Source organism: Syngnathus leptorhynchus, chromosome 3 (genome assembly GCF_054491065.1).
Source record: "Syngnathus leptorhynchus isolate UIUO chromosome 3, UIUO_Slep, whole genome shotgun sequence".
Taxonomy (NCBI): Eukaryota; Metazoa; Chordata; class Actinopteri; order Syngnathiformes; family Syngnathidae; genus Syngnathus; species Syngnathus leptorhynchus.
In genome coordinates, this window is record NC_141197.1 from 13,418,843 (window position 1) to 13,990,392 (window position 571,550).

General features: G+C 40.2%; 35 protein-coding genes and 2 long non-coding RNA genes across 55 annotated transcripts in view; 13 read left to right on the forward strand and 24 right to left on the reverse strand.

The window, feature by feature from the left end:
* Positions 1 to 12,117: 12,117 nt before the first annotated feature.
* On the reverse strand, positions 12,118 to 21,655 carry LOC147059368 (ribosomal protein S6 kinase alpha-2-like). Its single transcript, XM_085907070.1, has 22 exons — positions 21,501 to 21,655; positions 19,306 to 19,422; positions 19,119 to 19,200; positions 18,879 to 18,959; positions 18,573 to 18,652; positions 18,309 to 18,415; positions 18,163 to 18,200; positions 17,937 to 18,079; positions 17,778 to 17,848; positions 17,414 to 17,502; positions 17,190 to 17,254; positions 16,413 to 16,515; positions 16,176 to 16,321; positions 15,979 to 16,101; positions 15,624 to 15,713; positions 15,374 to 15,532; positions 15,114 to 15,275; positions 14,962 to 15,038; positions 14,734 to 14,851; positions 14,584 to 14,640; positions 14,173 to 14,253; positions 12,118 to 13,871 (listed from the first exon to the last, which is right to left on the reverse strand). Exons 1-22 carry the CDS (start codon positions 21,603 to 21,605, stop codon positions 13,722 to 13,724), a joined length of 2,244 nt encoding a protein of 747 aa, XP_085763196.1. The 5' UTR covers positions 21,606 to 21,655; the 3' UTR covers positions 12,118 to 13,721.
* A 1,213-nt stretch (positions 21,656 to 22,868) lies between these two features.
* On the reverse strand, positions 22,869 to 26,797 carry rnaset2 (ribonuclease T2). Its single transcript, XM_085907969.1, has 10 exons — positions 26,658 to 26,797; positions 25,488 to 25,559; positions 25,329 to 25,383; positions 24,972 to 25,024; positions 24,752 to 24,809; positions 24,615 to 24,679; positions 24,375 to 24,488; positions 24,239 to 24,284; positions 23,809 to 23,883; positions 22,869 to 23,720 (listed from the first exon to the last, which is right to left on the reverse strand). The coding sequence occupies exons 2-10, from the start codon at positions 25,550 to 25,552 to the stop codon at positions 23,571 to 23,573; spliced, it is 681 nt and encodes a 226-aa protein (XP_085764095.1). The 5' UTR covers positions 25,553 to 25,559; positions 26,658 to 26,797; the 3' UTR covers positions 22,869 to 23,570.
* Positions 23,676 to 48,372, forward strand: myom2b (myomesin 2b). The gene is made up of 39 exons (XM_085907968.1): positions 23,676 to 23,744; positions 29,949 to 30,052; positions 31,776 to 31,833; positions 31,983 to 32,137; positions 32,229 to 32,315; positions 32,951 to 33,039; positions 33,246 to 33,293; positions 33,486 to 33,650; positions 33,756 to 33,917; positions 34,090 to 34,231; positions 34,390 to 34,589; positions 34,868 to 34,921; positions 35,016 to 35,143; positions 35,315 to 35,498; positions 35,591 to 35,765; positions 35,885 to 36,006; positions 36,104 to 36,291; positions 36,429 to 36,555; positions 36,632 to 36,810; positions 37,285 to 37,399; positions 37,551 to 37,713; positions 37,805 to 37,911; positions 38,808 to 38,852; positions 39,171 to 39,307; positions 39,528 to 39,672; positions 40,006 to 40,068; positions 40,555 to 40,622; positions 42,363 to 42,476; positions 42,662 to 42,749; positions 42,979 to 43,017; positions 43,339 to 43,444; positions 44,170 to 44,236; positions 44,542 to 44,638; positions 44,711 to 44,747; positions 45,835 to 45,857; positions 45,940 to 45,995; positions 46,087 to 46,176; positions 47,360 to 47,485; positions 47,949 to 48,372. Exons 2-39 carry the CDS (start codon positions 29,970 to 29,972, stop codon positions 48,147 to 48,149), a joined length of 4,233 nt encoding a protein of 1,410 aa, XP_085764094.1. The 5' UTR covers positions 23,676 to 23,744; positions 29,949 to 29,969; the 3' UTR covers positions 48,150 to 48,372.
* Positions 48,373 to 58,864: 10,492 nt separating this feature from the next.
* On the reverse strand, positions 58,865 to 339,354 carry LOC147059371 (CUB and sushi domain-containing protein 1-like). 2 transcript variants are annotated; one of them, XM_085906896.1, is made up of 76 exons: positions 339,067 to 339,354; positions 310,030 to 310,538; positions 242,175 to 242,391; positions 223,114 to 223,226; positions 181,926 to 182,120; positions 180,716 to 180,923; positions 172,473 to 172,585; positions 171,217 to 171,294; positions 165,408 to 165,489; positions 163,668 to 163,792; positions 161,408 to 161,529; positions 151,620 to 151,723; positions 150,601 to 150,713; positions 145,075 to 145,257; positions 144,701 to 144,886; positions 143,358 to 143,498; positions 142,443 to 142,564; positions 142,257 to 142,329; positions 142,003 to 142,141; positions 140,688 to 140,875; positions 140,328 to 140,516; positions 136,710 to 136,826; positions 136,183 to 136,398; positions 135,815 to 136,003; positions 133,107 to 133,276; positions 130,375 to 130,531; positions 128,702 to 128,893; positions 125,883 to 126,009; positions 125,494 to 125,705; positions 123,386 to 123,577; positions 120,252 to 120,390; positions 116,308 to 116,495; positions 113,703 to 113,897; positions 107,873 to 107,989; positions 107,660 to 107,773; positions 107,010 to 107,105; positions 106,192 to 106,395; positions 105,558 to 105,682; positions 104,627 to 104,723; positions 103,600 to 103,704; positions 100,756 to 100,874; positions 100,612 to 100,681; positions 99,848 to 99,964; positions 99,300 to 99,509; positions 97,938 to 98,126; positions 97,475 to 97,652; positions 93,482 to 93,627; positions 93,148 to 93,228; positions 92,187 to 92,300; positions 90,763 to 90,879; positions 90,314 to 90,385; positions 89,769 to 89,915; positions 88,779 to 88,967; positions 88,257 to 88,442; positions 87,827 to 88,024; positions 87,393 to 87,566; positions 86,461 to 86,634; positions 85,993 to 86,166; positions 84,840 to 85,028; positions 82,514 to 82,690; positions 80,281 to 80,466; positions 77,365 to 77,541; positions 76,998 to 77,183; positions 73,273 to 73,446; positions 73,115 to 73,181; positions 72,727 to 72,833; positions 72,254 to 72,327; positions 72,034 to 72,145; positions 71,772 to 71,951; positions 71,259 to 71,321; positions 70,796 to 70,957; positions 70,024 to 70,136; positions 69,004 to 69,091; positions 68,718 to 68,844; positions 67,166 to 67,228; positions 58,865 to 64,746 (listed from the first exon to the last, which is right to left on the reverse strand). In XM_085906896.1, the coding sequence occupies exons 2-76, from the start codon at positions 310,163 to 310,165 to the stop codon at positions 64,587 to 64,589; spliced, it is 10,839 nt and encodes a 3,612-aa protein (XP_085763022.1). In that variant the 5' UTR covers positions 310,166 to 310,538; positions 339,067 to 339,354; the 3' UTR covers positions 58,865 to 64,586. The 2 variants fall into 2 exon arrangements, with proteins under 2 accessions (XP_085763022.1, XP_085763023.1); XM_085906897.1 differs by lacking the exon at positions 67,166 to 67,228.
* On the forward strand, positions 328,381 to 340,125 carry chs1 (chitin synthase 1). The gene is made up of 34 exons (XM_085906898.1): positions 328,381 to 328,427; positions 329,022 to 329,157; positions 329,298 to 329,483; positions 329,567 to 329,768; positions 329,848 to 330,008; positions 330,283 to 330,358; positions 330,621 to 330,760; positions 330,904 to 331,081; positions 331,141 to 331,237; positions 331,344 to 331,440; positions 331,561 to 331,682; positions 332,086 to 332,181; positions 332,267 to 332,431; positions 332,555 to 332,702; positions 332,837 to 332,899; positions 332,998 to 333,170; positions 333,362 to 333,420; positions 333,799 to 333,999; positions 334,085 to 334,253; positions 334,364 to 334,479; positions 334,569 to 334,748; positions 334,825 to 334,929; positions 335,019 to 335,136; positions 335,388 to 335,469; positions 335,551 to 335,741; positions 336,173 to 336,279; positions 336,360 to 336,441; positions 336,543 to 336,696; positions 336,964 to 337,068; positions 337,192 to 337,302; positions 338,066 to 338,203; positions 338,439 to 338,518; positions 338,618 to 338,684; positions 339,677 to 340,125. Exons 1-34 carry the CDS (start codon positions 328,381 to 328,383, stop codon positions 339,749 to 339,751), a joined length of 4,227 nt encoding a protein of 1,408 aa, XP_085763024.1. The 3' UTR covers positions 339,752 to 340,125.
* Positions 340,126 to 340,860: 735 nt separating this feature from the next.
* On the reverse strand, positions 340,861 to 347,686 carry ddx21 (DEAD (Asp-Glu-Ala-Asp) box helicase 21). The gene is made up of 16 exons (XM_085906760.1): positions 347,518 to 347,686; positions 346,094 to 346,324; positions 345,831 to 345,959; positions 345,580 to 345,655; positions 344,736 to 344,914; positions 344,520 to 344,637; positions 344,161 to 344,349; positions 343,936 to 344,081; positions 343,671 to 343,820; positions 343,223 to 343,384; positions 343,016 to 343,135; positions 342,814 to 342,887; positions 342,493 to 342,652; positions 342,265 to 342,399; positions 342,032 to 342,076; positions 340,861 to 341,693 (listed from the first exon to the last, which is right to left on the reverse strand). Exons 1-16 carry the CDS (start codon positions 347,593 to 347,595, stop codon positions 341,439 to 341,441), a joined length of 2,247 nt encoding a protein of 748 aa, XP_085762886.1. The 5' UTR covers positions 347,596 to 347,686; the 3' UTR covers positions 340,861 to 341,438.
* Positions 347,687 to 348,399: 713 nt separating this feature from the next.
* On the reverse strand, positions 348,400 to 350,331 carry psmc3 (proteasome 26S subunit, ATPase 3). Its single transcript, XM_085906761.1, has 2 exons — positions 349,330 to 350,331; positions 348,400 to 348,853 (listed from the first exon to the last, which is right to left on the reverse strand). Exons 1-2 carry the CDS (start codon positions 350,272 to 350,274, stop codon positions 348,515 to 348,517), a joined length of 1,284 nt encoding a protein of 427 aa, XP_085762887.1. The 5' UTR covers positions 350,275 to 350,331; the 3' UTR covers positions 348,400 to 348,514.
* tbp (TATA box binding protein) lies at positions 350,287 to 353,780 on the forward strand. Its single transcript, XM_085906763.1, has 9 exons — positions 350,287 to 350,426; positions 350,743 to 350,937; positions 351,074 to 351,227; positions 351,370 to 351,550; positions 351,699 to 351,786; positions 352,250 to 352,341; positions 352,423 to 352,590; positions 352,795 to 352,889; positions 352,998 to 353,780. The coding sequence occupies exons 2-9, from the start codon at positions 350,887 to 350,889 to the stop codon at positions 353,075 to 353,077; spliced, it is 909 nt and encodes a 302-aa protein (XP_085762889.1). The 5' UTR covers positions 350,287 to 350,426; positions 350,743 to 350,886; the 3' UTR covers positions 353,078 to 353,780.
* Positions 353,781 to 354,569: 789 nt separating this feature from the next.
* pdcd2 (programmed cell death 2) lies at positions 354,570 to 357,100 on the reverse strand. The gene is made up of 7 exons (XM_085906762.1): positions 356,773 to 357,100; positions 356,544 to 356,652; positions 356,418 to 356,474; positions 355,654 to 355,989; positions 355,033 to 355,133; positions 354,838 to 354,951; positions 354,570 to 354,754 (listed from the first exon to the last, which is right to left on the reverse strand). Exons 1-7 carry the CDS (start codon positions 356,950 to 356,952, stop codon positions 354,575 to 354,577), a joined length of 1,077 nt encoding a protein of 358 aa, XP_085762888.1. The 5' UTR covers positions 356,953 to 357,100; the 3' UTR covers positions 354,570 to 354,574.
* Positions 357,101 to 357,608: 508 nt separating this feature from the next.
* On the forward strand, positions 357,609 to 362,658 carry rhoua (ras homolog family member Ua). Its single transcript, XM_085907004.1, has 4 exons — positions 357,609 to 358,122; positions 358,557 to 358,615; positions 359,284 to 359,472; positions 359,646 to 362,658. The coding sequence occupies exons 1-4, from the start codon at positions 357,870 to 357,872 to the stop codon at positions 359,928 to 359,930; spliced, it is 786 nt and encodes a 261-aa protein (XP_085763130.1). The 5' UTR covers positions 357,609 to 357,869; the 3' UTR covers positions 359,931 to 362,658.
* A 7,387-nt stretch (positions 362,659 to 370,045) lies between these two features.
* Positions 370,046 to 375,383, reverse strand: ppm1g (protein phosphatase, Mg2+/Mn2+ dependent, 1G). Its single transcript, XM_085907819.1, has 14 exons — positions 375,228 to 375,383; positions 374,805 to 374,941; positions 374,081 to 374,150; positions 373,848 to 373,933; positions 373,638 to 373,767; positions 373,420 to 373,531; positions 373,028 to 373,320; positions 372,747 to 372,937; positions 372,549 to 372,680; positions 372,267 to 372,369; positions 371,972 to 372,103; positions 371,695 to 371,824; positions 371,468 to 371,567; positions 370,046 to 371,398 (listed from the first exon to the last, which is right to left on the reverse strand). The coding sequence occupies exons 2-14, from the start codon at positions 374,913 to 374,915 to the stop codon at positions 371,171 to 371,173; spliced, it is 1,818 nt and encodes a 605-aa protein (XP_085763945.1). The 5' UTR covers positions 374,916 to 374,941; positions 375,228 to 375,383; the 3' UTR covers positions 370,046 to 371,170.
* A 513-nt stretch (positions 375,384 to 375,896) lies between these two features.
* Positions 375,897 to 377,388, reverse strand: mis12 (MIS12 kinetochore complex component). Its single transcript, XM_085907820.1, has 2 exons — positions 376,965 to 377,388; positions 375,897 to 376,613 (listed from the first exon to the last, which is right to left on the reverse strand). Exons 1-2 carry the CDS (start codon positions 377,355 to 377,357, stop codon positions 376,362 to 376,364), a joined length of 645 nt encoding a protein of 214 aa, XP_085763946.1. The 5' UTR covers positions 377,358 to 377,388; the 3' UTR covers positions 375,897 to 376,361.
* A 12,605-nt stretch (positions 377,389 to 389,993) lies between these two features.
* On the reverse strand, positions 389,994 to 395,775 carry LOC147059380 (delta-like protein D). The gene is made up of 12 exons (XM_085907196.1): positions 395,722 to 395,775; positions 395,264 to 395,575; positions 394,579 to 394,639; positions 393,818 to 394,075; positions 392,472 to 392,532; positions 392,208 to 392,338; positions 391,950 to 392,119; positions 391,648 to 391,864; positions 391,362 to 391,538; positions 390,535 to 391,270; positions 390,175 to 390,436; positions 389,994 to 389,999 (listed from the first exon to the last, which is right to left on the reverse strand). Exons 1-12 carry the CDS (start codon positions 395,773 to 395,775, stop codon positions 389,994 to 389,996), a joined length of 2,445 nt encoding a protein of 814 aa, XP_085763322.1.
* Positions 395,776 to 401,793: 6,018 nt separating this feature from the next.
* fam120b (family with sequence similarity 120 member B) lies at positions 401,794 to 411,493 on the forward strand. Its single transcript, XM_085908529.1, has 15 exons — positions 401,794 to 401,934; positions 402,160 to 402,270; positions 402,746 to 402,936; positions 403,031 to 403,164; positions 403,238 to 403,360; positions 403,901 to 404,092; positions 404,165 to 404,429; positions 404,515 to 404,698; positions 404,764 to 404,865; positions 405,221 to 405,393; positions 406,303 to 406,395; positions 408,158 to 408,364; positions 408,645 to 408,780; positions 410,577 to 410,823; positions 410,885 to 411,493. Exons 2-15 carry the CDS (start codon positions 402,162 to 402,164, stop codon positions 410,913 to 410,915), a joined length of 2,187 nt encoding a protein of 728 aa, XP_085764655.1. The 5' UTR covers positions 401,794 to 401,934; positions 402,160 to 402,161; the 3' UTR covers positions 410,916 to 411,493.
* Positions 411,494 to 414,768: 3,275 nt separating this feature from the next.
* rufy2 (RUN and FYVE domain containing 2) lies at positions 414,769 to 434,395 on the forward strand. Of its 5 annotated transcripts, none has more exons than XM_085908632.1 (20): positions 414,769 to 415,085; positions 415,721 to 415,774; positions 421,358 to 421,525; positions 423,695 to 423,868; positions 423,965 to 424,082; positions 424,374 to 424,475; positions 424,596 to 424,719; positions 424,848 to 424,912; positions 425,006 to 425,071; positions 425,159 to 425,228; positions 425,311 to 425,412; positions 425,601 to 425,717; positions 425,784 to 425,876; positions 425,950 to 426,024; positions 426,099 to 426,196; positions 431,995 to 432,114; positions 432,197 to 432,326; positions 432,411 to 432,505; positions 432,574 to 432,622; positions 432,690 to 434,395. In XM_085908632.1, exons 3-20 carry the CDS (start codon positions 421,450 to 421,452, stop codon positions 432,987 to 432,989), a joined length of 1,974 nt encoding a protein of 657 aa, XP_085764758.1. In that variant the 5' UTR covers positions 414,769 to 415,085; positions 415,721 to 415,774; positions 421,358 to 421,449; the 3' UTR covers positions 432,990 to 434,395. The 5 variants fall into 5 exon arrangements, with proteins under 5 accessions (XP_085764758.1, XP_085764757.1, XP_085764756.1 ...); XM_085908631.1 differs by lacking the exons at positions 414,769 to 415,085; positions 415,721 to 415,774 and adding an exon at positions 420,990 to 421,143 and having other exon boundaries at positions 432,690 to 432,770; positions 432,836 to 434,394; XM_085908630.1 differs by lacking the exons at positions 414,769 to 415,085; positions 415,721 to 415,774 and adding an exon at positions 420,990 to 421,143.
* Positions 416,473 to 417,392, reverse strand: LOC147059383 (uncharacterized). The gene is made up of 3 exons (XR_015065754.1): positions 417,269 to 417,392; positions 417,088 to 417,198; positions 416,473 to 416,654 (listed from the first exon to the last, which is right to left on the reverse strand). It is a non-coding gene; the product is annotated as an uncharacterized LOC147059383 (long non-coding RNA).
* Positions 431,207 to 439,991, reverse strand: hnrnph3 (heterogeneous nuclear ribonucleoprotein H3 (2H9)). 2 transcript variants are annotated; one of them, XM_085908634.1, is made up of 11 exons: positions 439,843 to 439,991; positions 439,054 to 439,146; positions 438,370 to 438,525; positions 438,165 to 438,308; positions 437,080 to 437,218; positions 436,421 to 436,620; positions 435,857 to 435,955; positions 435,394 to 435,509; positions 435,180 to 435,315; positions 434,946 to 434,999; positions 431,207 to 434,867 (listed from the first exon to the last, which is right to left on the reverse strand). In XM_085908634.1, exons 1-11 carry the CDS (start codon positions 439,922 to 439,924, stop codon positions 434,800 to 434,802), a joined length of 1,287 nt encoding a protein of 428 aa, XP_085764760.1. In that variant the 5' UTR covers positions 439,925 to 439,991; the 3' UTR covers positions 431,207 to 434,799. The 2 variants fall into 2 exon arrangements, with proteins under 2 accessions (XP_085764760.1, XP_085764761.1); XM_085908635.1 differs by lacking the exon at positions 439,843 to 439,991 and adding an exon at positions 439,411 to 439,831.
* Positions 439,992 to 440,320: 329 nt separating this feature from the next.
* Positions 440,321 to 443,727, forward strand: LOC147059385 (phenazine biosynthesis-like domain-containing protein 1). 3 transcript variants are annotated; one of them, XM_085908637.1, is made up of 10 exons: positions 440,321 to 440,471; positions 440,568 to 440,667; positions 440,922 to 441,020; positions 441,168 to 441,277; positions 441,487 to 441,516; positions 441,583 to 441,671; positions 441,822 to 441,913; positions 442,185 to 442,268; positions 442,397 to 442,459; positions 442,555 to 443,727. In XM_085908637.1, exons 1-10 carry the CDS (start codon positions 440,388 to 440,390, stop codon positions 442,665 to 442,667), a joined length of 864 nt encoding a protein of 287 aa, XP_085764763.1. In that variant the 5' UTR covers positions 440,321 to 440,387; the 3' UTR covers positions 442,668 to 443,727. The 3 variants fall into 3 exon arrangements, with proteins under 3 accessions (XP_085764763.1, XP_085764762.1, XP_085764764.1); XM_085908636.1 differs by having other exon boundaries at positions 441,487 to 441,671; XM_085908638.1 differs by lacking the exon at positions 441,487 to 441,516.
* On the reverse strand, positions 442,699 to 451,284 carry dna2 (DNA replication helicase/nuclease 2). The gene is made up of 25 exons (XM_085908627.1): positions 451,024 to 451,284; positions 450,829 to 450,879; positions 449,538 to 450,189; positions 449,366 to 449,468; positions 449,069 to 449,218; positions 448,799 to 448,982; positions 448,415 to 448,563; positions 448,210 to 448,332; positions 447,871 to 448,117; positions 447,674 to 447,788; positions 447,085 to 447,241; positions 446,826 to 447,005; positions 446,423 to 446,659; positions 446,216 to 446,329; positions 446,027 to 446,136; positions 445,817 to 445,926; positions 445,621 to 445,749; positions 445,454 to 445,546; positions 445,181 to 445,374; positions 444,935 to 445,024; positions 444,579 to 444,792; positions 444,417 to 444,506; positions 444,144 to 444,329; positions 443,922 to 444,071; positions 442,699 to 443,345 (listed from the first exon to the last, which is right to left on the reverse strand). Exons 1-25 carry the CDS (start codon positions 451,051 to 451,053, stop codon positions 443,295 to 443,297), a joined length of 3,909 nt encoding a protein of 1,302 aa, XP_085764753.1. The 5' UTR covers positions 451,054 to 451,284; the 3' UTR covers positions 442,699 to 443,294.
* Positions 451,285 to 459,072: 7,788 nt separating this feature from the next.
* Positions 459,073 to 472,462, reverse strand: tspan15 (tetraspanin 15). Of its 2 annotated transcripts, none has more exons than XM_085908134.1 (8): positions 472,299 to 472,462; positions 468,194 to 468,379; positions 467,766 to 467,840; positions 467,271 to 467,366; positions 464,004 to 464,117; positions 461,657 to 461,707; positions 460,681 to 460,797; positions 459,073 to 460,018 (listed from the first exon to the last, which is right to left on the reverse strand). In XM_085908134.1, exons 1-8 carry the CDS (start codon positions 472,347 to 472,349, stop codon positions 459,848 to 459,850), a joined length of 861 nt encoding a protein of 286 aa, XP_085764260.1. In that variant the 5' UTR covers positions 472,350 to 472,462; the 3' UTR covers positions 459,073 to 459,847. The 2 variants fall into 2 exon arrangements, with proteins under 2 accessions (XP_085764260.1, XP_085764258.1); XM_085908132.1 differs by having other exon boundaries at positions 459,075 to 460,018; positions 472,295 to 472,462.
* A 6,103-nt stretch (positions 472,463 to 478,565) lies between these two features.
* tacr2 (tachykinin receptor 2) lies at positions 478,566 to 481,954 on the forward strand. Its single transcript, XM_085906832.1, has 7 exons — positions 478,566 to 478,700; positions 478,793 to 479,088; positions 480,532 to 480,726; positions 480,876 to 481,026; positions 481,126 to 481,245; positions 481,605 to 481,681; positions 481,762 to 481,954. The coding sequence occupies exons 1-7, from the start codon at positions 478,566 to 478,568 to the stop codon at positions 481,952 to 481,954; spliced, it is 1,167 nt and encodes a 388-aa protein (XP_085762958.1).
* A 1,131-nt stretch (positions 481,955 to 483,085) lies between these two features.
* LOC147059389 (hexokinase-1-like) lies at positions 483,086 to 495,354 on the reverse strand. 2 transcript variants are annotated; one of them, XM_085906831.1, is made up of 21 exons: positions 495,028 to 495,354; positions 491,237 to 491,399; positions 490,779 to 490,927; positions 490,575 to 490,694; positions 490,224 to 490,319; positions 490,041 to 490,140; positions 489,783 to 489,966; positions 489,378 to 489,533; positions 488,967 to 489,054; positions 488,582 to 488,727; positions 488,314 to 488,506; positions 488,126 to 488,237; positions 487,481 to 487,629; positions 486,941 to 487,060; positions 486,774 to 486,869; positions 486,543 to 486,642; positions 486,283 to 486,466; positions 486,033 to 486,188; positions 485,819 to 485,906; positions 485,080 to 485,225; positions 483,086 to 484,567 (listed from the first exon to the last, which is right to left on the reverse strand). In XM_085906831.1, the coding sequence occupies exons 1-21, from the start codon at positions 495,088 to 495,090 to the stop codon at positions 484,420 to 484,422; spliced, it is 2,757 nt and encodes a 918-aa protein (XP_085762957.1). In that variant the 5' UTR covers positions 495,091 to 495,354; the 3' UTR covers positions 483,086 to 484,419. The 2 variants fall into 2 exon arrangements, with proteins under 2 accessions (XP_085762957.1, XP_085762956.1); XM_085906830.1 differs by having other exon boundaries at positions 490,224 to 490,367.
* A 2,393-nt stretch (positions 495,355 to 497,747) lies between these two features.
* supv3l1 (SUV3-like helicase) lies at positions 497,748 to 503,776 on the reverse strand. Its single transcript, XM_085908459.1, has 16 exons — positions 503,327 to 503,776; positions 503,053 to 503,130; positions 502,704 to 502,811; positions 502,469 to 502,583; positions 502,120 to 502,288; positions 501,921 to 502,032; positions 501,626 to 501,703; positions 501,114 to 501,205; positions 500,741 to 500,921; positions 500,560 to 500,653; positions 500,357 to 500,476; positions 500,190 to 500,289; positions 500,037 to 500,117; positions 499,774 to 499,950; positions 499,504 to 499,652; positions 497,748 to 499,334 (listed from the first exon to the last, which is right to left on the reverse strand). The coding sequence occupies exons 1-16, from the start codon at positions 503,595 to 503,597 to the stop codon at positions 498,920 to 498,922; spliced, it is 2,340 nt and encodes a 779-aa protein (XP_085764585.1). The 5' UTR covers positions 503,598 to 503,776; the 3' UTR covers positions 497,748 to 498,919.
* A 388-nt stretch (positions 503,777 to 504,164) lies between these two features.
* vps26a (VPS26, retromer complex component A) lies at positions 504,165 to 509,469 on the reverse strand. 3 transcript variants are annotated; one of them, XM_085907810.1, is made up of 10 exons: positions 509,289 to 509,469; positions 508,948 to 508,993; positions 507,306 to 507,455; positions 507,035 to 507,110; positions 506,759 to 506,915; positions 506,454 to 506,618; positions 506,274 to 506,380; positions 506,035 to 506,136; positions 505,764 to 505,873; positions 504,165 to 505,684 (listed from the first exon to the last, which is right to left on the reverse strand). In XM_085907810.1, the coding sequence occupies exons 2-10, from the start codon at positions 508,960 to 508,962 to the stop codon at positions 505,568 to 505,570; spliced, it is 999 nt and encodes a 332-aa protein (XP_085763936.1). In that variant the 5' UTR covers positions 508,963 to 508,993; positions 509,289 to 509,469; the 3' UTR covers positions 504,165 to 505,567. The 3 variants fall into 3 exon arrangements, with proteins under 3 accessions (XP_085763936.1, XP_085763935.1, XP_085763937.1); XM_085907809.1 differs by having other exon boundaries at positions 508,948 to 509,468; XM_085907811.1 differs by lacking the exons at positions 508,948 to 508,993; positions 509,289 to 509,469 and adding an exon at positions 508,581 to 508,749.
* Positions 509,470 to 510,181: 712 nt separating this feature from the next.
* srgn (serglycin) lies at positions 510,182 to 513,642 on the reverse strand. The gene is made up of 4 exons (XM_085907812.1): positions 513,525 to 513,642; positions 512,359 to 512,500; positions 510,741 to 510,922; positions 510,182 to 510,659 (listed from the first exon to the last, which is right to left on the reverse strand). Exons 1-4 carry the CDS (start codon positions 513,577 to 513,579, stop codon positions 510,565 to 510,567), a joined length of 474 nt encoding a protein of 157 aa, XP_085763938.1. The 5' UTR covers positions 513,580 to 513,642; the 3' UTR covers positions 510,182 to 510,564.
* A 1,578-nt stretch (positions 513,643 to 515,220) lies between these two features.
* kifbp (kinesin family binding protein) lies at positions 515,221 to 520,290 on the reverse strand. Its single transcript, XM_085907159.1, has 13 exons — positions 519,768 to 520,290; positions 519,277 to 519,375; positions 519,126 to 519,205; positions 518,971 to 519,029; positions 518,770 to 518,894; positions 518,580 to 518,673; positions 518,228 to 518,340; positions 517,984 to 518,133; positions 517,758 to 517,832; positions 517,308 to 517,470; positions 517,045 to 517,219; positions 516,756 to 516,941; positions 515,221 to 516,431 (listed from the first exon to the last, which is right to left on the reverse strand). The coding sequence occupies exons 1-13, from the start codon at positions 520,221 to 520,223 to the stop codon at positions 516,293 to 516,295; spliced, it is 1,914 nt and encodes a 637-aa protein (XP_085763285.1). The 5' UTR covers positions 520,224 to 520,290; the 3' UTR covers positions 515,221 to 516,292.
* Positions 520,291 to 520,860: 570 nt separating this feature from the next.
* On the reverse strand, positions 520,861 to 522,818 carry mpc1 (mitochondrial pyruvate carrier 1). Its single transcript, XM_085907162.1, has 4 exons — positions 522,601 to 522,818; positions 521,927 to 522,023; positions 521,644 to 521,776; positions 520,861 to 521,443 (listed from the first exon to the last, which is right to left on the reverse strand). The coding sequence occupies exons 1-4, from the start codon at positions 522,673 to 522,675 to the stop codon at positions 521,422 to 521,424; spliced, it is 327 nt and encodes a 108-aa protein (XP_085763288.1). The 5' UTR covers positions 522,676 to 522,818; the 3' UTR covers positions 520,861 to 521,421.
* LOC147059395 (THAP domain-containing protein 6-like) lies at positions 522,813 to 525,336 on the forward strand. The gene is made up of 4 exons (XM_085907161.1): positions 522,813 to 523,065; positions 523,889 to 524,087; positions 524,263 to 524,385; positions 524,506 to 525,336. The coding sequence occupies exons 1-4, from the start codon at positions 522,986 to 522,988 to the stop codon at positions 524,680 to 524,682; spliced, it is 579 nt and encodes a 192-aa protein (XP_085763287.1). The 5' UTR covers positions 522,813 to 522,985; the 3' UTR covers positions 524,683 to 525,336.
* Positions 525,302 to 527,378, reverse strand: psmb1 (proteasome 20S subunit beta 1). Its single transcript, XM_085907160.1, has 6 exons — positions 527,166 to 527,378; positions 526,730 to 526,837; positions 526,534 to 526,615; positions 526,320 to 526,449; positions 526,087 to 526,193; positions 525,302 to 525,908 (listed from the first exon to the last, which is right to left on the reverse strand). The coding sequence occupies exons 1-6, from the start codon at positions 527,264 to 527,266 to the stop codon at positions 525,723 to 525,725; spliced, it is 714 nt and encodes a 237-aa protein (XP_085763286.1). The 5' UTR covers positions 527,267 to 527,378; the 3' UTR covers positions 525,302 to 525,722.
* A 180-nt stretch (positions 527,379 to 527,558) lies between these two features.
* Positions 527,559 to 533,895, reverse strand: phf10 (PHD finger protein 10). The gene is made up of 12 exons (XM_085908374.1): positions 533,736 to 533,895; positions 532,826 to 532,935; positions 532,611 to 532,741; positions 532,378 to 532,461; positions 532,159 to 532,283; positions 531,896 to 532,045; positions 531,683 to 531,792; positions 531,388 to 531,526; positions 531,115 to 531,252; positions 529,037 to 529,145; positions 528,392 to 528,580; positions 527,559 to 528,314 (listed from the first exon to the last, which is right to left on the reverse strand). Exons 1-12 carry the CDS (start codon positions 533,805 to 533,807, stop codon positions 528,217 to 528,219), a joined length of 1,455 nt encoding a protein of 484 aa, XP_085764500.1. The 5' UTR covers positions 533,808 to 533,895; the 3' UTR covers positions 527,559 to 528,216.
* Positions 533,896 to 534,422: 527 nt separating this feature from the next.
* On the forward strand, positions 534,423 to 538,155 carry rab4a (RAB4a, member RAS oncogene family). 2 transcript variants are annotated; one of them, XM_085907933.1, is made up of 8 exons: positions 534,423 to 534,569; positions 535,308 to 535,388; positions 535,648 to 535,762; positions 535,990 to 536,052; positions 536,151 to 536,305; positions 536,418 to 536,513; positions 537,075 to 537,204; positions 537,301 to 538,155. In XM_085907933.1, the coding sequence occupies exons 1-7, from the start codon at positions 534,554 to 534,556 to the stop codon at positions 537,188 to 537,190; spliced, it is 642 nt and encodes a 213-aa protein (XP_085764059.1). In that variant the 5' UTR covers positions 534,423 to 534,553; the 3' UTR covers positions 537,191 to 537,204; positions 537,301 to 538,155. The 2 variants fall into 2 exon arrangements, with proteins under 2 accessions (XP_085764059.1, XP_085764060.1); XM_085907934.1 differs by having other exon boundaries at positions 537,306 to 538,155.
* A 204-nt stretch (positions 538,156 to 538,359) lies between these two features.
* On the reverse strand, positions 538,360 to 542,363 carry ccsapb (centriole, cilia and spindle-associated protein b). Of its 2 annotated transcripts, XM_085907931.1 has the most exons (5): positions 542,132 to 542,363; positions 541,029 to 541,379; positions 540,859 to 540,960; positions 540,391 to 540,602; positions 538,361 to 540,245 (listed from the first exon to the last, which is right to left on the reverse strand). In XM_085907931.1, the coding sequence occupies exons 2-5, from the start codon at positions 541,330 to 541,332 to the stop codon at positions 540,063 to 540,065; spliced, it is 801 nt and encodes a 266-aa protein (XP_085764057.1). In that variant the 5' UTR covers positions 541,333 to 541,379; positions 542,132 to 542,363; the 3' UTR covers positions 538,361 to 540,062. The 2 variants fall into 2 exon arrangements, with proteins under 2 accessions (XP_085764058.1, XP_085764057.1); XM_085907932.1 differs by lacking the exon at positions 542,132 to 542,363 and having other exon boundaries at positions 538,360 to 540,245; positions 541,029 to 542,097.
* A 1,344-nt stretch (positions 542,364 to 543,707) lies between these two features.
* LOC147059400 (actin, alpha skeletal muscle A) lies at positions 543,708 to 548,160 on the reverse strand. The gene is made up of 7 exons (XM_085907284.1): positions 548,011 to 548,160; positions 546,751 to 546,887; positions 545,842 to 546,166; positions 545,346 to 545,507; positions 545,067 to 545,258; positions 544,797 to 544,978; positions 543,708 to 544,212 (listed from the first exon to the last, which is right to left on the reverse strand). Exons 2-7 carry the CDS (start codon positions 546,877 to 546,879, stop codon positions 544,069 to 544,071), a joined length of 1,134 nt encoding a protein of 377 aa, XP_085763410.1. The 5' UTR covers positions 546,880 to 546,887; positions 548,011 to 548,160; the 3' UTR covers positions 543,708 to 544,068.
* Positions 546,593 to 557,274, forward strand: LOC147059401 (uncharacterized). Its single transcript, XR_015065622.1, has 6 exons — positions 546,593 to 546,912; positions 547,594 to 547,675; positions 547,933 to 548,091; positions 553,254 to 553,350; positions 554,525 to 554,604; positions 556,843 to 557,274. It is a non-coding gene; the product is annotated as an uncharacterized LOC147059401 (long non-coding RNA).
* On the reverse strand, positions 551,249 to 558,293 carry abcb10 (ATP-binding cassette, sub-family B (MDR/TAP), member 10). Of its 2 annotated transcripts, XM_085907283.1 has the most exons (15): positions 557,448 to 558,293; positions 556,868 to 557,074; positions 556,570 to 556,772; positions 555,480 to 555,614; positions 555,098 to 555,244; positions 554,664 to 554,799; positions 554,491 to 554,586; positions 554,018 to 554,221; positions 553,862 to 553,941; positions 553,611 to 553,791; positions 553,270 to 553,313; positions 553,107 to 553,141; positions 552,933 to 552,991; positions 552,375 to 552,593; positions 551,249 to 551,695 (listed from the first exon to the last, which is right to left on the reverse strand). In XM_085907283.1, exons 1-14 carry the CDS (start codon positions 557,848 to 557,850, stop codon positions 552,400 to 552,402), a joined length of 2,124 nt encoding a protein of 707 aa, XP_085763409.1. In that variant the 5' UTR covers positions 557,851 to 558,293; the 3' UTR covers positions 551,249 to 551,695; positions 552,375 to 552,399. The 2 variants fall into 2 exon arrangements, with proteins under 2 accessions (XP_085763409.1, XP_085763408.1); XM_085907282.1 differs by having other exon boundaries at positions 551,249 to 552,593.
* urb2 (URB2 ribosome biogenesis homolog) lies at positions 557,481 to 569,168 on the forward strand. 3 transcript variants are annotated; one of them, XM_085907278.1, is made up of 12 exons: positions 557,481 to 558,735; positions 559,286 to 559,429; positions 559,544 to 559,720; positions 559,870 to 560,888; positions 560,961 to 561,099; positions 561,166 to 563,497; positions 563,582 to 563,742; positions 564,007 to 564,117; positions 564,539 to 564,781; positions 565,672 to 565,768; positions 566,711 to 566,844; positions 568,311 to 569,168. In XM_085907278.1, the coding sequence occupies exons 2-12, from the start codon at positions 559,304 to 559,306 to the stop codon at positions 568,506 to 568,508; spliced, it is 4,737 nt and encodes a 1,578-aa protein (XP_085763404.1). In that variant the 5' UTR covers positions 557,481 to 558,735; positions 559,286 to 559,303; the 3' UTR covers positions 568,509 to 569,168. The 3 variants fall into 3 exon arrangements, with proteins under 3 accessions (XP_085763404.1, XP_085763405.1, XP_085763407.1); XM_085907279.1 differs by having other exon boundaries at positions 558,734 to 558,813; XM_085907281.1 differs by lacking the exon at positions 557,481 to 558,735 and adding an exon at positions 558,820 to 559,122.
* A 483-nt stretch (positions 569,169 to 569,651) lies between these two features.
* Positions 569,652 to 571,550, forward strand: part of galnt2 (UDP-N-acetyl-alpha-D-galactosamine:polypeptide N-acetylgalactosaminyltransferase 2) — a 31,015-nt gene continuing 29,116 nt past the window's right edge. For both annotated transcript variants that reach the window (XM_085907000.1, XM_085907001.1), the window contains exon 1: positions 569,652 to 570,180. In XM_085907000.1, coding sequence (XP_085763126.1) covers positions 570,085 to 570,180 — 96 coding nt within the window. In that variant the 5' untranslated portion in view covers positions 569,652 to 570,084. The remainder of the gene's footprint in view (positions 570,181 to 571,550) is intronic.

Here is a 571,550-nt window from a genome sequence, read left to right on the forward strand (position 1 = left end):
TATATAATTGTAACATGGATTTAAATTACAACTAAAGCCATTAAATGAGAGGATTCTCGACCCCCCCCCCCCACCACCACTACACGTACACACACACACACACACACACACACACACACACAACCACTCACAAATACTCATTAAGTCGAACATTGACTAGGTCAAGTCTGTCTACCTTTGTGTATCACCGCCAATTAATCCAACCTGACTTCATTAGCCTGTAATTACATAAAACAAAAGAGCCCTCCATCTCATTGTTTTCCTGGAGTTGGTGACCCTCGTCAGTCAGCAATTTAATGGGATACCCAGAGCGCACATAATTTTTCATTTCTGGATTTATTTACCATTTATACAATGAACCCCCTCAAAAAAATTATAACCCACAAAGTATGTAGAAATTTCATAAAGGCACGTGTTTTTATGTGATGAATAAATTAATGTGGACCATTTAAATTCTTGGAAAGGCTGTCAGTGGTACATTACTGCTCCCTGCTGGTAAGATGCGTCACTGTACTAAAACGAATGGTCGAGCAAGCACAAAATTTCATCCATCCATCCATCCATTTTCTGAACCGCTTTGTCCCCACAGTGGTCGCGGGCGTGCTGGAGCCTATCCCAGCCGTCATCGGGCAGTAGGCGGGGGACACCCTGAACTGGTTGCCAGCCAATCGCAGGGCACACAGAGACGAACAAGCATTCGCACTCGCACCTAGGACAATTTGGAGACAAAAAAAAAATCAAAGATTTCCACTTCAGTGCCCATATAATGTCAAAGGGACAATGCTGAACTAGAACATAGTGGGAGTTACAAATCCCCCTGACCAAAGTTTAAATCTGTCATACATCAATCAAGGCTTAAAAATCGTCCAATATAATGGCAGTTGTTTTAAAAGTGGTTGGGACCCACTCCAGAAGAAGCACATGTAGAAAAGGCCAGCAAGCGTATGATTAGCTACACGTCATTATCAGCACATGGCAGTGGCCCTCCAGCCACTATGAGTGGACTATCAGTCTCCACTGTAATGAAAGGCCCAATTAAGGACATTAATTATGCTTCCTTGGCACTCTACTACTCTCTTTTTAGCCTGGAGAGCACTTAGTCGCAAGCCGCACGCTCCCTCTCAGACTAATCCAATCTAGTTGAGGAAGTTTGTCATGTTTGGCCAAAGTGAACTTTGCAGGGCGAGGCGGCATATCCAGATGGACAGTGCAGCGGCGTCGAGCTCCTCCATGGGCTAAAGATGTGTAGTCACACAGAAAATGCAGTGTGATCTCAAAGAGTGATTCTACAAGGTTCTCCTAATGTGCTGTGAAAAACCTGTGAGCGAGACAGATGCAACATGTTTCGCATCAGCGGCATGCCTGACAGCCCTTGACTCAAACAAGACATGAGAAAGTCAACACGCCTCCTGACAGTTTGCATTTCACCACATGCAAGTTTATTTATTTATTTTTTATCATCGTTGGCCTGCTAATCACATGGAGTCACATGTGCTCTTAGTGTTTGCGGCCGCATAGTGCCTGAGGCAAGCTGCCTCAATATGTAAAGAGAGTTGTTTGCCTTTATTGCACTCGGTCTAGTGCACCAAGAATTAACATAATCATTTTAAATAAGTACCCATTTTGCTATTACGTTGTCGAGCAAAGGAGCTAAAATTAACTTAACCCTGATAGATAACGCACTGACGAATAGATGCGTGTACATAAAAAAAAATACATCACTTGTTTCAGATGTTTTAGTTCTTGAAAAAATGGTGAAACTAAATCTAAATGCATACAATACAAAATATATTAGTTTTTTTTTTCTTTCCAGAAAAAGTACATAATACCATGTAGCTCAAAGCCAACCTAGCAACTCTTCAACCATTTGCAGAACACCATACCTCAATTTTCTTGGCCAATGAATCATTAGCATGCTTATTGCCCTCACCGATTATCCCCCTATGTACGGCACATTACGGAAGTGTACGATTGTCCAACCCCCCGCCTGCACAATCAACACAGAGCGTGAATGAATGATCAGCCATTAGCAGGTCGGCTGTGAACTGTGAAAATGGGCTCTCACACCAATGACTGCAGGAGGCCTCGACGTTAGCCTAGCAGACTTCTCGCAGGGGCCTGCACTTTTCGTTATACACACGGACACATACACGCACACACACAGGGGGCAACACACGAGGGGAATGAACGAGCCTGCCCTGCCCAATGTAATGCAGTGGAACACACCGACTAGTGTAGCGTACTGAAGCCCAGTCTTGTGGAGGACTGTGTGCAAGATCATAGCAAGACTTCTTGCTAGCATATGCTTGTGTTTAATGCAGCGACCTGATTCTGCATGGTGAGTTTACACATACCCTGCAGTGAAGGTACCGTGTGCGTGTTTAAGTGTGCGCGTGTGTGTGTAATATCAGTGTGTAATCAGTGTACCTCAAACAGGCTGAGTATAACTAGGCCTGGTGTTGCAAGAGAGCTGCAGACCTGCTCCTCTCTGCCAGAACAAGTTGACTCTATCAAACCCTGCACTTTGAATGTGTGCATGAAGTCGTCATCGTGCTACTGGAATCTCCACCTTCAGATGAACTACAAGTTAAGGTAGTATGAAAACAGGAAGTAGATGTGTATATTTGTGTCTTGCTTGTGTTGTTCTTTTGAGAGTTTCTACTTCATGCATGTGTCTCTGTGCAAAGTGCTTCCATTGTTTGTGTGTGTGAGAGAGAAAGGGTTGGGGTGGGGATGCGTGAGTGTGTGTTTGATGGATCAAGTAGTGCTGGTATGGTTTCTATGCACAGGAGGCTCTCAGCAGGCAACATAGATGCAAAGTGTGGATGTCCTGTTAATATGGCGAACAAAAAGTTTTGGTTTCTATTTATCCTATTTAGCACGTCCGCCTCACAGTTAAGAGGGTGCGGGTTTGATTCCACCTCCGGCCCTCCCTGTGTGGAGTTTGCATGTTCTCCCCGTGTCCGCGTGGGTTTTCTCTGGGCACTCCGGTTTCCTCCCACATCCCAAAAACATGCTTGGTAGGCTGGCTGATTGAAGACTCTAAATTGTCCCTGGGTATGAGCGCCAGTGGGGATGGTTGTTCGTCTCTGTGTGCCCTGCGATTGGCTGGCAACCGGTTCAGGGTGTTCCCCGCCTACTGCCCGATGACGGCTGGGATAGGCTCCAGCACGCCCGCGACCCCCGTGGGGACAAAGCAGTTCAGAAAATGGATGGATGAATGGTATTCATCCGCCCCTCCTGCTCCCCAATTATCTTTTTATTAACAGTTCGGGCCTAGTTAGTCTTTTAAAACTGATGTGTCCTGAGACAAAATGTTCAAGAACCAAACCAAAATCTAAAAAAACAGTGAAAGCTATTTTTCAAGTGCCATGGTTTCAAACAACTTTAGTCAAAAAACTTGATTTCCTTTGTCATTGTCAAAGCACTTCTTTGTTGATCGTATCTTTCCTGACACGTGTATGGTTTTAATAATTCAGTTTTGGGTTAAAGCAAAGAGTATTTCAACAAACCGAGTCAAAGATGGCACATTAGTCATGAGCGAGAAAGCGACACAAATGTGAACATGAACAATTTTCTTCTTTATTCACTTTGACAGTGTTGAGGCGCACAAATGGGACAGGCGATGAATCTGGATAGCGCCGTTCAACCTCACGCCTATTTGTTTTTTTTCCACTTTCACACCCAAGTGTAATTTCACACCGTGGAGTCCAGGCTGCGCGATGGCTCATAGTTGTGTCTTAATTCAGCGGTCCATTGGACCACGACGAACCCGGGGCCGCTTACTGGGCCCCGGAGCTCACCGATATCAGCTCTGCACGATGACGCCTGCGTGCGCATGGCTAATTTGGTTGTTAGTGCCGCTACCGATGGAGGCAAAGCGCGTCGGTTGGCGGGCCAGGTTTTAGTTCCACTCGCTGGTCTAAATGTGCACATGGAAGCTGATGTGAACTCCCTCTGGATTACGCTCCTGACAACATTAAAATAGGTTGCTTTATTTCATTGATGGCGATGCTCACGCCTGAATGACAATGTTTCTATTCCAATTGTTGCAGATTGCATGCACTGATGGGTTTATTTTGTGCGACAAAACATTTGCTTGTTAGCACATACTCTCTTTTATATGGAAAACTGTGTGTGTGTGTGTGGGGGGACACAAGCAGTGCATTGCAGATCTCGGTCAAGGTTGCTTTTGGCTTACGTCAAAATGACAACTGTGACAAAAACAACAAATCAAACAGTTGCTTAAAACTTTTTCATTGTACTGTCTTGACATTTACTGTCAAACTAAATTTCAAATGTGAGAATTATACTGTGTATTCAAACCAACTGAATGAAGGACTAACAAATGACATCTCTGTCGCAGTATTACAACCGTTGACGCAACAGATGGTTAAACACAAATGCTGGAGCAACACATGTTGACAGAATGTCACAGGGAGGTATTCTTTCTACTCTGTGTAGAGTGACTAACATCACAGGAACCTATTGAGGAGATGAGACCAAATACATGCACAATATATCTTCCGCGTGTTGCTGTTCTATTGCCCCGGGTTGCATATACCCCATAAAGAGCAGAACAATGTCCATTGAAGTAAATCCCCAAAAATGTGGCAAAACCGATTTAATTTCTTTACATTTCTTACTACAGGTTACATGGCCTAACCTGATATTTGAACCCAGAACCCCCTCAATTTTGAAGAAGACAAACTAATCATTAGTTGTCAATTACATAATCACAAAAACATCATTCTAGAAGCCGAGACTTCTACAAAAAAAAACTTTCACTTCACAGACGAGCAGTTCTTCCAGTTCCACTTTAATATCAAATGTTAACTTCACTTTTGAAATCAAATCCTCCCACTTTGTGTGTCATATTCCCCATCACCGCACTCACCAATGCTCTTCTATCTCAAACATCTTATTATCTCCCTGATATATGCACAACTGTGCATTTATTTCAACTAATGCATCAGAAGTTCTAAGCATATTTTACCATCTCACTGCATGCACCCCTCAATCCAATTGACTCATCTCCAGGAAGGACACTGTGTGTGTTGTCGCCAGCTAATATGTGAGCTTAAAGCAACTAATGGTTGAGCTTTACCATCAAACTCTCACACCACTGGGATTTGTAGATTAGTGTCGCTTTTTGAGCTCACATCCCGGACCGGCTGATGTGCCATCAATTGCGGGGCCTCGATGCCCTCACGCAGATGCAGCCTTGCAGTCATGATAATGAGCAACAGGATGGGGCGCAACTGTGAGACGAATCCCGCATCCATGTGCTGTAAAGTGTGAGCACTTCTAACTAGATTTACCTGATTTGTGCCGGTTTATGCCCTGATGTGATATGCAACAGCCAACCTCATTATAGGACCTAAACATGTTTGTGTGAGTGAGCGTAAGTTCACCAATTAGGGTGAGGATAGTGAGAAATGTAGTTGTCCCTTGTTAGAGTGCTTAAACAAAACAAGAGAGAATGTGATGAGGGCCAAGCTAGTGTTGCATGCTTACTTGGGTGTAATGACCCATCAATTGTGACATCTTGTTGCATCCGCTTCTGCTTGCCTTCACTTGTCTGTCTGTGCTGGGCCGCTCCCTTCCTCCTGCCTTTATCTCATTCTTGCCCCTGCAAAGCCACCAAACAAATTTTACCTTTATGCCCTGACGGTGAACCTCAATCATTGTCACAACAGTAAGGAATCATTGGAATATTTTGGATGGATGGATGGATGGATGGATGGATGGATGGATGGATGGATGGATGGATGGATGGATGGATGGATGGATGGATGGATGGATGGATGGATGGATGGATGGATGGATGGATGGATGGATGGATGGATGGATCACTTTTGGGACAATGTCAACATTCCCATATTTTTAATGGCAGACTACACCCTGAAGAGTCACACATTTTGGTTTTGGTTTTAGGTCTAGTGTGATAATTCTGTTATGATCAGAGGACATGTCAGTCAGATGTGGAACGTATTGTGTCCTTGTGAAGACAGACATTTGCGTATGAGTGTGTGTTTATGGGTGGGGGGGTATCTGATGAGTCCTCTCACTGGGACACTGCGAGGGGCCCGGACGGCCGCAGGCTGTGCTGTGAGCTCCACCTCTGACAGGCTTCATACTTATTGCTCAATGACATTCCATGTTTTCCTTCAGTGTGCTCTTAGATTGATTCCCCACATATGTCCGAAATATCTCCAGAGCCCTGAAGCGGGGTGACGGCCACAGTGGCGCACACTGAGCGAGAGACAGAGGTGATGCTGTTCATGATTTGGGTGTGCGTAGCTAAAATTTTGAAAAGCCAGTGAGCCGTCTAAAATCCACAGATGACTGATACTGCTAAACTGGAAAAAAGAAGGATTTGGACAATCCCAAGAATTGAGTCATAATGTTACAGGACTACAGTTTTAATATTATCAGACCAAAGAGATAATGTTACGAGAATAGTTTTTTCCGATAAACACTGAAGTAAAAGTAAAACAAAAAGAATGTTGCATTAAAACTATAATCTGATAAGGACACTTTATCCCAAGGGTGTAACAGAGTAAATGTAATTCCTCATCCCATATCGGCATCAACTTCATCTTTCTCCTTGAGGTGCACTTTTATTATTGAGCGCATGATGATGAAGGATCTTGTGTGCGTTTTTGTGGAAGTGATTGGGTTCACTTCCTGCTTTGTTTCCTCTGCAATGAGATGGGAGCGGAGGCACGACTCTACTGTTTTAAACACTTTAATGCAATTTAACAAAGCCTCGTATCCTCTTCACGTTTCATTGGGGTCCTCTACGTGTGAAATTGCCGTGGCCTGGGCTACACGGGGGCGCAGCAGAGGCGGGGTCACACCGCAGCGCCAGATGTGGGAGGGCAGGCGCAATTAATTGCTACACATTGTTCAGTGGCTGTGTGCGCACCTTCATTGAATTAAGCGGTGCTCTCGCTCTCAGGGCGTGACTGTTTGAATAACGCGAATGAGGTGTGAGGGCCTCTCGCTCACAGCTGAAATCAAAAGCAGCCATTGCGTCCAATTAGCTTCCATGTCCTCAAATCACATGCTCAACTTGTCGTTTCGTGAGCGTGCGAGTTTGGGAACTTTTACACAAATAGTTGTTTGTCACTGGAGTTGTTATTTGTACTATTTTATTTCTGAAGTTCTGCCATTCTTCAGCAATGTATTTTATTATTAAATATATGAGCTAGGAAAAAGATGAATATTTTTGCTGAGCACAGCATCTATTTTTTTAACACCGTTGTTTCAATTTCCAACTTTCAATGGATTGAAACAGCTAGTGTATTATACAGACTTCTTCTACATCATTATGTCCTCTGAGGTCTTGGACCATCTAAGCAGCCCAGGTTGACTGCCATCAGTGGTGTTGTGGTGTCCACCCTAGACTTGACCCTATCTGAGAGACTCCTGCATCTCCAGCACACCTCTCTCCTCCACCTGCCCCCTCTTATATGGATGGGGTGGTTTGAAGGGCGGTGTGTGTGTGTGTGTGTGTGGGGGGGGGGAGCAGTAGCGATAGTGGTGGAGGTTGGGGGCATTCTGTTCCCCCTGAGGCTGCCTGCTGGAGCGAGGTGACCCAGCTTGTCGCTCGCTGACCTGTGAGAGGGACATTATGAAGTGTGAGTGGCTGTCACCCTAACTGCTCGTGACAGCACGGCTCCTGGTGCAGCTGTGCCAGGCCGCCCCAGCCAGAGAGCCGGCGTCCATGGACGGGAAGGGCCAAGGTGGGGTCCCCGCGACCGTGTCTGTGTCGGGAGGAGAGGGTGCTGAGGGTGGGTTCAGGCCCCTTGTGCTCTCATGGTGTAATGCCTTCTCCATTGATTCCTGAGCTTAGAGGGCGGCCCCGAGGCCCTGCAATGTCAACGCGGCTTCTGTCGGGTTTGGACAACATTGAGAAGTGAAGGAGGAGCTGAGAGACCAGGTGGTCTCCTAAAAGCCAGCTGAGTTAGCACATATCCATAACATGAGAAGCCTGCGATATTTGTTGTGACTGTTTCACAATCTTGTCATTAAAGAGATGAATCGCAGGCTAAGCTGTGAAATAAATGGAATCATTGTGAGGGGAGTCTCTGCTTCTCTGCCGTCACCTGTGCTGCTGCTTGTGACCAATGTTATCCTAGATTGTTAGGAATGTGAGTGATTAGCAAAAATGTTGGTAGGAAGTAATCTAAAAAAAATCCATTTTAGGATCGAACTAGATGTCGATGTGTAGACAGACTAATGCAGCGATGCAGTACAAATAAACTGGCGGACAAAATGTGATGATAAATGCTTTGTATTATTTATGATAAATAGCTTATTGCTATATTGGATGTTTTTTTTTAGTTAATCAATGAGCAGACAGACAATAATACCCATAAAGCTTTGTACCGAAGTGGCAAAGGTTCAGTTTCAGTTCACCCTTATTTTTTGTTTTTTTTTTAAGTTATTTTTCTTATTTACAAACTCACTGGTATTTTGTATGTTAGGGTTAGGGTTAGACATACATTGGTTTGACATACCAAAACGTATGTCAGTTCTGTGATTGACTGACAATCAGTCCAGGTCTTTTTGCGACATCTATCTTGCAATCCTGCTGAACACCTCTAGAGTGAGGCGCAAACCTCCGTCCTTATGCACGTGCGCCACTGTCACAGCTGACCTGCGTCCTCTCTCCGGAGGGCCTCTCCCGGTTGCGCCCAGCTGGCGCCTTTCGAGAGGGCTGGGCAGAGGCAGGAGGCTGTGCCAGCTCTACTGGTGCAGAAAGGGACACACCAGGCAGACAGGCCCAGTGTCAGCAGCAGAATGCTATCCCCCTGGCTGCGACACAAACATATGCCAGTCTAGTCCATGTAAAATATGCGCGTGTACTGTATGTTTACCACTGTGGCCCAAACGCACGTACCACCAGCACCAATGGAATCATGCCAAATTTGTTTGGTCCAACTAGGACAAAATGTTTGTTTACACATCATGAAAGCAAACCAGCTAGCACATGCCTCAAATCAAATGATCTTCCCACACAGTGGTGGGAAATGATGAATGATGCGCTTTTTTTTACTGCATTGCAAATTTTTGAGGATCTTGGGTATGCACTGAACACGTATGCACAAAATCTATCCGTGTGAATTTTTGAGCTGTGTCTTAAACTTTCCTTCAAGTTTCCAAGCACTTGTTGAGAAGTAGCATTCATGTTTTGGGCTAGCCCTTGATTTTTCCAGGTTGTGCTCCCCACTGCCCACCACTCCAGTTTGACCTTCTTCCAGTTGCAACTTTGTTAACCCAACTAAAGCCCCCTGTGTTGACAACAGCGGGGATGCCAGAAACCTTTGCCCATACATTGTTTGTGAACAACTTAAAAACTTCTCTGGAGTCCGGAATTGAAATGTCAAGCAAAAACCACACAAATACTGCAATCAATTCAAGCATCTTTCTATGCTTCTGCAAAAAAATGGATTTGCATATAGCCTTTGATTATATTGTAGGGTTTATGTGTGTTCATCCAAACTTCCTTATTGGTTCCTATGTGTGTGTATGTGTGTTGACCTGTTTCACACAGAGAGACCCCCAATTGTGCTCCGATAGCCAGCCGAGCTCAGTCGAGCAGAGCCTGTATGCTCAGTGGCATTTCACACGCCCAAACGTGTGCACGTAAACACACATGAGTACCATTTATCTAGCTGGGGTCGCATGTGACACATGCGGAAGGTTGCGTGCGGGGGGGGGGGGGGGGGGGGGGTAAGGGGGAGAGCGGGGGCTCTGATATTGAAATAATGGTCTCCCCTCATAAAAGCTTTGCACTAGACTGCAAATCTTAACTTAAGACCACCTTGTCTGCCGCCCCTCAGAGCGCTTCCAAGCAGACTTCCTTTTTAAAAGTTACACACCTTTTATAATCAAGTCAGAACCTTTTTGAAGTCGCCCACGCGGAAGATGCAGTCGCCTATTTTTGCGCAGACACTTTTTGAGATGTGTGTGTGAAGGTGGCCTATAGTGTCTCAGCTCATCCAACTGTGAGATCCTCCTTTCCCCATACGGCTATCATCTCACTAATGGTGTTTGTATCTGTTCTCCATAGGAGGCAAATGAAGCTTTTAAGCCAGGTGGATGGAGGGAAGGGTGAGGAGGCCTTCCCACTGAAAAGATTAATTGACTTTCTGCACAATGTCACTTATCCTCTGACTGGTGAGTGCTTCCGTGCTTGGGCGATGAAATAATATCATTGTTACTTGCAGCACTTTGCATGGTGGAGAATGAAGGCAAAAATCAGAGAACCCACGTGGTGTAGGTATATCTACCGATGTATTTGTTGTATATGGCTCATCTTGTTTCTATAACTTCAAGCATGGATTTGGTTGTGATAGATGAAACCGATGTAACGATGCACAAAGACTAAGGTTCCCCACCCCCCACCCTGCCGTGGATTCCGTCACCACCCACCGCTGCACAGACTTCTCCTGTCACGGTGATAATCTCTTTGTCACCGTCCGTCTGTTGCAGATTTGTACGTCTGATTCGGTGAATGTCGGAGTGGCTGGTCTGACTTCAGTGCCACAGGATGTTCGTGGCACTGTTTCTGTGTGTGTGTGTGTGTGTGTGTGTGTGTGTGTGTGTGTGTGTCTGTGTGTGTGTGTGTGTGTGTCTGTGTGCCACTGCCATAGGTGGTGGGATCTGCATCCCTGTCAAAATGAGTAACTGTCCAGATTTACACTAGAATATTAAGAGCAAACACATTTGTGCTGGACAAAAACTACGTTGCCTGAAAGGTGAATATTTTTTTTAAGGCTAGTATTTGTAGGCCCTTAAAGACTGCAACAGGTCTTCAAGCCAGAAAGTTCCTAAAATTTGAAAGTTTATTCAGGAAATTCTGCTATGTAAGAAGTGTTTCCTTTTCTTATTTGAGCTGATTTCATCAATTTATGAATTGAATTTACAAGAACATTTCTATTTTCCTTTTAGCTTCCTCAGGGAAATCTGAGCTAATAATGAGTAACAATAGATTAGAAATAGAATGTCCTCAAAAACGATCCTAAAAACAAATGATTTAGATTGATTCAGTACATTACAGTAGATGTGTTTTGTGGTCTTAACCTCAGGAAAGCGATATAAGTAAAGAGCGCCTTTAACCAGATTCACTCAGATAAATATGGAATTAACTTCGAGAATATGAAAGGCATTGCACTTGGATTAATTGCTGGTTGAAAGTTTTTGTTTTTCTTCAAGCTCCTTTTCCCTTCCTTTGCCTTTCATTCCCTCGCCTGACGACACCTTCTGTTGTTTGCTCTCCCCTTGTCACTCCACTGCAATCATCCTCGCAGGGGGCCTTGTCATCTCTATCTACTCATATCCTCCACTCCCGTTCGCTTGGAGCACTACTGCACTTAAATGTCAGGCTTGATGAGCCAGCCACACCCACCTGCCACATCAACTCAGAGCCCGCTAAAAGCTTTTATGGAAGCAAGTTTGAGCCCAGTGGTTGATACAAATTAAAGACTTTCTTCTTCTTTTCTTTTTTGGAAGGCATCTTGGTAGGGAAGACAGAACTTTTGCAAGGAAATGAAATATGGTCCTGAGAGTGTTACTGGTTGCCATCTAGTGGCTTCACATGCTAAAAGATGTCAAACATAGTATTAAGTAAAAGTTATTTTCTTTATAATGCAATCTGTGGCGTTGGAGGTATGACATTTGCATGACAGAAAACATGTCCTTCCATAAAAAATAAAAAATAAAATAAAAACGCACAAAAGGAATAATAGATTAAAGGAGTGCATATTTGTTATGGCTTCTTTTGGTGACACAAATACAAATTTGACAAAATCATGTATGCAGGGTTGCTTTGTCAGATGGTATTTTTCAGTTTTGTATTTAATTTACCAGTTGAGTAGGATTTAGCATTGTTTTAAACAATGATGTATTATTTTAAAGAGAGACATATAGACTGTAAACTAATGTAACAATTTCCTTCAAATTGCATGAAATGTATGTCAATTTTCCTATCTCCTTCTGTAAGACTCAGCATACAAGCACACAAGTCCATATGAAGAGACATAATTAAGACAAATACCACTGTTTGCAATCATATTTTTTATTTGTAAAACTTTGGCATGTTAACCAACCATTTAGATGATTAGCCAGGTATCTACACCCATAAACGGATGAATGATACAATATAATATGTACACTCTGCCCGCACAATATTTACAGTCTCAATGCTTGCTCCTCGCTATGCATCATTCATTATACACAACTGAACCTCGTCCAGGTGATTTAGTGCAACCGTATGTGCAGCCTAAATAAATGAACAATATTTACAGCATTACCTCAAACATATTTTGACTGATAAAACATATCAATCGTAACCGGCTTTATGCTACCTGACTCAACTGTGCAGTGCAAATTGTTTCATTCAGATTCTTGTATTCACTAACTGGCACAATCTAACGGCATCCAATCCAAGAATATATAAATATTTTTATTTTTCATATTTTTCCACCATAAATATTTTTAGTCCACCTTTTTGGGTCGGTGAGATATCATTAGATTGCACTGGTGTACCTATGACTATGTCTGTCGGATGTATAATGAAAATAATGTGACTACGATTGTACTTTGTTACACATGAAGAGATGATTATTGTGTGAATGTTGAACTACATTTCACTGCACAGCAAAGGGTGCTACTCATTTGCAAAAACGGCTTCAGTTTTACCTTGTGCAAATAGCATCTTATATAGAAATGTTGGACACTCATTTATTTGGCTTTCAAAGCTACAAGCAAACAGAAGCTTAAATGGCAGCAATTGTTGATCACACAGAATAAGTTCAGGTTGGTTCATTCTAAGAAGGTTCGCTAAGAATGTGGTGCTCGCTGCCGAGCCATGCTGACAACTTGTAAGCCGAGTAACAATGTCATAAAGTAACGCGACACCAGTTCGATGAATGTAATACCTTCACAGCTACACTGGTCCATAAGACAGGAGTGGCTACTTTTTGTTTTGGACTGTGAGGGTCCTAAGCTGCAGCTAAGGAGGACAACTACAAATACACCATCAAAGGATTTGATGCTTGTTGTTACTGCACTGGTGACGTTAACTCAGTTCACTTTGAAATATATACATTTAACAAAGCAAAGGGTGTGGATCTATGTAAGTAAGCATGAAACGCTGAGTGGCTACTTTTATTGATTTGCCTATCAGATCAGGTCAGCTGTTGAACCAAATGGATGATGATTAAGCTGAAGCTCACTACAGGTTTGAACAAGACCAAACGATAGAAAAACATTCACATTGAAGAGCTTTCCTTGGAAATGTGTATTTTAACACTGGTTTGTCAATGTTATTAAAGCATGACTTGTCATTTGGATTTAATTATTAGAAATATACTTTCACTGGACACATATGAGGTACAAGATGTTTTACATCATTTCCTCACTCATACAGCATATTGAAGCTGAAAAGTATCCAAAATATTTGAAACATCTCTTTGTATGCAGTGCTGTGGATCTAATTACATTTGCATTTGCATGCATTTGTGCCTTATGAAGAGCCCAGTGTGTGTCCTCTTTTAAAATGGCAACTGTGAGCAAACCGGCACATTTGACAAAGGCCACTGCGACTATAGTATTTGGAACCAGAATTTTAGTCATCTAATTCCAGAGGCAAGCATGAAAGAGTTATTCTTAGGGAATTATTTATAAATCACATTATACTGCCTTATCTACCCCTTTTCTTTAAGGTCTGAATTAATGACTGTACTCCCAACTTTCTTCATTTCTCTCCGCTGAGCCAAGCTGGAGGACTGAACAGGTTCTAGAACTGGAGCTGGAGTACAACGCCTCAAGGCTGAATAGGTGGCGGACAGCGCTCCCTGGTGGACGGAAGGAAGACACGCAATAAACATCAATAAATGGTAAACAGCGTCACCTAATGGACACAAAAAACATGGCGTCTGCATAATGACAATAGATTGAGTTGTAACTATAAATTGGCTTTGGAGATCTATGGCTGGTGAGACACTGACATTAGAGTCAGATTTATACATTTATAAATAGAGGTTTTATTTGCCATTAATTATCAGGCTGGTACTAAAAACTGATAAGGTGGTATTGTCTGGGCTGATGTTTGAAGTGGGTCTCAGCTGTTATAAAAGGACATAAAATAAGAACTACCTTGACAGTGAGCATATCTTGTCTTTTGAGGACTTTATCAGAGAGCTGGTCTTTCCCTACAATCCAAGGATGGCGAAGGACCTAAAAATAAGAAAGACTTTCATCGTAATTCCAACATTTTATAAATACACGAACAAACATGCATATTTGTGATAAAAGAAATAGAAATCATTTTCAGTGCTTTTTCTTTATATATTAGAAAATGTACTAAACAGTCACAATATTGGGAATAATACACTTGCATACCACTGAGAAAAAAAATCGGACTTTAAAAGATAATGCTGAATTGACTTTGCTATCAGAGAAGTATTTTGTAATCGTAGTGGCGATTGTTGATGCAGCTCTAAAATGTTGCTTTTTTTGTCATTTTATTTGGTAGTGGTTGAGGTGAAAAATTCAAATTACAAGTACCTGAGGGGCAGTCAGGCGCTGATGGGGGTCAACATGGAGCATCTTGGTCACAATATCCTGTTGAACACATACCGACACATTTACAGTTATGCTGTATTGACCCACAAAATAAAAGCAGCGTTTGTGTATGGATGTAAAATAAGCACCAACCTTGGCAGCGTCTGACACCAAGTCCCAGTTACCTCCGCTGATGATGAATTTACCACAACCAATTTGAGCGAGAATTTCCTCTGCTGAGTCTTCAGGACTGCTGGCAAATGGACTGAAACTTAAGGGAACATAGGAGAGTGAGATTCAGGGCAGGACACATTCAAAAACATCTAGGGACACTCAATAATAGACCCGCACTGAAGTCACTGCAGGAACTTGTCAGCTTACCCAGCAATCATGGTGTACAGTAGGATTCCCAAGCTCCAAATGTCACAAGCAGCGTCATAACCCTGCTTCTTTAAAACCTGCCCACAAAAAAGACAAAAATGCATGCCCAAAGAATCCCAAGTGTTTCATCTATATCTTTACGTTAATTTTACCTCCGGTGCCATGAACGTTGCTGTGTAACATGGGGTCATTAGTAAGCCATTTTCAGCTCGCAGCTGTTTGGCAAAACCAAAATCGCATATCCTGATGCATTCTGGGAGTCCTCTGTCATCACAGTAGCAAATGTTACTGGGTTTCAGATCCCTATGCACAACCTGAAAAAGGCATATAATCATTTTTGAATTTTCTGGAACAATCACTTCAAGGAGTGAAACAAACAAGCAATATTCTGTAGCTGTTGCATTAATCTTACCCCCTGGGAATGTAAATACTCCACAGTCTTGGTCAGTGTGCAGATGATGTCGGATGCATCTTTTTCTATGAAATTTGGCACGGTCAAAACTCTGTCAAGCAGCTCACCTCCTCTCAACAAATTCTGAACCAGGTACACACGTTGGCCATCATCAAACACCTAATGATGAGAGCATACACACAGATTAATGTAAAAGTAATGAAAAAAGAACTCCAAAATTCAATTATAGGTTGCGTCGTGTTTCACATACGTCCTTCAACGTGTTGATATTGGGATGCTGTCCATATCTTAGAAGAATCTCAAGTTCTTCAGATGGATCTTTCCTTCCTCTGTCAATAATCTGCAAATCAGAATCACTCATCAGCATGTCCACAAAAAGCACAATTTATTCATATTTAATTATATTGCAAATATATTTCTTGTGATAGTAGAAAGCGGTTTCGAAGATCACAATCTAATAATGATGATTTTGGCTACCACAAGTGGTATGCTGGCACCCTCTAGTGGTAAGTGAAAGCTTGATGCTTTGAATGTCAGTCAAATTCATGTTACAGTTTTTCAGAATAAAATGTTTTGTGCATAGTTACATTTCCCACTCTGTTTACCTTCACTGAATATTCCACAGCAGTCACTCTATGAAGACATTTCTTGTAGACTGAATTGGTTGCCTGGCCTAATTCCTCCTTCAACTCATAAATGTCAGTGAAGGCCACATCACCTCGGAGATGCTACAGTCACACACACATGCATGATTATTTGTAATAATAGATTGAGAGGATCACGGTGTGGCTTAATTGTGTACCTTTGCAATCGGATTAATGATGTTGCCCTCCTGGCGGGCAGGCAGAACGTTGGCCACACTTGGTTCTTGACTTTGATTGGTGGCAACAAAACTGAAACCACGGAACAGCTGGTGTGTGTTTGCACTGGGTGGGATGCCAGGAGAGTCTACATTGGCAAAGACGTACATGACAACATGTAGAAGCAGACATCTTGGTTTTTAATTCATTTTGGTTTACAATGTATGTTTTATGGTTACCAGTGGGTGTTCTGGAGGTGAACTCCGGGTCAAAGTGAAAAGTGTCCTCGGGTCTTCCAACGGTTGGTTTGAATGGTGGCCGAATTTCTTTCCTGTACAATTTCTAAAAGGAAACAATAATTAAATTTGAATTACAATGACATATTTGACCCTTAAATTGAATATTGAAAACGACAGCGTGTAATGGGTTTCTATTCTACATATATCGTTTTTTTTTGTCATCTTAATACATTTCATTTTATTCTCACCTGACACCACCGCCCTTCAATTAATAAAAATATAAAGTGTGATATTTCACTTTTCCTATAGGTGTCTCTACTTAATGGAAAATGCCCTCACTGAGCCTTATACTGAACAAAGGGTGCCTGACTGTCACAGTCACTTGGTCTCATTGTTGGTCAACAATAGACATCAAATAAAACAATCTTTATTGTGCAATCTAGTGATGCTAATTGTGACGGCAAAGAGTTCGCTGAGTGAGATTTATAAGGTTATGCTCTCGCTCACAGATGATCAAACAGCCCTACTAGAATGGCCATTAAAGCTAATAGGATTAGTACGTTACAATATAATTTGGGAGACTGGCACAAATTAGAGGTAAATGGTTCTGTTAGCCGTCTAGTGGCCAGCTCTTAGCTGCAGCGTGTAGTGTACAGCTATGTATCATATAAAAATAGTGGTCATCATATACAAAATGTTTTTAAAGTCACCTTGCATCATAAAATTTTACACATTTGCATGTCTTAACATTGCATACTAAAATGTCGGCGCACTCACATTCCACTTGATTGATGCAAAGAAACAATGACTCTTTATTTCATCCACCCCATCTGGTCCTGCACCTGTGAATCACACATTTATTGTAATTTTCCTTTTTTTTTTTTTCCAGGGTTGCGGGGGGTTGAAGTCTATCCAGCCGAGACCTGGAGCCTAGACTAAATCACACGGTAAATATACAGTATCATAACATAAGGTCTAAATGATTTCAATGTACACAATACCTAGACGGTTAGCAGGGTTCCTCTTGAAGAGTGCTCTTAATAAACTCTGCACCTCAGGACTAAGGAACTGTGGCATCCCCAGTTTGGCCCTTTAAAAACATAAAAAGATACATTCAACTTTCCATAAATGAAGTCATGTTGCTGTTCTTCTTCAGGCCGCAAACTAATTAAATTAAAACGAGAACGCCGCTCAGTTTTTCTTTTGTGTGCTTCATTTTGTCTCTTCTATGACGAGACATGTTTTATTAACAGTCAATTCCATTTGACAGTCAGTTAATCAACTAATTTATTCTCATCCCTGATGAAAACAATACTAAGTGTAATGACTGATAAATGCTCAATGACTAAGAGGATTTAATCTTACTTTAGAATAAGGGCCATTGTTTCTTTACGATCTTTTCCTTGGAACGGCAACGATCCTGTCAGCATCTCAAACTACAAGACACACAAGAATACTCTTCAGAACAAATTGCACTTGGTGCTAATGTACAACAAGAGGGCGAAAAGAACAAACAAATGTTACCATTAATACCCCAAATGACCACCAGTCAGCGCTTTGTGTATGCCCCCTCCTGTTCACCACCTCTGGAGCCATATACTCTATGGTTCCACAGAAGGAATACGCTCTTTTGTCATGGTCGATTGCTTCTTTACTCAAACCAAAGTCTGACGGCAGAGAAATTGTCTACGTTTAGAAGGAGGGGCAAGAAAAAAACAACGTCAAGATAGGCACACTTGGATGTACTTACCGGTTATCTTTATATGTCCTTCTTCATCCAGAAGAATGCTGTCGAGAAAGATGAAAATTGATACATCAATCAAAAAAGTACCTGACCGAGCAATCACATAAACATAACCTCCATTGGCTGAGACAGCAAAAGAAATGTGCTTCTACTTTTCAGGTTTGAGGTCCCTGTAGATGATTCCCAAGCTGTGCAAGTGATCCAATGCCAAAGCCAGTTCTGCAAGGTAAAACTTGACATCCTCTTCTGTAAACATCACCTGGAATAAAAAATTTAAAAAAATGACGTATCAATACATATCCAGTGACACTGCAGGGAGAAAGTACGCTACAGTATAGTCTTGGGAACTTTCTTAAATCTGTGTTCTACAAAAACGTGGCTTGACATTGTTTAAAGCTGACAAATACCAAACTAACCTCTTTTGATAGACGAGTGAAAAGGTCTCCCCCTCGGAGAAAGTCTAGGATAAGGTAGAGCTTCCCTTCTGTCTGGAAGGCTACACACACACACGCACGCACACGCACGCACATACACACACACCAGATATGACACATCGAGGCTTAACAACTGTGATAAAGCTTGAGGATAATCACAGTGTTATTGCTCAGCACGTATTTAGAGTTGAAAAGGTGAAAAAGTGAGCCTGTTCCAACGTAGTAAATTTGTTAAATAACAGCTTTGAGTAAAACACATCACTTTGAAACATTGGGTTGACGCATTACCGTAGTGCAGTTTGACTATAAATGGGTGGTTGACCTCTGCCAAAATGTCTCTCTCCATCTTGGATCGCACACGGTCTCGAACTTGGAAGGGGAGATGAAGAGATTTGACATAAACATCCTTATGGTGAATTTGCATTGCATTTACTTGATTTAAAAACATATATATGTATTTCATAGTTTTAGAAGAAAAATCACTGAAATCACTTCTAGAGGGCCTTTAGAAGCCATTTGCCACCCTACCTTTAAGTGTGGCTTTTTTCAGGACTTTCATTGCATACAGGTGTCCTCTGTCCACCCCTCTGATCTTTCGCACCAAAAATACCTGAAAAGGATCAAGTTCATCCATCAGCATTGTCAATAATACATTATCACTGATGAAGTGGTAGGTCTTTTTTTTTTTTCGAGACGTCAGATTTCCAATATGTACCTTTCCATAAGATCCCTGTCCAAGCACCTTGAGGAGCTGGAATTGAGATGGGTCAGCTTTCTCAAAGCCTTCTTTAACATGGTGGCTGATATCTATCTCCTTGAGTATGCTGTCATCCTGGCAGAAGAAAACAAAGTTGCAGCCATTGTTGTTATTGTTGAAATATAGGGGCAGAATTGCAGGGACACTAATTTCTAGGGCAAACTGGAAGAAAAGTTTTGGTCAATTCATGCAGAAATATATTTATAAGATTTTGTCGGTGTTAGTTTATGCCGAAGATGCTTGAAGGTCAGGGCTATTGTGTTCCTCAGAAATCATTCAACCATGAATTTTACAGACCTTGTTTTGTGCACCGGGAACAGTTCCTAGTACATTGTGCAAGTTCCAAAGGTGAGGCAAAGAATTTTCAAAAATGTCTTGATAAGATAAAAAATCAAGATGAGCAAAGGCGTGTGGTGATGATGAATTTATTTGTTAAGTGTGTCCTTGCATCAGAATATGTCTTTAAGGAAAATAAATTTCAAGATTCAGCACATTGGAGCCCCAACGTAAGACTGCCATAATGAAATACCAGCATGCATTTGAATTTTCATTACCAGGTGAAAGATAGCAATGATGCATCAAGGGCCATTGACCTCAAATGTACACAGGCGGTCAAGCATAAAGCCTTTTTTCAGCTTATTCAGTCAGTTTAATCGAGCATATGATTACGTGCCAAACTGCACTATAGCACATTTGTTTAAGCTGGACTGGATGCCATTTTGATGGATCACTTTTTGATGGATCCTGGTATGCATTTATGAAAAGGAATTGACAGTTAGCAGTTACAAAAAAAAAGACATTGCTAAAAATGAAGAAACATTGCAAAACCAAGCATGTATGTATTTGGTAATCAATTCATAATAGTTATGGATGATAGACACTTTTTTAACTATAGACCCAATACTAATGTTTTATTTCAGGTGTCAAACTCAAGGCCCGGGTGCCAGATACGGCCCGCCACATCAAATTGTGCATCAAACCCGTGTCATTACTAGAAATGCAAATTGTCTTCACTTTTGATCATATCTTTTTTTTGTTTTGTAGCTTTTACTGTATATAATATGAGGTGCTCATACATTTATTTGGGTTGACAATCATAATGGCCCTCCGAAAGAAGCTATGACTACAATGCGGCCCGCGAAAAAAAATGAGTTTGACAGCCCTGGCCTAGCAGGTAAACGAACAAGTAAATATCTTTATTTATATAGTGCTTTCACAACAGCATATAAAACATTGGCAATAATACAACAATATTAACTATATGTTTTGTTGTTTGAAGCAGTTATAGATGAAGATTACAGCATGAATGTTTTTCCATCTATTTATATAACAAAATACAAAGTGAGCCGCTAAACAACATGCTGCCACCCTGTCCGGCTCTGATCTGTTTGGGCTATAAATAGACCCCCCTTGCCGTGGTATCCACTGAATCAATCTGTCTGAATCCATTTATCTATCAAGCCGCCTGCCCGCTGGTTTGCTCATCTGTCTGAGTGCATTCCCAAGACGCCTGCCTCTCTCTCGGGCAAAGCAGCGGCCAGCTGAGGTGTCCCGGACCCCCGGACAGGCAACGACATTGGTGACACAGCAGCAGCAGTGACCTCACGCCACATTCCATCCCACAACAAACCAAAGGACACACAGCACTACCATGCTGCATAACAGTTTTTGAAAATCCAGCCATACATGGAATGGACATTTTTAAACACCTTGAGCTCATGTCTTTAAGATGATCTACAACATAGCTACAAATTTTGATGGTAATATTATGGGAGTTGGGAGATGTTTTGTTAAATTTTAAAAACATTTTTGAATTTTCAAACTACTGCTGAGTAACTTGTTCAATTTGTTCACATTGTCTGCAATGATATGGTCAGTGTGAAATTGCACAAATAGTGAAAATGTCTTCACTCTGTCATGTTTTAGGTTGAAAAGCCCTATAATGCACAAGAAGCAGGACGTTGCTGGATCATTCATTAAAACAAATGTCCAATGTATGTATACAATACAATACAGCCAATTAAACAATGCAATAATCCATTGTACTTGTACTGTATTTTCCCTAAGAAATTTTTGGCATGCACATGAGCGCACGTCATGCTTTCTGATCAAAACATGGTTTACTGCACCTGCAGGCTACAAACGTGACCCACCTCCATCTGACAGAATCCCGTCGCATTCTTGTTCCGGGCGGCCTTGTTCTTCAGGTAGATGGAAAACCATCTCTTCACAGTGAATTTTCGCGTGCTGGTATCCATGGCAACGATCAGACCTGCGCATCTGTTCCCTTCGCGAAGGACATGTCTCCGTGTGGAGGTAAACGCGCACGGACGATCGGATTTGATGGTGTCACTAATAACGAGGCGATTCCTCCGCTTGTCCCGTCATGACGCGGTCGATGTGCCGTTTGAATTTCGCCATTCTTTCCATAAAACCCGCTATCACCTTCTCACCTACTGTTTATCCCTGAGCTTCCGTTATGGTCTTCTATGCGCATGAATGACAGGTGAACCGGTTAAATCGAGTGTTGGCTAAGAAGATGTGAGGTGCTGCCTAACATCAGTTGCCCATGCGTGTGTTGATCCTCACCCTCCTCTTGCCGCTTCCCTCTTCCTCCCAACAGCATGCAGCAACAGCTGGCGAGATCACGTGGTGTCACCTTGTTTGTCTCCCTTTGCATCCTTTCTCATTTAACCTCACTCTGATGGAGGCAAACATTGAGCGCAATGATTCTGAAAGGAGGATGTGGGGAAAAGAACAGAACAACCAATGGAAAATGTGACATGCTGTGGATGACATTGATCTTTCAAATCAATACTGATTGATTGAATTATGCAGAGCTGTCCTGGTGGGGGTGGGGGGGCACAGTGCGCGTGTGCGTGCACGGATCTGTCATATCAGCAGCTTTGCATAGCTGCAGTGTTACATAAGAAGGGGTGGGAGGTTATGATGTGAATGAATTTTGCACTCTACCTGGGTCAAGTGACCAAAGCAAAATCCATATATTTAATTTGACATTCTTAATACCATTACCACAAAACAAACCAGCAGTGAAAAGTGTAAACCTTGGCTGAGAAGGTTATGGAATTTACTTATGTGGGTTTATAATTCATAACATATCTTTTCCTACCTCATCCAATTGCAGCAAAATGAATTCTGAACATGTTTAGGATTCTACCCAAAAATACTGCTGTCGAGTACCGTACGGCATTTCTCAAATGTTAGTTATAAGATGCAGTCTGCTGTGTCGTATGGAGTAGATTCAGGATTATGGACATGGTGTCTCTGTATAGATAGGATTAAAGCTCTGTAAGGAGATCACAATATTAATATACATGCAGGAAGACAGGCTGAAATACAGCATCAGCGCAATACAGCTACTCACTTGCTACAACAATCTAATGAGATTGGATCCACAAGAGACAGAATCATCAAGTCTGCCATTGCAAAGACAATGCTTAAATTTGACATTTATGTTGTTACAAGGTAACCAAAAATGAATTGAAATTGGTACACCCAAAATGAATCATATTTTTTATTGAAAGTCAACATATTCTGATGATTATTAAAAATAAACAATAACCAACAATAATAAACCATAAACAACTGAGAACCATAGCAAATTTTCCTCTGCACGTTGTTCCCTGAAAGTTGGATTACAATCCTAAAACAGTAGCGTATGATTCCAATAAACTTGCTCTGCCCCAGAGTAACATATTTTATATCACTCAAAACTAAATCATCATTAATTCTTGCTGCTCTTAAATCATTGCATTCGCCAAACACAGTCTACTATATAAGACGATGACATTGATTTTAATGCTGTTAGTGTAAACAACCTAAAATAGATCATGATTGGATATATAAACAACTTTTCACATACTGAAAAGACGTAACTCAACAAAATGAGACTTGTGCAAAACAATAAGTAAAATAATAACAAAGATACTGTGGCGCAATTATAGCGATGATATTATCAAGAAAAAAAGGAAGCTCGTTGATTTATTAGCAGATAGGTTCAACCTATAAACAGGCAGATGAAAAATGGAAATTGTTTTGTGATTGATTACAAGTATTGCAGGACAATAAATTGGAGTAAGCATTCCAAGCATTCAGTCTGTGTGCATTGTGACTTGCTTGACTTCAGTAGTTAACTGTAAAAGTATCTTTATGTACTGTATGTACAAAAATGTCAACGCTGTAGTGTGTGTAGTGTTCGCTTTTCAAAGAGGTGGATAGTAAACTGGTGTGTCTTCATCACAGACGCTGTACGCAGAGCCCCCGGGGGAAGAAATCTCTTTCTCACAATCCAAGAGGGAGAAGTCGGGGCTGAAACAAATCTCGATTTGACCCAAAACCTGCACATCGCCATTCTGGAAAACGCATCAAATACTGAGGTGAACTCAATACACTGTGGAATGAATTTGTGGAGATTCCAATATTCATTTGAGATGCTCATACCTTAGATGGATGGACACATTGTATCTTGGGTGTGAAGCCATAGAAGTTTTCTATGACTGCTTCGATTTGAGAAAACTACAAAATGAAAAATGTCATGCCACATCAAATAAAAACAACACAAATATAGAGTACATACTGAAATAATGACGATCTAGTCTCGATTTGAGCGCAAATTTACGTTTTCGCAAGCAGGGTTAATTGTAGCATCTGCCATCGAGTGGAAGAGCATTTCATAGGTTTGCTGTCGCTATGTGTCAGTGGCAAAAAATACCTGCGGATGAGCAAAGATATATATTTTGTAGTATATAAAACAGTCTAAGACCAATTATTGAAAACGGGATAATTTGGATCACAGTTGCAGGCAATTATTGTTCTACACTTCTCTATGTGATGCATTCCAATACAATATGCTGTAAACAGAAATACTTACTTTGTAATATTTTTCAGATGGGATAATGTCAAATTTCCTCAGGATACTACAATGACAAAGACAGAAATAGAATTATACTGTTGACATTGTCAAGTGAACTATAAACTTGTTTTGGCAGTTTGTGAGTTTTCAGTACCTATCCAAGTCCACTTTATGGTACAGTTCCAGTGCCTTGCTGAAGTATTTATGTTGACTGTTAAGCGCGGGTGCTTTCGCAGCACATGTGCCATGTTTGGACCATTCGTACTTCCTGTAGTCATAGAATTTATCATTTACTTTCCGGAAGTACAATAAATCATAAACACCCAAACACACTTGAGAGTTGATGAACTGTCTCCAAGTTAATCATTTCAATAGGTGAAATGCCTATTCTTACCAAAATCCAGATGATGCATTTTTCAATAAGTCAGGCCAAGACTTTTCCATGTCTGGGAGCAAGTCCTAAAAATTAACAAGAAAGAGTATTATTATTATTATTATTATTATTATAACTTACAAAAGAAAAGAAAATACCTCTATTTCAGATGTGTTGAAATGCCATGATGCATTACAAAGAGCGCCTCTGTTAGGCCTGCAAAATTACAGCATACATTTAATGTGACACCACTAAGGTTTCGTTACCTTGGAAAAGGAGAAGAGTGCACTACTGCATTTTGTCATATTTCTGCATAATAACTATGAAAAATGGGCTATTTGTAGACATAGGAAGTAATTCTATGACACACACACATACCAGAGTCCATGCAGTGTCCAGTAGGTGATGTTAGGATGATGACACGCCTCCACCTGAAATTTATCACAAAAATCTGATCTCATCACCTGCATTACACGTTCATCCGATGAAAGAAAAACAGCACCCTCTCCAAGTTAATCTAATAAAAGACTGCAAGCATGGTGTCACAATCATAGCAGCCTCATAAAATGTCACATGACCCCACAAGCTTCAAAGTTGAGTCAGAGGAAAAGCCCATAAAAAATAAGCAACATTTGCCACCGAGATTAAAAAGGTAAAGGATTCATGGATTTGCATTTTAGGAGTTACCTTAATACGATGAACATGTTTTCTACTAAAAGGCTGAAAGAAACTCACAGAACAGAAAGTGTTGGGCCAGTGGTGGGTGAGGATGAGTTTGGTCCACATGTGTCTAAGGGAAAAACAAACGTATGTCACAGAGACAATTCTTAATACATTTACTGAACATTAACAGACAAGAATGCAGTTAATGTCATTTTTTCCCCTTGTACTTACGGAGGTGACATAGCAAAGGCAGAGACTGCTGCCAGACAGAACAGAAGAGGATACCTTAGACTCATGTTGAATCTAAAGATACAAGAAAAACTGTGAATGAATTATTGTTGATAATAATATAACTCGGGTAACTGGGGCGAGAGTCCAGGGCACTAACCACTATACTATACAACCTTCACTTATGTTACATGGAAGGTACATACACTATATGTTTTAATGGTGCAGCTCAAACTAATAGACCCTAGCTCTAACATTAGCCCTAACCCTTACCCGAGGTCCAACCCTATCCCTAACCTTCCCTCAAGCTCTTTACCCTAGCTCCCACCCTAAATCTAAACCCAGCTCTAACATTTACCCTTACCCCAACCCTAGGTCCAACCCTTCCTCTAACCCCATCCCTAACTTTAGCTGTAAACCTAACCCCAACCCTACCTCTCACCCTAATCCCCACCCTGGCTTGAAACCTTACCCCGACTCTAACCATTATCCAATCCCTATCCCCATCAGTAGTTTGAGCCCTAACTCAAAACCTTTCCCCATTTCTCGCCCTAACTCAAAACCTATCCCCATTTCTCGCCCTAACCTTAACCCTATACCCGACCCTAGTCCAAACTCTAACCCCAATTCGAAACCCAATTCGAACCCTACCTCTATCCCCGACAATCGCCCTAACCCTTACCCCAACCCCTAATTTGTTGCATGATATTTTTTGGTCCCGCCGGGATTCGAACTCGCATCGCTGGGGCGAGAGTCCAGCGCAGTAACCACTACACTATGGAACCTTCGCTTGTAATACACGGAAGGTACGTAAATTATATGTTTTGATGGACTTTTATGCACATTACATTTGAGGTCATTATTTATTCCTGAAGACTATAAATAGTTTGTTTAAACAAATGGTTCAACTAAAAAAAATGGTTAAAATAATAGATCAGTTTAGTAACAGCAGTTTTTCTGGATTTACAAAGACAACAATGCTCAGACATGACAAAAACTTAGTTGTTTTATACATTACGTTTATTGGCCAGAATATATAAGAGCGGCTCAAGTTCGAAGTCCAACGTCAAAATGCGAGCTGCATAATGCATGAAATCAAAGCGTTTGATGACTCACTGCAAAGCCAGTATGCTTCGCGTGGAACAAGCGTTGATAGGAGGAATAATAACTTACTTCGTTCTATGTTGGGAAATTGCTTTGTGAAGGCTGCCGAGTTCTGTTAGCTCATGATAGCTTACGACACGGAGATGTCACAGGACGAGTGCGGCTGTTGTTTACGTCTTGCATGCACTTCCGTCTCTTACCGGTTGAGCCAATCACGAGTGCCGTCGACCACATGCATGGTCACGTGGTAAATACGTCGCTCCCTCTATGAACCGCAACGTGTCTGGGGACGCAACGTTAACCGCACGAATTTAGTCCAAAATAAGGGCTGCATCTCCCAAACTACATTTAGAAAAAACTGTACGAATGTGTTTTGTATGCTTAATGTATATATTTTGCAGTGCCATAATTCAGATGGTCAACTGACTATATTTAATGGCTCGCTTTTTTTAAATGGTCTCTTTCACTAATTCATGTTCATCAGGCAGGCTTGATTAAATGTATGAATTGCCATGGGGCTCTTATTAAATTAATGAGTCATTATGATCTAATGCGCAAAATTAAGCTTGTCAGCGGAGCACAACGAGGGAAACATTCACTGAGCTACAATCTGTCAGCAGGGACTGGAAGAAAATTACCACCACTTAGCTACCACAGAGCTTTGACTTACCAACTTGTCACTGTCTGCCAGCAACATTATGTGCCAAAAATAGAACTGGGCTTTATTGTCACAGTTCCAGCCAACAGGAGCTCCTTTTGACTCAATTTAGAGATGACAATTAATCTCAATTTGTCACATATTGGGATTTTTTTTTTTACTATAGTTCAAGATGAAGTAAACAAAAATAAATCTGGACCATTGGTAATTAGTGATGAGTGATATTAGTCTCGTGTGAAGTCTTTTTCGCAGGTTACTTACCATGTCAGGAATAGGGCAAGCTGTAACTGTAGCTTGTTTTATAAATAAGCACTGGCTGAACTTCAACATGCAACACACTCGTAAGACAAATCAGTAGAAAGATCCCAGCCTACACTACAGCATCACGTTGGCTTAATGCCATAATTGCCCAAGTCATTGTGACTTGACACATTACATCTGTGTGTTGTAGATTCTCAGTCAGCCAGGTCAAGGTGCACCGCAAAATTTGAATGGAGGCAACTGGACTTTTCTTTTTGTATAATTTGTTGAGTTTTCTTGTTTTATGGAAATGTTAAAATAAAAAAAGTTCGATAACTAGGCATCAGTATATTAAATACTGTACACTAGCTGCCATTACCATATCAGAAAATAATGTTTCAAAATGGAAATAGCAATAAGGCCAAAACAAACATATATATGCAAGAATAAGGTCAAAATATTAATACAGTTAAGTTGCATTATTGTATTGCAGGCAAAAAATGCACAATTTCACAAATAAAATGTCATAAATGTCTGCCTACAAGTAGATCTATAGACTGATCTTGTTATTTATGGGAATAAAATAGTATTTAATTAACATGTGAAACAAATAATATTCAATAAAAAAATTACAATCTTTATAAAACTGTTTTATTCTTCTGTGAACCTTTCATTTATGATCAGATTGTTGATTGTCAAACTTTTGTATCTGTTCCTAAGAGGATGAACCACACAAGACTGCCTCTTTTTACCATCTAACCCAAAGTGTTTTTATATTTCTAATGATATTGTGTGACTTTATTTTAACAAATATAACTTTTTCTTATAAAAATCCAAAATATTTCTTGTAATATTTCAACTTTTTCTCTAAATTGTCCAATTTATCTTTTTCATTATAATACACTAACTTCAGCAGTCCGACGTGTAACTTGGATCATATATTTCCCCCCAACTAAAATTGCATTGGATATTCCTTACAACATTTTTCAGATTCTCCCCATTGTGCAGACCATCTTTCAAGAGTTCATCAGTTTTTCATCACTGGGTGTTAAACTTACATGCCAGAAATGCTAACAGACGGTGACAATCAAAGAGACGACTGACTTGTTATAGTAGTTGTGTGTCTTGAAGGATCCTGGTTATATATAGGCACCTCTCTCTCCTTTTAAGGCCTCCGAAAAAGGCAGGTGGGGGTCCGTTGGAGACGCTGGAGGTTTAGTCGGCCCGGGACTGGTTTTAGGCTCCCCCGTGGATTTAGGTTGACAACTGAAGTCGCTGCTAAGGAAATCTCAAGGGGTGAGCAAAGCTTTGTCAAAACCTTATTTTTTCCCCCTTGCTGTGTTTGGAATTTTAATGTACTTGTCTTCCAAATTGGGAGGGACCAGGTAGGAACAAGAAATGTATCTGAGAAGGGGTGCGATGAGGTGTTGTACACTTGCACGCATAGATATGATAAAATAAAAGTCAGATGTTTTAATAGAGTTGTTGCAATATGTCTAAATCAGTGTTTGTTGTCCAATAAAATAAGAGCTATGGATGAAATGGACAGTTGTTTGCGTGTTCTCCATAGCAACATCCTGGAGTCTTTCTGGCCTTTTGCTAAAGTTTTGTTTCAGGTCTTAAAAATAGAGTAATGCGAACCTAATGGGACTTTGTTAAACATCACATGCATGTTGTTTTATCCATTGTAGGAATGTCACATGTTTGTACAGTTTTAGCTGAGCATTGCAGAGGTTTAGTGTTACAGACTGAGAGGTTCAAGTGTTGTTTTGGACAGTTGTACTTTTACAGTGTTGGCCAGAGGTAACGCACTGACAGGAGCAGCTACCTTTCAGTTTACTTCAGTTTCAACGCACATACAGGATAGTCAGATTTGTTGTTTTATTGTTTACTGCTGGTTAAAATATGGCATGTAACAAACAAATGAAGTACTTACATAAGTTTCATCTTCCCCAATAGAAAACTTTACTCATGTGAATCTGTGCATCTTTGTCTTTAGTAATTTACCCAGTCATTGCAAGGCAGCCAATGAGAGATTATGTTTGAACCTGTCTGAACGTGCGTGGCCAAGTGTACAAGTTCCATTTGGTAGATGGTGCTAACACAATACTAGACACTTGCACAATCTAATAATAACTGGTAGTTGCTCTACGTCATACTAAGAAGGGTCCAACATTTTGTTCACAATGTCAAAGGGTGAAGTATTACTTCTCAGAATGCTGTTCTACAGTTGGACCAAACCCCAAGTGGCCTGTAACATTAGCATTTGTCATTTTAAATGGCTCTTTACACAATATCTTTGTATGTGTTGTTATTACTGTGCTGACATATTTAAGGCAATCGCATGTGATGTGTTGTAAGTACTATACAGTATATGTGTGTGTGTGTGTGTGTGTGTGTGTGTGTGTGTGTGTGTGTGTGTGTGTGTGTGTGTGTGTGTGTGTGTGTTGCTGATCCAACAGGTCAATATCCGTGGTGTCATCATGTGGGGCTTGATCAAGCGAGGGAGTTACAACCATGACTACCACCATAAACAGAGCCAGTATGTGCTCAAAGAATACAGCAGGTACAGGACAGCTACTAGTTGTAAGGCAAAAAGCAACACTGTTTATGATTCTAATGATGCTGATTGTGTTCTTACTAAAAGTAGCAGTTCAGTTGTAAGCGTTGCCTGAATATGCAGCCATACCAATGCAGCTAATAATAATTTCAAATGGTGAGGCCAATAAGAAACAAAATTGAAGAGCAGAGAAATTTACTTTATCGCAGTGTCCACGGCTACCTCAAAGTTTGAATAGTTTTAAACTGTCCGAGACTGCGTGGGACAAGTAGCTCAAGTCCTTTGAGGGTCCTGCCTCCTTTTGGGACTGAAGTTGAAATCAAACATTGATGGCCCAAAAGCCTCTGTTTAGGGGGGAATGGTTGTATCCATTCTGATAGGCATTAGCTGCTCAGTAGATGGCTGGAATTTAATGAGTTAAGAAGAAAATGAGAAAGTGCTGCTCAGTACTGGTTTAATTCCCACACGCTAAGGCTGCCCAGCGACATTTTTTGACACATTAATTAGTTGTGCCTTGAATATCTGATTGCTGACTTGTGTTTGTCATTTGCTGTAATTCATTTTGCAAAGCTCCCCACTTGTCCCTCGTTCTCTTTTTTAACTCTTGCTTATGCATCCTGTCAATGCGCAATCTGCCACGTTTAATTTTTTTTTTTGCTGTGCAAGCTGCTCATATAAAGCTAATTTTCTTACCTCTGTCATGTGAATGTGATATTATGCATGTGATATTATGTATGTGTCCTGAATGAAAAAAATCTTAGTTGTCGACCTTTATCGGAATCTGCACCGACATTGAATGGGTTCTTTGGACCACGTTCCATCGACCCTGATATTTTTTACACAATTCCAGTTTTGCTTATAAAAGAAATTACAAATCTAAAAGTTAGAAGTTATCCATATGCATCAAAACACACCAACTTGTCATTCACTTAAACGCAGATTTGGAGCTATGGTCCCTCTGTCACCAAATAGTCTGTGACAGCCCTACCGCAGATTCCCTTGGCAACATATTTGACTATTGTTGTTTGCTTTCCTATGAGTTCGTCAGACAGTCAAATTCTCTCTTCTACAGTTAAGATGTAGCATTGGAATGATTTTTGCTCTCAAGGGTGTAAACATAGTCTAGACAACACCTTGCATCAGAACACAGCTTTTGGATCTTTTGAAAACAGAATAACATTTGTGACAATAACTTGTTGAAAAAAAGACGACGATTTTGAAAGCTGCTAAATACACATACACCCTGATATGCTAAGTGCTGGAGTCCCACTACTACAGCTATTGTTGGGGCGATTCTAGTGGTCAAAGCGCCATCCTGAGATGCTGCAACTCTTTTTGTGCTCCCCTTTCTTCTGACATCCATTCTTGCATGCCTGCATGATATGAACCTCTCTGGAATGCAACACAAATACAAGAGCACGTGAGATGAATTTTTATCAGGATAAGAAATAATAAAATATAAAAATACCAAATACCACTGACTGCTGCAGGGTTGGATTGGAGTAGTATCAAAGTACTAAATGGTAACTTTCAGTATCGTTGTGTCTTGTTAATGCATCTTGTAAATATATTTTTGGGGGCAAAATTTTAACATGAAGGCAATATTATGAATTATTTTAATTGGCTAATTTGCCAATATTAGGGTATTGCCAACTAAAAGCACCCATTAATTGCTTTTTCAAATGCCTAATCTGTTATGAAGTGATTCATCTTTGTGTCTGTTGTTTAGCTCCGAGGAGTCGTCGGATAGATATGCATACAAAACACGAGCCCACATTCGGGAAGTGGTAAGAATTCTCTCACTTCTCATTTTTACACTGATTTCAAAACTCAAACCTATCAAGCACATAAATAAGAGAGCTGTGTGACAAAATAACCACCATAGCATGTTCTGTTCAGTATTTATGTTCAGGCTTGAGTTTCCATTTCCATTTAGTTAAACATGAGGATGCCGCGCAAGTACGTGCGAGAGGAACCAACGATCAGGGGGCCATCCTTCCTGGTCAGACTCAGGTCGCACACTGTGTTTGAACACACTCCAATCAAACTTTTTTGTACTGTGGAAGGCTATCCTCTGCCGATTGTGAAATGGTGAGTTAAAAAAAAATGTACACAAATGTGTTGTGATCTAATGATGACGGTACCATGTCTCAATTCTACTATTTATTTATTTTTTACTTAGGTATAGAGATGGTATGATCCTGGACATGTCATCTGGAAAGTATCTCGTTGAATCAAAAGGAGGAGTCCACTCTCTGGAGATTCCAAGGTACATTAAATGAGGACGATGTGAACACTTGCTTTGACAAGTCCTGAAAGCCTCTGTGCCGGGAGCATCATGGCACATAGTTTTCTCAAGGGAGGATTGCGTATTTGCAGTCCCCTCCCCTCTTGAGAAGCTCAGCTGTTCAAGTGCTGACCTCAGTGTTAAATGACACTCAAGGATTCCTTTAGTCATCTCGCTCTCCTTGGATCCAATCACCTTCAGATCCTTCTCATTTTACAAACACACAGTTTGAGCCTCCTATAAGTTCTAATAGTTGTTTTTTTTGGGGGGGGGGACTAAAATGTCAAAGAATGACCATGATACATGTCATTATGAATGCATGCAAAGCCTCAACATGACAGTGTTTCTTTAAGTCTTTAAATCCTCCAGTCTGCCAAGGCAAGTGTCACAGTAGAGTTGGAGAGCATGTTAATCATTCTTATCCAGAATTGCTGTACAACACTTTTTGTCCAGCCCTCGCCAGGGACATCAGTAATCTTGTTGAGAATGTCGAAGAATTTTGATGACAGTGTGTTATAGGAGTGAGCTGTTAAAGCATTAAGGGATGAATGTCAATTGTCAAGGTCAAATTCCAAATTCAATATTTTTTGTATTGTAGTGTATTTTTTTTCCCCCAGATGTTCAACTGACGATACAGCCCAGTACACAGTTGTGGCTGGTAACATCCATGGACAAGCAACAAGTCAGGCTTCCATTATTGTGAAGAGTATGTCCTCCCACATTTTATACAATATTTAAATGTTTTATTAATGCACGTATTAGATTTCCATTCATTTGATATAATTCATTTGAGTCCACAAAATGTGCAAGTAAATTCACTCACATGAAACATCTTCTAGATATTACCTTTTGTGCTATTCTAACTTTTCTACATCTACGTATTTCAAACAACTTTGATTTTTATTCTTATAGGGTACAAGAAAGAAGATTTTTGTCCATATGGATGGATTCCTTACAACGGTATGTGTCAGGAAGTTATGGCAGCGGATGATATTTTTTGTATGGGTCATATGAGGCATATTTTAAATTTGGGTGATGAAATGTTAATGAAACCCTGTTTTATAATTACAATAATTGGAATGCTCATGTCATTTGCAAGGGATTTCCTACCCTTTTTGTCATCTGACATTTTTTTCACCCTGTTTTTCTTAGTTTCAATGATTCCAAAAATCCATTTCACTAAAATCCACATTACCTTTACGGAAAAGTTCGGCCCAGTCTTTGCTTCTGAAGGGGATTCGGCTACTCTGACCGCCGCCATGGACCTTGAGCCCAACCTGGCCAACCTGCAACCTGATGCACAGTGGTACAGAGATGGTAATTGATTACAAATTAGTCTTATTTAAATTTCTTTTTGTTTGTCTTTTCTTTTTGTTTGCTACTCTGCACAATTGCATTTCTTTATGTGTTTCTCAATTCCAGACACTCGTTTGTTTGATTCAAAATGGGTCAAAATTGAAACGGGCAGAGGAGTCAGCACCTTGACTATTCCTGACCTCTACAAAGAAGATGAAGGCTTATACACACTGCGTATGGTTACAAAAGGAGGCATTGCGCAACATAGTGCATTTGTCTCTGTTGCAGGTGAGGAATGGTGAACTAAATATTATATGCATCCAACACCTTTAACATGAATGGAACCAAAATTAGAACGAAATCTTGTCAAATAACTTGAAATTTCAATTCCATTTGGCTGGTGTTCTTCATCTATATAAATAATGACTCAATCAATGTCAACCTGTCCCTTGCTGTGTAGATGGTCCTACCCCAGTCGCTGGTGCACCCGGTGCTCCAATGGACATCAAGATCCACGATGCCAACAGAGATTATGTCATTGTGTCATGGATGCCTCCCAATACGACGACAGAGGGTCCAATTCTGGGATACTTTGTTGACAAGTAAGAGTTGCCATTGAGTAAACAAGAGCTATTCCGCAAATTTTGACCTTCTCATACTAATGATACTATAGGAAAAATACTTAAAAGTAAATTATAAATATCAATCACCTCTCTGTATCCTCGTTCAGTTCAAGTTTTCTTTTCACCCAACATTTCAGAAGCGAGGTTGGAACCGAAAACTGGACTCAATGCAATGATCAGCCCATAAAGATCTGTAAATATCCGGTGGCCGGCCTGTTTGAAGGACACTCGTACTGCTTCAGAGTCCGAACCGTCAACGCCAAAGGAGTCAGCAAACCTTCGCGCATGTCTGAGCCCATCGCGGCGCTAGACCCGACTGAGTTTGGGAGGCTGCACAGTGAGTGGCACTGGAATACTAAGGGTTAAGGTTTCAAAGTAGGGTTTCAAACTCAGGTTGATTTAAAAATATTAAATATTAAAATATTTTCTTTAGCAGTTAAAGTTGCCCTTTTTTTATTTTTCAATGACTTTGCCATAAATGTGAAGTGCAATCTTCGAAACATGACAACAAACTGACATTTGTTTTTGCTATTTCCAAATATAATCATATAGAAAAAGCCAGACATCAATTTGGAAATACTGAAATAATAATCATCATTTTTGCTCTTTTTGTAGCTAAAAAACTTGGAGGAAAACTGGATGTCGTCTCTTACCATGATGAAGTTGAAGGTGTGTTTTTTGACTTGGAATTTCTTGTATACATTTCTCCTTGTACAATGCGATTGGCAGTGAATTTTTGCTCCCTTACATACTTTGTATAAAGCTGAAGGAGAACCTCCAGGTGCTCCATCAGGCGTTCATGCATCGGAAACTGACAGGACTTACATTGTTCTGAGCTGGAAAGCTCCGCCAAAATCCAGCAAGGCTCCAATGTGGTACTACATTGAAAAGGTGAGCCAGACATTTGCCTCTACTGACAGTCAGCCTATTGATCACTGCTACTTTGGTTCTCTAATGTCAGATACACACTCATAAAGAACGTAAAGGATTTTTGCATTTCAGTGACAGAAAACAATTATCCAATAGTACTTGGAGTAACAATGGTTGTCTCTTTCGCTGCAGACTTTGGCAGACAGTGAGGCGTGGCAACGTGTCAACACTCAGGTCCCAATTCGCTCTCCTCGTTACGCCGTCTTTGACTTGTCAGAGGGTAAACAGTACAGATTCAGAGTCGTTTCTGCAAACATGTATGGATGCAGTGAGCCGTCAGAACCAAGTCGACCTATTGAAACCCAAGAGATTAAAGGTCTTTAATCGTGTTCATCTCTTTCCGTCAGTATCCATCATGAGTGATGTGATGACAACGTTAATACTGTTGCTTCATTCCTTTGGCATCAGGTGTCCCTTCAGCTCCAGGTCAGGTCATCGCAACTCGGGAAACCGACACGTCTGTCCTCATTCAGTGGGCTCCTCCAAAAGAACCCAATAATCTGATTGGCTACTACATCGACCAGTGTGTAAAGGGGTCCAAAGACTGGACCTCAGCCAACCACAAACCACACAAGACCACTAAGTACGTTTGCAGTAAATAAATAAAAACAATCTCAGGCAGAGATTTTGTAGTTTTGATTAGACTCAATGGCTCCGGTGATTATTGAAGAGTGTGAAACCCGTGTGACGCTCTCGTTACAGGTTCGTGGTTAGCGGTCTTACCACCGGAGAAACCTACGTGTTCCGTGTCCAGGCTATCAATGAGATAGGCCTCAGTGAGGAGTCCCAGGAGTCTGCACCACTCACAGTCAAGGCTGCCCTTAGTTAGTATTTCCTCATTTTGCAATTAAAATTAGTTTCTTATTCTGTCTTATTGCTTGTGTCACTGCTTTTCAATTCATTCTTAAATTTTCCATCTAGCCACACCTTCCGCTCCTTATAAGATTGCTTTGGTGAACTGCGATGGACATTCAATGGTCCTGAGCTGGAAGAAGCCCCTTCACTCCGGTGGAGCATCAATTAAAGAATATTACGTTGATAAGAGACGTAGTGGAACAGAGTTGTGGAGGGAGATCAATATTCCACCAATTGCTGAAAGACTTTTCAAGGTAATGTATAAAACCTTAAATATACTATACTACTAATAACGACAAACTTTTCATATGCATGCATAATTAAATAACTGTGGGAGTATAGCTCTCTGAAGATTGAGAGTGGATAACAACATCTTTGCCTTCACTGACAGGTGGAGGAATTGACAGAAGGAGCGGTCTATCAGTTCCAAGTGTACGCGGCCAATCTGATTGGCCTGAGCCCACCATCCCACCACTCACCCGACTACATTTGTGAGGCCTGGACAATGCCTGAGCCAGGTTCGTTGTGTTTGTTCTACACTGAAATGAAGAGACAATATGCAAATGAATCTTGATTGTGTGTGCTGCGCTACAGGTCCTGCTTATGATCTGGATTTCTGTGAGGTCAGAGATGATTCTATGGTGCTCAAATGGCAAAAGCCCGTCTACATCGGCTCCGGACCTGTCACTGGTTATTATGTGGAGTATGCTAAGAAGGACACTGATGACTGGACTACAGCCAATGAGACACCTGTCAATCAATGCTTCTATAAGGTGGGGATATCTGGTAATGTGATTGTTCTGTTGTTGCTTTTTGGACCTTCATTAGGAAGTAAGTAACGATTTGTTCATTCTAAACAGTAGGCCTGTTTCTGTAGTAGACCTTTTCCTACCTCATCTAAGACATTCATGAACCGGATCTCAATGAGTCAAATGTCCAGGTTGCTTTTATTACAGTCCTGATAGTTGTGTTCTTGTTTTCACCATTTTTTTGCCCTGCTGCTGTGTCATTTACCTGTATGACACTGGCATCTAGTGCACAAAGTTGGCAATTGCATGTTGGGTTTGAGATGCCAGAGAACATAAGTGATCCATTAAGCATAAGATCATTGTTGTATTTAAATCCCTCGATAGCGCCAATTTTACACCTACTATGAATTATTGTCTTGATTTGTGTTTAAATAGATAAAAACAAATAAGGTGGAACTCTTTTCTCATAACTTTCAGTAACATTTTTTGTTCTCCTAGGTAACAGGTCTGGAAGAGGGCTGCACCTATGACCTGAGGGTGCGTGCTGTCAATGATTCAGGTGTAGGAATGGCCTCAATGAATTCTGACCCTGTCACTGCCAAGGCTGTGCCAGGTAAAGCGAAGAACAGCTTTGCTTCAGATTAAAAGAAAACAAAAACCCCACTAAAATGTAAACACGGGCAGCTCCTGTGTTGTTGTCAGATAAGGACAGTGCAGTCAAAGTATTCCCAGTGATGCTTGTGTTTTCTTTGTGCGTAATGTAGGCTCCCAGGAGGTGTCCTGCAGTATTGATAAGAAGACGGGCGACATTGTTTTCACTTTTGAGTCGTGCCAAATGAATGCAGGCTCTCAGTTTGTCTGGAAGAAAGATTATGAAGAAATCACAGATTTCTCCAAAGGAATTGAGATTAAAACTGAAGGCAACAAGTAAGATACCACGCACTCATATAAAGATCTTCAACACGACTCATCTGACAGTCTTTGTCTGTCGATGTCTCGCGAAAACTTTACTGCATAGAACCCAGCTGATCTTTAAGAATGCAGATAAAGAAGACTTTGGGAACTTCTCTGTTGCTGTCACCAACACAGATGGAGTTTCATCAAGCTTTTCCATCGACCCTGATGGTATGTTTTATTTTGTTGTAAATTTCTCAATCCCCACGAAAAGTGTTTTTATCCCTATTTATTTATGAGTGTGGTACATTTGAATAGAGCCACTTCAAACTAGGGTCAGGTTTTCAAACTAGGGTTAGGGTTTCAAACTAGGGTTTAAAATGAGGGTTAGGGTTTCAAACTAGGGTTAGCGTTTCAAACTAGGGTTAAGGTTTCAAACTAGGGTTTCAAACCAGGGTTAGGGTTTCAAATTAGGGTTAGGGATTCAGATTAGGGTTTCAAACTAGGGCTAGGGTTTCAAACTAGGGTTAAGGTTTCAAACTACCGTTTCAAACTAGGGTTAGTGTTTCAAACTAGATTCAGGGTTTCAAACTAGGGTTAGGTATTCAAACTAGGGTTTCAAACTAGTGTTGGGGTTTCACACTACGGTTAGGGTTTCAAACTAGGGTTTCAAACTAGGGTTTCAAACTAGGGTCAGGGTAAATTAGTCTCCAATGAACATTCTCAACAATCGCCTAGCCGTCCTTCTCGTGTATCTGCCAGTTTGCGGTTGTCTTCAAAATGACCAATATTGGGTCTGAGCCGCTTCTCTGTAGTTATGCCAGCATTTACGATGGTCCGCTTACATAAAATCCATGTGTATAAGAAAACTAGCTGAGCAAGCACTAAGTGATGGAGGCAAGGAAAAAACAAAACGTCAACATTATCCATCTTTTTCCAATTTTCAGTATATATCGATGCCCCTTGAACTGAGTAATTAATAATCCTCAAACAAATGAACAATAATTTTGTTTTGAATCATTTTTTTGCCTCTTTCACTATGGAAGATCGTCACAGTCGAAATAGAGAGATTGAAGTGTCAAACCATGGCATGAAATACAGTACAAATGAATGTCTTTGTGTTTCAGAGATGAAAAAGCTTGTGGCACTCAGCTATGATGTCAGACACCCAAGTAGGTACCATTTGGCTGAATCCTTCTGTGTCTTCAATACATTTCTGTGAATAATTCATCCTTTGCTTTTTACCCGTCCTCTACCTCGTCTCTACCTTTTGTGTCTTAGCTCTGAAACAATTCTTTTGTTAGATCCAAATATTCTTTACCTGCATTTGCATCACCTGCCTAACTACTATTGCTGCATCTCATTTGACTCCCTTAGCCCCTACTCCCCTATGAATGCTGAGAGACGCTCTCCTCGGGCCCAAGTGCTAAGGAGAGAATGAAAAGATGCTTTTTTTTTTAACCTCTTTCAAATATTGTCCTTTTTTCTAGTCATCCCACTGAAGTCAGAGTTGGCCTATAAAATTTTGGAGAGAGGCAGAATGAGGTTCTGGCTGCAGGCTGAGGAAATTTCCCCCAACGTCACCTACAAATTCTTTGTTAACGACAAGGAAATGTCTGGAGCTGATGTAAGACACAGTTTTAGTTAAAAAGAATAGTTTGAAAAAAAAAGATGGAGCAAAAGTATGAAAGAAGTTAGCTCTGGGCAATGCACTATGAGGATGATTCAGTAAGCTGCATTTTGTATGGCTGCAAAATGGAAAAGATCTCAAACACTTTTATAAGCGTCTTACATTATTTCATATGTGGCATGAAGCAGCTTTAGTCTTTCAAACGATTTCTTTGCAGTCCATCAAGATGGGCCATGACGTATCTACAGGCGTCATCGAGTTGATCATGGACCACTTTACCGAGGAAAATGAAGGGACATACACCTGCCAGATTACAGATGGAGGCGGCAAAGCACAGAGCTCATTGGTGCTCATTGGAGATGGTAAGAGAAGCTGGTGGACAAAATATGCTACAGTTTGATAAACGTCCTAAGTGTATGTCGGCAACAGAATTAAACATATTTTCATTGATGTTTGTATGTAGTGATAATGAGACGCTCTAATTATTTCTAACTTGTTCATCGATTTTGGTTCATCTAGCTGTACCATTGCGTTGTGGAATTTTTGTTTGGCTTCTGGTAGTTCTTTATGTGATATATGTGCCTCAATTAAGGTTGGAATTCTTACACTGTACATTCAAGGAATGTGTAGTGTAAGAATTCCTGCTGGCTAATTTAAATTATTCTGTGTGTGTGCTTGCATTCATGTGTGTGTAGCTTTCAAGGCTGCGCTGGCTGAAGCTGAATACCAAAGGAGAGAGTACATCAGAGTCAAGGAGGGTAAGAAATACAACATTATTTATTCTATGGGCTCCATGCATCACTTAGACTAAAGCTGGAAGCAATGTATTCACCAGGAGGAGGTGGGTTACATATTTCATTCATATAAAAGAAATAAACCCACATACACAACCTTCAATTTTTTTTTTTGCACATAATAATTTCTATTACACATTTTTTGCTAGTGAGATGCAACATAAGGTGATTCTATTATTTTGTCACCATTTTTTACACCAAGGAAAAAGATGAATAATTGTGCAGCTCTCTTGGTGCGTTCATTAGAATGTACAGATGTGTCTAATAATGTGGCCAGCATTTATGGATGACCACACTTTCATTGTCAGACAAAGGTTAGCACACAAAGATGTGAAATTACTGCTAAATTATTCAGTGGGCTGTTGCTGCAGTTGAGGCAATAAATGTCCAAAAGTCGTTAAACATAATGACGTTTCATCAGTGTTTTGGTGTCCCGTTGCTCTCCAATAGGCCCCCACTTCAGCGAGTTCTTATCCCTTCACGTGGGAGACGACTGCTCAGTCACACTCTTGTGCAAGGTAAATGCAGCCAAACTCAATTATTGAACATTTGCACTCAAAACAAACACAAGGCTCACTTGTGGAGCTCTCTTTAGCCACTCGGCTCAGAGCGGGTACAGGAAATAATGGTCTTCAATGATAACGCCCATGCAGAGACTTAACTGAAATGAGGCTGCTGAGATTATGCCTTTGTGAATAATGTGAAAAAAAAAAAGTTTCGAAGGATATGCATACACTGCAAGTACTACATAAGGTCCTTGTCAAGCTGCCGACATTTAGCAATCGTGTGGTGATTGTTTGTGGTTAGTTTGGGAGCACTACATTATTTTGGCTGACTAACTGCAGGCCACAACTCAGTACGGTGGAAGAAAGATGGAATTTCCATCCGGGAGAGCCAAAGCAAATGCTCAAAGAAAATCTTATTGATCAATTATCAATGATTTAGACAGTCTGAAGTCAGCCACGTTGAAAGCATTAGGAATCAATTTACTTACAAATGGTATTAGTGTTTTTACCCTCTGCACAGTTTCACTGGGAGTGTAACACTTAAAGCTTTCAATTGTTCTGAATAAAGATAAGGTACTTCACATGAAAAGTCACTTGGAATGGTGGCTTAATGGAAGCAAAAGAGAACGTTATACTCATGATCAAACATTTAGAAGTTGTTAAAGGGAAAGAAAGAGACCAAACCTGCCTCTTTATTGGCCATAAATACTCTATTGAGTTAAAAGTCAATTGTCTATTTTTGTGCGAGTGGAATTTCCCCTCAAGTACAGTAATCCTTCGTTTATCACGGATAATTGGTTCTAAGACCACCCGCAATATGTGTCCCGAAGTAGTGTCACCCTTTTTTTAAACATACATACATTGTTTGTGTATCAATAAGTATATATTAAACCATATAAGTGCATACGTTATCATTAGAACATTAAATAATGACTTAAAACACAAGAACAAATAAGGCGGCCCGATCCCAAATGACCTTATAGGTTTAGAATGTTTCAAACATGTAAATACTATATTAATATGTAGTATAAATGACATACAGACAATAATGTATAAATAATATAAATATAAATATAATACGTGTGTGTGTGTGTGTGTGTGTGTGTGTGTGTGTGTGTGTGTGTGTGTGAGTGCGTGCGTGCGTGTGTGTGTGTGTGTGTGTGACATGTATATGCAGCTAAAGTGTACATACTGTAAATATGGTTTTAGAACTATTTAATTATTATAACAGCTTTTTATAACAAGGAACAATACTGTAAATATGTTTTTATAACTCTTATTATATTTTTATAAAAAGGTACAAGTGTACGTACTGCAATTGTGTGGACACTCCCTGCTTTCTGCTGGTGTGTGGGCAACCTTTGTGCCATAATTCCTCAATTTAGAAGGTTTATTTTGAATTTGTGAATTTTGTTTGGGGGGGGGGGGAATCCACGATGTACTGAAGCCGCGATAACCGAACTGCATTGTAGCGAGGGAGTACTGTAATTTCAATGAATTCAAAGAAAGTAAACATTGTAACAAGCCTACAGCAAAGATGTCGATTGTTGAGAACTCTGTTTGGCATGTCAGCATGTTCATGCATTGAAGCTTGAATAATTCAAACTATCTTGCTTCCCAACATGACTTGTAGATGAAGCTTGCTCTTCAACATCCTACTACCATCGCCCGAATGATCAAATTCCACATTTTATGATCAAAAATCGACATATGACTCATGCATACCCCGACCACTGCATGATATGTTCATAGGTTGCCAACTTGAAGAAAGACTCTGAGTTCCACTGGTTCAGAGAAGATGCAGAAATAATTCCTGATGTGAAACCTGACCTGGTATCAGGAGTCTGTAAACTGGCAATTAAACTGGTAAGTTATTTTTAGTTCCTGTTGATGTTCACATCTTTCACTCAATACATACGATGCTCCCGCTACAGTGGCTGTAAAAGGACAGCTAGACTTAACGAATTAATTAAATTTAATTGCGGTTGAGACATGTGGAGATTGGTAAACAAATGCCATCTCTCATTATTTTATTGCTGTCTGTTCTCCAGTTCTCTCTGAAAACATCGGGGCTTTACAAGGCCACCATCAGCGATGCTAGAGGGAAGGACATGAGCCAAATAGACGTTTCTGGAAAAGGTAAACTGAATTACTTACAAGGTTGATTGATGAGGGCAAAAATCAAGAATACATCGCAAAACATGTGAAATCAACTTTCCTCATTAAAACGTGTGAAGGACAGAACATGTTTGAAATATAAGTGTCGCAACTGGCCTTGCCTTCCACTTCGTATTTCATCAAATTTCAAATTCTGTAACTTTTCACCATAATATTTCCATCAACTTTTCTTGTATGTCTTATTTTGTAGTGTTTGAAGAGGCCATAAACCAGATCACCCGACTGGCTGGTAGGTGTCTTCCTGCTTCACATAGCACACACACACGCACACACGCACGCACACACGCACACACACACGCACACACACACGCACACACACACACACACACACACACACACACACTCACACACGCTTGCACGAATTTTCATCATTGGAGGATCAAAAAAAAAAAATCGTACCCTTTTAGTCATGCACTTCTCCATGCTTGTAGACCAAAATTGAATTAGACTTCCCTGATGACAAGCAAAGGTGCTTGGTGACTGTCAGTAGTCCAAAAGTGGCTGTGTGATTTTCCAAAGTGACCTCTCTCACCTCTATCATCACCCACAGGAGTGAGTGCGCATGAGCTAGTGATCCACTGCACCGCCACCGGGATTCAGCTGCAGTGTCCCATGAAGTATTACACTTCAGAGATGAACATCGTCTGGTACCACGGGTAAGGCGCCATTTTCAGTACGAACACCTCTCACCGCTAAGCCCCTGACTGTAATTACTGCTTACCTCTATGACAAAAATCATGAAAACACAGTGTGCTAAGTGTAGGGGGAGAGGTGATCATTTTAAGCCTGCCTGCAAATATATGAGGAGCACAAAGCACCTTGTTTGGTTTCTCCTCTCAAGTCGAAACAAAAACATTACTCTTCGGGACGGCTGCTGCAAGTGCCTTCATTATCCCTGTTATTGGAGCAAAATGGGCTTGTTTTGTAACCAAAATCACACTCGATTATTTTCCACAGAGCAGCGTGGACGTCTTTGCACTTAAAAGCACTCCATGGGGCCCAACAGAGTGAAATGCACAAACAGGTGTAAAGACAACGTGGAGAGGGAAGGCTTGAGGGGACGGTAAAGAATGAAGACACGGGAGGCGGAAGGGTGACACGGGTTAGCGGAGGCTTTTGAGGTTATTTAATTATGCATAGAACATAAATTACGGAGATGAGATTTGTAACCTCTGCTCACGCCTTCTGCGAATGCACATGAGAGCCAATGACAGATAGCAAGAGAAAGAGAAATTGCTCTCCCTCGGCGTAACATTAGGCTGGCATGTAAACATGATTTTCCATTACCTCAAAAGTAGGCAGTACACACACTCTCATATCAACAATAATTGCATACATGTGCACCATCTAATAATCTCTCCCACCCCGTGTCTCTCAACAGTGACAAAAAACTTTGCCTCAGTGACAAGATTGTGATAGGAGGAACACCTTCCATGGCAACAATGGAGGTATGACATTTTGTGTGTATATTGGTGGGTCCATAACTAATTTGGGTTGATGGCAGGATGGCCTCTAAAAATGAAACAAATTTAGATCACTCATTAGTGGGGATAAAAAAAAATTCATTGTGTCTATAAAAGTTAATTAAGTGAATGATCTCTTTTTTTACCCTGTGCCAGAGAGGTAATTGTAATTACCTTTCTGATGAAATAAGCATGAGTTATAGGCGTGCATGTATAATTTAATAGCCAGGCACTGATGAAATGATGGCTTTAGTGTTGATAAGCGGCTGAATGAACTTTTTGATGTAAAGGTGATTGAGCCAACTGAGAAGGACAAAGGGAAGTACTCAATCGTGATTACCGACCCGGAAGACTCACACAAACGGACGCTGGACCTCAGTGGTGAAGGTGATAAAGGGAGTCAGTGCTATTTTGTCATTTGAATTAGAAATGATGCTATTCAGTCTTTGTCTTTTACAGTTTATGACAAAGCATACGCTGAGTTCCAGAGACTCAAGTAAGTATTCAATCCCTAATCACTTTGAAACTTTGAATCAGCATAATTTGGACATGTGCTTTGTTAGCTTCTCGGTGGTGACAAAGTGACTCTCTAGTATCAATATAAGTGAAACCACAGCATGTGGCTTATCAATTTGTGTATGATATGACTCGGTTTGAAATCAAACAAAAACAATGGAAGTCCAACAGCTTGAGTGTGACATGCAAGGTACATGCTCCATTTTTAACATCAATGAGGAAAAAAAAATGGTGCTAAAAACAATAATCACGAAAAAGACAGTGGAAAGCTCCCAAATCCCTTTTCTAATTACGTACCAATGAGAGGCGTTCAAGCGCAACATTTCACCTACATGCTGGAGCAAGTGTCCCACCCTGCTGGCTGTTTATTGAGAATCAAGATGGAACAAGGAGAGCAGAGCTCCCCGAGCCATCTGGTTCTCAGGCTGACCTCTCACCCAGCCTGCTGCTCTAATTGGCCTCTTCCAATTATTATCAAAAGGAAAACAACTTTGAATATCAGAGAAAAGTACATTCTAATTGTGGTTTGGCTATTGGACTAAAATATCCCCTGGTAATTCATCTGATACTTTTTCCGACCCAAGCGTGTAGAGGATAATTTAATTTGGCCAATGGCCATGAAGGGAAGCAGAATGCAACCAACTAGAATGAGAACAATCTGTCATCATTTTGGATCATTGGTTGAAAGATAAAGCCAGTGACGACGAAAATATGAGTGTCGTTTGAAGTCAAACACATATAAAGCGTCTTTCAAAATCACGGGGACTCCTTTTCTGCATAAGGATGGTAAAATTTTAAGATCATTTGATCATCAATTGCCCTGACTAAAGGCATGTATCCGTTATCTTTCAATTCAACGTTGACCTTGCTGTATTGGATTAGATAACCATTTCAATTATATACTGTTACTTAGACAAGGGTAGTGCTTTGACGTGATAAACCTAAACAGGAGAGTCATCTATCTAAATGTCATCCAATGAATTAGAACTGCAGTAACTTTATTTGAAGACTTTTTTTGTTTTCTGTAAGTAAAGTGAAGAGCTTAAACAATTTGTTTTTCTTTTTAGGGCTTTAGCTTATGCTGACAAGAGTGAGTGTGCATCTTTTCATTCTGTTCAATTATCGTCTTTTGGCATGATAATGCTGTTTGCTAAATGACAGTTTTATTCCAGATCGCGGTAAAGTGATTGGAGGTCTGCCAGACGTCGTCACCATTATGGAAAAGAAGGTAACCTGGCGCGATAGAGGCCTTTTTGTTTGGATGCAATAAGAGGGTATTAGTCAGATTACGTTACTAATCCTCGTTTCCATGTCACTAGACGCTGAGTTTAACGTGCACAGTGTGCGGGGACCCCAAACCGCAAGTCTCCTGGCTAAAGAATGGAGTGGAGGTCGAGCGTGATGATCAGGTAAAATAATAAATGGAGAAATAAATGAGCAGAACCTCCACTTCCACGCAGTGCACATCAACCATCAAACCGACATCTTCAAAAAAGCGGTTGCTCTGTTTATCATTACTATGACCGTATCTGTTTTCACATCGTCTGTTTCAATCACGTTTTTTATATCTTCAAGCACACTCTGAATGTATAATTTCAAGAGCAGAGTCTGTGTTGGAAAAAAACAATCAGAACTGAAAGCAATCGAGGTTACACAGCCTACTTGATGATGAGGTTACCAACGTAGTAAGCATGTTCAAACAAAACAAAAATAAACCCAGCCTTGCTTAAATCATCCATTCCGTGTTCCCAGTCAGTCAGTCTTTATACATTATCGGCATCCCAGCGGCTCCTGCTGCCTTTGAAGATTTAAGTTAAAGAAATGGCAGCGATCCAGGAGGAATATATGTTTTGAAAGTTTGCCCCTCGTCTTTATTCATTCCCTCACCTACTAACAACGCGTCTAAAACAAGAACTGATGTCCTTGGTGATATGTCTGCTAAAACTCAGGGGTGCCTTCCCTCAACACAGCTACCGTCAAATGCTTTTGAAGCTAAGTATTGGGAAAACACAAAGAAAATGCATTTAGACAGTACATAGGACACATGCGGAAATTATAGCTACTTACATGTTGACTAAAGCAGTTATGTTTCAAAGTTTGAAAACACACAGAATGAAAGACTCATTTTTGATACCGCTTGTCCTCATTAGGGTAAAGGTTGAGCTGGAAGATTTCCCAACAACCTATGGGTGAGAGGCAAGGTACAGCTAAAACCAGGCCTGGATTGGCCCAAAGACAAAAATATGTATATTTTTATGTATAAAGCGAAAACTTTTTGAAAATGTTTCCTTGCAAATTAATGAAACAGTCTAGTTGTGTTTTTATTGGTCATTTAGAAATACAGTCTTGACGTTACCGGTATTTAAATACTGACATTCACATGGCTTCACGTGGCACTGACACTATGAGTGGGAACTCAGACAGCTACTATATTGATATCTGACGTTGCTTTATTGACTTGTGCTGGAAGGGACCCCAACTGTGCACAAATATCACCAGAAATCTAGTTCAATATTATTTATTGTTTTTTGTTTGAGGTTCAACATAAAGGTCCCAAGTTGACAATTTCAACATTTGTTTTCCGTGTTTCAGTACGTGGTCTCCCTCGACCAGGGTAAGTTTGCCAGCTTTACAATCAGAGGTGTTTCCATGGAGGATTCCAGCAAATATTCCATGATTGTCCAGAACAAATACGGAGGGGAATCTGTGGATATTGTGGTGAGTGTTGCTGTACCGCAAATCACTGGAGCCTAATGAAATATTTTGTAATTTAGAGCTGTGATGTATACTATTATATCTTGTTTGAACCTGCAAGGTGGTTCGATTCCACCTCCGGCCCTCCCTGTGTGGAGTTTGCATGTTCTCCCCATATCCCAAAGCGTGGGTTTTCTCGGGGCACTCCGGTTTCCTCCCACATCCCAAAAACATGCTTGGTAGGCCGATTGAGCACTCCAAATTGTCCCTAGGTGTGAGTGCGAGTGCGAATGGTTGTTTGTCTCTGTGTGCCCTGCGATTGGCTGGCAACCAGTTCAGGGTGTCCCCCGCCTACTGCCCGATGACGGCTGTGATAGGCTCCAGCACGCCCGCAACCCCCGTGGGGACTAAGCGGTTCAGAAAATGGATGGAGGGATGCAACGTGCAAGGTTGAAATGAAACTAACTTTTTGTCCGAATTTCTTCAGGTTTGCGTGTACCGCCAAGGTGAGAAAATCCCCGAGGCAAAACCAACCGTGACAGCCAAAACAATTATCCCTCCCAAAATGCCCATTGAAATGCCTCAAACTCCGATCCAGCCTGCCCGCTCCCCTTCTAGCCCTACCCCTCCCAAGGTAGCACCTGGAAGAGGAGTGAAGAGTCCCACACCCACTCGAAGGAGGTTTTAAATAATTACGACGTCGGAAAACTGGTGCTCATTTTCTTGAAATTAAATAGACTGAAAACTGTGACATTAATTAGAGTTGGAGAATCATTTAAAAAATTCTACTAAGTGTATGATCATATCAGAACATTTCAATAAAAACGAGTGGGATGTTTCAAACTGTGGAAAAAACATTATATCATTCAACAACAACAACAAAAATCATGTCACAGCACGATTTAATTCAAAACAACCCAAATAAAAACACTTGAATACAAAAGTGACCTGTTTTAATTCAACTGAAAAGCAGCACGCTCCAAATCCACAGTTCCAAAGTTTACGAGCCAAGTAATCATCTACCTTTTTTAATTATTATCATCAATCATTGTTGAGTCCCATCAGGTAAAGATAATGTGTTTGTTGAGTGCACAGTCTGTGCCTTGCTTGCCTCCGACCATCAGTCAGTAGCGAAAGGATGGAGGCAGTGAAGGTATCACTGACAAAAAGATGGCTGAGATTCGTGACTCGTGAGCAACTGAAGAGAAAGGCGCAGGCGTGACACTTGCATGCGGCAAACAAACACAAAATGAAAGATTGCGCTTTGCAGCATGTCGGGACACTAGATGGAATGAGAGTGAAGCAACTCCAGCCAAGGCGACAATCAACAATGTCTTGCGCTCTGTTGGTGGTCTGAGAGGAGTCAGCACTGAGACGTGATGATTTGTGCTCGTACCAAACGCAAAAGGACGTGAAAAAGCAGACTTGCATTGAATGCATTCAATCTGCGCGCGCGTAAACCTCAGAGATTTGAATCATTTTTTATGTTTGGCTGATCATCTGCTGTGGGATCGTTTCACTGACTTTTTTTAATTTGTACATTTTTGATCATCAACAAAATTACTTGGAATCAAACGTTACCATGGCGACCAATTTTCAAAACAAAACTAATCCCAAAATAATTTAAAGGGACTCAACTCTATAGGGAATGCAGACAGGGCACGCACGCACACGCACGCATGCACACGTATGACTACAGACAGACGGCAGCTATCTAAATGGAATAGCTTGCCAGGACTGATAGCATGAAATTGTGTTTCCAAATATAACACCGTGTCATTGGAGTGCGTGTGCGTGTGTGGGAGTGTACGTGCGCGGGTGTGAGCGACAATATGAGAGTGTGGTGTAGGACTTCAGAAAGCATGTCATCCCACAGTATTCCTTAAGGGGGCACTATTGCAACACGCACAAAAGTTCATGAGGTTTGGATAAGTGCGCACGCACGCACGCACGCACGCGCACGCACGCACGCACGCACGCACGTCCTAATTAAAACAGTGCTGTTCAAACAATGACATGGCAAACATTTTGTGGCAACGCAGACATCCCAATTTTTAAATACACAGAGAGCCATTTGAGTTGTGAAGGACAATTATTGCGATGATAATATTGATGACACCTGATTTTCGGAGATGCCCAGGAGGCCGTGTTAATGGATGCAATCCTTAATGAATAAATGAGACTATACAGTGCAGTCAGTCTTTTTATGGAACAAACCTCTACAAAACATTTTTTTATTGTTGTTTATTTCTTTCACTCCCCGTGACTCTTCTGACTATTGAACCTCCAACAGCAAAAGCAGGTACTATCAGTTAGTATTTCTAGCACCTGCTCCAATCTTGCTAAATTTATACAGTATTATGAACAGTGACAATGCATGAATATTTAAGTTGTTGTAATGTTGACTCATCCAACAGTTCCATAGCTCAACTACAGACAAACTGAACCCTATATTACAATGGACATAGTAAGTCTGTCTCCTAGGCTTTCTGCCTCTCACCTCGATCCGTCTCCATATTTCATTTAGTCCCCATCCTCCCTCCCTCCCTCTTTTTTTTCTTTCACTCATTCTCCAATCACTGTGAAATTGCAAGGCGGCTGGTCGGGGTCTTTTTCTGACAGAAATTTGGTAGAGATCAGAATCACACATTCCTGCGTTCTTTTCCCAATTTAAATGATTTTGCCGCTTCACGGGAGTGCATGCACACATGCACGCACACACACCCACACACACACACGCACGCACGCATGCACACGCACACACACTGATGGTGTGGCTGTCAATACATGTCCAGAATGGATATCCACAGTTGAGTCAAGGGTTTCATTAAGGTATACATTTTACATTACTCTTAGCATGTATACTCCAGGTCACATTACTATTAGGGCTATCAAAAAAGTTGTATTATTTTACAGATACATTTCAAACCCAAACTCCAAGTTTTCCCCTTTAATGTAATCACTCTGAAGTATGTGATTGTAACCTCAACATTTGACATCAATCAGAGCTGCAGAGAAATTCTCCAAGAATTCATGGTAGAGAAGGTTGGGAGACCATAGGAAACCATTCAACCCCCAGAATCATATTGCAGCATCCCATCTGGTCCTGAGATTTCATATGCCAGTAAGTAGCCTGCTAATGACCAAACAGATGGACAAACAACACCCAATTGTGAGCTCTATGAATGCTTTTTGCCTTTATTAATAGTTCCTAATTGATGGAAGTCTGTGCACTACTTAGCGGCATTCTGGTTTTTATGATCGTAACAGCATTGCTCAATTAACAAACGTAAGGCTAGCCCAAAACCTTTGCATAGAAACTATAAGCATGTAAAGCATACTAATCCTTAGAAACTCCCGTCAGGTGATGCAATACATTTCTACAAAACTAGAAATATGAACAAAATGACATAAATGTTCAGTGTCAATCAAAAAGAAAAATCAAATCTTATGCTGTTCTATTGTCTATAGCTTGTCTTTCCTCAACATTGTGTTTAGTTTCTTTCCAGATTTTTTGCAATGTATCACTTTTGACGCCTCTGGAAAAAAGCAATGCAGTTCCACAATCAGCATGTCATCATGTGCAAGTCACACAGCCAAAGCAATTTTTTTGCGTGAAGTGAAGGTAGTACACCGGGATACTGTCAAGTATGTTCTGTGCACCACATGTACTTCTTGACTCTTAACGCTGAACTGCCAGGCCACACAGTGCATGCCCTTCGACTTTTCCAAGATTTCAGGTGTAAATTCAGAAGAAGAACTATAATTACCTGCTTTAAGCTCAACTTTTCACCTGTCTCATCATTCCCTCTGTAGGGGTAAAAAAGATGAATACATTCCTCCGTCAAAAAAGTATGTTCCTATAGGCCACAAAAAAATGCCAAAGCACTACCTTTATATAAGGTAGGAAATTTCCCTGTCTAAACGAAGCTACCACGTTGTTAAAGCATGCCTTTAATATTGGCATTGGCACCAGTTTGTGGGAGTTTTAGAGCATAAAAACTGAACAGCGGAGATTTCTAAAATTATTTGTAAATCATAAATGTAGCCTTTGACAGTATTAACATTTGAAAAGCAGAATTCTTTGAATGTTGACCTTTATTAATCAAACGCAAGTGTTGGGTGGATTTTTACTTAATGTTCATCAAAATGGCCTTGCATGACTCAGTAAGAGGCAGTCAGACATACAAAGTGTAACCACCCTTTTGAAAGAAGGCATGAAAATAAAAATGCATGCAAAATATTTCTTGAAAGCCTTTAGGGGAAAAAGGTTAGGGTTAGAAGTTAGGGGTTAGTGTGTGGGTTCAGCTGACAGGGTTGTTGGTTAAGTGTCGTAGTACCGTTTCAAACTAAAGTCATCTTTTCAACTGAGGGTTAGGGTTTTGAAGTATGGTTTTAAATTAGGGTTTGGGTTTTGTAGTAGGATTTAAAACAAGTGTTAGGGTTTCAAACTAGGGTTAGGGTTTCATGGTAGGGTTTCAAATTAAAGTTAGGGTTTCAAACAAGGCATAGGGTTGGGTTCCGGTTAGAGGTTTGGGTTAGTTAATGTCTCATTCATTAATTGGGTCCTGTATTTCATCCAAATAAAAAATGACATCAAAAGAAATAAAAGGCAAAGATTGAGGAATGACAAAATCAACGAGTGAAAGGGTGTGAACAATTGAAATTGAAAGTGAGACAGCGTATGCGTGTGCCGGTATGCGTAAACGTGTGCGCGCGAGCGCGTGTAGGCACTGCGGATCTTCTTGACAATGATTAGCCATGACAGAGGAAGTGTACATGCTGCCTGCCAAAAGCAATTGTGCACATTTACACGCACGCGTACGCGCACACACGCCTCGAGTATCATAAGGGTCAGCTATTTTAGTGTTTTGCATCCGTGTACTTTCAGAGGAAGGTATCAACGCACGCGCGCGCACATACGCACACGGTATTCGATCTCAAGTTTTTAATCTCTTAGCTGACGATCAGAAAGTGTTTGACTTGGTGAAGGGTGGCCATGATGAATTGATTTTAAATCAATTTTGTGGTAGAGATGGATCATCTGTTTAACAATGTATTTCCTTTTTTTTTTTTTTTTTTTTTTTCAATTGAGGTAGGGTTGCATCTTTGCGCGTATTCTTCAAGCAACATTATTGGCTTTTACTTTGGAGAAACCAGCAGAGGGCACAATTAAGTCTCATCTAATTTGAGGAGTAAACAGGTTTCAGCAAAATGGAAGACAGCAAACTACTAGCAAACACATTTTTCATTTATATAGGAGTACATAATTCCTACAGAGAGAACTGTTAAAATTCACAAAAAGTAAATGCACCTTACACCTACGGTATTTAAAAAAAGAATAGAATCTCGCTTACCATATTGTAAAATGTGCAATGAAGATGCCTGACCTTGCCAAATCAAGCACATCAGTTAATGTAAGATACTACCTCAGGAATTAATCCTAGTAGTTTGCTCTGTTGTTGAACTCGATCCTGCCTCTCTCATGTTGATAAATAGGCTCAACAAATTATTAGGAACACCTCTCAGAGTGCATGGTAACTATAAGCACATGAATACAATTAAATAAAAAGTATTGTGTTATTATTTCTAAAGGCAGATTCTTTTGATTCTTATTACATTGTGCAAAGGTACTCAGTATTGACTGATAAATCTACTGTGTGCGTGAATTATTCCCAGAGCAGCAAGTTATATTTGGAACATTTCAATACAGCACCAAAGAGATCAGATTTTTGTATGCACGTTAGCACCATGAAGAGTGAATTGTGTGCTATGCTTGACTAAGCACCATAGATGCGAAAAGACGTGCAGTGCCCGAGGCCAGTCGTCTACAGGAGTCAAGCTATAGAACCTATAGAACATCTGAAGAGACAGTTGCAAGGCAAAGGGAAAACATGTCCCCAGATGCCAGGTCTCCCGAGTCCCGTGCTCGTGCATTTAAATAATATAGCGGTTCTTTTTTGTAATACGCAGAGCTTCATACATGCCATAAAACAATGTGAAAAATGTTAGAACGTTTTCAAAAACCTTTATTTGAATTTTTGTTACCATTTCAAACAGAAAAAAGGAATTTCACACCAAAATGATAAGTTGTTTTTTTTAAATCTTAAAATATGAGCCAACTAACCAGGTTTCTCTGTGAACGTGGAAATCAATCAAGCAAGCCCACAAAATAGCTTGAAACATTTTCAATTAAGTCTTTGGCAACAATGCATCCCAATAATTACATTTCAACAATGAAATTTGATGAGTCCCTTTGTTTGGTTAGCACATGGAAAGAAAGAAAGAAAGAAAGAAAGAAAGAAAGAAAGAAAGAAAGAAAGAAAGAAAGAAAGAAAGAAAGAAAGAAAGAAAGAAAGAAAGAAAGAAAGAAAAAGACAAGACATTCATGTCTGACAATTTGTTCTTGATTTGTAAAAAGACATGGTGCACTCAGAACTTTCATGGCCCCTTTTTATGAGGTATGATTTGAACTTAGACCAACGGGCTCTGTCCCTGAACTTTCAGGTCAATTAGCAAATCTAATCATCCGCACAACAAGGTGACCTTTTCCCCCGTCAGAGTCACAACAGATACAACAGCACAGACAAAGCAACAGGTGTGTTAAATAAATAGAAAAATGAGCACAAGTCTCTTACTCGAGTTAATAAACAGATCGTATGATTTATGCGTAGCTTCACAATCAAAGCATTAGCTGAAATATGCAGCACCTCCTGCCAATTTTCAATTTTCTCAGCCAAGCCCGTAAGATGATAAAGCCTCTTTCATTTGGCACCTGCTGCTCTCAGGCTCAGAAGTCACAATGACAAGTGACAAAAACACATTGACTGCTGTCACACGGCACAGACAGAAATAAGAGGCAAAAAGATGACTTGGAAATGTGACTTCACCTCTCATCACCGCAGGACAGACATGATAGATTAAAGTAGATGCGGCCTCCGTCTATCTGATGATTCATTTTCTACACGCGGTTGCAGATCAACGGGTTCGGCGATGCAAGTTAACATCGTGTAAGGCTAGCGGCTGTGCAAAGAAAATTAAAGACATCAAATAAAATCAACCAACGTTCATATTAAAATAGGTAATTACACACACTCACTGGCTAAGCAAAATTTATAGCCGCATAATCTAAGGAGGTATTTGGTCTACTGCATAGTCATTATTTTGGTGTACTTTATTTATTTCTAATTTATTTAGCTACGGCAGAGAGGATCTGATTATGAGGCCATGTGGCTTTACACCAGAGCAAACTACACTTAATAAAATCTTGTGTTCTAATTCAACATTTTTATGTGGAGAATTCATTGATGAAGTACACTTGCAACTGTATTACGATTTGGGGAAAACTAGTCAATATGAGAAAATATTGTTTCCAAATTGCTATGAGGAAATGAGCTGGATTACCCAAATTGGCATAATTTAATAAAATAATCATGAATGGAAAATAAATAAATAATAATAATAATAATAATAACAATAAATATGTGAATAAAACACTTTTCCTACTCAGAATAGACATTTAAAAACCAACTCTTCTGTTTTAGCCCACTTCTCGCTTCAGCCACTAGACCAGAGGTGTCAGACAAAAGGCCTAGGGGCTAGATCTGAACCCATCGCATCATTTTATGAGGCCGAAAAAAAGCAAACAAGGCATGTCAACTTCTATGCTGCTTGCTAAAATCTATACCGAAATTTGTAATTGCTACTTGTAATAAATACGAACATTGATTCCAAGCATTTTCTTGTTACGAATATGAGGAGGTGATATAATCTCACATTCAAAACAGCCGTCCACGGCCCTTACGGTGTCCATAATGACAATGCAGTCCACGACAGAATGTGTTTGACACCTCCTGCTAAACCCAAATGTACAGTTTGTCTGCTTCACAGTGAATAACATCCAACCTTTTCATTCAGATAATCAGTGACCCGACAGAATTGGAGCCATGACTCCTTTGGGGATCTGAAGTAAAGTTTGGAAAAAGCTGCAGTAAAATGACAAATGCCATGTGAAATGTTCAGGCGCTGTTCCCACTATCACGTGATCACTCAAGTCACAGATAGCCACTAAAAGGTTAGTGTTTGGCCCAAAGGTAATTCCGGTGGATGTACTTCTGACGTCAAGCCAAGAGAAAGAAAAGGACACACACCTTTAGGAAAGTGAGCAACTCAGATTGGATCACCAAAGACTGATTTCTTTTTTTTCTATATCAAAGTGCCACTGATTTTAAAACCTCACGTCTTGGTCTGTGTCTCTCTCTGCAAGTGGTGTTTCCCTAACATGCTGCCACGTTGAATATCTGGCATCACACGGCTCAGACGAGCAGCGAGCAAAGGACGGAACAAACAGACAGAGGAGTGTAGGAGAGTGGAAGATGAGAGCGGACTCAGGAGGCTCTTCCCTGAAGGAATCCTTCATTCGCTGTCACATGCGCACACACATGAGACGAGGGAGCGAGATAGCAAAAACATAATTCAGCCACTCTGCCAACTGTGCAGGCTGCCAAAATGATAATCATGCCCCAATCCCTGCAATGATGCCAAAACGCGCTGCCATTTTCCAGTTTAGGCCATAGGCCAATGCAATAAGTACATAACAGCATTTCAGTGTTTCCCCAAGATATGTTTTGTGGTTGTGTCAAAGGCCCCCGGGAAAAGAAAACAAAAAACATGTAGCTGTGTTACTAAACTCGGCATTGAAAGAGATGATGAAATTCTGGGACAGCGAAGGGTGTGCCAATAAAGTGATTAAACAAGTGATTAAACCTGAAGCAGCAAAGGTTTTAATCTGTGCTGATTTTATCATGGGACAGATGCACCCTACCTGATAATGACTTACAGGCTGATGCACTCCCGCTCATCTATTTGTTTACAGTTATCATCATCAGCAGCTTAATGATAGCACTCTGATCATTTCTTCACGTATGATAAAGATATAGGAATCTCACGGATGAGATCATTTTGTTTTATCTCATATAAAATGCTCCTGTACAAACTTTTCCACCTCTCCTCCACACCTTATTGGAATGTGGAATCATTGTACAATGTGTTCACAACTGTGTGTCTGTCTGGACCAACTTTTGATCGTTTGGGATTTTTCTTTATAGTGAGGTTTTTTTAAAAATTTAATTTCCTTTTGAGTTTTCTTTCTTTTTTTGTTTTTTAGAGAATTTAGTTGATTTTTTTTCCATCATTTTTACAGCAAGTCTGATAGTTTGTATTAATTTTAGTGGTAACAACTAGCTTTGTTTTAGCATAATTTTTATTACTTTCAGTATTTTTTATTAACACAGGGAGTGAAGGTATTTGTCAAGTGCGGGATAAAAAAAAAAAAAAAAAGTCAAAAACAATGTGCAACACATGAAGAATAAAACAAATGCAGGTACTACACTGAATAACAGCCAATGGAAATGCAAGTGCAATAAGGGCTGAGCAAAGTACAAGTTCACAAATAGTGAGGCAGGACTGACTGGAGTGAGGGTGGGATTCAAATTGATCCACTTGTGGACAGTCACTCTGGACTGGGGCTGTGGCCTGAAAGTAGTTCGGGATCTTTGCACGAGAAACTCAATGCATGGGGCGCTAATTATAAATTAGCCCAATGTTACGTAAGAGTGGGTCAGAAGTGTGCAACGGCTCACATTTTAGGAAAAGGCAGATAACAAAAGATTGACTTCACTGTTTAATTTCACACTTGATTGGTGGGCAGTCACTGCACAGAGGGTCTATTATTTGTATACAGACGAGTGGGGGGGAAGCCATTTTCCTTTATATGTCCCCTTCCATATAGGTTTCCATTCCTTCTGCATCGCAATGCCTCACCAAGAGTACATTTTTCGAATGTTATTTCAGGCACTGAAGTCCTTAATAACTGTTGAATAAGATATCCCAACAGTAATCACACCATACGTATATGTTCAATTCTGATAACTGCAAAGCAAAATCGCTCATTTTGACAAGGTACTGTATCTTGCCATCTATTTCCTGTCACTTAAAAAATATATATAATAAAGTGAGTAAAATGCCAGCCAGGCATGATGTGTGACAAATATTGGCATGTTCTAACGTCGTGCTTATATTTGTTTCCTAGACTAAGAAAGTTATTGATTTATTTGTGGTGGTGGTACCCGCATGTTAATGGGCAAATTTCACCTTTTGCTGCCAGTCATTCATTACTAAGGCCCAACGAAGCAAAATGTACTTTTGTCTTAATTGTGCATCTGAAGGGCACTTTCTATATTATCCCATTTTTAAATTATGCTCTTATATGATTCACATGGGGGAACATGATTTTTTTTCTCGTCTCCTGTCATGGATTTCATTGAGGCTGAGTAAAACCCCACAAGTGAATGTTCACTGTGGTTGCTCTGGCATGAAATTAAACAATTCTACATGTGTTGTGCACCATCTCTTACATGTTTTGTGTGCCAGATCCAACATGATCTCCCCCAAAAAATCTCAGCTGTTCTTATCACAGTAATTGGAGAAGCTACTTTACATTTGTTTCATTAATCAGGTGAGTGGAAAACGTTTTCTTTTACAGTGTTGAAACTAGGAACCAGGTTTAGGGTTTCAATGATTTAATGTTTGAAATATCTTTAGTTTTGAACTTTTTAACTTATTTGAAAAAAACAATTATCTAGAACTGTCATAGAAAAATGTGAACATTATGAACATATTTTGTGTTTCAATCCAATGAAGGCCATCAATTCTTCTATGGTGACATTAAGCCTTGTTTTACAGTCTGATTAACAGGGTTGTTTTTTGAAATCTAAGAAAACGCAGCATCTTCGAACTAAAGTGAACTGCCATTCAGAACCATTCATTAGCCCCAGAAGGAGCGTATTCACGAAAACGTTCACGAAGCAAAAATGCGCTACGTTCAGTTCATGCTCGACCACAATATGAACAAGTTCAATGCGGGCAGTCTCCAAGTTCCCCCCCTTCATGTTGCAGATGTGCTGGGAGTGGAGTAGATCCAAGTTTGGGTCATTTATCACAGAGCTTGCAAACTCCATGGAGACAAATGCCGACACATCACAACTAATGTGCTATCTGTGAAAAGTGTCGCAGTGTGAAGAGGATACAACACACGAGAGAAGTATAATCATGCAAACTGCACACTGGAAGGTTTTTGCTGCTTTGAGCCCAGGACGTCACTGCTGTGTTTCCATCACGAACAAACACATCACCTTATTATTTATTTTTTATTCACCTGTCAGTACACAGCCTCAGAAACTTGTGAGACCAAGGCACCACACATTGCCTAAGTGGTTGTATAAAAACTTTATTCTCAAATAATATCTTCAAAATAGCTGATAGTGTGAGTCAGTCTCCTTGACAACAGGTTAAGAGGCGGCATTCACAAACGGTATGCTTGCACACATTAGGACTCCTCACACTATTTATTTCTCACTTTAGATCATTTATCAGAGGACATTAATGTAGGAAAGGAGGATTTGAAACATTGCAGCAGAATCTAAATTAAATGGGAGCCTCCATAATGTGTTCATTTGTTACCATTTAATCCAGTGGTTGCTTTTTGTTTGGGCCAACATGAAATGTGAAAATCTGCGACTGCAACTATTGTTTGTAGTTACAAATGGATTGAGCTACTCTTACACAAGAACACATTAGTAAAGAAGCCATCGTTTACTCATCCATGATTCTGATGACAATAAAATTTAAAGTCTTGGCTCACCACACCGTTTTCAACAAAACTTTACTCTATGATGTATTAAATACTTTTATTCATTTTCATTTGATTTCAAACTGTGGAGACAATAGGACCACTTGAGTCCCCCGTCCATTTGAATCGCCTTCTCTTTGCTTATTAGTTTCCATAAACTAAAACAAACTTTTTTGGGGGCTCATTATTGTTTTATTCCATTTTTGTTTCACTATCCAGCCTTGGTCTGTGATCAACGGGGCAATATTCTCGTATATGGTCACTACAACAAATTTTCATGGTGGCCCAAGACCTTTGTACTTCTTTATCATGCCATTGCTATTGTATTGCAACATATATTTATATTTACCACTTGGTTTGCATGTTCCTGTGTAAGAGCAACATCAGTCATTGTGATCATTGATCCTGGCTCAAAATCATTTGATATGGGCCATAATACCAAAAACATTGATTTATTTCAATAAACATGTTTGCCAATCTACATCATTGATCATAAAAAGTACAGCATGTTTAATAATATGTATGTAGATTTTTTTTAAACAAACTCTCCATAAAAAATAGATTTCTGTACAAAAATGTCTTTTCTGTTGCACCTACTTCAAGTTAAGCGGCACATAAGGATGGCTAGTCGACAGAAAATGATGATGAAGATGAACACTGCCGTCTTCCTGAAGGACCTCCCATGTTTTAAAAAACATTTGTTGAAACAATCGTGTCATAAATGAGCCACTTGCAACTGGAGTGGGTTAAGGCCATTTTTAAGTCCTGAAATAAGGAAGAAAACATCTTGCATTGTATTTCTGATTCATTAGTGCAACAATCAAGCAGATTCCATTTCCAAGATGGACACGCTCACAATACGAGGCTTCACCTCGGGCAGAAACATTTCAGACAGTGAGCTTCAGCTTTTGAAAGAAGAATCAGAAAGTAAGCAGTGCCTTTTGTGCATCTGCAAGCCAGTAGAAGTGAATGTTATTTATCATATTTCTTGAACCACTGATAGATATTATGGATGTCTGGAGAGGACTAAAATCTGCGGAAACCAGCAATTATGTAAAAAAAAAAAGCATTTAGAAGAATTAATTATTGGTATGTAATCCACCAAGACAATACAAATCCCTCAAAATTTAAAGCAGCAAATAACTCAATCACTTTGCTGCAAAAATGGACTTAGCCCACTCTAGTTTAGAGGCTCAAATATAATTCACACAAAGAAAAATAAATACAATATCATTGTAATGTGTACTAAAAAGCAAAGCAACGTTATTACATTACGACCATTACATGAATTGAAGCAAGGTGACAGTCAATCAATTTGAAGCAAGCACATTCAAACACATGACAAATTTGTCCAAGATAGAAGTTTCAGAATAGGAAGACACGAGGAACATCTAATCTGATTAGTAATTGGTGAGAAATTTAAATGTTTGATGTAAAAAAAATAAAAATAAATCTATCAAACTCAGTGCTTCACCACATCTCAATGCTGGCTGCTGAGAGGAAAATCTGCTGCTTAGTAATTGTTCTCACTAGATAAAAACAAACTTAAAACTTCAGATAGTCGCTGCAGGCAAGAGACCCTATTATGGTACGAGTAACCTTTGTGGATGCGCACACACTCACTGTGCATTTACCTCAAATTCTGCGGGTGCACGAGCTCCTAAATGTAACGTCTCGCAACGCAGCTCTAATCTTTTACAGGGCAGAATAAACAGGAGTCCACATTTTTTTTTGTGATCAGGCGCACTAGGAGATCAGCCGTGTGCCATCAGCAGATAAAAATAGACCTTTTATTATGCCTGTGGAAACCTAGCAGCCTCTTAATTTCTGCCTCCATTATGCCCTTTTGGCTCTGTGGAAAATCTCAAATGATTTAATGAGATCAATTCAGGGAGCCACTGAGTGCATGCCAGCATGAAAAATCAAAAGAAAAAAATGTAAGCCACAGTTTTGTGATGAGGCATTGTTAGTAGTTCTGTTGTGGGTGGCACGCTTTCATCCCAACAGCAGTGCCATTCACTTTAAGGTTGCTAAGATTTACATATAGATTTGTTTTGCGTTAATACGAATACACGTGTTTCCTCAGTTTTGCTCAAAATGTATAATCTTCTCATGCCAGACGGTTTTTCAATAGAGGTAATTGATTTCTTTCTCAAATTCTTAATTAACTTTTTTTAATTCAATGTTTTACCAGGTAAGCCAATTGAGAACATTTTCTCATTTACAATGGCGACCTGGAGGCAAGGTGTGTGAAGTGTCTTGCCCAAGGACACAACAACATGTGACAGAGGTGGGATTGAACCGCCAACCCCCCGGTTTCTAAACCACCCACTCTACTGCCTGAGCCACAGCTGCAATAATGTTCAAGATTATTATGGACTGGGGATGGACTCCATTCAAAAAAAATACGACAAAATGTAAAGTTAATGCTGACAAAGTCATGCAGGTTAAAGAAAAAAAGCCTGAAGTACAACCCTAATGTGAGAACGCTGCATGCAGAGTGTGAACCTAGCCTGCAGACAGTGCAAAGCCAAAACTGAGGACGATTACATCAAAACTCAACGCAGCATCTTTGACAAGCTTGCGAATCATTTTAGACACTTGGATGATGATGCTGGATCATGAAATATAGCGTTATAACGTTTTGATTTCAAATGTCAGGCAAGCTTCTGTTTGCGGCAGTGAAAAAAACAAGTTCATTCCTGTAAATGTTATGTCTTAACTTTGTAGCATATTCAATTGAATATTGGTTAAAAGGGAGTTGACCTCATTGACACCTTGCAGTGCGTGCATCTCAAATTTTTGCTTGTAAGTCAAAGCAAAACAAATTAAAATGAAATTGTGGCTGAATGACTCATGTCTCACAAGGCTCCTTAGTCGGGTCATTTGTATCTCAAGGCACTACTGTAAAATTATTTATCGCGCTGCACTTTTCTATCACTGTGTTTTTAATATTTTCACATTTTTGTTTACGCTTGTGTGACAAAGTGAGGGGTATCAGTAATGTGACTCACCTTAGGAATAGATAGAATTTTGATAGAACGTTAATAGAACTAAACTGGATCACTCCCAGAGGCGAGTTTAGGCATGAGACTTGACTGATTCATTGAGCGTTACAGAGTTTGTTTCTCGCAATCTGTTTGGAAAACTCAACTTTTTAAAGATACGCTGCCTTGTATTGATTTGGAGGCTGAAATACAGCAATAAACAGCTTGTTTGTTTAGATAAATTGCACCTATAAGTGATAAAGTCTCACAGGCTGTGTGCTCTTTAAAGTTGTGTGTGTGTGCGTGTGTGTGTGTGTGTGTGTGTGGGGGGGGGTGCATTAAAAGATGTGAAATGGGTGGCGCATGAAAGTGGAAGTGGTGGAGCATTAAACACGTCTTTTTAAAGACTTGCTTGTTTCTGAAAACTTCTACTGTCTACTACTTTTAATGAAGTCGACTGTATTCTATGTCATCTCTGTGTGCTATTTGGGTGAGCATTAAGAGTAACAGCAGTGTTCAGTATGAGGTTTCAGAAACAGGGACGATCAATAACACAACATGGTGTCGGTAAACACGGGAGGTCCATAGGTAAACTCGTCTTAACTTTCTGGGTGGGCTAGAACGTTGTCACGGCAACAACAAAAAGCAGGGTAAAGCAGGTGCTCGCACCTTCAGCGGGCATGAAATATAAATGTGTATATACAAACACTCTGTAACCCTGTATTTAGCCATCTGTAATCTTTTTTTTTTAAGATAGAAGCTCTGAATAAAATTCTCTTAATTTGAAGGAGTCATTTTCTAAACCCATTTCAGACCCCCAAAATTACTTTTTTTTCCCCACAACCCAGTCAGAAAAACACACTAGTGCAAAATTTGTGCAATTTAAGAGTCTATATAAAGTTTATAGTTGGGGGGGCTTCCCCAGCAGCAGCAGATTGGGAAGTCCCATTGGGCCACTGGGTTTTGAACATAAAAGTCTGTTCATGAAAATCTTCACGGAAGAAAAATGCCAGAAGAGACAATTTGCCTCTGTTTCCGTAGCAACCTGTCCTCATCTTCCGTTCCCAACAGAGAACTTCCTCTGTCCATTTGTCTAATTTCACTCAGTCTTCTTAGTGTGTTCATCCACTTTTGATTTTGTGACTGACTGGTGCAAAATATCACTTGGCTGATATTCTCTTCTCACCAGAGACTTGAAGACGACGTTGGGTCGATGAACCTGACAGTTCATTGCCTCCAGGTCTCCCCCATTGTTCAGTCAGTAAGCACGCATTCCTGGCCAGTCCAAGTATGACACTCAGACTATTTGATTGTGTTTGACATCTCTCTGGGAAACTCACAATTGTGTATAGCATCTCAATCATTTCAATTTCTGGCTCATCGTAGTCTGGCTATGTTGGACTTTTGCGTTTATAGGTGGTAAGACAATTCGGACGAGTAGTAAATTAATCCGATTCCTGTCACTCATAGAGCAACGTTTTTTGGGGCACTAAGTGGGAATTTATTTCACAACAGCAGCAGTGAACCACTGCAGTATAGAGGAGTTGGAAAATTCTAAAGGTTCAGCCTGATTGTTGACAAAAAGGCAATGCAGGGTAACGCCAATCGCTAAAATGAACTCCCATGGCCGTCCTGCTTGAATAAAATAAAACCATAAAGTCACGATCTCAGCTAACAGTATTCTTCACTTTAAGATATAAATAATTTGCCTGGTGGAACTTTAGCCACACTGTTTACTGAATCTAGCAATGGGTATCTGGCAATGTCACAGCAATCTGTGTATTTTCTGGAGGAAAAAGAAAAAAAAAAAACTACCTTTCAAATCCAGGTTTAGTCCTGTCAAAGCCATCCTAATGCCCACCGGGGAAGTTTGTCCTGCACCGTTTGTGCTGACGTATGAACCATCTAATTAGGATTTTAAGCCTAAAGAGGTGGAAGGGGGAGGACTGGTTCCCCTGTGGGTCCGACCTCACATCAGTCAAACACGTCTGGCCTGCAGCAGTGGATCCCTTTTACCACTGTGCATATGTGTGTGTGTGTGTGTGGCTGTGGAATTAGATTGGGCCAACCATCTATCAGTGTGGGAGGAAAGGTACGCGAAGGCCATTGGTGTAGTTCATACTTTAAATTGGACGTTGGGAAAAAAAAAACTTCAGAAATTTAGAGTTGTCTGTTTTTCCTTCATCTCTGAACACGTATCCGCGGACCTCACTTTTTAATGACATCACCGTCTGATTTGACCAAAGACTGAGGCGGAAGATGCTCATGTGACGTAGGAGCAGAGGCACATCACTGTGTCGGGTATGCCGAAGAGCACGCCGCCGCACAGATTGCTCCACATGATGAGTGCCAATCATGAGTTTGCTCATTCGTCCTGATGGTTGAACCAGATCACGGACGGCCCGGTTGGACTGTGCTACGGATCGGAGTAGCGGCGGATATGGTGGACTTATACCACAGTGCATACTGTGTTGAGCGTGGTGTCGAATCGAACGGCTTTAGCCTCGGTGGGCTTCATGTTGGTGTCGTACATCGGGTTTTCGAATGATGCTTGACCATTGGTGCTTTCATGGCCCACGTAGCCATTGAATTGGACCTTAGGGCGGGTTCTGGAAATCAGAAAAGAAATTGTTGTTATAGTAGATATTATTTGAGAATGTTAAATGATAAATAAAAACATGATGTGTACAGTGATTTGAACTGCCAAGTACACATCTGCTCTTCACGTATTCTAAATCAAAAGTTTCAATTTCAAACAAATATCTCATTTAGGATAATTTATTACAGCGGCGACACAAAGCAGTTGGACTATCACTGTTAAGGGAAAAACACAGAGGTCACTGAAATAATTAGAAAATAGTAAAAATAATAGTAAATAGATAAAAACAAAATCTATATTTTCAGAATTGTTGTCCAACACAATTAAGACACTTATCAAACTGGCCCAGACAAATGTGATAGAACGCTCAACAACTTTGTTGCACACCTCTCAAGGCAATCCAACAATTTCTGAAGCTGTCAATAAAATGTGTGCACCTTCTCAGAGAAGGCCACTTCAGAATAGTCTAGTGTTTTGCTCTTAGCAATTCTTCCGTGTTTTTAGCTGAGTGTTTTGGGCTACTACTATCATCATGCAAGACTCTTAACATGTAGGTGAGATGAAACTGTGTGACACTGAGCAGAATAATTCCAGAATGCCTTGACAGCATTGAGATATGATTGTACGCTCCACAGATTGAAGATCCTTTGCACCAGATGTAGAAAAGCCATCCCAGAAAATGGCATCCTTCATCTTTCACAGAAGGTGCAATGTTCTCTTTCTTTGAGCTTAGAGCCGGTGTGACTCGCTCCACTTTCTGCAAGGACATTCACTCACAATTTGTGTGCCTCAGAATGTATTTTGATAAATTCTACCAGCTTCAAATTATTTCAATGATCATTCTGTTTTTTTTTTCCTTTCTTTAACAGGAGGCAATAAATAATTTTGCCTGCATGGAATGTGGATTGTGTAGTTGAAACACCCTTCGGCTCTGATCTCATTAAGTCTGTGTGTGTGTGTGTGTGTGTGTGTGTGTGTGTATCTGTGTGTGCATGCGTGGGTGTGCGCGCATTGGTAAAATCCAACCCCAGGGAGCCACAATGCCCACCTTATGGGCTAAACCTATTACTATACAAACGTGCACACACACACAAAAAAAGCACACAACAAAGACTCCCCTGCATGGCAGTAGTTCAACTCACTGCTTTAGCTTCTGTTTGTGGCTCTGTGTGCAATACTTTAATTTTATCGCTGGGATGAAAAACAGCACATGTAATTGCTTTGACAGTATTATAGGGTCTGCACAGGAATACAGGCCAAAGCAGGACAAACTGCAGGGGACACTCTCTCACTCTTAGACTTTCATTAAAAACACTTTGTTGTAAAATGCAATGATAAAACACTATAGTGTAATGCTACAATATTGTCGCTGTTGGCTTGGCGTTGGGAAAGATTGTGTTAGCAAGCAAACAGGGCATGAACTGGCAATCTGAAGGTTTTGGCAGATGAGTCTCAAGGCAATTACCGCCATGTGAGGTGTGTTGCATGGATTATCACAAACACATCTTGCGGAGATTCAAGCTGATGCAATGATAAGCCAATGACCAAAAAGCAGCATTTCTATTGAAAATGCACAAAAATGAATGTAAGGCAAAAAAAAAAAAAGGACATTAGGGGGAAAAAACAGGTCTGGCATAATTTTTGGCAACCATAATGTACCCCATTTTCCTCATATTTACAATTCACAAGTGGACACAAGGTAAAAGCTTTCATACCGGTAATTAAATTGTGCTTTTGCTGTTCTGTAAACAAAATAATTATATGAACAACGATTAACCGATGTATGCTAGTGGAATACGATAGAATTCCTTAAATATGTCATTCCGTCAAATAAAATGCATCTGTCATCTTAGCGAATTGCAGTTATCATCGAATGGAAAATTTGAAACTAATGATGATTCAAACAGCGAAACAATTTTCCAAAGCCAAATGCTGTTCTCGTATACGTATGACGCATAAGAAATACAGTAGATAACAAACCAAACAGGACAAAAGTGTCATTTTCTGTTTAACATAAAGAAAACATAAAAAGCAATAGCAATCACTTGCTTGAACTTTCGACGGCAATATTTGTTCCTGATGACATCATGCTGACATAGAAATGACAATGAAATTAAAGACTTGCTTTTCCTAGCTTCAAATGATTGCTGTTCAGACACAGTAGGGCTGCACAGCTTTGGTTCCTTCAAAGCAAATAGAATTGTATATGTTCGCCCAATTTAGAGTGTGTGAATTTTATTTATTTTTATTTATTTGTTTTTGTATTGCATCACAATAATAATACTCCCTGCATTGTGCAGCCATACTCCAAAGCATGAAATAAACCTACAAACTGTAAACAAGCGATGGTGAGGTTAGCGGAGAATGTGGCGGCGGGAGGAGCTCTGGTTGCCATTGGAAACCAGGTCATTGACAGGCGTCAGTCTTACCTGCCGCCAGGCCCCCAGGTGTCTTTTGGTCTTTCATTGTCATCTGTGTCAGCAGACAATGTCCTGCATACAACCATCAACTTTAACGTCTAAGAACATGGCACAAGTACGAGAGCAGCTTAACTAAGCAGTTTAACGCCAGTAATTCTCAAGTCTGGCGCAAGTACAACGAATCATACGTGGGCTACCTCTGGTGGTAAACAGAAGTAATGTTTAAACTGGGCAATATGACACAGTGGCTTCAACTTTTTTTATGTAATCGGAGACCGGAATAATTTGAATGGGTGATTTGAACTATTACTTCCATTCCTTGAATGTGAGGTTCTTTCTTAACGGACAAACGAATAATTAAAATGTGTTTCCGTTTAAACTGTAGTTTCAGCACCTCATACTAGTAATAGGCTCATTGATGAAAACTTTGTACAATGAGGGTGAAGAGAAATTGTCCTGTATATTTTAATTAGAATTTTTTTTTTTTATTGTTACGATTTTATTTTTTGTTTTATTTTTTAGCTTCAATTTTTCATGCAGCAATGTGATCAACAGAAGTTGCATTTTTAATGTGCTCAAGATGAGTTGCCTAGTCCAGTGCAGTATATTTTTTTATGGACAGTTCAGTTGTATTGAACTTTTCATTTGACTATTTAATATATTTTTGATGTTGGATAACCAAATGACTGTTGTAGAATGCAAAGTCCGGCAGCATTCCCTTTTGCAATGAAAATGAGAAAGAAACATGCGGCCACCTATTGAGTAGGCTATAATTGTTGATTATGAAGTAAACTCCTTGAGATGCAACCTCGTTTGCCATAAGGTCCCACACAAGAAATACAACAAACACGGCAATCCAAAATACCACTCCAGATAGGAAATATAGAATACAAAAGAACAAAAAAAAGACAAACACAGTTTCACCACACAGAGGGAAAAGAAACAAGTCCAATTATTTCATAAAAAGGCAAGATAAAAATAATATTGTCAGATAAAACAAGAGACTGTCATGTAACAGGACATTAAATTATAATTGGAACCTGACAATCAGTTGAAATTGAAGTTCATTTCCATGTGATCCAGCCATTGTAGATACATATCTATAATGATTGGTTGACTTACTAGGGTTTTATATATTGAGCGCCTATACAATCATCAACATCATTGTGTCAGACACACAGTAATTAACTAGCAGTCTGAAGAGACCTCTGCACAGACGTGTTTGTAATATGGCAAGAGAATGAGCTAATTTCAGGAAAATATATGAAATTACTTATCGAATTAGACAAAACAATTTAGGGAATAATCGTGCACTGAGGAAAAGTGATAAGAGAGTCAAAGTAAGCACTGTTGTGCTTTTCAAAATGCTGGGCCTGTACTCTTGTATTCATTCATACACGAGGTGATGTGCCTGACACTAATTAAAGGATGTTGTTTACTTGTATTTCCATTGCCCTCTGCTAATCATTTCACTGTTGGGTTAAACTACAGTCCAATTGCAAAATTTGTTTTCTCGACTGTTTGTCAACTTTCTTCCGTTCACGTCGCACGTGTTGCCTACCTGTGCTTGTAGAGGTAGAAGGCAAATCCCGACAGGATGAGGGCAAAGAAAGGTACCAAGATGGCTGCTGCCACAGAGCTGCTGTTCGTATAAGGATTGGATGGGTCTATCGCCATGGTTACAGGGCCTGACATCACAGACACGTACACTTTGAATTTACGGCTAATTGAATAGTGTTTTTCACGATACAGTATTGCCGATGTTGCATTTCGGAAACGTTAACGTTAATTAACTCTCAAGTATAAAAAAAATAACAAGAGGCCACTGCAGCTGCATTATTTCATACCTTGTCTTGTCAGATAGAATTTGCCAAAGTCTTTACTGTGAATATGCCCTTGGTAGACAAATGTTTTCTGGTCAGATTCTGCAGTCACCTGAAGTAAGAACATCAAGAAAAGTTAACATTATGGTGTGATCAGAAGTAACAGCTGCACAAAGCATAAAAATATACATACAAAAAACACTCTCATCAGGAAACCCGCTGTAGCGGTAACAGACACATTATCCATTCCGGAGGGTGAATGTTTTATAATGTCGTCTTCATTACATCGTATTGTATCATAAAAGGCATTACACTGCAATGCACTGCTATAAATCCACATTGCCTTGTGAGATTTACAACATGAAATAACATAGCATGAACACTATTTGTTTCTATCCAGCTAATATACGTTTAAGGTGCAATGAGGTGCATGCACTTGCAATGAGTCTTTTTCTTTTTTTTTACCTCCGATGCATTACTCAATAAAATCACTATAGAACACTTTTAGTGGACTGAATGAACCAGAATAAAACATCATCATCCAGTGGCCTTAATAAAGTTTTATTAGACAGGCAAGAGGTGAGTAGTAATGTTTCACTTTTAGTTGTCTTGGGGGAGAAAAGTTAACCTCTAAAAGTCTCGTGTGTGGAAACATCTTATCTATAGTGGCTTACTTATTCATATTGAAAGATTAGTTAACAAACAGGCTAATACAAAAAAGGATCTTCCGCATGGTGTAGACTACAAACTGATTTAGTAACATTTTCACGTTTTTTTTTTTTACTTGTCCTTGTGTTCACAAAGATGATAACAAAAGCCTTTTAGTAAACCATAGAAATCATCCTTAGAAAAGATAATTAGACTTCATTGTAAGCCATTGTAACGAGTTTGCATAATCTGACAGACAGGAAAATGTTTGGAATTTTAATGCACTTTGCAAAGACCCGATAAAGGCGACAGTTATATTCATGCAATAATGTGTGTGAATGACGTCTACTCCAGCAAAACAGATACAAAGTTTTCAAAAGAAGAGGTTTGCCTTACATATCCATCCATTGCCCAGTTGTCATTCTTAAACTTGTTGTAGTAATGCTCTGTGGGCCCTTTGACTTGATAGACCTTCAGTAGAAGATGGTTCTCCTCAGACTTGTAAGTACCTTCAGAAGATAGATAAAGAGGCGCTGGTAAAGGTGCAACCGATGTTACGACACAATTTAGTTGGGTGGTAGCAAGTTTGAGTTGAATGTCGTCCAAATTGATCTTCCGTGACCAATGGATTTCTGGACAGTCAGAAACCTGTCTGATGATTTACAGTTGCCACCAGTGACACCGTATATTATATGATATATTAAATACAGTAAAAAGTATGACTGTAGGCTCTGCAATATCACAGAAAACCATATTGTTACTGCTCTGTCTGCCGCGATTGCTCCTTTCAGGCATCGACCTCCCGTCAGTCAAGTGCGGATAATGAGTGTGAATCAATGTGGGATCTCTTAAGCATTAACACCTTGAACATCCTCTCTTGTTTTTCATGTTGGATTTGCCGTACAGCTTTACTCTAAAGACACGATAAATGATGTCATTTCTTTTAAATCTCACTACCACAAAAACAATGGCTTTCCAAGGAGCTATGCGAGAGCAGAATTTTATTTTGATTTGAGTCAGATAATGTATGAACATGTCACACTGTGCCTGTGTATTTTGGTGATTGTGTTAATGTTGTTTCTTGGCTACAGGGGTCATAGATGAACAGAATTTTACTCTTTCGGCCAAAACATGCAGAGAGAACCTGAATGACCATGTTTTTGTTTACCTGATAATCTGATCGACACTCCACTGGTCTCCAATAAGGTGACATTAACCCTACCACTGCTAGCATTGAACCCAGTCACTGTAAATGCGGTGGCCTGTCTCTTGCCCAGATATTCGTAGAAACCTCTCCATTCGGAGTTGGGGGAGAACACGTCCACCGGAACTGGAAAGAAAAAAAACAAGACTTGTAATCGTTTTATATCCATCCGTCAATCCGTCAATCCGTCAATCCGCCCGCCCGCCCGCCCGCCCGTCCTTTCTTCCATCCATCCATCCATCCATCCATCCATCCATCCATCCATCCATCCATCCATCCATCCATCCATCCATCCATCCATCCATCCATCCATCCATCCATCCATCCATCCATCCATCCATCCAGTACACAACACTGTTCTGTTGGTTGTGTTCAGTACACAACACAGTTCTGTTGGTTGTGTTCAACAGTGTGACCCTGTTGATACCTCGTATTTTGTTCTTCTGGATGTCCGTCTCTCCTCTGCCTTTGGGATTGACTTTAACTCCAACTGCAATGTAAACATAATTTTGGTGGGTTAATTTGGGGATTTGAGGGTGAAAGCAATTTCATGTGTGTCAAGAGAAGAGAGCAAAATGATTGATAACTGTGAAAATTATGTTTGTGAATGATTGCCTTGTCAATTTGCAGTGGCATTTGTCATTAGGAGAGTTTTCTGTACGAATGGGAATGAAAGTACAAAACAACACCTTGTGTACAACAACATAACATTATTTTGCAGTGGAGCAGTTTCAGGAAAACCGGCAAGGAAATAAACACAATGAGGTTTTTCCAAAATGGTACATGGTGTTTTTAATATTGTGGCATTTACTGTACTATACAGTACATTTAATTTGTCTCCAAATGATGCTTATGTCAAGGGAAAAAAGTTAAACATTTCCCTTTTATCTTCCGTGGAAATTCTTGCCACAAAGTCAAGGTCAAAAAGCCATTTTCGTACCTTTACACAGTGGTGGTTTTCCTGACCATCTCCCATCACTTTTACATGTGCGGTGTTCGGATCCTCCGGCCAGATAGAAACCATCTTGACAGGTGTAGATAAGTGTATAGCCCAATGTTGGCAGGTCCATCGAGCGAATGTCCACATTACTGGGGGTCTCGGGCTGGCGGCACGAGTGGGCTGAATAATGGGTGAGAGTCAGTAAATTTTATGCTTTTATATTTTAGAAAAATGACTTTACGAGACCATTACGGAAACTCACCGATACATTCAGGTTGTGTTCCACTCCAGGTGAGGTTTTCTAAACAAGTTCTTGTGGTAGAGCCGAAGATGTGGTAGTTCTTACGGCATTTATATGAAATCTTACTTCCGACCTAAAGAAGCGTGGGGGGGGTGGGAAAAAGGTCACCAACCAAAACCTTTTTTTTTCTGTGTAAAAAGTACACTTTATGTTCATGATGAATTAAGATATCGTCCCTGACCTGAAGGCCGGAGGCTTGTACAGGGATACCATAAGCTGGTGTTCCTGGGTCACGACAGTTGTTAAACGCAGGGTCTAAACAAGCGCACACACACATAAACACTGACTTTTCACATTCATCTTTGAAGGACACTTACTAATCTTTATAGCCACAGAATAGCATAGAAATGGCAAGAGCTATCAGGCACCTTTACCCTTGTTACATTATACAGGTAACATTTCTTTCATTTTGTACTGGTAGTGAACTTATAAAAAAAATATAGATTTGTCAAAAGAAAACTTAAAAAAGCCTACTGTCTGATAAAATTATCCTAAAACGATCTACTGATGAGATAAAGTCTCAAGCTTGTGTGACTCAGGAATACAAATGCTAAAATGTCTCACAAACTCGAGCAACAATATTCTATAAAATCACATCAAACTGTGGTGATCCAAATTTGGACACATTCCTTGTCATGTGTGATCATTCATTACCTATACAAGCTGGTTGTTGGCCACTCCAAATGCCATCAGCCTGACACACTCTGGAGGCGGAGCCAACCAACAAGTATGGCGTCTGGCAATAGAATCGGACCTCTGACCTATGGAGGCAAACACCCCACAACACAAATGAGTTGAACAAAATCCTTCATACAGTCTGCCCTACATCACTTTAAGTGTAAAGTTGTTCCATTCTGCTCCACTTATTACACTTTGAAACTCAAGAACCAATTTTGATGAGAGCGGCAACACTTTCTCGTCTTACAGCCATATAAAAGCCCAGTTGGCCTTTGTACTTGATACACTGTCCCAATGAATAACCTCCAAGAGTAATGATCATAAAACAAAGTAATAGTCATCATCAATATTGTTTACCACTGACCGGTAAGTAAAGCTACTCCCTTCCCGAAATCCGCCTCCAGGAGAGCCCGGATCGCCACAAAGCATGGCTGGACACACCAAAGATGTCAAGTTAGATTTTGAAGGCACTGTAATATGAATCGTTTCACAAATAATATGAGTGAAGGCCAGCTGACTTACGAAGACATTGTGGAACATCTCCGGTCCATGTTCCGTTTCCCTCGCAGGTCAACACAGCCGGCAAAGACAATTGATAACCATAGAAACAACTGTAGCTAACACTTGAGCCCCACGAATAGTGTGTTCCTTCTACTTCCCCATTTGGTACTTGAGGGGGAGGTCCGCATTGGATCACTGAAACACAAATCATATTCATTGTCATTAATTCTTTTTTTTTCTTTCTTTTTTGATTTGACTGTGCACATATTTGTGTTAAGCCATCTGACGGCTTGTTGGATGTGAATTGCGGCGACTTTATTGCTGATGGTTATCGTGTATCACTTTGAGAGTTGGGTACATGTGTCATTGTGTGCACATGCATGTATGAATGGGCCAACCATCAAATTACAACTATATCTCTCTGCCCTGCGTAACATCATGTGAAACGAGTACTTTGTAATGATTTTTCATAGAAAGAGCTTGGCAAACATAATGATCTGAAGAAAATGTGACAACATTGACGAAGTCCATTGGGATACAATCTGGTCATCTTGCAACTACACATTTCTCAATATAACTAGTTCAAGGCAGATGTACACTTTGACGTGGTCTTTGGAATCATGGCTCATGTAAGCCATCCATGCTCAGCTAGCACATATACAGTATGCAATAACTGCAAGATCAAGAATCAATGGATGACTATAAAGCTATATCCCAACAGTTGTTGCCCGACCAGCCACACTAAGAGACCACACAACATATGGGCATGTTCCTCCCTGCTTGCTTTAATGAGTTCTTCTGCTCTCCCATCTCTCCACTTGAGTCTTGTTTTGCTTCCCTCACTAGGCAGCACACGATTAGGATTTCTGAGCTGAAAATCAATTTGTGAATTTGGGGAAAAAGAATCAGATCCAATCAGAAGATGGACTGCTCTACTTAAAAACCTAACCCTAGTTTAAAACCTTAGTTTTAAACCCTAACCCTGACTTTTTGTATGGATCCAATAAATGACGATCGATCAGTAAAATCTGACTAGCACGTGATGAGAGATTTATCGTGACTACTAATTTGCAGGGACAAAATATTTTTACTTTCTAGCTCTTTGTCATTCTAGGAGCAACATAAGTACAGCATGTTTTGAAAATACAAAGCTAGCTGTACGGTATTATAAAGTACCCTCTCAGACTTGACTGATTGCTGCTCCGTAACTGTTTTCAGCCTCATCTTGCTTGCTCAAGCACTCTCTGCCATTTTGTGACTTTTTTGTCCTTCGTTAGACTTTCTCCAGGTGATTTGTGCCCTCCTTTTGTCTCCTGCCCATTTTAATTGAATTCCCCTACAGTCCTTCGAGCAGGTCTTTCTGCCATACAGTAACTTCTGTCCATTTTTGTTGAATTTTAATCCTCTTGCATTGCTCTTCTCGAATTATTGCTCTTTTGTCTTTCAGGCATCTCTTCCTTGGTATAATTCAGCCAGTCAACACATTTTATAGGCTAATCCCTACCCTCTTGTGTGTTTACAGGTTTGGGGGCAGGTATTGATTTGCCTCTTTTGTTTCTCCCATAATGTGCTTCCTCTCTTGCCTGCCTCCCTGCAATGCTCTCATTGCAGCTTCGCTGATGGCACATCACCTTCACTCCTTTTGCTGTTTCATTCACCTCCTTGACTCTCATGTTTCCTAATGACCCCCCCCCCCCAATCCTCTCTCACTTTGTTGTTGTGTCTTTTAAATGGCTCTGTCCCCCGCCCCCCCCCCCCCCCCCCCACACACACACACACACACACAAGGACATTGGTGGTTTTTATTACAGCACATTGTATTATTTCCTTGAATTTGAGTATGTTTCCTTACTTCAAATGAAATTCGTTGGAGAGTCTAACTACTGCCATTATGGCAGTGCTCAGACAAAGCTTCAAGTGACATTTTGACTTTTTTAGTTGGCATAGTGAGTACAATAAGACATGTGTTGAGTGTTTCTGTATCACAGTTGAGAGGTTCTAAATTAAAAACTAAGCGCAGGGATGTCATATACACAACAGCGTGTAATGGAGCTATCCATGGTGCTGGTTTCTGGATAGTTGGTCTTCTGTGGTACATAACTTTGTCACCCATCACAAGTTTCAAGGCAAGATGCAGTTTCAAATGATGACAGACTTGCTGGCAGATTGTGTAACACCTTCGGCTCATTTCACTTTTGGAGGCGCGGATGTGTTAGGCCCTTGGCCTATAGTTACACGTCACACAAGACGTGTCAGTGCCATGAACAAATGATGGGCTCTTCTCATGGAAAATGTATTAGTCTGCTCATGAGATCATTAGTGAGGGTTTTTTTTTTTTTTCCTCGAAGTTTAAGTGTGTCTTTTTTTAAGGTTTTCACTATACTTGTTAGCCAGTCAGCAGAATTATACACAATCCATCCTTGAACAGTTTTCATGAAAAAAAAAAAGGTGATTTGTATTGTGGTGCACTTTCATTAAATTCTATGGGAAATTGAGTTGGCCTCCGGCATGGGCCAATTCTCTTAGTTATCTAATGTCCTTTCTTGCCACGCCCCTTCATCGCTTTAATTCTCCCGACCTTCCCTTACTTACTGTATTCATTTTCTCCTCTTCCTCCAAACTCTCACTTGATTGATTTTGGCTGTCAGGCCATACGTTCAAAATGACTTTTTTTTTTAGATTCTTTATTAATCCTTGAGGGGACGTTTTGTTGAGGCGTAGACACACATGCACACAAAGAGATGCACGCACACACAGTTATAGAGGGGTTAGAAGGTGCTGTCAAGGGAACAGCTGGAGGTTGGAGAAATTAAAAGGACTGTTGAATAACAAGGTTGCGCTCTATCCCATTTGTGGACACGTATGAGGAAATGGTGTCCCCAAAACGGGATCAAATAAAACCCTGTGAATTGTTTGAAGAGCTTTTTGCTCTCTCTCCTCTAGCCCATTCTTCTGCTCTCCCTCTAATTTTCCTTTTTTCAATTTCCAGGCCCTCTCTCATTTTCGATCACCAACAGTATCTCCTGCTTCTCAGTTTCCCCTCTCTGTGCATCTCCACTCTGCTGGCTTTCTTAGCTTTTTCATCTCAGTTCAAAGCCCCGGCAACCCCAAGAGCCAGCTGGAGATTTTGTGTTTGTGGGATGAAATGGTGGAGAGAGTTTCAGGAAATATTCCTTTGAATGTTGTTGCAAACTAAGGTCCAAACTCTAAATATAGACTCTTGTAAAATGTTGGGCTCATTTGGGTTTAATGCATTCCTTTTTATTTTCTTCCTTTGTGCTTGTGGAGAACAAAAGATGCTCTGGAAATAAAGCAGCTCTCAACAATTTGTTATTTTCAGTCCCAAAATTTAATTTTGTCTCAGCCTGCTGACTTGCTAGTCTTATTTTAATTTACTAGGCTGCACAGAAAATATCTTACCAAGAGTTTATTACTGCACTTTTTTTACATCAATATCAACGCTGTATTTATATTTGACACAAAATAAATTTTCATACCTTTGAAGCTTAAATGTTAAATATGTAAGTATGATAAATTTGGCTGATTAAAAACTGTGGGAAAGAAATTGTTTGAAATACAGGCTTAATAGCATACAGTTTCAGAACCAGAAATGCAAATGTAATCTTTTTACACTGCATTTTGAATGTGAAATAGACTTGTATGTATTAAATGGGAAAACATCTCAATTTTTCTTTCGAAGTTAGACGAGTCAAAGTAGACCTTGTCATAGTGTGTTTGTGTCTTACTTTTACAGCTGGGTTTGGTTTGGTTCCACTGTCCATCTTTAGTGCAGTGTAAAACATTGCATCCCGGTCCAGGTGGATCCATCAGATGACCCGGGTTACAATAGTATGTCACCGTGTGGTTGAAAGTGAAATCATGTCCCAGGTACAAGCCGTTGGCTATCGGCCCTGGATCTCCACAGCTGATCACTGCAGGAAGTGGGAGCACATTGTATAACGGATGCTAAAGTTCTGCCTACCTTTAATTTGTAATTCTGCGTTTCTGAAACATCGTCTCCAATTTTCTTCTCTCTTTGAGTCTATGTCACAGCTACAAAGTGCTGTCAAATTGAGCCAAGGTGCAGTTTCTCAGTCCCACTCTTTCCCCTACCAGTGCAGTCCGGTGGTTGTCCTGTCCACGTCCCATTTGTCGTGCAGTGTCTGGTGGTCAGGCCCGATGTTCTGAACCCTTCCCAGCACGCGTAGGCCACTGAGCTGCCGAAGGTGATGCCGTCACTGAAGACGATCCTGCCTTGGGCTGGGGTGCCAGGGTTGCCACATGACACCGCTGAGGAGTGAAGGCATATTTCAAAATGATGCTTTAATCTTATTACTAATGGCAGTGTGAGAAAGGCTGTCTTGCTGTCACTCAAGGTCGATCCAGCGTATTGTTTGCAATAATGAGATTATCGCTGGAGCCAGATGGAAATAACAAAAAACATGTCCTTGAGGTAGTGAGGCTTATTAAATATTAGGGGTTGCTGGATAGATTCCCAGCATTGAATAGCAGGCAGTGCTGTATTTCAGCAGTGAGCTGCAGGCTAAACGCAATGGTAGCATTCGCAGTGGGTTTCAAACTGCTACTTGTTGTTTTTGCTCCAAATGAAAATATGCTGCAAGTATGCATCAGCCAGTCACGCTCACTGGCCACAACATGAGTAAACCTGCATAATCACATACGTATAATTCAATACAAGAGCTGTACCAACCATAATAATGCTCAATTTTGATTGACATTGTCAAGGAAAGTATTTGTATGTGAAGCACATTGCGGTATCTCATGTATGAAATGCGCTATGTAGTATAGACAACAAACATGTCTTGCCTTTACTTGCATGCTTCTATTATTTAGGTAAGCAAAATAAAAGAGCTACAACTACAAAAACAAACTAAGGAGGTTGTTTCCATCTGTATATATTTGTGTCCTGTGTGTTGTTTTGGATGGAATACGTAAGTGTGTATTTTGATGATACAGTGGCTTGATCCAAAAATGTTGTCATTAGTTTTTGGGGTATAAATACACACCAATAGTATTAAAATTAATTAAAATGTTTCAAGAAAACATAACTTATACATGCATCAAATATTAATTTGTTTGAACACATTTGAATGCTTAATCAGTGTGACCAATCCACATGATATTTATTTTGTGTTTTTCTTGTTGGGTCTCATTCCGTATTTTCCCCTGGACCGTGAAGAATTTCTCAATTTTTTAGTCAACCTTCGACTTTGTGGAAGTTTTCTTGTTGTAAATGCAGAACTGTTGATAGAGCACTTGCATCTACAACTGGGTCTGATGAAAACACTCTACTGCATCTGATTAGTGGGGCACCCAGCAGTTCCAAACAAACACGAACAATGATTATGGAGACAACCCATAGAGTATCTTCAAAGATCTTGAAATTGGACAATGCCTTTGCATTTGATGTTACACCAATCTGGTGCTTTTTGTTACGACACTTTGTAGCTTGTTATCCTCGCTAAGTTCATGCTGTGTGATGGAGGCATTACCATCATTCCGTCTGCAGGCTTAATAACTGCCTCATCAAACATTTTTTCCCCCCAAGAAGGGATATTTAGGCCTTCTGCGTTCAATGAGAAAACTTTTTTTTTTTTTTTGTCATTCCATGAAGCCATACTAACATAAAAAGAAGAGGGAGGAAATGGCTAGCCCCCAGCACACTCATTAAGAACATGCCAGTTGACGACTTTAACAAATAAACACCTATTGATGAGAAACATCAATGAAGGAAGAAAGTGTGCATTTGGTTGTGTTGTCAACATTTGTGTGTCTGTCCACATGATGGATGTGTGTATGGATCTTTGTATGTCTCGGTGATAGATAAAGCAGCCTCCACTGATTCAGCTTTTAACCACCATTAGTGTAATGAAAAACCGACAAGACACAAAGAATTAGTGTCACGCAAACAGAGACTTGGGCAAGCTTAGAAACTAGTTGGAGTAAGTGCATACATGTTTGTGGAAAATAAGATACACTTATAGGCAGGGTTAGAATTTTCAAAATACGACCTTAAATCATGAATGACATTCATTGGTAGAAGGTGTGTTGAATATAATCCATATATACTATAATCCACATTTCATTGTTTATTATACTAATATTAGAGGTCAACATTTCAAAAAACTGTCGAATGCACCAAATGTTGCTCAATTCCTTCTACAACGACATCCTTAGTGGTGTTATCTTTTTAGGGCAAATAAGGACATCCTTTGTTCCTCAATTATGTCAAAGCATAGTGATTAAAAACTTTAAGTCTCTAGATCAATCACATTTCCTACATGATCAACAAAGTTCTGAGTCATACACAGCTACTTATCATACATATCCCTAATAGAATTTCATACGAGGGTTGTATAAAATTTGATATTATTGATTGCTACCACTGAATGTAATGTGGATTTTTAATTAAAGTCTTTAATAAGAACAGGGGAACCCTAAGGGAATTATAAGCAATTATGATTTAGCAGGCCAATGACTGAAAGGGAAATTATTGAATATTTTCATTATGTGTTATTGACTTGATGGGCCTCAAAGTGACAACCTAAACTTAGGATTTCTGTGTGTGAAGCACCACAATGGCATTATTCTACATAATCGTAATTAAATTAAAAAAAAAAATACTTGCACAACTTTTTACTACTACTTGGTCACTTGACTTTGGGTGCTGTCACGTGACTCTGTTTCAACAAAACAAGTTAGCCATTAGTGAGGTTTGACTCCGTTTCATCAATCAAATGGAACTGGGTAGTCACATGACAGCACAAAGCCTACACCGCCCCACACAGTCACATATTTTCGGTGACTATAATTAAACGCATGACTGAGTTTAGTCAGGAGCCACAAAAATGTCAAGCTGCCAAAGCGAATGGTTTCAGAAGAGTTGTGTGCAAATAAAGAATGTAACTTTGATCTAAAACAAACCCCCTTCTGTGTGAATTGAGGAGTGAGAGTATTTGGCATCACTGCGGGTCCCCTGTGTCAACGCTTGCTGCTGGGCTCTCTCACCTTGACACACAGGCTGCGTTCCACTCCAGGTGCCGTTGTGCAGGCACGTCCTCTCAGCGGAGCCAATCAGATTGTATCCCGCCTCGCAGCTGAAGCGCAGCAGGCTCTTGGTTTTAAACTCTTCTCCGCCTAAACGGGCACCGTGGGGAGGAACACCCGTGTCCCCGCACATCCCCGGACTCAGACCTTGAGTGAGAAGAGATAGTTAGAGTTAATGTTCCTAATAGTAACAGCTTGGGCAGGTGCACACTTGCATGTAATGGGGAGAAAGAAATGCACAGGCAACACAAAGGCAAACCGCACAATTGTTCATTTTAGGTCACATAGTATGCCAAATATCCTTGTTAAGAAAACAATTACTGGACTGACACCCCTCCACAAAAGATTTTTCACAAAGTTCATTTCTACATTTGCATTTATTGTACAGTGAAGCCGAAAATAAAAACAATCTTCTGTTTTTACATCTTATTTTTTTCTTTTTTTGTGTAATTTCCTCAAAACTGTTAATTAATTTTTATGTCTGCACTTTAGTGGCTGTGGATGTATATCTTAGATCACTATATTTTTCTTATATTTGCATTAAATCATCAATACAAATGTTGACCTATTTGTCTACATTTCACTGCTCTCAAAATCTATTTCCTACGATGGGATGAATACAACCTCAGCGTGGTGCCCGCAGGCACCAGGTTAACCCCGAGAACCGTAAAAGAAGCCCGTGGGCATGTTCTATAAAAAAAGGCTCACCAGTGGTAGGATACTAAGACTTTTTAAAATGTTATATAAGTGCTCATTTGAACATGTAACTCCAGACTGATTAGTTTTAGTGCTTTTAAGGGTTAAGTATAAAATATTTTTGTTGGGGGGAAAAATGCATTGATGATGTATGTGATTTTATAGTTTTGGGTGCATGTACACGGAGGCATTCACATACAGTACAGAACAACGCCCCTGCAATCTAGCATAAGTTTGCATTAAGGCTATGCTAAATTGTTCCAGCAGTGAAAGCACCGAGCGTGTCACAACTTTAGGAGCTTAAATTCCACCGGTAGGGATTTGTGACTTTAAGAGATCCCATTGAGGCGTCTCGCATCTCAATGAGGTTTCTCCAGCTGCAGGATGAATTTTACCCCGCTGAGCCTTCTGGTCCGAGGCCAGCCGAGTGAGCTTATTGCGTTCCGGCTGTTGAGACAGTTGACGCTGGGTTCGGAAATGATCAGTTGTAGTGTTATGAGGTGTGTATAATAGCCGCACTTGACAACACGAGTCGTCTTGTTCACCTTCATCCTCCTCAAAAAAGGTAGACCAAGCCAGGATAATGAATGGTTTTCACTTCTCTAAATGTAAAAGTTACTGCTGTGCAACAAAAGATTGTTGAATCTTTTGTTTTCTTCAAATATTTCTCAGTAATTGGTTTTGATGTCAGTTGGGAATCCTGAAGAAGGAAGACTCAGATGGAATGTGAGATTTCTTGAATATACATGGAGTATTCGACAAAAGTAGGTTATTTGACGACCTTTCTTCGAATGACATCAACAAGTCAGTCTGAAAAATAATCTTTGGAGTCCTCAATAAGAGGTGGCTTTGAACATGTCGGTGTGACTGCTGCTATTCATTCCGGTCATATCTGATTTCAATAGAGATAAGAAGAACTAGCAAATGCTTTCAAAAAGTTTCTGGTGTCTTCTTTTTGTCAAGCTACAAGCTGAATATTAAAATATAGGATGAATGAGAGCTTGGGCATACACCAAATTCATATTTCTGCCAGTATTATTGTTAATGGACTGTTTTTTCCTCCACTAAAATGAGATTTATTCCAGTTTATTTGTTTTTGGGGATCACTTTTCTTCACGTAATTTCCCCCCCACACACAATTTTCATTCATTCATTTTGTTCAGTTCATTGTTTTGATTAAATCTGGATTTTGTGAGTACTATGAGCTGGCAAATTCACTCTGGACTTTCTCAACTCTTTTATTTATTTATCTGTTTGAGAAATAAAGTTTGTTTTACTACTTTGATCAGATCCAAAATATATCACATTTCCCTTCTGGCATTGATTTGAATCGAGCTGCTGTTGGGAGATGCTGTGACCCACTAAGCTTGTGCATTTAGAAACACCCTGCTTTGCACATCTTGACTGTTGACTATAGCGTGTATCTAGAATAATATTTGTAACCAAATCCATATTCCAACAGCTTGGGGGTAAATCTGCTTCACTTTATCCATCTTACCAGTGCAATAGGGCGGCGCCCCACTCCAACTACCGTCCTCTTGACATTGGCGTGTAGCATTGCCAACCAGTGTCCCTCCTGGCTGGCAGGAGTACTGCAGCACAGAGCCATAAGTCCAGCTGTGAGTCCCGGGGATGATCGCATTTGGGGGCACACCAGGGTCACCACAGGAAATAGCTAGAAAGATGGTTGAGAGAGGTTGAATGAGAGAAAGGAGGTAGGTATGGGGGGGGGGGGGGGGGGGGGTAGCAATGTACATGTGAATTGGGTCCAAATATGGATTGCATCTATTTCAACATTAAGTACTACAGGTGGGTCAGAAGGAGCGAAAAAGGAAGATTGTGAGGGAAGGTGGTAGCGTGATCTTTGCTGCATGATTACATTTGCGTGTATTACATGCAGGAACAAGATAAATATTGTAAAAAGTGTCCGGAAAGACTGAATGATAATCATAATAGAGTGGAACCTGGGGTGGTTGTTATTATCCAACCACAATTTTCAGGCCAGATGCACATCAAGTGTTTTGTGGCTTTTTTGTGATCCTATTCATTCCAAATGAAGGAGTGACCATAACAACTCTGAATAGCAAAACAGAAGCGATGTAGGAAGAATAAACACCGGACAATTTGTGACGGCAACACACGTGAATGATTTGCCACAATAAGTCAGACTTTTGTTAAAATGTTTTGACATTGAATGACAATAACAAATGTGATGACATGAGATGAGTACATCAAGGAGTCATTCAAATTTTGGTGCTTTTTAACTAAACCTTCCATGGCTGCGTGGAAGGCAGAAATCTGTGTCATGACATAACTTGTGTCTCATGAAACAACAGAAAAAGAAATTAATCTAACACAATGCTCATGGTGGCAATAACTAACATAACCAAATGCATGTAATGCCCAGTCATTAAATTGCCTGAGAATGTTAGTACCAATAATTTATTCCAAATGAAATGGGAAATGGGACGGACACCACAGAACAAAATCTTCTATTTTCATCTTCAATTTGTGAAAAATTGACATTTCACAGAGGTCAGGCGGCAGAGCTCTCCAGATGACACAGATATGAAATTGCCCTCGATTTTCTATTTCTGCCAAACAATCGGTCCAGCGACACCAAGCCAAAGTTGGATTACTCCGTCCTCTCCTTGCCCTTCTGTCACCCACTTCTCTCCCCCCAATTTTTTGATAAGACCTTGTTCCTGGAATTTAATGCCCCACGCTCCACGTCTACCTTGCCCTCTTCATCCCATTCTTCATTTCTACATCCGTGCCGCCATATCCTCATTGTAAAGTGTTGGGGACTTTCAAAATAGCATATCCTTCCTCTGTTACGATTGACTAATCTCTGTTTTATCAGTCACGTACACTTCCTTACAAAAGTATTAGAAATTTGTGGCAACTGTTTTTACATTCATAGAAGATGCAAAACATTTGTTCATGTCACCAACGGATGAGTATGGAAAAATGATTGGATGTGTTTTCAATATGAAACACTTGGGAGAGCAACGCAAGCGCAACATTAACTTAATTTGAAAGTCATGGAATTGGAAGTTTTTGTGGGAGAGAAACATATTATTAAGGCCTGAAAAATAAAATGATTGTTTTTATTATTTTTAGGGAAGTCAGCAACTGCATAAAAAACAGTATGTGCCCATCCGGCATAGTATTGTGCTTAAAACACACCTAAAAAAAAGAAAAGAAAACAATTTGGGGGAGGTCAGCACAAACGTCACAGAGTGCTGACGGAGGGAGTGTATGAATTATAAGTTTGTCATTATGCCATAACATAAAATACACTCCCACGACTTTAAATGGCCACTTTAAGCCTTCGGTAACCAAGTCTGAAAGGGGCCTTTGAGGGTCTGTTGTGCGATAGGACAGATACATTCTCCTTTTACAAAATCTTCTTTAAAGCTGTCCTCCACTGAATCACACACCCACAGGAACAATTTATCACTTTTCAGGCTCTCCTCTGAACCCACTCATGTTCTCTATCTTTTAGTTACTTCAAAAAGCTGTTTATCGCAGACAACCTGGATCATGTAGCCCTTATTCGGGCATGGTAACATTTGTTATTCGAATTAGGATTCAAATGATCTTATAAAACATCTCTGATGGAGTAAATCAAAAATGCTATCCTGTGTTTAGTGAAAACTAATGAAATAAGGAAAAAAAAAATATTACAGCAACCATCCGTCTATCCCTTTGTCATGATATTCATTAAGAGAAATTAGAGTGATAATTTTAGTGGGTGTTAGTTAAGAAGGTGTTTTTAATGTACGGTAAAACTATTTTCATGAGAATTAATCTCGCCTCACCCAAGCATCGAGGGGTTGGTCTGTCCCAGCGTCCGTCATGTAGGCAAGTGAGGAGCGCAGAGCCGAGCAGGTAGAAGCCCCGTTTGCAGTGAATGGCCACAGTTATGCCGTAGTTGAAGATTTCCGGGTAACGTAGTCCAGACTGCCGCACACCATTCTCCACATGCCCGGGGTCGGAACAGTTTACCACTGGTGAGAAAGAAGGATAAATGAAACATTTGAAAATAGATGGAACAAACTTCAAGTGATTTCACTGTTTGCTTTCTTTACAGTTACAGATGATGACAATTATTTCAATCTTTGTGAAAGTTATAGTCAAGTAAATTTTTTTGGAAGATGCACACAATTATATTTATGCTAAAATGCTTTTCTTTGACATGGACGAGTGATATTCTTGTACTATCTTGTTATAGTTCATTTTAGCATGTCTTCAATTCTGCTTTGTAGATTTTCCTGTCACAAAATATTTACGGAATGAGTCATTAATAATTAGGCAAGTGGCCCTTTGATGTCCACTAGAAAGACAAGCAGCTTTGAAGGCCGCTTCAAGGTAGCTGGTTCATTTTGTTAAAACATCTTTTGGCCTTAATGCCAGTCAGAAAGCGCAGTTTGTTTTCTACACGTCACTGGGGAGACTGATTCAAATCCAAGCGGGGAACATGGAATATGTATGAAAATGTGCGTGCGTGCGGGCACCCAAGTTGAACAAAAAAGCTTCTTAATTGACAGCGACTGCTGAGAAGCAAAAAGTGAGAGTTTGATAAATTTCTTGAATAGAAGACTGATATGTGCAACGCCACTGCGTAACGTCCTGGCCTTTTGGGCCACGTTGGCTGCCTTGCACTACTCTTGTGCTATATTCTGATTGTCTGCTGTATGCACACTTGCTCTATTTTTGCTCCTCTTATTTATTTATTTATTTATTTATTTATTTATTTATTTATTTATTTATTCATCGCTTTTATTTATTCATTGTATGTGCCCGCTTGTATTTACTTTTTGTATTGTTACTTGAATGTTTTGTTTGTCCGTGATGTAATATGTCTTGTCACCGTGGGATGGTTGGAAACAAAATTCCGATCTCTTTGTGTGTCTTGGCATGTGAAGAAATTGACAATAAAGCAGACTTTGACTAATCGGTGTTATTTGTTACCTTTGCAAAGAGGTAGTGGGCTGCTCCATTGCCCATTGAGTCGACATTGAGCGCGGGTATTTCCACTCAAGATGTAACCTTTATTGCAAGTGAAGTTGACAACATCATTGAGGTTGAACTCACTGCCATTAGTCCGCCCGTTGGCTGGGTTACCGGGGTGACCACAAGTTATGGCTAAGGGCAAAGAGTACAAATGTTACAAAATGTCATTGAAAAATCAAATGTAATTACACCCATTGTACACTTTATTAGTACATCTGAAGAATGGAATCAAAAACTACAATGAACGCTGTCACTGTCACTGTCGGAAATGTTTTTTTTTAAGAATTACTCAGGCGTACCTATCGTTGCGATAGATTATTGTGAATTTATAGTTGATATCCATCCTTCCTTGAATTTTTTTTATTAGTTCTCTGATTATGAAAAAGCGGTCATTAATGATCTGCTTTTGCAATTTCAGGCACTTACGGACACAAACAGGTGTCGTTCCAGACCACTGATGGTCTTGTTGGCAGATTCTAACAGATGTGCCGATCAGGCGATATCCCAGCATGCACTGGTACACCACTGTGTCGCGGTAGCTTGAGCCATCACCGCTAATGTGTCCATTTACGATAGGACTTGGAGAGTCACAGTGGCCAGCTAGGAGGCAAAAAAGCCATTATATTACAATACAACCTCAAAAGAAAAAGTCACATTCATGTATTTATTTCAGTTTAATTTGTTGACCTTGTGGAATAGTGACACATTCTTTATTTGCATATGCCACATCCAGGTTGAAACACAATAAAATTACTTTATATATTATTGAGTCATTGTGGTAGAAATGCATCAGAAGAAGATCATTTGAGTTAACTGGAGCATGTGAACAGATTATTTTGTTTTTGGTTCACTCAATTTTCAATTATCTCATCTCGACACGCAAAGCAACTAACTGTGGTCAGAAGTATTGAAACACCTTGCTGTTATACCTAAGCAAAGTCGCACAGCTTTGCAGGCACAGCAGGGAAGACTTTCTAAAATATGGTGGTGCGTGTCTGCGGATGTTTTGTCTATTCATCCAGAAAAACAAAGGTCACTGATGTTGGACCTTTGTGAGTGCCTGTCTCACGATCTTTATTCCTTTTCATCACAAATGTTTTTTGAAGGAAGGCTTCTTTCACATCAAACTCAGCCAAGACTGCCTTTGTGGATCTTGCTTTGTGTACTGGGAGCAGAAATATGCCTTGCAAAAGTTCTTGGTAAAATAAAGAATTATGATTGAGCGCTATATGGGTGGGTGGATGAAATCTCCAAATTGTGAACTGGGATAGGCTCCAGCTCACTTGTGACCCCAATCAGGACACGCAGTAAAGAAAATGAATGGCGATATAATCCAAACTAGATTTATTGCGACTTACCGAGACACCTGGTTTCAGAACCACTCCACAGGCCGTTGGCTCCACATTCTCTGACATGTGACCCCACCAAAGTATAGCCATGGTTACACATAAAGATTGCAGTTGCACCAAATGTGGTCAGAGTTCCAAGTTTGGTGCCGAATGGCGGAGAAGGAAGATCCCCACAGGACAAGACTGCAAAGCAAAATTCGAGTTTAATATTGACAGTAGAAAGTAAAATACTATAATAAAGAACGTGGCGATTAAATTATTCATTTAACAATATGGTGTATTAAACTTTTGGAATGCAAGGCATAATGAAATACAACTATAATTCCAAGAGGAACAACAGAACAAAACAGACAATAAAATGTTTTAAATCGTTTCCTGCGGTGTCCTGAGGACCCACTAAATTGTTGTGCGACTTTCATAGCAGTATTGATTATTTGACTTACTCCTGCATGTTGCTGGGTCATCCGACCCCTCCCACGTCCCATTGGCAAGGCAGCGTAGTGTTCGATGTCCCGCTCCGAAAGAGAACCCCGCTGAACATTCCAGCATGGCCAAGGAGCCAAATTCTCCCAAGGTCCCAGAGAGCAGACGGTAGGTCACGTGATCAGACAAAGCACCCTCAATGCTGGGACAGTGAATGGCTGGGAAATACATGTAAGGTCATGGGAGCTGAATTAATGAAGAGCACAGTTAATGATGGTGGCTGGAGCTTAGCCTTTGAGGACTTTACAGGATTAGCTCTAATAACAAGGTGACTGGTTCAAGACCAAAAATGTCAAATTGAGTATTTATTTGTACGCTGAAATACATGAAAAAAAAATCTGCCACATCGCCCTCCATCTTGCCCTCTAATCACAAAAAGGTAACACTTACAGAGACACCTTGGGGGTGGGGCAGAATTACTCCAGCTGCCATCCTCCAAACACACTGCTGTGGCTGGTAGACTGGGGTCAAGGTAATATCCGTGTTTACAGTGGTAGGTCACCTGGCTGCCCACATTGTAATGGTAGGCGTAGAAGCTGCCATTGCCTGGTGAATGGGGGATCCCGCAGGAGATAGCTGCCAATCACAAATAAAAGTTTCATGGAGATGCTCATCTTATTCATCATAATGAGACGCTAAGGATTTGCTGAGGATAAACAAATGTACCATATACTGAGTATTGCTTGTTTATATGTGTGGCTCCAGCGGTTGTGTTCAAATATCTGTTGCTTTAAGGCTGTGACACTGATGCTATTCATTAGTCTGTTTAGGATGTTTTGAAATGTTTGTCCGTATTAAGCTAAATAGGCTATAAAGGCAAAATACATCTATCTAAAAAAAATAAATTGAAAGTGGGGTCACTCGTATCTTATATCGAGCCACTACTGTTTTGAGACATGCTTATTATAGTACCTTGACAGAAAGGTGAAGGTGTGTCCCACTGGAATAACCCATTAGGGTGGAGTCTACAGGTAGAATTCATTGAGCCAACCAGACGGTAACCATGGTTACAGAAGAACTGGAGTCTGCTGCCCGGGCGGAGTTTGGTTCGGTTGACAACACCCCCATTCGCTGGTGGATCATTAATACTACAGTATGCAGCTGAGGAGACATTGAGAGAGGAAAAAAACAAAACAAAGAAACAAATGAGAACAAAAAGCAAACTTTATTTTAGGGTGGGAGGAGTGCTTCTCCCACACACAACAACAATGTGAGTCACTAATCATTATTTCCATGTCGGATAGTTATCTTATGCACAAGTATCTTACGTCAGCCTCATTTAAATGACTCATGTGGCCTTTTGTCTTTCACTAACATCATCTGTTTGAAAATACATCTGATCTCTCTGTGGCTCATGTTATACAACCAACATTGTTAGGGCTATTGAGGACAAGGGTTTCAAGGGGCTTACTTACACCAATTATGCCACTGTATATGAAACAAAATGAGAAACATTTCAGAAGTGGAGTCATTAATTACAGTTGCAACTCAAACAATTTAAAGTCCTTTGAAATTAATTTTTAAAATGTGGTAACATTCGAAAGATGTACATTTTCAATAGGTATCAGTCATTGTCTTGTGTTATTTCAACCCCAAACTACATCGTGAAAATAATTGTAATTTTGTGGTTAAGTGTGGCCACATTATTAATAATTGAAAGAAACCAGGTGGGATACAATCTTTTTCACAATATATTTAAAACATAAATACCAATTAATGTGCACTTGCACTTATCATTAAGGTCACGTTTATAAATCAAAAGGGCACACACACACACACACACACACACACACACACACACACACACACACACACACACACACACACACACACACACACACACACACACAACACACAATGTATATAGTGCATAATTTACTGAAATGTATGGTGTGCATGTACCCGAGTATCTTATCTTGAATCCTTTCTTGTTGGTTGCATGGTCAGTGGACCAGCGTAGGTAAAGCTGATTGGTTTTGGAGGTGAAGTTGAGTTGAGATGAATGATTTCCACTGAGAGCCACAAGCAAAGGGCTCTGTCCCGAAGACCCTGCACGTAGCGCATGAATAAAACATACTCTGAAGCTGTGTACATAGTCAATCCTACATTTTCAGATTGCATGGATAACTGCATGATTTGTTTTTCACCTGGGTAGTTGTTCCATTACTCGCATATTCATCCTATATTAATAATGCTAATGATAATAACAACACTTGTGCAGGATTGTGCAAACCAAACAGATGATGCAAACCTGAGAATATGTTCAAATTCTATATTATGTGTGTGTGTGTGTGTTGCTGCATTTTTAATGACAAATTCCTCAAACTGTGGCGAACACCTACTAATGGTTCATTCTTAAGAACACAAAGATGCAAAATGTGACTTTTTTGGCATAATCAAAATGGCATATTTGCATTTGTGTGTGTTTCATGTGTGAGACAGTGTACCATCAAAAATTTCCAGCTCGTCAAATTGCTTCTCACTGTGGAACATCTCAACGTAGATATTGATGATGTAACCTGAGAGACAAGATGCTCATTAAACTATAAACACATTAAGCAAATTCCACCAGACAACATTAGGCACGTCTGAGTTTTCTAATGAGATTCAATACATATCAAAAGGAGGATTATTCAGTGAGCCTGTTCATCATTGGGATTAGAGAACTGCACTTCATATTTATTTAGCAACATGACAAGGGACAATAAAAACAAAAACAAAAACTTCTCAGGATAAAGTGCCCGTCAACATCACTGCAAACTACAACCGGAATGAAGAACATTGATGCAAAACTGAGCATTATTATCAATTGCAAGGGCAAAATGTACTGGATCTCATTGAATACAAGAGTAGCTAATGACATGGCATGTGATTGTTAAGCCATAGCCAAGTGTACCTGGAAGCATGCGAAGTAGCCAGGAGCAGGTCTGGCTGTTGGGGTAATTGCTGGGGAACATAGGACTCAAAATGACTCCCGATGATGAAGACCTCTCCTCATTGGCTGGACACTGGGCTGGGGGGGAAGCATATACGAAGCATGTTACTATAAACCGTCTGAAGAGGAAAAACGTTAATGTACAAACTACACCTCAAAGCGACACAGTGAGTTTTCTTATTGTATTCAAGGTTGTTTTTCCATTTACATGTCCACCTATGTTAACGATAACTGTTAACACTGGATGCGTGATAATCAAACAAAGCGTTCATTCTTTTCAATTCATTCAGCAGCCTTGAGTACAAGCAAGACATAAACAGGACGTACTGCCCCATCTCTAAGTGTGATAGCAATAAACACTTTCACATGAAGAGGAGGTGAACTCTAATTGTGCCAAAGGAGCACTTAAGTTGCATGATGTTACGGTAAGAGCACAGTCTTCTATCTATTAAACACAATGAGCAGAGCAACGACAAAGGCTGATCCTCTCAGCGGCGCCACATCTGCTGCGAGAGAAATAAATGCAACAGCTCGCTATTTTCACAGATTCCACAAAGAGTCTCAAATTCATTTCCAGAGATGTGCTGATGAGGATTACAAGCAAGTGTTTCTCTTGAGACACTCAGATTACTATGTTGGCTAAATGATTAAAAAAAAAGATTAAAAAAGATCAATCAATGTATATGATAAAATATAAATAGCATTTTTTGTAGCAAACATGATATTGAGATGAACAGTGTGCAATAAACTAAGAGGTATGTTTTCCTCCGCAGATGTATTTTTTGACAGGTTTTGCATTTTGAGTGTAAAAGCGAGTATATTCAACTTTTGGGAGCACAAGAAATGTGCAATTTTCACAAACAATGATAGATTGTATGAAAAGAAATATTTACAAGTCTCTGTTTCAGATGATGACAAAACTGAGAAAATTGTTGACTTGCCTCCTACTTGCAATAATAAATTTAAATACTTTTCCCCACATACTACAGTTTTTGAATGCCCTGGTCAATTTTAATTCAGTAAAGCAAAAACTTTGGATTATTTGACTAGACTTTGACTTTTAACAGATAATATAACACATCAAGTACGAAGGAGCATATATTGTCAAAAAGATATCATGAGGAAAGATATTGCAAGAATAACTTCAGCAGACATTGTCGTCTTGTCATCTATCGAGTCATGACATTTAGCCTCAGTTTGGCTGTTTTTAATTCCTCTTTAGGAACAAACACAAACAATTATGCAATCACAAAGTTAAATTTAAAATTATTATTTTGATATTTTGTATGTTTTTTTACACGTCCTCAAGCACACATGTATTCTCACAATATTTCATCACATGGATTCTCTAATACAGGAACTGTATATGTGGATTGCTGCCTTACCTTGACATGTTGGCGGTGGAGCCTCAAACAGTAAATGGGAGTTGAGCGTACACATGAGCTCCGCCTTCCCAACGAGTGTGTATCCAGGGAGACAACGATAAGCCACAATATCGCCTATGGCGTGGAGAAAATGAATTATTAAAAAATAATAATAATAATCAGTCACTTACTATAAATAATTGATTGAGATGCACAAAATGATAAATACTTAATAGTAGCCTCAGGTCTTACAATAAAGGTCATTCATTTTCTGTGTTTTGCTGCATTTACTGTTCTATTGATGAAAGCTTGCATTTTTTTTGCGTGGCTGTTCTATTGAGGAAAGTCTGCATTTTTTTGCGTGGCATTATGCAAAGCTGCTGCTGGACTTGATGTTGATGAGTATGATATTTTACTCTCATATTGTTAAAAAAGTACAAATGTCAGCTGATATTTCTTTTGACTATCAAGTACAAGATCATTTTTATGTTTTTTTATAAATCAAATCTATAGACTTTTCTAAGCAATATATTTTGTTCAGTTTTGATGTTTTTTTTTTTTTTCCTGTACACGGAGAGATGATAACATATATAACTGTAAAAGACTACATTTTCCATACTCCTGACAAGGACAATTGATGGTTGCTGTCTGTTTAAAATTACACTAATGGTTGATTTAAAGGTCACGAGCTGAAAATGAAAAGCAAGAGGCGGTGAGTGCATTATATAACATCGTGGTGAGGGAAAATAGAGGCCTTGACAAGTGATTATTTACCCGAAAATGTATGTTTTTCAAAGCCCCAGCACATATTCAACCACAATGAAAATCTTGTCTTTATTTGAGGTGGCGGTTATATGTCATTAGATGTGAATGACAATGCATTTCAAAAAAGCAATAAAAGCAATTGATTAATTTTTCACGTTGGTTCCCCCTCAAACTTCACTAACATCAAGTGAACATATACAGTATTCTGCATTATTACCTATTAGAAATTCTTCATCCTCATAGATTATGTCAGCGTTCTCCACTACAGGAGGAGGAGGGCATTTTTTCAGACGGTAGGCTGGAAAGAAACAACAAAGTTTGTGAAGTTTGATTATATATAGAATATTGCAAAAAATGCATTTGCATATATGCAATTTTATTTGATGCATTTGTGCCAGCAACAGTTCCATGAAGTTAGCTATTCATATAAGAGCTTTGTTTTATGAGCTGTGCAATACAAACATGGCCCATGGCCAGTCTAATTTCCTTTTATAAGAAAACTTAAGGGTTGAAAATTAGATATTGTTTTGAAAAACAATATGCTTGTGTACCATGGAAGTTGAGAATGAAGAATCCTCCAGTGGAAAAGTCCGAATGAAAGCGGATCTGAACCTTGGAGCTCGAACTGTAGGCTGACTCTAATGCTGTATTGCCGCTGAAGACTCCCAGCTGAGGACTGGATGCATCTGGACCGTCCCTGCATGAGGACCAAGTGAGAGTACAGACGTGTGACAATGGAAAAAAAAAAAAAAAAAAAAAAAAAAAAAAGTAACTGCACAAGCACAAGCTTTCCTGAACATCTGGTGTTTGTGACAGGAAAAATGTGATTTTAACGATTCATATTTATACTCGGTCTTCTATCACTCAGTGTGAACAAGTCGAGCCCTTAAAATCACAAGATGACACGACAATTAAGTATGACCAGATGCTCTTTTAGTATTATTACCACCTCTGACATAACTTTAATTTGTTGCCATTTGCTGTCTAATTTCAAGAATATATTTATTGTTTTGCAATGAAACAAGGCCCATCTTGTTCTGAAGCGGAAATAAAAAGAGAATAAATGAGAAGCAATTATTTACGGTAGTTTGTGCTCATTTAGGTCTGGGGTGGCCCTGATTTATATTTTGTCACCTTTGTTTGCTTTTCCACCCTTTTGCAAACAAGTTCATTGAACAAAGCTGTTGGATTAAAGGCTTAACTTAGCTCATTAATAATTGAATGTTGTTGAAAGGTTACATTTTCTAAAGTTCCTAAATGCACCTTTCTGTTTTTAATGAGCGTGCATTTGGATTAAACAAGGCTTGTAAAATTTTAATTCAATAAGTGTGCCTGGAATCTCTTCGCTGCTCAATAATTCAAGGTCCTCTGTAGGTGTTGAAACTCTTTTAGAGAATCAAAATGTACTGTTTGTCTATTTAAGCACAAATTGAACATAGAATGTTGAGTGTTTCTTATTTTTTAGCCTAAAACTCACACAACTACAATTTTTATTAACCAAGCACCCGCCCCATCTTTTTATTTTATACAATTTGATTTAAAATATTCTTTGGTGGCTTATATCTATAATTCATGCTTAATTTTGAAAAGTGCATATACTCTCCTTTAACTCAATAAAATCCGGCACTTAGCTGGAGCTGGCTGTTTATATCTTTTATCAAAGCGTATCTTCCGTTGAGTGCATGGTATAAGCTTGTGAGCAAAAATAAATAAATAAATAAATATATAATATATATATGTATATATACAATATATATAATATATGCAGCTCATATTGTAGTTCAAGCAATTGCCATACATTAATGAGAGTGCAAGATGAATGTGTCCCCAAAAATAAACTGATGTCCTTGCTGGCTAGCAAAATGTATATGTGAGGATTTGGAATTGTGACAAGAATGTTCACTGTGAGGAGAGATTCAAAAGTGATATATCAGCGTAACATTACCATATTGCAATACATCATACATGTCATCTTTTCTGGCCCGGAAGATAGCAAAGTGGAGTATCACAGTCTAAAGCCCCCCTCCCACTAAGTGGTGAACAATTGTGAGTCTTTTTCAAAGCGGCAAATGTAGCATTGTTGTCAGGGTTCGTTCAAGGTCGCAAATGTTCCAAACAAAGCCCCAGTATTTTACTAAATAAAGGATGATCAATCAAACAATTGAGTATGGAGAAAAGTTACTATAGATCATCATGATAAAGGATGATCAATCAAGCAATTGAGTATGGAAAAAAGTTACTATGGATCATCACAGGTAAAGGTAATATTCACTTGGCACCATTAACGGGTGATTGGAACCATAATTTTTCATTAGTATAGAACAACGGCCTTCAGGACTCCAAAATATCCGAATTCACCTGGAATCAACAGCTAGACAGGTGGTACAGGTTCAAACAGGACAACAATTCTAAGGACAATCAAAATTTGTAAAAGATAAAGTAGGCTAGTAATTATTAAACTTCTACAATTATCATCCTGAAGCCTCCAGCCTGAAATAAGAATTGTTCAAAAAGATAATAAAAGTCCAACATAAATATTACTTTCCTGCCCATGATAAAAACTTCTCACTACAACTGTGTGGATTTGCAAAAAAATAATCTCCAGTATCGTCCAATGCATAGAATGGAGTGGTGCTGTCGTTCATCAGCGGGCAAAACACAACAGGGAAAATTTGGCAACATTCCCTGACATTTGGATACAGTTGCTGCCACCATTCCCCGGGAGTTAATGGGCATGCTGAGCCGAAAAGCAGCGAGGGCAAATAAGTGAGATATGAAGAACATAGCAATATACAAGACGCGGCATTCAGCACGATGATTAATGAGAACATGGAACAAAAGAGGAATGGCGAAGAGGAAAGCTAGAATAGATGCTAAAAAAAGGACTTGCATGAGAAGCAGTATTAAGTTTCACAAGCATTTTTTTTAACACAATGTGTTCTGCATAAATTGAAGCAAACCCTCCTTATATAATACAATTGGAAGGCAACAAGTTTTGCATTTAAACTGTTCCAGTATGTGTTATTATTAATGTACCTTCTACATCACTGCGAAATCATACACATGCTCAACACTGTCATCTAATGCTAATCTTTGCATTCAACAGAACTCGATGCGCAGTCACCTCTCACTAAGCAAGCGCTACCTGGTGCTTGTTACCTCACTTACTTTATTTGGATCTCAGTGATCCACCAGCAGACTTGATAAAGAGAAACCAAAGAGCCCGACGGTGTCCTCAACACAGCGGTGGATCATTAAGAGTTGCAAACATACAACTTTGATTTGTCCCTTTAGAGGACATGAGAAATGTTTTGGATGCATCATTAAATGCAACCTCCAGCTTTTTTTTTTTTTATGTTTATTGCCCTCTTAGGTCAGTGGAAAAAGCCTGCATAGACAATAGATTTGATTCAATCTTATTTCAGACAGCCTCGTTGGCATCCAATAGCTCATTCCTGTTTATGTCATTTCATTATTTATCATTGGCGCAACCAAATTAGGAACAGTAAACCAACTAGCAAGTAGATGATTCAGAAGAAAGCACCCATCTTTTGACAAGCCGATTTACTCCAAAATTGTCAATTATATTTATTTTGCAACACTACAAGGTCAGAAAGGGATTTTCTACTGGTCAGTGGAGTGGGCAGTGTTACGTGAGCACAAGGATGACCTCAATCTCCGTTCAACAGTTGACTCACTTGGTTGTGGGCTTCTCCTAACATGTACCAATAGACTCTGAAGGGCAGCAAAATTGAAAGCAAGTGCTCACCAATTGCATTGCCTTCCATTTCAACTGCTCGCTTTACAGCTTGACTCATAAGCCTTCAAATTAAACGCTTAGACCAGTTCCACTTGATTTTTAGCTTCACTCAAAATAAATTCTACAACATGCTGCCAACAAGCAACTCGTAAGTGAGAATATTGTCCGGAGGTGACCCGATCTTTTCAGATGCAGCCCAGTCTCACTGGATTTGGCAACTCCGGCTCCACATACGCCTTTCATTACATTCCCCACTCCTGACAGAATCTGATCATTACGACCAGAGTTACTCAGACTCCCTGGGCTCAGTCGGGGCCGGTCCACTGAGTCAGATTAAATTGGTCAGTGGTCCCATTGTAAATGCATTACTCTCACACTACCTGTATTACAATCTTAGCTCCACATTGAATCCCATTATAGCTACAGTAGAGCCAGGGTGTGCATAAACTAGAGTATGCATCGGGAGGCTATGAAGTTGGGATCCCTGCAAATCCACCAAAAATAACCTCTACAATGAGACTCATATACTTGCACCTATAAAATGTAATACACTTGCACCTGTAATGACCTGTCAAAGAAAATTTCAGTGTGTCATAGAGCTGCAGTGCATCACCATGAAAGACCGTCACATAAATAGACATGTTTTTAGAAGTCAGTACGGTACCGTACGATTGGGCGCCACTGCAAAAACACAAGCATAGACAACTAGAAATGTATGTCCGTAGATGAAAAAGGATGAAAAGGAGTACATAGTATTTGTACATTCCACCGGGTTTAGGCTTACCATACAGCTATGTAATCAGTGACAGGCTCAGTCTGCAACAAGGTAAAGTTGATGTAAACTCCATGTCCGTGGGGAACGGCGATGAGCCAGCTACAGTCTTGGGAGTTAGGGTATTCATTGGGGTACTGAGGCGAATAAATGGTCCCATTTTCAGCTGTGACATTGTAGCCACAGGGAGCTGCAAAGGCAGAGTCATAAAAGATTATTTATTTGGAACTGTCCTTTAGTTCCAAATAAAACATTTTAAAACATTTCAGGCCCTTCAAAACTTGATAGAAACAAGATAAAAAAAGAGCTGGAAGATGGGCACTAGCAAAAAACTACCACTCATTTAGAAACGGGCATTATAATTGGTTCAAATTTGGTGTATTGTGAGGAAATGATTTTTGATTTCAATAATCGATTGATACTTCTCCATCAGTTCCCAAAAGTAAACAAAAGACATACAATATTTTGTTCTTACCCTCGCAACGTGGAAATGGGTGGTTCCACCTCCGGTTGCTCCCATGCAGACATGTCAGGACCGGGTGTCCGATCAAAACGTAGCCAGGATAGCACAAGAATGTTATTGACCGGCCAGCACTGTAGTCACTGTTGATGATGTCCCCATTGGTGAAAGGGGAAGGGTCCAGGCAGTTTTGAAGTTGATAAGCTAAAAGTAGACATTAAATTAGTACATACACTTTATTACAACTCATTTAAATCAATTCTATATAATCAATGATGCAATGTGATGGAATAACCAATTCAGTAAGGAACTAAAAAGGGATCAAAACCATTTCTGAGTGACGGGAGTAGCATTCATTTGCATCATGGGCTTCAAGAACAAGAGGTTTTTTGTTTTGTTTTGTTATTTAGGATGGCTAACTTGGTTTCAACCACAAACAATGGTCATAAAAAAACGTGTTGTGGAAGTACAAATATTAATTTTAAAGCCACATCCGTGAGGAAACCAATTTTTGGCCACTTTGGTGTTTACTGCACCAAATTACAAATGTCACTCTTGCAGCAAAAAAGTGTTGGTCTTCCATGGAGCTAGAATAGGACGGTGTTTAAGATTAGGCGTCACTTTAAACTAAAAAAAGGACACAAATTAATTTTTTGTTATTACTGCAAAGTTGAGTTGGTGGGGATTAGAGACAGGATCAAAGGACATGTGATCTATCCATCTATCTCTGATTTCTATCTATCTAATCTTCCCCAGTGTTATCCAAACATAAATCTAGTTATGTACTAAATCTTATTTCTCCCTGTCAAGTCGGGATAGTTAGTCTATTCTCTGTACTGGGACATGAATCATAGTGACAGGCCTTGACCGGTGCAAATTCAGGTCAAAACAGGGGCAATTATCTCATGCATGTAAATGTAGGTGAGCTTGTGTGTCCTTTAGCAAGCCAGGTTACGCCGCCAGTGACATGTGTTATGTGTTTTTGATGGGAACCACTCAACGGTAAGAGTAAAGTAGACAAGATGTCAGCCTCTCATGGGGGCTTTGTTAACACGGCATTCTTTTTAAATAATTAGAGCAAAGCCATAAGGTTGCACACACTTGTCCACTGATGAAAGCTTAAAACGTCATACTCTTTGTTAGTTGGCAATGGCAACTGCATTTGGATGGTAAATCAGAATCTGTACCGTGCACTGAAGCACTTTATTATTTCATCATTTAAGCAACTTGAAATGATCAAACCAAATGAGACCAGAGACAAACCAGAGTTGAGGAAAATCAAGCAGATGTTCAAATTTCTTTGGTTTGTCACTTTCAATTAAAAAAATAGAACATTTTCTGATTGACGTGATTCATGACAATCAAAAGTGAACTCACCTTGATAAGTGAGTTTGAAGCCCATCCTGTTCTCTGAATGGTCACTGTAGAAGTGAATGATGGTTTGGTGGGTGGTACTTAGAAGAGACGGTGGGACTTGCGAACCAGTGAATTGTCCAATAAGAGACGAGCTGTGCTGTGGTCCCGACCGGACCTCGAGGAAGTCGTGGTTGTCTTCAGAGGAAAAGTTTTGGAATTGAATATGGGCTCCTGGGATGAACATAAAAACAAACGTTAATAATGTTTTTTTCATTTTGAAATATGACACAAGGAAACACTTGTGCTCACTGTTAAATTTCTTAGCCCTTTGATTTAATAGCGTAAGAGCAAGCACATTTCTTGCGCATATTCCAAGCCTACAACCAGATGTTATCAATGTCAAATTTAAAACACAACACATCACACGCTTGCCTCTAATTAAACATGCGATAGGGCTTTTAATAAACCACGTGTCACTCTCAGTAATGTTTTGCTGTAAACGACACCAGCAGATGTACTGACATTGCCTGATCCTCTTCAGGAATTATTCCTCGGTCCATAATACTTACCATATCCTGTTGGCAAGATGATTTGCCAGGTGCAGTCCAGGTTGCCCGGGTAGTTGCCGGGGAAACCCGGACTCAGGATCACTCCAGTGACCTCAGACAATACCCCGCCACAACGGGCTGACAGGATGAGAGAAAGGCTTGCGTTAACGAGGCTTCACATGTGCTTCGAGACAATATTAAATGATGAAAAACACCAGCAAAAAGAAAAGACACAGACTAAAGTCACATCTTTTGTTGGGTTGGTCATTATCATCCTTCCAGTAGTGCTTTTAATCATATTATAAAATGACCCAATAAATATTTGTGAATGGCAAATCTTGAGAAAGAGACAACAATTGCGAGTCTAAGAGTGATACTTTTCCGTTCAGGGGGGCTAAGATTGCTCTTTCATTAAGGTGACAATTTTATTTCTTTAATATAAGAAAGAGATTATATTTTTTCCCAAACCTTTTTTTTTTCTTGTAATATAACCACAATAACAATATTATGACCTGGCCATAATATTACTACTTAGTTTTTGTAATTTAATGTTTTAATTTTCCTCCCGCTTTGCCGTTTTGTTTCTTTTTTTTCATTTTCAGTATTACTCTTGAATGCCTTCCTTCATCTGTGACATCAATGGACATTTCAGAAAGAAGAACAGTCATTTGTTTGCTGTATGCGGACTTTTACTTTTGTTCAACGCAAACATTTGTGCACCTTTTATAGAGCATACCAGTAACCTTGCCATATATGTCTCTAAGTGTGTGTGCATGTGTATGTACCTATACAAAGCGGAGGTGGGTAGTTCCATCTGCGCACAGTTCCAGGCATGCAGGAAATATGAGAATGGCCCTTGACAGGACAAAAAGTATTATATTGCAATTATTTTGGAATGTTTTATTGTTATATTTTGGGCTAAGTGTTACCTGTAAGGCATATCCAGGCTCACAAGTGAAGGCCACAACCTCATTGACCATGTATCTGTCTCCTGCTTTTATGCCATTTGCTGGAATCATCGGCTCAGGACAGGTTGTCAGACCGACCGCTGCAAAAAAGTTGAATGTAAACGAATGATTACTGGTGCATGCATACTTACAGTACATGACAGCAGTCGCACTAACAGCAACATTTCAACAATTCAAAGTGTTAAATAATCTTACATGAGAAGCATGTTTTGGAATGTGGCACGTTTTAACCAACATACCCTTTGTCATTTTTGCAAATGATAAAGGCTCCAGTTTATGCCCTTGAGTACTGTTATTTTATGTGTCTATATGTGTTGCTGCACAGTTTTTGTTCATATATCCATTGCTTAACACTGCAACGATCACCCATTCATTAGCCTGTGTATGGCATTTTCATCATGTGTCAGCATTAAGCGAGGATACAAATAGACTTGTAGACTTCAAGGAAAAGTTTTTCTTCAATAAACAATGTGCAGTTCTCTTTGTTTTAAGTTTAGCTTTTAAAATATATTTCAACTGCAAGTTGCAACAAACAGTTGAAACGTCTTTTTGATGAATTACTCAGAAATTCTGTCTGCCAGACTGCTGCTTGGTGTGAAGTGAGTCAAGTTCACTGCTGCCATACATTGCTCATACTGTATCGCAAATGTTGGCTCACAAATCAAAGCAAAAAAATAAGAATAAAAGTCTGATGCATGACAGCTCGTATACAACCAATATTTGTAGTATATTTACATTTACTTTTCTTTACTCTGCGGTTAATCAAAAAGCAGCAATCTCATTTCCAGACCAGTTGTTTGTATGACACATGATAAATGACTCTAGCGATGATCAACATTATTCAACACTTTTGCCTAAATTATAACACATTTTGATTAATTTTATCATGAAATACACGTGGCAGGTAAATAATACTAGATGCTCCTTCTGGTTGTTTTCTGTTCCTATCATTGACACCTAAGATTGGAGGAGTTTTTATAATACCTCTGGGATGGAGTGAAAGGAAATGGTAGTGTACACACCCCCAACACAATTAAGGTTCAACACATTCGGGTTGACAGAGGCGAGCCTTTCATCAAGTAGCATTAGAAGAAAGGGATCTGTGTGTGTGTGTAATATATACACATATATGTGTGTGTGTGTGTGTGTGTGTGTGTGTGTGTGTGTGTGTGTGTGTGTGTCATCCATTTGTTTGTGTGTTTCAATCCCAAACTTCTGCAGGAGACTGCCCTGGAGTAAGTGGTTACCATGGCAACACTGGGGTGGAAGAAGAATAAAGAGGGAAGGGCAGAGAAGTGAATGTGTCTGTATGTGTTTGTGTGTCTGGTCTTGTTTGTTCATCATCTACCTGCCTACCAGCAAAACAATGTGATCCCGCAGAGTGCGCACACTTATGCACATGCATTCACGCACACGCGAATACACACAGATGCCTCGGAAGTGTATGCTGACATTTGGGAGTGCACTCTGCCTGCATGCATTGGCAGGAGGGAACTTCTGTAAGAAGAAGCACAAGTAAAAGAGCTGCATACGACATTCACACTCAGTGCATTATTAGTCGGAGCGTCATGACAACTGATCAATGAAACTAGCCCATTTGGCCGACCATCCCTCTTTCTTGTGCTCTCGCTCCTTCTCTCCCATTGGAGAAATATAAGCTGTGATACCATTTAAAATGCTGACAGAACGACAAAGCGAACCTCTGTGGGCATACGGCATCAGCTAGACAGTGTCAGCATTTTAGTCAAAATTGACGAGATTTACTACAAAGAGGCTTCAGAGGGTGAAAAATGATGAGAATATTACTTGTCACACGTTCCTCCCCACTTATATAACATATATCACGCGCTAGAGGCACATCAGCAACAGTGGTGGGCAATCTACAGATCTTTGTGGCTTCATCCTATTTCTGAGTGACTACCATAACTTCCTTAAATTAGGAAACGGCGTGAAGACCATCAATCATTTTCGCATCCTCATGCCAGGCACGCACATTGGGTGGAGCAACCTAAAAACGTAGGAATTAATTCCCTGTAAACCTGCTGTGAAAATTCCCAATAACCTTAGCACATTTCCTGGTGCTGGTTTAGAGATTTGTTTGGAGGCGTGGGACAAGAACTACAGTCATAGTAATCTTAGATAGCAAATCGTTTTTAGTTTACATCTATGCAGTTGTCAAACACGGTAGAGTGAATTGCCTGGTCTATGGCACAGGGAAACGTGGGCACTACCATTCTATAGAATCGCTCTAAAAAAAAATTTGAAGTGTGATAAGTCAACCCAGGGGCAGCCAACAAATGAAGTTAAAAATGACAGCAAGTTAGTTGCATAGACTAACAAATACATGAAGACAGCCCCCCGACACAAAAAACCTCGCACATTCTCACAAGAGGAGACATGTTCATTGATCTAGAAATGATTGTAAGCCAAAAGAACTACAATGACCTGAAAAGCACAACCACGACCTTACAGGTGGGAGTAATTGTGTTTACTTTGTATGTGTGTGCATCACTAAGTCACTAAAGTGTCTATTCTTCTAGCGCGCTATATGACACAAGTATTTTGACAGTCTCTAGGTTATGAGTGTATGTTTTGTGTTCATGTACCTGTACGTGTGTCTGTGTCCTAGTTCAGGTCACTGACTCTTGTTATTTCATGTTGAAGGTGTTGCCTCGATGTGTGTCTGTGCGTGTGTTTGGGTGCATGAACCAGTCCCTGCATTCAACCATGTTTTGTTTTCGATACGTATATCATTTTCCTGGCGATCAATCATTAATTCCATAGATGTTGAAAGTTTCAACTTACTTTTGTATTCAAGGTGAAAGCCTGCAGCCACAACGCTTATGTCACTCTGAAAGTGCAAGAGAAGCTGATTGGATGTGGAGTTAAGGAGGGCAGGAGCTGTAGTTCCTGTAAGAAAAATAGAACAATAATTTAAATGGATTAAGAATTACAAACAATTTATTTGGCTTAGGTGTACCTAATGATGTGACCGCTGAGCATAGAAAAATGCATAAACTATAAAAGTCTAGCCTTAAGAAGTCTTTACAACCCAAGTCCATCCGGGAATTACCAGGAAAGGAAGGTGAGTGACCCCTAACCCTCCACAGACCGCTAACAAGGAATCGTCCCGATATGAGGGAACCCTCATCAGACCTCACGCTCAGTGGCAAACATCAGATCACTGCGGTTAGATTGGGCAGCTCCCTAGTGTGCCTTGTGGAGAAGGGCACAGTCATTTGCGTGTCTTTGTGTGCGAGTGTGTGCGAGTGTGTGCTACCCAGTAGGCGGCATTTTTCATGTGTGATAGGTATATGACAGGTATGTGCTTGGGGCAGGTCACAGGGGAAACACCGCTGGGAGATTGTAAAGGTTAGCTCATTCTTTACTCCTCCCTGTCCTCTCTCCCACCTTCCAGGCTTCACTCAAAGTACAAGTGAAGCTCCTTTGCTCTTTCTTCTCCAGCTCCCTCCGCTCTCTGTCGCCACAGAGGAGGACTTCTTAACGCATCAAAAGGACATTTAAGATAATATCAGATTTCTTGGTATTACAACTCATCCATTATATATGACTGGTGTGCAGTGTTATGTGTGTGCATGTGTGTGCTCATAGATTAATATCTGTCATAGCTAATTCATCACATATACTCAGTGTTTGTGTGTGTGTGCATACAGCTTTAGTTTGGGAGCTGTCATATCCTATCTATCATAGACCTCAACTTGTGTGTGTGTGTGTGTGTGTGTGTGTGTGTGTGTGTGTGTGTGTGTGTGTGTGTGTGTGTGTGTGTGTGTGTGTGTGTGTGTGTGTGTGTGTAGGGGCATTATTGTCATACCAGAAAATGACCCTAATTTAGGAGCCGTCATGTCTCCCCCATCGTAGATCTCCAGAGAATCCCAGTTGTGCTCCGTAGCAAATGTCATCACTTGAATCTAAACAACACATAATGAAAATAAAACATATTTTGCATCAAGTGTCTGTGCAGAGTCATTGTATAACTTTGGAAGCAGAAGCATTCTGGTGGCATTCTTGTCACGTTTTTTTTCCTGCCTATTTTTATAGCAGCAATAACATTGTGGTGTGGCACCCAATGGCTGCCATGTAACTCAAATGCAGTCAGCCTCTACATATTCACCGTTCAGCAATCACAAATCCCCCTATTCACGTTTATTTCTAATGTCATGTCAGGTCATATGATATAGCGAATGGTAGTAAAACAGTCGTGTTGGCCTGCTGTGGCACGTAAACAGACAGCAACACAGTACTGACCGCCCTTGGTATTTAACAAGGTCTGCACTTCAACATCTGCCCAGCCGTATTTCTCCACCATCTGAATATCTGCATGCAGAGTGCTGTTCACCTCATTCGTCTTGTCAAAAGACGGGCACTTAACAAAGTGATATCTAGCGGTTAGCACGTTGCTTTAACGTTTGGAAATAGTCTTAGTTGGGTCGGAGTACTTAGTGCGCAAGCCAGGTGTTGGCTGCGATTGTGGCGTGAGGAGAAAGTTAAGTAGTTGGCAAGGGTAAGTGACTCATCAATTACAACCATTCATGATTATTTTTGAGAATAACATCGATATCAACAACTTCTCTGAAACTATGAACCCCCTATTGGGCATTCATGAAATATATTTGGGGCTTGCTTTGACATGCTATGATCGTTTTAGTCCAAAATTAATTTATTTTACTGTGATTTATGCTAGGTGAAAGAGCGCCAATATTTTGTGAATGTGTAATGTTAAAAGGGTTTAATCAGCTCTTCACCTGTATTCCGGCTCCTTCGCTGACATAGATTCTCCACAGACAATTAAGACTGTTTGGGTATGGCTCCGGAAAGCCAGGAGACAATATGGTACCACGGCGCTCTGTCAGATTGCCACTGCACGGAACTGAAGAGAAGGTCAAAATTACAGATTTTTCAGTGCAGTTTATTAACCGAATAACTGAGAGAAATGACAGGCTGTTAGAAAATGATGGTAGTTGCAGCCAGAATAAAGTGTTGATATGAGTGAAACACAGAGTCAGGAGCAGAAAAGAAAAAGTGGCTCCATATGATTTAATAAACTGAAGTGACAATTAAAGCTGTTTGCAGCAGAAATAGATTGCATACAGACGTAGATTTTGTTGGACAGCATTGGTATTGAATGATGATTTAGCGCTTCGGAAGAGTGTTTAGAGACGGTGTAATGACAGAAGAATATGAGAGCCAATAAAAATGCAATAAAGTCACTTTTCTGAAGTGAGATATTAATTAACTAAAACTATGTTCATTATTGAGGTTATAGTTTGCAATGGTACAAAATTGTATTGTATCATAAATGAATGGAGTTTGTTCAATTTGCCAGCTCTTGAATTTTCTGCATCTTGTGTCCGATGAGGGTATATCTCAGTGGCTTACCGATACAGCTTGGCGTCGATGAATTCCACTGTGCCAGAGCACCTGGTACAGCCTGGCATCGGATCGCGCTGGATCCCTTCAGCAGATATCCCGGACTGCACTCGAAACGGACCACCGAGCCGGCTGAGAACTCCGACCCGATCCGCCGGCCGTAGCGAGGCTCTGGCACAGAGCTACACTGACTGTCGCTGGTCCTAGGCACAGCTTCAATCGGCAGTCATTAAAAGAGTATTGGTTGGTGGAAGGATCACAAAAAAATATATATTCATTGAACCTCATCCACTATCAGTCCTCATGAGCACCTATTTGAAATGCCTTTAAGGAATTCAGATGATTACTCGTTCATTGTAAATGGTTTCGATAAAGAGGTATTTTACAAAGTGACCCTCGTGAGGATAAGCAGTTAGGGAAATGGATGGATGGATTAAGTATCTGTGGTGTTTCATTTACAGACATTTCAAATCATGAAACTTTTTCATCTTTAGTTATTTCTGCAGCTAAAGTGGAATACTATCTCCATTTCAGAATGATTAGTGTTGATGTTGCTTCATTTTGTCTTTGACTTGGATGTCCATTAGTCATCTGTTTTGCCATTCAAAGTGTAACTGTGCACCAAAGCAAAGAGGGAGTCAGTCACTGTTAACTACAACTTTCAAAGAAATAGATTTACATTAATGTGTTTGAATGATTCATCCTTTTAACAACTCACCATTAATCTGACAGCACTCTCAAGCTGGTTATCTCATATGCAATACAAATACACTTTGGTGTATTATTGGTGAATGAGGTGTTGAAAGAAGATACTTAAATGACATTACCTTGGTAGACAAAGTGAAAGCCCTTAGCTGGTTGGCCACTCTTGGCATTGAACCGCAACATTATCTGATGGGATGTTGCCAAGGGTAACGTCTCCCCTGGGAAACACAAATAACACAAACCCAGCAATGGGGTTTTGAAGTTAAACTTTGCGATTGATCTGCACAGTCTTAATAAGAATTTCCAGAGGAACATGAGTTTAAAAGACACTTCGTTTTTATAGTGCGAATAGATATATGGATGGATATATGAACGGACGGCCGGATGAATTTGTTAAAGGCACACTCTACCTAAACGTTTACCACACTATTGTTGACAGCGCAGATACAGTAGGTGGATTTTCAATCCATACTAATGTTATTGCTATGTACGTTTGCAGTAGATGGATTGATATGGAGAATGCAGTACAGTTCTGCTGCTTCGTCCATGGCCCCAACGAGGCATTCCTGTCGCTGATGCTGTCTCAAAGATAAGCCATAATAGATTCTCACTAAATACATCGCTGCCAAATATACTGAGATAACAACTGCTGGTGCTGTGATCTCATAGCCCCCAACAGTGGCTTTCTTGTGGACAATTTCATTTTATTCTTCTTACAAAGATGTGCTCAGAAACTCCTAAAGAGCATAACTTAACTAAATATATTCCTCACCTGAATGTGATCCCGCCAGAGAACTCAACAATCGGGAGTTCTCATTGGCGCCATCGAATAGCTCCACCGAGTCGTTCATCGCAGTCTGGAAAATGGCAAACTGACCGAAAACAACTGGAAAGGAGGACAAGGGACAGACCAGAAAACAAAAAAATGTTAAATACATAAGCGGATTTCGTGCTACGATTTTATGTATTTACAATTCAACCATACCGAACTGTGGAGGCACTGTGATGTAGTAGGAACAAATTTGTCGAGAGGTGTAATTTAAAGGGTAGTTTGGAGACAAAACGACTCCCTCAGATCCACCATAGTGTCCACCACACGGCGCTGCAGAAACATACACAAAGATGATGTTAGAATTTGCAAGGTAGTAGGATTGTGGCAAATGCAAAACCATAATGCAAACTCTTGTTGGCTTGTTTGTAAGATTTTTTAAGGCTTGTTTCATTCTGCTATTAACACATTTAAGGTTGATGATGAAGTCACAACTTGTTTGTTGCTTGCTTTTCACATATACATTGCTCTTTGGTTTACCTGCCAGTTTCACCTCTAAATATAAATGCAGGCTTCACTCATAGAAGTCAAATTCTTGCAGGTCAAATGCCAATTATGTAAATGATCTTGCATGATCCTCCTAGTTTTGACTGCTTATGAGTAAGACAACACATTCCCCACTAAGCTCTTTTTCATCTTGTTGATGCATTGAATTGACACCTAAAAAGCCCAATTAAATTTTGAGGGATTATGTTGACAACTGCATTTTAGTTCACTGCTGTTTTTTTTTCCCCTGCAACCTCTACCTTCTGTGTGATCATCAAGAGGATGCAAAACTCCTTCACCAAATGCTCATGCTACATTTGCTGAGGAGTTGTAGCATGAGTAAATCTAAATAAAGCTTAACATTGTATCTCTTCTAGGTTTGATATTCAGTATTCTGCTGAGTTTACCATATTTTGCGCAGGCTCCTGATGAAATTTCTCATCAACATCACGAAATACGGGATTGTAAAATTACTATGATGTGTCTCGGCCACAGCTTTAGATAATATTTTGGAACCTGTTTTGCACAATCCCATTGCCGCAGTAAATTGAAATGCATTGAACTTAACTTCATTCACAAAATACTGTCAATAGTGGACGCTTGCAGTAAAATGTAGCTACATTACTGAGTCAAATTCAGATTTTACACAGACTGCCAATACAAATTGACTGACTGTGCTCATGAAAGTGATCCATATTCAATTTGGAGAGAAAATCACATTTAGCCTACATTTATTAGCTTTTTAGACAGTTTCATTTTATCCTAATGGTAACACATACAGTAGGAACGTGATTAGAATTGTATTAATTTTTTTATCATATAATATAAAAAAAGTCAATTATTTAAAAAAAAAAGTCCAAATATCTAAAGACTGCATATTAAAGGGAAGGGAAATAAAGGAAACAAACATGACTCCAAAAACACAGCTTTCCACAATCTTTGATTTGGGCACTGCCACTGTGTCTTTGATTTGGGCACTGCCACTGTGCGCGATGCCATACGTCAGCCAGAAGGAGTGGCCTAATGTACAAATAGTATAAAATATTATAGGAAATCTAGTTTGCTGTTGAACATAATGTTAATTTAAAACACATGCATACTGAGGTCTTGAGCACAGAGACCTCCTGTCTTTCTACAGCCATGACATTTGTGTGGATAATGTGCATAGCATGAAGGGGTTAAAAAGTCAACCTAATAACTTGAGGGACATCCCTCAACGTGACCCCAAGATGGTCTTTTAACCTGCCTGCATTACAGAGCGGAAGCGATTCAGATGCGTAGAAGTCCTGATACAAGCAACCTCCTACAATAACATTTAACAAATTAGATTAGTGATCTGAGCACATGTGCTCTTATCACATACATAACTTTGCACCCTGGATGAGACTGACTAGTTAATTAGATCAACACACCAGAAAAACAAGACAACTAAAATTGTTTTTGATGCTATTTCCAACAGAGCAGATGTATTTGTTGGCCTCCCCCCCCCCATCCATTTTGCTTCATAAACCATCAGAGTAATCATCCACTTTCTTTCTGCTCTTCTTCATCCTCCACACCGACTGATATTTTCTGGATTGATTCATGCTGTGATGCTGCATTCTAACCCTCAGGTCTGAAGGTGTGTTCTTGATCTACCCACAATCTCCCAGTGGTGTTGCTCCAGGCTCAGGTGCTAAAAAGCCTCCACACAAATGGGCTTTGATCACTCATGCTCACAATGCACTGAAACACACAAACACACTTTGGAAGACTTACTTCTCATGGTCGTTCAACATCCAACAAACACTCACACACACTCACACACACACACGCATAAGCCATTCTTTGTAACAATGAGAAAAGAGCACAGGCACAAGTCTAAAAATGTCCCTAAGTATTGAGCTTATGTTGTAACACCTCCTGGAGTTTTTTTGAAAACTAGCTAATAAAATTGTTATTGTGCCTTTAATTTTCCAGGGAATAGATTCATTTCAGGAAAGAAAATGACCTCAAACTCTTGAGTCTTGTACACCCACACTTTAACAAACAGGCACTTATTATTATCCTTTTTTAAAGCAGAGGCAGTTTCACTGTCTTTTATGGAAGGAACTGAACTTTGTGTATCATCAATATGTATATCTTGCTACTTTCGTTAATCGATCAACATGTGTGCATACACGTAGATTGGCCCACAGTCCCACAGCTGAACTTTCTTCACACTATTAAGATTTGAGTCGATTATGCGTCCTCCATACTGCTTCTCAGTTTTTGAGTGTTAGGTGGGGTACACCCTGAACTGGACGCCAGCCAATCGTAGGGCACACAGAGACAAATAACCATCCGCGCTCACAATCACACCTACGGACAATTTGGAGTGATCAATCGGCCCACCATGCATGTTTTTGGACCGTGGGAGGAAACCGGAGTACCCGGAGGAACCGGCATGCAGGCGGGGAGAACATGCAAACTCCACACAGGAAGGCCAGAGTCAGAATCAAACTGCATCTGAGGCAACATACTAGCCAGTGCATCACCACACCACCTGAATTGATTATACTTAAAAAATATTCTATACTATAGATAGAGCAAATTACTGTGCATGTGCATATTGCAAATGAGTGTGCTGCATTTAGATACAAGTCAAAAAACTCATGCACACGCGCACGCACATACACACACAAAAAGAGAGAAGCCCATCAACAGCCACTAAGAATTTCCTCTTCCTTTCAACAGCTCTTAGTTACCATGGGAACCTATAAAAGAGCATTTTGAGATGGGAGGAAGAGGTGGGAGAGAGACGAAGACAGAGACAGATGGAGAGAGAGAGAGAGAGAGAGAGAGAGAGAGAGTGAGAGAGAGAGACAGAGTGAAAGAGGGTAAAGAGAGAGAGAGTTTGAGAAAGATGGAAAGCGCGAGGGGGCGCGAGAGTGAAAGCAAGACCGAGGACGAGAGAGAGGAAGAGAGAAAGAGAGCAACAATATAGCATGAAAGAGAGAGAGGGAGAGAGAGACAGAGAGCGAGAGAGACAGATTAAATCAGACAGACGAGGCGGTAAAAGGCGGTGCAAGAGAGAGGGTTGGTGAGAAGTCATTACATGTGGAGGGAAAGGAAAAAGGGGCTGAGCATGGGGACAAAAGGTGAAACGAGAGGAGACGGAGGGAGTGTAAGTGGAGCTGTATTATTTAAGGGGGTCTCAACCTGTCTAATGAGCTTGGTCTAAGAGCCCCCAGGAGTTGGCCCGAGACAGACACAGAAAGGAGGAAAAAAAGTGCTCCAACGATGTGGTAAGAAAAGTCAATGTGGAGAAGAATGGAGACGAGGGAAATGGAGGGAATTAGTAATTCAAATTGTGTTGACTGAATTGTTTGACCAAAGGAGGAAGTGGCACTTTAATCAAAGACCTTGTTGTGGAAACAGAAAGGGGAAAGCAACTTTAATCGAAACTTACATCTAGACAATATGATGAAATCCAAACACAGACGTGCGGGGAAACTTTGCATTCATTCAATTAAATAATAGTTTTGGTGCATATATTCTAGATAAATTACATTTTAAGTCATATGCTTCATTGTCCACAATTGATTGCTTTCTAAATATAAATAACCGTTTCTGACTTGATTGATATACTAGCAGTTGTACAAGACCCGACTGGCATAGGTTGGGTCAGATGATGTGATGTGTGGAAAAGCTATGATACGATTACAATATCAATACTCAGCTTCTGTTTATATGCCACTCAAATAATCACACTAACTAAAACATGTATCGAGCTAAATGCAAAACTGCTGATGTAAGTCATGCGAGGTGAGCAAAAAACAACACGGTATCAGCATCGTCGTTCTTGTAAAATATCTTTGATGTGTGCTCGTTGTACAGATGACAGTGTCTTTGTGTAGGAAACAACCAAGTAGACAGCAAAGGCGATGCTTTTATCTCGATAAACGGTCACCAGGTGGGACATCCAATAAATCCACTTTACTGTAGTTATTTGTTGCTGTTGTGAAATACCACACAGTCCTTCAACCCAGACATGATAACAACCAACGGTAAGGGAGATTTGATTAAACATATTTTACTGAGTTCATTTTAAAATTTTTCCAAGATTCTTAACCTGGGTTGTTTGGCAGAGCTGAAAGAGGAACCACAGTTGTATATAACAAGTAAATTACTTCAGAATAATATGATTTTTATAATAATATGACAAAAGCAAATAATTACTTGAGTAGGTGTTCTATGAAAAAAAAAGTTAATTACTAACTTGTGATTAACTTCTGATTTCTTGAAATAGTCATATGACACATTTCTTTCTTACAAAGAAAAATAGAACCCACAACTAGAAAAATACTTGTAGGTGGAAACAAAAGTAGATGGTTACAAACCACCTACATTGATTTGTGGACATGGGTCAGATTTCTCTCTTATAAATCTTATAAGTCCTCCTTATATTTAAACGCTCAAACATCCGCTTTACATGACAAATACACTGCAAATGGCCATTTGGCAGGTGTCACTTGCTCTGCTCTGTCAGCCATTAATCAAATAGACAGTTTGGACAGTTTGGCCTTCCAATCCCTGACAGAATCTGGCTCAGATGGACACATAAGGAAACACACACACGCACGCAAGCACGCACACGCACACACACACACACGCACACACACACACACACACACACACACACACACACACACACACACACACACACACACACACACACACACAAGCACACACACAGGTCAAACCAGTCACAGCATTGATTGTTCATAGGCTACAATACAATGTGCCATGAGAACCAATTTCAAAACAAAAAAAAGAATAATACTGTAAATTATTATCAATGTCTTATTAGGCTTTTAGTTTTAAATTGGCTCATGGAAGCAATCACTGTGGCACCTCCACACGACTTATGTGCCCTCCTCGATTATGACCTACCCGAAGGAGTTAATCGGCAGTGGGTGTTTGTGTGCCTCCTTGGTTATTTTTGAAAAGCACTTGATGCTTTTGACGTTAGGGTTCTTAATTTCCCCTCATAGAAAACTCCTCCAAGTATCCCTTTATGGACCTTGCTTTGCGGTTTGAGAGCAGAAAGAGGTCCACACAAACTGTTCACACAGAGTTGCGCAGAATTGTCCAAAATGCCTGATGAATAGATCACTTCAGTAACTAACACTGGCAGTATAACAAGAATTCTAGTCAAGTCAAGTCAAGTTTATTTGTATAGCCCTAAATCACAAGCAGTCTCAAAGGGCTTCACATAGACAAACAATTGACAATTATTCTCAAGGCATCCCCTGATTTTGAGCTCCCAAAAGGGCAAGGAAAAACTAAAAAAAAACCCTACCAGGGGAAAAATGAGAAACCTTGAGAAGGGACCACAGATGGAAGGATCCCCCTTTCAGGATCACCAGGCTGCAATGGATTTCTTGATTAACAATTTCTGTTTATAAACTATAAGTGGCGTGACACTTTATCTGGTTCCTATGTGTGTGACAATTTGTGCAACCACTGTCTGTCTTACCTTTACATGACGGTAGAGCCTTGTCCCACACCGGCTTCCCATCATGGCCCATCACACAGGTTATTGTTTCGCCTCCCACAGTTGTGTATCCATGGTGACAGTTATAGGACACTTGAGATCCCAGTTTATAGTCATAGCCGGTCCTACTAGCATTCATGATGTTACCAGGATCAAAACAGGCCTCCCTTGGCTTTTCTGAAAGAATAAAAAAAGAGAGTTGGGGGCTTTTAGAAACTCATAAAATTTCCACAGATCCGTACAGCACTTCCATGTTTTGTATTTCCGGCACTGCGCTTCCTAAATAAAATGTATACTTCAACACATATATCCCCAAAACATCTTTGTTTCTCATTGCTACAAAATACAATCTGAATAAATTGTATGTTGACGCAACACAAAGCAGTGGAATCGTCGTGCCTGTACTGACAAATAAGGAATACTGGCAGGGGAAGGTCATGAAAATGAGGATGCAGGTAATCAGGAACGCTTCACAGTTTATGAGCACACCAGGAGAGTGTCTGTTTTTCTTTTTCATTCTTTCTGGATTGAGACCAGCAGACACCAACCATCGTTACGCAATGGCAGGGCAAACTTCACTCACTTTACTGTACACTAATAAAGTAAACTAAAGGAATAAGGATGGAATTAAAATCAATAAAAACAATAGCCGCCACCATTCGTCACTTTTCTTTCTAATACTAATACCATTTCATATTAGAACATTATTTTTTTACAAATATGTCAGATCCTTTAAGACTTTAACTCAAGCAATTTTACTTCTATTAGTTCTTTTCTGATAAGATACTTTCCCTCGGGTTTCGCTTTCAGGTACTGTATAGAAGTCTGATCACTTGACCGATTTTCTATTTAGTCAAACCCACAACAGACTGGCAAGGCGTAACTGAAGAACTGCATGGATGACTGCGAAACGTCTTTCTCCCACCCATTTCATTTAAGAGTCCTTGTAAAATGCATGAAGAGCAACTATAAAACACTGACAAAAAATACTCGCCATCAATGAATGCAAGACCTGATCTATATTAGAACTGTTCAGGACAGACCATTTATTAATCCAAAGGATATTTGAATAGCTATGATGATAACGTTTGAATATTTGAATAGCTATGATGATAACAACAATTATATTTGGAAATGATCACTTATTTCATTTTACATGTAATAGCATGTGTTTATTGGAAAACAAAAAATAATAGCACAGTTCTCATTTTTCTATGCATTACTGGTAGGGATGAAGGTGAAACTGTCTCCTAACCTTTTGTAAGAACTGGACTACATATCTTGAACAAAAGAAAAACAACAATAACAGCAATTTCTTGATGGAAAATGCTTTTTCCCCTTCTTTGGATCGACTTAGTGGCTGCTGTCAAGTGAACACTATGAAGTCTCCACTCTATTTGTTGATCTGATTGGATGTGACAGACAAAAGGAGACTCTTTACGACATTCCCTCTCATGCATTTCTGTTTTCATGGAAGAAGAAGGGGCTAATGAGGGTAAGATAAGAAGCAAGATTGATGGAGTACAAACAGGAACTCAAAAACTGAGTTCTAAATGACAGTGCTGGCCCAGGTTGTTTGCTTTCTTGTGATTGCCCAGCAAAGTATGGTAGAAAAAAAGAAAAGAGCTAGAGAGGAAGCGATGAGGAAGGAGTGGTAGAAGCAAATGAAACAGGGAGATGATTAAGGTTGCATTTTAATTAGAGTGATGGCAGATGAAAGGTAGTGAATTAATGACGAAAAGTACAGAGGTGTGAGGTGGCCTGGCAAGGCAGACAACAGAGGGGGAGATAATCGTTTTTAATTACAGATAAATGGAGTGAGATAGACAAAAAAAATGAAGAAGGATTTTTATATAACTTGACAGAGAAGATCTAGTCTGCAGTCCAATGATGAAGTAATAATCTGCCTCACTTTGACAATAGCTCTTAAATCACCACCAGTCAAGCAGCTTCTGTAAAACCAAGATGAGTCATAATCTATGGAGGTAAACAACTCACGGGCTGACACGAAACATCAAGCACTTTCTGCTGGGAAAAAAAAAGCCTCATGATGTGAGGCTGAAATGAATATAGTTGGCAGCTTTAAATATTAGCCAGTCTGCAGATACAACACCTCTGTGTTGACGTTTTAATATTGATGCCAAGTGGAAAAAAAAAACGGAGTATCGTTGGGCTAATGTAGAAGATCAAATGCACACATTTGGGTTGTGGGATGTACCTTGGATTTTGTCTCACAGTTCAACGACAAAGAATTGATACACTTGAGTATCACGTAATGGTGATCTGGTTTGGGATGAATGTTTGGAAATGGTACTTTTGATTGACATCCTTACAAGTGCTTGAAAACTTGAAAGTCAGCTCCTTGAATGGATTGATTCGGTTTCCATAATTAAACATGGGGGAAATAATGCCATGACGGAAGGGAAAAAAGTTAAATGGCCTCATGGAACAGATTGTCTCAGAGGTCTGATGGCCCACTGCACAATTTGCTTTTACCCTTATTAATTCATCTGTACATCTCAGTCTTGGTTGAAAAATGTTCGGACCATCATAAAACAAAGACCGAAATGTGAACATAAAATTTTACCTCTGAACTCAATGGCGAAGCCAGACATGCCCAGTGAGGCGTCCGATCGGAATGCCAGGAAGAGACTGTTACCACTGCTCTCGATGCGCTCTGGGGCCTGGTTGCCTTGGAGACTCGCCAAGAGAGGCCCATTAGAGTCTTCGCCCTCATAAATGTGCAGGAAGTCATAACTGGGCTCCATGTTAAAACTGATAGAAACAAAACAGAGATCGATTGCATCAAAACAGGCTGCAGACCATTCTAGAGGAATATCTGCCATTCACAAATTCACATTTGAATAGCTCGCGACCTCTCACGGGAATTAACTTGAATATATACATATTCAATCACTTATCATCCAAACCACTTCTCCTCATGAGGGTCATGGGTGTGCCAGCGGTCTTTGAGAAGTACATTCCATGTCTACCAATTGTATAATTATTTTACGATCCTTTTTATATGTCACAGGTATGACGATTGTTTTGTGTGGTGACATCCTGCCTACTTCCCCCAAGTGGTACGCATGTTGCAAGTGTGCACCTGCTGCTCAACACAAGAGCCTCTTCTGTTGCCAGCTTTGAGTAGTCACAACCTATCCTTTAACAACAAAACTTCATCACCTAACAAATCCGGTCATAACACTGAAGCTCTTTCTATCAACAAGTAGCCTTTTGGCCTTCATAGAGAGATCTTTCAACAATGAAGATCACCTCATTTTATTTATTAGCAAAATCTTTGTCAACCTTTACCTTGCTATTGGATAAAAATTATCTTTCCAAACATCAGTAATGTACATTTCATGTGACCAGAAACGGCCATTAAGTTACATTGTATATATTGCCATACATTCCTCATTGCTTTTTATAGAATGTCTCTGAAAATGATCCACTTCTTTTCATCCCAATTAAATATACTTTGAGACAAAATCAGGTAAGGCGTGTTGGCTGTTTTTTTGTTTTACTTCTCCGGTAAATGAATGGAAACATTTGTGCAAATCAGCTGAAAACAAATCGAACACAAAAGCGTGCATTTCAGTAAAGTTTTGCATGATCCTTTATCCCAAGTTGGCAGTTGCTCTGCACAAAATGTTTCTGTGATACCACTAGCGCCCAATTCACACATGCTTGTATAAAGTGTAAAAATAATGCACGCACACACGCATATCAAATTGTTCACCCTGACATCAATTATGTTAGTCTTAGCGTCCAGCTGCCAGTTAAACATGCGACAATCCTTCTGATTTCTATTGAAGTCCACGTTTATCCTTGTTTTAATTCTCCACCTGTCTAGTTAAGATGGAAGTTGTGTGTTGGTGTATTTGTGTGACACCTGTGAGTGCAAAGGAGGATCAGAAGGATGTTAAAGTAAATCCCAATGTCAACTTAATTTTTCCATGCTGCATCTCCCAAGACTACATCTGCTGAGTTGTTCGCAGAATTATACAAAATTATGATATTCACTTCACAAGTATTTTAAGTCAAGTTATCTAGATGAGAATAATAATAGATGAGTTAATAAGTTTCCTCCCACATCCCAAAAACATGCTTGGTCGGTCTATTGAGTACTCCAAATTGTCCTTAGATGTGAGTGCGAGTGTGAATCGTTATTCGTCTCTTTGTGCCCTGCGATTGGCTGGCAACCAGTTCAGGGTGTCCCCCGCCTACTACCTGATGACGGCTGGGATAGGCTCCAGCACGCCCGCGACCTTCGTGGGGACTAAGCGGTACAGAAATTGGATGGATAGATGGAGTTAATAATAACAAAATGCAGGTTAATAAAGCAGGTATATAATCTGGTGATCCTCTAATTAGTCAGTGTTCTTGGTAAAATATTTACATTTTCTTCTTCAGTCTTGCACACTTTCTGGTAGTATTATCTATTATGGTATAATACCGCCTATAATCAGCCAATGTGCTCATTTGTAAAGTTAACATACTAAACTCTGTGAATGCAGAATGTAGGCCTGTATTTATATCTGATTTAGCAAGAGCTTAACACCACATAAGCTCCTCTGCACTGACAAAGCATGAAAGTGATCCTTGCAAATACATTTTTCTGTAGAGCTACATTCCAAGTATAAATGTCATGAAATGACAATGCAGACAGGGCTCTAACATTCACTAGAGATCAATTATAATCTCGGCATTGCATTCAAGTCTTAAAGGCCACCGTAATCATTATATATGCTAATTTAATTAGCAGAAAGAAGATTTGTAGAGTATGTACTCTTGCGACGCCATCAAGTCAAAGTACCATAATCAGTTGGAACATTTCTTTGTTTTATTTTATAATGAATGGAAATGTTATAAATAATATTCCCCATGATTGCATGATTGTGGACCGTGCTGAGACTCATTTGGCTTGGCGAGCAGAATTGTGTTGGTGGCCCAGAGTTGCGCGGTTTTCATTCACTTTGCTTTAAACTTGTGTGGCGTTTTGGAATGTCCACCCATTCCCTCTTTTGATTGGAATTAAATAAAACATGAAGAGTTAAACAAAATTTTATGACGGTGACAGTTTATGACTGGAACTAGTTAATTATTACCCTTATATTATTTGGATGATTACCTTTGGAAATTGCATGAACTTTGGAAATACAGGAATGTAGTGTAGAGTCAAAGTGGTGTGATAGAAAGATAAAGATTATAAATAAAATGTATACTTAGAATACCTGTGCTGTGAATCATTATTATGAACATGATATCATTCATTTTAAATATACTAGAATTTTCTGGTTCAATGAGTGTCTTATATGCCTACTGCATACAACACTTTATATTGTCTGGCTATGATCTTTTTTAATGTGGAAAATGATGCCGAGTAACCATTAAAGGGTGATTATTCTCACATTGCTTGTCCCAATCGGAGTTCTTTATTTTTTTTAGAGAGCAAATTACTTATTATTTGAAGTCATTTCATTTCATTCATTCATCTTCCGAACCAGTTATTCTCGGAAGAGTCATTTCATCTAAAACAGCTTTCATTACAATTGAAAATACAGACACTGACCTGTATACTTGTTTATTAACAAAAGAGCAAAAACAATGAGAGCACCACCTACGATTAAAAAATATAAAACATATACAATTCATTTTTTTATTGTCTAATTGCTTTATGATGTACCTAATTTGTGTCTCTTGGTCATATAAGAAACAAACAAAAATATTTGGCAAACTAAGAAGTAGAATTTTTAATGTGCTCCATTAGCTTCACGTTAAGTTCAGTAACTCATTAAAAGATGCATGTTTTTTTCTTTTTTTTTCATCCTCAATTGCTTGAAATCAGGTTCAAACATGATGGTGTCCTAAATAAATTTTGAAAAAAATATTTCTGAACGTATTCGTTAGAAATTAAAACATGTTTTGCCAGGGCTCAGACAGCCATTTGGACAAGACAATTCTATGCAATTATTCTCTTTCATCCAAAACAAGGACAGGAGAGACCTTTGTGTTCATTCTGTTGCACAGTACAAATACTTTTCTTTTCAGCACGGCCAAAACACTCAATGGCATTTTGATAGATTTTCACAACACTTGAAAATTATGTATTTCATTTACACAACAAAAGCCATCTGTGGACAACAGTCATGGTACGTACTTCTTCCAGATAGATTGTTGAGATTTCATAACTCTAATTAAGTGCTTTATATTGGCATTTAGTGGGCCCATTAAATCTTTTGGCATGACTGCTTATTTTTAACAAACATTGGTTGACCAGACCTTATTATTATGATGCTACAGCAAAACAAGCCATTGCAGCGATCCCTGCCTGAAGGAAACCAAAAATCAGAGCCAAAAGGATGAGCAATGCTATTTAGATCTAAATATTTCATGATTAAAAACACGTTAGAGGTACCAGTGGAGGTGTTTCTGCAGACACAGAATTCCACTTGCAGGCCGAGATCTTTCATGACAGTTACACTTTTATTAAAAGCCACGGCGGTCACGAATATTCTGGGCCCCTACCTTTTGAAGATGAGAGCGATGACAAAGTCTGGGTTGACTCGGATTCGCCAATCACACTCTTTCCCGGCAGGGTAAGGCTGGGGGTAGTTAGGAGACAGGATCACTCCAGAAGGACCACTGACATTACCACCACAGGTTGCTAGGGAAAAAACCCAAAAATAGAGCGATGATGATCACACATCATTAAATCTTCTGGAAGGAGTATCACCCCTTGACAAAGCATCCGTGACCCCCCCAGCCTGCCAAATGTAGGCAGAGGAGAAGGGGGTCAGCTATTGATGAGAGGTGTGGCAAAGGTTGGAGATGAGAGAGAATAACACCTAGTGGACCACTAATATTGCCTTCACAAATTGCTAGAGTAAAAGAGCAAGCGTGAGAGAGAGAGTGATAGGACTTGAATTTGGAAACAGAGTAAGGTTAGGGGTACTAAGCAGTAAAATCACTCCTGGTGGTCTTGCTATTCTTCAACAGGAGTAATATTCTGCACCAGGAAGGCAGGTGGGTGTGCACACATTAGCAACGATGCAGCGGAAGGTAAATAAAGGCCTTAATTGTTGAGTAGATTACTCACACAAAGTCATACACTTGTCTAAATAACCCGTACAATGCAACTACTAGGAGATGCATAATATTTAGAAACACAGAGGGGACAGAAGGGGATTTAAGTCATAGGAAAAGGTGGCAGTGGCAGAACAAAACCCGTGTCTCGATTGCTGAGTTGTGGGTTTGCATACCAACCGGCCACAATAAATTGTGATGCCTTTGAGGAGTTGATGAATTTGGGAAAGGAGAAAGAAGGAACGCAATTATGAACTCGGAAGTAGCAGTACGATTTGAGGGAAACTTCTAAGGCATTAAAGGGGATGACAAATTGAAAGGTAGGGGGATGGAAGCATCTAGAAGAGATGGCTGTGGATTTTCGAACAGGCTGTTCAATAAAATTCTAGAGGATGAGAAAATGGCTGGGGAATGGAAGAAATGTGTACGGGCGCCAATATTTATGAATGGGGTGATGTGCAGAGTTGGGGGATCTATAGAGGAATACAGTTGATGAGTGGCACGATGAAACGATGGGAAAGAGAAGTAGAGAATGGACTCAGGTAAAAAAAAAACTTTGGAGTGAGCCTAGGATAAGTATCACAAATGCATTGTTTGACTTGAGGGTGTTGATGGAAAAGTAGTGTGAAGGTCAGAAGGAGCAGTGATATGTCTTTGTATTCTGAGAAAAAGCCTATGAAAGGCTACTCAGGATGGATTTGTGGCAGAGCATGAGGAAGTCTGGATCGGTAAGAAATGTACTAGGGTAGCATAATAGTGGTGACGTGTGCTATAGGTGTGACAGTGCAGTCCAAGGTGGAAGTAGGATTGCATCAGGCATCAACTCTAAGCCCCTTCAGTAATGGACAGGCTGACAGTCAAGCTTAAACTGGAATCCCCATGGACCATGATGTTTGTAGATGACATTGTGATCTGCAGTGAAAGGAGGGAGCAGGTGGAGGAACATTTTCAAAGACATGCGCTAGAAAAGATGAGAAATTAAGATGAGACCAACACTGAATATACATACATATGTTTATGATTGGGAGGAAAGTGGGGCTCCGGAGAGAACTGTTATTGCGGATGGAGAACTTGAAATACTTAGGGTCAACAGTTCAGAGCAATGGTGAGTGTGGCTCGAAGGTGAAGAAATGGATACAAGCAGGTTGGAGCGGGTGTAATAAAGTGTCATGTTATGTGATAGAAGCGACTCTGGAAGGATGAAGGGGAGCATTTATTAGACAGAGGTGAGGCCAGCCATGATGCTTTACAGCTTTGTGTACTAAAGAGCCAACATGAAGCAGAGTTAGGCGAGGATGAAGATGTTTAGATTTTCTTTCGGACTGATTAGGTTGGATTATATTACAAATGATCTAATCAGAAACGTTGACATATAGCAGCATATTGTGAGCTGATATTCTTCCACCACACTTGCAAAACTTTACCCGGAGTGACATACGTATAAGATGGGTGGCACATTGTGTTACCTTCTGAAATATACAGCACTCATCAGTATTGTTTCGATGAGAAGCAGCAATACAAAACAGCTTGTGCGGCCGCTGGAGGAGCTTTCAAAGAGGCATCATTTGTGCTGAAGTATTCATCTGCCTTACAAGCACTCTTTCATCCAATAATTACTCAAGCTACAAGGCAACTCGGGATTCCGTCTGACTCAGACAATTCTGGAACAGTCATGATGATGTGTCTTCAAGGTGACATGAAAGCTAACAGTCAGTTTGTGTCAGGAGTTGAAGGAAAAGGTGGTAAAGAATATTCTAATCCAGAGATTTACAGAGGGTGACATAATCACCCATCCTATTAATTAGAAGCAAACATATGCTGCAGCAAGTGTAAACATACTATGTAGGTGACTTGCGTGACTTGACAGCGATGTAAAAGTCAAATATTTGTGTTTGACATTCTTTTTAATAGGGGAAACAATTTATTTAAAACTGTGATTAAAGTGCCAGGACACATGGCCGGTGAAAAATGATTCAGTGTGGAGCAGAGGCAGCACATAAACTAATTGTGTGAGAAAATGAAAAATGTATCTTCCCACAGCCTCTCAGCTTCAACAGCCCGTATTTCAGTAAACAAACATCACCTTGGACACTTGAGCATAAAACTGGATGAGATCTATAAAAGAGAGCATCTGTAACAAATCTGCAGGGTTGTGTGGTAGGGCTGCTGATGAGTTATTTCTAGGGTGTGTCGCACCTCCTGACTGGAATCCACCCTCAGATGGCAAGAACATGAGCATATTTTATCAGTCTGGATCCCTGTTGTCAAACGATTTTATATGGAAAATAATGCAGTGTAATTAAATGTATTAGTAATAGTGCATTTGCTCAAACTGAACTGAGTGAAAATAAATCTTCGGTGTCTCAGACAATTTGGGGTAACACAGTGTTAGCAAACCTCACATATCCTCAGTTTTGCGTTTTGGTTTGTCTATTTGGAAATAAAGAACGAATCTCAATCTGATATATATAAATAAATAAATAAATAAATAAATAAATAAATACATAAATAATCATGGATGGCCATGATTTAATATGTGAAATAAGGCCGCGATTAGCAAAGTAATGCACACCTACCAACACATGTTGGAGGATCCGGCTGCCAGAAGAATCTGTTATCCATGCGGACACATGTGATGGTGTCAGGTCCTTGGAGTTGATAGCCAGGGTCACACTGGAACGTCATACTGTCACCGGGCTCCTTACTGTCTCCGTATCGAGAGCCATTTACCGGGATGCCAGGGTCATTACAGGTTGTCGCTGTTGTGGCTTAACAAAGTGAGACAAAGCAAACACAACAATATTATGTATGTCTGAAAACAAAAAGCACAATTTAGAGACACACAATAGTCCATTACGAGCTGAGTCCAAAAAGGCCGAACTGTCAACAACAGAAAGGCCGCATATTGTGTATAGACTATCATCTGCCATGTCAGTGTTTTGTGGCAATATAAACCCTGTTTAGAATTTGCTGCGAGCTGCAGAGCCATTCCAAACTGCGACAAGTGATTATGCCCTTTTTTTGCTGGTGGATGTGTGTGTGGGGGAGGGTCATCTAAATTTTTACAAATTAGTATTCGAGCAGTGTTTTCAAAAATCCAACATGTTGGCGCTCTGAATAACAATGCCATGTTTTATTTAGCTTTAAAACCTATTTTTCTCTACTTTTGAGGTTCTGCAAAGGAAGCAATACTTTTGACAGTCACCAGATATGTGTAAGGTTGAAGAGATCCATCAATGTGGGGAAAAATTAATAACTTCCGCTGCAGATAATGCAGGTAGCTAATGCATACTTTCAGTGTTCCTTGACTTAAAATGCACCCCACCACAAAAAAAAAAAGGCTGGAATATTAGTATTTTGAAATAAAGCATATAATAAACAGTTTACATGAACAACAAAATTGCAGCCTTTGTCAGTTCTCTTAAAATGTGTTCAGATTGAGACAACAATTTTTTAAGGTATTGCACGGACGGAATACATTTACGTGAAGCAGGAATTTGAAAATAGTTGTTTGTTGATAATGTAGTAAAAATTCTTCATCTTAATAGTATCATTCTAAAATACAATGCACTCATTTATAACTATAGAATTCCATCAAGATAGCACATCTGACATTAAAAGGGAAAATTTAATCATGCAATTATTATTCAGTATATTATTAAATATCACATTTACCTAATGGTAAATGAACATAGGGGAATAAAATGAATTAACATACTAATGGAACAAATAACCATTCTTTGATTAGCATGTTGGCGTCAATATTTACTTTCAAAATGAGGAGGGTTTAAAAACCAAATGTGCCTGAGAGAAGGCTAGACGCACATGGTGCTGGATCTAAATATTAATCGGAAATAACAGTTACTTGAAATATATTTTAATGTACAGATTTGTGTAGACATTGCTGCTGCACTCATCATCAGCCCTTATATACACGCACAAAAACACTTGATGATCCAATCAATCAAAGATCAAAATAGTTATATTACAAGGAGGAATAATCATAACGTTTATACTATTTGAGAAAAATTAAATTCATAATCCCCAGACATGGGCCAGGATATCAGAGCAAACCCGAAAATGATTTTATGGTTCAGTGAAGACGTATCTGTGCACAGCCACAATTTTGTCTGGGTGCTATTTTAATGTATTATACAGATCTGTCTGATAATATCGTATTGAACCGGACCACCTGAACACTAGTTTACTACACTTTACTTCAATTCCAGAGACTGCACTGCTGGGAGCACTGCAGCTTATCGACTGAGCCTTGCAGCAGCATCCCGGCACCATCAGTGCCAAAGCAGCCATTCAATTCTTCACATATCCTAGCTAGACATGTCATTGCTATCACACATTTGAAAAAAAGCTATGATTTGAACATTTTGACAGCCTGTCACCACAGCATCCCCCGTGGGTTGACACATGCTAACATGGTGGACGATGAGAATATGGAGTGATTAAGAAATAAAAAATATTGCCGCAGCCATTTCACCACGTTTTACTCAAGCTGTCTTTATTTTGTCCTTCACAAAGCAACAAATACAAAAAAAGCATGCAGAAAAATCCCTCAACCAGCCCTACAGACAATCTCATTCTAACTTTTTTTAGTCGAGAGTTTACCTGAGGACAGGTGGGGACATAAATGCAATTATTTAACATTAACAAAAAAAGACAAACTTACTAGAAAACTGAATGGAGAATCCTTGCTTGCTGATAAAGTAGTCGGCATCAAATTGAAGTGTGAGTATGTTGAAGGTTGAATGGATATCTTCAGGCAAGGCTGGACCGGACCATTCTTTTAAAAGGATGCCTCCATCCGATGGTCCAGACGGCCCATCCCAAACTCTCAGGATGTCATGGCCAATCTCAGTGTCAAAGACGATAAAATGGAGGCTGATGGAGAAATAAAGGAATCATTTTGAGACAAATAACATATTTGAATGTTTTGCTTAATTTCTGTTCTCAACAGCTAGTCTAAAAAAGAAAAAAATATCTACTGGAAGTTACATAATGTATTCAATAATAACAGTGGTGAACTTTTTCTTACATTTATGATTCGTAAGACTTTACCTGATAGTCTTGCCAGTATCCGCTTCTATAGCCCAGGTACAGTGGAGATTGTTGTCGTACGGGGCAGGGTATCCTGGAGACAGAATTCGTCCAGACACTGCTCCAGTTACGTGACCTCCACACTCCGCTGCAAGGACACAAGACAGTGACATTGTCAAACACTGCTTTCATCATTTACTGTACGATTTATAGCTCATATGCTCTTTAGCTCTCAGTTCTTGTATAAAAGAAAACGGTCAGAAAAGAAACCACAACATTTTATTTGGTGATTAATTAACAATGCAGTTGCTGACATTACCTTTTTAGCCATGAATCTCATTCAAATACCTCAATATGTTTGAAATATTGTGAACAAACATTATCCCGTATAATGACAATAACCCTTTCAAAACTTTCATATTTTTAACACTGATTTTAATTATAGTGTTTATCCGATTACCAGTAGCAAAAAATGGTAGTGGTCTGATTTTTAAAGCCATATTCGGCTGATTAGCTCAATAAGATGCTTTTTCTCTATTTGTCATTAAATTAGCAAGAGGTATGAAGGTTGAACTAAATAAATGCTATGGACATGCTTGACATTAACCTTGAAATGCCAAAGCTTCTGCTTTACATGTTCAAGGTTGATGAATGACTTGTTTGGAATATGTGCTCGCTAAGTATCTCATAGAATACAAAGAGTCCAGGAATGAATCAATGTTCAAAACAAAAGCGATAACTGGAATTTGTGTGTGTGTGTGTGTGTGTGTGTGCGTGTGTGTGTGTGTGTGTGTGTGTGTGTGTGTCTGTGTATGCGTCTGTGTGTGTTTTTCCTGGTAATGAGTTGTCCAAGGTAATACATAGAAAGAAAAGGACCGACTGTTATTAGAAGAGTCATTGCAGCAGATTTCCTGTGATTAGAAAACAGCATGGTTAAGAAAAAACTTAATGTCTCTAAGTTTGAAGTCATATTCAAGAGTTAATCGATTTCCGAAAGGAGAATGATGAAGACAACTTCTCTTTGACTCAGTTTGGGAAAGATGGGTCTCGGCAAAACTGCCTCATCTACATGGTAGTAAAAGCAAACATTTTATTGAGCCAGACAGACAGGGAGTGAGGCAAGCGTAAAGGCAAAGTGATAAACTGCCCAAAAGGGTAACAAAGGAGGCAGATGCAAAGGTATTTAGCCCAGGGGCTTGCCAGCAAGTATTCTTCAGGCTGCAGGTTTACCTGAAATAAGACGACAACAAAGCAGCTGCAAATTAATGTTGGACTGTGAAGAAACACAGGGACATTGCACACCGGCAAAAACACATGTATTAGGTCCACAAGTGTATGTGTAAACATACATTCTTCTATTCCTTGTCGTTGCCATTAGCAACCAAATTGTGTCCTGCCCCTGAGAGCTCAAATGTAGAAGCTGGTTAGAGACCGACAATGTTTGGCTCGGCATTTGGGAGTTCCAAATTAAAATGTTCAGAGAGCCCACACGATCCCGACAATGTAAGAATGCTTACAGGCTGTCGTTTGTTGAATATGCAAAAGTTACAATTTAAAGTCAAGTTAAACAGAATATTTTACAAGCTGACTTTATCAAGTTAGACTAAAGGGGATGCTGTATTTCTCAATGGGCTTCTAGATACCAATCAAATTATGTTTGACCTGGGGGATGAAGTTATCTGCTCAGAAACTACACTTCCAGCAGACAACAAAATGTTCTAGTTTAGAGAATTTTGGGCTTTGAGTTCTACTGCCAATGGCATAAGCAACACTGAAGTTTTTAACTTCTACACATCTTGGGCAATGTAACATGTGAATTGAACGTATGATAACGTAGTATCTGAATGACAGGAGATCAATCCTGTGCCAGCACTTTTGGATCCACTGGTTAAGATTACATGACTAGTAATGACGGGGCCCTGGGAGCACGGTGCGTAGGAGGCATGTTGAAAATAATTTTTTGCAGTCTCAAGGGGTAAAGGAAAAAAAAGAAGCGCTTTGTGTCTCGGCTTTGTCAAAGCTGGCACATTGGTGTCCGACTCGGTTACTTCTGCATTACGTTCCAATGCTTGCACTGCTTGAGGCCTAAACATCTGGCAAGAAATGATGGACAACATGCGTGAAGTGTGTCCCTGCTTCCTTCCAACAACTGGGACTGAGCAAGCCGAGCTTGGTGAGGCGGCTGTTCCAAGTTTTGAATGCCAAGCGCTCTTGCGGTGAAGGTAGTGTCTAAGTGTTAGGCATCACTCCAGCAGTCAGGGAGGTCTGTGTCAGAGCTAGAACATGTAGGAATGATGTACATGGGTATACAGCAGGATGAAAAAAAGTGGCAGTCCATACATGAGTATGGATAGTGGGCATATGTGGTCAAAGGACAGAATAATATCAGACGCGTGCCACTGACTCGGGTCAGTTCCTGATATTTGGTCTTGGCCACACTGGGCAGCATTCTACATAAAAGCAGCAGCCCTCCGGCCACTTGACAGCAGAACAAATACCGATTCACTGTGGCAGTGCTTGGATGCTTTGGTACCCTTTAGTAGTAAAAGTCTCTTTCGGCTCATGGTTGCCTTAGGCTTGAAAGGGCAGAAGTTTGCTTTCCAGGAGCGACATCACAGCTACTCCAAATGACTATTGTTTAGAGTTGAGAGATGGCGACAATGATGGTGTTGGGAAAGTTCATTTTCTGTGCAAAGTGGTTCAATGTTCAGTTCACATTTTGAACTAAACTAGTTATAATTATTAAAAATACTATAATCATAAAATTTGAACAAGTCCACAATTAGAAAAATTAACTAGATCATAGATTTTTATATGGATGTCTTTGATGACATACGAACCTATACAGGACGGAAGTGGTTTGTCCCAGACGCGTCTGTCCCCACTTAAACATGTCAGTGTACTGCTTCCATGGAGACTGTAGCCAGGGTTGCAGGAGTAAAGGACAAATGTGTTGGCATAATGTCCATCATCCTGGATCTTAAACCCATAGCTAGGAACACCGGGTTCTTCACACCGTACCAGGTCAAAACCTAGAAAACAACAATATTAAGAAAATTGGTTAAACGACAAACTGTAGTTTTTCAAGAATGACTTATGACTGCTACTCCTGCACTTTGGGTTCAACTATCAGCAGAAATTGCTTGGAAATCTGACAGCGAGACTCTTTGCCTGTCAGAAGTGGAAGAAATTGCTATTTTGCTGAGTGTGAAATACTATTCTCAAGGGATTTGTAGTACATGTCATGATTTATTTCCTCCCCTTACAGTCAGAGGAATTAACTTGACCAAGCAAGTTCAGCCAGTAACTAATCCCCTACTTCCTAATGTTTGGGAGAGGACAAATTATATTTTCATGAAGCAAGTTTCAAATAAATAATTGTCAAATGTGAGCTTTGTCATGAAATGTGAGCTGATGTTCATCAAATTCACAACAAATAGACAAAGGTATGTGAGCCTTTGGATTTAAATTGTGGTTGATCTTCCTTTAGCAACAATTACATTTGAACCGAATATTTCCCGTAGTCCTATAGCAGCCCTCCACAAGGGTCAAGAGGAGCTTTGGATTTCAAAACTGTTGCAGTTCAGCAATATTCTTCGGATTTCTAGTTTGAATTGCTCTCCTGAGGTGATACCACCACAGCTGCTCAACTTGTGGGAGTCAGGATCATGACTCAGCAACTTTAGAATGTGTTTTCTTTATTTTATTTTTTTCATTCAGTTTAAGCCATTCTGCTGTTGATCTACTTTAGTCTGCTGGATCATTGTCTAGTTGCATTACGTTTTCTTCTGTTGAGCATTTGGCAGATAGAGTTCTGCAAAGTATCTTAACAAAATTATGTTTCCTTTACTAATAGCAATGAATCCAGGCCTGAGGCAACCCTGCAGTGCCAAACAATGACGCCCCCACCTCTACCATACTTAAAAATTGGAATGATGTGTTGATGGTGGTGTGTGCTTTTTTTTTCTCCCCTCACATTGTTTATGACTTCCTTCCAAACAACGCAAAGTTAGTTCATCTGGCCTCATAAGACTTTGCCAGTAGCACTGTGAAAAATCCAAGCACTTTTCAAGCACTTTTTTAAGAAGGTCAACCTTTTCACAATTTTTTTTGACAGTAGCAGCTTTCACCGTGGTGCTCTTTAAGGACTTCCCTTGTTGTTTAATATTTAACTTATTGTAGATGTATGGAAAGAGAATTTGGAAAGTGCCAGAGAAGTCTGTCTCAGAGAAGACAATTCTTTAGATGTCATTAGGCATCCTGCACTGTGCTCCTCCAGTCATTTTACTGTTAAACTCTCTCCATTTATACACATTCTGTCTCAACATGGACTAATGAACACCAAGGCTTTTAGAGGATCTTTTCTTGTTCATGCACGACATTAATTCTTAATCATAGGTATTCTGAGAGCTCTTTTGTGCCAAGCATAGTTCACGCCAGGAAATGTTACTTGAAAGACAAACGTCATACCTTGAGGGTTGTTTATAAAGTGCATTAAAGTGACCAAACTCACTTGTGTATGTGAGATGAAAGCCCTGAGTTGTTCCAGAGGCGTTGCTGTTGAACTCCAGCCACAAGTGATTGGAGGTACTATTGATAATATGGCCCATCATGACCTTCCGGGTGAAGTTGCCAAGAAGTCGAGATGAACTGTTCTCACCATCATACACCTGCCAATCATAAAACATAATGATTAGGGGGACAAAGTGTATAACCTTTTGGGTTTCTGAACTTCAGATATCAAAATAGTTTAGAGTTTGATTATTTGATTCAGTTGAAATAGGCAACCACTAACAAGAACACTGTATATTTCCTTCAAATAATCACAGGTAATGTCATTCATATGTATATTTTTAATCAACCAGTTAACAGTAAAAACAACAGAAAAAATAGCATTTCTACAGAAGCAGACTTATAATTCCAATTTTATGCAGTTGATTTCCTTGTTTGTTTGTACACTATGTGGGAATTGATTTACATGTTGGGCAAGTATCAGTATTACCGTATTGGCCCGAATATAAGACAAGGTTTTTTTCATTGAAATCGTCTTACATTCGGGGCCTAGACATAGTCTTTTTTCAAACTTGTGTCTTGAAAAAGAGGGGGTCGTCTTATAATTAGGGTCGTCTTATATTCGGGCCAATACGGTATTAATTTTATTTCAAATTTTAGTTGTGAATTTACATGAAAACCTAGAAAGTGCCATTTACTGTATATTTAGAGGCCATTTGACTCCTACTTGAATTTTTTCCAGTCTTCAGTACTGAGACTATTTGACAATGAGGGACAAACTCACAAAGTATTCCCATCTAACGAAATATTTGGCCTGAAGCTTGATGAAACAATCACCCAAAAACTTTTTTTGCTTGAATTATTCACATCAACATGAATTTCTTATGGTTGCTGTAGCACATTACAATATCTCTGAAACAAAAACAAAGAAAAACCCTTGAAGGTGAAAGTGAAGGTCAGATCTTTGCCTCTCGGCAGAAGTCTGAACACGCCTAAAATCCACCTGTCTGTATTCTATATATCATATTAAAATCTCATTCGAGAACAATGGCTAAAAGCGCTTTGCTTGCTTAAAACATGACACATTGCAGTGTAAGTATTTGCATGATGGACTATCATCAATAATTACTTTTCATTACTATTTATACATGGATGACTGTAATAGGTGTGGCTTCATTAGACGAACTACTTCTGAATGTAAACTATATTTTGAGATTAAAAAAAAAAATATATATATATATATATATATACATTTAATGAAAAGCATAAAGATACAATCCAATGTGTTTTTTTCTTGGTGGTTCTCTTTCAAAAAAGGCCAAAAAATGACCTTACTGTTGGCTGATGCCCTGGCTGCTCAGTTCAGTTCGTCAAAGACAAAAATAAGAAGAAATATAACAATGGAATGTACTGTGAAAGTGAGGTTACGGTAACTAATAAATCAGGGGAGTGATTGATTTAATTAAACAGCTTGCAAACACAGAATCATATTTCCACTCAAACCTCATTTAGCATCATGACTTGGCACATGACAAGTCAAATAGCTGACTTCAATTGAATTTCTGTAAATCTAAGATGTATAAAAAATAATATTAGCATCGGCGGCTTTTTGGCTTTCATCCGAGCTATTTGAATCATGTTTATGACTGTTTGCCATCCTGGTGTCACCTCCCTATAACAGGATTTCTTCTTTTTGTAATTCTTATCCCACTGGGAACATTTCCAATTTAATTTACAGTCACGTTAAGCCTCTTTAAAAGTCAGGCAGAACCCTGTTAATACAATCTAACCACAGATGGGCTCAGTCTATGCTTGGGGCCTAATAGTGATAATACACGAACCACATATTGGCGTAACCATGGCCTTAGGCCTAATACTGCTAGGAAAAGTTGTAAATTGAAGCAGTTTTAGATGGCGTTACTCTGAGAATGTCATGGCTATTAAAATAACTCGTATGGCTGCTCTTCACATGTGATAAAAGAGAGAAATGTTCACCTTGAGATAATTTAGCCTTTTCTGACAAGAAACAGTGAGACGAGTAGTAATTATATATAGTGGTAGGCTCGAATAAAAAAATATACTAGTTTTAGACCATTTCCTGATTGATCCGTTTTTATTGAAATATAAATGGACAACTAAATGGCTCCATGTGGCAGTGGGAGGATTCTTGCTGGGACACGTGCATAAAGGAGCTAACCCTCCAGCTCCGCAGTAACTGAAGCTAATACGCTGAGCTGAGGGTCAACAAAGAAAGAATCAATCCTTCAGCGCCGTTATTTTCCATCCATTCATTCATTCATTCAGCTTTTGTTGCTATTCGGGCAGGAGCACAATCAGTGATAATAGAAACATGGCTAATACACCCCTGCAGGGGTATTTGTGCTTTTTGTACAAGCATGTTAACATTTCCAACAAGAGTGCAAACCTCACGGATTACGCCGAGCTACGAATTGGCAAGAGTCCATCAAATTGTATATTTGAGTCTACACAATCCTATACTTCATTATTGTGATTGTAGTTTGCTAAAAATGATGTGCTAAAAAACATTGGCAACATTGGTGGACTGCCTCATGAATAATTTGTTAAAGAAAAAAATGTCATGTTGCAAGGGTCCCTTTGTGTCTGATAAATACAAAAAAAAATTGAATACATAAGTATATGATATATGTCGATCATAATATTGTTGTCAAAATTAGCTTTTTGTGTGTTTGTGTGTATGTGTTGCATAAATACCCCGAGATAGTCTCCATCTTGCAGAGAGAAGCTCTCAGCTTTCAGCCTGATTCCTTTTCCCCTGTCAGTGGTGATGCGATAGATGCATTCGTGATTGTTGTCATAGTTGGAAGGGAAGTTTGGTGAGACAAGAACACCTTCTGGTCCCAGAGAGGTGGCTCCACACTCAGCTATAGCAACAAAAGAAAGGGAGGGAGGGGCAGACACACCATGGATGACAATCAGTGAAATTTCAGCGTATTATCTCTGCGCATTCACATATCTGGTTTGGCTGTCTGTGTGTTGTGTGAAAGACCATGACAAGGGGAACGAGGGAAACAAAAGTCAATGATAACATCAACACATGGCAACAGTGATGACAATCAACCAACTGCAACAACATAATAGTATATTATAGCATATTATAGTCATGATAGTATATTTTTAAATGTATGATATTAAAGCAAAGCAATATTAAAAGTCTAGATGAAACAAAAGCATCTACACATGCACAGTTCAACACAACATGGCCTCCAAAACAATACCTGTACTCTTATGTTGTTATTCCAGTATTACTTAATTGACACTGTCAGAGAGTATAGAATAATATGTCTATTTTTTGGTTATTTTATTCAGCTAAAACATAATCCTCCACAGCGGGAATAACAAACATTGTATTTAGAGTCATTACATGTCTCACAGACGTGAACTCTATTTTCTTTGTGAAGGCAGATTGGAGCTTATCCTACACGTGTGTACCTAATGTTCCTGAGAATTGTAGAGAAAATTGCTTTGTATGACACCTACATTTATTTTGCATAAAGTGAAAGTACGCTTTTATTAGACGAGAACATTGTTGTTTAGCATTTGAACAGAATGGCACTTGTGAACATCAGGACGCAAAATTTAGATAGAGGTTAATAAAATCTAAGTAATTGACATCTGAGAAAGTCTTAAATTATGAATCCGTCATTACTACCATCAATTGCTAAGTAAAAAAGCACACCGAGCGGGGAATGACAGACGAATGGATTGATGTGGAAAAACAAGGTAAACAAGAAGCTGTTTAAAAATATGCATGGGTAAATTAGAATAGGGAAAGCGGGAGTGACTTGGCTTTCATAATGCGCTAATGATCTCCCCATGGAGTGTCTGTTGTGAACATTGAGGGACATTTACAAAGTGGTTGAACCCAGTCAAGTCCCCTGGCTCCCCTCTCTAAAATATTAAAACGGTGAGGCCAATTCCTTTATATTTGCTGTAAAGTGAAAACATTCGGGTTTGACATCAAATGTCTCGTCTCATATTTACAAGACCAAAAATAAATACATACACAAATATAAAGAATGGCTTATATCCCCTGTCGCTTAAAACTGTTATTTCATTTTGTGCTTGTGTAATGTCATTAAAGTGGTGACCCACTGACATGACCAAACCTTTCCATATTAGCCTTTTATTTTTTTTGTCTTGTATTTTTTTCAAGCTTTTGACCACAGGATGCTTTAGGGTGGGCTGGGTTGTGAGCACAGCAATTCCTTTTATCCATGAATCAGTTCAGTGAAAGTAAATATTTTTCAGTCCAATCTCAGAATTTTTGAGGGTCATCTTTGGACTTTTCAGAAAACTCTAGCCTTGCTATTATAGCAAAGATTGCACAGCATCACGTAGGATCCTTTCCTTTCAACAACCTCGGACTGCAAAGAGACCGAGCCGAGCACACAGCCAGAGACAACTACCATTTATCGTTGACATTTCTGATAGATTTTTTTGTTCTTGCTTTGACAGTCTTAACAGAAAAAGACCCTTGAATCCCAACTTTTTAGATACCTTTGTTGGTTGGGTTGGATTCAGCTGATGCTATTTTTCTGAGCCTACTAATTCAACATTTGTAACTTAGTACAGGAAATGGGGTCTTTCTTGTGTGGAATTCCACATATTTGAATCGCACGTATATGCTCTGGGCAACGTTTGTGGAATGGCCCTGATTAATTTTATATCTTTCAGCATCATAATCGCTTGTTTTTCAATCACAGACAGCTGATTGCATCTTTTGTTCGTTAGACCTCTAACGGTAAATGCCCAAATGAAACATTAAAATGAATGTGAACAAAAATAACTATTTGTTCGTTTGTATAATTGATGTTATAGCACACAAATAAACTATCAATCACATTCCAATACCTTTTACTCATCCCCCCAAAAAAAAGTTTTAAAATGCAATTGTCAAATTCATCTTTGGATGTCAACTCTACACAGATTCTCTCTACAGCAACATTAAATATTTCTATTAGCAGCCATCTACAAAAATGTCCCTAAAAAGAAAGTTGCACTCATAAGCACAGACCACACTTTGTGCAAGACTTGTGCTAGACACGAAAATAGGGCCCTGTGACTATGCTTTAAAGATCAGGACGTTAACAACTAACACAATAACTACTTTCAACATCCAACCGGAGAACTGATAGATAAACAAACAAACAAACAAACAAACAAACAAACAAACAAACAAATAAATAAATAAATAAATAAATAAATAAATAAATACATGTAAGTCACTCAGGGAAGAAATTAGCTTTGGAAGCTACCAATTTATCAAACTTCTCTCATAGTGACGTTCAAATACTGTATATGCTACTTAAAATGTGTTGGCTAATAGATGTTTTTTAGAAAAGCTGTGTGATGACGGTCTTGACTTGCCAAAATTTGGCTTGGATATTCTTATGTCTCACCTATACATCTGGGCAGTGTATTGCTCCACACTCGCCTGCCTCCACCGAGACAGGTAATCTTGCTGTCTCCCTCGAGTCGGTAACCGTGGAAACAAGAAAAGGCAAGTGAGTCGCCAACTTGAAATCGGAATCCTGTACGCCTGCTGAAAGCTGGAACTCCAGGGTCCTCACAAGGCTCCAAGTCATATTCTACAGATTTGAAAGACATCAGGCAAATGATTACAAAAAGACTTGGTCCTAAAAGGCAAATGTACATGACTGGAGAAAAGTCTTTCAGCCGCCTCTCTGCATCATACTTAGGATTCACAAGACCAGAGATTATGCATACAAATTCACACAACCAAGAATCTGAAAAGTTTTTGTCTTACCTGAGAATGTGATATTAAAGCCCTCATAACTCATGGAGAAATCCGATATGAATCGAAGCTGAGCGCTAAAATTTCCAAAGAGCCCCGCTTTGACACTAGGAGGCAGCACAGAGCCAGTCAGTCGAGCTACCGGAACCAGAAAATTGTCGTTCTCCGTGATGGACAGGTAGTCATGGTTCTCCTCCAAATGGAAAGTATGGAAGACAAGGTGAACTCCTAGGAAAACAATGTTTGAATGGAGTGATTGACCAAGTTGAATGGATGATTGGATGACAAATGGACAGACCAAGACATACGTAAAGTTAATTTTAGTGGATAGGACACACCAGAGGCACATACACACATTGTGGAGACGCTAAATCGAAAATAATACATTCACTTAATCAGAACGCAACTTTACGTAAACTGCATAAGAGAGTCGATAACAACTATGCTATATGTGAAACAGACTCTAATCTTATAACAGGATTAAATTTAGTCAGAAAGAGGTCAGAAAAATTACCATTGTGTACTATTTGATCTCTTACCTTTACCATGAGACACCTCTATGGTCCAGGTGCAGTTCAGCGAATTGGGGTAGAAGTCTGGAAATCCCGGCGAAAGAATCGTGCCCATTTTCCCAAACACGTAGCCTCCGCACAGAGCTATGGCGGAACACAAAATATGTTTAAAGGTTGACGAGTGTCAATTTTCCAGATGGATTTCCTGTCTCTCATTTTCCATTGAAATTAAATGATGATCCAAGACACAAACACATTGGAGATGATACCAAACACAATCAAACTGCATTTGTCACTCCATTTGTCAAGTTGTTTACAGTTTGTATGTTGGAAAATATAAGAAAATCACATCGATCGCTTCAATGAATTGCAGATGATGTGTGTGGTGAATCATTATTTTATTTTACTGATTTTAATATAGTAGAACACCTCAAAGCCATTATCTCTCCTTTGTGTGAAGAGCTGTGTGTTAAGTGATTCCCCTCATCTTCCTTTTATTTATCTACTGCTTTGCCACTATCTCCCCCTTGTCATATTTCAATATAGTCTATCAGCTGAGTTGCAATGATGAGTCAGATCTCTTTTCCGCTCTTTTTCTGACAAGCCCTTATCACCCGCCGTCATGTTCGTCACTCTCCTGTCAGGATTCACCTTAAACTAGGACATCCTCTGACTAAACGACCCTTGTTGAAAGAAACATTTGTGCGCAGACGTTATCTGTTGAGTGTGAAAGTGCATACTTAAGGGTTATGAATGATATCAGAGAAAGAGGAAGGCGACGGATTGTTGATGTATATGTGAGGAGAAATGTGTGGCAAGGCAAGGTGAATAATAAAACGATGCTTGTTTTTTTCTTGAAACAATGGAAAGAAACAGCATGTCATTGCAGCCGTATTTTCCTATTCAAAGATAATATTCAGATAACACACTTTAACATACATTTTATTAGGCTGTATGTCACGTACGAGACTTAATCCCTGCCACTTGTGCGCAGTCAAATACGATAAGCAAAATATTAGAAACAGTACACCTCAACATAATGCAACAACTCCAGCCAGATGAAGTAGTGCACATGATCTTTTTTAAATGATTTTATTGTATTTTATCGTGCTGGATTTATTCTGTAAGTAACCTTAGTGCAGTTACACGGCATTTATTATAGAATAACTTCTGGCCTGGCTACCTTAGCTACATTTTACAAGTAGCTTGCCCAATGCTGGCTTTTGCATTGGATCTTGTTAAATTATGCAAGTGTACCTAATAAAGTGTCTGGTATCAAGAAATTGGATTATTTTGTAATTTGCATGCACTGCTTGGAATATAGCTAAGGGAGACAGATTTCATTTCCTTCTTTCCAATCTATTTCTCAGTAGGCTTTGCAATTTAATCACCAATGGTTGGCTGCCTAGTTGTGACATTCTGTTGTATCACAGCACCTTAGCCAAATGAAGAGGCACTCAGAAAAAAAACACCTATAAAATGCAATAATAATATACTGAGGTGTCTCTATTACGGTTAATGGAGCATGGTGTTGGTTCAAGCAGGGCGCAACGCATACAAACTTGCAATCTCAGCTGATCCAGTGCCAGCCCACTTCAGCTGATCATTCAATTATTTCATTCTAAGCACTCATTTGGCCCAGCTGATTCCCTTAAACACACACACAAACGCACAAACACACACACACACACATACATACACACACACGCACGCACAACACATTCTCATTTATCACATGTATAGACCCTTAATATTGAAGTTCACAGAAAATGTAACTTCACAGACCAGTGTACTGTTTGGCTCCCATCACCAACTAGAAATCAAGAAATGAGCTGTCTGAACCCTCAAAAAAAAGAGTAGGGAAAAAAACAACCACAGAAGAAAGAAGACAGAAGGCACAGACACACATCAAGGCACTTCTAACTACGTGTGGGTATTCTAAGAGAGCCTTAAACCCGTCAGGACGAGAAGGGCAACTACTTGTATACCCTTCCCCCGTGGATTTAAACAGGAGGCGGAACGTGGTGGTCCCTCATGTGGCTGGTTTGACGGATAAAGTCTGAAGGATTTTTTTCTGAACATAATATAGCGATGCACTTCAAACATTGCAACATCCTGAGAGGAAAAGTTCACCCCAAGGACAAAATCCTTGGAGGCATGCTCGGCAACGTTGTTTATGCAATGGAGTAGAGTGGAGTGAAGCATGCTGTGACCTTGACATTTAGGAGATCAAGTCATGGGGCCCTTGACATTCATGTCACTTGCGTGCATTTTTCTTCAGGAAAAGCAAGGTGAACATGCATGCTCCTGAAATCTGTTACAATTATCTGACATCTTACGATAGGAGTTGCATTTTCTTTTTTTTTTTAGGAATTCCCTCTGTCCAGAGAAAAAAATTTGTTGATACTTTACAACTTAGCCGCTTTAATAAAATTACTTCCTGAATTGGGATGGGAGGGGCGTGTTCATATTCATGATTAAAAGTGGCCGTTTTTCAAGGTATTAATTATTTCATCATTTTTCCAAAGTAAGTGAATGAAATAGAAAAGGCAAACAGATTTTTTTTTTTAATTTTGTGATTAAAAAACAAACAAACCGAGCTTGTTAGTGAAAAATGGGCCATTCCGACTAGACATTTATTTATTTATTTATTTTATTCATTCATTTATTTATTTGTTCGTTCGTTTGTTCATTCATTATTCTGGCGGTCATTGAGCTAAAATTTAAAGCGGAAAAACAATGCAAATAAAAAATAGAACAGGCCAAATTGTTGACCTCATAAGTGATGACACATTCATGCCAAGTGTTGCAATCGTTAATATAATATTGCAACATTGTTTAAAAATCATCAAGCATGCCTCAAGGTGTATTTGTCTCTCAAAATGAAGAATAAAGTAATACGGCGAAACCAAATTGCCTACCAGTGGTGCCTCTTGACCTGAGTAATTTCTTTCAATATCCAACTTGGGAAAATGTTCAATCCATTTGTATGGAAGGACTTTGCTTAATTGAAAAGGAAGAGCAAAAATGGCAAAAAATGATTTTATTCGCCAGCTTTCTAAAACTTGGAGGCCCAGACTTGTTCAAACACTACAGTGATCCCCCCTCCCTTCATTACAAATCTCAGTCATTGATTGGTTTCACATTCACAAGGACTGTTACTCAGGCCTGTCCAAATCAGTTATTGAAAAAAACAAGTGGACCATAAAACACTCAGGTAGTAGGCAAGTGATAATGCAGATATGTTGAATATTGTGAGACTTATTACACTCAGAAGAAACGCAGCTGGCAGCTGCAAGAGGCGCCATTCTAAAAATGCAACCATAGCCAACCAAATGTACTATTAGGCTACTATGATCATGTGGCGTTAAATAACCATTTTTTCATTCACTTATTTTCTTGAAAATAAATGTTCGCATACTCGCCCAAGTCATTTGTAATGGACTGTTATCAAATCAAGTTTGTTCTTGTTCTCCAAAAATCATTAAATCTGACTTTTAGCAACCATGCTTTTAGGTGAATGACATTCCTCCTTCACTTGTGAGTGCAATTGTGCAAATGAACCCAACCAAATATCACATCAGTTATTGACTTGAGAAAAATCGGCAAGTTTCAAGGGAGCTAAAACTATTGACACATTCTCACCGTCGCAGCTGGGAAGCGAGTGACTCCACTGATGATTCTGCTCGCAAATGATGGGCTCCTGATCACTCAGAGTATATCCTGGCTCGCACGTAAATGACACACGGGAGCCAATGGAAAAGTCGTTGCCATGGCGACGCCCATTCACTGGAATACCGGGGTCAAGACAGGAGTCTGACTCCATTTTCACACCTGGAATTCATATAATAGGCGCATATTTATGTCAGAGACAATAATTTATGTGCAAGCGTGACTCTCCATGCCAAACGTGTGATCACCCGCTTGTGACCATGAGACTTGAACACAACCTTGATATTTTTCAGTTTGTGTCTGCGAAATTTTCATTCCGCAGTTAATTCTTACTCTCGTATCTGATGCTGAATCCCGCCGCAGAGCGACTGTTGTCAGTGGTGAATAACAGGAACAGGAAGTTGGACGTAGAAATCAGGAAATGAGGCGCCTGGGTTCCGTGGTATTCACCGATTAAGGGGGAGGAGGACGAGGGACCGTCCCTGATCTCCAGCGTGTCATAGTTGACTTCTGTTTGGAACCTGGACAGAATTGACAACAACATAAGGACACATAAGGCAAAGACAGCAAATCTTTGCTTTTTTCAAATGCTTTTCATTACATTATTAGACAGAGGACTGGGCTGGAGGTTTCTTTCAATAATTGTATTGAGAGCTATCAACTAGGATTGACTTCCCGTAAATAAGGGAACTGGTTTACCTGCATCTCGATTACATAGTAGACCACTTCCCGCCTGCTTAAGTATATTCCAGCCCAAGCTGCACTCTAACTTCGTACACATTGTTCTTGGACTTGAGTGGCCCCGACTTCAGAACACTATCATTATAAAAGAGTATACATTTTCGGAATGGACTGTTATTTGAATGCAATTAGTAATTTGCCGGAACAGAAAACAACATAGCAGACTACCAAAGAAAAAATAATAATCACAAGCTGCAATCTAAGATGACTTGAATATTTCCATACAAAAGCAAACAAAGTTGTGCCTGCACAACACATTTGCATAAACGCAATCCCCCACAAATGAAATCCCTTATAGGCCGTGAGGGTGATGTGCTTTTTTTATGTTTAAGTTCCAAAATAGATAGATTTCATCCATAGCAATTTCATGCTATGCTGCTCCTGCTTATGGATCAATGCCAGAAGGAAAAGTGAAACTCCAACATTAATCATTTACTGCACCACATACTACTTTTAGACTTATCTGACCATCTCATAACACCTGACGAAATAAAGCTGGGAATGCAATCCCCATAAAAATTGCATGTAAATGCTAAAAAAATGCTATCGTGAAACAAAAACCTAGAGCGAAAAACATGACTCAGTTGTTACATCATTATAGCATGTCAACGATGGATATTAGTACATACTTTGCAAATACTGTATAGCCAACGAAGCGAATAAATGAGTAACCGCAATGACATTATGCAAATCTAAATCATGGTCTGAAACCATGAGCACCTCTGTTGGTTGCAACACAGCAGTGCACTCACAATCAATTCAACACGAAATTTAAATAATCAAATATTATCACAGAGTAACATTTTTGTAGCCTAGAATAACATGAGCTATTCATTGTGTTCAACTGATTTAGTGGCACAGCAGAAAGAAAAAAAGTCTTTGTGACCTCAAAAGAACAAAGTCGTACCTGTCAAAATGTATCTTCACAGCGTGATCCACTTGTGATTCGATCACCCACTGGCAGTTGAGAGAGTCCTTATAGAATGAAGGCCAACCAGGAGAGAGAAGAACTCCGGTAGGAGCAGTGAGATGGCCTCCACATGGAGCTATATAATATATATAAGTTATGACAGAAAGGCTTCACTTCTCAGAATGCTTTGGAAATGTTACTAAGCGGAAAGTTTTTCTGTCCGTATGCATAGCAAAAACTGGTGTGTTTACCTTCACAGCGAGGCATAGCTTCAGACCATACAACATTTCCGTCTTGAATGATGCAGGTGACTTGATCTGACCCCTGTAAATTTCATTTGTCTGATTTGCAAAGGCTTTTCACTCGGATAAAAAGCCATTCTAATCTTTATACTGGATGGACTTTTTCATAGAGTCAAATATTTTAACATCAATCACCTGTGTCCTAATGAATCCCTGGTCACACCGGAAAGCCACGGAGCTGCCGAGCTGAAACTGGTCTCCATACCTTTGCCCATTGACAGGAACGCCTGGATCGTGGCACTCGTTCTGGCCAAATGCTTAAAAAAACACAAATATAAACAATTGGATAAGAAGAATTTAAAGTAGTACAAATAGAAATATCCCAAGTACGTATATGATGTTCACATTCTTGACTTAACATTGTAAAATAAATGCCTGTGGAACTGCTTATATTATTTCCTGTAAATAATAAAGAAAGAAAGAAAATAATAAATACATAAATAAATAGAAACAAAAAATAACAAAAAGTGATTAATTAATGAATTAAATAAATAAATAAATAAATAAATAAATAAATAATGCTCTTGGCATACACTGTTGGGAATATCTTACCTGCTATCTAAGAATACTGCTAACAGTTTCTGTATTTCAGGAAAAGTTTTTATTTTTTAGTTTACAATTCTGTGCATGCAATGCTGTCACCGAATCAGTTTCCTACTGCTCTTTTGTTGATGTTGTCTTCACATCCTGTTTTTTATGCTCTTTTTCTTTTGCGCTTACATCTGCTGCTGTTCACCTGCTCCTGATCTTTGCCTGCTGTATCTGAATTTTCTGGAGTTTTCAACCTTGGAGCAAATTGTTTTTCTTCCCCCGCTGCCTGTCAACTTCAGTGAAGTCTTTGTTCATCTTAACACCTGGCTCCATATTGTCTTACTGCGTTTGGGTTCTTTGTCTGATACCATGACAGATGCTACAAAAATAATTCTATTCAATGCTGAATGTAAAACTTACTGCAGGTTGAAGGGTAAATATAAACCATCAGAAAACTGCCCTCATGGTCAGAATTAAAAAGTGTCTCAGAGTAGAGAAGCATGAAAATCTTGTATGTACTTGTATAGCTGATATTGAATCCTTTCCCAGTATTGGAGTGATCTGACTGAAATTCCAGTCTCATGATGTGTCCATGAGAGGCGATTTGGGATGGTACATCCTTTCCAGAAAACGTTCCAAATGTGGTGGGCTCGGATAGACCTGAAAGTAACAAACAGTCGAAATGTCATACGTCAGTTTTGCGACTTATCTATACAGATGCATTTCTAAAGCAGTTTTCAATGGCAAGGTAAAACTCCTTTAGACCTATTAACACGAGTGACTCATCAAGGGAGCCATGGTTTCAAGCAAAAGGCAAACGTCAATGACTCACAGAACAGAATACACCATAGGGAGACTGAGAATAAAGGGATCAAAATGTCCTCTTCATTACAACTATTGGACTCAAAAGTATCTTCTGATATTTATTCCGGGACAATTCGGTCTCCATGACAAAAGAAAAATCTTGTTCAAAGGACTGCTCGTTTCCTTGGAGACCTGTAATGCATAATGTTGCAATAGCTCTCGAAGGACTGATTGTACACAAGTTTCATTAGGTACAACATAGTGCGCATAGTCCAATATACATACAAAGTAGCTTTTTTTTCTTTCAGAGAGAAGGTGGAATCACAATATATTACATTTTTTTATTAAATGGAAAATGTTATATATACATATATACATATATATATATACATATATATATACATATATATATACATATATATATATATATACATATATATCTATATCTATATCTATATATATATATATATATATATATATATATATATATATATATATATATATATATATATATATATACAGTCAAAATGTTGGGTGACAGTATCTTTTCCAGGTAATGTGACCTGATTGATACGAAGTGAAGCGAACTGGAAGACTTTGGGGCTTTAAAACTTTAATTCCAGTTTACCCAGCCCAACAGTAGTAATTGCCCTGCAATTTTCAAAAACATTGTCAGAGAGATGAAAGTCTTTGCAGAGAAAAATTTATCGCCAGTCAATTAAACACAACTTTGGCTCTAATGACCAGCCAATCACCAGACACTTTGACTTGATTTTGTTTCAGTCAACAACCTAACAATAGATATGCTGTGTTCTTGTATAATGGCAAATGTTTTTTAGTGCAAAATAATGTAACATTTCAAATACAATTAAACAAGTATTTTGCCATATTGTATTTGTATAATTGTACTAAATTGTCTTTGAGCCACACTTTTCCTGCTATAGTCATCAATCTCTTATCATTCAATTTCGAGAAATCGAGCTTGAATGTTGCGACATGAAATTTTTCTCCATATCACCCAGCCCTTGTCACCAATATGTTAATTGTGTGCTCCTCACCTTCATCTTTGACCACCAACCAATCAAACTGTGGCTCCAGGTCAAAGTCAGAGAAGAGCAAGTGAATGCGGCTTCCTGGTTCAGAAATAATCAGCCATACACAGTTGAGATTGTTTCCGTATTCCTCAGGATAATTTGGGGACAGCACCGTTCCTGATGGGGCCGTGAAGTTGAAGAAACAAGAGACTACGAGGATAAAGGACAATTGCAAAGAAAAGTGGTTTTATAAAAACGTGATTAGGTAAGAAAACAGACAGCGAGGAAAGGGAATACAAAGGGAAAATAAACAAATAAAGAAAACTTAATTAATTAGATTTTTTGAGGGCTGGGATAGAACAGAAAAGCAATTTAAAAGATAACACATGAGTACTTACAGATGCAACTGGGTTTATTCCCAGACCATTGGTTATTATGCTGGCACGTAATGCTTCTCTCGCCAACTAATTCAAACGCAGACTGGCAAAAGAAGGTCAGCACATCTCCATGTTTAAATCCATCACCACTACGACGACCAAACACTGGCACACCGGGATCACCGCAGCCTCCTCGTTCAATCTCTGCATCACACAGAGATAAAGATAGGCCTGCTAATTACACTCAACATACAACACAGTGGTAGTCTAGGTGAGTTTATGCAAATGTTTACACTAAAACAACTCTGTTAAAGTGTACACCGCAAGCCCTTGTTAGGGTCACTGGAGTCTTTCCTAGTTGACTTTGAGCAAGAGGCGGGTTAGAACCTGGACTGGCTGCAAGCCGATCACAGCGCACATGGAAAATCAAGGTTTCATACTCGCATTCACCACCGATGGACAATTTAGCAACTTAAAAAAACAAAAAGGACAGACTGCGTGACTCCAGACTGTGAAATAAAAATAAAAATGAATTTGAAAAGAGCTCTTTTGTATTTTGAGCATAATTATTATACTTTAATAAGACTATTTAGCAACATGACAAATTAAATAAATAATAAAAAAACATTGTAGAACACTCATCAGTATAGTGTCCTGCAGCGCAGCTTTACATTTGCAAAGTGCAACTTCAGGAAATTGTTTAAACTATTCCATCTTCAAGCGTGTAAACCAATAGTGACTTTTATTGTCCTTTGAACTGAATAAACTCTTGGCCTGCATCTCATCGGATGAGCAGGATGATTACAATGATGTATATTCTGAAGAAGTGTGTTGGTTGGGTATTTAGTCAGAAAATGTCAAGATTACACACACAAAAACCAAACAAAAAATGTTGCTGGTTCTTACAAAGCATGGTTTAATCTAATGGCCAAGGGATTGCCTATAAAATCATAGTACAGATCCGAATAAAGTTGCTTAACAAGACATTTAATTTCAGTGTGTTAGAGTCAGCATGTATTACGGCCAAGTAGAGTATTTAACCAGATGGAGCTGCTATGATTAAAAGTTTGTGAGGTAGTTATCAGACAGTATAATTTACCACCTCCTCTGTGACTGGGATAGAAAAGAATCACTTTGCATATTGTGAAATTTCAAATCAATGTGTCAATCGGGCATGTTTCAAAATGTTTGGAATCACAACAATCTATGATTGCATAGTACTGATGGCAGTGACAGTAATAAACAAATGTTCATCTACTCTGGGAGGCAAGGCTAAAAGTTAGAAATAGAGTGAGAGGGCTATACGCTACATCCAACAAAGGGATTTATGAGTTTGCCATCTTAAAAAAAGGTCAACTGAGGTGCCTCTGGATTTGGATGTTTTTAATGTACTAAGCTGACATTAGCTGAACTATGCTATGGTGAGACATTCTGCATAATGCAAGTGTATGTTTGCCCCGGTATGACTGAAAAGATTAAACATTGTCCGTTCAGCTAATGTCCTATAAAGGGAAAATGTGGTCCCGCTCCTCAAATTTAAGCAAAAGCTACTTTCTTCAGAAGCGAGCTGACAGCATCCCTGATTGGCCTGTCAACAGCATGACAAAAACACTGCAAGGGACACCAGCAGCCAAGCTAATACGGTGATGTCAAGTCAGAGAAAATAGGCCGATTTTCACGTGTGCCTGTTTGTGTGTGCATGTGTGTGCGCATACCGCAGAGCTAATGAATATGATAGAACCTGTTAGAGGTCCATTCGAACGTGTTCTCGTTCCCGTCTAAGCTGTCTTCAGGGACGTTGAGGAGCAATTTTGCTTTAATTGTGGCATGCAGGCAAAACAATAAGTGGTGGCATGCTCCTTTAACTAACAGGATGATGTTTATGACAGGCAAGAAAATATGCCGCACATGTTATCGCACTTCCTGAATGTCGCTTATTTTGTGGTAGCTGTCTCTCTTTCAAAGACGCACAATCCCTCAATAGGATCAATACGCTGTGCTTTGTTGATGATGTTGGTGATGTTGATGATAGATGCGGTTAGATTCACGTTCCTTGACTTTGGCCACTTTTCTGTCCTGCCCTTCCTTAATTGGAAAAGTTTTAATCAACGCAGATGTTTTGTATTTTTTCCTAGCTTTAAAATGTGACATTCTGCCAGATGTCTGTCCACTGGTAACACATGCTCCACCATGCTCCTGGATTAGCTTTGGGCAAATACACCTCAAGGTGAGGTGAGTTTTGCATATGGGTGTGTGTGCGTGCATGTGTGAGCCAGGGGAAAAGAGTGTGAGTTAAAATTGTCATCACTCCTTCTTATCTGTCTTTATTGTCTTTGTCAAATATTTCTGTGAGTCCTGACATTTGATTGAAGAATGTAACTGGAGTTTATCATTGCAAGTTACATCTCAAATCGAAATTTATATTCCAACGCTAGGCTGGAAGAAATTGCATACAGTCAAAAAATACAGAATCTTTTTTTTTTTTTTTTTTGATAGATTGAAAAACATTCAGCTGGTTACTAAACTCCGTTTGCTTTATTGCCACTTTGTGTGACGCATACATGTACACATTTTTAGATTCCACCCACAGAGTTTAAACATTTTCAATGAACAATCATTGCTCAATAGGGAATCTCTTCAAATTAGTGGTTAGGGCTTAAATTCATTTAATTACATGGTAGAGCAGTTATTTTCCAAGCAGGGCACCCTGGTGTGTTGAGCTACTGCAGGAAATTATCCAACTTCAATTAATTTGTTAGATTTTTTTGGGAAAACTACAAATATATCTTTGTTCTATTTGTGCTGATGGTGTCAAATGGCAGGCAGAACAAATGAATGTCCTTAGATGGGAGAAGGTTCAATCAAGCATATAATACACATATATCCACCTGTTACCAACAACAGAATGCTAAGTCGTGGCTTGTGAGCTTTGTATTAAATTAGGAGGGTCAAAATCTATTTGTGTGATAAATTGAGGCAAGAGTTGTTGTTTTCTGCATTAACCCTTTTTGTTTGTTGGTGTGTCATCAGATTTTTTTTAACCTAGAATGGGTAATTTGGCTTACTATGAGATTTTTCTGATGTAAAATGGGTGACTGTGGAAGAGACATAGACATTCAAACATCTAAATAAACTGTCATATACAGTATTTGCTTTATATAAGCTTTGATTTTGACCGAAATAATTGCACTATGAGAAAAAAAAAATATATATATATATATATGCAGACAGTGACCTTAAATTTATAGCTGTTAGACCTACAAAAATGTATGAGATAAAAAAAAAATCTATCTTTGCTTTTTAGGCACAGTGACTTGAGACTAGTTAGTGACTATAGGTGCCCGAAAAAACTTTGACTTCTAGCTCAGTCGTATTAGTCAGGTGTATCTCATAAACTCTATAGTGAATTTTTAATAATGTAATGTGTTTTTTAATTATCACAAATGATGTCATTTCAACCCAGAGCTGCAGCAGAACTGACAGCACACAACTCCAGACAAAGACACGCACTGCTTACTTTCAGTACTTTGATCAGTCAAAAAAGAAAATACATTATTCACATCGATGCAGCCTTCGCAGCCAATTGCCTTCAGCCTGGAAAGTCGGCAGTCACAGTTCACTGAAAGCCTCAGTTACTGTAATCGCTGTGTTTCTCTGTGATGTTAACACGGCTTTTCTCTACGCACACAAACCTACAAAGTTTCAATTGTTCAAATGCGTAAAAGTTATTCAGCAACAAACATGCTGCAAACATGCTGAAAATATACACCCACACTTGCAGGGCTGAATAACTTACACGGCTCCGGGTCTGTAAAAGGATGACATTATAGGATGTGACAGCATGGCGGTGACACAAAAAGCACTCCAAACGCCAATTGTTTAGTTCTCCTGAAGAAAAATGCAGGCTACAAGAATAGTCTTCTGTTACATCGAGTGACTTGGCTTTTTTTTCACGTGATCGCTTGTAAATTCCTGAAGTAAACATTGACTTCGTTCTGTCTGTCACGAGTAAATCAAAAGTGTGATATGTCAAAGTTTTCACCAGACTGTGACTAGAGAGCAGACGTTATTACTCTTGTTGAAAACCTAAAACATTGAGTCGTGACTCAGCTGTTTTCAACTTGGCAGTAAGATTATATAGCAGTCCAGCAAACTATATTTCTGAAATAGAAAAAAAAAATTGAAGGAAGCCAAAATGCTTGAAAAGGGAAAGGTTAATCCAAAATACAATGTTTAACTGGATGGATGTTGGTGTAACATCATTTTTTGGGGGGGCTCACACTATCACTATGTTGAAAGGAGAGCTACAAATCACTCCACCACACATGAAGAGATCCATGATTATTTGTGAACGTCGCAAATTACCAACATCCAGAGCCCGCTGCTGGGTTGAACCCAAAACAAGGACAGCTTACGCTGCTTGGCCAAGTTGTGCAAACATTATCTGGTCATACCAGTGGCTAACATACTGAGCGAGAGAATTCATTTTTCCCCTCCAGCTGGCAATACTACTACACAACAGTGGAGTGGCTTCATCCAGCCATTTCTACAGTATTCTCCACCCCTCTACAAAGGTTTATTGAAAGAAAATATGAAAGAAACACATAGATGTGTGCCATATACCACCACAGTCAAGAATTCTTTTGAAACACATTCATACTAGACCTTTATAGTGTATGCTGAATTTTTTGAAAACTGACTGACCCTGGCCCACCTTGTCAGCAACAGTGGCAGGAATGACCAATAACACAAAAACCCTTTCATGTGCTCTCATTTCTTGTTTGACTCATGTCAGACATATATAACTCCTCACTCAATTTGTCATTTTAGCATTTTCAACCAATTTCTCACAGTCCATCTCTTTTCCTGCCGACATAAATGCCAGGATCCAATTATTGTACCTCCATTTTTACCTTTCTCGTGTTTCTCTCGGTGTTACTTGAATTCAATTGAGCTCAAATCAACTTACAGGGCTGCACTGGCATGTAAAGGATCTGTATTTCATCAGATGTATGGATAAAATGCGTGAATAATAAATTAAATATTGAATTATTAGCCCAACGTTCCCATTGTCCCCTCTTCACCTTCACTCTATCCTCAGGCCCTGTCTTCATCTCTCCCTCTCTTTCAGTGTCAGCTCGTGCATAATATGAAAATAACCAAGCAAAACGATCAACTGATTGACTCATAATTCATTTATTACCATCTTGTAATTCACAGTTACACACGTTCTCTCACACACACACACACACACAAACACACACACACACACACACACACGCACAGACACACGCACGCACACACTTAAAAACAAGTGCACGTACACACACACACACACACACACACACACACACACACACACACACACACACACACACACACACACACACACACACACACACACACACTGATAGAGGAGAAATAAGAGGTTGTGTTTATGACTAACTCGGAGCATCAGCGATAATTTGACTTTCACACTCTGTTATGTGAGCTGTGTGTGTGCGCGCGTGCACGACAAATAGTTCAAGGTGTTGCAGGAGTACATACCTTCATAGACTGCCTTGAAACCAGCAGAGCCGATTGTGTCGTCAGACTGCAGATGAAGCCACATCTGATTGGACAAGCTAACAATGATGTCAGGCACACTGGACCCTGTGAGTCTACACACACATAAATAAATGGACACATTATTAGAATGGTAATTAGAATCCAACGCTACTTAATCTTGGTGTGTCTATTCTGTGATTGATGAACCTTCAATGGGTTTACGCAATTTAACATTGAAGTGGGATATGTAAATTTGATTGGCCTTGAGGAATTTGGTTTTGAAATTGGGATTTAAATTGTCAGAAAAAATTGCCAATAGTGTAAAAAAAAAAAAAAACTTTAATTTGTGGTCACAAATGTCATATAAGAAGCAGGTGATCTTCAGGATAGTGGTCACCAAGGACAAAGTCTTTTTTGTAACATTCTCAGTTAAAAGAACAACACGAGAAGACAAGAAGTAGAATATACACAGGAATTTACACAAACTCATATGCAATATACTGTAATTCAAAATATATTTTAAAAACTATTGTGTCAGTGCTGAAGAAGTTGAGCTCTAACACATCCACTTGAAAACAGCAAAACTCCAGCTTCAACATTTGTTGTCACATTTTGTTCTCATGTTTTATTATTAAAGTCCCAAAGTCCCAACGACCATTGTCACACACACATTTGGGTGTGGTGAATTTTGTCCTCTGCATTTAACATGTGATTTTGATCCATCCCCTGGGGGAGAGGGGAGCAGTGAGGAGCAGCAATGCCGCGCTCGGGAAACATTTGGTGATCTAACGCCCCAATTCCAACCCCTTAATGCTGAGTGCCAAGCAGGTAGGCAATGGGTCCCATTTTTATAGTCTTTGGTATGCCCCGGCCGGGGTTTGAACCCACAACCTTCCAGTCTCAGGGCGGATACTCTACCACTAAGCCACTGGTTAATTCATTAATTATTAACAATGTTAAAATGTTAGGAAAACAGTCCCCGCATTGGTGTGAGCATTTACAGTTTTAATATTACTTACACATAAAGTACCCGTCGAGAGTCTCCAATCTTCCCTCCGTCACCCACTGTGAGCGTATCGTAGCCTCGTTCCAGGTCAAACTCTTCAAATGACAGCTTTATAACCTGTTGAAATCCGGACAAACTGTTAACCGCTGAAAGGTAAAAACCAAAAGAAAAAGAAAAAGACAAAACCAAGAGCAAGAGCAAGAGCAAATGAAAAATTCGTCATACATGAGAACAACAATAACCATAATACCGATTAGACAGAATGAAATATGACCTTTTATTCATGGTGTGAAAATTGTCTCTCCCTTAATTAAAATGACCTACAAGATGCAATCCAATTGAATGAATGGAAAAATTTTGCAATCCAACACAATAAAAAAGATCAACGAGACAAAGCACTCACTTTTATTTGTCAACCTGCTCTTTTACATCCGTAGTTCCAAATATGTCTTTGGAAGGCTCCACAGGGCTTGTGCAGCCCTCTGCTGTCTGAGCCAGACAAATTGACTGCTAAATGCTTTACTTTCAGGCACAAGGCTTCAGTTGCATGCATAGTGCACTGGATCATCAATCTACCGTGCACTCTAAAATGCTGTAATACTGGTATTCCATTATTTGCGGCTTGTCAATTATTTATTAGCTGTAAATCATACAAGTGAGAGCATGAAAGATGGAACATTTCTGCTGTGCTCGGGAAACCTCAAAGAGAGCAGAACTGGTCTCAGTCGAAGCCTCTGGTTGAATAGGTCTCTAGTGAAGCATGGGTATGAGATTGTGCATGAATATGACAAAACAAATGACATTACCCTCGATAGACTAAATTTGATGTCAAATATGAATGTTCTATGCGTACAAGCCATTATTTGTTTACTCCATTCTAAATGACAAAAAGAAAAAACATTTTTATTTTACAATTGGCATCTTAGCTTAATGGACACAGTCCATCAAATGAGAAACTGCAACGTGTTCAACGCATTTGTCCTTCTTACAAAACGCTGACTACTACTGCCTCAGGCCATCTTTCGTCAGCTAATAATAATTAATGACTCCTAATGTATATAAGATGCAAAGCAACTTGAGAGTTATTATCTCATGGTAACCAACAAATACCATGACTATAAAAAGGCAAATTGTTCTAATTCCTGTCACTGATTGGATGCAGTCATCCTTTAGGTCTAAGAGTGGTAAACTTCACAAAATGGAGTGGAACATTTGAAGCAAGGGTTCAGGAGTACCATTATGTTAACAAAAAGCCAACATTAAAAAAAATGACCGTCAATTACAGTAATTATCATAATTTTTCTCAGATTTGCCTGAATATACTGAGAGCTTTTGGATTCTCAGCGAATGGACAAATTCAACGGAATGTTTGCTTTCTAATATATGTCAGAAACATTTACTGTGGCTCTCACGAACAGTCAATTAGTCCCGCTCTTGTCCGACAGCAATCCACAAACTACAAGCTGGATACTTTAAAGTGACCAATGATCCATAAATCAGCAGCAGAAGAGAACAAATGCCACACAAAAATACTAAGTTACAATCAAATTAGAAGTTGTCTTAAAAAAAACACTTTATTGCATTTTATTTCAGATTTCAAAGTAAACAATGACTCAAGTAAGAGTGGCCAAGCTATGCAACATTCGACGACATCATTTATTCACTTATGTAATAGTCTGGGCTGTTTTTATTTTGAACAATGGAAATCTGTTATTTAATTATGGTGTTAATTTAGAATTTTTAAATATCAAACAAGGCTTCTGCCCAGTGATACGTTACAATGCAGCGTATTTTGAAGTAGCTTCTAGTCTAATGCCTTACGAGTCAGAATTCAATTACTTATGAAATACGGTTGAAAGTTACTTTGTTGAATGAATTCACTACTACATTCCGTTAAAGTAACCCTACATAGCATAGCCCATTTTGACACCATTGACAGTTGCATTGCATCACCTGCGAGTAGTAGCTGAGAGAAAGAATTGACAAGACCTAAAAACGACACTCCTCCCACCCACGGTGTAGTGAGTACTCACATATGAAGAATAATAAAATTCAGAAAAACACCTGATAACAAACATTATAGTATTCACTAAAGTCACTAAACAACTGGTATTTACAACTTGATCATGGTGAAAGGCATTGTGGGAGTATTCGAATTTCGAGAGCCCTATAAATCCTCTTTACAGTGGGTCGAGCTACCGTACTGAAATTTACGGTGGATACAAAATACACTGCCGACCAATAAGAGACAAGCATATAAGCCAACAGCATGGTAAACGTGAAACTGCATGAGTTTTTATTAATGCGTCTGAGAATATGATTTTCAACATTAGCATTAACTGCTCTTCTTTACAAGAGTTCATTGTTTCTCTGGTTCTCGCTTGCTCTGGTTTAGCTATCGGCCAGGGAGCAGGAGGTGACCCTCGACAGATGGCTGTCCAATCACAAGGATAGCAATAGTTACACAATCATTAATTAAGAGTGTCTACCTGACTTGAATGTCAGTGAATCTTGTGAGAAAAAAATGTAACGAGGTAGACAAAATATGCCAGCATATAATTGTTAAGAGATACAATGCACTTTCTGATAGATTTTTTAGGTGTGCTTGTCAAGATACAATAAAAAAAAACATGTTTATAACCTGGCCAAATTTACTATTTTTTGTTTTGTATTGTTAGGGGTTCTGTCTTTTCTGGTCCATCCACTCATTAATTTGATGAACACACCTAGTAAACGTAATGAGCTATACTCATGTGATGATGCTGAAATGTAAGGTTGAGTGTCATCTGCACGTGTATAAGACATTTTGTAGCTAATAAAGTGACCGGTGAGTTTCAGTTAGAGATGTTTCACAGAAGTGCCCTGGACTTGATGAATAGAATTTGCACCTAACAGAATAGAGCGGAACAGAGGGCTTTAATGCAACTGCATTAAAATCTAATCACAGTGATTGACATTCATAATTGATGACCAGTATCACCAGACAAGCTGCCGCATTCGGCGGATGTCACCCTAGCAGAGACAAAAGATGAACGACGAGAAAAAGTTTGAGGTCGTCATGCACAGTAACACAATTACTTTTTGAAACAAGCAAAGGTTGTTTCTTTTACATGTTGAAAATTGGTCATTGTGTCTCAACGAGCAGTCTTTCTATGATCTGACAAATAAAACTGACATGCAATGCTACATAAAAAAGCACCAGATCATTACAAAATGAATAATGAATAGACCAACATAAAAGGTATTGGGCGAAGCTCGCATGTACCCAGATGGTTCATGTTTATTTGGTGTGGTATTGCCCCGAGGTGACCTTTGATTTGAATAGTGAAGAAGCAAATGACTACAGTTTAGTGTAATAAGTCTCTTGTTGAAGTGACCATGGAGAGCTGTTGACTGGAAAGTCTAAACTATGTCTGAGGAACCGGTTAATGACAGAGCCAATTGTGATGCAATAGGTAAATATATATATATATATATATATATATATATATATATATATATATATATATATATATATATATATATATATATATATGGATGGATGGATGGATGGATGGATGGATGGATGGATGGATGGATGGATGGATGGATGGATGGATGGACACACCGACGGATATTTCTTTAGATATATTATTATATTTTATAATGATGACATTTTTCTATTTCTTTCCATTTCCAACACCCACAACCTCATTTTTAACTTCCTGTCATAAAAAGATTATGGGTGAGGGAATGAGGGTGCCAGACACATTTAATTCAGTAAATTACGGTCTATGGGATGGAAAATACAGTCAAAACCCAGAATATCTAAAAGCTTTGAATTGAGATAATGTGCTAATTAGGGCGCTATTAGGGGAGTCCATTATGAGCCAAGGGATTATTATTTACTTTACACTTTAGTGCTGTATTCTGCTGAGTCAAAGTGAGCAACAGCACTGGCAGTATGTGGTTTCCAACATTTTCAATACAACGTTGCAAAAATTATTATATCTCACTTGTGTGCTTTATTGTCACAGCAGACCAAAGGAGCTGCATTTTCAAAATTATCAAAGAGGGATATTAGATGCTGCAAAAACTGTTACCAAGTCACAGCTCATAAAACTGCATCCAATCAGCCACTCTCATTGCACACTTGATAGGGGGGAGGCAGCAGTGATGGCACTTAGTGCACTTAATGGCATGTAACCCAAACATCCGTGGAACTCATCTTCTATAAAAATAGAAAGGTAAATGGTGGGGACCAAAATGTACTAACACAAACTATGCACGTACACACAGGAGGATTTGTTTTACAAAAAACACCTGAGAAAAAGCTAAAAGTACCTTGGTGCGGTCAGGTACAAGTGACCTGTCTTGACCTGAGAAAGTTGTAAAATAATATATGTATATTTACAAAATATTATTTATACAACATGGCTCTGATAATTTTCTAGAATCAGACAAGACTAATTCTGCTTTCTTCAGTGTTTGCATTCGATAAGATTTGACATAATGCGTCCGGACTTTTGAGGACGGTGAATGAAAGTAAGCAGATCTATACACGTAAAATAACACACACACACACACACATATGCACACGCACACAAATACGCACATTGATATGGATTCATTGGAAAAAGGCAGCAATGATTAGACACCTAATGAGTTACGCCTGTGAGCAGTCAAGCGTGGCTCAGACTTAAGCAAAATAATTATCTTCTTGATTCCGACAAATCCAGTGACTGACATGAACACACCGGTGCCGACTCACGGACACGCACATGCACGCACTCCTCTCTGTTCTCTCTTTTTCTGAATTGACTTGAGTGTTAAATATTGCCACCGGAGTTTTAAACATATTTGATCAAAAATGTAAATAACTCTACAGTCACTATCAAATCACTGCAAATGAAAAATCGAGCAGAGTTGGATGACATGGTGACAAGCAGGTAGCACTACTTATAGACTATTTAAACTAAGACATCAAGAGGTAACAAAAACGAACACATTGTTCAATAGGATCATTTGTCTTTGTCTTTACACTGTATCCAAGATGCAAATCATGTGGAATAATAGTCAGGGAGGACAAGGGACAACGAAATTCAGAGGTAAGGAAAGAGAGGTCGTCAGACCGATGATTGTTATTCATCTTAATACAGGCTCATTTCCTTTCTTTGAATACTTGATTATCTCCTCTGGCCTTTTCTCGAACAGATCACAAAAGGTCCAAGGGAGCATTTCTTCCTGGGCAACAACACTTCACAGCTTCAGTAGATGTGTTTAATCATCAGGAAAAGTCGTTTTGATTATGCCCACAGAGGATTTAGTACAAAATATTATCATTATAATCACAATGGTATTCGCAATATAGGATTATCTCGTGTTATTTAAAAGGAAAAGTCATGGAAGTCAGTGAAAAAAAAAAGGGGTTTCCCTGCATCTTGAAAATTAGACTTATTACCACCAGATTAATGGAATCTGAACTCAATGAATAAAATGACTGAGATTAGTAAGGTTAGACAGTGCACATTACATTTCATTTAAATTTTGTTTGTTTAGTTTGTGAAGGAAATGTGCTTTTTATTTTCAGACTGTAATGGAACTGTAATGGGTAAAGAGCCGTGATGAAGTTTGGGTTTGATTGGCAAAGTCAGATTGATTGTTTTACTGGAATATCAATTATTTAGAATTTTGGTCTCTTCCTGTTGGTTGAGTGGCAACTACTGTTTGCTGTTTTGCCACCGGGTAGGTGAACAACCAGATGGAATGCACAACAGTCATTCAGCAGTCAGGCAATTGAACAGATTGTAACGCAGGACCGTTATTCAGCAGACACACCTGACATCAACGTCAGAAATAGCAACTCCAAGAAGACAGGTCTACCAGAGATATAAATAGACAGACTTAGAATTTATAACTTAAGAGGATTCAAGGTTAAATGTCTCCATCAAACATGAAGAGCCCAGTTGCCTCAATTCAACCAATGCATGTTATGTTACAACATCTTGAACATCCATCAATTTATTTTTTATACTGCTTTGACTCAACAAGGTCGCGGGTCCTTGTTAGATTTGGCTACGCGTGGCCAATGCTTTGGGTGTTTTAACTGAGTGTATTCTCGCTGCTGGCTGAGTTTGTTTACTAGTGAATATCCATAAATATATAAATAAATAAATACACCTTGCTGTATTGGAAGAATCAGTCAACCAAAGTCGCTCTGTTTTGTTGTTTGTCTGTAATCACACTGCTTTTTCATGAAGCTGATATGAAGAACAATGCATCCCAGAAATGTTTTAGGAAACAAAGGAAATTGGTGTCAATAAAGTTGGCACAAAAAAGCAGTGTCGCACACTGAGCTACATTTACCTACACTCCATCACAGACCCAATAGATGGATTGACTCACTTTGTTTCCATCATCTGTAAAAGCATCTCTATTAATATCTCCAATCAAGCGCACCAACATGGAAATGCAACATTTTCCATTCTGCCGCTCACTTTTCTACCTTACTATCTAAAGGGCCTGGCCAAACACTTAGCCTCATTTGGCTCATCTATACTTTCAGCCTCTTTCCTCTGTATTTGCTAAATAACTCTGGTCCCATCTTGCTCTCATTTTGCATCCCCTCTTTCTAGTTACACTATTTAGTGGAGGAAAAAATGAAGAGGGGATATGCAGATGCTGAAGCAGTGGCGCAGAAGATGGAGGGATAGGCGGTGGATAAAGGAGGGGTAATGGAAAATGAGGCAAGTACATTGTAATGGAAACAGCGACGGGAACAAGTCGAGAGCGAGGACAGGGGAGAAAAGATGGGATATGTGATCAGACATGAAGAGAAGATAATAGTGTCAGGGAAACTGGAAAGACTTGAGATGTTGTAACAAAGTCTATGAATTATTCATGCCGATACAACAATGACTCAACAACAAAGCTGCCTTCACAAAATTGTGGAGGTGTGGTGACCTTGAGCTCAGAAATGGAGACTCATAAGGAAGAGGGAACAACACTTCAACTGGCTCCAGACTAGATCAGACTGACGTGAGAGTAGTGCAGTCCAGTGGTATCTTTATAAATACTGAATGATCATCTTTGATCAATAATTGCTATAATTCCATCCAATTGTTCAGATCTTTGTTCTTTTGGAACGGCAAAAATTTTTTTATCATTAACGTATTAAAATACTATTCTCATGTTAGAGAGTTTAGGGGGGGGGACACAAAAAATGTTTATGTTGATTTGGTTTAGATTATATTTGTCACGTTCTTCCTTTGTTCCTTTTTACATGTGTCTTGTTCGGTTTTTGTATCCACCTGTTCTCGTCAGCCTGGTCCCTTTTGTCTTCCAATCAGCTTTCTTAGCCACTTGTGCATTGTGTTCCTAGTTGTCTTATTAGTTTTCTTGTATTTAGTTCCCTGGTTTCTTTCAGGTCCTTGTCACATTATATTATTTGTTGCGGTGCACCTGTCCTTGTGTCACACGTAGGCCTCTTTCTAACTAGCTCAATGGCGAAGCTAGGATTGGGGGGCAAGGATAGCTCAAGAGGGCTGCAAAACAAACCAAATAATTATTAATCCCAAGAATTTCTTCAGAAAAAAAATCTGAAAACACCCAAAAGTATATTATTTGGCATATTTTAGTTTGGGGGGAATGGGGTGTCAGTGTACCAGCAGCCCCAACTCTAACTCCGCCAGTGAGCTACCTTGCTGAATTAATTAAGATGAGCCTACACCAATCAGATCTTAAATTAAAAAAAAAGGTTGATCTGACATACTCCTTTACCTCTCCTGCTTTGTTGGTTGCACAAAAACAAGAAACTGCCCAACAAAGCATAAACACATTGCAGCCTGTAGACTTAATTTTTTGTTGTGTCTGGCAGAGTGGTACTCTGGCAGAGCACACCCCGCCAAATGTGTACGTTGCAGCCCTTTTCACGTTCATATGTGATCCGTACATGCTCGACTATTAATTTTTTTTGTTATACAGGAAGGTATAAAAAAGATATACAGAAACCATGAAATCAATATATGGCAACTAATAAATGTCAGTGAATATACTTCTCAATAGAAAAGCCATGCCAAAAAGTATGTCTTTTGAAACTATCTTCTACCTGAACATAAAGCTGAACCGGCGACACATGGGTGGTGGATGGTCCTTTTATGACTTTTACTCGTCTGACTCTGGACACATGCTTGGGCGCTTGATTGTAAAAAATGTCCCTTAAATTACATGGCAACAGTTAAAAGAAACAAGTGGCAATGTCTCCCAAGTTGATGTTAACGCACAACAAGAGTCCATTTTCATATACACCGGCCTGTCAGACACCTCGCCATAACGTTAGCATAAATGGAGCTCAAACCGAGGCCTCCTTTATGCGGAGAATGCACCGGTAAGGATCTGAGAGGAATTCATTGATGCCCTTGTGAACATGCAAGACTGCCTTTATTCAAATGCACCGAGGAGTCAATTTACCACCAAGTTCTTCAGTGGTGTTCCGTGCAAGACTAAGCCTGGTGGCTGCACCTCACAGTCCTGTCAACTCAAGAAGGAGATTCTCTTTGACACCCCAATAACACCCCAGGATGTCTTTGGCACAGCTGTCATGTCAATGCAAAAGATGTGTGAGGACAAAGAGAAGGAGGATCAAGCCCCGAAGTTGTGTTTGCCAAGAAAGTCATCGATCATCTCCCCTTCAGCTCAACTCCAAACTTTCGCCTCAGCTGTGATATTTTTACCTTGGAACCTTTAGCATCTAAACACTGCCCAAAGGCTTGCATCTCCTTGGGCAGTCTTACCCTTGTTCTCATCACCATTAACCAATGTAAGATAAGACTTTGGCATTGTTATAGATGCAGTTCTGTACAGAATGATCATAGCAATTTAAGTACAAACAAACAAGTGTAAAAAAAATCACTTTTGATCACATATCCTAAGATGGAAATCCAGGTTCAAACAGCGAGATGACCTGTCAATGACGACACAAAAATACCGCTGTCACTAGGTTGATGATCTGAGACTCATTACGGGAAGTAGTTATTTGTCTTAGTTTTAACGCCGTGAGTTCGTATACAAGCTGATTGAAAACCCTGTCAAAAATGTTAAATTACATACCGGATCTAAAATTAGAATTGGATATTAGGACTTGCAGCGTAAATACATTCTTCATTCTACCACAAATGGAAAGTTTAAGGAAAATAAGGCAAAAATGTAATAAAAAATGAACACCGTTTCATACACTCATACAAGTCATATTCGAAAGTATTGGAACAGTGTGATCAATTGCTTTATTTTGATTATAAGCAAATACTCTTTTGTTCTTTTCTCCACTCCAAATGTTAGGTTTTTTTAAACCTTATTTCCAATCAGCAAAAATAAAAGAACTGGCCTCATTGTTCAAATACTAAGAGTAGTGTATGCGTGAATGTTTGGCATTTATGATTAAAGTGGATTAAGAAATATAATAATAAAGGGTAGGGGGGCTCGGTGGAACACTGGTTAGCACTTGACACTCACAGTTAGGAGTGTGTGGGTTCGATTCCACCTCCAGCCCTCCCTGTGTGGAGTTGTTCTCCCCATGCCCATGTGGGTTTTCTCCGGGCACACCAGTTTCCTCCCACATCCCAAAAACATGCATGGTAGGCCGATTGAGCATTCCAAATCCCCCCTAGGTGTGAGTGCGAGTGTGGATGGTTGTTTTTCTCTGTGTGACCTGCGATTGGCTAGCAACCGATTCAGGCTGCTGGGATAGGCTCTGGCACGCCCGTGACCCCTGTGTGGACAAGCAGGATAGAATATGGATGGATGGATAATAAGGGGCGGACTCACCTTTGTAGAATCCAAAGCAGTGATTACCCAGACACAATGAGCATTGTTTTCATACTGGACAGGGTAGTTAGGAGATGTAATGATCCCTCTGGGTCCCCGTAAGTTGCTACCACAGGTACGGGCTGAAGGCAAAAGACAGTAAACAGACATTTTACACCTCAAATAAAGGTACCAATGGAAATCCAGAAAGGTGTCATGAAAATGTTCAGCAAAAGATTGCTGGGGTTTCATTGTGGCTACTGAACATGAGCATTTTGAATTATTACAATCAAGAATGTGCAAAAACCATGATTGGTCAATCATACTAACTGATGAAACTATACACCAATTTCATCAGAGGTTAAACAAAAACATACATGCAATTATTATGATTAGGATTACAAAATACCAGCAGCAACATCAACATAATAATAATATAATAATAATAAACAAAATCAAATCACATTCAAAAATGATTTAGCAATAATGACAGTAATAATAATTTGGTCATATGTAAACAAGCCCTTTGCCATTGGTGATGATACCATGCCAATGACAAACATTTGTTTTGAAAGCGTACAATCAAGAAAACAAACAAGGAACTCTTAGAGCTGGGAAAAAAAGCCATTATCCATTTATGTCGCTCATTTCGTCAATGTAAATTGCATATTGGACTAAACAAGAATATTTAAGACTTGTCGCCATTCCAGGCATTGTTTTCTTTCCATTAGTGTAAAAAAAAAAAAAAAAAACTCAATACAGATTCAAGCAATTGCATAAAAGCAAAGAACAAATTTTTTTTTGAATAGAGACCTATTAAGAGACATTCATCAGTGAAAAATGATTTCAGGAACAAAATGTTAAGAGGAAATGAGTGATGTAGGAAGGGCAGAAGGTTAGAAAGAGACAGAAAAAGACTGAAAGAGAAGAGGACTTCAGGATGACTGCTCTGACTGTTAATTAGAAAAAGAGAGCTGAAACACACTGTGGCGTACGCGCACACACACGTGCATGCACACACGCAAACTCGCACATTAATGGCTATTCATTCCACAGATCGGCTTCTAATTAACAGTTGGGCCTCAGAGGAGAATTGGGAAAGCTCGTGGGCTGGAGTCCCTGGAGAGGGCCAACACCAGACCAGACGCACTTAGCATAGCCGTTTCAGTTTGTGAGTTTGTGTCAGCGCATCAAAGCACATAAAACACCCTGACTTGGAAGTTGGAGAGGCAATCCACCCCTGTTGACAAAACAAGCAATTAATCACACAATGTGTTCAAATGCTGATTGGGTTCAAGACAGTACAAAACACTGTCTGATTCCCCTTGTGCAACTTTTGTCCTTTGTGAACGTCTCAGACAAGTGACCAGTGAAACAAGCATGTATATTTTACCTTCGAATTACCACGATCCGATACAAAATCTGTATTCAAAATGTGGCCCAATAATGACAAGATAAAAATGTGGCTGGTAATTTGATGCAATATCAATTAAAACTTTGCAATGGTATGAAAAAAAACGATGGTATTTTCGAAGGGAGGAAAACAAAAACATTCTGGATCCTTCGTTCTATCTGTCCACATCTCACTCGCCCTGCAGGCTCTTTGTCTCCTCCTGACAAGAGTGGCCGGTACCATGAGGGCCAGTGAGTCTCTGCAGCCACACACTGACTTCTAGACACAAACCAGACCGACAAACACAGACAGTGTAATACAATGTGACAGGACTCTTACAGTATGTGTCTGAGCATGGGGAGCATGACCGTCAAACGGACACACATACGCACACACAGCTCGAGGCAAAGACTGCTGCAGAGGTGTGTGACACCATCCTTTGGATACATGCTGTCAATGTGGGCGTGTGTATCTGTGTGTATTTTGCTTTGTGGATGCCAGCTGTCTGTCTTTCCGATGTGGAGCAATAAAGGCACCAGGGTATTGTATTGTCAGTAAGTACGTGGGCAGTGAGAGCCCCTCCATCATTGCTTTGACACTCACACTGCAAGCGGCCATGCAATCAGCAAAGCACCGAATGCAAATAATATCATGTCTCTGTAATATTAGCAGAGCAAATAACAATAAACCAATGTCACTCTCACAAAAACAATGCATTCTCATATGTCAATCATCTCAATGGAGAGGATCAACAATTCCTTCTAGAGAAAAGAATCATTTTGAAAATGTCCTTAATTGTCTTATCAAAACTGGCGGTGGGATACAGTCCAGGTACAGTACAGGACAGTAAATCATGTCATAGAGGTGACGGCACGTGTTAAAACCTACTTCTGCAGATGGGCCTATGGTCACTCCAGGCAGCCAGCGTGTCCGTCACTCTCTGACACGTGATACTTTTAGATCCTTGAAGAACATAGCTGTCGTCACAACTGAATTGGACGCTGGAGCCGACTCTATTTTGAGAGACAAAACAGAAGCAATGTCAAACAAAGTCATGCTATTTGTATGAGATTTGCCAGCATTGGCGTCGTCTGGCATAAAGGGTTTTGGCATTGTGTGTTTTGGGTGGGGTCATTCTGACATTCGAGCTTTTACCACCACTGCTTTTCATCAATGTCTTATCAATTAAAGTTTAATCAAACATGAATAGATTTGCAAACAATTACAATCCCAAGTATGTCATGTGGTTTTAGTTCTAAATTTGTGTTCGACTGCCTGCTTTCCTCTGCTCACACTTGTGTTTTCAGTTCTTATTTTAAGAGCCCAGTACTTTGTCTCTTGTCCCTCGTCAGTTTTTTCAATTCACTAATGCTTTCGACATCCTGCTGTCTTATATGTGAACGGGACATTCAGCCATGTCAGCACAAATCCACATGACGTCTTGCCTGAAGAGCTCAATGTCTCTGCCCTGCTGAAAGACAACCGTTTACCTCCTGGCCCAGATTCGACAGTAGCTCCTCGTTGTTCAGGGGCTCCACCCTGTTGTTAAACATGATATTGCGTACACATCTCTCTGTGATCATGCAGAGTATACAACTTACATACAAGTACGGGCCAAGAAATTTGTAGCAACAGGCACAGCTGTATATGTATTGAATTAAAACTGATTAAATTTGATTTTTGTCATATATATGTATATTTGATGTATGTTCTTTAGTACAATTTACTCTGTCCTTTCATTCTCATCACAAATCACAGTTTCTGCTCCTCTGCTGCTTGACAAGTGGATATGAAGGCCAAAGCTCACCAACGATATCCACACAGCCTTGACATGTATGCACACTTAAACTACATGTGCATATGTTGGTAGTAACCTTTCACTACCACACAGACTCCAATAATAGTCCTATTACATTTGTGCAGCCATAGTAACTAATGGCAATGAAGAACAGCAGGAGCAGGAGAATGAAAGATGATATCATTTAAACGTTTTTGGGCCCCAAAAAAAAATCTTCCTTGAGTCTTTTGTAATTACAAGACAAGACTATCAGCTCCAGATGCTATGCTCTGAGGATAATTGCATCATACAAGAGGATCATGAATTGTCTCCTTTAGTGCTGGTTGACACCAACACATCTAGTGCATGAGTCACCAAATGATTTTGTTTGTTAGCCATTCGTGTTGCTCCAATCACCATTTTCTGACACATTATTCCCATTTGCTTGTTGCTACAACATCAAAAATATGAAGGGAGACGGAAGGGAGCAAGCTAATGGCAACGTGTTGTGCGTGATGCACAGCCACCTCGGCCATATTTTGCTATAAGGAATTTAAAATCTATCGTTACTTTAATCCCACTGGTATGATGGCTAGGATAGTCTAATGTAGGCCCTAAAAATACATTTATGAAGGTAATGTGAATTAATTTTAAATTTGTTTTTCCAGAAGTGAGTATCAATTTAAAAGCAGTTCACATTAAGGAGCTCTCAGTTTCATAAAGGTCAGTGACCACATTCTGTAAAACACCTTTGCGAATCATTTAATGCAGATGCATTATTCATTTTCAACAGAAAAGGTTTTGTGTACAATATCTCAGGATGTTTGGAAAATAATGAAAGGTGGACTCACTGGAAGGTGGAGCCCATCCTCTTGCCATTGTCAGGGACTCCAGGATCTGGACACACATCTCCAGCCAAGCCACTTTGACTCACTAGGAGAAAAGAAAATGTATTCATTACCATTAACAGACACCAAGAGAGTAATCCTAATGTATGTGTGAAATGCATAGAGTTAGTGTCCTGGAGCCTAAATTTTTCTGATTTCTGTTTTATCCTAGAATTAATAAAAAATGATTGTCTGCCCAGCTGTGACAATGAACCTGGACTAATGATACATAAATGTCTGTATGTACTATAAACCATGCATCCCCAACAGAAAAAAACCTCCAACATGAAAAAAAAACAGATTGATGTATTTTTTCTGACAAAGTTGTACTAATAAATTAAAGTGAGGCTTTTGGTTGGGGTGGTCCTATTAATTAAAACACTTATATACTGCTTGATTGTGGTGCATCCATGCATCACTGTGCTGTGCTGCCCCAAAGTGAACAAAACCCCACAATTTTAAAGCAAAAGCACCAAGGAAAGCTATGAAACGTTGACAAAAAGCCAACATGACGGTAGCAGTCAAAAGGCATGTCTTCATCTGCCAGAAGTCATGGTGAACATGATGTGTTGAAAAGTATCTCGGTACATTTACTGAAATTTGAAATTCAAAATAAAATATATCTTGTCGACCACAAAAGGAGGAGAAGAGTTTGGGTCCCCCGATAAAAGCAGAAACTAAAGTAACTGTTACTGAATGTGGCAGCGTGAACAAATGTTTTTTTTAGGAGACATTTGACAATTCTTTGAAGAGAAATCACAGCTATTTCTAACACATCAGTAACGGTTCCAAAATATGAGTGCGACGGTGATTTGGCGTGCACAAAAGCAGCCTTCTTCCTCTTCAAAAATGGACACATGAGCAGCTCTAAGGAGGTGATAGCCTGACTAAAAAAACAAGTGAAAAATAAATCAATGTTATTAAGTAAGTTTCTAAATCGTTTTATGAAAATATGTGACGAGTTGCTTGATAATTACTGGCCTGATATTTTTCTGAGCGAAAAGCAACAGGCAAATGTGGATGTAATAATCAGCATAAGCCGTGTCTTGACAATTTTCTTAAATAAGGACTTCAAAATTTCTGTATGACCTGAAAGTAGTTGCCCAAAAAATATTTTAATAAAATCAGCCTTCACATGTCCCATATTGTACCTTTCTATTTTGATTTTATGTACACGGCCATGCTTGTTGGAAAAACAACAAATAAAAAATAAAAAACGACCAACAACCAAAGACAGACTGACAAGGTGACAATTAATCTCGTGCACTAACGAACACACTCAAAAAAGGCACGCTACCTATTTCCACTGCTTCAACGGAAGAACAGGAATAATAACACGACGGCAGCAATAATAGCAATGCAAAACAATGAGGGAATGGAGGCGGGCGTTTCGTCTTTCAACTTGAAAGTTTACTTCTTAAACTGTCTCCTCACCCATACCTTATCGGAAATGTACACAGCGATACGGAGGTTTGAGAAATGCAGGCATCAAAGATGAATGGGCGATTTTCTGCATTTGTGTGCTGTGGGTTGTGAGTGAATTGACAATTTGTATGCATGTTTGTGTGGGATATGGTGCAAAGAGAACAAGCTGTCTTGCAGCTCCACCGTGGTTTTGATGTTCTTTCCAAAAACACATCACACATCCGGAAAACACACACACTCAGCCACATTCCTCTCATCCCTTTCACCCTCACTCATGTTCAAATGACATTCATTGGCATCCTTTACCAAGGTTTATTTGCCAAATACGGCTCATTCAAACAGCATGAGATTGTAATAGAGAAAAAGCTGGGCCGTTTTCAAAAATTCTCATGCTGACTTAATCCTGTATTTGCACTTAAAAGGCCATTTGCCATTGAAATACAAGATTATGATGCATAATGTTGTTTCTATATCTTCAAAGTGTCTTTCCAGACCTTTCATCTTTACAATTTAACTCTCTAGGAAATCATAGAAAGTGATTAATTTTCTGTTTGGTGTCAATTTATGTGCGCAGCAACCATACAGCAGAACATCACTCCGGCTATTTAAATCAACAATGCTTACTTTTGCATTAGATTTTTTGGACGGTGGACTAATTTATCTCGGATTAGTAATAATCACATTGTGAAAATCCATAACTACATTTAGAGACCACCATAAAACTGCACACAAAAAATAATTAATAATTTGTGAGCACTTCAATGCAGCAAATAAAATACAATTTCAATGTTAAAGTTGAATTTTCATTTGTTTTATTTCAATCGGCACAAATTAATTTTATTAAGTGGGGTTAATCTTGATTTTTTTTTAAATGTGATTTATTTAATTTAAGAAATATAACAATAATGGTGAAATAACTTGTTTATTTTTATAATGATGATGATGATGATTATTGTTATTATTATGAAGCATAGGATTACCTATAATTACAGGACCAGACAACAACTTTACAATGCCTCACATTCACACAATGAGAGGCTGTTGCCATGGAAGGTGCTGCAAGTTCCACTGGGAGCAAATTAGAGTTCAGTGTCTTGCTCAAGGACATTTGGTTTTGGTCACTAGTGTTTAGGATCAAACCTTTGAGTTGGGAGACAACCACTAAGCCACGCTGCCCCGTGGCAAAATGGGTGCCTTGGCTCAGTAAAGGTTGAGAACACTTATTAGTAAAAAAAAATAAGTGTCATTGTTTTATTTGGTAGAAATTCTTACATAGGTCCGATATAGTCGCACATACGCAGTATGCTGCTATTAATATGACACTGTGCTAATGGTGTTGAGCCCCAGAGCAGGTTTGAGGGCTTGAGGCCACCTGACTCAAAGGTATGCTGGGAGTGCTGAGTAGCCCAGAATCTCCGCAGCAACTAGTTCAATTTTCTGCATTTTTGACATCACCTTATGACCGTCTGGTACCCAACTCAAGGCCCAAAACCAAGTCTTTGGCGATCAAATCATTACTAGAAAACACACAAATGAACTGACACCATGAACCGACACTATGAACTCTTGAGCTGCTCTTCAGGTTATAGAGACATAGAGTTTGTGGAGTGGAGTTCGTGGAGTGGAGTTTTAGATTCACTGGATGCCTTTCATCCACTCTTCCACCAATTCCGCAGGTCAGTCAAGCCGAAGACTCATGTCTACAGTCACTTGTCTGACATCTGCTCATGGAACACACGAGCCACTTAATCACCACATAAAAACACAGATGCACACTAAAAGCAATTTGCAATAAAGCAAACTAGTAGATGGGAGAAAACACCTGGTTATTGCACCGACTGGAAATGAAAAACTAAAGAAAATATGGCCTTGCTGGACTCTCATTTGGTGTCATAAAAGCTTCCACTCTTCTGAGAAGATTTTCTATATAGTTCTCAGTTGTTTTGTACTTTCATCCAAAAGTCAATTTCTTAGATCAGGGACAGTGTTTAGTCAGTGTTGGGGTCAAGGGATTTCATGGTCTGCCACAACAAACCTATCAAAAGCATGCCTGCGCATGTGCTAGGAACAGAAGGGTGTCCGAATAATTAGCTTTGGAAACACAAACACAAGATTCCCAAACTTTTTACGCTACTGCTCATATCAGACCATGCTGTACTATAGGCTAAAGGTTGTTTTAATTAGATGGTTAGATGATGATTCATATGCACTCCATTTTGCTAATAGCTAAAACTCATCATCGTTCATTGAGTTGATATAATAATTATAAATTGCATGAAAACTGCACACCTTGCTATACAGCTAAAATATTTCCGCAGGGAGTGGTAATGCAATGTTCAATTAAATTGGCCTCTGTTTTATAATGCTTTGATGGTGATTGTGTTTCCCTGTGACCTCCATCCGCTTACATCCAAGATCCCTTGACCCAGTGTGCGATGCATTGTTTCTCCAGTTTAAGTCTCCACTACAATAGCGCTGCTATTTGTTTTAATGAGCAGTGGACCCGGAGTGAGAAATTAAACTCCTCGAAGCTTGAAGCATCCCCGGACAACACGTTCAACCGTTATTATCCTTATTCGTTGGCATCACATTATTACAGATAGCGAGCATGTTTTCTTCTGTGCATTTGTAATTTAGTGCAATGGTTTCTTAGGGGGGTGTTTTAAAACACATGCAGGACACAGTGGAGATAGCTGTAATTTTACTTAAATATCACACCAAAATCCTCACAGAGCAATGTTCCGTGAGCTATATGCCAGGTGGAGCATCGTGTTCCACAAGTCATAAGGTTAACTGACTTTTGCAGCTGCACTGAGCTCAGTTAGTTTTAAACATTAGGAGAATGTATATTTAGGACACCCAGAGCCACTTTTCTCCAAGTCTCTGAAGTATCCTGCTGCAATAATTTAGTCGATAGCCGAAGGGAAAAATGCAAAGAGAGTCATAACAAAAGGGTGCCGGTGTGTAATCTGAACTCTTCACCGGACATCACAAGATTGATAAATATTTAAGACACACACGCACATTAACTCTCACGTGCACACGCAAATGATAATTGCAGCAGCACATGCTTGACTGAGCATGTAAATGGCCCGATTTATTGACAAGGGTATTATGATGAAGGTGAAAGCTGAGGAACACTTGGGGCAGGAGCTCGGTCTGCCATAAAAATTCCATAAAATTAAAAAAATAATAATATATATTTTATATATATATCACATGACCTAAATAGTGTTTCAATATGTCCCTTGGCAGAAATCCAATTCCATAGAATGTTTTTTTCATGATTAAAATTACTCAATAAAGACTAAATTACTGCCATGTAATCAGTGTAATATTGAAATCTATAAGAAGTTTTCTTTTTTTCCCCATGTAGTACAGTACACAGGGTGCCTTATAAGACGAGTGACGTGAATTTTCTGTGAAAACCGCTTACTGGATTTATTTTGTTTGCTTTGACTTGCAACAAGGAAAACAATGGTGTCAAGCTACAGTGAAAGCAAAGTTTTTAACCATTCAGTTAAAACACTATTAGATATAAACACCACTATAGACAATAGTCAACACCAAATATTTGTAAAAAAGCTGATAAAGATTCAGCAGATATAGCGAATGTTTAGTGCCTTTACAACAAGAGCACTACAAAAGCAGTCAAGTTTGCTGTAGACCTCTCATTTCTCTTCGACATTTTGTTTTTCCACTGACTTAGCTGTTTTGCTAGTCTGTCACTGTTCCCATCGGGTCATTATCACAAACAGCATCCGGCTCGTTTCCACACAAAAAGGCCTTAAAACCCCCACTTTCAACCACCTGCAAAACACCAAATAGCAAAACAGACTTATTTATGGACAAGCCGGTGAGCATTGTGGAGCAGGCTGAGGTCTGATATTTCCCCCAGGAGGTAATAGAGACCATAAATGCAACTTAGGGAGAGGTGATATTGGATTTCCTTTCTTTGGCTTAAAGGGAAACAGCTCCATTATGCTGGAACTGCTGGGTGTGTAAATAAGCCACTGTTTGGGATCAAATGGTATGTCAAACCAGCAGTATTAATAGATTCCATACTCATTGTGTGAAGGAAGCAGGGGCCACATTTATAACCAGTACGCACTGTAATCAAGCAAAAATAGCTTCTTCTATTTTTCTGGAGGAATATATGCATTTCAAATACTATGTGTCATATCAGACTATGAGATAAACTAACATGTGTCATGATTGACACTATTTGGAAGATATTATTCTCTAAACTATTATTATGTTTGTTTTTTGAAAAATGGTATTGTGTCCCATGTGATTGTTGTGTGGTTGTGTGCGTGCGTGTGTGTGCGTGCGTGGGGGGGGTACTTACAGACTGCATTTTTGTGACTGGAATCTTTATTGGGCATCATCTTCACTCCTCTGGACTTCAACTCTATTGCTTTTTTCACTGAAGGGACAGAAAGTGATAGAACTCATTTTATTAGAGAAAAACTAAAAAAAACAATAATTCTTGCTGATAAACTCCTGATCCTATCAAAACTGTGATCACTGGCGACAACTTTAGGCGCACAATGACAAATGTAATGAGATCTGATACAAGCGCTATATAAAAAAAAATGCTTTCACCAAGATAATAAAGCTCAATTGACACAGTCAAAGATACTAAGAAACGTTCAATATTTTACCGCATTATGATGTGAAATAACGAGTAGTCAAATTGTTTAAATAATCATCACATGATTCAGAAAGCTCCACACTACAGAGCATTATTTTTATTTTTAACCCAATACGTTATACCTTCGTGAAAATGTATATTGAAAGTGATTTGAATTTGAATTTCTTTAGCTAATTTTGAGAGAAAGAGAAAGAAAAAAGAAAATGAGATCAGCATTGAAATTCATCCATTTTACAGTATATATATTTTTTATTTCGTTTAACGGCTTTACAGAGGATAACACAAAAATCTGTGGTGCAACCAAGCTGCATTCCACTGAGAACACAACATGGAAATACAATTTTAACTTTCTCATACCGACACAGAAGATAGAAGACAGAAACAGGATGGTTATAATGATAAAGAACAATTGTAAAGAAAGGCAAACTAAAGTAGGACTTGGACATGCGCTATTTAATCTCATCCATTCAGATGTACTTTAAATATGCAAATTATGTCCATCCAAGCACTCAATAAGAGCAAATGGAAGCAAAAGCAACACTGCCATTTCAAGCTCCTGTCACTGGAAATACTAATAATATGAACTAAATAAGGAATAAGCCAAGCATGTGCTTAGATGTATTTATGTTTTCATGTGTGACTAAAAGGGTCAGCGCCCATTCGCATTTAGCTTGAACGTGAGAGCTGATATTGCCTGTTATGCTATGCATGGTGAACATGGAGGTATAGTGCTCATGAGTGTGGCCACGTTTTAAGCAAAGAATAAAGCCTGCAATGTAAAGGTCACCTAACTGTGTTATGCAAAGTGAACAAGTGCATAACCATCACAAAAATATATAGAGAGTGTTTTTTTATAGGATTTTCCAGTACCTTAAACAAAGATAAAACATACATATATATTCATTTTATAGGCTTTCTAGTCTCATTGTGTGTACTTGTGTAGAACATACCTTGGTACTGAGCACTAAATCCTTTCCTTCTGTGGTTGCTGTCTGAGGTGAAGTGTATCCGCAACCAGTTCTTGCTTGATATCACTGGTGAGGGCAGGGTTGTACCAGTTAGCCTGAAAAGAATCAAGTATTTATTTATTTATTTATTTATTTATTTATCCATCTATTGATCTATTTATTTATTTATTTTCTATTGAGAGCTGCAGACTTAAGGGGGCATCTTTTATAGACAAACAATGAACTGGAATCTCAATGGACATGTGCAGTGAGTAGCTAAATAACGTGTTAATGTGTGGTCACTATAAGTGCACATCATTTAAAAATAGATCTCAGTATGGTTCTGCAAACATCAACTACAATCATACACACATTAAAAAAAATAATACGTCTCTGATGGTGTCAAAATTGGTGATGGTTTTGTGCTGCACTGCCATGCTTGCAGAGTTGAAAACTAATGGGAAAATACAAGGAGTGAAATACTAAGTCTTAAAAAGTAATCAAAGTTCCCATCCTTCAAAACAGTTTTCTAAGCAACACCGCTGAGACTGTGTTGGTTGTCGATAGTAAGTCTTACATCAGCTTCAGCTACTCTTATATTTCCTTACCAAAGAAGACAGAGGCACGGAAGGGGAAAAAAAATACCCAAAAAATGAGGCAAAGCAAACGGTGCAGTGAGTCAAAAAATAGGAAGTGATGTATAGACTGCAGGCTTGCTGAAATTCAGTGGTCTACTACCCTCCCTCTAGAAATATGAGTCACTTTAACTGCCCTTTAATAATATCACAAGTAGATAGAAACTGAGATGAAGAAGAGAAACATGCGCAGATAAGGGACAGGTCAGAAATAAGAGGTTGTTTGAAAATATTAAAAGAACTTTATTGAGGGCTTATCACAAGAGATGCATACTTGGGAAGGTTATCAGGTCCAAAACAAAGGGAATGAAAAAGACAGCTCAAGAAAATCTGGTATAATAAGTAACAAAGCAAAAGCATGACACTGTCACTGTGTAAGCCTAAAGGCAGCAGAAATCTAGTCCACAATGGTTCCAGAATATATACATATATATATATATATATATATATATATATATATATATATATATATATATATATATATATATATATATATATATATATATATATATATATATATTGTGCCAATCGCAAAATGTTTGATATGTGAATCACTTGAACACCTGCTGAGATGAAATGTGTATAGCTCATATTTTTTTGTTTTTGTTATTTTTCGACAGCAGAAAATTCCTCCAAATAATACTATGAATTCCGAAAACAAACAGCTGGCGCACTGCAGGGGTTGCTCTGCAAGCTTATTTGTGTCAACAGTGTGATGCCGTGAGCCAACCTGCTCATTATAAATGTAAAAATGTGGAGTGTTAGAGGTCAATTGATAAAGTCATAAATAGGGCAATGCACAACCATCTTCCTATTTCTACATCAGACATTTAAGATGCAGTGGGAGATGGACTGGTTGATCGGTGTAGTATTTTGCTTTACAGGTGTTCTATGTTCCTTGGTCACGCACTGTAGATTACACAGGGTGTCTGGGCTTCCGTGCTAAACTACTGTCTTGTGATCTGAATCCCTGTAAAAGAAGAACATTTATGGATGGAGTTTCCATTTAGTTTAATCAAGAGTTGGTAAGTGGAAATGAAAAACCCGTTTTGGTGAATGTTTGCTTAATTTCAGATCACCACCTGCCCTCTTTGCTTTGACTCAATATAAAAAAAAAATGTTTACTGGCATCTAAAATTCCCCAGTCAAGTTGAGAAGCAACACTTCAGGGAGAATGTGACTATCTATATCTGAAAGCTGCTCAGTTCAGTTATTAGAAAAGCTCATTCATACAAAAACAACAGTGGTGAATGTGACACTTCTGGTTCTCCAAAGAATACGCAAGAATTACCATGTTAAATATAATGTGCTATCTGAACAAGTGTTTTGTTAGATTAGGAGACAGTTCTTGTGTAGGATTGTCACTGTGTAAAAGGGATATTGTACTTGTAAATTTAAATGCCCATGATATTGGGCAGGGGTAAGATACCATCTCATGATCAAAGGCTCATCAGGTCCTCCCTCGCAGACCATGTCAAAGTGTCCTTGAAAAAGATACTCAGTTATTGGTAGAAACTTTGTATGGCAGCCTCCACCCTCATCATTACAAGAACAAGTTGTTGTTAAACTGTATATGTGAAGAACCTGAAGCTGCTAAAACTGAAAAATGACTGCAGAGGTAAGGAATGATGTTAATCTTCTGTTCTATTTGGTCATGCATATCAAATGTATTAGTGATGTCACCAATTAAAGCTTGAACCACCCCCCAAATGAAAATTTTGTGACATGACATGGCATGACTACCAACAACAGAACAATCTTTCAATATGTACAAAGTTGTTTAAAGAGTCCAATAAAGTCATTAAATATGTAGCTAACCAAAAGATGAAATGCATTAAAGAGTAAAGCTTTGCACGAAGACAGAAACTGAAGAATACATGGGGGGTGGGGGTGAGATATGCTGCGTCTGCTCCATTATTCATTTGGGCTGGCCAGCCGCCTGACACTGGAGTGAGACAGCGACAAGAGGTCAGGGAGGAGGAGGATTGAGAAGAAGATGCAAATGAGAAGTGAACCAAAGATGGATCTTGGAGGAGGAAAAGGGAGAAACAGAGCAAGCTAATGACGTGCAGATCTGCCTGAAGCCAGAAGTAATCAAACAGGTTCGAGGAAAACAGGAATAAATGTCAGGGGCCATATAATTTAAAACGAGGCAGAAGTACATGACGAGAACATGAGGTGGTGGGAAGGTGAGCTAGAGTGGGTGGAAATCCACTTAAATCAATGTGTGTGTGTGTGTGTGTGTGTGTGTGTGTGTGTGTGTGTGTGTGTGTGTGTGTGTGTGTGTGTGTGTGTGTGTGTGTGTGTGAGAGTGAGAGTGAGAGAGAGAGAGAGAGAGAGAGAGAGAGAGAGTGTGAGAGTGAGAGTGAGAGAGAGAGAGAGAGAGAGAGAGAGAGAGAGAGAGAGAGAGAGAGAGAGAGAGAGAGAGAGAGAGAGAGAGAGAGAGAGAGAGAGAGAGAGAGAGAGGGAGAGAGAGAGAGAGACTGGGAGGAGTAACCTCAGGAGAGAGGTTACAGTGGCTGTGAAGTGTAAATGAGTCTGGACATAACAAATACGAGGGAGTAAAAAAAAAAAAATGCGGGATGGGGAGGTTGATGTAGTGGGAGACTACACAAGGAGGGTGGAGAGAAGAGGCAGGTGGAAAATATTTCCATCACTACAGCTCTAGGCAATTGGCTTCACTTGTGATAAACTAATTAGAGAAGTGTCGTAATACCCTCAAGATACTGCTGTTTTGGCCCTTAGCCTTCCGATTGGCCACAATCTCTTTTTTTTTTGTAAAGTTATTACAATTATTGAAAGTCTGGTGGGCGTGAGCCTCCGCAGAGGGACAGGTAATAAGAAATTGGATACTAGTGCACAGACGTTTGTTCTTTGGGATTAAAGATGTGCTACCACCCACTGTTGTTGTCTGACGGCTTTAGTGGGAGAAAGTGGTTAGGAAGACACTGTTTACAACTGTCAATTATACTGTCAATTTCTATCATCGACTATGTTAACATGCAGTCAATAACCCTTTTCAAACTCGATTATGGGCAGTATTAGAGGTTGTGAATCAGGTAAGACCGAGATTCAATATCAAACGTTTCCCATGGAGAACAGTACCATGTTTGCAGTACTATAATGGGATTCTTGCTCTTGATAAACTTGAAAGATGTAAATTTGATCCACATTTAAAGGTGTATCAATATTTTCCAAATCTCTCCTTGTGTTTTGAGCTGTTGTAGAATGTTTCTGAGCATCTCTCTTTGGGAGTACGAGGTCTCAAAGCAATCAAGTTAGTTGAAGCAGGGAAGTGGATGCTGATTGACGTGTGCGTGACTTTCTACTGTTTGTTATTAACAAAGATGGGCAATCTGCGGGGATATTGGGTTGGTATTTCTTCTGTTTGCAGATGATGTGCTATTGTTGATTCATTAATCCACAATCTGTGTGTGTTATGAGAATGTGCATGTCTGGCTTCAAAATGGACTTGAATTTTAATTGGAGGCTGACTGAGGTGGGCACATTCGTGAAAGTGGTGAGGTGGACCCATTGGTGAAAGTTGGCTTTGATAATTATTGGTTCTATATAAATTTATATAATTCAAGTTGTGTCGTTATATACATTTATAATTTAAGTTGTGGCGTTATCGGAATAAAAGGCACAACGGAAAAATAGTAGTCAGAGTTTTTGAAAATTAGAAAATAATAATGAGTTTAAAGTAGAGAGCTGTTGTACAGGAATATATTATGAATAACAGTTTGATCACATTACCAGCAGTGACCCCATTAACAAATTACTAATTGTCTACTAGTGTTTTTAAATTAGGTTAAAGTCCAAAGCAGATGGAAATGGAATCGGGTTATTTCATGTGAACATTTGGAGATTCCATCAACCTTTCAAAATGAGTATAAAATGGTTGACTATCTCAGTGATTTTACTTTAGATTAAGGCAAATTATTGAGGTTTTAGTGCTGCCAAGTGTGGTGAAATAAGTGTGAAAATGTAGTGGACAGCGGGGAACAAAATATGATTAATTGCTCCAGCCATCCAGTTAAATAAAGTAGCACTACAGAGACTTGGGGAGCTGAGGAAGAGGAGAGAAAGGTGCTAGGAAAAAGAAATAAGACGGGATGGCCAGAGGGAGAGTTGATTGTGCAGGCTGGAAGGCTGTGACCTTCAACGTATTGTGATCTGATTTATGCACGTTCGAGACGATTAATTTCCTTTTGTGTTGGATTCATAAGCTGAGAATTACAAATTGTAACAAAGATTAATTGTAAGAGTTACTACATAGGTAAAAGAAATCTGTAAGAGTTAGGTCAATAAATGCAAATGGGTAATGTTAAATTTAACACAAGCTGATTTACGATTATTTTGTTAAATCTAGGTCTTCCTTGTGTTGTGAAGAAAAGTTTTAGTTGAGTTACAATCTTCCTAATTTTGTCCATATAAAAAATGCTTTTAGTCAGTACAATTGAGCTACATTTTAAGGTTTTTCTTTTTCCCCAGCGGACCTATGATGCCACAAACTCATCAGTGCTCGATGAACTTAATGCGGTCAGATACTTCAAAAGTCTGGTTTCAGTCACACTAGTCGCAATTGTAAGGAAACACAATGAGGATTTCAATTTAGTGGTGTGTGTGGGGGGGGGGGGGGGGGGGGGGGGATCAGGTATGGCCAACACAAATGGAGAAAGATACAAATCACCATAATTTCATTCTGACAAGCTTGAAACAAACATTTCAATTTTACCAGTTGATCCAAAAAAAAAACTCCAAATGGTCCCAGTCCAATTACGCATGTGTGTACACGCTTGCCTGCGTGTGTGTGTGTGTGTGTGTGTGTGTGTGTGTGTGTGTGTGTGCGTGCGTGCGTGCGTGTATGCGTACGTATGTGTGTTTGTGTGTGTGTTTGTGTGCATGTGTGACAGCCAGTCAACGTGACATTGAACCTGCCACCTAATAGACAGAAACATGGAACAGGAAATTGCTTTTGGGACAACCAATCAGAAAAAAAAACCTCCCGGTAAACAGGAACAAACCGTCATAGTGGTCCTGTCATGTGTCAATCATCCTCACAATGACCTGCCCACATCCCTCAGAGAAGCAGTCAGTCATGTCTTAATCCCACGTTTGGAGAAAAGTACATACTTAGTTACCTGGGAACATGGCGATGGCTTTCTCAAATAAGCAGAGCCAAACTCCATACACTTCATTTAAGGTAAGTTAGAACTCGCATGTCACACACTGTACAGTGAGTAAAAATCTCAATTTTCTCTTAGTGAGTAAGTGTGACAGATTTATAAAATCCATATCTTATGTTGGATATTGATTAGTTGTTGCCATGGTATTGTATTGAATGTATGTCTATGTAGTCATAGAATGTATGTCATTCTGCTGACTCCCATCGTGCTAATCTCTATCCAGCCTTGAGGCAAATGTGAAGCAAAGTCAATGCTGTTTTAGGTAAAGTAAGCCCAAAACAGTCTCAGTTTTATTTCTACTTGATTTCACGCTCAATTAAGTAGTGAGAGATGCTTGAATTGTGTATGGATCGCAGTCGTTTATGACAGTCACTGTTACGGTGTCATTTCTTGACCACTGCATCCAAAGTTTCTCTAAAACCGTGTTCTCCTTTTAGCTGTCATGTTAGCACATGAAACAATATTGAAAAATTCATAGTATATTTGATATCACATGATTGGATGCTAATTTTGAAAAGTCAGTCTACCAGTCTGTGTTTCATGCCTACTTTATCTCCTGATCTGGGCATCCAACATGACAGAAACATGTGATCACATGATCAAAAATGATATACACTAACGATCTACACCTATTTGTTTTATTTTTAGGCATTTTCAGTACCCTGAAATTGTGCTATTGAGCCTTGCAGGACAAAGGCTACTTACTAGTTGTATTCTGGGGGACACTAGAGACACAATATTCTATCGAGTCGAAAGGCGTTGGTTGCTGAAGCCGATGATTTCCATCTCACTGACTGTGCCTTCAATAACCCGCCCTCTGTCTACCCCGATGACCCTCCAACTCCAGCACTGCCCAAGCTTCGGTGATTGTAGTCTTTGAACGTAAGCTTTCACAGGTAAGGCAGGCGGGTATGTGCATGCATACGTGTGTGTGCTATCTGTCAGCGCCCGGGGGGACAACACGCAACAGCTCAAGCTGTCAGCAGGCCACTTAAGACCTGACACCGACATGCAGACATACACATAAATGGTATCATGAGAACTCTACGCTTGATGTGTAACCGCTCAACTGGCGACAGGACTAAACACGCAATTATTCGCCCATCCTTTTGTTTCCGTCGAGCACCATCCTCTTGAGCCACGTACACGCCGCCCATTTATCTGTCCACCAATCAATTCCAATCTCACCACACACACAATCAGGTTTTCTTCTTCAGCAGACGACATATTTCTTTATCTGGAGACTGAAGACGATGATAGATAAATAAAGATACAAGTCCCATACAGTCAGAGTTACAGAGCATGGAATAACCCCCTCTGCCCTTTGCATGCAAGCACCTGCTCTCACTGATATTTGTATTTACCGATCGAGACCAAATGCCATGTCACCTCACGCAGCTGTGAGGACACCGCTGAAATAAGGAAATAAGCCTTGGATGAATTATTGCATTACAGAGGATTATAGATTTTTGGGAGAAGAGTTATGTGTATTGTAAAATTTCTTAACTGATTTAATCTATGTTCTCATGAAAGCAATTTATTTTTATCAGTTGAACACAAAGTCATTTATCTTACTGGAAGAAGGGGAGGAAAATGTGGTGTCACAAAAGGCTAATGAGGACCCTCGGGAATGAAGGCCTTTCAACATCCTCTCAATCAATTGACGATTTATGAACAAACTCGAAAATCGGTCTCAATAAAGCCTAAAATCACCATAAAGACTGCTGATGTTATTTTTCCAACACAAATGCGCCTCACGGTCAATACTGTTGTTGACACAATGGACACGAGACTTTGTTAAGCCTTTCGACATTGTCTCAGCAACTTAATGGAGCAGCAAGACCGCATGCTTAACTAGCAGGCAGACTCCACTTCTGCTCAAACGCATTACGCCTTGAGTGAAGACGAAGGCACAAATTCTAAGATTGTACTAAATGAGGGAAACAAATGTAACAGCTGCTGAAACAAACTGCCACTTTTGAAACACAAATATTGTATACAGGAGTGAAAAAGGAGTCATTTTCCCTTTGGGCTTTGAACAAATAAAGAACAAGGAACATTGTGTAGCATCAAAGTGGTTTTGAGCTGGCACTCACAAAACATTTTGTTGATATTTGTACAAAAAACGATAAGCAAGTACTTAAAAGTTATATGACCGTCCTAAAATAATGAGTTTAAATTTTTTTTCCAAATGCAGTGTGTTTATCTATTCATTGTATTTCTAGACAAACAAATGACTATTTTAATATTATTTACATCACAAATAAGTTACTAAAAATGAAGTCCCTTGACATACCTAAAGTAGTATTATTTCATTTTATTTACAGAGCAAGACCAGGTTGTGGGTGATTTTGTATGAACGGTATATATACTGGTTAAAAAAAGATTTGTCATTTTCCATGCACACAGAAACACTTCTCACCATATGCTGGGTGCCTCGGTCCCGCTGATTTCCAGAAAGTCATACTTGTCTTCCAATAAGAAGTCATTGAAGACAAGAGCTATCGTGTCCCCTGGCTCAGCCAGGATTGACCACGTGCAATCCAGATTGTTGTCATACTCAGCGGGGTAGCCGGGACTGGTTATTGAACCTGCGGTGCCTCGTAACGTGCCGCCGCATGCCCCCTCCGCTGGAGAGAGAAGAATGAGAATGAATGAATAGATGGATGCTTTAGACACATTCTTACAGTGAGAGTTCCACTGCCACCTACTATAGTGGAGGTGAAATTAGACTTTATTGTAGTATGGAGAAAAAAAAAAAAAAAAAAAAGAAAAAAAAAATCACACCAGCCCCACTATTTGAGTCTACTAAACACATTTTTAGGATAATACAAATACTATGCATACAATCATGAAAGGTCATATATATTTGAATATATAAATGCCTATATAAACTAGCAATCATGCCGTGAATTTTTGGAACGTGTGAAAGTTGGAATGGGGTGAATCGGTTAAAGTATGTGGGAGTAGTTAGGTGTCAAAAAAGTGGGAGGAATAAAGTAGGATAATAATAATAAGAAGAAGAAGAAGAAGAAGAAGAAAAATAAAGTAGAATAACAATAGTGTGAAGGCCTTCGCCTTCACACTAATAAAATAGCTCTTAATGATATAGTATAATATGGGTATAAACAAATACATATGCACCTTACTGGAAATTATTTGAAGGCATTTGAGAATTCTTGGTATCAAATCACATTCAAGGGAAACTAAACAAAAAGTATTTTGCTGAGATTGCCCCTGAGATTTGAAATTCTTCTCCTTCACGTGTCTCTTCAGTAGAAACATGCACAGGTTTCTTCTTGTTTGCAGACTAATTGACCATTAGAGGAGGTTTCTGTCAGGATATGAGACTCAATCTGATGCTTTGTTACATGCAGTTGTTTAAACGAGACCTTACTGTAATTTCAGGGAATCAATACACAGGAGCTTCTCGTCCGTTTTCAGCCTGTGACCTCATGATCTGGTCTTTCCATTCTCATGACCCAGGCAATTAGTTTTATATACTTTCAGGGCTATTTCTGGAGATATATTCTCCTCAGGAATTACCAGCAGATAGAAAGCTCCTTTGGGAGACGCCATAACTGCTTATCTCAGTCAAGGATGAGAAATAAAGAAAGGCAAAGTGCACTTACCTCTACAAAATGGTGAAGGGAAATCCCACTGTGCTCCGCTGCCCGGTGATACGATGCACGTGAGGATATTATGTCCCTCCAGGACAAAATCAGACTCGCAGCTGTAACGGATTTTGTCCCCAATGTTGTACCGCGCTCCGTGGATGACTCCATTCGGAATGAGTCCGGGGGTACCACATGTGTGGCTGGGCAGGACTGAAACATAAAAAAAGCAAAAAAGATGAGTGATATTATTCTATCAAGAGATTTCACTTTGACAAAATATTTATATAAAAGACCAGAATGTAGTACCTTCCCTAATGTTTCAATATCTAGAAAGGTTTTTGAAAAAAAGAATGCTTCTCTAAATATGTAATTTGATTACTTTTTAATTGATGCCCAAATAGATCTCTGTTCCCACCCTTTGTATTATTCACATTATTACACCTTTGGAGTTAGATTCAAGGATGTCAGCTGTTGCATGTCTCGCATGGTTATCAAGGCCGGGGAGCTTTGCAACGGAAAGGACCAGACAAATTGTTAAAAACCTAACCTGTTCTCATTGAGATCGGACATCTCTTTTGCAAAAGAGACCTAGCCAAGATGGAACCATGAAATTTTGGACATTAACGACGTTCAGTGAATGACATAAAAGAAATAAAAACAATCAATGTGCAATTACAATGCAATGTATTATTTTAATAAAGCCTATACACACACTTCTGACTAATGAATAAATAACACATAATTTATTTTAATCACAAAATGGACCTAATTTGATTGTGTGCATGAGTATTATGTTTATTTATCCTTGATGAACATGTGTTGTCGCCAGTTGCTGGATGACACAGTGGCAGCAGCTACAGGGCGCTTGTGGTCTAACTGGGCCAAAAATCAATCTGCGGCTGAGGCCAACATGCCTGAGCTCCACAAAGAGGGCAGCAACACAGTCAGTGAAGAGCATGAAATGGGGGGGGGGAAAAAAAAAAAAAAAAAAAAAAAAAAATCCACACATTCTAACCCTGTTGTGTTATGTGCGCTTGTACAACTGGAGCGTGTTAACTTGTTGAGTGTGTAAAGTGCATCCAAATCCCAGTGTGTGCATGTGGTTGTGTGTGCGTGTATAAAATAGTCTGTCTATATTTAAAGGATACTCAGTTTAATCAGTTTGTGTAGACTGTTCCAATTAAACACTGGCATGGTAATTAGACAAAGCTTCACCATGAGACCCTGAGAACTAGGACAGGAAGAAAAAGAGGGGCAAATGGCGAGGAAGATAAGTTGACAAGAGGGAGGAAGAGAAGAGCAACAGGAGAGACCAGAGATGAAAAGGAGGTGATAAGGAAGAGACAGATTATCAGATTTAGCTCAAATGGAAAAATATGGATTGAAAAGAACTGCTGTATGCATAAAGTTTGTATGTAGCAGGTATGTCGTGACCAAAAAGTTTGAGGCCATCACTACGGTTTTGTTTTAATGACCTTTTACATAGCAATTACACCTTAAGTTAATTTCCATGAAACTTGAGGGGTGGTGTGTGGGACAAGAAGAAGCTGTTTGATGAGATGTAGAGTTAAACTGTGTATTTATTACTTCAGGAATTTGGGCCCTGACATCAGTCACCTTTTTTCAGTATAAGAGAGCTTGACGAATTTTGTTCGCATCAGTGGTCATCTGGCGCAACTGCGACATGAGGTTAGCTAACAAATCTAAAAGTGCCCCAAGATAGCACTGCACTTACTCCATTTCAAAAAGACTAATTGTCCTATTAATTGTACGAAGTCAAGCAACTGAGTGGTGTTATACACACTCAACTGACCAACCATTGCTTTTGCATATATGGTGCCTGCTTAGTCCCAACAAACTCAAAGCCCTGACGGCACCGAGCGAGGTCGGGACGAGACAATAAAATGACTCGTGTCTCAGCCAAGTGATTAGTTCCACATCGGTGACCATCCAGCCTTGTGTTTGCCAGACTGCTGTGTGGGGTGCATGCACAAAGGTACTCCCTCATTTAGGCTAATGTCAGAGGTAGTCATCTGAAAGAATCAGGAAGGGTATTTTTGGAGGAGAAGGTAGACACTGACTTGCACCTCAATTCTTGACAAGAATATTCATTATCATAGCTATCAGTCGCAGTAATCATTTAGATCATTGTGATGATTTTTCAGACAGTTAATGGATTGGTGGGTTTTGCATTGACTAGGTTTTTGAATACTACTTTACACCGCTTTATAGTGATTAAGCTTAATGATACGGTTCACTCACCTCACACACTTAGTCACGATATAACAATATGCTATACACAAACTCCACTCCGTGTTAATTGATACTGTACATAATTAGCTTGGTAAAAGCTACATTTCTGCAAATCTGACACAATTCTATTACATGCAGTTTTTGAACAGCATGCCCATTGAGTGCATGTATGCTCCAATTAAATTAAATGACTTTATTTGGCTTTAATTAAAATCTCATTAATATATAAAGAGGGGCATGTGTGCAAATTGCTTTTGTGAGTTGCTAAGGAAGGAACAATCGATATTTATGTGGAGTTTGCATGTTCTCCCCGTGCCTATGTGGGTTTTCTCCGGGCATTCAGGTTTCCTTCCACATCCCAAAAACAGGCCTGGTAGTCTGATTGAGTACTCCAAATTGAGTGCAAGTGCGAATGGTTGTTTGAATCTGTGTGCCCGATGATTGGCTGGCAACCGGTTCAAGGTGTCCCCGATGACAACTGGGATAGGCTCTAGCAGGCCCCCAACCTTTCATGGGGACAAGCGGTACAGAAAATGGATGGATGGACGGACGGATAATTATGATATAATAAATAAATAATATTTATAAGTATTGAATACAGATTTAAAATAGCTAAGCAAACACTTTTTTCAATGCTTTTATGGAATAACTGAGTCAGTTGCCGCCTGTTAATAGCTAGCCTGCTACCTGGATAACTTTTTTTAAGTTACCCTGCTGCACAGTCCACATCAAAAAGCAAGATTATTCTGCCCAAGTAAATCTATCAAACCGAGGCCACAGAGTGGCAATTATGGGCTTTTCATGGTTTTTGGTTCAATCATTAGTGAAGAAAATGAATGCAGGGAACAAGATCAAATCAGGTAAGTTATATTTTGGGTTGTTCTCAGAAATCATGGTCATCATGAAGTGAGACCTGTGTTTAAAATGAGATGTGCTTTGAATCAAACCTTCCCGCAGTGTGCTCTGAATACATAGAAATGCAAAGAAACTTCACTGAGCCCTTTGTTCGGGGGAGATGATTGATTACTGAGTGTTATGGTAGTTACATGAACAGTTTGAACAACAAACACTGAGCACACAAGTATCATAGTTTTTTAGTTAATCATTTTCAGGCTTGAATAGCTTCACCACCTTCATATAAAGATATTCAGTTGAAAAACTGACCAAAAATGACCAAATTTATGTTGAATAATAAAAGGTTTTGAAAACACATTTCTAAAGAATTGGCAAACTACTTTACCCTCACAATGTTGAATCAGAAAACTCTGTTTGCTCAAACTTTAAAACAAGTTTAAAAGAAGGGCAAAGTGGAATGTCCTTCCGACTAAGCAGCAGGGTCAATAGGATTGAAAAATACAATGTTGACCTGCACTGTCATGAGATTTCATGGCTTATATAAGAAGCTACCTAAAACCCGCCTTCCGTATCTTTTTTTCCTCTGACAACGGCCTCGGAAATGTGTTTTTTTAAAACTGTGAACTGACAAAAGCAGAAAATATTACAATGCAACTGTATGAGCATGGTGCTTTCGCTGTCTTTCCTTCGATATATATGTAGAAGAAATTAATTAGGTTATAGCTCACACTGCAGGATAGCAAAACAAAATCAGTTCCTCTTCCAATACTAAAAAGAAAGTAGGGATGGAATACGATCCTGTGTAACCTCCTCGAAGCCAAAGTTGGAACAGATGTTCTATTAAATATACCCTCCATTTACCTTTGCTGGCAAAACTCACAAAGTTCATGTTTGGTTCCCCATGGCTATTAAGTGAACACCAAGCACAACCGGAACAAATGTCAGACTGTGAGCACGTTTTCCCAAACTGGGATTTGATTAGATGTAAGAGGCAATTTATCTTTCAGAATGATGAACACCTTGCTTTACTGGAAATTCACTGCCAACGTTTTTTTTCCTAGGCTTGGCGCACAGTTGCACACAAAGAAAATGTGCATCTTAAAAAGCTAGAAAAGTGATGTCTTTCTCTTGCATCCAACTCATTACCAGCAAAGTACCAAACAAACTGCAGTAGTACCGTTTAGCCATAAAATATTACCTAAAGTTCTGACTGCATTGTCTGCTGTGATATTGTGCAATGTTTTAATGTGAAACGAGCCTTTGCTGGGAACCCGAGTTTATTCAGAACTCCCGTAGGCTTTGGGGACCTCCATTGACACTGCATAGGTAAGCAGAGATGTTGGAAAGATGCCAGAGCCCTACAGCTAAATGGACTCCTCGACATCGATAGTACTCCCAAGGAGTAAACGTATTAACATCCTCACTGGGACTTTCCGCTAGAACATCATAACCCTGACGGAACGGACATGAAAGGATCTTTGAAAAAGCTCGGTTTACCAAAAGAGATGATGCCATGTTACTGATCTTTGAGTGTGATAGGACATCTTCACCCCTACCACATCTAGTGTTAAAAATGTTGAGCTCTTTTTAAGGGAAAATATACGTAATTCAGTGGGAACTTTGGCCCGACTGTGCGTATGATTTGGATTTTGACTGAATTGAAGTTGTGTGACTTGGGCATCCATTTCTCAAGATCAATGTTCAACTTACAAACATTTTTAAAAGGGGTCTGGATGGCTCTATTATTACAAATGATTGCATTGTGGCTGCATCTTTTATAGCAGAAACCCAAAGATGTGAGAGTGTAAATGCAGAAATAGCGTCAATGCTTTGGTCGGTTTAAGACTAACCAAAACTGTTGGGGTGTATTTATTTTACAAAGCAATATGGAAGGGCAGTTATTCCGTGGATATTACCCAGAGTTTGTACTGTAGAATCACATGTAAAATGGTAAACAGGACTAGCGGACCTGAGCAGCATGTCAAATCAACATTCCTGTTTTGCCCATACACTATAAATGTATTAAAATGTCCTAACAGTGGCTTCTCTATGTTCCCTTCATAGAAATGTATTAGCAGGGCAAGTGACATTTCCAGCAGTGCTTCTCATCAATCACCCGCTAAACAAAGTAATCACTGTAGCAGCCACAGTCTGTTAAACAGCAACTCTGCACAACCTTTCCAGCAAGACTATGGAGCGAAGAATGGCTCGCTAATATAAAAAGTGCCCGCGCATCTAACAGTGGTCACGAATTGACTATGTTGTGCACTTTTGGAGCAAAATAACAAACCACAGAACACAGTTGAGTTTGGATATAACTAAACATTCCCCTAAAACATTTATTCTATTACACTGTAGAATTCAATTATTATAGTGACTGAAATTTTAATAATCTGTCGAACTAAATTGAAATGCTATTACGATTATGGCTGAGAACAATGTCAAAAATTTCAATCACAACAGAGCATCATTGCTTTAATATACACTGAGTAAAAAGCACAAAATGGAATGCGGTGGATGCTGCTGTCATCCCTGCACATCAATTAACAGTCATTTGATTAATAGCGGTTATTAACATGCTCTGATATATTATGATGGACTCTTTAGACCAGCTGTAGAGGTGATATGCTGCCTGTGAAGCATCCTATAATTGGGTTATCACATACAGTAAGACATGTCATATATAGCATATCAGGTTATTTCATGACATGTTGTATTTGTTATTTATTTTCCCTCTGGGACGGGTGAAAATATGGCTGCATTCAATCAGAGGCTGCACAAAGCAAGTGTTGTCTCTTGGTTCTGCAGTGACAAAAAAAATGTGAGTACGAGCTTTCGTAGCTTATTGACGGCCATATATCATTTTGACATACTTAAAGGAATATAGTGCATTTTTCAACTGGATGTCAGGAGCTTAGCCTAGAACAGCATCTCATGGATTGATTCAAAGGGTGTCTTGACTTTCCCAACAAATTCTTACTTACATTGCATTACATTTTGACATACAGTTGTCGTAAAATATTTTGTAAATACTTCAAGTTGAATTGGATATCACTAAAAGTTAGTCTTTTAGAAGCAATCACTCTTTCCTACTGTAAGTTTAGGCTTCAGATACGTACGTTTGTCAGAGGTGGGTATAAGCAGCAAGGTGCCACAATCTTGCAAACGTTCTTTTAGTCAAGCACATGTGGAGCCTGAAATGTCCAAATTCAGTAATGTTTCAAATAGTTTGAGATATCTTAAAACTCCCACCAATATATTTTCATTCTGCAAAGACACCACCTCTAGGCGCTGTGAATGATTAGAGGCCAGGGCTTTTCAGTTGCTTGAGCATCTGCTTGTTGAATGTTGAATAAGGAACCCTTCACTCTCATCAACTGTCTTGTGCTCTGTGACAGAAAGAATGAATACCCAAGGCTCATATCAGCTTTAAGCCACCATGAAGACAGTGCAGACGTCTATTTCCCCTGAAGGGCTTCCAATAAAATATATGATGACTGGAGTTGACTTGACCTGAGGGGCAATTTGAAAGCAGTTGTGGAATAAAATACTACTTCTAACCACCACCATTACAGTAATCCCTTATTTATCGCAAATAATTGGTTTTGATAGGTGAAAATCCGCGAAGTAGTGTCACCCTCTCATTTTTAACATACATAAATTTTTGGTGTATCAATAAACGTATATTAAACCAATTTAGAAATTTTATTTTGATTTTGTTTTTAATTTGGAAAAAAATCCACGATGTACTGAAGCAGCGATGAATGAATGGTGATGTAGCGAGGGATTACTGTACTCCAGATCTAAATATAGAAAATTAAGACTGGCCTCTAGAGAGATTTTGGTTTTGCTTTTTCAGGACTACTGAGGTACCCTTGAGTAGTGCACAGTATCTACAAAAACACAAGTACTATAAAACCTTCAAGGTAGAACACAATCTGTTCCGGGAGACTCATCGACCCCCAATTTGTTGCGGATTAGGAAACAATTGTGCCCGATGCCCATAGGAAATAATGAAATTGGAAATAATCCATTCCAGGGAACAACTGTTATCATCTTGAAAGGTTAATGATAAAATAAAGTAAAATCAGGGAGGATGGGCAGTATGGAAAATGGATGGATGGCTGGATCACCATTTCTTTTTACTCCATGTTACACCAGTTCCATATAAGATTGGCAGTATATCCTCATAACTGACACTTGATAATTGCAAGCCCGTTGTAACAAATAAACAATATAATTTTCGTAATCACACCTCACTAGTGACACGTGCAACAATGACACTTGCAATGAGCTCACGACCAATGGTTGCTATAGAAACAATGACCTAGCCTGAAGCTATAGAGAGTACTGCAGGGGACAACCCGGGGAGCCATCAGTCAGCTTCACTTAAAAATGCACATAAAAACCAGAAAATAACACAAAAACATTCCCAATCATTTGCATTTGAAAGAAACCCCCAATCAAGTACAATTCCATTTGATTTTGTTAAAATGTAGGACTGCTAAAGTATATTTTCTCGTTTAATTTAAAATCAAATTTTAAAAACTTTAATTTCTTCAGTGAGAAAAAAAAGAATAGTGCCTATTGTCCTGGTTGAATAGTTGCTATTGTTTTGGTACTAATGTGATTTATTCTGCTGGCCAACTCAGGCATACGGAATATGGGCGGGGGGGGGGGGGGGGGGGCAATCGATAAGCAGGCCTTCACACGGAACAATATTAACAATGCAATATAAATTGCGGCATTTTTCATGTTGATGTTCTTTTCATATCACTGCAAATGTGCTTAACAGAATCAAAAGGCTGGGCCTCCAAAACCTTCTCGAATAACCACATCCATTCCCAGCATGGCAGACACTACTGCAGATAGGAGCAGTGGGAGATAAAACAGCATTAAACCTTTAAGATTTCATCCCTTCCCACTGTCCCTTATCACTCCCCCCAGCACAATTCCTTGCTTTTCAGTCGCCGTGACTGCTGTCAGTATTGCTATGAAAACTCTGACCTGAGCCAGAGCAGCTCGAGTGAGAATGGTCTGCCCTCAGGCTGTGCTGTTAGCAGAGGAGACATTGGCACCCAAAAAAATACCATAAACCCTGTACTCATCCTCTACACGACAGAGAGAGAGAGTGTGTGTGTGTGTGTGTGTGTGTGTGTGTGTGTGTGTGTGTGTGTGTGTGTGTGTGTGCGTGCGTGCGTGCGTGCGTGCGTGCGTGCGTGCGTGCAAGTTTTCACAATCCCATGCAATCGAGAGTTAATGAAATACGCCCACCAGCTGACATACCCTGACATAAAACTTTAGCCCGTGAGATAAGTTGAAAAAGCTGTGTGAAATATTGTATGTTTTTGATATACAAGAATAACATTAAATGCAGGATGGGAGATGTCCAAAAGGCAATTAAAATTTTTTTTTGTGTCTTTACATTTGATTAATTTTCTGTATTTACTCATTCAAACAATTATATGTTCCAAAGTACAATACTTTTGAACATTCTTATTACAAAACAAACTTTGTTTTGTAATAAGTTAAATGTATTTAGGGGTACAATTAAACATGTTGATACTTCTTCCGATTCCTTTGAAAGGTAAGAACGGATGCAACTTGGCATTTGTTTCATTTTTCTTTCATCTCTTTTTTACTATATTCAGTTAAACAAAGAGTTTTTAATTTTCTACACAAAAAAAATAATGTAGAATTTTTGAAACAGATGCTGTATGATCGTGGAGGTGTTTCTAACGATGGGCTCGTTGTGTCACGAGGCTAATTGTGCATATTTCGAGCTCCATGGGAAAGCAGATTATTGAACTATAACATGAGCAATACATTCATTAGCGTGACAGATTTAGGCAGAACCGAGCAAGATTTACAACACAAATGACACATGCTTGGAGGTGAACAAAGTAGAGCAGATCAATACAATAGGAACACGAGTGTGCATCTCTCCAATGCTTAAATAGACATTCATCATCGCAGCCTCTGCTGCTTGAGGCACCGCTCGCTCTCCGAAATGCACACAAACACGCATACACATGCACAAAACGAGGTCTAATGCATCTTCATTTAGTCTTGCTGTTCTCTGGGCACATTTACATCTGTCAACTCACTTTGCCGAATGGATGGTCTTGTGTGCGTGTGTGCACGCGTGTGCGTGTGTGTCTTCACTATACATGGATGTGTGAATCAATTTTGCCTCCTGTTTGTTTTTGTATTCTTATGTATTTTGTCTACACCGGCGACGACCTGCATGATATTTGGTCTCAGTCTTTAAACTGAAAAAGTAGTTTGTGTGTGTGTGCGTGTGCGTGCGTGCGTGTGTGAGAGTCTGTGTGTGTTTATTTGATTGTGAATCTGTGCATGCTTGTGTGCAAAACAGTCAATTTCCGTGGTAGGTGACAGTCCACGGTCCCCTGAGCAGCGTAGAATTGTGGGTAAACACAATGTCACAACGATTCTCATATATCATAAAGCTGACACAAGGACACACCCATACAAATATAGCACACACAGATATGCCGACGCTTACAAAAGTTGGCTTGTTTTTCTAGTGGGTAAAAAAAATGGGGAAAAAAACATGTAAACAGCTTTAAAGAATGAACAGATTCGCCAAAAATCCAAGTCTTCATTTTTTTTTTGCTAAGATATTTTTCTTCAAATGTGACTTTTATCGGACTACTCATTGTTGAAGCAGTCATTGAAGATTTCACTCACAAATGATGAGAGAACTCAAACAACAACTGAAATAAGGCAGTATTTGCGTTTGCAGACTTTTGATACCAAACCCTCTTTATGTCGTATCAAAATCTGCAGTGAGGGGAATTTATTAAAATGCCTCAAAATTGGCTTTATTGAATTACATCTGTCTAGTAGTCAGATAACTGAATAAATAAACGTTATATAAAATCAGATGACCGATGGGATGTATGTACGCTCATCTCAAAATGCGTGTGTATCTATGATGGTTCAATGCATGCCTGCACCTACTGTATAGGAAACACTCCCGCTGATGCCAATAAAGAAAGCCGCCATGTCCCAGAATTTCAGATTTGGATCTCAATATCAAGCCAGTGAAAAATGACAGAAATGGTACATTAACGTGAGCCAAGCACTGCCTGCTTATCATAGTAGTACAAAAAGTGAACATCAGTGAGGATTTTTTTTTTTTTTTTAAACCCGAGTTTGTTTTAACACACAAGACGTTTTCTCACAGCACTCCACCAAGGCTAAACTATCAACACATCCATCAAAAATCCAAGGAGAGCATGCATACTCCACAAATGAAGGCCAGAGCAGTGATTGAAGCACCGAAGCTCAGAATTATGTGGTAGACATCCAAATGTACAGCCCACCTTAAATAAATTAAAAAAAAAAAAAAAAAAAAAAATGAATACAAAAGTGATGACGAACAAATTCCCTCAACGGTAAATTGTTGTGGTTGTTGCTTACAGGGTAACACCTGGTGTACTTTTGTATACTTTTGTGTGCTATTACAAAAGTATTAAAATACATCAACAACCCAATCATTCTGCTTTTAATAAACATCCAGCAAACAGAACCAGTCAAGACATCTCCTGCTGCATGTGCCTTATCCAACCTCACACAAGTGGATAATGAAGGTAAACATCTACTCTAAGGGACATCCTCAACATTCATTCGAAACACACTGGAATAAGAATGACAGTTGGCCCCTTTTCAACAAATGCAGCTACATCACACTTAAATGATAATATTTATCACTGTTCATTAGCCAATCGAGGCACAGGCTATTAATCATCTGCACACAAGTGTGCCATTGTGTGCACTTTTCACATGAAGAAAAAAAAGTAAGACATCTGTTGACATTAGTGGGTATTTTGTAAGTGTGTATTTTTGAGGTTGTTATCGGTGGATGGGGGAGCTGTTTCATCCTTTAGACATATAAAATGAAAGATTGATGTGTGTGTGTAGCATACAAGCAGCAGTGAAAATCTCAAATCTCAAAAGCTTGATGGTGTGTACATGAGCACACCTCGGTTTTACAGTGTTTGACGTAATATTACCAACAGCTCAATGAAATTAAATGTGCTTGGAGAAACATACGTATGGCTGCGCACACAGAGGTGCAATGACCCTGCACATGCTTATTAATGATGTGAGTCTCACAGTGAGACAAGTCATACTGGGATAAATGGCAGCCATAATCAGTCACTGCACTTTTGCACAAAGAACCACATGCAAAGAGACACACCTATTGGGATATGACGCACACACCAAGAACACCCTGGCTTCTCCTCCTTGATCCACCTACTCACATACACACACGCGCATACATCAAAAATCACTCATTGTGACATCAACCTCTGTGTTTCATTCATCCATCTCTCGGCAGAGGGTGAAGGACGCCTGGTGAAAACAAGAAGGAGAATGAACAAAAAGCCTTAATTTCACAAAGGGTGGGATGCCGGTTTATATAACCATCCATCCATTTTCTATACTGCTTGTCCCCACATGGGTCGCGGGCGTGCCGGAGCCTATCCCAGCAGTCATCGGGCAGTAGGCAGGGGACACCCTGAACCGGTTGCCAGCCAATCGCAGGGCACACAGAGACAAACAACCATCCGCACTCACACCTAGGGGCAATTTGGGAGGCACTGGGAGAACACTCAAACTCCATCGAACCGGCACCCTCCTAACTGTGAGGTGGACGTGCTAACCAGTCAATCTAATCAATTTCCATATACTTCTGCCATAATATACAGATGAATTGCACGACAATTCTGCACGTTTGTTTGACGCATCCACGGCTGCGCCCAGTGAGGAGCTCAGCCTCCACATCTGCCTGTGTGAGCAAACGTGTTTGTAAACCTTTGGAAAATTTGAGTGAGCGGCATTCAGCAGCAGGAGGTCAAAGAGGACACATTGACGGGACCTTGCAGATATTCCTGTTGGCAGCGTGTCGGTGGTGGGAATGATCAATGTAACTCAATAAGACAACCGGCTTGTCTAGACAATTCACATGTAGGCCCTGTAATTGAAAACAAAAGCAAAATGTCCCATCAACGATCCCCATGCAAACTGGAAGCGCCTCTGATCCACTTCTGCAGATGACATAACTGAAGACATCTTTAATGAGACACAAAACAAAAGACAAACAAACAAGTGAAGAGGAGGAGTGCTACTCATAAACGCTAATAATTATACAAATACTAATGAGGTTTCAGACCCTCTAGAAATAAATTACGAAGTGCCTCATAAACCAGTCAATACTATGCCATAATATTTATTGGTTAAACAGGCAATGGTCTAAATGTCATAATTATTCATCTTAATGATCATTATTATGGTCTCCTCTTTGAGACCAGTATCATCAATGTGCTCCACTGAACATGACAACACTGACAACCGCAATGTCCATCTGTCCATTTTCCATTACGCTTCTTTTCTTCTAGGTCAAGACAAATGGCCTCAGATCACTGCCTCACAACAAGAGGGTCCTCTGGTTCATTTACTGCATGGACTGCGGTTAAAAACTGACTTTGGAGGCTATTTTGGCATGTTCTCTTGGATGGAAAAGAGCTCAGTTGAATTTCTAGTCAGGCGCTGTTGCAAGATCTGGAATTAGTCCCTGTGCGCTACATGGATGCTGCCCACTGCTCCTCAGGGAATAGCCAAAGCCCGAGAAGAAATGTTATTGTACATATGACAAATGAAGTACCTTTTATACTACCTTAGACTGGTTGTCAGGGAATCACAAACCAATTCTGCTCAAGTGTAGTTGTCTTTGGGATATCTTCTCATTTCTAATAAATGTTTTATGTCCGTAACGTCTTTGTCATGTCAGCCACTTAGTACAGTTAGAACCAGTTGTGACAATAAACTTGTATATGGATCATGTCCTATGATTTCATTTTTAGAAATTTCACTTTTACATGAACATTCAGAACGATGGATAATGTCCAAACCATTTACAATTTTAATTCAGCATTTTTTTTACGTCTGGTCAGAATTTTTGCAAGTGCTAATCAGTATCAGACAAGCCTTGCAGCATTGCCACCAAACAGAGTGCCCTGATTCCACAGTTTCATTTTCATATTTTCATAATTAAATTTCCTGGCTAAGGGTCAGTTTCTCATGTCACCACTGACCGGACCTTTACACCGTGACTGAAATGTGTCTTGATTCTGTCAAGGGAATGGAACTAATTCATTTGTCACCAGGTTGCAGCAGCCAAATCATTTCTCCAGACAGCTTATTTCATACACAAGGCAGACAGACATTAAGGCTAAATATGGTGCAAAACCTCAGCTAGCAGAAAGGGTAATTTGCAATGACGCGTGACACATTTAGGAAATGTGAATCTTGGAGAGAAAAAAAAAACACGTTCTAATATGGCAGTCCTTCAGTATAAACCAAGGTGTAAGTGCTGCTGGTAAGTGTTTGGTTTGTTCTTCCTATGCTGCAGAAGTCCCCAAAATGCTGATGGCGGTCATCTGGTGGACCGCAAGGGGGTTGGGTGGGCAAGTGTGTGTGTGTGCGTGTGTGTGTGCGTGTGTGTGTGTGTGTGTGTGCACGCGTGCGTGCGTGCGTGTGCCATTATTATTAGCAAGAAACTGCAAGAAATGTGTTGTGCTGTTGTTACTGCAGCTTGGAAAAAGCATGAGGTGTGTGCGATATTCACTCTGTACTGGTCAATCTCAGGAGGTTGGCTGCTTGACAAATCTTGAATTGTAAACGCTTGGGCTCCCCTACATACTGGATGTTTGGAAATCTGCAAGAACTGCTGATAAATGTTCTATATTTTTTGTTGAACCAGAGCTGAATGAAAACTCAGTTGTAGAAAGTATTAGCAGTTACATTACTTTGCTTGGACTCAGGGCCAGAGTGGGACTCATTTTAGAGTTTCCGGGCTCAGGGCCGGTAGAAACTAATGTGCGGGCTGGGCCTACCAGGAAATAGCCACGATGTCCAGATTACTCACTCCGGGCTTGTTATACTTATCTAATACGCGAGTAGCTGTGGGGATCCTACTTTCAATTGAGCGCAGCATTTCGGAAAACATTCTTTAAACGGGGTGCTGAGAAAAGTAAGAACACTATGACTGCTCCTGTATGAGGCCGGGCAAATGTCAAAAAGAACATCTGTCAAAAAGAAATTTCTGACTTTTAGCAAGCTGAAGAAATCAATAACTACTGTTGACATTGGATCTTGCGGTGTGCTGTGTAAAAGGAGGGGCTTATCGTCATGAACCTCCCGAGGATTAAAATCAACTACTCGACTTCCCATCAGCGGTAGCCAGCATTTGGAGTATACTTTGAATCCGCCCTTGGTTTTCATATGAGGTTTTTTCCTAAGGTCTGGTTGCTATGGACCATGGAAAGACGCAGGTTTGACGTATGTACCAAATTGTAAATCAGGATGTCAACTTGGAGACATTAAAATTACTGTAGCTTTGTCCATTTTTGAGGTACTTCCATGTTTTATTAAAGAGGATCTGAATATATGAATAGTAGAAGTCCAGAATTGGAATATATGAATGTCTTCATTTGCATTTTTTGACCCATGTGGCTCTTTTAGCCACAGCAGTTCAGAAATGACAATGTCCAGGTAAGAAACTTTCAAGAATACTATACCTGACACAAGATGGCCAGGGGAATTTGATTGAAGACCTCCATTTCGTAAATGTTTACTGTCAGCTCTTCAATAGGGACCCCATTGAGTAAATGCAAACCACTTTTGGTTTGTAAATCCTGCACGCTGAGCATGACAGCAAAGAGACACTTTCTCATTGGCAGTTGTCAGTATCTCACCCCTTATCACCTTCTCTGTCAGGCTATGCTCCCCAACTGGGATGAGCATGTTGACAGGCAAGGTGGTGCACATTTTTGTGGACGTCTGTACTGATGGAGAGCTGAAGAGGTAGCTTGGGTCAAAGGTCATAGTGTAGAACAGAAACCCTTGCTATCTTCAACAAATTGCCCTTGCTGTAATCCGTGCACGCGTATCTCTTAAACCACAACCAACTTCAAATGGATGGAATTTTATCAAGCATCTTTTTTTTGTCTCCACATCCCTGCATGTTTGAGTCAAGAAAAAAAGTATATCCACTTCAAGCAGCCTGTGGCTAGAACATATCTCACCAGAGAGGTGAGGCAAGCCACCAACTAACTCACAAGCGACCAGGCTTCTAAAGCTCCTGCCAGCCGATGAGCTCCTTTGTGTCACCTCCTCGCTTCAGAATTTAAATAAAAGCACAGAGCTGTTCTGTCAATTGCAGCGTTCAGAGAAGATGCATTGTCAGTTAGTTGATCGTTTTAGTGGTAGAAATATAGATTAATAACACAACAAAGTAGTATCATTAGTCCTACTAATGATACTAACTTGCAGTTGTAGATTGTAGCCATGCCCCCCCCCCGCCACCAACATTGCAGAGAATTTACTTTGTTTGGCATTGACACACTTTTAGTGATGACAGAAGCTGCTTTGCATTAGCAACACAGAGGATTTTGAACCTTCTTTAAGCCAGAACTCATATAAGTTACTGTCCATACCGATACATGTGTCAAAGTGAGTCTTCGGAAGTCTTTGATGAATGATGAGGATTTTTATTGTTTGTAGCGTTATATGCTTCCGCGTCTAGCTACACACATTTCAAAGCTTAAAAAAATGCATACGTATGCACACCTAATTTTATACTGACCCGGTTAAACAAGAAACAGAATGGATGGCAGCACTCTTGGCCATGCTTTTATTCTTTTGTCAACTTTTTCTTCTATCCACTTCCTCTTACCATAACAAAGTCATCTTCTCCCGCCCTCATTTTTTTTTTTGCCATTTCTCAATACACAGCTGTGGTATTATTGACATCACCCACTATTGTATAACTGCCCCCCTCCCCGCTTGCAAAAAGACACGTGCAAACACACACACACAGACACACACACACACACACACTTTCCACACACCCTTTCTGCGTCCATATTAACCTTTGAAAGCTTTACTTCATCTCTCCACTCTTTGTGGCTTCCCCATCACTTCTTTGTAAAATGTCTCAATGCATTAGCTGCTTTTTGACACTTTTGCATTAGCATCATTTCATCTCAAGTTCTTACCATTAATGCGTTGTGGAGTAACCCGTTATCTCTGAAGACCCTATACATCAGATGCCATTCTCTAATTCCAGCATTTCATCTTTTTATGCATCCGTCTTTTTGTGTTGGCACTTTCAGCATTTGGTATTTCATTTCCATAATATCTCCACAGCACCTGTGCATCTCATGTTTTGCATTAGCTGCATTTCATTATCCTCTTTTCCTTTAGAGTTCCGGTTTCCAGCTCACCTTTCGCATTGGCTGATTTCACTTCAAAGTTTGGCATTTCGTCAATGTGTGGTTTGGTATTCTCTCTACATTGTGTAACCGTGCCTTCAAATATGCTGATTTCCATTCATATTGCAGCATGACCAAAAAAAAAAGTAAAATTTTGCAGAACATTTGAATCCCCCCTTTAACATTTTTATTGGATCAGAACACACATTCTACATTGCATGAATAATTAATTAAAGCAACTGTATTTCACAAATAGCTCGGAGAATGTGACGCATGAACAAATTCAAACATGTACTGCAAGATAATATTTGATTTTTTGAGAAAGTTATTTTTGCCCATGAGGTGGTGCACAATGGCCGCAGGCTTTCTGAAGCTGCCTGGTGTTAACTGGATCACGATGACTAACAGCATTAATTAGAAAAATAATTTCACACAAAAAAGTCTAATTGGGATGATAGTGAGAATATAAGTCTATATAACAAGTAATATACATTTTTGCTGACTAAATTGTAGTCCATACAGGCTTGCATTTATTTAGTATTGACTGACCTTTGAGTTTAAAAATACCAGCGTGTGGAAGCTGACCTAGTAATATATTGCAACCTTTGCAAGTGTGACAGTGCAATCCTTTAAATGCTGTTTCACCTCTGTGACATGATGTAAAAATGAGTAAATGACGTAAAAATGTAAGAATGTCCCAGAGGGAAAATGTGTGAGGCTATCTGTTCAAGCTGCTCATCCTGAGCATCACTCCCTTGGGATGTGAGCAAGATGAGGTGTGAGGAAAGGATACATTTCATTTTATACCCGAGAAACACTGCAAAGTCCACAGTATTACCTGCCAGACACACACACACACACACACACACACACACACACACACACACACACACACACACACACACACACACACACACAAAAAATACATCTGGATCATTTTGAAAATGGCTAATGTGACACAAGTGGATTGATTTCCGAATGGTGTTTGGTACTTGGAACTTTGACAGTGAAATTATTGTTAATGTTTGATCAAATAAAAACTAACGTAATAAGGTAATCATCTTGCTCGAACTGAATTTCGAGGAAAGTTGGTTGTTTTATTTCTGTTTTGATCAAGTACTTTGTACTGTATCCAGTGTGTTTCTTAACTAGCCCTAAATTGGTACAAATTAGGAGAAGTCAAGGTTATCTCTGCGGGTGTTGTTCTTTTCTCTATGTTAGTTTGCAGATTTTATTTCAAAGGAATGACCCGTCTTTTCTTTTGGTTGAGTGAACATGAGAGAAAAAAAATAATATAAAATAGTAAGACTCCAGCTGTGATTCAATACTATTTGCCTTTTTCACCATGTGTGCTGGCACGGATTGTGTTTGGCCGTGGATGATCCACTGTATATTGAGAAAATTGCACTGCCCAACCTAAAATTGCCCCCCCAAAAAAAGAAATAAAAGTTCTGTGCTCATGTATTTTTTTTAAGTCTCCAAATAAAAAGACATTAGAGAGCCTTGACTCTAACAGGACAGAGTAAACCGAAACCTTGGTTAAGATTAATGTGCTGCAGTGGTCCTTTAAATGATGTACCGTTATTTGTCCTGTGGCTGTATCTGCTGCATTTGAGTGCGAGTGTGTCAGAGAGTAAATTTATTTAGATTAAACTGCAAGACCATCTAGTAGCCTATTATTGGTGTTCAGCAGAACACTGTATTGATTAATAACCATTTGAAGCCCCGAGGAAATGTCAAGGTTACAATAAAACACCAAATGACACACAATGATAAGATACTGACTGATAAAAAAAATAATAATAATAAATCAATTTAGACATTAACATACATGTTTAACGTACGCAATGAATGTTGCTTTTCATAGCCACATTTTTCTTTTCTTATACAGTACTGTGATTTGCAATAGAGCCATTATAGAAAGCCTATAAATGATGCTAAAGAAATGAGCGTAATTAAAATGATTCAGAAGGAAAAATGTGTAGCCTAAAGCTACAGTCATGTGCCATTACAGAGGAGAACACCTTCCAAATTGTTTGATAGCAAATCCCATCTGCTGGTCCATTTAGCAGATACCTAATCTATTAAGCCTTTAAGACATATCCTAATAAATATAGTAATCCTCTAAATGAGGGATGGGTGGGTGGATGGATGGATGGATGGATGGATGGATGGATGGATGGATGGATGGATGGATGGATGGATGGATGGATGGATGGATGGATGGATGGATGGATGGATGGGGTTGGGTGGGTGGGTTTGGATGGATGGATGGATGGATGGATGGACAGAAACATTTCAATGTATGTATTCTTGACTGATAAACACTCAATGTTTTCCACCAAAAAATAGGTGAAATGGAAAAAACAACCCCTGACCCCCAAATAATAATAAAAAAAAAACATTTGGGAGAAATGGGGGAAAAAATCTGTGAAAATGCAAATTTGTGCATGTTGAACTGTATACTATATAAGGAAAATTATTCAAAATCTGGGGGGAATCGACCTGTGCTCAAAAAGGTATTTTTTCCAGTGTCATTTATTTAAAAATAGGAAGGAATAAAATAAATAAATTCACCAACTTAACTTTTAGAAAACAAAGAGGCATTGTGGTAAAATATAACCAAAAGCAGACATAACTTAAACTGTTAGCCTGTGAACTAGAGGCAAATAAAGCCTCGGGCCATTAATGAAGGGAGTCATGTAATTACCTGAAGACGTTGATGAAGTTCCCTCAGTAAAAGTTTTGTCGTCCATGGAGGATTCTTCTTCGCTGGCTGCAGGCAAGCTAACATGTGTGTTTGCTGCATGGGCCTGACTCTAAGACTATCAAGCATCACTCTTCAGCTTTTTCATATATATTGTGTTTATACACACATTCCCCCTGGTTGTTGGCCTCCTCGGCTGTGCCACTTTGCATTACAAACATTGCTGCAAGTGTTTTCAGTTGATTTTTTTGAAGTCTAACTAGACTTGTGAGTGCTTTCTGCTTGACACTGTTGGGATTTGCTGTGAGTCACTGTGACTAATGTGCCGTGAGAGGTCACACAGATGCACTCTCAGGTAGTTTTTGCTCAAGTTCATTACCTTCATCATTGAAGTGTTTTTTTTCATCAGTATGGAGTACTCATGTTATTTATCCTCATCTTCCTGTCTCTAATTGGATAAGGGAAATATGTTCTTAGTCACATATTCATTTTAGTCGGAATACAAGGCTCCAAATAACATTATAAAAAAAGTATATTCTCCCATTTCTGGAATAGTTTACTTTCTTGGTAAAGATGGAACTTTTCCTACCCTAAGATGTTTGAACCTTGGTAGATAGTCACGATCTAAGAATCTTCTGGTAGTTGTTTAGTGTCAATATCGCAGTAATTCATTCAAACATAGACTCACAAGAAACAATTTACATCTCTTTCAGAATAAAAAAAAATGACGAATGGCATTCACTTGCACATTCTGACAGCCCATTATGAGGGATGGCCTTATTTTCTTCTTCGAACTCTCTCTTCCTGTTTTCTTCTTCAATGTCTTTCGTTCTAGATCGCCCGATGACTTCTGAACAGATTGAATGGAATATTAATTGCCCTCCTAATTTATGTTAATGCATTCTAAACTACACGCTCATCGACTCTCAACGGGCTCGTTATCCAGATCATTTAGAGAAACTAGGAAGACATTCAGTCTGTGTGACCCTAAAGGTTGCCAGTTCAATTCTCAAAGAGCATCTTGTGGGTTTGCAAAGTCTATATAACCATACATAAACCGTCATACAGATATTTTCCTGAATGGGTGACATATACCTGTAGGCACCAATAATCCACTGGATTATACGTAACCACCTGCAGAGAAAGACTCCATTCATACAAAATGTCAAACTGCCGCATGTAAAAACCGGAAGAAAACAGACTTGCAAACAAAACAAAAAGGTCTGTAAAGTTTCAGACCTGCAAATCATTCGAATCTTTTCATTCAACGCAACATCTATTGATTTATTTGACAGTGCTGAGGAGAAAACACAGCGTCATGTCATCGGGGGCTCGATGGTGTGCGTTTAAGAAGCTTTAATAATAATTCCAGAGATATCACAAAGGTGTGGGAGGAAAAGGTTGATATTGTTGAAATATGTTTTCTTCTTTTCCTCACTGCACAAAGATATATTTTTTAACCCTGAGGTAATGATCGTAGATGATACACATATTTAAATTAATACCTTTTGGCATTATGCAAAACCAGGCATTTTTATCTTTGTAATCAGAGACATTTTGAAAAAAAATATTTGTGCACTAAATTAAGCCACAGTTGAGTGAAGATCAGGCTTTTTATATTGCTGTTATACTGACCCAACCTGAATCGGTGGACTTGAAAAAAAAAATCCCTCAGGCTGGATCAGTCTCATAGAGGGAGTGTCATCATGTCCTTGAGCAACACTCTAAACAGCTAATTGCTCTTGATGTACTGTTGATGAGTGGCGACGCAGTACCGTGAAGTGTTTTGTGCAGAACTTCCTCTGACAGCCTTCAGAGTGAAGAAGTAACGATACGTTCAACTTAAATCGTCTTTTACTACATCACACGTCTCTTCATTAATCAGCCAAGGTGAGACAATTCGGTCCACCTTGAATCATATTCTTTATTTTCCAAAGGCGTGTCAGACAGTTGCTACATGAGAACAGTTTTAGGAAGGCCATTTGTGTTCCCAGTTCACAAGTTGGAAACATCAGGCTATGATTAGAAGAATTTGGTGTCACAGAACTGGAGTTGAGCCGTGACTTCAGCCACATCAAACACCTTGAAACAACAGAGATCATAAGAAGGTAGCATGAATGGACAAAAGTCCAAACAACACACTGCACACATCTCTTAGAAAGGCTTCATGTAGAAGTAGTTATGAAATTTACAAAATTACTAAATTGGTAAAAGCAAATGCAACAATGGAGTATTTTGTAAGATAGTAAAAAAATATTATAGCAACACACATTTAATGCTATTTCCTAGAAATGTCTCATTCATTTCGATGAAATGCCAGCTGGCATAATCATACACAAAATATGTTTCATTTTCAGGTCTAATGAAGCTTACAGCAGCACACATACTCTCATTCTAGCAACAAAAGTGCAGACATGTTGAATTCTGAAAACTGGACAAGAATTTTATAGATAACATGCTTGCCCTTGTGTGTGCGTGCGCGCGTCAATATGTGCCTGTGTCTGTGTGTGCCTGTGTCTGCACTGTGCTTGATAAGATCAAGCGGCATTGAAACAGAAGGAAGAATCGGAGCGTGACAGTGTTTCTGTTGGGTTTTTGGATGATGGAAGATTTGGAGAAATCCTGTTGCTTGGCAAAAAAAAATAAAAAACCTTCCAGGAGCAAAATAATGGCTAACACTGTTTCATGTCAAATGTCTGAATGCCCTAAATGTGCTGAATAGAAGAAAAAGAAAAGACAACAGAATAAAAGGATTGCAGGTGTAAAGATGAGCTTGGTGTGCAACAAATCCACACACTTCCTATTGATTTGTTTTGGCTGGATTCATACTGCAGCATTAAATTTCATCTGAGCCTGTAGGACCTTTAGTGTGAATGAGGCTGGTCTTATGACTTTGCAGCAGTATAAGTGGCAAAGGCCAGTGTAATCAAAATGTTGATACTTATCCATTTGTAATTTAAGTTTAGGTTTATTGGTACAAGTGGCGATTTGGGCCGAGAGAAAGAAGATCCAACAGATGGCACTGTGGTTCAAAATATGTTCAAATGTTTTGAAGACTATGACTGTGCCCAACAAATATTTTTGGCTACAGATGTGCCTCGAGATACGAGTGACTCAACTTACACATTCTTTAAGATCAGAGGTGTCAAAAATTTGAGCTATGAGAAATTATACACCTTGTACTGTATTTTGAACAACCACATTTATTTTGTCTTCGGACAATCCACTAAATGCGAGCAAACATTGAAAAATATGAAAGATGGGCTAATGAATAACGTCAATGCTATTAGCCTTAGGGAAAAAAGTTTTTTCATATAACGATGGAGTAGCATATGTAAACAATCAGCATATCAATACTCATATGTTTTATCTACTACAAAAATTAACTATTATTATTTTAGTTTGGTGAGGGCAATTTACTGAGACTGGAGCGAATTAATGGCATTTCCATTCATCTCAATGGGAGAATGTTATTTGACATACAAATATTTGCAAGTTACGAGCATAGTCACAAATCGAACTCATATCTCACGGTGCAACTTTGATTTTAACATAAGCAAAGTATAACAAGAAGGGGAAAAAAAACAAGAGCCAACAACCTCGATTTTGTAGGAAACATTTCGACTACCAGAAACTTGTACGAAATAAAAATGCACTGTACAGTCTGATGCTGACCTTTTTGGAATTATGTTTTGACATATCCAATACCCACACAACATACACGGATGGTTTAAACTTCCAGTGCTAAAGCTGTCTAAAAGCAATCATTCATAGAGTTCACACACAACACACACACAAACACACATTTAGTGTCTTTGGACCATTATCATTAGCATACAGTTTATATTCTGTATGTTCTACCTTTCTTCTTCTCCTTCTGTCTGTAAATCTTAAATGGACACACACGCACACACACACACACACGCGCGCACGCGCACACACACACACACACACACACACACACACACACACACACACACACACACACACAAAGGCTTGTCCTGTCTTTGGGCTTAAACAGGGATTGTCACGGAGTCATGCAAGTTTTCAACTCAAGAACGTCAAGCTAGCACGTCAGATTAAGGCAAGGCTGGCTGGCTGCACTAGATAGCGCATACACAGACGCAAACGCACACGCGGGACTTTTCGCACATGCGCATATACTGTATATCCACATGCACCGTCTCAATGACACATGCACTTGCTAAAACCCAGACTAAGTGACACATCAGACAAGAGTGGATGGCAGTGAGGAAGAGAAGGGAGAAATTGAGGCAAACATCTGGGAGAAAATGTTAGCAGAAAAAAAAATGTGAAAGGCGAAGCAATTAAGAGAAAAATGAAACACAACCGGGGCCACAATCACTCTAATTAAATAAAAGAGCAAACCAATTCTACTCCTGCAGAAAGACTGTATGGGCAATTATGTTGTCAAGCCGTGTTTATGGGAGATGAATTGTAATGATGAAAGTATTGAGCGGTTGCATTAAAGAAAAATTGTTTACAATGTTTGCTGTATGAACGCACACAATGTTCTTGACTATAATCGTGAAATGTTATGTCTTTTTATCATAAACCCATTACAAGTTTCAACAAAAAATAGACTGTAATCAACAGTAACATCGTTCTTTTTTCTCTTGTTATGTTTCTATTATGTAAAAATCAATATGCTGTAAGACTCAAAGTTTGAAATCATTCTAAAAACAATCAACATCTGTTCCCCCTACTTAAAAAAGAAAATACAAAATTCAATATATCTCTACACGTGCAAGGATGCGGAAACACTGATCAGTGTGTGAAAAATGTTGGCAACTTGATATTAGCTCAATATTATGATAAATGAAGTTTGATGACAGTGTGAAGACAACCGGTACTTTTAATCAGGTGAAGGTCAATTGTGTTCTTTTTTCTCCTTATCTGTAACTCTTTTGGCTCTATTCACAATGTGGCTCATAGAAAACACTGCTCACTCAAAATGATTTCTAAATCTCTCAAATCTCAGTTTGAAGGATTATTTTATTTTTGGTGATGTCGTGGGTCTGTGACCTCGTATGAGTCTGCTTGCGAGTGCACAAATAATAATTGCCGCCGCAAATCTAAACCTATCATTGATTGGTTGTTTTTGGATTGAAAATGTTTTTTTCACAGATCATACTTATTAAGTACTTCTTACAATTCATAATGACTGTTTAAACAACTCCTCTTTATTTGCCATAACTCTGTGGCATAAAACCAGCTCAGCTACAATATGTATGGTAGAATACTGTAAAAACACTGTCAATCCAAATGAGACTGAGTAAATACTAAAATTTTTTTAAAAAGATCAAGAAGGGAAATGGATCCTCTGCATTTTTTTCTCAGAACATGGCCACGTTGGAGGGACTCACTCTATTCAAGAGGAGATTGCATGCATGAAAATGGACTGCACACAATGTGGAGACTGCACACCAGTATGACATCATCAAGGGCTCAGGGTAAGCTAATGTTGGCTGAGTAGGCACCATGTATTTGAAAAGGGGCATACGGTACATCTTACTGAAGATGCTATGAGCTATGTTAGCTTTTGTTGATACTGACTGTGTAGAATGGATGAGGAAAAAATAGCTGAGTTGTTGCACCCACAAAAATTTGCAGAATTGATTTCAACAAGTGATTGACTGATTGCAACTATGCAAATAACGCTACAATATATGAGTGGGCCTGGCTCTTTTGCACAGATTCCTGTTAAATGCAGTATTTGACTGCTGCTTGCACCACCCACTGACTTAATGTCTGAATATTGAAAAGCTGACAGCAATCTGGTCATTAATATTAATACCTTGCATGCAAGTAGAATAACATTAGTCATCATGGCTTCGTCGCTTTCATTGCAGAGCTGATGTGACTTGATGAACAGTGAAAAAATACTCATTGTAATATTTTCAAATATTATGGTAATTACAATTTTGCTTTTATCGCAAGTTTTGAGTTGTGAGTCACCGTGTGTACACCTTGCTTTGCAGACATATGCGTATTTGAATAATTCAAGTTGCGGGTGCACTGAGTCGCATTTAAAATGGACTCGACGTTTTCAGTGGAGCACTTGATTGCTGACCTCTTCAACCTTCTACATTGAAGTCTGGATAAATCCTCCTTCACTGCTCTGCCAAGCTGAAACGTCCAGAATCATTAATAATGTCAACCATCATTTATGTCAACTCGAGTATTTCCAGACAATGCAAAATGGAAGTCACTTCGTCTGACTGAAACTTGTTGCGTTTTGGGGGGGGGAGTTCAGTTTTCTTTTCTTTTTTTGCAAGCTAATTGCTCTTGCCTCTTCTTCTCTGTCTCCCCTGTTCAGTCACTTTCACCAAGTGGAGAGAAATACAGTTTAACAAGTGAAACACTGTCATCATGAAGTGTGCAGACAAGAGCCGCCAGTGCAAGTGGAGTGGAAAGTGGAGTAGAGTAGATCCTCTCGGCCTCAGCTGGCAGTCCTGTCTGGACATTCAACCTCCTCGCACACTTTTACACGTATGCATGCCTTTAATACACACAGTTATATAAAAGACTTACTTCAAACGCCGTGCGAAGCCCTCTAGGAAGAGATACAGATGCCTGCGCTCCCGCACCACCAGACTCAGGGACAGCTTCGTGCTCCAAGCTGTCCGGATCCTGAATTCCCTCCCCCCTCCACCCTCTGCTACATGACGTCCTGTTCTTTTGCGCTATGATCTTGCTGTCTGCTATTAGCGCGCTTGCTCCATTTTGCTGCTCTTATTTGTCTATTTATTTATTTATTGTTTATTATTTGGGTTATTTGCTTATTATTTATTTGTTGCTCTTGTCTGTTCGTTTTTACTCTTTGTGCTGTTTGATGTGCGTGTTGTGTACTGTCTAGTCACCGTGGGACGGTGGGAAACGTAATTTCGATCTCTTTGTGTGCCTGGCATGTGAAGAAATTGACAATAAAGCGGACTTTGACTTTGAAAAAAAAAAAGGTTAAAATCTCTAAAGTGCAGTCACAGATGTTTGCTTCTATTTATTATTTACTGTAAATAATAATAATAATAATAATAATAATTATTATTATTATTATTATTATTATAATTTCAAGGAACTGGTTTCATGTGTTTTATTCAAGCTTTAGAACAAGTTATTTAGCTTGCCTTGATTTCACTTCCCACTACACACAGTTACTTTCATTTATTTTTTTTACAGTTCTGTAACATTCAATATAGTTTGATTGTTATCTTTGCTTACTCAGTAACTTTGGCAGCAAAAGTCATGGATAGACATCTCCGGTTGCTGACTGGATGGAATTGGATTTGTTGCACAAGCAGGCAGAAAGTAACCAAAGCACCACTGGTATGGTTCCCATACAGACTGGGGACTGACGTCAGCAAAAGCCACCACTTTTTCAACTACTTTTTCAATAGTATACTATTGGACCCAAATAGGAGTGTGAGTGTGCGTGCGTGTGTGTGTTTGTGTGTGTGTGTGTGTGTGTGTGTGTCCTTGTGAGTCATTGCTACTGAGAGAAAGTGACATTTGTTTGAGCAGTAAATGACCTGTGCCACACAGGGAAAGTACAACTGGTGACTACGCTAACACAAACAGACACAAAATGAATTTCATGGTAAATTCTTGGATCTGTCGCAAAGGAAAGCACCTCCGTAATTATTCATGGATTAGAACTAATACTGTATATCAAGTAGAAAATACAATGAATGTGACAGTAGGTATTTTTAAATAATCTTACAAAATAGCACAACTATTGTTAGTTTAGCAGTTGTGACTGGCATGCAGCTTATGTGCTGATATCTTAAAAAAACATAAATTCCCTCTAGTACAAAATGTCACACGCACCTAATTTGCCACCATTCCAAAGACGAGAAGAATTATTCAGCATGTTTGTTAAATCCTCTTGCGGATGCTCAGACAGTCGCATCACAAAGCAATATTAATATCTGGTTCCCTGGTCGGAGGAATATTGTCTTGCTGAATATTTCTAGCCTTTTCAAATCAGCTGGTGGCCAATGCGCAAATCAGTGAGGACGTAATGTGCAATCAGTAGAACGCTTGCATGTTTCTAATTTGGGGAGACGTTCTCGCCAGCTGAGATTGCTGAGATCCGAGAACAGATTTGTGCTAAAACCATAAGGGGAGGCCCCTGAGGGACGCAAGTAGCCATGATAGTGCACATTGACAAGATTATACAATGCAGAAGGAAATAGTGAGCTAATTAAAGCTTATAAAAGGATTATGTGGCATATTTTGCACAAATATTCATGGTGAGAATGACTTTTGCACTATTGTGTGTGTCCAACAAATTTGAATTGCAACGGGGACGAAATCAGGCAAGAGAGTGCAGGACATACTTATGCATGCATGCATGTCTTTGCTCAGTGCTACCTGGAGAATGTGTGATGGTGTATTTTGATCAGCTGGTGAGGTGAGCACGCAGTCAGCAATGTTAATGCATCCGTATGGGGATGACCCTCAGGCAGGAGGAAGAGGAAAAAAGCATTAGGGAGGCCGAGCAAGACAGAAGGCTGAGGAAACTGGAGAGAACAGGCTGTGTTCAGAGCAACAGGAATGCAGTCTTTTTAAAATACCAACTTGGCCTTTCTTCAATGTTATGAACTAATGATAACTTTAAGAGCATTTGACTTTAATGGATCAATATAAATGAACTAAACAGGTTGAACTGGGAATTTTTGAATGCCAATATGAAATCTCTTAAGACTACTTTAGGGTAAGGGTAAGCGTCATTCTGTCAGAAGAGACATCCACTCCAACGTACCAAACCCATTATTGTAAATCTGTATAACGCTATTAGAGTTTGACACTTTATTTGTTTTAGTTGACATCTGCTGCTGCTGGAGATGTGTGAGCAAGAGATTAAGTGCACCCATCTTAAATTCCGTTTCCTAATATTTTCTGTAAAAATAAAAAGGATGCTTTGAAATGAAGGCCAATCAGTGAGTTGGAACTGACCTCTTCTTAGGTAAGCTGTTCTTTGGAATTGGTGAAATGTAACAAGAAATGTAATGCCAGAGGGATTTCTTGTTATCTGTAAAGCACATGCCCACATCCCTTTGATTGATTTGTACAGTGAGTGCTACAAGTAAAGGCTTGTCCTCAACTCAACTCCAAACAAGGTGGTAAAAATGACTCATCCTCAAAGAAATGTAATATATAGCACATATTTAATTCATTAAATGTCGCCGTTGGGCACGCTGTCAGAATAGGAAAACTAGCTATTGCCATAATATGTTAGGATGTCAGAATGTGTCATTTCTTGAATGTCAAGTTTAAATTAACAGGAACTGTTAGCAGAACTTTTCAAATTGTGTATTTCCTCAATTTTACCTGCTGCACAGGTAAGGGCAGGCCATGAGTGACAAGGGGAAAAAAAGTTTTAATACAGGTAATCAGAAATAATATTCAAAAACTGTTGGGTTAGACTCTAACTTCAAATTGTGCTATTGAGTGACAACACACGTAAAAAAATAAACATTGCTGACATTAAGACTGCTTTCGCAGTCGCTCCTCGATAGTCGTGAATGGCTTTCCATTTGCCTTTGTATTAACTTTTTTCGTTTTCCTCCTGGTTCGCAGTGTAGAAAAAAAAAACAATCCATATAAGACGCCACAACAAACTACTTTTATATTATTTATATTATTTTTGGGTTTCTTTTAGATTGGGATGTGGAAGGCAGCCACACAACTGTGATTTGATGCAATTTGTTGACATTCTGTTCAGATTAATGAAATACAAAAGAAGATGCATTTCTCAACATTCATATCAAACACTGAAAATAGCGGTAGGTACACAATATGTAGAAAATTTGTATTTATTTAATATTTGAGTAGTAAACCATCACGGTCATTTGAAAGGATTCACAACCACTTGTTTTCTTGCTTCCATATTGCACAAAATCTACATAGTAACGATTACAGCAAAATATGTGTCAATAAGACCAAATGACCTTATCTACCTGGCATATGTAGTGATCCTCAAAAGATTGAAGAGACCCATTTGAAGACTGTGACTGGTTGACCCGTAAAATGAAACCTCAAATGGCTCAAATGACTGATTGGCAACACATAAAAATAATTGAACAATACATCATGATTCTACGCTTTTCACAACCCGTATCCTTTAACTGTGTATAAGCATAAAATGGCTGCAGTATGAAATATATCTTAATCAGTGAATCTTTCAGGTATAGCGCAGAGGCGGCTACATCTCATCTAAGTAGACCTCATTAGTGTCCACCAACTCATGAACTCACCTTTACTCCTACTTCCATACCATGCATGCACTTCCTGAGCTGACTCATGATTTTGCAAAAAAAATAAAATAAAATAAATGATAATAACAGCTGCATGGCCTGACAGCATGAGGACTGTGAGGTAATAAAGTAGGCCCGTTATCTTCAGCCCATTAAGAGTTCCTTGTGAAAATAAACTACTCTGAGATGGAAAACGGGCAACGCGATGAAGAGCGAGTGCTCGGGGAGGATAGCAAGTTACGACTGCTTCGATAATGAATGTAAAAGACAGCGAGAAAGCTGCAGGTTGACAGCAGTTGACGGCCTTTGCTTCATATCACGCGCCTCTCTCATTATCTGATATTTATTGGATAATGAGTACAATTAAGCCTTTTTTTCATGGTTGTATTAGGCCTAACCCATAACCCAGACAGCATGTGACATCTGTTTGTTGCAGATGTACGGCCTGATAGTGTAAGAGAGCTTTCACGGGGAACTCTTTTTGTATTAGTTTTTTTGTTTTGTTATTTCCAACATCTAATAGGCACAGCGGGTGCTAAGGGGGCACAGTGTTAGCTTGCGGCTACATCAGCAGAAGGCTAGTAAGATGAAATAAAATGGCTGCTCTTGTCGCCCTCAAGTCCAGAAACAAGTTTTATGATTTGGATTCTACATCACAATGTGTTTGAAAGAGAACAGCTAGGATTTGAAGTAGCATTGAAAAACCTTGGGTGGAAATGGTCAGAAGATGATTCACTGATGTGAAGAACTGCCATAGCATAGCGCTAAAAAAGAAATCGGTTACTTAACTCTAAGTTGTCACATTACCAGTCTGTCCATTCCGTGAGCTGTGTCGGACAGTACCTTTGCTTTGTCATTATTTTCTTTGCTCAATTTTTTGAAAGGGTACAGTATAAAAGTCAGAACCAAAGTGGGGTCTTTTTTAAGGCGCAGGGGAGTATGAGACTTTTTGTAACTTTCGTGACTTTTCCGTATGTCCCCTTCTGTGCTATTTGAACTTGTTAAAGCTCAAATATGTAATTTTTTTTTCCCAGCCATTAATATTACTTTAATTTAGAATCAAGCACTTGGGTCCTGGACGTGAAATGCAATGCAATTATGCATGTTCTTTCGTGAAAACATCCACCGCTTCTCTCAGGTGAGAGAATCATCTCTAAAATGTCAGCCCCATTTGAAGCTAAATATATATTTAATTTTTGTAGAATCCAAAAGGTTATTTGATGTTTTTTTTCTCTCTTTTACTGAACTCACATTATTCATGCATTACTGCAAGATGTTTATGCATTCTGAACCGTGCATATATGTTTTCTACACAAAATACTTTTCACATGTAAATCCAATGATTAAAATGTGGCAAATAGTCAGAGCATGCCATGTCACATTTTCAGACCATGATTATTATCTGTCTTCATTTGCCCTGCTGACAATGTTCTTTTGTTTTTATGTGTTCTTTTTGTCTTGCTGCATAACCTTTACCTCGACTCTCTCTATCTCTGTTTCTACTTGTGGCGGTTAGTTGTGTGTGTCTGTGTAAGTGTGTAGCTTGTCTACAAGTGTATGTCTCAGTGTGCATGACAGTGAGTCCACCTCAGGGAGAGGTATCTGCGTGAGTGTGTGAGTGCATGGGGGGGGGGGGGGGGTCTATATTTAGGCACTTCTCAAACGGAATGCATCTTGGGAAAAAGTACAAGTTCAACCAAGTGAGAATGATTCTTAAAAAAAAAAAAAAAAGCATTTTCCCCCCTTTTTCATTCCTAAAAGTCCCAGGTGAATTATTCTCTCATTAGTAGTTTTCTTCTTGGTCGCCTCTGTGTTCTGTCAAGGAATGGGTATTTGGAGAAATACTGTTAATAGTTTACACCTAATTATTGATGTTTTTTTAAATGTATAATATAACAAAGTGGGTTTTTCTTCCACCGGGCAGCACAGTGGATCATTTGGTTAATTTGTCTGACTTGCAGTCATAGGTTCTGGGTCTTAAGCTCTACTCAATGTTTACATATTGGGGGCCTGCATTGTTTTTTTTTTGCCCAGTAACAGTTTCTTTCAACAAACACACTGGTGCCTTGAGACACAAGTTTAATTCATGAAGTGGCCGTGCTTGTGACTCAAAACGCTCGTATCTTGGATCATTTTTGCCCTTGGAATGGAGTGAAAAAGCCATTTATCGCTTCTATTCTCTCCCCAAAACAAAAGTTTAATTTGGGTTTTAACAAGAAAAATAGCACACCTTAATATTATAATTTAGTAAAACATACAGCAATGACAATCAAATAGAAAGAAATTAAATGTCTGCGTTGTTTGCTTCAGTTCAATGGATATTGCGCTTCTCCTTCTGTTAACTGTTTTGTAATATACTGATACATATCAGTATCTATTTTTAAATACGAGAAATATTTGGCTGTAGCTGGAAAAATTGTTAAAACACCTGATCGTGTTTATTGTGTTTGGTATTCTGCCCCTGCCTTCTACTTTTCTCTGCAAGCCCTCTTCTTGTCTTTCTCTCTCAGCCAGAAAAGTGTTTGGTATTCTCGGATTGTCTGCCCCTCACTCCTTTCCTCGGCACTCTGCTCTGCTGCTCAGCGCCCTCTTTGCCCTTTTTATTTTTTTACTCCTCTTCTCCCAAACACCTTTCTTCCTATGCATCATGATGCATTATGTTCGTTCTCACTGCTTCTCCCCCGTCCGTCTTCCTCGTCTTACCTCCCAACCTGGTTTTTGGCACCCTCAATTTCCATTTAAAGAAAACATTCAGCAGCATTCAGCCCTGCTAATGTGTTGTAGCCTGCATCCTTCCAGTGACTGGTTGTTATTCTATGGTGCAAGTCACACATGGCTATCTCATATACATGTGCATGTGCCTTATTATGCATCGCCTGCATTTAATTTTCTGCTTCATCTGCTCCAAGCGAAGCATTCACTTGATACTATACAAAGTCATAATCATATGAAAACATACATGTACCCTCTTGCTCAGTGGAGAGCATTACACGCAGATGAACTTTAATGCAGAAATGCATGATCGGTATTACTCACGATGCAAAGGAAATGAAAGCGCTCAGTGTGGTGTCGTTTTGTTGTTAAATAGTGAAAGTAATATGATCAATGAATGAGTTTTTATTTTTTTCAAATGTGATTTCGCATTTTGGGTAAAATCTCATTTTGCAAAATATATAAAAACAAATAAACAAGTGGCCAAATGTTTAATGATCAAATAATTATTTTAGGAACAATGTAATAGGCACATTTGATTAAGCTTTCACCCTGAACAAGACCTGACACAAGGGGATAACCTCAATTTGAAATTTGCCAAGGGAGTCCATGATGATGCCCATGATGTCAGATTGAAAATAGATACTTTTTGTGAAAATAAGACTCTTGTTAAGATGTAAGACAGAGCCAGTTAGTGAGTGAGAGCCAAAAGAAAAACAACAAAGCAGGCACAGGGAAGAAGAAAAGAACACAGCTTAAATGGTGGAAAGCAAACTTTGCTTCACTGAGATGTCCACACTGATTTGATAAACTTTACTTATCAGACAGAGAAACATTAGGAATAAAATGGTCACAGAGATATGAAGACGCTTATCAGTGCCCTCCAATTCCCATGGAGGCTATTTGTAGCCGAGTCAAACAAATGGACAGAATAATAACTAGGGAACGATCTCTAAAAAATACATTTGCTCATTCGACTGTAAATGCAGGGATCAGCAAGTGGTGGCCATTTCATAAATAAATAAATAAATAACTCAAATTATATTGTTTTTTGTTTTAAACATACTCCAAAAACTCTTCAAAACACTGGTCAACATTCATTAGATTTTTTTCACGAAAGAGGTAAAGGGAGGGGATCCCCAAAACGGGCAAAAATCCCAAATACGAAAAATATTCAAAGAAAGAAAAAAAATGCCTGCGGATATGCAAATCCTCAGGTGCCACATTGCAAATATGCGACTGTTTTTTTTTTCCATAAGAAAATGATAAAATCACCATTCACCCTTAGATGGCAGACATCTCTTGTACTCACAGTGGTTCTTATGTGGATTTGGAATGAATTACAGGACAATGATATTAAAATTTCAAGTGATTTTTGGGGGCAAAAAAATGTACAAAGGGAGTTGTTACATTCAATGTAGGTTCCTTGTTTGGTTATTTGATGTTACTTTTTACCCACTAAATGAAATATGCCTCTTCCCAATTTGAACAATGTCCTTTGAACTAACGTATAAGCCATCCAGCGTGGGGGTCCGCGTGACTTTGAAATTACTATTTCCGGATGAATATAGCACAGGGAAATCAATATTAAGACAGCATCTGTAGCTTGACATAATCCCCTTCATGCATCATCAACTTAAGTGTTTAACGACAAGTACGGCATTCCACTCATCTGAGTGGGGGACTTAAGGTTCAGTGCTCCTTTTAAAGTAGGGCCAGCGGCATCACAAGGCAAAATCGAGACCTGCCTGGGGTTTTGAATCAATGAACCAACCTTGAACCCAATTGCCAGACCATGAATGAGGCATTATCTGTTTCCTGAATGAACAGTTATATCTCACTTAGAATTCCTCAACAGCTATAAGAAATTGATGTCATCTGACTTTAATATAATCAATGGCTGTGTGATTGTTGCCTTTCTATGAATGTCACACAAACAACAGAATAAATTAATTACAGTTAATAAGCTTCCCTATGTTCAACACAAGATGTGGAGCTCCCGTTTGATATTCAGCACCATGCTATAAATAAATCATGTGGTACCGCTACGCTTTGTGAGAATCTTAGAAGGGTAATTGGACCAATTAATGTTTTACACTGAATGAATTTGATTTCCTTCTCAGAAGAGTTGATAGCTTAAGGTACACTTGGAGGAGGTGCTCTGGAAATGGAAAAATCTTTGGCGAGTGGAAAAAACGTGTCAATAAATTCAATAAGTCATGCATTATACTGTACAAGTAAGATTCTATGTATGTATTTATTTGTATATAGTAGCTGCTTGTTGACAACAGTGAATGAGTTTGGAAATAAAGACGGCCTATCATCAGAGATGTCAGCCTATCCTCATCATCTGTTATGAAATATATCATGATTGATGTAAAAGACCACCTGTCATACGCACACCTGTCGAATGGGTCACTTCATATAAAGCAGAGCACCTAAATGCACTAACTGGGTCCACTGGTGTGTTATTGTGCTGGATTAAATGCAGAAGTTACAGTACATGTAGGATGCATGTAAATGACAAGAAAACAGTCCCGACACAAAGTATAAATGGGTTAATGATATCAACTTTGGAAATAAACTTTTCCTCTCTTCCATAAAAACAGTACTTGCGTGAGAGTGAGACAAACAGACAGTGAGAAAGAGGGTAAGAGAGATAGACTCAAAATGGCAGTCACCTTTGGCCTCACACAGTCACACACATACCATGTGCATACACCCAAACACACGCACTTAAACACACACAGTTGGACGGTTGACATTGCAGCTTTGATCGATGAAACAGACAACTGCTGGCGCCAGATACAACACTTATGTGACACGCCCACCATCCCGGCACCCCAGCTCCCTGTGCAGGGCATCCCACAGTGTCGCAGTCGATACGGTTTAGTGCCACAACTATCCACCGGCACAGCCAGATATAGACACACACACAGTTCGACAAATATGCGGCGTGATCTGATCATCAAAGTTGTCAAATCCCTTTGTACTTTTCCCCCCTCAGCTTTAACGAGCTGTTTGCGCCAAGAAACGCCCCCTGCTGACTCCGCTGGCTTGCAAAATACTTTTAGACTTAGTGTCCAGCATACTTACATATACACAGCAAAAGCAACAACCGAGTTGGGTGTGTTTATTTAACCATCTACACTGGATTTATGGTTCAACTGACACTTTTTTTTTTCTGCCAGCCATTCAGATATGCATCACAATAGCATAAGGCAGGTGTTATTTTTAGCGAGTATACGGACTATTTTTTAGATAAAGCCACTAGTGGTAATGCCATCAGTGGTCTTCATGTTAGCAACACTCTTATTTGCTGCACAGAAGAAGGATTAGAGGGATTTGCCCTGATAATGATTTGGGAGTCTCAACTCGAAATAGCACACTGCTGGAGCTTGGACTCAAAATGTCAACACACTAAAAATTGGGAAAAAATAGGCACACCGGAGACTTGGTTTTTTTTTTTGTGAATGTTCATTAGATAGTGCTGTAATACAGTAGTGCCGCAAGTTTCATTTGTCACCTGACCACATACAAGATTCAAAACAATAGTCTTGGGAGCGGCATGCCTCATTGGTAGAGGGGTCATCTACCAACCCAGAGCTGTTATGGATTATTGATAGCCTTTGAATTAAAACATTTATACCTCTTCCCCTGACAAAGAGATTTCTCGAAACATGAAAATGGCCAACGGACAATACACCCTGGACCAGTCAATCATCGGGCACATGGATAGCCAAGCAACCATTCATTTATTCATTTATGCTATCAATGAATGGGAACCTATGGCTAGCACGGCTCTGGAAAACAAAAGAAAAAGATGATGATTAAAAAAAAGAACAAAAATGCAATCGCAAGAACCAAGACAGTCTCGAGAGAGGCAAACTGGGCATAACTTATCTGGACAAACAGAACATAAAAATGGAATTAAGAAAACACTGCGATTATAGAGATAATAGCACCAACAGGAACACTCATTGCCATCTCCACATAATGTGAGATCGTATTTAGTTTGCAGCGTCCCAGTTGCAGCAGGTACAGTAATCCTTTCCACTTGATGTAATCTGGTAGGTGCTGCTATTTTGGTTTACAATGTTCAAATGAGCTCAGATCGATTCTTTAAAGACACTCCAAAGGGAATTCAACGCTTTGTTTTTAACACATAACCACAAACCTTGAGCTGGACATTTCAAATGGCTCTACCTTGTTGGACTGTGTGCCTTAGATTTTCACTCACATTTGAATGGGACTGCATTCTCATCCACTTATATGCATCAAAACACCGATCATATGATGTTTACAGGCAACCACTTCAAAGCGTTAATATCGTATTTGTACAGATGACCACTTGCATCACTGCGTGCACTCCCTCTGGTATTCCCTCAACAAGCTAATCAAGAACAACTCCAAATGAATTTATTTTCCCTCACACAGATGGAGACTGTGCTGCTGCTGACAAATCTACAAGCTTAATAATTCTCCTGCCTAATGAAGGTTGTCGCCATTGCAAATCGTTGAAAGCTTGACATAGAAAAGTAGCATTTAACTGCACCGGTACTTGAAGAATGTTTGGAAGGAGTCAAGGCAATAATTGCGTCACCTTTAGAATTTGTGCGTAAGAATGTCAATTTTGGGATCATTTGCCTCTTTTTAGGTCTAAGTCACTAAAGTGTCTGCAACAATTGGATTTGCACAAGAGGCAAAAAAAAAAGCATCACCGTTTTAGTTTTTTAGTAGATATCGGATACATTTTTTTTAGGGGGGGATTGACAGTGCTGTCATTATAAATAGAAAGCTCATGTTAAGGTCAAACCACCTTTGGCAGGCTCAGAAGAGGAGAACAGTCAGCAACTGAAATGTCACAAGAAGAACACGCAAGTGACAGTCAAAGTAGAGTATTAGGAATTCAAGTCATGACCAAATATTTTGCCACTAAATCAAATTATGAACTTGAATCACTTTGAATCCGCTTTTAATGTAAACTGGACTGGTTTTAAATTGCTTGATCAATTTTATAAAGTGAGCAATATTTAGATTATAAATTAATTTTAGTTTCTCCTTAACCAACCAAACACAAGAAATGTGTGCAATGAAAGAAACAAAGAATGATTGATATTGACAAAAATCACAGTTAGGTGATCTTTGGGATTCATAACAACAATGTGACTTCGGCAATAGCAGAGAGCATGTTTAAATATTAAAATATTAATAATTGATGCTGCCAGGAACGGCAAACTGAAGACTATACCTTGAATAAAATAACATTGTAGCATGTGACACTATTACCAAATATCTTCTTTTAGAAAACCAAAATCAGGCACTTTTCAAAAAAAATAACATCCCATGCATTGTCCATAGGCTGCCAAAACAGACATTAAAGTTGTGAAAACTTTGAACATTAATTGCTGCACTTTGAGACTGGCTAAGATGAAAGTCTAAAAAAATAAAGGCATCACCAATAAAACAACTTGGCTGGAGGCTTCAGAAAAAAAAACTACAAAGCTCGTCTTGTGTGTGACAAACATGTCGAAGGACCCAAATTCCAAGAAAGAAGAAACAGCAAGAAACTACGATCCTTCTGCATTGAGAAATAGTGACTGCAAGAGTTGCCGATTGCTGGCGCAAAGCTGTACATCAAGACGGCCACATTTGGAAGCTGTTCCGAGTGGGTGTTTATGAGGCCAGACTCCGGAAACAAAGTGAATACTGTAACGAGTAATTGGGGGAAAATAAAAACACACCCTAGACACAGTACACAGTTTCCATAGTTTTTTTAGTTTTATAAGTATTTGTTAACATGTATTCATTGAGCATCAGCATTTTTTTTTGTCCTGGGATGTGTACAAGTGGAACAAGTGTCTCTGACGTGTTTTTCTTCCATCCTCTCTTTGTTTCCCCTCTGTAGAATTTTCAAAGCGAATCCTAAGTAATCTTCATCAGTCATTCATGTTTGTATGCACCATATGGATGTTTGTGAAATATGTTGCAGCATATCTGTGTGTGCATGTGTTTAATGACCAAAGCCCCTTTAATGGGCTTCCAAGTCGTGGTGCAATCATGTCCCTCAATAGGAGGGAAAAAATGAGCAACAAATTGAAGGAATCAAATAAAATCTACATGTGGCTTCAAGAAAGATAAAGAGAATGTCGATGAGATGGAAAATAAAATTAAAAGAATAAAATAGATAATAAAGAGCTTTTTGTCTTTACGACAGTGATGACCCCATGAAGAATTGTACCTCCTACAAAATTATTGACAAATTGTACTCCCTTTAATAATCTTGACTAATTCAAGCAGCTTTGTTCGAATGTAAAATGAGAAAATCTCCTTCATGGAGACGCTCAATTAAATCACATTTGCCCATTCAAACAGCCAGGCCAATTAGACATTATTTGAATGATATATTAATATCATTCCTCGTGTAGTTGAACACAGGAAATGTGCTTAACATAACAAGGAAAATAATACAATAGTAAGCTGTGACTCAGCATATTGGACAAATGGTTAGCACATCTGCCTTGCAGTTCTAATATTTGCTCTGGCCCTTCACTTTGTATGTTCTCACGATAGCAGATCTGTGTGGGAATTTCCACTTTTGTTGGCTTCAATGTAGTGTGAACGGTTGTTTGTCTGGCAACCAGTTCAGGGTGTACCTTGCCTTTCTCCCTAAGGTCAGCGCGAACAGGCTTAAAAGAGGACAAGCGGGATAGAAAATGTGATAATATGTGTGACCCATTTAAAACTATTTTGGTCCATTTGGAATTCTGCAGAAATTTGTCCTGTGTGAAAACAACTTTTAAATTACCAGCAGCACAAATAAAGGTTGCAAGTTCCACAATATTTCCTCAGTGTGGGACGGTCCTGGAGCTGCCTTTGCACTTTTACATTGCAGCATTTAACAAATGCTCGGGGGAAGTTCTGGCACTGGTTCTTGTTGCTAAAGGACAATTTGAAATTCATTTGAAACCAGGCGATGTTTTACTAAATGTATCAAAACAGTTGAAAAACACATAATGCAACATATATGAAGTTACAAATACACCTTATGAGCATTATCTTATTACTTTCATTTAGTTTTAATCATCTGAGTGTTTTATTTGAAAAGAAATGATGAGCTAAGGGAGAAGATTGTGTGCGACACAAATCCCCATCGGATCTTTACACCATTACATCAGGATACAAAATTGCTGTTACTATTAGGTTTGATATTGATGATGTTGATGGTTATGATGATGATGAGAGCATTTCGCCCTTCTGATCTATAAATATTAAGTATTCTCCCTCATGTCTGATTACAGACAGATACAATCCCCTCTGTGCGTCTTCATACTCCCCTCTTGTTCCTAGTGATCTCACTTCTCATTTTAAATGTCTCCATTCACACCTCTCTCCTGCTGCTCTCCTCTGGCTTTGGGGCCAAATTAATTGATGATTATCTTGTCTTTGCTGGGCTGGTTTGCAAACCTGGCTTTTTATCAGTGAAAGATTGCTTTCCATTACTTACAGCTTTATTTAGAGCACTCATCCTTAAACTGTAGCCCCCCCCCCCCACCTGCAGACTATGCACCTCTTCGAGACTTCATCTATTAGCGCTGTGTGAACACTGCTAATTCAGTTTGATCTCCTTCCATAAAATCATAGTCTTGTTTAACTTTCGTCGAAACTAGAAAGGCCCTCAGTTGAGGCATAAATGGTGGAATATCAATGCAAAAGAAAAAATCCTGGAAAAGAAGTTTAAAATTAATCTATTATTCACGGTGTTAAATTTATAAAGTTACTTTGTTTCATGTACTCAAGTAACTTTTAATTCATTTGCTTGCGTGATCTATTTTGGTTTGTAACATATCGTGTCACATGACTACTGTTGATGTTTAAGCACACAGCACCCGCACGGTCCCACTCGGATACAAAGATTTCAAGTCATCAATGTAAAATATGACTGAAATCTAATCTTACCTTGGAGATGGACTCCAGATTTAGGAATATCTAATATGGCATGCTCATCAGTGTCGACAGTCATACTGCATACTATATGGTCATTGAAGGTGTTTTTGATATTTGGAGCTCATTATTAGGAATGGACTTATGCTCTACAAACATGTATCTATGTCTGTGTGCATGCATTTGTAAGTGTCTCCAAAAGGGCAGACCCAGGCTTTGCGTGCCAACAGGCACAACCAATATCAAACAGCGTTGCTGCTTGCATAGAGAAGGGGGTCAACGCACAACAAGCACCGGCACTAACCGATGCGCACCTTAGTGCACGAGTAAACGACAAGATAGCCTTACATTTGCACTGTGTAAACACTCACGCCAACTCCAACTGATACTGGGCAGACCAAGACAGCAGCAGCGATAGGTGAGTCGCCTACACACCATCATTAACACGGGCAGCTTTTCTCATAAATCACAACCAAGGCTTACTTGAATCCACCCCCCAGGAAAAATATAGCCCAGTCAACACGAGATGTTGCCCATTGATTTGTCTATTTCAAGGACTGACAAACGCGATAGCTAATGTATGTCTTGTTCTTTCTTTTAATCCAAAAAGAAAAAATGCAGGAGGATTGCAAAATGACATTTTTTATATAAATACAGTACATACATAAGCATACCCTGCCATACTGGCTCATTATCATTGTCCTTCCATATCATGTCATGTTTACTGCTTGTTGTGTTTCTACCTCATATTATGACAGTTCCCAGTTCACAAATAGATAAGAACTTCAAGGTAACATTATTGCTTTCATCTACTGTTGTTATAGTATTATTGGTCTCCATTGTTTTTGCTCTGTTGTGTTTTCTCTTTGTCATTCTCCTCTTGAACCGCGTTCTGTCTGACTGCATAACCAATAAACAACCACAGAAATAAAATGCTTATTGGGAATTTAGCCTCGGCTTCATTATCCCCATAAAAAGTATTTGTATTTCCTGTATGGTATTATTATATTGTGCATTTGTACTTATTGTTGTGGCCATGTTTACTATGGTATCAACTATAGTTGACACTTGGTTGCCATTTACAATAATCAGAAAAAAAATTGCAATCCAGTTGGAGTCATTTCAACACACGTGAAACGTGATCTTACCTTCGTAGACAGCTTTGAAGCCCTGTGCACTGACGGCGAAATCGGTGGTAAACCACAAGGCCAATATAGATCCGGTGCTGACGATAGGAGAAGGCAGCATGAACCCCGACAACCTAAGAAACACAGAGTAAAATGTAAAAAAAAATAAAAAATAGTTTCAACACAGCAGGGTTACGCCAGAAAACAATTTGCAATTTATGAGCTAGTTGAAAGTAGGACATTGAGATTCTCTAGAAATGTGGGAAACACTGGCAGAATTGATAGAAATATTGCTTATTGACATTTAATGCTATGTTGATTAGTGTGAGAAATAAACAATATTGTCAGTGTCTTCACGTAAATTAATATAATTAATTAATAACATTATTACATGTTGTTTGAGCATGTTTTTATTTTCCAAGTGAGCAGCAGACTATTAGCTCTTCTCATTAACCAGCGCCCAAGATGTAGCTCTCAGCTCCAAAACGTATGGTGACCCTTGGTTTAAACTATTAGGCTTTGTCTGTTCAGCAACTGTGCTTAAAACCCACAGACTGGTTAAGTATGCCGTGACCTTTTGTCGTCTGTTCACCAACTTTTAGGCTTAGTCTTCCTGTTGTTTCCTTTGAAAAACCAAATACTAAAATCTATTACCCACCCCTAAGATTCACAGAATTAAACAGTAATTAAATAGTTTTACATTTAACATTGAGTGCACTATTTAATGATGCTACAAATTCAATCTCTGATACAAAAATATGAGTTTTAGTCTGTAATGGAATCTGTAATGGCCTTTTTAAGATTAATTAAGAGGTGACGACTGAATGATTGCGGGAGCAGAATGGGAATGATGCAGAGATAAGAAACAACAAAACTGAGAGGGCTGACTAAAACTAACTGCCTGGCTAATAAAATAAAATGACTGTATAGTCAATGAAAAATGTTTTATTATAGTAATCTAAACTCAAACGGTCATACAATTTTTGTGTCATGTTTCCATTGAGTCACACCATTCAAATGTAATAGCAAGGTTAGCTATCAAAACCAAATCAGATGAATGTCCATAGGAACCCCATTGAAATTGGAGTGAAATGCCCTTGTCGGCATTTTTCTAATCACCAGATAAATTATTGCATACTGTCTGCATTCACTTGCCACTGTATTGAGCACACTTCCTTTGCAGAGCAGTGCAAAATTGCTGTCATAAGAAAACAAATATTTCTCAGTTGTTGACGAATATTATATCTATCCGGTCATATGACATTGACGTACAGCAACGTACAGTTTCCCTATTAACATATTCTCTGCTTTTATAAAAAATACATTGCTCGTAGATAGCGGTGCATACGCACGCACCTGCAAATCTGACAAACGGTAACCAAATATGGAGCACTTCAAGTATTGATTGGCAATGAATTGCAATCATTGCTACTATTCCACTGAGTAGTAACTGCATGACTGATATTCAAGTCACAATTGACTGACATTGGTTTCCCTTTTAAAGATGAGGAGCGCAACCATTTTAAAAAAAAAAGGGGGGGGGGGGGTGGAATAAGCCTGCTAATTAGAAATGTATTATAAAGCTGCGGTTGAAGTGATTCTGACTGAATAGTCCAAAATGGCCATGTGAACCTAAATAAACCTTCAAGAATACATTTGATCTTCCACGCAAGCAGATTGATTTATGCTTGTGTTAAAGTCACTCAGCAAAACACTGACAACATTGCATTGCATTAAAATTAATTTACTGTAAGTGTTGAAAAGATTATAATGAGTATAAAAAAAAATTCCCCCCCAAATATATGAATCAAGCAAATGAATTACTGACAAGCCATATAGAAAATGGATGAATAGATTTATTTTTTTACATGCTTTAAAAGAGACTCTAGCACACGCACATGCACACAATAAAGCCTCTCTCCAAAGCAGTGTATATTATCGCAAGCCAAAAAGTTTTCACGATCTCACAAGGTCTACACAAGTTCTTATTCAGAAGCTTCATGGCTGACTTTGACAAAGAGTAGTGTTTCTCCTTGAACCTAATCTACATTAAAATGGACGCTTTGTAACAAAAGGTGAAAGGTGACAACTGAGCCGGCTGAGAGCGTAAAGCATCAACTCAGCCAATATGTCTATTTGTATACAAAGTATGAGTAAGGCTTTTTTCATTGACGAGGAAGAAGCGGAAATGTTTAATGTTTCTTCATTTTAAAAAATGACAAAGTGCAATAGAAATACAGTTATTGCATGTATGTTTCAATGAAAGAGAACTTTTTGCTGTAAGATAAAAAAAAAAAATCTCAAATATGAAAAATGTAAAGATAAGAAAAACACCATTACACATATAATTTAAATAATACGCAATGGAAGAAAATCTGTGACAATACTGACATCAGACACTGTGAATTGATTTGGTCTAAAAAGAGTTGGTCAAGGGTGACAAAGACAACCAATGAAAAAGAACAGACTGGGGACAATAAGAACAATCGATGTCATCAATCCAAAAGTAACATAAAGGTCTAGGAAAAAAAAAAAGAACAGTGGAAAAAAAGAATGATTTGGCCTCAAAGCAAGGACAAAAGGGACAGAAAGTAAGTAATGGAGCTTGTGGGAAAGCAACAAACAAAAAGACAAATGGAAAGAGTTAAGAGAGGAAACTGGGGGGGAAATGCGCAAAGGACAGGACCAAGGGGAGTGAAGTATGTGATGGGACTGGCCAGACACAAAGTCTTGAGTCATTTTCTTCAAGGGGATATTTTTATTTTTTTTGCTGTCAGCGTTCCTAAAACGGAACCATTTCTTGATCAATTCATGCAATACTTTAAAGCTTTAATAAGTAATGAAGGGAAATGTCAAGCAATTGTGTCGTTCCTTAAAGCCGTGCTTTGTCTGGTCCCTCACCTAAAACCTGTTTGCTATGGCTGAGCCTGCCAAGGGCATAAAGCGACAAACAACTTTGGATCCTTGGGACGCACAAAGCCCTCCACCACGATTAAGCGAGGGGCAGAAGAAATCACGTGTGATGTTTTGCACAAAGACAGGCACAATGTAACATTACATCTGGATTTAACGAGAACGAGAGTTTACTCTGCGGGATTCATCATTCATCTAAATTAAACTAATTAACACAATTATTTGAAACGCTGTCAACCTAGTGAAAGTTGATTGCACTATTCAAGTAGATCTTTTGTATGCTTTCCAAAGTTATTGTAAGCTTTTATTTAAATACTAAATTATTGCCACTTAATGCTTAATTACTGTTAAAGAGTCATGCCTTCAGAGAACAGGAGAAATACTCCCCTACCATTTAGACATGAGCTGTTTTTAACATTACACTAAATACAAGATAAAAAGGCACACAAAGAACAAGAATATAACATCACAGGAATTTATGTAATTCCACATTTCTGGTGTTTATATGGATTAAACGGGACTGGGCTTTCTTCAATTGGTACATGATGAATACTTTTGAAGTGGAGACTAATATTCTGTGAGCTTTTATTTCTTTTCACGATCGAAAGAAAAAAAAATTAAGATTGCTTGTTTTCTATTGGATAAAAAACATGAGAAAATTGCCATCCAACGTAGATATGTATTTAATGCAGATGAAAGAACAAGTCCCCTGCTTTGGGATAAATCAGAGCAATGAAATGTGTCTTGAGTGTTGGCCAAAACACACACATGCACACACGCACACAAACAACTGTCACTCAGGTAATGAGCAGTAATCACCTGTACGGTACAGATGGGCCATCTTGGCCTTGTCATTTCTCTCTGCCTCACCTTCTTAGTTTGTTGCACTGCACAGTTCCTCATAATCAGGACAAACCATTGATCCTATACTGCTATGTGACATCTATTGAAAAGTAAGTGGGCTTGCTTTAAAATATGGGACAGATGATATCGTCGGTCAGCTGTCCAGTCAGTCATCCAGTTCATGCGATGAGACAGGCACTTCGTGAGAGCAAGCTTTACAGTCAGATGACCAATCACTCAGCTTGCTTGTGTGCTTTTTGTTGCGGCTTCCATCTGTCTTGACTGCCTATCTGAATCTTTTCGTCCATCCCCAACTCTGCCTACTGGTCCATAACATTGATGAATTCTCTAACGTTACTTTTACACATGTAAATAAATGTGGCTATGTTATTAATTTTTGAAGACTATTGTTGAAAATGTGAAAGACTCAGAACTGTAGTACTCAAATGTTACGTTTAACTGTTTTTATCGTTTCCGTTTTCCTTTTTTAGGGCTGTGGTTAAAATGGTGCCTCGTGACACACTTTAGAAACCAGCATGAGTCGCATCTGCTGTTATTTGGCGCAACTGTGACATGCAAGTAGCTCGCTAGCTAGCTATAACTATATAACTTTGGATAGTCTGCAGGCATGGCCACTTTAGAGCGCCTTGTCGTTGGCCATGAGTGCACGCATGTCACAGAGAAGAGACAGAGGAGCAAGGGGGAGTCTGATGTGACAGCCAACTTCAGGACAGAGGCTTCACAGTGGCATCGGTGCTTTAGAGCACCTCATTGTTGCGGGCGTGGAAAAGTACTGCAATGACCCGACGGGATAAATTGCAGTCAGGCTCTGAGCTGATATATTTTCTGGCCTCAAAGATTTATCTGGGGGCAGAAGAAAGATGCTAGACATTTTTTCCCTATAGTAAAGGTATGTGACTTCTTCCAAATACGTGAAAACAGTTTGGGGATGGCCCCATCTGGATTTCAGATATAGGAAAGAAAGTTTAGCACAGAAATTTTAGCACAGTCTAATTATGTATCTCCCAGAATTTAAATACCAGAGACTCGTATATTAAAAAAAAAAACATTGCGGAAAAGGCTGTTTAAGCAGTCTGCGGTTTTCTGGTGAACAAATTGACAGTTGAGTAGTGTGTGATTCAAAATAGACTTTCCCATTTTGGAATCAATGGTGCTTTAACAGTTGAGCGAGAATAAGTGAGTCGTGGAGTTCCAACACCTTGGCACACACACACACACAAACACAGATACACACACAGAAAGTGCAGCACCAACATGGCCACTGGCAAGCCGTCACCTTTCCACACGATCATCGATTGCAAGTGCATTCAGAGAACCACTGAGAAAAAAAGTGCAGTCCATGTGACAAATGCGCTTGTAGAAAGGTAACATGATAACGCAAACATACTATATTTAACATTATTGTATGTTATTCCTATAACTGCTATACATTAAACCTCTTAATGCCAGAAAATAAAATTTGGTGAGTTGTAATCAATAAAAACTCAAAAAAGGCACTGAACAAATAGTTGCAATTGGTGCTTTCTTGCCAAGAGCACTTGCAGAGTAGATATATGACCCTCGGGTGAATGTGTTTGTTTTAACGTGTCATTCTGAAAATATGGTCCATTTGTAAGGTCTGTCTGGAGCAACTAGCTGTTTTATCAGTGACACCACACAAAGTGAATGGATGGACAGAATGTTCTTGTTGGAGACAACTGACTTAGATAGATATAATGGGGAGGAAAAAGATTAAGAAAATAAAAGGCAGTCTGTAGATAGTGAAAAAAAAAACATTGAAGAACTATATAACCAATATAAGCCAATTAAGAAGTGAACTAGATGAAATTGGTGATGAAGAAGTTCAACTGGCGGAGATTCACGGACAAACTTTTAATCTGGATACAGGGTGTTATAAATCCTTGGCAAAGCTACTGTTCATTTTGGGATATTTTAAGACCAGCTGGGCAAGACACACATAAATGAGTGTCTGCGGCAGTGAATAAACACAGTGCAATCCTCCTTTTTATCATTACTGAACACCAAACTTATGTTACTAGGACAAGGGAGGTAAATGATTGTTTGGGCTTGGTTTCATTTGTGTGCCAATAACTGAGGTTGCAAAATGGTTAGCACTACTTTGCCGCAACCAGCAGGGGCGCTGTTGATTTAGAAAAGAATCAACAGAAATTGAGTAACTTTTAAACTACGGCACAACTGCCCCAAGGAACATTATACTTGCCAATAAAGAAATAATTTGATAAAGAATCAAATTGTAGGTCATTTTTAATGGATGATTTTTTTTTCAGATGCAGACTACACATGAGACTTTTGAACGTAGACTACATCTTTGCAACTCTTGTTGGTTAGGCTAGCTCGAAGCCAACCTCAATTTGAATTTTATAACAAAGGTATTTGAAATGTTCTAACGTGTTATTCCAAGAAAAATTATACCTATATTGCCTCGGGTGATTATGTAAGTGAGATAGATAACAGAGGGAGTGGGAAAAGTACACAAGATCACAGATCAGCATTGTAGCTCCGCTTCAAGGTTGGAAGGAGTTAAGTGCTGTACACTCTTGATGTTTATGAAAGGAGGTTTAGAACTGTGCCATTCCCTAGTGTCCTTAACAAACACAGCAGCGCATACCACTTATATTCAAAGACTGACTCTAACGAACAGAGTTTAGTGTCAAGAGCTTGTTCAGCAGGTGTTAAATGTTTAATATGGTTGAGCTCATGTCTGACTTGCTGCTGTTCCCATGCAAATTCCCCAAAGTTCGATGCCAATAAATAAAATGAAGGTCTACAAAACAGATTATAGTTTCAATTAAATTCGTTCGTTGGTTGAGTGCTTCATGTTTGGAATTCACTTTGAATGTATGTCCGTGTCTTAATTCACACCTCAACAATGAGGAATAACGATGCTGCTTCCTGACACAGAATTATATCAATTATTGTATTTTATGATTGTAACAACTGTTTTTAAATGCCTTCCAAACAATTTCTTTAACACTTCCACAAAACTATTTATATTTTTTCTGTTTAGCTTTGTCTAGGTTCAGCCTCACTTGACATATTTAAATCATGTTCAGTGACTGATGCAGGGTGTTAAATAAGAATTAAACCTCTGTGGGGATGTTTTGCTCAGCCAATAATTCAGGTGAAACTTTACTGGCTGTTCTATCGTATAATGACTTGAAAATTATATGTAAGGACAATAAATTAATTAAACATGTCAAATATATTTAGTTTCATTCAAAAACTCAAAACAAAAATCAAACATAAAAAGTGTGTTCCAAATATAGACTGTGGCTTGTGCTTGTTTTTCTCAGACACTATTTTTAAGGTATATTTATTGAGAACAAAGCCCAAGTTTGCTTTGATGTTTCTTGTCAAAAGACAAATCTTGAGTAATCTGGAAGGATTTGTGCTCTTTCGTAAGATCTAAATCAAAGATCCATATATTCAACGTCATCTCTAACAGACGAGGTTGCATCACACATTTTAGGAGGAAACGTGTGTGTCGTGACAGAATCTCACACATACAGACACACCCTATCAATCAATCAAGTATGTGAAGGTAAAGTTTAAGTCATTTTTTTTCATACTTTGTAGATATAGAAACACATTTCTTCACAAACATTGAACCTTCATTTCACTTCTGTCCATGATCCTAGTTATTCGCTCTATCTGAGCGAAAGAAACATCCATCAAAGTGCTGATAGATAAACAACCTTCACACAAGTATGCACACAACTATAATTGCCCAAGACATTGTTAAATGCGTCAAACCTTGACCGAGAAATAAAATCTACAGGGACCCAACCCGATGCAGCTGTCAAACTGGAAAGCTTCGATTGTAATCAAAGAAAGCTACAATGTTAACCATGTCAGACTCACCTATCCGCACTGCAAAAATATCTTTTTTTTTCCCCTCTCTATGCTGCTTTGCGGTCCTCCAGGCACAAACTTGGCAGAAACTGCAAAGAGCTACAAATCTATCCGAGGCAAGGCAGCTGTGCAATGTTCTGTTTTTCATTACATTTAAATGAATCGCATCAATGTGTACCCACGACCCAAAGTGATCTAGTTAATTAATTCGGTACAAATTAATAAGGCCTACATTTCAAAATCCTGCATAACTGGATAATCACTTGGCAAAAGTCAACACGCATGCGATGATGCTGCACGTGTGGATGAATGCCGGGAATGTAAACAGAAGTTGTCTCCCGATTGCCCTGTGCAAAAAAAGTAGGCAAAACTTCTAAGCCAAACTATAAGACAAGCTATAAAAGTTGGTCTTGTAAAGGCACATACTGTGTTGAATTTATTTGATATCAAAGCCTTTAAAAGGACAACAATGCTCAATTGTGATTGACACTCTCCATTCATAACTTAATTGTAGTATCATTGCAACTTTTTCCCTGATAATATGGTGTCCTTATTGTCCTTAACTTTGCTCTTTAAGAAACTTCATACTCAGTTACCATTGTTTACGTGGTTGTCATCACCGATTCATGTGTACAATTTACACTCTACTGTGTTAAATTAGTGTAAGTGTGTGTGCGTGCGCGTGCGTGCGTGTGTGTGTGTGATTCTGTGTCAGACCACAATGAGAAGCATATAATCCGGTGCTATGGGCAATATCAACAGAGGAACGACTGCGCTAAAGTAGGGCATGCTTCCCTTCCACATACACAAGAGCACACACACACACACACACACATACACACAGTCACAGCATCACCAGTCCACCGTGGGGGGAAAGGCATTATTTGACAAACCATTCAAATGAATTCTCTTTGCTTCTGAGAGAGCGCCATAGAAGGCGTGCTTTAGATGCAGGAAATGAGCATCAGGAGCGAGAACCCCTTCCCCTCTATGTTCTGTCCTCTACCCTCCTCTTCCCCCTCACATCAGCCTGTCCCCTGTGTCAGGTGCAGCTTAGAATCCCCTGACATGTGTCCTCTTCATGCAGGTAACTCTCTATTGGTGTGTGAGCTTGCGCTGTATGCGTGTAAGTGACTATGCGCCGCTACATCCGTGCGGATTTGTGACAAGGTGTGAACATTAAAAGCCTTTAAAGTCGGATGCATACCCCTAAAGGCTGTGAGGCAAGGGCACCTTTACAAACTCTGGAAACACATATATGCGTGCGTCTATGCACCTAACCATATTCACACATGTCTACATGTCACAAACATGACAAAAGCAAATGTTGGCACCTTTGCTTCAATTTGAATGTACAGAGGTTGTCATATATTTGTGTGTGTGTGTACATATATATATATATATATATATATCCCCTTATATACTTGATATACTTCATATATATATATATATATATATATATATATATATATATATATATATATATATATATATATTTATGAAGAGAGAGAGCGAGAGAGAGAGAGAGAGAGAGAGAGAGAGAGAGAGAGAGAGAGAGAGAGAGAGAGAGAGAGAGAGAGAGAGAGAGAGAGAGAGAGAGAGAGAGAGAGAGAGAGAGAGAGAGAGAGAGAGAGAGAGAGAGAGAGAGAGAGTGAGAGAGAGATAGACGTCTTGACAGGTTATGGGAGGAAGTTGCGCCATTTATTCTTTTGTCCCAAGCGATGCAGACTACAGACAAAGTCAGCTGCTGTGGCCGAGTGGTTAAGAACAGTGGAATTCCATTTTATGGGCACGCCTGTGGTGTCCATTAGCAAGGTATCAATATTGTAAAACAAAAAAAAACAAAAAAAACACTTCAACTGTGGCTGGCAATGGGAACTGTTGCATTAAAATTATATATCATTTCATCTGGATTTTCAGTCATCAAGCTATGATTTATCTTTTTTTTCGGAGGTATGAAATTTCCTTGATGGAGGGATCATTTGTCATTTAGGCTGCAGCAGCACCACCAGTAAGACTGCACATCCCAAGTACCCGATTTGAATGTTATTACTCCGTTAAATGGCCGCAGTGTAGTTATTCACACCGTTAGAGTGGTTTAGATGGGGAATCCAATAAGCTTCAAGGTTGCAGGTACTACAATTAAAATGCCTTCAGTTTCATGAAAAGGTTCATTTTGTACTTACTAAATGAGCAAATGCACTCAATCTGCAGGATTCCAATTATACTAACACCATCCCTCCCCTGTCTGTCTCTGTATTGTTTTTCATTTGGCATTGTGACAATACAAATCTACATGCTCAGTCAGCAGTTGAGAGTTTATTTATGAGCTAATTCATGTTGGTAACAACCGCAATTAAGTCTGTTTTATATATCCTAAAAATGTCCAGGAGGATTATTGACTGACAAATTACATAATTGTGCAAGAGTTAATATACATAAAGATAGAGGATACAGATGGTGTCTTGATAGTCTGAAATAAACATTAAACTGAAAGGAATTTTAGTGGCAGGAATCCCAGCAACTGATGATGTACGTCCAACATCATTTAAACGCAAGTATATAGTTAAAGATTTAAAAGGGTAGTAGACAATAAAATTCAGGACTAGAAGTGACGATCATTCAGTGAATCGAAGCCATTTCTATTGACAATAGTCAAGTCCAAACTGTTTGTCATAATAACTTTGGCCTTAGATGAACATAAATACAAAAATTAAAGAAAAACTAATACATTTTCAGGGCATGAAAAACATTTTAGTTGTTGCTTTGAATGATCTTATTAACAAGCTTGGGCTTTCTAACTTTCTCCATCACTACATTGGACTTTATCTTCGTTCCATCAGCCATTTTTCAATTTCTCTTGCGCTCATCTGTATTGACTTTTTTGATGTCTGTCTCACCATCTCTCTATCTCCTGCTCTCTTTCCACACACACATACACAAAACACCACACATAAAACCACTTCACTTCAAGTCATTTGTTAAACATTGTTCAAATGTTAATCAGCACTTACCAAATCATTGTTTCTCAGTTCAACCCCCGGATTATTCCATGCTGTGTTTCTCTTGACCTTTGTGTCGACTCTTTCCTGGTGTTCACCCACTGTTTGTTTGAGTACACGTCGCAGCCTCCCCTTTAGGATTAAAACGCTCATAAAAGGTAGCTAGGTCTTCTTGGCAGCCATTCCATTTTCTAGTGACTTTGTAATAAATTGTTTGAAATCTCAGCAAACAGATTCAGCTGTTGTAATATGGACTATTTTTCATATTTATGTCGTGTTATTTTTTCTTTTTAAGAAAGCATTAAGTTCTTCGAAATGCACTTTGGATATTTTTAAAAATGTTCTATGCCCCCCCACCCCCCCACCCCCACACAAGTGGTTACCTTGGAAGGGGCATCAACTAAATTATTTTTCAAAAATTCAAACAAAAACTCAATTTTTACCATCATCGCTTGCAGTGAAATCATTTACCTACTCCCGAGAAAGAACTACACAAACTGAAATGACCTCTTTTGTTCGAATTGTGATGTGTTTTTGATCAACATTTAATGACATTTCTTGATCAATAAAACTTTCTGGCGAGCGAGAGAGAGAGAGAGAGAGAGAGAGAGAGAGAAAGAGAGAGAGCGAGAGAGAGAGAGAGAGAGAGCGAGAGAGAGAGAGAGAGAGAAAGAGAGAGAGAGAGAGAGAAAGAGAGAGAGAGAGAGAGAGAGCGCACAAGAAGAAAAACTTGTTCTTCAGGACATTGCTTTACTCTCAAGCGTGTGTTCCAATTCAAAGATTGCACATAAGAATCTGATATATTGCCCAGTGGAGTGGGACTAGAGTTTCTTGGATGCGAGGTGTGCAGCAGTGGCTCTCCAGTGAAGTGATTGTATTAACACTAAAGTGGCAGCTGTAAAGGTCTGATGGCCCGGGCCAGTAACCCTGCCAGGAGAAGGCTCAAGATGCCATCTCCTCCGCCTGCCAACATCCAATCTCCATTTGCTTTTAGTAGTAAATACCTTTACAGGATCACCTCAATCTTCCCGGCTTTATGTTTTCAAGCTAACACACAACCTCTACACTTAAAACACATTCCGTTTTTATCTCTCCTTTCCTCCTCCTTCTCCATATCAGCAGCCTCATATTTGCTGGCATGTGACTATAAAATAAACTTTTGCGTACAGAGGTGACGTTTTTTGCAATGTAGCGGTTTTTGATTAAAACTAATGGAAAATTTGCGTTTTTGAAGCTCCTTCCTAAGATATTCAATGTAGGTGTGTTTCGTGTGACAGATCAGCCTGACCGCTCTGTTGAATTTGTCAGTCATTTATAATCATTGATGATGTGGCAAACGAGTGTGCCATGAGAGATCATCAGAGAGGTGTTGCAGCTGATTATCTAATTTCATCTCATTTGTCTGAAAAATGTGATTTATTGATTGTAAATGTATCTTGGTTGTTATCTATGCCAACAATGTAAGTCACAACAATAAAATCTGGAAGCTACAATGAACCGATGTATTCACCAGTTGCCATTCATATAATAGAATAAGTCATTTATAGAGCTACAATGCACACGTCATTGGGGAAGTACTGAGACAATCAAATGTGCATCTGTTTAAGGACAACTCATAAAATAACCTCTAAAAAAACAACCTCAACACCTACTCGCACACAAGTCAAGCAATGAATAGAATGTTCCATTTTTTCACAATACAAACAACCTACACATCCAAATTTGACATTTCAATACACCCACCATACTGTAAGCCAGTTGCCTACCATTCATACAATTTGCATATTAAATGTTTTTTTTTTCTGCAGGGAAAAAAAAGAAAAAAAAAACAGGCTATCTGAGTTTGTTGGAAAACATGCTCATGAGTTTGCACACTTTTTGGGTGGTGGTGAGGAAATAACATAGCAGAATGACAAATGGGAGAGAATTGGCTGGTGCAAATATAACACCCTGCACTCATCTTTATGGATTCACTGACAAGCCATTATTGATAATAGCCCCCGTCTACAAACTCAAAAAAAAATGTTATGCTGCATCATTATTAATGTTGTCAAGAAAATAATGGTTTCCAGTGACTGAAATGTAATGCAATACTTATTCAAAAACCAACTTCAAGAAAATCCTGTCATGGCTAAAAACATCTGAACAACTCCTAAGATGTCATTTTCGTTCACCAGGCAGCTGAGTAGTGGTTTCTAAGTGGACATTATAAAAAGAAATGTTATTTACCAGTGCAAGTAACAGTAATGAAGAGAGCTTCTTTTGATTTCTGCATGTTCAATAAACTGTTTCCTCCAATAAATTATTTTTCAAAAGACGGTCTTTGGAAGTGTTTTCTCACTTTTTTCTCCACCTTGATGTAGCTGAAACAAACATATCTGAACTTTCAGGGTGTGATTTCATATTCACACCAAGCAAACACCCAAAGGAAGGAGGTGGGAGGTGGAGGTCGGATAAATCCCGGCTCAGATGTTCTAAAAATGATAGGCAGCCATTCTGTCAGCCTGTTAGTCAGCCAGTCAAGCAGTGCGGAGAAGAGAGCCAGGGCTTTATGATGTACACAGTTTTGAAATGCAAAGCAGAAATCAATTGCTATGCCTAGCGGATTGAATTAAATAAGGATGATTTCAGGTTGCACTCTCGATTTGACTGTGCCTTATAAACTACTCCCGTGGCACGATGTTTAAATTAAAAAAAAAAAGTGTATAATGTCATCACCGATTTATCTGTGAACCTTTCTGTGTGCAGTTTGTATTGGTGTTCTGCACATTGAATGCAACAAAATGAACTGCCAGGCTGTGTGATGTCGAAAAGACCTCATTTCATGCGGCATCAAAGGTGTAACTCATGTGTAGTATCCGGTTTCCTCTTCCTTTCCCCTTGTCCTTGTCTTTTTTTTTTTTGTAGCTCATAGCTACACTCTTTTTGTAAAGAGAGAACCAAATAAGTGGACCTACATTCCCGAGCAGAAAGATGTCTAAGTACATTCTCTTGACTGAGCGCATCTTTGAGGAAGAACCGTATAGTCTTGTTGGCCTGACAGAGTGTAAGTAAATTCAATGTTAGACGAGTAAGTAAAATTTAGGGTGACTTGATCTAATTTGATTTTAACAAACTAAAATGCTTGTCCATTTGTCATATTTATAAATAAAAGTGTTTTGTGTGTACAAGGGTGTGTGCAGTGTGGAATGAGCAATTTAAGGGATGAAAATAAGGATTATGTGTGTCAAAAAGACAAACTTGAGACAACTTAAGTAAATCTCAGCTGAACAGCCTTAGTTTTTCTATAAACGAAGTGTCAAAATGGTGTCTCGGCTGCTTTTCACCTTTGCTTCTCCAACTCTGCTTTCTCCCATTACATCTCTCCTCGGTGCTGTCTCTTAGCATTAACAGGTGTTTAGTGCAGTAGGAGGCCCGCTGACCTAAATATACTCATCAGTCCTACCGCAGACTCCTGCTGAATCACTTCCAAGACAGCCCCCAGTGACCCTCTCTGTCACTTTCATTCAGTGTAACGTCAGACTTTTTAGGCGTTAGAAGGTCCACTTGAAAAATTAATAAGCAAGTACATTATACGCTGAATCCTAAACAACTCTTCAGTCAAGGGGGAAAAAAAAAAAATCATTCTTAAATTACATTCTGGCAACTGACGCTAGTACACATGGATGATTTACCTAACAACAAGTAAATTGGGTGTTTCACAAGAGTTATAATCCAATTCACTTTTAGAGCAGATTAAATTTACTGACTGCTGCCAGTATTTGCCTTGGAGGAAGCTTGGAAGCAGGACATATCACACCTGGAGTTTGCAAGATGGACCTAAAAGCATGCCAGCTTGAAAAAGTCAGAAAAACCTCTTCTTGGGAAACAATTGTCATATGCTACAATTTACTCTGTTTAGAAATTGTGATCAATCGTTTTCTTTTTGTACGTGATAAACATTAATTTTGGTCCTGAAATATCGGCCCCTAAATACTGACAAGAATGGTTCAGTCAATCTTTAGAAGGGCCTCAATAAGAGTCACTGCCATCGCCATTGTGTGTCATCAGGCTAGTGTATTTCTCTAAAGTCAGGTTAGATCAATTCACAAGCAAATGATGACGGTGATTTCAGCCTCCTTGCTAGTATTGTCCTATTTTTACGGACATTCAAAACAATAAATGCCTGCACACATTGATTTTTGCATGGTCAACAGCTTCCTGACACTTTGCGGCATACTTGTCATCGACGCTATGGCACATGACATTTAGTTAAGAAAGTTACTCATGCGAGTAGACATCGACTTAAGCTTGCTTGCTAACACCCGTCCAGAATATGTACACATGCACGCGCATGCACGTGCACACACACACACACACACACACACACACACACAAACACACACAAAACCCGCGTCCCTATGAGTGTTTAATATTTAAAATAATGGGTTTAGATTTGGGTGCTTATGAAAGATAAGATCATGAAAATAATAATACATACAGTACATCTATACAAAATGTCTATTGGGGAGCGTTCATGTCTTTTCCCCCCCATCTTGTTCAACTCCTAACATCATGTTGAAATTGCGAACTTTGCGATGAGCTGGTGACAAGTGGAAGCAGCTTAGAGAATTATCAAGAACACAATACGATACAGGCAGACGGACAGAACTACCAACCACAGAGAGACTTAGTTCGACTAGCTTTAGCACCCTCCTTGTGTATTTGTGCGTGCTTGCATGTGTGTGTTTAAGTCTTTCGTTGGCCCCGGGTCTCTTTGTTGGCGCGCCTCTGTGCCTCCCTCCTTACTTCAACCCCTCAACTCGACCGCCCTACCTTCGTCCCTCCCCATGCTCCCTCTCTTCGTGTCGCTCTTTGCTTCCCTTGCGGTAGTCTTGGATTAGTTCCATTGCCTGGTTATCTAGTGTTGGCCTATTTTTCACAAGACAGCATTGCTTTTACACTGCACTAACACGAAAGAAGTGATGGAGTGGTGAAAGTTTGACTGTGCAAACATACTTCTGAAGTTGTGATCTCTTTGACAAGTTAGTTTGGGATTGTAATCAGAAATGCAGAATGAAGCCATTTTTGCTCACATGTGCACGCTACCTCTGTCTAAACTTTGCTATGCTCTGTCTTCCCCAAACAAAGACACTCCCAGAGGTCCCCCCCAAAAAAAGAAGGCAGCAAGAAAAATCAACATTTTTTTTTTTTTTATGGAACCAAACTACTGAAGCCCCTCCAAGCATACTGCTGTCATATGAAGGCATCCACACAGCAATATATAACTCGAGTGTGTCCACACAACATTATCGATCACAGAAGTTGGTGATCCGACATTTTTTTCTCTCCATAAGTCAGTGTAGCAGTATAACATGATTATCTAGCACACGACAAGGTCATCAAATCATTACCAATATCCTAAAACATTTTACTAGCACAGCTCATACATGCATTCTTTAGCAATAAACTACATTTTAAAAAGAGCTGAGGAAAATTTGGGTACCCACTTAAAGATGCCCTTTCAATAATTCACGGTGTGTAAGCATGAGCGAAGGTGGCAGTAAAAAGTGTCTACGGTCAGCTGGATTTCACTCAAATGCATTTGATTTTAGTGGCGACAAGCTACAGAGTAGCAATTGAAGAGTAACTTTTAAACATCTTCCTCAGCATATTCTTAAGTGTTGCTACCTATCCTTACACGTCATGTTCCAATAAATCAAAGTTTTACATCAACTCTTCATTTCTCAATCCAGAAGTAAAAAAGTGTGTTAGGAATTCAATGGTACAGTCCCGATAGTCCTTTTTAAGTTCAGCAAGCACAAGGTGGATCTTGGCTATTCTGTTTCACAAATAAATAGGAAATAAAGATGTGTGCACTGTTGCCATCTTTCATCAGCGTGAGTAGGATGGAGGAGATTTACTACTGCTGATGCACAGCTGGGGCCGCCGAGGAGAAGCCTCAGATGTCAGGTCAGCCCGTCTTTCCTACGAGATTGCAAAATTTCCCCACATAAGGTCTGAGGGCAGTTGCACGGCTGTCTGCAAGAGAAAGATAGAGCCGAGCTCCTCTCTGAGAACAAAGGAAGGAATTCGAGCTCCTATTGCTTTCCTCCGAATGACCACAAGCAATGGGCTCATGTCAGTGTTTCGACAAAGCAGGTTTGAAGTTGCACAACAGAGAACCACTATCCCCACCCCACCCCCCCACACACACACACAGCCAGAAAACATATGTAGCTAGAAACAATCATACAAAAATTTGTGATTTTAAGGCTTGACGTCCGGATTGCTAAAGTTAATTTGAATCAACTTGCTTGCCCACGGTAACTTGGGACTTTGCTTGTGACTCCCACTTAAGTACCTTACATCCATCTTGACATGTAAAATTAATCATTATGGTTAATTATAATAATTATTATCATGATTAGAATGAAATTACTGGTTTCAGTGAGTCGAGGAAAAAAAAAAGTGGAGTCAAAGAGCATCAGCTGTGAGGGATTTGAAAATTGCTCCGAAGGGCCAAGCACAAGTGAGCTGCTGGTACACTTCACTCTCTTGTTGTCTCGACACAGCTGGACTTCACTGGAGGCTGTTGGCACAGCTGTCAACTCACCTTGTGTGGGGACTGCAAGTGGGGTAACGATTGTGCCAACAAGCTTCATGACACACACGTACACACGCACGCACACATTTGTGATTTTTTTTTTTTAGTTCTTATATTTCATGACTATCATAGTTTTAAATCATAGTCATATGCAACTTGTAGTACTTATGTCTAAATTCAAGATGATAATAATAAAAGTTCATTCAATTAATTCATCTCTACAATGATTCAGGGGGACTTGTTCCATGCTGTTGTCATATGTATAAATGAAACACAATATGTGTCATAAAGGTCCCTTGGCACCTGATTAAATTAACCACCCACGACACAACTTAGACCTGCTTTAAGCAAATCAAAAATTTTGTCAACTTGCACGGGCACAAAAATGAAAATGCACACATTTTTATCTCAAAACAATCTACTTGTCAAGTAGAAGTGGATGAGGAAGCTCTGTTTTCCAGAAAGCCCAGTATGGTCTTTTTTTCCCACCCTCACAGATAAATATAGATGACACTGTTTCACTGACTCATGATGAAGTTTATTTTTTTAACATAAACCCAAGTTTTAACTGTATGTAGTAAAAAGGTCTCCTTATTTGATTAGAGGGTCTAAAGAGTATTGCTAGAATATCCTGGTGAGCAAGCGAAGCATAGCTACACTATCATCATCATTTGAATTATTAGCCAGCCGATATACTCTCTGTGTGGATAAATATGTGTATTTTCTAGAAGCTCAGTAAAGTCAGCAGTCCTTTTTTCCTCCTCTGGGCAAACCACTAAATAGGTATTCTTCTCACTCAGAGACATAATAAAGCTGCTGGATATAACGTTTTAACAAAAAAATAACACTGTTATCCAAAACTGCACCGGCAAGCTCAAACACAGCAGTGTGCGCCTTCCCAGCTCATCCCTCCTACACACAAACTCTGTGATGAATAAAGCTCCCAACAGCAAGCCAACTCTGTGGACGCTGTTGTAACGACCCTTACTGCACTGCAACAAATCAACCAAATACCGACGCTGCCGGTTCAGCAATGCCTTTTAACTTGGTTGGCATTCTGGCCTGATCATCTTAATGATGACAACATTGGTGTATCGAGTTTATCTTGCATACAGAAAAAGTCCAATTTAAAGCTTACAAAGTACAAGAATTTGACTTACAAAGCAAATCACTTTGACCCATTTCCATTCTTTCAAGGTAAATATCTAGGTATATCAAAACTGTTTATGGCCTGATTTCATTTTGTCACAAAATTTTGAGATTTGAAAAATCATGTTGTGTACCAGACATAGAGGTACTGGTTGTTTTTCAAGAAAATATGCTTGAGAGTATTTTTACATTATCTGGCTACATGTTGCGCCACCATTTGTGTTCAAATGTGTTTGTGATCATCTATGGTATTTTAATTTGTTAGTTAGCATCAACAAACGTGACAATGTATTAATTAGCATTTCACAGGGGGGTGTTCAGCAAAGTCCATATCAGAACCTTTATCACAAATGTTTGATTACAAGTCAGTCAGAAAAAGGATAATTGATAGCACACATCTTGAAAAGCTTTCAACTCAGATCAATTATGTACAGTATCAAGACAACAGTGTGTGCACATATTGAAACTGAAAAGCAATTCAATATTTTAACTAACACCATTAATAATAATAATTTGAACCAATCAAATCATTACACATTGATTGCTAATCTTGTATGTATGTAAACTTTGTCCGTCTCCATTCAGCTTCAGAAGGAGATTGTGTGTAACAGAAAATGTGTCTTATCGCGTGAGTTCACATCTGAGTGACAGCATCAACAGAAAAGATCACCACAAAAATAATCAAATATTCTAACCTCATTTTTAAGTTCCCAGGCGAAGGTTGTCCATCATACACAGACACCATATCAAAGTCTTCCTCGAGTGCAAGCGTGACGAAGGTGAGCTGGATCCTGTTTCGCTCCCCTGTTATTATCAGCCATGTACAGTTGGCATAGTTGGGATAGCCGTGGGGGAAACCAGGCGATTCTATCGTTCCGTTCAGGCCTTGGATTATACCACCGCATGATTCGGCTAAAGGGGAAAAAAAAAGAACACACAAAATCAGGACATTTTTAGCTTTTGGTATTCAAATGGGATTTCAATTGTTTCACAGATCACACAGATACAGTCAAAGCCACATTCTTCAAAGATTTTAGGACATCAGGAAAAAAATGTGCTCTTCAAGTTTCTTCTATCTTCTTATTACCTTGTGTTGAGTTTAATTCATTCCACTCACCCAAATAATTTCACCTGATAAAAACCTAAGGTAATGCCAATTAAGTAGAACAAAGAATAACATATTTTACCCTTTTTTACTTCAATTAATTGGACATTGTGTTACTCCTTTTGGTATAAACGCCTTGGCTACCAGGCAGTAGTAGAATGCAGATCGTCACAATTGCTGTGTAAGACAATATTATTGCTGTTCTTCCCAGAGAATTAAAAAATATATATGCTTCGAGTATTGTTATATTAACTGTCTTCATGTGCTGCTCCAACATTTGTGTTCAAATGTCTGTTGCTTACACTGGGCCACCATACAGTGTGAGTAGTACATGAAATTTAAGATAAGCAAACATTCTTGGAAAAACTAGTAAATCTCCATCATTCATCATTGTACGTAAAATCCATAAATTCAATGAATATGCAGCGCTATAAAAAGCGAACACCAGCCGCAAAGAAATCATACAATTAGTCTTGATTTCCAAGCATTTAGGGTTCATTCAGTGGCTTTTTAACCAGCTCGGAGCTGCCAATCGTTCCTCTTTTCCCTTGCACATGGCACAATAATTGTCGCCACTGGGGGGGATAAAAACGTTGGACTGAGATTTGAAATTGGCCTCGTGGAAATGAGTCAATGTGAATGTGTTAAGTCACACAAGATGGAACCCAGCTGCCCCGCAACCCTGAAGACAATAGATGGTTTGGAAAATTCACTGACGGATGGAAGAAATTTACCAACATACAGTATATACATTATATTAGGTTGGACTATTGGGGCTTTCTCAACTGCCGCGGGGCAACAGCCGTGCTTTTGCATATATGAGGGTTAATTGGAAGATGTATACAATCAAATGTGGCCGGAAAGCAATGTCGTGTGATTTTGAAGATAAAGCTACATCGTCCAGTGCAGTAAGTGTGCAATGAATGAAAGGCATTTAATTTGTAAGAAAGTACACTAATAAGGTGCATGTATGAGTGATTATTCTTGAGAAATTCAAGCCTGATGAAAACTAATCTGTCAAGTTAATTGTGAATTATGCAACGTTAGGGAAAAGACTGTGCAAGTCCAGGTTTAAAGGAATAAATGAGCAGTGCAAACTCATGCAAAGGGCTAAAACAACAAATAACAAAAACCGAATTAAGACATCAGGATGTGTTCTATGACCAATGTTTTGCCAGCATTTACAAAGTATGATCATTTATCCCCGTTTGCCTTCATCTTTCATTTCCCGCTGCTCCCCTTCAGAAAGACTTTGTACATTTTTATCCTGACATCACTAGAACGTAGAAACATACATCAATGTGTTTCCAACGTGAAAGTCAGCAGTAGTTCTTTGTCACATTGATTCATTAAGCTTTTGTTGTTGAGAAAACCAGCTCATGTCGACAAAGACAAGCTCCAGTCACCCAAACATTTACAAGCCATGTCTAATTTTTCGATTTTGTTGTTGTTTTTTTGAAAACTTGTTCCTTGCAGGTGTACCAGATGTTTCCGCTTGCCCGAAGCAACCCAAACCGCACAAAACTACATGCTGGAAGCGAGTACAACAACAAAACACGTGCAAGAGCCATACATGCGCACACAAACAAACATCAAACCATCTGGAGTGTCCAGATTCATTTCAGATTGTTCTCCGCTGTCTTTCCAACCCAATTCACCTCTCTCTCTCACAGCACTCGTTATGTATGTCTTTCATTAAATCTCCAGTTGTCTCCCTCTTCTGTCCTCACTCTTTTCTGCTGCCAGATCCCAGCTTTGAACAGATGGGATGAGTAGGACTTAGCAGATATTTGCATCACATCACATAACATATTGGAGCAACTTACTTGGAAGAGTGCAATGAAATACTGTTTTGCTTTGGTGAGTTCAACCCAACTCATTTTTTCATGCTTAGAAATGTTTTCTACACTGTAGCCTCTCGAATGCAATGGCTGAAAAACCATATGCTGGGCTCAATTAACAGCAATGTACTTTGTCCAGGGTGAGCGAGAGGCTTTTTGAAACTGCACATGGATAAGGAAAATAATGAAACACTCAACCGTTCATTTGTTCTAATGTAAGATAGACTGCAACAGAAGCTCAAAGCCCCCCGCCCCCTAAAAAAAAAAAAACACAATTCCAGGATGCTGGTTGACCAATTTGTACACTTTTTACATTTATGCTCATTAAATGTATCCACTACATTTAGCGCATCACAGTGGTGAACACAGTGGAGTGCCTGCTATATCATGACTTAAGTTACAAGCGCTCTACAATAAATGAAGCAAATCTAAACTGAAGCCAACCACCAGAGAAATGCAGCAAGTTAAGTTACAATAATAAGCTGCAATAAATAGTACATTTTATTTTAATTGATTATTTATTCCCTTCACAGACATGAAGTTGTTTTAAAAAAAAAAAAAAAGGTTTTTGTTGTTTGTTGAAGGCAAAAAAATTGTTACTGTTCCATTCATGGTTGGGGAGTGCCTCCACAACATGGAGCATAAATAACTGGGTTTTCCACAGCAACTTGCAACAAGCCTTGTTGCATGAAAGCATGATGCCTACTTAGAGGAGAGAAAAATGTCTTCTAAGCCAAGCAGTCCAGTTGCGGTCGATTCAATGGCCTGAGAATGAAATGATGAAGGCAAATATCCACAAGCACGTTCCCTCGCCTTCTTTACTGGAGCAGAAACATGTCAACTATTAAGACAGAGTATGTGGACGTGTTGTGATGTGACTTGACATACATGTTTGCAGTAGTAGAAACAGAAACAGACACGTGTGAATCCACACAGATGCACGCAATCCTAACATGTGCAAACAGTCCCACTGTGTCAGTCTTCATTAAAGCGCCACACTAAATCATGTTGCCTTTGATTTATATCTCGTGGGCTTTGTATTTTTTCTGTGGCCTATTTAATGTGCTGTCTTTTATCTAACACAGAGCACCAATGTATATCACTGGATTCCTTACACAGGGAACAAAATGTTATCATTTCTGGCTATAAAGTTCTAAAGTCTCGCTCATTAATGGAGAGGCGTCTCTATGTATATTGCTTGTGAAAATCTCAGCAAGGAAAGAGATGGTGCACTGAAGTAGCACTCCACCAGAAGGTCCCCGGTTCATAAATCAGTCGATGTCCACCTCGTTCCACGGCACGCCAGGCCACAAATCAAATGCATCTTTCCAAGTTAAGCTGCAGTGAACTATTGGCTGCAGCCATTCAAGGGAAGCTATAAAAGAGGGGCTCTTTTGTGTGACAACTTTTTTGTTGTTGTTGTTCCTTTCCCATCCTCCTATTTGTATAATCTCACAAACTGTGTATTTCTGCCGTCTAAATGGCCATACTTCTACTGTATGTCCTTCCCTCTTGTGGTGTCATCAGGATTACCAGCATCTCCTCCTCCTTAAACAGGCATTATCTACCTCTGTCCTCCACTCGACATGTCACCCCATGCCTCTCTTTTTACCAAAGTTGTTTCAGGATTAGCACGACTAAATCCCTCCCTTAAATGTCATTAGGCCTTTCAACCTGGCTTCTTTACTGTTATTGTAATATCATATTGTTTTACGCTCTCTTTCGGTGTGATTATTTCTGTCGCACTGCATCCCTTCTTATCCCGCTCGAGTGTTAGCTTGTTTTCAAGCCACCCACTCACCTCCTATATTTATCCTACCAAGAATAAATACCACACCCTCTCTGTCTGTCTTTCTAGCCATTGCCATCACTAGAGCTCCCTGCCGACCCAATGTCAAACAGGTATAAGTAAACAGGGCTGTAGTTAGATTGAAGCCTCGCCAGGACTTTGGCAGTGGAATAATAGAGGATGTTTTGGTGAAAACTTTTTCAACCTGGTTGAACTCGCAGATCCAATTTTGCCTCATAAAAGAGTAAACTATGTGGCTTATTGCTATTTGTTTGATGCAAAATTATGTTTCAAAATAGAAGACATACCCAGTTACCGTCACCATGGCAACTAAGGAAGGAAGAGATGAGACATGTATCATTTCGCACACTCTCATGGGAAGTATTGAGACAATGTCCAGAATAAATCCCAATGACTGTCCAAAAAAAAAAGGGTCTTGGACGGACAATCGCAGCGATAGGTGAGATGGATAATGTGTACGTGTGTGTGAGCCTGGGTGTCTGCGAGTGTTTAAAAAAAAAAAAAAAAAAAAAGATCACAGAAGCAATTACGTATGAAGCCGGGACGTGTGCGGGTGAGAAGTGCATGTGATTGCGTGATAGTGCCATTTGTATCTCTGTGTTTCTGCGTCACCAACAGAAAATACAAGCTTCATTTTTCTTCATTCTTACTTTCTGAGAAAAGCACCACTCTGTAATCAATCCGCCAACAACCTGCAATTTCAATGCTTTGTATTTTCTATGATGAATGGGAATGTACTTGGATGCTCAAAAACAAAGTGCAAACATAAAATACAAACACAACTTGAAGGAAAATTATTATTTTAAAGTGAACAGAGGACATTGCTACAACCTATCACAACAGTGAAGAAAACAAAGAAAGTCACAAAATGCTTTGAGTTTTGTTTTTTTAAACAGTGATGGATGTGCTTTTCACTGAAGATATTATTGTCTCTTGATTTTTTATAGCCTAACGTCATAAATCCATTATTTGTATGCACTTCACCAGTTTCAGCAAAACAGAGCTCACTTGTTTGTTTGGTGCATTGGGAGCTGCAGTCATTCCGCCGATGGTCCAGCTGTGGGCGGTCTTACGGCGTGATGGCCAAGTGGGAGTACGGGACCTCCATTGAGTGAGCAGGTTAACCATTTAAGGGGTCACGCGGTTACAATAACCTACACGCCTGAGCCTAAATGGTGAGGTACATGCGGTTATTTGTCAACGGCTGCACCAAGGGAGGCCCGCGGAAACATATTTAAGCCTCAGAGTGAGGCAGCAGAGTCAGACTTTAGCTGCGGGATGTTATCAAGAGAATTGAGGCAGAGAATAGATGAGAAATATTATTCTTCTTTCAACTTTCAGCCAGTTGTCTTTGAGTAGAAGCCTGGGAGTGTTACTTGCGCAACCAATGAGACTATTTCATCTTACATCATCATTGGATTGTGACGAAGCTTTCAATATGCACTTAAACAGAAGTCTAGCAGAGCGACAAACTTTACATCGAATGTGAAACCTGTAAACCGCATACTTTTTCTAATGCAGTTTTGTTTTTTACCTCATTCACTACCAGCCCAGTTAACAACTATATTTTTACATGTATAGTTGTAAATGGCAGTGGATGAGTTAATAACTGGTGTCAAGTTATGAAAGAATAAATTAAATTCAAGTTGATCTTATAGCATCTTTAATTGATGACTTGAGTGCAGAAAATGAGTCGAGAACACGGCATGAGACCGCGATGGACATTCTGGCTCTCCTTAAAGTCAGAAGTATCATAAAAGAGGATGCACGCTAATCGGCGATAGTGGCCACTGATCTGACTGCGTAATCACCTTCTGCAGCACGCACACCAGCCCGCAACATAAATGGACAGGTATTAGAAATAAAAAAATAAAATGTATATTTGATCTTAAGAATAAAGTATTGGGTTGAATTAACTGTATAGTGCAGTCCACCTGTATCTTTGGCAGACGCAACCTCTGTGAAGGCATACTCCATCACAATTTTGTTCATAATGAGATTCTACTCTGGCTGCCAAAGTGTCAATGAGATGCATACTCTTACTGTGGAAACAGAAGAGATTGTTTGTGAAAACAAGAGCTAATCACTGTGAGTTTTGTGGTTTCATGTCTCTTGCTTTTGTTGTTGACTATCTTTTAAATTACAACCTAAACAGGGAGATTCACAGCTAATTAGCCAGTCGTCATCGGAAAAAGGCATGATCGCGGACAGCTATAATCACACAATTCATTTAAACATTGTCAATCAATAGAACTTTATTTATAAAATAATTTTCGTACAGAAGTCGCAACTCAATTTTAACCATTCTTCCCGCTACTCGTCCGCAGGAACACACATTTGCATACACATCTCAGTTTCAGAAGTGTACACTTCAAATTCACAGCCAAAGGTTGATTTATAGTATACTGTAAACAATAAACCAAAACTTAATCCAATCCTATCTGATCACCTTTACATCTTCAACTGCAGGATGAACAAGAAAACTGCTTACACTACCTTGACAACTAAGGGGCGGAGCTACAGACAATAAAGGGATTCCTTTTATATCACTCGTGGATGCTAATTCAAGATATCTGAACTTTGATACTCTGATGCTCTTAGAGGTGCTGAGGTCCAGATTACAACACAGTGGAGACAGAGCTTTCCCTAAAGTGCCGTTTACACAGACTGTTCAAATGAGATTTTATCCACCATTTTTCTGGGTCACTGTTCTGTATAAACAGCACATACATCGAATGGAAGCTCAACCCATTCCTAAGTCAAAGCTGGGTTGACGCCGTGTGAATGTACGAGGTTGCTCGGTCAGGAGTATTATCCTCGCTTCTTCTGCCCTCCTTTGTAAAAAGCGCCAGACACGTCGGCGCCTTTTGCACTGGCTTAAGGCTGGACTTTCTACGGCTCTGATGTGGCTAATTTGCAAGATCTCGCTGTAGAACAGGCTTATGCCTGCCCTCTAACTGTGGAACAACTTTCTGCTCCATATTACCTCACAAACAGTGGAGTTTTTATACTTTCCTTGACTTTTAAAAAAAGATGGATTTTGACATTTTCGAAAACCCTTCTGTTCGTGTTCCCTATTTTTAATCCATCCATCCATCCATCCATGACAGAATACTTGACTCTAAAATAATTCAACAGCGCCTGCTCTATTGGTTATCATATTGTTGAGAGTTTGCATGGTTGTTTTCTACTTGGGGTTTTCACTGAAGGCCTTCACTCTCATATTCACAGCAAATTGCCAATTGCGACAAAATTGCTTTGAATATGAGTGTAAAAGTTGAAGGTGATAACTAAACAGAAGTTTGGTTTTGAAGCTGTAGCCATAGGACGCCGGTTCTTATGTCATCATTCTATGAAGTGTTTTGGAAAAGTTTTCCCTTCAGAGTCTCTTGCAGTTGATCCTGTCAAAACCTCTTGGCTTTAGGTTTTCTCGCTAGAGCAGCGGTGTTCTGAGTCAATGAAGGGGAAACGCACTCAAATACACAAACCCATCAAAGTGGAAAAGATGTGCCAATGAAAGTCATTGATGCCTCACTGTCTTGGCAATGCATTGGCTAAAAGAAAAAACAAAGAAAAAATAAGCAGCTTGCTCAATATTTAACTTCCCCTTGGGGTGAACTAAAAGAAAAAGCCTATGGGTTGCATTCTTGAAAAGTCAACCTGTAAATTTGATAGAGCATAAAGTCAACACAGAAAGATACACACTGGCTTTTCCTTAAATGTACTGCAGCAAGAAAACAACAACAAAAACTAAGGATGCTTTTCAGTCAAGGCTAAGTAAATATAAAATGATTTGAAATCCACTGAGTCAGCAATGTGCACAACATGTCAGGTTTAGCCATAGTAAGCACTCATTGCTATAATTTTGTTTGAAGTCTGCATGAACACGGCTGAGGTTTTGTGGTTATTGTCTGGTATAAACTGCAGCTCGAGTTCGTACTGGCTCACAATAAACTTGCTGACACACACACACACACACACACACACACACACACACACTCAGAAGGTGAAAATCACACAGTTTCATCATTTTCTGCTTCGTGTCATTTTCTCTGTCTCTAATCTTCTCCTCAATAAAGTTATTTGTCCTCGACAGTTCAATCAATTTCATCCAACAATAATGTTTCTTTTATTGCAAAGCAATATTTACTTTCGGCTATTTGTCTGTGCAAGAGCATCAAAACAAAAACGAAAGGCTACTCTTTTTATTGTCTTAAGTGCCACACTGCTGTTTTCAATGCTTTAAATAAATCTTCAGTCTCTTTTATTTTCTTGTTGATAAAAGGTCTTTGTTATTGTGATTGATATTTGTTGATTGATATTATTTTGGATTACATCACGCTTGTTTACGTGCATCAACAGAGACAAACTAAACCAGGTGTGGGGTTTTTTCCCCTCTCTTTTTTAGTCTGTAGAGGAGAAGATTTTAAATATTCCAAACACTTTATGCTTCTGGAGAAAATATAGACACCGTAATTTCCTGAAAATAACACGCATCGTGATATGATACGTCGCAACAACAACAAACATGACAGTTGTATATGTATCATTCAAGCCCTGTTTTGTAAAAGCAGCATTCATAAGTGAGGCCCACATCTTAGAGCTTCAACATTTGCTACATGAGCAAGGCCAGGAACATAAAGCAAGCAAAGTAAATATTCATCTTAACACTGACACGGCAAGATGGCCATTAGGTACAAACTACTACTTTAAGATAAGCCATTGCTTCCTGCATCTTCATCAGCTTTATATTCAATAGCCCAGATTCCACACTGAGTAAGTCAGTTTGTGAGTAAATTGAGGAAAACTCATCATTATTTCAGGATTTCTGTTTGGTGGTGAACCATGAGATTTATAATAAACAAAATTGTTGCCTTGGCTAAATGAAGAAGGGGGAAACGCTGGTCTAAATTGAGATGTAGCACGCAGGGTTTTATGAAAGAAAGCAGAGAAACCCTTGAAAGGAAAAAGGCCAGACAGAGTTGGAAATAATCACACTGTAAATTATTTAGCGTCTTTTCTCCGGGGAATTAATGGGGTTCTGTCAATTCTGGTATTTACCTAATTAGTTACACCTGCTATGGTGCTATGTCTTCTTCCTGCCAGAATTCTGACTTATCAGGACTGCAAAGAATCCCTGCATCACTATCTGTGGAGGTCTACTTCCTATTTTCCCTCCGCCTGCGTGGAGCTTATTGGTCTCTGCGGGTTTTGGGACCTAGAGAGACAAGAAATGAGCGAGACGGATCGAGATGCTCTGCTGCACGATTTGGTGTCTGTGTGTTTGTCCCTCGGTGAAAACACTTGCTTTGCGTGATAAGAGGCCGGAGAATAGTCTGCATGTGTGTGGATCTCAATGCATACATGTGGACAAATGAAATGCTTATGCATGCATGGTATGGTTTGGATTTTCACTGCAGGTATACGGAAGTATATAATTCCAATTTAGTGCCTTGGTGTATTAATGCAAGTCATTAATAATAAATGACTGAAAATGTGTTGTATGCGACTGAGGGGTTTAAATTAAGATACCATAACGGTGACATTCTACATGCTCGTCGTAGAAAGTGGCTGTGAGTTGTAGATTTTTTGGGTTTATTATGATGCACCGTGCGCGAAGTGCGTTGCTAGGCAACCTATTCAACTTTCAATTTGCAACTAAGAATTCCGTTATGAACACGGTGTTCTGATTAAGTAGCTTGTCTTGGATTTATTAAAAAGAGTGATTGCAAAAACGCACGCGCCTTCAAAGTAGCCTGGAGATGAGCAGCGCACAAGTCGCTCGAGAATTCACAATCAAAGTGTGACAATTTTTAAAATGAATGTCTATAGAATTCACATCTCATGAAAACGCCACAATCCAGATATGAGGGCCACCTTCAGACTTCATGAGAATATTGCCGTGCCTCAAAAACCCCATAAGAACGCCACATAAGGATTTGACTCAAACGCAAATGGGAGTAATGATCCACATTGAATTTTCTTAGAATAACCAAAAGGAAAAGATCTCTTAATATGCACAAAGGTGCAGATAAGGGGGCGAAGATCAAAAGCAAAATATTTATGTGACTTTTAATTCAGAGAGGGAAACAAGGCAGATAACAAACAGGCAAGGATGAATTAAAACAACATGTCGCAAAGGGGGGGGGGGGGGGGGCAGGGGGCGGAGCTCTTTGCATATACTTGTACACTGGCCCTTGGGGCTCTGATCCTCTATGCTATTCATCTGTAGGGATGTTGATGTTTCAGATGAGCTTGCAGGTTGTGCATGGGGAGCTAAAACGCACACATACATACTGACATGAAAATACACTCACATATAAGTAATTTTTCAAGGCTATGGAAAAACTTGGGGGCGGAGATGAACTGTAAGCTGGAAAACAAACAAGGAATGAGATCTTCCATTGTCATTGACACTCTTGAGAGCAAGACAAGCACAAGGTCAGACAAATCTTTCTTGCAATATTCTCGGGCTCTTCTGTGGCTGAAATGTGTGTCCAGAAAATAAATGTCAAGTGTTTGTGTTTGAATTTGATTCAAAAACTTGAATGAATGGATTGGAGAAGCTGTATTTGCCAACACACGCACAGCAGGAACAGACAGTTTTGTTTTGAGTCTAACTGCTATTTTTGCGTATTCCTATTTTACCATTATTTTTGTTAACTTATTTTCGGATTGTTCTTTCAAATTGTATTTATATTTGACCTTTCATGGAGTCAAGGATATTTTATTGTTGTGAGAACACAAAATGGCATCAAATAAGGTCTGTTCAATGGCAGAAAAATCTGTATGAGCATGAGGCTATGGTGTTAGTTTTGAGTAGCTAATTTGGGTACATTTTAAAATCAGTAAATAATTATTTATACACACTTCATCATTCAATATCCCCTAAATACATTGAGAAGCTAATTTGGGGTAGTTGAAATATACAACATTTTGAAATCAGTAAATAATTATTTATATTCATCGTGATTTCAATATGCCCTAAATACCTTTGTGTGCTGAGCAACAGCAAACCCAGTTCTAATTTTGTTTCCACCATGCGCAAACAATGAGATCTTTAGGGAAACACTGAAAACAATTTCGCTTTTATGGCAGTTTTTAATTTCTTACAACCTGGGACAGCGGTGCAAAAACTGTAAAATGCCAGTCATTAGTTTGCATTATAATAGGCCACTGGAAACTCCCTGCTTGTGACGTCATCGTTTCATTATGTTCATCTTCAAAAACTGCTTGGCAAGCAAGCTTTGTTTTGTGGACATTAGCAGTAAAGCCCTGTGGAGTCATCTAAACTATATTTAAAACCGAAGAAGCGTATATCAGAGTTGTTCCTCACCAGTAAACATTTTAGTGGGTGAACCTACAGATCTGTCGTTGCTACATTACTGCAGTTCAGGTTTTTTTTTTTCCCCTCAATCGGCGTCCAGGGTTTTATCCACCTGAGACATGCTCCAGCGGTACAGAATGGATGAATGAAGGTGTGTTTTTTTTTTTCCTGCATGCTCCACAACCCAGGTCGAAGTTCGCAGAATAACTTGCTGGACTTCTCCTGCGAAGAATGTTTCTGAAATGAATTGTCATGTTCACAATGTCACCCTCAGTGCAGTTGTGGTGCACTGGTGTATAATTTCCCACCTGCATGTTCTAGGCGATGTTTTTATTTGAAATGGCATCATGACCACATGAGCGATGGAACGACATGACACGCTGGATATTGAAGTCAACATGACCCTGTGTGGTTAGAGCTTTTCTGCATTCAATATTGAATTGTTTATTTTGACCACATCATTGAAAATATTTCTGTTTGCATTTGAGTGCCCTGAAAAAGTAAGCTTATCATCTTTTGTCATGCTGTACTGAAATATCAGATATGAGTAATGAATAGCTCACAAAGATGGTTCATCCGACCATGTGGTGTAAAGTGTGAGGTTATGCTGTACACAAATGTATGAGTGGTTGTTAGATTCAGAAACATTCTATGTCTTAAACTTGGACCTTTAGTTTTTTTTCCAGTCTTAAGTCTCCATGCTGCCAAGACATTTTTCACAATTCTATGCTTTCAAATTAAGTGAGAGTTTGGACAAGGCCATTTTCATTTCCCTGTGTACAAAGACTCAAAAGGCATGCATGAATGAAAGTGGAGAATGAATCGTGAGCTCTGACCTTTTTCCTCATCAAATATCTTAAAGGTGAACTAGACCACCACTTTCTCGGGTCTGTAGCCTCTGACCTCACAAATGTTCGGTATAACTAGGCAAAATATACACACACACAAAATCTTGGAGAACCTTCTTTCATTTTGTGTAGGTGCCACTGCCAAATGTCTGAATACCATTTTTTTTTTTGTCCAAACAGAAAATTTGATTTCTCCGTAACATATCATTGATGCAACTCCTTTCCACAAATAAACTCCCAGAACAACATATCATGTCTCCTCTACCATGCATAATGTATTCAAGATCAAATAGAATTGATCTGATCGTTAATGATAGGTGCCAATAATAACCTCCCTCGAATACTGACACTCTCTGAATTATATTACCGGCGTGCTGTTGAAATGCTTACTGCCTGTCGTCAAGAAATTTAACAGGATAGACGGACAGACAGGCAGATAGATAGATTTCCCTGGATAATAAGCATGGATGCTAGGTCTTATTAAAATCTTCCTGAGGAACCTCTCTGCAAAGGAAAGCAACGTTTGACTGCTTTTACCAAGGTTGCAGTAGACAACGGTATATAAAACAGCAACTGTGCAATTATTCCTGATGCTGCATCACGGTATGTGAAAGAAGCAATATTGTAATGGCACCTTAAGGTAGTAACTTACAATATACTGTAAATGGGCTATCCACTTCTGTTTTTTGTGACTTAAGAGATGTAAACTTGAAAGCTTTGTCATTCCGTATTGTGAGCAACCGGCAAACTTTACTGCAAAACTCTGAACCAAGGAATCAAGGATTATGTGTTAACATTGAAAACTTTTTGAACATTTCCAAAGTTAATGTTACATGGCATAATAGCAATATTCATAGGTACAAGGTTAGTATTTAGGGAGGTTTATTTCACAGGTAATATACTGTACTCTATTGAGCACCATTCTAGCATGCGTCTTTTCATTTCTGGTTTGTTTTATATGCTGTATGTGATGCAATGCGAAACTATAAAGGAATATGTGTGTGTATTATTCTATTTGCACAAGGAAATGTATACTGTATTATCCTTTAGAACAGTGCCATCTTTAGCATGACAAATTAAAACAGGGAACAAATGCTTATAACGCAAGACATCCATCTTCTTGTGTCAGTCTGCATACATACAGTCGTGTACAGTGCGCGCAAGAGGAGCCTACAGCCTTTCCATAAATTACATCATATTCATGCATGATTAGGCAACGGATATTAAACACATACCCACATATGCAGGATCATTTAACTAAGCGGATGCTGACTTTTGCCTTTAGCGTTTCCCATGACAACAGAATCCCATCAACACTTGCAAGTAACCTTTTGCTGTGGTAGTTATCATGCATTAAAATTCTGTTAAAAAGACAGAAAAGGCTAAAAGCTCTGGAAATCTGATAAGGAGAAATGGTGCTACAGATACTAAAACCTGAACAAAGACTTTATTTATTTATTTATTTATTTATTTATTTATTTATTTATTTATGCAGTTACTTTTGGATCAAGAAGTGAGTAACTATAACTAATTACTTTTTTAAAGTAACATTGCCAACACTGCAAATCATCATGCATAAATTGACTATTCAGATCGGTCTAGATATTCGGCAAAGTACTGAGACAGTGTTTGAGGAATTGAAATATGTGCACCACAGCTTCAACTTTGCATAGAAAACAGGGGAGAAGTAAAGCCCAAAGCAGCTGGCTGCAATCTCCCAATGAGTCTGGTCTCAGAGGGGTGCGACTCCCAAGGAGCTTGACATCCTGTCACCATCGCGTGAGTATTATGCATGAGACCCTCTTTCCATATTTCATTTGTGTGCACCCACACAAATGTACAAGGAGGGAGGAACTGCTGTTTGTAAAATGGATGCTTAATCTAGCATAAATGTGTTTAAAAGGGTGACATTTTCTGACCACTTAAAGTGCAGTCAAACCAAGCATAACCCAAAGTCGAAATGTGTAAAGATTAGAAACTCAAATCAAGTTGAATTTTATCCTCTTTGCATATAAGTCAGGATCACAAAGGAAAGAAAGAGAGAACGCATAAAATGAAACATCCAAATGGGTTTTGTTTTTTTCGATCTCACTTAGTTGGGTGCAATTTTAGCAATTAGTTAACATTAGCGATGAAATTGGTTTTCAGATAGAGAAGTTGAACTTCATTGTAGCTTTTGAAGTAAAAATAAGAATACAATAGAATCAATTATATGATGCAATTTGCAAAAACACAATCCTTTGTTTAGCGTTCAGATTTTACACTTTTTTGGCCAGTTTGGGTTTTTAACCATCTTAACTGTTATATAAATGTGGAACAGGTTAATCAGTGAGCAGTAAAACTGAACACCCAAATGTATTAATCATCATTAAACGTATGGTAGACACGAGGTGAGTCTCTTCACATTACCACTGAATAGAAACAACTTTTAGATCACATTGTGGGGGGGGGAATGTCAATTTAAATTGCTCCTTCAATCCTGTTAAACTGAGCAGAGAAAGCAGAGAGAGTTTGCTACGCTTTCCACTGCAACTACATTTATTTTCTGGTTGTATGGTCATATCATTTTTTCAGGTTTTCCATTACTGGTAGCCTTCTGTCATGGTTAAAGATCCATTCACGCCATCATGCTACATGGATTTTTACTTTGCAGGCTTGAGTTACAGAAATATTGCCTTGTGCTTGTATTATTTGGAGCTATCACTTGAATTACTTTTTAATGTGGTTTTTATCTCGTTCTATTTCTGCCATAAAATACTACATTAATGTTTGATAGTTATCACAAAGTTGTATTATAGTTGTGTCGTCATACAAACTTTTTGAGTTTGAGGGAGCGAAAACAGAAGCATTTTTAGCAGACGTCGTCACAAACATGCTTATTTCAATCTCTTGTTTGAGTGTGTGTGTTTTATAACAAGAAAATCCCAAATAAAATCCCATCTTTGTCCAGGCGGTTTTGTCTAAGACATACGAACCAATTAAACGAACATATGCGATTTGGGGCTCAAATGTAATTCCACTCCAATTCAACTCCAGAGAAATAACCTCCTGCTTGTCTGGGCCGGATGCTAATTTGAGATCTTTAAATGGTCTTTCTCTCCTTAAACAGCAGTGACCTTCTTCCGTCTGCAATATTCAATGCTTGAAGGGCAACATGACATGAGATAAAATGCGATTACCTGTTACTCACAGATGTATTGTTCATTAACACTTGTGCACCGGCAGCAGGTTAGGCTTTACAAATTGCACATGTAATAAACAAGTATATTTGAAAAATGTATTGGCAGCGTAACGCAGAAGCAGCGAGAGGAGCAGAATTGCAAAGAGGTTTACGCAGCCATATAAATGATTAGATTCATAGGACTATAAAGCCATTGTATATTTTAACGATTATTGATAGTGAGGGAGAGTGAGACGAGCAGGAGCAGAGAGAGATAAAAGGAGCGAGGTGGAAAGAATCAATGGAAGAAAGTCTGGTACTTAAAGAAATGAAAAAGTGACCATAGATGAGTTATGAAATGGCTCAATCCTTGTCACCATTTGAGAGGAAGGAAGAGGAATAGATGCGGGAAAAAAAAGAATGGGCTGAGGTTCTCAGCAGGTAACGAAAGCATCAGTGCTGTACACTAAATCGATGAAAATGTGAAAATGAATATTTGTCCGTCCATATCACAAACTTCAACCCAAAGAGGAAAAGACAATTCTGTGCAGTTTTGAGTCTTTGGCACAAGTTGCTACTCTACGCATCTTCAAAGTCAGGGATACTACAATGAAAGACGTTATCGGGTCTCCTTTTGTGTCCTCAACCTCAACTAAGTCGCAATGCATAATCTTGGATTTTAAAGTGAGAAAGTAACTTTTAATCAAAGGCTGTCAAGTATCAACCTACTTTTCATCATAAAAATACATTTAGAAAAAATACTGGCAACTTTCTTAGTTTTGAAAAACATCTAAACCCACTTTATCTCTACTTTTCAGCTTACACAGTCTCAACTTCCTCAACTTTTAAGATACCATTGCCTGATACATGTGTGGATGTGAGTGTATTGATAATCTCTCCACAGGCTCCTGCTCTCCTGCGTCTATTGGCTTTAAGTTTTCATCCTCAGTCACTGAACCACGAAGCCAGGCAGCCAGCGAGAAGCTTCATCAGCCACCCAGCAAGTCAGTCAACCATCAGTAAGCCTGTCAGCTAGTTATGTGCTTCGTTAGTCAAGCGACCTGGGAGCCAATCGGTCGGTCGACCAGTCCGACAGCAGCTCTACCAATTAGTACAAAACCCCTGAGCCGGTAGATGATGGTTTGATAGGACAGCTTCACGAGGACGACTTTTCGTTATTTAAATCTTAACGTCCTCATAACACATTGTTTGAAACACAATTAGTTGCACCGCACTGGTATGCTCTTATTATTAAGGTTGTAAAACATAACTAGCATGGCAGTCAGTCAAGCGTAGGCACAGATGGTCAAGGCCGAACAACCCTAATTTGGATCGGCACCAAATTTTGCGGATACACACCCTTCGTATGTCTGACTGTCGTCAAAAGACACAGAGCGGAAAATGTTAGGAAACGGGTCACATTGTGCATCAGATCCAGAATTCAGAAGCTCCAAACTAGGCAATCAACAACTTGTGGTTTTCTGCTAACAATATAGACCCTATATACCATTGTCACTTCATAGCATGAAGGAGAAAAATGGAACATCCAAGATCTGCGTTTGTCTCATTTGGTCGGACAGCTTGTTGACAGCGTTGTCTTGATTTTGATGCTGTCAATTATTCATTTGGCAGAATGCAGTTTGGACCGCAAGGCCTCCTATTAAATTATAGACATTGAACAGAATGACTCCACCAGCACAAGGACTGGCGAAACCGTGCGGGCATGTGAGTTGGTTTGTTTCAGTTTAGGCTCACAGCTGTGGCAGAGGCGTCGGGGTGTGCACTACATCTGCCTGCGACGGCGGGGCGGGCGCGTCTGCTGGGGAGGTGATGAGGAAGCACTAAATCATGGATGGCCTCAGATGCTGTCACTGGCCTTGAAGACCACATTTATTATGCAGGTTGTCAAAAGTGTGATGCATTAAAAACCCCAAATGACTCTGGCAACTTTAGTTGCTACTATGAAGTGGAGGCGTGTTTCATTTTCATTTATTCGGGCTGAAGAAAGCGATTAAAAATAAAGTGAGCAATTTGTTGAGCGGCTATGTTGTGACTAAAATGTCCAGAATTGTTACTGTATGCTAGTTAAATCACATTATGAACATGTGGGTAGGGCGTACAATATATTTTTTTACAATTTAATATGTGTCAGGCCACAAACACGGCAGAACTAATGCGCACGGATTTTAAAATGACATGAATTGCTTTTTGGGCAAAACCAAAATACATAACATGGAGCGTAATTGATGTAAAAGGGGAGAAAAAAAAACGTTTTTTTTGTTTATTATCCCCAAAATATTTGTTCTTAACTCATCCTTAACTAATCTTTGGGTGCAAAATCTGTCTGAATACAATACAATAAATATAATCAAAATAGAGGTATATCAATTATTTACTAAGGCCAGAAACAGCAATTATTTGTGTCAGGAGTTCAACGTGGCGATGCAGTTGATCAGAGCAGAAACATACCCCAACAACCCATAAGATCAGCCATCTGGACGATTTTGTATTGGGCTGCTGTATCGGATTGGCATTTGAAATGACTCCCTCCTGCTTTCTGTTGTATAGACTGTACTTTTGTAAGAGTGCGGTGTGTAGCAATGTAATGCTTTTGGCCGCGCGTAACGTTATCTTATCAGTGGCAGCATGCTAACTTTTGCACCAGTGTTCTGTAATTTGGCTATTTAGTGATTTCCTGCAGGCAGGCATTGTGTGTGCTAGTTTTGTGTGCTGGAAAAACAACAACTGTTAAATATGGCTGCAATTCAAAGCCTGTTTCAAAGAGACAATCTACTTACAAAATGAAACAAATGGGCCGCACGGCACATTGTTGTTGCTGCGAAGCCACAAGCATTTAAAAGTACACTATCGAATACATGACGGTGGGATACTCTTCAAATAAGCTTTGACTCGTTTTCTTTGACACTTTGTGAGCTGTTGGGAGCGTGCGCTTGCTCTGTCTCTTTTGCCCTGTGGTTACTGACACACCACATTCACTTGCGCTGCTCATGTGAGCTGCACGTCGGCTGCCCTGCGGCCCTAATAAAGCTTTTTTAAATAGTGGGGTGTCAAAACTTAATTCGTGTTGACGATGGCATCAAAAGTTGAAGAGTTTATTTTTAACTCAAAAAACAACTCACTGACACGGAGCCAGCTGCTCAAAGCGAGTGGGCTATCATTGTGCTACGAGGCACGGCAAAGTTTCAGTGACTAAACTTAATTTGACATGATAGATGGTCTGAATGGATCTTTAGATTTATTTGAGCAGTAAGTGTAATAGGTTGGGAAAAAGCCAAGGATGGCCATGTGCATAGTTCCAACTTTAATCGAAAAGTCATCATTTAACATAACAGAATGTACAGAATTTTGCCCAACACGCACAGAATAAACATGATCAAGTCTATGTCAGCTAATTTACAAAATTTCCTTTGCTGCTGCTCTGCATTTGTGTACTCTCATAGTTTACTTCTATCTCATGCATCCCTGGCGGCCAATTAGCTCCGCCCCCATGGTGAGGTATTGTCCACCTTGAAAAATATCATATTTAAGTGCTGTTTAATGCTCGGTCCTAAAACCTTCCAACACAAAAAGTATTCATCCATCTTGTATTAGTCCACCAACCTTTGGGATTCTTTTTTTGTCTTCTAATTTTAGCCATTTGCAATTATAGATATTGAGCAGCAGGGAAGCGCCGGAGTGTGAGTTGTGATAGTGACTCCCCGGGGCTGCTGCTGTAATATTGGAACCTGATTGTCTGTGAACTTCTTTCATCAGACATACACATTAGAAACACTTTGTTTGCGTGGCACCTTACATATAGTGCAAAAATGAAAGAAAGGTATGTGAAGGTGCTGATGTAGTAAAAATTAAACTGGAGGCAGGGGAAACGGCATACAGGAAAAGTTAATCTAGATAAGCCTACAGTAGAGAGTCACTAGGGAGCCTCAAGATGTGCATAGACAATGGGTAAGTTTTACACAATTGGAGTGAGGAGGCACATTAGGAGCAGTTAATCTACAGTTGGAGAGCAGTGCACTGCGGGATCTAATCTCCCTCTAACACACACACACACACACACACACACACTATAAATAACACATAAACATTAGTGGGCAGAGTGTATTGTATATGAGGGGCAATCCACTGACACTGTATATCCAACTAATTCTATTTGCAGCCAAACTGCTCACACACAAGAATAGCTGTTGGATCAGAGAAGGCGTGGAAGAGGGTGGTAGCATCAGTGTTGCTATAGAAACAGCAAGCTTGAAAAGGGAACACACAGAGTTTGTGCATTTGTGTTTATAGTTGAGGTGTGTGTGAGTGAATGTAGACATTTGAAGGAAGTTTATACAGCCATCAAAATATGCAGCCTGTTTTGGGGCAGTACAGTGGGGATTCTCTCGACAAGTTGAGCATTTGGACATTTGATACACCACAAATAACAGGTGTATAAAATGTCACAACATGTTTCTGTGAGCTTTGAACATGCCATTATTTTAATGGGGACATGTTACATAAACCAGACTCTCCTTTGGGAACAATGTGAAATTTATGAGAAAACACTGAAAGAAAAATGTAGAGTGAAGAAATGAGAGGTAATGAGAGTGTGGGAGTATGTTAGCCTTCATATTAAAACAATGACTTTTTTTTTTAGAACATTTTTTTAGATTGAGGGGGAAAAAAACTAAACAAAAGAAAGTAATCCTTTGTAATATGACAAACTTTCACTGGGACAATGCCCAAAACATTTTGAAGATGCTCTAATATTCACAGTTAAATATTCAATTTAAATGCCAAACAAGGTTGGCTTGATTACTTAATATGTCATAAAGGACATAAATCGATGCGTGCTTGCTGCCTTCTCAGGAAATCATTTATACTATGCTATGACATATCCTGTCACATTGAATGTATGGTTTTTATAGTTTGCATGTTTTTTTGCTTAATTTATAGGACAAGGCTAATTATTAATTGAACATATTTTTCTCCTGAATGATTGATTAGCTCTCTTCACATCCAAGAGAAGTTTCCATTGGCAGTAAAGTTTTGTTCCCAAAGATGGTTGTGATGGGCTTCAGCTCAAAAACAGTATGCGTTGCAAAAAATTAATGGATAGATAGCCACATCTGGTCGGCAAAGTTCGCGGAAAATAAATAGTTGGATGTTTCTATGAAGTGGTTTGCTGCTATATAGAACATCAGCAGCCTAATTGATGCAGTAAGTGACTGCGTGCTACTTCCTGATATAAAACTGCCTAATGTTAACAATACTAATTCTAAAGTCCGGGAACTGTGTGCAAGTGTGCAAGCCTGCTATCTGCACAACAGTTACACTGCACAGTACCTCTTGGCCATGATACAGAGTTGCCAATGTATTGCCAGTGTTAAACTTAAAAGAAAAAAAGACCAACTAACGGAGTTGAGTGATGGAAAACCAACTTTTGAACCCCACTCAATATTTTTTAAATCATTAATAGTTGAGTACAAAGTTTGACGGCTCGCTGGAGCAACACACAAAGGCACATTCGCAAATGCGCTCACACGCACACACAGCCCATCTGTCCACCGGCACTGGAGTCAAGGATGCTCGTTGACAAGTTGATTTATGCCGCTGTCGTCAGCTTCCATCTCTCACTCTCTCTCCGAGCCATCAGGAGTAATGACTTGTGCTCCAGATGCCCACTAAGTTTTTTCCACAGTTCGTCTGCCAATCAAAGGCAAACAGGCTCACATGAAGACACAAGCACATCATGAACAATACCAAATATTACAATTATTACAAGATAAAATGTGATCAAAAAGCAGATATTTTTTTGTGGTTTATTTGTTGGTGCGCACGTTCCACAACGAGTTGATTTGTCAGGCAGTCACACTGCGCCAACTAGACAATGATCACCAAATTAGTGCCGTTAGCACCATATGGCAAAAATCGTAATCAAAGGTTTGCAGACGATAAGGGGGATAAGAAAAAAGTCTTTTTATTTAAAAGATATTTTTACAATGTTATTTCCCCCTTTACTCTCGCAATATTTAATAATTACGTAATCACCTTGAAACCAGTTTAAACCCTCTGCAAAAGTGCTGCTTATTTTGAAGTGGATTGAGTTCAGGTTACTGTCACTATTCGGCACTTGTCAAAATTTTGCTCAAGAGTGAAAGCAAAAAATGAATAAAAAAGATAATGAATGATGTTGAATGATGGTTGATGAAAACTTGGGGAAAAAAAACATTGTTCGGATCTATTTAGAAGTGGCTTCATGCAAAATAAAAAGGCCAAAAGTACAATAAACTAAAGTGCCAAGTTAGAATTCGAAAGAGCAACTACACAGTGAACTAAATGCTAATTATTGCCGTTCAGATTTTTTTCAAAGCTTTGTCAATCACCAGGTTTTCAAAGCATCTGAAGGCTTTGAACAACATGATGACGACGTTAAAACAAAAAGATACATGATCAGTGCCAGAATGGATGCAAAACTGTCCAGTGGATTACAAAATTAGCATATCTGAAGGTAACAAGTGCCAAACACAAGAACAGCATTTCCCTCCAACAGGATGGACCCTTGTCCATTTTTGAGCATATCACTCAACTGAACTCACGATTGTACTGCCACACAGAGCCACTTGAAATGGGTCATAGCTTTTTTTTCCTGCATGTTATATAAATAGTTACCTTGACAAACTCTGTGACAAAATACATCCATTCAAGCCTTTTGATAAGTGACTGATAATCTGAAGTGGTACTGTAAAAATCTTCTTTGGTACTTATGATGACCTCCTAAAATAGCTGCTTATTGAAGCAGCAGGTGGAAATGGTGTTCATTTTACAGTTTTGCTCAGTTGTTTTGGATCAGATCAGAATTGAAATTTGCAAAATGGTAGGTGCATTTCCCAAAACAATTCGTACAAATACCAAAACATGCTTTTTGTTCTCAAAATCCTTAATACATCACTCAAAAGTGAATATTTGTGTCACTGAAAATGTCAGTGTTATGACAATGATGAGTCTTTGTGTCATTGCTTGGTTATAATAGTGATGTTCGGAAACTAAACTGTAAACTGCTGCTTTAAATTTCATGACAAATTCAATAGTCCAAATGACACTTTTCTGTATATGGTAAGATTGGTTGCAAAAGACTGGGCAGAGTTTGACTTTTCCTGTCTGCATGAATTTGTTGACAAACCATCACTTTGTGATACAGAAAGGTAAATATAACCCTGCAAACTCACTTTGAGACGGACAGACTGACAGTCCACCACTGCTCCAGTCCCTGCAGTGTGTCTGTCTGGTTTTCAGGTCTATTAGCTCATTAAGCAGCGAGCGTGATTGAACTAGGAATTACATGACTATCATTCATCTTTATCAGTGATAAACAGACAAACCCTTTTTCTCAGTCAACCCTACAGTATTTTTATTTACACTGAGCTCCTGCTCCTTAATATAAATTTCACGTCTCTGTCTGCCTATCCCCACGTCACTCTCGCTTTATTACTCCTAACACTTCTCTAACTATGCAGTCATTTATTTAAATACTACCATTACGGCTCATAAAGTATCTATAATCTAGACAATAAAAGAGGACAAAAGGCTATATTGCCATATTAACCGTACCATGTGGAGTACACTTGAATGCCGACTACTCCTCGGTGTAGAGTCGACGTCTGACATAACAATATTTTTCTTTCAGCAGTCAAGAAGCATAATGAAAATACCCTATTGTCTGCTCCTCTGCGCCTCCAATAATCAGTGTCATGCAATTGACTAAAATAAAAAATCTCACAAATAGATTGTTTTGCTTTAGGCACAAAAGACGCGCAAAGAATCAACACAGCAGGACAGAATGCTCTGTGTTTATCGAAAAAGCAAGAATTGGCAAGACCGCATCCTATCTTTGTTCACTGCTCACCCGCACTCTCTGATCCTTCAGTTGTTTTAACGTCTTTTTTTGCAAAGTCCGCACTACCTTTGGTCAATCTACTTTTAAATTTTAAATAGAGATTAAATAAACAAATTGAATAGAGGGAACACTGCCTGCCGGCATGGCATCTGGAGAGCAGAGGTTGACAGTACTGTATGCAGAGGAGTAATCCAAAACATAATATGATAAACAATTCTCCATTGAGGCAAAATGAATGTAGTTGTATATTCATTGGCTTCAGTTCCACAATTAGAGTCGTCAATCTTCCTCGAGTCGTAAATATAATCATTTATTATATCCACTATAATGAGGATGACATTATAATATTTATTACTTTCATTCAGTAGTGTCGAGTAGTTAAATGCCCTTTGGTATTTGGGCATATGAGAAAAAGCATTCAGTCCTAGCCTGCAACGCAAACCTCACAAAAACAAATGTACCAGTACTTCTTTCAATAAAAGATGACAGCTATTTTCTTTTGTGTTGGCATTGAAAGATTCTTGGATTGGTGAACTATTACTAACAAAAGATGAGCAGAGCCCAAAAGATGAGAAGGGCCGACCGACCCTTCTTCCTGTGCTGAGATGAGAAGTTGAAAGGAGAGTATCAGCACGATCTTTTTTTTTTTTCTCCCAGCTGTGCTCGAGCACCTGGGTGTCCCGTTACGAGTGGAAGGTCAGTGTTCTAAAAACACACCGAGAAGGATTGCTTTTTTACCATGTCTTCTGTCCTTGTGTGTTGCAACATCTTCAAACATCAGCATGTCAAGTTTGTTGGCCACATACACACGCGCGCGCACACACACACACACACACACACACACACACACACACACACACACACAGATGTATTTGCAACCATCTATTTTAGTTTTTATTGCTCCTCCTGCTTCAAGCTATCTTTTTGGCTATTTCCTACTTCCTAAGGCAACATGTCTCTGATGCATATGATTCTGTTACTATGGTTACTGACCTACAGTTGAAATCCCGCTCTCTGATTTTTGTGTCAGCGTGTGTACATTTGCTACTGACAGATAGCAACTAAAATAAAAACAGACATCCATAATTAAACATTAAGAACCTGATTGACAGCAACTGACACTATGGCACATTCTATTGATATTTTCTATTGATGATGGATGGAAGTAGTCGTGAAATGGACTGATTAGTACAATTTTCTAATCTAAAAATGGGCAACAGAACCAGCTAGACACTCAACAATGATATGAATGATTTCTTTAACTAATCAGTAGACGGCTTGATGGATTTGCTTGGGATTTGTCAAAGGATTTACAGTAACCATATTATTGATGACTCGTAAATTGCCCATAGATGTAAATAGTTGTTTGTTGAGATGTGCCCTGTGCCATTGAGGGTGTGCCCCGCTTCTAAACTTTAGCTGCTACAGGCTCCAACTCAGTTTTGGCCCTGAACAGCACAAGTGATAGAAAATGGATGCATAGATAGATTCCTTAAGAGCCCGGAAGAATGGTTTTGTGAGTGGCCACCTTTCATTGCTTTGCTTTGTTTTGCTTTCAAAAAAAACTTCTCAGATGTAGGGAGGAATATAGCAGAGAGCATGGCACATGGCACTGAGCCACTTGTAATTCAATGCCTGGTTCAAAGGCACTCCAACAGCATTTCACTCATACAAAAGCCTTTTTCAAATAGAGGCTTAGGGTTTGTTAGTAAAAAGAATGAATGCAGCTAAATGAAAATGCAGCACATTCAATATTAACAATCGTGTACAAATATGTAAATTCACACGTCTTAAGATAATTATTCATATTCATGTATTGGTTATCACACAAATCGATACAAAAAGTAGAACATGTTCTATGACTGCTGTGCATTATTATTAATATTTTACAGTAACACCTATTTACAACGTTTTGAGACTGCAAACAGCACACAACTAACTAGCCACCAAGTGGATATTTGATATTATTGGCACAAGAAGGCACACTCGCTTAATGCTGTGTTTAATGATTTTCATTTGACTGTTTCATATTTACGGCCTAGAAGTGTTTGTTGGGTTATGTCGTAAACAGAAAGCCCATGGTAGTTTGATTTCGAATAGTCAAGCTTATTTTCACATGGTTGTAACAATAAAAAGTAACTCTTACATTTTTTTCTACCTGTCTAATGAAGGATTCATACTGGACTAGACATCATAGTTCATTAGATTTGATTGGCAGCTTCCCCCGCACTCATGTCCATCACACATCACATAAATAGTTTTGAGGACACATTAGTGTTTCTCTTTTAGTTGTGCTGTTTATTCTGGTGTATACGCTTTAGCCACCAGGGTCTGTATAAGAGAGCCACGAGCTATACTGTACCATGATCTCAGTTCTTCTTTTGGCTTTCTTAATATGGCATTGATATGAGTCGTTCTTCACAGAGAATAGAGAATACTTGCCTGTGAGCATTGCTATAGTCTTTCATTGTGTTTTAGCACGGTTTACGTTTAGATATCCATTGCTTAAAGTATAACATGACAGCCAGATAGATGCTAATTGTTGTGCTGTGTTGATACTTTGTGTTCAATTCTTGTTTGGTTTGACGGATTAGGTCATCATTAGAGGTTGCGCTGTATTCGATGAAGTTTTATGAGTAATCCTAGAGGAAACTTTGCAATATAAAGACATGATATAGCACGCCCATGGTATTTGCATCTTGAATTGATGTCATCCTTATTCAGCCATAGAACTCCAAGATTTTTTTTAGCGACATACATATTTTCATATTCAGTTAGAAAATGTTGCCCTACTTTGTAAAGTTAGACAATGAATTGAATAACAATATTTAATTATAAAGGTTATAAACTTTTTTTTTTAAATAATACTTTTTTCTTGTTTCCGGAAGTTATGCTATCTTTTTGGTCTTTACCAACTCAATAGTCAATCGTTAACGAGGCATGGAGGGCTGTAGAGGCGGCGTTAATAACTGGTATGCTAATTATTGCCATGGAAACACTATCACAGCAGGAAGCGTGAAGGCAGTGACTAATGGCCCACTCATCTGATCCCATTCAATGTCACCCTTTTTTTTGCGATTTTCCCTCCGTCCCTGCCATCCTTTTTTTTTTCTCCGTTCTGAAATCGCACTCTTCTCTCCACTTCACTGTCCTTCCAGCTGTCACACACTTATGCCTCCTCGCTCTCTCTCCTTCATCCGTCTTTAGTCAGTGTCCTTCCTGATTGCTTCGCTTTCTCCGAGCATTTGAAAGAAATACTTGCAAGGCTGAAAAGTCAAAGGATTACACAATCAGCCAGGAGTGCTTAAAGTAGAGTTAGCACGTAACATAAAGAGTTACCGTATTTTCCGGACTTTAAGTCGCTCCAGAGTACAAGTCTCATCATCCATAAAATGCATAGTAAAAAAGAAAAAAACACGTCACACTGGAGTACAAGTCACATTTTTGGGGGAACTTTATTTGACAAAATCCAACACCAAGAACAAAGATGAATGGGCAATAACAGGCTAAACAATACAGTAATGCTAACGTTACATAAACACAAACGAGGAACTGAGAACCTGCCTGACGTAACATATTAACAGTTACTCAAACAACTAGAACATCAATAACAAGTTTATCATCCGTGTCACTCCAAATCATTAAATCCATCGACGTCTTCGTCGTTTGTGTCACTTATAAACAACGCCACTGCCGACTCCGGAAGTACATGCAGCGCGGACATTGGACTCATCGTCAGTTGCAGTTCCAATTATTCCACAGGCTTATATAAACTACATATTAAATAACTATAACATAAATAACAATTTTATCGAACCATCCGTGTCACTCCAAATCATTAAATGTATCGAAATTGTCGTCCTCTGTGTCATTTATAAACAACTCCACTGATTCCGGAAGTCAGTGGATGGTGGAAGTCAGTGAATGTCAGAAGTCAGTGGATAGCAGACTCATCGTCAGTTGCAATTCCAATTATTCCACAGGTCAAGAGCACCCTCATGCGGTTTAAAGTGAAAGTAACATGGGAAGTGCTAAACTATACTAGTAAGTAAGTAATGTGTTAATGATCAAGTAATAATGTGTTAATAATGTCACATATAAATCGCTCCTGATTATAAGCCGCACCCCTGGCCAAACTATGAAAAAAACTACGATTTATAATCCGGACAATACGGTGATAATGCATTAATTCAATCTCTTACCAACAACTAACGTCTTCAGCGTCCTCTCTATCCCTTCTTTAGCACTATGACGCACGTGTTCAGAAATTTTACCATTCAGGTCTTTGTCAACATGAAGTGACAAGAAAGCCTCTTTAAAGTTTTAATTAAAAGAAAAATCCACATGCACCTGCCTGCTTGTTATCATTCGTCCCTCCGACTTTTTTTTTTCCTCTCCTGTGACGTGACTCACAGCTTTTTGACAACAGTCAACACAAAAGGATCGGCAACAAGAACTGAAGTACAAGGGTGCAGAACACAGAGACGGGAGACACATCCTCTTTATATTGAGATGATGCGGAAGGGAAAAACTTTGATGTTGAAAGCCCACGACGCTCGGTAAAGCTTTAAGGATCACTCTCAATAAATTGAGTATTAACTCACTTTACAATGATAGATGATCCTAATTGGGAAAATCATACCACCACACTTTCTGCTAATTCTTCTTCAGGTGTTTGAAGACAGACGGTTTAGTTTATATAGTTATAATAATTAGGAATGAGTCATAATGATGCTATCCATTATGATTTTACAGATGCCAACTTGAAGAAATTTTACTGGATCTTTTGATGTTCTAATTGTCTATCCCTGGTCTACACACTTCTAAAGCCTTACCATATTTGTTCATTCTTATATTAATGCTTTGATTTGCCATGAATGTGTAGCACCACACTTAAACCAAAAGACATTGTGTTTGTATCTATTGTAAAAAGGCTCCCTTTCATTTGATGAAATATGACAAGTTTAAATCCAACAAGACCACCGTTACACAATCCAACTCATCATACGTCTCATGAGCCAAACTACATTAGATGTGTTCATTACAACATAATTAAGTTTAAATATGCGGCAGACGACAATGTGTCATTTCTGTGAAGTCATCACTGATTAGCAGTGAAGAAAATCAGTGTAAAATCGCGAGGGAAAAAAGCTGACAAAATCATGAGCTTGTATGACATTTGGAACCAGCTGCATGAGGCTTCTTGGCTTGCTTATCGTGCTTTGACGTACAATTAGCCCAGAAAGTTTGAAGGCGACTGAAAAGCAATACATTCTTACTAACTTGACACTAAGCCAACAGCCATTTATGGTTGGGTAGCCTTTAAAACAAGTTTGAGTCTTACAATCGAACAAAAAAAAACAAATTGTCCATAAAAAAAATATATATAGCCATTTTTTTTCCTCTTCTGACAGAACAATATCCACTGCAATCACAAAGATCATTGAAACCAGTCAAGTGCACTGTAAAGGCACATGTACGTCTATTGGTTTGGATTGAAGATAAATTGGCCATCAAAAGGTGAATACCATTTTTAAAGAAAACCAATAATGTGCTTGGCATGATAGTGCGGCTTCAAGAAGAACTCTGATCTTCTTGCATTAACAGCAAACTAGCTGGATCATCCAATAATCCTACAACATGTGACTGCCACTTGCATGCAATTATTGGATGTCTTTGTGTTGTCTTTTATTCTTGTCATGATCAACATGCAAGTAGGCCATGTTGGCAACAAAGCGTCGCCAAAGCCTTATCTTACATGCTAAGTGTTTACTTTTCTTCCATCTCAGAGAGAAAATGAGTCAACCCTCTTCATCCAAATGTATTTGCAAATAATCATCTCTGAAGTTAAAAGCTCCGTTGGTCGTTGTGCCTTTCAGATGCAGGCAGATGGTCCCGTTCAGCTCTGTTATATAGCAGATGTTGAGAGCTGTACAATTCTGGGTGCCAATGCGACCCAGCTTTTGATCCACACGTGGCCCACACTGTCTACTGCACTGCCAGGAAGGTCGGCTTCGGCATAGAGCGCTGCTTCATTAAAGCCTCAGCAAATTCAATGGGTGAGATCAGAACCTGCACCGATGCGTTATTTTTAATAACAAGGCGAGTACTCTGAAATCTGGAACATAATCATTACTATTGAAAGAGAAATAAAATGATTAAATAGCTGAACAGATATGTTTTAACCATGAAATACATTCAGTTCTCATGTATTAAACTATCCCAACAATCGTTTGTATTATATTGTTTTATGAGTCTTCACTTTAATGACAAAAGGCTAGGTGTAAATATATGAATTTGCACTTGCAAAATATAATTAATTATAACTTCATATAATTTTTTGCTTTAGTGCAAGGATAAGAAATTTGATCTTGTTAGTTCTGAACTGTAATTGCTTTTTTTGTTTTTTTAAATCTGAGCCCAAGAAAAATGTTTGCAGTTTGGGCCTGTTTATTTAAATGCCAAAAGTTTTGTGGGGAATGAAAAAACACAATGCAGCATCTATATAGTGGGGCTTGTGATTAGAACATCTGTCTCACCGGGTTTAAATTTAAACTCAGGTCTACCTGTGTTGACTTTGTATGTTTCCCATACTTCCTCTAAAATTTCAACATTAATATTGTACAAGTTGGACGACACCCGGTAAGATACGACATGGTTGCTATTAAATTTGTATTTCCTTTTTTCAGTACGTTTTGTCATTTTAAATCCTGCAACCTCCCCCCCATCCTCTCCAGCCCCCCTCTGGGACAGTTCAGCAGCAGGCTAACCCCCTATGGACCGGGCTTCTCCATCATTCAATCCGTGTTAGGGCATTAATGGGGCTTTGGTGCTGAGATCCATCGCTATTTTCATGGCTTCCTCCATCTGTTGCCAATTTCACACTTCAGTAAGTGCTGGAACAATGAAGTCCTTTCTTTTTTTTTTCTCTCTTTCTATTTTGTTTATTTAGAAAAGCAACTACCACTTGTAGCAAAGAGCCACGCTGATTTTCTAAGGATTCTTACCGCTACCTTCTTGAAATAATGCTGATTAGTTGTGCACAGAGAGCTTGTTAGTTGAAGGAAGTGGTTCCTTCAGACAAAACAAACAAGTTGAAAATGTCCACATGTACACATACTGTCATCCATGCACGCACACAATTATACGCAAGAAAACATATCTCAAGTTAGCCAAAGAGCAGCTCTCAAAGGAAGCCCCAAGGAAAAACTCGATTACTGGTTCTTCCTACCTCTTCTTTTCCCCTCAATTACTAGTTATCTGACTTTTACGCCATCTATCTTAGCCTCACTGTCTTGCTCTCACTCTTGCTCTCTGTCGCACACACACACACACACACACACACACACACACACATCTCTCTTCGCCCTCGGCTACCATCATGATAATAAAAGCAAAGGAATACCTTTGAGTTTTCAGTCCCTCTATTTCTCTCTGCCCCCTTTGGCCTGCCATTATATCACACAATCACCAGCACGCATGTACACACACACACACACACACACACACACACACACACACACACACACACACACACACACACACACACACACACTGCAACACATTTAGAACACTCAAACACACACACATCAGTATATCAACTTGTGACTGAGTTAGAGTTTGACTGATAGTGCTCCGGAGGGCAAAGCAATGATAACTCACCTGTGCTGTGTATGTTTGCATGTATGTGTGTGGGTGGGTGGTGGTGGTGGTGGTGGTGGTGGTGGTGGTGGTGGTGGGGGGGGCATTGGAGCAATGTTCCAGGTTTTACTTGCGTATAACGTGTGTGGGCGCGCACATTTCTCTTACTCAGGGTTACAATAATAAAAGGAAAGAGCTATCCCAAAAGCCTAAAACGGACATTTACTGCATTGTCGTGCAGCAAAGCTCTACTATACTATCTATATACAGCACTTCAAATCCTACAACTGTCTTCTTCAAAGTGGACAGAGTGTATTTGAGGGGCCACTTGATGGCAATCTCCGGCCCACAGCTCGATAAGATATAGGATGAAAAGACTTGAACTACTTGAACAGAATAGGCATTCATAGGAAGGAGGTATTGCAAACAAAGGTCAAAGATCATCGTTATTACATTTTGATGTGCCACCTGTTCTGCTAATAAACTTACATCATGACCAGGAGACTATTTTCAATTCAGCCATGTTACGCACATTCGTTGACATTTTCCACATCTGCAGTCACCAGAAGCAGCCTCATTAGGAAAGTGTTCATGCAGTTTACAGTAGTGTTGCCTTGTTTGGGGCACAACATTGCTCCTGTTAGTGCTTGAATTAAATTGAAAATGGCACTTTGCACAGCTTGTACATGCAGCTTTTATGGGCACGTTTTGTAGTGTCTTGTTTTATCGCACAAGTAACCACATATTCCTTCTATGGAACAATACTTTTCACTAAATGAAGACAATAACCTCAGAATTTGTTGTCTGTCATTGAATGTGAAAATCAAAATAAGACTTTCACAATAAATGTATTAAAGAAATTAGTTAGTGATAATAATAGTTCAAGAAAAATATATGATGTATTTTTAGAGGACATCCTATTATCCTATGCTAGTTGCCGTTTGTTCCAAGTTCCAGCAAAGGATGTTCATTTTATTTCATTCCGAAGCAGGAGCGATAACACTACAGGATGTTGCGCTTGATCTGCGATGCATTCACTGATAATGTATCCTGTCAGGCAACTTATCATATGTTCTATGGTTTGATGGTGTTTTCTCCTGGGGCGAACACTAAAATACACACTTAAAAAAAAAAACGGTGTTCTGTTTCATGTGGTATTTGACTTTTAAAATGGGCTTTTGTGAGTAAATTGTTTTTCATTTACGGGCAGACGTTTGGCCCAGTGGAGTATGGCGTATTTATCTGTGACTGCGTGTGTGCGTGCGCGAGGGAGTGAAGGGAAATGATCAGCCTTCAAAATAAAACTGTGAATTATAATCACAATGGTGATGGGATTTGTGTCACTGAGATTTAAGGGAAAGCATCAGATTTTTTTCCAATTCCTTTGCAAGTGAAAGTGAGCTCGTCCATGAAAACAGCCTCAAACTGGCCCATGCGGTACGTGATTGATTTAACTTTTGGGGTTGGAAATGAAAGAAATAAATTGAGCTTGGTTGGACAGTTAAGCATGAATACTAAAACAGACTGCCAATAACAAGCGTCGATCAAATAGATAAATTTGAGCAATCAATCAATGCAAAAAAATCCATCAAGAGTAGAAGTAGACCCTCTGGATCTTAGTTCTTCATCGACCAAATCATTTTGAGACATTTCTGTGGTGAATGCCCAAGGTTCATAAAGGCATGCTTGGGTACGTTTGGTTTGCAGAACTTGACATTTGGAATGAACTCAGGGAGAGACTGTGAGCTAAAATCCAACATGGTGACCTTTCATGTCACAGATGTTCTTCTGGTTGAATGCACAAAAACACTTGAGAATTTTCATATATGTCCCGTAAGAGTAGACGCTAAAATAAATACAAAAGTGGGGAGGGAATTTTAGTATTGCTTTCTGATTGGTGCTGTTTTATAAATCGGGGTTCATGATTGGACAGCATAGTGTTAATACTTTGTCTTCTCTGTTTTGCGAAGTGCTTTGCTGTCATTGTGTGACATCTCTATGCAGTTACAAACCTCATTTGGAGAGGAGGCAATAATTATTTGCGGATCACTCCGTGTCCCCACGGATAGCGGGTGGTTCATTGTAAGTAGAAAAATGTAAATGTGTGGAGACTTCAAAAGGTACTTGCAGTTGAAGTCATCATACGGTTTAAAATCAAAGTGTAACACGCCTCAGGTAAGACACACCTTCATCAAGCACGGTGCAGGCACCACTTGCTAATGAGGATGAGGTACAGTGTTAAGATCACCAACTAGCATTTAAATGTTTAACACACACACACACACACTTGTTTGCCTTAATGGCAACATCATTATGTCACAGTAAATCAGACTGTCACTAAGCCGCATATCTCCATTCCTTCAGATATATTGGGAGAGAGATTTAATTACCTTACACACACTCGCCACAGGTAGAGACATGGACCTAGATTATTACTTTTTTTTTTCCCCATCTCTCACACACACACACACACACACTCACACACACACACACATACGGGCGCACACACATTCATAGGGAGCGAGCGGTAGACCTTGAATGTGGCAACATGACGTTGCCAAAGAAATCCAAAAAGAGCTACCCACACTTCTGAGGGTAGATGACTTATCTACATATACACTAACAAGCACACAAACAAACACACAATACCCCACACGTTTATATTGCACCTTCTGCTGTATATACTAAAGCTTATTGTCCTTGCAACCCAGATGTCATCCCTCACCAACTCAGTTTACCTGGGGCTGGAAGATTCTTGCCAAGAGCACATGTATAATGAATGTGTAAAAGACAGATAAACACGCCATACGCAAGCATACTGACTGACACATACCACTATGTGTAGCTTTTTAACATTTCAGCAGCACTCAAACACAAGAGACACTCTTGGCCACTCATATGGCCTCTGGCTCCTTTTTATCGTCTGAAGGCAACACAACACCTAGCTTGTAAAAAATCCCAGAGGAGGATTATTAACACTTGGACCATTTTACAGCATGATGGCCTTAGAACGTGTGCTTGTTTGCTGATGCAAAGTAAATGAGACATCAGCGTGTCATTTATCTCTGGAACTTTGATGTGTTTTTAGAGGAGAGAACAAACTTTTTTTCCGGCTTCTGCAGTCAACATCTAGGCAGGAAGTTTGAATAAGTTTAGCAGATTGATTGATTGATTGATTGATTGGTTGGTTGGTTGGTTGGTTGGTTGGTTGGTTGGTTGGTTGGTTGGTTGGTTGGTTGGTGGCAGTGGATAAAGCAGCAATTTTACAGAAAACATTTTGCTGTTGGCCTAAAAAGGTACAAATTGAACAATGTGTACATCGTCACAGTTAGTTTGGATCATTTTTTGCGCAGCGTTATCATCTGCATGGTGGTTGTCTCTCGAAGAAATGCTCAATTACTGAATTGGAGGTTAGACGACAGAAGCAGAGATCTAAAGAGAGGGCAGCACAGGGAAAGGAGCGAGTAAGGGACTGGGTAGAGCATGATCTGATATCACACCGTTGTCCCTGGAGCATCATAATTAACTCGCCCCTATCCCTTAGCCTAGCCACAACCTCTAACCTGACATTAATGAGTGTGTACCAGGAGCAACACAAATACGGCAATATTAGATAAGCCACTGAAGGAGTCTCTAGAATCAAAGAGGGGGGGGGGGGGGTAACTGATAGCATTAAAGCAACTCATTTGCACTGACTGAAGCCAAAATGTGCAATAGTTTAGTGCTTATATCATTACGTTTGCATAATTATTCATTAGTCCCAACATTAGGCAAGCTTCACACTGCACTTAGCACAGCATGCCATCATCCAACCCATTCTTTGTGTGAGTGTGCGTGCGTGCTGCCTCGTCACAATGGCGCAATGACCTATGACAAAATCTCGAAGCATCCGATTTGTAGTGGAGTCAAAGAAACAACATTTAGGGATTTGGGGGGAGCTCTATAGTAAAACAGCAAGGAGGAGAAAATTGAGTTATGTATTTAATATTTGAATTTGTGGGTGAACAAACCCATGCTTGGTGAATTTCAACTCTTCTGGCCAAGGCAACTGTCGGTTGATTCTTGCTTAGCCACCTTGGAGATGTAGCTCATGGATGAACCGAAACCCATAATAAACTGGCACTCATCTTTTCCCTCTTTGACTAATACATGTTGGACCAAGACACCAGGATACTTCCTGTTTGGTCACTTCACAATCATTTATTAACAAAATAATAATAATAATAAATAGAAACACCCTCACGAGTTTGAGCCCGAGACATTTACAATTCAATAAAATAACAATCAAAGAGTACACACATGGTCCCTATAGCTGTCATGAATTAATTCAAATAAAATGAAAATGTAATTCGCAAAGGTTAAGAGGCAACTGGACTCATTCTTTTCTAATAAGGACATTTCCCCTTAATGGAAAAGGCTTTCTTTGTTTAAATTTTTTGTCTGTGGAGTGGGGAGAGTGGCCCTAATGAGGTGTTTTGCTGCAAGGCGAGTGAACAACCAATTCGTTTGTAGGTTGATTGTTTTGCTAACCATGCCAGGGAAAAAAATCAACAACATGCTATTGTTGACCATCCCCAAGGGGACACGCCCACCGAGGCATGAACAAGGAGACTTTACACTCAAGAATTTAAACTGAAGCCTTTTGGATTAAAGTTGAAAGGTTTTCAAGTAACAAGAACAAGACCAATTGCTTTCATTGAACCAAAATTCATCTTGCCGTAAACCTGTCATAGTAAGTCTACACCAAACATGACGTTTCAAACCGATGAGTGACTCTAGTATGTGTGGACACGATCACATCTTGTGATTGGTGAGTGTTAGTTTGTGCATTGTGGATAATGATGAATACTGTACGGAGCATGCGAGCTTGCTGTTTCTACCACTTATTCATTCTCAGAAACTACAAACTGGGTGTTAAAATGCCACTAACAAGTGCAGATTTACTGTTTTCCGTCTTTAGATTAGGCCCAAGAACAGATTGTTGTCAAGGCAGCTAGGGGACAGAAGGGTGGGGGGGAAGTAAAATTAGGGTCTTGGAGGACAGGTAGCAAATGGAGGCTTTGTGTGAACAAGGCGAACAAAGGGCAGGTGAGCTGATCTATGAGCTGAGCAAAGGTGTGTCTTATCAGTATGGGTATCCACCCCACGTGTAAGCCCTCGAAATCCCCTTTAGTAGTGAAACTGAGAAAAAGACAAAGACGTCGAGGGAGAAAGAGGGCGAGAGAATCCCCTGCTCCAGTAATTAGTCTGTGGAAAGTGAGCTGGACTGTAATTCGGTCAGTCAGATGGATGTCTGCCCTCCAGACATTCGGCTTAGCCATTATCTACACTCACTCTTCTACCGTCCATCTATCCATCTCTCCTTCTCCCTCTGTGCCCCATCCATCCTTGCACCATCTCCCACCAACCATCCATCCATCCATTTGCCCCCTTTCCTTCTTCCCTTATGTCTCTTCACACTCCCTCAAAGCCACGCATCATTTATACCTCGGCTTTGCATCGCACAGTTTTTCTTTCTTATAGCTATTTGCAGACATAACAGTGCTCACTACGCTTAACCCAACAGACAAACATATAAGCCTCCAGACATTACCGAGATGAGTGATTCCTGGTGCTTTTCACAATGCACCTGTTTTACTTGTTATTTACCACAGGGCAGGGCGCCATGAAGAAAACCCGGCGCAGGGTTGCCCATATTTAGAAGTGGTTAAGAAGTGGCCTACCAGGAAGTGGCCTACCAGGAAGTAGGTGCTTTTCTTGTTGGTTTGTAGTCTTGGCTTTGATTATTTCAGGATGACTGAGAAGAGCAGCAACCTTGCAATCATGTTTGCAGCATATTCACAATGAGTGAGTTTCTTGACATCACACTGCACTGTAAAGTTCAATGTGGAAAGGCCTCACTTAAGTCATGGGTAACATTCACATCTGGCAGCCTTAAAATCCGAGGACTTTAAAGACTTGGACATTCATCCGTGGCTCAGTAAGTCCATTACTCCCCACGCTTGGCCCAGACGTCAGTTGACTTCACGAGTAAAGTCGGCAGAAAAGTGGAGGGAAACCTTTATCCATTCATCCAGAAGAATTGATAATGGAACTGAGAGCGGGGCCCGTCTCGTTCACTGTTCCCGTTCATTCCACAGGTGTTAAAAGGTCAGCGTCCTTTCAAAACAAACTGATCCAAAGTTTCATTTTTGGATCTAGCTTTGTGCACAGGAAACAGAGCTCTCGCTAAAGTGTTTCCACAGAATATTGCAAAATCACATCCGACAAGAGCACACTTTACACTTGGTAGGTCACTCTGAGACATTCCCGATTGGCAGACGGCAAAAAAAATCAATCCACACAGCCAACATGCAAAGCTAGCTAGCGCTACTGCGTTTCCTGTCTATTCTTATATTCCTTTTACTTATTTCTCTACCCGACAGAGGCCATTATCTATATACTCATTGTCCCACTCTTGCGCACATAACCATTTGCACCATGCAGTCGCTGTCACTTCTTCTTCCAGACATTAGATTTGAGCCCATTATCGGTGTCCTCTCGCACTTTCTATCCATCTATTCATCCCCCACGTGTCCCCTGCTTTACCTGTCGTCTCTCCCCACCCAGTTCTTCCTCTCCAATCTCTCGTCCATCCACCGGATATTATGTCGAGCCATTATCTACACTCCCACCGCTGCGTCAGACCATCCATCTAACCTCTCTCGCCTCCCGCCCCGTGTCCACGTCTCTCACCTCCTGATAAAGTCAGCCATTATCTGCACCGATGCCTCCATCTATCACTCTATTGTTTCATACATGCAAAGATTCACAGTCAGCCACTTACGTCGGCACAAGTAGCAATTAAATGCGGGATGGGCATGGTGCGGGTTTAACCAATCAATGACAATGGCTTGCCTGTCTCGGCGGGATGAGAATAGCTGCGTGTGTGACGGAAAAAGTGTGAGACCCCACATAATCCTGCAATGCTGTAAACAATAGAGAACAACTAGTGTTTGTCGTCTTTTGTGTATGTCCATTATTAGACCATCTTAATTTGAGAAGGGCATTTTTATACGTACTTGCCAATTCTGGAAGAATGTAGTAGAATATAAATTTCTTTCAAACTATATGATTGAACAATGGCAAACTCTTTGAATTCCGATGTCAGTGACATTTTAAGCTGCTTATTGAGTTGACAACAAAATACAACCACAAACGAATAAACAAAGGAGCTGTGTGCTTTTGATGGATTGCACATATTAAGCACGCTCAAATTTTATCAACCGACCAGTAATTGAGTCTCATGTTAGAATGAAACCCAAGTCAGTCCGGAAGTTCAGAAATGAATTTACAAAGCGTCGGATTGATTTGTAATTGGCAGCATGTAATTCCGGTTATTAATCATTTGTAGTGTGGAGGAAAAATGTTATGGTTCTTTGATGAAAAGAGGATATGTTGCTGTGTTTATCTCAAATTACAAAAGTTGTTTTATTATTCACCGCGACCTCAGGTCCTCGACTGCTTCTGTCAGTTGTCTCGACCATCACTGTCATCCTTTGCATTTCAAATTCCCTCCTTATGCCCTTCCCTCCATCCTTTTCTCTGGAATCTGTTCTTAACTGTCTTTTCCCACCCCTCCATCTCTCCTTCTTTCCTTCTTTGACACTCGTTCACATTTGTCATTCATCTTGTTGCCTTCGTCCTCTCCATCTTGCCTTCATCTGCCTCATCTTCAGGTTCTCAGCGCCCTCATCCTTGAAGTCGATCATAGCTTTCATGCTGCCTCCTTGTACGGCTCTTTTGTCTTCTCCACGCCTCTCCAGACTCCTCCAAAAGCGCTCGCTTTTCTTTTTTTTTTGACTAACCACTTTTTGCCTTTTCTGTTATCGCTCATTCCTCCTCCTCATCTAATTTATCTTTCCTCACCACTTTCACTCCACTTTCCTTTTGCACGTTATCAGTTCTCACTGCAATGGGAAATTTTTGAAGAAAAAAAAAAATCTCATCTGTATTCATGCTCATGGGAAGGATGAACTCCTGTATATGGTTTGGACTTGAGTGCAATACTTCAAGCTCGCTGCAGTGAGACCACACAGAAGCCACGCTGCACACGGCCAATGTCATTTCTCATTGCTATTCACTTCCACTCATGGCATAATCACCAAAACAACCCAGGTTTGTAATATTATTACTTTTAGAGGTCGACGTGATTGATATTAGTGACCTCAAAAGGCTAGTGATTGGTTACAGTTCTGAAACGATATAAAAATAAAGTGCAGACTTCTAGCAAGGTTGAATAGTCCTAAATTGGATCAGCACCAAAGTGAGCTCGTCATAGATATATAACAACCTCTCCCTTTGTCATCATTAAAATTCATGAATTATTCATGGAAAGTCAAGGAACACACCTTGCAACATTTTCCAATGAAGTGCTTTAATTTACCACTTCATTTGGAACAACAGATGAAGATTAAGGTTATGCTTTAAAAACAAGTAGAAAAAGTGAAAATAAGAGCATGAAATCATAGTATGACAATTATCGAAAATATGTTTGAATTGTTTTGCTCTTTTAGTATGGTTGAACCGTTGCATGTGATTGCAGTGGAATCGTTTTATTTGACAAACTGAAAATTTGCAAGAGCTTTAAATGTTCAAAATGTACAGACACGCTATTTTTGAAAAATTTGCCGTCCGATGTGATTTACATGGATGGATGCTGCGGCGCTAAACTTTGAGGCCACTTGCGGCTGTTTATCACAATGAGCTTAGATTCATTACAGGTGACACTTTTAGAGCACATCATTGTACGCGTGAAGAAAAGAGAAAATATGGCCTGTTGTTTACTGACAATGTTGTATCTTACAAACAGCATTTGCCCAAGTCACCTTTTTTAAAATTGGGAAAAGATGCCATTTGGAAATCGGGACAGTGTGTGCTTATTTATTTAATCTTAAACTGCACACATACAAAAAAAAAATTGCATAATTTCTCATTTATTTATGCACGGTAACACGGACTTCGGTGGGTGGTCCATAATACATAGTAATCAACGGCCATATTGTGCAGCATAAGCAAATCTTTTGCATGGATTCGATGTACTATGAATAAATAGACCACCTAGCGGGCACAAGTGTTGCAAGTGCGAGTCTGGGTCCGTAGGTGTAATTGTTTGTTTGAGCACAGACGTGCGTCACGCTGCGCAAGCTTGTTTCCCTTGATGAAAACACGCAGGCAGGCGTGCGCTCGATCACTCTCGCCATTGAACCAGACAATGGGAGCGGGCTGTGTGATCCGGATCCGCGCTGGATCCTGAGAACCTTATTAGTGGTTTGCCTGTAATTTATTAGGTTGACACTTGTTGTAAATTTCCCATAGTGGTTAGCATTGAATGTTTTCTGTTTGGTGGGATCAATTGGGCCTTTTTCTTTTGTATTTAGACTGCTGACTAGACTAGAATGCATTGGATGTTCTATTATGAAGGAATACTAAGTCCTTGATTATGTTGCCGAGTCAGAACCTTGGATGCACCTCATGTTGATTATTTGCAAGCCTCCTCATTCAAGGGTATTGTCGTTGATTGCATTAGAAAAAAAGTACACCTGCTCGCTCACAAAACAGTTCTCCAAAGAAACCGTGAAAGCATCCTTGAAGATTCCGTGGCTTTTAGTTCCATATTCTCATTGTGGATGAGTTTTATATTTTGGCTGCACAGCTTCACAGACATTGACAAATGACTAAACATTCTTCATCTGGACTTATTGTCATTTTTCATACTTTTATTCAATAATATTTATATATGTGGTGTTATTGTCTCGATGAAATGGAAGCTCAGTGCACACACAGTGGGGAAAAAAGCATACATTTTAGATTTTGTTTTTCACAGGATATAATCTAATGTGTGGAAAAATTCGAGGTGACATTTTTGCTTCTTTCGGAATGCATCGTGTGCTTGTGTGTGTGCGACACACCCAGCCAAATGTAGATGCCGCAAACCAGTCATCACCCGGTGACGCAATTCAGTTCTTCCGTTTTGTTTCTGTCACATCCAATTAGCAATCAATAAATATAATTGGCATATTTCTTGCAGCGCAGGCATCAAAGATGCATTCACGCATACGTAAGACAATGTAGTTGCACTTTCCTGCAGTTGTATTCATTGAAAGACAACTTGCAGTCTTTATTCAAATGAGTTGAGCCGAGCTGAGAGACAGAAATAGAGTGAAAATGAGTGTGAGCGAAGGTGTGAAGTTGCAAGAGATGATTTTTTTTTTTTTTTTTTTTAAAGGGGATCACAGGAAGCCACAAAGCGTCACCTCTTTGGCTTAATTCAACCTTTTTATGTCAATAAGCGACCACGCGGGTGCGCTCGGGACATTAGGTCCTGTAACGCGTTCTGACAAGTTGGTTCTGTTCTTTGAACACTTGTGCAGAAGCCCTAAGCGTATCATCGGCGTGCTTGCGTGGCGGGGAGCAGCTCGTTAGCATGCAGTTTAGCATAACCGTGCCGTGCGATATGAAGCCCATGACTGTAATAAAGTGGCGGTGGATCAGGCTTGATAACCCCGAGCAAAGTAGGGCCATGTCAGTACTATTTGTAGAGAGAGAACGTCAAAAAAAAATTCATTCCAAAGGAATGTTTCAAAGGGGAGAGTAATAAATATCCACTTGAGATCACTGCTACCACACAGCGTTAATATCCCCAATTTTTACTCGCAAGTCAAAGCAAGAAATTATTGGCTCATATCTCAAAAAGTCAGTGCCGCTCGTATCTCAAGGCCAGTCAGTAAAATATCTTTTCAACATGGTTGCCTTTTTGTGCTGTTTGCAACTAAGCACAAAGTTTCAAATATACCCAATGCACATTTTTTAAACACTATTACCAGGACACAGAACATTTCAGCATCAGAATAAAGGCTGTAATGTTGACAGGATAGGTGAAATATGCGTCAATAAATGGAATGGATTCTTCTTGTTCTCCTTTGGGAGTGTTGGCAAAAAGCCAGCAGATCACCGTGAACTCTGAATCTCCGTTGCATCTACGGGCATTCTATTCAAGGTCGGAGAAAATGGGTGAACTCCCCCTCAGATGACAGCTACATTACGGGGAATTAGAGCTCACACGAGGATGTGAACATCTTTTTCTGCTTGTCCTCTCTGCTACACATCTATGACGTGCCCTTTGTGCCTATGCAGTCACGTCAATGCTTTTCTACTTTGTAGCCTTGTTTCCAGATGCACATTCTTCTTTCGGGGTGCTTGAGTGACAGATTGACAATGGAATTTTCTATTATTGATTGTGTGTTTGTGGTTTTGATTTTATTCTATCACCATTTTAAATCACAGCCCTCTCCGCAACTTGATCAAGGACCGTATTTATTTATTGTCCCTGCCATGTCGGCTTTATAGTAAATGCAATGGCCTTCGATTCTACCTGCGAATGAAGGAAATACAACAATTCACTTTTAGTGCTATTGTTGCGTAATGTGTGTTGCCTTGAGTCATTTGTTATACATCTCAAACAACTGCCAGGTCCTACAAAAGATCCTCTCGTCTAAACGGTGGGTTTGTTTGTGTCTCGTTAGAGCTTTTTTTCCTAAATGTATATTTGAAAAGAAGCATCTCTCAATTGCCCCTGCTCGCCTTGACTCGTTTCCTACAGCATTGCAATTTTACCTCGTAGCCAAACAAGCTTTCTCTCCTCTACCCTGCGCCCCCACCTCACCTTTAGACCCCACTATCTGAGGCAGACCTATTTGCATTTGCGAAATGGGGCTGTCGCTGCCAATTTACAATTTCTAAGTAGCCTAATGAACCAAAATGCCTCGGGATGCAGGTGGCTCGCCCGCCAGCCAATCACAAAGATGAAGCGTATTTGCTGCTTTAGTGTTGGCACACGTTTCATGGGAAATATGTCGGGGGTTTTTTTTAAGGAGTAAATCTAATCTCCAGTCAGACTAAAGTGGCATGATTGCGGATTAAACAATATGCTCCGCATTGGAAACAATTTTGGATTCGCTCTGTTGGTCACAACCTCATATTAGGTAAACGGTTGTCACTGGCTTGTACAATTTTGGGTTGCATTGAAATCTAATGCTGCTTTCTACTTTGCGGTAGCTCTGCTCAAATCTCTTTGCCTCATTTTAAGGGGAATGGTTTTCTTCTTCACAATGGTATGTTAGAAATGACAAAAACCAGATCACACTGAAAATATCTGTTGGTATGAGACACGCTAATAAGAATAATGAGAATGAGGAACTCTAAGTGGGCCATCTCGCATAGTTTGTGACCAAGCTAACAAACCTAGCAACTGATAAGGACGAGGTCCAGGTTTTACCTTTCTATTTCTGACTTAATTCCTTCATCACCCTAAAGCAACAAGATCTGTATTCAATGTGAACACAGACTACACTGTCAATGTGTGTGTGTGCGCACATGAGTGTAAGCGAGGGAGAGAGCGAGTGTAACCAATAAGTGCATACTTACAATTCGTTTAATATTCTCTTTTATTCACTCTCCTTTTCTTTCATGTCAAGACGCTGTCAGATTGTGCATCTGTGAAGCTGTGTTTTTATGTGGCTTCCCAGCAGTTCACTAGTCCTCCTCTCTTTCTGTCTTATACCAACCACCCCTTTCAAAAAAGAAAAAAGAAAATGTCTTTGACCGCGTCTTGTTCTCCCTCACTTGCTCTGCCTTCTCTGTCAACATATCCAGCACACTGACAAGAAGACCACTGGAGGTTATTTAAGAAGTGAAAATCTCACCTGGAAGGAGGAAAACGAATCGCAGTTTTGGAGGGGAAACTTAAACTCACGTCATCATTTTTATACACAATTGTCTGTCTCTCCACAGGTCACGGGTAAGACCAAATCAATGGTCATAGTGGAAGGCAACATTTGTTCAAAAATGACAACTCAACATACAAACGCAATGCACAATACAGAGTCAAGAAATGCTATAATGATTAAAAAAAAAAAAAAAAAAACAGTACTGGTACTGGTAGTAAGAATAATAATAACAATAATTATTAATTATTATATTTTATAATAATAATAACTATATAATACCACCATTTGTTTGTTTGTTTGTTTGTTTGTTTGTTTGTTTGTTTAAGCACTTTATATCTGTCATCTCTACATGGCTTTGCCTATGTGAATAGTATTATTTCCTATATTAGATATTTGAAGTCCTGATTTCAATGTTGTTATTTTTAGTCACATTTTCGGAATGTTGTTGCTTCCCCGTTGTGGGGTCTCCTGCCAATCGCTCCGATCCAAATTGTTAGAAGGTATCTCTGATATGGATCCAGTTCCTTTGGTTTATCCAAATGGCAAAGATTTTCTTCTGGACTCTTTTAATAGAGAAAAAGCTTGCTAAATCTGCTCCACCGGGATTATTTATCCAACCTACATTTAGTCCCACAAGTATAGACTTGTATATTTAGCACACAGTATTAACGTTATGTAAATATGCTCAGGCTCTTGCTAGATTTTTAAAAAGCAACATTGACTTGAACTGACTGTTAAAATTTGTATTAAAACAATCCCAAAAAAGTTACAAGTATGAAAATAGAATATGAAATGAAATCCTTGCTGGAGCTTCACTTTCAGTTCATTGCTGGCAAACTCAATGGGGCACATTGACCTAATTGTCTTATTAACACCACCCAATGTGCACTGTCAAAATAGCATTGCCTATTTATAATATCCAGATTGATTTAGAATGACAGGTGAGAACTAGAGAATACTCACACCAGAAATGAGCCAGTTTACATATGTTATGCGTGCACATGGCCTACAAGGTGGCACTGCACAGCAGGGTGCATCAGCCGTGAAATTCATCTACATGCGAGCGCACACGCAACTTCCACATACATGTACAGTACACACACCTCAAGATGAGATTTCCACATTTGTAACGAGGCCATTGTTGCACTTCTCACGTTGAATATTCCTCAGTGGCTCAGCGAGGTGGTTACAAGCTCACAACTCGCACAGGCAGATGCAAAACGAAAGAATTAAAAGGGCCTGCAGCATCGGAGCGTTTCGCACATGTTTCTCAGACAGCAAGCCACATGCGGAAAGCGCTTGGAGAACTACACGACTTGCCCACCTCCATCAAAGTGGGACACAGACAACTCTGCAAAGGGTAAGCGAGGTATGAGCAAAATGATATTCAGACAACTGTTGTTCGAGAAATAAACATACCGCTACAGATTCAAAATATGTGGGTTGCTTACGTTGCAATATAGTCGAGTACAATCACCTTTGGCAAGGTGGAAGGAACACTCTTAACATTTATTGAAATAAATAGAATCTAAAATGTATTTTGATCTGCAATGGCATCTGTCGTTCTTCAAATACACACCCATGCACATATAGTATCGTCTGCATTCAAATTGCAGCAGCTGTCTTTCAAGCCACACAAATGATTTAATGCATTTTCTTTAGTGACATACTGATACTGAACATAAATAGCATTTATTGGGGAGGGGAAAAGTTTTCGTCCTCATTATTATTGCTTCCATCTTGCCGCTGTTTCATTATTTTGTGATCCACTTATTCTCCGTCACCCTCCTCATTATTCTATCCATCTCTGGCGGCCTTCTCGTCCTCACCGTGTCCTAGAGCGTCAAGTCACTCCGAGGGGTAAGGCAGTAAGAGCTGAACAATTCAATGTCTTTGGCCTGCCAGACGCTCTTTGATGGAGCTGAAGTTATTGATTAAGCTGTCTGAGAGCTCCGGCCTTCCAAGCCCCAGACACTAGCTCTACCTCCATTTTCTCTTTCACTCTCTAATTTGCTCGTTTGCTTATAAGACAAGCAGATTGTAGTCTGCCAAACACAATATGTGCCCCATTGTGTTTGCCTTAAGTATCTTTTGGCCATAATTTGTCATTTGAATTACTAAATTTTCAGTGCTGCGTGTCTGTCGCTTGTCCGAAAATGGTAGGAGTCATCATTTTGGGGACATTTTTGGGAAATTGTCCAATTATGAACGGGATACAATGCTTACCCTCTTGCAGCCTTACGGACTATAAATTCTCATTAGAACACTTGCCTAAAAATGTTTCCACATTTTAGATGTTTTTTTTTTAATTGCTCCTCTAATAGATTCTACTTCAGCACAAGTTCAGATTTCCTGGGTTGAAGTAAGTGGGTTGAAGTGTCATTTTCAATGGGTTGAGACACCTAATTAGATTAGAGTGCATTTTATATGAACTCTATGTTGGTAGTTAATGTCTTGAGACCAACAGTAAAGTGCTGGCTAAAGGGCCAATTCAAATTTAAAGACAGCATGAAATAGAAAGTGGGCATTACTTGCCAATCACCTGAAAAAGAGTGCAACAGAGGTGAACAAAATGTTGTTTTTTTTTCATAACAATTATTTTCAATTTAGTTTGATCATGTCAAAATCACTTCCTGGGGAAAAAAGCTAAGATAATTGCATTGGTGGTAACCTTTTGCACAGTTCCGTAAATGCTGTCTGCATTTCTATTGCTAGCATCTCAGTCACTTTAAATGTGCTCTTATGAAATTTATATGTTGATATATGGACCAAACATTACTGCCGGGCATGCACTATCAGAGTGCTGTTGGTTAACAAATGCTGACTCAGCAGTTGCGGATGCATCGAGAAAGGAAGTAAGGGTCCTTTTAGTATATTTATCTATCCATCTATCAGTGACTGATGTGTTGCTAATACACATTCAGGCATTTTACTGGCAATTTTTGTTGTCTCTTCTTATTTGGGCTCTATCGAGATTTTGCAACAATTACACTATACATTACATTGTATTACTATACTTTGCTGTACACATTATATCATCTCTTCTAGTATCTATAAAAGCCTTTGCATTTTAAATGGCAGTGGCATTTTAATGCACTTGGTCAGCTTCAGAAAATTACTTCCTGGCATTAAAAGTCAAATTGGATACAGGAACAATTTCGCTTTTAAATCTGCTCCGTCTGCCATCCCATATCAAGCATCACAGGGAACCCGCTGCTGTTCTGAGTGGACACTGACTGTGTTGTCTTAATTCTCCAGCCTGCCTAATGCCTTACTTATGGAAACTCAGCACGAATAAGACCAGTATGACACCGGTGAACTTTTGAGCTGTTGGAAAAGGTTCACAAAGTTTCCCTGCAGGATTATTTCCCAAAATGTTTCAAGTTAGCTTGGATGTTGATGCACAGCAAAAACAGTGGCAAGGACTTGAACTCAACTGCATAATCTAACCAGTGACTGTCATTTGAAGATGGATTTATATAAGAGAGAGCATGAGACAGAGACAGAGACAGAGAGAAATTAAATGTATAAGTCATACAAGACGTTATGGGGAAAGGTAGTGGTTAGAAGCAAGTATTTGTGAGCAGCAGTATGGTTACGTGCCAAGAGTGTTGACAGAAAAGTACGGAGTAGGTCAGAAGGAGCTGCGTTGTTTCTTAATAAATCAGAGCCTATGACAGCGTTCCGGATCATGGTACTGCATGAGTGGCAACGAATTATGTTAGAACAGCACAGGACATGTATGAAAGCTGGAGGACAGTAGTGAGGTATGCCTCTGATATGACATGAAGCATTGATGTGGGACGCATCAGGGATCAACTCTGAGCCCCTTCCGGTTTGCAATAGTGATGGCTCGACTGACAGATGAGGTTAGACTGGGAACCCCGTGAACCGTGATGCTCGCAGCTGACAATGTGTTCTGCAGTGAGAGCATGGAGCAGGCGAGGGAGGATTTGAAAAGGAGATGGAGATGAAATTAATGCAGAAGATGGTCATAAATGGAAAAGGATGACTCACTCTGACGACCTCTGACAAGAAAAGCAGAAAGGGCTGAAAGTCAGCTGTCATGACGGCATACACTGAACAACCCAAGGTATGTTGACGTGGAATCAATCGTTCTGATTAGAAAAGGTCACTTGCAAGCATCATTAAAACAGATACAATGGACATTTTTGTCTTCATACTTGAACTTGGCCAAAAATATCAACAATTTCAATGTAATCAACAAAAAAGGACGTTTTGATGCTGCACTACACGTAAGCAGCTATAGCGGGTTCTTTGCGGTCATCATGTTGTGCTCCGTATAAATGAAGGCTACACATATTTAGTTGCGGTTTGCTGATACATTTCAAAGAATCTTGATTTGTTGCTTGTCACTTTTCAGAATTTATGTCACCAAATGGATGTGCTGCTGGTCCGTATATCTCCTCAAAGGATGAATGATGGTTGAAGCAAATGAAGGGAAAAGAAAAGAAGGCAAAAGAAGAGATCACGTTCAGATGATAGATGACAAGTATTAAAAGAATAAGGTATTATTGCGGTAATTTATTACAAGCCAGGGGATGTACGTTTAATCTGAGAGATCGTGCGATGAATATTTGTGAAGCCATCACTAGAGCTGTCGTGCACATGCTCCTGGAAATATAGCCTGCCTGAAAACCAGATTACTTCAAAGTATTTTCTGTCAAACTTGCTGTAGCGTTTAGATATTTCAGCCCTCAAAAATATTGGTAGTTCATTTGGTTGTCAAAAAAAAAAAAAAAAAAATCAGACCACCGGCGATGGAAAGTTGAGCGACATCCTAAAAGACATTTTCTTTGTATCAACTCCTTGAAAAGTCTAATGTTTCATTCTTTTCAAAGGCTTTGGACTATTTCATGCTTTTAATCATCAGAAAGATCATTCTTATTTTCCCTATTCATCACCTGACGACCGTGACTCATAATAAGATCAGGAATTATTCTTCCTTTATCGAGTCATCAAATACGGTTACAACAATCGACAACTGGCAGCAATTCAAAGAAAATCTCGGTACATGTTTTTTCTTACGAGGTCGTGGAATGAGTACCATGAAAAGATCTCGCCCTGAGATGATGTGAGATCCATTTCGAGAAAGATTACAAAATCTTTGTCCTTGCCGTTCTTTTACCCACTACTTAGGCCACAGGCATTGAGCAACTGAAGCAGCATTGGCTTCCCATCAGCATCTTCCACTGTGCTGATTGTCTGCTATTCACTGGATAAAGCCTCTTCACGATGGCTCGTTGAGATCTGCGGGATGCCAATAATGCCCTCGGGTCATTTGATAGAAAACCTATGAATAGCGTCTGCGTATAGGACACAACTCACTCTAGTTCAACACCTCCTGACATTTTTTTTTCTGTTTCCAAAAGAAAGAATGAATGAGAAAATGTACAGTGATGAGATTAATCCGGTATCATATTTTCATTGAATTTTTATTGATTGAATTAATGGACCAGGCAGCTTTTCTTTGCACCCAACTGTGTTGGAGGATTAAACATAAAGCTTCTCTAGGAAGCATGAATCTTGGGTGGAATCTTGAATGATGGAAATAGTCACAATGACACAAGAACCAAAGGGGTGACATAATCTCTGTCACCACTGACAAAAACATGTAGATTTATTGTCACCTTCATTTTTATCTTTTTTTCAGAAAACATGAAAATCTGAACCAATAACTGACTATTTTTGTGAACAATTCCCAGTTAAAAATGAACGTCTTTAACTGAAAACAATTTTATCACATTTTAATCCTGAGGAGACGCTTAAGGCAGAAAATCATTTCTGTCAAAATGTGACTTAGGCCATGAGTTTGAGAGTGACCAAATGTAGAAATTGTGTGTTTTCAAAATCTTTGGGGTAAAAGTTGCATATAATTAGTCACGTCCAAATGTAAATAAACCAATAGAGATTAAATAATCTTCAAACATGATCACAGTGTAAGCGGGCAGATCGGCTGCGCTCTATCAATGCTAGTCGGATATCTTCAAAGACGTCGAGTAGACACACAGCCGTCTACCGGCAAATTAAGAAAAACACACACGGATGTGTGCACACTTAAATAAGGAAAACATCATCATGCCTGCAGCAGCAAACGGGTTGAATGCTGAAGTCAAGTAATCTACGATATCCAAACCAAGAGGGAAAATAGCCATTTCAGGCCAAACTAAACAGTGCATAATGATTCACGGTAAATATTCATTTATTAATATTTTCTTCCATGTTGACAATTATTATACTTGCAATTCAATGCTGTTGTGTACAATAATTGATTAGCAAAGTGTTCAGTAATTGAGCTGAGGTATTTCGAGGTAGCTGCAAATGGAAACAAGTGGATAAATTTGACTTGGGTCACTTAATACGTTTTGGTAGATCAAATAGATGCATTACTAATCCAGAGGGACATTGGTCAACCTGCCTTGTGGATCCAGAAACACCCACACATATGGGGTTTTAGCATTCCAACGAGAGTCCAAATGCCCTGAACTGTGGCGTTCGGTGCAAATGCGGCTCTGTGAACCCGACCGCTTTGTGAAGTGTTTTGACTCACGCACCAGCGGCCACTTCTTGATCACGTCATGAGTGTTAGCGATACATTGATGTTACAGCTTGTGAAAAGGCCGAGGGGGTGACATCATAACCAGTGGTGCGTGACTACATGCAGCTGATGTGTAAAGATACTGAGGACTAATAATTATGACCCCTGTGCGTGATCGGCAATTGCAAAGGTCACTCCCGATTAGATCATATATCAGAGGCTGGAGAGGACAGAGGATGGGCGATGAGAGGGCAGCTATTGGATATGAATGTGAACAGTTGTCTTCTGAGTCACAGCTCAGCTGGACAGAGGTGTTGCACTCTTGAGATGTCTTGGTGGGGTTATTAGACAAAAGAAGGAGGAAATAGGATGGGCAGGTCTCTTCATGTGCTGGATTTGGGTTTGAATTTTGGTCTGGCAGCCAGTCCAGGGTTTGAGGAGATGCAAGTATGGAAAATGGATGGAACCAGCATTTGTGCCTTTGTTGCTTTTTGGCATGATTCATTAACAATCAATTACACATAATTCTTAATGATCCATTAATTGTAATGCACATCCTGAGTTAATCAATATGTCTGCTGTGCATCCCACATTGTAGTCCAGACGTTCAAGTCTAAATTGATGAATCAATTTTCGATGGTTAGCAATTATGTTAATCGTGTGGAATTAGATAAGCCTAACATTAGTATCCACGTCTTTCCTGCGTCTTATAGCATTGCCGTATTTCTCGCGCCTGCAATTATATCGGGTAAAAAAAAACACAATTGCTGGCTAAGCGACTACAAATGTCTCAAAAAATAAAAAACGGGAATTTTTAGTTGCATTTTGCATGTGCTTTGATTTCCATTAGTCTGCTTCTAAAATGTAATTGAGAAATGCACATTTTCTACCCTGCCATCCAATCTAATTATGCTATATTAGTACAGTAAAGTCGTATTTGATGTAAATAATTGAAAATATTGACCAACAAAAGCCTATTTTATCCCTAGTTGGAATATTTAGAGGGATTAAATAATAACAAGGCTGGTTGAAAGGCCCATGTTGATTTTTATATGTAGTCTATTTTATCCATCTCATCCTCTTTGATTAGTCATCATCAATGTGGAAATTTGACTGATTGATGGCTGAATGTTTTTGTTACGGCCTTGGCCGTAATTTGTATTGGGTTGTTAGTTGCAAGATTTTTTTTTTCCAGCTAATGGCGGATAAACATAGGGTGCAACTGACAACAATGTATTAAAAAAAACACAGTTCTAATTAACAAGATAGCTAATCAAGTTCAATCATAACTAACTTTTGATTAACAGATCAGTCAGGCAGAGCAGATTGAGCTGATATCAAATTGGCTGCCAAAACAGACTTTCCAAATTGCCTCCCAGGTGAGAGAGTCTGGATTCCCCCCCACCCCCATGGAAGTGATTCATACATCAACCTGGCATTATGTAAGGAACACGCTGTATCTCGGCTGCCTATACAGAGTCCTGTCTCTAGGAATAGAAAAGCTGTGCTGTGCTAACAGGGTGACGCCAAAGCTTTTAACATCTGAGATGTTTGATAGGGAAATAAATGCCTCGTTTCTCTGGCGAACGGTTCAGAATCACGATGAAGTGAGGAGGGAAAAAGTGAGTTACTTTGATGATGTGTGTTTAACATCGGCATGCTGTGACTTTGAAAGTAGTTAGCAACTTTGACCAACGGAGCAAGTGAAAGGAACATGACAACTACTGAGTAAACACCAAGGGGGTGAGGGGGACATTTTTTTTAAGTTTAGAAATGTTATTCTTGTACAAATGCCCGCAAATGTTACAAATGTTTACACAAAGGGGAATGGAAGCACCATAGGAGGGCTAACAAATAGTAGTTAATTTTTGGTGTTTAAAGACACTTTAAAGACCAGATCATTGAACACAAGACATTGCAGCAACTTTTAGTGAAACTCATCATTTTTTTGTACGATTGCGTTACACTGCCACCCGGTGGCAAGATTGGCCTAACGCTACATCATGGTTGTGTTTCGCCATTTTGGAATATTAATACTACGTCTCTCGGCTGGCCTGGGAACGCCTTGGGATCCCCCGGGATGAGCTGGAGGAAGTGGCTGGGGAGAGGGAGGTCTGGGAGTCCCTCCTAAAGCTGCTGCCCCCGCGACCCGACCCCGGATAAGCGGAAGAAGATGAAGGTGAAGGAATATTAATGTGTATGGAATGTTCCATGTTTAGTGGAATTAACAACAGTTTTTCATGATAAATATTTTGTCTGAGGAGATGTTTGAGCGAGAATATTGCTTTGCCTTAGTTAGAGGTTATGGTTAACGAGAGCAGCTTTACTGCTGTGGCTTGCGTGAGAAAATAAACATGCAAATAAAATCGTCCCCCTTTAAAGTGGCAGTGGTGAGAGAAAAGGCACGGTTGTGTTTTTGTGATCAGTTTTTTTTTTTAAAGTTCAACTTGACATTTTCATATTGATCAAAGCAAGATAAAATATTATTTCCAAAATGTCAAACGACTATTGAGTCAAATCCAACTCGCAATTTAAGTCCTAAACTGTCACCAATCTCAATAGCTTTTCGTTTTGTGCTAGGGTAAAAAAAAAAATTGTGAAGCAAATAAAAATTGGATGACGGAATGTGGACATGAACATACGATATGACATGTGATCTCTGTTCGAGATCACAAGTGAGCTGAGGCCGAGCCTACTTGACTTTGGGATAGAGGCTTCTCCATACGGACAGATCGCTAGCCAATCACAGGGCACATATGGAAAACCAACTTTTCACACATGAATTCACACCAGCGGGCAATTCAAAGACTTCAATGAATCTAACAAGCATATTTTTAGAACGTGGTGGAGGTAAAGGGGTGGACTCGAGAGAAAACCCGAGCAAGCAAATAAGAGAAATGCAAACTTAACTGTTTATATTGCATAGAGGTCCCACTCAAGTCTCTTGGAGTATTAACCACCCCCCCCCTCAAAAAAAAAAAAGAAAGCAAAAACTAAAAGTTTAGAAACACTTGGAGCAAATACTCATTATGTTTTTAATAACTTTGCGCAGTTACGTACAAGTGGAGAAAACATAAATGTGCAAATAACGTGATACCACGAGAATAAAATGAAACGATGCGGCTGCGGCAGAACATATTGGATTGTGACTTAATGATATGGCAAGACAGCACACGTGCTAATCTACTGAGTGATATATAATTCAGCAGTACTGCAGAGTGGTTGTTAGGGAATAATTACATCTTCCCAAAGATGAGCTTGTTGGTGTGCTGAGTCACCGTTGACAGATGATTTTTCACACCGATCTCATCCCATTTTGTGACCGTAAATCTCAGGTAAAAAAATGTCCACGCTCTAATTAATCACAACTTGCAATCAAAGCGCATTAGTGAGGACAGCAGACATAAAAGCAAATCAATGGGACCGACACAAATGCAATTGCCTGTACGTGACACTAAAATGAATACTCCGACATGGCCGCGACAAAGATTCCGACGCAGAACAAGCTGATAACGCGGCGAAAGACATTTGCAGAAAAGGACTGAGATGAAGAGTGGGCCAAATAAGCTAAATGAAAAGGTAAAGGTTCATGCCTATTTGGGAAAGGGAGGATTTGAAGTGAGACCGCAAGAAAGGAGGAAAAGGGGCAGGAGTCGTTCAAAAGGATGAAAAACGTAAGAGAAAGATCCAGAGAGGGGAAGAGCAGGGGGGGACATTAAATCAGACGCAAGTGGAGGAAGTCATTTAGTCAAATTTAGCTGTCGTTTAGAAACGACAGCTCAGCACCAGCTAGTGGGTGCCAACGCGTGCTTGCCGACATCCACGTGAGGAAACGAGTGGAGAAGATAGGAAGGGAAGGATGCAGAGAGGAAAAGAGAAGAAAAAAAGGCGCCAAGTGGAAGAGAAAGCGAGGAGGCAAATGACAGAAAGGGGAAAGGAAAGGAGCAAAGGAAAGGAAACAAGGGAGCAGATGAGGGAAAGAAAAGAGTTGAGTGGAATGTAGAAGAAAGCAAAAAGCAGAACGTGAAGGTGAGGAAAAGAAAGGCTGAGGGTAAAAGAGGAGGTAGAAAATAGGAGAGAACGAAAAGTGAGAGGAAATGAAAATGGGTGAAGAGCTGTGTGACTTCTCACCGTTGAGTCTCAGTCAGTGCAGTGATGTCATCTTTTTAACAGGATTGGTGTCAAATCTGTCCTCCCTCCTGTTTCTAGCACAGGACGTTTATTGGATTCGTTTTTTATGCGTTTACAATATAATTTGCTGATCTCTAGAATAAAAAGATGACTCCTCAAAGGTAAATAAATAATAAATAATATTATAGTGCTATTTTTCATTAATGCATTACAAATTTGGGGGTATTGTGTTTTGTTTATTGGGTGGGTGGTGTCTGAAGTCAATCAATCAATCAATCGTCAAAAGTATAAAGAGGCTTAATAAAAATTTTAATAAGCAAAGGAGTGTCACTTATTGAAGCCCAAAACAAACGTAACCAGAGAAGGAAGTGTAGAAGTTTAAACCGAATTCAGTCTATGCTGTAAATGACCGTGCGGTAGATTCTGAATTAAATATTAACCGAAGCGTTAAGCTTCACATGCACAATCTCGACAAAATTTATGCAAAGCCTAATGTAGAAGGCAATTGGAAAAAAACAGTTTGTTTCTCTGATGAGCACACAGGAGGACCTCCTGTGCACACTTACAAATGACAAATCACTTTTCCCTGAGAAAGAAAATGACCGGAAAGGGTAGAAATACAAGAGGCCAAATTGGCTTTATTATGAGATGTAACCTAACCACTGTTGTAATTAGGCCCAGGGCAAAGTGGGAAATCACAGCATAGAGATGGCCATTCCATTACAGCCCAGTGTTGATGGTCATCTCATTTCGAGCAGAGCAACCAAGAGCCACATTAGCAGTTCAGGCAGACATTTTGCTGCAATGCAAACACCATGTGACAGTCCACTGGATCAAACTTTACGGGTTATGCCAATAGAACAATAAGCAGCCATAAGCTTGTCATTATTTGTATGAAAAGACCCAACCAGTATTTGCTGCCAAGGTTGTGTCACATATAAGGTTCGAGTTATCAACTCAAGTTAAGGAAAAGAATGTGTAGTGCATATCTACCGTATTTTCCGGACTATCCATAAATCACAGATATTTTTTTTCATAGTTTGGCTGGTGATGCGAGTTATACTCAGGAGCGACTTATGTGTGAAATTATTAACACATTATTGGATCATTCACATGTTGTTTTCGTTTGTGCTGGTTTGTGCCGCAAACATTTTACGGGTTTTTTTCGTTACAAGAGATTATTTTATAGGGTTTGTCTTACATTTGCAATTAAAATGGAACTCAGAGGCCAAGACTAAGAAAGGTTTTCATCCGATTCGACGATTAATCGAAAAATTGACAGAACTGATTATTAAAATAATTGTTGGTTACACCCCTAGTTGATATACTGTCTTAAAAAGCTTCTTTTGCTTGGGCATTGGTGCATGAACGGTACAAAGGTGCTGAAACTCGCTTTTGTCACAAGCGTAAGGCAGCAGCTAAGTCCAAGTCTTAGATAAAGTCTTATTGTGTGCTTCCCCTCAACCATCAAGAGATTAGAGGCATGTAGACACACAGCCTCTTCCTCTCTCCCCATTTACCTCCAAATTTCTACTCCCACCTGTCACCCCACCTCACCTACACTCTTATCTCATTTTTCTTCTGCATAAGCCAACTCTCACCACGCGTACACTCAACCTCCCGCTATACCATATCGTTTACCAACATGTCCTTTATATTCCCCAGACATCATCTACTCTCTTCCCTACGCTGTAAAAACATGAAAAGTGGCCATTTTAGTCCAGATAGAGCCACTATCAAAACACACACAGACCCACACATTGCATTCTCTCTCCTCAGACCCAGACAGTTCATAGTCACCGGGGTGAAATGTTTTATTTTGCCAGCGACATCTGACATTTAGATGGGGAGAAACTGCAGAGGACGAAATGACAGCTGAAAGTCATAATGAAATAACAACTAAGGCAAATATAAAGAATGTGTGCGGCGAAAGGTGATTGGGAGGCGGTTGGAGACAGATTGGCAGAAAGGGGTAGACATTTTTGGATGGATAGGTGGGGGGGGATAGTTATGGATGGGAGGTGGAGGACACGAGGGGGAAATGAAGACACCGACGGAAGGGTGTACATAGAGGGCAAATAGTGACAGGAGAGTTATTTCACTGCTCATATAGACATCACAATGAAAATGCCAACAAGCTAATCAAAGGACTGCAAAGAGCAGAGAGAGAGAAGGGGAGAGAGACATCGGGTGGAAGCGGGGAGGAGAATAAGCAGAAGTGAGGAGGAGGAAGTTTACGAGAGGGGAAGTACAAGGAGGGATGAAGCGCCGGGCAGGGGGGAAGAAAAGAGTTGGGAGACATTAAGAGAGGAAGGACAACAGGGAGAAATGAATGAAAACATGAGGAATGATGAGTCATGAAGGGAAAAGCTGTATATAATATAAAAAAAAAAAAAAAAAACATGACGGGGAGGGGAAAGAGATGATCTAAGAAGTGTGAGGGGCAGAATGTGAGGGAGGTAATGTGGTGCGAAAGAGGGGAGGAAGTGTTTCTTTCAAGAGGTGCTGCTTTAAAGTGAAGAGACAGCAAAGTGCAAGGAAACACATCACAACACACAGTGTGTGGGAATAACACACAATGCTGAATTGTTTGAGTACAAAATGTACAGAGAACACAACTGGTATGACCCACTTATGTATCGTCCATACGATTGCTCGCTTTTAGAACAGGTTGAAGTCATTATTCTGCCTTGCCGGTTTTATATATACGTGTTTATGTTCTTTCATGATTATTGTATGAGTTTGAGTTGGTCCTTCCGTGCTGTACCAAGTTGTCAGGAAATATCTCCATAAATAACTTTTACAGTATTTACATTCATACAGCAATTATGTGCCCGTGTCAGCACCCCTGCACTATACTCAAACATGGTAGATGTGAACTATTCCAAATGTTATATTTTGCAGGAAAATCTTTAACATTAATTGTGCAATCTGGAGAAAGTTAAAATTGTCCGTCGATTACTAGTTATAGTATAATGATGATGTCTAAAACATACTTTTAGCAAAGCAACAACTGTTGGTGATTAAAAACTACGCCAACACACGATTAAATTGACAACTAAATGTAGCAATGTGTTTTGGTTTTTCGCTGCCACCTCCTGCTGCTACAATGATTGACATCCAACTGGACCAATAATTGTGTTACCAGGGAGTGAAAAATTGGCCACTAACAGTACTGCAAGAAGGCCAGAAAAATTAAGGTCAGAGTAGAACAATGCATGTCGACTGATGCATTGAGTGCCAGTCAGACACTTAACAGATCTTGAAAGGCAAAAGGCATTGCAACTGGTGAGATATAAAACCCAACTCGTTTTCGAGAGTGGCTGTACCGAAATCACCCCCAGTGCTGCTAATAATTGCTTTACTTGTCATTTTTTAAAAACAAATTTTTTTTTTATCAAGGTTATATAAGAACAAATTTCATTTCAAGCAAGCGCTCAATCAGATATGGTTTGTTGTCAAGATACTCATTTCATTCCACGTTTTATCCTTTGTGTTTGTGATTACAGTTTTGTGCCTATCTGAAAGCAAATCACAGTGAGCATCCCATTCCAAACCACAGGCTTTGAGGAAAAACAGTGTGTGTTATTTGGCCATCACTTGTCAAACTGTAAGCAAACATGGTTTAGATTTAATGGCCTGTAAAGGACAAAGCAACAAAGTGTTTGTGTGAGCTTGAGATTGAAGGTTGTAGGTGTGTTTTGTTTTGTCTTTTTTTTTTTTTTTTTTTTGTTCAGACATTTTGTGGAAAGCCTCTTTGGCCTTTTGATATGTCGGATTAAACAACTGTCACAAGATGTAAAGGTGGGGACGTGCATGCATGAATCTTTTACAATTCTTTTTCTTTTTATAACAAATTTTGGGACTGTCGCTTCCCTTCCATCTTCATCTCTTCCTGAACCACATCCCCTGCATGCTTTACTCGCTTCTCCCCCGCTCTCCATCATCTTTGACAGGGTGATAATGCTCAGGCTTTAGACATCAGTGGGGCATGAAAACCCCCGAAAGCTTCCATTTTAACGGATATTACTTTTTTTAAGTGTTTGAAATCATTCCCCGGCACACATCCATCAATCCACGTTGAGCTTATCCTGTTCAGGGTCATGGGTGGCCTGGAGACAACTGTATCTCAGCTGACTTGGGGTGGAAGGTGGGGTACATCCTGGACTGCAGGTCACCAATAAACCACAGGGCGAGACAAACAAGCATCAACGTGTATTCTTTTTTCATTAATTCCTAGGAAACGTTAGCATGATGTTTGCATAATTGTACATCTTCAAGAACTACCACACGCAAGTAGCAACACTTTGATAACTTTAGTCTGCCAAGTCCATTTTCTTTACCTCTGGAACCCTAAAATGTATTGCAGCCCCTTCTTGTAAACACACAACCTATCTCGATTGCCTCCCCAAAGTTGGCAAATCCGTCACTTAGTCACGTAGCCCGGTCTGTATCACAAGTGATTCAGTCAGCAAGCTAGTCATTCAACTTAACAACCTGTCAATCATCTTGTCAGCAAATCTGCTGAAATCCAGACAGTAAGGCGGCCCGCGGGGGGGACTCTTCCTCTTCCATGTGGGAACACACATTGTACCACGGGACCTTCTCAACAGCACCGCAAAGATGTTTTCACAAGCTAACATCTATTAACACCGTCCTGCGTTCTCGCCTTGCCTCCATCTCTCTCTCTCTCTCTCTCTCTCTCTCTCTCTCTCTCTCTCTCTCTCTCTCTCTCTCTCTCTCAGTCTGCCTCTCTATCTCTCACGGTCATTCCATTATCTCCTCCTTCACTTTGTATTTGTTATTTGTTGTTGTTTTTGGTTTTGCCGTGTCCTCTATCAGTTTAAGACTGCTAGCGACCATTACCGATCATTAAAAATGGATAAAGTATGAAACAACACACTTGGAACGATTGCCTGTGGCTTATACATTTATATGGAGATGTACGCTACACACACATACACACGTTCAGTTCACAAAACAACACAGCTGCTAATGCATTAAAATGATCACATAACGCCTCCAACAATAAACACTTATTTTATGCACATGCATACAAAGTGCAGAAAGCTCTCCTGAGAGTGGAGTGCACCATGTATAAATGGACAGGTGAGTATATTTTCTTGATCATTCACTGGGCTGGTCTGTACTCCTGTTTTGATGTTGAGTCGCAAATGAAGCTCAACTTCCTCTTGCTGACATTGCTTTTGTTTGGCCAACAAATGAGTTGAGAGTAAATCAACAGTGTCTCTTACTTGCAACCAGGTATTGCACTCTATTTTGCCTTGAAGGCTTCAAGACATGATTAGCCTAACTGGCTTCCTCCTACATTTTACTCTGGGCTTGTTTGTGCACACAAACAGCAGAGAAATCCACACCACGTCCACGAAGATATTTGTAAACAGACAACACTCACTCAAACAAATTCCATCTTGTCGCATGTCATGAATACAACATGCTCAGTTACATCTTGTGTGGATGCACTCAGAGCAGAAGGTGCGCGGAAAGCTTTACATGGTCATATACTCATTCATGCACTCGTGCACACCCACTCACGCACACGCACACATAAACACACACACAAAAGCATTCATGCATTAAACAATCCTGTAACTATTCCCTTCCAAAACCCACACACAGATCCAAACCTGACCTCAAGCACTGCGCCTTTGAAGATCGAAGCAAACACTGACGCTTGCAGACTGCTTGTCCTTTAAATGATTCATCTTCTGTCAAAGTTTCACACTAACTACACACATTGCAGTCCACTGACAGATCATGTGGGATACAGCCGCATTAAAATACCAGACAATTCAGGTGAGTGGAGTCCAGGTAAACTAAATTAAAAACTGCATTCATTTATTTGTTCATTTATGTATTGTTATTTATTTATGAATATGATTATTATTTAGATTATTCATTATTATTTATTATATTTACCGTATTTTTCGGACTATAACACGCACCGGACTATAAGGCGCACCTTCAATGAATGGTCCATTAATGCATCAAGTCAGACTTTTATTCCAAATCAAATCATTCTCCATTTTATCTTTTTTATTTCAACTTCAGATGCAACAAATTACTTTATAATCACAAAATAATGATCCATAGTCTTTTTGATTCATGATTCATAGTCTTCAGGGGGCCACTTATGATTGATTTCATGACACAATGCTTCGGGACAGTTTAAATTTAGGAATTTGGTCTATATATAAGGCGCACCGGACTATAAGGCGCACTGTCGGCTTTTGAGAAAATTGTAGGTTTTTAGGTGTGCCTCATAGTCCGGAAAATACGGTATGTGGCAGTAGAGGTGCTCGTCAACAACCACCAAGATAGAGATGCTGAGGAACAACAGAAATGTTCTGCAAACCCGGAGTTTAATAATTACTGTCGCTCCGTGTATTTCCATCTGCATGTTTCACCGTCTCGCCTTCTCCCTAAAATCACATTAATGGGTGAAAGTAGCTTCTGCTGCTGCTGACTCATTGCTTTGAAATGGAAATGTAACTTATTGCCTCCATATGTGGCAAGTGCAGACACACGCACGAACACACACACACACACACGCGCATGCACACGCAAACGCACGCACACACACACAGCATAGGTGTGCTGAAAGAGTGTCTCAGCCCTACACACACACGCATGCAGGCACACACACACAAAACACACACACACGATGCCCTAAAACCATGGGACTAAGTGCGGGAAAAGCTAAAATAACACTAAAGTGACATTAACAGACACATTAGCCTGCTTAATGCTGGCCCGCGAGCCAGCCATTACCCTGCAACTTACATCAAATGCCACGCTAACAAAGAGGCGAAGCAAGACAGCAAAAGCAGCAAAAGTGCTTCATGAACAAGCACATCGGCCCTCGCCTTCAGCTGCACCAAACATTCTCCCATTCAAAGCAGCAAGATGATGCTGCTGTACATAAAATCACATACAAAATGGATCCAAAGTGTCTTTTGCCAAAGCACCGACTCCATATCAGGTCTTTGCGGCTGACCCCACATGCTCATCACTTGATCAGTAGCTACCAAATGATTTTTATCTGTGTTATTTTAGCCAGCCATCCCCAGGACAAGTCACAGCAGTGGAACGGCTCGTGCGTTGATAACGGTGTGTGAGAATGTCTGACCTCATTGATAGCTCGGACTCTCATTTGTGTGCAAATTACAGTACTTAGCACCTTTCCACATCATGAAATGGATACGCCAATGACTGCACCAGATAAGATATCCATATGTTCTCGGAAAGTCTTACAAGTGTGTGCAGCAGCCACAAGAACAGCTGTGTGTAATGTATGTGTCAAAAACAAAAATTTTTACGATATATAGATATTAGTATACTTGGAATTATTTGCTGCTATTTTTCTCATTTAAAAAAAAAATATTGGACTTTTTGAGGAGTTTTGGGGGCAGCTTGAACGGATTAATGGTTTCTCTGTTCATATTTTAAGTTACAAGCGTAAGCAAGGAACAAATTAAACGTATCACTTTATTTGATTAAATGGTAGAAACCCATCCACAAGTCATCACGATACTAAAGGAACTGAAGTACGAAAACATTTTAGTCTATATGTCCTTAGAGCATAGTAAAAACCTGAAAAATGAAAACAATTTAGTAAGAAATCAGGAATGTGGTAGCAAAGCAGCAAGTCATTAAAAATACAACAGCAATAAAACACATTGATAATTTAGTTGAGTTATGAAAGGTTTGTGTAGTAAACAAAGACCAAGAGTACACATATAAAAAGTAAAAGACCAAAACTGGATGAACCCGGACATTAGAATAGTGACAACATCAATCTATGATGCAGTTACACTTTTATGAAACGTAATTTGGTACACTTGCACACAATGTCCTCACTCGTGATTATACTTTTTCATACCTGAGCTGATTTTCAGTATCAGCTAAAACTTTGTCCAATTCATTGCAAGGCTATGGATAAAAGCTAGATCAGACAGACAGACATGAGCTCATTTAATTTCGGCCATCATAATAAATTTAAATAATTATTTAGAAGAACGTTTCTTAATTAAATGTATGACTCAATGCAGCTGCATAATTTATGGGTGAGTGTTCAACTCGGCTCATCTACAAACAACACTATCGATTAATGCCGTCGTTAAGAAATACTTCACATTTGGTAGATTTCTATATGAATGCAACATCTTGAAACATTTATGTGAAAGGTTTTGCTCGGGCAGGTTAGCAAAATGTTTCAACATCTTGCTCCTTAGCAAGCCCCAGATGAGAGAGGAAGCTTTTGGCCATTCTGAACACCGCCCACTAGTGAGAACTGTGGCTGCGGAGCACAAACAAGCTGCTGCGTTCAGTCAGCTCGAGTAAAAAGGCCGATGACATCTTGTTGAGCTACGACTCCACGCACGACTTCGATGTGCAATCAATTTATTGCCAAAAATCCAATTGTCATTTTTTCACGCCAGAATTTATTGCAGCTATCAACACTGTAGTGAGAATGATGGCACTTGTTTATTAGAATTGGTAAAATACACCATAGCTGTTGATGTTCTGGAACAATTTGTCAAATTGAATTTGGATATTACTTTTCATGGCTATCTTGTAGCCACACGAACGAATCTTTCATTACGAACGCCAGTCGAGAGGTTCATTTCATGCTTATTTTTAGAGCCGGCTGAGTAATCCTGCGTTATGAAATAACCCTCCGCTCCCACAGCACTGAGGCGTCGGCACCAAAAAGCTACAAGAGAAACAGCAACAAACTGCAGTGTCAAAGAAGCAACATTAAAAGCTCCCCGCTAGCCAATTACAACAACTTTTAGGCTCTTGATGTGTGCTTGCAATTTGCAGCTCACTAAATCATATGATTGGAGTTTTGAACCCGTTTAGCAGACTTTTCATTTTGATGTTGAAGGTATGCAGACATTGGTTCGAGGCAAATTGGACTTTGGACTTCCTGTCAAATTTCAGCGAGAATGCATAAGGGAGTGAGCATATTCGTTGACGGAAACACAACAGAAGCTGCTGTTTGTCATACGGCATTGACGACAAATATTAGACATTTCTACATCGGTATGAATATCAACAAATGCGATAAACCCGCTTGCCGAGGCTTCGGGCCACCTCGAAGTATTTCCCTACAAATTTGAGGTATAAATTCAGGATGGACAGGGTTATGATGTCATTATTTAATTCCAGACATTACTAGCAGAGCAGCACAAGATGGAAAAGTCATTTGTGATTAATCGTGTCTGCTGAGTAATACATTTTCATTTTCTCCCTCACTTTGTCTGTGCCTCTGTCCCAATCTTTCTTGCTAACATTCTTGCTCTTGCTCTCTTCGCTATACACACACACACACACACACACACACACACAAACACACACACACACACACACACACTCGCCTCCCTCAACCAACTCGTCGCACGTTGTAATCTACTCTATGTAGGCCAAGGCTCTTTTAAAACTTCAGTCAAAGCACTCATTTGAAAGCCAGCACAAAGCAGCAATATGTCTAAGAGAGTCATTTGTCATTGGATGCTCAAAGTTTCCTGCATAACAATTGCAATGTTACTTTTCAAACATTTGATAAAGTACATGAACAAAAGTATTGTGGCTCCATTCTTAATTAGTCAGAGGTTAGGCGAACTATTAGCTATTCATTCTTCAACTTCCCAAGACTTTTTGGGAAATTGTATGTTTTCAACTATACAATTTGGGGAGACTGTTATTGGGTCCCAGTGCATGAGATCCATTAAAGCATGCTTCGATGAGTTTACCATGGAAGAACCTGAGTGCTTCAATATTTAACCACATCAAACAGATTTTGATATGGTCGAACAACCTGTAACTTGTGAGCAAGGCCATCACTTGGATCCAACGTCACTGACCTTTGACTGTCCCAATACATTTGTTCTCATTGTGACTTTCAAAAGGGTTGTGCATGCAAAAACTGGCACAAACTGGAGAACTAATATGAAAAACGCTGAAATGATAGGGGGAGACCGTTTCTGCATGTGTAAATATTTTAAGAGGTTGTAAGCATAAGCTACCAGCTTGATTCTAATATGTGTGATTCAGAATGTAAATGGAATTTTTTATTTGCATTCAATTCAGTGATTCTTTCACATACCACTAGAGAGTGCCCATCTACCACTCTTTAGGAATCACTGTGCTTGAGTGAGTGAAGACACAATTTTATGCCTGCTGAAGATCTGGATTCAAAAAATGTCTGATTTAGCTAAACTTCAAATACGACAAACAATGATCTGTTTAACTAAGTAACTATAAAGTATTGAGAAGTATGCATATTACTGCTTCATATAATTGGTTGAAATTGAACTAATTTGGTCTGAATCTGATTTGTGTGTATATCTTTGTCCTTAGAAGAAAAACGAACACGTGTTAAAGAAGTTAGACACAGGTAATTAGTAATGGTTAATGGAAGGTGGAAGGCCCGAGCCTTCTATATGTTAATATTTTTCAACACTGCTATCCAGGATTATTCAAGTGTTGCTATTACAATGCTAGTGGAAAACAGCATAGCCAAGTGAGTTTATTCTTGTGAGAAGAATTCTCAAGTACAGACATTCACTCAAAGAGATGGCACACTTACCTGCGCATGAACAAGCAAGGTCTTGCTTTTCTTCCACAACCAAGTCATTGTTAGATATGATGGCTTTCAACTACCGTACAAGGAAAAACTGTGGCAATGTCTCAGAGTAAGATTACAATCATGGGCCATGATGACGTAATTTGAAGAGCATCATTTAAATGGTGTATTGTCTCAGGGAATAGCTCATTGCTGATTTTCACCTGAAGTTAGCAAGTAATTAAATGCGTGCTGAAGTGTTTGGATGTTACCATTAATAAGGCAGAGACAAATGGATGGATTGTCACACTATAAGGATCACGACCACTGATGAGGTTTTCCAACCAAAAAAAGCTAACAACCAGCATATTGGTACAATAGCACAAGTGTTACCTTTATTTTGACGTTTGATTATTTGTTATCCGTGCATTTTAATGCCACTAGGGTTGTGAAAGTTTCTTGACTTTGCATAACATTTAAAATGACATTTCAAGACAATCAATAATTAGTTGCATCTTTGAATTTAAAGTGCATCATCCACATTTAAAAGGTGGTGACCATCTGGGGTTTGCGGACACACCAAATGAATTATTGCAATCCCCCTTCTGTCTTTCCAGATGTCTGTTTGCCCTTTAATTTCCTTTAAGTCCATCCCATGGTGGATAACTGTTAAATAAGTAAATGTAGCTGCTGATCTGCAGCAGAGCAGTGCAATAGGTTGACCACTTTTTTTTGTTCATGTTATAATATGGAACACTAACTAATCTGATTATGAGGCTTTGCAATGTTGAAGGGGGGAACAAAGCTGATCAACAGTGAGGGAAATATGTGCATCAACGTGTCAGCGCAGATTGGGAGATGAATCACAGCTGAACCGATGGCAGAAGTTGCTTAATTCGTAAACGGCTTAAACGAATCAGCAATACGATCGTCAATGTGTCAACCTCTCACATTCAGTGATGTAGAGTGGCTTGGCAAAGTCAAGCATTGGTGTCATCAAGACCGGTGGACACGGAGCATTTCATCAGTTCACCAGGCTGTTGCTGAGCCACTGGAGTTGTTGCTGCACATGGAGGTGAAACAAGTAACAAGCAGTATTGGGAATTTCCATCCATTTTCTGTACCGCCTGTCCCCATGAGGGTCCCGGGCGTGCATAAGCCTATCCCAGCAGTCATCGGGCAGTAGGCGGGGACACCCTGAACCGGTTGCCAGCCATTCACAGGGCACACAGAGACGAACAACCATCCGCACACGCAGATGAGAGAGGAAGCTTACCCTCATGGCAATTTGGAGTGCTCAATCTGCCTACCATGCATGTTTTTGGGAAGTGGGAGAAAACCCACGCAGGCACAGGGAGAACATGCAAACTCCACACGGGGAGGGCCGGAGGTGGAATTGAACCCGCACCCTCTGAACTGTGAGGCGTATGTGCTAACCAGTGTTCCATCATGCCGCCTAGAGGGAATTTGTTCCAGGAAAATGTATCAATTTATTCCCAATGGTGACTTTGGTTTGAAATGTTTCTCTTGGCTTAATGGCTTAATTTGTTTTTATGTCGAGGTCTTCAGGTTTAAGTGAATGTTTATTAACATGTCTAACATCTCTGCATACGTATATTAGAACTGGGAGCGTATCTTTGACCAATTTTTGATGAATTCTGATGATGTCAGCATTTTTCCTTCTCTGAACGATTGGTCAGGCGAATGTTATTTTCTTAAATTTAAAAAAATTTAGTTTCATGTTTTTATAGCATGGATAAATATTGTTTCAGAACTGCTCCAGACGCACGTAGCACACTTGCATGCTATTATATTCCATTTTTCCATAGTACTGATGGTCGCTATAATTGGACGGTGATAGTGGTGCTATTAAGCAGTAAATTAAATGTCCCCACCCCCCACCGAAGGCCCACCGCAAAATGCACAGCACAAATTGCACTGGGAACAAGCCATCCTGTTTGTAACGTCACTGAAAAGGATAAGGGAGGGGTTATAGGGGCCACCCCTATACTTCTCTTTTTTGGGAGGGGGTCTGCATCCCGACAAAATGGTCAATCACTGTTCACGTATTTGCAGTGAGACTATTCAAACCATTTCAGAGTAAACAGTTAAAAATACCACATGGGCTCCCTCCGGATCAATATGAACGTGCATAAATTGACGTTGCCCTGCCGATCTGGGGGGATGTCGCCATAGAACCATTGCTCCTACAGTGGCAGCCTTTTTGTGACAGGTTGCTGCATGTTTCTGAGAGAAGATGACAGTGACAGGGACAAAGCTGGCGAGCCAACGAACAGGACAGAGAAGCCATTGACGAAAACAAGTCAGTTTCCCTGCACCAAAAGGAGAACGTTAACACTTTCCTCCCACCGAGCTGCATCCATGTTGGTCACCAACTTCCCACTAGCAGTACAAGCAGCGTCAGCATTGCAGGCCCGCTGACACGGAGCATCCATCCCCTCTGAGGGAATCTCCACCGCAACAGAGACAAACTCCAGGAACACGGGAACCAACTTCCCAGATGTGTGTAAGTTGGACTGTTGTGTGTGATTTTATAGTCAGCTGTCCCCCACCGTACCCCCGGAGCTGAGGTGTATATTTGGGATAATGGCACGGAGTGAGGGCTGAAGTCTTCAATGATTCATTTTTTAACTACTTTAACGCAATTAAGGTAAATGTGACTTCCAAAATGAGCACTGTGCGCACACACACACGCACACTCCCTCACACGCACATTTCTGTGCATGCACACGTCGTTCTTTACGGGTGGGAAACTCGCTATGCAGAACACGCACGCACACAAGTTAGGCATGGCACGATCTCGCCCCGACTTGCGATGATTTGGGCGCGCACACACAGACTTAAGAACTCACCCCCAGAGGAGGAGAAATCCCCGATGAGGAGCCCCGTCAGGAGGAGAAGTGAGAGGTTGTGTCTTAGTCGGGCCATTTTCCTCACGATCAGCCTCCTCCGCTTCTTCACCATCATCGGCATCTCCAAATCCGTCATGTTGCTGTTAAATAAATCCAAGCTGGCTGCGAGCCTTCCCCCCACCTTGCCGCTCTGCTTGGCTGAAGGGAGCGGAGGGGGGTAAAAGATGACGGCCGCCCCCCCTCCTCCTTTCCTTCTTGCGTTGTTATATCTTTTCAACAAGCTAAACAAAACACTAAAACAAAAAATAACGCCAGTCGAGGATCAATCGCGGCTTGTCCAGGCGCACAAGTCCATTTTGGATGAGTGGTGTCGGGCTGGCGCAGGCAGCGCGCAGCTGGTGTGAGATGTCATAGCAGAGGAGGAGGGATGGAGCGCCTCAGTGAAGGTGAGACGAGAACGGAGGAGAGATATGATGCTCACAAGGTCCTCACAGCACACTGTGCAGCGACTGAGAGGCAGGAGAGAGGGTGGGCGCCAGAGAGACAGAGAGAGAGAGAGAGAGACAGAGAGGGTGGGAGGAGAGAGAGGGAGAGAAAGGCCTTTAATACACAGATACATTTGAATAAAAAGTAAGACTTACACAGTCATGCAAAGTGTGTCAGAAGTTCCAAGATAGGTTTCACAAAAACTATATTTCAAACCCAAACAACTTCCAGTTTTCTCTTTCAGTGCAAGTCATACGATCAACCAGCATGTCTGCAAAGAGACCCCTGCGGTATTTTGGTTCAGTGCAAAGGAACAGGTGAAAGAACTGCGACAACGACTAAGGAAAACATGCCATCAAATAAGGAGGCCGTCAAATAGTTTCGATAGGGCACTGTTACAACGCTTTAAGTAATCTACATTTAAGCAATCTACATTTAAAGACAAACGGTGGATAACGCTGACAACATACTGTAACAATACTCAGAGGCGTATATTCTTTATCCTCTCGATAAAACGTCTAATAGATAGAGAGCTTTGTGAGGACCATCTCCACGTTTGCATTATACTGCCCCCAGGTGGCCAAGGTCAGAAGGAGCAGCAAAATGTACACTGAATAGAGGCAAAAAAAAGTACCAAAAGTGGTTGAATTTGTTTACATTCTATTTAATCATGTAATTACTAAGTGTTTTTAGAAAGACGAATGTTTCAGAGAGCGCTGCTTTTATCATTAATCATTACAAACTTTTTTTTTGCTTTTTGGCAGACTGGAACAGATTTGTTGCATTTCTATTCATTTGAGTAGAAAAAGATGATTTTTAATTATTTTGAGTTGCAAGCATCTTTTTCCATAGGATTCAGTTTCAGACAAAAGCAACAAGAAGGAAGCTCACTCCCACGGAGCTGCAAAACCAAATGAAAGTGCCGGAATATGCAAGGCGGCCCAGTGACTGGCGACTGCTTGTCTTTCCTCACCTTGAACTCCATCACTCACAATAGCAATTTAGCTGGGATCGGCTCCAGCTCGTACGTTAAACAAATGACGATAAGCGGTATAGAAAATGGGCGGAGGGATATGGATATGCACGTTTGACACTTGAAGTCTGTTCCATTTGTAAAGGACAGTACAATTGCTTGGAATTAGGGGTGTGATCGCTGAAAGAAATGAACTCAAATCAAGGCACCATTGAATGAAAATATTATGATCTCATCTTAACTTATTCACGCATTTTATTTGGTGTGAAATCTGGGTTGAACACAAACCTATTATTCTGTTGTCTGAATGCAAAAGGGTACTAACTTCCACCGTCTACTGAAAGACCCGTTAATTGTTCTGCCTGTCACAATACTGGCGAAGATACCCCAAATGAAATATACATTACTTGGAGTAAATAAATGATAGTCAAACCAATTAAGTAAAATCGGAACTTTTCCCAGTGGCACACATGACTTCTCACGGCACCCTAATGTGTTGTGGCACAGTGGATGAGAATCACTGATGTAAACTAATGCGGTCCAAAGGGCTTTTTATCGGACTGAAAATGCAACTTATGTGCCTTTTCCAGGGTCCAAATTGCATAAAATGAAAACAAATAAGTACTTTCTCATGGGAAATAATGTAATGGCATAATATTACAGTCATTCGGTTCAGGCCCAAATTGTGGCCATCAAAAATCTTTTGATATGATTGGGAAATATTGCAAAAATGTTCCCTTTCTTACATTGTCTTGATGAGCAAAACAAAACTATCAATAGCTGAAATGATGGAAAGAGAGTAGATGAGCCAAGTGAAATTGTAATGGATAAATTGTAGGATAGCAGAAAGTATTGTGAAGAGAGGGGGAAAAATACATACAGAGACAGCGTGGAAAGAAGAACACATGACAAGGGAGAGTGGGAAGAGGGATAAAAGGAAAGATGCTTCCCGTGGGAAGGAAGAGTAAAAGACGGATTGCAGGAAGCCTTCCGGAAGGAAGGAAGTGATGATCAAGATGCAATGGAAAGATAAAGGGGAAATTATTAACAGGACAGGGCCGCAAAATTAGGTACACCTTCACGATAACTTACAAAAAGCACAATTGAAAATTCCATGACAGTCAGTCGGCATAAAGTGAACGGCGATATAGTGAGGGATGACGATAGAGGAAAGTCTGAGATAAATAATATCGGCGTCATCGTCACCCTCCGGTTACCACAAAAAGACATCCGCCAGGGAATTGTGTATAATGCATTCGCACCCGAACCAGAGGCATGAGCCAGTTATTGATCCATGATTCCCGGTGGTATGTGCAGAAGATCACACTAACGAGATTACAATGCTGCAAACACGACGTGGAGACTTATTAGGCCACTGAGCCGAGAGGCGGCTGCTGCAATGGCAAATGCAAATTGCGTATCATCCCAAAGTGGTCTATTACAGTGTTTCACAGCAGGTGGCATCTAATATTCTCAGCCCAAAAAAGAACCAAAAATTGCCACCGGTCAAGCGCAGGTGTCAAACTTGACTTTCAATAGGTGGAAATGATGTTTCAAATTGCCTTGTTTTATCAATTAGAATGTTCCATCTTTGAGTCTTGTCATCTATTGCTGTAAGTACAGTGATCATAGTGTTGCTTTTTATGTGATTAATGTCACACATGCTGCTGCAACATGCAAACATGATCAAAACTAATCCTCATTTATAGCTGGAGGCCTTTCAAACAGCCTGCTGAAGCCGTAGGTCTTACTTTTCCAGCTTCGGGCCTACGCACTGCAGCAACTTACCATGGATTTGATTAATATGGTCTCATCACTTTGTGCCTAATCTGCCATCATATTAATCCACACTATTTGTTCCATCCTACTCTTACGAGAAGTTAACTACCTCAACATTGATCTTACAGATTGTGTGTGCATGCGTGTGTGTCATTTCACAGTGTGTTCCTCTGAGTCATTCAAGCATCAAGCTGGTCGCTCCCGGTGCGTCACACCGGTTGAGTCCAATGCAGTGTATATTTTCCACAAAAAAACATCCACTGGTAGGAGGGAGTCTATGTTAAAGCAAACAAGGAGAGAGTCATGAACGATGATTCAAAAAGAACAGGCAGGTCCATAGAACAATAGTCAGATGCATTCTGAAGAGCTTGTGTCTATTACTCAGTGAAGTAATGCTGCCATCCATTGGCGAGGAAGGTCTTTGCAGGAGAGTAAAACGGCTGACGGCTAACGGCTAAATTGTTGAAATTAAAGTAAAATGCATAGTTAAAAGGACTGTTCTAGAAAGAAAACATGTTTTTCAATGAAAAAATAGCTAGGCAATTTCCTTCTATACTTTGCAACCTCCCCAAAAAAGGAATCGTGACGAATTTGCAAAAAAAAAATCAATCAATATGATACAATGTGAAAAATGGAGTCTATTGTTCCCAGTAAGAAGGGTTTTTTTGTCTTTTTTTTTGAGAGACTCTCTTCACCAAAACCACTAATGAATGATTAACTGGTCTCTCTTCACCAAAACCACTAATGAATGATTAACTGGTGTACACAAATTATTATTATTTGATTTGTATTTTAATTCATTTCTACACTTCAAACCAGTCCATAACTTTACCATTATCTGTATAGTTTTCCTTTGGGAGACAGTTAAATAAAAATAAAATAGCTAGGCAATTTCCATCAATTGTTTATCGTGCTTGTCGTCAGAGTTGTGATTTCGCTGGAGTTTACACCAACTGACATTGACCAAGAGGCAGGGTACACCCTGGACTGGTCGCCAGGGCACATAATGACAAACAATCATTCACACCCACATTCACACTGAGGTGAAATCCAAACATGAAAGTTGACCAATGCCTTGAAAAAGATTGTGTAAAACTTTAGTTGTTCAACTGTACGCCGACTGTTTTCTATCATTTTATTAGGTTATTGCAGTAAGTGTGGAATTCCTAGCGGTGCTTGGCTTTCTTTCAGACAAATGGTCACCTTACAGCAAAGAGCGGGACAAATGCTTTCCAGTGATTTGTTTGCCTCGACGTTAACTGAAAGCAAAAGCATTTTATCGAGAGGAAAGGCTGCATTGCACTGCAGAGCTATTTGTTTTCTCTTTGACCTCATTATGCAAAAACCCAAAGTACACAGAGCTAAACTGTATGACTTTTTAATGAGAAAAAAGATTGGTGGCATTAATACCACTGTGTGAGATTTTCTACGAGCTTTTGCCCTTTTTCTTTTCCCCCTATTTGCATTTCTATTTTTCACCCGACAATATTTTAGCCTTCCCCAAAACTACAGCCGTTTCACCTTCATCGTTTGTTACCCGTATGACAACCATAAAAGTAAGAAAAACATTTAAGAAGTCGCACCGCTTACTTAACGTGCTGTGCCTTGTGGAAAGATGACGTCACCACCAGAGTTACCAGAAATATAATCATCTAGTTGAATTGTGTTTGCACCAAAACAACCCCTAACAGACCAATGAACACTTTGATTCTGCTAAACATAATCAGCATACTTTTTATCAGATAATGTAAAGCAGCCCTGAATAGCATCATTGTGGTGGTTGCCATGGTACCAACCATTTAGTTGATCATAACGACCTGACCGAGAATCCAAAACTATCATTAAAGCTGTTTGAATTTAAAGAATATCATGGAACATTCAGTGGACATAAAAAGTCTACACACCCCTGTTGAAATGACATCGTTAATATGACCTAACCTATATAACAGGAAAATTAAACTGCATTGTCTGCCTTTCTAAATCTTGAGAGAATGTAGAAATTAACAACTAAAATAATGTGCACAGCTCTTATAAATGGGATGTGGCTGTGTTGTGAATTAAAAAGATCTGGCCAAAAAGCTCAACCATTGAACTATTTGCCGACACGTTTGTGAGATTTCTGCTAAATTCTAAAATCTTTGGCTTATAGAGGACTGTAAACAATGTCTAAAGTTCCACTTCGGCAGAAGTAGGCAAATGAGAAAATCTCCTCTTAATCTGTTTTAAATCTTTACAAGTTTGATCTTACTGACGTCGGCTTGTGTGGAAGAATTAATTGACTCGATTGGAGTTGTCACAGGTCAAGAAAACCGACACATTTTAATGAGCACCAGGCTCAAGGTGAGACTCTATTTATTTAACCTGACTTGAGGGAGGAAAAAGTTTTAAGAAGTCTAATTCGCATAAGAGCAGAATGTTGAACTACTTTGCTGTGCTGGACAAAACCCAAAACGTCCTCTGACAAAAGTACGAGCCCCGTCTAGAGGTGAATTATATTCTTTGTGGAGTGTATGTAACTGTATTTTCTTTGGCAGTGTTTTTTGGTGTGTGCGTGAGAGAGAGGGAGAGATTTAATAGAGAACATACCTGTTCTCCTTAGAGAGCTGAAAGTCAGACAGGATGAAAATGAAGGAAGGGCAGAGATGATATAAAGAAGGCAAAGGAACGCAGACAGAATGGGTCGGCAACATTTAAAGACAGGATTTGTGTCAAAGGTGATCTGAGCTGAGGAGGAATTATGATGTTCATGACAAGGGAAGGCAAGATCACAACCGTCAATTGGTGTCAGCCAGGTAAATCCGGTTTTATTTTGAAAATGTTTACTGCCCCTAGTTATTGTTTGCTGCTTCCTTTTGTGTTTCTCACTTTTTTTCCTGCTAGCACCAGCCTAATATCAAGGCGTCCGTTAAGCAATACAAATCGCCAAGTGGTATAATTAATCAAACATTTTCCTTTCTGTTTCTCGTCGGCAAATTAATACTATACAAAATACTTAAAAGGATCGTTATAAATATGTGACAAAGATGAGGTGCAGTTTGAAAAATCTCTTGTGATTGCAGCAAGCGCCCATGAAAGAAAAAAAATCCCTGGCTTCCTGATTAAAACTTAAAGCAGCTCTCTCTTCTGTTCTTCCACATTCTTTTCTTCCAGGCAGTGATAAAATGAGTCCATAGTGGCTTATCAACCTTGGAGACACCTGCTGATTTTAAATCTGGCATAAAGTCCCTAATTAACCGAGGAGGAGAATTACTATCAGGTTTGAAGCTGCTGCTCCCTGTTGAATTATTCTTGCCCTGTAGGTTTGGCTTCCATTTGGTTTTATTGGTGCCAAGGCTCTAATATTTGATGGCTCGAGATTAGCTTGGTAAATATGAGACGTGGATTTTGTGTGTATCGTGTATGGGAATGTTTATCTTACTTCCGAAATGTATTAGATTTCAATTTCATCAATACAATAAATTGAATTATATTGGCATTAAAAAAAAAAAAAAAAAATAGGAGGTAAAACTGGCATCATATCCTAATGTTGATGCATGTTTAGTAGCTTTGTTCAATAAATTTTTCTAGCTCAGTATTTTCTTTGGCTAATGCCAATGTTCGCCCTCATGTATGATAAAAAAATAAATAAATAAAAAAGGGGGGGTGGAGAACAGCAATAATTTGGTCCGCTTTGTTGCTATATCCAATATGATATCCAACCCCATTGTGGGGCATGCTCACACTCTCTAGATTACTTATAACTGTGAAAATGACTGAACAAAAACCAAATATTTCCTTGAGACTTTGGTCTCATATCTGGTACACCTTTACACTGTATGATGGATTAATTCCAAGAAATATTTAAAAGTGTGACTATGAACAAGCTTTTATTTTTACATAGGCCTAAAATAGCAACCCAACCCCCTTCGTAAAATTGACCTAGAACCGCCACTGGAAGGTTCACTTATAAAAGAAGCTATAAGGTTAATGGAAAATTTAGATGTATAAAAGGACAATAGAGTGCATTGGAAGATGTCAAGAATAAAGTCCCAGATGAGGCTCTGATTTTCAGGGAATCAGGGGAGGTGAAGAATAAAGCCTTTAAAAAGAAGTTGAAGAGAGGAATAAATGTTTCAACTACAGCGTTTGCTCCCTGAGCTCTCTGGTGTCAATCCTCAAAAGGGAATCGGCTGCACTTCTTTTAGAAAAGTGATGTTCTTAAATGCTGCATTTGGAAAATAAGTGCTCAAACAGGTAAGGAAAATGGTAAACAGTGAATTAGGATGCTATACAAAGGTAAGCAGAGTCAAGCGCTCACAAGGTGGAGGTGCTCGGTCAGCAGAAGCCCTGGAGGGATAACGAGGAAAGATGAAGTGGAGAGCGCGTGAGTATGTATGCTAATGTTGATGCTAAGTGCTGATGGCAAGATGGAGCTGAAAGAGAAATTGTTGTCAATATAAGGAGGCATCTTTCACACCAAGATGCGGCTTTTAACGTGGAGGAGAAGCGTCGAGGATGTGCTTGATGGAAGAGAAGAGGATGTTGGGGGGAAATGAATGGAAAAGAAGTGGCGGCGGAGTAGAGGAGGGCGGATTGTTTGAGGCAAAGAGCCGAGGGTAGCGCGAGGCATATGAGCACACACGACGTGCTATTGACTGAAGACTTTCCCTGTTAATTGCATATTCGACGTGATTGCACTGCAATGGCTGAGCTGAATGAGAATAAGTTCCACTTTTCTTGAAGAAGATGGGAGACAACAATGAAGGAATAGCAAACCTTGAGATGGGAACTTCACAACATGGCAATTTGTGGGCCAAGAAAGACAGACGTCAAAACATTATTGCACAGGTTCCCTAACGACACGAGTGTTCGCATTGTCTTCTACTTTCAGGCACAGAAATGTGACTATTAAATATCCCCGTTGAAAGCCTTGAAATTTGCATTTCTGAACAAAATCCCTTTGCATCTTCTATCAATCATGCCACCATGTTCTCCCTAATTGTTCATACACCAGCTGACAAAAAAAAAAAACACTCCATCTTTCTGATGAATTGCTATTATGAAATTGGTTGTTGTTTCCACTGCCATGTTTCATACAGTAACAGCGTTTTGGACGTATGAACGTACAATGTCATAAAGATTGAGTTGATTTCCATAAATGAGAAGCAAAGGAATAGAGTGCAGGATAAAATGACGTCATAATAACCAGATAGAGACCACGCGTGGACAACTGGCTGCCAGTGGATACGAGTAAGTAGGTGTTATATGAATAATGTCCAATTTGAAATGATTCCACTCGCACACAGCAGGAAAGTGAATTATTATGAGCAGGCAAAGACCTATTCATAATGAAAAGAATTTTTGAGGGATTATTTGAATAAAGGTGTTTTTGAAATTTGTTTCATTGCGTGATGCTCCCGAGGTCATCAAGAATGCTGATACGTGTGATAATGCTCTGAAAACAGTTTCCAGCTTTTAACTTCTAATTCAGCATTTCAAAGTTGCCGATATGACTTAAAGGTCCCAATTTTTGTAGATTATTGTAAAAACTGGCACATTTATTGGAAGATGAGGTTGACACAAAGTTACAATCTTGTAAATCCTTATAGTAATAAATTTAAAGTAAATAAGGAACACTGGGAGTCAAGTCGGCAATGTCTCACAACGGCGGAAACATCCATTTCTAACTGTGCCCTGCTACGAAAACGACAACAACAAAAATCCATGCATAGAGCTAGAACTACACTTTGCAAAAGACTTGCACTGGATGGGAAAACAGGGATCATAAAACACGTTGCCCAAATTACTTTTACCTTCGCCATCTTGCCCGGTATGTAATGGTGGGCTTCATTATTTTATTTCCACACTGCACTTGATTCATTACACTGCCAGATGCTTTTTTTCCCCGCACAACCAATGCACAGCTGAAGCCAAGTCGGCTCTTTGGGGTGGATTTCAACATGCAGAGAGCGAGCCACATCACGTAATTTCCTGCACTCGAGAGGAAAGGAGATTCGGTCGGAGTTAAAAAAAAATGTTTGACCCTGCAGTCCAAGTTTATGAAACTCAATCAAAGCGAACGTGACCCAGTAGTAATGGCTATTCGGAAGGATTTGACCCTTATTAAAAGCGCCTCTGACCGAAATGTATTGGTGCGTGAGGTTCAGTCCTCTGCCTGTTTTTACTTCAATCAACCTCCGCTACCTCTCTATTACGGCTCCATGAACACACAGCACACACACACACACACACACACACACACACACACACACACACACACACACACACACACACACACACACACACACACACACACACACACACACACACACACACACACACACACACACACACACACACACACACACACGGTTTAGGCAAAAATACACAACAGTGTCCCCTTTAATCTTGTGCATCCTGTCAGGCTACACACTTGCACACACACACACACAGGTTGGAGATCAATTTCAATTCTGCAGTTAGGGAACAAGTCAGCAGACAGCCTTTCATCTCCTCAGCCTCGCTCACTTCCTCTTGCTCTCACTCTGCCCACTTCTCTCTATTGATCTCTGTCACTCTTTTGCTGTCTTGCTCTCCTCCACTCTCTCTTTCAAAACTCCTCTCTTTGCATGACTTTCTCTCAATCTTTCATCCTTTGTCGCCGCCTCTCAGATGTCCATCTCTGATCTCGAGCTCCTCGTCTTTCACCCCTCACTCTCTTCCACCGCAGAGGAGCATGCACATCGTATCGAGTCGACTTAATTTCTAATCCATGAAAAGTTATTGACCCTCCGCTACGCGCCACGGAGGTTGCGCACATTGTCAGTATTGAGCAGGAGTTATTTGAATGAGAGTCCAAGTGTCTCTTTGATCATCTGCCCAACATCTGCCTCGATATACGCATGCCTCACATAGTCTCACGCCTGATTCCTCGTGATTGAAGTAGAAGTTATTTACCTAACCGTGGTAATCCCCAAGTCTCTGTTCGATTTGGGTATAATTTGGGGTGATAAGATGTCGTCGCCGTGATGTTTACTCACAGCAAAGTCTTTAGATTAGCCATTAGTCAGAGTGCTGGTGGCTCCCAAAGGGATTAATGTGAACCGCACTCCCTTTGCAGTTGTCTGGATGAAACCTTCAAATGGCTTAGTCTTAGAACACCAACTTTGAAAATGAACATCATGAGAATGTGACATGCTCTCTGAATGTGAAATGGTTGTTAGGCTATGTAAATGCATGGCCAGGCGTGTTTTTTTTTTTTTTTAAGATAACAAAATGCAGTTGATGTGGTAAGTATGTGTCAAGAAGCAAGAGGAAAACAAAATTTTTTAACAAAGGATCGTTATGTTTAAAGCTAATTAACTTATTGTTGGCAAACTAACATTTTCCCAGAATCAGTAACAAAAAGGTTTCACCACAACATAATCCATAAAAGCCTACCGCAAATATTCTTCATCAAAATAAAACCATACAAGTATGTTTTCACAGCCATCGTTCTGTCATATTCGTACATATTTTATTTTGATATGTTCAAACAGACAATCAGCACCAGCCATTTTTTCTTAACGTATTGCGTTCTTCTCAGACAAAGCATACATGATGTTCATCTTGAAACAAAGTTAGTGAGGTCATCATTCTTAAAATCCTTGAAGAATTATTGTTGTTTTGTGAGTTTTGCTATTCAAAAACACCTACGACTGAGCTGAAAGAACCATAAAAGTTAAGACTTAATTAGTGACAAAATATTGCAAGACATGTAAGCTCAACACTCAAAATGAAATATTGTCAACACACGGTACTTGAAAACAGAGGACTGTGATGGCTTCAGCTTTCCTCTTCAGTGTCTCGTGTCTTCATTTTATTTCAATACAATGTGAATACATCTGTGGGCTACAAGGACAGTGCTGGCAGTGTTTGCAGACATGCATTAAGGACTGATAATAATTACGTTTTTTTTTTTTAATGACTTTCTCGCCAGAAACATTTTACAGGATAAGCAGAACACAGAGAATTTAAATGATCTTTGAACATGTTAAAATCATCACAAAATGGACGTCTCACATATCATAAAAATCCCCCAATATTCCAAGCAGTATATTATTATATTTTGAAGTATAAACAAAATCCAAAAGATATTTATTTTTGTTAACTATTATGGCTTTGTCACAAATAAAATATTCCTCTTAAATACTTGATGAACCACTACTCTTCATTGCTCTCATTGTTCCTTTAAAGCACTGGGAATGAACAGTCCTGGCTTCCATTAGAGGTGAAAATAGTCTTTTGTCAAATTTTAATGTGTAATCTAACATGGGTCAATAAACCATCATAGACGATCACAATGAGTTGGCTAAGTAACCTTATTTACCTCCTCGGAAGCGTACGGCAATCGTGTTCTGATCATCAGAAAGCAATTTACACTCATCTACGAAACAGCAAGTCAATGAGTAAAAAGTCATTGTGTAGGCTAATGGGAAAAGGCAGATATTGATAAAGGCTTTCACAAAATTGGAAAGTGAAAGCATTTTACATGCTGCTTATTATGTTGACTTTTGTGAATAGTCAACAAATGAAGCAGCATGACATTTACTTGGAAGGTCTAATGAAGCCACTATCGAAACAAACGTTCAAACAGTTGCTGTCACCTTTTCCGAGATGAAATCAATAGCAATTCCCATTTGCCGCAAAGCAACGCACTACAGCTATCTCCATGTGATTTTATCGTCTTAGACAATTTTCAAATATATTTAGAAGACACCTTTGAAATGCCAGTTTGGAGCGATGGCCTTGGTGAATGTCGCACGACTTATAATCCAGACTTGTTATCTATATGGGCCTTTTGCCGTTGCCACTAAAGACACTAAAGCCTTCCCTGAGTCTTCCTAACAAGATTTTAGTAGGTTATGGACACAGCTTGGGAAATCTGGACCTAACCCTGCTTCCAATGCGTTTGATCATTTTTGCACTCGACCGAATTTCTGACAGGCCAGACATTCATCTGATCTCAGTCAAACGCTCCTAAATCTCCCCAGTAGACCACACGAATAACTTTGCTGTTTCCAGAGCGAGTCAGCTGAACTAAACACAAGCTTGAAACGAGCTTTCCTTGCAAATGGTTGCATTCAACAGAACATCCTTTCTATAAGTTAGTGAAAATATTCTTTGCAAGGGAAACTAAATAGCATATTAGCTCAATTTATGCGTATTCATGAATATGTTCCGTAAGGAGCTTTGTTATGGCAACAGCTGTTGTGAACGCGCTATATAAAGATGGATTGGATAGGATTCATAGTTAATCATATTCATCTATGTACTCACATTTATTTGACAACAACAATGATTTAACAAGAAAGGAAACAAAAACCAGAAGGCAACACGATTAAAAATCGCTGGAAGTAGTTCAATTTTTAGAATCTAATTCTATAACTTTCCAAGAAAAATCACAGCGTCCCATTACCGGTCAGCTGCTTTGAGATGAGCTACACATGGACAAACTGGTTCTACACTTGCCTCGTAAGAATCAGGACTGCAGTCGTCACTGGATGGCCTAAGGTCAGCGAGGTCTATACAATATAAGAGCTGCTCCTCAGCCGACTGAACCAGACCAGAAGATGGGAAAAGGGTAAAATTGGGGTGGACTGAGGACAAGATTCAAAAGCGTAAAAACAGAGGGCGTACGCAGAGAAAGAAATAGGGAGTTAAATTGACTTTGAGGAGGTTCAACTTCAGTCTCTGCCCAGAAGAGTTATTACGAAGGGGGAGAAGGGGCGCAGACATTTTATGAAATAACAACAGGCATGGAAAGGTGAGGACCCTCTTTTATTCCTGACCTAATAAGTGAATTCTTTTCAATATTCAAAATCTAAACATTAAGTAAAATATGACTGAATATCCCATATTTTATTTTTTTGGTGTATATTCTCTCACTGTCTCTCAAAATTGTTCTTTTGACCAAAACCGATGACAAACTCAAGATCGTTGTCAGTTAAAAAAAAAAAAAAATCAAGACTGTTCGATCCACGATAATATGAAAGTAGAAGAAAGGCTTTACGTATTTTTTATGGTGACAAATGACTAACCTATACGTCATACAACTGGAAGCACAGCTGTGGCCATATGATTTATTTATTACTTATTGCAAAAGCACCGATTATCACACCCCAAAACGACCAAGTAAACCTCTTGCACACGCATGTATGATTTATATATCTGAATGTTCAAGGATGACCATACATTCGCCCGGGAAAAGAGGATTCAAGTCAAATGGGATCATTCCTCTTCATCCAAAGTTAGTCATGCTTTCATACAAGGTTATGCCAAGCCCTGACACGACTGACCTGGTTCCTTTTCATAGCTCCGCTTCTTTTCTGACTGCCAGTGAATTGAGCAGCATACCTGAGCCACAGATATATAATATATAAACCGTGTATCACAACGACACAAAGGCCGGTGTGATCTCCACACTCAACTGCATATTTTGCACTTTTGACACTGCCGGCCCAAAATATAAACGACCTTGACCGAATGTTCTTCCACAAACTTGGCTGTTCTCATTCCAGCATTTCAAAATATAATGGAATTGCTGTTTGGGGAGAGGAACTGGATTGCTTTTTATTGTATCACATTTTTTATTCTTTTCAAAAAAAGGACTATCCACAAGTCGCAGAGTGAAATTGAAATCGATTAATGGTTTTGTTGTCTGATAACGCCACAAGCGGTTGCTTGCCTCGCATTTAGTGGTGACGTATTTTTGTTTAGAAAATTATACTAACACAAATATGTGTCATGTTGCTACTGTGAAGTCAGTTTATTCATACAGCCCTTAATCACAGAAACATCTGAAACGGCTTTACATGCCCACAACTGGCAAATATTAATGACATTCTGATCTTAACCCACAGGAGGTCAAGGGAAACAAAAAAAAAAATCATTGAGAAGGCGCCTCAGATGGGAATCCCTCTTTAATGACATATCGCCCAATATTTGGATTAATGAATGAATTAAAAAGACTTAAATGCAAAAAGCGTATCCACACCTTTTCAATATCATTTTAAGCTCTAATTGGATCATAAATTACAAGAGGTCAAGACGTGTGTCACGTCACATGCTGCTGTGCTAAAGTTACATCTCCTGCGCAAGTCAACTTTTAATAACACAGTGCTCGGCAAGACGACTCGACCCTCAGCTGTGTCTGACAGGACTGTCAGCTTTGTATGGTAGACCTGTGCCCTACTCAATAGATCATTCTCTGACACCTCATTGAGCTTTTGTGGGAGGAACATTATGACAGATGAGATCGTTTGCAAATGCAACTGCCATATCAAGCGACTGCCAGTGGTCAAAAATGAATTATGGCATTCATAGTAGTGCTCAAATAATTCATGCTAGCACAATTTCACCTACTGTGTGTTTCTACATACGCTTCATTATTCGAATACCGCAGCAACCAGATAGTCCATGTTTAAATACTTCATGTATTTTCTCAGTCTGTTCACGAACACTGCAGACACATTTGCTTCAGGAAAGCCCCATTCAAATCGGTTGAGCTGGATTTTTGTTGGTGGAAAATGGAAAGCTAAATAATTTGGGACTCTTTCAGTGATGTTGAAAAAGAATAATAAGTACAAATGGTGTATCTTGACAGTCTAATACAGTTGCCCAAATAAACACAGATGCGCATGCAAAACATGGCCGTGTGAAGCCAGAAGCGTGTAAACTCAAATTGAACTTCCAGCCTGGGTGAATAAGAGATGCATTTCCATTTGATTACTCGTTTTCATCGTATACCTTTTTCCCCAGGTTACAATAATAGACTGTGGGACTACCACTTTCCTTTTTTTGCTTTAACAATACCTTGGATATTAATGTTGTACAGAGCCTAAGATCAAAGCCCTTGTTTGGCATGCACAAACTTATAACCAATAAAGCTGATTCTGAAGACAAGTATATAGTTTAGCATCGCTTGCATCAAATTATTATTTTTGAGCATATTTTAGCACTGATGCCTCCGTCTTCTAGTTTTACGCCAATTTAAATTTAGAATATCATTTCATGTCAAGGTCTCACAGGTTATAGGATCATACCTTATTTTCAAGATCATTATCAAGTCACTGATCAAGAACTGAGATTTAGAATTCAAGCACTATGCGTAGGGGAACAAAGGAGGAGGAAGGCGCAAACACGATGTCAACTATGGAAAGGCAAGATACTGCTCGGAAGATTATTCTGCTTAAAGTGGGATCAAAACAGAAAATTCAGAGAGAGATTACCCCTAAAACACTGTTAGCAAAGAGGTGTAACTGCTGCGGAAAAATGAGCGTCAAGTCAATTTAGGAGACTAAAAAGATCAGATAAGCATCACAGTGTCCAAGAGTGAACAAAAAAACCCAAATCTGCCTCTGAGTTCCTGATAAGAAGCTTCAAAGCACTTTTGTCTTATTTTTTGAAAACAGTTGGACACACCAAGTTATTATTTCTCTCACACTGGGCTTTAGCTGAATTCAAACAAGACAAGACAATAAGCAATTGCGATCTACCTATGTGATATCTGACTAATAGCACGACATGTAAAATGAATGCGTGACAAAACTGGGAACACCTATTGTGATGGTGCAGAGACTTCCTTTACTTCGTCTGATAACAAAGAAGGCAGCAAATAAGATCTTCAAGCTCAAAGACGGAGAAAGACAAAAAGAAATGAGTCATTGGAAGAGCAGGCAAAAGCATGAAACCCCATGCCATTACAGAAATGGTCACTGTGTGCAATATTCAAATGTGATTCCGCTACAAAGTGAACAAAGAGTCACCAAGGGACTTGATGAATTTTGCAGATGACAGAATGGAAATTATGCTTATACCTGCTTTTAATCATAAATATAACATTTCCAGAGCCCTGACTGACTTTAAACATTAGCATTTAGGCTGCTGAGTCTGTTATCATGTTTGGTCAGGTGGAAATAAATAGATACAATTGCATATGAACAACTTGAAGTCTTTCATCAACTTAATGTTCATGATGGACTGATTTTTTTTTCAGGGACGATTTTTGTCACCTGCCTGTCATACCGCAGCTCGCTCTCTCATTCTTGGCTCATCGTTGTGTAAATTCCAAACTCTTCCATGTGGGAGATTTTGAAATTATGAGCTTAGGGCAGCATATGTCATATATAAAGCGTCTACTTGTAAATCAACAGGAGCAGTGAATGCCTCCTGCAGTAAGCACTTATTTGGTGTTAAAATGACCAGGAGGAGCCTCTGGAGAATTTTTTTAAAAATCCAACGAAGTTAAGTTTAAAATTTCCTTCACGCGCCTACTCCCTCCTTGTCAGATGAAAAGGTTGTTCAAGAGTAAACAGTAAGCTGTGATTCTTAACATACAGCCCATATGGTTCCTAATTATAGCTTGGCTCTGAACAATTCCGTCAGCTCAAACCAAAGCCAGGCAGGCGCAGCTACCTTGTTGCTATTCTGACCTTTTTGTAGATCTGAGAGGCATCAGCTGTGTTATGACAGTGCCCTCAGTGACATTACCGTTGTGACGTGAACTCACTGGCACGGGAGCAGGACTCCTATGGCTGCAAAATAAGAAGGGCCCTATTGTGGCACACACAAATTTTGAGACAGCGTCCATTAATGACTAAGAGAACATTTTGGACCGAATTTCAAATGACCTTCCTACTTCACGTTAAAGCTAAAAACTTACTGCGTGTAATTATTATGTGACTGCTTTCAAGCTGAAGGTGTGTGCGTGTGTAGGGTACCTCCATGCCGACCATATGGCCAGCTGATTATGCGCTTGCAGCACATCCTAATGAGGGTCCATACCTGACAGAGACATTCTTTTCAGTATGCAACGACAGACGTGCACAGCAGCATTAAGGTGTGCGTCCGCGTCTTCACACATTTAATCACATATGATGATGCTAAATTGACATTGCCTGATAAGAAACACCAAAGTGAAATTTAAATGAACAAATTCAATTGGATTTTTTATATTACTTCATCACACTCCACTGTGGAAATGTCTGGTTTGCCGGGAGCCCGAGCCACAGCTCTGTAGTGACACCCAGTGGAAACAACCACGTATGAGACTTGACCTACAAGGTGAATGTTTTTCTCTTGGGCGGTGGAACATAATCCCTTAACCAATTATTTGAAACAATTGCTCTCATTAATGTTAATTGTTAATTTATAATAAAAATACATACATTACGTGAGGCCTGCTGACTTATTAAAAGCACCAACCTGCAGCTCATTGTGTATTTAAGGTGGGGCCTCACTTATTGTGTCTATTGCCACACCGACAAAGAGCAATGTTAATCTCGGGTCACGTATAAATCGCTGTTTCCCTTTCCACACAGAGATGTGCCTATGCTAGATGTGAGTGTGTCACATTTAAAGGGAGTCAGAGGAACCATTTTCATCTGCGGCAAACAGTCATGTGTGTTCACACCTACAATGGCGCAAACCACTCTGGCTTGCGTCTGTTTGCAAAATAACAAATTTATTGGTCTCCTCATAGTCATGTCAAGTCCTGGATTTGCTCTAGTCACTAAAAACAACTCCAAAACAAACCTTTTCCTAGCAGTGACAAGGGAACTTCTAACATTCATTGCTTGAGATTATCTCCAGTTGAGAGCACCAAACAAGGTGTTGGCTCAGTTAATGAAAAATTCTTGAGTCATTGAGAGGGTGTGAGTATGTGCAAGTCCATAAAGATGATCCTTGTACCTTTTTATGACTTCTAGAGAACAGAGATTACAGTAACGCTGAGATTTTGTTTGTTATATTGGGTGGATACAGTCCACGCTTTTACGACATCCCTCGTATGCTTATCTAACAGTATCTATCAAAAGACACGGGCATACTTGGTGGACCGGAGCATTGGCACAAGTGCATACTGGTGGGAGTTACATGGAAATATTTTTTCGTTCTTTCTTAAACGAGTGACAACTAATCGGTGAAAAACACCACCTTATCGCTTACTGGTTTGGTTTTGAAGAAAAGTACACGACCAGGAAAGGAAAGCTCAAAAGAAGGTAGATTTTCTGCTCAAATTGTATCATTTGTATCCATGTTGCAACATAAAAATGACAATTTTTCAACAGATCTGGCATCTGGAGTAGACAAGTAAGATGGAGGAAGTGAAAATCCGAGTGAAGAGTATACAGGACCGACTCAAGTAAGAAATCTACTTAAAATCTGTAACTTTATTTTCTATGATGCAATAATTTTCAAGAGACAAAAGTACAGTATATATATATATATATATATATATATATATATATATATATATATATATATATATATATATATATATATATATAAAAATTTGGATATTATTTATTTAGACTGGTTTTAAAATTTATAAAAATAATTAGTCTTACAGTACCATGAATCGGATCCTTTTAATTATTTTAGATTTTTCTAATCTGTGTAGATTCGTATGTCAAATTTTTACACACTGAGAAATATACACAGTATATGCGCCACAGCAAATATATTGTTAAATGTCTTGTAACAAGCAGATACTTCAGCCATTATCTTGCTTATAATAATAATCCTGATTACGTTGACATTGACTACTCTTTTAAGACGACTCGGTAGAGTCACCTAACTTGAACGTGTTTGGATTTATAGTACTTTTATTTATTTTTTATCTCTGGTCATTGTGCACACAGTAACAGCGATTGTATTATCAATGCTATAAACGGAATATGGTGGCCTGTGTGTGTGTGTGTGTGTGTGCGTGTGCGTGTGCGTGTGTCTGACTCAGGGAAAGATGGGATCCATTTCAACTCAACCCAATAGGAGCTGAGAAGGAACAGAAGAGAACGTGCTTCCAATTGGCCCAGTACCTGGTGGCTGTTATTGTGGGTTTAGCTGTCTTGACCAGTGCCATTATTGCTAAGGTGCGATTCAAAAATGCCACTTTAGTTTTAATCTCCTCACAATCATCAGTAGTTTTGTTTTAGCTTCTCCATACATAGTATTGAAATATATAGGGGATGAAAAACTATCAGGTTTAACGTGTTTTGGTCTGTCCAATCAGGGTTCTCTTTTGGTGCTGTCGACGTTGTCCAGTCAGAAATCCTTGCGCAACGCAAAGGAAAAACAGTTCTACATGCTGATGCTGGTGTTCTGTCTGGTTTGCCCAAACGTCTTGGTGTTCTTGAAATCACTGTGGAGGTGTGCCTTCAAGAGCTTCGTACAGCCCAACCTGAAGACCATGTTGTGTGTACGTGACGTTTACGAGATGAGTCCATGATTATTTGTTTAATGATCGCTGTTGTTTTCTGACAAATGATTTTCCTCTTGCAGATTTGTGCCATTGAGTGCACCGTGTCGCTCGGTACTTCCATTTTGGTGCTTGTGGTGATGCCCCAGTTTGACATTCTGACAAATTTGTTCATCAGTGGAGGTGTCTGTATTATGTCTGCAATTCTTCAGATCATCTTTCGACTACAGACAGAACCTTGGAAAATTACATTCCCAATTTGCTCTCTCGTTCTAACATGCGCGGGTAATTGTACTACATATTTAAATCTATGCTATTCTCTTAAGATCAGGTCCACCTTACATTCATGTATGTATCTCAACAGGATATTGCCTGCTAGGAATCGACTACTATGTCCGCGTATCTTCGTATGTGGCTGGACAGAGTGACGACTGCTACATCTTCATAGGAATTGGAATTTTCGCCTCACTTCTTATCTCATTTTGTTGGTGGGAGAATCCAATGCAAGCGTCAAATCGAATTCAGGTGTGTTTCTATTCTGAAAATTGATGGATGGATGGATGGATGGATGGATGGATGGATGGATGGATGGATGGATGGATGGATGGATGGATGGATGAACTTTGACTCAGCACTATTTGACATTGTAAAATGGAGAATTGTGTTTACAAATATCCTGAGTGCTTGTCATTCAGCGTCTGCACTTCTTAACCCATGTTAAACTATTTTGTTTTGGCTTTGTGCAAACATATAATCCAGTGTAACATTTACTGAGACAGTTTTTTGTATCTCCCTATAGGAAAGATTGTCAGAACTGGATGGTTTCAGGGACTTTGTGTTTGTCATAAGCAGCCTGTTGAGGATAATTGTCATAGGTAATTGTCTGCACTCACGATCTGGAACAACACTCACAAAGAATCCGCTACCTGTAATTGATACCACATCAAGATCCCTCATTAAAATCTGTTCCTGACCTTTACTATAGAGACCGAATATTTCAGAAAAGATATTGATTTCAGATTTATGGGAACGCTTTCTCGCTATGAACGGAATATTTCAATGAAAAGACATTTGTTTTAACTGTACATATATCACATTCAGCCTTGTAAACAATTTATAGTTTGTTTTCAATCGTAGGAGCTGTATACCTTGTCTATCATTACTCCATTGAAAAGCTCATCAAGAAGAAAGAATCACAATTTGAGTGGGAAAACTTCAATTTAAAGAGTGAAGATTGGGAATTGTTACAAATTGGGCTGGGGCTGTTTTTCTTACAGGTAGGTGAAGTTTAGAATCACGCTAACTCACCTTTAATCATCAAAGTTGTCCAAGTTGTTGAATCAAATCTATTACATCAGAGCAACATTCATTGTCTTCCTAACAAGGCTGACACTAACTCCCCCATTGTTTCTTGCCTAAGGCCTTCTGCTCGGCGGCGTGCCACTGGTTTGGGGTGGTAGCTTGTAAGATTCATGCTGTCAGGATGGGTTTTGCCTTGCCCTTAGTTAGCACGGGCCCCTCTGTGCTTATGTTGGGACTTGTACTTTTCATGACCCAAACAGAAGAACTGGACAAAAAACAACATGGGAACATCACGGGTGAGTTATTTGAAACCTGGTCATTTCTTACAAAAACTTATATGTTTTTCCCATTGCAGAATTTTGTGAAAGCTTGCCCTCCTTGAAGGACAAGAACACAACCTCTATAATCTTTCTAGAACTCATTATGAGCATCTGCCGGACATCACTTAACAGGTATAATAATAACAATAATACATACATACATACAGTACAGTATCAAATGCAATCATCGCTCACCTCCATATCATGAATGTAACAATTTCAATTATTTGACTGACAGCTATTACTTGCAATGGCCTTTTTCAATGCTGGCACTTGAGGGACTATGTATGTGGTCGGGATTGGTCACATGCACTTACTATATATGGAAAACAAAGGTAAGCACCTATTTTTCCGCCAGCTTTACAATAGGTTTTTTTTTTTTCCCATATTTTTTTACTTCAGTTTTACATGTTTACATATTAGATGACATTTGTCTTTTGTTGACTACCTCTTAGGTCCAGCGTATAGAGAGAACCTCTCAGCTCTTTGTTCGGCGGCTCTATGAATCTGCTTTCATAGACTTGTCTTTGTTGCTCAACACCAAGATGAAGGTGTCTCGGGCTCGAAACCAAGAAAGGTGAGAAAGTGTCTATAGGAAAGATTTCACTGGCAATGCACTTAGTTGTGCTGGTCAGCACACCAACATGGTTGGTGGCAGCATTGCACCTTAACATTGGTTGCCAACTGCCATGAAATAAAATTATGCCTCATATCGTTTTTCGTTTTTTGGAGTCCGATGCCATCTTGTTCCACAACTCACCCAAATTCCAGATCATTTTTATTTTTCAACCTTGGCCGTGCTATGTCTACAGTACAGCATTCTACTTTTGCTTCGCGTTGTTGTGCTTTCAACAACTACATTAATTGAATTAAAAAATACATAATATTAAAGATGATGCATGCCTGATCTCTCACATTACCTGTAATATATGTCATGATTTGATCTGAAAGACTTATCAGATCTCTCGTCCTTGTTCCAGCCACGACGACATCCAGAATTGTGTGATCTATCTATGTGCCACCATGTGGCATGAGACCTACGATGAAATGCTTAAGATTCTGACCTCCATGTTCAGGTTTGTATTGCCGCAACATAATAGACCACAGAACAGTGAAATGATCCATTTTGAGTCATGTACAGAGGTACCAATTTGTTTTAAGGTTGGACCGTTACCGAGGTGATCCAAAGGAGGAACATAAGGACTGCTTTGACTTTGAGTGTCACATTTACGTGGATGACGCGTTTATGACTGAAAAAGACACCGGGAAAAGGCTGGTTAATTCGTACGTTAATTATTTGACTCAGGTTGTCATCGAGGTTTACAGGTAAGGTCGCACCGTCGACGTAAGGATTAGGCATTGGCGAAAAAATTCATTGATGGATTTTAAAATAACTCGTCTGTGTGGAATTGATTGTGTTTTGAAAATGGACAATCACTTATTATCCAGGGTCTTTACCAACAAAGAGCCTGATGACGTATCCATCGTGGAAACTCCATATGGTGGCCGACTTGTATTTGTTATGCCAGAAGGCAACATGCTCTACTTTCACCTTAAAGACAAAGATCTCATCAGGAACAAGAAGAGATGGTCGCAGGTATGCAAATTTGGTTCACTCCTAAATCAGTGTGGGAATGGGGGGGTTAGCAATAGCTGACATGGACATGTTTAAGTAGAAAAAAATCATAATTTCAAAAATGACACGATGTAACAAATATTGTTGTCTTTTAGATTATGTACATGTATTATCTACTTGGCTGGAAGGGCTACCTTGCCAAAAACCCTCAGACCAAAGTAAGACCCTATAAACATTAAAAAAAAAAATCACACAAGCGAGGGGTTTTGCAGTGTATGTAAATTCATTTGTTTTTGTAAATTCATTTGTTTTGTAGCGCCAAGACATTAGCAGAGAGTCTTTAATCTCTGTGGATGGTGAGATATATCTCATGCCCCAACATGACAATGACAACAAAAGAAGATTCATCTCAGATGACAACGTATACGTCCTGGCTCTGGACGGAGACACCGACTTCCAGCCGAAAGCTGTGATCTTGCTAGTAGACAGGTCAGTAACAGACTTTAGCACAGCTTTGGGGAATCCAGTAATATTGTCAATACACAATAAATTACACCAGAGAATAATTATAATACATAAATATTTTTGACTTTTTGTCTATCGTGGCTTTTATTCAACAACACAAATTATCAAGGGTGATTAACCTTTCGATTCATGACAATTAACATTTTGATTGACAGGCTGAGGATGTATGACAACGTTGGGGCGGCCTGTGGACGAATCCACCCTACCGGAATGGGTACGTGAACGTTTTTGTCCAAAGTACTTTTCGACCAATGCTGTAATAATCAATGTCTAAAAATCATTGGCGACGGGCCAAAAGCGGATGCTAAGTTGTTGCCCTCCCACTCACCACCTTGAATACGGAGAAATAAAAATGCAAAACAAAATAAATAGTTTGGTTTGATTCTATAGCCCATCCACATTTGAGTACTTTACTACATGGTTCTCAAGCACGTGTTCCCCAAAAATATCTTCAATTTATTTCAAAACATTTCTCTGAATTCACTTCACGGGGCTTTTAATGAGTGTTCTCTATTATTAGTTCATGACCACCGACATGATGATATGACAATAAATGATATATTTTAGTCAATTCAGTCTCGGAAACCTTCAGGTCCCATGGTGTGGTACCAGAAGTTTGAGTACGCAGTGGGTCACTGGCTACAGAAGACAGCAGAACACGTATTTGGGTCTGTGCTGTGCAGTCCAGGATGTTTCAGTCTGTTTCGAGCATCGGCCTTGATGGATGACAACGTGCTGAAGAGATACACGACGACTGCCACAAGGGCCGGGGAATATGTCCAATATGACCAAGGTCAAGATTCTCCTATCACTCTTTCAGTTATGTCAGCCAGCCTGTTTATATATTATTATTTTTTTGTCTGTTTTAAATATTTCAGGGGAGGATCGTTGGTTGTGTACTTTGCTACTGCAACAAGGGTGGCGTGTGGAATACAATGCCGCGTCAGATGCCTACACCAACTCACCGCAAGAGTTTAAAGAGTTTTATAACCAGAGGAGACGATGGGGACCATCCACACTGGCTAATACATTGGACCTCCTGCACAGGTCAGTTAAGCAAGTGATTTTTTTCAAACACTGTGAGGTTTTCTTCCTCCAGAATGATCTTATTCAATGCAGTACCATTAAAATAAGCTCTTTTGTGCTGATGACAACAGTGGGGGAGAGACTGTGAAGAGAAACCCCTCCATATCCAGACTTTATATTTTCTACCAGATGTTCACTGTGGGTTCGTCTATTCTCGGGCCAGCCTCCGTGACCCTTATGGTGGCAGGTAGGTTCAAAATCATCGACTGGTATTTTTTTTCGTGCAATGTATATGAACCTAAACGATTTTGAATTCCGTTGTGTCCTTTCTCTCAGGTGCTTTCCAGTTTGTCTTTAAAATCTCGGGTACTCTTTCGATCATCATTGCGAGCATCCCTCCCGTGTTCTACATTATCATTTGTTTCACTGCCAAAGCAAACAATCAGATAACAATCGCTGCCATTATGAGTGTTCTGTATGCCTTCCTCATGACGGCGTCCTTCTTTTCCATAATCGGTGAGCATCTATCAGCCGGCGCTTTGCGACGTTACGAAGATGTATGCGGTTTTATGAGGCAACGGTATGCTCTCAGGTGACATGGTGATGGAGGGAACATTCCTGACCCCAACTGGTGTGTTCCTGGTTTCAATGACAATCATGTACTCAGTGACTGCTATCCTTCACCCCGAGGAGTTTGGTATGTCAAGATTACATAATCATCAGCATTCTTACTTTGAGATGGTGTCATGCCGTGCATTGTGATGATATATTTTTTTTTCCCAACAGGAATGATTATCTATGGCCTGATGTATTTTATCTGCATTCCCAGTGGCTACCTTCTCCTTACCATCTACTCACTGGTTAACATGCATATTGTGTCCTGGGGCACAAGGGAATCAAATAAGTAATGCACCAACTTTCAACATTAGCAGATTTATTACGTAATGCATGATCAATTGGGCTGTATACTCTGCTTTTTTTTTTTTTTTTTTTACAATTAGGAAATATTTATCTAATTAACATTTTTTTTCTTGCCTGGTTAAATTCAAAGGTTTGGTGTACCGACTGCAGGACGATGTTCACTAGTTCCAGTCAACATGATCAGATGGTATAGCTCTTATTATTTTTGTTTCATTTTTTTTCTTGTTCTGTTAGGGGAGGAACCGAGGTAAAGAAGAACCATAACGTGCTGTGTGACCGAAACTGCAAACTCTGCTGCTGGGACATGAAGTTTCAGGTGACATGAACCTCCTCAACTTTATTGACATGCTGTGCACCCGCTGAATGAATTAATAACACTTCTGGTTGGAATCGACAGGTAACTCAAGAAACGGAGAATCTGATAATTCAACAAATCACGGGACAGACTGGGCAGAAAGCAGCTCCCCTTCCAATCACAGCCCAGGAAACAAATGAACACCCTGCTTTAATAATGGAACTGCAGCCTCCAGCAGACGCCAACAAAATGGCACAGCCAGGAGGAAAGAAATCACAGATTGATAAAGAGAGGTGAGAGTTGAGACGCTTTGACATGTCCAGAAACACGTAACTGCCTTTTTTTCGTTACTATTACTTTGATTCACCTCTTTGTTAATGACATTAAACAAGAGGAACCCAGCACAATTCAAATGTTTATGATTCATCCTACACACAATTATTGAACTAGATGTTTAAAATACTCGATTGGAAAATAATAAATCATGATAGAAGTCTTGTCATGCAAGCGTAAAAGGAAGGTAAAAGTAACTGTCATGGTAAAAATTCATATGTTAAGGATTTATCATCATAACTTTTACACAAATAAAGCCAAGCAAAATGGCAAAAAGCAATATTTGCCAAACCTTTCCAGTTCTAAAGGTCAACTGTAGTTGTCGTTTTGTAAAATTATAATGCACTTAATGTCGCAACTTCCAAAGAGTCATCAATGTACATGTGTGTAGTGTCGATAGCATGGAAAAAGCAAGTATACCAAGCGCATCTGAAGATGACGACGATGAAGATGATGATTATGACAACAACCAGGAGAATGCAGACCTTCCTATAAGCGGTGAGACGGCCTATAACAAATGTTAGCATGATGAGACTTCAAAAATTAAAAATTGTATTTGTACACATCTGTCTCCTTAGAATGGGTGAGTCCAGTGAAAGAAGAGTTTCTAAAGAAGTTGACATTTGCCAACTTGAAGAGGAACTTAAAAGAACAAATACGGTATGGAATTTTCTTTATGACGGAAAAAAAAGAAAATCTTTGTCATATAATGCCTGTTGTGTGTTGCAATGACTGAATCTAAAAAGAAGTTTCTTTTCCAGGTACTCCCTCCCCAACAAGAATCACGAGGACGTGTGTGACGACTTGATATTAATGTTAACAGACACACTCACTGCACAACTATACGGAGTAGGACCCGAAGATGTTCTGACACACGGCCAACTAGAGGAACTACAACAGGAATTGACGACGCAGGTATTCACAAAGACAGGCAGAACAGCAAATGTATATAACTTTACATGAAAGCTAACTTAAAATTCAGTCAGCCCTCAATTTCAGCACAGATTTAATCAACGCATTGAGTCGATCACATCAAATCTTTCTGTTTTTATTTCTCTCACTATTAATTAGGTGAATATAATCCAGTGGACTGATTCTCTATTTTTGTGTGTGTGTGTGTGTGTGTGTGTGTGTGTGTGTGTGTGTGTGTGTGTGTGTGTGTGTGTGTGTGTGTGTGTGTAGGCTCGGCGCACACTGAAGACCAGTCGCATGGAAAGATTAGAGAGAAAAGTCAAGAGAGCCATTGAGAAAACTCTGACTGCACCTCAGGTGCAGAAACTAGATGAGGTAAGATAGACATTTAGCAATTAGGTCTGAAAGAAGAAGGACTGATGGGCCGGCACAATTGAGAACAAATTTAAACGAGTAATGGGAAAATATTTGTATCATGCTTTATGTGTGTACGCATAGGACGAAGATGACTTCTGGAAGAAGTTGATTGACCGCTATTTGAAGCCCATTGTTGACACAAAAGCACATCTGGATGAAGTGACCAGAGAGCTAAAATCGCTACGTAATAAGGTCAGCAAACTTCCTTTCATGTTTTATTTCTAATTTTGTGTGGTGCCTTATGAGTTTTTTTTAGATGAGAGAGTTGCTCGGATGAGTTTTTATTTTCAACACAAAAATTAAAAAAAATGGTAGCAGGGGATATCACAACAAGCATCAAATAGTGATAGTCTTACAAAATAAAAAAGAGGCCAAATTGTTGCTGCTAGCGGTTTATTGACCTTTTCATAAACCGTAAAACAAAGCGAAATACATATTTTGTCATTATTCTAACAAAAACTCAGAAATTGCGATAGCTTCATGTCAACAAAGAATATCTTACAACAGATCAGTTCTGCTGCCATAAAAGGATTTTAAATTCTTTTTCTTTTCCCAAGGACTGGGTGGCTGCCTCCTATTTGCCTCATGAATGGAATTCAAAAGTAGACTGCGTTTTTGTTTTAATGTCCTCTATTGTACTTCATTAGGGTTAATTTAATTTTTTCCAGAATATTAATACATTAGATCATTAGCCTGTAGGGTCGCTAAAGGTTTGAGAAAAACTAATTCCATTTTGCAATGGATGATTTCGATAATATTTGTTTTTTGTAAACTGATTAAGTCTCTGGAATTCAAACTGCTAATGTGATTGTTTCAAACTATGACTTCTGCTTTTCAAAGGACTTTCCTTCAAGTCAATAAGGATGCAAAAAACCATCACATACTCAAGACTTTTTCCTAGAAAATGATTGCCGTAACTATTCTTCCTCAACCCCCCCCCCCCCCCCCCCCACAGGCAGTATTCCTCTATTTTATCGTCAATGTACTGTGGGTGGTTGCTACCTTCTTCCTGCAAGCCATTGGAAATGACGTCATAAGCATCAAGATCCCGAAATTCTATTCAAATGGAACACAATCTGAAGAGTACCTCAAGGTTGGTGCACACAAAACAATGTCATATTTAATACATAGCTGTTGCCATCCTAAACAATAATTCAAAACAAGAATAATTGTCAATTGTTTGTTTATGTGAAGCCCTTTGAGACTGCTTGTGATTTAGGGCTATACAAATCAACTTGACTTGACTAACAATGTATGATGTCACTGTGAATTGTCCCATACATTCATTCATTCATTCATTCATTCATTCATTCATTTTATATTGACAGGTGGAGCCTCTCAGCTTAATGTTTCTGTTGTCTTTTGCCATCCTTCTCCTCATCCAGTTCCTCGCCATGTTGTATCACAGGTACACACAAACATTTTGTATTGTTATATTTACATAGTTAATTAAAAAAAAAAAGGCAATTTGGTGGCACTGCTCTACTTGAGTTTCATTTGATTACAGGGTCTACACTTTGATCCATGTGGTGTCATACCGCAGCACCGAGAAGGACTACAAATTGAAAGATGTCGTAAGTAGCACAATTAACACATTTAAATCCACTTTGACTGGCATAGATCCTCATCAAATACTAAAATATTAAATGGCTGGAAAACATCTAGTACCAGTGACAAACTAGAAAACAACTAGTTACATGCTTAGGTGTTGGGAGTTGATAACATGCATAAACTAAATGTTTGCCAACCAACAAGAGTGTTAAGTACATTAGATTCTACCAATAAAGCGTTGGAGATACTGCAAAAATGAACTTGATGAGACCATTTGATAATTGGGCTACACAGTGGAGCACAAGTTAGCAATCAACCGAGAATTATTGGGTAAATGCAAGACTGGAAATGCATCATTTGGAGCCACGAGGGTGAGAATGGTGAAAATCCATAAATATTACTTACATGCATTTGTTTCTCCCTTGTTTTCGATCGCCAATGTTGTTGCATGATGCCGATGAGGCGGAAGTATTATTATCTTGGAACGTCAGGGTCTGTCTTTGTGCTGCAGGGTCAAACGTCCCTTTCTGTGGTCCTATCCCAAAAGTTGAAGCAAAAAGCGCATTTCTTGTAGGAAGGGTTAAGATGTAAGGGGTGATCGTAGGATTGCACAAACCAACTTCAGCTGATTCGCAAAGACGTCATGACGTTTTTGTTGCCAATCAACAACTACGTCACTCAGGCTGAGTGGAAATAAATGAGGGCGCAAAACTGTTAGAATGGAGAGCATAGTTCTATTAAAATGTGCATATACACATTTGTATTTTTTTAATGGTCAATTCGCTATTGTTTATATATGTATATGACTTTTGATTTTGTTAGCACGGCTCCAAATCTGCAGCTTCAGATGCTTTCCATTTCTTGTACACTGCATGTATACTTCAAGTCAATCAACAGATTATTATCACTATCTAAATCAGAGATGGGCAAAGTTTGCAAGATAAAGCCAGCTCATTATCGTTCATATTAGACAATCAATAGAACTGTAATTCTATTTGTTGTGTTCATTCTCTAGGACGACGAAGACGATGGCTTGACTTTAGAGAACCTTAACGTCGGTGGATTGAGCATTACAAGCGATGATTTATAGCTGATGACTATATTTATGTGTGATGTGATTTTATTTGTTCCTCAATGCTGACCTTCTAATTTTCTTATCATTCTAGTTTTTTTTTTTTTTTATTATCTAAAGCCAAAGTCCAAAGTTTCTTAAAACAATCCAAGTTTAATCTTTACCTGAGTCACGTTTGGGATAATATGCACTCACAGATGTCTAGAAAAAGCTGTCTGTATACTTTATTTCTATTTCAGTCCTTTGGATTGTTATGTACATTAAATAATATGTTTGTCTTTTCTGTGGGACTTAGTAATGGGTTACAATTTGGACAGTCCACCCTTGAATGAATTGCAACTTTTGCACATAAATGGGAGAAGTATTTATGACTTGTATTGTATAACGTGTTTTTTTTTCCATCTGGTTTGAAGACAATTTAACTGCAATAAAAGATGATAAAACAATGCGGCCTTTATTCTTGTCACTGACCTTGCCATAGATTAAAAAAAATACCTGCGGGTTTAGGCCTTGCTTTTGTTTTTTTATAACGGCAGACAACACAATGCACATCAAATGTTTTTATTTTTTACCCCTCTAGGATTGCTGTCAGTCATTAACTCTTATATTTTCACTGAACCATCTCTATTCTGTTTGATCCACTAATTCCAAAGATGTTATGAAATTTAGATCACGATTTAGGCCACTTTAAACCAGCCTGTTTTTTTATTCTTGGCAATTGCGGCGTGCTTTAGTCTGTGCTTCGGGTCACTTGCCTGCCAAAGGAGTTGACAGTACAGCTGAGACCGAGATTTTGGTCACTTGGCTACACAGAATGTGTCAGATGCCTTGAAATGTCTTTGTATCCTGCAGATACATCATACCCAGCATAAGAACGCTTCCTCATCTAGTGTTTTCTTAATGTCCTTCATTTTTGTGTTAAAACAATACAACTTCAGTGACTTGCCATAATGCTTGAGCATCTTCACACATCATTCAGCTTTGTAGCCTGTCAAAATATGTAAATTTCAGCCATATCAGTTAAGTGGCAATTGTGTTTTTCTTTAGCTGCGACGTAGCAATAATTTTGCGCAAGTTTATAATGTACAGTTATATGGTTATGATTAATAAAATGAAGATACACAACATTGATTGACCTTTTTTTAATGAACCAGTTTCACTCAAAAATGAGAAGCAGTTAAGCAAAGCAGGCAGTAAAATAAGGCAATTGCAAAACAATCATCCGATATTTTGGGGAGAATGTTTCATTGAGGTAAGGCAGCAAGAGACTCCACCACGATGTAGTTTGACAACCTAAATCATTCTCCAAGAGTAGGGGCAAAAACAATCAACCTCAAAAGACCCTCGTGCTGCCACTATTACCTGAATGATTAACAAAATGTTTCGCAACTCAGACTTACTCACTCCTGCTTTCTTTAACGTTCACTTTGTATCCCAGTAATGTACTGATTTACAAAGTAAACACTCAGCGTGTCAGTTGAGTCAGAGTCAAGCCGGTCCTTACAAATGGCTGCCATTGGTCCGATAAATGATTCTGGGAAACAGCCACCAGAAAAACTAGCTTTGCCCTTTATTTTCACAAGAACGTCCTTGTTTGTTACGTTGAATATAAGCTTTAAATATAGATTGTGAATTCTTGACATCACTGAAGCATTAACAGGCTAGACACCAAACCGGTGAGTCGAAAAGCTTGGCTGTTGAGTCCTCAAAACGATTGGTTGAAGTAACGTTTAGAGTCACCGCCGCCACCGCGACTTCTACCGGACCCACCGCGACCGCCACTTCCCCCAGAACTCCGGCTACGTCCCCCTTGGAATCTTCCTCTCCTATTGCCTCCTCCACCTCCCCCAAAACTCCGGCCACGTCCGCCTTGGAATCTTCCACCAGAACTTTGGCTCTCCAGTTGGGGGAGCGTTGTGGCCACGGTCAGCCGCCAACAGCTATCATCATTCCAGCCCTCCTATTGAATGCGCAAGACGCAGGATGAAAATTGTTAATAGCAATGCAATGACTAAACCACTTAACAAAATACAGAAAATTAAGAAAATTAAATGAAGAAAAATTGCACACTAGGATATTGTACTTTATGAAAACATAATGACAGTAAGCACTGTAAATAAATACTGTAAAGTTTCTATAACGCCAATTGACATTGCTCTCTTCGTGTGCGTGCCTTGCCCACCCAGGGAGCAATATCAAACAAGGAGAGTGTAAATGAATCCTACATAAATGTAACATTTTCATCCTTCTTTGTTTATAATGCAGATGTTAAACATAGAGGGATATATCTATTCGTACCTGAAACTCCTTGACTTTGTCATCTGGAATATCGAAACATACGCCCTACAGGAAACACAACACATTTGATAAAAACACATTTGATAAAAGTGATGACATGTCAGTGGCTTTCAGAGGGTGTGTGTGTGTGTGTGTGTGTGTGTGTGTGTGTGTGTGTGTGTGTGTGTGTGTGTGTGTGTGTGTGTGTGTGTGTGTCGCCTTTAATTAATGCTTGCAAAGCACTTCGAACATACCATTCGGCCTACAATGAAGACCATTGTATTGATGTGGTTTTCAACATCCTCTCCCAGTTTTTCCTTGAGCGTTTGCCGGGCAAGACCAATATTATACATTTTCTGAGAGCATAACAACTGCATGGTGGTATGATCCTGGGGAACAAACAGCAACACCTTATATTGAGAGCCACACAAAAAATATCAAGCACACGAGCACTTATAAGCAGTCTGCCCATTGTAACTTACAGGTTTGGAGGCGAGCAGTGACCTATTTTCCGTACTTGTCCTCCCGGACATGTGTGCCAAGGCCGCAGCCAGCGCTTCCACTGCTCCTTTCTCCTTTATCAGCCTCTCAGCAGAAACTCTGAAATCTTCAATGGCTGCCGCGGAGACCGAGTCCAGGAACCTGGACGGGAAAAACAAAAGTCGATTTGTATTAGCCAATTCCACATGACGCAGTGTTGCAGTCCAACACACTTCCTCGGAACACGGTAATTGAAGTATGCACACGCTAAACATTTGCCACCCTAAGTGGGGAGGCTCACTTGTATTGTGCACTGAACTCACGTTGAAACATCCTTGCTCGATGACTTGATGAGGTCATTGGTAGTGGGAGCACCGACTCGTTTAAACTTAATGCCCTGCATCAAAACCAACAACATTCAACTTTAGATTAAAAATTAATATCTCATCTTGATGAAAGCAATGATGCTTTCATAACATCTCTAAAGGTTATCTTGATACTTTTGGTTTAAGAAAGGGCACGTACAGCCGATTGTTCCACATTGCGTAGCTGATACTCCTCATTCCTCAGGTATAAACAAATGCATATTCCCATTCTTCCAGCTCTGCCCGTTCTTCCTGAGCGATGGATATACGAGTCCACATCCTAACAAGTGTAGATGACATCATGAAAAGCAGTTTCATCAAACTGAACTTTAAAGAAATGAAAATTCAGTTGAGCAGCATGTCACACCTTGGGCGGAGAACACTGTATGACGAGGTCAACTTCAGGGATGTCTAACCCGCGGGCTGCCACGTTGGTAGCCACCAAAACCTCAAAAGTTCCCTTCCTGAAACCTCGCAGTGTAATTTCCCGCTGATGTTGGGGAATGTCACCATGGAGGCACTGGGTGCTCTGAAAAGATGTTGTACACACACGACAACAAATATCTAACACTTCTGAAACTAAACACTGCAAACGATTAATGAAAAAAAAAAAATCTATCAGCAACGACTCCATCAGATAAAAAAAATAAAATCATAGATTTGGCTGTGTGTGAATGTCTGTGTGTTATGTTTCTCTCAGCATTAAAAGAAAAAAAAAAAAACATTTAGAGACCGCAACACTCTGTCCACCACCAGCATAAGTAATAATTCTGAGATGCAAACTAGTGGCTGCGCATTTAGCGCATGTGACTTACCTGTTTGATGGATGTACTCGTGAAAAGCTCATTGACCTGCATCTTGGTCTCACAGAAAACGATGGTCCTGCCGTTGCTGCCGCCATACATTTGGATCACGTCTCCTATCACCGCCGCACGCTGTAACCAGTGGCATTCGATGGCCAGATGCTGCAAAGGGGCGCAAATGTGTGGCCATATAAGTACATGTCCTCGTTCAAGCATGGGGAAAGCTAATAATCAATTGAAAATAAAATAAATAATAATCAAATAAACCGACACTTACCTCCACAGTTGTTGCGGTTCTCTGTGTTTTCTTTCCAATCAGATCAACACACTTGCAATCAGGCCTCATGTATTTCTTGGCCACATTGTAGACCCATGGGGGGCAGGTGGCCGAAAACAAGAGCGTCTGGGGATTGGGGTCGTCATCTGGTATGGAAAGCACACGGAAGTTGTCACTGTTGTCCAATCGAGAAAATTGCAAACAATTCAAAGAATAAAATAATACTTTTCTTATTATAGGAGGAGGATATAATTTCCTCCACTGGCTCAGCAAATCCCATGTCCAGCATTTGGTCCACCTCATCAAGAACCACATGCTTCAGTTTTGTGAGATCAAGTCTCTCTTTCTCAACGAGATCTTTAACACGGCCAGGGGTTCCCACCAAAACATCAATCCCGTTACGGATGGCATCATCTGTTTGAAAAAATTTTAAAAAAATCATAACCGTTATTAGGGCGACGTTTTTTTTAATAGCAGAGGCTTTGGAGGCGAGGTTGGGACACATGATGTAGCAATTTTGCACACGTTTGAGAAAAGTGTTCAGACGTTTAATAAATACACCTGATTGTTTACAGAAGACTTACATTGGGGCGGGTATGGGACGCCTCCATAAAAACAATAGACGCTCAATTTCTTGGCAATGTCTTTAAAGTCCCTAGCGACCTGGATGGCCAACTCTCTAGTGGGAGCCAAGACCAACACCTGCAGAGAGACACGGGGTGGACTTAGAACAGGTTCTCATCCGTCGGTGATGAGGACACAGTGACAACAAAATTACAGCTTTAATGAATCGTGCATACCTTGGGGGGACGTCCTCTTGGCTGTGTCAAGCTATCCGACTGGAGTTTCTCCACCAGTGGGATAGCAAAGGAGAAAGTCTTCCCTGTTCCTGTGCGCGCTTGGGCAAGTACATCATGTCCATCATATACGTGATCAAATGTCTGGACCTGAATGTCAAACAGGTAGGAGACTCCTCGAGCTGAAAGAGCGAGCAAAAAGACAAGAGTTAATATTTCCACAGATGCCACAAAAAACACTTTTGACCGAGCGTCTTGCTAGTCCAACCAGTTGGCGTGCTTCACTTTTTGGGAGGAACACTTAATTCATAGCAGACAAACAAAAATGGTGATGCATATAGCAAAAAAGGTTACCAACCCTAAATGACTATTCAAATGTGCATCAGATTATGAACCAAGAAATTAGTTAAATTATTTTATTTAATTCTAATAATTGATCATTGAAAGAAAAATGCTGGCAAAATATGTACATTTCCATTTGTTTCATTAAAAAAGACAAAATGTGTCTGTATGGGTCTATAGAGATACTGTTTAAGAAGTACAGGTAAGAAAAAGCACTGAATCAAACTGCAGCCCAATGAAAATAAATGTTTAAGCTATGAACCACAATAGCACGTTGAGTGCCGCCATCTAGTGGTAACAATTGCTGCAGCTTAAAAAGGGACGTGATCGTTTTAGATTTGCTTGCTGAACTATGAATTTGAAGCCTGGTTCAAGACATGCAACATGTCAAATGAGCTCTTGACAGCAGTTTGGTGTGGTGTGTGTGTGTGTGTGTGTGTGTGTGTGTGTGTGTGTGTGTGTGTGTGTGTGTGTGTGTGTGTGTGAATAGAAACGTGATTGGTACCGTTGAGTTTTTGAACAGTGCCACTAGAGATTCTGAAGTTGGAGAAGGCTCCGGCTTTCTGCTCAGGTGTTTCGTCCTAAACAATGGGAAACCATAAATTAAAAAAAGAGCTTTCAAAATGTAAAAAGACTATATGCAAAATAAATGACCTCCAATTACATATTTAGGTGAAGCCAAAAGCTGTGTGACAACTGTTACAGTATAACACGTTAATATAAACATATTGTTTTATAAATAATGATCAGCCTTACAATTTCCTTTTCACTCTCTGAACCATCAGATTGAGATGGTGTCTGGCTTGGGGTTGGAGCAGGTGTGTCTGGCATGTACTGTCCATTGATTTTAGCTTCAACAACTGCTTTTGTTTTCTTCGATTTCATCTAAACACAAACAAATGCAAAATTATAACAATTTTAAAAAGTTACCAGTAAGACACATGACTGTATTGTTATTTTTGTTTATCATTGTCACTACTTGATAAAAAATATTTCAAAAAGACAACACTCGTACTAACCTCCTCCTCGACTGGTTCCTTGCTCTTTTTTTTCTTCTTCTTCTTTGGTGGCTCAGTAATATCATTAATGTCGGTCAGGTCGGTTGCTTCATCTATGTGACCATTGACTTCGTATTCTGCTAGCTTGTCTTTTCTCTTTTTCTTTTTTGGTACAGGACATTCACTGTCCGGCTCCTCTTGTTCCTCAAGCTTCTTCTTCTTCTTCAGTTTCTTGGCTTCCTTGGATTTGATCTTCAAATTTTGGAAAGAACATTGAATTGTTTAAAAATCCTTACCACACAAATTTACATGAAAAAGCATGCATATGTATAAACACTAGTTCGATGAAGTACCATGAGTACCCCTGCACAAGCTAAGGAAATATGTTTTAACGCCAAAGCGAGGCAACGACAGCTTGACTTGTAGTGTATTCTAAACACAGGGTAAATCAATGTGCTACACATTAAAGTACTGTACACATTTTTAAAGCGTTTACATAACAAAATAACCAAGATATTTAAAAACAAATAACAGTAATAAAAGGTAGCTCACTAATTACTAAAAGTAAAAATATGAGAAGGAAATAAAGAAAAATTGTGCAATGTAGACAAATTTACAATACTAGGCTTTATAGGGTGGATTAAAACAATCAATATATTTTTATTTAAATTAAAAAATCTGAGGTCTACAAAGAAAGACTGGGTTTGTTTTCAAGACTCCTTGTAATGCAAACCACATAATTCTTTACAACAAGGATGCTTTCAAAATTTAGCATCAAAGGAAACAAAGGACATAACAGACAATCTCAAAACATCATGGTTATTGTTTACAGTTTTAAAAAAAAAAAAAAAGTTTGCGAGGCCTGCAATATTTATAATGGGAATCAGTCCTATTTTTGTACAGGGAGGGGGTGAATCACGTTTTGATTACATTTGAGTCGATGCAAATCATTTTTTGTGCACCTTCGATTACGTTTAGTCTACGTGTTGAAACTGAAACAACTAAGAATGGCCAAATAATCTACTACTTGACGTCCTGCTTCTTAAATTTAACGAAATATTAACGCCGACGTCACAAAGTTGCAACAAAACGCAGTTCCACTCGTTCGCACTTTCAGCACTCTACTTCCGGTGTCCACAAGGCTTAAAAACCCACCCGGCTCACGTGGCCTCCCAACGTGCTTGCTAGGCTTGATAGCCTTGCTAGGCTATCACGCTAATCTGGCGGTTTCTGACTTTCTATCGTAGTTCTACTAGATGACCATTCCATTTACCAAAATGTTTCACTTATGTAATGCGATTTTTGACAAGTGTGTCACATTTTGACAAGCCGCTAACCCACATTATCCCGCAGCATCACGCACATGTCAAGCATGGGAGCAGTCGTGAATACGACGCACTTCACCAGCTATTTGGATTTAAAAGTCAGTCCGTCATTCCACATACCTTTAACGCAACAAGATCCGCGGCGGTGTCACTCTCTTCTTCCATGGTTTTGACTTCAACGACGCTTTTAGACGGCATTATTCTCCCGAATGGAACCCTGCTTTGTGGACACACAGGCGATCTCGCGGCCACGCGGATGGAAAAGAACGCGAAAGATGCGCGCGCACGAGGAGACCGGAACCGAGGATATCGACGCGAGAGATCGTCTACGATGGGAAGACAGCGCACACTGTAGATTTACTGTACCACAGATGGGAATGTACAGAAAAAGAAATACATATACTGTAGAAGCGCAGAGAAATGTATCCTGTATTAAATAAAATGTGAATCTACACAAAGAAAAACACAATTTTACCAATATTTTTACATTTTTATTGATATTTATATAACAGTAGGAGATTAAAAAAAAAGACATAAGCAACTATACTAGTCCATTGGGTTAAAAACATCAAAACTAAGTTCAATTTTTTGTGAATCAATCAAGGTGATTGTGTTGTGCAATGCAGTGGCTGACTGGTTAGCAGATCTGTCCTCACATTTCTGACTTTGAGGTTTTGAATCCAGCTTTGGAGTTGTCATGTTCTAACCACGGTGACGTTCGAGGATAAAACATGCATGTAGGTTAATTGAGATTTACGTGAGTGCCAAAGTTTGTCTAAATGCGATTGGTTAATGACCAGGCTGTGTAGGACAAACATGACCCTGAGGATATGCAGTATAGAAAATGGAAGGATGGTAGTATCTAAATATCCTACGATAGAACTGATTAATTTAAAGATTTTATCATACTGCTATCTTTACTTATCACACTATATGAATTATGAATTACTTTCAGTACTTGCTTCAAAACTAGAAGAGTTGAGGATAAAAGAGACGAAATGCTTTGTTTTGATGTCTTTTTATTAACTCAATGTAAATCCGCTGTAACAAGTGTAGTGAATGCCACAACTTTTTCACAAACTGAAGACTCACTCACAAACATGAACCCACAGCGTCCTTAAGCGTAGTACTGCAAGTTAGCCTTCTTTTTGGCTTGCACCTCCAGGATTCCCTCCATGTAATCCTCGTGGTTCAGCTCTGTGGCTCCACGTCGCAATGCAATCATACCAGCCTCCACGCACACGGCTTTGCACTGGGCGCCGTTGAAGTCGTCGGTGCAGCGCGCAAGCTCTTCGTAGTTGACGTCAGGACTGACGTTCATCTTGCGGGAGTGAATCTGCATGATTCGGGCTCTGGCCTCCTCGTTCGGCATGGGGAATTCGATCTTCCTGTCCAGACGACCTGAACGCAGCAGCGCTGGGTCCAAGATGTCCACTCTGTTGGTGGCGGCGATCACCTGCATGTGTGGACAAGATGTTATTTTTGCTCTATTAGAATAATACCCTTTTACAGCTATAAGCTATTAGGCTATTCAAACTGAAATATCATTTATTATAGATGTAGTACATATTACTACTCTCTAACAATAGCTCAACAGTAATTGGACATTGTAATTTTCCAAGAATGCTGTATAGTGATCATTTGAAAATGTAAACAGAGTCTCTGTAAAATCATTGTTCAGCATGTCCAAAATCACTAACATGATCGTGTCTTCACATATAGATGAATATAATTAACTCTAATATCAGTACATGAAGGTAATTTGAACAAATGGATTTTTTTCAAAGTGATGTATTAAAGTGGCAGCCTTTTTTTTCTTGATCAAAACCCAAGAAGTAGCTCTCAGTTTCAGAAAAGTTTGTGAACCTAAATGTAAAGGCTTTATAGGCTTGCCTAAACCTAAAGTGACTTCACTATTCTGAGAAGCATTACCTTGACTTGCATGTTGGGTTGAAATCCATCCAGCTGGTTGAGAAGCTCCAGCATGGTCCTCTGCACCTCCCTATCTCCCGCCTTCTCGCTGTCAAATCTCTTTGTACCAATGGCATCCAGCTCATCGATGAAGATGATGGATGGGGCCTTCTCTTTGGCCAGGGCGAAGGCATCTCTCACCAACTTGGCTCCATCTCCGATGAACATCTGCACCAGCTGTGGGCCAGCCAACTTCAGGAAGGTTGCTTTTGTCTGAGCTGCACAGGCCCTGGCTAGGAGGGTCTTCCCTGTGCCTGGTGGTCCATACATCAAGACTCCTTTAGGTGGCTGGATGCCCAGGTTTTCAAATTTTTCCTTGTGGTTCATGGGCAGGACGATTGCCTCCACCAGCTCCTGGATCTGCTTGTCCAGACCTCCGATGTCGCTGTACTGCTCCGTGGGGCGTTCGTCAACTTCCATAGCCTTGACTCGGGAGTCATACTCGGTGGGTAAGGTTTCCAGGATCAAGTAGGAGTCTTTGTTGACACCCACCAGGTCTCCGGGCTTCAGCTTTTCGGCGTCCACTAGCCCGATCACCGGTAGGAAGTAAGTCTGCCGGGTGGACGTCTTGATGACGGCGCATTTTCCTTTCCTCTGGGAGTCCAGGTCCACATTTGCCCCGTCTTCCTCTTGGTCGTTTGGGTCCACATCCAGCAACTCGATCACGTTCGACACGAGATACGGCAGCGTTTTGTTCACCTTTATCTTCTCCGTGTTTTCCTTAATTTTATCTTTCATAGCTTGCAGTTCGTGGGTCACCCTCAGAACCTCGCTCTTCATTATTTTGATCTCGCTGTCGAGGAGTCGAGTTCGTTGAACTATCTCCTCCGTAGACATTTTTAATACCTCTTCGCCGATTCCATCTTCCACTTCGTCCCAAACTGATTTGTCACTCAGCGACGCCATCTTGATTCTGTCTGCCGTGACCTCTGACAGCGGAAGATAAAACTTCCTCTTCCGCAAGTCGCAGACTCACACTGGATCAAGCTGTGGGAGCTACGTTGAACATGACACCGACTGCACGCTAAAGACAATACGGTTGTGTGTGTCGACACCGCGTAAGTTGGCCTTTTTATTTGAAGGCTCATGCTCGTTTTTGGTAGGTTGGGACTGCAGCACGTTTAGTGTGAAAAGTAGCAGTAGTTGTTGCTGCTAACTGTAGCTTGGCGGGTAGCGACCGCCACCCGAGTCGAAAGCATAGATATCCTTTTTCAAATGTCGAAAATCAAATTAAAAAGTAGTCAAAAAAAAAAACTACTCAAGAACATTAAAAATACTGCATAAGTACAATAACTAAGTAAGTAATTAAGTGTTTGATGTCCTTACTTCTGGCCACTGGTTGTAATTTTTTCCCATGCAAACGTTTTCACGCAGAGTCCAACTGTCAGAGAGAAGAGCTAGGAAGAAAGTACGAAGTGTTTCTTCTGTTCATCAAATCATTTGGACACGCAACTAACCCTAAACAAGCGACCGAGCTTGTGTGTGCGTCTCTGCTCCTTGGGGTGAGGGGTTACGAGGATGGATCAGAACAACAGCATACCAGCCTTTCAGGGATTGGCCTCCCCTCAGGTAACAATTTCTAGTGAAATGACAGATGTAGCTCATGTTTTAACTGTGTCCTGATGCTTGTAATGTTTACAAATAAACTTGCCTTGTCTAATGATGAATTGTGCCATTTCATCCTCTTTTTTTTTTTCTTTTGCAGGGCGCCATGACACCAGGAATGCCCATCTTCAGTCCCATGATGCCATATGGTTCGGGCCTGACACCTCAACCTGTTCAGAACACAAACAGTTTGTCGATACTGGAGGAACAGCAGCGGCAGCAACAGGCGCAGCAAGCACAGCAGGCCAATGCAGGTACATAGACACATGAATATTTCTTGCATCCCCTTAGAGATGTGCATTTATTTGGTGTAGCAGACAATGAACACGGGTAGTACAAAGGCTTTCCCTACCTGTAAAGAGGTTCATAATGCTGAGAGGAGAAACTCTTTAACAGGCCTTCCAGGAACGTCGGGGCAGGCTCCTCAGCTCTTCCATTCCCAGGCAGTCACAGGCTCAACTACCACCGCGCTTCCGGGGAACACCCCACTGTACAACAACACGCCACTGACCCCCATGACTCCCATCACACCAGCCACACCAGCCTCAGAGAGCTCTGGAATTGTGCCACAGCTACAGTACGTTTCAGAATGAAATGAATGAATTGAGGGCAGTGTCATCATTTCATGTGTCCATGCTGGAAATAGAACTAAATATAATCTATGATCAACTATTTTGTCCGTTGTCAAATCTCACATCCAACGTTTTGTCTTTTGTTACCATCAGGAACATTGTGTCGACAGTCAATCTCGGTTGTAAACTGGACTTGAAGACCATTGCGCTGAGAGCCAGGAATGCAGAGTACAACCCCAAGGTAAATCTCATTTTGACTTCACTGCTGTAGAGGAGTGTTCCTCAAACTTTATTGGGGCACAGATTCTACAGTTTAAAATAAATCTCATCTCTGACCACAAACGTGTATTTGCCGAAATAATGAATGATCTCGAAATCTGGGTCAGTTTAGTTCAACACAAAGCTATTCTGTTGTGTGGATTGCAACAGGTGGCTCTCCTGCTGTCTTGTGAAACAGTCTTTAATTGTTCTGCCTGTCGCTCTACACCACTGGCATAGACGCATGAACAAAATATTTTCTTTTTTGTAAATAATGGATTTGCTGAACAATTAATGACATTCCTTAAATTGGATCATTTTCTGCAACACGCCTGCTCCCTCAAAGCACACAAGTGCCGTGCTAGTGGTCAGGAATCACCGGGAAAGTGTTACTTGTATAATAGCACTTTTGTCAATAAAGTTTTGAACTGCTACCTCTGTTTTAGCGTTTTGCTGCAGTCATCATGAGAATACGAGAGCCTCGCACCACAGCTCTTATTTTTAGCTCCGGGAAGATGGTCTGCACGGGAGCAAAGAGGTTGGAAGCGATTATCTGCTGAAGTGCACCAAAACACTTTTTCCTATTCCTTCCGCTGAATCTCTGCTCTTGTGTTCCTAGTGAGGAGCAGTCGCGACTAGCGGCCAGAAAGTACGCTCGTGTGGTGCAAAAGCTCGGCTTTCCTGCCAAGTTTTTGGACTTCAAGATTCAGAATATGGTGGGCAGCTGCGATGTGAAGTTCCCTATTCGTCTGGAAGGCTTGGTACTCACGCATCAACAATTCAGCAGGTACATTTAAGTGAAACATAATATGATAAGATGAGCCAGTAAAGATTCCTGACAATGACAACAACAACAAAAAAGACAACTTATACTGTAGCATTAGATTCAAACCTAATAATTGAAGTGTTCATTATTTCCATAATAAATTTGCTTTGAGCCTTTTTGAAACTTTCAACCATTTTCAAACGGAACTGTTTGATTTTCTTGCAGCTACGAACCTGAACTGTTTCCAGGCTTGATTTATAGAATGATCAAGCCCAGAATTGTCTTGCTCATCTTTGTTTCTGGGAAGGTTGTTTTAACAGGTAAGAACTTAAGCAAACGTCTTTGATCTCGCTAATCTGGAGATGTAGAAATCGACAGTTTAAAACATGGTGGATTTGTTTTACCATTTCTTCTGCATTTGTGTCAAGGTGCAAAGGTGAGAGGTGAAATCCATGAAGCGTTTGAGAACATCTACCCTATCCTGAAAGGTTTCCGCAAGACAACGTAGACCCTTACCACCCCCCAACTATTTTTTTTTTTTTCTCTTCAATCTTTTTTTTTTTATGTTTTGACATGACCCTCTTACCAGTGAACTGCAGTTCAGACAGTTGTCAAAATGTGAGACTTTTTTTTTGTTAATTTACACTATGTTCACACGCTCATTTCCACATTTATTTCCTCCAGTTCCAAAGGGTTTTCAAACCCTTGTACATAAGTCTGAAAGAAAATGTTCACTTTTTTTTTGTGTTCAAGTGGTTTTAAATAGTTTTATACATTGTAATTTTTTTAAATCAAATTCTGCTCAGTTATATACAGTTGAAGTCGTTTCTTTGATCCCTTTTATGCTAATGTTTCAATTTACGATGTATAATTGCTGGCAGATACTGGATTTGTGTGTTGGATTTTGGGAAAAGTTCTATCAAACCGTTCTTCAAGGTTTCTCTATCAAAAGAGTGTTCAAACGTAACCTTGATAAATTACAATTTAAATCGGTTGAATTGCTTAATTTTTGATTGATCATTCGGTGGTTAAGGAGGTGATGTATAGCAGAAGCATCTTTTCATTTGGCCTGTCGGCTGACTGTAAAATCAAATCGCAAATTTCTGTTGGTCAATTGAACGAGGCAGATAGTGTGCCTGCACTTGACATGAGCACCCAGTATTGAAATGTTAGCAGTTGCTTTTTTTTTTTTTTTTTTTTTTTTTTATAAATACCTATTTGCTCTTAACATGTTTCTAAGATAAGTTCAATGCTTTATCTGATGTAAAAAATGCAGAATTGACATTTCCCCATGTACAATAAATCTGTACATAGTGACTCTTCAGAAAGTGGTCTTTTTACATTTTAAAAGAACAAGTCTGATCATTTTCTCCATCCATCATTGTTTGGTTTTTTTTTTTTAACCACTAAGCAGGTTCTTCCTATGAACCAAACAAACTCCAGTCAAGTTCAGTATCTTAACTATGATATATGTGCATATATTTGTTGTTAGGGATTGCTGAAAAATCCAGGTAGAGCAATATGGGGAGATAAAGCACACAGTCTTATGCTTGGTTCACGAATCAGTAACTCAGTAAGCTGTACAAACGAGCTGGGGATGGAAGCAATGTAAACCATTTGTGAATGTGGACAGACTGGACTCGCGTTCGTAGCAGTACCAAGGCACTCGTGATGCTGAATTCACATTTACACAAGAGTTTAGTTTCTGATCGTTTTGTTCCAACAGCAGCGATGTACTAACTACAATTTATCACGAGTTGAACTGTTATAATCTGCTAACGTAGTCGTTGAAATTAACAGTTAATAATTTTAACTACAAATTAAAACCAGTAAGTACAGCTGTAACTGAGTCTGCATTCTTGTGCCATATCAGGACACTAGACAAACTAACAAACTACTCTGTTGCATGCATTTCGTAATCTCAAAATTTAGGTCAGTATGAGCTGTGGGGAAAAAAAAAAGTGCCAGTATTATAAAATGAATATTAGTCAAGGCAATAGAGATGTTATGATTGTTTAATTTGACTTTGCTGATCTGTGCTAAAGTCCTGCTTCCAAATGAACTCAAGGCAGTATTGGTCACCTTGGTTACAGCTGGCAGAGCAGGTGTATATAGCCAGAGTCCCCCAGTCAATACTGGCACCTGTGGAGTCCACGCGTAGACTGTTCAGAAGCTGGGGCATCACCTTGATAAGTGCACACAAAACCCAAAGGTGAGAATTGGAAGAGGGCTAATGAACAATTTGAACATACTAAAAAAAACAACAACCTGAAATTCAAAAGTCCTCTTGGTGCCACAGGTGCATGTTGGGATATCTGTATCTGAAGGAATATGCTGTGAAGTAACCCACAAAGGAGAGCCACCCCGGCTGTAGCGCAACACCTGTACAAACCAGAGGGTGAAAAAAAAGGTGCTCAAGCATTGAGGCCTTTGTCTAACATTTCACTAGAGAAAGTTTCAAACCTGTTGTGGCTCAGGTGCAATTTTTGTTTTAAAGCGCTGGAATACTTTGTTGTCCTCAGTCTCATGCATTGCCATGTCCTCCAGGTCAGTCTCTGCTAGCACTGAAATAAAATGGAAAAACAAGTAATAATCCTAATTAATAATCCTCAGAATATGAAGCATTTTGATTTTTTTTCACTACTAAACACAATCACGTGTCAAGGAGCAAAACGGTTGTCGTGTTTAGGAAACAGATGTGTCCAGAATTCAGTCAACTTGTTTTGTGGTAAGAATTGTAAAGAGAAAAAAACCCAAGACATGAACACACATCTTTCGAAACACAAAGGTTTTAGTGCCAGGTCGAACAATTAAATGTTCTTCCACTGGGTGTCAGAAGATAGTTAACCTGTGTACGTCAGTTGCCAGTCATGCAAAAGAATATGTTCAACTAAACAGACTTCATACTGATAAGTAAAAACGAGATCATTATTCCACTTTTTAAGATATTTTTGTTTGGTGGCATGCCATGAGATTTATATAACAGTAAAACATTTTCCTTGTGTTGGGAAACAAATCTGAATAGCGACAGCATCTGTGGCGCATTTGTACAATATGAAATTATGGAAATATGAAAGTGTTTACTTTCTGTCAAGGAGGAATAGTCTGCACTGGTCTGAGTTACTCCCATCTCGTCATCTCCTTCGGCACGCTTGTCATTGTCCTCTTCCTCTTCTGGCTCGGTTAAAAGTTCAAACTCCGGGAAGAGAAACGGGAAGGCTGTCGGTTCTTCGGAGCTGCCGCACTCCTTCTTGTGCGTGTGCTTCCAGTGAAGCGTCTGGTGATGCTTCCCACAGTATGTGATGGCGTGGCAGCGAGAGCAGGCTTTGTTGCCGGGGCAACCGCACACCCAACACAATTTCACTCCAGATGCAGGCAGCACGCTGTGGTCTGGGTCCAAATCACTGGAGGGTTCATCCTCTGAAAATTAAAGACATAACGACTGAGCCCACTTGAACTTCTGCTCATCAAAACAGTAGCATCTAATGATGCACGTTAACCTCAGGAATTCCAATGTGGAAGGAGTCAGACAGATTCTCTGAGCAATATTAAAGGTTTTTAATACTCCAGTAGACTCCAGTAATTGCTCCACGTGTCCGACGAGCTACACAACTAATCAGTTTTCACTGTCACGTCTGACTGCTATCCAAAAGTCCCTTTAATTTGATCAAGTAATTTATTTATTAATTTTAAACACAATTGTCATTTGAAAAAACTTGAAAGGTTGTTTAATATTATTGCTCACCAAAAAATGCTTCATGATAGAATGAAAAGATCATTAATAAGCGACATTATGAGTTGGCCAGTTTTCCAAAGTCACTAACTTTTCCCCATTTCAATCCACAAACCTGGTGGTGGGTCGTAGGAATAGAATTCATTCCTCCGGGGCAGCTGACTTCTGAAAACTACAAGCAAGCATAGTCGTTACTTTGGGAGGCGATCAACAAGGTCCCAACCCTGTAGCATCTACGTACCTTTCACACAACGGCTGACATTCTGAGTGTAGCACTCTGGAGTTTTACAACAGAATACAAAGAGGGTTCTGTGGAAACTTCTGTCCTGACCGGCGATTGGAGCGTACACCTAAGGAAAATATTGACGAAGGTTGATCCGCAATTTTGGTTTACATTACCATTATATGTGAAATTTGAATGAGGAAAACAAAATCTCCACGTGGTCCAGATCTGCCTCTTGTTTACTAACCTGCAGCAGAAAGGTCATCGGTAGGCTGCATGTCTCGCACTCTAGTCGGGCCAGCGCCGGCGGGCCTCGCTGGCAAAGCCACGCCGGCTTGCCGCCGGCTTTGCTGGGAAACTGCGGGGAGCGAAGCCTCCAAGGCTCCGCATCGTCCAGGAAACCCAAAACGACATCTGAGGAAGACATTACGTCTTTATACTACAATAAAAACTGGAGTGCGCTAAACCTGAACCATGGCACTTGTCAATACATTTGTGGTCCACCACAGAAATGCGTTCGTGTAGAAACACGCATCAACTTTTACTTTCCGCTATCAATGCACTCCCTTGGTGTGATCAGTGACCGCGCTTAAAATAAATGTCAATCTTTATATTAGGTGTGACCACAAAAAAAGGTTCATATAATTTTAACCATATCGTGAGATAGCTATAAATTTTGACAGGCTAATATTGTCGGCTTCTTAAATGTTAGAGGGCGACGAGGGGTAGGGGAAAAGAAATTTTAATTATTTATTTATTTATTTATTTATTTATTTATTTATTTATTTATTTGTTTATTCAATCATTCTGGTTGTTTTTTTTTATACAAAATGAGAAGATTTCTATACAAATCAGCTGAGTGGAAAAGTGTTTAATAAATCGCTCTCGCTCCTCTCTCTCTCTCTCTCTCTCTCTCTCTCTCTCTCTCTCTCTCTCTCTCTCTCTCTCTCTCTCTCTCTCTCTCTCTCTCTCTCTCTCTCTCTCTCTCTCTCTCTCTCTCTCTCTCTCTCTCACCCACACACATTCACACGCTCACGCGCGCACACGCACCCGCACACACGCACTCATTGCAGTGATGTCATTTGAAGGGGAGTTTGGGGCTTTGGGTCGGACCAACACTTTCATTGAATCTCTCCCCTTTCAAATGGACGCTAAGTTTTGAAGAAGCCAAAATCATGTAGACACGTTGTCATTTCGCGACCAGGAATAGTTCAAGACGCGCTCGCTTAGTCATGGAAAGTTAAACAAGAATAGTTAAAGCGTTCTCGCCCAGAAGATAGCGGAAAAATGGGCGAAGCGAAAAGCGGCCGTCGCTCCGCCGGCACCTCTTCGTAGGGTGGCTCCATGTCCCCCTCCTCGCCGTGCCAGATGCCCCCGAAGACAGCGCCCGTGTCTCCTGCTCCGCCCGTCCCCCCGAGGAGGCTCCGGGGTCGGGACGGTGGCTCGGGAAGAACGCGGCGAGCCGGAGGAGCGGAGAGGAGGGTGAAGTGTGTTCTGGTGGGGGACGGAGCTGTCGGTAAAACCAGCCTGGTGGTCAGCTACACTACCAACGGGTACCCCACCGAGTATGTCCCCACTGCCTTTGACAACTTCTCGGGTAAGATGACGATCTTAACCTGCTCCACATTATATTTATATTAGCCGTGTCATATGAAAATATTGACAGTAATATTTCAGTTTTTCACGGGAATATACTTCTGTACTGTTTGTACTACTTTTTTTGGGATATACAATGAAATAAAATCGTCAAAATAGGACTAACAATCAAAGTGTGACCTAATTAATACAGGAAAATAATTGAGATTGTGTCAGTTTAAAGTATCTGGTCAGAAAAATAGCAGCTTGTAATGCCAGTCAGCTAATTTAATGTCAAATAACAGTTTGACTCATACATTTGTAAATCTTAAATGTCAGTGTCTCACCAGCCTTGCGTGTCATTGGACAATTTTTCCCTCTGCTGGAAATATTTGGAAGGGGCCGTGTGAATATAAGCATGTTTTGATGTTTCATGCTGTGTGTTTATGTTTGTAGCGGTGGTCTCAGTGGATGGGCAGCCAGTTAAGCTCCAACTCTGTGACACAGCTGGGCAGGTAATGGAAACACACACACACACACACACTTAAACACGCTTCCTGTAGCTTTATTTGTAATCAAGACAATGCCCTGACAGTGAGAGGAAAACCGCAATCCGTCTTTCTTTTGTTCCAAAGTCTTTTTAAAACTCATAGATTACAATCTATCTTCCTGTCGGCTTCTAATTTTGTATGAACATATCACGTTTCAATCGAGAAGATTCGAGGCTTGGTCTTTCTCATTACACCAGCTGATGATGTGTGCTTTTGCTTGGAATTTATTGTCTGGCTTGGTGTTTGCAGCTGTTTGCCCGACATCAAGTATCAAATAGCACCGTAGCATGCCGAGTAGTCATCGTGATTAGCTCAAAGAGGAGCTGTGCTAATCAATGGGATCCACTGTGACCATTGAATGGACAAAAAGAGAAAACATCATTTTAACAATGCTTTGTGTCAATATACTGAATGTGATCTGTGAGTAGAAATAGGCCACAGTTTTTTATCAAATACCAAAGGAGGAAGCTCATCATCATTGTCACCTTCCTCCTCTTCCTCCATCTGTTCCTGCGTTTCCCTCTCCTTGTCAAAACACCCGTAAAAGTACTATTGCACTGGCGTGTGACCACAATGACCACTGCTGTAGCTCCTCGCCTCTGAGTGATGTGTGGGTGTCTCCTCTTCTGCAGGATGAATTTGACAGGCTACGCCCGCTCTGTTACACCAGCGCTGACGTCTTCTTGCTGTGCTTCAGCGTGGTCAGCCCCGTTTCCTTCCAGAATGTCCCGGAGAAGTGGATCGCCGAGATAAGGAGGCACGCCCCCTTCGCACCGCTCGTTCTTGTCGGGACTCAGTGTGACCTCCGAGAAGATGTCAAGGTTGGGCCATTCTGATCAATTAAGTCTAGTTCCACCAACTGGCAACTAGGGAAGTTTGATAACACATTAATAGCATCAAAGGTCTCTGGGTTGCCTTAGGTAGATTGATGTTATCAAGTCATAGTGAGGTCACTGATTGACACGGAAAGTTATAACAGTATTTCTCTCTATAGATTTTGATAGACCTGGCCAAGTACCGAGAGAGGCCGGTGGATCCAGCGGACGCTCGGGAATGTGCGGCCGAGATCGGTGCCGTAGCCTACGTGGAGTGTTCGTCACTGACCCAGAAGAACTTGAAAGAAGTGTTTGATACGGCCATTCTGGCCAGCCTGCAGAACCAAAGCTCCCAGAAGCACTCCAGAGGAAAACAAAAACGGCGAACAAAGCAATTGCAGACGCCTGACAAGATGAAAAGTTTGTCCAAGTCGTGGTGGAAAAGGTACTGCTGTGTGGCGTGAAGCACTCCAGAAACTTCGAGACAAACCTGAAGTCAAGCCTTCTCCGGAGTGTTGATGGAAACCAAAGTTGCATTTGTCTTCTCACGTGGGACATTTACGCCTGAACCCCAGTGTCTTTCAACATGCACTAAAAAAACAAAGAGGACATTTTTGTCCTGGATGGTCTGACTGCAGCATGAACATTTGCTGGGATGTCTATTTTACCCTATTGGATCAGTGGATGAGGTCCTTTCAATACGAAGAGAAAGATTGTTGAGGATTTTCATCCTCTGTTGGAATGTGAAGAGATTAGGTCTCGTTCAGACCACCGTCTTTCAGCACCTGAGTTGCACAGTGTGTTTACATGGTGTTGGAGCTCGGTCCAGTTATTTGATTAGTGGAACTGGACGTGCCTGACAGCGATCGCACCAAATAGAAACTCTGCAAGTCGCAGCATGTAAACAGCACATAGAGCCAGACCAAAGTAAGACGCACAATTCCAACCCCTGTCCAATGTCTTTAAAGACAACCAGATGATAGTGGACCAGGTCATTGGTAAGATGGTAAAAGTCTTAAATTGTAACAGGAAGTAAGTTGTTCAGTTGCGTCTTTATCGGGGATCTTCACGCTGACTTCTAGTGAAGATAACCATAAATCCTTTGCTTGTTGGCATGCGCTTGACCATGACTCTCATCCATTTCCTTATTTAGGCATTTTGATAATCAAGAGATCATCGCTTCGGTTCGGTTGCCAGGTGCAGAGCGTTGAGGCTTTCTTTATCTCTTGGATTGTGGCACACCGTATGAACAAAAGTATGCGAACATTCCATAGATAGGAAGTGAACATGCAAGAAAATTTGGAGTTAGGCCCCGCTCACACTCTTCTGACAGACTTTTACAAGCTGTTGGCGTGTGTCTCTGGGATTTTCCTGTTCATTCATCAGGCTGTGAGATCGGCAATGTTGGACCTGAGAGCGGGCCTGACAGCTCACAAGATCTTCATCCCAGCAGTGATTGATTCCCGTATGGGGTTTGCATGTTCTCCCCGTGCCTGTGCGGGTATACCTCAGCTACTTCCTCCCATATTCCAAAAACATGTGTGGTAGGCTAATTGACCTCTCCAAATTGTCCGTAGGTGTGATTGCGAGCGTGAATGGTTATTTGTCTCTGTGTGCCCTGCGATTGGCTAGCGACCAGTTCAGGGTGTACCCCGCCTACCGCCCAAACACGGCTGGGATAGGCTCCAGCATACCCGCAATCCTTGTCAGGATAAGTGGTTCGGAAGATGAATGAATGAATGAATGAATGAATGAGTGTCCCCACAAAGTTGGAAACAGAATTGTGCAAAATGGCTCGGTATGCTTGTAGAATTAAAACTGTCCACCAAATAAATCCCCATCATTTGTGATTAATTTACTCTTGTTTGTAGAGTGTGCCATCTTCCACGTCTACAAAAGAGGTGATAACTGCTCCGTAACTTCTTCTGCAACCCATTGAACTCCTTGTTGAAATCCAAAACACAGTGAACCAAAGCGTGCATCATCCACACCTTCTTCTGTGCATTGTTGATACAAAAGGAAGGTCAAAAGCCCAGAATTGTATCTTTTCTCTAAGGTCCATTTGTAAAAACAGGTCTTTGTGTTTAGTGTGTCAGCATCAGAAGGAATAAGGGTGTGTGCAAGTTTGTCGTCTGGAAAGATTTATAACTGCGTATTATTGAAAGCACATGTAAGAAGAAGGCAAGCGCGATGACCTCGGAATATTCTTAATGTGTCCATCTGCACAAATGAAGATAATATATTAAGATAGAGTAAAAGGAATTATTTTAGTGTCGGAGTGCCTGTCGGAAAGCTCTATGAAGAAAAAAGTCCCCCCCAAAAAAACGACCGTTTCCTTTAGCGCAAGACAGCAAACTTGGTCACAAGCTGTAAATCAATATTGACAAAACCAAGTTTCGATTTTGGTATCAAGCTGTGATTATATCATCGGAATTGTTTGGTCACTGAGATGTTCCTGCTGTCGATGAATGGCTCCTCTGTGTCCATCCTGATAGCAATACATTGTTTGTGGATGGGGAAAGGACGCACAAAGAGGCCTGTCTTGCGCTTTATGTGCAGACTCGCAGAGTGACGGCACATGGAAGTAGGCCAAAGGTCACGCAGACCCTTCTGCTTGTTTGACAGTTTCCCTTATCAGCTTTTTCTACTTTTACTCAGATGATGATTTAAAAAAAGAAATGATTCAGATGGATTCAATGGTGATTTTAGATTGTTTATACTTGATTGTTTTTTTGGCATTTAATCAACCAAGCAAACAGATCGTGTTCATGTTCCTCACAACCCTCTTGTGGAAACTTTTTTGACCTATGTGCTCACAAAGTATGACGTTTGACACTTTCGGTGATTACTGTCAAATACCCTCATAGTGACAAAATGTCCTATGAAGGACGGTGTGATCCGCTTGAGGTGTAAAATTATGTGTGTGATTGCTCTCAGATTTACAATATGGAGTTATGACTCAGACTTGAACACAATGTTGTCCCTGTTGGGTTTTTTTTTTTTTTTTAGCTCTCATACTGAAGCAGGCCGCCTTGATAGATGTACGCATGTACTCCTTTTAGACAACGGATGTTTTCTTTGTTTGTCATAAAAGCATTTGGTAACAAATATAACATGTTGCTGCGATTGTTTGCTCCAATCAAAGATGTTGTACTAAAGTTTTATACTGAGAAGTAAAGGACATTTGCCATATTACTTGCGTGGTTTGAAGATTTTGTTGAAAATGGAGAGTGTGATGCAAACGCAAAAAAAAAACCAATTAACTCCAACATGACCCTGAACCCACCATTTCATGTGCATGTGACCCCGATAATGTTTTGGTTTGGGCTTTGTGATAACCAAGCAGAACAACAGCCAGCTCATGCACATCAGGAGAGAGCAGACATTCTGCATCTCCCATCCAGATCATTGTAAACACTCGGCCCCTGCCAGAAACCCTCCGCAAGTTATGCAAGCGCTTTATTTCGAAAGATGTCATGTGAGAGTTGCTTAGTGGCTCTGTTCTTGGGTGCGGTGCAGCAGCGAGCTGCAAATAAATTCTGTCTGCGAACCAACCTGGCCCCTTGGCATTGCCGTGACGTTGTTAAGGTTGGATAAGATGTTCAGCTTTGAAGATGGAAAATGACGCTATTGCATGTCTAAAGTCACAGGATTCAGGCTGGGGAAACCACCGTTAGACACAAATAAATCTTGCACTTCTGGCGTGTGTGGATTCAAACTAGAATATTATTTACAAATTTAACTAAACAGTCACGGATTACTCACGTGGTGTTTTATAATTATATAGTGCATTTATAGCAGGATTAAGGTTTGACTGGACTGTGCAAAACACGGGTTTTTTTTGTTGATCACCTCACAGCTGTTATTTTGACGTAGAAGTGTTATTGCCTTGTACTTTTTGTTTTGAAGTAACAACTATAGCGGTGACAAAAGGAATTTATGCCCAACGTGCCATCACATGACTTAGTTATCGATTGCACGTTATTGTTTTTGGACATCAAACTGTGGAAAATGTGTGCTATCCAAACAATACAAAACGATTTCATTTCCACAGAGAAACAAGAAACAGATGCATGTCGGAAATTTACATTTTTGTTTTGGTGTTTATTATTGCAAGATGTCACTTGTGAACATACGCACGAAAAGTTAAAATGTGTGTTTGTGTCAAAAGTGAAAGCAGTTTGCACATGTCCACAAGTTTGCCTTAACCCCTTGATACAAAATTATTTGTCACGGTTTCTCCCTCAATACCACGATGCCACAAACATTTTCCCTGTTCAGCTTCTTTTTCTTATCACTGTTCCGATTCCCGTACGTTGTTATGAAACTCTCCGTTCTCTGCAGACCATCACCTCATCCGTTGAGTTCTGTGTGTGATCTCATCCTTGTTTGCATGTGTGTTCAGAGTTCACATCGCACGCCATGTGACATTTACACAGTCAGGAAACAGTTTAAGGCGTAGACTTGAAGCATCCCTCCTCCCCCAAACCTCTCCTGTCTCATCTCCCGACACATCCCCTCCCCTGCGGATGCCTACGACAGCTGACCACTGTGTTTACATAAGCACATTAGTGAGCCACATCACACTGTAGACATGACTGCCAGGGTCAAAATCCACTTCATTCTACTGACCACGAACCCTATACACAAACAAAAATAGAATTTAGCAAACAACTATACAAAATATATGTATAAATAGAATAATAGCTTTAAACCTACTCATTAAACTTTGTTTAAAACATCTTTGAAAATGATTAATTATTGCATGTTCTCACTTTCTAGTTTATACATATGTTCAAACAAAGTGCTTGTTTCAAGCTGTTTTTTTGTCCCCCCCCCCCAGTTACATTTAAACTGACAAGTAAAATAAAAAAGGGGTATGCTGTGACCCCTCCCCTCCAAAAAAAAAAGAAACAATTGCCTAAAAATCCACAATTTTGCCGGGTCATGGACTTTAAGCCTCAATGTAGCAGGAGAGCACTGTGTCATTTATTTGATTAGACATAGATTTATCTCCATCCAGCTCTCTCTCTTTCTCCTCCTCCGTTGTACTGTTCAGCTGTGTCTCATCTTGTTTAGTCTGTCTCTAGTTTCCTTTTTTCAATTCAGTTGAGATTTGTTGTTGTTTCATGCTCGCTTCCTGTGTTCCACAAATGTATAGGCCTATGTGATCTTTACAATGCTGTCTCAGTCCCTCTCGATTTTACTTGGGCCGAAGCGTTGGTTTATATGATCCAGTTGTGAGCAGAAAGAAAAGAAAAAAAAATGAAAGCAACTATTATTCACATATGTGCGTTGCTTTGACCAACAGGGCAGCTTGGAAAACACATTCGGAGCATTTCCAGCATTGAGAGAAGAGTCTGAAGACCATCTGATTGAACGAGCTTCTCTGTGTAAGAATAGAGGAGAAGATGACAACTCTTAGTAAAGACGCCCTCATCGAATAGAATCAGCTGGGACTAAAAAAAAGCAACAGAGATCAGAAATGACATCACTTAACTGACCCTTTCCTTGAACAAAACAACGTTTCTGTCCATGCGTACTTCAATTCCAAAAACATTAATAAAGTCTAATAAAGTTTATGATGTCATGGTCATTGCTTGGCATAAATCAACCAAACGTTTACAAATATTTAATGAGATCACCTTATTAGTACAGTGGATTCAAAAAGTCCTGATGGGTTTTTGTGATAAGGAAAAAAATATGACCAAGATAAATCATTTCAAATTTGACACCATGTATGTGACCTATAATCTGTACAACTCAATATATTTTTATCAAATATCTTTTCAAAAGAAGTAAAAAAAAAAAAAAAACATCCAAGTCAAAGCAGTTGCATAAGTGTGCACACCCGCTTCGAGCGTAATCGGGTTGCGGCTGTGTTGGAGTCACCACCCAGCTACCATTCAACGTCCCACTTATTAACCACAAATAAAGCTCAGATTTTGATGAGGCTTTTCTTTCATTCTCAGACAGCTTCACCTTGTTTAAGGCCAGAGTTCCAACAGAAGAAGCCCGAGCATGATGCTGCCCCACCACACTTCCCTGTAGGTACGGACCGGTGTTTTGTTTACACCAGACACATTCCATTGAAAGTTTGGCCAAAAAGTTCATCACATCGTAACAAAATCTCTTAAGCACATGTGAGAAAATGTGTTATGACATGTTTTTGGAATGTAGGAGAAAGGTGCAGTATCTGGAGAAAGCCCAGAACAGGTAGAACATGCAAACTCAGAAAGGCTGTAGCACACATTCAAATCCTAAACTTCAGAACTGTGAGACTGCCTGAAGCACTAGCCCACTGCGACACACTAAAATGACCTAACACTGCTCTGGGACTGGAATTACGTAATAATTTCTGCTCATAAATTATGAATTCCATCTTTTTTTTTTTTTACAGTACGTGGCAGTGACTGATTTGTTGGAACATGCACGGCTATGATCTAGAAATCATAATCATCGCTCTTGCAGACTGCACTCCATATGATTTCCATTTCCGTGTCGGGTCGGGGCTGCTTGGAGCATCACAGCTCCAGCCGCTGTTCTCAATCAGGTCACGAGACCATTTCCCCCCAATCACAAGATCTTATCCTGACAATCGATTATCAAACCATGTTTCCATTCATGACTACAGATTGTGTTGCCAAGTTAATACTTTTTTTCAGACTCTCGTTCAAGACAACGCCGAATTATGTGTGACATGTGACCGTGGAACAGCTGCGCTTTCATTCGTACAATAGGCACATATCGCTGAGGAACCAAATACTCAAATTAATGTTTCTTGGTGTTGAGGCTTCCACGGTGGCAGTGGATGTTTTGTTTAGCGATGCTAACAGTGACAATGTGTCATGATAGAATTCAATTAGCAACGTAATTCATGGCTCTCCAGAAGATTGCTTCTGGAGCCGAAGCCAAGTGTTGAGGTGACAATATCTGGGTAAGTTTAATAAGTCAGGATTTTTTGAGGTAGTTTTTTATTTTGTTTAGACTTTTGGTTAGTAACATTTGAATTAATTTTTAAAGAGAAGTCAACCCGAAATTATTTATATTTATAATTATATTTTTTATTATTTATATTTATAATATGTTCTGTGCAGCCTAACTAGCCAAAACACAGTGTTATGATTAATGTTTGTGGAATATGAATTTAACAGGCAAAATCCACCTATTTTTATTCATCTCATAGGGCGGCCATTTTGCCCCTTGCCGTCGACTAAAGATGACGTCACAGTTGCGCAAGGTTCAGGTAACGACCAATCCCTGCTCATCATTTTTCTGAACTGAAACCGGTGATGCGTCTTACATAGGTGAACTGCAGATTCAAAATTGTAAATGGAATTAAAAAAAACAAGTTTTTTCCCATGCCTCTAGTGTCACTTGCCACAAATGCAAAATTGCATCTAGTGCAGCAATATATTTGACCTTAAAAGCATCTTCTCTTATCAGTCTGTGCTGGAGTGAGTAAGAGAAGTCTAAGTGAACCCTTATTGTCAGCAAAAGAATATTTTTTTTTTCCAAAAAGCTCCAAATCTCCTCCGTGACTAAGTAAATAAAGGAGATAAAGAGGGGAGGAAAGGCCGTGACGGACGACATCATGTGCAAATGATTACAAGCGAAAAGGGAGAGAAAATGGTTTTAATCAAATGTTCTTGTCTCACAATGAAAGGCATCCCCTCATGTGGCATAAACCGTTTCTTTTTTTTTTGAAAGTGTGGTTTCAGAACATTTGTTTTTGTTTGAACATTTAATTTTTTTTTTAACATGGCCCTTTATCTGTCACCCACTAACAATGAAACATGCTTATGGTGCATAATATGCAAGAAGGCATGGGAACAGGACAATGAAGAAAAAAAAAAAAGTCAAATGATGTAATCTTGTAGCAGTACATCAAACAACTGCTTGTTATGTCTGAGTCAGTGTAGGCCAAGTATCTGTTTGTATTTGTACCTGCATACACAACTTTTCCCCCCTGCCCTCCTAAATCTAGAACTTCAATGCAAAACCTGAGGACAATCATCAGCAGATACAGTGCTTTGAATTTTTCATACTATTATCAAATTGAAAGTTTCTTTTTTTTAATATACTGTCTTCCAAATATTTGGGAGTTTTTAGCACTATTTTTGGTTCTTTCAAACATCACCCTATATTTTTAAGCTTACCAGCTTGGAAAGCAGTGGTATTATTATTATTTACACTCAGCAAGAGGACAAAATATGCAGGCTGGCGTAACATGTTACTGGTTCGGACATGAGAATGAGAGGAAGTGACACAATGAGAGCAGACAAAGGCATCACTCAGGATGGAGAAGACCAAAGAACGCAAGTGCCGACTTCAAAATCAGAGGAAAAACAGAGGCAGTAGAGAGGGAAAAAGGAAGGGATGTAGTTTTCCTGTTTTACATCGGTGAAGGAGACACACACGTACGGCTACACAAGGGATGTGTCTGGAGCTGACATGTTGCGACATCCTGCCAGCAACAGCTGACAATGGCATGTTAGCATGTGTGTGCGTGTTTGTGTGTGTGTGTGTGTGTATGCACGCGTGTTTAGGCATGCAATATTTAGCTATTTAAAGAAGATAAACGTGACACGTATAACTTGTTGTATGTTAAGGCGCCGATAGAGGTCAATCAATGCTTTGTTTGGCTCATTTCAAATTTAAAGAGCAACACCAAATGCAAAACAACAAATAAATCGAATTTTCACAACATCATGCTTTTGAATGACAATGTGCTGGCTTTGTGTCGTGTTTATTTCAACCATTTCCCAGTTATCATTGTTTCATGTGAGAAGTGCGTTTCCCGAAATTTGCCTGGTGAATTAATTCCATTTTGTCAACTCATTCGCAAATTATTACTGTGAGAGTTTTTACAATTTAATTCAATGTGTTAATATAGTTTTTTTTTTTGTGCAAACTTTAAAAAGGTTCTAAAACACTGCCGAACGTTATACAGTTCGTTTTCTTTTTTCACGATCATGGAAATCCAAGAAAAATGCAAAATATGAAAAATTGAAATAATTGTGTCACATAAGTGCATGCAGCGTAATAACATAGCAGGAATGCAGATCAAAGTGGCTCTGAAAAACACTATGCCAAGTCATTTATTTTTATTCCCATTTGGTATTTTGACTGCAGGTCTTCGACTGCTGGAATGTGTGTGAACGTGCATGTGTATGTGCTGAGGTGTGTGCAATGTGAGTGCAACGAGTCCCGGTGACCAAAAAAAACTTGGAATCATGATGAATGCTCCCACTGTCTAACTACAACCTGCTATTGTGGTCTACAGCACGCTATATTGGACAGTGCCCCCCAACACACACACATATATGTGCAATTCTAGGTCTGCCCCCCCCACACACACACACACAGCTGGTCAAGTTGGACATTGAGTTACACAGTAGCCTTTCGTAGCATTTGTATATTCTCAATATTTCACTGCCCAGTGCATCTTCAACATTTTTTGTGGTTTCCAAGATACTTTTGGCCCGCTTCAGTGTTTGAATTTACTTTGGACTGCGGCAGCACGGCGCACTAGTGGTTAGCACATCCGGACTTCCTGTGTGGAGTTTGCATATTCTCCTCATGCTTGTGTGGGTTTTTTACTGAGCACTTGGCCTTCCTCATACATTCCCCAAACATGCTTGTTATGTTTATTACAGACTCTAAAATGTCCATTAGTGTGAATGTCTGCCCAGCCACTTGGCCAAAGTCAGCTAAGATAGGCCGCTTCAGCTAACCTGTGACGCAAATGCGGATAGGCTGGAAAAAAAATGGATGGATGATTCATTACTACAATGAGCAGCATTACATTCACACTGCCCCTCAAGGTCTTTCCCACAATTTGGGAGTCCCTTAATTGTATCAATGAACAAAGCCAGCTCAATGGGTCCACCACTAAAACTTTAATCTACATTGTGAGGACAAAAAACATCCTGCCCTAAGTCAAGCGGAAGTGCGTGTGTGTGTGTGTGTGTGCGTCCATGCTGACGTTTTTAGAATCCAAGGACAGTACATTTCCTCTCACGCTTTCTATTGTTCCTGCAGCAAAAAAAAAAAAAAAAAGATTCTTTCAAAAGGAAAAAGCAGCCAATAGTAAGACAGCGGCAATACGCTGAACACTTGGCAACTTAAAGTAGGATGGAAAACGGGGATAGGCCAATCTTTGTGCAGATGAAAAATAGTTTTTCATAAGAAAACAAATTGGTGGTGTCTAGTTAAAAATGTGTACTGTATGTCAACCCCCCCACCTCCACCCTTTCTTAAAAATGTCTTGTGTATTTGACTTATTTTGTCAAGGTGCAGTTTGGGGATCAGCAGCTGTTGTGTTTGGGCCCTCTTGAGCGCTCCCACCCTACTCATTGCTTTGGGAGGTGATGAACTGTCATTCAAACATCTGTGCTGCCCTCTGCTGGATTTCTGCTTCATTGCGAATGACCTCAAAGTAAGTTGAACAACGGTGGTGGGTTGTATTTGAACTCCAGGGGTTAAACAGTCCCTGACTTTTCCATAGCGCTTGTCTAAAGCAGCATATTGCAAATTGGTATTATCTAAAGTTCTAAACAACAGATAACATAATTATGACTTGTATTTGTGTGGAAACATTGCTGAAGAATTGAAGGTTTTATCAGTTTTACCAGGTTGGTAAACATCATACAGTTCAGCAACAGACTTTTGCTTATTTAAAAAAATTTATTTGAATGTACTTACATACTGGTGTCAAAAGAGAATGCACCAAAAATGTTACACTGACTTACAATTACAAAGAAAAAGTGATTTTTATCTTCACGTTACAAGGACTGGAGGGAAGAAAACTATGTACAAAAGGGAACTGTGAGACCCCAACTTCAAGTCACAATGAGCGATGTGGGTGAGTCAGAGAACCATGGAAAAACTGAATCCAAATTGTACCACTCAAAAAGAAACTTTGCCTCTGCAGATCACAAAAATCTTAGAGCTACTGTTATTTGGGCACAAATTGCCTTCACTTAAAATAAATCCTATTCTAAAAAAAAAATTATATTGAAAACATTGATATAATGAATGTCTGGATGGATGTCTAAAAAAAATTCTTGCTTCCAGAAATTCATTTAAACAATGAACATTTGTAGGAATGAAGAAAAAGAAGGGGCGGAGAAATGTTGACAAACTGAAGAAAATGCATGCAATGCAGTGCTAAACCCAAAACAACGCGTTTGGTCTCATCACTGCCTGTGATGGCAAACTTGGCCTCTAAGCTCTGCCTCCAGACAGTCTAAAGATGTACAAATAGATATAAATCACAACTTTTATGGCACTTGGCGGAGGTGTCGACTATTTCCTAACACCCAAGGAGCATCGCGCAGGTGTTGGGGAAACTCCCATGAAAAATAAAGTGTGGAAAAGCCAGGTAGAGAAAAGGGTTTGGGAAAAAGTCAGGAACGCATTCTACAAATGTAGCTTGGGAAAAGATGAGCTGCTCTAGGTGCCAGTCATTAGCGTGTGTGTGTGTGTGTGTGTGTGTGTGTGTGTGTGTGTGTGTGTTGGGGGAGGTGGGGGGGTCTTTCTGATATGAGCGAAGGACAGAAACAACTGAAAGGGTGAGTGTAAAGTGAGGATCCACCTAAAACAAAAAAACTTTCTGCTGCATGGTGAAAGTGAGCATCGTGTGAGGTCAGGACTTCAATTCTGGTGGACCAGCTGCTTGGCTCACCCAAAGAGTTCCTCTTTAGTTTTGGTCACTTTTGGGCTTTTTGCTGTCATTCCCGTTGTTCTCGGGCTTGGCTCCTCCCTCCGCCTTATTCTCCTCTCCCTCCGGGTGCTTCCGCTTCTTCGTGTCATCTGACAGGGTCTGAGCGTGGCAGGGGTGTGGTCGGAAGGTGACGATCATGCAGGTCATGTTGTCGCATCCTGTCCCGTCACCAGATGTGTCTGGGGCCAAGCAATGGTCCAACAGCTGAGGGGGGGGGAAAAAGAAAAAAGTTAGTTGCGGAGAGGGTTCTGAGGGGGTTGATGGGTTCGTCACCTCCTCCACAATGGACGAAAGAGGTCTGGCGCTGCCGCTCTGATCTGGCTTGATCCTCTCGCTGATGAAGTCGACCACCTCCTGACTGCTCAACACATTCCTAAAGACCCGATTGAGGAAAAAACGAGGCTCAGCGACGGGTGAAAAGTAACCAACGCAGCGACGTTCGCCGACAATTTAGCAGAAAGTGACTAAAAGCTAGATCCCCCCCCCCCCCCCCCCCCCACCAGATGCCGTCGCAGGCGATGACCATGAAGTCATGGTCATCGTTGAGTGTCAGAACGTTCACGTCGGGCTTGGCTGAAATCATCTGCTCCTCTGGGGGCAGAACCTTGTTCCTCTTGTAGAAATGATCACCTGGAGAGAAAGAAACCAGTACAGTAGTTAAGTATTTGTACTAGCAATTAGTATTCGTTCTCAGGTGTATATAGTTTTTTTTTTTATTTTTACAACTGGACCCAATTGTGTTCCATCTATACCGCTGAGCAATGAGCACGTACGTACCGATGGCTCTGGAAAGGTTCAGACCACCATTGACCCGTCCATCCACGGTCACTTTGCCTCCAGCCTTTTTAATGCGAGACAGCTCCACCCAATCCTCGGGTTTGTGGTCGTAAGACATATCCACAGCTTTCCCTGCGGCCAACCCAGAAATTGCATGATATTTCTAACAAATGAATTCAAAGATCAGACGAGGCACGCATTCAGACATCTAATAACAAAAAAAAAGCAAATATCTGTGCCATAAAACTAGCTTTTAAGAACCAATGTGACACTCATGGAAATACGGGATCGTTACCTCGCTCGGAGACCACGCAGCGGGAGTCTCCGGCGTTGGCCACAATCAGCTGTTTGCCTCGGATCAGAGCCACGACGGCAGTGGTGCCGCTATCCGAGCCAGGCTGGAATTCACCCCCGCCAAAAAAAAAAGCACAAGCGTTCCCTTAACACTTTAAAAGACACAGACATGTTTCGCCAGTTTGAAACAGAAGAGAATTTAAAAACTACCGAGACAAATTGGAATGACAAGAGACAAAGGGTATCAAACCGTCACTTATTTAAGTTGAAACCAGATCCACACCTCTTCCTTGCCGTCCATCCCAGGTAGACTCATTTCTGTCTCGTCTTCATCCTCCGAGTCTTCCTCCCCCTCTTCAGTATCCTCTTCTTCTGGGTCACTGCTTTCAGCCTCCTCCCCTTCTTCACTACCGCCCTGAACAAGAACATCTGCGTGTGCTTCTACTGGTGACCAACCCAACCCAACAATTTGTTCTCTCACCTCTTCATCACTTCCCTCCTCTTCCTCCTCTTCTTCCCCCTCCGGTTCAGACTCTTCACTGTCATCAAAGAATTTGGACTTGGAATCGCCTTCGGTTTTGGAGGACGACGAACACGAGGGTCCTGCGTCGACCTCTGCAATAGCGGCCTTTTCTTCGCCGTTGGAGCCCCCCGAGCCGTCGCAGTCAGTTGCTGTGGAGGTGAAAAGGGCACAAACGTCACCAAGATTGAAACTATTTTTAAACGAGTTCCCCGGAGATGATCATGTTCAAGTGAAATTACCAGAGCCGCAGCCTTCATCGCTAATCCTTCGGCGGCACGCCCGCAGCTTGGACCCACAGTCTGCTCCGTTGCCGTCCTTCGTTCCATTGCCGTCCTTTGTTCCGTTGCCGTCCTTCGTTCCCTTGCCGTCCTTTGTTCCCTTGCCGTCCTTCGTTCCCTTGCCGTCCTTCGTTCCGTTGGTCTCGTCTTCCACCTCTCCGTTCACAGCCTCCTCCTTCTTTGGCCCTTCCTCACCTTCCCCCTTGTGTCCACAGGCTTCCGGAGACTGGCCCGGTGCCTTTTTAGCAGTTGCGCTGGAGGAAAATAAAAAAATAAAATAAAAAAAGGAAGAGGAAATTCGACCATGTATGACTGGCAATTGAATATTTCAAAGCCAAAGACATTGAGTTTACCTGCCAGCAGTGGCTTGCTTGTTAGCATTTTTATTCTGTCCATAACGGAGGAGCAGTTCCTCGATAGTCATAGTGGCCTCCTCATGGAGTAAAGCAGCCTCTTCTGTGTCCACTAGATAGAAAGCAGAAAAAAAACAAGAGCAATGTTGTCAGCAGCAGTACTGGACAGCAATATATTGAAAGATGGAATTAACCAAGGATGACTGCCATACACTCACCATCGTCCTCGTCTGCCACTTTTTTAGTGGGCGGCTCTTCGATGGGACGCCCGGCGATCTGCACCAGCTCCTTGATGACATCTTCTGTGGTGATTCCGCAGTCGATGGCCAAGAAAGCATCCTCCAGTGCCTGGAAAAAAAAAAAAACCACACAAAGCCTATGAGTGAGCACAAGTGAAGAAAGGTACACTTCTCAAAAACAAGCCCAACCTTCTGTAGTTTGCCATCTTTGTAGGTCTTCTGTTCCTTGATGACATCTGGAAGGTACTTTGAGCAGTAGAGAGCCACCTCTTCTCCTAAAAGGGAAGAGTAGAACATAAAAATCTCAATATTGGTGCTAAAAGCAGGAAAAAACAAAACGAAATGGTAACTGAATATGATTGTTTCTTCATATTTAACAGCATCAATTCATTTTGAAATGAACAATGTTCAAAAACACTTACCTCCATGACCATCATAGACAGAAAACATGGCAGTCTCCTCATCAAAATCTGGGATACAATTGTGTGCATCCTGTTACACACACACACACACACACACACACACACACACACACACACACACACACACACACACACACACACACACACACACACACACACACACACACACACAGACACGCACACTCAAATTAACATTAACCCAGACTTGAATGCCATTCAGTACTAAGACTGCAATCAGATCATAATCCACTTAAATCGCCTTGATTATAACAATTTCAGTCCAAATGACAGCAAACTATGTGTTAGAAAAATAACCACAATGGCTAAGGTTGCCTTTCATTTGGGGCAGTCTAAAACACTGAATTTATGTGTAAAAAAAAAAAAAAAAAAAGCTTAACATCGCTTAACGGCAGAACTTCTATAAATTGGCATAAAAATACACAAGCACATGCCTACTTGGCCCTCTGAAAATATCAAAATTAATAACCACAGCAGTTTGGAATTTATGGGCCTTTTTTGTCCTCATTAAGCAACATTAAGCTGTTGTGAGCAGCTCGAGGAAAACTTTAATGTCCACAAAATCCCAAATACTGGCTTGATACTTTCATAGATTGATGTATGCGTAAATAGACGTGCATATGGATTATGATGACGGTTGGTCATAGTTTTCCAACATTGAGTGTTTCAGACAAGTCCTTCCTTTCGTTTGGCTCTGGAGGCTCACCTCCATAGAAACACGCCAGCCCTGCATCGCGGAGAAGCCGTAGCTCATGGTGCTGTTGCCGCCATCTGAGGAGGTTTTGGTCGTGTTCGGTTGCGACAGATAAGCCCCCATGCTTGCAGGTTTCACTGGCTTCACACCTGGGGAGAGAACGAGGCGCAAAAAACATTTCATTTAGCTTCACAAGTCTGGCTCGGTGAATTCAGTCTAGCCCTTTTTACGGTTTCGAGCTAGCTTAGCGTTAGCAACACAACAAAAAGTGGATGCTCATCGGCTAGCTAAAAATGCTAACAGGAGCCGGCTAAACTTCCACAGCGCAATCTTTGCACCCCCCCTCTCGTCATACACGCAGCTACGCACTAAGCACAGAAGATCTGATGATGACATACAATCGCACACATTATTCTGTCAACGGGCTGGGCTTACACGTGGATTCAGGAGAGGGGAGATTCACATAGGAGAGACTACACGTGTGGAAGCGATAAGCCGCTATGAAGGGAGAAGCCGAGGAAAGGAGCACGGAAGGTGTACGAAGTGACACAGCGCATGTTCCCTTTTCCGGCCAACAGGAGGCGTGTCTGACAGGCTACGTCATACGCGACACTTAGAAAGCTTGCCGCTAGGAGACAGCGGACTGGATTTTTTTTTAATTCTTGGTCAGGAAAGCCCTTTGAGAAATACTGTACAGTGGACCCTCCCATGTTAATGTCCTTGATTACACAGGCAAAATATAGTGCTCAAGAAATCAGACGTCTTTACGCAAGAGAGAAAGTCAGGAAACACTAACTGCAACATCAGAAATGTATTTGGGGTTAATCAGCTTCAAATACAATTTAGACTTCTCTTGTACTGATGGGGTAGATATGCGCTGTTTCTATGGCCATCTTGAACCCTGACATGATGCCTATCCCACTACAAGAAGAGGCTGCTCCCCAGTGTCGTGATGGGATTTTTTTTTTTAGCATTATTTTAGTCCGGTGTGGGCAAAGTCCTTGTGTTTTCTGTAACAACGGGTAGATGTCATGAGGATGATTGAAAGTTAGAGATAACGAATGGAACAAGGTCACTTAAAAGAATAGTCATATCACTGATGTCCATATTGATGATTGAATTATTTTATTTCGTACAGGACTGAAACAAAATTCTAGAGAAGACAGGATATGAGAAATTCAGTTGTCTGTCTCCCAACTACCCCAAGATGAAACCACTTTGTTGAAGACAAGCAGCAAATACATTCAGCAAAATCGTGAGTTGTACTTTAATCATTTGTTTTGATCTTTTTCTTTTCCAGTTCATCAAAATAGCACTTTATGTGAAACCTGTCTATGGGGCAAAAATGATTGATGCTACTTCTCAATGTGATTGGGAATGGTTGGACGTTGGCGCCCTCTGCTGGTAATTATACGGTCTTGAATTTTTATTGAATACTGTCCAACACAACATCATTATTAATTGTTAAGAAAACACTCTGGACATGGGTGAAGATTTGCAGAATCCCATTCCTCTAAATTTACATAATGGAGACCGAAAAATCTAACTAACGTATAACGCTAAATTAGGTTAGGGAGAATCCTGCGCCTTGTTGCACACCTCCACAATGACTTGCTGCAATTTCTTTATTGACGTCGCCACTGGTTTGAAATGTTCCTCGAAGATGCCATTTCCCTCCCTGAACCAGGCCAGGAAGCCATCCAGCTGCTTCTGTACCTCAGCTTGCTCCTCAAGTTCAACCTGCAGTGCATGTCGAGCACACACCTCGGCCTCATGAGCCTTGTGGAGGGCCGTCAAGGATGTCTCCAATCTGAGGATCTCCTAGACGTGGGAATTAACATTCATGATGAAACACAGGCTGTTTTATGTTTTAAGAAATCCCGAGTTCTTTATATTCTATCTTGCGCTTTCATTAGTGATACTGTACAGTGATAATCTTCTTAATTAAAAACAACATGTTGATCGGTTAAGCACCATGGACAGCGGTGAGTGACGTCATGGATGATCAACTTTATTCCTTATAAACATCTACCAGTTTGTCAACGTGTTAGCGGTTACGAATAAGTTACAACTAGAAGATAGTGGCTGTGTTTTTAACATGTTAGGGGCCAAATAATTAAAATAATATCTACTCGAGTTATTCGAGTCACTCGTTGACCTGCTATGACTTGCCTGTGAGTTTGGAGGATGTTTTCTGTGACACTGGTCCTCCTTCAGTAGGACGTTGGGAGGGACGGAAAAACAGCGAGTGACCAGCACCTCCTCCATTCGCTCCGACAGTTGCTTGAAGCCCTCTCCCATATACGCTTGCAGTTTGCGGCTACACTCTCTGGCCTGGACGCGGAGTTGTTCCTCAGTCGTCGCGTCCGAGTCACCTTTACTCAGTTGTCGCACGCATACTTTCTCCACCACGTTCAAGATGTGGCACAGAGAGTCTATGAAGGCGCTGGAGAGACGAAACATAAGCGTCTGCGGCGTGAAGCCGAAAAACTGCGACTCGTATAACTCTAAAGACGACACGGGAAGCATGTCAGTCTCTACGCAGGTATCTTCTGTACCATCCATCTTTGTTTTTATTTTTCCCGCTTCGCGTTAGTCTTCTTCTTATTCAAATTGGCAGTAGGTCGACAACTATATTATGTTCTACTGCCCTCAAGCGGCAACAAATGGTATAGTAACAGGGAGAGTAATCCACTTCTGCAGATAGAGAACTGTTTAAAAATGATTCAGATGTATGTATGTATGTAGTTACATAAAATTAAACTTAAAAGACTAAAAAGTATTCGAGGAGTGAACTAATCCAGTCTTTGTCATAAATTGTAATAGTTCAGAACTTCTCTCTCTCTCTCTGTCTTTCTCTATCTCTCTCGCTCTCTCCCTCCCTCCTTTTTCTTGTAAGATTAGTCCTCTTTGGCACGAGATGAGCTAGGTATCTTGAGCTATGCTGTTATATCGCTGTAACCTTTCTCTTGCTTCATTGGCTTTCCCTTTTCTATGACACTCTTTGCACATATGTAGGAGTAGCTCTCAGTTTTGAGTACAAGGGCACACATTATCACACAGGAGGGCGGCCAAGAGTAGTAGAAGAAAAGGAAACTTGGTGGTGGGGGTTCGATCTTCTTCTGCAATCTCGCAGAGAAGGCTCCACAGCTTTGTATCGATCTTTCTGGCATACATTAATGTATGCCTGGTGATTACTATTAGCATAGCGAGCATTAAAGATAAAGAACTGGTGCAATATCTAACAACGTGAAGCCTTTGGCATAACTTCACATCCCATTCAGCAACTGGCTTGCCTTGACAGTTTGCTGTGTGTGCTATTGAATGCTGTGGTGTGTACCTGTTGGAACGTGTGTGTGTGTGTGTGTGTGTGTGTGTGTGTGTGTGTGTGTGTGTGTGTGTGTGTGTGTGTGTGTGTGTGTGTGTGTGTGTGTGAGCGAGAGAGAGAGAGTGTGTGAGTGAAGACAGCATATGGACAGTGCCCTCCCTTCCTGTTTGGAGGGGAACAACGTGGCTGTCTGTGAACTGCCGCTTGACCCGTGACCTCATAGGATCACACGTACACAAAGAAAGAGAAATGCAGCTAGATACCTTCACATGTATACTGCCAGCCAGCTGTCCCCTCTCAGCCACTGTCCGGGATGGAGACAGCGAGGAGCGAGAGTGACACCCAGCAAAGCAGACACGATTGTTTTCTCAGGCTGCGTGAATGAGTCTGGAATTCCCTTGGATTTTTTTAAATCCACGTGTGTCCCAGCAGGGAAAGCGACACGCACACAGCAGAGCGGACTTCTCTTCCTGTTTCGGTCATCCTTTCCAAGTTCTTCTCTCGCAGAAGGGTAGAAGGTCACTTGAAGCAGCTGTGAGGGGCTCGTACTACATCAATGTCTTGTGATCCTCCTCAAAGTCCTCATGTTGCTATGTTTATTCATCTTTATGATGATATACATTTTCAGTTCAAGACCAACCCGCAACTAGCAAAAAAAACTGCGATATTGAAATACCATCGCTAAATGATTAGTTTGATGACATCTATTGATCAACAATGAAATTACCCCTGAAATAGATGAACATTAAATTCACAGCCATTATTTTCTATTTCAAAAAGTCACGCAAGGTAAAAATAACTAAAGCAATTCTGCTACAAAAATAGAGAACAAACATATAAAAAAAAACACGACTTATTGACTTATTTGATCAAAAACAATTTTCCAGGTCAGTATTTCCTAATCTTTGAGACTCATAGATATTTCCGGTAACACCTGGACGCCTAATCGTCCCACTCTTTCAAAGTGACGCAGATTCTCCCTCCTCCAGGTTGAAAGGGATCCTCCGCATACCTTTAGCCCAGAACAGTTGTTAAACGGGGAGTACAAAGACTGAGCAAGTGAGGATGCAAAGGAGAGGATAGGTTGAAAGAAGAAAAGAGGTGAAGAGTAGCAGAACAGCAGCTGGCAGGTGTCAGGAGTCACAAAGGACCATCTGTCCATCGAGTGCCATCTCCATCTAGCCTGTACCCTCATTTGCACATAAACACACACACAGTCACCTTCCATTTCCCTGTGGCAGTAAAATCCAGGTTTGGGATCTAGTCCGGAACAAATCTGCACCTGAATGTACTTCTATGGGAGTGTGAGCATGTGCCCGTGTGTGTGTGTGGCATGTAACGTGCCATGAACTCCTAAAACTTCCTCAACTACCGACCGATACGACACACCACTGTGTTGACCCCTGACATTTGACCTTCAGGCCGCCCCCAGGGGAGTTTGTATGATTACGAGTGCTGCCTCAATGTCAAACATTCATGCAAGCAGCGTGGACAGTGTAGTAAAGGTGAGTGTGTGTGTGTGTGTGGGGGGGGGGGGTCGCCTCCAAGCCCATTATGAACTTTTAACTGGGGTTAAATGATTTTTAGATAATAACGAGTCTTAGTTCAGCTACTGCACGGGAGAAATCAAACTTTAGAACAATGTGTTCATTAACTATCTGTCTATTTCTCTCTCTCTCTCATATATTCATGCTTGTCCGTTACATCGGCGACATTTCATTGAGATGGCGTTAATCTGTGTTTCACATTTCAGCCATTGAAGCCCACACAGTTCTGTAGCCATGTCGCTTGGTGTGCCCTGATTGTGTTTTGCCATGTTAGCTTCCAACTATAGCAATGAGATTGCAGTCTGATGCTTGATTTGGGAGAAAGCCAAGAGGTGACCCCTCTGTGGCAGTCATCGGCAAGAATGTCTGAAAGCTTCCTGTATGCAATATGCAGCGAATTAGCTCAATTCCTCTTTTCCCAGATAATTTCACTTCGCTTTTAACAGTGTCTCCCCCTCCTCCCCTCCCTTCTTCCTTCCACTTCCAGCGGACAGAGGGCGGATGGACGCAAACACTTCCTCTCTCCACGAAGTCACTTCCTATCTCTGAGAATCCGTTTCCTGTTCGCTGTTACTACAACACCACTGAGAGCATTCCTCGGGACGTCGGTGAGTGTGTGTTTTCTTTTAAGTGACAAACTGTGTGTTGATTGTTATTCCAATCTCACTATTAATAAACATACAACATATCCAAAACTAACTAAAAAGACATTTAAAAAAGGCTCAGTAAAATGTGTAGTTTCTTAATTGTTGGTAACATCAGGTAGCTGCAGTCTACCTATTCAGTGAAATTATTTCCAATTTTTTTTTAGAAGGTTACATTAAAATAAAAACCACAAGTGACACCTTGCAGTGATTGAGCGAATGAGGAAAGAGAGAAAAATAAAAAGCAAACTTGGCAGGAAACAGGCACAGTTTCCTTTAGCCTTAACACAACCAGGCTACATTACATATGGAGACACACACACACACACACACACACACACACACACACACACACACACACACACACACACACACACACACACACATAGTAGTCTGGCCTCTAATCAGTGGCATGTTATCAGTGAGGTATTTGTGCTTATTCAGAGGGTTGGACCCTAACCCACTGACACATACCCACAACATAGTCACTGGGTGAACTTGAAACTTTGAAATATTATGTTCAAATCTAAACATTGTACATCATCAAGACTGAACGTTATCGATTTGGTTTCATTCATTTCCTGTAGTGGATCTCATTCGATTTTGCAGGCGTACCTAATTTTGAAGTTTTTAGTCCATCACAGTCATAAACAAACAAGCGGCATGGCGGACGAGTGGTCAGCACATTTCAAGGGTTGAAAATTTGAATCTGGGCCCGAAAAAAATCAGTAGCACCTATTAAATAAAATTGTTTCCTTTGTTGTTTGCACTTAACACATCCCAAGATGCACGTCAACTATAGTCGAGAATGGTCAAGCAGAGCCCTGTAATCATCCAACAGGAGCGTCTGTAGTAAGGCTGCTGGTGTGTTTGTTCATTGTTGGTGCAAGCACCTCTCTCCCATCTGCTGCCACCCATTAGCATGGAAACAGGACCCGGAGCATTTTCACACATACACACACTGGCCATTAATCAAGGAGTCAGACCCTAAGTCCATTCCCACACATACACACCACACGGATGAAGACAAAGAGCGTACACACGGACGCAAGCATCTAATCACAAAAACATCCCAGTGCACACTTTACTACGAGTCACGAGTCACGACCACACCTCTTCTTTCAATAGAGCCGACCTGGACAACCCAATTTACTTACTTAAGGGACAACTGTTCCCTCGTGGCACTGTCGCAAACACAAGGGGATTTGTTCCCATCAGCTGTTCAGTTTTTTTTTTTCTTTTTTTTTTTTATTGTGTGAATGCGGTGTCTAGCTGGTTGCGACATCATGAATGGGGACATTGAGTAGGGCACATTTTAAAGAAAATAAAAATGCAGATGGTGAACATGTGAACATGTAACGACTGAATTTAGCTGCCCAAGATATCTCTATTGGAACAAAACAAATGATTGAGACACATTAACCTGGCTATTACAGCAAGTGAAAATCTGGATTAGCCATTTTAATGCCTTCTTCTCCTCTGGGAAATTTCGGTACAACAATTATTTTCTTACATTTACATTAAGTCACACAGTAGCTCAATGTTATCGTTTATTCAATATGACAATTCAAAATTTTGTCAGGATTACAGATCTTGACAAAAAATCATGGAAGTTGACACATAATTGCTTTTGCGGGTCACAAAATATGATGTGGTAACCTGGATCAAGTCCCCAGGCCTTGAATTTGACACCTGTTCAATACATGATACATACTGTATACAAATATTGTTATTAGTATTTCTAATTTCTCATCTGACGAAAAAAAGGAAGTGAGGAGAGTCTCAGTTGCAGAATTCAAGTACAGTGAAAGAGGCGATCATTTCCAACAGCCTCTCAAATATGCATCTCATTTTTAATACTCACTAGTTTTCTCTGTGTGTTCTAACATAGCAACGACGGCAGTTTTCCCGCTGTGTTCCGTGAATCACAATTGTCACGTTCAGACATGTTTGGCTTGCTTGGTGTGTGGCCAGACTGTAGCCTAGAAGTGAGACAATAATGATTTGGATTCTGTTTACTTAATTTTATTTAAGGACTTAACTGGTCTAGCCCAACCTATGACTGACTATTATAATCCCAATAGTTTTGTCAAACTTTGGTTTTCACACGACGACAAAAGGAATAGTCTATGTTGGCTGGCGCAAACATTCTCACAAAGTAAATATATTCCGTCTGGAACCCCATAGCCATAAATCGCGCTGGCACTTTTGTCGCGGCTCGACCACTCCACTCAGTCATGACTCCGCCCACTCCGGCGGGGTAGATTAGGGCCTTCAGGGCCCTTTTTAGATGTGACACTAACCTCCTATTAGACTTGAAGCTGTGGTCGGTGGTCAAAGTCCAAAGGTCAAAGTCACTTTGGACTGGCAAAAAAACATGTTTTGGGCCATAACCGCCAAACCCATACACTGATCATGACCACATTTCACATTAATACCCAATAAGGTAAAATGATGAGGTGTTAGCATTGTATATCCTCAAGTTCAAGGGTCAATTTGACTGTGACATCATAATTTTCTGGACTAGTCGGCCTTTTTTTCATCACTGAACCCCAACGAAGTACTATTACATGAATTTAAAGTGTCGAAATGGATGTAAAGGTATTTTAGTCATCATTGCAGTAAAGTCAGCACCATTTTCTTAAAATCGCCCACATTTTCATTACGAGAATGCAAAATAGATTTTAAAAAATGTATAAGCATGAGCATACAAAACTTAAACATGTCCATTTCTAGTCTTATTTGTGGTCAATGTCAAATATGTCAAGTACTAGCGATATGGGATGTAAAATTTGTTGTTTTATTGTATGTGGTTTTGTACCGTAGTTGGCTTGTTGGTTAATGCTTGTAGATGTGGATATAATTCCTTGCAAGTTTGTGTCCAAATGGCATGAATCAAACAGCCCATGAAGGAAGCAAAATGGCGGTGTCCATCAATTCTTTAATTACTGTCCCAATTAATGGGCTACAATCAATGGAGGCTCCATTTGAAAGCAGATGTCCCCCATTAAAAGTGAGTCTGTTGGGGGGGAGGGGGGTTACACCACTGTAGTCTTTCACAGACCACCCATATATCCCAAGATTCTTCCAATCAAACTCAAAATCAAACTCATTTCCTGATTGCTTAATTAAGTGATTAATAAGCGTTTCTGGATACATTCATCATGTCATGTTAAATATCGCTTCGTCCTGTGATGACATATTTTAAATGATATTAAGGACCAAAAAGAATTCTGAATTAAATAGTGATTTAAGTTTGTCAATTTATTGATAACTGGATACAAGATGGCTGATTAATTAACATAGCCAGTAAATATTGCACATTAGAAAAAACAGAGCACAATCCAGATACCTGGCAGGTATGCAAGCTTCTTCTCACCTGCTGCTCACTAAGAAATAAAATGACAAACCTTAAGAGATAGATAGACATCTGTTCTCTCTCTCTCTCTCTCTCTCTCTCTCTCTCTCTCTCTCTCTCTCTCCCTCTCTCGCTCGCTCGCTCGCTCGCTCTCTACCCTCCTGTGTGTCCTCTGTGGCAACATCTGCTTCCCCCACTGCTCGTTCCCATCATGCAGTGGGCGTGCCCTTTGTGTTGCCTTGTGCAGCTTCATTGTTCTAGCCAATCATTGTCCTTTGCCAAGCTGTTCCCACGATGCACCACTAATGGCCAGAAGGCGCTGATGGAAGCTGGTGTCTCTGAAGGAATGACTCTGTCTTTACAACCACTTTAATCCCCCAGGGAGAGATGACAATAAACAACACTTGAAAAAAAAAAAAAAAAAAAACATAAACTAAGAAATTGAATCACCTCTGGTGTGGAGCGACTCGCCGGGATGTTTAGATGGTGATGGCGCAGAAGGCAACAAAAATATTGAATAGTGAGTGATGACATATTCTGCAGAGTTGAGTAAAACAAAAAAAGTAAAGGAGGAGGGGCAGATCCAGAATCAGTAAGTCAACAAGAGAGATGGAGCTCTGGGAAAAGATCAGAGTCGAGTCCCTGGGGAATGGCGACAGATGAAGTCGCTGAATAAGCTGTCTGTCATTGTGCGACTTGGGCTGCTGTGGTCACTTCGTTTGTTTGCGCGCAACAATGGAGCGCGACTGAGAGCGAAATCTCTATTTTCCCACAAGATTCAGCACGAAAAATCTGCTTGGGGATTTGACCTGGTGACAAATTGTGACGCTAATAAAATAGTATATCGTGGAGAGCGGTGCCCAATCGCTGTGATTCGGCATTTGATTCATCTTTTCTGATAACCCAAATGGCATACAAGAAAAGACAACAAAAACAAAAAACTTGAACAAAGAAAAGTGAGGATTACACAAATTAATCAAATATTTTACAGCGACCCTAAAAGAGTTGAGCAATTTTGGATCACAACCTTAGTTGTGTTAGAGATTTCACTACATTTCAAAACATTTGCTTTTCATTTGGAAAACAATAAATCAATGTTTCCCAATTTTCGGACATACTACAAAACAAACCAGTAAGCCAAACATCGTTAAATCAAATTTCTGCATTTTCTCAATTAGAAATGATGTCATGTTTCTGAAGAAAGGGATGAACATTAAAACATGTTTTTTTTGTATCCAATTCTTCAAATAATTGACAGATTAATCGACAATCAAAAGAACCCTCGTGAGTACGATAGCATTCAGGATCTCAGAGAAGGTCTTGCACGCCACTACTATTTATATCTTTTGTTTATTTTTTTGGACCTAACTTTCATTGGTTTCCTACCTGCCAGGAGCACCTATGAACAATTAAGTAGGACATGTTAGTGGTTCGGGACTATTTTGAACTCTGTCTGAAAAAGTAGGTCACCTTAACCAGATGGGCTGAAGGTTCCTCTTTTTGATCAAATCCATAGGAATTATTATCTGGTACAGATTAACAACTGAAGCTTGTATGGAAACCTGCTGCTAATGTCAGGGTGGACAAACCTGGTGGCAATACACTCCATCACCTCAACTCATAATACACCCGCAGTCAATGAAGAGGTAAATATTTGCTCAAACAGAAACAAACGTTAAGTAAGTCATTTGCTACAATTTCAAGGGACAGTAAAAAACAAAATGTGTTGCACTTTTCAGGGGAATAGTTCTTGGACATTTTACAAACACTTTGTGGTTCCATTTTCACTGAGAGAAGGAGTCACAATGTCCGGCAAATACAAAAAAAAATGTCATTTGAGATTTTATTCGAGGAGAGACACATGAATGGACTGTTAAATCAGATTATAGTAGAGACACACTTAAACGGGCTGTTGTCTGGATTGGTTCCGGTCCTGCCTACCACCCTCCACTAGAAAAGGCGTGTGTGGACCGAGTGAGTATGCATGAGAGGGACCAACACAGACAAAAAAAAAAAACATTTATCACAGTACTTGTTTGATTTGTGATGCTCATAATTTGTATTAACATTTTAAAATATGCTCTCAATGGATTTCAACAAAGCTACACTAACAGTCAAAATGTGTTTTTGTGTTGTCTGTAAGGTCAAAATTTGTTTTGTTTGTAGAAGAACATGAAAAGAATGTTTTACCACATAAAGGCAATCCCCGAATGATGTAAAAACAAATAATGTAGCAATGCAACAGTAGCAACATAATCCTGGTAGCCTTACCTGCGATGATATATAAAAAGTCTACACACCCCTGTTCAAATACCCGTTTTTTAACAGAATAAGACCACAATAAATAATTTCAAAACTTTTTCAACCATTAACTGTATAACCAGTACATACTAGATTTTAAAACAAATATTTCTAGAGGTAAGATTCAAAATAAGCAGATTAAAATGATGTGGTTACTAAAGTGTGCACACCCTCTAATAACTAGGATATAGTTGGGGATTCTTGTAGGCTTCTCCTGCCTTTATTTGCTTTCTACCAGTAGGTTTCGATTGCTATTTCAAACTGTTGGAAATTCTTCCCACCTTGTCTAAGACTCTTGTTCCAGCTCTAGAAAAAACAACAACATTGGGTGTTCCTGCTATTACCGTGCTTCACGGTTCATTTGGTGAAGAGCAATGTTGTCACCCTCTAAAATTGTGGTCAAAACATTCAATCTTTGTTTCATGGATAATGACACATTTTCCACATGTGTTTTTAAGGAGATTTTTGCAACTAGTCCTCTGCTCGAAAGTAAAAGTAAAACATCAGGAAAGACTTAGAATAACATCTGAAATTTATTTGGGGTTCATCAGAGGCACTTTAAATGGTGGCAGGTGTGTGCCTATTCCTATTCAATACAGCCACTGCCCAGTTATAAGAGGGTGTGTATACTTGTGCAACCACATTGTTTTCGGGATATTTTTACTTCCCCTCTTGAAGTAAATAAAAAATCAACTGAGTTGAAGAGGTTAGAGAGAACTTTAAAGGTGGAACAAGTTTTTTTTAAACGATTTATCGTGGTCATCGAAACAGATTTTTGTGGACTTTTCATATTTACAGTGGGTAAGTTACCCTACCCCTTTCCCCTCCTTTTCTGTGTGCATTTTAGCATGAAAGGCCGAGGCAATGTTCCTCAGAAGTTCAAAGCGGGTTACTCTATATGAAGCATATGGCATCCAGTGACCAGGGCTTTGTGTGACTATTGACAACCAGAGGGAGGATGCGAGTGTGCGCCGATGCTCAGGGCCGCAGGACAGCCTAGCGTCAACAAAGGACAGGCCCTAAGCCTGTCTCCTGTGATTTTCCAACTCAGCGAAAAAGCTATTGTGGCAGTGGAAAAAAAAGTTAAGATAAAAAGCTTACCATGGTATGTGCTAACAACCGCCCGCCGCTTGTGTAATACAAGCAAATACTTTTTTTGAGCGGTCACAGTGGCAGTCTTTGAGAGGCAAAACATCCCCCGCTATTGCCCATAAGCGCCGGGCCAGTGACCGCTTCCGCCGCGTGCCGCATGAGTCACATCATTGTGTGAAGGCTGTGATAGTCCAGCACATCTTCTTTAACCGATTTACGCACAAACATAAGTTGTTTTCTGTGCTTTTAGACCTTATTGTTTTCGTGCAAAACTAAAACTTTTTGAAAAACCTATCACAAGATTCTGGCTATAGTATTTGTGTTTGTGTGAAAATTGTTTTTAAGTTCTTTTTTCAGAATCAGATAAAAACCATGGTCAACTTGAATGATTAAAATAAGGTGTATGAAATAAACAGCTTGTGATCCAACACATACCACGTGATGTGTGTGATACAGTGAAGACAAAATTATGCATTTACAACAATCCCAACATCCACAAACTTTTAAGCCAATGAAAATGTTGGTACTCTCCATAAAATGGTTGTAAATTCCAAATGCTCACTGCCACCTATTTGTAAAAGTTTTTACAGAGGCAACATATGAACAACTGTCACTGTCCTGATACTTCTGGACTTCATTGAAAACGTGTCCCTTGTCCTTTTTATCTTTCCCTTATTTCTATAACACTTCAAGTCAAATTAATTTCTTTGATGACTAATTCTACACACCCAGTGGTCACCAAATGAATTGGGTGCATTAAGAGACACACACAAACATATACATACGCACATCATAGTCAGACAGGGGCCACCACGACTAAATCCAGACTGTGGTTTCCCTCTCTAGCTATAAATACCCATTCGCTTTAAACAAGAGCTCACACACATGCATACAATTGCCTAGACACACTGATACTCAAGGCATTTTTCATACACACATACTTTTCCTAAAGTTTCTTTCACAAATCTGTCAAGACAAATAACTAATAGAATCATAAAGCGGTCTCTGTGTCATCTGCGTCCGCATTCACTCACATACGCACAAAGAGATGACTCTGGTTTTGCAAATTGGTCTATGATTATGGGGTGTATCTTTGTCTCATTTAGTGGTTCCACAAGGAGACAGTCTTCTGCCCTGTTACACACAAACACACGCACACACTCACAAACACATACCGCGACACTATCACTAGGCAATAAGAAATACCCATACTATGTATTTGTTGGATTGTCTTGACTCAAGACGAAAATATCTCGTGGGAAATAAATTGTTTCCATTTCGCATACGTTTTTTTTTGCTCACCCATATGACGTTCGTGCCATGACGCTTTGGCCAAACATGAATACAGGCATTCCAACACAGATGTACTAATATTTCCTCTTTTATTTTGGAAAAATATTTCACTGTTTTCCAGTAATAAAAATGACAGGCTCTGTACATACAACTTCTCTTTTAAATACAACACAGTCACAGTGGTCTCAAGTGCCTAACAAAAACATACATACATACATACATACATACATACATACATACATACATACATACATACATACATACATACATACATACATACATACATACATACATACATACATACATACATACATACATACACACATACATGCATACACATACTACATACATACATACATCAAATAAAAAAAACAATCAAACTTAAATTACAACACAAAATATCACACCAAATTGTAACACAAATAATAATTAAATTAAAACAACATCTTTGTTCCAATAATAAAAAAATAAGATTAAAAACATAAATCACATGATGCTAACCAACAATGAGCAAGCAAGGACGATGGTGGCTAAATGATGACTGGCTAGTGGCTAACAGTTGAAGACACGGGTGACCTCATCTGTGCTCGCATACTCTCAAAAATGCACGTTACGAACATATACCCCCGTAGTGCAAGGAGGTCTCGGCAGTTCGGACGACTCCTTCATAGTTTGACATAATCACGCGACAGCGCCAGAAGTTGTGACAAACAACTCTACAGTGGTAATAAAAGATCCCATGAACTGTGTTTGATTCCTTTCAGTGACTTTTTGCTTCCAAGTTCTGCTTGTTATATTGATGAATAGTTTGCCAAAAACATTGCCCTGTGTATCCAAACCTTCAGGGTCAGGGGCCAGTATGGCCCAACAGGATCCATGTTGAATCAATTTGCAGTCACTACTCTTCAGTTCCGCTGAGAACCAGCTCAGCCGACAGAGCCCGTCAGTGCTGCAGACTTATACGATGTGAAGTGGGACCACTTAAAAGAAAATTCTGTTATCTTTTGTGAAGTTGGCTACAGCTGAGACTACTGCACTGTGAAAAGATTTCCACCCTTGCCATGTCCACACTGTCCTTTGTAGCACTGCACGGAACATGCACTGTCATCCTTGACACTGTACTTTAATAATGAAAAGCTTAAGTTCTCAGTACTCCAAAGGTACTACTCTATTCATTCAATCAGTACTCCACGGTACTACTATTTCTTCATCCAGGTCAACGCTCCCTTGTTTATCAAGAGCAAACAAAATGGAGTCCACCTCAATGCCCATATTCTATCTGGAGCTCTTCCATCGTCTTTCAGCAAAAGTCACTGGATAGCATGAGTACTTAGTCCACCATTGTTTCAAATTTGAACAAGGCCTGCACTACTTTGGAAGCTTGGAAGATACTCTGTAGTGCTGAGCATCAAAGTATGAAGCTGACGTCCTCATTTGAGATCAGCATTGTCCAACATTCACTGACTCTACACTGGTTCAGTGGCACCTTGGCTCCAAGATCCTTGGGTAAATTCCAGGCAACAGCAGCAAACCGCAGGAGTAAAACCTCCCGGAGACAAGCTGAGCTGTACTGCTCAGGGTTAGCGAGGACCACCATCGTCCAGAGGGACCTGGTTGGAAACTGGTCCAGAAGGGGTATCATACCTGAAAGATGAATGACATTTTCACAAATGAGAAACATTTCATTGCAAAACAAGGCAATGGAAACGACTGGCTGGTTTTACTGAAGTTAATCAAATCAAAATCAATCAAGTTCCAACCCAATTTTCAATGTCAGTAAAAGTTCCGTCTAGTCAGTATGCAAGAAATTGCCTCTCACCTCTGTAGCGATTAAACACTCGTCTTTCTGGTCCGAGATGACGTACACAGACTGGTATTTGGTGTCTGTGGCGCACTGGTACTTGCTCTCACCACTGGCATTGCAGTGATAATCCACGTCACAGCTTGACTGGTACTTGACATCACTGGATGATTGGTATTTAACATCACTGGCAGCATGTTGGTTCAGATCGTAGGACGACTGATACACGGTTTCGCTGCAGCTCGGTGACTCTTCCATTTGTTTCTCTTCTGAGGCGTCACTGCAGGACAAAGATGAAGGTCCGGTATTTTAGGAATTGAAGTGTATCAATATTTGATTCATTTCTAAGCTTGATTTTAGAGTTTGACCACAACATACCTGTTTTGTCTCTTCCTGCATATTTCCTCGGTATCAGACTCTTCCAGCAACTCACGTTTCACCTCTGGTCCGTCATGTTCCTCCTGGTTGCACAGAGACGCCTCCTCAGGCCGCAGCTCATGTACAAGGTTGTACTCCACGCTAGAGTAGCGAGTCTTAAAGCCTTGCTTCTCCGATCCACCGAGTCCATTAAGCCCGCCGATCCCACTCAGGCCAGCAAGTGAACCAGCCAGCTCGGAATGGTAATCTGCCTTTTTGTTTGTGTTTTTAATGGACGTAGCCGTCACGGTGACCAGCTCCTTGTCACTGCGGAGGCAATTGGTGGTCGTCAGGTTGTTCATAGTTTCGTGGCTGTCGCTTCGGACGCTGTCGCTGCGATGACTGTGCCTCTCCTGGAGCTTAACCCGAGCGTAGACCACTAACACTGAGCAACCGATGAGAATCACCAGAACTAGGAAGACACCGGCGCACACGGCAGTCCAGGGGAAGCCGCTGTCATCATCGTCGTCATCGGCAAAGATTTCGCTTTCCAGTGAGGAATATCGTCTGTCCGGTCCATCCACCACTGGCTGACCCTTGGGGACTTCTGGTAAGAGGAACTGGCAGTTGTGCCCGCCATAGCCTGGCACACAGGCACACACATAGCGGCCGCCACGTTCGTGGCAAGTGGCTCCATTGTGGCATGGATTGTGAGCACAGCGGGAGATGGGGGAACTGCAGTTTTTGCCGGTATAACCTGCACAAGAACCCAGTTTTAGGAATCTGCGTGGGTTACATAGTATACTCTAAAACAACACAGGGAAGTCATTTTGAATATGGAGTTATACCTGGAGGGCAGTTGCACGTGTAGCCATTGGCTCCCTCCTGGCATGTCCCACCATTCTGACAAGGTAAAGACAGACAATGTCCATGGAGGTTGCTGCTACTGTCTTCACAGTTGCTACCAGAAAACCCTTCAGGACACTGACAGAGGTACGAGTTCACCAAATCCACACATTCTGCTCCTACGGAGGGAAAAGTAGGAAGAGGTCAGCATGAAAATCACCGATATTTCACTTGTCATTGGAGGTGGTAGTAATCCCGGACTGACAAGCAAGCGGTGGGAATCCGTACCGTTCAAGCAGGGGTTGGACGAGCAGTGGTCAATTTTTTTTTCACAGTTGAATCCAGCGTATCCCAAGGGGCACTGGCAGAAGTAGCCTCCCTCCGGGTTGTCGACACAGCGTCCGTCGTTGAAGCAAGGCCCATCCGCACAGCTACTGGCACTCAACTCACAGTTGTTGCCATAGAAACCAGGTAGGCAGGAGCACTTATAGCTATCATCTTGGTCCTATTTAAGAGAGAAGGTAAATGATTGCTCATTTTCTAGTTTCGGTTTACGTTTTTATTGACGGCTGTCTTTGATTGCTACTTACAGAGCAGCTGCCGCCATTGCGACAGGGGTTTCCAGAACATTCATTGACTTCGATCTCGCAGCTTGTACCTGTATAGCCAGGCGGACAGGAGCAAGTGTAGCTACCCTGGCCAGTGTTGGTACACGTGGCACCATTGAGACATGGCTTGTGATGTGTACAGTAGTTGAGATCTAGAAACAGCAATTAAAAAAAAGACATCAGATAACTTCAATCTTCTAGCATGAAGTGAAACTAAATGTAAAAATACAAGAGACTCACCCTGGTTGCAGAAGAGGCCACCCCATCCCTCCTGGCAGTTACACTGCCAGGGTTGTTGGCACGTACCATGGAGGCAGCCCGGGTAACGGATACAGTCATCACAGTAACGACCACTGAATCCCACGCGGCACCTGGAACCCACCATGAATCAAATGCCGTTAGAAACAAAGCCAGGACAAACACACCCGAGTGTGAGTAAAGTGTCTGTTAAAAATGGTAGTGGTGGTGGTGGTGGGGGGGGCAACTCGCCATTTCACAACTTACTTGCATTCTCCGGGTTTCTCACAGAAGCCATGATCTTCATCACAGCCAGGAAGACAAATTGCTGCAGAGGAAAAACAAAATAAAAAGGTGAGTAAAGCAAAATGTAGCCATCACCTCAGCCACCTTATCTATTTGTTTGTTCTGTGGGCTGTTTAGTTGCTTTCCTGCCATTTCCTTTACCTGTTCATCTGGCTCTCGGTCTTTCATTCTACATTTTGAGCCACTGATAGGAGGCCAATAAAAACGCAGCTGCCACAGTGCAAAACAGTCAAACAACAGGAGGAATTAGGGGTCAGAAGGCCATTCCTGATAAAGACTACTCACTGCAGAGTATTAGTTTCGAGTGTGCTGCACAATTTGCTAGACTGTTTACCTTCAGGACTTAGCCGCTACGGTGGCTTTGGACCAAAGCCCCTCCCACCTTTGGTGTCCAAAGGCACCATAGCAGCCAACAGGCCCTCTCTATTAACATGGTTGCTCTCCAACACAAAAGCATCCTACACAAAGACGCCTTTCTCCCACTTGACTGTGAATCTGAAGTCTCTTTTTCTCACCCGTGCCCACCCCCCTCCCACCGACCACCACCTACACAACTGTACACCTATCGCGCCCTCTCCGATCTGTTTCTCCCCCATTCTGCCATCATTCTGTCCTATTTCTACTACTTTTCCTCTCGCCTTCAGCATCCCTCCTTTCCTCCTCCCATCTCTCCCCCCCCCCCCCCCCCCCCCCTGCCCCCCACCCCCTTTCCAACCACCTCTCTCCCAGGGCCAGCTGGTCTGTGTGGAGCTAACCACCAGACAGCTGCTCCATTGTCTCCTCGCACCGAGCAGCTGCCCCCTGAACAACAATACACAGCCCCGCTTGGCCAATCACCGACTCGGGGCACAACAATGCAGGACCACCACTTGGCCAATCGGGGAGGAGTTTTGGGGGTGAGGAGGCCCCAGTGGTCTAATGGAAGGCACGCGGCGTGTGAATTACTGAGGAGCCACTGCGGCTCATTAGAATGGAGGCCTCTGGTGCTTGGGGATAACTAACTGACGCCTGTTGCACACGGGCTCTGCATTAGGACACTGGGAGGGAGGGGGGGGGGTTGGGGGTCCTTAAACAGTAGCGACAGCCAAGTGACTGTTGGAGTATCTAACTTTATAAATGGCTAACGACTGGATGCCATTTGAAGCCATTATCATAGGTCAAGTTTTGAAGCACGATTGATTACGATGCATTCTACACAGACCACTCTTAGTGGATTTAAAAAGTATTAGTACAAGTAACAGGAGGAACATCATTGCATCAGTTCGATCCCATGCGGGCTGAATGTAAACAAAATAGAAGAGACTTACGTTCAGTGCAGTACTGTCCCTTCCAGCCAGAATTGCAAATGATCTCGCCACGCTCTCCACAGGTGAAGTGTCCGAAGGCATCGTCTCGGGGCCGACAGAACACGGAGCATCCCTCGCCATAATAATGCTCGTCACACAGGAAGCGGTAGGAATATCGTAGCTCCGTCCTCCCGGCTGTCTGCATGTCTTTGAACCATTCCTCTCCCACTGTCAGGTGACGCTGAGTGGTTATGCGGCTGATGAGGTGTTCTGGATTGTCTGTAAAAATCAACCACATAGCAACTCATTGGTCATTTGTTTTTTTTAACACGTTTTATCCTGCATATTATTGTCACCTTTCAAAACACTTTTTTTTTTTTAAAAATGGCTGCACATCTATTTTACACAATGACCAGTGCATTTTCCTTTATCATCACACTTCTGAGCTGTGGTTAGTTAGACATCATCAGTGATAAGATAGGACTTGCAGGTGACACCTGCCCAGAGTGTGACCTTTATCTCACATGTTACAGCCACCTTCATGTTTGCCTAACTCATGTAACGAAGTGAGTGTGCCATTAAGACTCTTAATTCTTTGTCCATTCTACTTTGAACTCAGAATTAAGTTTTTCATTCAGATATTGAATGACAAGTTATTCTTTCCAGCATCAATGACTGGGTTAAGTGAAAAAAAAAAATGCCATTAAAGAGGAAAACATTGCCACAATTAGCCTGCTGGCGTGTCTTCAGGTTACACTGCTGCTTCGCTGGCTGTCACCCACCTGTTGCCAGGTCGTCCAGGGAGTCTGTGTGCAGAGCCTCAATGATCAGTGAAAATGTCCCCTGGGGTAGAAAAAAAAAGAGACAAGGAGAGTCAACAGCTGCTCAGCCTGCAGAGCCACGTGAAGTAGAGGGGGTGGGGGGTGCAATAGTGACGCCTCCCAATAAACTTCATAGCCTCATTGAACGGTCTTGATTAGGGGCCAAATAAGGCTCACGACTACCTGCTTCCCTTTCACGACCCTGCTACTATCGCACTAGGGCTCCGTCGTGAAGCAAACGAGGCGGAATTTCACGCTGCGCTGCCAATGATGTGCCAACTCGGAGGATGTTAAATTTCCCACCACGCCTGGCTGGAGAGAAGCATTTGGTGAAAACACCACCCGAGCGACCCCCCCCCCCCCCCCCCCTGCGCCCGCGACACCCCCGACACCCCCCTAGCCCACAAACACATACACACTACAATAGAGCTTCTCACACACTGTTGACAAAGACCCTCACAATTTTGGGAGCATCTGCTGCGTTTTGCACCCTTTAGGACAAATGCGCTCCGATCGGATTTAAACGAAAGAAAAAATCGCTCTCTTGGATTTACTACTGCGTGAAACCAAAAACAATGGCAACAACAATTTTTTTTTTTAAAAATGATTAAACCTAAGAAATATCATTCCTGTCTGAGTCACTCACCGGCCATGTGAAGCCGAAATTGAAGCGTATCGGATTGGTGAAGGTGTCCGCGTTGGTCTCGGGCACATGGAAGGAGTTGGAACCCAGAACCGGGGTCACCGCTCCGCCGTATGTGCAGGGGGGCTCAGGGGACACGTTGGCCTGGTAGTGCTTCAGACAAATCCGGAAAAACGTCTTGCACTCGCACTGCTGGTGGCCCGGCTGGTGAGCCGAACTGCCGCCGCCGCCGGGGCAACAGTTGTTGTTGCCCGCCACCCCTTTCTTGTTTAGAAACTCCTGCAGCTTCAGCTCAAACACCCCGGAGCACAAAACCTAAAGTAATATAAGAAACAAGCAGACAAACAATCATAAGGATGCTGTCATTTAGGCGCGTTAATAATAAAAACAATTAGAGGAAAATCGGCGCGTAAAAACGCAGCCAATGCGCGCGATGCCGTTAAATCGTTGTTATACAATACCTGGCAGGTGAAAAGGGAGAGAGTGACAACCAAGGATAGACACAGGCGTCCCATTGTGTTGACAGCCCGTTCAAAACAATCGCTCAAAGCTCCACAGGTTGGTGCAGCTTGACTCAAAAAAACATGGAGAAAGTTTGGTGGCTTCTTCCTTAAGTCAGAATTCACTTTCCTTCTGATTGTCTTCTATTTTCCCATACGAGCCTCTGTTGTTTAATTTAGTTTAGTTTTGTCAGTAAATAATCCACAACAGAATGATCCTTGAGGGAAATCCCTGTTTGAAATAATTCCATATAATCTTGCGCAAAAAAAGGTGGGCGTCCTTGTTGTTTCCTCCCACTTGATTGATGAAATGCGGGTCCCAAGCGAGGAAAACAAGCCTTTCTTGGTCTCACCCGGGTTAACAGTGTGTGTGTCTGATGGCTCTACGATCCTGTACAGGCTTTTATATCAGACCAGTGCGCACAGGGTAATAAGATGCAAATAAGCCCCTCTGCTCCTCTTTTCTCCCTCCCTCCACCACCACAAGTCCGCCCCGGGGCCATCACAAAAAGGGGGGTTGGGGGGGTGCACACAACTTATTTCTAGGCCCACCCCCTCCTCGCTTTTCTCTTTTTCCTCAAAGGAACACACCAAATGGCTATAGAGAGCTGTTAAATGTACAACAACCTCTCGCTTCCCCTCCTTATACCCCCATCCTTCTCCATTTACATTCCGGCAATTTTTTTTTTAAGTCCACCAAACCATTGCGCACGGCTGAAGCTCGGAATGGGCCGATCGCGGACCCCGAATTGGGGTTACATTGTACGTAAAGCCCGCCCGGTACACCCCCGAGGGACAAGCTCATAGTCCGCGTTCACCTCGGACCATCTGCCGGGCCACATTCCTACAGTGTAATCTCTGGCGCAGCTTTCACATGTTCACACTCCACAAGGCTTCTTCTAATGGTCTTGTTTTTTTTTTCGTTTGTGGCCACGCGATGCGCAACTTTACACCTTGTCAAGGTCATTTACCCCTCTGACTGATGATGTCATCACGTCGGATTTTTATTCCTTTAACCAATAAACACCCGCCTAAATACGCGACCCAAAAGTGCGCAAATACGCATCCAACAGGTAGGCAAGTCCTCCTCTGTGTTGGACTGCGTCTCTTTTGGTGCAAGCAGTAAAAAGAGACTTGGTGGTGTGTCACTCGCGTGGCTGTCATTAAGGGACTTTGAGGGGGAGAAAGGGGGAGTCGGGAGCGTGCGTGCGTGTGTGCGTGTGTGTGTGTGTGTGTGTGTGTGTGTAGGGGGGCACATACAGGGAGTAAAGTTTTTCTCTTTGTGCTTTCAGCTGTATGGTAATTGGGCCAGCAGCACCTGCTCTCCCACAATAATACAACACCAGAGAGAGGGTCTGATCAGGTTTGATAATATCACCGTTTTCTACATGCAACCACGTCACAAGATCCAATTCAAATCCCTACACTGCATTTTTGGGGATGCACGGGTGTGCGTGTGCATGTTTCCTCCGAGAATTTGCAAGTGTTTGCATGATGTTAATAAGAGCTTACGGCAGCCATTTATCACCGAATACTTCATTCAACGTGAGCTATGTGAAGCATCTAATCAGGTTTGCTTCACTTAATTGATTTATATTATATTAAACGCAAGTATGTGTGCTTTTTGGTCAAGAGAAACTTTCGACTATGTAACGTGAATTCTGTCTATAAAATGATATGAATTTGTGAAACGTATTTTTGAATTTTATTCACACTGAGAAACTGATATTTTTGGCAGTTTTACGTTGTTGTAGTGGTGTTGAACTCATTGCATCATACAAACTGTTGTGATGCTCTCGCATGACTGAACATTACAATCTTTGTGAAAGCAGAATTTTTCATCGTCGTTGATCCGCTGTATTGAATCTTGTTAATTGAGGATGATCGCACTTATTCCACTGTGAAAGACAAATCACATTTAGTTCATGAAATATGTAAAAACAATTTTTAAAAAATTGACAGTAGCTCAACAATCGCTAAGCAATTAAACTAAATCTTCAATCAATAAATAAAAATAAAATCCATCTCAGCTTTTGTTTTTGGTGACAATGCAAAAAGGTATTAATACAGTGACAATGCATGATGCTGCAACTGATTCAAATGATCAGCTCACCAGTAAGATCTGAGGCTGCAATCTGTTTGGACAAAAAAAGTCCAATAATACTAGCAGTACATCCAAGAAACAAGTTACAGAATGTAACTCTTGTTGGGAATATATTAATATATCACAGAAAAAACGATTCCGATTTGTAAATATAAGATTGTGCTTAGTGTTTAAGCCATCAGAGGAGACAATGCTGGCCCTGATGGCTTTCCAGTGCCTGATAAAATTAAGATTGACTAAAAAATATATAGATATTCTTTTTCCACCTCATGGTCCTACTCAGGCTCAAGGCAAATAAGCAATAACTCTGTGCTTCTAGTGTGCCCTTTCTTGCGACTTCAGGGGCCTTTAACCTTGAGCTTTAACACCATTATCCTTGGCTGACATGGTGCTTCCATTGCAGATACCAGTGTGTGTTTAGCTATGACGCTGATTTCATTTAACTAGTCGATTTTGGCCTGCGGCATTGTGGAGCGCCTCAAAGGGTTACAAAGCTCCTATGTGGCGTGTCGTCAAATCCCCCTTCGGAGGGAGAGGCCTTTTTATTATTTCACCTCATCGCGACTATCGGAGGTGCCCTGTGCACCTCTCCCTCTGCCTGCGTATGCCATCAGTCATGCATCACCATGACGTGGCACACATTTTGCAATTAGGCCTGCAAAGCGTGACTGGGACGTATGGCGAGTTGGAAAGTATCGACCCCCCCCCAAACTCGCCCTTTCCTCCCCACCCTCCAACTCCTGCGCTTACACGACCACGCTTCTCCACTTTCAATTCCCGCATTGAGATTCTGAAGTTCTGTACTTGGAGCTCCACCCACTTCTCTCCCTATCACGCGCGTGCACGTGCGCGAGTAAGTGAAATTGTTTAACTGGATATCGATTGTTTAACTGGAGTGCTTTGCACATTATTGTCCCATGTGTGCGTGGGTAGTTGCGTGTGCTCGCGCGCGCGCGCGCGCGCGCGTGGAGCAGGGGGCTCTGTGACACGCACCAATACAACAAAGGAAGAGGTCTCGCGCCCCGCCGCCCATTCATCCCTTTCTCTGGCCAAGTAATTCCCATTGATTCTTATTTAAGGACGAGTCGCGAGCCCCTCGGGGGGAAACTGTGTGATTTGTGAAGGGTCGCAAGGACAAGACACGCCCCTCCTCGAGCCCGGCCATCTGCTCCCCCAAACACCACAACACCAACTACCAAATGGCACCCCCCCCCCCCTCCACTCATCTCTATACAAATAATTCCTCTCTTTCAACTCACCTATCCAAACCAGTGTTTACAGTCTCATCTATTTTATTTTCTTCCACTTTGATTGAATGCATTCTGAATTGGAAGCAACCAGTTGCATGTTGGGCAAGATCACAGTGGAGGCATGCACTGGTTATGGGGTGGCCATATGGCCCGTGAGTGTGTGTGCATGTGTGTGTCAATGTGTGTGTGTGCGTGCCAAGAAATGGATGGATGGCTGTCGTGGGAAACCCTGCATCATCGCCATCACACACACTGTTGCACATCGCACGGCAGCCTGCAGGAATCAAAGTAAAGGCATTATCACATGACCACGGTGATGATGGACTGTGACTCACTTGAATTGTGCTGTTACATATTTTTTAATGGGTGGGATTGATACATACGCTCACAAAACTTAACCTCAACAGCCCCATTCACTATATCAATTCAAAAATGTAATTGTGGAAAAAAAAAATGTTGGAACTGTTGAAGTGACCATTTGAAAATGTAAACACTGGTAGTGATTTATAGAAATAGTGTTGCATATTGATATTTGTTTCCTATTTATTGTGAAAAATCATGACAGTTGTCAGTGTCGTCACATGATGACTATCATTCATTCTTGATAATGACATAATTATAATGTTATTAAAGGTAATTTGAGACAATTAGTTATTTCAGAAGTGTAATTCAAACTGACAGCCCCTTTGCATTAATCAGTAACCAGGAAATAGCTCTCAGTTTTCAAAAAATTTCTGACCCCGGTGTAAAACAGTGACTCTTAAAAACACACTTTTAATCCCCCTTTATTTTTTTTAAGATGCAGAGATCTCCAGAACTGCCCAATCGGAATGTACCAACACTGTCTATTTGCCTGAATGTACAACAGGATTCTGAGGCCACATCAAATCACGTGGAAATTTTCGTTTTTGATTTTGACATTATTTACCTCGTTTATAATGAAATGAGCGGTGCTAATATACAACCTAGGAGTTTTTGTTTTGGATTGTGTGGATGACCACACCAAGTGTACATCCATCTGCTTTTAACGATGGTTTTACTACTCAATGATTGAATTTACAACCCTCACGAGACATCGTTTCACAGTATAGTCTCGGATACATTTGATTTGAATCCAAAACAAGCCAAAAACAAACAAAGCCCCCTGCATTGGGAACAAATCGCACACTCTCTTGCTCCCTGAGATCCCTGCCCTGCGGCCCCCTGGGGGTCCTTGGCCTTTAGTTTGAGAACCAGTGGCCTCCAGCAGCAGGATTAGCCAGGCCAGCTGCCCAGAGAGACCCCAGGCCTCGAACGCTGACACAAGGCCTGACCCCAGGGTGGCTACTATCAGGGACCCTGAGGGGGATTTTGGACAGCTCTCGGTGTGTATGTATGTGCGTCGTTCATTGAGTTGGACAACTGTTGAGCCAGCGCAGATTTGGGCAGCGGTAGTCTTTGTGTGTGCGTGCTTGTATGGTCAATTCTTTCCGGGGGTTAACTGCTGATCCAGTACAAATGGGAGGTATGGGTGGGGTGGGGGGAGGGGGGGGTCGTTGTCGTGTGCTCCTGGAACATCTGCCTCTGTTTCTCCTGAGTCAAGCTATGGTCAGGAGTGGAGGGGGAGCACACAGAGCGGGGAGGGAAGGGGAGCTGAGCGGAGGCAATGAAAGAGGAGAAAAGGAAGAGTCTGTAGAAGCTGTAGGAGGAGAATGATGACAAGATCCAATGAGAGCTGGCAGTGCGCTTGCTATATACACCCCCTTCCACTAGTACTTGTGTTCACCTCACACTCCGTCCATGTGCATCGACTGCTTGTCCACTCACATTATCCAAAACTGAGTCTTGATAGGAAAGGAGATCCGTGGGTATCCAATATGGTGGAATTAGGACAAACTGAAAATTCTCCGTTGTCGTTTGGTGAAACAGTTCTACTTTCAGCAATGATGACTGAAAAATTAGAACTGAAGATGAGTTGAAACCTGTCCTGATCGTCAGCATCTCTTCTGACCCCCCCCCCCCCCCCCTCATGATCTTTTGTCTTGTATTGTTAAAAGTCCAAAACTATGATTGTTTCGCCTCGGTTGTGGGAATTCTGCACAGTATTTATGTGTCTTGTAGTTTGCAAGTCAGATTCTTAACTAGACAAAAGTGCAACTTCAGCTATGATTGATATAAAAATATTTTCATGATATGTCAGCATGGCTGTAACTTTTGAGGGCACACACAAGGAGGGGGGGGGCAGATTTATAACTGCGCTTCGCCTTCCTTGAAGATCAGTTGACTGCGAGAGTTGGATTGCCCTCCTCGTCCACTGAGCATCTGGCTGGGGGACGACAGATGCTGACAGCTGGACTGACAGCCAGCATATGCCGCTTTCTTTATTTCTTCCAAGCTCAGACAATAGAATGGAGAGGGCGGGGGGTGTATTGTATGGAAGGTAGACCTAATAGCTTGTGACTTCAGAAAAGAGCCTCTATTCTCCTGGAGAGCAATTAGTCTGCCTCTGATCCCAGCCTGTGGAGTTTATGGGTGGACCGAGGCCACGAGACCACAATGGTCCATTCATATTCATGCAACCTTGAGAAGTTTATACCATTCAAATGTAATCTATTGTATCAGCAGCTATTCTCTTTTATATTAAGTGTGTATGTTTGGATCTGCATGGTGTTTTATCAGTGAATTGGCATCACAGATTCAGTCAGATCACCCGTTTCAACAGAGCCAGTGTATCAGCGTGCGCCAAGCACGTAGCGTCGTGACGTCACATGTGCGACGCAGGAAGTGGTAGCGTATCAAAACAAACAGGACGCGTTGTTGGATCGTGCTAAATATTCCCAAGTAAGTAGTCTGCAAAAACGTGTTTTAAAATAATAGCGGTGACATCATACCATATAGCCTTAGGCTGGACGGCTGCTGTATCTTAACTCATAAAACTTGCTGATGGAAGCCAAGCTAATCCTTAGTCTCAAAAAGAGGCAAATGTCAACAAGCATTTCATTCTGACAAGCAAGTAGATTTCGCTTTGCTACCACATGAATGCTTTGGTCTGGTCTCTGTTTACAGTAATGGGGGTAAAGGGTCTTCAATATTTCATGGAGCGCTGCTGTCCAGAATCCTGCGTGACTGTCAACCTGAGAGAGCTGGCCAGACAACATGTTTCCAAAACCTCTTCCAGTTGAGTGCATGTAAAATTTAAGGCTTGTGTTTATTTGCAGGGTGATCTTAAAGTTTGAACACATATGCAAAAATGCACATGTTCAAATTGTTCAAGATTTCGTCAAAATGGTAGATTAACAAAACACGCCTAAAGTTCAGTTGCATGTGTCCGAAATCTGCATCTAAGCTTGCTGCACCACTTGAACTGGGCCTTGCTGAAGGGCACTCTAGGAATAGCCACAAAGCAGACAAGCATCTCGCCCACAACTAGATACGATTTGAAAGTAGAGTAAATTCTCATAAGGTAATGACTTTTTACCCAGTTTTTTACCTTTTTCATTTGTTTTGGGGTTTTTTTTAAGATCTATTTTTTTCCTTGAAAAAATAGGAATGTATTCTCCTAACATTACCCAAAAAAAAATTCTCTAATAAGTGTGAATTTGTTATTGGTAACATTACAACTTGCGTTCATTTCTCTTTCCATTTCTTTCAGGCCCCACACTGGTTGTGGATGGCATGGCCTGCCTGTGCCACTGGTACTTGTGCAAAAACTGGGTATGCGGGGGTCAGTGGAAGGAGTACATGAGCATCCTTCGGAGATGGGTGGAGACGTTCACCTCTGCAGGAATCCATCTTGTCTTCTTTTTCGATGGCATGGTTGAGGAGAAGAAAAGACATGAGTGGGTGCGGAACACAACCTTATAGTATTGTTACTGTCTAATCTAATCTGTGGTGTCTACTAGAATATATCCCCGTTCAAACGATGATCTGATTACAGGTGAAGCGGCGACGAAGAGTGAACGGGAAGGTGTCTCAAATATTCCGTTACATTAAATCAAATGGAGAGCAGCCAGGCAAAGATCTTTTCAGTCTGCCCTCTGGCTTGGCAGCATTCACACCTTTTGTCCTCAGGTTTGCAATGTGGGATTATAATATGATCATATTAATGACATTATTGATTCAGGTTTTTTTTTTTTTGTGGCAGATCATTAGGTCAGGATGTATTTTGCTCAGTGCAGGAGGCAGACTATGAGATTGCCTGTTACGCCCGTCACCATGGCTGCATGGGCATTTTGGGACAGGATTCAGATTTCATCATATTTGACAGGTTGGTTCACTTGAGGCTGTTATTGGTTAGTCATGTATTCATGACAGAACGCATATTTTAACATGAAAATCTAAACCTTGGTTACTGATATGTCAAAATGTTCCCACACCTAAGTGTAATGAAAATGTGTTGTCCTTTTTTTTTTTTTTATATGCAAATACTTTTCTCATTATCACATGTGAAAAGTGTTTCTTTGTTGTTCAGATAAAGGAAGTAGAGAGGCAGAAAAACCTAAAAACATTTGGAGCAACGTGTTAAATTCAACGATGTAGAGTTGAATGAATCTGAAAAGAAGCCAGCTGTAAAAAAACGCCTCATTCCAAACACACAAATTTCTAGTTACAATAATGAGAAAAACATGGTGTGCGACTTGCAAGATTTTGTCCAGCCTTGCACAAATATGCCTCGAGTTGAACTTTTTTGCATCTTAACTATCTATGGTCACAGATTCATCCCGTGTGTCTTTCAAATTGGCTGTCGAAAAATGAGAATATTGATAAGATGCCAGATTTGAATATATCACTCCTGTTCTTTCTCCAGCGTTCCTTACTTATCAGTGGCAAAACTGCACTTAGGCCGCCTCACCACTGTCCTATATGACCGAGAGATGCTTTGCCGAGCCATCGGACTGAATGTTTCACAGTTACCGCTACTGGCTTGTCTCCTCGGCAATGACGTGGTGCCGGAGGAGCGAATGCAGACCATCAGGAATGATGCGATGGCAGCATACAGGTGTGAGGCGTGTTGTCTGTCCAACCATAAAAATATGAAGATGTAAAACATGTACCATCTACTTTTTCTTAGGAAGCCACATGGCACAGCCCACTGCGGTCCTCCTCAGGGGCAGATGGTGTTGGCTGTATCCCAGTTTGTCAGCTCTTTGTGGGGCAAGGAGGAGGAAGAGACTCATCTTATCCCTCAGACTCTGAAACTACCAGCTGCAGACAGAGAGCTCCTGGAAAAAGGAATTTGCTCCTATTTATTGGCTGGGCCGGAAGTTCCTCAGCAGAATGCCCCACCTCTTATTACCGCTACCTTTGAGAAATATGTCAGTCCAGAAATATTAAAGGTATGTTCAGCACCATATTTCTGTTTGTCATCTAGAAACATTTAGCGGAGTTTCACCCATTTGTCTCTATTTGGTTCTTTTGTAGGCTTGTAGAGAAAAACACGTATCGGCTGAGGGGTTTATGGTTTACAATGTCCTGTACGAAGGGGTGATTGAATGTAGTAATAGTCTGGAGGATGAGGAGGATCACGAACTGTTGCCTCAGGCTGTTGTCTTCAAGTCCTCGAGACAACGCATCTACGGTTTGCTCCTGCTCAACAGGCACGATGGTAAAATAGCACGCACAAGACACTCTCGCTTGTAAAGTGGCTCTCTAAACCTTGCGTGTTTTCAGACAGCACTGCGGAACCTCCAGCCATCAGAGAGTGGTTTGTCTATCCAGGCAACCCTTTGAAGGAGCCCGACATGGTCCTCCCCATGCCGATCTGCATCCCATGTACAGTACCTACAGTCCCTGTGAAAATAGTTATGCCCTCAGATAATACACTCTTGTGGAGTGATTTTTAGAATTTTGTTGAAAAAAATACATACAGTTTGGAAAATAATTCAAAATCTGTAAAACCTTGTTTTATGTAGTACAACCAAAACATCCACCCCCACAAAAAAAAAAACCAAATACAAAAATAATTAGTATTGTATAATATAAGTGTTAAGTTGTTGAATGATTTGTTTAACTTTAATCAACTATCATAGCTACAAGCTGAGTTGTTCACACACAACATGCCACATTCATTCACTGTTATGGAATCCCTAACCAAACACCTAAATATTTTATCTGTCTGGTTTTCTAGGTGAACAGCCCAGTCTGGACTCGCTGTGGTTTGGTTCCGGTCCCGATGTTTCCGGCCTTCGTCTAATGAGCTTTTTGTCAATATTTGATTGCCAGGAGTTTGCCGAGTTGTACGGAGTGGTTGAAGACTTTCTTCTGGCTTCTCTTTGCCTGGTCACCTATATTGTCCTCCAGGTAGTACATAGTAGAAGATTTACACAATTTTAGAGCAGTAATCTCTTAAATTACTTGCATTTGTTATTTTAAAGTAATTTGCTTTCACATCCGAATCCCCGCTTTTACAAAGCAGCAAGTGAAAATATTATACTCAACTTGGCTTTCAGTTTGGGATCGGATCAACATGCCCGATTCATTCTGCTCTTTTGTCAACATGTGATGTTTAACATTTCTTGTTAATGGTGTGTTCTGTTGTTTTTTTTCTTGTCTTGATGGCAGCCTTTATCACCCAGTGTGACCAGTTTAGCTATTGACACGTCAGCAACTGTTCTGATAACCACCCAAGAACTGTATTCTTTCAATTACCTGACCACATTGTTTCTTTATAATGGCTTTCAAGTGTTAGCTTTTTTTAATGTAGCATGACGATTACTATTTTTTTACAACTTTGCCCTAACACAGATTAAATGCTTGCAAGGTAGCAATCCTTAGATTTTTGGCACGACTGTCAGATGCTTGCGACTGTGCAAGAAGTAATTAAAAAAAAAAACAGGCAAACATCGCAACAGAAACGCAGCTCTGTCTGATAGACGGGCAGACAAGCAAAGATGAGCTGACGGGCCAACAGACAACGGTGCCTGTTGTTGTCTGACGTCTGAAGCATTCACATTCGCTCACCACTCGACTGTTTAAATTGCTTCGGGGTTTGTTTGTTTTGAACACGCCACACACACACACACACACATACACACAAACACACACACTGGCTGCCTCCTTGGCTGCATTCAGGATTGTTGCTTTCCCTGTTGAGGTCAGACCAAACAAACAGACCCAGTCAGAAGTCACGCCGAGATGGGGTTGAATTTGGAAGTCGTTTATTATACGTCGCCATATATTAAGCTATCTTCCGACTTGGTCTCTTTGTAGGTACCATCTATGTGTTCAGAGGACGTGGATGCTTACCTGAGTCAGGCTGTTTGTCTGAGGCTCAAATCTCTGCAAGAGCTTCAACAGATCAAGGTCAGCAAAGTACTCGCCTATTGCAACTTGCTCAATTCGTGATGCAATGAATGAGAACAATGGCCTTGTATACTTAACAGTAAACATGCCTCCAGTCGGGGAAAATGAAAAGAAAAAAAAAACATATAGAGAAAACCCAAATAGGGTTATGAATGGGGATCTCGTCGAGAAAACAAACATCGCAATTAGAAGTGGGCTTGTTATGTAAATGGGGTCGTTTCTATTTTTTTTCTGTCACTTTAATCATGTCAGTGTCTGTCGAGACAGTTACCAACATCGATGAAGTGCAGTCGCTCACCATAAACCATTTCAAGTGATATCTTTCAAAACTGAGTATGATCTTTGCAAAGACGGAATCTTCAATCGGACTTTTGTAATAAATGACAACTTGTTCAGCTGTACGCATTGAGTATCAGTAACAAGTTTGAGGTTCCACCAGCTTGAAATTGCTGTCATTAGCTTAGTAGCAATATTTACTCTTGACTTTCTTCAAAAGCCCATGTAACATTTAAAATCTCATAATTTGTCCTCATTTGTTGTATACATAATTATTTAGTTGTTTCAAAAGTCTCCCCAGCGGGATAGCTTAATGTGTCTTGCCAGCTGTTCCCCAAACCAGTCATTGCCTTGTTGTTGACCCTTTTATTTGCTCTGTCTAATTACCGTACTTATTTTGTGTTTTGCCTCTTCGTCTTTTTTTTTTTTCTTCGACGCAGTAATTAGGGTAGTGTCTTGTAGTTAATAGGGGATCTCTGGGAGAGGTTGGAGGCGCTTGGAGGGTGTAGTCCTGAAAATGATCAGTATAGATTTACCTGCACCAGCACGCACAGACAAAAAGAATATAGGCTGATTGTAGCAGATTTGTGTGTGCTCGTACGTTTGTGTGTCCATCACGATGTCTCTGTTACACATTCTGCTTGGAAATGTTTATTTCGAGAACTCACTATCATGTCGTGTGTGTTCACATGAATGTAAAATGAGACCGACCATTTGTGTTTGTTTTACGGAAAGAGGTTGTGGGTAGGTTTAGGGATGCCTTGGTTGTGTTGCAGCATTCCTCCCCATGGAGTTGTGTGTGTGTGTGTGTCTGTGGGAGAGAGAGAGAGAGTGTTCTGGCGACACTCACCCGTCTGCCCTGGCTGACGCTCACCACATGGAGCTATTTACATCAAACACACACGCACATACGCACCTCAATGAACGGCTCCTATACATGCTCACATTTTTTTCTGTCCTTTGCCTGACTTGGTGTTCTCATATTCTTTTTACTCTTTCAGTCTTCTTTGCCTTCTTTGTATCCGTTTGTTTGTGCGCTTCAGGCTTTTTGTGCGTCATTGTTTTCAGCGTGTGAAGCTGTGTTTGACTGGAAGCAGGTGACAGGCAGGCCTGCGCGAGCGTGAGTGCTGGTGTGTGCGCGTGAGCGGGTGTGTGTGTGTACATAATCACCGTTATCAGGGCTATCTGCCGAGGGACAGGTGAGAGGGTGAAATGCGCACACAATGAACATCTGCCTGCTGTCATTGACTCTGCTTTTTGCTTCAATGATGATTTAAAAGATAATGTTGGAACATAGGAAAATGTTGCAAAGCACATTGCTTAGCTGGATTCCTAATGCAACATTGGTGTTTTGCTGCAGAAGTCATTTTTCCACCTCAAGTAAAGGCAGTTGATCAAGCAAAGCATCGAGCATTCAATAAAAAAATGTGCTGTGTGTGACCAAGCGGACCTAATTGCCATCTTTCTTTTTTTGTTTGTTTCTCAGCCGCCATTCCTCTGCAGCCGAGCAATCCAACTGGGCTCTCTCTACGTTCGAGGACTGAGCTACATGCTGGGAGCCAACTGTGCCAGCGGCTGCCCGCTGACCAACGCCGCCCTCATGCCTTGGCAAAGTTTCGATGGACAGTTCTTCCACTCAAAGTACCTGCTGGCACATAGCGGCACCGAGCAAATGGTGCTGCTGGAGAATCACGTGAGTGGCGTTTCATTAGGTACACCTCCGCAGTTTAACATGAGATTCAAGAATTAATTCCAATTACTAAATTCAGATAATGTACTGCTTACATCATTATTCAAATGGATCTCTCCTTCTGATTACAAACGCAACAAAAAACATATTCACCCAAATCTACATATATATTTAAATACATTTAATAAGGTTGGTCAATCGTGACCACTGTGTGTAAGTTTAGGTTTTCGGGAAAATGATGTCACAAGTCAGGCTCATTTGTTATTGTCTGCTCTCCTTCCAGCCATCCAGTCTTGCCTTGTTTCTCCAGCTGAGAGAGAAACACGTAGAAGTTTGCAAGAAGAGAAACAGAGTCCTGCAGTCTCAACCGAAAGTTAGCATCCTGGAGCAAAGTCCCTGTTACAGAGACGAGCACACAGGTGACTAAGCCACATATTTTCTTTCTCTTCTGTCTTTTTATCGTCCACCAATTTTCTCTTTCTGAAGCATGTTTGGACTTTTGTGGCTAATACTGATTCAAGGCCTTTCTTTTGTTTGAGAATAGTCTGAACATTGTATTTGAATCTGACTATCGATCAGTGGTTGTAGTTCTCTGGTGGTTCTCTGTGAACCACATTACCCAGAGGGCCGTACTGTAACCATCTCCATGTGTGCTGTGGTCTTGATCACACACACACGCACACACGACTGCAAGCACATGTCCACGCCCGAATCCAACACTTGCTTTGTCAGTACACTAGTAATGGCATGTTTCTGTTTATAGGCTGAGAGCACTCTATTTTAAGACACACAACAATGATTACAGGCTTCGCTCTCTGTCTCAAACCCCCCTATCAAGCCCCACTCGGCCGTCGGCTCCCCTTTACCTCACTTGTTCCCATCCTTTCATCTTCTCTGTCCTTTCTTTACCTCCTTGTTTTTAGTAGCATTTTTACACCTCACCATTTTTTTACCTTCTGTATGCATCATTTAAAAAAAAGCTGTTTTATGAACGACATGGGACAGTTTTAACCCCGCAAAATGATACAAACTGTTATTTGGGCCGCCTGTTTGTTCCTCCCGATTGTTTATGACGCTGCATCTGTGCAATGCTCAATGTTGAATTGGTAGGTTTATCCGTTTTCAACAATAACCTCAGGAACCTTTATTCTAATCCTGTCCCAAGTACCGCACTTAATGCCACCCACAACTCAAGTGAAGCTCAAATGAAACTGTAAGTGGGTAAATAAATGGAAAACTTCCGCAGTTCAAATATAACTGTGACCCGTGTCGAGTCCACAAAAATTATTTCGAGGGGAATTCTTGAGGGCAACGTCAGTGGAGGTTTGTTTATAATTCTCCTCTTTACAACATTGACGTGAGTGGGCTCCTTGGTGCATTTCAAATAACTTCAATTTGTTGTCCAAAAGGTATTATTATGAATGGATAGACTTAAACGCTCCGCCACTTGGTGGTCAGTCATCGGGCACGAGTCAGCAGCAGCCTCGTGAAATATGAACCCGTCGTTTTTGTGCAACCCCTGTGACTTTTGGTGAATGTTTTTTTTTTTAAAAGCAGCAACGTGTGCCAGGTTGGTTTACCCCAAACTGTCTGCTCTTTACTCAACTCAAGCTCTGTGGGTCTCAGGAGGATGTTTCTGCTTGCACAAGATGGAGGGCCGTGCCCTCGCTATTCCCATCATTACTTCAGATGTGTGTGTGCATGTGTGTGCGTGAGAGTTGCGCTGGCGCGTTGTGGCGTCGTTGCAGCCCTCGCTTGGCTTGTGTTTGTAATCAGCCCCGATATTTAGTCTCCTCAGCAAAAATCTCGCTACATCCCAAATTACTCTTTGACCACAAATCTCTTGTTTATATGTTCTCCTCTTCTTTTGCCTACGAAGGACAAATTGACATCTGAATCGATAAAGTTGTTTTCTGAGTAACTACCACAAATTTTGGGCATATTCACATATTTGGGGTCTCATTTGACAGCCGTTGATAGTACCTTGGAATCATTCATTGACAATATTTCCAAATTGGCCAAATATCAATATCTACCTTTTACATGTATAGCATGTACAAAATGGAAAAAAAAAATCTAAATTGTTCCTAAAGTTTCCACCATTCCAAAAGGTAGCGAAGTGATTCTGTGCGTTGTTAGAGTTTATGCACACTTGTCACATGATGAATAAAAAAAACGTGAGGCAACACACAAGTTTTTATACTTGTTCCATCAGACGGCGGTGACAACTGGAGGGAGAGGAACGAGACGGCCTTCAGAGGATGGAGGAGGGAGAGTGGGCGGCAAAGTGGTGGAAACAGCAGAGCCAAACTACAGGAGAGACCTGCACACGGAGGAAGAGGAGGAGGCCAATATTCCTACTTTCATCCTCCCTCCGTGGATGAAGGCGCCCGGAACTTCAGGCAAGAACAGACAAGGAGTCGTCGGCGTCCCAGCAGGGGGCGATACCAGCTGGCTCCCAGGTAACTTTGCTGGAGGTTGTTTTAACGGAAGAATCATCTCATTTGGTATTCTTCCTCTCAGATGGTGTCAGCCTCCTGCTCCTGGAACATAACTCAACCCTGACAGAGAGGAGCAGAGGATTAGAGTGCAGGACTTGAAGAGTAAAGAGGGTAGGAAAGAGCTGATGAAAGGAATGACACAATCAAGTTTCTCTCAGCAAACTGATTAGCTGTCAAGAATGTTTGCCTAAAGGATGCTGTATCTGAAAATAGGGGGATTACGCAGAAAGAATTGAGAGATTAAGGACATTGAAATTGGCCATTTTGGAAAGGGTTGTTTTTTTTTAAGAAGAAGAAACATGTTCAATGACTGCTGTTCAAATTTGTTTTGACTGAAGACAAAATAGAGAGTGTCAAGAAACAAACCTAGCCCTTTTTTAATTTTTGAATTACAATTTTTAAAACAAACACCGAAAAGACGATTGGTGTCAATTTCCATATCTAGAAAAACAGTAACTGTAAAATGTATCGTTGCATATGTGTTACAAAAATGGGTTTTGCACAAATGTCACGCTTTGTTTCGTTTGTCGGCAATGATTGATCGGCGTGCTGCTTTTCCGTGATGGTAGGAACGGAACCCCATTGTTCTGTACTACAATAAGGCACACAGAATAAAACCCCGCCATGTGAAGTGTGTAGGATTTAGTTTTGCTTTCACAGGAGAGGTCTGTGGGTGGGGCAGCATAGACGCCTTACAAGTGAAGTGGCCATGTTTAGATACTAATCGGAAGAGGCGGGATGTATTCTGTGGTGAAGCAAATGAGAGAAGGCTGACTCAAGAAGAAGGGGGGAAAAGACAACAGAGGAAAGGAAATTTAGGGACGTCGGACAGAGGTCAAGTATTAGGTTCGAGGAGAACCGTGGCAGAAAATGCAATGGAGGGGAACTACTAAGAATAGACAGAGCAACAACAAAACAGGAAGAGATGGAATAAAAGAGGCCAAGTTGGGAGACGGGAGAAAACTGACAGGTTTTCAGTTGATGGTCTGTTGTGTTATTTCAACCACAGGAAACCCTGTTGGCTTCCTCTTTCTATATGTGTGTTCGTGGGTGTGGTTCCTCCAGCAGCGGGGACGCAAACACGCAGTCAAGCCCATTAGAGTACTCCGGTCTGGGATTCGACTGTTTCCCCACTTTTGGTGGCTATTCAATTAACTGTCTACTATATTATATTAACACAATCAAAAGCTATTGGAGGCAAGACAAAATCATCTTGAATAAAAAATGGAATCATGGAATCAAAGAACTATGACCATAAATGCATATATGTCACACATATTTATAAACATTATTATTAAATATATTCCTCTCTGACTGTCTCTCAAAATAAGAGTAATGCAGACACACACACAATGGTGACACAAGCGGAGAGATTACGTCACCTAATTTTAAAAGAGGTCTTTAGTTGAATTGATGAGATCTGATCTCTGCTCATATTCTAATGAATTATACATATAAGATCAATAAGTTAGCTTGTGATGGATTGTTGAAGGGTTGAACGAAGGTTTCTTCTCTTACCTGTGACATTTTTACCCTCCATCATCCCTCCCTCCCTCTCTCCTCCCACTCTGTCTTTGAATGAATGCACTTTGACGAGTGGAACATATGCTGCTGGTTGTTCAATACCCTCCCTCTGAGCAGGAGCACATCTATGAGAGAGAGAGAGAGAGAGAGAGCGAAAGCGGGAATGCATGATTCGTGTGTGTGTGTTTGTGTGCGCGTGCGCGCGTGCGTGCGTGTTCACTGAAACGTGCCTCCTGTTGCACATCGGCCATCTGTTCCTTGAATGGACTGATGGAGTTCTGCTGTAACCATGGCGATAGGCCATTCAGTCAAATGGCACCATCAAGCCACCCCTGGCTGTTTTGTGTGTTTGTGTATTTATGTTTATGTTCAGGAATGGAATTGACTGGCCGAGTGGAGGAATTCCCATGTGTTGGTGAAGACGTGTGGTGAGAGTTCTACTAGATTGTTTACCACTAACCCAGGCCACAAACATGATTCTCTGTGAAGAGAAACCAATCAGACATATTTTCTTCATTCAATTGATGATTTTGCCATACTAGAACTTGTATTCTTTTTTTTTTTTTATGGACAAGGGCACCATAAATGCCTTAGTCAATTTTTTTTAAATTGTTTTTGACAGAATTTGTTGGTGGACTTACACAGTTTATTCCTATTTTTATTTGTGAGTTATTTTTAACATGTAAAAAAAGTGCAATTTAAATACGATTGTGTTCACATTCTTCTCGATATAACCACTGTAGTTTCTTCTCTTGTCAATTTAAACCCTTAGTAGTCAAATTTAGATGAGTACATTTGCTTGAATTCATTTAGCAATAATGTAACGTACACACACTAACAGCATCAGTGCAACAGTGAAATGAATATTGAGTTTCAACTGTCTCAAATCACTAACCTATTCAGCTGCACCCTCAGACCATTCAGCAACCCCACCCACCCACACACACACACACACACACATACACACACCCTGCTCCACCCAGTGGTCCGGGGTCTGCTGGCCATATGTCAGCCCATCGCTAGTGAGACACCTCTCCCGAGACCCTGAGCCCTCTTTTGTGTGCGAGCATGTGTGCGTGCATGCATGCACTAATGTTTTTGCCATCTTTGCTCTCGATCCATCTCGAAACCGCTGTCATCTACCAAGTGTTTGAGTGCAACTGACCGCACCACATCTGCATAGAGTCAATACTTGTCAATTGCCAAATAGGAGAAACACTATTTACCATTATTCACATTTCAACTTTCGGGCTCTTGCAGGGTATCAGTAATACAGTGTGCCAAACATAAATTGCTCATGATAAGATAAACTTAAAAGAAGACTGACCAGCAAAGTGGAGACAGTGGAGTTTATATCTACATGAATGTACCCTCTAAAAAATGAAGATAGGGGAGGAGTGGAAATGTAGAAATTAATACCCGAGAAAATCATAAAATACCCAAAAGTCAATTATCTGGCCTGACACCTTTCAGGGAGGGGGGGGGGGGGTTCACTTGTCTAACCTGCATGTTAATTGGAATGCGGGCGGAAGCCAAAGAAACCCAAAATAAGAATGGAGAAAACATGCAAACCTCACACGAGAAGGCCGGAAGCACTCATCAAAGCCGTCAGACACACATACTGACCACTAAATCACATGGACGTGCTAATGTGTTCTTGATTTAATTGATTTGTCACGCCAAGAGAACGTTCCTGTGTTCCCTCGTGAGGAATATTTGGGACTGATTGGCTCATCTGGTGCTTGGCAGACAGCGAGCGGCCCATTCCATATTGTGGTGTTTTGTTTTCAAGTCCTGTTATGATGTTGGTTTTAGGGCCGACCGAGCTAAATTCTTTCCCTTTTTGTCAGCCTTTCTCACCACTGTCTCCACTATCTGGCAACACAGACAAGCAGATCACACACAGATATGTCCCAAAAGTGCACTTGGGTCATTATTTTATTGACATGTGATTTGCCGTTGAAAATTGAGTGACTTGAAAATGTTTCTTTTAAAGGCGGTAGTCAGCATATAAAACTTCTTACCTCATCGTGAAACTTTGGGGATATTTTATGGGCCTGTTTTGTAGATTTGAATGCATTGGAAAATATGCAAGCTCTGATTCATCACAATCACTTAAAATGATTTATTATGACTACAAAAAGTTTTAAAATATCCTATCGACAAAAATCTTCAGACAATGTGTTTTTTTTTCTGTTTCTTTTCCAGTTTGATAGACAGTCATGAGGCCCTGACCTCATGACTTTTTCTAATCCTCATTCCTTCCACACCTTTCATTTCACTTAAGCAAGTCACTCTATCATTGCTTTTTAGGGATGTTATGTCAACGGCGCACAAACATTTACCATTTGCCAGTGGCATCCTCACAGATGTCTTTAAGCTCTCACACTCTTGTAATGCTTCAAGGTGTGAAAGTGATCTACATTCTATTCTCATAAAGAGATGTGTTGACACGGTGGCCTTCAAAATGGGTTTGATGGCCTCTTTTGTCAAAAAAACAATAATGCCATGTATGTAAACATGAACATTTCTTACAGTATATGTGTAAGTTACCAAGACAACAGGCTATTCTAATTCATTCATATTTATTGATGTCATCAATTCTTTGATTTCTTCTGCATGTGCCTGTGTCCCAACAGATTAGTGCGACGGCAACACACATGGATCTTGTTTTCCTGTGGATTCTTCCTTTTAAGCAGGTCATATTTTGCACACACGAGTGCCGCATGTGCGCCACCTCTCGCCGCCATTCCTGTGTTCAAGCATGAATCATGAAACTTTGACTCCACGCGTCTCTTTCTTCCTCCGTTCACGTCGCTCTCTCTCACTTATGTCTGCGGGCCGGTAACGCTTTAAGGCTGCACAGATGTCTTTCGACCGCTTCTGTCTCTGAAGTGCTCCGTGGGTCACATGCATGAAGATCCAGGTTAACAGACAGACAGATTGGGGAGGTGGCTAAAGAGGGTCATGGTCAAAGGTCGGGATAATAAGGAAATCTCTGAGAAGTTATTTGGATCTTGTCCATGTGAACATCTTAATGTTGTATGCCGAATGCACCATTGTCTTCAATCACTCTATTTCCTCAAATGATGTCTTTCGAGCTTGCAGTCACTTGCAGTTCCTTTTCAGGAAATAAATGTCTGAATCAATTTCGATGACATCAAAGAATTAGACCATGTTTTTCATGTTGCTAACCAAAACAGCAGTGCCTACTGTCAATTTTATGTTATACGAGGCATCTTCCAAATGAGAATTTATCGTATCTGACAAGTGTATATTTTTAAAAGGAAGTAGATGGAACACTGACTTGTTGCTTTCTTGTGATCTTACACAGGCTTCCAAGTGTGTTCTCCTGTGAGGGTCTGGGGAAATTCTTCTGCAGAGCTTGGTAAGTTATTTGACCCCCCCCCCACACACACACACCCACACACACACACACACACACACACACACACACACACACACGCACACGCATGCGAGCAAGGTAGGGGGTCACATCTTAGTAAAAGAAGTGTTAGTGCTTCAGCAGGTACATGTCACCTCATCCTGCTCTTTGATTTGCACAGACACTTCCCTTTAGCATAGGACTGACAAATACACACACACACACACAAAGCCACGCTCTTTGGTGCGTTCATAAAATAACCCTAACTTGTCTTTGCAACGAGTTGTCCTTGAAACGGCATGATTGAAATGCCAGATTGGTTGCAGCTCAAGTTTTAGTTTGGAACCAGTGACCACACAAGGAGAAAGAAAGACAATTTGGAATGAAGTCCATCAATTCAGATACTCACAGGAGGAAGCGGGACTTGACAGAGAAGCCTTAAATAGTACAAATGAGTCCCAGTGTCTATTTAGCGTGTAACTGTCAAAAGCAGAACAGGATGCCTGTGTGAATGAGAAGAGAGAGGGAGCACACAATGTTGACTGGTCAATTTATTTTTATCTTTCATCTACTCCATCTACTGTGCTTTGAGAAGCTATAAAACATTTAGAAATTTCCTGCAAAAAAAAAACAAGTCTAGAATAATTAGAATAGAATAATTGCCCAAAATATTTGGAAAGAAATCACAAAAGACAAGCTCATTGATAGCTAAGCCAGGTTTTAATTCTCCATGCATGAAGATAAGTAGCGACTGCTCTTCCTAAACAACAAGTTTAGCTGTTGCACAGGTCGGTGGCGCAGCAGTAAACTGAGGTGACGGAGGCCTGGTCCTTCATGAAGTTGCATTCAGGGTAAGAAGCGCAGCCTTTCATGTAGTCTGGAGCTGCACACAGAAATAGCAATAAAATAAGCGGAAGACTGCAAGAAAAAATCTGAGTTTGACCAAAAAAAAAATTACAAGAGAAAAAATTTGATTTTGAGGCGCATTGTTTTTTTTTATATGAAACTAAAGACAAAAAAGAGTAAAGTCCTAATCACAAAAGATGTAATCTCTCAAGGATAACATTTTATTCCTTGGACTTTTGTTCATACAAAGACTTTTTAAGAAAAAAAACTAAATTTGTTTTTTGTGAACGAAGAAAACTGACATAAAAGTTTTTTAAAAAATATAATGTTAGATATTACTGCAAGACTGCAACAGTCATGATCTTCTCAGTACCAAACTCTATTTTATAGAGAAAACAAATTCTGAAAAAAAAAATAGGACCAATCTTTGGAAGGTGAAAGAATATTCTTAAGGGTCAGGAACTACTCACAGGTGCCATCATTATAGCTGACGTTGGCACACAAATGATGGGAAGTGGAGCAGATCTCCTCATTTCCTGGGCAATTGTTGCGTCCTCCGCAATAACACTTGATGGCCTCGCCTAAACAAAGCAACATGTTTATCAGAAGCACAACTAAACACTGAGCACCAACCAAGCGCGCCGCACTTACCCTGGCTGACCAGCACAAAGACGAGAAGATAAACAAGGAAGGTCTTCATGTTGTTTGATCGATGATCCCACTGGATTGGAGCTCGTCTATCGCTTAGCCTCCTTTATATGCAGCCATCTGAACCCAACATTTCACAATCAACCTTCAATACAAGTTAAAAAATAACTTTTACTGGCAGAAACTATTTACACAACAGGAACACAAATATGTTACGGTGGAAAAGACAAACTATTGCGACACATCGTTGACAGTTAATACAGCATGATGAGTATTTGTAATACGCAGCATACGCCTTAATAGGAGGGAAAGTCACAAGTTTAAGATTAACTCTTCCAATTTTATTGGCTGGAAATTATTTAGAAACCAGTACACAAATATGTGTTACGTAACAAAATTAAATAGATTGCAGCAAATTGCTGATAGTATTTTGCTGACAGCATGATGCGCGCACGTCATACGCCTTAAGTGAAACATCATTTAGCATTTTATGACCAATTTTGGCAGCATTCACACATATTTTCTTTTGAGGGACCCTGGATATGGCCTAAAACGAACACTTGAAACCAAAATGGCAAACTTCCTTTATGTTTTTGGGTCCACTCAAATCTGATATTGCTTGTAGGGATGTTTTAGTACATTTAGACTACAGGGAGGAACCAAAAGTGTTGAGCTGAAAATGTTAAAATATATGTATTTTTTTTTAAAGACTTTAATGTTTGATTATAGCCTTCATCCATATTTTGTCATCTTAAATCCACATGCCTCACTCTCGGGCAGTACCAAAATGTCAATCAGTTAACAATAAATAGTTAGCAAGTTAACAATAATAATGGAGAGGAAAACAAAGAGATAAAATCCTATGAAACTGACCTCCTAATATCATAATGATTATCGTATTTTGCATTATGGTATGCCATCAAATATATTGATTCTTTTCAGGTGACCTCGTGTTGAGAATAACACAGAGCATGTTAATCCTTAACCATTATTTCCCTCAAGACGATGTGTTTGCCTGTGTATTAGGAGGTTAGTTAGAGGTTCATCTCCCACTGTCGCTGAGGTGTGAAGCCTAGATTTTTCATGTCCTCCTACACCCCCGTACCAACTCCCCCCTTTACAGCAGACCAGGTGTCAAAGCCCCCACTGAGGTGACACTTTTCACCAGTGTGAGAAAGCGCTTCCCTGCAACAATGCACGTCTCCTCTTCTCGTATCCTATCAAAACAAGAACTTTTACAGAAAGCAAGAACCAACTAAAGATGTCTTCTAACTTTTATCACCCACTTGAATACTCTTACAGTTTGTCTGTGCTGAGATTCATTCATTCACTGAGTATTTATCTCTACCTAATGGGTGTCTGTTTTTAGGAAGCTTGTCTTGTCCTGCTCTTCCTCCTTATTTCCCTTTACAGATAAATATGTCACTCACGCTGTGTGTGTGTGTGTGTGTGTGTGTGTGTGTGTGTGTGTGTGTGTGTGTGTGTGTGTGTGTGTGTGTGTGTGTGTGTGTGTGTGTGTGTGTGTGTGTGTGTGTGTGTGTGTGTGTGTGTGTGTGTGTGAGGGAAAACACTTTTTTTTTATATCAAGACCCCCAAATGACCGAAGGGCTGAGGTTTCAGTCATTTTGTGTCAATGAGGATTTTTTTAGACAACTTTTCAAAAGCTTGCAGAAGTTGTTACCACGAGAGGGCGCCCACGTACCATAAATTGCCTCTTAATTATCTCGAGATTCTGGATGGCAAAATGATGCTGTTGGATCTCACACACCTCGGATACTTGTAGTTGTGTCTGCAGATACATGTCACGTAACTTGCTTGTGATAAGAGCTGATAAAAGGTGCCTCTGTCTGTCCTCCGAGTTGTCCTCGCCCATGTGGTGGGAGCAGCCGCGCAACTCCCTTCCTTCATCGCAGATGATACATAGCACTCTATTCTTCTGGATTTCCCCCCACCCCCCCAAATCATTTAAAAGAACACTGTAAATGAATTGAGTTTTCCATCATTCTTTCCATCGGTCCAGTTGTGACACTACTGTACAGTTGATAAAGAGAGTAAGTCTGCCATCTAGCGTTAGTTTTGCAGAAATACATCACTTTTTTCCCTCGGTTGATTGGTAGCAATTCATTTATCGCTTGATCATACGTTCAAACATGTCCTGTATCAGTAATTGAATTAATATTCAATTAGGGTTAGGATTAGATTGTCTTGATTGAATTTATAATTGGCGAACTCTTGCTATATTTTCAAAGTAAATGAAAATTAAGAAAAAAGGGTAAAAAAAAAAACCACCAACACAATGACTGCATAAGACACTGCTGTTGCAAAAACAATAAACACCCAGGTTTGAATGGCAAAGTAAATCAGCATTCATTTTATTTATTAATATAGTGTAATGTAGTGTAGAATTGTACTGTGAGCACCTTCTAATATCATGTCAGCTATTATTTAAACTGCTCTGTACAGTATCCTTTATTACGGCAGTCTGGTCTGCAAGTCATTCAGGTCTTTCCAGGTCTGCCCAGTCAGTCAGGAATCAGATTCAGCACTACTCAAGTACCGTTCACCAATGTGCATTATGCACCCATTCACATCTTCGTGTATTTATAGCACACGAACAGTAAACCTATCCACCCTTCTTTCTCCTTGAGTGGATGGATCTTGCAGTCTCCATCTCTCCCTCCCTCCCTCCCTCCATCCTGTCGCATCCCTCCCTGACTGTACCCTCCCCCGTTTCTCATTGGATGCTGTGTGGGCTGATGCTTGTGGCTTCATTCCGTGATGTCTCTGCCACAGCGTGGACCCAGCTGACTGCGATAGATAGACAGATAGATAGATAGATAGATAGATAGATAGATAGATAGATAGATAGATAGATAGATAGATAGATAGATAGATAGATAGATAGATAGATAGATAGATAGATAGATAGATAGATAGATAGATAGATAGATAGATAGATGGATATTTCCACAGTCATTGCAGGAGTGTGACAGATTGACATTTGCTGAGCTCTTGAGGTAAGATAAATATGTCTTATGGCATGATACATAATGTCATTTCTGGCATGTGTGCTGTCAACGTGGCTGTTCATACTTCTTCACTTTTTATCCACAACCTATTTAATACAGTAAGTTGTATTCCAGCAGTGGTGCAGAGAGGCAAGTGTATATTGCCATGAAACAGCGTGGCCGTCTCAATTGGAGAAAAGATCTTTCACTGAGCAGTGAGAGCATTATTGATTGGCTAGTGGAGCCACGTGTCGTCGAAGGCTGTGTCATGTTCATATAGTACGAGCATGTTATTGTGTATGCGGGATTCAGGAGTGTTTCAGTGAGCATGGGCTGTGGGGTGGCGAAGAGACTGTGAATTCTTTTTTCCAAAACAAATTTCTAAGATTCCTTAAATGCCCGACGATACAAGTAGACTTTCATCGTAATTTTTACCGACTACTTTTTCTTTTACACACTGTGACAATCAGCCCTAGCCAGCTCACACATTTGAAACTTGTTACCTAAATGATCAGAAAAGTAACTCGTTAAAAAAAAGCCAAACCAATCACATTATAAAGCAGAAGCGGTCAATAAGCCAGAGGGCGTCAACATTGAGTCATGACCAACATTTTTTTTTCTCTGCAGGGACTTAACACAGTGAAAAGGGATCTGGAAGTATACCAGTCATATGATCCATGGTCAGCCATAAGCTATTAGTGCGAGAGAGGGAGAAGGGGAGAGGCCTTAGTGCGCAGTTGAGAATGCAAATGAAGAGGAAAAGTGGCAATAGATTGTTTACTATTGCTTCAAGTCATAGGTTGTGTTGTAACGGACGCTTCGCCGGGTGTTAGCTTTCATAGTTCAGCTCATGGATGCTTGTTTCCAAAGGTAAACTTAAATTTAGGACAACAAAAGGTTCTGTGTGGATGTACTGTATCTTTATTTGCAACAGGGGACGAGGTAGTGAAAGTGAGCATCTGCGGGACATTGTTGTGTTGTATTCAAAGCCTTTTTTTTTCTCTAGAAATGTTTTATGTTGCAGTATAAATCTTGTACAGTTAAAGCGGGCAACTTGCAATAATGTGCATATTCTCTTCTCAAGCACAACACCGTGAGCCGTTTAGAAACTGGAATCGGCGCGACCCGCTAACACATTGGCAGCGAGGCGCCGGCAAAAGGAGGCTCCTGCTGGCCATGTATTCCCCCCAGAGCCTCCATCGCTGGGGCATCACTCACAGCGAGAGTATGGAACGCTTAGCCTACAGCCAAGGTAAGCAGCCACTGCAATGATTTACTACTACTGACATAACATTGCAAATGCGCCATATTCGATCCACAAGATTCACGTTTGATACACTTGTACAATCGGAGAAATTCCATCACAATAACTATCACAGCCTCAGTTTTTATCGACAGTATTGCATGTTCTTCCTGTGATGCAAAAATGATGACACAAATTGTGGCTTTTCTTGAGAGGTAGTCATAGTAGAGGTGTTTATTTGTGTATATATATAGTTTGCACCGCTGTCAGCTTTCTACCCTGCAGTAAAAAAATACAAAAAAAGAATAAGTGTTAAACATTTTGCACATTACGTAAAGAATATGAATATTCAACGTTTTTCAGATAACCCTACAAAATAAAATAATTCCAACGCTTAGTTTTTGTCCTCGTACATTCTCGCGAGAACAAGCCTTCTGAGGCAGTCATGCATTTGTAACCGGTAGCCTGCAGGGGGCAGCAGAGCGATATCCATGACGTAGTGTTTCCTTTTGTGTGTCTCGTGAGCGTGTTGTTGACACCGCCCCTCGGGAGAGAGGCTGCAAGGCGGGCGGCACTGTCACAAGCCGACTGCGGCTAACTCCTGCTCTCGCTGTAAACACATCTCCACGGCGACGACATGTACAGAAAAGAAAGCGTCTCCGAGGAGCGCCACCTCTGTGTTTTGCCTCCGCCGGTGGAACGGACCTTCACCATGTAAACTATCGAACGACGCCTAGCCACGGTCGGCGAGCCACAAGTCACACATCTCGTCATTTCTGTTGGACTCGCGCGTCACCTGTGACTATTTGTCATTGTTTAGCCGATGCAATCGCTGTTATTTCTAAACTACGGTTAACGGTCTCCGTCCGGGTAGCTCATTGTAAAGCTCACCTTCCGGGCGTGGGGCCATACCAGCGGCTGCTGAGCTGCATAGACGTAGCCAAACATGGCATCTGCCGCCGAGCACGACCTGGCTCTTTCTGAGGCCGACGGCAGCAAGGACAAATCTCAGGTGTTCGGAATTTTGAGGTTACAAGAGGAGAAATGTAACGTCGGTGAGAAATGTATCCCCACCGTGAGGGGAGGCGGGGGTGGAGGAGGAGGAGACGGACGATGGCAGGCTCCCATCTTCGCTTTAGCTAGGAAAGCTTCCGAAACCATTTCGGGGAGCATTCACGTCCTGCCCAAAGTGTCGGAGAACAGAGCATCCTTGTCGGGAGAGTGGACCGCTCAAGGTACGGTATATCCATCCGTATATTTTCTGTAACCCTTGCAGAGGCGGTGTACTCCCCCCCCCCCCCCCCCCCCCCGAGTGGTCGTCAGCCACCTGCATATTTTTGGAATATGTAAAGAAGCTGCAAAAATCCCACGCAATAACAGGAAGAATTTTATGCCACTGCGCAGCCAAATAGCTTATCTCAAAATTCTTAAAAGGTTGATGATGATGCAGAATGTATCACCGGTGTGATTTTTTTTTCCCCACACAATATGAGTCAAAGAAACATGAGGCAATGACAATGCATGACAATCTGACCTTTTATAATGGCTAACATGACCTCATATGTGCAGCCAATTGATTGTTGCTGTTTTCACCACCATAACAGTTGACAGCCTAAAGCATCACGTTGTTGCACTGGTGATCAAGGGGCGGGAGGGATACAACAATGTGTAGGTCCCTTGAAAAAAAAAAAAACGATTCCATGAATATTGTGTAGGCAGTGTGGGTTTGATTCCCAGCCAGAGTCTAATACTTAACCATTACTAGTCCAAAATCTGGGGGAAAAAAAGGGTGGATTGAGTCTAAAAGGGCTCCTGGCATTAAGAAAAACAACAACAGTCCGAAACAAATCGTGTGAGTGAATTGTTGCTCTGGCAAACTCCGATGTGATAACGTGAAGCTTGCAAGAAGTTCCCTATTATTATGAATAATATGACCTTTGTTGTCTTTTGATTGATAACACACAGATGGTTCAAACAGTCACAAATGTTTGAGTTGCTTCTCCTTGGTTTATTTAACCAAAGCACCTGCTAAGATTACCATTGCTCCGTTCGGGTCTACAAAGGAAAATCTTCAAGAGCTGCTAGACACTGAGAATGCACTTTATTTGTTTTAACAACTTGCTAAAAGTCTCAGAGTCAAAATTTAATTGTTGGCGTATGTCTGTCTCTCTCTGGCAGCTCTGCGGGATCCGATGGCTATGGAGCGAACTAACCTGCTCAACATGGCCAAGTTGAGTATTAAAGGCTTGATCGAGTCAGCATTGAGCTTTGGAAGAACGCTGGACTCGGACTACCCGCCCCTGCAGCAGTTCTTTGTTGTCATGGAGCACTGCCTCAAACATGGTCTGCGAGGTGAGATGATCTCATCTTCCTGTATTCGACATGTCTCCCTTCCAATAGTGTGTTTGAAGTGGGTTTTTTTTTTTTTGGGCTTGCACATTTTTCCAGCGAAAAAGTCCTTTCTGGGATTTAACAAGTCTCTTTGGGGTCCTCTGGAGCTGGTGGAAAAACTGTGTCCGGAAGCAGGAGAGATTTCAGCCTCTGTACGAGATCTGCCGGGACTCAAGTAAGGAATCAACATGGCCTGTGTTTCGGGATTCAACCCAAAAAAAATTACTCATGAAACATTTTTCATTGTTAGCTTAACAACCTGCCAACCTGTGGTGGGATTTTTACTTTGTGGACTTGGATTTAACACCTCTGTCTTTGGTTATGTTAAGTCAAGTCCAATCTCATTTCCAAATGTATTTTTATTTATTTTTTAAACAATGTCTATTCTAGAGCTTTACATTGATGTGAAAGAGAGAAATGAATGAAATCTGATTATGTGATCAAAGAATGCTTTCTTTGCATTTAGGACTCCATTAGGTCGGGCCAGGGCGTGGTTACGACTGGCCCTGATGCAGAAGCGGCTGGCCGACTATCTGCGACTCCTCATCACCAGAAAAGACTTACTATGGTCATCACAAGCACCCACACAAACAAAAAAACCAAACATTCCTTTAACAATGAGAATCATCCAAAGCACATGTGCGTCAGAGAGTGAAGTTTCTGAAAAGCCATTGTTCTTCCTTTGCAGTGATTTTTATGAGAATTCGGCACTGATGCTGGAGGAAGAAGGCGCCGTGATCGTGGGTCTGCTGGTCGGCCTCAACGTCATTGACGCCAACCTGTGCGTCAAAGGTGAAGATCTGGACTCTCAGGTAAAAGCAACTCCTCTTGGAAATGATTAGCATCACTAATTTGGATACATGTCTAAATATTTCTACTTCGTACTAACACAGTTATTTAATGACAACAAAATCAATCATCATACGTGATCTATTTGTAGGTCGGGGTGATTGACTTCTCCATGTACCTAAAGAATGACATTGACGATTACAGGAGCGAAGAGAGGTACAATCTCCTGTTTTTTTTTTTTTTTTTCTATTATTCCGCTGTTTCAATGCAGTACCCTTTAAATGTGAATTTTTGTTTCCATGACAACAGGAACAGCCAGATAGCATCCATTTTGGATCAAAAAAACTATGTCGAGGAACTTAACCGCCAACTGAAGTAAGACTTTTACTTTTGACCTTAAAGTATGAAATTTCATAGATATCCAAGGAAATTATGCTTTGTGGTAAATATTGTTGTGTCCAGTTCTACAGTTCACGGGCTGCAGGGCAGAGTGGACTCTCTGGAAAAGTCTAACTCGAAACTTATAGAGGAGGTGAGACTTTGCATCTCTGGTGATAATTATGAAAAGGAAAGACATCATCATCCGTCTCTGTCAACTTTTTGCATCCTTGCAGTTGGCTATAGCCAAAAACAACATCATTAAACTGCAGGAAGAGAACCAGCAACTGAGAAGTGAAAACAGCCTCATTCTTCTGAAGTCACAACAACATTTGGAGGTACACACACACGGACATTTTAAATTCAAAGCTTTTCTTTACGAGAATATGTTTACCGTGCCGCCTCATTTCAAAACGATATTGCGATGAAAATTGTGTTTGCGGATAAAATCGTCTACAAGTAAAAATGACGTCACAGTGCCTGAAGGCTCAACTTGACCAATTGCCACGAATTGTTTTAACTGCAGGTGTCTCAGGGTGACGTGTCAGTGGAAAGAGAGACATACAAACAGTCTCGTCAAGGCTTGGATGAAATGTACAGCGAGGCGCAACGGCAGCTGAAGGAGGAGTGTCAGCTCAGACAAGTGAGAGAATGCGCACCTCATTTTTACTGGCGCGCTGTCTCGTGACAATACATTACTCGATTTCAGGATGTGGAGAATGAGCTGGTGGTTCAAGTGTCAATGAAGCAAGAAATGGAGCTGGCCATGAAACTTCTGGAGAAAGATATTCACGAGAAACAGGTGCAGGATCCATCTCAGAAAAAAAAAGTGTACGCATACGCCAAATGAATGTTGACGAGTTATCTCCAAACAGGACACGTTGATCGGTCTCAGACATCAACTGGATGAAGTCAAAGCCATCAATGTCGAGATGTACCAGAAGATGCAGGTACATACAAACGCACACGTCTCTAGACGTACTCCATAGATGGAAGCATTCAGCCAAGCATTCTCGTCTTGCAGTCCTCCGATGACGAAATGAAGAAGAAGAACAACATGATCAGTCGTCTTGAGGAGAAGACCAATCAGATCACGGCCACCATGAAGCAGCTGGAGCAGAGGTGAGCAACACATTCTGTGTCCAACACAAACTAATGAGCACAAGAAAATTATTTTTCCTCTTTTATCTCCTCAATTCATCCAATCCCTGGTTGACCTATCTTCAAATTTGTCTTATATAATCACCACTCCTGACTAGGGGTTGACTTTACCTCTCCTCATTGAGCGTGATTTCAAATATTCGCTAATCATGTTTTTGCGATGTTTAAGGATGCTTCAATTTTCTTTTTTTGTCTTCTTGGTGTATGGCAGGGGTCGGGAATTACTTTTGGACGCGGGCCAAAAAAAATTCAGACGATGGCATTGCGGGCCATTGCTTTTTTTTTGGGGGGGGGGGTCCCTACTATTGAAATTATTATGTTATATTAAAATAAACATCATCTTACTTTTAAAATGCATTTAATTTAATTCCATTTGAACAGACCTTGTTATGTTGTTAATTTAACGAAATATAGACTATTTTTTACCTTGCCCACTGGAGGAGGGAGACAAGACACGTTGGGTTTTTTTTGCATAAGATTACGCGCACCCACGTGTCAATACCATTCTGACCTGTGCGTCAGGGAAACCCCAACCCTAACCCTAGTTTGAGAGCTTAGTTAGAAACCCTAATCTTAGAAACCCTAAAAGTAGTTTGAAACCCTGGTTGGAAACCCTAACCCTAGTTTTAAAACCTAGTTTGAAACCCTAACCAGGTTTTAAAACCCTATTCGGAAACCCTAACCCTAGTTTGAAACCCTAATTAGGGATCCCAAAACTGGTTGGAAACCCTAGTCGGAAACCCTAACCCTAGTTTGGAAGCCTAGTTAGAAACCCTAATCTTAGAAACCCTAAAAGTAGTTTGAAACCCCGGTTGGAAACCCTAACCCTAGTTTTAAAACCTAGTTTGAAACCCTAACCAGGTTTTAAAACCCTATTCAGAAACCCTAACCCTAGTTTGAAACCCTAATTAGGGATCCCAAAACTGGTTGGAAACCCTAGTCGGAAACCCTAACCCTAGTTTGGAAGCCTAGTTAGAAACCCTAATCTTAGAAACCCTAAAAGTAGTTTGAAACCCCGGTTGGAAACCCTAACCCTAGTTTTAAAACCTAGTTTGAAACCCTAACCAGGTTTTAAAACCCTATTCGGAAACCCTAACCCTAGTTTGAAACCCTAATTAGGGATCCCAAAACTGGTTGGAAACCCTAGTCGAAAACCCTAACCCTAGTTTGGAAGCCTAGTTAGAAGCCCTAATCTTAGAAACCCTAAAAGTAGTTTGAAACCCCGGTTGGAAACCCTAAACCTAGTTTTAAAACCTAGTTTGAAACCCTAACCAGGTTTTAAAACCCTATTCGGAAACCCTAACCCTAGTTTGAAACCCTAATTAGGGATCCTAAAACTGGTTGGAAACCCTAGTCGGAAACCCTAACCCTAGTTTGGAAGCCTAGTTAGAAACCCTAATCTTAGAAACCCTAAAAGTAGTTTGAAACCCTGGTTGGAAACCCTAACCCTAGTTTTAAAACCTAGTTTAAAACCCTAACCAGGTTTTAAAACCCTATTCGGAAACCCTAACCCTAGTTTGAAACCCTAATTAGGGATCCCAAAACTGGTTGGAAACCCTAGTCGGAAACCCTAACCCTAGTTTGGAAGCCTAGTTAGAAGCCCTAATCTTAGAAACCCTAAAAGTAGTTTGAAACCCTGGTTGGAAACCCTAACCCTAGTTTTAAAACCTAGTTTGAAACCCTAACCAGGTTTTAAAACTCTATTCGTAAACCCTAACCCTAGTTTGAAACCCTAATTAGGGATCCTAATACTGGTTGGAAACCCTAGTCGGAAACCCTAACCCTAGTTTGGAAGCCTAGTTAGAAGCCCTAATCTTAGAAACCCTAAAAGTAGTTTGAAACCCCGGTTGGAAACCCTAACCCTAGTTTTAAAACCTAGTTTGAAACCCTAACCAGGTTTTAAAACCCTATTCGGAAACCCTAACCCTAGTTTGAAACCCTAATTAGGGATCCTAAAACTGGTTGGAAACCCTAGTCGGAAACCCTAACCCTAGTTTGGAAGCCTAGTTAGAAACCCTAATCTTAGAAACCCTAAAAGTAGTTTGAAACCCTGGTTGGAAACCCTAACCCTAGTTTTAAAACCTAGTTTAAAACCCTAACCAGGTTTTAAAACCCTATTCGGAAACCCTAACCCTAGTTTGAAACCCTAATTAGGGATCCCAAAACTGGTTGGAAACCCTAGTCGGAGACCCTAACCCTAGTTTGGAAGCCTAGTTAGAAACCCTAATCTTAGAAACCCTAAAAGTAGTTTGAAACCCCGGTTGGAAACCCTAACCCTAGTTTTAAAACCTAGTTTGAAACCCTAACCAGGTTTTAAAACCCTATTCAGAAACCCTAACCCTAGTTTGAAACCCTAATTAGGGATCCTAAAACTGGTTGGAAACCCTAGTCGGAAACCCTAACCCTAGTTTGGAAGCCTAGTTAGAAACCCTAATCTTAGAACCCCTAAAAGTAGTTTGAAACCCTGGTTGGAAACCCTAACCCTAGTTTTAAAACCTAGTTTGAAACCCTAACCATGTTTTAAAACCCTAATCGGAAACCCTAACCCTAGTTTGAAACCCTAATTAGGGATCCCAAAACTGGTTGGAAACCCTAGTCGGAAACCCTAACCCTAGTTTGGAAGCCTAGTTAGAAACCCTAATCTTAGAAACCCTAAAAGTAGTTTGAAACCCTGGTTGGAAACCCTAACCCTAGTTTTAAAACCTAGTTTGAAACCCTAACTTTAGAACCCCTAAAAGTAGTTGGAAACCCTGGTTGGAAACCCTAACCCTAGTTTTAAAACCTAGTTTGAAACCCTAACCTCGGTTTAAAACCCCAGTCAGGAACCCTAACCCTAGTTTGAAACCCTAATTAACTATCCTAATACTTGTCGGAAACCCTAGCTCTAACCCTAGAAAACTGTTTCTCTAGGCTCTAACCCCCACCCTAGCTCTAACCCCAGCCCTAGCCCTAACCTTAGCCCTAACCCTAGCCCAAACCCTAGTCATAACCCCTGACCCTAGACCCCTGACCCTTAACCCCTGAACTTTGACCCTTGACCCCCAACATTTGACCCCTGACCTTTGCCCCGTGACCCCTGAACTTTGACCCCTGAACTTTGACCCCTGAACTTTGACCCTTGACCCCTGAACCTTGACCCCCCCCCCATGACCTTTGACCCCTGAACTTTGATCCCTGACCTTTGATCCCCCCTTACCTTTGACCCCTGACCTTTGACCCCCCCCACCCTTTGACACTTGACCCCTAACCCTTAAACCCTAACCCTAGTTAACCCCAGCCCTAACCCTAGTTCTAACCCTAACCCTAGCTCTAACCCTAGCCCGCGGGCCCCTATTTGCCGACATTCATCTGTCCATTCTTGATGAATATAGATTCTTGCTACACATCCCATCCTGCCGTTTGACTCGTTGACATGTTTTTTGTTTTTTTTTATCACATTCGTGTAGTCTAAAAATAAAAGTCTGAAATAATGCAACCTTGCAGAGGAGAAACAGAAGAAAAATGATTTTGGTCTTCACAAGTGTTCCGCTTTCTCCCAGGGAAATCAGAACATACAATTTGCATTGTCACGGCAACATGATGCACAATGAAGTTGGTCATTGAAGTGTCACAGAATCGGCGTCTCAACTTCAGTCACCAGATAACTATCTCGAGTTAATGATTAAATATATGAACTTTGTCATGTGCAAAAGTAAGTTTCAAAGAATTCTCTTCATTTTAGTGGTGCCTTCTGTTTGCACTTCACATTCCCTGGTGCCTTTATGTGGCAAAGCCAATTTTGAGGATATTAGACTTACCTGTGGTCTAGTTCTTATGACGTCATGATCCACGAACCAAGCATTATTGATCTTTTCTCACAGGATTGTCCAAAAAATGGTCATCAAAGCATGCACTACATATTGAAGCATATTTCAATCCCGCTCAAGATTCTTTGTGACTTCTTAACGATACCCTGGGAGAAATCCACTGATGTTTAAGCTTCCTCGCTTGACACCTTTAGTTATTGTCTAGAGTGATTCACAAGGAATCCGCCTCACTGCGTCAGTGAGAAGACCCTCTCATAACACCCCCCCCTCACCCAACCATCAGTTTGAATGTGCTCCATCCTTTGTCAATGTTTTCTTCTGCGCTGACATAGTGACTTATTTTTTTTGCTGCGCTGAAAAGGAATCTTTCATTTACGGATCAGCAGCTTTGTGATTGTATTCATTTTCCTGCTTCTCTTTCACATCACTCACGCAATGGAAAATAACCACAATGTACAACTTTTTGCCTCGAGTGTAACGAGGGCCAATTAGAATACCGATGTATTGACATCCTTTCTTCCTTCCTTTCCTTTCTGATTTTTACCCCCCCCCCCCTTTTTTTTCCTTCCCCCCCCCTGCCTGTTGATTTTTTTTATGCCATGAACTCATCCATCGACCCACATTGCTTTGCGTTTGGTTTCCTCCTCTCGCCGTGCGCAGCGATAAAGATCTGTTAAGTCAGACCAGAACTCTGGCCATGTCGTTCGTCAAGTGCGCCAGCACAGACACCGAGCACCAGTACAAGCTGGTCAAGGACATTTCCTTCTGAGCTCACACACACAGCACCTTTGCTTCGATATTCTCGTTTTTTTTCCTTTTCCCTCATGTATAGTTTGGGGGAAATATTACTGTTATTGGTTGAGTAGTTGGAAATCCATTTGCGATGATCAGGTTTGTGAGCTCTTATTGTCACGTCAGCTTTTCTCCTAACGTGTCTTGAATTGAACACGATTGTCTATCACACACGCCACTTTACATGCAAGCGTGCTGACTTTAAGATGATTGACATTGATGATAAACTTCAGGCTCTGATGGACACAGATCAACCCCCGACTCAGAGCAATAACTACATGGTGGGGCACCAACCATACTTTTTTTTGTTTTGATTTCCGGTTGTATGTACATTTAACCCATAAAAAAAAAAAAATCCTATACTGTAGTCACATGAGGAAGATACCACTTTAATGTAAAAGAAGTGTGTTGCATTAATACATATATATATAACGTAAAAAAAATGTGTGACAGCTTAGGCATGTTTTTATAGCACTTTTTTTTTTTTTTTTAGGTCTTTACACCAATTTTTCAAACAATACAAACATATCCAAACACATTGTAAGAGCAATACACTGAAATATTGTACAAGCAGAATGAAGTGTGACCTACAATGGCGGGTGACTTAATACACTTGAATCATAACTCCTGGAAAAGTCACTTCATTGTCTAAATGAGTATTTCATTATATCAATCAAATGGGAATTTACATTGTGGTACATCTCACGGTCTATTTTTTTTTTTTTTCATCCCACCCATACAACCAAAAAGTGACATCATCAAGTTGAGTAGCATACACACGTTGAACTAAGGAGCCTGAATGTTACGCAATGTCGGGACTTGGCGTGCTATTTATTGATTGTCGTGATAGATTGGGATATACTGTCCGTGTTTATAGAAGCTTACCCGTAGCGGAATTTGTAAAAGCCCATAATATTACTGTCTTTGACCACCTCGATCAATAAAATGTGATGTTTTGAAAGTGCTCGTGCTGGAAGCTCACTTCATGATCGCCGGCCGGCCACCATCGCCACCTTTTATTTCCTGCCTCGGTTGCACGTTTGAACTTTTTACCTTTCATCCTAGTTCTTTTCCCCTTTGCCATCATCCTCCATCCCCCTCCTACGCCATTTTTTTTTCCTCTCCATGGTCCTGAGTTTGTCGCTGGTTGTAATGGCGCAGATTACAGGAGGCCGAGAGCCACCGCACCACGGCCGAGGAGGGCACCAGGCGCTTCAAGACGGATTTTGCCAACAAGGCCGACAGCTTGCAGCGGCAGATCGACCACAGAGAGAAACAACTGTAAGCCCAGAAGACACGCTGTTGTTATTAAAAAGGTTTTTTTGGAATGAGGAAACCTTTCTTGTATTTTTCCGGTTGGCAGTCTGCAGCTGGAGACGGACTTGAAGATCGAGCGGGAGTGGAGACAAACGCTGCAGAACGATCTGCACCGAGAGAGAGAAACGGTCTCGCAGCTCAAGACACAGGCGCTGCAGATCAACGGTCTCAAAATGGTAACTGAAGAATGAGAGAAAAATGGATGGATGGATTGAGAATGTAAACTATGTTTTTTGTTGTTTTTTTGTTTTTTTACACAGGAGTTCCATCGCCTACAGGATGAGAACTTTCAGCTGAAGAGCATCTGTGAAGACCAAGAACAAGCTCTCGAGGAACTTGGCTCCAAACTTAGCGAGTACGTCTGCTATTTAACTTGACTTGGAAGCTTCAATTGGATTTTCATTTTCTTTGATTCTGATACAGATCCAAAATGAAGATTGAGGACATCAAGGAAGCCAACAAAGCTCTTCAGGTAATGGAGCATGATTGAAGTTGCATTGAATGTACCTGAGCTTCCGCACGGCTGTCGTCGCTCGCAGGGTGGCCAGGTGTGGTTAAAAGACAAGGATGCGAGTCACTGTAAGCTGTGCGAGAAGGAGTTCTCCATCTCGAGACGCAAGGTGAGCGAGCCTCCGGCGGGATTACTTTACTCGCCTTGCATTGTCACGGTGGTCTTTGCGTGCAGCACCACTGTAGGAACTGCGGCGAAATCTTCTGCAACGGCTGCTCGGACAACGAACTTCCGTTGCCGGCGTCTCCCAAACCGGTGCGAGTGTGCGACACCTGCCACGCGCTCCTCCTCCAAAGATGCTCGTCCAATCCCACCTGAAAGCGGTTAACCTCTACCTCTGCAAAGTCCAGCTCTTTATATCTTGCATGCACTTTGACCTACAGTATATCTCACTGGGATTATACTGGATTGATTTGGAAGTTGAGAAATGATATATAGTGTGTTTCATCAAAAGTGGCCTTCGCTTGAATGAGACAAATGTGTCTTTGATCATTTTGCCACAGTAAAATGCCATGACCCAAAACTACAGACCTGGTATCTGTAAATCTTAAATTGACAAGAACCACGTTATTCCGGTTCTTGTTGTATTTGCGGAATAAGAATTAGACAGCATCATTAATCAATCTCCATTCGTCTCGGTGTGTCGACAACCGAAACGACCTTCGTCAAAAGTTGCAACTGCCCGATGACCAAACTCCAAAAACTGTTTGGCCGGCTCCCTATATGAGGAAACAGTCTGCTGTATGTACTGCATATCATTTTGTTTGTCTTAATATCATAATTGCCCAAATTACTTTTGCCAAATTGAAATTGACAACATGAGAACAAAGGAATGACTTGTTAAGCTTACTGTGACGTTAATTTAAAGACCATATAGGCCGTGCCAACAAGATGGAGGGAGCCAATACACACTGAGCTTTCATTTCCTTGAGCATTACAAAGTCTTGGTCTGATGGGACACATTGTGGTCAACATATTGTTTTGATCTGTTCAACATCAAATGTTCCTGTTATCCAATTGTGTTGACATCTTCTCAACTGGATTTCCTGTAGTGTGTTTTTGGAACACACGAGGCACTTGAAAGATGGGACTGTGAATTTAACGAAAGCACTAAAGACTGACAGTACCAAAGTGTAATCGTGCCACCACCAATTGAAGATGTGCACTGAAACTAAACTCCCCCCCCCCCCCCCTCAAGAATGCTGCTCATGTCCCGTGTCGGTGCCACTTGAGCTTGTGCACATACTTCATGCCAAATTGAAGCAGGAGTTAATACTTTAAGGTTCATTGTAAAAAAAAAACAAAAAAACAGCAAGGTAGTTGACGTTTCAAGCAGGAAGCAGTCTAATGACACCTTGCTGTTGGGTCAAGGCACAATTGCAGTGAATACTGTTTCAGGAATTGATTTCATTTCTCATTTGGACTCTGGTTTGGTACTTGGCCAATCTTGACAATGTGGAAGTTTTCTATTTTTTTTTTTTTTTTCTCCAGTGTTAATAACCCAATTGTGATTAGCACAAGAGCCTCATTTTCTACACTGCAATTTTGCTCTTATTTATAAAAAAAAAAGTCCCAGTTCTCAAGGGGATGTGGTTTTTTTTGTTAGTGTTTATATTGTTAACCAAAGTGAACTTTATCACCACAATGTTGATTGCCAACAGTATGCTGCCTTGACTGTAGCAGTTTTGATTAAATCAAACGATAAACCTGATTCTTTTGTCACCTCTTTTCTCCATATACGATGTACAGCAAATAAATGATAGGCCATTTAATACAAAAAAAAAAAAATGTATTGGGCAAAATGTACAACAGCTAACAATTCAGTTGTAATACATTTTCCACTCTCAAGATATTGAACCTTAAAACATTTCCCAGTTTGACAAAATTGGAACACAGGCTCACATTTGCCAAATTTAAAAGCAATAAAAAAAAAAAATCTACCTCCAATCCAAGTGGTAAAATGCCCAAAAAGAACTAACTTTTTTCAAAACTGTATAACTCAGTGTAATTCCCTGTGCGGTATGCATTTTTAAATAAGTAAGAAAGGAAGAAGTGGTGGTGGTGAAACATCTAACCTGTTGTCAAATCAGATTGGAGATAAATGTGAGCAACATGAGAAAGGAAGTCAGCTTTTGACATCAGTATGCGCCTCGCAGCCCGCCGCTCCGCGAGCCGCCTCCCGAGTTACTGTAGTACCCACCGCGACCTAAAAAGAGCAGGACAGCGTTAGGTGTTTTTTTTTTTTTTTTTATGACAACTAAGCATAGATTTGACAAATACGTACTCGTTTCTGCTCCGCTGGCTGTCGAGTTGAGAAAGAGCTCGATGTAGCGGTGCTCTGTGGAGAAAAACAATCGAAGAAAGTGGATTGACTTTTTTTTTCCCCTTGAAACATTGCGAGATACTTTCACAAATTTCATTCCTATGGCATGTAGGGTGGGGTTATGTGTAATTGGCATTATGATGATGTGGGGGTGCTTGGAAAAATAAGAAGGTTAACAGAGGAGACGAGGCATACGCATGTTGTGCTTGTCTTTGGACATGGCAGCCACGGCGTCCTCGTGGGAGCGGAACTCCACGTCAGCCTCCCCTGTCAGCTTGCCGTTGTGAGTGATGTCGATATGAACTCTCAGCGGGTTCAAAGGTGAAAAGAACTGGCAAAGAAAAACCAAAATGTCACAGAGAACAGTAACACTCAGCCATTCAAGCATTCGGGCGTCTTTTTTCCTCACTTTAGCAACGTCCATCTCGCTGGCGCGGAAAGGCAGACCCCTCATGTGGACAAAATGGCCACCGCCATTGCCGTGGTAACTTGAGCTTCCTTCCGATTGACGACTGTAACTGTTGCCTAGTGACAAATACAAATCTATAATCAGATCATTTTTTATTCTGGCTCTACTATTTATTCTCAAGGAACGGGACACACCGACACATCAAATGAACAACTGATTACATTTCTGTCATTTCTCGAATGTTGTTCAATGATAAAAAAAAGGTCTATCTGGAAACGATTCTTTTGGTTTATCCACCAGATGGCACTGCCCCTTTTGCAACGTTACTTTTTGTCTACATAGGTGCCTTGCAATTTCAAGCGTCTTCATCTGCAGCTTCGTAAACCTTCACTTTGTTTTAATAACAGGGGCGCTCAAGTTAACAGTGATTGCATCGTGATCTCGGGAGAACACTTTGTTTTACCTCTTGCTCCTCGCTCGTCTCTTCCGCGCTCATCATACATGCAGTTCCCAAAGCCATAGTTGTTTAATCCATTGTAGCCATCAAAACTATGTCCGTAACCTGGACATGCACAGCAATAACAATTAGAAACAGAGAAGAAAAAAAAAAAAAGTTACTTTTTGTCTCACTCACATAAGCCAAGTTCAGACAGCAAAACAAACACAAAAAAACCCATGAACTGTCTTTTTTTTGATGCAACATCCTCCAATGAGCTCTCTAGTGGCCACTCCCTAAATACATGTCATATTTGCATTTACCTTTAATTCATGGTTTACTTTTTTCAAAATCATTTACATACAATTTCTACTTATGTGTATGCATTTTATTGGAATCGCTTTTTAAGTCTATTGTTTTTAGTTCTCAATGATATTGAAGTGCAATTCGGACGTTGAAATCACACACGTTACAATAGTTCATAAGAAAAGCCGCTCTTGTTTTTAACAAACACTTCCGAGCTGACTCTCAGTGACGTCTTTCGCAAATCTTGTGTGACATCAGCTCAGCGAGCATCTGGAACCTACTTACCTCCCCCATAGCCCCCTACGCCCCTCATGGAATCCATGAGAGAGTTGCTGCGACTTGGACCAGAGCTAAAGTATCCCCCCCGGGGGCCCTCCATCACCGGTCTGTCGTAAGGCCCCGGTCTCTGGCCCCCGATCACCCGCCGGGGTTCGTCCAGGTAGTCTCGGATCTCCACGCGACTGCTCTTAAAGATCTCGATGTACCTGCGAGGAAAGAGGCGGGCAGGCAGGCCGAGCGCGGCGAGTGAGGCGGGTGTGGAAATGGCTCGTGTGGCCAGCAAACAGACAGAAAGATAAGACACAGAAAAAATAAAAAGAAATAAAAAGACAGATATGCCTAACAGTGTTTTCTACCTGGACAAAATGTCTTTAAATACACTTGCTCTAGCCCAGACTCGGCAAACTGCCTCTACAAGCCCTATGCCCCCCATTAAACTAGGACTACATGTAGGAAATAAGTAAGAACAGTTCATAAGAGCTGACACACATTACTTGTACAGAATGCATTTATATGAAAGCCCCACTTAAAAGTGTCATTACACTAGCACACTTAATTATTGTCATTAAAAAGTAACAGAAGACATCCCCCTAGTACAGTACAGTATGGACTAGAGTAGAAGAAGCCCAACCCAGTCCAGCCCGTCCCCTTGCCGTCCGTCCCACCTGTGCCCTATCCTTTCCTTGTGTTTCCCCCGAGCCTTTTCTGCTATCTCCTTTGAGGCAAACTGCACGAAGGCTTCCCCTGTGCTCCTCCCCTGGTAGTCCACTGGCAGAGTAATCCCATTCGGCACGATTCTCAACCCTTCAACCCAAGCACACAAATACATAAGTCGGTAGGCAGGTAGACAAAAAAACCCACTGGAGCTTTCAGCTGGAGGACAATTCATGAGGGCCACAAAAGCTAGAGAGCTTTAACAAGACTAAATTCAAAACTAAGCATCTGACATGATTGTGCTCGATGGAATAGGCCCAGAGGATGACAAGAACTGGCCTGGAGTCAGCAAACGACAGTGAGAGAGGCTCAGTCAGTGCTGATAAGGAAGTGAGAAGGAAGTGTTTTAAGATGAGTATGAAATGGTTTTGGGGTCGTATAAACTATCACTATAGGCAATTGTGAACGGTTTGAGCGGATGTCATTTTCCGGTGCCCTTGACTTACTGTGCTCGGAACACCTATGGTTCAGGCTGGGCAAAACTATGAAAATATTAAAATACATAGTTTCTTTCACATTTATTTTTCCAATTCTGGGATCCGTTTCAGTTCTCCCGATTCCAAAGCAGCTTTAAATAAGTTACTTTGCAATTTTAAGAATGGGAGCCACAAAAAGAAGCCTATAAAAAAGTAGCTCACAAAGGACAAATCAATTCATTTCTCAGCTTGACGCCATTTTTTGTTAAATTTGGAGTACTTAAGCAACGTTGGTCACTTATGAAGGGCAGTGGAGCTGACCCCAGGGCAGTGTCACGCATCACTCATTTCCCTTGACCCCAACAAGCCCGGCCTATTCCATTGCTTAATCTGCTCAATATAGATCATAAACATGAAATCATTTGTCATAACAAGGTAAACATACTACAAAAACAAACAGACATATGCAGACATGCAATACAAGCTATAACAAGTTTCTGAAAAATTCTCTGTTATCTTGAGGTACTTCATATTACATAGAGGAAATCAAATCAAGCCATAGATCAATCAAAGCTTTGTGAAGCATAGTAAGCTAATGGGAGTGTATTAGGTGGACCTACCTGAAAAGAATTGAACGATTTCCTCCTTGCTGCAGCCAAAGGGCAGGCCTCGGAGTCTCAGCATGCAGCCACTGGAGCTGTCGTAGTCAGCCGGGCCGCTACGCTTCAGCACCCAGTCCATTTCGCTTCGGTTTGACTTGAACACTAGATGACACACCATACTAGTTGGTTAGCAGTTTGTTTGTAGATTCAAACTATCCCTTACCTTCAATGTATCGGTGTCCCATGTATTTGCGATCTTTACAAAGAGCATTCTTGAAATCGTCTGATGTTTTCAGCTCAATGAAGGCTTCCCCACTGGGGCGGCCTTCTTTCGAGTAGGTAAAACACACTCCGTTGACTTTGCCTACAATGTCACAGTCTGAACACAAGACATTTATTTACTTTACCTTGGGGGAAAAGGAAGAGGCCCAGACAGGTTCTGTGCTAAACACAAATCATTTTGCACTCCCCCCTCAGTGTTATGAATTTAATGAGATTATTTGAGAGTGCTCCTCCCATGTTCTTCCGAATAAACATTGGTCTTACAGATTAGTCTTCCACTAAAATAGAAGCTAATGAACCATGAATCAATCACATTTTTTTGTGCGTCAGTCGTGTCTTGTCTGTGTCGCAGATGCGTTTAGTTCACATAAGAAGCCACATTGGTTTTTGTGATGTAAACGAGTACATCGTAAAAATTGTTATACAAACAAATAATAGAAATTGCATCATGCCGTGCAGTGTGAATGTCGATGGCATAACATTTGATAGAGATCTGCACCAAATCCAAAGTACTCAAAGGTACCCTCTGTTGTGAATCGATGCTATTTAAATACAATTTGAATTGGATTTGAACTTGATTTACATTAAAGCCTCTGGTTGTGAAGAGGTGTCTGCTCGGTCTCACCTGAGAAGAAACTGGCCACTTCCATCTGGGTGCAGGTCCATGGAAGGCCTCTGATTCTAACTACATAACCTTCTTCGTTCGAAGACATCCTTACTGGAACACAAGAAGTACGAAAGTAACAAATAAATTAAACTTAAGCCTTACTAGGCAGCATTTTTAAAAATATAAGTATCATTAATAGTAGCGACTGATAGTCATCTTGAACACCACAAGTCACATTCAAGTTTGTTGAAAACAATTTGGATTACTGATGTATCAACTACAGAATTTCTAATAATGGGCAACAGTAGTCATTCTAAATCTCTACTAACTGGTTGACACATAGAATTGCTGGTGGTTATCACGGAGGTCGGTTACCTTTCATTTGCATATAATCCCTCTTGTTGGCAGTTTGCAACAAACCCAAAATGTTCCTATGGAAACCTTAACAACAAGAAGCAACCCAACCGCCTAAACTTAACAGTACCGTTATATATCTGTGTATGGCTGACGTTGTCGAAGAACGTCTCTTAAGGCGCATCAAGAGAAACGTCACTACAATTAATGACTGTTCTTTGATAACTATACGACGACATTTGTTGTCAGCTCACTAGGCTAGCGCTTATCTGATGAAAGTGAGCTCGTGAAGAGTAGCAATTAGCTTCGGCTAACAGCGGTCAAATGTACAACGCGCGCAAGCACAATTCAAGCCCATCAACGCATGGACAATTTATATCAATAATTTGCCACTGATGACAAATGTAACCCAAGTGCCCCATTATATATTTGAGAAAGGCGAAATTGTCTCACAATGGCGTTTTGTGGCACCGGTATCTTCCGTCTTGTACCAGCAAGCTTCAGGTGACACTTCCTGTAAACGCTCTAATGCCATACTCTCGCGAGACCGGAATTTGAGTACCCTACTAGTTCACCATTCCGCTGTGGTCTCGCGTTACTTCGACACAACGAAAGGACTAAGTAAAAATAAAAACTTTTTTTTTTGTATTTTAGATTAGGTTATTGCTTATTAGGCCTAAAACCCCGTGACATGACAGGCAGAACATGCTTTTCCACTTTAAGGCACGAGAAACAATAAACCTGTGTACACCTGTTTCCCTCCAGTCATGCAGCAGAAAAGGACATGGCTTCCCGCAAGTGCATCAGCTTTGTGTACAACTTAACAGGTCCAAATTTCACACATGCTAAATTATGAGAAGACAGGGGCCCTGAGAAAATGATTTAATAGGTCCAATGTTCTTTGTGCACGTGACACCCATGACTAGTGAGACCAAACAGCCCAGGTCAAAGTCCAAGAAAACATAAAAGGTCTGTTGGATCGGTTTTGCACATTCACAATGGAGATTCCCATTTTTATAGTGGATGCCTTTACCAATTTGCCATTTAAAGGGAACCCAGCAGCTGTTTGTCTTTTAAACCACGTGAGTGGCATTATGATAGAAACTTGAAAGAAAATTAGATTTTTTGATCATATCATTGTCGACAATTGTAGAATTTGAGTTCTTTTTTGCTGTTAGGAGCTGCACGATGAATTGTATCAGAAGATAGCAGCAGAGATAAACTTATCAGAGACGGCCTTCGTCACCGCTGTCAAGCCTTCTGTGGATTTCACAAAGGGTCAGATGCAAAAAATTGTTTCATTGAACTCTAAAGACAAAACATGAATTCATGACTTCACAGGTACAGATTAGCATTTGGCAACAAAATAATTAAAACACATTATGAATCATAGCTCAGGATTTGTTTATGCATGTGATTAATTATTCATTTATTAATTATTAATCATTTAAAAGTAAGTATGTCATTGTATTTCTTTTTAATGTGCCAGTATGATTACTTTCTAGTATTCAATGATGTTTGTTTTTGGACAGGTTCGAGATTCTGTCTCCGATGGTTCACGCCGACCACAGAGGTCAATCTGTGCGGTCACGCCACTCTGGCTTCTGCTGCTGTGCTCTTCAAGCACAAGCGTAAGATACTTTTTTTCCCCCCCTCATTGCCAACTTGAGCCTTCCTTTACATCAAGCACACAGTGACACTTATAAAAATCATCCAATAGCACTGATATTATTACATTCTCTTAGAATTATTGTTGGGATATTTTGCTGCCCTTTCAGAAAATTTGAATTCTACTGTGGTGTTTGAGACAAGAAGTGGTGATCTGTCTGTTGTACAGCAGGGAGAGGATTTAGTGATGGATTTTCCCCTCAACCCACCCACCAAGCAGGTACACTATTGGAAAAGATCATTGTAATTTCTGAAAATGGATGGCTGGAAGATTAATAGAATTCACATGAAATTAAAAAAATAAAAAGTAGTCTGTAACATACACGAAAAGATGGTCAGAAAAATAGCAAGAAATCATTTGTCTCAATGTGACACTATTTCTCAATAAAAAGCTAATACAAACACAAATATATAATTCCCTTACTTTAGGTTCTTGATCAATTTACAGATCTTATCAAGGTGAGTAAAACAAACATCTGTCACTGTAGTTTTCTTTTGGATGTGTTCATGTTGTGTGTCCTTCAGGCTTCAGTCGGAGACCACCCAGTCCAGGATGTTTATTTTAGCGCCAACACTAAAAAACTGCTGCTCCGACTGGAGGACACCTGCGACAGGTTCCAATCTTCACACACTCACGCAAACGTTGTCACTGCAATCAACCAAACTGAGCAACCTCCATAAAACAGGCTTGAAGTTCTGGTATTGCTGAAGTAGCAAAATTAATATGGTTGGTGCATATTGGAGACACAAATATTTGCTTCCAGGTCAGTGCTCACCAGTCTTCAAGTCAAACCTGATGCCCTGTTAAGCAGCGACAAGAGTGGACGAGTCAAAGGCCTCATAGTCACCATGAAAGGTATCTTTAATCTCTTAACCTGACCTGTTGTGTTTTGTACTTTTACTCAGTAAAATATGCTAATCACAATCTCAGATTGAACAAATAGCCTGTGGCTGAATTTAAAACGTTTGTTGGAGATCAGTGAGTTTTTGCATTCAACAAACAATCAAGTCCATATCAACTGTCTGCCGGTTTTGTTTTTGATAGTAACCAGTCTTTTGAGGATTGCAAACTCTTTCAAAGCATGGTCGTCCTCTCTATTGTAAAATCCACGTATGCTTGATTTAAGGGTCTCCAGATGGCCAGCCAAGATACGACTTCTACTCCAGATATTTTTCCCCTTGGAATGGAATTCCGGAGGATCCCGTCTGCGGTCAGGTTTCTTCTGACGCCAATATACATTTGTCATGACTGCTGCCAGACTTAGTCTTTGACTTTTTACAGTGTGTATTCAAAGATGTCTAGTGTTCTATAAAATGGCACCTACTTTTGCACTTGCAGGTTCTGCACACACCGTACTGGCAAGTTACTGGTCCGAAGAACTGGGAAAGAAGAAAATGCTTGGTCATTAATTGAACAAAAAAATGTTATTTCACATATATGGTCGTCACCTCACCGTGTTGACGTTAACTTCTTTCTTCATCCTGGTGTGTGTGTAGCGTTCCAGTGTTCTGGGCGAGGTGGAGAGCTGCAACTCGAGGTGAGAGAAGATGGAAGACTTAACATTGCGGGGAAGAGCGTCACTGTGCTGCAGGGAACAATCACATTGTAAAGAGGAATGTATTTACCCTGAAGGAACTGTGTTGCATTGTACCAATTCTTGTCTTTATTCATAATATCAAAGGTCATGTATTGATCAAACATTTTATTATTCAAATAGGTGACACAAAAAAAAGACAAAAGCGCAGATAAAATTACAGAAGACCCAATTATACAAGAATGGGCAGAAAGGTAAAAAAAAATGTTTTGTAGAAATACATTGTCAGTAATCTTAATTATCATCACATTAGATGTTTGACTTAATTAAACCTTCAAGTTGAACCTAAAGCATGTCAGTTCTTATTGCCCTTCCTCGTTAGCAATTTCATTTGTACCATTTAAATGACCAAAATTAAATTATACGGTTACTGTACAACACTTTGACATTTTTACAGATGAGTGTTTCACTCAAATGTATTCAAGTATGAAATAGTGTCAGGTTAACGGGGGTAATCACGTCGTAAAAAAAAAAAAAATTACATTACCCAGTTAAATTAGTTGACTAAAAACGATTCACGGTTGTGAGCACAAATATATACTATGTACAGTAACCTTTTTTTTTTTTATTGAAGATGCAAGGTACTGTAAAGACATTTGTTACTGGCGAGGAGGCGTTAGATTGCTGCTGACGTCGAGGTGATCACAGGAGCATCATGGGAAAGGCTTTGTGGGCCGACGGAGGGAGCTGGATTATGTGACGTTAGTTAAGGAGGGTCAAGACAGCAGAAAGAATGGACATCTTTGAAATGACAAGTGCATGGATGGAGGTTTTGCGTTTTGATTAGATCAAACTTGCGAGATTCACAATGAATCAAAAATGAACAGATTGTGGTTATAATCAACTAATAGCTTATGAATTCATGAGTCTGTCTCATACACAAATTTTTAATTAATGAGAAATAGAATTAATCTCAAGTACTGTTATACCGTAAACCCAAAACGAGAGAATTGTAGTCTCTAAAGAAACAAAGAACCAAGATTACAGTAAAGACAAAAAAAACACCAATAAAGTCTAGTGTTTCTTAATGCTATTGTTTATGCACATATGAAATTGAATAAAAATGTGTAATAAATGTTGGTGCTTTTGGGATGGCAGTAGCTCATTTATAAGGACTGAAGTGATCAATTCTGGAGGACCCATGTTGAGATTTTCAGTACTATTCCAAAAACCATTAGGAACAATAATAAAACTATGACAAGTGCTTTGCTCATGAACGTAAACTGTGGCGGGGTGGCACCAAAATGTTCTCAGAGAGAGGACAAAGGATATCATGTTCTCCTGCTCCAGATGACCAAGTAGTTTCTCAACGGGGTTGTATCGTCTGAGCGTGGACGCAGAGCCCACCATGAGCAGCTTGTGTTTGGCCCTGGTGATGGCAACGTTCAGGCGGCGCCAGTCCTTCAACAGCTCTCCCAGCTGGGAAGTAACAAAAACAGGTCAGCTCGAAGGTCACCTCTGTCCAAGAGAGGCGTCACAATAGAAACACACATTTTCTTCTTCAGTGGTACTCCGGACAAATGAGAGCACGATGACACTCTTGTCCCGTCCTTGATATTTGTCGACCGTGTTCACCTCCACGCCGCTAAACGCAGATGATTTCAGCAGAGTCGAGACAGTCTTCAGTTGTTGTCTGTAGGGGGCGATGACGCCTATGTCAGTGGCCTTACAACCGGCCTGAGAGAGAGAGAGAAATGCAACCCAGGTTTGGTCGAGAGAAGAATTAATTGAGCTGCTTTATTGTCATGAGCCCTGCATGCTTACCTTTATCAGTATTGACAGAAGGAGGTGAATGATGGCCGCCTCAGTACGATTGCTTATACCACCTTGTACCATCGACTCCAAAGCTGGCACCTTTCGGGAAAGAGGCCATTTTTTTGAACCGAGTAACATTACAACAGGACGCGAGGTGTATTCCCTACATACCACCGAGCAATCCAGGAAGCAAACAGGTTTGCTAGGTAACAACATGGCCTGTATCCACTCCAGATCCTGCTGGAGGCGCACGCCAGGTAGAAAAGCGAGCTCCGACAGGACAGACGTTAGCGAGGGCAGCGAGAGGAGAGCCGACGCCGTCCTCTCCGAGCCGCATTCCAAGCGGCCGTCATACATCAAACAGTTGCTCAAGGACATGATCTGCCTGGAAGTAGGAAATACAGCCACTTGGATTAGTCATTGAAAGAACTTGAATCTTTGGTGACAGTCACAATTAATTTCCATTTTTACAACGGCTGTGAAGAACACAGGTCAAAGTGACGCTGCGGGCAAGAGGTAAGGTGTACCTGTTCATGCGGTACTGGACATTGAGGTGGACCACAGCTTCATTATGGCACTCGAGTCGTTTGAACAGACTCTCATCCATCCCTCGCGACCTGGTAAAAAAAACAAAAACGGCTATTTCTGAGCTTAAGAAGTAGTTTCCAATGATTCTCCGAGTTTCCCTTTTTGAATTGAAAGAATAAGTCATGAGTGTAGTAAGACAAAAAAAAAAGTGGGATAAAAGATGATGGTTCTTTTAAAAACAGTACCTTGCTTCCTGATGATGCACAATTGGGGGCAGTTGCTGGTGGTCGCCAACCAGGACAAACCTGTTGGCGTAGAACAGCGGGCCCAAGCAGATGGGCTGGCTGATCTGCGACGCTTCATCCACAATGCAGAAGTCAAAGCGACGTCTTGTGAAAATGGGATGCTTGATACTCATGCAAGTTGTTCCCACTACCAGCTAAGGAGAAGGAGGGAAAAAAAATCTCATCAGCTTAAAGCTCAGCAATACTGGTGAGAGAAAAATCAAAGTGGCTCACTTCTTTGTTATAAAGCTGCTCCAGTTCTGACAGTGTGTGGACTCCTTTCTTCCTGACGCTTTCCTCCGTGTATGGAAGGATGTCAGGGTGAACCTGGGGAGAGGAAAAAATCTGTTATGTTTCTAACGAACATTTTGGTCAATGTACAGTCCGACGGTAAAGCCAACCTTCTGCCCTTGGCCAAGACGCAGGAAGCCAACTTGGAAGCGCTTCAGCTTTAACAGGATGTTGTCGACAGCAGAGTGGGTGTAACTGGTCAGCAAAACGCTAAAGCCGCACGCGTGCAAGATGCGAACCTGCAAGGAAGAGAAGTCGTGAGTAAGGTATTATTCTTCATGTTTTTAAGAGGGTTCGTAAAGATACCAGGGTGCAGATGGTGGTGGTTTTGCCTGTGCCGGGCATGCCGACAATCAGTGTGTAGTCTTTAGACAGCAGCACCTTTTTCATGGCCTGTTTCTGGGGCTTGTTGAGACCTGCCAATGTGAAGTGAAAATGATTACATAAAAAAAAAAAAAATCTGTTTATACGTCATTTTAGAATATGTTCATCCATAGAGAAGACAGGAAAGAAAACCTTTGAGGATGTTTGCCACCGTTTCTTTGGCTTCTCTAGGTAGGACGTCACTGAGATTGGAAATAAACTCCGGAGAACGATGATCCACAACCAATTCCCTCAGACGATTACTGCGCAAACAAAAAAAAAAAAAACGTTTCAGGAGACAAGTCAGGTGAACAAAATGTACTGCAAAATACACAAATCGACCTGTCTTGACTGCTTTCCATCAGCCTGGAGAGATTGGTGAGATGAGTGCTGAGACCCATCACTCCTTCGTCAGCATCCAATCGAAACGTTTCCTCAATGAGCTTTGACAGATCCCTGGCGACAGACAATCGACTCTTATTTGACTGGAGGCCATACTGGAACAATATGTCCTCAAAGATATAGATAGACACACAGATATGTCCTCACCTGTCCAAGGTACAACTGATGGAAGTCTTGCTTACATCACAGAGGTAGCCTGTTGCCAGGGCGATGAAACGACCTCGCTGGTCGCTAAGGACGACGCGATCCCCGCTGGCCAGGCCGCAACTGCTTGAGTCGTGCGTCTCGTTCCCCCGCTGGAAATGATGAAGGAAAACACCCGATGGCTGCACGCTTGCGGAGCCGATCAGATGAAGGTTCCCGATGCAACTTCCTCTCTTCTCGCTGGGGGAATGTTATTCGGAGTTTAATCCAATATGCCGGTCCACTGTCATCCATCCATATATCCATCATTGGTGGAAAGTAAAGAACAGATACAACCTTGGGGACTTCTGCTCTTTTTGTGTTACCTTGTTTTTTTAACATCGTGCCAACAGAGAAGCCTTGTTACCTTTCCTCGGGCGTCTGAAGCCACACACGCTTTCGGCCATTCCTGGCCTCCATGCTGGCGGCCTCGAGGCTGCACAGCAGCAGCCAGTGGGCGAAATAGTCCAAGTGCGTGGCGGTCAGGTGACCTGTCTCCAGCTGCATAAAGTCATCACTGAGATCTGTGGATGTGCCTTCCAACACCCTGGTGAACAGACGACAATGAAGTCATCCAAGATAGATGGAGAAGAACTTTGCAAGTATGGATGTACTGGTGTGTGTACCTTTCATACAGAGCACAGTTTCTTCTTTGAGGGCAATAATGGCAGGTCTTTTTGTCCATCACCATGTCGGGAAGTCGGGCCAGGTGACTTCCTTGCAAGCTCTTCTGCACGCAGTTGTGCACATAATGGACCATGGTGTTCCTCAGCTTCAGCAATTCTATGGTGAACAAAAACAAATGATGCTTTTTCCAGCCTTGCCTACCTCTAGAAATTTTAGTGGGATCAGACATTTTGTAATTTTCAAGCCTCATATTGGGGCAGCCACGGTCAAGTGGTTAAGACTGCTTGCCGCCTGCCCTGCGGTGATCTTGATTCAAATCATGGACTGGAAGAAAATTGCGAGCGTGAAATCAGCTTAGTCGAGTCTTGACAAAGCCAGAGAGGAAGTGGCAATTTATCGTTCGCCTCCAACATCCCTTTGCCCAAGGCTATGGTGTAATTGAGCAAAAAACATACCTTGCCTGTACATTGTCATTGTATTGTAATACATTTGAGGATTTGCTTGACTAACAGTATATAAAATGGAATGTGTTCAAGAAACAATCTTCATTTTTGGGGGTGAAAGAGTGCGTCACGTCACAAACAGTACCTCTGCGGTCCATGTGGCTGGCCACAACAGGATGCAGTTTTCCAGTCTTCAGGTAAAGCAGGAAACCGGCTGCGGGATTGTATCTCTCCAACGTCATCAGCGTGTACAGAATCACCTTGGCACAGACAAGACTCCACGTGAACCTTTTGAAATCACGACTGTGTGAAATGTTTCAATACCAAACAGTTTCTACCAACCTGACTGCGATGTTCTATCGAGTTGGACTCCCTTCCAGTTTTCAGCTCCAAGGGGATAGTCATCACTTCAGAAGATTTTTGGCTAACGTTTGGGGTCCTATGGATTCGAACCCGTGCCGTCAAATCAATCTTGCCTTTGAGGCCGAATCGCGGCGACCAAACGTTCTCTTCGATGTCGGCCAACTCTGCAATCGTAGCGGTGGCAGAGTCATGTGTTCTTCCTGCTACCACTCCGCTATTTCTTGGGCTGAAGTCACAACCAAAACCAAATAGACAAATTTAAAAGGGACATCAAGAATTCTAAAATAAAGGATTTTTTGTTTAATGTTGCATAGTCACATTTTGAGGCTGATGGCTTTTGATGTTGGCGAGTTGAGGTATTCCTTTGCCCAGAGTTCCAATGAGGGCAGGTAATCATGCAGCTCCTGCTTCATCTCATTCTGGGTTACACCTAAACTGTACCTACACACATCAGAGTGAGACTTTTCTATTTTACTATCTCATGTCATACTTTTGTAGGCTAGGGGGAAAAAAAAAAACTTACATGTCCCCAAGGTACTGGGGACTGTGCAGAGCCTCCTCAGCCATGGTCGACAAAGTGCCCAGAGAGAAATCTTTCGCTGTGGCTGCTCTCTGGAACACTTCGTGGACGATGGTGCCGTTCAGCATCTGCTTGGAGCCGCCGTCAAAACTCTACTTGCCCCGATAAAGCAGCAGAGGACAAGATAAAGTGGAGAGCAAAGAATGTGAGATCAGATTAAAACATCAAACTCGTGGGGTGCCAACCTAATTGGCCTGTCAAATCATTTTATGTAATCAACCAAAGCTTGAAATGAAAACGATTCTCGTCTTTTTTCGAAATAATGTTCATTTGGAATAATAATAATAATAATAATAAAATGAATTCCAAAGTAAAATAAAATTTAACCTTAAACATCTCCCCAAGCACTGCCCGCCTCATACAGCGAATGGAGTTGGAGATGCTGGTGCCTGAAACGAGACAGTCTGGCAGTAAAACCAGCAGTCCGTGTTCTTGGTCCACCACCCAGGACCCAGCGTCAGCGTTGCCCTCCAGGTGGACCACGTCGCCACAACCAACAGGCGTCATCTCCCTGGAGGAAAAAAAATAGGAAGGAAATGGAATTGTCAAAATCATTTTGGAAAGCTAAACGTGCAAGAGTGGTGGAGGACGCCCTACCACCCGTCTTTCAGCAGACACGTCTCGGTGGGTTGCAGAGATCTGGAGTGTGTGATGGTCAGGATTTTTTGATCAGGGCTCTCCTCCACATTTAAAACATAGTAGCGGTTGTTTAGACCTCCACAGAGGATCAGGTGATCTGGTAACTTCCTGCAGAGATAAACAAAATCACTGACTGGATATGATGATAAAACGTGACAAATAGATCAAGAGTTGAATACGGAAAGAAAAAGTGCTGAAAATTCCACACGGCGCTACTTTTACGAAGACCAGACTGTGGTGTCAACGCGGCATTACCAGGTTTTCTCCTTGGGGACGGGACATTCACTTGGCTCGATCTGCTGTGTGAACCAGCTTTCTTCCAGATCCTCTTCAAATGCTGACGTGGTCCCATTTTCACCTTATTTATCAGAAAATAGAGCGTTATTGCATGTAAAACATAACCATCAACAATTATTTTAAGGCGCACCTTCTGCTGGCTTCTCGTCGGATGATTTCAGTTTGCGCTCGGCCACATCTGAAGATTCCGAGGCTGTTTTTGTCTCTTTCTCCACTGCGTCAGCCTCTCCTTCCTCTATATTTGTCTGTGCTGCAAGTGTGTCAATTTGTACATCAGGAGTGTGCGCATGGATCACTACGCTTTTGCTTTCTGTCTTCTTCTGCTCAATTATAGCAGTAAAAACAGTCTCTCTCCCATGTGTGTCTTCTTCCTTGGGGCTGTGTTCCAATGCGTTAGCAGTTCTTGGCCTCTTTGTTTCAGGGAGATCTTCAGGACTGAAGAACCTTTTGAATGAGCCACAGTTCATGCTTTCACTGTCTGACATGACACTCAGCCTTTTGGAGCGAGGACTTTGACAGACAGGGGACAAGTGGACAGGATTCCACAAAGTAGATGATTCTGTTTTTGGCTCAAGGCTCAGCACTTTAACATCAGCAATCATCTGACTACTCGGGGTTTCGGGAACCTGGTCTGGAGAGGATGGGGGAAAGTTTTCAATATCCCCCAGGACGCTTCTCTTTAAGGGAGAGTATACTTCATTGGGAACGACACCTCCATTTTGCACCTGCACATCCGTCTTGCAAAGCACAGAGCTTGTTCCTGGTGACTTAGGACGAAAAGCCTGAAAGTATAGTTCAAGACACAACCAATAATCAAACATAATGGTCTTACAATATTTACTGTCCATGTACAACAAAGGCTTACTGGTGTTTAACAAAGCTTTTGACACGAGATGAACCGTGAGAGATATCACTCACATCCAGCGAAATAACCATGTCGACAGAAAGTGGATGAATGCATAAAAAAGCATTTGATTGTTCCTTCAACAAGTTCAATTTCTGTTAAAGTAAATGAGTATTGCTTGAACTTGTAAACTTTACAGAATACCTAAACCACAGGTGTCAAACTCAAGGCCCGGGGGCCAGATACGACATAATTTTAAGTAGCCCGTGAAGACAAATTGTGCATCAAATTCATGTTATTACTACAATTGCAAATTGTCTTCACTTTTAAGATCTTTTTATATATTTTTACTCGTCTGATTTGAAAACGAGTTGTCAGTTTGTTTTGTAGCTTTTACTGTATATAATATGAGGTGCTCATACATTTATTTGGGTTGACAGTCATAATGGCCCTTCGAAAGAAGCTATGACTACAATCCGGCCCGCGGAAAAAAAATGAGTTTGACACCCCTGACCTCAACTAATAGTAATAAAATGAATTTGTGTTAATGTTTCAGTATAAACACAGCAATATGCACCTTGTTTCCAGAGGTAAAGAAAGTAGAGATGGCTCTCTGTCCTGGTGACACCTGAGGAAGATTGAAATAGAAAGTTTTCTATCACTAAGAAATGAGCATAGTAGCACCTATTTAGCCTTTCTTTACAAAAGCACTAATACACCAAGGCGATTACAAGTGTGAGCTTGATATTGATAGCAGCAACGTTAAACTCACCTTGGGAATCTTCAGTTTGGTTCTGTTCATGTTGGTCAAAGGTCGTCTAAGCGATCATCACAAATGGTTACTTCCTTGTTAAGTTAGCCACCATCGCTAACGTCCGGTCGGCGCCGGTTAACTTTGTACTTTTACCGACAACGCAATTCAAGAAAACTGAATCTTGTTGACGAGATTGAGTTTTGTTTTACATCGACATTTGTCATACTGCAGTTTGCTTTGGCGCGCCATGTAAAATGAGTTTCGCGCAATGGAAATGACGTCACGTCGACTTCCGGTAACATTTTGAAAACGATACTTAAGAATCAATTAAATGGATGAGTAAATAATGCACAAACAAAAGACACGTGGTAGTGATAGCAATATTAATTAAAAAATAGTATTGAGAAATAAATATTAAGCAATTTTTATCTTATAAATGTTACTGCCTGTGTGAGGAAGACACCCCTTATTCTCACGGATTGACTCAACTCATTCAAACTTTCAAATATTTACAAAATTCAGGACATTATTTTACACATTTAGAGAATTCCCACTTTTCCGCCCTTTCCACCTAACCCTCTTCCTCCACTGAATAAATATTCAATTTGAAAAAAGCTCCTCATCTTCCAAGTTCATTCCGAAACTAAAAACCCACTGTATATTTTCTTTGCATTTCCCAACGCTATCATGCAGCCTGCTGTAGATAAATAAATAAATAAATAAATAAATAAATAAATAAATAAAGCTTGACACCTCTGCACCAGATGGTGCATAATCACGACAAGCATTAACCTTTAATGCCACAAATGCGCAAGGCTTCATTTTACAAGCGTTATGTCACTCTTTATAGGGCAAAGAACTATATTTGGAAAGTTAATTTGAACACTTAAGCATCCTAAGACAGTACAAACAAAACATAACACCACTTTGCCCATTTGAGAGGATTAATCGTGTAATGAAGTCAAGCTAATTAACATAAATTGACTTAAGCTCATTGAGATATCTTATTTATATATTTGTTGATTTTTATTTTGTGGTTTGTCAGGGCTGCCACCTGTTAAATTAGCTGCATGGAATGATTGCTCCTACATGTGCTCATGACGGATGTAAAGCATCACTTAGCGTCACTGTGGAAAGGTCAAACACAATTTCTATATGTCCCATGTTGCCGGTTGACCTTTTGCTCAGATTTATTTTCCCAAATAGGAAATAACGTAAAATATCAGGCCCAGAACCAAGATGTCTCCATCGTTAACCTTAATTAACCTAACAAGTTATGTTGTAAGTTTGAACAAGAAGGCAAATGAGTTTGCCAGTGGTGTTATTAAGATGTACTGTAAAAAGAAAGAAAAAAAACTGAGAAACGAAACAGCCAGCCATCAGGGGGGCATATGGCAAGTTAGCCTTTAGTGTAAATTTACCTGTTCGATCTTTTGAACATATAGATTGTAGGTGATTTGAGCTCTTCAATGTGTGTGTGTGTGTCCATGTGTGTGTCTGGCAGCACAGTGAGATACAAAGTCAGGGAGAGCAGATCTTATGATTAACTACCTCATTATTTTTGACATTTGTGAAAAAAAAAAATCCTCATCATAAACCAAACATCACACAAGGATTTTTGAATTGATTTTCTTTTGATGCCAAAACAACTCCATCAGAGTGACATTTATCATAAGAATTAATATTGTAATTCCAGAGTATAAGTAAATAATGTGGCTTTTTTTTTTTTAATTGCTGTCAATTTCCAAACAACTGAAGTGAGAAAATGAAGCATGTAGTCACAGTCAATCAAGTGAAATTGCAGTTGGTTTAAATATGTTCAATTTGTACTTAACTCCAGGAAAGCAGCTTCAACACACAGCGCACATGCATTTTCTGTAGACTGCGTGAAGCAGCAGAAGCGGCGTGTGATGATGCCTCCAGGTGGAGGTAAAGAATAGGGGGGTTAATTGTTTTCCAGCGCCGACACACTCAGCTTGTCTGAAGACTTGTGACACACACACATACATGGTTGGGAGGCTATGATTAGTGACCCCCCCCGATCCTTTCCTGGGAAACTATCAATCTAAGGTGTGGGCTGACTTGTACTGGAAGTGAAATTGAACTCCATGATTCCAGGAGCTTCCGGCCTACAATGTTCTCCGGTAAAAGGTCGTCTTTTACAGGGTAAGGAAAATTTCATCAACAGTGTTCATATATTTTAGATGTTTGTGCAAATTGCACAACTCCAATAAGTCATGTTCGTGTACTTATGAGTTCGTCAGACATTGGTGGGTAGTAACAAGTATAAATATATTTAATTTGGTTGATGTTTGAGGTACCTGTACTGGAATTGAATACGCAGTGTATTTTTCTGTGTCCTTTCACTGGCACTTCCTACCCAGGAGCAAAGATGACAGCAGCGTGACGGATCTTGAGACGTGAGATATTTCACTTGTATCCTTGGACTTATTTCAGAGGTTAATGGACACAAATAGTTTTGATTTAAAAAAGGTGTTATCTTGTTCCAGCCTAAAAGCACCAGCTTGGAAAATTGTCCAATTATCTAAAAACAGGTATTTTTTTCTCATTATTATCATTATCCCTATTAAGCTTCAATTATTTTAATTATCTTAATCAAGCTTCACCTAGTCGTCTCTCGTCTGCCAGAATTCATATCAAAACTTGAGTTTTATTCTTTTGGCTGCAGTGTTGCACAACTCCACTGCAACATGAGTGCTTTTCATATTTTTGCTCAGCATTGTAAAATATATGACGGCGTCGAACACACACTTCAGTTCATTGTAAACGAGAACAAAAACTAAAATATGTGCTGTCTGAGGGGCATCAAGATGGACATTTTTTTTTCATCCTTTCCAAGGTGCAAGATTTGGGCCAATACAAAGTCTCACCTCAATGGACTTTTTTGCAGCCCAGCAGCTCAGATGGAGCCAAGCTGCTTTTCCAGCTCTGCATTTGTAGCCAAAATTGTACAATTCCTGCAGACTTTGAAGCGGGATCTAATTCTACTATTGCAAACGTGAATACAGTAAGTGTATTTTGGACTGCAAATGTTCAAAATGTTCAAAAATGAAAACTTTCCGTGGGAATTTCGAGTGATAATGGTGAATAAATTGGACAGGGCAAAACCTTTGATGATAATACCATTTGAAATATACATAAAATAAATCACACTCACTTTAAATACAAATTCATTTTACGCTGCTCTATCACATTTACATCTGATGCGTGTGCCTTAGCCACCTGGAGGCAGTGGAATACAGACTTGTGCCTCACCTTCTCAGTAAGATGCGGTAAAAAAAAAAAAAAATCTTGCAGAGGATAAATAATATATGCATCTGTATTGTTGTATTATCTGTCTAAAAATGTTACTGCACAGTTTTTGTTCAAATACGCCGCAGAGATGCTATTCCTTAACATGGTTAAGGAATGGGTTTTGCATAATGCTTAGCGGAGATAAGGCAAAGCTATGTGGTTATTTTAAATACCTCATTTTAAGTGTCTTTCTTTAATTTGTATTCAGAGGTTCCAGTGTGCGAGCACAAACCCAGGAGTCCTAATCACAGGTCTGATCAGATTTGAATGACCAAGTTCTTCACGCTTTAATTAAAATGATCTGAAATGTATGTCGAATGAAAAAAGTTGACGTAGAAGAAAAGAGACTTCTCAGAGGGCATACATGTGCTCATACATATTTTATTGACATCAGAGAAAATGTGCGTTAAAAAATGGATGTAATATTAGAACCTGACTGCTCTCCCCTGAGGACAAAATCAGCTGCCAAATGGAATCAGATTCATTTTATCTGGCTCAATATGCAAAGAAAGACTTTGTAAAAGCTTTAGCTTCTAATTGTCCGTGTGTTTCATTTCCTTGTATTCTCTGTTGAATGTCAAATGTCTTGCTTCACGTTTTTTTTTTCTTTTAAACTGGATGCTTATTATAAAGATCCTAAATCAGATCATTAATATTTGATGTCCGTTCCAATTAACTTACAGGGACTTAATTTACAGGGTGTTTAATAGCAGACAGTTGTGCTCAGACAGTCAAGAAAGACAAATGGATTGGCAAGAATACAGAGCAAAGAGTAAAACAACTGCTTAATTGTAGTGGCACTATGTTGTGTTTCCAAACACTACGTGGAAACCCAATTACACTTGATGCATTTCAACAACAGTCCTGTGCTAAAGTCTTTTCTTTACAATTTACTCCACAATGGCCTTTTCATTGATAACGGCTATACTTATTGTTAAAATGACTGCTATAAAAAAAAAAAAAATCATGAACCTTGTTTAGGCCATCATATACTGCCCTCAAGCATTTCTCAAGGCCATTTGGAACTGAGTTTTTCAAGAGCCAGCAAGGCGACTCGTTCTTAATCCAAGTGGTTTTTGATCATCTCTTTTAGTTTTGCTGGTTCAGTGTTTTTCTTTTTTTTTTTCTGTAGCATGATTTTAGCCACACAGCACTCTCAGCAATAGGAGCTCTGTTTTACAGTCACTGCACTCGAGAGGATGAAACTGAAAATGGGATTTCATTTATGAGCAGCTGTGTGCTAACAACTCAGGGATACAATTTTAAACAGACCCCACATACAGGACAAAATCCATGCAATACGTGACCCCAGCATGTGATCTTCTTTTCATATTATCTCCCTGGATAAACATACATTTAACAAAACAGTTTGATAGTTGGTTGCATTTGCATCAGTTTCATAAAAACAGAAATTATTCATGCATCGTGAGAGCTATAAAGCCTGCAAATGTTCTTGTCTGCTGTGCTTTCCTGGGGACATTAGGGCACTACAGTCATGGCTGTACATTCATATTTTGTTTTTATGATGACATTTAGAATGTCAAAACATTGAAAATGTACTTTCTGACGACCGGATCTGGGGGGCTTAGTAGCTATCTGAATATGTGTCTGTGAGAAAGACACCATTATTATTTTTGAGCTGTCACAATGTATGGCCTATTGTTGAGTCAGCCTCACAAATCAATCAATCAATCAATCAATCAATCAATCAATCAATCAATCAATCAATCAATCAATCAATGATTTTCATTATCTAAAATTAATATATTCTCATACAATTAAGAATAAGAGTTTTTTTTACTGAACTCTTGACAAACATTTTAAAACTTAAATCACTTTAATTGTGTTTTAGGAACCTACAGAGGACCATCCAAAAATCAACAAAGTCCATTTTTCAGGATAAATTTCCCCATAGGAAATCATGAAAAGTGAAAAAATCTGCAGTAGGGGCAAATTGGGAACATCATAAAATGTATTAAGTGAGCAGGCACTAGCTGACATTTTAATGTTCAGGCAGCACAGTAGTTTTAGCCCGTGTGCCTCACAGTGATTGCAAAGACTTTTTGTTCTCTAATTTTGTGAGTTATGCATCACAATGCTTTAGCGTTATGGTTGTTTTTAGCATCAGCATCCAGTTTACTTCTTGTTTTTGATTTGGAAGAAAATCTGTTTGAAATGAGCACAACTGACACCTAAATAAAAAACCCAAAAAAGAAATCTTGCAAAAAGTCCGATCTTCATTATGCACTGCTTGGATACATCCAATTATAGAAGATGAACTTTGAAAAGAAACGTAGTGGCGGTACTTGCTCCGCTTGACAAACTATTATCGCTTAACGTTGAGTGGTGCTCAACCAAAACACACTTCAGTGACGCTTAATATAATTTCTCACTTGTGTGCTAAATAAAGCGTCTTCTAATTTAGTTTCTCAAGGTTTCCATTATCAGGCTCATTGGCCACCACATGCACGCCTGCTGTGTGATTACAGTCTGCCCCTTCAGGCAGAATATTATACAATATAGACTGATAAACACAACAATCTCATTTCTACCACTTTATGCACATAACCTTATTTTGCCTCAAGAAATAATGTTTACTTTTTGACAGGTCTAGAAGTTGATTAGAAATATGATTTTATTTTGCTCTTATTCTTATGATCTTCAATCTTTCCATTTGTTCATTGAGCGTTTCCCTCTTGGTTAAATGCCAGCGGCAGACTAAATGAATTAGTTGACTAATACGTATATGAGGGCAACAAAACATTGGTCGTCAAGGGATAGTCATTTGTATGATCGATTCAAAACAACCACCTGGAAAATTGGGGGCATTAACCCCCCCCCCTGGGGTGCTCCTGTTTGTGTCTCGTATACCTCATGCAATATGACCCCACACATCAATCTGAAGAAATACAAATAATTAGGAGTGTTTATCACAACATGCAATTGAGTTAGGCACCAGACCTTGGCTGGAGGATAAAACCTTTAAGTAGGTTTGTATCATCTTAAATTATAAACTGAACCATACAGATGGCTGATAAATGCAGGTGAAGATAAAAAAACAAAAAAACAAAGACTCTCATTTCACATTAACGCAATGATAATAATTGTTATCACTTATTTCTAAAAGCGATGTGGCGTCTTTGTGCATCATTAGACCAGAACTAACAATAGCTGGTGTGTGTGTGCGTGCGGGGAATTCACATTGATTTGAAGATCTTTTTCAGTCGAGTAACTCAAACGGCAATTAAGATAATACAGCCTGGCTATTTATTAGCACCTCATTGAATCTGCAGAAATAGCTTGCATCGGAGAGTGTTGGTGATGTCTGCTATTCAAGTGTCATTGTTTATTTCTCACATCACTACTGTTAGTAGAACATAATTGGTGATCTGTGGATGGGGGGGGGGGGGGTCAGCTCTCCCTGGCCGCATCTTGAGCCTCTAATTTGATTTTCAAGAAACCACCACGAGGAAAAACAATTCCGAGAAAGAAGTCATTACGCTAGATATATTATTTCTCCTGTACTACCATTAAAAAAAACAAAAAAATGGTGTCGTAATAACACTCGCCAAGCACACACATGCCTCGTCCATGCTTTGCCAATTGTCATAGAGCAAGGCTGAAATATTGGCGGCTATCAAGAAATCCCCGACTGCAACTCAGCGCGAGTTCGATAACTTAATGGCCGTCACGGTGCTCCAGTGTGTAGTACAATTATCCGCTATCCATGGCAAGTTTCTCCAAACAAGACAGTTTGTTGACAATCCACGCAGCAGCAAGCTTGCTGATGGAAGGGCTACACTAAATTGATCTGCAGCCAGGGAGAGGAAAAACCTCTTGCCAGGAGGTAATTTTGCAATGCTGCTCCAATGTTAAATGGAAAGCCCTGGGCAAAAGGTATGAAAGAGGTGCTTCGGAAAGACTGCAATGCTGAATCTGTCAAAAGCTAATGGTCTCACCTCTATCCGAATGAGACTTGAAGCAAAATGGGAAAAAAGGAAGTGAATCACTGTGTAAACATGACGGAATTGACCAACTTTTTCAAATCATGCCTTTCCACCAGCTTTTATGAGAAGTTTGCGTAACTTTTGATATCATATGCTAGGTTCATGATCACATTGTCTCGTGGTGACTTTGTGACCAACCAGCACATGATCTACTGCAGTGTGGCCACTGCGAGTTCATGTTTGAGAATTTTGGAAAGCTAAAGGTTGGACTGTTATTTTATACACATAGGACATGCTTGGAATCTTAGCCCAACAACTAGAATATAAATCAAGGGAGACCAAAGCATAAGAATCAGTTATTTTGAATGGAGGACTACTTCCCCCGGAACATTTTAAATAACTTGTTCCTCCTTGTTGGCAATTTAGAGTAATAGTCTCCTCGTTGCTCATGAAGTGGTAAATTATTAAGATTCCATTCTCTGGGAAGGTGTGCGAGCAGCAGGAGCTGTAGTGGGGGAAAAAAAAAAAAAAAAAAAATAGGAATATAAAATAGTAACTACTGTGCACCTTTACAACCCACATGTTGCACACAAAAGCCAAGGTCAGTTGATATTTACTAAATATGTAATATTCTCACCATACCACGTGCGACTGCGGGTGACTGGACGTGTGAAATTCTTATCTCTCGAGCGCTGTTGCATTAAAGCTGTATTACAAACGAATTAGAATTGCAATACTTCAATAAGAAATATATTTTGGGGACATATCTCAGGCCAACAGTTTAGTTTGAAACATTTAAACCGATGTTTTATTCTGCATAAAATTTAATTCAAACAGTTTAAGAATGCAGAAATTAGATAGATCAAATTGATTGACACAAAGCATCAAAATAACACAAAACAGATTACTTCGTTTCATTTCTGCACTCAACCAAAAACAATGATCATTATTATTTAATTTCAGAATATCCACAAGATTAAAATCCATTAGCGAGTGTATGAGCAAAAGAGGGAACAACCACCGAGGTTTAAAAATAGTAAGCAAAAAGAATATTTTTAAAGTTAGATGAACTGATGAAGTGTTGTGTCACGTGTTAACGGGATGACTTAAGCGGAACAGAGTTCAAATGGAAGACAACTTGAAATTCAGCAAACATGTCCATTCACATTCATTTCGGTAGTCTTTCAAAAGACAACATTAGTACGGTCATGAGTAGCACATCCAGTCAATCAGTGACATGCGAATGAGCAAGGGGCTAAAAAAAAACCCCAAAAAAAACACTTTGCATTTGGCAGGTTGATGCAATAAATAAGAACAAAAGTTTCATTACGATCCTGAGAGTGTTTTCACCTCTAGAATCTACTGACGAGCGACTTATGGGTTGTGGCGACAGACGTCTGTTGATTTGCATCTACGTATGCGCCGTGAAGTAATATGATGCTTGAAGAAGGGGGGGGGGGTTCTTGATTTGTTCACTGCTTGCTGTTCGGAAGAAATCAGTTCTGGAGACTTTATTTGATTCCGAGATGAAATGGTTGAGAGGGATGGAGACGAGCATCCGTTGCACATCTCGCTGCTCTTCAGTCGATCTCGGGCATACACATAAACCACTTGGACATTCTGCCTTGATTTTTAGGCTGTCTGCTGTGCTGCGCCATTGAGACCATAAGTCCGTCCGTGTAGTGACCGTATTCACTTCGGGAGTCTTCCACTCGGGTGATGTACAACCAGCTGATGGCTACACCAATGAACTAAGGAGACAAAATGAAAGGAAGTGAAAGGGACTCGACGGCCACGTCTTATTGTATCTACATCAACATTTGCAAGTTTGCAGAACATCTTGTCAACAGTCTAATTGGTATCTGAGCCTTGTGGAGACTGCCGATATCTGAGATTCTGGTTTTGACTAATCTGGTCAAACTATACATCCAGAAAACACGTCATCATAATGCAAGTGAAGTCTAGAGCTTCCATTTTTTACTTTTTGTCATGTTTAAGTCCATGTTGCACTGACAAAAGCCCAGTTTTTAATACATACAAAAGTTTTTAATACATTTGACAGGTATAAAAAAACTGAAAATATTTGAAAAAGTAACATTTTAATGAAGTGTATATTTCCTGACCAAACTGTGTTGAAATGCAAAAGTCTGAAATAATGCATTTCACTAGACAGATTTGTCAGCAGCAGAAAATGAAATGTAATCCCACTTAGTCATTATTCTGTTTTAGACAACCAATTGAATGTTTAAAATGTCCGTGCCCCAAACTTTCCAAAAAGTTACATTTCGGATTTGGAAATGAAAGATTCCGCCCGATTATTGCCCGACTCACACTATGTAACCATCGAATGTCCACACAGAAAATAAAATGAAAATATTGATGCGGTGCTGTGAGCGTGAGCGCGCATGTGTACCTGAGGCAGCAGGATCCCGAGCAACAGTCCTGCCATAATCTTATAGTTATCCGTTAGCCAAATGAAGAAGGCGTCGGTGCAGCCTCTGATGTGGATGTTATCGATCAGGTCCAGGCGCTAACGAGGCAGTGACAGAGAAAGAACCAGACCAAAGGAAAAGAACATCAGACGATGAGAACGAATGCGCTGCCCGCTCGGTACTTTATTATTCTTAGCTTTAATCTTTTAGTCTTGCAGTTTTTTTTTTTTTTGTCTGAATTTTTCGCTCCACATATACACTTCCTCTTCATTACATTTTTCATTTGGTGACTTGATTTGACATTCTGCCTTTGTTTTCCAGAAATGCCTTTCCTCAGTTTGCCGGTTGGCTAAAACGACCTTGGTTGAAATGCCACCTGTTCCCCCACGAATCCATTTTAATGAGAACAATGTGGTTTTAAGTAAGTTCAGAAAAAAGTTCATGTCTGGTGTCACAAAAAAAAATAATTGAAAGCCGAACTAAAAGTTTTCCCCTTCAAACCGATTTCTCTGGAATCTAACATGCTTTCTCAACCCTCTCTTCCACACCTTCATGCACTCGTGGAAATATTTTTTTTGCAGCCACGGCCATCTTAATGGTGTCCACATCTTGAGACGTAGCGGGGAGTGAAAATTGCTGGCATTTTTTTTTTTTTTTGGTCAAGCAGCCATGAATTGTCTTGCCTTAACTCTCATGTACTCAATTGCCTCAGGAAACTTAACGATACCTCAAATATGTCTGTCGTCTGAGATAATGGATCGCAAACTAAGCTAAAGGTGCTATCGACTGGCCAAACATTTTTCTTGAACATTTGTGAAAAGCAAAAGACACAAAGCACATTTCAATGAGAGGACACAGGATTATGAGATTTGCCTTTGGCTGACACTTTGAAGTGATGCTCCAAAACATTTGACATTGCACCTGTAAATAAATACGTCCGTCACTCGTCGGCCTTACCTCTTGTTCCAACACTTTGTAGCCACACAATGTGTTCACTACTTCATTTTGCTACAGAGGAGACAAAAAAAACAAGGTTGAAAATTAGAAACTTTCTAAGTAACTTCTAAAAAGTAAAAAAAAAAAAAAATTACAAGGATAAATTGACTATGCCTGCCACAAGATGCGCTCCAACCAATCTAGCCATCTGGCACAGAAGAGGAGATGAAGGGTGGAGGAGGATGGATCTTCTACCCCACCCACTTTCATCAAATTAGCTTCAATAGTTGGAACATTTGGATACCATTTGGAGGAGCGTGGGACAAATTACAGCGTCCGATATGTTCACGCTCAGTAAACAATTCCAAACGAGCAAGCAAAAAACATAAAAAAATAAGAATGAATGATGTCACAGTAAGGATGATTACATGTCACATGTAATGTTACTCTGCTAAAGTAATTTCAGCTAAGAGATAGGAAAAAAAAAAAAAAAGAAATTACTTTTGCATCATTTAGAAGATGATGCAAGTCTAAAAGCACAAAATTATTCTGTAATGGGTGTTGAACTGTTCCAAATGTAAGGGGGGGTGGGGGCTGAACTTGATAGATTTTTGCTTCTTTCTGAAAACTTGCACTTGATCACAATGTGTTTTTTTTTGTGCTTCAAATAATTAACCCATCATCAATTAAATAACGAGCAAGAGAATGGGCAGAAAGTAATCCGAGTGCAGGATAATGGCTTGGCAGTTGACACTTGACATTTGAATTGTCAGAGCGTGAATGGATTACAAGGGGTTGAGTTGGTGCATATCAAGAAGCCACTCCAGCAAACACTTGGGGCCCATATGTGCTGATGATATGCACAAATCACTTGGTAGGGTGATCCATATCCAGACTTAATATGATCAATTCAGCAGTTCAATTTACTCCGGGATGCCTGCTCTCTCCGAGCAGCTGCGTACACGGCCACAGAGTGCCAGCTTGTAGTAACAGATGGGATGAATTTCCATGTGTGTGTGTGTATGACATTCATTTATGACTCTGCATATGATGGTCATTTGTACAAAGTCTCCAGGCCAGGAAAATGGAGTTACGTATATGGGGAGAAAACAACAAAAGGAACGAGGGAGGATGTGCAAGTGGAGAAACTTTGGGAAAGTTACAACAGGTGTCCAGCTGAACCTTTGAACCAGCATGTGGAATATGAGCTGGAATACAAACATCCGAAAAGCTGTGCCTTTTTTTTCCAGTTCTGCTGCTGATATGATAGAGGTCACATACCATTTGTAGTTTTGTGTGGGCGAAAATTGCCTAAGAGGGAGAGCCTGTGTGTGTGTGTGTGTGTGTGTCCTGCATGGCAAAGGTGTAATCAGCACTACGATCCATGAGATGTATTTTCAAACATAACTCCACCCCTATGGTCATTAGTATAATGGTATACACAAAGTGGACCACGGGTTCTGGACTTTGTAAATAAATATTCAGGAAAGATGAAATGATGCTCTTACTCGCCACTTCAGGTAATGTTAATGGCCTAAAATAAGAAAGCATTGTCAACTCTCGTCATTTCCCTCCTTGGCTTCACTTGAGACAATAGAGTTCCTTGAGTGGGTTTGTTTTCCACTTACTGATACAACGTGATCACCGTAACTGTCTGCAATTAGTGTCACTATAAAAACATTCTACTGATTCACAGCAATATTGCATATTGACTTGGCCTGGGTTAAGAGCGCCATGCGATAAAATAAAATAACAGTCATGACTTTAAAGTGCTTGAGCATCTGGTGAGACAGAAAATGGCCAATTGGTTCCTTTTATACAAAATCTATCTATGGCGTGATCCAGCCATGTTTGGTACACACGGTAGAAGCTAACCCTTTAGTTAACTAGGGAGTGGTTGGGATTATTTAAAATTACAGAAAGGCACGTTTGGGTGAGCTTGATGTGGAAAGAACTGTGATCTGCACAACCCGACACCAAACATGGTATTTGGGGATGACTGCTCAAGATCATCATACCTTTTGCAAGACAGCAAAACCTGTTCTACTTCTTTCATTTTCTCTTCAGAACAAAAGACCGAGTGATGATATTTGAGTCCACAAAATGGATGCAGACTTGCTTTTTTTCCGGTGTCTGGAACAGTACTACTCTGGCCAAGCACACTTGGCCCGCTGTGAGTGCTGCAGCCTCTTGAATTGTTGCGCTATGAGTTAGCCTGTATTTTTCAAAACCGTTTTGTTAAAAGAGGGATATGTGTATTGACTTTAAAACACACCGGGCCATGTTGGCCTGGAACACAAAAGCCGTCGGAAGCTTCCAATTTTCTGCCATACTGCTAAGAATGTTCCAACATAATAATTCAACTCACCTTAGTGACGCAGCAGGTAGAAGGTACTCCACAGGCCAGTGGACTTCGTCCAGAACAGTTGTGGTACATGTTGACTGACCAGTCTTTATATCCTTGGCCACCACAACACTTAAACTTTTGAGAGAAAAGACATGTCAGAGAAGGTTCAGTATTCAAAGATTGAGAGGACTTGTAAACAGCACACTTCAAATGTATTTTGCCAGGAAAGTTGTGGGCTGAAGGGAGATACAGTTAAAACAATTTGCATGGAATTATGAGCCTGTATTTATCCCGGCAACTTAAATGGGGGAGAGCGCCACAATTTTCCATCAGTGCTATTGGATGCTAATTTTTCTGGGGTTGCAAAAGAAAATTATGTTGGGTTTTTTTCTCAGTTATCCTACTTTCAAACCATATAGTAATATATAATCCAACCTTAAAGGAATTCTACACACGGTGATATGCTTATTTCTAGCTGGGAGGAAAAACAGAATTAGATGGACAGAGAAAATGTCAATTGTAGTTTGGACAATATAAAAGATAAGACAAATCAAATGGCAGCTGTTGTTTCGATGAGGTCAATCACAATACGAACATTGTGGTTATGGAACAAGCTGAGAAGAAATGCAACTAATGGATCCAGGAAACAATTGGAGCACTTGGCAGCCACATTACAAGCTCTGCTTTGTTGCCCTTGTACCAAATAAATATTTGATCACAAGTGGGGAATGTGAGCTGAAGAGGATGCAATAAAGAACAAATGAGACACCCCCCATCCCCGTCAAATTTAGCAGTAGTGGGCAAAGCAATTTTTTCAGCTTAAGTAACACAACATCACCACAACCAGGAGTAAAGTCCCTGAAGAATGACTAGACCGAGTGCGTTTGTTTACCGATGGAATAAGATTCTCGCCTGTTGTTCTATTCATAGCTGGATTACTCACATTATCCTTTCCTGGGATATAATCCTCATGAGTCTCTGTGCAGGGAGCAAATTATTCTTGACGCACACCCGCTTGACAGACTGACGGATGACAGGCTGTTCAACAGCATCCGGAATGAGTGACTTAGCCCCTAATTGCCCACTTGGCAACATGTTTGGCATGAAAATTCACATCATACCTGCCTTTGTCAAGTCATTACGTCAATTGATGACTCAAATACATTTCAAGATTTGAGAAACCTGTCATTGCTGCCATTTTAATCAACTGGATAAAAAGATGTTCATTGATCGAGTTTGCATGAATTAAATACCTTGTTAAGGAGCAAAAACTCCAACAAAGCAACACAGAAAATAATATTGTTATTAAGCCTGACAAATTTGAATTTAAAAATAAATAAATTGCTAGTATATAGAATATATAGTATAATAAAAGGATGGACTTTTTTTTGCATCAGAGTCTGAGTGACCTGTAACTTTACAATGTGTTGAGGAGGAAAAAAAATTCCAAATTGTCCTTTAAAAAATAAACTATACCACATGACACATTTTATATGGCTAGTGGAGCTGTGGTTTGCATATTAGTTTTTTCATGTGCTGTATTAAATTAGTTGTGTTAAAACGCTGCTTTCCGCCACACAAAAGTTTCACACATCACAGGTGCCACTGTCTCTGCTTCAAAATATTTCCATACTGCAGACATTGTCATCGTTACACAAGGCCAGCTTCAACTACAACTGCCAGAACATTCCCCACTGGCTATGTTTACTTCCGCTGTTTCTGGCTGTATTGCGTAGAGTATACAACATAGTATAAATTTCTTTTTTCATTTTAGAAATATCTGCGTACCTCTGGAATATTTTGTTACCCTTACAAATAAAATACATTTTTCTGCCTCAATTTCAGTCAGGTGAAAATGACGATAGGCCCCGATCATGTACTTTATGATTCTGACATATAAAACCAGTATGAGCACATTTTAAAGAAATAGCAATAGTCAAGTTCTTGGATGAGCACATGCTTAGTGAGGGTTACGGAGACACAAAAAATAGATTGTGACAAAACCATGGAGCTGGGCAGGCCTTTTATTGCGGATTTTGTGAACTATAACTTTGCATGGACCAAAAAAAAAAACAAGATTCTGCAGAATGGGAGCCCAAGTAACGTGTCTGAACAATGTACCGCGGTTGAATTGATGAATGGCTTTTTCCCACACACGATGAGGCAGCCTCCGCAGACACGCTTTGTAGACTAAGCTGATGAATCAAGAGTTCTGCAGCGCATGTGTCTCAACCAACAACAAATACAGAGGGACTGCTCGGGTCTAATGACTACACACTTGGATCACACTCCTGATTTATTCATTCAATTTAAAGGCTTTTCTATATAGTTCACTGCAAAGGCAATACAAAGGCTTGGGACTTATGTGTTGTTGTTTTTTTCATGTTGGTTAACTCATTCACTGCTAGCTTTGTTAAAATGAATCCTTGAATGAATCCTCTATAGCTGTCAAAATCTATTGGTAATTTTACATGTTTGCCTATAGTACACTATTTTATGTTGAGATTTATCTGAATGTAAAAAGATCTTGTAAAACTACCAATGCCTAAATGAACTGCAATGAGTCCATACATGGATTCTGTGTGCAGCAATGGTGTTGTTTTTTTTTTTTGCCATGAGTATTTTTAGTTTAGCCACACACTACTTCTTCACTTTAAACGCCGAGTACAGAAATCATTTTTTTTTTTTTATGCATGCAGCTGACAATGAGGCCTATGCTACTTGTATTACTTCTATCACCATGTTTTGGACATTTCTTATGTGTTATTGACACATATGATAATTTAGCATTTCAATTTGAAACGCATAGTCTGAACCTGTGGACAGTAAATGTCACATTTCCATGGCAATAAATGAAGGGAATAAAAGGAAAGGTCATCTCAAAATAACTATAGACTGGGTGCTATATGAGCTGTCACTTAGGGACAGTAAACACTAAGCAATGAGGTGGACCTTCATTGTACACATACTTCTCTATTTGTAGCATTTAAACAACATTTGCTAACAGATGCTATAATGCAGCCTTGGCAACTAATTATTCTTTTTCAGTGGAATTTTTTGTTGTCTGCCTAATCTTAGTGCATGATGAGATTTGGCCACCAGCCTATTCATCTTAATATGCTTGATAAAAGCTGCTAATGAGATTCGCTTCAGCCGTTTAATGGGGCAGAAATATAGAGTGCTTGGAAAATGACGGCTGTAATATTCCAAGTATCCAAACAAATACCTGTCGATTTGTAATGCTCATTGCTTAGCAGGATTATTTGGTGGCATCAAATCTAACCGTACCTTTTTCTGAACAAAATCCATGATGTTTTTGAAATCCAAGTCATCATAGTAGTTAACGATGCCTCTTCGTATGTTCTTGTTCAGTAAATCCTCTGTCTGGACAAAGAGGAAAGGAAGAAATCAGTCTCTTGGACATAGACATAGACAAAATGTGTTAGCATCATGTTTAAAATCATGTTCCGGTTTGTCAAGGTGACTGACTCAATCAAGTAGAAATGCAAATGTGACAGTTTAACAGCCCACATCTGCCAGTTGCAATCTGGCGTGACAGGATTACTAGATCACATCAGGCTAATGTGTGGAAACATCCAGAAAGAGACAAGAAAGTCCGACTACATTAGCAAGCCTTGTCAGCGGTGTGTGAGCGTGAGTAACATCACTGAGTGGTTGTATTTTACTGGCTTACGCACTAAACTCTTATATTTGATAGAGTTGACAATTTATGGTGGGCGGTAAATGCTACACATGGTGCAGTCAAAGCGAGAAATATCTTACCTGGTTACGAAACACTAGCGCCAAGATTCCTCCCAGCAACTCCAGGATGAGACACACCGCCAGTGTGTACATGAACTGTGCCGAACAAGACAATATAATACACTGATTGTAATATTGAAAATGTTTTTAAAGACTTGGGTGCAAATTGTATGTACCAGAGTTTCCTCTGCATCTTAATTATCAACGTGACAATTTAAGGTGTTAACTTATTGTCATTTTACCCAAAACGAATCCACAATATTGTACATTTCAGGTTTATGATTGAGTGTATATTGTTGTGTGGTACAATTGGTGAAATTCATCCACAAAAATTACGTAGAATTTCAAACAAATCAATATTAGGATTGTTTGAATTTGCACACACAGTATTTAATGACCAACAGTTTTAATATTATTAGAAGAAAAAATTCTCTCATCTTACTACTTACCACTTTGAGCAGAAGTAGATTATCCCTGAGTGATGCCAACATGCCAATGAATGAAACAACAAACATGACAATTCCCAAGAGGATGAGAATGAGAGCAGGGGCCAGAAACATTCCATCTAGTGTCTTGTAGCGCTGCCTTTCCACCTCAGCATATATACCAATGGCTAGGATGATGGTGCCGATCAGCTGAAAACACAAAAAACACATCTGAATTAGTCTCAAAATTAAAGTGTAATGCAAATGTTTCTTCATTCTTCGAGCCATTAAATGTGAAATTACACAACCAAGTAAATATGTTGCCATCAGCTTATTTCTGAAAAGTGAGATGTTGTGAACTTGCGCCCCAACGTTACATAACAGCAGGGCTGATTTAACACTTTTTTTTTTTTTTTTGAGTGTGTGGTTAAATTAGAGCAATCATTTTATGGCAGAGCACTGCAGAGTTTTGCAGGTAGCTCAAAAAATATGCATTAGTATAATGCGTTTTTATTATTACAAATATTTCCAGGTTAATGCTAGAACACTGAAAAACACACGGCAACAGAACTACTTCTGTTGTCAAGAAGATCTGTAGCGCTCGATAACCTCCCCGATCATTCGATCCGATCAGATGTGTTAAGAAGGGAAACTTGGAAAAGAGGAAGGACCACGTTATCACAAACCATCGTCAGTATGAACAGTCAAGATAGTAATACCATTCTGGGGAGAGGCAATCTCACAGCAAATGAGTGCGAGTAATGGAAATTTTCCAGACTGGAAATAACACGGAGAGAATCAAATTGTGGAATGGTTTCTTGCTTCTCAGTGGACCAAATGTAATGTGTGAATTGAGTCTCTCAAAGCAAGCTGGTAAGCAATGAAGACTAGCTTCCTTGTCAATTGATCTGCATTGAAAGCAAATTGAGGTGCACTTTCATAACAGATCTTTTGCCTTTGCTACAACAAATAAAGAGAGTTTGTAGACTGTTGCGCAGACCACTTCTACAAACTAGCTCCTTTTCAAATAGAGAAATTGTTTTTGCAAACAATTGAGACGGTTCAAAATGAAATTAATTCATTTTCTCTTAATACTTGTGGGAGGGCTGGAACCCATTCCAGTTAAGCTGCCTATCTGTGGGCAAGAGACGGAGTATACCCTTGAGTGGTCACCAGGTAATCACAAAACAATTAACAAGCCTTCAAGGCGAGCAGATACGTCGACATACTCAATCCAATAACAGAGAAGGTCTGCATGTACAAAGTTAATGAATGTTCAAGCTGCAGATTATACAATGTCTTTGACATATTTGAAATTTACAGTAGATTCATCCGCCCCTTGAACGTTTGACACTGACCTTGTCAAAGTAATTAGAAGGGGCTGATAATTTACGCCTGGCGGCTGTGGCCTTCATTTACGAGGCGTCTTAGGTTGCTTTTCATTAGAAATACCTTCAATCACAGCAACAAATACGACAAAAGGCATGTAAAAAATGTATTTGTGTTATGAATTGACACAAAAGCAGCGAGTGGAATTTATGCCTCTCTGCTGTGGCCTTCATTTACGACGTGTCTTAGCTCACTTTTCATTAGAAATACCTTTACTCACTGCAACAAATACCACACATGGCAAAAAAAAAAAAAGTATCTGTATTATGAATTGACATACAAATGTGTGGGGTGGCAACGCAGCGAGTGGGATTGTTTTGTATTAACTTTGTTTATTGGAGTTCACAAATATCATCAAACAACAGATATAAGTCTTGCCTCCAAACATTGAGCATCTTACAGTTTAAGTGGATGGTTTTTAGTCTGGATAAACATCTGAGAGATTTGTAGAAAGGGTAAATGAAATACAAAATAACATTTGAATTCAATTTCAGCCATTAAGCAAATGATGCCTGGAAAATGTCAACTGTATTACAGAGATCCAATGCTCATTAGAAAAACAACAATTATTTTGGGTCTCACATTTTGTCTGGTATGATAGCGCTTCTTCGAACATGAACACACACAGCTGCCTTTCTTGTCACATACTTGAGCATGATGACAATGCCACGATGCACTATTCTTGTCAATCTATGTGAGCTTTGTAACTACTTTAGCATGCCATGTTGGTCTGAAAGGCATCAAAAACAATAACAAGCAATAGGATTCCAACTCGAAGGGAACAATTTGGGAAAGCCATTTTCTGTTTCAGGAGAATAGTAACCCCAAAAAGAGTTTTGAATCATCTAAAAATGATTGCATGGACAATGTTCTGCAGTGTACTTGCAATGTTGCAGTCACATTGAAATTTTGGTCAGGTGCCTTTTCTGTCACAATAGCGGCAGGATTACTTTTCGGACCAATTGAAAACTTTCCGGTTCTCATCATTCACGCTGGGGGGGAAAAAAAAACCATTTACTGATACTTTGGATATGGATGAACTTCAGCAATACGTACTGAAATGTCAAACAAAACGCTGCTGGGTCACATTGTGAGTTTAAACACTAACAATCGTTGGAAGCTTTGCTTTATTCTTATGTTCAGTTTCCTGAGGGAAGTGACAAAACTGACAATATGCCCTAAAGTGCTCATTACTGTGTGCTGTATCTCACTAAGATAAAACACACTCCGCAGAGAGCACAAGTGCGGGAGGAACAAGAAAGCGCAAGTCCAAAAGTGGCCATTAATCTCTTTCGCCTCCCTTATCAGGAAAGCATTCATTCACCATAATATGCAAATTACTGCAGCTCCGCCACTTTCTTGCTCCTCCTTCAAAAGTATCTCACATAAGCAAAAAATAATAATAAGTGTCAATCAACCATCTGTTTCAGGAACAACAGCACGTTAGGATGTCTTTGAAAGAATACAGCTGCAGGCTTCGGCACTTACCATTTTTCTTTGTGTGGAAATGTAGACATCAAGCTGCCTTTGTGATTTGGAGCTTGTCTCAAGGGAGAGTCTGACTGAGAGCGTTTAGTCAGGCAGTTCGGTGTCTGTCTTGTGACTTTCTTCTTCCAAGACAAAGTTTGGAAAACCCAAGGAGTAAGTTTCGAATGGTTTCTGAGTTGCCATCGTTTAACCATGTTTATTAATTATGGATGTAGTTTGCAATGGTGCAGAACTGCATTTTAATCAAAGCTATGTCAATTGTTTTGGTTAATAACACGATATAGCATTGATTTATCACGTCATGTGATCAATGTTGCTCACAAGGCATTCATTGCAGCCTTACTCATCCGATACTCCCCTAAATCAATCTTTGTCAAAGAGAGTCTGTGAGTCAGGGCGATAGAAATAAGCCTGTAACTGAAAACTCAAAACACTTTTACAAAATCATTGCCGCTTTCTGACTTGGGGGGGATATTTTCAATCCAGTCATGCAGCCAAAAACAATTTCACGACTAATAGAACGGAATTGCTAAGGCGCAGCGATGTATCATCTTTCCACCAAGGAGGGTAAAAATATATGCTTGTGAATAAACCACAACAACAAAAAATACTGCTTGTGAGTCATAGTGAACACTTTATCATGTTTGCACTTGCAAAAAAAAGGCATGTCTTGTATCTTGAGAAATTCACAGAAAACTCCAGTTTGAAAGGTTACAGATAACAGAGTTTCATTTTTGTTAAATGACATGATTTGATGTTATGGAATAGTGTCACTATAGTATATGACAAAGGTATTAATAAATAAATGTTAAAAGTTTAAGTGCACAGTGACTTTCCAACACCCTGTCAATCAAAATAGAAATTTTTGTAAACAAGTGTATTGTTATTGATATAAACACACCTAATGAAATAAAACACATAGGAGGACGGCATAGCAAGTTAAAACCAAAATAGAAAATGACGTAAAAAGTCGTGATGAACACTATCCAGGTGATCGCAGCGAGGTAAAGGTGTAGCGGAGGGTGTGGCCATTTACTCGTTTACTATTGTGACAGTTTCGCGGGGGGGAGGGGGTTGAAAGTTTGAAAATTTTGCTCAACTTTTGTCCACTTTTCATTGTAAATACAGCGTCACGCCGCCTCTCACGAACACACGGTTATAAAAATTAAAAATCAAAACGCTATAAAGTTTATGACAAAAAATAAAATGCAAGCCGCGCACATACAGTATGACAAAAAGAGTACTCACCCACCAAATGATGGCGTAGAAAAAAAGGGTAAATTTGAGAAAAACATAGGAGCATCTGTGACAGTAGCGTTCTTCATTGTTCGACATAGTAGCGACCAGCGCTTGCTGTCCTGTCCTGCCTAGTTGTGAACACTAACTTCCGCCTTGTCATATTTCTGCTCACCTGAAGGCGCGTGCACGCTATTCTCCTGGAGGCGCGTGCACGCTATTCTACACTGGAGTGCATTCAAGGTTGGAGCAAAAAAAAAAAAAACGAGCTTTTTACCTTCACGATTAATATTCAGTTTCCTTTAGAAATGAGTGTTAAACTTCTAATTATGATTTCTTTGATATTGTTATTTTTTTTCCTGAATGTTGTGCCAAATCATAATCTAATTTCATACAGACAACACAACGTTGATTGATTGAACGATTTGAAATCAGAGGTCAATGAGAAAAAGTGAACTATATTGTTCAATCTGTTTTATTTGGACTTAGGTACGGTATAACTACCCGAAGAAAGTCTTTCAATATATCAATATTTGTACGCATTCTAAATATAAAGTGGTACTTAGTTATCTATTCTAAGAAAATAATCTTAAATGTATTTGTAAAACTGTTTATTTTATAAATATATTAGTCATCTTAATTTTTAAAATCAGTTCACTATCATTTCCATCCAAGTGTAGCTTTCTAACATGATGAATAAATATACTTAATCTGTTAATCTACCTTTCAGATTCATTACTATGTGAAATTGTGATACATGAACTGAAGACGTCTTCAATGTCCTCGTCTCAAGGCCTTGACAATAATCAGGAATCAATATATCTCACTGGGAAACAATACAAACGTGGACAGTGAAAGGTCAAATGATACAAAAGTGGTCATAAGCGTGTCAGTTCACAAGTACAATGGACTGTAGATAGAAAAACCTAGGCTTGCTTGAATATACTGAACCCAGAGATAAAGGACAAACCCTCCCCCCAAAAGAAATCTTCTTTCACATTCTGTTTGAATGTATTCCTAACACATTATGTGGTTGTGCTTCTCCTCAAATTGAGGCGCATTTCCTTTTATATATTTGTCAGCATGCTCATAACGGGTGCACAAAAACAATCACTGAGGGAAAAGAAAGGTTAAGCTTAGGTCAGCAATCCCAAACCTGGTGCATTCCTTTTCTCTGCTCATCCAGCAGATAATCGAGACCAGAGATTGGAGGAAAAGATTGATGGTTGGAATCATAGAGATCAAAGTAACACTCCAAAACCCACGACCATTTACAATATAGCAGCAGTAAAAGAGTATCTTGTAGGATATGTGTCAAATGTTTTTGAGTGGGATCAACAATAGTCGTTTTTTGTTACCTTCTAAGCCCTAAAGGAAAACAGTTACTTATCCCTTTTAAAACATTTATAGGTTGTGTGAAAATCATTCCTTTAGTTTGTGAACAACTGCAAAAACAAACTAGGCAGCAAAAGCATCACCAGCATAGTCTCGAGGGCCTTTTTTCATTATTTTGCTTATATTTCAGTTGCAATAGTTCTGAGCAAATATCCATAAACACAACAACCTCAAAGAATGCGAGACTGTAAATTCACTCCCAAGCAGTGTTTTTTTGCTTTATAAAATAATAGCTACAACCAAAAGAGCAGTCTACTGAGGAAAAGGACATTGATGTTTTATTTTTTTTGTAGAAGACAATAACAATCAGTTGTAAATGATGAAAGTTCCCAACACAATCAGCATCATGCAGCATGTTCATTTGATCACAGGTTGTTTGACACCAAATCAGAGCCCAGCATTAGACAGCCAATGGTTGAGAGTAAAATTATTACAGCTCTTCGTTTGGAACTGTTAAGCCTATAGAGATGCAAATTGAAGCGCAATCACACAATTGCACAAGGTGATATCTTATCTTGACCTGCAATTAGCATCACTTTTTTTTTCATTTATTTCACTACAACTGCTGAATCTGATTTTTCTTTTGCAGAATACAATTTCTTTTGTGAACAATAAAGTTTCTTTCTAAAGCGTTACAATCTCATCATTGTGTTTTTCTTTTTTCACTGTTGTCATTATAGTTTATTTTTACTTTGTTTTGAGGGATGAGATTTGGTTTTCATAAAGAGTTGGGGATTTTGTGACGGTAGCATGAAATTCTGGTTTTGAGAGGAATTTTCAAGAAATGTGTTCATGGGTCAGATTGCTCAAACAGGTTGGAACCGAGCAACAACAGTTGGCAGATCATTTCAATTACGCTTTGACAACACGCCAAGTGTGGACGCGGCATTGTCCAGTGCTCATCCTTCCCCCTTGTCATCTTGCCAATAACCCACTGTGAAAAAGAGCCCCATTGCTGAGTGAGAATGTCGCCACGCCACTCAAACATATTACCGCATCGTACGATGGGGAATGATGAATGAGCTGAATGAATGATAAACGTTGGGAAGCTTAGTCCAGGGCCGATGCTAGTCATTTAGACGCCGGTGGTAAACATAATCAAATGACTTTCATTTGTTTAAAAAGCGACTTGTGGAATTTAGGACACTTCAATTACAAAACCTTTAGTATTCCAGCTTCCGCATAGGGGACAGCTATATGGCTGCATTGTTTAAAGGTTGCTGGGAAATTTGCGCCACCTTCTGCCAGTCATGTGATACAATTTAAAAAAAAAAAAAAGAGTTCCTGGAGATTTGAATAATACCCAACATTTTAAGATACAATCATATCTATCTGCAGGCGCAGCAAGCACTTACATCAGATTCTCAGGGATGGGGGAAAAAAATCTCCTAAAAATGATTGATTAATAAAAGAAACTGTTCCTCAAAGACAAAATAAGAAAAGAAGGTGAAAAGCATGTTACGGCAATGTAAAGGTCACTGAGATTCAGTCTCTCGCCCATGCAGGGTTTGCTAAGTGCAAGAGAAATACTTTTTACATGCAAATTATGTTAATAGGAGAATCTAAGACATTGTTTTGGTTCTTTCTCATTCAGGACTTCATTATAGAACCAGATTCCTGCCTCCATTCACACCCACTTGTGAATAGATGGACTCAGTGCGGGCACACACAAAAACATACATACTCTTATGCCTTCAAGTGTGTGTGTGTGTGTGTGTGGGGGGGGGGGTTATATGGTTGGATAGATGCTTGGGTGTGTGAGTGCACCTCTGTCACTCTCAGGTGGATGAGCTGCAATTTGCACAAAATATAAGGGTGCGTGCGTGCATATGTGAGACAGAGAGAGAGAGAGAGACCAGAGAGAGAGAGAGAGAGACCAGAGAGAGTGAAAGAAAGACAGAGAGAGACCAGAGACAGAAAGAGAGACAGAGAGAGACCAGAGAGACAGACAGAGAGAGAGAGAGAGAGAGAGAGAGAGAGAGAGAAGCAGAAAGAGAGACAGAAAGAGAAAAAGAGGTACAGAGAGAAAGAGATACAGAAAGAGAAAGACAGAGAGAGAGAGAGAGAGAGAGAGAGAGAGAGAGATAATGGGGATGTCTTGATGGATTGGACCTGGTTATCCATCGCACTCAGGGACTCTTAATTCTGAGCTGTAATCTGGAGGCAAGTGGACACATGGATGACAGGCAGCCCTGCTCTCCTGCATAAGGTAAGAATAACATAACAGATTGACTTTGCATTGCATTGCACTAATTCATCATTTGGGCAAATTGCTACTGAGTAATTGTTGCAAAGACTTTGTGCACACAGGAGATAGTATATGAGGATCAATGAAGGAATGGGGTTTAAAAATGTAATTGTGTTTAGAATCATAAAAGTGATGGAAGACTTTTCCTTTCGTGAAGTCTTGATTATTGTGGTTTACCGGACTTGATGGATTTTTTTTGTATTGGTTGGCAAAGTATGAAACAGACTTCAATATGGTGCATTGGGGTTTTTCCCCTACTATAGTTCTTGTATTGAAGCTAAAAAGTCTACCTAATGGGCTGGCCAGTTATTTATTCATTTTCAAATAACATTAAATAACAGGGAACCCCAATCGGGTTTTATAACTCATCAAAACCCAAACTAAATCATTTATATTCAATACATCCATCCAAAAAATTTTTATATTCATTTCATTTGATTTTTTCTTCATTCATGGGAGCTTTTTCTAGCTGACTTTGGGTGAGAGACGGTGCATCTGAAATTGAAAATGTTCCATTAACCTGACATAAATGTTTCCGGAATGTTGGAAGAAGCCATCATACCTAGAGAAGAGCATTAGTCCTTGATATTCTATTAGTTGTACAATCTCTATTTATTGAGCAATCATTTTGTCCAATTGCCTGTATTATCTCAGAGGTGCCTCATCGTTACTGAATGACAATGCGTTAGCAGGTTGTAATGGATGACACACTTCAGTTTAATAGACCATAGAAACCAATGAGAGCAAAGACAATGCATTCAGAAAGCTGTCGACTGCATAAGCACCAAGGACAGCTCCGCTGCTTTCAGTGGAACCTCCAAAGTCAAACGCCCCTTAAGTGGCACAATTTGGAGTTCAACAAAAATGCCCTGGAAAATTGAAGGAGGGGGGGGGGGGGGGTCAAACACTACTCGTGCGTGCAAATATTGTGAGACTCCAGCACGATTAGGATGAACAACAACTGGTTCAGGTTTGCTGTAGCAAACAGACTTAAATAATTGCCTGAATGCAAATAAAACCTCCGCATCCACATTATGCGTGGGAAAAAAATGCCAAACAAAATCATTCATTGCAGAAACAATAAAACTATAAAATTAGGAATAAACCATTTTAGATCATTTATGTTATTATGTAATTTTGAGCGCAATAGTATAATGTATTTAAATCCATTTACACATACCTGTAAGTACGTTTATATGTATTTGCCAGTGAAAATATTTGGACTGTACATTGCCAGCTCCACACCTGTGTATAATGGTGGACCTAGCTTGAATTGATACTTCCTGAGTCCTCATTAATGCATCATAAGACAAGTGGAAGGGCAAGTTCAATGCTGCCTTGTGCGGCCTCTCCTGGGGGCAGTTCAAGAGTTTTTTTTAATTTTTTTTATTTGCCATGTTTGAGCGTGCCAAACAAGTGAGCTTCAGTCAGAAAAGCTGCCCTGCTGCAGACTTTTTTGGTTACACAGATTCTCTCCATCAACTTAAGTATTTGCCATTTTCGTTGATGGGGAACTAAAGCGACAATTACAAACAACACAGTCATAATAATGGGCCCCGAGTTGGAGTTTTTTTTTTTTTGTATTTGATTGCATAAGTGCCAAGCGCACTGTGTTGCTTGGCAACTTGATCAATTTTCACTCTCTTTGCACTTTCCCCAAAGTTCAGTCATGCGAATGATATTGTAATTATGTTGTTTGTATTGGATTTATTAAAAATGAATGAAAAGTAACACATCCTCTTTCAAAGTAGCCTATAGATAAATCAGGCACGTGTCAATGGCAGGATCAGTATAACTTTCAAATCCACTTCACAAGTAAAGCTACAGCTTGGATCAACTTTGTAAACTCGTGCGTTAGGCATCTTCAAAGAGTGAGCAGCTTTCAGTTGTACCGCAATAAATAATGCTAAAAAGTTATTTAGAACTGAGTGATTGTCAGTAAATTTAAAGAGCCTGCAACAAATCCCCTTTGTTCATCCTCCCATTTTCCATAGCGCTTGTTCACTTCATGAGTAAGGCAGACGTGCTGAGCACTAACTCACCCTGCTACACATTTTAATTACAGAGTATGTCAACCAGCGCCAGACAAAATTCTGTTCAACCTAGGAGAGTCCACTCAATCTCTTAGTACATTGGAAGAATACTGATCAATTTATGTTGTAAGGTGTAAAATGTACCTATTACCCATAAAGCCACGCACCGAAACGACCACTCTGGCAAATGGGTGATAATGTCTGCGTTGAGATGTTGCAAAGTGGAGCTATTAACGTTTGCCCTTCTCTTCACACCCAATGTGCAGTAAAAGCAAAATTCAATTAGCAACTGATGAAAAACTTCCCAAAATGGGAACGATACTGCACCATCCATCCATCCATCTGTCCGGATAGTTCCACCAAGGCCGCACAATCCCGATGAGATCAGCATCAAAAAATAAATTATAGATCGAGAAGCTATTTATTGATTCAAGGAAACCCAATTTCAGATCATTGGTGCCCTGAAAGGTACTCTTTTGTACATGTGGCCTGTCAGTCACGGCCCATTTGAGCTTAAGACAGTATTTGTACCTCTGGGAACGTGACTGGACCACTTAATGGCATTGCTATTTCTTCCGTTTCCGTTGGCAACAGGTGACGAGTGACCATGGACCCTGACAATTCAATTCAGCGTATTGAACAGGACCTGAAGGCCACTTTTCTGCCAATGCTAGTCACCAGAGACTCACTGGAGGACTTAAATGAAACCACAGGGAATCAGTTTCAACAACCTGATTGGCAGGTACAAGGCAGTTCTGGTTCAGAATGAGGAGGTTTGATTGATTGCATTCAACGTGCCTTGTGTGAAATAATTTTTCTGACCCTTCACTTCAGGTGGCTCTGTGGGCTTTGGCATACTCGCTCATCATCCTGGTGTCTGTTACCGGGAACGTGACGGTCATCTGGATCATTCTGGCTCACAGGCGGATGAGGACCGTGACCAACTACTTCATCGTCAACTTGGCTTTTTCTGATGTTTCCATGGCAACTTTCAACACGCTGTTCAACTTTGTCTACGCGCTGCACAACGACTGGTACTTTGGCCTGGGCTACTGTCGATTCCAAAACTTCTTCCCCATCACGGCCATGTTTTCATCCATTTACTCCATGGCGGCCATCGCAGTGGACAGGTAAGGAAAGGTTTTGGTGAACTTCCCAAAAAAAATAAATACAAACTTAACTTAAAATAATCTAACTTTGATCAGATACCAGAATAATAGCTTTGTGTTCACATTGAGTGAGTCAATATGTGCTTTAGCTCAATAGAAGCTTTACGAAGCGAATAGCAAATGACTTTGTACTGATTGGAGGCTGTGAGAGAGTGCACAGCAGTAAGTGATAAAAACCAAACTCGGCAAACAAACAACATCGGACAGTTAAAAGCTAAATTGCGAAATAGAAGTTTTATTTTGAGTGAGTAGAAGCTTTAAAACGTGTCATTTCAACGTATATTTGGTCATTCAAAATAAAGATTTGAATTTTTGAATGATTCATGATTTGATTTACAATGTCGCTATGCACTTTGCATAGTCTTTGAAATGAGTCGTTTGGAATTTGACTCAAATAGAAAGATCATTCATGGAATAATAATGACATAACCACTCTTTACACTCTGCCTATATATATCTGTTGTAAAAGTTGAATTACAGAGACAACAAGGATCCAATCATTGTCTCTGACTAATGCAGCTTTTCCACTTTCACAATGACTCTTTTCTCAAGTCAAGGTGCTAATTCTCATTTAAAAGCATCATTCGCATGAATGAAGGTAGAGAATAAAATGGGCCTTTCAATAGCTGTTGAATAAGATGGGCCTATCAAATAGCTAAATCTGGGTTTGGTCTGGCCGATGAGTAGCTCTGTAAACATCTCCCAGGTCAAGGTCAGCCAGCAGCTCAAGCAGATTCCCCCTTGAGGTTTACCTCTCGAGGAGAAAGGGATGAGCACTCCAGATGATGTCAAAGGGAGGCCAGAGGCTGGCTGGCCTTCTGCCTTCAAAAGGAGCTCAACGGGTGATAAGGGCATCTCGGTGACATCAACAGCTTAGGCAGATGAATTTTTCAGCATCTTTCTTCTCAATCGTTTGGTCTCTTGGTCTCAAGGCTCTTTGAAACCAACCGCTCTATTCTGCTCAGGACCAAAAATGGCATCTCTGCAAGATGAACGAACGCTTGGAAGAACTCTTGAACATCAACCCCAGAATTAGCGAAGTACTTCACCAGAGTACGACAATCAATGATGTCAACACAACTCCTGCCAAATCCTAATTTCAAAGCTCTTCTTAATTCTAACTTGCATAGATGCTAAAATCCAAGAACTGGTTGAAATCAGGTGATCCACCAAAATAAACAGAACAGACAACATCCAATAAAAATGCTGAAAGTGCTCGAGTTTGCTTACCTGACTCCATCACATGGAAAGTCTTCTAGAAGATAACTGGAGCTCATCAGTCTTGATGAGAGGGGTAGCCAGGAGACAGAAACAAAAGAAAGCATGCGTTATAAATAATGAGGACAATAAATGGATGTCAACTCTTAATGCTCTCTTCCATGTGACCTTTCACTCCTGCTTTAGATACATGGCCATCATCCACCCTTTGAAGCCACGCCTCTCCTCCACCTCCACCATGGTCGTGATTGCACTCATTTGGATCGTGGCTGTCTTGCTGGCCTTCCCGCAATGTTACTACAGCGTGACCAGATTTTACTACCCCAGAACTGTTTGCATGGTTGACTGGCCGGACGACTACGGAGGGATGCACCAACTCAGGTTTACGTGATGTTCTGGAATTACAAACGTCCACTCGGATTGAACTGTTAATATTAGCATCGTAGCGTTCGGTCAAAATACAACTTTGACTTGATTTTAATTTGTTCTGGCATCCTGCTGACAAAAAAATATCAACGCTTACCTTTTAGCTACCAGTTTGCTGTGATATTGCTGATCTACTTGCTCCCCTTGCTGGTGATGCTGGTAACCTACAGTTTGGTGGGTCGGACGCTGTGGGGGGGCCACATCCCAGGAGAGGCGTCAGACCACTACCACAGCCAGATCACTGCAAAGAGAAAGGTCACATTTCCTACTTTATCATTGCCCTTTACTGCACCGCAGTCAGTCACACAAAAAAATGTGTCCATTGGTTTGACGTACGATACCTTTGTGTCTTAGGTCGTAAAGATGATGGTTGTTGTGGTGGTGACCTTCGCTCTTTGCTGGTTGCCCTATCATATCTATTTCATACTGGGATCAATTAACAGAGACATTTACAAGCAACATTACATTCAACAGGTTAGCACTGATTTGTATACAATGTATTCAAGTGTGTTGGGTTGAGTTGTTTTTTAAGGTATGGAGAGAACCAACTCCTCAAGTAATTATTTCTTCAACTTTCTCTTCTAAAGGTTTAATGACACATCCACTGTAGTTTACTATTGAAATTAATTGGAATGAAAAATGAGGTTAATTGCAAACCGCCAATTGTTAGGTGATAAATAATACTGAAGCGCCTTACGATATAATTCAGTCTGACAGAATATAGAAGAGTCACCACTACTTTAAGTGTAATGATAATATTGATCTTTTTTTTTTTGTTGTGTATAAAAAAATACTGTGCTGTTTTTACATGGTGTATCTTCTGTCCTTGAAAGGTTTACCTGGCCATATTTTGGTTAGCAATGAGCTCCACCATGTACAACCCCATCATTTACTGCTGTCTAAACCAAAGGTAAAGAAAGCCCCCCATTTGCATTGAGACTTAGATGAATCATCCTCAAATAGTTTCAAAAATTTCCTCCTCTGTTGCAGGTTCCGTGCTGGTTTCCGCCACGCCTTTTCTTGGTGTCCCTTCATCAAAATATCAGAGGAGGACAAGATGGAGCTGCAGCATACACACACCTTCAGAGTGACCATGACACGCAGCCTACACAAAAGCAGCGCATGCTCTCCCATCAATGCAAGCGACAAAGGTGACGCAAATAAAAGTTGCGGGCAAGGATGATGCCAAGTTAACACCAGCGACAACTAAGTGGACGTTCACGGTGTCGAGAAGTTGTTTGTTATCTCACATTGATCCAAGAGAAGCCGCCATGATTATTTCCTGTGAACACTGACGACGTGAATGTTGCAGTGATGTTTTTGAATTGTGTTGATGATTGTTATTTTGCAGCTAGCTTCCCAACGTCGAAGGCCATCTCATATCATTTTGCATGTAGTTCAGTGTATACTGCTGATCAACTCATCTGAACCATTTAGGTGTGCTAAAATTGGTGGTATCACTAGAAGTTCGATATTAATTGAACATTCAAAGCTACAGATGACTATCTGGAATTAACATTGTAGATACCGAGAATGTCTTTTAGACTAGTCATTATTATTGTTATACTAACCCAAGACACATAAATGGAAAAAATTATCAGACCAGTGGCCAACCAAAGAAGAGTAAATCTTATCACATTAAAAGATACAAAAATAGAGCAATATGATAATAGAAAAAAAAAAAAAAAAGATTAGGTACTTGCTCTCATTTAATAAAAGAACATGTAATTGTTCCGTCCATTTAAATTGGATAATTTGGAAGTATTTTGACATTGTGGAACAATTATCATTGCCACGATTAGAATCATGCTATTTGAAGTGTGGGTTGGGTGGAAATGGCAACGTGCTTTATTAATGTTCACTGCAGTCTGTATTAGCAGATATATTCAATTCATGCATATTTCATGAAAGATTACAAGCATTTATGTTGGTGTAATTGTATGCAAAGCTCTAAAGTCATGTCAAAAGAATCTTCCAGCTTTAAATTGTACACTGATGTAACATTTCAAAACTGTTATCTTATTTCCGTACAATAGTTTTCATTTCACTGAAGCAGAAATATCATCTTTTACTTAAATTGCTTGGGAAAAAAAAGATGAGCTTCTTAATGTGATAAAAATGCAAATGTTTTGTGAGGTAAATAATGAATGGTAATCATCTTGAAATAATTGAAAATGTGTTGTATGCAAAAAACTGTCAGTTGTTCCAAGACTTAAACGTATTTAATGTGCTCAATAAAAGTGAGAACATTTTCAAATTACATGGTTGTATATTTTGTTCTGGCACACAAATGGCAATGGCAATCAATTTGACATGAGTTTGACTTTATTTATTGAATAATTGACAGTGTTGGACAGATAAAGCAAAGCAATTCAAGTGTTTGTGATGAATACTGAGAATAATGCGGAGTATTTATTGAGGCAGAAATTCGTGAGACTTCTTATCGGTATTGGTTTGAGAGCAGCTTCACTTTGTCTATTCTAAAAAGGGTGCACAGTATAGTTCTTGTATTTTTGTGTCAATGTTACATTTTGCCAAAACCATATCTGGAATGCAAAAAAAGGTTAAAAAGCACAATACAGTAGGAACTGGCAACCAGAGTTGCGAATTTATGCAAGGGGCAACTATAGTTGTAATATTACCATGTAGCACTACTTACAATAAATGGTCTGAAAGTTCAGGTGGATTTGCTAACATTGTAATCATTTTTTTTTACATTCCAAAAGGCTATGTACCTAGAACAGAGCCCTGAGGGACACCAGGAGTGAACCTAAAAGAGAATCTGCAATTCATGCGTAAGTATTCACTTTTGGTTAAGCAAAAAAAATAAATAAATACAACCTAGCTGAGCATTTAAATACCTTCCCTCCTGAGATTTAAAGCATTTACCATATATTTTGTACAAGAGGTGAGAACATTTCATAGCTTTCTCATCAGAATGTTTCATATTGTCTTAAAGTTTCAGCAAGTGTAATATTCCTCCACATATTTGATGGACTCATGCCGTGTGCCATGATTTGTACAAGTGTTGTTTGGACAGAATTTACAGGAGATTACACGAAAATAGAACATCAAATAAAAGGAGAACATGCACATTCAGTAAGCATGTGTCACTCGAGCGGAGATTGGATCTTCCGTTTTCATGTTTATAGGATTAGGCTGATTAGAAATAACACCTTATATTGTGTGTCCGTGTGTGTGTGAATCATTATTGCGGCGTTTAATCATCTCCGGATATAAAAATAAAATAAATAACACGACACCTACCGGAAAGCAACTACAAAATTCCCTTTCGCATATCGTATTTGTGCATTTTGTGCTGACACATTCTGCTGACTTTGGTAGAAAATAGAATTGAATGAACCTGCAGCTAACTAACTATGATGAAAGAAAATGAATACACCAGCGAGACATTGAATTATGATTGACACCTTGCAATTACTGGAAAAAACCTACGGGTGGCAACATTACACACAACACAGCAAAGTTGCAGGGTACTTTCGATATGTTTTACAGCTACGATGGTAATTATGCTACTTAACTTTCACCCGTGTGGACACACTTAAACAGCTCCTGTAGTGTGGGGAAGAGTGGGCAGAACATTGAGGTGCCACTTGGGAGTCCGGAAAAGCCACTGGACTGTGACAGTTACTGGTTGTGGATCTCTTGTCTCAAGCGGACCCCCACAGCGGTGATGAGCGCTGCCCCTTTGCCGCTGCCGTCCTCCGACAGCAGGAAGTTGACGTGGCAGTGGGGGGCCAGTTCCTTAACGGTTTTGTGCATGATCCGAGAGAAGCTGTGGAGAAGATGATCATTAATTGGGATGATCAGAGCAAAATAAAAAAGTGATTGCACGTCAAGATACACGATAACAGATACTAAATCGTGGAAAGTCTTTCTTCAGTCAGGGCTGAGTTGTTGTTCTCAAGAGTTGTCACAAACAGGATTGACACACCAAAACATGGAGTGTCTTATTCTCAAAACAACCCCTAGAATTCCCAGATAAAGAACAAAATGACAAAAAAAAAAATGTAGGTGCTCTACCTTTTCGTGATAGAAAGTTAAATTACAACTTCGTGACAGATACATCATATATTTGTCAAACAGGAAATAAATGTCGGTTATATACGTTTGTCAAACAGGAAATAAATGGCGGTTATTAAATCACCAGCTCTTTCACGGCTGATTTACAATATCTTGTTTGTCCCATCGTAAAACACGCCCTTAATTCTTCCCCTGAACAATTTATGCGCATTTGATGAGGCAGAGAAATGTTGTGCTGAATAATAATGTGAGAATGGATCTTACTGAGGATGCAGTTTATAAAGCGTGCCATCCACCCCGACAGTAACGTTTAAAAAGTCCAAGCCACGGTTTTCCCGGATCTTATCAACGACCGCCGCCATTCCTGCCCCGCAGAGCTGAGCGGCTCGATGTGACACCGCTCCGCAAACCTGTAGAACAACAAAATCACTATCGTCATTGCATCACATAAACCTGTATGGAATCTCTCATCAGTTCTGAAAACCTTCATTTCCTCATGTGAAATTCTCACACACAAAAGCTCTTTCACAAATTACAGTTGAGCAAATGTTTTGTAAGATCCAAGATTTCCACACCAATGTGCAGAACTGCATTTTGTTATAAAAGCTCAACTCAGCAGCAATAAGGTTCAAGAGTTGATTTTGATAATGCTCTCTGTTGGAGGCCAGTAAGGTTGTGAAAGTGATAAATGTCACAATATCTTTTGGAATTCAAAATAGTTTTCCACTCAAGATTGAATCCCGGGCATGCTTTGAGTCAAATACGAAGGGAAAGAGGCATTAATAATATATACCGTCGAGGTTTTTTGATTCAAAACAATAGTGGAAAGCAGAGACCTTGGCTTTAGTATTCCACTTGAAGTAGTCATAGATGATTAGCAAAATATGATAGCTTGAATGGTAGACTGTTGCTTTTACACATTTCCCCAACAGCTTGGAATCAAGAGGGCATACATATTTCTTTTTTTTTTATGATTTGTATTCAACAAAGTGACACAGCATACCTTTTTAACAATGATACTGTCATCACAAGTGCTGTCCAGTCCCAACTGTTGCAAGATGGCCCTCACTTGAAGTAACGCCAATCTGTCACTAGAGAAAGACACATACGCCGTGTTAGCAGCGGGAAAGAAAATCAACTAAGTTGAGGAATACTCATATAACTAGACATTGGACAAAAATAAATGACTCAACTAAAACATTGAGGTAGTTTCTTACCTCTCGATCTGAGAGAGGAATTTTGTTTCAAAGATGCCTCTGGTCTTCAGCGTTTCCGAAATCTGACCTCTGAAGAGGAAGCCCCTCTTGGTCAAATCTATCAAGATGTTTCGCACTATTTCGCCGAGGTACATACCGCTACACATTTTCTCGTATCTGTAGTGTGAAAACACACACACACACACACACACACACACATTATAACTGGAAAGTATTCACAACACTTGAGTTTTTCCACATTTTTTTTTACCTCTGTTTTCCGGGATTGAGAGAGAAGTCATCGACAGCACGATCGTACTCGGTCCTGATGTCGTCTAGGCATCCGTTATCACCAAATGCCCCCCACTCCATGTTGACACACATTCTCCCTTGGTTGGAATCTACCATCTCAATGTTTCTCATTTCCTCCATGTAACACGCATTGCTGCCGGTGCCTGCACTCAGTAGCCGAGGTGTTTTGTTACTTGGGTCATCTCGTTGAAGTTGCACGAATAAAATGGAGAAACTGACCAGCGATGAGCCCAATTTCACAGGTGGGCTCTTCGTACGCGCAGGTCATCATGGTGCCCACTGTGTCGTTCACTATAGCCACCACATCCAGGTCGAATTCCTTGAGCGGAAAATATAAGGAAGAATTACATTAATACAAAAGAATCAAATTAAAAGGACCTAGTGCCAATTCAATCTCTGATGGATAAACATTTCTATTTCCATGATTGTATTCCACCAAACTCTTCTTACCTCTCTCCTTTTAATGGCCTCTCTCAAAAGCTCCACGACATCTTCTCCTTCACAATCTGTAGCCTTAAAGCCTTTAGTCCACGTCACCAGGATGCCCTTTGTAAACGTACACAAACACCGGCTCGGAAAATGCCACCGTGTTGAGAGAACTCCAAACGGGTACTCACGGCATCCAGGCTGGTCTGAAGGCAGGGGAATGAGAAGGTGAAGCCGAGAGGAAGACGAGCATTCTTCATCCCCATGTAGTCCAGGAAGTCACTTATACAATGCACAATGTGATCAAACAGCTGAAGGAGGAAAGGAGAGACGCTGGTGTAAATTGATGTGAAAATGTTGAAGTGAAGAAATGAATGTGTTCTGAGGTGGAGCAAATTTGTGTCATTTTGGAGGAAGCCAGACTAGATGGAAATTGAAAACATGTGGGGAAACATTCAAACTCAACCACTCTTCTGCCATCAAGTGGTCAGTTCATCCAAATAGTTTGGAGAAAACTTTCCTGTGACGGGCCACGGGTCAAAAGGTGACAGACAGGATTACCTTGACAAACAAATTGAAGTCACCTCCACTAATCCTAAAAAACACCATCCCAGCCAGTTCACATTGAAACAGCAAGCTTACCGTCAACCTGTCAGCTTTTCACACATCTATTTTGTCACAATCATATGCTGCCCGTTATTTCTTGGGCATAGATTGTATCAACTTCTCACCTCCTCTCCTGTTCCCTGCATCACTTCTTGAGGAATAGCGTAAATCTTGTTGTGCATTTCCACCGATCTCTTCTTCCCAGAACGAATTTTGACCATCAGTACTCTAAAGTTGGTTCCTCCCAAATCCAAAGCCAGGAAATCGCCATTTTCTGCAGTCAGACAGACAGACAGAAACACAAAATAGTTGCTTTTAATAATGACAACATCTAAGAAGTGCAAATACATTGCTCAGTCTTTCTCATTGCAGACTTGTTTATAAGAAAGTCTGGTCGTGTGTGTGTGTGTGTGTGTGTGTGTGCGTACACCGTGACATGACACAGCTCCTTAGGCTAAAGATAGCGCCTCTTTTTACTCCTGCTGTTCCAAAGCTTGACCTTGGCGCTAGGCTGTTATCTGAAGTAAAATATTCTGACTGCCTCCATGGAGACTATAAGCTTGAAAATCCCTTTCTTTTCAGCTCCATTATTAAAACACCCACATAAAAACAAATATATATAATCGACATTTCTTGAAAGAAATCCGACTGCTTAATTCAGCTCTAAAGTTTTTGCCAACTACTTTTGAAATTGGTTATAACAGATCCATATTTTCTGATATTACTCAAATACTTGTAACCGTGTTGTGTCCTGACAAAAAATGTCTAACCTGTGCCGTCGGGTGTGCTGCACACAAACGTTGGCAACATTTTCACTGTGGCGGACTCCTGCGTGGCCTTTGAAAGGCCATTTTGAATCTCGGTCCTCATTCTCTGCTTGACCTGGACAAATGATACAACACTCATTTATAAAACACTCATTTGTAAAACTTAACACTTCTTCTATCCGTGCCCACACCTCCAGCAGTTGATCGGTCGTCAGGCGGAATTCTGAGAGAGTTTGTGCGATTTGCTTCGACTGCTCGGCAAGTCTGTAGGCCACAGCCGTCACCATGGCGGCTCCTTTTCCGCTACCGCTCTCCGACAAGAGGAAGCGCACGTCAGAGTCGGGGACCAGCCGACGGACCGCCTTATGAAGACGACGTGCGTACCTGAAGTAGATTTGTCATTGTGGAATTCAAACATTGACAGGGCCGGCGACATTTTGTAAATGGAGCATGACTCACTGTGGATGCATCTTGTAGAGCGAGCCATCAATGCCAACAGTGGTGCGCAGTCGGGCCACGCCTTTGTTCTCCTTGAGCCTCTTGAGGATGCCCGCTAGTAATGCTGCTATCAGGTTGGCAGAGCGGACAGACACAATGGTGCAAACCTAAATGGAGCGGATGAGGAAGCCATTAAAAAAAAAAATCCTGCCATCCTTTTTTTTTTTTTTCGAGAACCACTTAACTAAGGGATAATGCAAAATTTGAAATCCAGCCCAGATGATCTGGTGCAATAAGCGAGCAGGGGTTGCCCCAAGATTTATTACAAGTGAATCACACGTGAGGTAAAATGACACTAGTATAAGGGCAGCCTCCATTTCAGGAAGGAGTTGGCAACAATACCCACATGTTGAACGGCAATGCAGTCGTCATCCGAGGGCTCCACGCCGAGTCGGATTAAAATCTCTTTGGCCTTGATTAATCCCTCTCTACTCCTAAACAAGACAGAGACAGAAAGAGGAATACTGTATTGTAATCCAATAAAAGAGGGTGGCCCAAACTTTTTCACCTTAACAAATGGAAAGTATTATTTCAGGAATTTTCATGAGAATAAAGATCAGGGGTTAATCTGAAAAATAAATGAAAATGGCAGAACCAATTTGGGGGGGGGGGATTTTGGCCTGCTTTATTTCAGCTTCTCATATCTTTTGCTCTCATCCTTTGTGATTGAAGGCTATAAAAATAAGCTGACTGGACTTTGTAGTCTGCTGCGGAATGCCTATATGAATCATGATGGCACATCAAGTTTGCAACTTACTTCTCAATGGCTGACACGTGCTTGGTCTCAATTTTGCCTTTAGTAAGAAGCTCAGCAGTGATTCTTCCCTCAAACAGCAAACCCTCCCTGGCCATCTTGACCAGAATGAGACGAACCAGCTCGCCCATGTACAGTCCACTAACCATCTTCTCAAACCTGTAATCAAAGGAACAAATTGTAAAAAAAAAAATAATAATAATAAGAGAAACGCTGGCATTATTGTTGAACTCAATGAAGCAAAGATTTTCTCCCATCAAAAGATTTCTGGACAACATTTTTGCTTTCCTGAATTGCCCATTTTTGCCCATATTGTGATACATACTTCTATTGTGATGTCTTAGCCTTGCAAGTGGTTTTAAAAAAAAAAAGAGTCTTCAAGTAGCAGCGTGAACCAAAATGACGTACAGCTGCTTGCCGGGGTTCAGAGAGCCTCGGTCAATCTCTCGGTCAAACTCGGTCCGGATGTCCTCCAACCAACCGTCGTCTCCAAAGGCCCCCCACTCTGTGTTCACACACATCCTGCCTTCGTCGCCTTCCACCAGGTCGATGTGACGTAGCTCCTCCATGTAGCACGCGTTGGTGCCGGTTCCTAAAAGAAATAAAATTAGGAATAAATACTAGAATGAATTCAGCTCTGGTTTGGGAACAATGTGGATGGAATACCGATGATAACGCCGACTTCACATCGTTGATCGTCGAAGCCGCACGTCATCATCGTTCCCACGGTATCGTTCACCACAGCCATGATGTCGGCTTCGTAGTCCTGGAAGACACAGAAATGACTTAATGGCGGCCCCTCGCTATTACGTGCTGTAAAACTCCAGGCGAGATGAAGACGCGACTTACTCCTCGTTGTTTGATGGCTTTGTTGAGCATCTTTACGACATCCATGCCCTCGACTCCGCTCGCCTTGAAGCGCTTGGTCCAAGTTAACAGAGTGCTCTGGAGACAGACAAAGCAAGGCCGTCTGTCACTCAAGCTCCTACAAAACTACAGGAAAACATCGGACGTTTCTTATTTGTACTGTGTGTTCACAAATTAGTAAAAAAAATAACAATTTATTTCACCATTTTATTATATTTTTATATCATTGGTTTTACAAGTATGACTGACACAGCGGCCTTGGGAGATAAGGCGATGAATAAAGAGGAAATTGTGGAGTGCTGTATTTATTAGTTGTTGTAAATGTTATATTACCTCGTCAAGTTTGGTTTGCTGGCAAGGGAAGGAAAACGTAAAGCCAATGGGCAGCCTCTTGTCTTTAATGTTATGTTTTTCCATGAAGTCACCCAGACACTCTGCCACGTGGTCGAACAGCTGGAACAAGGCGGAGACGGGAGTGAGAATGAAAGTGTGTGTATGCGTGTGTGTGTGTGTGTGAGTACTTGAACGTCAACACACTCTAGCTCCGCTCCCGTGCATGATGTCCTCTGGTGTGTCATAAATCTGGCTCTCCATCTGAACTGTCTGCTTCTTCTCGTGACTGACTTTGACGCGAAGGATCCTGAAGGCACTTCCTCCTAAATCCAACGCGATAAAATCTCCTTTTTCTGTAGGAAACAAAGAAAAGGAGAAGATGAATCATGAACAATAGTGAAATTGGGGAAGGAATGTAAACTGTACTGCACTTGAGAGTCTTTTTTTTTTTTTTCCTTCTGGAATGATACAGAACATACTACTAAAAACCACCAAGCCTCACAGTGACGTGGTAAGGAACATGTGGTGAGGGACAGACAGATGATTCATTTGTCTGTTGAGTAATCAGTTGACTTAACGGCAGCACAAAAAGAAGGCGTTTACCATTGACTTATATTCCAAATTCAAATATTTTTGTCTCATTACAACACGGAAGCACTGACCCGAGCCGTCGGGGATGGAGCGTACAAATGTCGGCAGCATCTTTAGCGAGGACGTGGTGTAGGTGTCGCGGTTCAAGCCATTGACCATCTCCATGCGGAAGCGCTGCATGATGTCCAGCAGCGTCTCATCAGAGAAGCGCATGGAGTATAAGTACTTGTCAATCTGATAAGACACACAAAAGGAGATCATTACATTGAAATTCAATTCCATAGTCAATACTTTGAACAATTGAACTATTATTGAATTATAGGCCATATTTAAGGTTGAATCGGCGATGGACAAAATATTGTTCGACCTTACAGACTGGATAAGAGATACATGGATTTATTTATTTTTTATATATTTTTGCTGATCAGACTATTACAATTTGTTTTCTTTGGCTCCCCAAAGCTTTTAACCCACAATCAATCATGTTTTTTTTTTTTTTCCCAAACTTTGATATGAAAAAACCAAAACAGCAAAAAGCAAAAATGAAAGTTAAAACCATAGTAATTGTTTACATAATCACAAGTGGCCTAACCTTTATGGTCAAATCTCACAAAAAGACAAAATGCTCCTCTTCAAAAGAGGATCCAGATTTACTGGATCTGCTAATGATTTAATAATCCTACACCTCTGACGTGAATGAATGGCACTGTTCAATCGTTACCATTTACAGGAAGTGAATGGCACATTGTGACCCATTTATTGCTACCTTTTATAGACTACGTCATAGTTACAACATAGTAGCTGTAACTTTGCTGTTACACATCTTACTATTGGCAGAAAACTTCCCACAGTGTTGACACACCTATGTCACTTGCGTGGTGTCAAACAGGATGTTAAACAAACTGCTGTTTCATCACGTCTGGCTTCTTCGTTTTGCTGAAGACTGAAGTACCCGAGCAATGTTGGATCCCAAAACAACTTTTAATATATAAGATCATGAAAGTTTTATTGCTTATTTTCATTTCTCAATGTCACATTTCCTGGAAGCTTCTTGTCTCTATGTAAACAAGGTCATGACAGTGTCATTGTGGCTTAGAGGAAGTGAATTTGAAATACAAACAGACTGGATCTAGTGTGGAGGAGACATTTTTTGAGACATGTGTTTGTTCTTTATTAAATAAAACTTGACTTATGTTGAAATCCCTAATACTGCAGTGACATTAATAAGGTAAAAGTGCTGACAATTGAGATATGGTTTGAACGTTGGCTTTTGTAAGATACAAACCTTGTGATCTTTTAATATTCCAAAATAAAATGCATATGATACAAAACAGTGACACTGTTTACATACAAGTGTTAAATATGGTGTGCAAGTGTTACATTCTCTGTCACATTACCACAAGAGGAGTCTGACATGGAAGCTTATGAAATCATTAACCCTGACCTCTCCCTTTGGCAAAATAAATCAATAAGTCAGATGGGGTTTTTTTTTTTTTACAAATGGAGAGGCAAGATCAAAATCCCAAAGAGAGAGGACAGGTAAGACTGGATTAGTGTACTCAACAACACACCTTTGTCTACTGATCTGTCTCCTTGTCACAGGCTTGATTGGGGAAGTGCTGAAATGTGACACTGGTGGTTGGACGTGTGCACATATGGAAAAGCTCTTTCCTCTTCTCTACCCTAACCTTGCAATTTGTCACACTCGAAACTAGAAGACACAGTCCATGAATGGTAAACCTAATTTACAAGATTCTAAACATAGATTGGGCTTTATTTATGTATTATGACTTGAATTAGCGGGGAGTTATTTGGTGGAATGAATGAAAAGCTTTGAAGGTATGATTGTCCTTTATTTATATAAATGAAGGAAATGTGTTGTGGTGAAATAGAACCATCAAGAATATATTTGAAATCATTTTGATAGATTTGAAATAAATGCAAAAAAATAGAGACATAAAAAATGAACTCAAACCTTTAACCACACTTAGCAACATTTATGGCACTGTAAATGCAGTTTGTATGAATCTTTGATGACTTAGCATTTTGAGTTTAGCAGAAGGGTCACTAAAACAATCCATGAGCTCAAGAACTACACAACACCTGGCTGGAGTCTTGCAAGAACGTCTCTAAGAGTCTGCATGGTACTTATGTCACATGGCTCAAAGCTGGCCTATTTCAGGGAGGACGAGAGAGGACAAGAGAAAGGGAGGGAGGGAGGGAGGGAGGATTTGATGCGTTGCATTGCATCAGATCCCCAATGCACTTCATTTGTTTTTACCACCGCAGGCAATTGTTCGATAACAGCATTTACACACAAACACACACACACACACACTCAGACATTGTGAGTACGAAAGAGGAATGTGACAGGCCTAAACTTTCCCACATTTATAAAGTAAGCCTTAACTTAAAAGACAAGCTGATGACATCATCAGTGAGCGACCTTAAAGGGTCCCCCCCTGGCTTCACGTGTGAATCATGGAGCACATGTTGGAGAGGAAAATGTGAATGCATTTGTTTGGATCAGGGGAAAACAAAGATGACATGGTGTCTAATATAACACATGACAAAAACACAAGAATGCCGGTAGCCTGGAAACACTATCTGATCAGGGTTTGCAGGAAACCTTTAAAAGATGGAAGGCGCCTCGAGGCCCTTGAAAACAAGCTCAGTCACATTTGACTATGAATCTAAATAAGCAGGTTTTCAACTGAATTCTTTCTTCACCCACCTTGATTTCTAGCCAGGAGGGCAAACGTATGTATTTAAGGACTTTGTTATATTTTTAAAACAGATGAAGTAAAAATTGTAGAAGTTAACATGATATTTTTAGGTTTTAAATGATCATCAATTGAATTACAATTAAAAATAAAGTGATATGACCCATTATTAAATGCATCAGTAAAATAATTTTTCCAAAATTATCTTATTTCAATATATTTGGATGACCTGATTTTAGGGGAAGAGCTATGTGGTGGCCAATGATGGCCATGGGCACCACCAGTGCTGAGGGATACAGAATATTATTGATTGCAACACACAACCTAAGTATCCTCAAATTTGCCACACAATGCATTTGTTTATATTAAAATGTCTCAAAAATAATGCATTTGTTTATCATTTTGGTTCTCTAATTGCTATTTGATTGAGTTCATCAGTTCTGTCTGTATTTGAAGAAATGGTAGATTATTGTATCTTTTCCCAGTCAATGTGCTTCTTAGATACAAGTTAAATGAATAGCCATTGATTAGCAGGCGATTTTTCCCACATTCAACATGCAAAATTGAACTGGCCACCAGTGTTGCCTATCACACTAAAATTGGAAATTTCTTAAACCTTTATTTTGTCAATATCTTGAAACCAAGGGAACAGACAGTATAGTACAGTACAATACAGTACAGTAAGAGCTACGGGACAGCCAAAATAATGGAGAGTGAGATCAATAGATTACAAAACCATTCACCAGAAATCAATTTAACAGTTTTTCTTGTCACAAAGCAATTTTGCAAGCAGCCCATCATATAGGTACTCTAAAAAATATGACCTCAGTACATTGCTCATTCAATTATTATAAACTTGATTTGTTTTATAACCAAGGTAAATAATAAAGAAAGGCTATGGAATGTCTTTCTATGCTCTACCAAGATCTTTTTGGTCATGCGTGCTTTCATCTTTCATTTCCTCTTCAGTTACACTTTTAACAGTACACTCAAAACTAACGTTTAAGGAAGCAGCAGTGTCACATTTGTAGGTCAAGAATTGTATGCACGCTGCCTGCCAGGTAACCGAGCCAGAGAAACAACAATTGGAATTGACAACCACATAACATGTAGTCAGTCAAACGAAATGGAGCGCTCACCTTTTTGACGTAGTCATCCTTGAGTTCTGTGAAGTAGTAGGCTAGTAGCTGCGCTGCGATCATCCTGCTTCTTTCTCCTCTTCTCTTCTCTCTCTCACACACACGCACACACACACACACAAATGGAGGGAATCAAAGTGTGGTGGGGGGGGGGGAGAGAAAGAAACCCAACCTAAACGTCTACTTCATGCAACACTAGGGGCTTGTTAATAGAAAATAGAGAGGGGAATAAATATCCACAATCAAGTCAAGGCAGGTTTAAAAGTAGTCAGCTGGCTCATGTGTGGCACTTTTTTTGCTCAGCCGGCCGGCATGTGAGCGAAAGCAAAGAAGTGACTGAGTGAGCCAGCAACTTTGGAGGCAGAAGGCGTTACACCGCAATAAAGACACGCCCACTAATTGACATCTGATTGGATAGGAGTTGTGCATAGATGCGATATTTATATGCATATGTAAATTAAACCCTTGCAGCGCTCCGCGCCATATTGAATGTGGCAACTCACACTCTCTCTCTCTCTCTCTCTCTCTCTCTCTCTCTCTCTCTCTCTCCTCTCTCTCTCTCTCTCTCTCTCTCACTCTCTCCCTCTCCTCCCTCTCTCTCTCTCTCTCTCTCTCTCTCTCTCTCTCTCTCTCTCTCTCTCTCTCTCTCTCTCTCTCTCTCCTCTCTCTCTCTCTCTCTCTCTCTCTCTCTCTCTCTCTCTCTCTCTCTCTCTCTCTCTCTCTCTCTCTCTCTCTCTCTCTCATCTCTCCTCTCCTCTCTCTCTCTCTCTCTCTCTCTCTCTCTCTCTCCTCTCTCTCTCTCTCTCTCTCTCCTCTCATCTCTCTCTCTCTCTCTCTCTCTCTCTCTCTCTCTCTCTCTCTCTCTCTCTCTCTCTCTCTCTCTCTCCTCTCTCTTCTCTCTCTCTCTCTCTCCTCTCTCTCTCTCTCTCTCTCTCTCTCTCTCTCTCTCCTCTCTCTCTCTCTCTCTCTCTCTCTTTCACTATTTAATGAAAACAAAACAAAAAACACGTTTTAGAACATTATTTGGGCATTTTAAAGTTTTAATTGTTCTCCCATCTACAATATCCATTAAAGAGAACCAATGTGTGGGTTCTAAAGATTCTTTTTTTTCTTCTTGTTTTACAAATACCATTGAACAAAAAAATAATCGGTTTTCTCAATTGGTAATCAAACGTCATGTATTCTCACTTACCTCCATGAGATATGGGTTTTATTCAAAACAGTTGCTCGGAGTTCCACGCATCTCCCTCCAAGCAGCGAGCAAATAGCTCCACTTTTGACACATACAATATGGCGGCAACTTCGCGTACAGATCTGCCACGGATGCAAGCAGAAGGGATTGTGGCGGGAGACGAGGTGAGATGAGATCATGAGGAGGAGGAGGAGGACACGGCAAAGACAGGGGCCGGTAGTGGGGTTAGGGGAAAACAAGCGTTCCAGTTCTACTTGAAAGTTCAGCAGTTAAAAGCAAAAAAGTACCTTTTTTAGTAGGATGAAATCTTACTGCACTTTGTCAGCCTTATTAAGAGTTAAGAGTTGTTTGTCCTGACCTGGTTTGCAAACATCATTTTTGTATATGCTCAGTTTTTTCACGTCTTTGATGTTACCAAAGCACTTCCATGTGCGTGTGTGGATTTTTTTTTTCAATATAGCTGTCCTTATATTTCCGAGGAGCCAGCCAGGCCAATGAAGTTGTGGCATTATTTATGCAAATAATTTTGACGATTAATCATTGACTGTTGAAGGTCCCCTTGAGGAAATTTAATGACTATTTAGAATATTTAAAATGACACAAGTGAAGTGGAGTGAAATCGATTTACACTAGACTAGAAAAAACATGATCTGATTTCCTGATCGCACGGGAGACAAAGGTGCGACACAGCGCTGCTGTTTCTACTCTTCAAGGACAAATTTCGGGTAGCCTCGTCTCAGAATTCCTGACGCAGCAAACACACTCCTGCTCAAGGACACAACCACCATGGGGGTGGATAGTCTTTAGCCACATCCTCTCACAATTTATTATTATTATTATTATTATTATTGTGGCTGTTGGGTACAACGAAAAACAAAAACTGGGAAGGTTAACATTCCATTTTAAGATGGAAATACTCGTCATCATGAGAGACGTCCCTTATATCAGAGGTCATCAAAGTCTAGTCGGTGGATTTTAATCCAATGCAGTCCATAAAGCATTAGATTATGATGGATTTGCCTGGAGATGTACAGCAGGCAAGGAAACGTGACTAGACGGGCATGGATCCAGTGTGGCAGCTAAAGCAGAAGGACCAAAATAGAACAGACAGACAGACGAATATGAGGGGGCAATCCAGAAGTATTAACATGTTGATTTTCATTTACACGTTAGCTCTTTATGCTGTACTTGTCAAGAAACAACATCCATGACAAGGTTATATTGTTTTTGTTTGATAGCCTTGAGGCAATGTGTAGGGCGATTTTTGCATACCACTAAATTATGCATGTCGGATCTGGTTATGTGGTGAGGAATGAATTTAAAGCATGGCCAACTCCAGGATGTGATGAGCTTTGGTATGAAAGTAGGCTATATTAAGATGAAATCCAGGAAATGGCACTGTTCCTTTCAATTCTTGACTTTTTGGTGATTTCTCAACACACCCACGTCCCACTTCAAGAGGGTGTGCACACTTGTGCAATAACATTCTCACTCTCTTGCAAAGAGTTTCTTCTTTTAATACAGATCATAGGTCACACTCATGGAGCTAAATGATTTCAAAAGTACTATCCTGGTCTCATTTATTTAACAAAAACTGGTATTTGAACGGGGTGTGTAGACTTGTTATAAATAGCTCTCGTTTGAAGGCTCTGAAAAAACTGGAGAAATATTGATGAATAACGTATTGTAGTCTTTATGATGATGATCACATCTTCACATTTTTGAGTGTGGGGGGTGGTAAATAAACTTGACTTAGAGTCAAATGACTGACATCTGCGTTATATTCAGTTAAAATGTCAGTCTCAGGTTAGATAGCAGTATATGTATTATGCTGACCTTTTGTGAATGCACAAATGGACAATCCAGTTCTTTTCTGATGATCGTTTGCCATTGTTGACCCACAGTTAAGCTGCGTGACAGTGACAAAAAGCTTTATCCCGATTGCAAAAAATGGTACATTCTGCTGGCGTCGAGCAGTATCATAGTACATGCCCACAGTCTTACCAAAGTCAAGTTGCAACATGGCCAACTGCATGTCACTAGGTCACAGTTTAAACTTACAAGCACCTCTTGATATTAGTAAACCATGGGAATACTATTTAAGTGTTAGCACTGTGTACAAGCCTATGTAGGGAATTATTACCATAAATGCTATGAAATACCATCAGTATGGCTTGGTTTAAATTCCAAATGTACTTTTTCACACATTTTAAAACACTTGGAATTCATAAGTCGATAAAGTCTCAATTTCTTTCCTTTTCTGCGACTGTGAGCCTGGTCATGCATGAATCAACCACTTTATGACATTTTGGCCAATGGCGCCCTCTGCTGGCAACTGTCTCGCATTGTTTACGTCATGTGACCAAATCTGAAAAACTTGCCTTGTATGTAGGCACGGGCGGATATTAAATTCCTATAGTAAAAAAATATGCCATATCACCTCTATCTATACACTTGTTTTCATACAAAACAAGATTTTTATTAAGGAACTATTGTAAATAATGTATTTCATGATTGCATCATTTTAGACTGCTGTCCATTCACTGGTTGTGGAGTGAAAATAGACTTTTATACATACATTGTTAGATGTGTGACGGTCCACAGGTTTCTTATCCAATAAAGGCTTGCACATCTATTTTCTATTGGGTCGGGGAACATAAAAAAAAAATAATAAAAAAAAACCTTGAAGTCCAGCCCACCTCATTTTCTCTTTTTCCTCTTACTGTCTTTGTTGGCATTATTGTTCATTTTAAGATCCAATGCACTCCGATTGGTGGACTCCTTTTTCTGTCCTTTAGACCACTCCCTCTGCAACTGTTGCAACATCTCGGACGTCAAGAGTCCATCTCGCACCAGCCGGTTAGTCAGTGAGCTGTCCACGGCTTGTCCCGTGCGTCTCAGAATGCTCGGACTTCTTCGAACTCCAGATGAAAGGCTACCGGTGGCGCCGGTTTGGTCGCTATTTTTCTGCATCTGGAGCGGGCCGGTGATGGCCGGATTTGTGGCTCGGATGAGACGGGTGATGTTCCGGACACCCTCTTGGATGGTGGTGTCCAATTCCTGTTGAATTTCTCGCACCAAGGCAGTATCGGGAAACATTTCCATGAAACGGTAACTGGATGAGAAGCAACATGGAAGATTGGCGTGATGAAGGAAATATCAAAACCTTCAGAAAATCATAACCGATTTAATCTATAATCTAAAATCCGTGACAAATAGTAACTGTCAACGATGCTGATAATCAATTGAGAGCTTCTCGACCTGACCATCATCCACTAAATTACCTTAACCAGAGGTAAAGATCCAACACGTCGTGAACAGCTTCCAGGTGAACCAGGTCTTTTATGTTTTTGGGTGGGGCCAGAGGCCAGTTGATGTGGCGACAAACCCAATCGAAGGTCAAGGGTTCATCTCGGCTGAACTGCCGGGCAAACTGAGAGAGAGAAATTTAAATGGATCTGTGTGCTTAGGTTTGGATCGACTTATTCACCTTCAAAGCAGGAAAATACTTGAGCAAATCCCCGTAAAGAAGAATATCATTGCCCGTTGCTTACCTTTAAGAAAGACGTACACACAAAAGGCTGCTTCTTGTTGATGGGAGCCGTGCAGAAAACATAGCGAGACCTCAAGTTGAGTGGGATGTGCTGAATCATGTCAGCCAGGAACTTAAAGTCGTCAATGTTGCAGACAAAATAGAGACCGTCCACTTGGGAGAGGCTCACAAAAATGTCCTGTATAAAAGAAGGAAAAAAAAAAATCCCATCATAAAAAAAAAAAAACCTAAAATATCTGAGTCCATTTTTTTGTAGTTACTTACAACAAGGTTAGAAAGAGTAGCATCAGGTAGATGATAAGCAAACATCTCAATCTGCTCCGCGGTGGGGTGAAGACCTGCAGTCTGAGAAGAAACACAGTCTTATTGTAACTTTAGTATGGAGACTAAAAATAAGAAGACAGATTATTTCTCAACCTCAATGGGCTCCACTTTGTGACTAAGTATCTCCTTCAGGACTGGAAGATCATCTCTGTGCATGGTGGTAACCTCCCCCTCTTTGAACTTGGAGGAGAACCTGAAAGAAAAGACAATGCAAAAAAAAAAATCAAACAAAATCAAAAGCATAAATAAACAAGACTGACCTTCCAGCTCGCCCGGCAATCTGGAGAGCCTGTGACGTGCTGATGGTCTCCATTTGCTTCTCCCCTTTTTCGTTGACGTTGGGCTTCACCAGACTGTTGAAGATGATGCGTTTGATGCTCCTGGAGGGAAGAAGACGGTGGGCTAAAATCTTGTCGTCTTTTCGTAATGTGCGGGAACAAACTGAATGAATGAATACACTCACAAATTAAGGCCCATTCCGATTGCATCTGTTGCTACCAAAATTTTACAGGGGTCATCGGGGTCGTTGAACTTCTTGGCCTGAGAGAGTTTGGTGCCTGGAACATGCGAAATTGTTTCCTAACTCAACATGATTTTTTTTGTCTTGACTATGCACACCGTAAGATCAAGCAAGGCGTGTTCACCTGGAGGTAAACTTCCATAAATGACAGCACATTCCTGCCCTCTGGCTTCAATCTGCCTGCTTATGGAGTAGATATCGTTTTTACTGAAGCACACGATGCAATCCCCTACTCTCAGGTTGTCCAGAGACTCCACAGCGCTGTTCAGGATGGAGAATGGCGTTAAGCGCTCGTAGGTGTGGACCTGGAGAGAGAGAGAGAGAGAGAAAGAGAGAGAGACACTTGAGTGGGTAGACTGTAGAAAATCAAAGCAAGTATGTATGAAAAGTTGTTTTGACATCTCTCAGGATATAGCGTGCGGCTTTTTTTTTTTTTTGATTGGCTCTTGTTCGATTTTGAAGACGTCCAGTGAACGGATCCAGAAAATACGACTCACCTCCACTTCCTCTCCAGTGGTGTACATCAGCTCTCGGACAAATTCGATGGCAGCGGGTTCCCCGCACACGTGAATCTCCTCCGCGCAGAGACCTGTGCGCACACATTACTCATAGCCCTAAATAAATGTGGCACGGAGTAGTGTTAAGAACAACAAGCGTTTGAAAACTCAACTTAATCGTGGTCATTTTTGTATTTGGAGTGGATTTTCATGCCCCAGTAATGTTGAGATTTTGTTGATGGAAATAACGCATAGGATGGTTTGGGGATATTTTTGTGTGTTTTGTGCACGCATGCTTTGTATGTGTGTGTGACTAATGTTGACATTTTGCTCACAGAATTAATGAATAATCCACAGGCCGGTTAAGGTTTTCGAGTGTGTTTGTGTGTGTTTGTGTGTTTGTGTGTTTGTGTGTGTGTGTGTGTGTGTGTGTGTGTGCGTGTGCGTGTGCGTGTGCGTGTGTGTGTGTTTTCGTGGCTGTATTTTCATGCGTGCGTGTTTGTGAAACCAACCTAGCAGAGCTCTGGTCCAGGCCCAGCCACGCGAAAGATCCCTGATCATTTGAATTTCATCAATTACAGCCACTTCATCTATAAAACAGTCAATACAGTGACTTGACTAAACTTACATTTGATATAATCAGGAGAATTTAATTCATTGATGAAATAAAAAAAAAAAATGGAATGAAATGATCATCTTAAAGAAATTCTGCTCATTTGAAATGAGCACTGATGTCATCTCAAGGAAAAAAAAACAAGTGTGTATCCACGGGTAATGTGGCACTGTACACACACGCAACATACTCACATGGCGTTGTGACGCTGCACATTTCGATTGTGCAGGCCACGTGAGCGGACACTCGACCTTCACTGTCCACAAATGTCCTCTCCTCACCAGTCACCAAGTCACAAGGCACACCCTGAGAACAGACAAACAAATCCTATTGAGACCACACCGCAGTCTTCATCCATGAATTTAACAAACAGAAGAAGCTAGCTATACGTACCGCCTCGTTGCTCTTCTCGAAGATTTCATGGGCGAGAAGTTTGAGGGGTCCGCAGTAGACCCCTGACTTTGCAGCCAAGTAGCGTTGAATGGCCTGGTAGGTTTTGCCGCTGTTGGTGGGGCCAGCGTGAAAGATTATCTTCCTCTGGATGGCACGGGCTTCCGGGTACCTCAAGAACACACGTGTTCAGTGCAACTCAATTAAAACTGATGAAAACGTCAATTGCAAGCTGAATAAAAATGTGAAACTTTATGAGGGTGAAATATTTCAAGATGTTTATTGTTTTTCATTTACTTTTATTTAAAATGACAACATGAATCGGTTTTCCCCTCACTGTGTGTATGTTTACCAGTTGGCAGGAACTCTGAGGTCTGAGATCTTCCTCAGGTCATCCATACATTCGAGCATGGGAAATATCTGCTTGGCGTGTCGCATAAAGTATGGGTAGATGTCATCGATGTGACCTTGAGGTAAACAGCACCCAAGCACACAAAAAAAATTAATCACCGTAGTATTTTTTTCATTCCTTCCATCCATTTTCTAGATGTATACATATATATATTTGATTTTTTGGGGAGACAAACCTGCTCCGCGACAAATGTCGCTGAGAATAATGTGCAGATCGGCGGGTAGTGATGTCACCTCCAAGATATATTTCCTAAAGTTGATAAAGGCCTGGTGGAAGAGTCGTGCTGCATACAAACAGAAGGTTTTTCACTTTTACCGTAAATAAGTGTTAAATAAGTTAAATGAACATGAACATATTATAAACAGATTCATTCTGCTTGGGGGAAAAGTCAATGTTTTACAACAGACTGATCTTACAAAATAGCATTCTATTGAGTAGTCTTTGGCTCTCTTTAAAGGAAATTAGGGATGATTTGACAGATTAATAAAATGACACCAATTTCAATACAAGGGTCTTATTCTCACCATCCAGTCCATTTTCAGCAGCCAGCTTCTGCATCTCTTTCCTCTTGTAAAACCGGTTCACAATTTTCAAAAGTTCATCTAAAAAAAAAAGAAACACAAAACGCAAATATATTTCAACGATTGAGCCACTGTGTTTGACAGCTTGTATCAAGAGCCATTCGGTGTTTGTTGCATTCATTTAGACATTTATTTCCAAAATTGGGTTGATTAAAAACAATTCTTAATGTAGCTAATATATATTGGTTTATCTTTAGATCAGTTTGAGTTTACTGACTTTTATCCAGAGGCTGGGTCAGCTCCGCTCCTACAGTCCCTTCAGCAGCCAGGTCAGTCTTCAGCGTGAGAGGAACAAAAAGAGATGTGTCCGGAGGTTTGGAGGATGAAGAACAATTTCTGCTGCTAACCACGGCACACATTGGGTGCTCTCTATGCAACGAAACAGAGCTAGACGACACATGACAAATACTACTAGCCAGGCGAGCTGTTCGAGTATTAACATGGCGACGAAGCCGAGAAAACAGATAGAAACACCGGTTCATCGACATCGTTTATTTCCCGACTATCGTAGTTACACTACCCAACTGGGTCTGCAAAAAAACGCACGACGTCAACGAGACACCATGAGTCTTAAGTCTTATGAAAACAGACCGCTAACTTGACTAGAGGGCACATTTCTCTTCCTGCTATGCGCCAACGTGGGACAGGACCAGTTTACGCTTAGATGTCCACAAAGATGCCTGTGTTAAAAGTAGTAACAAATGAGCTTATCAAATATTTGTCGAAGAAAAATACTTATGTGTGCGACCTTAAATTTAAGAAATAAATTTATGGACGAACTAAAATGGCTGTGTATTTTCAAGGTTACAAATACTTGGTGATGTCTAAATTGGAATATCTAGTCACTTCCCGCAGTTTTTGCATATTTAATGAGCCGGCCTTCAGCAAAGCCAATTGGATGATTATTACGACTCTGTTTGTGTAAATTTATTTGAAATACTCAGTCTTTACCTAAAACATGTAGCCCATGGTAAAAAAAAAGAAGTAATAATCTAAAAAGCGTTTGATTAATCTTTTGAAACTATGTATAATGACTCCATATATTGCAATATGAATTTGCTTTATTCATTTTTATTTTTGTAAGGGTTGAATGTATATACTGTACATACATACACATTGTTCATATGTTTGTTGTTGTGAAAAGATACCATGCACATATGGAGGACAGTGTTTTCTTGACTTTTGCAGGTATTTAAAGGATAGCCAACAAGATTGGAATAACAAATGGAGTATGGCAGCAAGAAAAAAATATCTTGCAGATATATAGTTCCCAAATTTAGGAATAAAATTCACATTTTACTGTTGAGTGTAGCAACATAAGCTCAACAGTAGACATGAGTGTTTCAAACTTTATGAAACGTGTGGAGTCATGACATTGCACATGAGAAGACAAACGCATAGTTCCAATTAAAACATGTAATACAGTATATAAATGGCAATTGAGTTTCTCATACCAGATAAAGTGGACATTTTAGCACCTTTGTGCAACACAGATCTTACGGGCTAATTCCCCATCGAATGGGTTTGCTGACATCATACGACCGTTCAAATATTGAAATGAAAGCATCACAGTGAAATATAGTGGTGGATTTATAGAAGAGTGCTTGCGACAGCTGACTTGAGTAGAATTATTACATTGAATGTGATTAACTGAAAACATTTAGCCAACATGCAAATAAAACTGCCAGGTATGTCTAGATGCGAGCAGATGCAGACAAAAAAATGCCCCCGAAATTACTAATGGACTTTATAAATGGTGGATGATCTGGCATAACGCCAAACATCAAACCAAACTGTGGAAACCCCATCGAAATACTTTTAAACATTGTTATGTATTCATCTATCAAGAACCGTTATCAGAAAGATCATGCTGCTCTACAATCTGAAAACTCAAAAACTGGAAACAAATTACAGGATTTTAAAAAAAAAAAACAATGATGGGCATTTGTTTCTCAGCTCTGAACACAGGTGACATTTCTGGGGAGCAGCTTTTCTTTTTAACTTGAACAAGATATTTAACTAGTGTCGGTGTCTCCCTATAAGATGGCTCACCAAGAGTGCTGTAGTGTCACGGTGGTTGAAAAGTCACAGAGCAGTCAGAAAGGATCCATCAGATAAGAACACCAGCGTTATCGTAGTAGTGGATAGTTCTCGACTAGGTGATGCAAGCAAATGAAAGCCTGTTAGCAAAGAAGCTACAAGCGGTTGTTGTCTTTGTTGTCGTCGTGTCGACGTGACGTCAGGCATTCAGCGGATTGTGTGTCCAAACAAGCGTGTGGTGGGAAGGAGAGCTCACGTTTGAAGCTGAGGTGACGAGAGATGTCATCAAGTGCGCGTTCGTGTATACACTTTAAGCGGGCAGCTGTCACACTGCTGACTGCTCTCGAGTGAAGAGTCCCGTTAGTATGTATGTGTGCGTGCGTCTGTGTGTGTTTTTAGTTCTTTTCATTTCTAGCTCTCACATCTCGGGCTGCTCCACATTAACAGACTGAGTTTGGGAATCCGGGGACTCGTAACGCTGGTGGAAGTTTCGTTTTCTTATCTTCTCTGGGGCTTTCCTCCACAAAACAATCTCCTGCGGGCACATTGCCAATAGTGAGAACTTGTGTCGAATGGAAAAGCTGTGCTGACGATTTTTTTTTTTTTTTTTTTACCTGCTGCTTGAAGTATCTTCTATCTTCTTCGTCCACTAACACCAGATTGAGGAAGTAGCGTACAGAGAACTTCTTGTTGACGTCCCGCATGGTGGCTGTCAAGTCGTACCCTGGTCAAACGTAATGCAAAAGCTCGTATATCACAAACCTGGAAAATGGATGCTATTCTGTTGCCATCTAGCATTTCTATTCTGCCTTCATATGTTTGAGCTCATCATTATATTCACAAACAGATTGTTTGAATTCAAATGTTAAGAGGAATTTAACTTACCTGCCAAAAAGAGTCTGATGGGGATTGATTCTCCTTTCACAGGGGCTCCATCCATGATCTCATACTTTGCAACCGTATCCGTCTCCGTGGTTGTGCTGGGACCTTTGAGGATAATATTATGTACAGAAGACAGTCAAAGGAAAGACAAGACAACTTTAGGTCTTGGCTGTCACTTTATTCTCACTTTTCCAGTGCCACACCAAAACAAAAAAACATGAACATGAACTTTGAATGCTCACCTATGCCTGTTACCTCCTTCTTGATGAGCTGCAGCTCCATATGTTGGATCTTGATCCTAACCAGTAAGAAATAGATCTTTCCAACAATGACATCCTTTAGATGGTACCTAGCAACAAAACAGATATTGTTCATGGCTCAACCAAATAACCAAAGAGCAATCATGGTGGCGCTTATCTTACTTGGATTTATTGTATTCAAACTCAATGTGAAGGCAGTCTTCTATGCCGACCTCCATCTTGATAGAGTTGTTGATATCCGGGTAGGTGGCTAGCTGGTGGACAATCAGTTCATACTCCTTCACCAGATCCGACAGCCGACGGACTATTGTCACCCTCAGAAAATACCTACATGAACATCGAGGAGAGGAAGCTTCATTAACCATCTTCTTGTTTGATCACATCATTACAGCTGAGGAAAAAAAAATATAGAAACATTTTCCTAGCTTAAAAAAAAAATATAGAGAAAAACGGCGGCGTGAGACAACCTTAGCCGGACGTTGGCGCCGATGTACGACTCGTAGGGCTTCTCCACCTGCATGAACTCAAAGTCGTAGCTTCTGTTCTGGGTGAGCTCTCCCGGCAATGCCAATTCTTTCACCAGATCCACAAACTCGTGTGTGTTACTTTTGTCTGAAAACAGCTCTGAAATCAAGAGGAGGACATTATGGTCTTTAATTACAAACTATCAGGGGACATTTAGTGGAAAAACTTTCAAATGTGTAATTCTCAGTTCAGCAAGTAAAATACCATAACGTGCTCACCGATCTGTCCGACAAACTCGATGCGGATGCCCTGGTGCTCGAGTCGTTTTGCTCCCTGCTTCACAGTTAGATTCACCTGCAGGACAAAAATTGTTTTTTTTGGGATGATGATTCAGTTATGCTTGTTGGCACAAAAATGTCAAATTTACAATTTACAGTGGATAGCAATTTTGCAGTGGCCAAATTTAAATGAGTTTACATTCACTACAATAACGTAAGGAATAATTCAAGGATCAATAAAAAAAAAAATGAAAAAGTCAGATCAGGTTACCTTGCCAGACACAGATTCTCCGTCATAGAACATATAATGTTTCTCCATCTTTCCATCTTCTGTTTTGAGTTCCGCCGTCTTCCGGCTCTCCGCATCGTTGAGCAGGATATCAATCTCACACACCGGCCCGAACAGACCCCCCAGGAAACTCTGAAAGTACAACACAAAACGTTATATGGTGACACAAGGACAAAACAAAGTACCAGTAAGTGACTCAATCATAGGAGGTATACATGATAAAGCAACAAAAACACATCTTTTTCAATAGCACATCAGGGTGGCTGCTTTATAGCACATCGTTTGTCGGCTCTAAGTGCACATAATGCCAGCCATCATATGGACAGGGGCTTGGCACGAGAAAAGTCTTGAAGCGAATATTTATCTTGTTTTCTAAAATACTTTTATTGCCACAAATGATTTAATAATAACAATGATACTTTACCATACTGGCTTTTTATACATGAATCTAGAAACTACATATATATATTTGGCCTAATTAGTCAGATTTGTCAACGGTAACTCTCATTTGACCTTTTAGCCACTAAAGGCTGCATCTGACTTTCAATATGTTAAATTTAAACTTACTTTACAATTCAACATGCAAGTCATGTCAAATACTCTTCAGATGATATCACGGAATAAATGCGACTAACAACTTGTAAACTTCTGACTAGATAACAATAAATCATACATTTTTAGTTCACACAAATGTGTCACAATGTGTCACCAGGATGTCAGGAGACTACAATCAAAAGTCTCAGGGTGGAGTGGGAGGGGGCGTGGTTATTCCGAAAGCTATCAGACCAGTTATCAAAGATTTTGCAGTGTAGAAGAAAACAAAACAAATAAACAACACTGCAACAGACTAAGTCAAGAGGGTTTGGTTAAGGTTGCACATTCGCCCACTTTGGGTTAGTTAATATCTCGTGCACTGCAGAGTGCATGTACATTTCTGTCATAATGACATTCGAAGCAACTTGACAGCATCACAAGTGACATTAGCGAACACGTGCACAATCCAACTAACTTAGTTAACGAGCAGTCCAAGTGACTTCAAGACATGTATCCACCACAGGCGGCCTCTCACTTTGCTAACTCGACTAACACTGCTAGCTTCCCTGTCAGCTTTAAAAACAGGGTGGGTAAAAAAATTAAATAAAATAAATAAACATGCAAAACAGTCGCCCTCAAGCCACGCAGCATTACGACTCTTTTTGATTAGTCTTGTTGATATGGTACAAAAAGAAAAAGCCAAGTGGTCGTTTTCGCACTCACCATCTCGGCCGTCAAGTACAGTTGAAGCTAACAGGCTAGTCTCGCTCAGTTGTAGCCCGTGCGCGTGCACGTCAACCGGGAGTCGCGCACTCGAGACCGGCAGTCACGTGACGCGTGTCATGCGGCTGTGCGTGGGTTGTAGCAGAAACGCTCACGTGATTCTGGACCAGACTACTTAGTCAATGATTTTTGTCAATGATCTTTTTGTCACGTAAATTATACTTGATACATTTACATCTCTGGTTTCAAAGATTTTTGAAAAAGTAATATATATGTGATGGTCCCTCTCATAGTTTTTGTTTTATTTTTTTTTATTTTGTTTTGATTTGTTCTTTTTTAAATACACACAAATAAAAGATGAACTTACTTTTGGCCTCCCCATGGCCAGTAGAGAATTTGAAAGATGTGGCTTGCTGTGGTCCATGTGACATGTAGATAATTGGAAACTTTTCAGATGGGTTAATATCACCTTCCTAAAATAATGTCCTAAGTCATATTTGGACAAAAGTTGTATATTTCTTTGATAAACGTCTACTAAAATTGGAGCAGATTAAATTAATCTCTTTTTATCATTAATATGATATAAGCAGTAGGCTACTTGGTTCAATTTTTCATGTTTTCTGGAGGAAAAAAAAAAGGACAAAATGACAGGTCATTATTTTGACTCAATGATAATTATCTTTAATTTTTGCTTTTAGATTTTCTTACGGTCCAGCAGGTTCAGGCGAATGTATTGCTTCCAATGATGTGACGGTATCTTCCTGGATCTTAACTAAAAATGAAGGAGCTAAGCATCAATTTTAGATTAAAAAGAAGCACCTAAAGCAAGCATCATTTACATTGTAGTAGTTGAGCTAGCTGGATCTCACAACTACTTTAGCCGTCACTGTGTTGTGTCTTCGGCTTGATCACATATCCAGTCATAAAGAGAAGTCCATAAAGAATGACTTATGTCATTTCTTTTCTTTTTTTAACCAGTCTTTTGTTAAAAGCCTTTTGACCTTTTTGTTTATGTGTTGGTTCACTGGTCAGTCAAAGACAGACTACATTAACTACATAAACTATTCTCTGAAAAAATGTCAAATGTATTTTTAATTTGTAACTTTATAATCATCTATCTATTTAAATAATTGACTTATTGGAAAATAATATTTTTTTGTACAGTATATCTTTTTGTTTTATCAAATAATGAGAAACTTAATTATTATTAAACAACCTATATTATTATATAGTATTTACCTTACTTATGTTGGGAAATGTTAGCGGTTGGTGGAAACTTTTGCATTTCTTGACTTTTTGCAAGGCAACACACAAAAATAAAAAAAATCCATCCAGGCCTTCCTGTGTGGGGTTTGCATGACATGTTCTCCCTTTGTCTGGTTTGGTTTCAACCTTGTACTTAAACTTCCTCCCACATTGTGAAAATGTGAGGGTTAATTCAAATTGTTAAATTGCTCATAAATGTGTGTTGTGATTGATTGGCGACCGGTCCAGGGTGTACCCATCCTCTCGCCCAAAATCGGCTCCAGTTCAGCAATATAAACAATATACAAACTCTATAGCTAATATATTATAGGGGGAGCAGATATGACAACCAATGATACAAACTCTTGTTAAGATTTAATCTTGCTTTAAAACGCAAAGTGTTATGCCCAAAATACATACTTTGAATATGACTCAATGCCCATCTTTTCCTGAGGGGATTGGCCAATCATCATGTCAAGTCTTGTGCAGCTGAAATTCCCTTCAAAGTATTACACAATCCTTTCTGGGTATAGATTTAAAGTGACTAAAGCCTTAAAGAATATGTTATGGGTTCAACAAGCTTTTTAAAAATGTTAATTCGAACAGAAATGATAATATGTATACTTTTTTTTGTTCACAGAAAGCACAGCTGCAGTCAAAAGCAGTATCAATATGTTTGTGGCCATCAGGTGGATTTATAGTTGGACATAAGTGTGAAAAGAAGATCAGTTTGTCAACTCTACAACTTCAAGGGGTCCTCCAGCTCCTCCCGTTCAGCAGCTTTGTTTTGGTCCTGCCACGAACTGCCGAGGAGCCGCCTGAAGACCGCTGAGTCTTCTCGGTCAGCGAGAAGGAGACAGGTCAGAAATTAGTTGGAGTCAAATACACAGATGGAGAGAGATTCCATTCACTCACCGTATTTCTCTGTCAAGAACTCGCCGGAGCCAATCTCCTGTTCGATATTCCTATCCAAGGTGTAGTCCATCCAGAATGGACCAGCAGAACCTTCATAACCAGAACCGTCCTCAGGTTGTTCAAACTCAACGGACTCACTCAAGCTTGCTGAACCTTCTTCCTCAGGCACTGGTTGGGCATCACTGGAATAAACAATGACAGTCAAATGTCAGATAGTTTGATCTTTTTAGAATGTTTGATCAACTATTCGAAAGTAGCAATAGTTGAATTTAGATTCTCACTCATCACGTGTCCTCATGACAGATATATTTTTACGTCACGTGCAGAAATGAATAGCAAAACAACGCATCTTTCACAAGAATACTTATTGAAGTCATGATTATGTTCCAATTTATATTCAAGGTAATTCCATTTCCTTTTGAAGCATATTAGTCATTGTTTATTGTTTTACTTGGCTGGAGCATCTTTCGAAAACTTCAGTAAAGCTACTAGCAGTAAACAAGTAGAAAGTACTTTTGAAGGAAATACTTGAAGTACAGAATGTCGACCAGATATGTGAGTTTAAACACACTTTATGTTGTTGAAATGTTTACTTTTGTTCAAATTCCATATCCAAATTCTTGGACATATAGCAACTTCTTTTACAGTAAAGCAAATAGTCACGTTCTCTGGTAACTACTTACTTTTATTATAACTGAATTCAGTTCAAACCCTAACGCAGTTACTTTTTGGATCAAGTAGTGAGTAACTATAATGACTTTTTTAAAGTAACCTTCCCAACACTGTTCATACAGCAAGTCATCCAAATTGTGTGTGATCTTGTTCTTCATATTTCCAAAGACGAGACTTTCAACTGCCACTTGAATCAAACTCAACTTGATGGAGTGTGCCGCATTCACTCATACTTGACAATAGACCAGAAACGGCAGCCTACCCTGCGTCATAGTCTACTTCCTGTCGATGCTTCCCTTTGGCTTCCTGTTCAGGGCGAGCGAACAAATGCGAGTTCTGTCGTTTTGTGTTTAGAAAAAAAAAAGCCCCATCGAGTAAGAAAACGAAAGTCACAAACACATCTTGTAAGAAATGACATTTGACTGGAAATGACTGAAACCTGTTTACCGCACATTACCATCTTCCCCCGATAGCTGACCTCGAAATAGACCATGTACTAAAATATATTTTCCATGACAGATTCTCTTGCTCTTTAGTGATTTCGACATAGAAGCAGCTAGATGAAATGTGATTTGATGTACTATTAGTGTCATCGTTTCCTTTGAGGTGATGAACTGATGCTATCTGCGTCATTTCAGAAAAATCCAAAAGGGGAAATGACACACAGACACAATTTTGCATTCAATCACAACTCTGTTTCATAAAAGAAGAAGAAGGAACTCAACAGTTTTGCTTTATGATTCATTTGTTGCAACTCCTAGTGTTGTAACAGTAGATGATGCTATTCATCAGCTAATTTATGGCGTTTCTCATTGAGTGTTAGAAGTGAATTAGCATTAACCTTGTACTGAATGTTCACCAAAATTTCACAAAGATCTCACATTGCAGTTCTACGTCACCACAAATTACAAATGTTTTTGTGCAATAATAACCTCTGACTACTTACAGGTAATCTGCACTAGAAGGAGGAAGTTTGGTCGGCAGGTCTGGACTCCACTCCATCTGTGGACTTTGTTGAGTCACGCAGTTGGTAAGATCACCCTCAGGCCTACACTTGACAAACTTATACACGGCAGTTCTGGGTGCTCCTAATAAAAACAGGATTAGATGTACAATTTTTTATTTTTGCTGAATGCAACTTGGAGATTTTTACGAGATTACAACATTACTCTGCAACATGGTAAAGAAACATTAGGTAGGAGGAAGTTATGGCGACATGGTGTTTTCTCAATACAATGTGGCTTGTCTGTATTTTTTGAAGTAAATCAAGAAAATTAGCTCTTTTGTTAACTAATAAAAAGCAGCATCACAATTACGCCAAAACGGAGTTGTTTTTTTCTGACTGTACTATATGGAAAATCTTTGAGTTGAGATCAAAAACATAACATGTCATGATTATGTATCTCCTGAAGATGCCTGGATGAAGAATTTATGTTGGAACACCCACAACCGAAGAGTAAAATCTTTTATCTTTTTAGTTTAGCGGCCTTTCACACACATATTTATTTCCAAAACTTAGTAAACACAAATGGTAGAGCCACGTTCCAACACAAACTGAGCAGAAAATGAATAATAAAGTCCGGAATTACAATAAACAATGTTTGGGATAACTTTGATAAATTAATCCATGTATAACTATCATCCACAAAAATAACCACCACCAAAATATGATTAGGATTTTGCAAGTAGTCTTTAAAAAAAAAATGAAAATGCTGTAATGGCTTTACAATGTACATGGTGGGCTGTGAAAGGAAACCAAATATGTCAATGTATGTCTTTTTAGGGTATCTGAAACATGAGCATGTTTGAAAAATTCAAAAATGAGTGCAGAAACTGACATTTCTTATGTTTCAAATGCAAAGGGCCACCCTGTATAAGAGGAGAATCAAATTCAGAAATCGTGCTGATTTTTTTGAGGTTTTTTTTTTAACACAGAAATGGACGGCAATTATATTCCTAAATTTCAAAAAGGCAAGAGGCACTTGTGTTTTTTCAGCTACAGGACGCTCGCAAGAGGACGGACGTCGGTTTATACCAGCAAAGTGTCTGGTAATTGAAATTTTCTGTCAAAAATAAAAGCCTCCAGTGTCATCTCAAAAAATTCCAAATTACCTTCTGCGTGTAGGCCAATGAGGCAGCAGGTCGCGATGAAGAGGACCCAAACCATTCTCTGTTTCAGGCCACAACAATAAAATACTTCTTTCCAGGTCTGGAGACAGACTTCAAATGTCTGACACACACAAACATACACACACACACACACTCCCCAGATTAAGCTCAACCCTCTGACTGCGTCACGGTTTCCTAAAATGTTCTCAAGTTAAAAATAAATAAATAAATAAATACCGAGCATCCTCGGTGGAAACTTTTACCTTCTCAAATCAACAAGATGTTATCTAACTGCATAAAAGGAAATACCACAAGAAAGAATTTGGCCAAATTAAGGCTTAAATTGCCAGATACTTTCAATACTGGGAGGGAGGAGGAAGAAGAGATAAAGAGTTTGGAATGTGTACTGACAAGCACAAAACAAATATGATCAAGTTAAAAAACGTCTCTAAACTATTATTCAATGATTAAGGTGGAAGAGAATCAATTTGTTAATTGACACTTTTAATTAAAAGGGTGAACCTCTTAATGTCTACAGTTGTTCTGCTTCAATTGTGAGTGTATAAAAGGCAATACTAAACTTTCACTCTCTGAAATCTTTCTGGATCCAAGTATAATTTACTCACAGAGCAAAACAGGAGAAATTTACCACAAAGAGTGAAACAATTTGACATAAAAAATATAATATTTTCTCCACCACACTTTGAGAATGGCTGTTTTCATTTGTTCTAAATAAATGTACTCAGACAAGTAAAAAAAGAAAAATAAATAAAAATCTTGATCCTCCCTACTTCCAAGTCTCCGTCAAGCATTCATCAGTCAATCAAGCATTCGTCTCAGCTGCCACATCAACACCAAGTTGCAGGAAATGGTAACATCAATCTTGTTCAGGAAATGGCACGAGGCTCTTCTATCAGTAACACACATGAAGTCATTGATGACGAAATAACCGCTAAATGTTGGACATGAACCTAAAATGACTTTCTTGCTAACACTCAGATAAGTGTTAACTGGAAGTGACACATTTGCAAAACTTTTCAACAAGTACCACATGCAGCTGCTGCTTTCCTCACAATAGTCAAGAACTTTAAACATATTTATCAGTTGTCACACAGGCTGATGTTCGAATAGTTTAGTGTTCAAATACTTTATACTCCCACTCAGTTGCCATTTCAATGTGGGAGATTGAGTCTTTTTTCCCCCCCCCCCCACCATCAGCAGGATGGAACATCACTAGTAGACTTGAACCAGTCTGGTGTTTTTGTTTTTACATGAAGATAATTGAGTTATATTTTTATGCTATATCATGGTCACAAAAATCTCAATTTATCAAATTCATCTTAAAGAGGAAGCATCGTGAATTCAGTCAAAGGTCTTGCGGTCGGATGAGTGTTGTTCATGTGTCTCTTGCAATCCATTACGCTGACAACTGACGAAATATAGATATATAGAAAGAAACCTTGAGTAATATGAGTGATGAGTTTTTCGTAAAAAGAAACCTTTTTATCAAGTAATAAAGTCAGCATGTGACTTTTCAGATGGTTAACACTCACCTGAACATGCAGACAGCAAAGTTTCACTTCCCCCACAGAAAATGGTACAAAATGGATGCGTTCAGAAGATCATTAAAGAATTTATTATCATTGCATACATTATTTACATTAACATGATTCTATTAGGATGGAGGGGGGGGGGGGGGGGGGGGGGGGACACTGAGGTTTTACAAGGCAACATGTAGGAAGGCTTTTATCTATTTTACAGCGCATAAAGCATCACTGATACAGTACACATGTGGTGTTTGACCCTCAAGAGGCGGTGAAAGTGAAAGGTCGCGTTCATTCATTCATCACGATTAGACCCTGAATGATGTGAATTTTTTTTTAAGGCCAACACCGATTACGTTACTTGCCAGAAAAGAAAAAAAAAGATGAACTGATTCATCGGCTATTTAGTTGAATGCTTTGTATTTAAAAATTCCTTTCTGTTGACAAAATGAAACAACTCAAGGATGACGTATTGTAAACAGGTCGAATGTTCAGGGAAATGTTCGAACATGTGTGGTGTCAAGAGTTTTGCTTGACTGTTGACAGTGACAAGCAGAAGCTGTTAAAAGTTTCTGCGGCACTAATTGATATTTGGCACAATACCTCACTGTCTCAGAAGAGATGTTTATTGGACTGATGGAGTCAGGGCGCCCTCTAACGGACAAAAAGAGTAAGGACATCATTCTGAGTGATTCCAACACGGCACAGCTGTTTTGTTGCAAAATAAAACACTAAATCTGTGATAAAAACTAGATCTGTGTTTGATTGGCAAATACTTGTTAATTATTGATAAAATCGTCCGATTGACTAATTGGTCAAGTGGTTTTATTTTTATATTTCCTAATTATGACAACAAAATGAGTCTTAAATACATTTAGTTATATACAAGGCGTTGTTAAGATGTGTCTTTTCATGATTTGTAAATGTTAGCCTACAGTTTTTATTAAAAGGGCCATGTATTCTTTGTCATTTTTCGATTTCAGAACGGTCCCAGGCTTGCCAAGGTGGAATCAGACTTCTCATGCAGCTCACCAGGCCTTATCCGGCCCAGCCAATGGCAAGCCCAAAAAAAGTAAGAATGGCTTTCAAGGTACATGTGCGCAAGATTATGATGATGGGAATAAATGTTGTTTTTTTTTGCATGTGATCATTCACTGAACTGCACATAGCATGCACAGACGGCACGGACGATAAATGACCAATTCAAAACGCTAAATTGCCCCAAATTTAGTTGTTAGCGGCCATCCTGGCTTTGAGGCGGTTTATTTTAAGAGGAAGCAGGCCGACCATCTCCTTACTCAATTCCAGCTCCGTCTCCACAACGGCAGCGGCTTCGGGGTGGGCCTCACAGTACTCAACGACGTATCTGGAAAACAAAGAGGGTATAATAAGCTTTTCATAATGATCTGGAATTTGGGGAAGTATACTTAATCCATGACTCACTGGAAAAAAAAAACAATTAAACATTACTCGCACAATCTGAGGCAAGACAATATAAGTTTGCCAGGATTTAAATTTGAGACTACGAATGCTTAGTTTTGAGTCGACAAAAATGCCACATTGTGAATTTGTGGTCTCCAAAGACAATTGGTACTCCCTCTTTGTAGACGCTAAGATTCAACTGCTGCTACCTTATTGGTGGCCCGTTGAATTGTGCAGATTTACCAAATGAAACTCCGTATCGACATACTTGTAGTTTTCCAGTGAGTTGTTGAGGTTGTCCAGCTGTGTACTCGGGAGAGAGCAAATCATGCGGCTGTGCATTCGAGCCATTCGGAAGCGGGCCACCAGGGCCGGTCTGATCACCTCCGTTTCCATCTGCTCGGGAAATTTCCCCTCTGGAGAGCGCAGAGAATCCAGGAACATCTGGTAGTACCTGAAGAGGAGAGGATTCAAAAAGTCAATCATTGACACAAAATCTGTCAGACTCACTTATAATCCAAAATAATCCTTATAAAATAAAGTTGAAAACCGCTCACTTGTTGGAGGCGATGCATAGACTGTTGAATTTCTTGATGTTGTGGCTATCGAGAGACTGTGTGTCAGCCAATCTGTTCGCCAGAGTCAGCTTCAAGTCCATCATTTCGTTGTAGATCTCGGCCAGCTCAAACATCAACTGTCTGCGGATCATGAGGTAGTACTGGGCGTTCAGTTCTATGGAGAAGCGGGCGCGTGGATTTCATTTCAAAACCGGGATGGAAAATGCAATCCGGTAAATGCAACTCGGGTGTCAAGGGGATACCGAGACAGATGGTCTCCAGCATATCCACACGTCGTTTGTGCATCTTGCAGCGTCGCTCCACGTCTTCCTCAAAGAAGGCAAGAGCCCGGAAGAGTGAGCTGTGATCCTGCAGGATCTCAACGTGGTCCGTCACATAGCCGTCCATCTGAAAGTACTCCTTAGCCTGAGAGGAGGCGTAAACACACACACAAATGAAAACATTAATTCAGATTTCATAGTTTGCAACGCTTTCTCCACATAGTTGCCAGTGATTAGGCAAATGCTGTTTGGTCTTATTGATCTTTGTATCTTATTTTCTTTATCACGAGTCAAAGCAAAAAGAAAAAAAAGTCTGCCGAGTGACAGCACAAAATCTACTGTACAACATACTTGGCTCCATTTCCATTCCTATTTTTCATTCGTCTATCTGAGACAATAGGTGAGTAAATGCATTGTGAGTGCTTGCGATACCTGTGTGACATAGTTCTGTCCCACCAAAAATACATTCCGGGCCTCGTTGAAGTCCAGCGGGAGCAAGCAGCTCACCTGGAAATCCCAATCGGCACAATATGATCATTTTCAGTTCAATAATTTGATCCTATTGAACTGAGATGAAGATGACGAATGAATCTTTTTGGTAGGTTGGACACAAATAGAAACAAACATTACGAAACGTAAAAAGAGAACACGCAGAGACCTTCTCCTCCATGCTTGCGATCGAATCAAAAGTATCCTCGGAGCCAAACAACTGAGCGCTCTTCCTGCCCTTTTCTTCTTCCTCCACCTCAAGCCTCCTCTTCCTCTTCAACTCCTCTTGAAGATCAGTATCCAGCTCCCCGATATTGTCCTGCTCACGAAGAACACACGCACAAAGAGAAGGATGTTGCAGAAATAATCATCATAATTTAGTCTACACACAAGAAGGCAAGAGACTTCATCACCTCCAGCGCTTTCTTGGCATCTTCAAGGAGAATGAGACAGTATTTAATCCAGCATCTTGCAATCTCGGCTCGCTTCTGCCTCAGCTGATCCCGACGCTCGCTCTCCACCTCACCTGAGAAGAGTAGATCCATTTATTTCTATTTGAAATGTGCCGATCATAAGTTAATCAGAGTAAATGAGTTAAATTAGCCATGTCATTTATAGATGATGGGGGGGGGGAAATATGTGCATCATAGTGGGTGAGGTCATAACACCACTTTAACCATCTCCCATGACTCCGACAACTCCAAACAAAACAGCTTGTGTGCTGCTAAAATGCTCTGACCCGAGGAAGAAACACAAAACACTCACTCTCTTGCGCGGCAGCCTCAGACGGAACATCTCCTGCTAAACCAGATATAACGGTGGCTGCTGAGAGGCAGTGTCTACTCTCCATGTATCGCCCCTGAGGGTATAGCACACACAAACCTTGTGACTCGCACTGAAGATCACAAAAATGTGAGTTTAGAAGATTAGAAACAACCAAGTTCCATCCACTTACCTTTGTGATGTAATACTGTGACAGCGTAGCGGCATTGAGAGCCCACTCCATTGGATTGAACTGACCTAACTGGAGCTGTCTCTGCAAGGTGCTGTGGCAATAGGTGGCAGCTCGCTCCGTTTGACCTGGCGAGACACTTGTGTTACTTTCCACCACCCAAAATCATTTGAGGAAAAAAAAAAAAAGCTGAGTTAGACTCACCAAGGTTTTGATAGACCTGAGCAAGGTAATACATTGTGTGCGTGTAGGCCAACTCGAACCTGGTAAAAGAAGAGCTGAATATAAGAACTGGAAAAAAAAAAGAAGCAAAAGCTAATAATTAATTTAGGATACAAAAAAAAAAAAAAAAGACCTACTTTTTGTTCTTTTCTTGATGTGTCAGCAGCTTCTCGTTGGTTGTAAAATACTCCACCAGATCAGTGGGAGGACTTCCATCCTGTCATTTTTTTAAATTTTATTTACATTTTATTTAAACGGCGGTCATGGCGGAAGTACAAACAACTTTACCTCCTTCATATAACGCAGGTAGATTGCTTCGGCCATTTCCAGGAATCCCTGTGCAGTCTCAGTCTCCCCCCGACCTGCCCAGAGAATTCCCAGTTGGTTCTGGAATCACACACAAAAAATAAAAAATGAGTGATTGGTTATCCTAACCCAGAAATACTCATCTCTACTACTGGAATGACACATTTACTTTCCTTTGGGGTTTTGACTAACACAGTTTTTAGTATTATGTTTGCTGTACCTTTATTTTGGAGGGGCTGACTGAAATGTTTAACATTACAATAAACATTTGAAAGAAGCAAACTTGTTGCTAAGGCAACAATAGTGATGATCAGATGGCAACACAGACGCTAATATCTACATACACGTATTTGAAGCAATTAGCCAAATCAAATGCTACTCAATTAAGAAATTAAAATATAATATGATTTCATGAAATAAATCACTTGAACTCAACGGCACACGACTGGCATCTTCCCAGGCGAGCTATTTACCCGGACATGGATGAATAAAGACACATTTTCGTTCGATACTCTGCATTTCTCCAGCAGTTTCATGCAGTTCGTTAGGTGCTCCTGGCCTGCCGACAGCTCCTCCGTGTCCACATGGTTCACGCCTAGGTAATATTCCACAGCCGCGAGCCTCGCCGTCCTTTGTCCGGTTGGCGAGTCGCCGCTGGAGCCCCGCTCGAACATTCCCTCGAGCTGACCGTCCACCGGCAGCTCGGTCGGAGGTTGGTCACCGCCCTGCGCCCCGCCGTCTTCCTCCCCATCACCGGCATCGAAACTCTTCAGCGAACAGTGGATCTCCCGGAGGAGGTCTCTGGCTTTGTACTTGGAACGATAGGGGTCATTTTCCGGGTCGGTTCGGGATTTGACTTCAGTAAAGTTTTGGGCGTTGGTAAATTTATCGCAGATTGCTGTCCACTCGTCGCTGCAGAGGGACGCCATGTTTGTTTTCTTGTTTTGGTGAGGGGAAAGTGACTGCACTGACACCTACTGGTGGAAAGCGGAAAGGAGCTACGCATTCTTAAATAGAGCTTTGTACGTCATTTTCCTTTCCTCACATGATGGAACATTTCATTTTCATCCAAGTGTAAGGGGTGCCAGTTTGAGTGTTAAGAGACACAAATGGCTCCCGCGTTCATTTCAGAGGATTAGAATTGATAATAATAGTATCTGTACTTATGTGTTGTGTTTCCTAACTATTATTAAACAGGCTTCTGAAATTTCAGGGTGAATCTAAAATGCACTATAATCTTCACAGGTGAATTGAACTTGTCCAGTTTCCATTCATACAACAGCATAATCATTTTACATTGTCTAAGTTTTGTAAGTAAAATAATTTTGATGAGATTTTTCTTTTGACACAATTTAGTAACATTTATTTTATGGTGTGTGCTCTTAAGATATTTTATTCATATATGATACACCACTCACAAACCATTAGGGATATTCAGGTTTCGGGTAAAACTTGCAATTGAATCTAACAACAAAAACTATTTCAGACCAGTAAATTGAACATTGACCATAAATGAAATATAATCCACCAAAAAGCTAATAAATCATTTAGTAAAGTAAGGTCGGGTGGTTTTAGCCAGTTTATTTTTATAAACCGAAAGAATGACATAATTAACAAGGGACAATTTGACTTGGAAAGACATACAATGTACCACATGGTATACAGCTGATTTGCATATTTGCTAGCCAAATAATCACATCCAGTCAGCGTCACCGTTTTGCCACATTCGCCCTTATATTTTCTTTTCATTTCAAACGTAACAGTCTCTATTGCTTTGTGTCTTCACCCTGTCAAATTTAACCCGAAAATCGCCCAATTTCAAACTGCATAGTTTGTAGGGAAACATTTTCAACGAGATGTTGAAAAAGGAATACAAATTAAAATGTCACACTGTAACCATCTGATCTAGAGTGCTAAGTGCATTCACCCAGTGACTAATGCAAATATAAATTAAAGAATAAAATATTCTCTGGTTTTGTAAAATGTGGCATATAACTTCATATGGGTGAACAATCATTGTTAAGAGGGGCAGAAATTACAGCCACTGCTTCAGTGATTAGACAGATGCACACGTTTGTGTAGCTTCTTTCGTCAGTAAGGTGAATAGAGAACTCTTTTGTTTCATCACTAAGATGTCTTCTTCTCCATGCTGAAACCATACAAAAACAGAGAGAATATTTTGTATGGAACAATTATTACAAAGGACTACATTAGAATAGAGCAGAACTAGCAGATTTATGATGTGACCTTGTGTGTTTTTTTCCCAACAATAGCACAATTCCAAAAGATTTTTCAACTATTTTGAAAACTTAATGTCAAAAAGGTCACTTGAAACCAAAATGGACTTACTTGTACTTGATGAGGCGAGCACCCTGCACTAGCTGTGCAGACTCGTTGGTCATATGGCAAGCAAAGAGCAGCCAATTACGTGGTTGCACCTTGTAGGCAAAACGCATGAAGAGTAGCGAGTAACAACACAGAGCTGAGAAGAACAGGAAAAGGGTTTATTACTGCCTTATTATTTCATTGAAAACTTTACAAGCACGGTTCATCAAGTGCTTTCTACCCTAGCGGCTCCCACTTTAAGCCAAAACAAAAGTCAGCCATGCAGCACAATGTCCATGAATCTTACCAAAGGTCATCCTGCCACTGATGATCTCGGGGCTCTTTTTCATGTCACTGAAGGCAGCTATAGGGAGACCCCAGTTTGCTATTGGACCCCAGAAATGCTGTAAGCGTGCACACACACAATATAAAAGAATAATAATAATAAAAAATAAAAAAAAGTAAGCATGTCATACACTCACATGATTACAAAGCAGGACTCAAATAAGAGTCCCTTTCATAATAATTGGGAGTACTGCTGTTGAAATGCATCAAACTAATTCTAAAATGCATTTTATGGTTAAAATATAATCTTTTTCTGAGAAAACCAGTACACATAAAGATAAACAAGACTTACCGTGCTGGTGATGGTTTTTCAATTTGCAGGGTCGCATGGAAGACAAAACAAATGAGTCAATTAAATGTGCCATGTATTGACGACGTGTGTGAGCAAATTCAACGTGTCGTCTTTCCGTGTACTTGCTTGCAATTTCTTTTTTCTTTCATGTTGCCTACAACCACCGTTGTGACATTTGACATGTTAAAATCTAGGTTTGGTCCTTTTAAAATAGTTCGCAAAGAATACTTTTCTGAACTATAAGTTAAAGCTCAGCAAACATTGCTTGCTGTCACTTATGAGCGACATATACATAGATAGCTAGGCGGCTACATTAGCGCATCTGCTCATAGCAGTTTTATTACATACCTCATCAAGTAATCTCTAAAATCTTTGCTCTTCAAGTGGTCTATAGCTTTGCGTGCAATCGTTCCAGCCATGATTTTAACGCTTGTTTACGATCTATAATGGCCAAGAGATTTTGAACTGTGAGTTGAAGGGCGATGATCTTAGAGGACGCCCGGTCAAATTTCTAACCAAACACAAATACAGCAACCTTTTTTTTCAATACGACACTGTCGCAAAAGGACTGCTTGACGGCAGCGTTCTACCGTTTCCCAGCAGGGCAGATACGACACGTTCTTTTTTTTTTTTCATTGAGCTTCGTGCTTTTGGCCAGCCTTAGCTAGTAGGGGCAATGCTACACGAACCTCCACGCTTAGAGACGGCACAAAAATAGAATTCATAAGGATGCCTGCACATTGTGCTGCGATCGGTTGCACACAACGCCGTACAGTCGAATCAAAGAAACAGGGAATAACCTTTCATAAGTAAGAACAGTTTTTGACTCTTGTTTCATCATTAAATGTTGTTGGGAGTTTCTTGTCTCCCAGATCTTAGAGATAATTTGTTGCTTGAAAACGTTAACAGTGTCATATATAATTGTTCTGAAGCCTAAGCGTTGATGTTTGTGTCTTTGTTTTTGCCTTGATTTTAAAATCTGACCATCTCAGCGCAATGGCGGCGTATTACCATAATGCAGAAATAATAACGATCACTCTGGCGAGTAGCCTGATTTTCAGATTGGAGGCGCAAAACATTGACATGAGTTAGAAGCTTGACTGGCAAAATGTCACAAGATTAACCCATTCACTGCCAGTTGATTTCCAGCCAATGGCAATTTTCAAATTCCCACAGATGATTGTGTTGTGCCACACACGCACCGAAAAGACTAAATTAATCTTTTACAAGAATAAAAAAGTTTCTAGGCTTTGTCATCCTGTGACCTGAAGTTTCTTTTTGTTGCACAGTCGCAAACTACTTTTATAGTATGTTGCAGTTTTAAAAGATGTTTCAAATGATTTCAACACACTGCCAAAAGGAGATCAGAGGCTGAGCTGCACTGTGTTTGATTACGGAGTAAATTAGTAGTGAAATCGTGAGATCGTAAATTCCATGTGGGGACTGGGTACGTCGACGTATTGTATCAGAAAATCATATCATTTTTACTAGATTTTTTTAATATGATTTTTATGTGATGTCAAACACAAGAAAATCTTTTGGTTTCCAATATAGGTATTGGCTCATCATTAATTAGATTAATTTTGTTGTGTACAGTCTTTTTCTTTACATATGTGTCTTCTTTTCTTCTAGATTTCCCAGAGATGATGAGATGAGGAGACTGTGGGAAAAAGCTATGAGGAGGAAAGATTTTACTGCAAGTGATGAATCTGTGCTCTGCAGTCAACATTTTAGAAGTTATGACTTTGACAAAACTGGACAGATTTGCCGGATTAGAACTGGAGTCATTCCATCTTTGTTCAACTTCCCGGATCGACCTCGACAAATACCAGTATGTTTACAAAGATGCATCTTTACTTATAGTTCAGAAAGGCCACTGTTTAATTCAAAACCATGAAATGAGAGAAGTGCCACTAATTAATTTATTGTCTTAAGGAGTAAAGGTGGAAAAGAATAATAATGGGTGATGGTTAATAAATATCTAAATCTGTATTTCTTTTTTTTAGCATGAAGAAAAAAGGACAAGTACCATAAGAACCACAAAAACTTCACTCAAAGCTCAGGAGGGTCTACCATTACCCATTCCTCCGAAAGTCATCAAAAAGAAACCCCGATTCAATGTTACCCTTGTAAGTATTTGTGCTAGCTCAAAAAGCTGCAAGGATTATAAAATGGGTCTCAATAATGTATGGTGCTGACTGATTTGTAAATAAATGACATACATTCAGTGTTTTTTTTTTTAAAACCAGGACCACAACTATTCATTGCCCAGTTCTCCTGCTGCTTTAAAGGCCAAATTCAGCGCGGCTTCAGCCAGATTGTGGAGCCTGGAAAAGCAGAAGAGAAATGCGCTTGTGCGAGAACGAAGGGCAAGGACCACTCTCATGGCTGTACTGCATAAGTCACTTTGTGAGCCTTGTGTCTGAGGCTACAAAAGCTCCGTTCAGCATTCATTGTTTGACCCACCCCCCCCTCCAGTAATGGTGGGTTGGTGATTCCCTAAGATGGCACTCTTCACGTGATGAGAGGTGACGATGGCAGCACCTTGGGAGAATACCGCAGGAGTCTGTGGTCCCACATCTTGTTCAAGAGACTGTCACAAAGGATGGATTTAAACTCAGGGGAGCACATCAGTGAAATAGTAGAGCAGTGATTCCCCAAGCACTGTTTACATTGGTTTGCTTTCATGTTCTGTATGTTTGATCGTGCCAGTGCTTGGCAGAATGTTAAATGTTCCGCTCCAAATAAATCGGGTGATTTAATACCCGACAACTTTAATACTTGACGTTGTTTTGTAGTGTGCCATGAGCATTTGCAAAAAATGTAAAATATGTGCATTGGCTCAATAAAGTATTCCCTGGATTCTGGACCTAAAAAGTAAAGTAACTCAAAATATACTCGCCGTATAGAATATAGAATATAGAAAAGCCTTTTCTGTATTAATATCAATTTGATATTGACTATAAAGCAAAACTAATAAAATGAGTTGAGGCATAAGCAAGTTGTGATGTAGTTTCAGTGTGCGGGAATCAATTGTGAATGAACTCCTGGGACTTTTTATTTATTTTTTGAAACGAGAGTGAAGTTAAGACTATATCTGTGCAACAGAATAAAAAAAAAAAGCGACCAATTCTTTACATTTATTAAAAATGTAGAAATAACTGCACGTTGCTTTTCAGAATGGTAATTTGTCAGCACAGATTTATAATTACAGGAGTGATGATAATGAATCCTGGTTCGAATAACAGGAACAAAGAAAAGAAAAAAATGACTTGAGAAAAAAAAAAAAAAAAAACGACAGGTACCAGAACTGGACATGGGTTTCCTGGTTAAAAAAAGAAATTCTTTAATGTTTGGCTCAACACTCCCGTTGAATAGAATCTGCAGTCAAGCAAGCAAACGAGCAGTGTGAATATGAAAAGAAGCGCTACTGGAGGAATGAAGACAAAAGATGCAACAATTGTCTTTAGTCCTTTCTCAGCGCAATGGTCTCCTCCGTGATTCCCTCCTTTGTTATGACGCAGACCTGAAGGGCATCCCCGGTGTAAACATCTCTTTCTGCGGCCGAGATGAAAACATCTTTGACCAGCTCAACTGATTTCTCGCGGCTCAGAGGAATGCGTGTCACACCTTCCATGTTCTTGAAACCGATCTGGGAAGAAAAATGCGGCCAGTGAGTGTGGCTTTAAATGTAGGGAGTCAGTCAAAGAGTGTCAAGATAGCCATTGTAAGCTCAGGTTAGAGGCGAATTGTCAACTGGCTAACCATTAGTGAATGGCAACTTTTGAATCTTTTCAGTCTTTTTTGACAAGTGAAATCATGGTGTGTACCTGGTTGTCTAGTAGTGGTTGCAACATGGCACTAGCTGATCCTCCAGCCATGTAGCTGTTCCTCTGGTAGGAGCCGACTGGGTCAAAGCTGTAGACGGCTCCTTTGCCTAAATTGAACATTACATCGTTGTATAAAGAACACATTCAAAAATGTCCACACCTTCCATTTGAAGAAGCGCAAAGCAGATATATTAAGAAAAAAAACGTGACGCGAGTGTTAGTCTACCACGTACCCTCGTCATCGAGACCGCCAATGATATTGTAAACGTAGTAGGGGAAGAACCTCCTGCCGTACAAGAGGGTGGACAACATGGCAGCGATAGCTCCACAAGTCATGGTCTTATTGTTTGAATGTTTGTACATCTGAAAGGAAAGAAATGTCCATCAATTTTAAGCGGGATGTCAGATATGCAACGAAAATACAAGACACCCAATAAATTAGCCCACCTCGAGTCTGGCTTCAATGATTTTTGTCAGTGTCAGACAGTCTCCGTGGAAACCACTGCAGCCAATTACAGTTGTGTCTGTCCTAGAAGTGACAGATGGACAATCACAAAGTGCACATGGTTGGTTATAACAGATCATAAAAACCGATTTGTTTACGTTTTGTGATCCTCAACAACACAGAGGCAATGAAACTTACAATTTGTAGCATTTTGGAGAATCTCTGCTGTGGATTGAGTAGCCCTCACTCAGCCTGGTATCTGAAGCTACGATTGCAAAGTCTTCTCCAGCCAGCGCAAGTACAGTCCTGGTGGAATCACACGAGTTACAGATCTTCATATAGACACTTTTTGTTGTTGTTGTTGAGAAAAACATTTCATGACCAACGGAGGAAGTACGTGCACTTTATGCTAACAATGTCATAATGATTATGGAAAGTGAAACAATCATTGTACAAAGGCGTACCATATCAATACCACATTCTGGCACTATGGTGTCTTCAATAAAAATGTTGGAGTTACATGCGTGTATTGTAATAATCATTGTTCTTCACGACAAAACATTAGCTGGTCATTTACTTGATGTAACACGTTAGCTAGCAGGCTAACGAGCGAGCAAGTAAAGAGTAAACTTACCCGCCGTTGAACGTATACGGTGAGAACCGGTGCTCCACTGGCCCCGTGTAATGATAGTCCTTCATCTTACCCGTGTCTGTATAATTTTGAACTGAGTGCATATTAATAATAGAGCCAGACAACACAACGCTTGATCGGCAACCTAGTAAAGACGCTGTATCACTGCAATATGGCTACTTCTTCTTCAAAGAACACATTAACGTTGGTCAAGGGACGCGGGCGCCCTCTCTGGTTGACCTGTGTCATGACATACTTCAGTTTTCCCGTTATCTGTTGTGAATTAGCAAAAAATAGTTATTGTTTCGTGTAGAAACATCAAACAAACGACTTTAAAAATTTTTTATTATTATTATTTAGTGGATAGATGGATATGAAAAAGGATGACATATTGAGTGAGGTATTTATTCATATTTATTGAAAAAAAAATCATTCAGTGACAATGACATTAACAAATCACAATTTACGACCACTGCAGTACATTTCTAGAAAAGTAGAAAAATATGTTTTCATTTTCAAGTCAAATCCAAAAATATGATGTATTGTAGCTTTGATTGACAGGCCTGTTGCAGTCAAAGGCATCATTACCAGGTAGGCAGAGTGAAAAGAAATTGTACCTAAGATACATATTTGAATAAACAGGACAAAAACTATAAACACTACATTTAAAAAGACAATTAGCACCATGACAGAACTCAAGATACAGTTAACTAAAACTGCTCAGTTTTGAAATTCGTGAAACTGGCCTTTAGTTTTTAACTAGTACATAGATAAAAGCACCATTTTTTCCATCCAGAACAGATTCCTTGGTTATCACATCCATATTTTGGTACAAAAAGGTGAACTGTTAAATAGTGTCACTAACATCAATAATGAAATGCAGTTGAGAAGTTGTGAAACATATATTGAATATAAAAACATGTACTACTGTAATCCCATTAACAATAACAACAAAATTAATAAAAAATAAAAAAGTCAACTTATAGGTACCCAATCATAATAATACGTTATGTTCAAGTACTTTTTTTTCTTTGTTCCATGGCATTAAATGAAATCATTTCTGCGCCGACTTGGGTTTTCTCAGCGTTTTCGTTCCAACTTTCTTCTTGGGTGTGTTGAAATCTTTGTCACATACCTCACACAGCCAAAGACCTGAAACATGAGAAAAAAACAAACAATTAGTCACATCTATAAAAGGGGAAATAAACAGCCAACTATGAGACAGTGACCTGTGGGGATGGAGCCCATTCCAACGCAGAAGGTGTGGAAGCCACGGTCACACTTGTCGCAGAACATCATCTCGTCCTCATGATGGGGCTGCTGGCACACGGTGCACGTCTTGCACTCCATGCACTGCCAGCGGTATGTCTGGATCATGCGTACCAGCTCTGCGCTCATGTTCAAGCAGGATGGGTGTCCTGCGTTTAGTGACACAGCAACACATAGATGAGACACACACATGCACGAGACAGAAAAAACATTTTGCTTAAAAAACGAGACAGTTGGCCCGCCGGTTTTCTGAGGCCGAGCCGTGATTATTTGTGACCCGGGACCTGCCAACTGTGATGTCATTATTAGTCGACAGCAAATGTCAAAATGGTGAATTTTGCAGCTTAAGTCGTATTCCACAAACGTAATAATCATCAGAATTTTCCCTTTTAAATACGAGTTAAACGTGTGTAACGTGGCTGCTATGAATCATTTTTAACATTAAATGCATCTTCGCATTCCTCAAAGGGCTCAATAGGAACTTTAAAAGATGAATAGCGTGACAAAAAAAAAGTTGCAAATCAAAATTGCACGAACTATTGTCGGCCCAACCAAAATTTAAAGGGAAATTGAATATGTAAAAGGTAAGAAGTGTGCGTACATACCGCTGTTGTCACATTGGGAGCAGTGAATGAGCGCCTCAGGTTTGCCTCTCTTGTTGGCCTCTTTACCCTTCTGGCAAATGCCACATATAGCATTGGGAATGACCTTAGGCTGCAAGGCAGAACAATGCTATAAACACCAGTCAGCAAAGCATTTGTCGGTCATGTTTTACCCCCCCAAAAAAATCAAATCATTATTTGGAAGTACATCTTAAACACTCATATCTAAGCGAGGCCCATGAGAGGCACCTAAGATCAATTTTCACTTTGAGGTCAAGTTTTAGGTAGTTCTCCTTTTTATTACAAACTCGTCGTTTAACATGTCTAAAAACGGGAACATCACTAATCTACTGTACGATCTACTTTTTGTGACCTCAACTTGAGAACGATGTAGCTTTACCTACTCATCTATAATGATTCCTTTTGTCGTGATTCATTTTGGAATGAGAAGAGACGTGAATTAATCCCACGTGGAATGCAAGTAGAGGCAATTAGACCATTTAAAATCAGCTTTGAATCATAACCTTTTATTGATAAGCTGAAAATATCACATTATTCAAAACACTAAAGTCAAAAAACATTGCATATAATGCACTGTCATCTGGAACCAGACCAGAGTTGTTAACTGGCTATGTGATATACAAAATCTGGAGACAAGGAAATATTTTTTTTTCAACGAATAGTAACTATATTAATGTTCGTATATATACGTAGTTCAGACGAAGGTGCACGTTACTCTGTAGTTACAAAAGTATTACTTTTTGAAGACTTTTTAAATAAATATTTAGCATTACTCTAGGTCCTTTTGCACTCATTTAAATAGAGTACATGGACCCTTTTTTTTTTTTTTTTAGCTGCATGTCACATAAAATAAGAAAAATGTGCAAAAGAACATGGCCTTGTGATCAAACTGCAATGTGTAATTAATTTGAAATGAACTAAAACAGTAGGGGGAAAAAAAAAGCAATTATAATGAGTGTTAACGATACTCAGACTTTTGCTATTCGCAGGCCAACCAGCTCCCTAACCTCTGCAAATGGCAGGGGCCCCTTTTGTATGTGAAATTAAAGACCAGGGGTGGGGAACCTTTTCCTCTATTAGGGGCCATTTTGTTTTTATAACAGCCATGGAGAAAAGATAATGCATTATTATTTATTTTATGGAGTGGATCAGCATCTCAAAGCACCACAACTATTATGAGCATTTGTTGGGGTTTTATGTTTATTGGCTACTTTTTTCTGGAAGTTCTATTTATTTATTATTATTTCTTTAAAGAAATGCATGGCGAGCCAGATGGAATACACTAGTGGTAGGTTCCCTGCCCCTGATTTGGAGAGACAAGTGGATATTTAGGTTTCCGGCACTCGAGCTTGCCTCTCTGATGCTTTTGCGTTGTACTACAACGCTCTCTGATTATTACCCACAGAACGGCACAACACACATATCTTAAACACCAACACACACAGTAAACATTTAAGTGTGTTGCACACTTCAGGTATACAAGTAAATATACTCTCTACTTTAAATGTTGACTACTTTTTAAAAGCAACCACAAAATGAATCTGTTGTTATCTGTATCCATGTTCCTTTTCAAAAACAAAAATGTAGCAGCCAAAAGAGGATTTGAACTTGTCTTGCCAAGTATCTTTTTGTCTTTAGACAAGTGAAGCGAGAAACTGAAAACATTCAAACGAGGAAAAAATTATTCTGTCCACACTGGGGGGGAAAACTCCAAAAAGTGCTTTGCAAAATAAACGGAACTGTTCCTTTCTTATAGTTCTTATTGCTCGCAGTCTGGTTGAAGGAGACCAAAAAAAAAAAAAAAAAAGAGAGCAATGTAGTAATCCTAGAAAGAAAAAGTGAAGACAGGAACCTCAGCGGTAGTGTGTGGGCAAATGTGTGTGCTGGTTCCAGCTGAGACAAACTGTAGAAACTGGAGAACAAAGTGAAGAAAGCTAAGGGAGGGAATGTCGGGACGGATGGAGTAAGGAGGTGGTCGTAGGAGTAGAAAAAGGAGGAGGAGGGCTAGAAAAGTGCTGCTGCTGTTGTTGGAGAAGAGTTCAGGTGGTTTTGTCCTCTACCTTGTGCCCCGGGGTGGCTTTGTGGGAGTGGCGGTGGCTGCCATCTTTGCCCGGCGTAGATGTCCTGTCTTTAGCCTTGGACTTTTGGCCTCCCGCCTCCTGAGTTTCACCGTCTGATGTGTTGCCTGAAGAACTGTCCTGCAGGGACGCAAAGTGACCACAAAGTTATTTAAGATATATCAATAATTGATTGCCCAGCCCTAGATGCAGTGCCCCCCACATCAGGCTCATTCATCCACAACAGACTGGATTATTTGTCATGTCCAGTCTTACCGAAGAATTTAGGTTCTTTTTGTCATCCTCTGCATCATCTGAGTCAGGTTCGGAGTCCAGCGCAGGCAGATCTGGATCCAGCGGAGGCTCAAATAAAGCCGTGTTCAAAGGCAGGTATCGCAGCTCATTGGGAGAGTACCTGTTAGGCACAATAGAGTTTGGTTAGCCGAAAAATTTTCTACCAAGTCTCAAAGGATGATGTTGTGCAAAGTTGGTTGAACTCCAAATAGTCTGAGCACTCAACCCGAAGAGTTAGACATTTAGTTTCACTCATGTTCTTCTCGAAATGATCTACCTTTTGTAGTAGTCTTGGAACTGCCCTGGTATTAGAGCAACTGGGTAGGGCCCCGTCCTGGTCAGGTCTGGAGCAAGCACCTTGAATCTGCCCTGCGGCACTTGGATAACCTGGGACCAACAAAGTACAGTCGAGACTCGTGAAGGAAAAACATCCAAAGTTGTATGATGTTAAGGACCTTGAATGATTGTTTTTTTGCTTTAGCAGACTTACATGCGTCTGGAGGTCAAAATAAGCCCTTCTTTCTTCCATCCGCTCCCTGTTGAAATTACTGTTGAACTCAGCTGCCTTTTTGGCCGCCTTCTTAATGTACTCTGGAACCTTGCTGGCTTCAACCTTCTGAGGGTTCTGCTGCTGCATTTGCTGTAACGCAACAGTCGTTGCACACAGGAAACGAATGCCTTTTGTAAAGTGCATGATAGTAAAACAAGAAGTGGCGACACATAATATGTTCATTTGGCTATATATGTACTTACGGAGTACTCTTTAGCTATCCTCTGTCGTTCTCGCTCCTGAAGTATGACGGAGTACTCCGAATGTTTGACGGGATATTCTTTTATCATCAGGTCGATCACCTCGTCGCTCCGCAGAGCTGTTAGACCTGGAAACAAAACAGACCGCATTAACTTTGAACACTTGGCACTGACACCAATGCTAACGTCAGACTGACTCTGCTAGAGGCGGATGCTTCCTACCCAGAGTGCACTGCGTCTCAGTGATCACATTCTGTTCACGAAGGTAGAGCTTCTCTTTGTGCGACAGATCCCTCCTTTCCATGTCTAGAGCAAAATATAAACAAAAAGTTGACAAAGTTACACTTGTTTCCTGCTAAAACTTAATTATTAAACACGTTTCTTTTACTTTCAATTAGTTTTTCAACAAATTTTCGAGCAAAATGTTCCAAAACCATAAACAGACCGATTCATACCAGGGTATTTCCTCTTGAAGGACGTGACTCCCAGATACTCGCTGACCTGCTCTTGCAGCATGTAATACTCTCCCGTATCATCTGCTGGCCACTTGTACTCTGTTAGGTTCTCCGCTGGGAAATATGTTGGCCTGGAATGGGGTAGCGGCATGACCAAAAATTTTCAAAGCTATATTTAGACACGATAGATTTGTAAGAATAAGAAGCAAACCAACCCAAGGTCCTGACTGGAGGTGTCACAGCTTCGTGAGCTGTCCCCTGAACCCATTCGTCGTCTTTTAGGGGGCTGGCTGCCATCATTGGACTCCTCTTCTGTTATGTCCTCCTAAAGAAGAAGACAATTTCAAGGCAAATGTCTATTGTCTGACAGTTTAATCGTAATTTTTAACATCTTAATTAAAAACATATTTGAAATCTCTTAAAATGCAATCGTAATCACACAATGGTTTGATGAAGCCGTTTTGTTTTGTTTTTTTTTACATCACAAAAAGAGTTATTTGAAAAACAAAGTGTAGAATTGAAAGGAGTTGAGGTGCGGACCTATAAGTATTAGACTGTTTAACACCACATAGGAAAAACAATGATAGTTCAAAAACAAACATTTAGCAAATTCTATATTTCCAACGACTTATACATTTTGTATAACATTATAATGTAAAACGGTAACGGTGAGGTTTAAATTTAATCATGGGGAGATCATTATTTCACTTCCTAAGTGGAACAGACAGCTAAATAATTCAATGGGCATACCAAGTCTTGCACGACTAACTTTAGTAACTTATAATGATATCTACTATATTGTTTCAGATACATAGCAATGCATCAATAGCAGAAACATTAGCGTTTGTTTAAATAGAGATGAGTGTTTGTTGTGGAACAGTGAGAAAACAGTCTAATAATCACCGAGAGTTTGACAAAAGAAGTCAGAATCTTATCACAAAATAGACAAACAGTTATCCATTAAATTAAAATGATATACATTAGCCAACATATGTCACGCTGAAATGAAAACAACAGTAGCAGATATTGCCGTGCTAATTCGCAGTCATGTTAACATGGAAAGACGCAGATCTCCCGAAACAATTATATCAGCAAGTCACATTTTCTGAGTAGAACCGCCGCTACCTTTAGTGACTGTGATCCGGGCGTAGCGGGGTTACTGTCGCACGGTGGTCTCGGAGTGAGTACAGCAGCCATGTTTTAATAATTAGCGATTCTGCTGGGCTAGCAGGAAGCTAGCAGAATTAGCCGCAATTTGCCTTCGTTTTGTATGCTTTTCGCGCATTTCCTCTCTGTGGAGCGCACCACATTGCCACCTTGTGACCTGGAGTTGGGCTGCAGTTTACAGTTTGCGATTCAATAAAATTATTTGTTACAATAATTATTCATTTTCATTACCCTGATCAACACTACATTTCAATCAGAAATAGATTTTGACTTTCAGTTGTATTTTTGAGGCGAATTAAAAATATTGTTTTTGAGTGCATACGTTTTTTTAGACTATTTTTTGTTTTGAAGTTTAACTTTTAAAACCTTGCGTAATACGGATTTTATCATGCGTTATAATTTATAGTTTTATAGTTTATAATTCCGAAAAAATCCATCGCATTAAATTAATTGACCAATTAAAATTCATTTAAATGAATTAAAATGTATTGTTATGTTATTCTTATTATTGTAAGAATTATAAAAAATATATATATAATACTAATAATATAAACTGGATAAAACTTGCAGAGCGACGCTATCAAGGTTGTCGCAACTCCTGAGTCAATAAGCTTTTATTTTGAAACAACAAAACACGGACGGGAAGTCAGAGGAAAACTCAGACGCAATCCGGGGAGATCATCAACAAGACTATTTTCCTTCACTTAGCTTAGCTTTCAATCTGTCAACCAGCTGCGATCCTCACTTGAGACTATTGCAAAAACGCCAAACTGGCGATGTCGGAGTCTTACGGTAAGATATTCCTTTTGTTATTTTGTCGAATGGCTGCAGTCGACATCGTCATGAAGTCTCAGAGATGGGAAAGGGGGCAGGTGTGTCGACTCGAGTGGGCATTTTTTCCCTCATCGTAAATAATTAGCTGGCATGCTAACCTAGCCGCTGGCAAAGGGATGCTGGCCTCATAGATACCATGACAACGGAAGTCACAATTTCAAGACGTCATTACAATCACAATGTCTGGTGACTTGTTTGTATGTGTCATCCAAGCACTGACTTTTGTCTTTATTTACAAATTACTCTTTGATGTCTTCCTGTGCTGTTAATAAATTATTACTATGTTTTAACATATGAATAACATGTGAATAGCAAGGATGACTAAATTACTGGGTGTGTCTGAAACGCCATTCTACCCTGATTCCATTCTGGATTCATAATTAGTTTGCATAGTGTGCCCGTGTTAAAAACATCAGCTCTGAGGTCTTGTGTGGTGTTTTGAATGTCCCATTTGCTTGAGTGGCTTCATCCAAGTGTCCATATAAAATGTAATGATTCAATTTTGTGGCACCCCCCAAAATTACAATTGACTTTATGTTTAGTGTGAAACCTATTTGAGTTTTTTTTTTTTTTTTTGATAGACGTGTACATTTCCCCCCTTTCTGTATGCAATGAAGGCTGTATTGATGCACCATAACAATAAATCTGATGGATTTTTAAGAACATCAGCTTTTAACTCTTTTATTTCCTCTTCAGATTTCCTGTTTAAATTCCTGGTCATTGGGAATGCTGGAACCGGCAAATCATGTTTGCTGCATCAGTTTATAGAGAAGAGATGTAAGTCGGATATGTTTTGCTGTTACAGTATTGTGATGTTGTTTTGTGCTGGTAAAGGAAATACATAAATTAATAAGCAAAATGTGGAGGTCATCGTTACATCATTATAACACACTTTATATGAATCTTTAAAACCCACTCCTGTTTTTTTTTTTGTTTTTTTTTTAGATCTAACCCAAAAATGACACATATTCATCATGTTTACAACGAGTGTGATTAACTGTCAAATTGTATTTTTGATGTTTTTATTTAATCCCAGTTAAGGATGAATCAAATCACACCATCGGAGTGGAGTTTGGCTCGAAAATCATCAATGTGGTTAGCAAAATTGTCAAACTGCAGATTTGGGACACAGCTGGACAAGAACGCTTCAGGTAAGGTCGTTTTCCATAATGTGGCTACAAACACAATGCAGTGCTGTCATCTAGAATGAGCAAATTCATTCTCAGTCCTCTTTGGGTTAGAACACAATAAAAACTTGAGACACATAATGCAGCTGGATTAGACTCAGAATTCTAAAATAATACATTGGATGCATTTCCTTTTCTTTTGCTTCCATTTGGGTAGAACTTTATTCTAAATGTTTATTGGTGTGTTGAAGGTCAGTGACCAGAAGTTACTACAGAGGTGCAGCAGGAGCCCTGTTGGTTTATGACATCACTAGGTAATGAAGCACTTCCCTATCATCTCATTCAACTCATTCACACATCACGAACCTTTTGGAGACTGCATTGACGGCTTACGCGCCACTTCCCACTGCAGTCGCGAGACCTACAACGCTCTCACCACGTGGCTGAGCGATGCCCGAATGCTGGCCAGTCAGAACATCGTCATCATCCTGTGCGGGAACAAGAAGGATTTGGATGCCGACAGAGAGGTGACCTTCTTGGAGGCGTCGCGCTTCGCTCAGGAGAACGGTAAAATTTACTTTGACCGAAGTAACTTTTTGCTTCTATGTGTGCTCGTATTGTATTCGGTAGGAGGGTGCTCCATTTTTTTTTTTTTATGAAAGCATTTTGTGTGTCACAGAACTGATGTTCCTGGAGACCAGCGCTCTGACAGGGGAGAACGTGGAAGAAGCTTTTGTGCAATGCGCTCGCAAAATCCTTAACAAGATCGAATCAGGTAGGGAGGGATTTCGTTCACATTTCGAAGACTCACATGACTGCGACGCCGCTGTAATGAGCTCATGGGTTACTTTGACACATGCAGCAATCTTTTTCATGACCCTGTAATACTGTAGGATACAGAAAAGTAGTACAGAGACTGAAATGTACAAAAGTAGAAATTATTTTCTGTTCAGTGAAGGGGAAGAGGAACTGACCCCTGCCTTGAAATGAACAGAAATTGGTGAATGTCACCTGTGCTCTCAAAGGGAGGTTGTAATTGCGTATGGATTCCACAAGAGGGAGACACAAACACAATATTAATCGGAATGTCGTGTTTAGACTAGTGAGGTCACTGACGTTAAAGAAAAATCCTTTGGGGTTGACTTCCCCTTGAAACTTTACATTTTTTTTCAAGATACAAGTGTTTCATTGGCAAAATCTCAACAATTCACTTCCACTCTTCTTTTTATGACAAGTGGCATTATCACAAGTAGATGAGAATGGCAAATCTGCAAAGGTTGACTTTGTATCCATTTTTTTTATTTCCTCATTTCGGCTCTTTCTCTCTTTAATTCAGGGGAGTTGGATCCAGAGAGGATGGGATCGGGCATCCAGTACGGAGATGCCGCATTGCGCCAGCTCCGTTCCCCCCGTCGCGCTCAGCCTCAAGGCACACAGGAGTGTGGCTGCTAGTAGGCGGCTCACGGGTAACTCTGCTTGCCCTGACGTAATTTACACGGGACTGGTGGAAGCTCAGGCTAGAGAGCATAAATTAAGATAATTTTATAACGTTTGTGTTTCAGAGTAGATATTGAAGACATCAACAGCCGGGCGGGACCTACAACGTTCCTGGTGAGTGCCCCCAGACCTTTACGCAGAACTTTTGTCGCCATGGCTGACTCAGCCAGGAAAAGAGAAGCCTTCCCAGCCGGCCACAGTTAACAAAGTTAACAAAGCTCCTCGGTCACCGCAGCGAGTCCACTTTGAAGCGACCCTCTCTGTGCTTTGCCCCTGGAGGTAGGACAACTGGCATCTAATGTACGTATCGTATTGGTTACATTACATTACAACTGCACCTCCCTTCCTACACTGCACAATCAAACTGTATATAGAGCTTGGCGCATGTTTTCTCAAAATATCAGATGATTTAATGATGAAAACATGATTGAATCAGATATCCCGCGTGTGCTTCTTTTCCCCATGTATTGTCATCATCCCGTGCTACGGTGGAGTCTCGATGGACAGCCGATTGTATATTTTGTAAATGGATGGCGCCGGTTCTCGATGCACTAAGTCATGTAATAAATGTACTTTTTAATCCTTCTATCCTACAGCTTATTTAACTGATGTGTACATTTAAATACATTTCCCAGTTATTCTTCTTGAGCATAAGTAACATAGTATCTGACACTGTAGCATGTTTCATCCGAAAGATTTCAACAAAGAATGTCCCTCATTTGTGTTACTTGTTTACATGACAGCTGTAGTAAAAAAAAAAAAAAATCAACAATCAAATCTATTTTTCATCTATTGTTTGCAAAAATGTTGCAACACTTGCCTCCAAAGCTTCTTTTGTTGTAACTCTCTTTGTATTCATTTGTTTTAATTTGGAGAATGAGCCATGGTCTCATATATATATATATATATATATATATATATATATATATATATATATATATATATATATATATATATATATATATATATATATATATATATATTGATACGCATTCTAGACTCAAAAAGCAACGTTTATGTTTATTTTACATGGATACTAAAGCACACCACAAAGAGAGATAATTACAAATTGAGTGTATTATATAAGGGTTGATCAATTGGGTTATCTTGCATCATGATTCAATTCCCATAATTCTATATCATTCATTTTGCTTTTATCTCTCTCTGAATATCATGATTTGTTTTTATTTATTGTGTATGATAAAAGCATATGTTTTTAAAATAAAACAAAAAAACCTACAAATCCACAATTCACTTAAAAATTGTTTTTCTCTTCAAAAATATATAAATTGGTGGGTACATTAAAAGGTACAAGACATTTGGAAACTGCATTTATTAAAGGCCTGAAATTTGAAACATGACATTGTAAGAAATTGAACAGTTGACTCCTGATTGTAATATTGCTTTTATATTGAGGATATTCATGTCCTGAAGATGAAGGGACAAAAGAAAGAAAACATCTAACTTGTATACTGAACCAAACCTTTCAATTTAGATCTGCTCTTACAATGACCATTCCTCAAATCCAAATCTGTTTGATGGAGACCAACATGTAAACCAAAAGAGTGACAACATTTCAGCGCTTGTATGACTTCACACTATTTCCAGCATTTTAATATTGCACAAAATTTCACTTATTTGCTCAAAAATATATTTACAGAATTATGCTGGAATTTTAGCTACAATAAACAATGAAACCTGACTCTGAAATAATGAACAAAAAAAAGTTCATTTTAGCCTAAATGTTTTTAACATCAATATAAATACGATTTTATTATATGGCACAAAGCTAGTTAACCTTCCAAGTGTCTTTCCATTCATTTATTCGACTTGATGTCAGTTGTTTAATGACAATTACAGTCAATCAATTCAATATTAGTGGTTAAAACACCTCAATAAGCTTAATTTATAAACCTCCTAAAAATAACCACCGCAACACCTGCAGTATGTCTCACAAAAGGTCATTAGATGGCCTTGAAAAAAATGGCTCAAGGGCGGATAGTCTCCACGCTCTACTCATCACAATTTTACACCAGTTTATGTACACCAATGTGTCCACCTATCACGTAGACAAAAAAATAAACTATAACGTCTCATCACAAGTTCGTTAAGGAATGCACATTCGTTGTGGTGCTCTCAATCTAATGACAAAAACCTAAGAAAGTAGCAAAAAAGTGCCCTTGTGATTTTACTAATCATAACAAATAGATTTATAATTCGAAAGCATTTGTTCTCATGAGGCTCGCAGGTGAACTGGAACCTATCCCAGATACACCTTGGACCGGTCGCCAGTCAATCACAAGGCACACCGACACAAACAATTATTTACAATCATATTCACATCTATGAAGCATTTAGTCTGTTCTTAACCAAACAACTACAGAACTTTGGGAGAGAACATGCAAGGAAGCAAAGAGATTTTGACACCCTGTTATTTCTAAACGGTGTAACACCCTTTAAGTGGTTCCCATGAAGAAATACACTCTTATAAAAGCATCTGTTTACTTTTAAAGGGCTTGAATCCAAATATGGCTTTGAAATTCCCAAAGCTATGACTCTACATCAACAATGTAGATGTCGCTATTAGGATAACCATTAAATTACCTTCAATTAGGAATGAGTAAGTATTGATATCAGGTATTATTAATTCAAGGTATTGCCAGTAACTCGTCATGTACGTCAGAAAGTTATTGTTCACAATTATCTATCATTGTGTTCATTAGAATATGGTGGTATTGGTACTTGGTATCAGTAATGCTTTCAGTGATATTTTTTGGAATTGTGTGTGCAATAATAGTATTATTATATATTTTAAATTGTGCTTGTTTCATCGAGAACGAGCAGAGAAGCAGCGCATGTACTCAGTGAGCCAAGGGTTAAATTCAGTTTGAACCTTCTTTCGGACTTTTTCCAAATCAGCCGACTTGGGTCGAGGTGGCTCACTTGGCTGGAACTGGACGTGTCGTTCTATTTCCCGTCTCGACTTGGCCCTCAGAGCGGATGCGTGGATCTAAAAGCGACAGAAAAGGGTTAAGGCTCTGCATCCTTCGTAATCATTGTTCCACTAATGTTGGCCAACTTGATAGGACAAAGAGTGTATTAGTACATACACCTTAACTTAGATATCAAGGATGTGGAAAGAAACAAAGAATTACCTGATTGGTCGAAGCAGCAGGTCGGACGTTGTGCGTCTTTTTCCCGGCAGTATCGGCATCCTTCTCACCAGAGGCATACAGAGCAAAAGGATGTCTGTGCTTCTCATCCGGAGGTCGCGCCACTGCTGTTTTTTTGACCCGCTGGACGCATGTCAACTTGGGAATCCTCTGTGGCTTTGTTTGCTGTTTCCGTAGAGCTGCAGGATCGTTTTCTGGATGAGACACGCAACAAATGATGCCATTTCCAAAGACATGATAGATACCTTCAAAGAAATATCCATTTAAATATTGGTCAGGGTATGAATCATTTTAACTGTATGTCATATCTATATTGTACAGTACTACTTTTTGTCTTATTTGTAATCTGACTGCCCATTATTTATTGAGATCTTTTCTTTCATATCTTTTTTTTTTTTTTTAGATTTTCTTTTCTTTGATTGAGCTTTTTTGACATGACCTGACAAATACCTGTTTGTGCTCCTCTGTGAGTAAAACTTTTGTGTTTACTGCAACTCTGTCCTTCTGTCTCTTCTGGTGCACCTGCCTCTCTGATCCCTTGAGGATGATCATCTAACAGGAAAGAGAAACCGCTTAGAGATAGCAACCATATACTTGGGAGGATTTGATTCCAATATTACCATGTTCGTCATTTTCCAGGACGGGAAGTCTCGGTACATCAGTCCTGGCTACCTGATACTCCTGGAGCTGCTCATCACCTGTCTCAGAAGACTGGGCCTGGCTTCTGTCGTGCCGAGGTGAATTTTCTCCAGGAGAATCCGAGTCACTGTCAGATCCATTCCAGATCCAGGGGTTGTGTGATTGTTCCAGAAGTCTGCGACCCAGCCTATAATTGAGCAACTCCTCATAACATTTCGAGCAAGTCTCCCATTTTGGGTTTTTAAATTTCTTCATGTACTCCGAACAATTCCTTTTGGTGACCATCTTCTTCCCTTTTCCAATAGAGTTGTCGAGCAACGAATCACATGAGTCTGAAAAACATCAATGTTGCCAATGTGCAAATTGCGCTTGTAAAATGGAAAATTCAACTCTTACAATTATTATTACTATCGTTGAGCCGAGCTTCGCAGTCATGTATTTAAACCCAAACAGATGGGAGGCTTTCAACCAATGGTGAAGCAGCCTGATATTTAGACCCCGCCTACTTCCGCCTTGGTCCGGATATTTACGTTGTATGCTACGTCAATCTAAACTCCCACACAATATCTTAGCGTGAAGAAAGCCAACAAAATCCAATTTGACATGATATAAAATGATTGACCATCATAATAATTATAAATTCAGAAAAAGACCGACTCGAATTTGCACCGACGCGTCGCAAAAAAAATGACGTCACCGCACCTCCTAATATTATTGGTTGTTGAGATTTAAATGGCTGTCAAAGAATTACAGTACTGTATGCCCATAACACAGAACTGTACTCTAATAACCGCAATCTGCAAACAAATTTTCAACGCCGATGCTGTTATTAATGCAAGCCAGTACGAACTGAATACAAATTGTGTCATTTTAAAACCATGTCTCCACAAATCAATGCAAATTTCATGTCCGTGCTATTTCTAGTCACTTCGCTGAAGATAATCACTGACCACGGACGTAGGACGTGATGCTCGCTGTCAGTCTCGTTAAGACTATATATTGTTCCTGGCAGTAACAGAGAACATTACAGTCGAAAATCCGACTGGCTAAGACTCTAAATCGGTGCACAGTAAGTTATACTTACACTCGGCTTGGGTTTCACGGAAGCCGGGGACAGATGGCGTTCATGTCGGAGCCGCCTGTTTGTAGCTGCCTGTTTGTAATGCTCCTCTTTAGCACCGCCCCAGTCGGAGACGTCTCTTTAAAAAGCCAAACACATCGCTAGCAACAGGTGGCTCGAGGTGTCACTGTCAAAAGATGCATGAGGCCAAAGCAGTGATAATGATTTGTAGTGGGATGAGGTCTAAATAAAGTTGTATACGTACTGGAGTTTACAATGGTAACATGCGACACTTTGCTTTGATACACGTGTAGCAATTAATGCAAAAAGCAACTGTTACCTACTGACAGGTTACAATATCGTTTTTGCTCCACTCATTTATAGAGATGGCACAAAGATGCAGTCTCGGACTCTGCAACGAATACATTTTAAGTTTAAATTAAAAGGTGAAACCTACTGATGGCTTTTATATGAATATATGTTCATATATATGTTTCTTAACCTTGAGCTTAAGTTTAGGAGCTAAATAGCACATTGCCCAAAATAAAATGTCACCAAAAAGTCATTTGGCAGTGCTTTATAATGTTTTTAATTTGTACCAGTTTTTGTGACACTTCGTCAATTGAACGGCTACTTCTGGTGTGCCCGCCTTGAACATCCAAAGGCGGAATGACAGATGGATATACGTACATAAGACTCTCACCTCTTCTCCCAGCTCATTAGTACATCGGCACTAGACGGTAAAAAAAATATATGACTATCAGTACTGTAATGTTGTCTGTCTACATGTGTTGTTGCACTGTTTGTGTTCTGTTGCTATTTAGCATTAAGCGGGCAGACAGAAAAGTGTGATTCATTTAAATGCAGAAGGTGTCAAATTCTTTGTTTCGGTTTGAGGGAAAATTTTGGAGTGGTAGTAAACAGCTTAAAGCCTTTTTAAGAATTGATCTGTAATTTTACCAAATAGATTGCCACTTGTGAAGTGACTTAATGCCACCATCCAGCGGTCGTACCTCAAGTCTTCACCCACAATGCACTAATGTGCCAAGGTCCAGTGATTGGGAATTTCGAATGACAAAAATGATTGGGATTCCGAGAATCGGGTGTCAAAGAAAACCATCCATCCATCCATCCATCCACTAAGGTTGTGAAGCATACATGGGTGGAGGCTGTGGCCTGCAGGTCGACGTTTTGCCTAAAAATGGCCTGGGCCCTCTCCCTCCCAGTGTTGTAATACAGGACTCAAGGTGTCGAGTGTCCGTCATCCCGTCGGGGCTCAAAACGGAGCTGCCCATGCCGATGCTGCCTGGGCACATTCCTGGCAAGTCAGACTCGGAAGCAACAACCTTTCACTGGACTCTGTGACCTGACCGCATTGGTTGATGGGAAAGGGAGAGAGACCCTCTCCTTCATCCAGTTCTATTGGATGGGACACTGTCATCTCTTCCTAAGACTTTATATATTTACAATTTGTTAATTTTCTTTGACCCCTTGGTGAATTTTTTGCTTGATTTCTACCATTAGTCTTTGGCTACATTGTTTTTTTAAATTATCATTAAATTAGCCTTGTTTATTTGAAAATAAAAAGGAAGGTCAAAAGTACCAAATAATGGACTTTAATAAATTATTAATATGTATATACACTTACATTCACATGTGTTGGGCAACATGTTGTTGTTGTTATTTTTTTATTAAAGTGATTTTTTGGTTGGATGCATGGTTCAGTGGTGTTTTTTTTTTTTTACAGCCTTTCTCCGTACAACACAGGCAACAGACAGCAATAAAATATGCACATTTGTTGAAACAGTGCATAGTTAAGAATGTCAACAGCACAGACAGACAGTCCATTGACAGCAGAATGTTGCAGTGCCGCAGAGGTTGATTCTCCTGCTTCTCTCCCTCGCTTGAATTCCGCAAAGCTGGTGGCGGAGAGGATGGAGAAGCCGGGGCAGACGAGGGATTTAGAAGCACTTCCTGTGGACAATGCTGGGGCCTGCCTCATCGTACTCCTGCTTGGAGATCCACATCTGCTGGAAGGTGGACAGGGAAGCCAGGATGGAGCCACCGATCCAGACGGAGTACTTCCTCTCAGGGGGAGCAATGATCTGGAGAAGGTGGGAGAGAGTCGGTCAGTAACGGGTCGGCACCGAACGCATCATCCAATTTACTGCGTAGTAGAATTATTTAAACTATTTTTAATAGAGAGAAATAATGATACTAAAATCATCACTGTGTTTTTGGAGTACCGTACAGTTGTTGTCTAGTAAAGTAAGGTTACTGGTTACAACTAGTGGTACATTAAGGACTTACTGAATTTAAATAAAAATAAAAATACATTTGGAAACAGAAAAACGATCAAAGCAAGGAATGAAGCCTGTATGCATACATCTTAAGTCTTATACAGAAGATATTTGACTTCTTATGTACAGTATTCTTTCTACTTTTACATTTTTAAGGACTGTACAGCATAACTCTAAACCTTATTTTTATCTGTGAGTCTTTGTTTTTATGATTTGAGGGTATATATTTTACCCAACTATGTGCAATACATTTTATTTTTGTCTTACAACAACCTAGTGGGCGTGGCCAATTATTTTTTTTTTTTGCACGAAAAGAATATTATCAAGGTTAAGAATGTGCATAGCAAGAGATATGCAGTACGTTTATCAAATGGAATTATTCCTCATACCTTGATCTTCATGGTGCTGGGGGCCAGGGCGGTGATTTCCTTCTGCATACGGTCAGCAATACCAGGGTACATGGTGGTACCACCGGAGAGCACATTGTTGGCGTACAGGTCCTTACGGATGTCAATGTCGCACTTCATGATGCTGTTGTAGGCGGTCTCGTGAATACCGGCAGACTCCATACCTTGTGGAAGTAGTGAGGACAAGTGTAAGGACTTGCAGGATGCGCAAGTGCGCGGGGAAGAGGAACCGTATTTGCTTCGAAAACGCACCAATGAAGGAAGGCTGGAAAAGGGTCTCGGGGCAACGGAACCTCTCGTTACCGATGGTGATGACCTGACCGTCGGGAAGCTCGTAGCTCTTCTCCAGGGAGGAGGAGGAGGCAGCGGTGGCCATCTCGTTCTCAAAGTCCAGAGCCACGTAGCACAGCTTTTCCTTGATGTCACGCACGATCTCACGCTCAGCTGTCGAGTGGGTAAAATTGGAGCAAATTAAACAACTGATTCCCAGCACAATTTATTATTTTTGTTTTAGTCGTTATCGGGGCTTACCGGTGGTGACGAAAGAGTAGCCACGCTCGGTCAGGATCTTCATCAAGTAGTCGGTAAGATCGCGACCAGCCAAGTCCAGACGCATGATGGCGTGGGGCAGAGCGTAACCCTCATAGACGGGGACGTTGTGGGTCACACCATCACCAGCATCCAGCACAATACCTAAAAGGAGGCAGAGGGTGCAAGGTGTTTACATATTGGGGCTCTTGAATACGTATAACGAACGCGTGAGTCGCCGTACAGGTGCGTAAAAGTCGTGCGTAAAAGATGCGCGTAAATTGGTGTCGTATAAATGATGCATATGCAATTAAATAGGATTCTACCGCTTTTTATAAATGCTCTTAAATATGTATAAAATGTATGAGAGTCACAGAAGAATGTGCGTAAAAGACGCGCGTAAAATGCCTCCAATAAAAATTTTTGCAGCTTACATGTTCCGCAAATGAATTGCTTCTTATGTTTTGCGCATTGTGGATTGTGTCGTCGTCAGTCTCACCGGTGGTACGGCCGGAAGCGTAGAGGGACAGCACAGCCTGGATGGCCACATACATGGCGGGGACGTTGAAGGTCTCAAACATGATCTGGGTCATCTTCTCCCTGTTGGCCTTGGGGTTAAGGGGGGCCTCAGTGAGCAGGGTGGGGTGCTCCTCGGGGGCCACTCTCAGCTCGTTGTAGAAGGTGTGGTGCCAGATCTTCTCCATGTCGTCCCAGTTGGTGATGATGCCGTGCTCAATGGGGTACTTGAGGGTCAGGATACCTCTCTTGCTCTGGGCCTCGTCGCCGACGTAGGAGTCCTTCTGACCCATACCGACCATGACACCCTGAAATGGAGAGAAGAATGGGTAATGAAAACTTACGTCTGTACGGGGTATGGAAACAAAATGACCTTGCTCTTAATGGATTACTCTCATGGTGATCATTGCACAAAGGTGCCAAATAACGACGCAGTTGACCTCATCTGGGACTAATTTTATCTCAAGGAGGCAAATACCACACCGGGGCAGTAAAGGATTGTATGACCACGCCCAGCACGCCTCACCTTACAAGTACAAAATAGCGCACTCAAACTTTAAAAGGACGGTGTTTTCCTAATCAAAAGGGAAATAGCTGATAATAATTATAGTAGATGTGTATGGAAATGAGTGTAATATATGACAAGAATGTTTATGATTGAAAATAAAGTCAAATGATTATGATTTTCTGTTTGTTCTTGATTGGGTGGGATAAGTCACGTGATTTACCTGCTCGTAGGGAGGCGTGTCCAATTAACGTGTCAACCTTTAAATTGCTACATTTCCGAAATGATTGTTAACCGAATTATTTAGACACTCACATTTTCCTATATACTGGACGATTTAATATTGTGTCAATATGAAGGCTGCTTAATGGCTTTGGCCCCGCTTACCTGGTGACGGGGACGGCCAACGATGGAGGGGAACACGGCCCTGGGGGCATCGTCTCCGGCGAAGCCAGCCTTCACCAGGCCGGAGCCGTTGTCGCACACAAGGGCGGTAGTCTCATCGTCGTCACACATGTTGGCTTCTGCGGGCGAAAAACGTCGATTAAGGTCAGTCTTAACACGAAAATACACAAAGTAGTATATGTGAAGGTAACAACAGCTAGTCCAAGCAAGTTTTGTTTAGATTAATGCGCTAAATAAAATTTATATTAGAAATTTTACCACTACGTACTAATCAATACAATTTGTATGACGTGAACTTAAAAAATAGAAACACCTAATTATATTTACAATGTTAAAAACAGCATTTTGTTTGTGATAAAGTTAGAAAGTTGTGTCATTTTAAGGTTAAATGTGGAAATCTTGACTTTATTGCCTAATAACATTCAGTATTAGTTAGCTAATATTGATTGGAGTCAGTATCTTATTTTTGGCTTTCAGCTATAAAAAAAGACAATATGAATACATTTTGATTAAATAACCAGTTTCAATTTTAGCTTAAACTAAGCCGACACCATTTAAATTGAAAATGTACTTTTTTGCTCAATATTTGACACTAGATAGATAACTGGTGTCAATATTATCTTATTTTTGGCTTTAAACTGAGGAAACAATACATTTAAATAAAAAAAAAAAACATTGGACACGTTATTTTTTCAGGTACAGATACCTAAAACTGAGCAAATGCCATAATTGCTGAAAGATACTTTACAGTTGTATGTCTAATGAATTAGTCAATATACTAATTATCCCCTCCATTCGTTTTCTCGACTGCATATCCCGTTAAAGGTTGCGGGACGCTACAACCTATCCCAGCTGAATTTGAGCGAAGGCGGACTACACTTTGGACTGAATACCAGTCACACACAAGGTCTACACGAATTCTATATATCAAAACACCCAAATCGATATCTCAACATCTATGACTCTGCTTTCTTCCAGTTTTGTAATGGTTGAATGGGCTAATATTGTCAAACTCAAAAGTACATTTGAATTCAAAGTTGGTTGTTAGTATAAATTTTGTCGTGACTTTCGGCTGGTCGCGTCTCGTAAATATCCTTCTTCTCTAAAACAAGATGATACAAAATGACCATTGAATTTCTATTTCCCTTTCCCCTCTACTGTTAGTTCCAAAGTGGTTTCTATCCCAAGTGTGTCCCTCTCCCATCCCGGATGTGTGGCCCCCGAGGAGTCCCAGCATCTTACCTTAGGAGAGTGTCTGCGGCTCGGAGAGAATGACCCAACCAATGCTGTTGCTGAACCAGCTACGGTCCTCTCTGCTGCCAGGTCAGCTTATATACACAACCTCCACCATTCACAAAGGTACCCACCCCGGGCCTCTACCATATTTGGATGCTTCCAGGGCATGGGGGTTAGGGAGGGGGGACTCGGGTGTGTGGGGTATAGAGTCTGTGACGGCCATCCATCAGGTTTCAGGGAGCTCATGAGTGACAAGGCGGCGCGTCCCCGCGACAGAGAGAAGCGCCTGCCATATTTGGAGCCGTCGGTTTGACCTCCCGTAGAGGCTTGCGGGCACTCCTCAGGGCCGTATAAGGAGTACACGGACCCCTGGGGGTGCTGCTGGTGGTAGTGGGGTGGGGTTTCCAGGGGGAGATGGCAGTTGCTACCAAGCACGGTTAGAGATCTGCTGCTAGTAGGCCTCACGTAGCCTTAAAATGGGAAAATGCTTCTCTCATCTGAACACATTTAGGCCCCAGCCCAAAGAACTGGAAGGTCAGTCGGTTGGGTTCAAAACAACCAGCATTATAATCATGATGTAAAAGACAGAAACCTTTCAAATGGAACCTGTGCTTTTTTTTTCGGGGCATACTTTGAATTCTTCTGTACATGCAATATTGCTCTTTTATACATGATTATATTTTTAGCACTTTGGTCCTTTCAAAATGACTTTGTTTTTTTCAAACTATAGTCAGAGCATGAATTGATGAGAGATAAATGCATGCACTAACAATTTACAATATTGCCTAATATCATGATCATCTTCAAATCCTCAATCGTCTATAACGGCCAGTTGGCCACAGACATTAAATCTATCTGAGATTAATTGAATAAATAAGGAAGGGAACCTTATCTGTCTCCATCACAGGAGCGCTTAGATTAATTTTAACTCCTCCGTGTTTGTGCATAAAAGAAGGCTGGAAAGGCAATACAGTGTGTATACATGCATGCGGCACACATGTGTGTGAGTGAGGCAGGTGCGAGTGGCCGGCCACAAGAAGTGAAAGAGGAGCAGCCAAGGAGGTTAAAATAAACTCTAGGGACTTAGGAGGGTGGGAGGGCTCGCATAGCCAGAAGCAAAATAAGACTGATCAGAATTTGGCAATTCGAGAATAAAAAGTATGAAGCGTTCGCACATATAACGATGGCTCGGTATAGAATTGAAGAGACAGATAGCAAATCAGTAGAAGCACTTTGTAATGGAACGGAAATAGTCATCAAATGTATGTTGGGAATTCAGTTAGCAGCATAGTTAGCACAATAGGATCTTTAGCCTGTAATGTAATACAAGCACAAACATTTTCAGCGTTCACGACCTTGGCATTATATAAGTAGCAAATTAGTTATTCATCGTCAATTGTGAAACCTTGAGACAGACCCATCAGATTTATTTACGATGCTAACTTTGAGTTTCTTACAAGTTGATCACAGTAAAAGTCACAAGAGGCAACAGTTTGACAAATAGTGAACAGTTCTTCAAAAAAGAAGGCAAGTCCTTGCTATTGATTTCCATTCCCAGTTGAAGTTTACTGGAAAAAAATACATAATGACATGTTGTGTTATTAAACAGTCCGCAAAATGATGTCTTACAAAAGTCTGCAAGACCAACACTAACACACAGTGCAGAATGCAATAGTCGAGCTAACAAAACTCACATCGTAGTTTCATGATAAACCTTTGAACATCTCCTATTTGAACACAAATGGCGCGGCAACACTTACAGACTATAACGATACTCGCATGCATATATTCTTTGTCCTCTGTAAAAAATGACAAATATTGTCGTGTAGTTGCAACTGTTTTCTGTCTCATTATCAGTTTCGTGTATCGACAATTTATGAGCCCCGCAGTCCACTGAATTAAAGCATGGTTAGGAGGTTCCACATTTCTATTCATTTCAATAGACAAAGATGATTTGAGATAAAGGTCATGTAAATGACGCAATAATGTGTCCCATGCTAAAACAAACTATTCTTGCTATGCACATAACTGATAATTGTGTCACTTGTGGCAGCATGGTGTACGAGTTTTGAATCTCGGCTCAGGCTTCCTTGTGTGTAGATTATATGTTCTTGCTGTGCTTGCATATTTTTGTTTTTTGTAGCTCCTCTTATTGAAGACACGAAATTGTCCATTGGTGTGAGTGTGAATGCTTGTTTGTCTATATGTGCTTTGCTATTATTGACTGGGGACCAGTCCAAAATGTAACTCTCTCCTTAAGGCAGCTGGGGATGAGCTCCAACTCACCAGCAATCCTAAAAAGGACAAGCAATATAGAAAAAAAAATTCTTGCAAATGTTGCTTGAACTATAATTTTTTTTTTTAGACTTTTGGATTAAAGGAAAAAGATGACGATGTAGTTTAAAATAAATGCAAATGGTCATTGGTATTCTAAGGAAAAAAAAAAAGAGAGACTCGGAAGAAGGCGAGGCAAGATGATGAAAAAAAAAAAACTGTCCATGAATTTTTGGAAAGGAGGATGTGTGAAAATAGGGAGACACCTCATTGGGTGCTCGTTGAAAGTAGTGAGCGTGCATGAATGTGCTGTGGGAGGGAGATGGCAAGGGGCTGAGCTACTTTAACGGACTGGTCGTCTGCCATTTCCGATGCGCGCCCCTGCGAAAGGCCTAAAATGTAAGTTGCCGCACCGGCTGCAGAGGGGAGGGGAGGTTGGATTGGGCGAGGGGGCGGAGAGACACAGCATGTGAAAGTGTGTGCTTGTGTGTGTGTGTGTATGTGTGTGCAGCAGGTGTCCAGGAGAAGAAGTGTTGTGTGTCAGTGGATATGTGACGATGGCAGCTGACGGACTTATTGGGTGTTTTTGTGAGGTTTGTTAGCCTCCCTGTAGACTTATGAGGACACACAGAGAGTACAAGAGGAGATAAATAGTTATCGGGGGGGGGGGGGGGGGGGGGGCTGGAACCACGCTCTATTTTGTAAGCGTTTTTTTTTTTTTTTGTAGTCAAGATAGTCATGAAGAAGGCAACAGATTCTCCCTGCGAGGGTAAAGCAAACTGTCGGAGGATTAATAAGCAACATAAACTGTCCAATTTAAAAAAATAAATAAAAGTATGCTGTCGTCGGGTAGTTGGAATAGTAAACAGAGACGAGATCAACTTTATTTCATACTTTTTGTTCTCTTTTGAAGAGTGTAATGTTAAAAGCACCTCATGAAAAAGGTCACACAGCCTTCAAATTTTCTACACATATTCCACTTTATTCTTTGACACAAAACTATAATAATTTAGCAAGACATGATTTAAAATATAACATAGATCATTTAAAAACCCATAAAATACATAGCAGTAACATACACGTATGTTTTCAAGCACCATCGACGTGAAAGGCAGATGTTAGAATCCAAGTTGTCATTTCAAATCATCGTCCTTTAGTGAAATTTCCGATCCACGTGAGCAGCTGACAACGACGTGATATCAAATAAGCGATATCAGTAATGTCCCTCAACTGTCCATTTTGAGGTCTAATATTTGTAGTTCTATGGTTAAAGAACATATTAGAAAAGGATTCATATGATTCATAATTATTCAGTTCACATCCGATTTTGAATCTCAGCAAAACGTGTCCATGACTCAAGGAAACTAGTAGAACACAACAGTTGAGGGACATTTGTTCTGGTGTGTGGCAGGCCTTACTGAAAAAAAAAAACAAAAAAACAGGCAAAGGTTTGATAATGCCGACAGTTTGACCCCTGAAATATATTGTGTTATATTGTGGTCTCTTCTTAAATAAGTAAATGACTGTAGCAAAATATCAGATCTCAATAAGTACATCTCAATACAAATCCAGATGGCACTTGTGTAATAATATAGAATGATAATTACTATAGGAAAGACACGTGTTTAGAGGATCAATCGTGCTCATAAAAAAAAAGACTAACACTATAAACACCACATATAGCTGCTTAATTTCACTATACACGCTAAAAAGACTCTACGTGTGAGCGTCAAGTTAAATCATCCACCAAAACAGACACACAAAACATAAATCTACATCTAGCAGTGCTTAACATGTTTTGCTATTTTCTGTAGTTCTAAAAAAAAAAAAGAATAATCAGTGTGCTGTCATATTACAGATTTCCTCTATAAAAAAGTGTTTTGCACAGCTTATACATTAACATGTAATGTAATTTATAACTGAATTACACTGTATTCATAATGTTATTTTAAAAACCACAGTGTCTCTGAGCAGTTTTGTTCCTTCAGTGGGGGAATAATATTTGACAGATCTAAGGTAGAAAAGGGTCAGTATTTGTTTGGGCTTTTTCCTCACGTCGTTATCTCTCGAATGTCCACCCAAGCCATAAATCTCACCTCTCTGTCATCCATTTGTTGACAATTAACTCAGGGCCCGTTTTTGCTCCTCCTGCAGAAAAGCTTGTTTCTCCATCAGTTTTCGGAACAATCCCTGTCTGTTTCCCAGCAGCTCCGTGTGCTGGCCGCATTCAGCCACACGGCGCTGGTCCAGAACTGCCACCGCATTGGCGTTCTGGATGGTAGAGAGGCGGTGAGCGATGATGATGACAGTCCTCCCTATGGATGGGAAGAGAATAACACAGACAGTTGCCTTTAACGACATCCTTTTACTCATTTTATATTTGTTAAATCATCAAACGTGCCAAAAATATGTAGAGTGAATATAAAAAGTCTACACACCCTGTCTTTGTGATATGAAAGAACAAGACCAATAACTGTCCAGGCTCGTTCACTCGTATATTAAAACCGACAACTAAAGCAGATGATCAGGGGGTCGCCATAGCAACAATAGAAACACACCACTAATGTCAATAAGGTTTGTTTGGAAAGTGTTGTTTTAAGGTCAAACGACAATATATTGTTGATAATTTGAAAGAAGAAACACAAAGGATCCACCTTCCATGAGTCGCTCCAAAGCCTCCTGCACCAGGAACTCGTTTTCGGCATCCAGTGCACTGAGGACGAGACATTGTACGATTAGTAAATACAATAACGGAATAAAGAGAAATAAAATAGTTCCGTTAAGTCATTGTCAGGGAAATAACACGACAAAACAGCCTTTTGTCATACCTGGTGGCCTCGTCCAACAGCAAAATCTTTGGATTCTGATGAGGGGAAAATTCCAAATTGAATGCAAATATTCCATCAAAGTACTTGTTTAGTATGTCAGGAGGAATGTTGTGAAAGCTTTGTCCAATTCTCTGTGTGCTCAACCAGAAAACATTTCACTGACCTTAAGAAGAGCTCTTGCAATGGCTATCCTCTGCTTCTGACCACCTGGGACACAAAGACAAAATCCTTATTCACTCAAAAGGTGAGAGATTTCCTCAAATCCAGGTTCTATTGACTTAAAGGGCAAAATATTTGTGGCTTTCCACAACCGATATGAACCGTGGATATCATTTTTCGCGTTTGTGTGTCATGGTGGATGGAAGCAAAATAACAGTTGTAGTACCCACCCTAGTGGTGAAGCTAGTAAATTACAGTTTCATTCCAATTTGTTTCACAGAATTTCCTCATTATTTTCTATTTCCTTGGATAAGCGCTAAAGAAAATTGATAGGATCCACCTCACCTGACAGTAGCACTCCTTTCTCCCCCACCACAGTATCGAAGCCTTTGGGAAAAGCTTGGATGAAATCATATGCGTTGGCTACTCGGGCTGCCTTGTAAATGTCCTCTGTGGTCACCGCTTCTGGTTCTGTAGCGCCATATGCTATGTTTTCTCCAATGGAACAGGAGAACAGCACCGGCTCCTGGGAGACAAGAAAGCGAGAACAATGATGGCCTTCTCTGCAAAACCAGCTTTGAGATCTGAACTTCTACCTGGCTGACAGTTCCAATTTGACTTCTGAGCCAGTAGGGATTCAAGTCTCTGATGTCATAACCGTCCACAGTGATGATACCTATGAGAGGTGAAGACTGAGCTCAAGAGCATCACCTTCTCCACTTTAAGAGAAAAAGAAAACAAGCAAGTCGTACCCGAGTCGCAGTCATACAGCCTGAGCAGCAGCGATACTAGAGTTGATTTTCCGGATCCACTCGATCCCACCACAGCCATGATTGTTCCCGCCGGCACCAGAAGATCGAGGTGATGAAAGATGGGAGCATCTTTACGGGTCGGGTAGGAAAAGGAGACGTCGCGAAACTCCAAGCGGCCCTTCAGTTGAGGAAGAACTTGACCTTCTGTAGAGGACAAAGAATGAAGAAATCAATTCCTCCCCTCCAATTTGTCCTGAAATTTGCACGACAGGTTTTCAAAGTAAAGTTGGCTATCAACAAGTTAAGTAAGCACTTTATGCTTTGAACAAAAATATGAGCAAGAAGACACAATAACGTCTATTGGACCTCATTTTTTTCTTATGCTGTCAAAGCCTACTTTGCTATTACGATAAAAATGAATTATGGGTTTTATATAACACCTCTGTTTCTTACTCACGCATGTCCATACTGACCATTAAGAGGGAACTCTGGTTTTCTGTCCAACAGCTCCCACAGTCTCGTTCCTGCACCGAAGCCCTTCATCAATTCGGAGTAGAAGGTACTCAGACCTGCCACATGGAACACAGGTACGTGACAACCAACAAGAACATGGATGAACGTGCATGAGTTGGGTAACGTGTGCTACCTGCGATGCTGATGCCAACCCAGAAGGTGTACATGAGGAATGAGGAAAGTTCTCCAACAGTCATATGCTGGCTCGCCATTAGAAGGCCTCCTTTGTACAACACGGACAGGATCATGAGGTTACCGCTGAGACCAGTCTGAAACACAACAACACACAGAAATGTCATTATTTACGAGTGGTGAGGATAAACACAATCATGGGTGTTTTTTATTTGATTTAATCAGAGTAAAGACATAGCCGACTGAATTCCTTTTGGAATATAAATTTAATTTGCTGAATTCAATTATGGGCAGTTGCTAATAGTCAAAAGCTAATGGAGATATTGATTCCAGGGGAAAAAAAACCCCACACTAACAAGTATGACTGTAGATGGACATTGGTGCCTTTTAGACTTTTATTTTGAAAGGATGGCCACTTTTTTTGCACATTCTTACCACTCCAAAGAAGGCAGCACGTAGTATGGCCTCGCTCTTCGCCAGTTTGAGGACCTGATCCGTCTTTTGCGTGTACGTGTCGACTTCAGACAGTTCTTTACCAAAGGCTCGGACGGTCCGCATGTTGCTGATTCGCTCCTCCGCCAACTGAACGCAGAAACAAAATCTTTAGGATCATTCCCAACATTTGAATGACGATAGCGTGCACGATTTTACATAACGTAGGAAACAAAAAAGTTTTTTTTTTTTTAATCAAGCATTTTGGTTCTGCTTTTTTTTATTTCCAAGAGGGCGACTGATAGTAAATGAACATTTTATATATATTTTTAAATTATATTTTACATTTTGTCCTCACTTAAGATGTCAAAAAAAGGTTCCTTACCTGTGTAGCTTGGGCCAGCGCATCTTGCGTGCGTTTGGAAATGGAGCGAAGATATCGGCCGTATACCACAGCCACCCCGGCTAAAGGCGGCACGATCAGGAGCATGAAGCTCGCCAGGCCGGGAGAGACGTAGAACTGCAGGAGAGAAAGCAGCGGGTGATGCATACGGATTGACTTTTGGCTTTGTGATACAATTTGTTTCAAGGAATAACTTTTGGACTGAGACTCAATGTAATCGACGGGAAAACCAGAGTAGGAGTTTGAAAAGGGGGACTTTGGGTTTTGACAGAGGTGCAGTGACTTTTTGACTCATTTCCTTGCACTGTTAGGAGAATTACTACAAACCAGTTTGTCAACAGGTACAAACAAAAGATGCAAACCTCATTTACTTCCTTGTCGTGCACAAGCAGAGCAAGACTGCTGTCGACACACCACTCTACTATCTTACGCCACTGGGACTTCCGGGAAACATGTGAAGCAAACAGCAGATGGCCAAATGCTTCTTTGCTAATTAGATTGTCAACTTTAATTTCATTAAGTTTACAACCGAACAATATAGACTAGTAGTCAAATTATGGACACGGTTTCTCATTCATAGTGTGGGAAGTGTGTTCAAACCTTTTACTGGTAAGTGTTATGTGGAAACACAAGAAAATCAGAATTTTACAGGGAAAAAAATAATAATTCAAGGTTAAAATTTAATTGTTTGTCATATGTGAATGAGGAAGTAGTCAGTTAAAATCTTTGGTGGAAATTAACACAAAGACGATGTCATTAGAACTCAAATGTTCCATGTTTAGGAGAGGAGAACATTTATTTTAAAATAACTTACATGCTTTTGAACTAAAGTTCAAAAGGAAACATTTGATCCAGACTACATTTCAAATTTGAAATGGAAAATCTGATTAAACATGACTGCATGAAGTTTGACCTCTTGTCACTGATTAAAGCTCAATAGAAGGTTCCTGTGTTTAAGCCTTGGGGGGAAAAAAAAGTGTTTTGCAATGACTAAAATATTCTGTAATCTTATATCTTTTTCAATGACTAAAATATTCTGGAAGTGAGCAACCATCCAGAGGGATCCACTCACCATCATACTGACGCCAGCGACGGCCTGGGCCGAGGCTCTCAGGCCGTCGGACAGATTGTCGGTGATAGAGCGTCCGACTACGGCCGTATCTGCGGATAGGCGATTGATCAGCTCGCCCGTCCTGTTCATATCGAAAAACGCCACTTCCTGTCTGAGGATGGAGGAGAAGACGGACGCGCGGAGATTGCGGACAATCTGTTGGCCTGCGGGAAAATGTCACTCAAAATCATAAGATCCAAATATGACAAATAGTTTTTTTTTTTTTTTTACCAGAATCTGTCTTCTATTTGCAACTCACCTGAAATCTGCATGAGGTAGACTCGAGCTGCGTTGGCTGCTCCACCGCACAAGAAGACACCAGTCAACATGAGGCACAGCGATGTGAGGGAGGACGTCATGGCCTCCGTGTCCGTTCCGGCTGTATAGATTGTGTCAATCACTCTACCCAGGAGGAACGGCGCCGACATGGTGACGGCGCTGGAGATGGTCAAGAAGCCCACAGCAGCTATGAGTGAAACATGATATATTGTCAAATGGTTTTACATTGTTCACTCAAACACTATAAAGTGTAAAAACAAAGACCTGAATGGCAAAATTCTCAACAGCAACCAATCCCTTTTCTTGTTCAATGACAACTGGTATTTACCAGACCGATCTTTTATTACATCATTATTACTATGTTGTTATATTCATTCATTCAGCATAACACCTTTAGTCATTTGGGAGATTTTGTTACTGTCCAATGAAATTATTTGTTAGCAGGTTATGAATCCCATTAATGTGGATTTTTTTTGGTCTCGTCTATGTCACAAACACCTGGTGTCTGAAAAAGGGGTGTGGAGACTTTTTCTATCTACCTATGTATCTCTATCTCTTACTTGATAGTTTCCATCTCTCCGGGTGAGCCAGTCTCAAAATCCTCCTGACGTCCTCCAGGGGTACATTGGACGGTGTGTGTCCAGTTTCGGTGTCGGTCTGACCCTTCAGTGATTCGGATGTGGAGGGTACCGAGGAACTGGCAAAGGCAACGGGAGTGCATAAAGATGTCCGTGTCTTGACGAAGACGTACGAGCGGAGTGAAGACAGATCTCTGCCGGAGAGACCCGACACGACAGACGAGTGAAGGAAGCCGGTTGGCGGGGAAGCCGAAGTTCTCGACCCGGCCGGAGTACGCTTCCTCTGGGTGTCAGGAGAAACAGCGAGCCACATTGTCCTGTGTTGCGGAGGCTTGTTTAAGCGTCCTCCGTTTGTACACATTGACATGCGGATTAAAAATCGCATTGTAGTCCGGTTGAAACAACAAATGGGTGAAGAAAAAAAATATATATTCCAGGTTGAAGAAATGCCCGATCCGTTCCGCAAGTCACGTCAGCATCACCGGCCACATTTGGAATGTCTTTCTGCTCTACATTGTCGAGTTTCAACCGTTAAGAGTTCGTCTTTATCTGCTTCTGACAGCCGTTCCACGACGTTTATCTCTCAGGTTAACTACACCCCGCCTGTCACTGTCATCTGCTGTTTAGCATTTGTCAACACTCGGGTCGAACCGCACTTTCCTGGTGGCTGAGGTTAAATCCGAAAGGAAAGGAGGAATATTGAACTAAACTAAACATTCCTAAGATAGTCAGAAGCGTTTAGCACAGGGAACTAGAAAGGTGACCCTCGATATAATACACGCCGACACGATTCCTTTCTACAAGACAGGACATTCAATGGCTGCTCGTGTAATAAGCAAACTTTACTAGGCAAAAGCAATCGATCGATTATTTGAGCCCGCCTCGACGTACTTTACTTTTTAAGGAAACCATAAAAATGTACATGGTCATTCCTTGAAATTAAAATAGGTATGGTGTATACTAAAATGACCTTTACAATGGTCACAGCATTTTGCTGCTGCTAAAAAGTTTTATAAGTAAGTTTGTAAGTTTTATTCCTGATGAATGCGTGTATTTAATATGACAGCATAAAGACTGTTTTGACAGTACAAAAGGCCTAAAACAAAAATTATCATCGTAAAAAAAAAAACTTCCCGAGGACTTTAATTCTGAAAATGTAACCAAAGCGTTGTCCATCGTTGCCATTATTGACACTTGACTACTTTTGCCTAGTAGGTCGGGTAGAAGTTGAAAGGTCATTCAGATGTGAAAACAGGAGGCACGTGTTAGTGTAAGTCACAAATTCAATTGATTAATTTGCTTTAAGTGTGTGTTATTGTGATTTTTTTTTTAACGGCGACGTGGCAAGGTAAAGTTAGCTCTTTTTGCTCGCAGACGAAAAGAGGACTTTAAGACTAACTGAGGTTGTCTTTATCATCATATGCTAGGCGACTAGCCGCCACTTAATAGCATGCGTGGATTTAGTTATCCTAACTCAGGAAGTTTCCACTGGTTTTGTCCAAGGGACCACCATTATAACCAAGAAGTAACTCGCCACTGCTTTAGCGAAATATTTATTTTCTTTTGCACCGAAAGAGGATAGACTTATACAGGCTATTTATTTGCATCTGTATGTCTATTTTGGAAACCTCAGCTACGTTTGACATCATTTGAATGGGTAAATGATTCCCATAATTAGCTGGAAAATAAATCAAATAAATAATAAATCCATTTTATTTTTGGAAACGTTACAATGATTTTCCCTTTCCAATTAAGTGTTTCAAACGTTGAAGCCACTATGACAATGTACACAGTTTGAATACTTCCATCCTTCTGATTAGGCTTGAGAAGCAGCAACGATGGCTGCCATCTACTCAGGTATCCATCTGAAGTTAAAGAGCTTTCAAACTCCATGGGAGGACAAGTTAAAGCTAGCACGCTTTGCCTGGATCTCCTCTCAGTGCTTGCTGCCCAACAAGGAACAAGTAGGTTTCCTGGATCCAGTCATTCTTCAACTTCCCAGCATTAAAGTCCCTTTAATAGATATAAGTACAGTTATATTCAATGATCATGTGCCGTTTGGTATTGTTCTATTGTAGGTCCTTTTGGATTGGTGCACATATGGTCTGACAGGCTGGTATAATAAGAAGATTGAGTTCTCACAAACTGTGCTAGAGGGCCTGTGGAGTTGCTTTGATGATTTTCTCCATAGTCGGAAGCTTCACGTCGCTCTCAAGCAGGGCAAGACGGTCAGCTTGAGGCTCAACATGGCACAGGTGTGATTTAAAAAAAAAAAACATTTAATCAGTTCTGACATATCAGACAGTTTGGCACACACGGACAAAATATATTTCTAGTAAATTAGTTCTTTTCAGAGCAATTAAGGCACTGTGGATAACATACTTTTATTTTCCCCCCCCTCAAGTTGCTCCTCAACCTCCTTGAGGAGTGTTCCAGCGCCCCCACCAGGCTGTCAGTGGGTGTGTCCACCCTACTGAGTGTGTGCCAGGGTATCCTCTCATCCTCGACTCTCTCATCTGTTTTCACCACCAAGTACGAACTCATGGTCAGTCTCTTGGTCAGACTCTGCTCCTTCGCCTGCCATCAACTTCAAGAAGCTTTGCCTTCAGGATCCCATCAATCGGAATTCATTACAGACACTGTGAGCGACCTGGACTCTCAAACTGAAGTGATCCCTAACTTAGACTTAGAGGAGAGTCAGAAGAAAAGGACCGCTGGATCTCATTTGTTTGAGTTGTTGCTTCAAGTTTTATCATCCTATTTATCAGTTCAGCGTCAACAAGGCAATTCGAACAGAATTTTCACCTTGGTAACAAATCAGCTCGTCCAGCCGTTATTGGTCCTGAGACACATGCTGACATCGGCAGAGTACGCTCCTTCCCACACACATTTGAATCTCCGCCAGCATCTCTGCAGAGACGTTCGTGCCAGGATAGACTCCATCCTTCACTTATCGCTCTTCTCCGCCGAGCAACTGGCATCCTACAAAGAGGAGCTTCTACCTTCCAAACGTGGACCCAGTGGAACAAAAGGCCCCTTAAAGCCAGCCAATGCTTTAATTTGCAAATTAGGTTCTTGTGAGCCGCCACTGCTTTACTCAGTCAAGTCAAACACCGCGCCATTGTTTTTGAAATTCTTTCTGGAAAGCTACAGAAAATGTAGAACAGAAAATGAGGAAGAGCAGAGAATGCTGTGTTTCTATTATCTTGCAAAGTTGTTGCCCGTTTTGGATTTGTCCCCTTCCGATGTTCCCTGTTCGCCACAAAGTTGGAGTCTGGCTTTACTGGCGATGGAATCGCTCCTTAGCCATGCTCTGGCTGCAGATATTTATAATGTGGCAGCTGACAGAATAAGATACGCAGAGGTCCAGCTTAACTTTTACAAAAGCCTCGCACAAATTCTCTTCACTCAGGCCCAGCCTAGGTAAATGACTCATTTTCAAATTCTCGATTTCAAGCGGTGATGATACGCTTTAACGACATCTTTGTATTTCAGCATCCCTGCATGGTATCGCTGTTTGAAAGTGCTACTGGATCTCAATCACATGATTTTTGAACCAGACTTGGCCGAGTTGCTAACTTCAGCCTGGGTTAATGCCGACTGTATGGAAACACGGGTCCAACGGGCCAGACAGGTAAAACGATGAGCTCGTCTTAATTGACTCACAAATGAACTTTTTTTTTTCCCCATTCCCCAACAGATGATGCTGTGCAGTCTAGTTCAGACTTACACCAAACTCCGCCAGCTGCCTCGCTTCTTCTCTGAGCTCCTCTCGGTGATCTGTCGACCATCTCTCGACAACGTTCGACCTCCTCTGCTTTGCGACAGCGTCGCCGCCTCGCTCAGAACCAGCATTCTGGACACACCTCCCTCGCAGGGCCTTGAGATTTGCTCCTTAGTGCTGGAGAAAATGAGAAAACACGTTTTGCCTGACCTGGTGAAGGAAGATGGAGAAGCGGAGAAGATGGAAATAAATCGGGAGCAAGAAGCTGCATCGGGGAATCTTTTCAATCTCAGCCAGCTCCTTCACGTCGTTTTGTTCAGTCTGAAGACTTTAGACGACGCCTCTCCTCTTCCCTTAGTCCGAAAAGGTCAAAGCCTGATGGAGGAGATGCAGAAGATTCTCAACGACCTGCTGCAACTCTTACCCCCGGAAAACAAGAAAGCAAACGCGACTCCAGTTCAGAAAGCAAAGAAGAAAAGAAAATCAGGAAAGGACCAAGGAGAATCTCGAAAAGCACTTAAGTCTTTGCGGGAGCTGAAAATCCAAGAGGCGCTTCTTCTGCTCCGATACAGTTGGATCGAAGTGGACACGCTCTTTCAAATCTACTGTAGCAAATACGCACCTCTCGACTCCAACGCCGCAGCCTTAACGAACATAGACAATCTCCTAAATTGCGAGATCAACTCTGTACGTCTCCATACTCACAGTCCCGTCAGCTTTGTGTATCTCAAGCTACTCACCTTGCAACAGATTAAGAAAGTTCTGTTGGACTCAGCTTTACTCAACGATCCAAGTACCTCAGAGTCCCTAAACAGGGGAGTCGAGTTTATTTTAGCCAGAGATGAGCTCCAGTTATGTTCACAAGATGATCAGATGTGGGACGGGCAGATGAGCAGCGTGGACTCCAGCTCCCACCGTGTCGCTCACTGGTACGTTGTCACATCTAACCTCCCCTTGCTGGCCCCTTACCTGAACAGGGAAGACCTAAACTGCTTCTCGGATGTTCTGGTCACGACGTTGCTGAGTAAGGAGTCTGGCAGAAACGCAGATCAACTCTCCGTCCCCCTCGTATCTTCACAGCTTATCCATAGCCCAGTTCTGACCGAGTTGCCATCGCTGTTCTCTGCCACTGTTGGTTCGCTCTCGCTTAGGATTTTGGGGGTTCTAACAGCAGCGCATCCCTTGAAAGTTTGTCCAATGCTCGAGAAGTACCACGAAGCCCAAAAGGATGAAACGGAGGTTTTGTCCGCCTTCGTGAAACAGAGCATCATAGAAGATATGACGGTGTCCTCACTGTCTGGGAACGTGTTTGTCATTTTGAGTGACGCTCAAACCAAAGAGCTGGTAGACCTGCTCTCGATCTTATCAAGCCTAAACGCAGATGGACTCAATTCTGAGGATCTATTATCGAATTTCCTCCTCCTTGCCTTCATGCTCACATCTACCGCTTCTTATTCAGTAGATCCAGATTCCGAATATTGCTGCACAGGATTCCAAGTGAAGCTGCTGAAGATACTCGCGTGTCTCGTGGAGGGTCAAAACTTTCACGGCATTCTGAAGTTCATTCACGGCAGCGCTCTGCTGCAGGCCGTCGTCTCCTCGATGCTCTGGCACAGCAAAAAAGGACGATTCAGCTCCACCGCCAGCTCTGATTGGTTGGATTTATTGAAAGCCATGCAGGACTTCATCGTGAATTTGGTCCACTTAATTATGGTCAGGAACAGCAGCGTACGCCTCAATCTGGACCGGATTGTCTCATTTCTTACCAGCAAGGACACCACATCCAATTGTGGAGGCTCCATCATGTCCGTTCATCTTCTCCTGGCGTCCTTGGTCGCCGCCTCCAAGGCCATGACCTCTTACCTGGGAAGGAGTAAAACAATAGATCAAACTCTGGCCCAGATTCTTACAAGAACCACATCCTCGCTGGGATCAGTTGTGGAGTTGGTCCTGAAGGCCCAGATGGTCGGCAAGAACTCCACCTGCTCGCTCAGTCCCGCCTTTGTCGTGGACACGGTCACGGTCATGCTGCGGTGTGAGCTGGCCTCCTTAGCAGCCGAGGGCAACGACCGGACCGCCCTGAGCCACATGACGCTCTATCAGGGTTTCTGCCAGCAGATCTTGAAGGAAATGAACTCCGCGGCCAGACCCATGGACTTTCTGGTTTCATCGTTACATTTCTTGTCAGCGTTCTACATGGCAGTGATGAAGACAGAAGAAAAGGAGGAGGAAGGAGAAGAAAAGAAAGTAAAAGCGATGGATGAATTGTACGCTCAGATTATTCAAAATGTCCATCAAGTTTTGACGGGTAAGTAATCTATGAGATTGATTCGAGTATTTATTTTTTATTGACCTACTGAAATGTTCTTGCTTTTTTTTTTTTTTTTTGTAGCTCAGTGGCTTTCTCCATCCGACACATGCGAGCTGGAGCCGGCTGCGCAGGAACTGCTGCACCACCTGATGGAGAACATCACTCCCTACCAGTTCAACATGTTGCTGACTATGATCAAAGATGGCTTAGATACTTGCACGCTCAACTCTGGAAATTACAAGGTGACCCTTGTTAGCCTTGACACTGTCAAAATATTAGGTACACCTCAAGATTGTAATGCGGCCAAGAATAATGTTCAGTTTAAACGCTGTCTGATCGGATATGAATTCAGCAGTACGTTTATTATTGTTGTTTCTTGTGTCTTTCGTGCGGATTTATTTTTGGCATCATACACTTGTGCAAATATAACTTGTACCGTGACAGCTGAGTGTAGAATGGACAAAATGCCAGTTCTCTCATTCTGCTCTCAATTGACTCATCTCCAGGAAGTGCTGGCTGTTGTCATCATCACCAAGCTGCTCTCCTGCTGTCAGTTACCTGAGCCTTGCTCCAAAGCTCTGTGGTTTCTCGCACCACAAATTCTGTCTGCTATGGTGGTAAGCCATATCCAATAAATAAATGGATGTACATTTCTGTCATGTATCGTGTCCAAAAGTATGCTTACGTGGTAAAAAAAATCGGGATATGAGAAACTCAAGAGCTCGGTAGTAGTATGCGGCTTTTCATCTTGTAATCATTCACTGATGGCTTGCCAGAAGAACATGTGACTGCCATTAGGAGTGACTTGGCAGCCAAATGTAATGAAGCTCCAACAGGTTTTGAATCAGGGGAGCAAACACGTATGTGTGTAAATACAAATTGTGTGTACTGGGTAGCGCATCTACAATTAAGTTTTTTGAATGGGGTCAATCTGGACCGATTTTAAAAGAGTCAGTCATTCAACGCACGGGGTTTTTTTTTGTCTTTTTTATGCCACATCATCTATTTATCCCTGTAACGATCCAACTTTTGTTCCAGTTCCTTGTCAGGTCTTCCAGTCAGGACGTGGGCTTGACTGCAACCTTCACCATTCCTACCGTGACAGCCATGACGACGCTGCTGCGCCAGGCCCAGGGTCTAATCTCCAACCCTCATCACGTCGTCTTGGTCCTCGGAGCGCTTCAGGCCGTGCCGCTTGAACACCTGAGCGCACTTGTTTACCAGTCAGCGTTCTTGGCTATTCACGAGGCACTTTTCGCTACCCTCCAGTGTCATTCTCAAGTACGTATCCTCCATTTTCAGCTGTGTAAAAATACACATCGATAAACTCCGTGTTGTTCCTGTCACTTTTACCGTTGAGATTCCCAAACAGGAAATGATCCAATTTCACTCAATTTGGATCTTTATCATTTCAGTATGAATACTTTTTTTTTGTGACATTGATGATTAAACACAAATTCTTGTACAGGTGTTTTGTGGCTATGGGAAGTATTTCCCTGTTTGTAATAAACAGTACAGATGGAGTGAATGAATGCAGGCAGTAACCTGCTAAGTCACATCAGATGTTTTTTCAAAGTTGAAAGACCTGCCTGCCTGCCTGCAGCAAGGGAGACTGTCAGAAGAGTGCTGTGTGTGTTAGTGTTGTGATGCAGAAAGGGAAGAAAAGGTTTGAGTCTGAGGCGGGCAAGCAGGAGAACAGAGGAGGAACATGTGACTGGACTGCACAATGAAGGTTAAGTGGAACCGAAAGTGAGCTCAAGTGGGTGAGGTGTATAGGTCAGAATGTTTTGAGATGTCGGAGTGATGGCATTTACTGATAGAAACCACTTGAGTTGGTGATGTCATCACCTGGCACTCAGGGCCTCGCTCAACTGCCTTGCTCAACCAAGCTTGAACTCCTTCCTTAAAGACTGCCTTACTACTGCCGAGCAGAATTCGGTTTCATAAAGGAGTGCTTCCGAACGTGATCACACTTCCTTGAAATCTGTAAATGTGGTTTTGCAAGTTTGAATAAGTCATATGATGCTGGAAAGGGCAGATATGTAGCTACGACATCAGTTTTTTTTTTTCTTTTCAATTCCTCGAAACGATTGCTCTTCTGTTTCTTTCTTTATGCTGCTTTGTGTGACATTTTTGTACGAGCATTTTGTCCTTCCCTTGTCTGTATTCAGGTGATGCTGAACGCTACGCCATCATTCTTGAATGTCTTTTACCGTCTAGTGGCTTCCATCATGCAGGAAGGTCGACAGAGAGGACCCGCTGATACGGGTACGTTTTTCATCAAATGAATCTGACTGTTGTCTGAGCACAGATTATATTTTTATCTACTTGGAAAATTGGAGATTTGGAAGGCCTATTGTGACTCTCCTCTCTGGTATTTTTAAAAAATTCAAGTACAGGTGTTAAAAAAAAAAAAAAAAACATTCTAAGCTCATGACAAAACCTAAGAGTACATTATAATCTCCAACTATGATTAAAATAAAGCACACAGTTCACAGTAACTGAATGCATGTAAATGAAAAGTGAAATACAAAAGAACTGTACTTGTTATTTCTTTGCATACCACTAGAGGGAACCAACGCACCACTTTGACAATAACTGCCTTAATATGAAAGCACACACTATTGTGGCAATATCCTACTTGGCTGGGTTTGCCTGCAAGGCAAAGGCAGATCAAATGTGCATTTTCCCATTCTAACTCTAAAGAGGCAATTTTCTGGGATATCACAAAGAGCAAACACTATAAACTTCACTCTCACAAGTGTCCAAAAAGTTGCTTCTCAGAGACCTTAAACCTGTTTTACATGTGGTTGAAAGGCACGAAGAAAAATATTACGTATTTTAAGAACATTACGACAACAATATTAAGTGTCTGACTCGAGCCTGTCAGCACTAGCTGTGGGACATGATGATATATAACACAAATTAAACTTAGACACTTGGAATATATTTGAAAGGACTCAAATCACAACAAAATGCTGACAAGCCGCTCTAAAGTTCCCAGCAGAACGTCTGGTGAACCAAATACGTTTTATTCGTCCTGGATTCATTTTCCACAAACCCCTTATCGGCTTTTTTTATTAACCCTATTTCGCCCTGACTTTTAATTTATGACTTTGCTTTGGAGACATTTTAGCTTGTTTTTATCGCATTTTTAGTTCATGTATTGACTCGCAAGGTTAATAAATCATGTGGACGTGTGTTTTGCAGGTGGGGAAAACGAAGTGTACCTGCAGTGCGCCCGGCTGGTCGAGAGGATGTACACACACATTGCCGCCATCTCCGAGAACGTCACCACACTGTCTGTCTTCACGGTGGCTCAATACGTCACAGAATTGCAAAAGGTACACACTTGAATGATTCTCTGTGATTTATTTTTTTCCAAATATTAGCATTGGAAATGAGCTTTAACGTCACAGGCAGTCATACATAGTCGCCAATCCAAAAGCATCTGTCGTCTGTGTCAAATGTTTTTCTATGACACACACACACACACACACGAATGAGGCAGCGGTATCTCGGGCGATCCAGCGACGTCGCCCAGTTGGCTCACATTAACATTCAGCAGGGTTGTGAGATTCCGACGCTAAGAAGAAGAGTCGAGGAAATGTTTCTGTCAGCGCTGTTTCAAATTTTCCCAAATCCTTGCGAAAGGGGCTCAGGATTACTGTAATTCCATGTTCTGGAATCAAGCTTTTGGCTTGATGTTGGTTCAAGGACGGTGAGTCACGTCTGGCTTGCGAACATGGCTCCGCTCCACGACCAAACTGTATTTAATGTGACGCCTACTTGACTCAGCAGAATGAACACTTTTTGGAAGAGACCACCAAATGAATGGAAAAGGCAGGAGGAGGGGGTCCAGTTAAAATCATTAAACACTGTAATGTGTGCTGCAAATTTGACTTTTTTTTTTAAAAGCGACAACTTTATGCAAGTCAAGTGTAATTTAGCCTTGACTCTGATGATTTGAGACACGCATGAAACTTTCCAAGAAGCAGACCGCAACGGACAAGCACATCGTTTATTTATAAAGGCGGCGTTATTTTAGAAATCGAATTAAAAAATGTGACTTCACACCAGGATGCAAATGAACCTAGTTGTCAAAAACAAATCAGATCTATCTTGAGACAGAGCTCATAATGAATAAAGTGGGGGGACAGACAAATGGGAAAAACAACTGCTTTTGAAAGCCATTTTATTTGCAGCTCATTTTCTGCCAGCCCTCCAGTTAACCTTTGACAAACGGTATCTCGCCGTCAATGGCGGCATTGACGTCAACGTATTGCCATTTAAAAGCTTTCGATGTTCTGCAAATGACATCCCTCATCATTAGTCCCTTCCTGGCCGTTGAATGTTTTTTCTCTTTGACATATAGTAGATGCATTGCACCTATTCATTTCTCCTTTCAACCACCGACTTTGGGTCACGTTTTTCTTTTCTGAGATTTGTAAACTTGATATGCATGTTGCTTTGACAATTGTAAACCTTCACATAACTCGTGTGGGCCACAAATTAGAACATCATACCTTGAAATATACATTTTCCGATTATGTTGGGATATTTTCAATATTGTACTTTTGCCCTGATGCTAATGCTAACGCATCATGAGAGCTCACCTGGATGGTCAATTCAAATTATAGAGCAGTAAAGTAGGTTGCCGTGACAACAGAGACTTTCTTTTCAGTACTCTACGTCAGTGTAGCATGTAAATTTTGAAGCTGGTTTTTCAAGGTCAAACTTTAATTGACCGAGCCAAGGCTTGCCTTTTGTTCAATTTCTTCGACTAGAAATCGTATTCTTACGTCTTCAGGTTACTTTACGGCCAGACATCAAGCTGCATCTCACAGAGGGAATCTACCACATACTGGACATGTGCCTGGAGAAAGATATCAAGTTCCTAACAGCAGGCTTGCAGAGCGGAGTCCGTGAGGTGTTTCATGAACTCTACAGTAGCTACAACCACTACCACAAACCCCAAAGACAAGGAGAGGACAAATACACTGTTTGAAATTGGGATCATTATGTATTACGCAGCAATTGTGTCATAGGCATTCAAAGATCTGGGTGTGTTTATTTTGACATATTCACTCAGATCATGTATAAAAGAGTGTTATTGTTGTTGTTTTTTTGGACTTGTGCATATTCCTGGGTGCAGTAAAATTTACTGCAAATGTTCATTTTCGAGCATCTCCAATGACATATTTTTTATGAACAAGTGTTTTTTTTACTGAGCAATTTCAAGTAGAAGCCAAAAAAAAAAAAAGATAAACTGCTTTTTTCATTTGCTAATGGAGCTGTAGCGGTGTTGAAATGAATCACAGGGATGACTATAATCTTAGTCAACTTGATGGATCGCGTCAGAACCATAATGCCTTTTTTTTTTTTTTTTTTTTCGTAATAACAGCCCCCCTTCAAGGATGCATTGATTAAAGCTGAAGCTGGAGTATTTTGTGCTGTTGTAGCACAATAACCGTAAGCGCTGACTCCCATGCTGCCAAGCTCATCAATTTTTGGGATTCCCTGCACAATTCTGCAAATGAAACTGTTGCAGATGCAGCATTTCTGTGAATAGCTCATATTTATTCCACATCAATGCTAAACCCATCAAAGGATTTTATAAGAGATGATCTGTATGACTGAAATTACCTATTAAAAAGTGATTTGCGTATATGAGATTACTTTGCGTTTGGACTGAGAAGAAAGAGAACTGTAAACTGATTAGGCCCTGTCTGCAGTTGGGATTTCAGAAATGCAAACAAAAATCGGGATAAACTAGCAGAGGTGCTTATCGGTGAGCTCAGTAAAAGCAACATTGCGACATCATGGGAACAACAACATGAAGCATGGTGGCAGCTTCATGCTTTGAGTTTTTTTTTTTTTTTTTCCCGGATGGAACAGAGACAAATTTGAAGTCATTGCATTCCTGCAGTAAATTCTCAATTTTCAGTCAACAGTTAAATGCCAGCATAAAGCAAAATGGCTCCCCCGGATATTAAAAACGCTTGTATTTTTTTCTGATCAATTCACATTCCACAAATGGAATATTATTAACCTTTTTTTTTTTATTTACTGGAGGAAGATAAAATCTGAATTGCTGCCAACGTGTCTCTAGCACCCCTAGCGGACTCTTAGAGTACAGCAGTCAGCCTGTAGCACACACGCTTGCACACATCATCTCGCCCGCCCGCCCGCTCGTTCTCTCACTCGCTGCTGCAAGAGCTGCAACTGGAAACGCGCACTATAAAACCATTTTCTCCAACGATCGCCCTTGCTTTTCAACTTTATCACTATACGCCCCCCTCCTTGACTCGCTAGCAGTACAGAGTCCTCCTCCACAACGACGCGATCCGACCTTTGATTGGATTATAGCGGGTTAGCCTTTGCCCTCTAACCCCCGTTGCTGAATTTTGGCTAGCTGCTTTCTGCTCCCTCCCCGGTGGACTTGAGGATCCGTGGACCGAGCGGCGCAGCGACTTGCGCGGACACTACAGACCGTGACGAGCCCCCACCTCCTCAACACCGCCGCCACCAGTGAAGCCGAGCCACTGAGCACTCGGTAGGCAGACGAGACGAGACGAGGAGCCATGCGGAGGAAATCGAGGATATTGTTATGTTTTGCGGTGCTTTGGGTGCTGGGGATAGCCTACTACTTCTACTCGGGGACGGCGTTGGGGAGAAAGGTAAGACTGGAGCCGTTTGTTTTTTTTGGAGCAATCCATTTTCCTCCGTGGGACAAAGCGGCGAGAGAGCGCTGTTACCGGGGGCTCCTCTCCCCCGCTTCAGGCGTTCGCTTATGGCCGCGCCGGTGATGTGTTAAACGAATTGAAGGCCCCTGTTAGTTTAGATTTTCAATTTGAAGTTGATTAGAATTAAAAGAGGTGTCATTGTTGCATGACTAGCCGGTGAACTTGCACCGACATCCCGCTGGTTGTTGTCCCGTGACAGCGGGAGTAAGGCACGGTCGGCACCCGACGACGTGTCGACCCGGGTCGGTGTCGTGATGGGAGGCTGCCGGCCTGGTTCACAGGGCAGGCCGGGTGGGCTTCGCCCCGTGGAGTGGAGAATGTGAGCACATGAATAGAGAGCAGGAAGTGAACGTCGCACCCAAGTGGGACTAAATATGACCGAAGTCTAACATCGGGTTTATTTTCTCTATTGCTGTGATTTGCAGATCCCTTGTGAAGACCTTTATTACAAACCTTTGGCTTCTACTCAGCAAATGGTCGCCCTGATTTTTGTTTTGCACCAAAATCTAAAAATCACAGCGATACGTTGATACCATTGATTTAAATCTACTCGAGAGAGAATTGAGTATTGAGTCTTTGAGCTGCAATTTCTAGCAAAATAACTTTTGTTCATTTAAATGGTGATATTTTGCAATGCTGTTTTGGGGTCAGAGTTCAGCTTGTTGCATGTCCCAGACTCAATCTCAGAGATGTTGGCCACATTGCATTTTTAGTTAAGGACCACATCTTCAATTTGCATCTTCTCGATTCCACGGATAGTGTCATGGGCGACTTTAACAGACTTCCCTATACAGGAACTTAGGTTGAGTTGGCAGTCAGTGACGTGTGAGTCAATATTTGTCTTCAGATTCGACATTAAACCTATTTAGATGGTGGGGCCACCATGAGCCATGTTTATGGCCCTGCCAGAATTATCGCCCACTGTAAATGTAGGATCATGATATATATGCCTTGTGGATTGACTGGGGACCAGTCCAGGGTTTATTCCAAGATAGGCTTGACTTCCCAATTTAAGCCATATAGTAAATGTGAAACGTATGATTAGTTATAGAATTTTGCAAAACTTTTTGCTACTGTCTAATAATGTTGTGTTTTTGAACAATCATATGGAAATCAGAGACATTTTTTTGGGATGATTAAAATAATTGTTAGTTGCAGCTCTGAAGGAAATTGTTTTGTGACCCTAATCGCTCTGTGTCATCCACCCTCACGCACATGAACAGGTGGATGTTGTCATGCCCACATCCTAATCTACTCATTAGGGGCAATTAAAGCTTTTGTACTTGAACCAGTAACTGAATGTT

Excerpts from the sequence above, each read along its gene's own strand:
- LOC147059380 (XM_085907196.1), bottom strand. The coding sequence starts at position 395,775 with ATGGGACGCCTGTGTCTATCCTTGGTTGTCACTCTCTCCCTTTTCACC. Across the intron at positions 392,533-393,817 it reads GGGACAGTACTGCACTGAAC|CAATTTGTCTTCCTGGCTGT; the intron begins GTAAGTCTCTTC and ends TTTCCTCTGCAG. Across the intron at positions 392,120-392,207 it reads TGGCCTCTTCTGCAACCAGG|ATCTCAACTACTGTACACAT; the intron begins GTGAGTCTCTTG and ends TGCTGTTTCTAG.
- abcb10 (XM_085907283.1), bottom strand. The coding sequence starts at position 557,850 with ATGCGATTTTTAATCCGCATGTCAATGTGTACAAACGGAGGACGCTTA. Across the intron at positions 556,773-556,867 it reads CTACCTCATGCAGATTTCAG|GCCAACAGATTGTCCGCAAT; the intron begins GTGAGTTGCAAA and ends ATTTTCCCGCAG. Across the intron at positions 553,942-554,017 it reads GCTGTATGACTGCGACTCGG|GTATCATCACTGTGGACGGT; the intron begins GTACGACTTGCT and ends CACCTCTCATAG.
- rhoua (XM_085907004.1), top strand. The coding sequence starts at position 357,870 with ATGTCCCCCTCCTCGCCGTGCCAGATGCCCCCGAAGACAGCGCCCGTG. Across the intron at positions 358,616-359,283 it reads TCTGTGACACAGCTGGGCAG|GATGAATTTGACAGGCTACG; the intron begins GTAATGGAAACA and ends CCTCTTCTGCAG. Across the intron at positions 359,473-359,645 it reads ACCTCCGAGAAGATGTCAAG|ATTTTGATAGACCTGGCCAA; the intron begins GTTGGGCCATTC and ends TTCTCTCTATAG.
- LOC147059368 (XM_085907070.1), bottom strand. The coding sequence starts at position 21,605 with ATGGATACCAGCACGCGAAAATTCACTGTGAAGAGATGGTTTTCCATC. Across the intron at positions 15,276-15,373 it reads AGTATTTACATTCCCAGGGG|GTTGTGCATAGGGATCTGAA; the intron begins GTAAGATTAATG and ends TGCCTTTTTCAG. Across the intron at positions 13,872-14,172 it reads AAGATATGCTCACTGTCAAG|GGAGCGCTGTCCGCCACCTA; the intron begins GTAGTTCTTATT and ends TCCGTCCACCAG.
- LOC147059385 (XM_085908636.1), top strand. The coding sequence starts at position 440,388 with ATGGAGATTCCCATTTTTATAGTGGATGCCTTTACCAATTTGCCATTT. Across the intron at positions 440,472-440,567 it reads CTGTTTGTCTTTTAAACCAC|GAGCTGCACGATGAATTGTA; the intron begins GTGAGTGGCATT and ends TTTTGCTGTTAG. Across the intron at positions 442,460-442,554 it reads GGGAAAGAAGAAAATGCTTG|CGTTCCAGTGTTCTGGGCGA; the intron begins GTCATTAATTGA and ends GTGTGTGTGTAG.
- srgn (XM_085907812.1), bottom strand. The coding sequence starts at position 513,579 with ATGGTTTGGGTCCTCTTCATCGCGACCTGCTGCCTCATTGGCCTACAC. Across the intron at positions 512,501-513,524 it reads CATTGGCCTACACGCAGAAG|GAGCACCCAGAACTGCCGTG; the intron begins GTAATTTGGAAT and ends TGTTTTTATTAG. Across the intron at positions 510,923-512,358 it reads CCTTCTAGTGCAGATTACCT|TGATGCCCAACCAGTGCCTG; the intron begins GTAAGTAGTCAG and ends TGTTTATTCCAG.
- dna2 (XM_085908627.1), bottom strand. The coding sequence starts at position 451,053 with ATGAACAGAACCAAACTGAAGATTCCCAAG. Across the intron at positions 445,547-445,620 it reads GTCTTGGCCAAGGGCAGAAG|GTTCACCCTGACATCCTTCC; the intron begins GTTGGCTTTACC and ends TCCTCTCCCCAG. Across the intron at positions 444,072-444,143 it reads GTACCACTGAAGAAGAAAAT|CTGGGAGAGCTGTTGAAGGA; the intron begins GTGTGTTTCTAT and ends GTTACTTCCCAG.
- rab4a (XM_085907933.1), top strand. Across the intron at positions 536,306-536,417 it reads GCGCTTCGCTCAGGAGAACG|AACTGATGTTCCTGGAGACC; the intron begins GTAAAATTTACT and ends TGTGTGTCACAG. Across the intron at positions 536,514-537,074 it reads CCTTAACAAGATCGAATCAG|GGGAGTTGGATCCAGAGAGG; the intron begins GTAGGGAGGGAT and ends TCTTTAATTCAG.
- ddx21 (XM_085906760.1), bottom strand. The coding sequence starts at position 347,595 with ATGCCGTCTAAAAGCGTCGTTGAAGTCAAAACCATGGAAGAAGAGAGT. Across the intron at positions 346,325-347,517 it reads CGGATCTTGTTGCGTTAAAG|ATCAAATCCAAGGAAGCCAA; the intron begins GTATGTGGAATG and ends CAAAATTTGAAG. Across the intron at positions 342,888-343,015 it reads GCAATGTGGAACAATCGGCT|GGCATTAAGTTTAAACGAGT; the intron begins GTACGTGCCCTT and ends GTTTTGATGCAG.
- phf10 (XM_085908374.1), bottom strand. The coding sequence starts at position 533,807 with ATGGCTGCTGTACTCACTCCGAGACCACCGTGCGACAGTAACCCCGCT. Across the intron at positions 532,742-532,825 it reads ACCTCCAGTCAGGACCTTGG|GCCAACATATTTCCCAGCGG; the intron begins GTTGGTTTGCTT and ends ACCCCATTCCAG. Across the intron at positions 532,462-532,610 it reads CTTCAAGAGGAAATACCCTG|ACATGGAAAGGAGGGATCTG; the intron begins GTATGAATCGGT and ends ATTTTGCTCTAG.
- tacr2 (XM_085906832.1), top strand. The coding sequence starts at position 478,566 with ATGGACCCTGACAATTCAATTCAGCGTATTGAACAGGACCTGAAGGCC. Across the intron at positions 478,701-478,792 it reads TTCAACAACCTGATTGGCAG|GTGGCTCTGTGGGCTTTGGC; the intron begins GTACAAGGCAGT and ends CCTTCACTTCAG. Across the intron at positions 481,682-481,761 it reads TACTGCTGTCTAAACCAAAG|GTTCCGTGCTGGTTTCCGCC; the intron begins GTAAAGAAAGCC and ends CCTCTGTTGCAG.
- tbp (XM_085906763.1), top strand. The coding sequence starts at position 350,887 with ATGGATCAGAACAACAGCATACCAGCCTTTCAGGGATTGGCCTCCCCT. Across the intron at positions 350,938-351,073 it reads AGGGATTGGCCTCCCCTCAG|GGCGCCATGACACCAGGAAT; the intron begins GTAACAATTTCT and ends TTTCTTTTGCAG. Across the intron at positions 351,551-351,698 it reads GGAATTGTGCCACAGCTACA|GAACATTGTGTCGACAGTCA; the intron begins GTACGTTTCAGA and ends TGTTACCATCAG.
- LOC147059395 (XM_085907161.1), top strand. The coding sequence starts at position 522,986 with ATGCCTGCACATTGTGCTGCGATCGGTTGCACACAACGCCGTACAGTC. Across the intron at positions 523,066-523,888 it reads CAGGGAATAACCTTTCATAA|ATTTCCCAGAGATGATGAGA; the intron begins GTAAGAACAGTT and ends CTTTTCTTCTAG. Across the intron at positions 524,088-524,262 it reads ATCGACCTCGACAAATACCA|CATGAAGAAAAAAGGACAAG; the intron begins GTATGTTTACAA and ends TCTTTTTTTTAG.
- supv3l1 (XM_085908459.1), bottom strand. The coding sequence starts at position 503,597 with ATGTCGATGAACCGGTGTTTCTATCTGTTTTCTCGGCTTCGTCGCCAT. Across the intron at positions 503,131-503,326 it reads GACCCAGCCTCTGGATAAAA|ATGAACTTTTGAAAATTGTG; the intron begins GTCAGTAAACTC and ends TTTTTTTTTTAG. Across the intron at positions 502,812-503,052 it reads TGCTGAAAATGGACTGGATG|CACGACTCTTCCACCAGGCC; the intron begins GTGAGAATAAGA and ends GTTTGTATGCAG.
- rnaset2 (XM_085907969.1), bottom strand. The coding sequence starts at position 25,552 with ATGAGTCTAAGGTATCCTCTTCTGTTCTGTCTGGCAGCAGTCTCTGCC. Across the intron at positions 24,489-24,614 it reads AATGCATCATCTGGATTTTG|GAAGTACGAATGGTCCAAAC; the intron begins GTAAGAATAGGC and ends CTATGACTACAG. Across the intron at positions 23,884-24,238 it reads CATCTGAAAAATATTACAAA|TTTTCTCAAATCGAAGCAGT; the intron begins GTAAGTATTTCT and ends TTCATTTTGTAG.
- myom2b (XM_085907968.1), top strand. The coding sequence starts at position 29,970 with ATGTGGGGCTTGATCAAGCGAGGGAGTTACAACCATGACTACCACCAT. Across the intron at positions 33,918-34,089 it reads TGCATTTGTCTCTGTTGCAG|ATGGTCCTACCCCAGTCGCT; the intron begins GTGAGGAATGGT and ends CTTGCTGTGTAG. Across the intron at positions 36,811-37,284 it reads TCAATCAATGCTTCTATAAG|GTAACAGGTCTGGAAGAGGG; the intron begins GTGGGGATATCT and ends TTGTTCTCCTAG.
- chs1 (XM_085906898.1), top strand. The coding sequence starts at position 328,381 with ATGGAGGAAGTGAAAATCCGAGTGAAGAGTATACAGGACCGACTCAA. Across the intron at positions 330,761-330,903 it reads TGGGGCTGTTTTTCTTACAG|GCCTTCTGCTCGGCGGCGTG; the intron begins GTAGGTGAAGTT and ends TTCTTGCCTAAG. Across the intron at positions 333,171-333,361 it reads GTGATCTTGCTAGTAGACAG|GCTGAGGATGTATGACAACG; the intron begins GTCAGTAACAGA and ends TTTGATTGACAG.
- vps26a (XM_085907809.1), bottom strand. The coding sequence starts at position 509,004 with ATGGACCACAGCAAGCCACATCTTTCAAATTCTCTACTGGCCATGGGG. Across the intron at positions 507,456-508,947 it reads TGGCCATGGGGAGGCCAAAA|AGTTTCCTGGGGGGTCTGTT; the intron begins GTAAGTTCATCT and ends TTGTACTTTCAG. Across the intron at positions 505,685-505,763 it reads GAAGATACTTCAAGCAGCAG|GAGATTGTTTTGTGGAGGAA; the intron begins GTAAAAAAAAAA and ends ATGTGCCCGCAG.
- tspan15 (XM_085908132.1), bottom strand. The coding sequence starts at position 472,381 with ATGTCGAACAATGAAGAACGCTACTGTCACAGATGCTCCTATGTTTTT. Across the intron at positions 467,367-467,765 it reads CGCTAGTGTTTCGTAACCAG|ACAGAGGATTTACTGAACAA; the intron begins GTAAGATATTTC and ends CTCTTTGTCCAG. Across the intron at positions 460,798-461,656 it reads ACAAAGTGTTGGAACAAGAG|CGCCTGGACCTGATCGATAA; the intron begins GTAAGGCCGACG and ends CTGCCTCGTTAG.
- urb2 (XM_085907278.1), top strand. The coding sequence starts at position 559,304 with ATGGCTGCCATCTACTCAGGTATCCATCTGAAGTTAAAGAGCTTTCAA. Across the intron at positions 561,100-561,165 it reads GGGTCCAACGGGCCAGACAG|ATGATGCTGTGCAGTCTAGT; the intron begins GTAAAACGATGA and ends ATTCCCCAACAG. Across the intron at positions 564,118-564,538 it reads AAATTCTGTCTGCTATGGTG|TTCCTTGTCAGGTCTTCCAG; the intron begins GTAAGCCATATC and ends CTTTTGTTCCAG.
- hnrnph3 (XM_085908634.1), bottom strand. The coding sequence starts at position 439,924 with ATGGCATTAGAGCGTTTACAGGAAGTGTCACCTGAAGCTTGCTGGTAC. Across the intron at positions 438,526-439,053 it reads AGTGGCCAGTTTCTTCTCAG|ACTGTGACATTGTAGGCAAA; the intron begins GTGAGACCGAGC and ends TCTTGTGTTCAG. Across the intron at positions 438,309-438,369 it reads GGGACACCGATACATTGAAG|TGTTCAAGTCAAACCGAAGC; the intron begins GTAAGGGATAGT and ends TGTGTCATCTAG.
- ppm1g (XM_085907819.1), bottom strand. The coding sequence starts at position 374,915 with ATGGGGGCTTATCTGTCGCAACCGAACACGACCAAAACCTCCTCAGAT. Across the intron at positions 372,938-373,027 it reads CGATGAAGGCTGCGGCTCTG|CAACTGACTGCGACGGCTCG; the intron begins GTAATTTCACTT and ends TCACCTCCACAG. Across the intron at positions 372,370-372,548 it reads GGATGGACGGCAAGGAAGAG|CCTGGCTCGGATAGCGGCAC; the intron begins GTGTGGATCTGG and ends GGTGAATTCCAG.
- LOC147059400 (XM_085907284.1), bottom strand. The coding sequence starts at position 546,879 with ATGTGTGACGACGATGAGACTACCGCCCTTGTGTGCGACAACGGCTCC. Across the intron at positions 546,167-546,750 it reads TTGGCCGTCCCCGTCACCAG|GGTGTCATGGTCGGTATGGG; the intron begins GTAAGCGGGGCC and ends TCTCCATTTCAG. Across the intron at positions 545,259-545,345 it reads CTACTCTTTCGTCACCACCG|CTGAGCGTGAGATCGTGCGT; the intron begins GTAAGCCCCGAT and ends CCCACTCGACAG.
- pdcd2 (XM_085906762.1), bottom strand. The coding sequence starts at position 356,952 with ATGTCTTCCTCAGATGTCGTTTTGGGTTTCCTGGACGATGCGGAGCCT. Across the intron at positions 356,475-356,543 it reads TGTCAGCCGTTGTGTGAAAG|TTTTCAGAAGTCAGCTGCCC; the intron begins GTACGTAGATGC and ends GCTTGCTTGTAG. Across the intron at positions 354,952-355,032 it reads TTGCACCTGAGCCACAACAG|GTGTTGCGCTACAGCCGGGG; the intron begins GTTTGAAACTTT and ends TGGTTTGTACAG.
- psmc3 (XM_085906761.1), bottom strand. The coding sequence starts at position 350,274 with ATGGCGTCGCTGAGTGACAAATCAGTTTGGGACGAAGTGGAAGATGGA. Across the intron at positions 348,854-349,329 it reads AACCCAACATGCAAGTCAAG|GTGATCGCCGCCACCAACAG; the intron begins GTAATGCTTCTC and ends CCACACATGCAG.
- kifbp (XM_085907159.1), bottom strand. The coding sequence starts at position 520,223 with ATGGCGTCCCTCTGCAGCGACGAGTGGACAGCAATCTGCGATAAATTT. Across the intron at positions 519,030-519,125 it reads CATCAAGAAAAGAACAAAAA|GTTCGAGTTGGCCTACACGC; the intron begins GTAGGTCTTTTT and ends TTCTTTTACCAG. Across the intron at positions 516,432-516,755 it reads AACTCACTGGAAAACTACAA|ATACGTCGTTGAGTACTGTG; the intron begins GTATGTCGATAC and ends TTTGTTTTCCAG.
- fam120b (XM_085908529.1), top strand. The coding sequence starts at position 402,162 with ATGGGGGTAAAGGGTCTTCAATATTTCATGGAGCGCTGCTGTCCAGAA. Across the intron at positions 403,165-403,237 it reads TTCACACCTTTTGTCCTCAG|ATCATTAGGTCAGGATGTAT; the intron begins GTTTGCAATGTG and ends TTTTTGTGGCAG. Across the intron at positions 406,396-408,157 it reads AAGAGCTTCAACAGATCAAG|CCGCCATTCCTCTGCAGCCG; the intron begins GTCAGCAAAGTA and ends TTTGTTTCTCAG.
- psmb1 (XM_085907160.1), bottom strand. The coding sequence starts at position 527,266 with ATGCACTCAGTTCAAAATTATACAGACACGGGTAAGATGAAGGACTAT. Across the intron at positions 526,194-526,319 it reads TGGCGGTCTCGATGACGAGG|GCAAAGGAGCCGTCTACAGC; the intron begins GTACGTGGTAGA and ends TGTTCAATTTAG. Across the intron at positions 525,909-526,086 it reads AACCACTACTAGACAACCAG|ATCGGTTTCAAGAACATGGA; the intron begins GTACACACCATG and ends TTTTCTTCCCAG.
- LOC147059389 (XM_085906830.1), bottom strand. The coding sequence starts at position 495,090 with ATGATCGCAGCGCAGCTACTAGCCTACTACTTCACAGAACTCAAGGAT. Across the intron at positions 490,695-490,778 it reads TGCACGGGAGCGGAGCTAGA|CTGTTCGACCACGTGGCAGA; the intron begins GTGTGTTGACGT and ends GCCTTGTTCCAG. Across the intron at positions 488,728-488,966 it reads ACTGCATTGCCGTTCAACAT|GTTTGCACCATTGTGTCTGT; the intron begins GTGGGTATTGTT and ends CGCTCCATTTAG.
- mis12 (XM_085907820.1), bottom strand. The coding sequence starts at position 377,357 with ATGGATGGTACAGAAGATACCTGCGTAGAGACTGACATGCTTCCCGTG. Across the intron at positions 376,614-376,964 it reads AACATCCTCCAAACTCACAG|GAGATCCTCAGATTGGAGAC; the intron begins GCAAGTCATAGC and ends TCCCACGTCTAG.
- rufy2 (XM_085908628.1), top strand. The coding sequence starts at position 422,463 with ATGGCATCTGCCGCCGAGCACGACCTGGCTCTTTCTGAGGCCGACGGC. Across the intron at positions 425,072-425,158 it reads GAACTTAACCGCCAACTGAA|TTCTACAGTTCACGGGCTGC; the intron begins GTAAGACTTTTA and ends TGTTGTGTCCAG. Across the intron at positions 432,623-432,689 it reads AAGCCAACAAAGCTCTTCAG|GGTGGCCAGGTGTGGTTAAA; the intron begins GTAATGGAGCAT and ends CGTCGCTCGCAG.
- mpc1 (XM_085907162.1), bottom strand. The coding sequence starts at position 522,675 with ATGGCTGGAACGATTGCACGCAAAGCTATAGACCACTTGAAGAGCAAA. Across the intron at positions 522,024-522,600 it reads GAGATTACTTGATGAGGTAT|CATTTCTGGGGTCCAATAGC; the intron begins GTAATAAAACTG and ends GCACGCTTACAG. Across the intron at positions 521,444-521,643 it reads GCTCGCCTCATCAAGTACAA|CATGGAGAAGAAGACATCTT; the intron begins GTAAGTCCATTT and ends GTATGGTTTCAG.
- LOC147059371 (XM_085906896.1), bottom strand. The coding sequence starts at position 310,165 with ATGACGGATTTGGAGATGCCGATGATGGTGAAGAAGCGGAGGAGGCTG. Across the intron at positions 100,682-100,755 it reads AGCCTGGATATGCCTTACAG|GGCCATTCTCATATTTCCTG; the intron begins GTAACACTTAGC and ends TGTCCTGTCAAG. Across the intron at positions 89,916-90,313 it reads CGAGCTGGAAATTTTTGATG|GGTCTTCGGGACAGAGCCCT; the intron begins GTACACTGTCTC and ends CGCTACGTGCAG.
- ccsapb (XM_085907932.1), bottom strand. The coding sequence starts at position 541,332 with ATGGTCACCAAAAGGAATTGTTCGGAGTACATGAAGAAATTTAAAAAC. Across the intron at positions 540,961-541,028 it reads CCTGGAAAATGACGAACATG|ATGATCATCCTCAAGGGATC; the intron begins GTAATATTGGAA and ends CTTTCCTGTTAG. Across the intron at positions 540,246-540,390 it reads CTGCTGCTTCGACCAATCAG|ATCCACGCATCCGCTCTGAG; the intron begins GTAATTCTTTGT and ends TGTCGCTTTTAG.